General features: G+C 40.6%; 3 protein-coding genes across 18 annotated transcripts; 2 read left to right on the top strand and 1 right to left on the bottom strand.

Annotated features, from left to right (window-relative positions):
• Positions 1-8774: 8774 nt before the first annotated feature.
• On the bottom strand, positions 8775-185543 carry DTWD2 (DTW domain containing 2). 8 transcript variants are annotated; one of them, XR_006281429.1, is made up of 7 exons: positions 184109-185542; positions 118747-118837; positions 114896-114990; positions 91612-91801; positions 16674-16741; positions 16444-16572; positions 12745-12761 (listed from the first exon to the last, which is right to left on the bottom strand). XR_006281429.1 is itself a non-coding variant. In XM_038403661.2 (6 exons), the coding sequence occupies exons 1-6, from the start codon at positions 184738-184740 to the stop codon at positions 12591-12593; spliced, it is 1308 nt and encodes a 435-aa protein (XP_038259589.2). In that variant the 5' UTR covers positions 184741-185532; the 3' UTR covers positions 8775-12590. The 8 variants fall into 8 exon arrangements, 4 of the variants coding, with proteins under 4 accessions (XP_038259589.2, XP_043370640.1, XP_043370638.1 ...); XR_006281427.1 differs by having other exon boundaries at positions 16662-16741; XR_006281428.1 differs by having other exon boundaries at positions 16674-16744.
• Positions 185544-210799: 25256 nt separating this feature from the next.
• DMXL1 (Dmx like 1) lies at positions 210800-357226 on the top strand. Of its 7 annotated transcripts, none has more exons than XM_038401733.2 (45): positions 210800-211267; positions 229387-229512; positions 239073-239150; positions 240695-240773; positions 241630-241762; positions 248436-248502; positions 253865-254040; positions 258348-258537; positions 261959-262127; positions 265260-265472; positions 266972-267225; positions 267334-268018; positions 268690-268811; positions 269684-269773; positions 270093-270195; positions 271487-271603; positions 276550-276777; positions 279080-280780; positions 281898-282008; positions 284817-284986; positions 287749-287846; positions 288795-288960; positions 290014-290266; positions 292482-293572; positions 293877-294068; positions 300309-300385; positions 300579-300700; positions 301018-301266; positions 301709-301822; positions 316141-316316; positions 323866-323993; positions 324523-324608; positions 325235-325436; positions 327308-327425; positions 329727-329789; positions 334634-334720; positions 338880-339001; positions 339137-339278; positions 341465-341525; positions 342106-342233; positions 343362-343454; positions 343907-343998; positions 345053-345105; positions 354010-354227; positions 354633-357226. In XM_038401733.2, exons 1-45 carry the CDS (start codon positions 211181-211183, stop codon positions 354855-354857), a joined length of 9255 nt encoding a protein of 3084 aa, XP_038257661.1. In that variant the 5' UTR covers positions 210800-211180; the 3' UTR covers positions 354858-357226. The 7 variants fall into 7 exon arrangements, with proteins under 7 accessions (XP_038257661.1, XP_043370863.1, XP_038257659.1 ...); XM_043514928.1 differs by lacking the exon at positions 301709-301822 and adding an exon at positions 301862-301864; XM_038401731.2 differs by lacking the exon at positions 301709-301822.
• A 13626-nt stretch (positions 357227-370852) lies between these two features.
• TNFAIP8 (TNF alpha induced protein 8) lies at positions 370853-466208 on the top strand. Of its 3 annotated transcripts, none has more exons than XM_038401736.2 (2): positions 370853-370976; positions 464366-466208. In XM_038401736.2, coding segments are annotated over exons 1-2 (567 nt in total). In that variant the 5' UTR covers positions 370853-370975; the 3' UTR covers positions 464932-466208. The 3 variants fall into 3 exon arrangements, with proteins under 3 accessions (XP_038257664.1, XP_038257662.2, XP_038257663.1); XM_038401734.2 differs by lacking the exon at positions 370853-370976 and adding an exon at positions 439027-439121; XM_038401735.2 differs by lacking the exon at positions 370853-370976 and adding an exon at positions 461884-462289.
• Positions 466209-487359: the final 21151 nt, after the last annotated feature.

Below are 487359 nucleotides of genomic sequence, written 5' to 3' on the forward strand. Positions count from 1 at the left end.
CAGCCGGCAGGAAGGGCCAGGGGAAGAAGAAAGGGAAGGGCCCTGCTAAGAAGACCAGGCCCTCCGTGGCAGGGGCTGCCCCCAATGCCCCGGCCCCATCTCCAGCTGGGGCGCCCCTCCCCACTGTTCCCTCCACCAGCTCTGCAGGTGTCCCTCCCCCGACCCCCAGAACATACACCCAGGTGGCGGCAGCCCCCTGCGCCTGCCGCTACATCATCTCTCCTGCCCACCGCCTCCGCTACCATCTATAGCGGCCGGGGCCCCTTTCCCACGATGACCAAGAAGCACGGCGTCCGTTGCCTCCTGGTGCCCGCCTCGCCCCACGTGGAGACCTATGTGCGGGCGTTGGCGAGGGTGGTGGGGCCCACGGCCATTGTGGCGGCCTCCAAAATATATGGCAAGGTCGTCTTCTTCTTAACATCGGAGGCCGCCGCCCAGGAGGCGGTGGAGAAGGGCCTAGCAGTGGGGCGTCTTTGTCCCCTTAGAGCCGCTAGAGGACCTGGGCGTCCGCCTGGTCCTGACCTCTGTGCCTCCCTTTCTTCCCAATGCCGCCCTGTTACCCGCCCTCTCTACCCTGGGGAAGCCCATTTCTGTCATCAGCCCTCTCCCGTTGGGCTGCAAAGACCCCGCCCTCCGTCACGTCCTCTCGTTCCGCCGGCAAGTGCAGCTTCAACTGCCACCGGCGGCATGTGACGGAGAGGCACTGGAGGGGTCCTTCCTAGTCCCCTACCAGGGGGCCCGTTACCGGGTGCATTACTCCACGGGGGAAGCCCGGTGCTACCTCTGCCGGGCGATGGGGCACGTCCGGAGGGACTGCCCCCTGGCCCGGCAAGGAAGGACATACGGGACCCCCGAGCCCCGGCAGGGCACCGGCCCCATCATCGCCGGCACCCCTGGCTTCCCGGCACCCGAAACCACCCCTCCTCCTTCCCAGTCCACCATTGTTCCTGCTCAGGCCCAAGGGGCACCTCCCCAACTATGCCCAGATGAGCGGGAGAGCTCCGCCCCCGCTGCTTGCAAACTGGCGGGGCCTGTGGAGGAGGGTGCGGCAGGGACACTGCCGGGTACGGGAGAGGGCCCGCCCCAAGGGGAATTTTCCCTCCCTTGTGCTACCCCACCGTTACCCCCTCGAGTCCCTGAGCCATCGCTTCTGCCCCCGACACAACCCCTGCTAGCCAGTCCCCGGATGATGCCATGGAGGGCTAGGCCCTAATCCAGGGGAAGTGGGGAAAGCGGAAGGCTCGAGCTCCGCTCCTCCCATCTGATGCGGAGGCCCCCCGGAAGACCAGGAAGGAGGGCATCGATGCCGAGCCTTCCGCTCTACCCACGGGTGTGTTCCATCCACCAGAGCCGGCTGGGGAAGACGTGGCAGCACTGGAAGATGGTATCTCCCCTCCACGGGAGTCCCTCTCCTCCAAGGCCCCCGAGGCTCCATCTGAAACCCCAGTGTGCCCCGAGGCAACAGTCACGTCAGGTGGCAGCGGGGAGAATCCCGGGATGGCGGAAACTGATCTCCCATCAATATACGAGGAGATCGAGGCCCTGGGTCTGACCCCGGTCACCCAGGGGGAGGACAACCCTATGCCAGCGGGCCTCAATATAGGTGACTTCACTCAAGCCCCCCTTTCCCTATGCTCCCTCCCCCTAACCGTTGCTTCCGCTCCCACCTCCGAGGGGCCCCTGGACTCCTCCATCAACCCGGCTGCAGATGGCACCCCACTAAGGGCCGCCGAACCTGTTGAGGCGACGGCCAGTGCCACGTGGCCGGGACCTGAGCCAACAGGGGCACCCGTCGTTGGTGAGGAGCAGTCGACCTCCTTCCCGGGAGAGGGCCCTACAGGAGAGAGTACACCCCCTAATGCCGTGGCTGCCAAATCCACCATAGAGCCTGCACCCGGCATCACTAAGAGCCCTCTACCCGCCCAGAATCTCACCTCTAACCTTGCCCCTGCCCCTTTCCCTATCCCGTCCACATCCCGAGATGTTATTGCCGCCCCTGGGGATGTCTCCTTCCCCTTGCCAACAGATGACCCCCAGGGAGCGGACTTTGTGTTTCCCTGTCCCGACCTACCAGGGGCTGCTATCTTCCCTCCGCCGCCCCCTATCGCCCCAGCATTTAAGCCAACTTATCAGGAGCCCCGTCGGGGTTCCGCACCCTGTCTGCCCGTCTGAGTGGGCCACGAGGCTGTACCAAGGGTCCAATCGGAGAGTAATCAGGAGACCGTAACCCCAGCCCCCCATGCGCTGCGAGAGGAGTTGCGGGAGTTCCTAGAAGATGTCCGTGGCTCCCGCAACAAAGTCCAGCTTGCCCTCCAGCGATGGGGGGACTTTAATCAAATCCTCCGGGCCGCAAGGGCCCTCATGGGGGAGGGTAAAAGGATCGGGAGGCAGGGCGCAGCGGCCTACCAGCAGGTCCGCCTCTTCTGTGACTCCTTACTCACCTACGGGGTGGGTCACGGACTGCTGCGCGGCCCGCCGGGAGCCACGAGCATCCCTGCCGGTGAGGATCCCCCCCAGCCCTCCTCATGGCACCCTTTACCATCGCAACATTGAACACCCATGGCTGTAGGATGGGTCTCCGCAGGTCCCAGGTGCTCTCCTTCCTTTGGGAGGGGAGGTACTCTGTGGTTTTCCTGCAGGAGACCCATACGGATCCGACCGCCGAAGACAGCTGGCGGCTGGATGGGGGGACAGGGTCTACTTTAGCCACCTCACAGGTCGTACGGCTGGAGTGGCGACCCTGTTCTCCCCCGACCTACGGCCCGAGGTGCTGGGGGTCGCCGAGGCCATGCCGGGCCGCCTGCTGCATCTCCGGGTCCGCATGGAGGGGCTGGTAGTCAACCTCGTCAACATCTATGCCCCAGCAGCGAGCCCGGAGCGGCTGCAATTCTATCAGCAAGCGTCCGCCTTCCTCGGCACCTTGGATCCTCAGGAGTGCCTGGTCCTGGGAGGGGACTTTAACATCACCGTCGAGGAGCGGGACCGCTCAAGGACCGAGCAGAGCCCAGCCGCCGTCGCCGTCCTCCAGGAGATAGTCGAACACCACTTCCTGGTGGACATGTGGCGCAACCACCACCCGGATGACACTTCCACGTTCACCTTTGTCCGGGTGGAGGCCCATCGGTCGCGCCACTCCCGGTTGGACCGCATTTATTTATCACTCTTTCATCTTTCATGAGCCCACTCCTCCAGCATCCGGCCAGCCCCATTTTCTGACCATCATATAGCCACCGTGACAGCCTCCCTCTGCACGGAGAGGCCAGGTCGTACGGCTGGAGAGGGCCAGCCTATTGGCATTTTAACAACCGCTTGCTGGAGGATGCGGGCTTCGTGGCGTCCTTCCGGGAGTTCTGGCTGGCATGGCGAGGGCAGCGGCGTGCCTTTCCCTCAGCGCGGCAGTGGTGGGACCTAGGGAAGGTGCGCGCCCAGCTCTTCTGCCGCGACTACACCCGGGGCGCCAGCCGACGGAGGGATGCGGCGATAGAGCAGTTGGAACGGGAGGTCTTAGAGCTGGAGAGGCGTCTGGCTGCCAGCCCCGAGGATCCACCCCTCTGCGGAGTGTGCCGGGAGAAGCGGGAGGAGCTCTGGACCCTCGAGGACCATCGGGCCCGGGGTGCCTTTGTTCGATCCCGCATCCGTCTCCTTCGGGAGATGGATCGCGGCTCCCGCTTCTTCTACACCCTGGAAAAAAAGAGGGGGGCTAAAAAACATGTCATCTGCCTACTGGCAGAAGATGACACCCCCCTCACGGATCCGGTGGAGATGTGCGGGAGAGCAAGAGCCTTCTATGCAAGCCTTTTCTCCCCGGATCTGACCGATCCTAACGTTTGCAGAGTGCTGTGGCAGGAGCTCCCGACGGTCAGCACGGGCGACCGAGACCAGCTAGAGCTGCCTCTCACTCTGGCCGAGTTCTCGGAAGCCCTCCGTCACATGCCCACCAATAAATCTCCGGGCATGGACGGACTGACCGTGGAGTTCTACCGCGTGTTCTGGGACGTCCTGGGCCCAGACCTAGTCACCGTCTGGGCTGAGTCTTTGCAGAGCGGGGTCCTCCCTCTTTCATGCAGGCGAGCCATGCTGGCCTTATTGCCGAAGAAGGGGGACCTCCACGATTTACGAAACTGGCATCCGTCTCGCTCCTCAGCACGGACTACAAAGTCATGGCAAAAGCCATCTCGCTGCGGCTAGGGTCCGTGCTGGCGGACGTGGTCCACCCAGACCAGACCTACAACGTCCCGGGCCGCAGCATCTTCGACAACCTGTATCTGGTCCGGGACCTATTGGAACTTGGGTGTAGGGATGGTCTGTCGTTCGCCCTCCTGTCCTTAGATCAGGAGAAGGCGTTCAACAGGGTGGATCACGGGTATCTCCTGAGCACTCTGCAAGCGTTTGGCTTCAGACCCAGGTTTGTGAATTTTCTCCGGGCGCTGTATGCCTCCGCAGAGTGTTTGGTCAGGCTCAACTGGACCCTGACCGAACTGATCAGCTTCGGGCGAGGAGTACGGCAGGGGTGCCCCCTCTCAGGCCAGCTGTACACTCGGGCGATGGAGCCCTTCCTATGTCTCCTCCGAAGGAGGTTGACAGGGTTGGTGCTGCGGGAGCCGCAGCTGCGGCTGGTCCTGTCGGCGTACGCTGATGACGTGCTCCTCGTGGTCCAGGACCCGGGCGACTTGGCACGGGTGGAGGCTTGCCAGACCATCTATTCGGCAGCCTCCTCCGCGGGTCAACTGGGTCAAGAGCTCTGGCTTGGTGGTAGGGGACTGGCGGCAGGCGAGCTCCCTCCCACCCTTCCATCCGGTGGAACACGGGTCCGCTGCTCTATCTGGGCGTTTACCTTTCTGCCACGCATCCCTCTCCGCCGGAGAACTGGCAGAATTTAGAGGGCAGGGTGATAGAGCGGCTCCGGAAATGGACAGGACTACTCCGGTGCCTCTCCCTTCGAGGGAGAGCGCTAGTGCTTAATCAACTAGTCCTGTCCATGCTCTGGTACCGGCTCAACACCCTGATCCCGGCCCTGGGTTTCCTGGCCAACCTCCGGACATCGATTCTGGAGTTCTTTTGGTCAGGACTGCACTGGGTCCCTGCAGGGGTTCTTCATCTACCTCTGGAGGAGGGAGGGCAGGGCCTAAAATGTCTGCTCACTCAGGTCCATGTCTTCCGCCTCCAGATGCTGCAGAGGCTCCTTTATGGTGCAGGTAGTCTGGCGTGGAGCATACTGGCGCACGCCTTCCTGTGCCGCTTCCAAGGGCTCCGATACGACCTGCAGCTCCTTTATCTCCATCCGAGAGGTCTTCCGCGAGACCTCTCCGGGCTGCCGGTCTTCTACCAGGACCTCCTCCGGACCTGGAAACTCTTAACAACGAACAGGTCTGTGGCGGCCACCGAGGGGGCAAATCTCCTTGCGGAGCCCCTGCTACACAACCCCCAGCTCCGTGTGCAGGGGCGGAGTCCCGCTCGGTACGCCAGAGGTTGATCCTGGCAGAGGTCACAAGAGTTGGAGACCTCCTGGACTATGACCGGGGAGACTGGCTGGATCCCCTAACCTTCACTCAGCGCATGGGGCTTTCCAGACCTTGTACTCCTCGGCGCATACTTCAGGAGGTGAAGGCCGCTTTGTCGCCCGCTGCTCGGGTTCATCTCGACCGAGTCCTGCACGAGGGCACGCCCCGCCCACCCGTTACCCCAGGCCCGCCGGACCTTTTAATTGGACCCCTGTCCCGTGGACCCAACCGATCCCTTCACTAGAAGCCGGCTGCACCAGTTGCAGCCGGTCTGCTTCCAAACCGCGCCAAGGAAACATCTCTACACGCTCGTGCTCCACACCCTTCACGCCCTCACCCTCGTGCCCCGCTCCGATACAAAATGGCGGGACCTCCTGCCACGTTTGGAGGGTGAGGAGCCCCGGTGGGCCAGCCTATATTCCACCTTAGTCCCAAGGCCCGCCGGGGATGTCAGTTGGCGGCTCCTTCACGGAGCGTGAGCACAGGCGTGTACTTGGCGCGGTTCACTTCAATCCCAGACACCTGCCCCTTTTGCGGCATGAGGGATACCCTGGCACATGTATAGTTGGAGTGTGCCAGGCTGCAGCCCCTATTCCGGCTCCTCACCAATATTTTATTACCGTTTTGGTTGAACTTCTCCCCTCACCTTCTCATTTATGCACTCCCTATCTGTGGCCTCACGGGATCTCCTTGTCAACCTCCTCCTGCCCCTAGCAAAAATGGCTATCTATAAAACCAGAGTGAGGAGGTTGGCCGATGGAGTCTCCTGTGACTGCGGGGCCTATTTCCGATCCTCGGTCCATTCACGTATCCGGGCAGAGTTCCTCTGGGCAGTGTCCTCTGACTCCCTTGATGCCTTTGAGGAGCAGTGGGCGCTGTCCGGGGTTCTCTGCTCGGTGTCCCTGTCCGGTTCCCTTCGTTTGACCCTTTGACCACACTCCTGTCCCTGTTATTTCATTAGTTGTCCCCCGGAATTTTTTGGATATCTAGGTCCTGTGGATCTCCCTTTTAGGCTGGGGGGGATCCTTTAGCCGTGGACAGGTTTCGCTCACCCACTTCCCGGATCCCAATAAGACTACTTTTCTATAGCCATCTGGCCTTGCCCCAGTCCAAACATACAAACTTTTGTGAGGAAAAAAAAATATATTTAATTGGATTTTCTCATCTAAACTTAGTATTCCCCACAGTACTACTTTATCTAGAATTGTTGATTATTGCTTCCAAGTTTCTATCTGACCCTTTTTCTCAACTGATTTGTCTACTGTCCAGGTTAAAATATGTAAATTTAGATGAAAAATGACATGCTGTTAATTAGTTATGTTGCACACATTTAAATCCTATCCCTATCCCCAGCTCTGAACACAACAGGGAAGTGGTTATCATGTAAAATTTAAATCCCTTAGAGGATTATTGTTTTCTAGAATAATGAGGTATCATAACTTGATAAACCATAGTGTCACTTCTTCTTTTTTCATTAAAGAGTATTAACAACTATGGAGCTGGAGCAGGGTTAAACTTAGCTACCTAAAAATCACATGGAAACTTACCTTTTCTTTAATCCAGAACTGTATTTTGAAATATCCTTACAACATTTGTGGGAAAAGAGAGACATGAAACTAAAAGAAGAAAAATCTATTTTTAGAAACACAAAAAGTAATGTTAGAACCTGATATTTAAACACTGGTAATTAAAATAATGACTGTTGCTCATATTCGAGTATGACTACGACTGGAAATCAGTTTCCACATGTAGGGTTCAGGAAACTTGCCAGGGCATGCTGGTGTCTACATTTCCCTCTACTGTCAACCGAGGTGGCACAACAATATTCTGTTGCATGTTCTGCTTCCTTAGTAGCAGAACGCCAAGCTCACCTGTCATGGGTCATATCCTCCCAGGTCATTACATTACATGTTCTTTTTCAAAAGACCTGTATGTATTTTTATAGCATTTTTTGCTCCATTAAAAAAATCCACATCAAGGACCTAAACCTTCAAACACTTGTTCGAGTAATTTCACTCAGGTATATAGCCTCTCATGTGCTTGTTTGCAGAATAGGGCCCCGAGTTTGGTTTGGTTATTATGGTCACAATTGTCACCTGCTCCACACAGTTGCACTGGACCACAGAAGAGCACATGGTTCATTGGGACAGGTGGTAAGGACTCTGAATTGCTGCTTATATGCTCAGAGGGACTTGTGCAATCCTGCATCTGGCCTGCATACGCTGTCCAGTCACTATGAACCAGGGCTAGGTGACAGGCTGCCACTTCCTCCTCTCCCCCCACCCCTGGTAACCGGACTTTTAGTGTCTGATCAATACTTCTTTCAACCACACTTTCCAGTCAAAAAACAGACACCTGGCAACCTTAGGCTGTAATACTTTATCAGCTGTTCAATGAAGAACACGGCTGCTCATATAGGAGACACTGGTCAGCTGACCCTTAGCATCCACCTAGAAACACAGAAGTTGGTCCAAAGAAAGCATTAATGGATCCTAAGCCACACAAAGTGAGACAAAGCAGTCATGCAGGCCTGCTCTGTTCAAATAAAACAAAGATGCCAGGGCAAGACTAATGCTGAAGAAACCATTCAGCAAGGCCCATAGTGGTACAGGTCAGGCTTTCCACCAGCTACAACCCAGTAGGGGAAGCAGCACCCCACAACTCGCCACTCACTTATATACATGTAGCCTGGGTGACAAACCCTCCTCTACTCCAAGGGGTTCCAGAATCCCAACACTGTCCTACTGAACAGTACTGGGCAGTTGCTGACATGACTCCAATGTTTTGAGGTTCCTGTCACATACTATGAGCCACTCACTCACCCCCACAAAAATCTTACCATAACCTGATTGCAGGCTGCACAAGCAGAAGGCATAGAAATTATTTTGCTCCATCTCTGACATTCAGGGATTTGGGATCCATGTAGCCCTCAATGGGTCACAATACCAAACCTACCCCTTTCATTTCCTAAGGGGGTGCCAGGAGTTGACACTCATCCTTCTTACACACAAGGCATACTGCAAGAGCATAATTTAGGATTTGTCTTACACTGCACTGTGGGTGCAGCTTATGTGATGTGTGTTGGCTGTGTAGGACTAATGATACAATCATGATAATCTTGTTTTATCATGTGTAAACGGAAAGTATAAAGTATTTTATGTGAATGCATGGATATAGACGTTAAAGAACTCCACATGCTACTCACGAAGAAAATTACTGAACCCAGATATCTTTTTAAAAGTTCAATTTTTTAATTACATTTCTAAATGAAAAAGAAATAGAAAACAATACAGCATGAACATCTTTTTAATCCATTTGAGCAATACAGAAGAAAATCCTTTAGTCTAAAAATAAATTGTCTTTTATCAAATCATATGAACATTTTTTAAAATAGAAAACTAATGAAACGCTAACTGCTTTCTAATATTTTGATAACATCTGGAATATGCAAGATGTTAGAATGCAATGGGTATTAAGTCCTGCAGGTAACAAAGCATATCCTGCTCTTCCTGGACCAACTTTATCTTGAAATTTGAAGACTTTCTAGAAATGTTCTTCTACAAAGAGAAAATAAAAATAAGAGGGTTCAGAAATACTTATTTTTTTTAAAAAAGTGAATATATTGTTTAGGCAATCACATACAACTTTTGTATCCAACATCTTGTACTGGAAACAGTCACTTTACAGTATTTTATGTTATTACAATCTTTTTCACCAAAGTTTGATATCAATGTTGTCAGCATATGTACGGCAATGTCAACAATTCCCCATGATATGATTCAGTGGAATGTAGAGGGCAGACTGTATTTATACAACAACATTTAAAAATGCAAAGCTGACAAGGGGAGAAAAAACATTAAAAGAAAATACACTGTATTAAATATGTTTTTAGAAGTTCACTTCTAGGCTAAACTGCTGTTTTAAACTCCCAAGAATCTTTTGCTAATTTACAAATGAAGAGTGGGTGACCATTACAGCAAATAATAAAAATGCAAAATAAACTTATCCTAATTAAAATTTCTTACAGAAAGTAGGTGACAACTCTTCAAGCTCACTCACAATCAAAACAGTTAAGATTTGGGTAGTACCTTTTCTTGAGATAACTGTCATACGTTAAAATATCACTTCCAAGTTTGATCCCCATTGGCCTGAAGACAAGATTGCTAAATTCTAAAAATGTTTGTTAATACACATAATTTTGTTTAAAAAGCTATACAGTATCATCAAAAATATAAAAATCTGAAAATAAATTTACAACTGATCAACTTGCATGACACTGTCATGTAACATAAAATATTGAAATTAAACAGTAACAATTTAGTATATAGAACCAATCAAAATTCTGTTTACAAGAATAATAGATTAAGGGCCAGGTTTTCAAGAGCGGCCTCAATCTTTACATGCACAATGTTATATCTGCAAATAATTCTGCTTGTATTTTGGGATCCACAATAAATTGTAAGAAGAAGTGATAGTTATACACCTTTTCGCACATACAAATCAGATATTTAAGATGTCTATTATTCATACCTGTAATTAATTAAAAACCCAATTATTTGTGGGCACAAAAAGTAGGCCTACCAAAAAAAAGATACTTGATTGAGGCCTAACTGAAAATTTGGCCCTAAATGTCTTTGTGCAAACACTTTTCATCGTGCCCAGAAAAAAAATAATGGAAAACGTGCTCAGAAGGAATAGAAGGCATGAAGAAATATTATTTGAGAATATATTCTGCTTGGTTTTCAAGAATGGACTGCAGCAACAGAATTGGATTTTAACATGGAAGAAGATAAAACAGCTTTAATCAAATTAAGTGTTAGTTTTTAATAAAATGGAAATTAACAAAAAAATGTGATCAGCTTTGATGTAATTTCGTTTGACAACTTTGTAGCAACTAAATGCCCATCCCAGATAATGTAATTAGTGCTACAGTTAAATTGAACACTACAAAATCCTCAAAGAAAGTAAAATTGTAGGGTTCCAGTAACTGAAGCATAATAAATAACTTAATCTTTTTTCCTTTTTAAAATAACTGTTGGATAGTGATCTACTAGTATGGTACAGACAGTACTGCAGACTTGACTGCAACAGACATCCATTTGTCCAACATTAGGGCTTGATCCTACAAACATGACTCACTTAAGTAATACTTACTCATGGGAGTAGCCCCACATCAATGAGATTATTCACATCAATAAAAATCTCTCATATTAACATTGGAAAATTTGACCCTTACGCAGAATTGAAAAAACCTTCAATTCACATACTGTACTGTACTGAAGTACTTCATTTAGGATTATAACTCAATTAAGTAGACTATTTCTTTGATCCACTAAGACTTCAATTGTTTGTGAATTTAGAGTATTAACACAGATTTTCCTCTGTTCTCCAGAATGTGAACTTACATTTTGTGAAAAGAAATATTTAACCCTTCTGTTAGGGAAAATAACTTTCACAGTGTAAACTGAAGGATGTACTGCTGTCCCAGTGAATCCAAAACAAGGCAAACTGAAACAATAACAGCAAGGTAAGTGGGAATACCCTCCATTCCTTAAACAGGAATTCTTGCCCGTTTCACAAGAGAATGTGCTTCTACAGTAAGGGTGTCTACATTAATCTTTCTGCTCCTAATTTCTCATTGTCGCTCTCACCAGTTCAGCTGTACCAGTGTTAGCCACAGTCATGGGATTTATCTAAATTGCATCCAGAATAAAGAAAAGGTTATGGTTAGCAAACATCTTAGCTAGTCCTGACATATAATCTCTTTTCCTAATATAGACAAATCCACAGTTGTTAAAACACTGGTGACCACTTAAAAGTCCAGCAGAAGTAGCAGTCATAAATTATGGGAAAAATACCCTAGCGTAGAGAAGGCCTAAGAATAATTACTATCCAGTATAGATGTACTGCTGCTACCTATAGCGCAACCACCAGTCAGGACAGGGATCAGACACTTTTACTACCATAGTTTCATAAAGCAGGTTTTCACCTTGGTAAAGCACTAATATCACTAGTTTTCATCATGAAAACCTGCTTCATGACGCAAATAAAAATATCTGATCCTTGTCTTCACTTGTGCTTCCACTGCTGGCAGCAACACTGCAACGCCACGATTGCTAAAAAAAAAAAAAAAAAAAGAATCATTTCGCCACAAGATTTGATGCATCTGCGAACATATTTTTACAGTCTGGCTAGACTACTCAATTCTGAAAGGGTTTCAACAGAAACTTCTGCAGGAATACATGTAAATTCCAAAATCAAAGGGATTAAACAAGATGTGGTACATTGCATATACTCTTTGGGCCAAATTCTACGGGTTTTACACAGACAAGGGAAGTTTTGCCCAAGTATGGAGCGCAGAACCTGGTCTACAATTCAGATAAAAGTTTAGCTCCATCTCCATTTCCATATTTTCTTTTTTATTAAAATCTGAAGAAAATATATTGGCATATCTCAGACAAGCAAAACCCTTGAAAACTGCGGACAGGCTCAAAGTAAGTATGACTGCACAATAATAGGGATATAAATCTATAACAAGTTAACAGACTAGTAAAATAAGAAATAAATGCCTCACTAAACTAAAACAAAAATACTCAGATCACATTTCCTTATTTTCAGATTAACTAACTAATATAGGAATTTATAGATATACCCTATTGTAATTACTAATTAAAATTAAAATGCTGAGAAGTAATTCAATATTCTTCCAAATACTGGATCCTTACCCTTACCACTATCTACTTAAACAGAATGCCTGTTCTTCAGTACTGAGAAAAAGCTTCCCCAAAGTAAATCTATCCAGTCTTAATGGGGATCATACACTGACTCTAGAGACAGCATAGCTCTAAATTATTCACTGCAGTTTTCCTCCCCTCTACAGTTGAGCAAAGACACCTGGCCTAGTATAACAACAAAACTAAACATGCTGCCTATTACCGTAGTTGGCATTATTCACAGGAAGCCTCCTGAATACAGGAGTTTAAAAGGTCTATTACCATATGGATAGCTATTTGGAACAATCCAATATCAAACTGTGTTTGTTAGCTACAAAAAAAAAATAAATTCCATACTACTGTGTGTACAGTCTTTCTAGATTTTAACATTATTCACTAAGAGTTCCATTCTCTTGAGCTTGCGTTTATTCTTTGGCATGGGCTTGTCATATAAACCATTTTTAAGAAGATGCTCCTTGCTGTGATGGATCTGGGCACCATGCTGAAGTTGGAAAGAGCACAAAGCTTGAAGAGGGCGGAGTATAGTCTGTGAAAAACAAAAACAAAAAAGCTTTTAAATATGTCTAGGAGATATCATTTCATCCAAGCTTTATGTGTAGGGATCACAATTAAAATATAAAATTTTACCAAGTTTTATCATGTAGTGGAATGTGAGATACTAAAGGACCTAAATATGCCCCTGTGATTTGTATACAGAAGTTGCCCTCCACATGTGACTCTCCCCACATACAGAAGGTGGAAGATAGATGTCTCTGGACATTGTGAGCCCTATTCTTGGGTCCCATGATACATCTCTGATAAGGGACAAACCAAGGAAGGTATGGGCAGGCCATGAAGGATGCATTTGTCTCCCTTCTCTGGAGATTCCTCTGGATATGTAATAGAGTTACACCTGACCCAGATAAGGGAGTATGACTGGTAATCTACTGCACTATGCCAATCCCACCAGCAGCTTTTGTGTCCCTCAGTTTTGTGTCCTAAGTGTCCCTAATTTGTTGCAGAGGGACCAGAATAGCTCTGCATAGAGTGGGGGACCAGGATGCAAAGAGTGCAAAGATGGGCTTTAAAGCCACCTTTATAAAAACCTCCTGAACTATGCTCTGTGCAGATGAGCTACATCCCAGAATTTGGTCCAGTACTGCTCGCTGCGTCTTAGATCTCTCTTGAAATGCTGATTACCATTAATATTTTACAGTGCCAGCAACAAAAGACTGAGAACATTGAGGACATTTTAGTGCTTTGACAGAGTCTTCCATCATAGACCAGTGGGATCAAAACTTGCAGTGCAAAGGCTAATGTCTGATTGGTATTCTTTGACCTAATAGAATAAACAAACTCAAGAACTGTCACAACCCAAATTTCTCCAAGGGCACTTGACAGTTTTAAGCTGATTAGTAGAAAGAAGCAACCCGATGGGTCACATTTTCTGGCTAAAGGACTATTCCAGGTCAGTGGGGCAGGCTTAGAAAAGCATTTTATCTTCCAGCTAGCTGTGAGGGCAGCTCAGGTCATCTCTGCATTTCTGCAAAAGCTCGACTGATTTCCATATAGGACTATTAATTGTTTGTCTGGAATTGGATCAGCACTGTCTTCTGAGAGTTAACGTTCACCAGTGCTGTACTTTGACTGTAGGAAAACATTTTAAACCTATTTAAAAACATTTATCTGTTTAAAAATAAAACAAGATAATTGCTTAGTTTGACTCTGATAACCTTTCTGTAGCTACTAAAGGTTACTATATACAAGGACACAGGAAAAGAGTTGCATTTGACCAGTTAGAAAACTTTTAGTGTCTACTTCACTCCAACAGTTTTAACAGGACATATTGGCATGAGAATGACTTAATTCAGGCCCCAGTTAAGCAATATACATAAGGATGTATCCCATATACTTAAAGCAAGTTACATATTTAAATATCTTGGCTGAATCAGGACCTATGACACACAGGTGCCCCTATTTTCTTCCATCTAGATACATGTCATGGAAACATTTCTCTCTCTCCTTGTTGGTAAATTATAACACACTTTTTTAAACAAATTCTATTCTATACTATATTTTTCTTCTTGAATTAGTAATTTTTAAAGGGTAGAAACAGTCTATTGATTCAGTCCTAATCTCAGATACAGAAAACTAGCATTAACACACCTTTTTAAAAATGAATTACGGTGCTTCCACAGTAGATGGTTTTACAAGATATATGGCAATGCTGATTATCTGAGACTATGCTTGAGCTGTGTGTGTTTCAGAGGGTGTACCCCCATCAACAATAAATTGATAAGTTTTCTGACTCTAAAGTTGTTTCAAGACAATGAAATCATGCCAGCTTTGGGGGTGAAAAAAAACCCTTCAACATTGAACTGAAAGTAAATTGAAGTTGTGCTCCTCCTTATTACGTAGGGAACTATGCAATACATGTGCAGGTCAATTCAGTAAAATACCCAATTTAAATATTTCCGTCACAGACTTGTTCTCAAATAAAGGGATACATCTTTATTTTCTGAAATATATTTAAAGCATAAGGTTTACAAGATCAAAATATCCTGTCAACTTCAACTGTTTTCAGCTATCATTAAAAAAGGAAACAGAGTGCAAAGCACAAAGCTTTGAAGATTTAGCTTAAAACTCCCCAGACTGCAGGCCAGGAGTAAGGCCAGATAGGTACTGGGGTTGCAGGGGGCAACCCACAGGTAGGCAGAGGCAACAGGTCCAAACCCCTTCGCCTGTGATAAGTGGCTAATATGCTGCAGTCTGCCCAGGGAGCAGGGCAAGTGAGGACTGGCAGTAGCCAAGACTGAGGTGAAGTGGGGATGGTGGGTGGGGGGTTCCCTTGGGTGGGGAGACCCTGAGACTGAGGGGTTACTACCAGAGGGGTAGCACCCCAGACAAAAGGGCACTGAGTCTGTAAGGGACACAGGGGGGCCAATGACAGGTGAATCACCAGAGGGTGCTCTGAAGAGTGATGAGCTAATTCCCAAGAATGACCAGCAGGAGGCGATGCTGGGTGAGTCCATGCCCGGCTACAGGGGGATATTTAATTATTGCAATCGGGAATGCCAAGTGAGTTAGAAATGAATGCACTTCTCCAACACATATTCTGTTTGCCACACTATTTAAAAATGCAATACATTTTCTATTTCTTAATTTTGGGCCAAATTCTGAACTCTTATCTATTTTGGTATTTGTTTTATACTCAAAACTGAAGTGTATGAGTAGCTTACAAACAGATACAAGTTCAAGTGATGGAGAGACAGATGTAGATTTAGTCTTCTCATCTTGTCTCAGAAAAGAGGGAGGAAAAAAGGAGTGAGAAACAGAAGTATGGGATGAGAAAGTGAATGTAAGGAGAATGAGGAGGAGAGGGATAAGGAGCTGATGAGAATAAGAGGACAGTCTGAGTGAGGAGTACACAAGAGGAGAGCAAGATGAATGAGGAGAGGGCAAGAAAAAAAAATAAGAGTGAGGACAGTTAGTTTGAATTTAGGGGAGATACCATGATGATGGGTGTGGTACAAAAACAAGAAGACCGCACAAGAGAAGTGGAAGTCAAAAAGAGAGTAGATGGGAGGGAGGGTGAGTTCATAAGGGCTGTGCTCATAATAATTAAGCTTGTGTTAAGTCAATCTGTTACCCCACAGAGAGAGAAGAATGATTCAGAAAGATACCTAGTCGATAAGACATTAGCTGGTACTTTGAAACATTTCCCTCTGCCCACCACTTCCTTCCAAAAGTCTTGCCCAGGTTTATCTTCAGTCAACTCCACATTGTGAAGGAACTAATCTAATTAGTTATGGTGGTAGCTGGAAAATAGTGTCGTTTGCATTCAGTGCAAAGAATATAAATATCATGGATAAACTGTTAGCATTTAAGACCATGGTGTTTGACAGGGATGCCCTGTAAGATGACGGAGAGAATGGAGCCTTGTGGAAGTCCACAGTAGTCAGCTGCAGTAATGGGTATGCAAAGGTCTGTTAGTAAAACCTGTGTATGATCTGCAAGGAAGGAACAGAATAATATTAGCAGACAGCTGCTTGCTTACCTCCGCTAGGTCTCTGAGGTGAATCAACCAGCAGCATCCCATGATCTTATTCAGGTCTTTGGATAACGAATGTGTAAGGTGCTCAAGATAAATATGGTACTATTATCTAACTAACTTGGCTTCACACTACTGTTCCATTAACAAAGTAAATTATTTATAATTAATTACATACCTCCTGAATACCATCATTTTTTTCCATGATGGCAAGGGCAATAGCTGCACATTCAAGTGTAGAAAGGCAGGTGTTTGTTGGCTGGGTACGAATTACATATTGACTTGAAATGCTTGATTTCAATTGCACCTGAAAAAACAAACACACACCCAACTTAAAGAAATCAATTACTATGATACAGCAAATTCTTTTCCTTTTCTATTTTTTTTAATAATCACCTGCCTTCATACCGCTCTACTGTCTTGTTCCCTGGTAGCCAATTGTCATAGACTATACATATCTTCGCACATGAATGAACCTGCTGAAGAATAACCACAGACATTAACCGTGTAGGGGTCAGATCCTAAACTCCTCACAAAACTAGCCCCAGTGACTTCAGTGGGTTTATAAATAGAGGAGGATTTGGACTGAGTTGGAATAAACATGTGAGCACGTTTATATATATATATATATATATATTATATTATATATTATATATATATTATAATATATTATATATTATATATATAGTTGATTCTCTAAGAATTCTTTCCTGGGTATCTGGCTGGTGAATCTTGCCCACATGCTCAGGGTTCAGCAGATTGCCACATTTAGGGTCAGGAAGGAACTTTCCTCCAGGGCAGATCAGAAGAGGCCCTGGGGGTTTTTCACCTTCCTCTGCAGCATGGGGCACGGGTCACTTGCTGGAGGATTTTCTGCACCTTGAAGTCTTTAAACCATGGATTTGAGAACTTCAATAGCTCAGACATAGGTGAGGTTTATTGCAGGAGTGCATGGGTGAGATTTGGTGGCCTGCATTGTGCAGGAGGTCAGACTAGTTGACCATAATGGTCCCTTCTGACCTTAATATCTAGAAATCTATAAGCCCTTTTTTCTTTTCTTTCATTGATGTGACATTTGAATTTGCAGTGACTGGCTTTTTAAGCCAACAAAATGTTATTGATGAAAATGTGATTGACATGAATCACTGAAGGGAGTACAATCAGAAAAGTCATATACATGTTAATGCCAACACACATTCTTGAGTTTTGCTGTAGAACTTGATATATTTGCATATTTTGGAACTTGCACTAAATTGTATAAGTTAGTTTGCCAGAAATCATTCACAAAACCTAAGACATACATATTCTATTTGATTTCTTAGACTATTACAATAGGTTCCCATCCAGTACTTTGGGTATCTATTCCATGAATTAAAAATCACAACATGAATATTAACAAAGTATCACACATAAATGTAGCTATCTCAACCCATGACTTCCTCAAGAAGTAAGAAAAAAAGATGGACTCTATGGCATGCCCAAAAGGTTAACAAATCTGGGCTCTGGCAGACCAAAGGGGAGAAGCAAATTCCAAAACTCAGGACCCCTCACAAAAAAACTTCAGCTAGAGTGCCTCTGCCAAGTCAACTGTGGCAGCATGTAATGGTGAGATAGGTGATCTTGACTTGGTAAAACATGTTACCTTACTGGCCTACTGAAGGCTAAGTGATGGGCAAACCTCTCTGAACCTTTTGATTGTTGACCTCTGACCTAATCTTATGACCTATGACTCTGTCTCATGGTTGATTTTATGCTTACGAGAGCTAAAATGACATTAGAATATAAGATTGATAGGGATATATTGCTTTTTAGCTTGGAATATGCAAGGGGGGCAAATAGGTGAACATAAGTAAATGGGTCATTAAGGTTGCTGCAGTAAAGGCCTGGTATATTAGATTAAGGCTTTGTTGGAGTAGTTGAAAGCTGGGAATTAGTAGAACAGTGTAGTCCTAAGGAGAGAACTCCAGGTCATATATTTTGCACTCTCAATTTGGGAGACAAGTGAGTCACCTCAAATAAGTAGCGTACACCACAAGATTCCACAAGAAGGGAGTTTTGTGGGGCTTTAGCTATTAGGTTGCTATGCAGTATCTAAGCAGTTAGACCACATGTACATATATGAATTAAGAAATAAGTGATGTAAATCATGAATACTAATGCTTGATACATAATCATGGACACCCCAAAGGCCACATGGATAGGGGCAGCTATTGACCCTATTATAATCAGTGTAAAGGATCACATTTGGTATATATTTGTACTATTATCATAAGAAAGGGCACAAAATACTACAACCAGTTCCCATTTCTTCATGTTCACTGGGTCCCCGAGACATGTAAATTTAATCAGGACCTCTCTTGTGATGGCCTCCACTTACTTTCCCTTCCATCTGTTGGCAATGGTCTCCATAAATTGTAAGTATGCATGATGTAAGATTGTAAGAAGGAACGTAGGAAACCACTTTAATGTAATCTTTTTCTAACAGTTTTGTATATTGATCCTTGCCTATGATTTCAATTACAGTTGTCTGTATTAAAGCTTCTATGTGTTTCACCAAATTCCAACTTTTCAATTAACTCTTAAGTAGCCGCCTAAAAAAGAACCTGTTATCTGTGACAAGTGCATGTTGCACACGAATACGTAACCTTACAGGTATAAGAACTGTTCAGGCTACATGATTCTTTTTCCTTTCCATTCCCACTAGAATCCTCCAAGAGCCAGATACTGCAATTGGATCCATGGGTTTGTCTCTACATTGCAGCTGGGAGGTGGGAGCAAGTGAACAGTCTTGCACTCGCTCTGTTCAAGCTAGCACACTAAAATAGTAGAATGGAAATTGTGGCACAGATGTTGGCTTGGACTAGCCACCCAAGTCCAAACTCATCTGATCCCCAGGGTCCGAGCTGCTGTAACATCCACGCTGCTATTCTTAACACATTAGCTTGAATAGAGTTAGCACTAGTCTGTCTATTATTCTGGGAATCTCACCTTCATAGCATAAAGTCAAGGTAAAACATTAAGGAATTAAAAATCAGTACTATTAAGAAAATTGTTTGAAATTATTTATGTGAGAAATTCTATCTTGTAATTTCTTATTTGTATATTGCTAAAACCATGGGTGGAACTTTTCAAGGCAAGGACCCTACCTTCTTACCAGTTCATAAAGTTAAAAATCTAAATAGGAAATATACAAAACTAGGAAAGAGGATGGAATATAAGGAAAAGCAATGGGATTGAGTAGTGATGTTTAGCATGGATCAGGTTAATAGTCAACTCAATATTTTAAGAGATTTTCAATTAATCTGCCCTAGAGTTTTCAACAGTGACTGATGATTCTGCAGCCCAACTTCACACACTTTAACAGTCCTTAATTCCAGAAGTGCTGAGTGTCAGTTCTCTGAATATCAGGAGAAAATTTCAGCTTTTAAGTATTTCAAACTGTTCACTAAAAAGGAGAGGCACCGAAAATCACTGGTCCTTTTTGAAAATGCAAGCATTTAGGTCCCTTGTTTTTATGTGTTAAAACAACCTAATGTTGTAACGGTCAAATACCTGAGTTCCTTTGAGTTCTTACTGCAAAAAAAAAGAAGCTTAATATTAGTGAAGTAATCTATAAACATTAGAATGTAGGGCCTGACCCTGAGAGATGCTGAGTATTTTGCCACAGCCATTACAATGGCCATTCAGACTTACTGCAACTGATAAATGAAGATAGATAGCATATATAATATACAGATTGTAAAACAGCATTTCTCAGCATTCCATGTTTTCTTTTGGAAAAAAAATGCTACTGTGCAATTTCCATTGCCACAATTTGTTTTCCAAAACAAGAACAGAGTACTGAGAAACTAAATGCTATTTTATATTCTATATATAATCACATATTCATTCTTTTAAAATTAAATGCATAGAATATTCCATATATGGGCATGTTGTACTCAGTCATTAAGACTGTATTTACCCCGTTTAAGTATTTGTCATGTTTTAGAAAGACAAATTAGAAATCAAATTTATTCATATAATTTATGAGGCTACTTTGGGTAAACTGATTTACTGACTTATTGGTTCTGCCTAAAGTGATAACCACTTTATACTATCACACAAGTAAAACATTTTCTAAGAAAGATAAATCTAATTCAACCATTAGACTGTCTGTTTTATCAGCTCCAAAAGCTTTTATTGCTTTTATAAACAGCTGTTGAGAAATGACAGATTTTGTAGCATTAGTCTGTGTGAGAATTCAGAAATTATTCATTACTTTTATAATTTCCATATATTTTCTCTTATGAGTTAACTTGTTTCATAACCTCAGTTGTAGGGTTTAACATAAATAATCTGTTCCTTTCCCAAATCCTTGAGGGAACACTGTTCATTTTCTTAGTACAATAAACCCTACAAAATGAGTAGGCATGGGAGGCCAATTCCTATTTCCTAAGGTCTGGTTAAGGAACCAGTTTCTTAGCTCATTTCAGAATATCACTAGATTGAAATTCCTCTTCAGTACATTAGTTGCCAATGGCTTCTTACCCACTTTGCCTGGTCCCTTCCTCTTCATCTCCATTCCCTTCCTTTGCCCTCCTAACCTGGGGTAACTATCCTCTCCCCTTCCTTACCCTGTTCTTTATCCTAGTCCCTTCTCCAAAGTACTTCCAGATTCCTTACTTATGAGGGATCTGTAAGAAAGGAAGTTCCAAACAGTTCTGGAGTTTTGGTGACTGAGGCCATCAGCTTTCAATGTGCTAATAAATGCTATCATCTCAGGAGCCAAACTGAGGCAAGGAGAATGCATGGATATGCTGGCAGGAAGAAAGAATAATTACATTCTTCAATATAATTGGAATAACCTACAAAATACTGATTTGATTCGGATGGGCGGGGGGCAAGGTAGGGGTTTAAGGAAGAAAGACTTTTTTTTTTTAGAAGAATCCAGCTGGTTTCCCTAAGGAACATGGATTTTGGTATTATCTCGTACATTTCAAAGGCAAAACCATATATTCAGAAACGTCTTTAAGCCCCTGGCAATGGTGGTCTAGCAGTATCTAGAGAGAAATCCATCCCAAAAAGGCAAGGAATTCCCAACACCCTTCAATTCAGACAAAGGTATTGTGTATTATGTAAACAGTATATTTCTATCTTTATATCATAGTAACAATTGACATCAGTTTTCTATTAAATCCTTTTTAAAATGAAACTTCTTAAACCTGTCTCTATTGTGCTCCTTCCTGGCTTACATATATTAGTGAACTTTTATTTTGTCATTTTCAATGTCTGTGTGTGTCTCTTTCCACTGTGGATGATCTTTTTTCCCCTTCCTCCTCACCCCCTGCTATGTTTGCCATTCACTCTCCCTCTAGAACCTGTACATTCACCAAAATCTCTCTTCTTCCCTCTTCCTCATCCTTCATTCCTGGAGGTCTTGATCCATGACTAAGGCTCCTATGAGCTATGGTAACACAAATAATAAAATAAGAACTCCCTCCACATATTTTATTCACTTACCCCACAAATTCAATGAGACAGCCCTGCAGGTCCATTCAGCACCCCCAACTTTTCACTCAGTCCCTCAAAAGACAAACCTCCACTCATATTCACTACCCAAGATATAGATAACTCCCACATTCACCCTCCAAATACAGTCATACAACAACCAGTCAATTCCCATAATGTATTCAATCCCCATCCAACACACCTTCTTTCAACAAATGCTGGGACTGAGGAAAGGACTCAGTAGGCTGACACACCACCAGGACCCTTCTCATCTCCTTGGGGAATGACAGAGACTTCAGCTGTCAGATTTTTCTTCCTCAGAAAGCTTCTCCCCTTTGGAGACTTATCTCCCTCCCTCTCCTCTGAAGCTATCTGTATATTCCTTACCCATTGTCCACAGTGGCTTCTTGGGCCAGAAACTGAAGAATGAAGGGTATGTATTTCTGTTTTTGGAGAAAGTCAGGATTGGGCACTAAAATCCTTTCTTATCCTCCCCCAGGCAAGAATTATTGACTAGTGTGCTTCCCGCATCTAGGCTTGTGGGGGAAAAAGTCAAGGGAATCTGACATGGCAGTGGCTCACGTACTACAAGGTATTTCTGAACAGCACTGGCTTCTAAAGAGCCACCTATTGCTTTCCCAGCCAGTAGCATAAATCCACTCACAAGAATGTTCTTTGCAAAGCACATCTCTGCATATGGGTGAGGGAGCTTCATCATGGTAATAAATGCTTGTTATTTCTAAGGTTGATTACTGCAGCATTTTAGTGGGATATTTTGTATATTTAAACAAGTTCTGTTAACAATTGTTGATTCCAGACATTAGGACATACAGTATAATATAAATCTAAAGGGACACAAAAATGGACCTCTTGAATATGTACTTTATATGCTTATACATCTGCAGAGGGGGAAAAGTTATTTACTTGTTCCCATAATATAAGAACTAGAGGCCACCAAATGAAATGAATGGCAGCAGGTTTAAAACAAATAAAAGGACGTTGTTCTTCACACAGCGCACAGTCAACTTGTGGAACTCCTTGTCTGAGGAGGTTGTAAAGGCTAGGACTATAACAGGGTTTAAAAGAGAACTGAATACATTTATGGAGGTTAAGTCCATTAATGGCTATTAACCAGGTTGGATAAAGAATGGTGTCCCCAGCCTGTTTGTCAAAGGGTGGAGATGGATGGCAGGAGAGAGATCACTTGATCACTACCTGTTAGGTTCCCTTTCTCTGGGGCACCTGGCATTGGCCACTGTCGATAGACAAGATAGTGGGCTGAATGGACCTTTGATCTGACCCAGTATGGCCATTCTTATGTTCTTAAAGAAGTCTTGTAACAGCACTCAGCAAAAGTTTATGGAAGGAAACACAAGAGTTTAAGGATAAACACAAGAGTTTAAGGAAGGAAATTAAGAATACTTCAACCAATTCAAGCTGGAGGGGAAAGTTAGATAAGCCAAATGCAATTACTCATTGCAAATTGGCCAGGACACTGGAGTTAGCATTTCTTCTTCTACATGAAGAGCTACCAATATTTTTGGGCTTGATTTTCAAGACATCAGAAGTCTAGGGCTGCATGTAATCGAGTATCTAATTTCTGTATACAACTGTGTAGAAGGCTTAGAGCTTCCAAGGCCTTGAAAGCCATGATAACAAGTTTTATGTTGGTTTAATGTCTCATATGTAAGCTGGCTCCTCTACCAACACAGTGCTCTCCCAGTACATGGTGGAACACTGGCTCATTGCTCCACTTACTGAGGACCTGAGTGGGAGGTATGGGTATGATTCAGCACCTCTCAGGACCAGGTCCCTTTGATACTAACATCACCACTTGCAGCAACCTAGGTTTTCCTTGGAGGTCTCCCATTCAAGCATCAACCCAGGTCATCCTGTTCAGCTTTTGAGAACTGATGGGAGTATAAGTTTGGCATAATATGACTACAGGCCAATCATACTACAATTACACAGTGCGATTGAGATTCATGCTGGTTAAGAATAGTAGAATTTATTAGGACTAGAGAGATCGTATATAATTTTATTGAATATACTGTCTCCATCCCTCCCTTCCATCTTAATGTCCCACCTCTTCTCAATCTCTTCTATTCTCATGAAACTTACCTTCCACACTGCTCTTAAAGGCTCAGCCAAATTCTTCAGCCAAACTATTTTTTTCACTTAAAAATGCAGGTTTGGATTGATCAAAACATTTTGTGAATGTGTTGATCCTGGTGAATTGTTTTGGTCAAAATGAAAATGAGACATCTAAATGAACAGTTTCAACATTAATGAAATGATTTTTCAAGCTAGGATTACATATCAAAACTGTCTGGCCTTGCCCGATTTACAGCAGCTGATGTCCTCACGCCTCTGCTGGCAGGACTTGCTCAGCAGCAGACTTAATACCTGAAACAATTTCCCCAACTTTATTGATTTGCCCAAAATTCTGAAAAAAATTTTGTTCAACTTGAACTTTTTTTTTCAGAACTGAAAAATCAGTTATGCACCCAGCTCCACTTCTCTCTCATTAGTTCTAACCTCAAAACAAAATGTACGCTCATCCAAAAATATATTTAGAAATACAACACACCCTTCAAGATAAGAACATAGTATGACCATCTGGTTAGTAACCTTGTCCCACTGTATACTGATCTTTCACACTGTTTGTGCCTCATACTTGTTTTGTTTTTGCTATAATAAGATTGTAAGCTTCTCAGAGCAAGGAAAGGGTCTTTGATGGGTTATGTGAGGAGCCTAGCACGTTTCTGAATGTTCATTTTTTACAAGATAAGTCCAGTTTGCAACAAGGTAGCCCTTCATCTGTGTTGGGCTATGTCTACACTGCCCATCTTACAGCAGCACAGATGTGTCGCTGTAAGGTATGCAGTGTAGCTGCTCTTTGTCAGGAGGAAATTGCTCTCCTGCTGACAAAATAAAACCACCACCACTGAGGGACAGTAGCTTTGTTGGCAGGAAAGCGTCCCCCGCCAACAAAGCACTTCCACACTGGCACTTTTCGCCTGTAAATCTTTTGTCAGCGGGGGGTGGGCGTTTTTTCACACTCCAGACTGACAAAAGTTCAGTGCAGACATAGCCTCAGAGTGAATTCAAGGTTGAGAACTGTCAAGGTTCCTTCCCCACTCTGAATTCTAGGGTACAGATGTGGGGATCTGCATGAAAGACCCCCTAAGCTTATTCTTACCAGCTTAGGTTAAAAACTTCCTCAAGGTACAAACTTTGCCTTGTCCTTGAACAGTATACTGCCACCACCAAGCGTTTTAAACAAAGAACAGGGAAAGAGACCACTTGGAAACATCTTCCCCCAAAATATCCCCCAAGCCCTACACCCCCTTTCCTGGGGAAGGCTTGACGATAATCCTCACCAGTTGGCACAGGTGAACACTGAGCCAAACTCTTGGATCTTAAGAACAATGAAAAATCAATCAGATTCTTAAAAGAAGAATTTAAAGAAAAGGTGAAAGAATCACCTCTGTAAAATCAGGATGGTAAATACCTTACAGGGTAATCAGATTCAAAACACAGAAAATCCTTCTAGGAAAAAACCTTAAATTACAAAAAGTCACAAACAGGAATACACATTTCATCGAGCACAGCTTATTTTACAAGCCATTAAACAAAAGAAAAATCTCTTGCATTTTCTAGCTAGATTACTTACTTACTTTACAGGAGTTGTAAGGCTTACATTCCTGATCTGTTCCCAGCAAAAAAATCTCAGACAGACAACCCTTTGTTTCCCCCCACCCCCTCCAAATTTGAAAGTATCTTGTCCCCTCATTGGTCATTTTGGGTCAGGTGCCAGCAAGGTTACCTTAGCTTCTTAACTCTTTACAGGTGAAAGGGTTTTGCCTCTGGCCAGGAGGGATTTTATAGCACTGTATACAGAAAAGTGGTTACCCTTCCCTTTATTTTTATGACAACCTTTAGTAGTCAGTCATTCTTTTTACCGGTAGCAGTGGTTGGTATCATTTATAGGTTTAATTATTGAACTAATATTAAATGCTGAATTAATATTAAAACCAGGAAAATACGAGCTAGATTATTCCTGGCCCTTGGAATCATGTGCAGGGGAGGGGAAATAGCAGGGAATTTAAACACACAAACCCCTTGCAGACTTATCTCAAAGGCTAGGTACAATTGCAATTTACGTGCTAGGGGGAATGCAGGAAATGCTTTTTTGTAGCACTGGCGCAAAAATCACCCCCAAAGGAGGGGAGTCAGCCAGACAGGGAACGGGAATATATGGCTCACAATATTAAGAGTTTACACATTTATCTTTTGCCTAAAAGGCTAACAGTGACTTTTTTCTATTGTATTTCTTTTCATATTCTAAAATGCAAAAATCTCATAACCTTGTAGCTAAATAAAGTTCCATGAGTTACCTTCGTGACAGAGAAAAAACACTGAGCAAAGTAAACCCCAGCACACTATTGAAATTTACATCAAGAACATAAATAAGTTAGTTCTCTCAAACATCCTAGCTTTAATTTAAAGTGACATTTTAAGAGCTCTCTCTTTCAAATTCTGTAGGGAATAACTGTCATACAACTGTCATAAATGCAAAGTCAAAAAACTAAATGGATGTCACAAAAACCTTTCCCCTTTTCTTCATGTTTTGTTGATTGCACATCTGTATGTATCCATGCTACCTTTGTGCATTCTGCCATATGTAAATTGCTGACACAAATTTATTATAAATTGCAGCCTGCACATTCCAAAGCCACCAAGCTAAACCTCAGGGAAAACATCTCATTCAATTTCCATTTAGCTGACATCCTTTTTCTGTATTTTCCCCACACAATTTCTACCAGATCCCTCTCTGTTTTGTCTCCTTTCCCCTCTTCCTAACCAATCTATTGCTTTAGGCCTACACAGTAGCATTCAGCCAGAGGCCTGAGTTGGGAATGATGCAGAGCTGCACCACCCAGGAGGAGCATAGGGAGGCATTCTGTCTCAGAGCTGCACTGGACGGTAGGGAGGGAAAGAGTCATCTGTGGAAACCTTTTAAAGGGTGTAGCCTACTATTCTCTCCCCAACAGGATCAACCATCTCTGAGGACCAGTGTGTGGTAGTGGCAAGACATAGTTCTGCCTACTCACTGCTATTTTTCACCCGTATGTAACTGGGGAACCACTCCGTAATAACTCCCATGTTTCCCTGGGCAAAGGATGGGCAACTCTCACTAGCTCTTGCAGAGATCATCTGAGAGCAGAGAGGCTCCTTACTAACACACACTCTCTCTCTCTCTCTCTCTCTCTCTCATAGTTATGTAAATGTGATGTCCAGGATATCTGTTCAGTGATGAGATTTATGAGAATGAATTCTCAAATGATTTTCCAGGTATTTTCAGGAGTACTCTTGTCCATTTGCTTCATAACCAACAATTAATGAGACAGATTTTACCATCCACATTAACATGGAGTATTATTTACTCCACAAGTAGTCTAACTGAAATCAACTCACTAGATAAGGTATAGCTCAACATGAGTAAGGGTGGCAGAATATAACCCAAAGCAACCGTGTAATCTTTCTTCCATTACCGTACAAAATGGTTTGTTTTAAAAGCTTCATCTCTACATTTAGTTCTCTCTTTACAATGACTGCACAAGAGAGAATATGAATGAAGGTAAAATGAACTACCCTATAATTTCCTGGATTCACGTATGAAGGATATTACTACTTTTTTTTTAACCAACCGCTTGCTAAATTTTCTGAAAAAATGCTTTTGAATATTTTAGAGAATTTTGATCTTGCTTTTACATTATTTTCTGTGTGAGAATAACTAAGGATGCACTATTGTGATGTGCACATGATTTGTCTGGTCCATGTCACTGGGGATCAACTGTATTTGAAAGCAAGCCATGTAGAAAAGTAGAACTACAGTACACAGACCCCCCAGCCCTGCTTATGTAATCTGACACAGAAGCTTTTCCAAAAGTTTGTTTGTTTTTGATCCCTGAAAATACAGTGTGGATGCAAACACACATGCATATCCCAAACTGTGAGGCTTCTAAGTACTCTGACGTTGTTTCAAACAATTAGTCCTTTTTCAACCTGGTTAATCTGTTGAACACAAGTTCTTATCTGAGCATTGGACAAGTGAATATGGGTCTACGGAAAGTCACTTCCTTTAAAGAAATCAGACAGGCAAAGAACTTTTCTGTCCTTAAAATGTGTTCTCTATCGCTCTTCACTCCCAGGGACAACAATGTTATATGACTGTCCATTCGAGACAAAATTGTGGTAAAATAAAAATCCAGTTTAAACAAAATCATACATAGGATTTTATTTATATTGGTAGAAATACTTAAACAGGCAAAACTCCCATTTATTTCAACAATAGTTTTGGCTGTGTAAAGACTGCAGAATTTGGTCCATAAACAGGAATCCTGTATTTTGTGAGATAAACTATACTAGAAAACCTGCTTACAAAAAAGGAGATAAATCCAGATTTCAAATAACTATTAAAGCAAAAATCAACACACTGAAAAAGAAAACAAGTTTGCTATTTTTAGATCCTAAAAGATATGAATGTTGGTAAGATTTGAGGTTCCTGAACAGGAGCATGCTATACTATTAGGTGTGCTGCTTACCTCTATGAGGAGGACCAATGACAAAGAAATTCCTTGTAGTAGTAAACACTACTCTCAGTAGAAAGTGTTTGCAGGATTAGGCCCTAGTAACCATCCTAGTCCAAATGTGACCCTCTCTTTCATACAGTACAGGATGAAGGATATATATTGAAGAGTTTCTAGTGACTCCCTACATGCTCCTTCTGTTTGTTAAAGCAGTTTACTGCTGGTTACTATTCTATATATCTAGGGATTTACAGAGCACTCATCACCATCACTGTCATAGTTCTTATCAAGAACTAAATCTTGTGAAGTACAGTATTGAGCACCCTTAACTCCTTTTGGTTTCATCAGGAGCTAAGAGTACCCAGCACCTCAGAAGAGGCTCTCAATACCTTCTAAGATCAGGCATGAAACAGCTTTATTTTTACTCTCAATTCTTCAGTCTCCCAAGAGTTGTGATACACACACATCATAATTTCAACCATATAGTATTTTATGCATATCGTGAAAGGTTACTTTTTTTTCCTTCCAAGATAAACAAAGGGCCTTATAAAGGATGAGCTTGTATAATGGTCTCTGACTGAGGAAAGAGTAAAGCACCCTAATGGAAGAAAACTAACACTGCCTTCGCAATGAATTCAGAATCTACAACTGACATCCTTATTTGTCATATCAGTTAGTAGCCTTCATTGACTCAACAGAGCAGAGTTATGGAAGGTGATTTCATTTTTAATTTTATCTGGAAGGTGATTTAAGAATAGAAAAATTGAGTACCTCAAAGGTGGACTCTACCATCTTAGGCAGCATCATGATAAATATTCTATGATAACATTTTTTAAAATTAGAACATTTGGTCATTTTCCTAATATGTCTAAAGTCTGTAGGGAGTTTGACTTGGACTAATTATTCATGATAAACTATATTGCTTTTGATAGTATTTTGTGTGTTGGTTCCCCCCGCCAACCCCATCAACGTATTTTTCATTCTCATGGTTGCATGTAATAGGTGAGGGTGGAAGAGAAGGAAGCTAACACTTCAGCACAAGCCCTTTCCCTTAATGTTTGCCATAAAAATATTAAGAGAGATTTGCATGGTGCTTTGAAAATGTAAGAACTAGTTAGGTGTTCAGACCAGTGACTTAGGAAAATTTATGCATGCTTACCTGGAAATTTCTTTTGGTCAGTTAGTAAGGCCCACTGATCTGGCCCACCTTGAGTAAATGATACGAGAAGAATAAGTATGTACAAAAAGAATATAAGTGTTTCTTGATACCTTAGATCTACAGCAGGCATATGTTCAACTTACTATAGAATTATTTCAAGTTTCTGGAGTTAAACTGGCTGAAAATCCAGATCTGTGGATGTAACCTAAAATGGCAGCCTCTTCAGTGGCAGAAGCCTAGGCTGCTGATAGGGGCTAATAAGTCGGCATATGCCTCCAATGCTTCAAACAGGCTGAAGATTAAGTGCTAGGATCTATGGACATTGCTTCACTGAAGAAAGGACCAGGGACATACCCATGGGTGGACCGTGGTTCACCCACTTAGCATTCAGGCCCACCCAAATCTGCGTAGGGGTATAGTTCTGCCACAGTGGCCCAGAGCATCACTTGGGCACCTGAAATCCAGGACGGAGCTATGTGCTCACCCTTCAGAAAGCTATGTTTCGGCAGCTCTGCTTTGCCATTTTCTGAGCCGCCCCATGCATGTGCCCAGCTCGGCAGGTGAAGCCCTTTGTCTCAGGGCACGAGGGCTAGGAAGAGGGCATAGCATCGGGGAGAAGCTGAGCTAGCACAGTCGGTCATTGCCTGTCCACCCGAAAGTCAGGGCCCACCCAAATTTCCACTTCTACTATGCCACTCAAAAGAACCTTGCCCTATGAATCAGCAGATGACGCCAATTCACTGTGTGACTTTAGATAAGTCACTTTGCTTCTGTGAGCCCCAACTTCTTCATTTGTAAAATGGGGATATTTACCCCGTTTTGTGAAGTCCTTCAAGAGCTATGGAAGAAAAACACTACATATACCTAGTACTGTTGTTAAAGATGAAAGAATGAAGAATCCCTTTCCTATTATTTAATGAGATGATTATGAGAAAGCTAATAAGGAAGAAAACAAACTATGAATGGAAAATTTAGTGATTACACAGTCATGTAACCAAATGTAACAAAATTTACTTTGCTTGGCTTTTATCCACTGATTTTCTCTTGCTCTTCTGTATGAAGATTATTACAAACAGGAGAAACAATAGAAAATTAAGGCCTGGTCTTCACTACAACAAAAAAGGTGTATTCTTAACTCAAGTTAGATAACTTGAAGTAAAATCTAGTGAAGACTATGCAGGCTGCAGTATTTGTAAGAGTTAGCAGGTCTAGTTTATACCTTCAGGGAGGCCTAAGCTTGAACTTGATCTGATAACTAATGTGCAAACTGCAGTCTGCCTCATCTTCACTAGGATTTTACCTCAAGTTAGTTAACTTGTGATAAGAATGCCCCGTTTCCCTTTTTTTAAAGTAAAGACACTGCCTAAGACTAGAACAGATTTTATTATGCTTAGACTCAGTCACAAACCCAGGCATAGGCAATCTCAAATTTAGCTGGAGTGTAGTCTATCTTGAAGAGGATTTTATGGTTTTTGGCTACAATGGGGGAAGAAATTTAACAAAAGACAGCATGTTGTGGAAAAATAATTATATTTTAAAGTTTGTTATGGAATGCATACTTAACACCTAGTAAAATAAAATGAACATCCATTTTCAGTGAAATATATTTTCATGCATCAGTTTATGTATTAATAGAAAGAAAAGCTCTTGAAATGGCTCCTGTATTACCTCTTGCTCTGCTTACGTTTCAAAAATGAATGTCAGGCAACAGATCAATATTTTATGCAGCTCTATTCTTTTAATAATTAATGCAGGAGGAAAGTGCTACAAGAAAATTCAGTCAGTGAGCGGAATAAGGATCTAGAGAACAGGGTCATGAAATGAAGAAAGAAAATTTAACTACACATATTGTCACAGCTATTTAACTTTAATTACCTGTAAATATGAGAAGCCTGGAAAACATCAGAAGGAAAATTAAATTGCTCAATGTCAAAAAATAGTATCTGTCCATAGAGATTGTTCTTTGGAACACACTAATTACTTTTGCTTTCACTAGTTTTCATTATTTGTTAATGCAAGTAAGTACTTCCTTCAAAAATGGAAAAAGAAATTGAAGGAGCTCTGGAGAGGAATATTCAGAAAAAATATGTATAGTGTGATTTTAAAAAATACCTTCATTTAACTAGACAGTTTAAAATTCAAAGTATTTGCTTATTATGAACACAAACTCAAGTAGATCTTCAGAAATCCAAGAGCAGCATGGACATACTTCTACTAACCTTGTTATTGTCAACCAAACATTCCAGCAACAGGACAGGCACATTCAGAAATATGAAATTCAACTGAAGAGTTAAAAAATAATTATGAAAAGAATGCCAAAGCAGTAAAAGTAAGTTAACAACAAAGATTTTGCCCTGCACCCAAGGCATAAGATGACATATGCTTCTGACATCTGGCAAATTACCCGAGACCTTTCAGTCAGAGAAAAAGTCACCAAGTAGAAGCAATAAATTCTGCTGACCAGAAATGAGATGAATCAAACAAAACAGACCGTTCTCATTCAAGTTATCCCCTAATTTGCTGAAGGACAGTCTCTCCTGCTGATCATCCAGTTTCACAAATTACTGAAAATAAAGAAAGACTCGCCTAAAGAGGATTCTCTTAGCACCCCCAAATACAGAGTAACTCCCAGTTACTTTAATGGGAGTTCTTTACATAGAGCACTTACTGGATCAATTTGTTCTGTTCAAGACCAAAAGGTTTTGCTTAATGCTTCAGATGTAATAATACACAAGTTACATGCTGAACACAAGCACAAATACTTTAAAATATGAGCAATATATAGGTCTCTAACTTTCTGTAATCAAAATGCACATTTGCTGGTATTTGAATGAATAGCATGAGGAAATTACAAGCTACTCATTCAATTAAAATTTACGGTTTGCAAAAACCTCATAGTTTTTTAATACACCATAAACAAAGTCACAAATTTAGACACTTATTCAAAGTTCTCAGACTTCTCTAGTCTAAACAATTTGTTGGGTTCTTTCTGGAGATTTCCTTTAGATCTTAGAATTGGGAAAGATCTTCATACAGGTACAAATTCTGAGCCCCTTCTGGGCAAGCATTGTGTGAAAGCCAGAGAAAGTGAGGTGCTTTTCTGCTGCATGTGTGTGCATGGAACGGGATGCAGAGAGCACATTCAGGGAATCTTCACACTTTGCGTTGCACTGTGCTGTTGGGTGAAATTTGAGCGCGCACAATTAACGGTGACATGACTACAAAAATTTCCAGCCAAATGTCCATGCACATGAGAGAGAGAAAAAACACAGTGGCTACGAAGAACTGCTGCAGACCATGGTGTTCAACAGGTGGATCTATGTAGTCATGGACTCACTGTCCAAAATAAGCCAGGGACCCTCTCCTCAAACTCCTCCTCCCTTTGTCTCACCTCTGACCCCAGAAGCATTCCTTTGGGCATAGCCTAGTTACTCAGGCAGTACAGAGAATTTGGTCTATTGTATATTGATACTTCTTAGAGAAACCAGAAACTTCACAGGTATCTGAAAATGGAAAAAATAAAACCTGCACTATTTTGAACCTCAGGAAAGATTTGTATCAGACTGGGTTTAAGTTTTGGTTGAACTTTGGGTCAGATCTTATGTGTCCAACCAGCTAAAATTATGATGGAATGATGGTTTAAATGATCAAAATATAGAACACACACATCTGAATATACATTTAAATATGTAATTACATATTGTGAATTTAGCTTAGTATTAACTGCATATAATGCAACAGATCAGCTCCAGATTATAAGCTTCAATATCTTTGTAACCGTAACCTAGTTCAGTTCTCAGCACTGAAGTGTCATTTATAATTGATGAGATTCTGTAATCACATGGGGTGAAGTTCAGCCTCTCAGTTAAACCAGAGCAGGAATTTACAATGGATTATACCTTTCTGGTGCACTGTGAAACTATCTGGTTTCACATTAAGTTTACATTAAAGAGATTCAAAATAAAAGACAAAGAAAATGTTAAAATGAGGAGCTATTTCAAAAACCAGGAATTACAATATGTAAACTTCCTGGATTTGAAGGTGGAAACGAGATAAAAGGCATGCTCTGTTGGGGCTCTAATTCTGGTGCTATTTTTGGTAAATTTGCTATTAATTATTTTTTGTTACCAGCTTAATATACTGGAGGAATATGTGCAACAGGATAGGCACATTGGAACTAACCAATCACAGACAAAGAAATCCACAGAGTGTAACCTGCTGATATACCTACTTTCCATGAGTTCTGAAACTGCCTTCCCCCCAGGTTTACTGCTGCTTAGTGGAGAACAAAGATCTTCTTTAAGCTAGGAAACTGATGAAAGGAGACCTGCTGTAAATAAACCCTCAAACTGGCTTCAGCTTCCTGCAGCTCTGACCCTCATCTTGTAACATGACATCAGCAGACAATACAGCTCCAGCCTGCTTTATTATTTCCAGCCCAAGTTTTGCCCTTCCTTCCTTAGTCACGAAAGCCCTATGGCCAGGAGAACAACTGTAGGGTTCTGCTGGGGTAATAGGGCAAGATTTGGATCAGCATAATGAGAATTAGCATCCCCCTATTAATGACAGAACTCTGCATTTGATTTCAACATGCAGGGAGTGCTTGCAAGAGGGGCTGGTGAATCCATGTAGTCATTGACCATTTTCCCCCATACAGGACTCCACAGAGTGAGAGGAGTTACTGTAGACTCACAGGAAATGCTTGTGTGGCTCCAGTGTCCTGTAGTCTGTGAAGGAAGGATTTATTTCTTCTTGATCTTCCTCGAAATCTTAGTTGCACAGCCAAGCCAGTCAGGTAGGTATATAATATTATTTAAAGATAACAACTTGTGATATGCTCATATTTTATACTGGATCAAATAACTGGAAACTATTTCATATTCCACTGCAGTTTTCCGTTAAATTAAACATGACTAAATACTCCCTTTACATGAAGGGCCCTCAGAATTGCAATGAGGAAACCTCTAACTGAGGAGAAATCTAAGAGCACAAGACCGATTGAGAGGAGAACTTCCCCAGACAATAACTTTTTAAGGGAATAACCGTTATTCTTGTGTAATCTAAGCCAGAGATTCAACATAGGCAAAAAAAAAATGCCAACATGTAAAAAATCATTCTGGATTTAGTGACTGAGGTCTCTCTCTTATACTTGGGAAGTGGTGGTGGTGGTGGTGGGGAGAGGACTTTTGGGATCGTTTGACTGTGAAAAACAAAAACAAAAAAACCCCAAAATCAAGGCTTTCATTGAAGAGAATATTGAAGACAAAGAGGAAGTGAATGTGTAACAGGCTATATACAACAGTCCTACTATTAACAGTAATTTATCTCTGTACTTCAAGAATAAAAGATGTTTATACAAAATGGGTATCACAGATCTTAAGTTTTCTCTGGTTGAACTACCACAGCTGAATACCACTATATGTTAGCATTTCCCCGGCACAGCCTTTCCATTAGCTCCACTATGGATAATTCTGTATATTTTAATTAAGTTCCCAGATTCTACAGTTTCTAGTTACGTAGGGGTAGTGCATAATAGTGATCTGATCAGCTGTGCAACCTCTGCACAGATGATGGTATATACAATAAATCTGTATTTGGCTTCTTCTGAGTCAGAGTATTTTGAATATTAATATGCTCTGAATGTATCCTACTACCTAATGAGTACTACCTAATACAAATCGATACAAAAAATTAAATAAACATTTAAAGTACAAATATTAGGCTTTTTCAAAGTGTCTAATATTCACAAATATAAAATGAGAAAATAATTCACGGTTCCTTCCAACCAAAAACTACATGGTCATTTTCATAAAAACTAAATATTCATGAATATGACTAAGGCTTGATCCTGAAAACACATATGAGTAACTTTACCAGCGTGACTAGTTCCATTGAACTCATTTGTACTACTCATGCTTGTAAAATTAATTTCATTCAAACATTTATGGAATTGGAACCTAAAGCTCCAATCCTGCAATCTACTTTAAAAACAAAAAGACCTGGCCCTATATATCATTTTTGAAGGCTTTCTTATATTAATAAAAGCCACAATACATCAGCAAAATATGCAATTATTTTTCAGGTGCAACAAAGGCTGTGCACATGGAACATGTACTCAGTGTGTTTTGATTTCTATTCCACCGTACATCAGTAATTAGGGCACGTGAAGATCTATTGCAATAAAAAATAAAACACATTTCAGTTGTCACATGGAAGTTGAGTTTATAAGGAGTAAGGTTCAGACTTACAACTATTAGTAATCTTTGGAAATGAACATGATTTATCAAACATCAGTAACCACAAGTAGAAAATAATCTTTCCATCTAGTGACCACCAGGATGACAACAAATTTTTATTTCCTCTTAGAAGCCCATAGCCAGGTTTTGTATAGAAAACTCTATCAGTGCCAGTCTGAGGAGATAAAATCCCTTCCAATGGTAAAAAAAGAGGCAAAAAATAAATAAAACCAAGAAATGATGACACCTGCAAGTGACAGTACTATGAATTTTACAAATATTTATGGTTTTGTTAGTAATGAGTAAGGAAGATTGAGAATAGTGGAGATAAGGGTTACAAATCTGTAGTTTGCAAATTTATACAAGCATATTCTCCATATATATGATATTGCACTAACCACAAGAATATGAACTACAGGAAGGAAAGCAGAGAGACAAGCAATAAATATTTCTCACCCCTCCTTATTCAAAGCTACAAGAACATTAATGATTTTTGTTTCCTGTAGAAGCTCTAGGATTTTAAAACAAAGTATATTTCCTGCTTCCTTGATGGACTTATTTTTGTCTGTTTATTTGGTATCAATGCAATCCAAAACTATTTTTTGTTTTTTTTTTCCCCTTCACACATTCCAATTGTTAGTAATCCACAAAATGATTTAAATCAAAACAGGACCGACAAAATTTTTATTTCAATCAGAAGCAATTGGTAAAATTCCTAATTATGAGGGATGTTATATTTGTTAGGCCTCTATCGCTATCTCCCCCTTTTTTAAAAAATTGCAAATACTACATCAGTAACCTCCAATAAATACACCTTTTGACTACAGATGAGTGAACTGAACCTAAGAACTAGTTCACATTGCAACCCTAAACCTGATCTGAATCTGCAAAACTTTCAGTGTTTGCATCAGGAGCCCTTTATTTTATGTCCCTTCCACTGACTCCTTCTACTGGCCAGCCCTGGCCTCCTCAACATACAATTCCAGACCTGCACTAAGGTGTCTCCCCACAACCACCCTGATTTCTCCTGCTGCTTCTAGTGGATATATTCAGACAAAAAGAAAAGGAGTACTTGTGGCACCTTAGAGACTAACAAATTTATTTGAGCATAAGCTTTCATGAACTATGTGAGCACAGCTCACTTCATCGGATGCATTCAGTGGAAAATACAGTGGGGAGATTTATATACACAGAGAACATGAAACAATGGGTGTTACCATACATACTGTAACGAGAGTGATCAGGTAAGGTGAGCTATTACTAGCAGGAGAGAAAAAAAACCTTTTGTAGTGATAATCAAGGTGAGCCATTTCCAGCAGTTGACAAGAACGTCTGAGGAACAGTGTGTGTGTGGGGGGGGGGGGAGGAAATAAACATGGGGAAATAGTTTTACTTTGTGTAATGACCCATCCACTCCCAGTCTCTATTCAAGCCTAAGTTAATTTTATCCAGTTTGCAAATTAATTCCAATTCAGCAGTCTCTCATTGGAGTTTGTTTTTGAAGTTTTTTTTGTTGAAGAATTGCCACTTTTAGGCCTAAAAAGAAAAGGAGTACTTGTGGCACCTTAGAGACTAACAAATTAGTGACCAAAGAGATTGAAGTGTTCTCCGACTGGTTTTTGAATGTTATAATTTTTGACATCTGATTTGTGTCCATTTATTCTTTTACGCAGAGACTGTCCAATTTGGCTAATGCACATGGCAGAGGGGCATTGCTGACACATGATGGCATATATCACATTGGTAGATGTGCAGGTAAATGAGCCTCTGACGGTGTGGCTGATGTGATTAGGCCTTATGATGGTGTCCCCTGAATAGATATGTGGACAGAGTTGGCAACGGACTTTGTTGCAAGGATAGGTTCCTGGGTTAGTGGTTCTGTTGTGTGGTGTGTGGTTGCTGGTGAGTATTTGCTTCAGATTGGGGGGCTGTCTGTAAGCAAGGACTGGTCTGTCTCTCAAGATCTGTGAGAGTGATGGGTCATCCTTCAGGATAGGTTGAAGATCCTTGATGATGCGTTGGAGAGGTTTTAGTTGGGGGCTGAAGGTGATGGCTAGTTGCGTTCTATTATTTTCTTTGTTGGGCCTGTCCTGTAGTAGGTAACTTCTGGGTACTCTTCTGGCTCTGTCAATCTGTTTCTTCACTTCAGCAGGTGAGTATTGTACTTGTAAGAACGTTTGATAGAGATCTTGTAGGTGTTTGTCTCTGTCTGAGGGGTTGGAGCAAACGCGGTTGTATTGCAGAGCTTGGCTTAGACAATGGATTGTGTGGTGTGGTCTAGATGAAAGCTGGAGGCATGTAGGTAGGCATAGTGGTCAATAGGTTTTCGGTATAGGGTGGTGTTTATGTGACCATCGCTTATTAGCACCATAGTGTCCAGGAAGTGGATCTCTTGTAAGGACTGGTCCAGGCTGAGGTTGATGGTGGGATGGAAATTGTTGAAATCATGGTGGAATTCCTCAAGGGCTTCTTTTCCATGGGTCCAGATGATGAAGATGTCATCAGTGTAGCGCAAGCAGAGTAGGGGCATTAGGGGATGAGAGCTGAGGAAGCGTTGTTCTAAGTCAGTCATAAAAATGTTTGCATACTGTGGGGCCATGCGGTACCCATAGCAGTGCCGCTGATTTGAAGGTATACGTTGTCCCCAGATGTGAAATAGTTATGGGTGAGGACAAAGTCACCAAAAAACTATTTCCCCATGTTTATTCCCTCCCCCCACTGTTCCTCACACGTTTTTGTCAACTGCTGGAAATGGCCCACCTTGATTATCACTACAAAAGGTCCCCTCCCCCGCTCTCCTGATGGTAATAGCTCACCTTATCTGATCACTCTTGTTACTGTGTGTTTGGTAACACCCATTGTTTCATGTTCTCTGTGTATATAAAATCTCCCCACTGTATTTTCCACTGCATGCATCTGATGAAGTGAGTTGTAGCTCACAAAAGCTTATGCTCAAATAAATTTGTTAGTCTCTAAAGTGCCACAAGTACTCCTTTTCTTTTTGCGGATACAGACTAACACGGCTGCTACTCTGAAACATATTCAGACAAGTGACTATTTAAATTACACTGTCCTACTCTACAGTTCAGTTCCCTGTGTATATTCAGAGTAAGATCTTTCAGTTCTTCAAAATAAGCTTCTACTCCTGTTAGTGCTAGAGAGGCAGTATAAAGAGAAGAGTGTCAGCTAGATTCTTTTGTAGCTCATGCACCATCAATAGATTTTAACTAAGTACCACTAAAAGAATCCTGATGAAGTACTTTGTTCAAACTTAATAGCTTCACCTTAAAAAGATAGCTGAAATACCAGAGAAGGGCAATGAAGATGGTCATAATGGAGCTTCTGATGAAATGTAAAAAACTAGGATTATTAACCCTTGAAAAGAGAAGATATAGATAGAAATGAGGTTATAAAGGGTAAGGTTAAAGCTGAGCAGTCTCTTCTTTTAATGCTGTCCCATGATATGAGAACGTAGGATCACGTTCAGTTAATGTCAACAGAAATATTAATTCTAGTTGGGGCTGTTCTGGGTTGCCCTGTCGGGTCAGTGCAGTCATCCACTGTTGCATAAAGAAGGCAGGCCATGAAGGACCTAGGGTATTTGTGTAGCCAATGTTCCTAAGCCCGGGACTTGGCCCACTAGCCATAGTTATACATACATAATCAATTTTATGCTTCAGGACATAAGCTGTTTGTCACAGGGCAAAAGGAAAATTTACCCTCACCCATGTACAGCACCTCAGAACTGGCAATTGACTTACAGTCTCTCTCCCCCTCCTCTCCTGCCCTCCCCATCTTCCAACCACTTCCAAGCCAGGATACCAGATGTGGTAACTTGATCTGACACGGCAAGGTTAATGTTCCAGTATTCCTAGTGGAAACAGAAGCCCAGGAAGAGCGGGTCAAGGGTGGAAAGTGTTGATCGCAGAAAGGTTGGAGTCACAGTGGGGCACAGACTGAAGATCATCCAGCTGCTGTTTGGAGTTTGGAAAGCAAACGGTAGTAGCCAGAGAGAGTGCTGTGTCACATGCACATGAAAATAAGTTTCCCACTGGATTTGGATTTTTGGTAGGAGTCTTAAATGAGTTTAACCCCTAAACCTTTTGAGGTTCACTCATCACTTTTAGTTAGTTATTTCCAGTAGATTCAGAATTAAGTGAAAACACCTGTCAACTGGGAAAATCCAGGCTTCAGGTTTTAGAAAGTATTTTACATAGATAAAATTTTAGCACATAATTTTATTTTTCTCTTCCTTCAAATCATAGCAGGTAACTGCTCCAGCCTTTGAGGTTAATTCCTAATTAATGCATGAAGGTCTCTGTAGTCTACACAGTCTGGCATTCTTTCTCATTAATTGAAGGGATTTACAAACCAGAAAACAAATCTCTTATTTACTATGAATGAAAATTCTTGTTTACCCATTGACTTCAGTGAGTTTTCCCTAAGCACAATATGGACTTCAGGATTTGGACCTGGATTTTACTTTTTAAACTATTTGTGTAAAACGAGAAATTTATTTTCCTGAAATATGATCAACCATTCCCTATACTGTAGCTCTGTTTGATTGTTTGCTCAAAAAGCTGTCCATATTAAAAAAAAAGGTGGACATGTAATAAAAGGGTCAGACTGTGAACCCATATGCACACTGATAAGCAGTTACTTACATGAGTAGTCCCACTGAAGTCAAAGGGATTATTCCTGCAAGTAACTGCTCACTAATGTGAATAAGGGGTTTAAAACTAGAATTTAAAATTAAGGGCCAGATTTGACCAGCCTTTACATAGACTAAGTAAAATAATGCATGTAAAAATACTTTGCAAGTAATTTCATTGAATCATTAATCAAAATGAATGAGAGGAACAGACACCGGTCATAAGTTTTTATATGTTGAAATGCACCTACAAATTTTTGCTCTAAACAATAAAATAAACCATCAGCCACCAGTCCCCCAGTACACTGCAGAAATTTGCTTTGTGGGTATACTACACTGTTGAAGGGATAGTAGTATAATCATTACCAACAGCAACAACTTTAGTAAACATTGTCAAATAAAATATATCATTTATATCAAAGTTTCCCACTGTGTGAACTTTCAGGTGGGTGGGCTGAACAAAATGGGTGCAACGTTTTCATAGGTTGAAAACCCGAAAAAAGAGAAATGCAGGTACTCTACAAGAAAAATGATACTGGGAGACTGGTGAAATCCAGCTTGTGTAAGATGGCGAAGGTGAAACAAGATAAGGAATGTGATCAACAAAAGAATCTTGGAAATAGAAGAAATGACTTCATAAGTCAAAAACTAAAGTTCATTAGTCAAAGCAACACAAAAGAGCACTGAAAAGATACAACACTGTGGAGGTTAGACGCAGGAAGATCAGAAATACCATGGAGTTTAGGAAATGCAGAACAAAAATATTGCCTGGAGACCATTTTACTGAGAATCAGCATTACCAAGAGACGTATGAAGGAAAATAAGGTAGGAGCTTCGGGTAAATAGTTTAATTTACAATATATGGAAGAGGCAGTCAGTACTGTTCAGGAAAGTACTATTTCAACAGTAGACTAACACTGAATTGTGGCAGAGAAATAGGAAATATCAGGTCAAATTAAGGCTTCTACAAAGCAAGATGTAGTAGGATGGCAGGAAGAGGAATAGTACCTGAGTGCTGTTGAAGTGTTACATCTGTTGTAGCCAGGAGCATATATATTGTTTCAAGGGACACTGGGGGAAAAGTGTGCTCACTGGTTATCTCATGCTACTTGCCTAACAGACATCGTTTGCACTTCCCCCAGTAAACCTTTTAGCTGATGACTGACACAGAGCAGGGGAATTCCCAATCCCTCCCAGCCACTATTTGTATTACTATAGTACTTAGAAGCCCTAGTCATGGACCAGAATGCCATTGTTCTAGGTGTTGTACAAAATGTGCTCGTTTCTTGGACAATATGTACTGCTGAGGTGGTGCTGACTCCCCCTTGTGCTCCTGAAGCACAAGTAGCCAAATTATAGTTGTTCAGGAGGGCAATGGTTGTAAAAAGAGTCTGCCTGCATACCTTGTGCACCAATGATGGAATGGCCATAATTTGTCCCATAATTACTACAGAAAGTCACAGACCAGGAATTGTTCATGCAGATGAGGCACTTGTAAAACAGCAATGACAGCTAGATCACAGAAGAATTATATACCCATAATGCAGTGAAAGGAAGATCTGTGGAACGACCAGGTAAAGATGGATATTTTTTCCAAACGTAATATGGGACTGTTACCTTACACAGTCTGTTGAACAGCAGATAGCATATGAAGTATAGCAAGTACCTGGCAATAAGTTTTGAATTGCTGAACATTAAAAGGTAAAAAATCTTACAATCACATTTCCAATGTTTGTGTAGGCAATTAATGGACTAGTGAACAATTAAACTTATAGAACAAAAAGGTTCGATTTGAAGAGGTTGAGTTCAAAAGCATGTAAAATGAGATAATGAAAAAGTGAAAACTTCTGTATAAAAGAAGTGCATTAATTATGAACAATCCCTGCTTGTTCTACTGAGGCCCCTATCACAAATGATTAATTCTCTAAAATTACAATTCTTTGCATCAGGCATGTTAAAGTTTTTTGTAACATGTCTCTTGTGTAATTTACGAAGGATTCAGGGCATGTTCTGCCACCTTTACTCACAATGAGTAGTACCTTACTCTGTTCTCTTGATTTCAATGGATTACATGAGATACAGCTCCATGTGGGTTAAGGTGGCAGAATCTCAATTTTAGTATTCATCTAAGGCCTGGTCTACACTACAGGGTTATGGGCATTCACAGCCAGTACAGCTAATGAAAAAGTCTGTTCATATGTCCGGGGACGGAGCGGGAATCCTCCAGGGACATCTCCATGAAGCTCTCCTGGAGGTACTCTGAAAGTATTCTGGAATCATTGCAGCACAAAGCACGGCAGTGAACGGTCCTGGATTTTGGTCACATTCAAACAACATTCGGTCTATATCTTTCTGCGTTAGCCTCACAAGCAACATCCTCTACAGCAAACAGGGAAAGATTAAGAATGAGCTCTCAAAACTAGATACTCTCATAAAAAAAACAACCTTCCACACAAACTTCCTCGTGGCTGAACTTTACAAAAACTACACAAGCCATTTACAACACACTACAACCGTTTACAACCAATCTCTACATACAACTGCATTTGCTCCAACCCCTCAGACAGAGACAAAAACCTACAAGATCTCTATCAAGCATTCTTTCAACTACAATACCCACCTGCTGAAGTGAAGAAAAAGATTGACAGACCCAGAAGAGTACCCAGAAGTCACCTACTACAGGACAGGCCCAACAAAGAAAATAACAGAACGCCACTAGCCATCACCTTCAGCCCCCAACTAAAACCTCTCCAACGCATCACCAAGGATCTACAACCTATCCTGAAGGACGACCCATCATTCTCACAGATCTTGGGAGACAGGCCAGTCCTTGCTTACAGACAGCCTCCTAACCTGAAGCAAATACTCACCAGCAACCACACACCACACAACAGAACCACTAACCCAGGAACCTATCCTTGCAACAAAGCCCGTTGCCAACTCTGTCCAGATATCTATTCAGGGGACACCATCATAGGGCCTAATCACATCAGCCACACTATCAGAGGCTCATTCACCTGCGCATCTACCAATGTGATATATGCCATCATGTGCCAGCAATGCCCCTCTGCCATATCCATTGGTCAAACTGGACAGTCTCTACGTAAAAGAATAAATGGACACAAATCAGACGTCAAGAATTATAACATTCAAAAATCAGTTGGAGAACACTTCAATCTCTCTGGTCACTCGATTACAGACCTGAGAGTGGCTATTCTTCAACAAAAAAACTTCAAAAACAGGCTCCAACGAGAGACTGCTGAATTGGAATTAATTTGCAAACTGGATATAATTAACTTAGGCTTGAATAGAGACTGGGAGTGGATGGGTCATTACACAAAGTAAAACTATTTCTCCATGTTATTTCCCCCCCCCCCACTGTTCCTCAGATGTTCTTATAAATTGCTGGAAATGGCCCACCTTGATTATCACCACAAAAGGTTTTCTTCCTTCCCCCCATCCTCCCTACCTGCTGGTAATCGCTTATCTTAAGTGATCACTCTCTTTACAGTGTGTATGGTAATACCCATTGTTTCATGTTCTCTGTGTGTGTATATAAATCTCCCCACTGTATTTTCCACTGAATGCATCCAATGAAGTGAGCTGTAGCTCACGAAAGTTTATGCTCAAATAAATTTGCTAGTCTCTAAGGTGCCACAAGTACTCCTTTTCTTTTTGCGAATACAGACTAACACGGTTGCTACTCTGAAACCTCACGAGAGTGATATCATTCATGGTCACCTGGTTGAAATAGGGGAATTTTTGTAAGGGAACAGTAAAAGGACCCCTTTCATGCTGGGCTGTTCGCGCTTGGCTAAAAGGGATCATCCCGGAGAACAGCCATGCAGTGGGGTGGGAGGAGATGTGTGCTGCACATCCACCTGAAATCTGCAGCTCCTCCTTTTAAATGTGAAACCCAGCTCATTGCTTGCTATGGGAAAGGATGGGGCTGCAGTTTGAAACCATTCCCACATGTTATGCGTAAGAAGCCAACCCCGCATACCCTTTGCCTTACCATGGCCGCATGGAAACCGAATTCTGTTGCCCAGCCATGTGTGATGTGTCACCATACCGGCAGGCGCTCAATATAAAAGGCAAAATGCGACCTTGTACCTAAAGCACATATGCTGTCTGCTGTGAAATGCTTGACTCACTGTGAAAGAGTCTCTCTTTTGTTCTCAGAAATGTATCATTTTAAATTTTACTCTCCCTTTTTATCTCCTCCTAGGTGAAAATGTTTCTAGGCTCCCCCTATTATCTCCGTCTCCGAGGTTATCGCAGATTAGAAGGCGAAAAAAACTGCACTCACCATGACATCTTTTCCGAGCTCATGCAGTCCTCCCGTACTGATAGGGCACAGCTGACTGCATGGAGGCATTCAGTGTTAGAGGCTTCATTAAGTGAGCGCGAAGAGCAGAGGCAGGAGGCAATGCTAAGGCTAATGGGGGAGCAAACGGACATGATGAAGCGTCTGATGCAGCTGCAGGAAAGCCAACAAGAGCACAGACCCCCGCTGCATCCACTGTACAACCGCCTGACCTCCTCCCTAAGTTCCATATCCTCCTCACCCAGATGCCCAAGAACGGGGGGCGGCTCCGGGCACCCAGCCACTCCATTCCAGAGGATGGCCCAAGCAACAGAAAGCTGTCATTCAAACAGTTTGATTTGTAGTGTGGCTACAATATGCAATGTGGCCTTGTCCTTCACTCCTCCCCCACTCCACCCCACCCGGACTACCTTGCAAGTTATCTCCCCCTTTTTTTTTAATTAATAAAAAAAGAATGCATGGTTTCAAAACAATAGTTACTTTATTTCGAAGGTGAGAGGGTGGTTAGCTTACAGGGAACTAAAATCAACAAAGGGGGCGGGTTTGCATCAAGGAGAAATACACACAACTGTCACAGCAAAGCCTGGCCAGTCATGAAACTGGTTTTGAAAGCCTTTCTGATGTGCAGCAGGCCTTGCTGTGCTCTTCTAATCACCCTGGTGCCTGGCTGCTCATAATCGGACATCATAATCAGCCTCGTGCTGGCGTCTCTTAGCCCGATTCTGCATATACTCCAGGATAATGCGTGAAGTGTTTACAATGCTCACAATAGCAGAAGTGAGCTGAGCAGGCTCCGTGCTTGCTGTGGTATGGCATCTGCAGGAGAGCAGAGTTGCAGCGGAAGCGGTGGATGACGACGGATGCCACGAGAATTGATATTTATACAGAATGACAAGAGGACCTGTGAGGTGGATTCATGGCACCAGGAGAGCAGAGTTGCTGTGGAAGCGGTGGATGAGAACAAAATGGAAAAATTTGCTATTGAGACTGAGTTCATTTACAAGAGCAGGAGAGCAGAGTTGCAGCGGAAGTGGTGGATGATAACGGTTAGCAGTCATACTGCCCTGTCTGCTGCCAGCAGCACCCAGGACACAAGAACAAGCGGTGACGGTGAGCTGAGCTAAGCGGGCTCCATGCTTGTCGTGGTATGGCATCTGCACGGAAAAAAGGTGCAAAACGATTGTATGCCATTGCTTTCACGGAGGGAGGGGTGACTGATGACATATACCCAAAATCACCTGCAACAATGTTTTTGCCCTTTCAGGCATTGGGAGCTTATAATGGGCAGCGGAGATGGCGAGAACTGCGGGATACCTACCCACAGTGCACTGCTCCATAAATTGATGCTAGCCACGGCAGTGAGGACGCACTCTGCCGACTTAATGCGCTTAGAGTGGACATACGCAATCGACTGTATAAAATCGATTTCTAAAAATCGACTTCTATAAAATCGACCTAATTTCGTAGTGTAGACATACCCTTAGGCCTGATTCTGCCACAATTTCTCATACTGAATAGGCTCACTGAAATCAACAACACTACTTGCATATAAGGCACTACTCCACATGAGCTGGAGTGCAAAAGTCTGTCCTCAAATGGATTTCTCTCTGAATATTTGTCCCATCTGAGATGGCACAAGTGAAACCTATTTCTGAGCTGTTTTAACTTGCATTACAAGTATTTTCTCAACTTAAACACAAAATCCCAAACTCTAATCTTAGCAGTGAAAAAGTGTCAGTTACGCTCAGCCAGCTTCTCTCTCACAATAGCCTCATTAAAAAAAAAAGTGTGTGTGTGTGTGTGTGTGTGTGTGTGAGAGAGAGTGAGTGAGTGAGAGCTTTACTGCATCCTTAGGATATAAAAAGATTTTCTCCGAGTTATTTTCTGCTGGGTTTTTGCCCCAGTTGAAATTTTAGAGTCTCACATCCCTCTTTGTTCAAGAGATCTGTAGGAACCTGAATAGTAAAGTCATGTGAGGCTGTTTCTCCTTTCCGCATGAAGTGAAAGTGAAGGATGATTCTTTGTCTGCAGGAAATAACAGATTTTTGATATTTCAGATGTTAAAAAAAAAAATCAAGCTCCTCTACCCCAAAAATGTATAATGCTTTTCTTCTGCTCAACCTTCTCTGCAAACCTGGAGTTTACTAGCAGCATGCTCCCCAAACTTCACTAGCTAACTCTCTCTGAGAATGTAGTACATGACTTTAAAATTACAAAAAAAGCCATTATTGTTGCCCTTTTGACAAGCAGTAGCAAAATGTGGGCCTTGCAGGTCAGTTTCCCATTTGGAGCAGAAATCAGTGACATTGCACTAAGAAAATTTGTTTATTTGTAAAATGTACACAAGCCCTCTTTCCTTAAAACAAAGGTGGTCACAAACTGCATAAAGACAACTGTCTCTTGCAGAAATCACAGCTGAAACACCACTGCCCTGTTACAGAGGCTTGGTCTACACTTCCAATTTATGTTGGTATAACTACGTTGCTCAGGGGTGTAAGCTACTGAGCAACATATTTATTCTGACCAAACTCCCCCCTCCCTTGTGTAGACAGCACTATGTTGACGGGATGGGGCTTTTCCCATCGACATATCTACCACCTCTCGGAAAAGTGGAGAAGCTTTTCCATTGGGGTAGGTAGCATCTTCACTAAGCACTGCAGCAGCGCTGCTGCAGTACTGTAAACGGAGACAAGCCTGTAGAAGTAGCTGTTTTCGTGCCTGCCCTACTTGGACTCTCAGTTCTATCTGTTTACTTGACATATATTTTTTCTATTCCTGCCTCTGCCCCTGAGTTTTTCCAACTGGGAAATCCCCTGGCTCAAGGTCCTCACCTGGGACCATATGGTCTCACAAGGTGATTCTGAACGTCAACCCTCCTTTTGTGAGCCTAATACACAACACAAAAGAGCACCAGAGGCTCAACTGGCAGCCAGGTCTTTGTATGCAGTGAAATTGTAGCTGTGTGGTTCCCAGGATATTACAGAGACAAGGTGGGTGAGGTAATATCAAGACTACCCGTTGCTGGAGCTGATTGAATTTCTGCCTCACCACAGAACCTGATACCATACGAACACGTGGAGAACTTGCTTCATCATAAAAAAAAAAAAAGAATAATCTGGACGCCACAGAGTGGACGAAACCACAATCTTGATCATTGTATTGATTGTTTCAGGAAAAAATTGACTGCATAAAAATTGGTGTAATAAAAGATATCACCTCAACCAGCATAGACTTTGTGCTCCAATCCACACAGCCTCCTCAACAAGGGCCTGTGTGTGCTTATATATATCTATGATCCTAATGTGTCATAAGCACCTTTTGCTGCAACACTATTTTAACTGTTATGCCAAGCTTCTGATGACTATAATTGTTTGTTGATAAAAAAAAATTAAGAAAGATCTATATTAACAAGAGGTTTTGAGAATGCACACATGAATAATCTTGCCTGTTTATTACTAACATCGAATCAGTGTATCAATCAATGTACAGTAACCTGAGCTGATGGTGTTTTCTTTATACAATAGTTTGGACCACTAAAGCTTATTTTTCCTCAAGCATTATCACAAACAGATGTTCTCAAGACTGATCCAGCAAACTTCAGACTCTGAAATCTTCAAGCAGTGCCTAAAATTAATGTGGAGGATACCTGCAAAAATAATCTATGCGCAACAATCCAGCTAGGTATTTATTATGATGCACTTATCACCATGGTAACCAAGTGCATAACATAATTACAGGGTTCTACCACATGGGCTAAAGTTGGTCTTTGGATCTCTTACTTTTTTCATCAGACTGGAGACAAATGTAAAATATTAATATTGGTAATAGTTTGATCAAGAGAAAGCTATTATTAAGAGATGAGTCTCATCCTGAAGACCATGAGATTTGTTTTCCTATTCTCTTGGGAAAGAACATTGTAAAGCCTAAGCAAGCCACTGCATAAGGTTTGTTTCATATTTCCACAAGTCCACACCCTTGTCTCTGAGGAACCTGGCTGTTGTAGAAGTCATGGTTGCAAAGAAAGGGATGCAGGATCTGAGGTAGCATAGCCTAGGCTCAGCCAATTTGAGGACTTTGAAGATGAGGACTGGAATCAAACCGAGGACAGTGTCTGGACAAACAGGGTGATATGCTCACACCTAGCAGATTGCTGCATTCAGTGGGAAAAGGTAAAATGGAAATATTGTAAACTTGCTGTGGTAGATCATATTTAAGTTGAAGATCCCAACTAACATATAAAGACAATAACTTCAAACTTGGATATATAAGCATTAAGAAATGATTGTGATAGAAGTTGCTGAAAAACTCAGTGGAGAAAAGAAAGTAAGGTATTGTATATCTGAATAAGTAGCAAAGGGGAGCTTCAGTGAAGCATTAGAGAGTGACAGTGAAGGTGAAGTCCCCCCACTTCAAACTGTGCCTATTTATGCACAAGCAAGCATCACACTCAGAGTAAAAAAAAAAAAAATAAAAGCTGGAAGCAAAAACTGATGTAACCTATGCAAATGGTGATATTACAACTGCTGGAATACTTTGACTTCAGGAAAACATAAGGAGCTCCTCAAATGTTAATGGGGGGGTAAATTGCCAAAGAATTAAAAATATGTACAGATTCTTTTAAAAAAAGCTTAAGAAACTATGTAAAAGAAAAAAAATTCAAAATATAAAAGGAATTATACACACAAGTGATGTCCTTGTATGAATTTACTTTGTTTCTTCCCCAATTATCTTAACTTTTATTTCTCTCAACAAAGTCAGCTACATGACAATGTTATAATTATAGAACTAGTTCTTACAGCTCCAGCTGAAATCAGCTGAGGATCTAGCCCACAATCTTTAGGTCAAGATTTTAACAACATTTACATACTTGTTTTATAATTGTTAATGTACCAGTGTTTTCTAAAGCTATCATTTATAAGAAAAGGTTCAATAACTCAATGCAGCAATTAGAACTGCTGTGCTGTAATGTCTACAATGTTTTAGTTTTATTATATACACAGATCTATGTGTTGGGTAGGGCAAATTGACATAGTGGATGCGCTACTGATTTGTCAGCATCAGTTGTGCACTGCTTTGTAAAGTGTCTTAAGTGGGTAACTTTTTTCTAAGATATGCAACACAAATAGTATCATACCTATCATATAGAGTCCTATTCCAGCTAATTCACCAAACAGAACATAAAAACTGGTTACAGTTGGAGTCTTTGCAGGTACTCCCTCAGCAGGTTCTTAGATTAAAAATAAAACTGGACCAACATATCACTTAAAACTCATTTTACTTATTTACCAAAAGTAGACAACAACCACCAACAATAGTAATATAATTTTATTCTAACAGTATTGTGATCCTCAATTTGCCATTTGCAGTCATGTTTGTCCCAACCTATTAAAAAACCCTTTATTTTATTTTATTTTTAGTTGGGTGAAGTATTAGAAAGTCAAATGTTTCTTATCCATCTGTTACCAGTATGCCATTCATATCACTTCATAACCAGAGGCAGTTTCATTCTCAGTGCTCTGTGATTGCTTCATACAATATACCAGCTCCCTAACTGTGCCAAGCATGACTGTTGTGCAAACCAGCTTGTTCTTCTCTCTGAACTGATTGTGTACACTGGGCCAAGTTAATGTATTGCTTCTTTGGTATCACCTTTGCCAACTGTGACAGATGTTGCAAGGAAGCCTGCAGTGTATATTCTGATGCTTATGGACTCAGCCTCAGTTGTGGCTATGCAAGATATATCAGGGTAATGTGCTCCTCTAAAAGGGTGCCAGCACATGGAGTAGTAAACATAATCAGTAAAATCATATGGCTCACTACAAAAATCACTTTATAAGCCATGCCTGGCATACATATATGTTTTTACTTTTGTCTCTCTCAACCCCCCCATTTATCTATTTACTGCCTATATTGATGGAGCTAAATATAAATGATTCTACACCAAAGCACTACCATTCAGTATGGCCTGAAACTGCATTAACCCTCCAATTCAAAAATTTTGGTAAAAAGTTAAATCTGCTGCAGTCATAGGTAAAAAAATATTGAATGCAAAAATTATGCAGAAACTCCTTGAACTTAAAGAATAGAACTTCTCCTTTAATAAGTGTATCTTGCTGTTTTTTCAACCCACTTAGGTAACTGAATGCACCAGCTTTTAATGCTTACTCTATTGGAAAAAAAAACAGTTTATAAAAATCCTGCTTTAGCTTTAAACAAAGAAGAAAGTGCAGCTGTACATATTACTCAAGGCTGTAGTGGTCAAAAAATTACAAGGTGGGTGAGGTAAATATCTTTTACAAGACCAACTTCTGTTGGCCTACTTCTCACCAAGAGAAGTTGGTCCAGTAAAACACATTATTTCACCTACTTTGTCTCTCGAATATCCTGGGACTGACATATTTACAACAACATTGTGAAGAAATGTCCTTTTGACAACTGAAATTGACCTTTCAATGTACACAATATATATTAGTTAGCCTTACAGTTAGTTATCCAATTAAAAATATTACCAATCAATTTTTTGGTAAAACACTTTTCTGCCTTTCAAAAGTGCTATGTGGTAGAAATCTCAAGCATGACAGTTTAGAGACCTCTACAATTTTCCATTTTTAATTCTTTTAATTTTTTTTTAATTCAGCCCTTATAGCAATCTCACTTTCTTTTCCTATAATGCCTCTTTTTCAGCTGCTGTCATATCTGCCTCAGTCTCCCTTTTTGGCACTAAAACTGGTTTCCTATATTTCAAAAGCGAAGTTACTGTGTTAGTGTCGATGACTGAGTTAAAGATGGTCTGTCCTAGTGATTGAAGCAAGAATCTGGCCTACCAGTCAGCGATGAACCCAGAGAGGGCAGGGCCTGGGCAAAGTCAAGGGCTGTGGCTGGATTCAAGAAGCCAAAGCTGAAACCGAAGCATTAACTGGTGTCACAGTCAGAAGGAGGAGCCAGGGGACCAAGCCAGGTACAGGCTGGAGTAGGAGCAGGTACAGAGTGGGGCAGGAGCAAGGCCAGAGACAGCCTTGTAGGGACCGAACCAAGCATAGCTGCAGGCTAGGAATGCACTGAGCAGCCACTGGCAGCTGCTGCTGCTGCTGCTGCTGCTGAGCTTAAGTCTCAGCCTGCTAACTCCTTCAACCAATCAAGTGATGCAGTAAGACAACTTCTATCAAGGCCAGCTGCGCTCATCAGGTTGCCAAGAGACTGACTGCTGCAGGCTAGGCCTATAACTGTTAGCTTATACTTGGAACTACAGCCACTTCCAACACATTTAAGCCTCTATTAAGCATCAAAAATTTGTAATATAACAGTTCTTCATCTCTGATCTTGTCTGACCTCAAATACTTGGAATGTAACTATTACATGCATCTGATATGTGAATGAATTATCTACAACTGTTCTCTTTCATGCTTCTAACATCAAATATACTTTATTCTAAACCAGTAGTTCTCAAACTTTTTTTTGCGGACCACTTGAAAATTGCTGAGGTTCTTGGTAGACCACTTAATGATCTTTCCAAATGTTGTTTGTACTGTTAGCTAACTAGTGTAAAGCACTTTGGATAAAAGCACTATATAAAAAAATAATTAGTTTTTTTGTTCTACAAATAAAAGCACACAACTCATTTTAATATCAATAGTCTTACCTTTCTAATGTGATAGATATGTCTTCTCTCCCCTGCTGCAGCAGCCTCCGAGTTGGGGCTTGGAAGGAGGGGGGGTCTCTCCAGGCACCGCCCAGGCACACACCTTAGAGGGAACTATCTGCGGACCACCTGAGTAGAGGATGCGGACCACTGGTGGTCTATGGACCACAGTTTGAGAACCTCTGTTCTAGACCTTCCATAGGACTGTGGCAATGGGAAATGAGGGTCCAGAACTTGCTACTTACCAGGTTCATCCAATGGGAAAGCTATTAAGAACCAAAACTACATAATTATTCAACTGGCGGTTAAAATATTTGGGGTTAAGATAAAGATAGTCACATTAAAAAAGGAGGAAACAACTGAACATACACAAATTTGAACAGCTGGAAGCCAGAGGGGTCACTTCCCCACATACTGCTCTCAGTGGGATGGGAATCAATGAAAGAAGCTTTAGGAGTCAGGAAAAGCCTGGACAGCAATCGGTTGCTATCCTGTCTGGCAAAGTGGGGGGCAGGGAAGGAGGAGGAACTCTTTGTCTGCATTTCTGCAGAACAAGCCACAGGATCAACCCAAACATCATTAAACTACGTATTTTAAAGTAGTTACTTTGTCCGTAAAGTCGATCGAATGGGAGAGATTGAAATCAGTCAGTTGATTCCATTTTAATAAGTAAATAGAAATTGATGGCTTTACAGTAAAGTTTACTTCTGCCTCTTGCAACCTGTATAGAACCTATTAAATCTCTGGTTGGTAATACCTGAATTAATAATCAGAACATCTCGATCTTGAAATGCACCTCTCAGTGACTGTATAATATAGGTAGTGTTCCACATTTTCAGCTTTTACTGATTTTCACTGATAAATTACCAGGTTTTTTTTAGTAAATGAGTTAAGTTTTTACTGATTTTTACCCATTTATCAATCCACTCAGTATTTTTGGGGGTACTTATTTTTGTTAAACACTAAAGTTTAAGAACATAAGAACGGCCATACTGGGTCAGACTAATGATCCATCTAGCCCAGTATTCTGTCTTCCGACAGTGGCCAATGCAGGTTCCCCAGAGGGAATGAACACTATAGGTAATCATCAAGTGATCCATTCCCTGTCGCCCATTCCCAGCTTCTGGCAAACAGAGGCTAGGGACACCATCCCTGCCCATCCTAGCTAACAGACATTGATGGACCCTCCATGAACTTATCTAGTTCTTCTTTTAACCCTGTTTTAGTGTTTGTCTTCACAACATCCTCTGACAAAGAGTTCCACAAGTTGACTGTGCATTGTGTGAAGAAATACTTCCTTTTGTTTGTTTTAAACCCGCTGTCTATTAATTTCATTTGGTGACCCCTTGTTGTTGTGTTATAAGGAGGAGTAAATAACACTTCCTTATTTACTTTCTCCACACCAGTCATGATTTTATAGATCTCTATCATATCCCCCCTTAGTCATTTTTTTTCCAAGCTGAAAAGTCCCAGTTTTATTAACTCTCCTCATACGGAAGCCGTTCCATACCCCTAAAAATTTTTGTTGCCCTTTCTGAACCTTTTCCAGTTCAAATATAACTTTTTTGAGATGGGGCGAGCAGATCTGTATGCAGTATCCAAGATGTGGGCCTACCATGGATTTATATAGAGACAATATGATACTTTCCATCTTATCTGTCCCTTTCTTAATGATTCCCAACATTCTGTGTGCTTTCTTGACTGTCGCTGCACACTGCGTGGATGTTTTCAGAGAACTATCTACAATGACTCCAAGATCTCTTTCTTGAGTGGTAACAGCTAATTTAGACCCCAACATTTAATATGTATAGTTGGAATTATGTTTTTCAATGTGCACTCCTCTGCATTTATAAACATTGAATTTCATCTGCCATTTTGTTGTCCAGTCACCCAGTTTTGAGAGATCCTTTTGTAGCTCTTCACAGTCTTCCTGGGACTGAATTATCTTGAGTAGTTTTGTATCATCTGCAAATTTTGCCACCTCACTTTTTACCCCCTTTTCCAGATAATTTATTAATATGTTGAATAGGACTCGTCCCAGTACACACCCTTGAGGGACACCACTATTTACCTTTCTCCATTCTGAAAACTGACTATTTATTCCTACCCTTTGTTTCTGATCTTTTAACCAGTTACCAATCCATGAGAGGACGTTCCCTCTTATCTATGGCAGCTTACATTGCTTGGTGAGGGACCTTGTCAAAGGCTTTCTGAAAATCTAAGTACACTATATACACTGGATCCCCCTTCTCCAACATGCTTGTTGACCCCCCTGCTGCCTGACTACTTCTGTGTGTCCATTTAGTATGGCACTGAATTTAAAGATTCAATCCTCCACAGATAAAGATATGTATTGTGCTCTATTCACCTGGTTACTTCCTTTAGTGCCAATCTCCTCACGGGTTTGGATCGACAGGCCTGGGTTCTTCTGGATCCCTACACAGCCAGTCCTGCCCTTTCTGTGGCTGTCTCCAGACTTCCCCCAAAATGGCTTTTCCCCCCTCCAAGGCTCCTGGGGAGGGCATCTCACTTCCTACTGGTCAGGCTAGCTCTTCTTCCTGAGTTTTCCCTTATCAGTCACTTCCTCTGCCCCCTCCTCTGAGCAGGCACGCCTGTGATCCTTCGCCAACCAACAGGGGCACCTCTTGTCTACATAGTCTCTCTCCTCTCCCCTCCTCCTCTGGGTTGCGTAGCAGACTCCGCGTCTGCCCTTGGATTTCCCTTCCTATCGGAGACAGTGTGTGGCTCGCTGAACACCAGCACACAGAGCCCCAGGAACCCTGGTAAACTCCTTGGGGGTTACGGATAGATAAAGCAAAAAAGGTAAACTTGGGACAAAAATGCAAATCTATGCCTGAATATCAACAAGGAAATCAGTGCTTAGACATTTTCAAGAAAAATAAAGACGAGAATGAAGAGGATGCATTGAGCTGCCAGTACTGCAGCACTGTGGTCGGTGCTTATGCTGACAGAATAAAGGAGAACGTTGAAAGTCAGTGACAGAAGAAGCTTAAAGAAGTGACCTTCAGGATAAACAGTCAATATCAGGAGCTTCCACCAGGGCTTTAATGGAAGTGAGGACACAGCTCGATTGTGTTAATGAATTTGTGTGTGCTCTTTGTTTCGCTGGACAATCACTATTAATCACAGAGGGGCTTATTGGTGACTTTGTGCATAATATTGTCCAGCAGCAAAAATACTTCCTAATGCAGACAACCTCACTCAGAAGATGCTTTAGTATCTAAACTGATGGAACGAATTAATGGAAATGTGGTATCTAGTCTGATTTTTGACAAGGCTCCTGATGCTTGCACCATCCGATTCTTGGCTTTTTTTTTTTTAAATTTCAAAGTGAATAAATCCTCATTGTTTTCTGCTGATGTGACATTCATCCCCTCAGCTGACAGCTCCTTTATCGATGCAGGAATAACTGACATGTGCGAGATATACCAACTAATTTGGGGAAATGTGGCCACAACTAATACAGATTCTGCTTCCTACAAGGCTAAGTTTGCATGCATAAACTCAATCAGAAACCAGAGCTGATATTTATTACCTGTCCTGCTCATCTGATTAACATTACACTGTCAGCAGCTACTGCTACAGAAGAAATGAAAGACAGGAAATCTTGCATCATTGGATTCTGGGCCATTTTCAAGAACGTGAACAAACTGAAGGCTTTGTTTTACACAGTGCGAGACAAGTGCAGAGCCAGCTGCCAATTAAAGTATCCCTGTTGTGCCACGTCGGTGGATGAGCTTATATTTCACTGCCTGTCATATAAATAGTGTGTGGACTGTGCTAATGTGTCTCCTAGATCATCCTGAGTTTGTTAGTAGTAAAGCAGAAACACTCAAGAGACTAGAAAATAACCAAAATGACAGCTGGATTAGGCACACCAAGCTAATCATAGAATCATAGAACTGGAGGGACCTCGAGAGATCATCTAGTCCAGTCCCCTGCACGCAAGGCAGGACTAAGTATTATCTAGACCATCCCTGACAGGTGTTTGTCAAAGTCTGCTCTTAAAAACCCCCAATGATGGAAATCCACAACCTCCCTACGCAATTTATTCCAGTGCTTAACACTCTGACAGTTAGGAAGTTTTTCCAAATGTCCAGCCTAAACCACCCTAGCTGCAATTTAAGCCCATTGCTTCTTGTCCTATCCTCAGAGGTTAAGAAGAACAATTTTTCTCCTTCCTTCTTGTAACAACCTTTTATGTACTTGAAAATTGTTATTATGTCCCCTCTCAGTCTTCTCTTTTCCAGACTAAACAAACCCAATTTTTTCCAATCTTCCCTCATAGGTCATGTTTTCTAGACCTTTAATCATTGTTGCTGCTCTTCCCTGGACTTTCTCCAATTTGTCCACATCTTTCCTGAAATGTGGTGCCCAGAATTGGACACAATACTCCAGTTGAGGCCTAATCAGTGCAGAATAGAGCGGAAGGATTACTTCTTGCTTACAATACTCCTGCTAATACATCCCAGAATGATGTTTGCTTTTTTTGCAACAGCGTTGCATCATATTTAGCTTGTGATCCACTATGACCTCCAGATCTCTTTCTACAGTACTCCTTCCTAGACAGTCATTTCCCATTTGGTATGTGTGCAACTGATTGTTCCTTCCTAAGTGGAGTACTTTCCATTTGTCCCTATTGAATTTCATTCTATTTACTTCAGACCATTTGTCCAGTTTTTCCAGATCATTTTGAATTTTAATCCTGTCCTCCAAAGCACTTTCAACCCCTCCCAGCTTGGTATCGTCCGCAAACTTTATAAGCCTACTCTCTATGCCAGTATCTAAATCATTGATGAAGATATTGAACAGAACCGGACCCAGACCCGATCCCTGCGGGACCCCACTCCCTTCCAGCGCGACTGTGAACCACTGATAATTATTCTCTGGGGAACGATCTTCCAACCAGTTATGCACCCACCTTATAGTAGTTACTTCTAGGTCAGAAGTGGGCAAACTTTTTGGCTCAAGGGCCACATCTGGGTATGAAAATTGTATGGTGGGCCATGAATGCTCAAGAAATTGGGGATTGGGATGTGTGGGGGGGTGAGGGTCTGGAGTGGAGCCAAAAATGAGCAGTGCTGGCGGGGGCTCCAGGCTCAGACAGAGGGTTGGGATGTGTGTGGGGTTGAGGGGGTGCGGGCTCTGGGGTGGGGCTGGGTATAAAGGGTTGGGTGTGCAGGAGGGTGCTCCGGGCTGGCACTGAGGGTTTAGGAGGGTGGGAGGGGGATCAGGGCTGATGCAGAGGGTTGGGGCGGGGTAGGGGGCCAGGGATGCAGGCTCCAGGCAGCGCTTACCGCAAGCAGCTTCTAGAAGCAGCAGCATGCCCCCCCCCCGGCTCCTACACAGGCGCGGCCAGGCGATTCTGCATGCTGACGTGTCCACAGGTGCCGTCTCTGCAGCTCACATTAGCCTGGGTTCCCAGCCAATGGGAGCTGCAGGGGCAGCACTTGAGGCGGGGCAGCATGTGAAGCCCCCTGGCTGCCCTACATGTAGCAGCCAGAGGGGGGACACGCCACTGCTTGCGGGAGGCGTGCGGACCCGGAGCGGGGCAAGCCTCAAACCCCGCTCCCTGGCTGCAGGTCGAGGGCCAGATTAAAACGTCTGATGGGCCGGATATGGCCTCAGGCTGTAGTTTGCCCACTCCTGATCTAGGTCGTATTTCCCTAGTTTGTTTATGAGAAGGTCATGCGAGACAGGATCAAAAGCCTTAATAAAGTCAAGATATACCACATCTACCGCTTCCCCCCCATCCACAAGGCTTGTTACCCTGGCAAAGAAAACGATCAGGTTGGTTTGACATGTTTTGTTCTTGACAAATCCATGCTGTTATTTATCACCTTATTATCTTCTAGGTGTTTGCTTTTGATTGCTTAATTATTTGCTCCATTATCTTTCAGGGTACAGAAGTTAAAGTGACTGGTCAGTAATTCCCCAGGTTGTCCTTATTTCGCTTTTTATAGATGGGCACTATATTTGCCCTTTTCCAGTCTTCTGGAATGTCTCCCGTCTTCCATGACTTTTCAAATGTTCATTATTGAAAACTTGACACACAGAAAACAATGGCATTTTTTCTGACTACTGCCAACATGTTTGCCAATACAGATTTTACTGGATTCTGACTACCATAATATCAACTGAATTAAGCAAAAAACATGCAAGGAAAGATATATATCAAGAAAACCCAGGTGTTTCTTCAAATCTTTCCAACTCTGGAACACAAGAAAACCAAAAGGGCATTCAAAACCTTCAACCCCGAAGTGTTTGGTTTTGAAGATTCTTCTTGGACTGTCATTCAGGTGTTGTACCCTTTTCGCAAGGTGAATTTTGCAGCTGACTATAACTGTTATGCTAGAGTGTTTCAAGCATTTGCCACTAAAGATTAACTTTCAAATCTGAAAGGGGAATTTATTACTTATATTAACTTTCCTAACCCTGACAATGTGAAACGGGATGTGCTGGCTTTTTGGACAGCTATCAAGACACACTTCCCAACTTCAGCAAAGTAGCACTGAGCTATAAGTGTACCCCTAAATCTACTGATGCAGAACACATATTTTCAAAGTTGGACTACCTCCAAGAGAGCAGGAGGCTCAAAATGAGTGAGGATATTTTAAAGAAGATTATGCGAGCGTACATAAACCAGGCTTTCTGGAAAAACTACTAGCTCCAAGAGAGACAAAATATATCTTTGTACATTAAAAAAAGTTTCAAATATACTGTAGTAAAATGCATATATTACTAAAGTTTTTTGTTTTTCTTTTCCCCCTGATTTATTTTTATTTTTAACCTGATTTCATTCTGGCTTTCGTGTTTATTTTCCAAACTCTGAAAAATTCCCAGATTGTTTTTTTAATAAATAAAAACAGAAAATGCAGACCACTATATATAGTAATAACCCTGTACTAATGTTAGCACTGAGAAATAAAGTAATAACTTAAACATGACTCCCATTGTCAGACTAACAACATTCTTGCATCTTACCAAAGTGACCACAGTTTATTTAAACATTTGATTCAGTCACTGAAAGGGCTTTGCATAGGGGAAATAGCCAGGAAAGTGGTGCAACAGAATCCTCTTTCCCACCCAAATCCTGAGGAAGGATGAAGAGCACTTATTCAGACTGTAGTTACTATTACAACACTCTCGGCGCCTATCATATGCAGAATTTCGGGTGAGTAAATTCTCACTGTTGCTTAATCTATGGGCTATGCCTCTGCCAGTCCTCCAGTCTGCTCATATTTCCACTTCTACCTCAGATAACTGCTTATAGCATTGCTCCTAATTCAAGGTTTGTACACTCATCCCAGCAAGGAACTTCATGATTTTTCCCTACTGTGGTTTAGGCCTTGAAAGCTCAATATTGCAAGGTGCTGAGCACTCTTCAAGTGCTGAGCGCTCTCAAGTTCTACTTCGGTGGAGCTGAAGGCATCCAAGACTTTGCAGAGGTTATCAGCAACTTGGAGGACTGATCCTTGAACTCCAGTAGTGGATAAGTCGTGGCCTCTGTACAGTATAATTATATGTAATACTGAAATAAAATATTTTAAACAGTCATCCAAAAGGAAGATTAAGTTTCTATACAACCTTCTGAATTTTCTCTACATCTATTGCCAAGGCAACAAATTCTTATACTGTTACTTATTCAAAGATAGTGTACTAGGGCTGTCAATTAATCGCAGTTAACTCATGCAATTAACTAAAAAAAAATTAATCGTAATTAAAAAAATTTAATTGCAATTAATTGCAATGTTAAATAATAGAATACCAATTGAAACTTATTAAATATTTTTGTATGTTTTGCTACATTTTCAAATGTATTGATTTCAGTTACATCACATAATACAAAGTGTACAGTGCACACTATGATTTTTAGAGTGCAAATATTTGTAATAAAAAAATAATATAAACAAAAAAAGTGTTTTTCAATTCACCTCATACAAGTACTGCAGTGCAATCTCCTTATCGTGAAAGTGCAACTTACAAATGTAGATTTTTTTTGGTTACATAACTGCCCTCAAAAACAAAACAATGTAAAATTTTAGAACCTACAAGACCACTCAATCCTACTACTTTTTCAGCCAATCGCTAAGAGAAGCAAATTTGTTTACATGTGCTGGAGATAATGCTGCACTCTTCTTATTTACAATGTCATCTGAAAGTGAGAACAGGCATTCGCATGACACTGTTGTAGCTGGCGTTCCCAGATGCACTAAAGATTTATATTCCTCTTCATGCTTCAGCCATCATTCCAGAGGACGTGCTTCCATGCTGATGACGCTTGTTAAATAAATAATGCGTTAACTAAAGTTGTGACTGAACTCCTTGGGGGAAAATTCATAGATACTAAGGTCAGAAGGGACCATTCTGATCATCTAGTCCGACCTCCTGCACAGTGCAGGCCACAGAATCTCACCCACCCACTCCTATGAAAAACCTCACCCATGTCTGAGCTATTGAAGTCCTTAAATCATGGTTTAAAGACTTCAAGGAGCAGAGAAGCCTCCCTCAAGTCAACCATGCCCCATGCTACAGAGGAAGGTGAAAAACCTCCAGGACCTCTCCAATCTGCCCTGGAGGAAAATTCCTTCCCGACCCCAAATATGGCGATCAGCTAAACCCTGAGCATATGGCCAAGATTCACCAGCCACATACTGCATAAAATTCTTTCCTGGGTAACTCAGATCCCATCCATCTAATATCCCATCTCAGGGGATTTGACCTATTTACCCTGAATATTTAAAGATCAATTACTTACCAAAATCCCATTATCCCATCATACCATCTCCTCCATAAACTTATCAAGTAGAATCTTAAAACCAGATAGATCTTTTGCCCCCACTGCTTCCCTTGGAAGGCTATTCCAAAACTTCACTCCTCTGATGGTTAAAAACCTTCGTCTGATTTCAAGTCTAAACTTCCTGGTGGCCAGTTTATACCCATTTGTTCTTGTGTCCACATTGGTGCTGAGCTTAAATAATTCCTCTCCCTCTCCTATATTTATCCCTCTGATATATTTATAGAGAGCAATCATATCTCCCCTCAACCTTCTTTTAGTTAGGCTAAACAAGCCAAGCTCCTTAAGTCTCCTTTCATAAGACAAGTTTTCCATTCCTTGGATCATCCTAGTAGCCCTTCTCTGTACCTGCTCCAGCTTGAATTCATCCTTTTTAAACATGGGAGACCAGAACTGCACACAGTATTCTAGGTGAGGTCTCACCAGTGCCTTGTATAACGGTACTAAAACCTCCTTATCCCTACTGGAAATGCCTCTCCTGATGCATCCCAAAACCGCATTAGCTTTTTTCACAGCCATATCACATTGGCAGCTCATAGTCATCCTATGATCAACCAATACTCCAAGGTCCTTCTCCTCTTCCGTTACTTCTAATTGATGCGTCCCCAACTTATAACTAAAATTCTTGTTATTAATCCCTAAATGCATAACCTTACACTTCTCACTATTAAATTTCATCCTATTACTATTACTCAAGTTTACAAGGTCATTCAGATCCTCCTGTATAATATCCCGATCCTTCTCCGAATTGGCGAAATTGTACATCTCCTGCTCTGTTTACCTTCATTCTGCCATATATTTCATGTTCTATCAGTCTCAGATGATGACCCAGCACATTTTGTTTGTTTTAAGAACACTTTCACTGTAAACACTTTGACAAAATGCAAAGAAGATACCAATGTGAAATTTCTAAAGAGAACTACAGCACTCGACCCAAGATTTAAGAATCTGAAGTGCCTTCCAAAAGCTGAGAGGGATGCTTTCAAAAGTCTTAAAAGAGCAACACTCTGATGCGAAAACTACAGATCCCTAACCACCAAAAAAGAAAATCAATCTTCTGCAGGTGGCATCTGATTCAGATTATGAAAATGAACACGTGTCGGTCCGCACTGTTTAGGATCATTATCGAGCAGAACCCATCATCAGCATGGACGCATGTCTGCTGGAATGGTGGATGAAGCATCGAGGGACATAATCTTTAGAGCATCTGGCATGTAAATAACTTGTGGTGCTGGCTACAACATGCCATGCAAATGCCTGTTCTCACTTTCAGCTGATATTGTAAACAAGAAGCAGGCAGCATTATCTTCTGCAAATGTAAACAAATCTGTTTTTGTCAGCGATTGGCTGAACAAGAAGTAGGACTAATTGTACTTGTAGGCTCTAAAGTGTGACATTGTAGAAAACATCTAAAAATATTTAAATAAATGGTATTCTATTATTGTTTAACAGCGGGATTAATTGCGATTAATTTTTTTAATCTCTTGACAGCCCTATAATGTACATAAAGAAAGAAAAGGATTTCTAAGGTAAAAAATTATTTTGCATACTCTAACTCATTGTAACTTCTCATTCTAAAAGGCAGGTAATAAATTATTTGATTTTTAAAAAGATGATCTTTAATAGTATATTACTTGCTTACATAACATTGTTTCCTATGAAGATCTGAAGGTCTGGGAAACACACAGCTGGCTCACTAAATTCAAAACAATGAATCCAAAAGTGAAGATTTAAGGAAGGAGAATGATAATTATAACATGAAAATAACATGATTCATAATGTCAGTCTAAAAATATATTAAATAATAATACCTTGCTCTTAATCAGCACCTTGCATTCAAGTACCTCAGGGGGCTTTGCAAACATGAACTAATTAAGCAATACAACATCACTGTTTGGAGAGAGTAAGATCATTCCACCACTGAAATGCACCCACCTCAGGGATAGAAGCAGGGCCGTCCCTAGCAATTCTGGGGCGCTACACAGCTCCCCCGCAGAGTATGTGTATGGGGTTCCAGGCCTCCGCAGGAGGGAGAGCGGGGGGACTGGCCCCAGGCCTCGGGGGGGGGCTCTGCAGGGGGGCAGGGCTGGCTTGCGGGGGCAGGGAGAACCACCCCACAGCACTCACCGGCGGCACGGCTGAAGCTGGGTCACTGCACTCCCACCACTGGTGAGTACGGGCCCAGCCCAGCTGCCAAGCTCAGAGGAATGGCGGAGGCCCTGTGGGAAGAGCCAGAGCAGGGGCTGGAGCACCACGCAGCTGCTCAGGGCACCACGAAATTTCCTGGTGCCCTACGCAGCTGCATGCTTTGCGTATGGGTAAGGACGGCCCTGGATAGAGGGCAGCAGATATTTGCTTACAATTAACAGTAACACTACACAGTTGTTTAGTTCAAGGAGCAAGAGTACAAAGAGTGAACAATATTGTACCCTGCTGGAATTGCAGGGGGGCGGATTTTAAGTAGATAGAGTATGAGTTTAGTTACCCAAGTCAAAATTCAACCAGCATACTGGAGGTAAGTGGAGCTGTTACAAAATGTGTTTAAAGGTTTCATGACACAAGTGAACAGGATCTCAGATATATATCATTTCCTCAGTTTTACATCACCAGAAACAGTGTTATTAATTGAGTATTGACTCTAAGGGAAAGCGATTCCTACTGTATAACCAATACCACCTCCAGCAGTAATTGCTTAGGCCTTCCTTCAAAGATTGCTATTTAACACTGAGCTAGTATTATCTACTTAATTTGTAAAATCTGACATAATTACAATACATCATGCTGGGTTTGCTACAGAGCATTAAATCATTTAGGCACTTGTCATAAATATAAAGGGAAGGGTAACCACCTTTCTGTATGCAGAACTATAAAATCCCTCCTGGCCAGAGGCAAAACCCTTTCACCTGTAAAGGGTTAAGAAGCTAAGATAACCTCGCTGGCACCTGACCAAAATGGCCAATGAGGAGACAAGTTACTTTCAAAGCTGGATCGGGGGGGTGGAGGGGACAAAGGATCTGTCTGTCTATGTGATGTTTTTGCTGGGAACAGATCAGGAATGCTCTTCAGAACTCCTGTAAATAGTTAGTAAGCAATCTAGCTAGAAATGCATTAGATTTTCTTTTGTTAAATGGCTGGTAAAATAGGTTGTGCTGAATGGAATGTATATTCCTATTTTTGTGTCTTTTTGTAACTTAAGGTTTTGCCTAGATGGATTCTCTATGTTTTGAATCTGATTACCCTGTAAGGTATTTACCATCCTGATTTTACAGAGGTGATTCTTTTACTTTTTCTTTAATTAAAATTCTTCTTTTAAGATCCTGATTGCTTTTTCATTGTTCTTAAGATCCAAGGGTTTGGGTCTGTATTCACCTATGCAAATTGGTGAGGATTTTTATCAAGACTTCCCCAGGAAAGTGGTGTAGGGCTTGGGGGGATATTTTGGGGGAAAGATGTTTCCAAGTGGGTTCTTTCCCTGTTCTTTGTTTAACACTCTTGGTGGTGGCAGCATAGGGTTCAAGGACAAGGCAAAGTTTGTACCATGAGGAAGTTTTTAACTTAAGCTGGTAAGAATAAGCTTAGGGGTTCTTTCATGCAGGTCCCCACATCTGTACCCTAGAGTTCAGAGTAGGGAAGGAACGTTGACAGAAAGGTAGTTACCCTTCCCTTTATATTTATGGCAGCACTGATTTAGGAAAACAATTCTATTTAGGAAGGGAACTTAAGCAATTGCTTAAAGTCCCACTGAAGTTACTGGGACTTACACACATACTTAAGTGCTTTTTCTAACTGGGACTTTAGAATGCTCCTTTCGAGCTCTGGTAGATAGTTCTTTACAATTTCAAAGTGAATAAGATTTTTAAAGTAATGAAAAATAACACTAGCTCAATGAAATCAATATGCAAACCACAATACTGGCTGCCAGGGACCAAGCTACTATACCTGTTGTATTTTATGCTATGTTAGATAGGGGATATTAGAGGCTCACTGCTACTTGGTTACTCCTTCATATCGTCTGAAAAATCTCCAATTCTGTCTGAAAGCAGTGCAGATACAGTAGACTGCAGCGTTGGAAGATAAAATGAATGTGTGATGGGATGTACAGGCCCCGCATTGGACAAGAAGGGGTTAAACCCATATTATGGGTGGAGGAAGCCATGTCCTGTCACCACTGTTGGGCATACTCCAACTGGACCCACAGTATAAAAGAAAGCAGCCCATCTCAGTCAGGGTTGACCGCTGAGGAGAGAGGACACATATTGCAGGTTCCCTCCCGGGAGCTGCTGGAGTTCCAGATTGTGGAGGCCAAGAATGCCAAGATCCAGGTAGATACCCAGCTGCCCACTCCAGCCCAAGGACAGACAGAGTCATTGGGAGCTTTGCAAGCCGATGACCCCAGACCCAGGAGACTTGTGTACAGCAACTCTAGAAAAGTGGCTTGGAAGTAACCTAGAGGAACTAGATATTGATCTGGTTGTGGAACCGGGACAAAGGCAGCGTGTTTTGGATAGATCCCTGCTGACATAGTGATGAATCCATTCACCGCTATCAAGGCTCCGGATTGGAACCCAGTGAGTTGGGAGGACCTGGGTCTCCCTACCCCAGCCACCAGCCACCCTTTGGTGGAAAGCCATTTCCCCACTGGCCACTAGGCCACACAGCCCTGATTAAGAGGGAAGCCATATTGACTCTGACCACCAGTCAGTCTTTTTAGGCCTTAATATTGCTTCTCTGACAGTTAAACTCATTTTAGCATTCAAAGGTGTTACTGCAAAAGGACATCCGCCATCCAGGTGAACACATTATATTTTTGAGTGGAAAGAGACAAGAAATCACCTTGAACCTATAATTTTATGTAAGTAGCATTTTGGTCACTCTTTCTTCTGTCACTAGATGTACCAGAAGTGCCACCAAGGCTGAAGAGAGTAAAAGAGGCAATCAGAGACAAAAAATACATCCTTTAAAAACCTAGTGAGGAAACTGAAATGAGCATAAACTCTGGCAAGTCAAGTGTAAAAGTATAATTAGGCAGGTTAAAAAAAGAATTTGAAGAGGAACTCACAAAAAAGACACAAAAAAATTATTTGCTGTTAGTTTAAGTACATCAAAAGCACAAAGCCTTCCAAACAATCAGTGGGGCCACTGGACAATCCAGGTGCTAAAAGGAACACTCAAAAAAGGCAAGGTCATTGTGGAGAAGATAAATTAATACTTAGCATTGGTCTTCACTGCAGAGGATGTGAGGGAGATTCCCATGCCTGAGCTATTCCTTTTAGGTGACAGATCTGAGGCACAGGCCTAGATTGAGGTGTCAGAGGAGATTTTGAAACTAATTACTGTTTAATTTATTCATAAGTCACCAGGACCAGATGGTATTCACCCCAAAATTCTGAAAGAACTCAAATGTGAAATTGCAGAACTACTAACTGTGGTATGTAACCTATTACTTAAATCAGGCTCTGTACCAGATGACTGGGGAATAGCTAATGTAATGTTGCTTTTTAAAAAAGGCTGAAGAGGTGATCCTGGCAATCACCATGCAAGGTGAGCCTACCTTTAATACCAGGAAAATTGGTTGAAATAATATAAAGAACAGAATTATCAGACATGTAGATAAATATGATTTGTTGGAGAAGAGTCAACATAGCTTTTGTACAGGGAAATCATGTCCCACCAATCTATTACAATTCTTTGAGGGTGTCAACAAACATATGGACAAAGATGTTCTAGAACATACAGTGTACTTTGACTTTCAGAAAGCCTTTGACAAGGTCCCTCACCAAAGGCTTTTAAACAAAGTAGGCAGTCATGGGATACAAGAGAAGGTCCTCTCATGGATCAATAACTGGTTAAAAGATAGGAAACAAAGGATTGAAATAAATGGTCAGTTTTCACAGTGGGAAGAGATAAATAGCAGTGCTGTTCAACAAAATATTCACACATGATCTGGAAAAAGGGGTAAGCAGTGAGGTAGCAACGTTTGCAGGTGATACAAAATTACTCAAGAAAGTTAAATCCAAAGCTGACCCTGCAAAGAGTTACAAAGGGATCTCACAAACCTGGGTGACTGGGCAACAAAATGGCAGATAAAATTCAATGTTGATAAATGCTAAGTAACGCACATTGGGAAACATAATCCCAACAACACATACAAAATGAGGGGTCTACATTTGCTGTTACCACTCAAGAAAGATCTTAGAGTCTTTGTGGATAGTTTTCTGAAAATATCCACTCAATGTGCAGTGGCAGCCAAAAAAGCGAACAGAATGTTGGGAATCATTAAGAAAGGGATAGATAATAAGACAGAAAATATCATAATGTCACTATATAAATCCATCGTATGACCACATCTTGAATACTGCATGCAGTTCTGGTAGCCCCATCTAAAGAAAAATACATTAGAATTGGAAAAAGTACAGAGAAGGGCTGCAAAAATTACTACAGGTATGGAATAGCTTCCATACAAGGAGTTATTAAAAAGATTGGTTTCAGAGTAGCAGCCGTGTTAGTCTGTATTCGCAAAAAGAAAAGGAGTACTTGTGGCACCTTAGAGACTAACAAATTTATTTGAGCATAAGCTTTCGTGAGCTACAGCTCACTTCATCGGATGCATTTCCGATGAATGCATCCGATGAAGTGAGCTGTAGCTCACGAAAGCTTATGCTCTAATAAATTTGTTAGTCTCTAAGGTGCCACAAGTACTCCTTTTCTTTTTATTAAAAAGATTGGGACTGCTCAGTTTGGAAAAGAGATGACAAAGAGGGATATGCTAGAGTTTATAAAATCATGAATGGCATGGAGAAAGTGAATAGGCAAGTGTTATTTGCCACTTCACATAACTCAGAAATCAGGGCCGAATGGGCCAAATTTTTGAGAGTGGTGTTGTGACATTACGGCCTGGTACATGGGATCATAGCACTACTCAGTCAAATTTGGTCCATCCAGCTCTCCATCATCATGACGGATGGGCAGCGGGGTCAAACCCGAATGGCACAGCAACCTTGTGCAGCAGGCTGCAAAGCCTGGAGTGGGTAGCCAAGCCTAGCCAGTCTTGCGGGACCAGAGCTGCCATTGTGGAGTAAGTGCAGGGTGGGCTCTGCAACCCCCTAGGATGTCCACCACCCAGCCCAGGGGCAGGACTGAATCCTCCCCACCCACCCATCCCAGCTTCCCACCCAACCTTTTGACACATTCTGGTGATCCAAATTTGGGTTGCGACCCAGAGATTGAGAAAACCTGATCTAGTTCACCTTACTCTTAAGGTGCATACTTTCTTTTCTTCCCCACCTCATATAGATGTTGAAATCCAGGGGTTTTCAACCTGTGGTCCGCAGACCCCTGGAAGTCAACAGACTATGTCTAAGATTTCCAAAAAATTTTAGGGGTCTGCAAATGAAAAAAGGTTGAAAACCACTGTTCTGAGCTGCTTAAAATCGAGAAAGCTAAATTCACAAAAAATATTACAGTAATTTAGAATGCCAAGTCTGATTAAAGATGATTGAAGAATGAGCACAGCAGTAAATACCAATTTAACAGCACATGGACCAGCTGCTCTTTGTATCACATTTGTGCACAGCCATTCTTTACAATGAATGTCTGTACTAACCAGCTTGCATTCCAAAGACACTTCAGTATCTAAACACGATCATCATCATTATATAGTTATACCAGGTCTCCTGCCTGTCCTCTGACAAAGTGCTTCTTGGATCTGTTTGGAGGATGCTAATGTTAAATGATACTTCAAAGTGCCCAGACATGGGAGTGAAAGCCTTTGTAATACCAGAGAGCCAGAGGCAGAAGAGCTTTGCAAATGTACTCTAACACCATGCATTTTTTTAATTCAGTAATGCTGTTGTGATAAGTGGGCCTACAAATTTACCCTAATTGTGAGTTCAACTTTAACAAGTGAGTGAAGGTTCATAAAATGCACAATAATCTATAACAAATATTGATGGGAAAAGGTACGAAAGGGAGGCAGAAAGACTGAATTAGTCCAAACAAAAAGGCCTACTGATATAACTCAAGGAGTGAGTTGATATAATTCTTGATAAAAAAGAAAAGCATAGAATCAGAAATCGATCAACCAAAATGGGTGCATCGGAAACTATGCCTAATTGATGGACAAAATAGTGGGATAGACTATTCTGCCCAGCACTCCCTTTGTCTATCCTTAAAGCAAAAGATTTCAGGAGGAAAATGGGATACTGGAGCAAACTGCACCATCATTGCTGCCCTCTCCATTGTCTCCGAGAACCCTAAGCCATTGTCCAACTGATCCTGAGAGATGTCCTGTCCAGACTGGGCCAGAGAAATTGACCCAGATGACACTGCCACCTCAAACCAGCTTCAGCTGACTCCCAACCACCACCTAGGATGAAAGTGGACTGGACTTTAACAGCAGCAGCAGCTCGAGCCCATCTCAACTAATATCTTCTCTTTTCCTCAAAAGGGCAGTTAGTACCATCTTTGATATCAACTAAGAGACTGTCCCTCAAGGGAGTTTTCTCTTCTAAAAACCCTCTCCTAGCTAAAGAAAAAAGGAATAAGGGGCGTTGCTAAAATGAGAGCCTCATTTAATACTTTACATTTCAAATATTTTCACTGTTTTCCCTCTTCTTTATCTTTAATGAAAGGTTAAAAGGATTTTTGATGGTGTGTTTGCCGTGGTACTAAGCAGGCTGAGGTCTCTATATACCAAACCCTGAGCCTTGTTTAACGCTGTTTAATGTTAGACAGTGACTGGGTTATGCTAACACCTTTGGCCCATATATTCCATCTAAATTAATAGAATGCCCACCCACCACCTTCCCATTTTGGAACAACAGCTACTTCAGGCCTAAAAGCCGGAGCATGAATGGCAGGAACCAGTTAGCCACAACAGGTTTTTACTTATTTTTAACTCACTTTAACAGCACACTGTAGAAATTCATGGAGTAATTCACCACAAAAAAGATAATATCATAAAACAAGGTACTGTCAGGATAATCAGCAAATCAAATAATGCAACTGAGTGAACAGTTTCAGTTGCTTTGTAGTGAACAAAAACACATGAGCGTACACAGTGTCAGCCAAGGTCAGGTGACTGACTATGGACAGCACAAGGTAGAAAAGATCTGTACTTTTTGAAAGATACTTCCTTCATTCCAACAAGCCTTGACTGCAAGAAGAAAAAAAGCAGCTCTAAATTATCTGAAGATATTGGAAGTGAATTAGACATCTAACTCTTGGGTTTACTCTTAAGGTTTGAGCCTCAGACCTGTCTCTCCCTCTCCAGGAAGGTTAAACCCCTCCCTCCCCCACTCCCCAAATCTGTGGACTAACATGTTCTAATAGTTAAGGCCCATGTGCAAACAGAAGCTAGTAAGTCTATGTGCGTAAGGTACTTCCACATAAAAATACCCATATTTATAAACATCTATCAACTCTGTCTGCAAAAATCTGCTTTTGTTTTTTCAGATGCAACAAGCCTCAAGTTTGGGAAAATTTGACCCTATACTTGAAGCATCCTAAATATTTTCCTTTGCATCTGACCCAATACTCTCCTTTGAAAACCATATTTTTTTGTCCTAGTCTGTAGTTTTCTTCATACCATATTAATGAACAGGACAACCAGGCAAAAAGGGAGGAATGGGCAGGAATCAGGAATGTTAAGACTGTTAGGAACACACCCACGGTCAGCAAAAAGTACTTGAAATAAGCAATAGAAAAATCCAGCAGAATCTGTTATCATACAATAGGCATATTTTCCAAACCGGTAATCTTATATGCAAGCAATATTATTTGCAAAACCAGCACTTTAGAACTGCTCTTGCTCTGAAATAAAAAAAATGTACCCAAATAGTTTACACTAACAGGAAAAAAAAATGAGGAATCTCACTTGTTTCCCTACCCCACACATATGCTTTATGATCTTCTGAAAACAGAATATTTTCTTGCTTGAGCAAGAAAACAACAGGAGTCATGTATTTGCTTTATTGGCCATCAAATTATCCTCTCTATTACTTGCTGAAATAGCCTAAATCTTGCTTTTATCTGTGCAAAGAGAAGAAATCTACTTTCTACATCTCCAATATGAAACAAAAATGAAACATGTGCACATCATCGTAGGTTCTAGTCATTTAATCAAAACTTTTACTTCTTGCTGATAGAGTGAGGGACATCATACTCTCTACACAATGAGCCAACTAACTTCTCAGCTAGTATAAGTCCATGTAGCTTCTATGCTAATTTATACTATCTGAGAATCAGAATCTGAATGCCAATAAGAAAAAAGACAAACACCTACAAGATCTCTATCAAGCATGTTTACAACTACAATACCCATCTGCTGAAGTGAAGAAACAGATTGACAGAGCCAGAAGATTACCCAGAAGTCACTTCCTACAGGACAGGCCCAACAAAGAAAATAACAGAATGGCACTAGCCATCACCTTCAGCCCTCAACTAAAACCACTCTAATGCATCATCAAGGATCTACAACCTATCCTGAAGGACGACCCATCACTCTCACAGATCTTGGGAGACAGGCCAGTCCTTGCTTACAGACAGCCCCCCAACCTGAAGCAAATACTCACCAGCAACCACACACCACACAACAGAATCACTAACCCAGGAACCTATCCTTGCAACAAAGCCTGTTGCCAACTCTGTCCAGATATCTATTCAGGGGACACCATCATAGGGCCTAATCACATCAGCCACACTGTCAGAGTCTCGTTCACCTGCACATCTACCAATGTGATATATGCCATCATGTGCCAGCAATGCCCCTCTGCCATGTCCATTGGTCAAACTTGACAGTCTCTACGTAAAAGAATAAATGGACGCAAATCAGACGTCACGAATTATAACATTCAAAAACCAGTTGGAGAACACTTCAATCTTTCTGGTCACTCGATTACAGACCTAAGAGTGGCTATTCTTCAACAAAAAAAACTTCAAAAACAGACTCCAGCGAGAGACTGCTGAATTGGAATTAATTTGCAAACTGGATACAGTTAACTTAGGCTTGAATAAAGACTGGGAGTGGATGGGTCATTACACAAAGTAAAACTATTTCCCCGTGTTTATTTCCCCCACCCTCACTGATCCTCAGACATTCTTGTCAACTGCTAGAAATGGCCCGCCTTGATTATCACTACAAAAGGTTGTCTTCTCTCCCCACCCCTCACTCTCCTGCTGATAATAGCTCATCTTAAGTGATCACCCTCCTTACAGTGTGTATGGTAACACCCATTATTTCATGTTCTCTGTGTATCTGTGTATATAAATCTCCCCACTGTATTTTCCCACTGAATGCATCCGATGAAGTAAGCTGTAGCTCATGAAAGCTTATGCTCAAATAAATTTGTTAGTCTCTAAGGTGCCACAAGTACCCCATTTCTTTTTGCGAATACAGACTTACACGGCTGCTACTCTGATTCCCAATAATTGTTTATAAACTGGGGAACAAGATGTATTATTTTTTGCTTTTGTGCAGTCACCTAGCTATCTACCTCCACATGCAGTGGGTGGACCTGATGTTTCCTGCACCCAAACTTGTTGAAGTGTCCTATGAATAAGGCTTACCTTCTCCCCTTCAGTAGTTAATGTTCCACTACTGGTTCAGTTTCAAGACAAGTGTCCACATTAAAACACTTCAATGATTACACATTTATAATGGTTTACTACTTTATATGAAGCATTTTCCATGGTCCTGGGCCATTTTTTTCCCCCTTTATTTAACGCATTGTTAAGTAGTATATGTTACTCATTTTTGCAAGCATTTGGGAAAGAGGTATCTTATGTACTGTGGCCAGGATAGATTTGCATAGATGACTAACCAGATATGCAAGGAGAATTTCTGAGCCTAAGGGTTTTCAAAAAGTGAGCCGATTGCAAAGTGGCCCTGTGTTCTAGGAAGAGGGTGCACATTTTGGGGCAATGCAGCATGATCATCCATGGGGACAGTTTCCTCACAGAGATTTTCACATTTGGGAGATTATATCAAGCATGAAAATATTATGTCAGTGCAGGGCAGTGGCTAGGCACTGGACCATTATTCTTGGTGCCAGATCAGTAAAACAGAAGCTGTACTTGAGAAAAATGCAAAAATTAGCAGTGGGCACATTCCTACAATTGATATTACCTGGGTACAAAGTAAAAGAAGACATTGTAAATTCTACAGCATCCATCAATGAAGCGGGTTATTTAGTCACAAAATATACCCATAGACCCAGAGCACCACCAAACTAATCCAACATCAACACACCAAGGACAAAAAAAAAAATCTCCTTAAGTCTTTCTGAATATCCTCATTACATGCACAAACATTAGTCTGAGTGCATTTAGATGACCACACAACTCTGTGCCTGTGCACGTAACCATGAATGGATTTTCAGAACAGTTAGATACTTAAAATGACATCTGAAATTTCTTAACAAAAACTATTCACTGATATCTACACACAATTACCAATTTAGGTGCAGAGTGCTTGGGTTTTGAAATCCAGCTATATATGCATATCCATTTTCATTGGTGTACTATAAAATAATTTATGTTCTGTTTTTTTCCCTTTTGAGATATACCTCGTATAGAAGAAATTTAGACTCCTGGTTTGTTTTTTGGGCACATTTAAGTCAAAGTGACTAAAGGTAAAGACAAAGACACTAACAACTTTGAAAGCAAAAAATTAGTTCTTACCCACAAGATCCCAAACACAGCAGATAATGTGATTATTTCCCTAAGTAAAGAGAATAGGATGTTCATAAATTCAATGGCAGTTTAGTTCACAATGACAAGAATTTTCGAGTCTCCGCTACCTAATTTAGTCACTTCGGTATACCTTTTGCACCCCCTATACATGGAATTCACCCCCTCACTCAGCAGCTGTCATTCAGAATGCCCTCAGATATCTGAGTTAAAACCAAACCTTTATACTATATTCATTTCTTGGTGTTTATTTTTATGAGAGTTAAGGGCCTAATCCTCAGAGTGAGCAGTAGTAAATTAAAATGGCCAAAATGTGGCTTAGCCCATATTAATAACAGAAACACTGACTGGCTGTTAAATTTACTGGTGTATGCAAACATTCAGATTTCTATTTCCCCTATTTCTAGTTAGAATCAAAATTTGATTTTCTAAATCAATGATACAATCATACTAATTAACCATTTGAAGAGGCTTCAAAATATTTTTAAAATATCCTTCTCCTATCCAGCATAAGAGGGGAGAGGATTTTGTTTCGATCCCAGGCTCAATGAGCATCTATTCCAATTATTCTTTGTACATAGTTGGTTGGAAAAGGAAGGCTTTTCTTGTGTCTTTCTGCAAAATCCTTTTTCACAAGCTTGGCAATATCTTCCATTTCTTAGTGGTAGACAGGTTTGCATTATAATATTTGAAAATGCTCTATGGTATACACACAGAGAATACCATATGGGACTTGAGAATCTGACTGACTGAAATGCTGGGAATGATATCAAAGAAACAGATGCTGTAGGTTTATAATTTACTGAGATATTATGAATATATAGCTATACCACATTAATAGCTTTTTATACATCTGGTAGTCTTGTATGTTTGACATCATATTATAGCCTTGAGCTGGCTCCATCTTCTGAATTTTGTTACTGTCTTAAAACACATACTATGGCTAATTAATCTGCATGTTTTGACCTCAGACGTGAACTGCTTCATATATTCAATCTATAAATGTGGAAGGAAAAAGCAATTCCTTTTATTTTCTCAATTACTTTACAAGATCCTATGAGTAAAAAGTTCTTGTCACAGCAGTATCTTTGACTGTATCTGCTATGGATATTTCTATTAATCAGTCATCATGGTTTTTATAATGTTCACAGTTAAGACATATACATCCCTTGAACAGTAACAAGTGAGAATCCATAATCACATTTTAGAATGTGGTGACGGTCACATGTCTACAAATTTTTGTCAGTTAATCACTGATGAGGAGCCTGCAAATGATCATGCTGTAAATGATGAGGCTGTTCATTATCCCTCATACATAGGTCGCATTGAAATGATGATGATCACAGTACATGCTCCTCAGATGTCTGACCCAAAGTCCACTGAAATCTCTATTAAGTTCCTAGTTAAGGTGACATGATGTTCAAATGCATAGAATGGATAGACTAATAATCTCTCCTAGTTTCCTTTCTCTCTCTCTTTTTCAACCTATACACATGCTTTCTGTTTATGTAAGTCTATTGTCCTGTATGTTTTCAGTTAGTCACAAATGTTTTCAGGAGGGTCTACAAGCTGATTTTTTAAAAATGAAAGGGTTGAATTTTTCAACATACCAGATTAAAATCTTCAGTCAGTGGGTATAAGAGATATGTGGCTGGCATTTATCTGAAATGATAATATAGAGGGAAGGTTGTGGATTGCGGAGCAGTTTGATAATATAAGATTGGATTCTACTCCAACTAGTGAAGGGATTTTATCCATTCTTTGCCCAAGGGGTTTGCAACTTCCCGGTATTTTTGGACCTCTGCTTGTTTTGGGCATCTCAGAAAGAACTAGTAGCCTAATTTGCTCCACCCCAAAATCTTCACCTCTCTCTCAGTTCTACCTTTTGTGACATATTGGATTGCTGTAACATGCTCTCCACAGGGTTTCCCATGAAGACCACTTGGAGACTACAGCAGAGGTAAAATGCAGCTGCTTCTCTAAAGTGAGGCTAGTCACAGGCAACACATCACATCAGCTCTCCAAGATTTGCACTGACTCATTATTAGTTTCTGACTGAAATTCAAAGTATTGATTGCAATCTAAAGTCCTATTCAGTCTGAGTCCTGGATATGAGAGGTGTCGCCAAATGTACTACAACAGCCTTTGAGACCAGCTTTAAATATAATATATATATTTAAATATAATCCACAGCTTTAAATATCCAGGGGCTGGTGGAAGTGTTCCTCAGTGGAAGATTTTCAACTATGGAATTTCTTCCACGGCTAGTCCAAGACCAGAGTTTGCTGACCTTTAACAAAGTATGCAAGAAATCTCCCAGCTGTTGCCTGAGGGGATAAAGTTAGTAGGTCAGCAATTAGTTTGTTTTGGGGAAATCATCTGTTTCTATTAATTATAATACAATTAAAATTATAGAAAAAATGTTTTTAAAGGTTTTGTTTTTACAAACCCACCCACCCATTTCCTTTCAGTTTTGTAACATTTTATAAATTAAAGCACAAACATAACACATATCCTCTGCCATTAATTGTCTGCTTCCCTACACACCCATTCAGCCAAAATGGTAGCTTTACCTGCTTCTAAGACTACCTATGGTCCAGTACATCAATAAAGATTTCATTTGGAGGATATTTTTCCCCTTATGACTACAAAGAGGAGTTAGAGGCCATGATCCTATCAATATTTATTTTAGTAAAACAAAGCTGCTAATTGCATTACTGACATTGAAAATATGTAAACCGAAGTAAAAAAATGAAGAGCTAAATTAAGTCAAGAAGGTGGCTGCTCCTAAAAGGGTGCACAAATAGGAGTGAATGCACCTGCTCACAAGCACCAAAATCCTGGTTTTTGAGAGACACTCCACCAGGGGCCAGGAGGACCAGGGCAGAGACTCCCTACATTCACTGGGTGGAGAGCAGCTAGCACTGAGTAGGAGGAAGTCCACTAGCAGGGAGATGTAAACAAACTCTTCCTGGACCAATAAAGGCATTTTGTGTATGTTCTCGGTTTGGGGCCTAGGTTTGTAATCAGAACATCACAGTTTAATAAAGGACACTCGAGCAACAGTTCCTAAATGATAATCATCCATACCCCATCCAAAAAGAGCATCTCCAGGTCATGGAGTCCCATGACAAGTTTGACTGAAAACACAGGCACAGAACGCAGAGATGGCCAAAGGGCAAAGAAGAGAAGGATTGTCTTCTGGTTACAGGACTGGACTAGGATTCAGAAGATCTGAGCTCACCTCTGGCTCTCTCAAACTTGCTGTGGGACTGTAAGCCAAAACTTGTCCCCTTTATTGCTTCTTGATTACGTATGAAGCAATCTTTTAAAAAGTCGTTTTTTCTTCTACTTTTTTTAATCTTAACTTGCTTGCTTTTACTGGAAGATTCCCTAAAGGTGTGGGAGCTTTCACCCTCAATTGAAAAAAAAAAACAGGTTTGAATCTTTCAGAGAGCTTCAAGTGTCTGTCAGGTGTTTGAAGTAAGTCATTATCATCACAAAACTTGTAATAAGTCTTAGAGGGACAAAGCCTCCTTGCAGATCGAATGCCACTGAATTTATGTCTAGCTAAGTCTTTAAGGTGACTAGCTGGATATTCAGTTTATGTCCATGAAAGACAATCTTATTGCATCACCAAAACTTTTGGTGACCACAGGATCATCGGTCATGTAGCGGCATCCCTTCGTAAACATGCTTCGTAATTTGTTCGTGTTCCATGCTAATAATATGTCCATACCAAGAAATCACCAAAACCAAAACAGTACTGATGGAGTTGCTGGGTTCAGCTGTGAATATCCTCATTTCTGATCTGAATTAAACAGGTATTAACAAAAAAACCATACACAAAAGATATCACAAAGAGTTCTAAACAGCATGATTCAATAATTCTTCCTCTTTTCTCAACTGCTCAGGTTCTATTGACTTAACTCCCCTGATGTCATAATCTCAATACCTGTCCAGTCCTCTGAAAAGTCCTCCAAGAAAAAGAGTCAAGATTTTATATGTTTAAAAAGCCAGCAGATATTTTTTTTAAAATCTTAATACTTATAGTGCCATCTGAATGCTTCAAAGATAAAACAGGAACTTATTTTTTTTAAACTTTGCCGTTCATCTTCATAGAGTTATATATTCCGACTAAGAAAATAGTACAATAAGATAACCTCTGTATTAATGGCATAAAATTTGGAAAATATTCCCTAAATTTATATCTGGTTTATATTTTGACAGTAAAATAAATTGTACTTTATGCAGCTATAAATTTTAATTTGGTCTGTCAATTAATCGCAGTTAACTCACACGATTAACTCAAAAAAGTTAATCGCAATTTAAAAAATTAATCATTAATCTGAGTTTAATCGCACTGCTAAGAATACCAATTGAAATTTATTAAATATTTTTGAATGTTTTTCTACATTTTCAAATATATTGATTTCAATTACAAATCAGAACACAATGTGTACAGTGCTCACAATGATTTTTAGAGTGCAAATATTTGTAATAAAAATAATATAAACAAAAAAAAGTGTTTTTCAATTCACCTCATACAAGTACTGCAGTGCAATCTCTATCATGAAAGTGCAACTTACAAATGTAGATTTTTTTCTGTTATATAACTGCACTCAAAAATAAAACAATGTAAATCTTTAGAGCCTACAAGTCCATTTAATCCTACTTCTTGTTCAGCCAATCACTAAGACAAACAAGTTTGTTTACATTTATGGGAGATAATGCTGCCCGCTTCTGTTTATAATGTCAACAGAAAGTGAGAACAGGCATTCTCATCGCACTTTTGTAGCCGGCATTGCAAGGTATTTACATGCCAGATATGCTAAACATTCATATGCCCCTTCATGCTTCGGCCATCATGCCAAAGGACATGCTTCCAGGCTGATGACTCTCGTTAAAAAAAATGTGTTAATTAAATTTTTGACTCCTTGGGGGAGCATGGTATGTCACCTTCTCTGTTTTACCTGCATTCTGCCATATATTCCGTGTTACAGCAGTCTCAGATGATCCAGCACATGCTTTTCGTTTTAAGAACCACTTTCACAAAAAGCAAAGAAGATACCAATGTGATATTTCTAAAGATAGCTACAGCACTTGACCCAAGATTTAAGAATCTGAAGTGTCTTCCAAAATCTGAGAGGGGTGAGGTGTGGAGCATGCTTTCAGAAGTTTTAAAAGAGCAACACTCTGATGCAGAAACTACAGAACCTGAACCACCAAAGAAGAAATTCAACCTTCTGCTGGTGGCATCTGCCTCAGATGATGGAAGTGAACATGCGTCACTCTGCGCTGCTTGGATTGTTACCAAGCAGAACCCATCGTCAACATGGACGCATATCATCTGAAATGGCGGTTGAGGCATTAAGGGACATACCAATCTTTCACGCATCTGGCATGTAAATATCTTGTGATGCCAGCTACAACAGTGCCACACGAACACCTATTCTCAATTTCAGGTGATGTAAACAAGAAGCAGGCAGCATTACCTCCCTGCAATGTAAACAAACTTGTTTGTCTGAGCAACTGGCTGAAGTAGGACTGAGTGGACTTGTATGCTTTAAAGTTTTACATTGTTTTATTTTTGAATGCAGGTTTTTTTGGTACAGAATTCTACATTTGTAAGTTCAGCTTCCATAATAAAGAGACTGCAGTACAGTACTTGTATTAGGTGAATTAAAAAATGCTATTTATTTTGCTTTTTACAGCGCAAATATTTGTAATAAAAAATAAAGTGAGCACTGTACACTTTGTAGTCTGTATTGAAATGGAAATCAGTATATTTGAAAATGTTGAAAATATCCAAAACTATTTAAATAAATGGTATTCTATTATTTTTAACAGCACGATTAATCGTGATTAATTTTTTTAATTACTTGACAGCCCTAATTTAATGATAGGCAACAATACTTTAGAGCAAACATCATAGGCAAACTTTCAGTAAAGGAGCACTGCTGTGTAATTTTAAAATAGATTTAATTATGTGACCTCTTTTGTTTGTCATAGCCTCTAAGAAGTAGTTTAAAATAGTTAATGCATGGTTGCAATGAAGTGTCCAGGAAGTTACTAGGACTGGCAGAGACATGGTATGAGGTATTTTAAAAGTCAGAAGTTTTACTGACCAAATGCTTACCACAGCAAGGAATTAATTTGTTACACACTGGAAATTAAGTTCCAGAGAAAGAGGATTAACTAATATTACTAGTAGAGAATGTGGACTAACTCACCAGTCCCGGTACCACAGAACACTCTCCATCCTCTGGATTTCAAGTCCCCTTTTTTCAGGGCTTCAGAGTTTTATTTCTTCAAAATAAAGCTATTTAACACTAGCTCAGCATCTCTATCATATCCTTCTCATTCCCTGTGGTTCTTAAACTCCACAGGCCCTCTCTCTGGAAGTCAGCATGAGCCTTTCTGCTGCCTTCTCTTTTCTAGCCTGCAGGATTATACTCTGCAGGCCATCCTGAGTCATATATAAACTGGACTCTTTCACTTGACCCTGCAGAAGCCTTCCTACTCCCTGCAGCACTCATTCGCTCACTGTTAAATGAGAGCCTCCCTGTAGATCTCACCTGTTTCCAGCTCCTCCTGCTGAGCTGGGAGCACTCCTTTATATCTCCCCAGAAAGCAAGCAATCAGGAGACTCAGTCTCATGATCCCTTCCTTGCTGGGGCTGATAAATACAACCTGCAACCTATCAGTCCCAAACACTGGTTCTTAAAGCGGTTCTGCCTCAAAACAAGGCCAGCCGGTTCCAGCCCCTACAGCCCTTAATGAAACAAACCATCCTATTACACAGATATAGGGCCAAATTCTCTGCTAGTGTAAAATGAGGGTAGGACCATAGAGTTAAATGAAGTTTTGCATATTTACACCAGAGAATTTGGCTCATAATCTTGGAGCAATAAACTATGGTATGATTTTCTGATTGTAACATAGACGATAGATGAAATAATATACATGAATAAATCAAGAATTGTCAGAGGTACCAGATCATTGTTTGTGAGTTTGTGGATTTACCTATCATGCTGAAATCCTTTACTCTTCTTGTTACTCATTTTTCAAAATTTTTCAATTTTTGGTTCCTATCCCTTAAATAGATCACACACAAACATTAAACTTCACTCTTCAGGGAGTCCCTAATAAGCAGACATATTTTCATAGGTTTAAAGAAGCGAACATGGAAGTTATGGAAGTATTTAAAAGGTATGATTATGAGAATACAAACGCACACAGATGCTTAAAAATAATATGTATATTTTAAGCAAATACACATCTATATTTTGAAGTGTACAGAATATACAGGATAGAAGCATATAATACTCATCAGTTTGATAGTACATGAACAATCTGACGTTGGAATAATATATAAGCATCATTTTATGCATGCTTTGCAAAAGGCACATAGCTCCAGAGGCAATTTATGAGCATGTATAAGCAACATGGAGAGAATGACTGGCAGGAGATACCACTTGGGGTATAGTTGGATGTGGTCTGGAAAGAACAGAAGAGGGAAAGCCACATGGGAGATATGTGGTCCTATATGGGAAGCAGGAGGAAAGAAGTCACGTACAAAGGAAAGAGGCTGTCTGAGAAAAAAAAATGGGATACATTCCTGAAAGCCTTGCAAGATTCGAGGCTTAGAATCTCCAGGCAGCTTTCAAGAAGTCTCCAGGGATTTTTCTCCTGGAGTAATTCTGAAACCTTTTATACAAACTAAAAGAAATTCCCAGGCAGGATAAACACTTCACTAATCAGGAGTTATGGCTGAAGGAATCTATAAATCACTTAACTTCAGCCAAAATACCCAGGAGAACATTGTATTTTTCTGAAAACAGACAAATTAAAATTCCTTGAAATCAGAAGTAAAGGTACACTTTCTTTTGAATGTTCTGAGCTTTTCTATTATGGTGATGAAGGTAATATTCACTCAATAACCTTCTCTCTGTCCCCACAGAAGGTCATTACAATTAAGAGTAAGGTCTAGGGTTAGGGTTTGATTGTTGTAAGGGTGGCATTATGGGTGCAGACTTAAGGTTGCCTGAGTAAAAGCCTCAGCTAAAGTATCAGGATAGTGTGTGCACTTTGTCTCTTTGGAGGCAGCGAACTTAACATCTGATGAGAGGGACTGGAAACTGCAGGGAAAATGCACTGGGGAAGCCTTGGGACTGTAATGGCTGTTGGTGTCATTCTGCAAGGAGTAACCAGGAAGACAGGGTGAGGCCATTGTACTGTGAGCAGGACGCTGATGTCAGGTCTATGAGAAAAAGCTTCACAACACATCAGCACCCAGGGTTACAGAGGAGGAAGAGATACAACCCCTTTGTTGTTTGTGGTTTTATATGAAAAATCTTGAGGACATTTCAAATTTGTTTTGAGAGCTTAAGCTGTGTGACTAAAGAACTATGATTTCCAGCTATTTGACAAAACTTTCTACCTGTTGCTGAACCCTTCTAGTATAAGCATGGTCATCTGTGCTAACCAAGTACCTTCCAACAATTGCATTTTTCTCAATGGAACATGGAAAAATAACAGTAGCAATGAAATTCCAGCTGGAAAGTTGTTAAAATATTATAGTTTCAAAATTGTTTCCTTAACCCTCAATTTCTCTTCCATTTGAAGACGAGACTTTCCTTTAAACTTTCCATTAGAGCTTCATAATTCTCTTAATTATTCTTAACAACACAACAATAATCTGGCAACAGATTATTGATGGCACTCACCAATTGTTTGGGGAACTCTCTAATGAAGATCCTTGTTAATAATAATGGCTAGGGCTACTTTTTTATAAATAGGAGCACTGAGAAATTAGTGCACAGCAGGCATCTGATTAAAAATGCTGAAAAATTTGTTTACACATAATAAATATTTGGGTGCTTTATTGACGTTCTGATCTGAAGACCTGTATAGTTCTTTTCTAAATAGCAATTGCTTACAACACTGTATTGTACTTAAAAATGAAGAGATATTATTAATTTCTTTTCATCCAAGTTAAGAATACAAGATAAATATTTTCAAACCAAGCAGGCATTTGTGTATTAAATATAGTTTGTATCTTTAAAGCTAATGGTTAAACAAAAGTAAAACTGAATACAGTATAATATAGAATAATGCCAGGGTGCTACCAAGAAATTTGATTTGTCATTTATCTCATCCTACACGGCAATAACTCTGACTATCAGCATTACAGCTCCAACAAAGAGAAAATGGAAAACAAGATCTGTCAGCCAACTCCCGCAGTCCTGCTCTTCAGAGAAACTTCCAACTCAAGAAATAGGCTACAGAATAAGTAAAGAGATGAATAAATTGGCTATTCTAAGCAACATTGCTTGAGGGGATACGGAAAAGAATGCAGGCTAGAAGAGAGCCACAATAAACTGGATAATCTGTGAGTGTCCCTTGTCACACTGCCCTTTCCATGTGATCAGCTGAAAGCACTGACTATCAGAAGCGTAGCGATTAATAAACGCTCTAGTAAAGCAGCTTCAGTGTAGCTTGCATGACAGTTCTTCTGACTTCAGAGTCTACTACAGGTCCAACTGACAATAACAAATAAATGTGTTGGGGGAGGACCAGGTATACAGATCAGGGAGGCCAGTGCCTCATCCCTCCAAGCACAAGGTTGACATGCTGCTGTATAGGAGGAGTAACATTTGTAAGGATGCAGATGCAACCTTTGGGTAGTCTTAAACCAACTGGATGCAATCTTTTATTTAGCAGACAATGGAAGCACTGCATGCTGTTTTCGATTGCTGGAAGCAGATGAAAACCAGCACATGTTCTCTAACTGGTTGTGCATGAAGGGGTAAAATTTAATCAGTCACATTATGTACAGAACAGAAAACTTTTCCCCCTGTGAGGGAGAAGGCACTAGGCCTAGGGTCAATAGAACAATTGTTTAATTAATACAAAAGTCTATTGCCCTTTAGAATAAACTCTGGGGGACAATGAAATATTGTTTGATCCAGAAAAAATCTGAAGACAGGGAGGTGATATAAAGGAAGGAACTCAAGCTAAAGTCCCGGCAACTAAACACACATCTTTGAAAGTGACATTCTTGAGGGGGAAAATTTCCCTTATGTTCAAATATGGGATCCATAACCACATTGAAAACTTACAAAAGGGATCACTGTGGAATAGTTTGCTGGTGTTTTACTGAATATAATCATTGACATGTGAAAGGATGAATCCAGTATCTCTAACCTAGATATGAGAAACTGCCAAAGCGTATAGATAATTCACCTTGCAGCCTTTCTTACATTCTGCCAGTATCACTCAAGGATATGTTTAAGGGAGCAGGAGAAAATGTCAATGTTCTTCTCTTGCCCCACCCTGAGAGAAGATATCCCACATCTTGGAGAAAGTATTGGATGCAGACTTCTTCCTACTCTTCCCAACAAATGGCTGGCCTACACTGGGAACTTAAATCAGCAGAGCTACATCTCTCCAGGGCATGAAAAATCCACACCCCTGAGGGAAAGGTTATGATCTGCTGAAAGCCACGGTTTCTAGCTAAATATGTATATCATTAATGCATATGAAGTTATGAGAATTGTATTGTACGATTGTCACTAAAATATGCTGTGGGTTTGGGAAGCACCCAGATACTAGGTTCCCTAAGACAATAAATCAGGGAGATAACCAACTCCCAGGTGGGTGTCGAACAACCATCAGCCATTGTCTAGCAAGGGTGATACAATGCAATGACTCACTTGCACAAGGCCACATCAGGGGAATTGCTCAACCTCGCCTGGTGACTCAGCAATGCCCACCAGACATGCCTGGATTTGTGTTCTCCAAGCACATGGACTAAGGATATAAAACAGAATACAGTGCCCCCATGCTGGGCCTTTTCTCCTCCCCCCATGACCTATGCTGCAAGCAACAAGGACGCTCAGAAGACTGATGATTTCAACAGAGGAGACTGGCCCAGGTTTAAGAGACAAACCTATACATTAAGGACTGTAAGATCCAGTGGGATGAGAACATTGCTTGATCTAAATACTGTCTAGTGTGATAAGGTTTAAGGTTTAGACTGCATGCATATATTTTATTTTATTTGGTAACCACTCTGACTTTTTGCTTATCACTTAAAATCACTTAAATTCTATCTTTTGTAATTAATTAACTTAGTTTACTGTTTATCTTTACCAGTGAGTTTGCCTGAAGTGCTTGGTAAATTTGCTCAGGTTTACAAAGGCTGGTGTATATCCACTTTCCATTGATGAAGTGGTGAACCAATTAATAAACTTGCATTGCTCAAGAAAGGGTCTTGAGCAGTGCAAAACGGTATACTCCTGATGTGCAAGGCTGGGAGCTGGAGGGCAGCTGGCTGGCACCTTTCTCTGTGTGATTCATGAGTGGCTCTGTGAGCATTCATGCAATCTAACTGGGTGTGCGGCTCTACATGTGGTTGTGCTGAGTGAAACAGCACCTGGACAGATTTGCTGCTTGTCAAAGTATTGTGAGAGACAGCCAAGGCTGGAAAGTTAAGGGGGCACAGCGGTCCCACAGTCTCAGGCTGTACTCTGGGGATCACGCCACACCAACACAGCCTGATTGTCACACCAGACTGCAATGTTGTGGGTAGTTCCCAAGATAGAGGAAAATAGAAAATAGAAAACACACATTCTTAATAAACTTCTCTATAAATGAACCAGACAACCTAAACCTGTAAAAGGTCTTATCTGAACGAACACCATTCCAAAGTATCCTCTTTTCACATTAGGTTCATTAATGTTGCCGAACATAATGGGCTTTCAAATTGTCACAATTTTCCATCTAATGACACCAGCTTCCAGCTCATGAAAAGGAGTTATACAGAGAGTAAACCTTGGAAAACTATTATTAAAAATTTTTATTCAATCTTTCTGCACAATATATTTTTAACAATGCTTCTAAGTGAAAAAGATTACTTTATCAACATGACACCTTGATTGTATATATCGGCTACATATTAAATAAAGAATGACAAGTAATTTATACTAGGACAATCATGCTTTCCCACATAAAATTCGGCAAGAGAGCAAAATCCCCAAGTTTACATCTATTCAGCATGCAATGTTTGCATATCTATGGGGTGAGCAGAAGTCATGGCCCTCTAAGCCCCACTGCTATCCCAGTATCTGCAAAATCCTACAGATCACAAGACATCAGCAGAAAGCAAGGAGATTGATACAAAGAACAAAGTATTTTGCTCCCTGGTACAATGGCTCCATCTCTAATACCACTATGTGTGTCTTATCCTGAATCTGAGAGGGTTTTCCAGTAGGGACAGAGCCACAGGAATTAATGCTTACAAGATCTACATTTATCTTAATTCGTTTTTCCAAGGGGTAATGCCACACAGTGTATCAGTCCCATAGCAGTGTCCCTCAAAACCCTTTTAACCCTGACAGATTTTGTAAAGGACATTCTTACACAAAGTAAGAGGTGGATGAATGTAGATATCACCTCCCCCACACCCCCAAAGTCACTGAAAATCTGTTGAGGATGTTCAGCTACTTTCATCCCCTTCCCTGCAAAACCAAGTAACAGAAATACAAGTTACAATGCAATTTGTATGGTCTATTGCATCATTCATAACTATAAAAAGGACAATAAATTATGTTAGAACTGGCCATCTTCCATGGCTAACCAGCAAAAAATCCCAGTTGGGATCCAGTGACTCTCTGCAGGCATCCCACAAAGCTAATCAGGTGCTCAAAGGCAAATGTAAACCAGCTCTTCTTTAGCAATCTGCAATGAATCTGTTAATCAAGGGAAACAGGAACAGGTTTTCATTGTTCCTTATGCATTGGGGAAGGGATAGCTCAGTGGCTTGAGCATTGGCCTGCTAAACACAGGGGTATGAGTTCAATCCTAGAGGGTGCCATTTAGGGATCCATAGCAAAAAATGGGGATTGGTCCTGCTTTGAGCAGGGGGTTGGACTAGATGACCTCCTGAGGTCCCTTTCAACCCTGATATTCTATGAATATCTATGAATATCTATGTAATGTACATATTGGGTGAAGAGAATCTCAGCTCATGTCTGTTCTCTGGCTGAGAAGAGGGGATTTAAATCCAGATTTATGATAGTTTGGATTAATGACAAAGTTTGATTTTTTTTCCTGTGAAGTAAGAAAATGAAAAGATCTATTAGATCACCTATACCTGTCCTGAGTACTTTGCCAAGCCTTTACCCCACAAGCCCAAAAGCCATAGTTCCAGTAATGAAGATCCCATTACTTCACAGGCCTTAGCTAAGTTTTGCCTCTGCAAATATTAACAGTTGCAAAGTCTTTGAATTTCAAGAAGCAATTAAAAAAAGTCCTTTCAAGCAAGTTACAAGCAGAAGAAAGATTGGAGCTCAAAATGTCAATATTTAAAACTTGTGGTGAAGGATATGCAAGTTCCATTTACCCACTTAGACAGTTTCTGATAGTGTCTGCTTATATGGGGAACTGTTGGAGAAAAATCATTTCCCCAGTATCCATCTTCCCAAGCTCTCTGGATCAAGCACTGAATCATAGATATGTGCTTGTACAGAACTTAGCACAACAGGACCAGAATTCTAGGGGCTTTGGACTTTATCACAATGCAAATATGTAAATAAATAAATAATAATGAATGGCAAGTGTTGGTCAGAGTTCTATACCGGGCTGGTATGTATTTGGATATCACCTAATATAAAGGTCTCCTGGATTGTGGACTAGGGAATGAAACATTGTCTCTCCATTTTTTTGGATTATAAAGCAGTTTTGCTCACATACCAAGAGAGGTCTGGTAGATGACATAACTGTTTTATATTTAGCATGGAAGTGCATACTAAGGAACTGTAAAAGAATCCCCACCTTCAGATAGTGACTACACGCTACCTTGCAGCAAACACCACTGGATTTCCTGGGATACGCTTTAAAGATGAGATAGAACTATGGTCTGGCTGTCATTTATTCAACAATCACCAGAGGATCTCCAGGACTTATTTCCAAGAGAGAAAATGTGATTTTTTTTTAAACTTTACCTAACAAGAAAACGCTGCACAAGTATTTTGGGCAAGGATTCACCAAGTTACTTAAAACCATGCCCAGTTTCGAGCATGTGAGGAGTCGCACAGATATCAACGAGACTCTTAACATATTTAAAGTTCAGCATATGCTTAAATACTTGCTCATTTGAGGCCTTAATTAAGAGGGATTTGAACTATATTTCAGACAATTAAAACAACTGGAATTACTTCTGGAATAATGAAAATAATGGGAAGGTTCCCTCCGCTGCCTTTTTTGCATTGATGGACTAAATTAACCTCTACTATGAGCTTTCTACTGGTCCAGTATGAATAGAATAACGTATATTTTAATGGTTAAATATGTGTGACTTTTATCTAATTTTTCCAATTAAAAATTTAATAAACGTTACTCCTAATTCATGACAATAGATATAACAGCTTCTAATAGCTCACTAACAACATAAAAAGATGTTGGCTGTATAAGTGAAACAATATCATTCCACAAATACATACAATATGTTAACTTTTAAAATATATTATCTGAATGCAAGATTTTAATAACTCATAACATTTAGCACTCACAAAGCACTTTGAAAATGTAAAGTTCCATACAAACATTAATTAATAAGGAAAAAAGCAATGATAATCTAAAACTGATCTTCAAAACGGATTAGCATTTTTCTAGTGTCGTGTAAATGATCATTTGACCAGCACTTGTGGACTCAGAAATATGTAGAATGCTTTCTCATCTGATTTAAACCAGAAATAATGGACTTTTTGAAAATGTATAACAAACTCTTTTGATAAAGTAGGCCAATCTACCTTAACCAAATTATTTGTACTTAGAAAAAAAAATCATTCAAATTTAGTTTAATCTACATAAATATATCTAAACATATTGAATGTGTGTGATGTAAAAGATGGAATCAGGTAAGAACGTGTCTGTTAATGCTGCCAATAGCACTAACAGTCCTGGAGGAGGCACGATCGAACAGATTCAGACCACCATCCTTTCCTGTACTGAGATGAGTGCATAACTTTGACTATAAGGATAAACAGGTGTACTAGTGGGCAGTTCCAAGGATGCTCTTCTCCAGTGTTCAGGGGCACCATGTCTTACGAAGTGATTATGCCTCCAGCTACTTATTGTAAGACATACCACCACCTGAGTGCCTAGGAAGTGTCCACTGCTATACTGGTGACTGACACAGTTTAATTATGATTTCAGTGGGACTGGTTATGGGAGTATCTGCTCATAAAAATAAATACTGTATGAAGGTCATAATCTGGTCCATAATATATTAAATCACACTGAAATGCGATGACTGTAACACTATAAAACATGAATGTCTGGTTTTTGAAAGGCCTTTGTTGTGCACAGGAGTATTAAATTATTTGAATTTTGTAAATCAGATTTTATTCTACAGTTTTATCAACTTCAATAAACAAGCTGTACAAATGCAAACATTTCATTCTCTATTTTTAGTGTATTTCAACAAATTAAAGACCTGCCTACTCTATTCTCCTGTAAAAGGGTTGGTTTCTTATTCTTCATACTGTCTCGGAACAGAAGAGCATTTCTTCTGCCCTGAAATTAAAAATATTTCTGTTGGAATTAAAAGTTTAAGGCAGTAAATGCTTTAAGCATCAAGATTATGGGAATTGCCTATAGTCTACATTTTTACTGAGATCGTAGGGAATTATAAAAAGAAAAGGAGTACTTGTGGCACCTTAGAGACTAACAAATTTATTAGAGCATAAGCTTTCATGAGCTACAGCTCACTTCATCGGATGCATTTGGTGGAAAAAACAGAGGGGAGATTGATATACACGCCTCTCCCCTCTGTTTTTTCCACCAAATGCATCCGATGAAGTGAGCTGTAGCTCACGAAAGCTTATGCTCTAATAAATTTGTTAGTCTCTAAGGTGCCACAAGTACTCCTTTTCTTTTTGCAAACTAATACAGAAGACCAACCAGACCTGGCTTTAACAACAACACTTATCTCTTTCTCTCTGCATATGTAAGAATGAAACAGCCATCTCTTATTGCAGGTCTTATTTATTTAAAAATATCCACTTGCTGCATAATTTAATAGGAACCACAAATTACTTGTGAGAGGATTGCATTAAGGTTTCACGTTTTATATTTCTACCCCCAAAGATATTGCTTATGACTATTTATAAAGTTTTAAAGTATTTATGGGAGATCACTTTTAAAAACCTCATAGTCTCTGGGTTTAGGATAAAATACAGTTGGTTGTGGATGAAGCATGACTTGTAGATCAAAACACCACTTTGTTAAATCCACAACTAAACTGATTAACTCATATAAAGTATTTTTAGGAGAAAATAATACAGGCTGACAAGTTGTGTATAACAAGTAACTTGTGTTAGACTGAAACTTGTTATACAAAGGATGGAATAACTGCCCAAATAACAGTGGTTAATCATGTAACAACAATAAATTAAGTCTTCTATCCTGCACTGAGAATCACGTGTATGCATCCTACACAACACCACTGATATACACAATTTTTTTTTCAGGGCTGTGCTCACACAGTTCTCAGAGCAGGACTAGAACCTACATCTGTTAATTTTATTAGCACTAACTGTTAGTGCTATATTCAAACATTATAATCTGGAGTACTTGGATGGGGAAAACCTATTGCTGTTAATGGTAATATCTGGAGAAAATGTGATGTTATTAATATATTTCATTATAAGCTCCCTCCATATTCAGTAGCTATGATTTGACAACCATTCTGGATTTTTACAAGCTTTCCCTTGGACATGAGTAGAAGAGTTGAGAATTTGCACTGAAGGGCCACAATATTCTACTTTCACACTCAGATTCGTACACTTACCTGGAAATAGGAAAAAGGATAAAAAAAATGTAGACTTCACCACTGCAAACATTTTATTAAGAGGCCTTACTACCAACAACAACCTTTTGGAAGTCCTGAGTTCAAGCTAGAGATGGTTTGGAATTTTCCGTTGAAGCTTTTTTTGGACAGAAAATCCATTTCCACAAAATGGAAAACCTCCCTGACATTTTTCAAATTTTCCATTGGCAAAATTTCATTTCAGTTCAAGTCAAACTGAAAATATTTCAATTTGTCATGCCAACCTGATTTTTTTTTTCAGGTCCGCTTGACATTGTGCGAGTTTGCTGGAGCTGCCACAATGCCTCATGGGAGCTGCAGTTCTAATATCTCATGACTGCATTCTTTCTTCTATAGGACAGTCTGCCTGGCAGGATACTACATTTCCAAGGATGCACCACAGTCTCCCCTCTAGTTGAACTAGTATGGTGAATCATGGGATTCAAGTGTCCACTGTGCATCATGAGAAAAGTACTCTGGCCTGGGAACTCAGCTCACAGAGAAGGATGGGAGCATGTGGAACCCCAACTACAGCAACCATGAGGCACTAAAGGCTCAAGTGGATGTGGATTAGTGCTGAATCAAACTGAAATTAAATGTTTTGAGTCCGTTCAACAAAGCAAAATGAAACATTTCAATTCAGCAATGTCAACATAAATATTCTGACATTTCAAAATCCAAATTTTTTGAACTTTATGTTCTGTGAAAAATGTCAGTATTTTGACTTTTTGTTTCAATTGGGACAAAATTTGAAACATACAAATTTTATACAGGATAAAGTTCTAGTTTTTAACCAGTTCTAATCCAAACACTTCCAGTGAAAAAAAGAAGACATATATTACACTCTCAAGTCAAAGCATTACATCTTACCTGCTTAGGAAGCCGGAAAAGAGAGTTTTTGTAGAATATATCTTTAGCCTGACTCCATGTTCCATCAATGATGATGATTGTGGATGGACTTGGGAAGATCAAAGCCACTTCTTCCAAATTAGCTGCTTCAGCTCCAGGATACAGAATTAGAGTATTAGAATTTCGGCACACAGCTGCTAATTCAGGATACCTACAACCATGAACAGAGAGAGGACGTTTTTGTTTGTTTTTCTGAAAGGGAAAATATATGTAATGTGTATCATGCCTCATTCCCATAGCTCTGCCAGTTTACTGACTCTTCAAATTCATCTTCTTCCAACTTCAACTATCCAACCCACTATACTCCCTTTTATAGCCTTCAATTCTGCTCCTTACTCAGGCAGAGGAATCCGCAGAGTACTAAGAGGTGCTACTTTACCATGAGCTTACAAAAGGCCTAGGGGCAAAATGTTCAGAAGTGACTACTAATTTTGGGTGTCCAACTTGAAAGTTTTAGCGTCTGATTTGGAGAGAAGCTGAGAACCCACAACTCTAACTGAAGTCAATGGAACTTAAGTACTTAGCATCTCTTTAAAAAAAAAATCAGAGTGGTCTTGGCATCTCAAGTTGGGCACCAACAGAGACGGAAAACTTAATGGACACTTGAAAATAATGGCCAAAAGATACCGACTCTGCAATACTCCCAGCTCCTGCCAGCCCAGTGAGCAAGACACAAGAACCAGGAACAGAGCTTTGATCTCCCATATGACAGCATATAATTTTCATTAGATACAGAGCTAAATTCAGTTTATTTGCTTTAGGGAAAGTTCATAGTCAAGCAGACATCACTGAATATTTTAATTATTTATTACGGATTTTAAAGTATTATTAGGTTTTTACAAATAATTAAAAAACATATATACAAAAGAGTTTCAGCATAAATAAAAAGCAAAGGACTACGAATACTTTCATCAGATTGAGGGTGAATACTTAATACAGAAAACATTTTCCATTATGTAAGTAAAAGCATTTCAAAATGTTTCCAGAAACAAAAATCCAAGTTTAATGCATATTTAATAGTATTACTAATAATGCAGGATTAAAGTTCCACGGCTAAGAACTGAAACATTAGGAAACGTGATAGTTACATTTGAACTCTGAACCTTGGTTTAGTTACATTATGAAAAGGAACTGTGAGATTCTATGTTAATTGTCTCAGTAGTTCCAGTGACTTGTTCAACATCAATGTAGAAAGATGGGAGGAGCGCAAAGAATCCCATCCAATTTGGAGGGAATATCTGGCACTGGGTGCCACTCAACATGAAGAGGCTTTGACCCAGAGAATGGAGCAAAGTGAGAAAGACGACAGCAGCATACTGTAGTCTTGGACTGTAACTCAGACAACACATGTGAAATTTATAACAAACTGTGTTGCTCCTGAATTGGGCTCGTTAGCCATAAGCGAATTCATCAGGCGCCTGATTAGACCTCTTATGCATATACCATGATCCAGTTTGGATTGACAGCTGACAATGAAAAATGGTTACAGTGACTTCACTTGACATCTGGTCCATTTAAATGAAAAAGATTATTTTTCTAAGTCCCACTTCCATAAATAAATCTTGGAATTTGAAAGTTAATTATTACTTATATAGTGTCGTAACTGGGCATGTTGCTTTACAGACAAATGAAAGACATTGTCCCTGCCCTAAGGAACTTACCATCTACAGACCTGATCCTACCAGATAGTGAGCCTCTAGAGATATTCAGCACCCATCACTTACATAGTGGGAGGGGGCTGAACAGCTCTCTGGAGGTGTTCAACACTTGCAGGTAATGGGCCAATCACACAACCACTACCAGACACTGTAGTTCTCACTACCATGAATGGCCTTATTGGAGGCATGCCCAGCACTAGCAAGATTTTCAGATAGACCTCATAAACATAGCATAGAAAGAGATGAGATCAACATAAACACAACCTGGTGGTTGGATTACAGAGGGACACGGTTAACACAAAATAAGTTTATGAGGTTGTATGTTTTTGTAACAAGTATATTTTAGTTCCATTTGTTTTTTATATTAATTTGGTGTAGATGTGCACGTCAGCTGGCCTTTTTCTTCTCATGCATCATCACTATTAAAATACACTTTGAGTGAGACTTACTAGGTGTACACCTCAATTGCACCTAACTATGCCTTTCTTTGATGTGGTGAAACTGAAAGAACTTGATTTACAGATTAAATTACAGTGTGTGGGTTTGGCAGTTAAAATACCCTCTTGCTTATAAACTGAACAAATATAATATGGAGTTGCTGAGACACAAATATGCACCTCAAACAATACCATTTTTAAAGCTACTTTACAGAAAGCAACATAACCTTTGGATCTGCCTCCTTGTGCAGAAGTATTACTATACAGTTTTTAATTATATGATGACATACTACTTCTCAAAATAATGCTATAGGACATGATTTTTCAAAAGGACTCAGCACACACAGGTAGACCCAGATGTTCATAATCGGAGTTGCTCTGTGGAACACTTTTGAAAGTCATGCCATTCATTTAGTTGCCCAAATGGAAGAAATTGGGTGAGGGACTCTTTGGAAAATTTGGTCCATATAAACATTCTACATTTCTTTCTAAAAGCTTAAACTACACATACAATACAATAAAATTTTTATTGTAATGATTATGTCCAAATGGATAGAGTTATGGTTAGGTATTCAACCTGCACCTTTGCATTTCCTTACGTTTAAATGCTAAGCTGTGTAACCTTAACAATGCCTTAATATAGTTTTTTTGTATTTCGTTTCTTTTCTTTTTACCTTTCTCTATTAAATTCATCATCAGAACAAAGAATAATGAACAGGTGATACAAAATAAAAAGAAAAAAGTATGTTTCATATTAAAAGTTAATTAAATGAAGGTTAAGCTGGTTACAAAATAGATAACTAAAATAATAATTTCTGCCCTTGTCTGTCATTGCTTGTATTAAGACATGAAAAGGTGTTTTTACATAGATTTCAGTTTGAAACATTATTGACTTTAAGACACTGTTGCACCAAGAAGCAGCAAGAAGATTAATTTCAGAGCAGACACCATACCGATGGCAGCCCTTTAGAAGCTGCCAACTCTCAAGAGGGAACTAAGCCATTTAAAAAAACAAACAACAAAAAACGGAATCTTCTAACCACCACCATTTATTCCCCAGATCAGAGTCAGACTTTTAAAGGTTTTACATCTCAGTGTCGGTCAGAAAAAAAAAAGCTGTATATGAAAAAAGTGATTTTCTTAAACAGCTCAGTTCCCTCCCGAGTACCACCTGCTTCAAAAAGGCTGCAAAAAAAGACTAGCAGCTACTCCAGTTCAAACTGAGTATAAAATAAAAGTTCCTATTGACTATAGGTACTGTACTTCCAGTATTTTCAAACTTGTCAGGATTTAGAATTACTTAATTTTTGTGCTCTTTTATAAACGTGATCATTAAAAAAGCTGACACAATTAAAGCATTTTAACCACAGAATTGCTGTGTACTAATTTCACTACTGTAATGCTTATCAGCTAATTAGATTCTTCAATTTTGTTCTGTTTTATCATGTAAATTTTAATGTGCCTCTAATAAGGATTATTCAAAACTTTACTTTGAATGGCCAATGGTCTCAGTCATACTCATATTTAAAATTACCAAACAAAACTTTAATATGATGCAATTATGGTTTAGCAGTGGTTAAGCCATAGGTAAGATTGTATCAGTGAATTGCGTTTAAGAAGAGACAAGATGGCAACATCTGCTAGCTGTTTTATTCAAAACTTATAAACTATAGTATAAGAAAGCTTCTAATTTTCTAAATAATTATAATTTCTAGGGCAGTAATATTTTAAAATATTGTTAGAATAAAAACAAATGGTTTTATAATTTGGGTCACTAGCATTTCTCTTTTTTTCAGAACCCTTTTGAAAAGATTACTAATGGATAGTCTACACTAAACTTACAATGTAGATGACTGTATATCATAGTTTATATAAATACCAGTTTTATATTTTCCCATTTTGGAATTTGAGAAAAATGATTATGCTTCATAAATTATTTGAGCTGTGCCAATTTGAAAGGGCCCATTAATTATATGATGGTGTTGTTTGCTAGGCACAGATCTATGTCCATACATTGCATCCAGTTTCAAATTACTACAGGCCCATTTACTCTAATGTAAATGTTGACTTCAGTGTCATCAATTTCAAGTGCCACATTTATGAATATCAACATTCTTTGCTAAGTAGCATCTTATGTCTTCATATATGACAAGGTTTGTCAAGTTGCAAAGGCTGTCTGTAGGCTAATGTCAACATTTCTCCACTCTGACCCCTCACTGCAGCTGCTGCATTCACCATATTGTTGCCATGCTTCATAAGGCAGCATATTATTTGCTTGCAATTTTTCATCTTCAATTTCAACAGTTTAAAAACTAGGAAAATTCATTTAATATTAGTTAAAGTTGCTCTGCTCTACTTACAACTTTTTCTCACATAATGAAAAACAAGTAAATTGTGGAGGCCAAAAACCATATTTTTGTTTCTCTATCTTCACAGATATCAAATTTATCAACTATTATTACCTTCCTTCCACAACACATTGTTAACACCCCCGGCTTCATCAACTACTATGTAGCCTTAAATCTGACATACATACATGAAGAATACATATGGTTATTAACATATTAACTTCCTTTTTTGAAGAACTGCAGCAGCAAGGCCAAGTAATCTGTCATCAGTGCAGTCTCCTTTGTACAACCAATGAACTGTTGCACAGAAATTAGCTACAGAGTAAGGGTGTAGAGTAAATTAGGATTGTGACTAGTTGAGTTACCTGATATCACAATGGTCTAGGATTCTTGCCATGGCACATAAACACACCTTGTCATGGCACAGATGTAATTTATCTGATTCATTAATGGCTGAGAACTTAAAACTGGACAGTAACAGACCACGAATCCCAGTGATGATTCAACCCTGTGATATTCTAAATAAAGAGCTTTCAATCATGCTTGTACCTGTTTCCATCACTTTACACTGGCTGAGACATTCCCAGCTTCAGAGCGACACACAGACAGGTGAAAATCCTGAAATGTTATTATATAGCTTATACAGTTAACTTGAAGATTGAAGATTTCTCTACAATTTTTATACCTATTTAAATAACACAGTAGAAAAATACCTTTAGTTAGCTGAAGTTAGTCCACTCTGAAGTTACACCAGACAGGTATGAAGGGTTTTAAACCAGTATCACTTGGTCGGTATTTGCCAAACACTCACTCCAAAACATAAGAAGAAGGGGGAGAAAGAGGTGGAGGGGGGCAAAGTAGCAGACCATGTTTAAAACTGCATAACAATGGAGAAAACATGGTCTTTTGGGCAGTCCTCATTATCTTATCCTTGTACAATACCTATATTCTATTGCAATAGGCATTTCAGAAGTGCTAACAGATATAAGGATTGACAGACAACGATGGATAAATAGGCGCATGTTCATTTTAAATGTATAATAGAATTGGAATCTGTAAAAGCAGAGCCAGTGCTAGGCATAAGCAGACTAAGCAATTGCTTAGGGCCCTAAGCAGCACAATGGTGCCCTCTATTAATTATTAGTATGAGCTGTGGAGGAAGCGGGCAAAAATACTCCTGCTTAGGGCCCCTGTCATAAATATAAAGGGAAGGGTAACCACCTTTCTGTATAAAGTGCTATAAAAATCCCTCCTGGCCAGAGGCAAAACACTTTCACCTGTAAAGGGTTAAGAAGCTAAAATAACCTCGCTAGCACCTGACCCAAAATGACCAATGAGGGGACAAGATACTTTCAAATTTGGAGGGGGGGAACAAAGGGTTCATCTGTCTGTGTGATGCTTTTGCCAGAAACAGATCAGGAATGCAGCCTTCCAACTCCTGTTAAGTTAGCAAGTAATCTAGCTAGAAATGAGTTAGATGTCCTTTTGTTTAATGGCTGGTAAAATAAGCTGTGCTGGATGTAATGTATATTCCTGTTTTTGTGTCTTTTTGTAACTTAAGGGATTCTCTATGTTTTGAATCTAATTACCCTGTAAGGTATTTACCATCCTGATTTTACAGAGGTGATTCTTTTACCTTTTCTTTAATTAAAATTCTTCTTTTAAGGACCTGATTGATTTTTCATTGTTCTTAAGATCCAAGGGTTTGGCTCTGTGTTCACCTGTACCAATTGGTGAGGATTATTATCAAGCCTTCCCCAGGAAAGGGGGTGTAGGGCTTGGGGGGATATTTTGGGGGAAGACGTCTCCATGTGGTCTCTTTCCCTGTTCTTTGTTTAAAACGCTTGGTGGTGGCAGCATATTGTTCAAGGACAAGGCAAAGTTTGTACCTTGGAGAAGTTTTTAACCTAAGCTGGTAAGAATAAGCTTAGGGGGTCTTTCATGCAGGTCCCCACATCTGTACCCTTGACAGCCCCCCAGTGGGATAGTACTGGCACAGTGTGAAGAGAGTCATGTAACTTAGAGCATTGGTGGTACATTATATTGGGAACAAGTAAACTCCTTTACAGTAGTTAATATAAGAAAAAAATGTTTTTTGTTTGGGAGCAATCAGGAGAAAAGCTCACAGTTCAAGCAAGTAATTAGTGAACATATTTTCATATAAATGATATCAGAAATAAGTTGCACTCAACTTTCTAAAGATATTGAAGTCATTAATGAGTTTCCCAAACCTTCTAATGCATTTCTGATGTACCCGATTTAACTACTGACCTGCAACAGAGCTGGTATGAAATTTATTGTACTGATTCTGAAACCTAACTTGTGATGAATTTTGGAGATCTATGCATGTATTGTCCACTTAATTTTTGAAGACAAACCAATTTAAATGTTTTTTTTCTATTCCTGCCCCAAATAACAGGGTTCAAGTCAAATAGGTATTTGGATGAATAGCTCTATTACAGCTTAATCATTAGAGTCCATAACATTCAGAATTTACTAGTAGATTACAGAAACTCGAAGATCTATGGATAGAAAGTAAAGAACTATTAGAACTTAAGTAGGCAGCTATTTCACTAAAAAAAGAACAGAAAGCCAAAGCAAAGTAGTTTTGGTGTGATTTTTTCCCTTTCTTTGTAGCAGTCACATTTATAAAGTTGATATTTAAAAACATGAGTGCCAAGATTTCTCATATAACTCTAAAAGTATGAAATGAAGATCATTCAGATTGTTAACAAGTCAGATTACAATGAGCAACTTCATCTAAAATGTGTTCTTTTTACAACACACAAGAATTTCCTATTGATCTGAGCAAACGGTATTATGATTTAAAAATAATTGCTTGAAAAATATTTATTAGCATCTTAAAAAAAGAAAATAAATCCCAGAAATTATTGTATTTTATTCATAAATATAGGCATTCTGTTTTTTTCTTAGCACTTCCCTCATGAATAATAAACCCTAGTGCTTGGTCAAAGAATTTACAATGATTATTATATAAGACACTATATTTGGCAGGACATGACTATTTATTTTAGAGCATACTTTAAACTAAGCATGTCTGTAAATAGATAAAACCATAGCTCTTTGTTGTTTCTCTAAAGTGCATTTTTCTTTCCACAAGCCATATCAGTTTCAAAGACAATACACTAAGCAACAGCCGCAATGTTTGAAGGCTGAAATGTGACAACTGGATAGAGTTCTTCATGCCCATCAAGTCTATCTTTACTAAATCATATGTCCAAAATTATACACTGTCTTAGGTCCCTATTCATGAAAGCATGTGCTTGAATGCTTTCCTGAATTGGAGCCTTACTGAGAAACCATGCAATTTTTCTGATCCATGTAATTTTTATCATAACTATATTTGCAACTTTTGTCATACCTCTCTCCTTTCCCTTCTTTTTTGTTTATTAGATGATATTTTTATTGTTTCGTGTATAAATTTACATTATTAGATCTTCTGGGCAGAGCTTGTGACAGTCGTCCTTCAATACCTAGCACACTTCTGGGTGCTGAAGATAATCTAGTTTTTCTTGATTTAAGACTTTGCCTTGTTCAGTTTTTACTGGCACCACCCAATATGCTCAGCGCAGTGTGCAAATGAGTATTGTGTTCCCCATTTCTATTCTTGTCTACGCTAAAGTCACTCAGTATTGCTACCACATCCTCCAGAAGTTCAGTCATATTTTTCTGGAATACTTCTGGTGCAGAGGATTCCATATGAAATCTGCCGAAAACAAGGTCTTACAAAAGGGGATTGTGATTTTAGCACTGTCAATTTTCAGTGAAGGATTAATCAAACGTGGACATATTATCAAAAAGTGACCTCACACTATTTAATACTGAATAACTTGCCTGTATACTTTCTGAACACTAACATAAATCCTGGAAAAAACTCATCATATGGACAAAAACAACAAGGAGTCTGGTGGCACCTTAAAGAGTAACAGATTTATTTGGGCATAAACTTTTGGGAGTAAAAAAAACCCACTTCTTCAGATACATGGAGTGAAAGTTACAGATAAAGGCATAAATATATATTGGTACATGAAGAGAAGGGAGCTACCTTACAAGTGGAGAACCAATGTGGAAGGCCAATTCAGTCAGGGTGGATGTGGTCCACTCCCCATAATTGATGAGGCGGTGTCAATACCAAGAGAGGGAAAATTGCTTTGTAGTGAGCCAGCCATTGCCAGTCCCTATTCAAGCCCAAACTGATGGTGTTAAATTTGCAAATGAATAGTAGCTCAGCAGTTTGTCTTTGAAGTCTGTTTTTGAAGGTTTTTTGCTGAAGGATGGCTACTTTTAAATCTGTTATTGAGTGTCCAGGGAGACTGAAGTATTCTCTGACTGGCTTTTGTATGTTATCATTCCTGATGTCTGATTTGTGTCCATTTATCCTTTTACGTTGAGACTGTCCGGTTTGGCCAATGTACATGGCAGAGGGGCATTGCTGGCACATATCACATTAGTAGATGTACAGGTGAATGAGCCTCTGATGGTGTGGCTGGGTCCTATGATGGTGTCGCTAGAGAAAATATGGGGACAAAGAAGGCAACAGGGTTTGTTACAGGGATTGGGTCCTGGGTTAGTGTTTCTGTGATGTGGTAAGTAGTTGCTGGTGACTATTTGCTTCAGGTTGGGGGATTGTCTGTAAGCAAGGATTGGCCTGCCTCCCAAGGCCTGTGAGAGTGGGGATTGTTTCCAGGATAGGTTGTAGATCGTTGATGATGCGCTGGAAAGGTTTTAGCTGGGGGCTATACATGATGGCCAGTGGTTATTTTCCTTGTGGGGCCTGTCCTGTAGTAGGTGACTTCTCATCATACGCACAAACTAAACACAGATAGGTTGTATGCAAAATATAATTTGTGTTCACAATAGTGCAAATATTACGTGTACAAATTATATTATTTATTATTTCTAGTACTGAAGTGCCTAGGAGCCACAATCAGGGACATTTCTGTGTCTTAGCAGAAAACAAAGTAATGAAAATGAAACTAATACAAAAAGATATAGCTCAGAAAATTACATCAAGGTGCTTGTCACTATAGAGTTTTCATGAAGTACTAAAAGGTTTACAGGTCAACTGAGCAAATGGCCTTTTAACTCAGTTATAGGATCAGATTCATAGATACTAAGGTCAGAAGGGACCATTCTGATCGTCTAGTCTGACCTCCTGCACAGTGCAGGCCACAGAATCTCACCCACCCACTCCTATGAAAAACCTCACCCATGTCTGAGCTATTGAAGTCCTTAAATCATGGTTTAAAGACTTCAAGGAGCAGAGACGCCTCCCTCAAGTCAACCATGCCCCATGCTACAGAGGAAGGCGAAAAACCTCCAGGGCCTCTCCAATCTGCCCTGGAGGAAAATTCCTTCCCGACCCCAAATATGGCAATCAGCTAAACCCTGAGCATATGGGCAAGATTCACCAGCCAGATACTACAGAAAATTCTTTCCTGGGTAACTCAGATCCCATCCATCTAATATCCCATCTCAGGGGATTTGGCCTATTTACCCTGAATATTTAAAGATCAAAGATTACTCAGGCCAGTTCATGACACTGAATAGTAATCTATTCTCATATGAGTTGTGATTGTAGATTTACAGCAAAATAAAAACTCCACACTCCTGGAACAGATAAATAGAAAAAAACTGGCACCTTTCTTTAAAAAGTTTGCTTTAAGAAAAAAAAGAAAAAGATAATTTAAGATTTGGAGGTTGTGGCAGATAATCAGCTGAACATAGTAGATAATCTGCTGAATGGTGCAATACTGTGACCAAAAGGGCTAATACTATCCTTGCATGAATATAGAGAGGAACCTTGAGTAGGAGTAGAGAAATTATTTTAACTCTGCATTTGGAAAAAATGGTTACTAACCTTCCATAACTGTTGTTCCTTGAGATGTGCTGCTCATGTCCATTCCATGCTAGATGTGCGTGCCATATGCACAGTTGCCTGAGATTTCTTTTCCCCTTAGTGATATCCAGAGGACCAGCCCTAGCGCCTCCTGGAGCCCTGCACACATGAGCCGGTATAAGGGGTGCTGCCGGCTCCGCACCCTCTCAGTTCTTTCTTGCCAGTAACTCTGACAGAGGAGTAGGAGAGTGGGTCATGGAATGGACATGACAAATCTTGAAGAACAAATTATGAAAGGTTAGTAACCATTTTTTTCCTTCTTCAAATGCTTGCTCATGTCCATTCCATGCGAGGTATTCATGGATGTGTGGATTACAACAGTGCTCTCCTGAAACTTGCATCATCAAGGGCCTGTTGGATGATGGCATATTGGGACACATAGGTATGAATTGATGACCATGTTGCAGCTCTGTTGATGTCCTGGATTGGTATCTCAGTGAGGAACTCTGCTGACAAAGCCTAGGCTCTCATTGAATGTGCTGTCACGATGGCCAGAAGTGGAACCTTTGTCTGCTTGTAGCAAACTTGGATGTTTGTCCAGGATGAGATTCTTTGGGATGACACCGGTAGTCCTTTCATCCTTTCTGCTACAGCTACAAAAAGTTGCATAGACTTGCGGAAGGGCTTAGTCTTCTCGATATAGAAGACCAGGACCCACCTAATATCTAATGTATGGAGCCAACGTTCCTCATCAGTGCTGTGAGGAAAGAAGAAAAGCAGAAAAATGTCCTGGTTGCTATGGAATTCTGACACTACATTTGGTAGGAAGGTCGGGTGGGGCGGCAGCTGGACCTTGTCCTTGAAGAATAGCATATAAGGGGGTTCTAATGTCAGGGCTTTGATCTCGGATACCCTTCTGGCCAAAATGATCACCACCAGGAAGGAGACCTTCCAAGAGAGTAGCAGGAAGAAACAAGATGCCAATGGCTCGAAGGGGGGCCCCCCCGAGAGCTTTGACAGGACCAGGTTTAAGTCCCCTGGGGGAATTGGGTTACAAACCTGCAGGTAGAGTCTTTCCAAGCCCTTGAGGAATCTGACAGTCATCCCATGGGGGAAGACTGATCTGCACTATACTGGAGGATGGAAGGCCGAGATGGCTGCCAAGTGAACCTTAGCAGACAGTAGAGCCAGACCTTGATGTTTCAGGTGGAGCAGTCCAAGATAGACTGCAGGGAAGACTGAGATGGAGAAAGATTCTATTCAAAGGCCCAATAAGTGAAACATTTCTACTTAGCCAAGTAGGTAGTCCTGGTGGAATGTTTTTTGCTACCTTGCAAGACTGATTTGAGCAGGCCCACTCCTCAGGGTTCAGCCATGCAGCAGCCATGCCATAGGTGTAGGGAGAAGGCCTGCTCCTCATGGTTCAGCCCTTCCATGGGTGTAGGAAGACGAGGTTTGGGTGAAGCAACCAACCAACTGTGGTTTTGAAAAATCAAGTCCAGACGGGGTGAGAGCTGCCACTGAGAGATCCAGAAGTATGCCAAACCAATGCTGAGGTGGCCATGCCAGAGCTATCATGATAACCTTCACCTTGTCCCTCTTAATCTTTAGGAAGGCTTTGCGAACCAAAAGGATCAGTAGGAAGGTGTACAACAGGCCATCTGTCTGTGACAGCAGGAAGGCATTGGAAAGGGAACCCTTGCTGAGCCCAAGCAAGAACAAAACTGATGGCATTTCCTGTTCTGTCTGGTGGCAAAACAGGTCCTCATGCGGAGTCTCCCACTTCTGGAAGATAACAGTGGTGACCTTCATGTGAAGAGACCACTCCTGCAAGAGGAAAAGGACCTGCTGAGGTGATCCACCAATGCATTCCAGTCTCCCGGGAGGTGCGAAGCCTCAAGGTGAATGGCATGCTTCATGCAGAAGTCCCACAGTCAGAGGGCCTCCTGACACAGGGCTGAAGATCAAGCTCCCCCTTGCTTGTTGACATAAAAAATTGAGGACATGTTGTCTGTCAAGACCTGCATGACCCTGCTTAAGAGCTGGGGGAAAAACGCCTGGCAGGCCAATCATACTGCCCTAAGTTCTGTGATGTTTATGTGCAAGGAGAGTTCTTCCTGGGACCAGAAACCCTGGGGCCTGAGTCTGCCAAGATGGGCTCACCACCCCATGTCTGTCGTATCCAAAACCAAGGTTACTGTTGGATACGGGGCAGCAAAAGGCACCCCCTTCATCACAGAACACAGATCTCTCCACCAAGTCAGAGAAGCTAAGACAGGTTATGGAATCATGAGAACTTAGTCCAAGTGACATCTACCCAGGGAGTAAACTGACTCTAGCCACATCTGTAGGGTTCTGAGGCATAGGTGCACATATTGCATCATGCAGGTACATGCTGCCATGTGACCTAACAGTTTGAGGGACACCTGGTCGGTCATAAGTGGGAGAGCTGTGACCCAGGTGATTAGATCAGACATAGTTCAGAACTTGGCCTCCGGTAGGTAGGCCCTGGCCTGGGTGGAGTTGAGCACTGCCCCAGTAAACTCTATTGTCTGCACCAGGACCAATGTTGATTTCTGTTAGTTTATTAATAGACCCAGTGCCCAAAGGGTGGCACGTACTACGCCAATGCTGTGCTGAACCTGAGAGCGGTCTTTGATCAGCCAGTGATCAAAGTATGGGTAGACTTGTAGGCTTCAACATCTGAGGTAGGTTGCAACCATCGTCATACACTTAGTGGAAACCTGAGGGCTGCTGTTAGATCAGTGGTTCTCAAACTTTTGTAGTGGTGACCCTTTCATGTAGCAAACCTATGAGTGCGACCCCCATTATAAATGTAATACTTTTAAAAAATATTTATTATAATAAATGCTGGAGTGAAGCGGGGCTTGGGGTTGGAGGCTGAGAGCTCACGACCCGTCATGTAATAACCTTGTGACTCCCTGCGGTGTTACAACTTCCAGTTTGAGAACCCCTATGATAGACTGAAGGGAAGCATGGTGAATTGGTAATGGCACTGGCCCACCACAAACCTGAGGAATTGCCTGTGTGCACGCAAGATGGAGATGTGGAATAAACATTCTTTAAATTGAGACAGCATATCACTCTCCTGGATCCAGGGAGGGAATGATAAAGGCCAGGGAGACCATGGAGAACCTCACTTTCTTGAAATATTTGTTGAGGCGATGCAGGTCCAGGATGCGCTGTAGGCCGCCTTCGGCCTTAAGGATGAGAAAACATTGGGAGTAAAACCCTATCCGTCACAAGACTTGAGAAACTTTCTCTATGGCCCCCACATGTAGGGGAACTTGTACCTCCGTGATGAGAAGTTGCTCATGAGAATGGTCCATGAAGAGGGATGGGGTTGGAGGCGTGGGAAATATGAATACTGCAGGGTGTAAGCAACTTTTACAATACTGAGCACCCAACAGTACAATGTTATGTAGGACCACACAGGGCAGAAGGGTGATAGGCAGTCCAAAAACAAAAGGAGGGGATGAATTCTGAATTGAGTCTGGTATGTCATCCTCAGATGTGCCTTCAAAAGGCCTGCCTGGTCCCACCGGGGTACCTACTTGAGCTTGACTGGGAAGCTGAGGTAGAAGGTAGGGGCTGACAACATTAATAGCCCTTTCTTTTATAGGGTTCCTACCTGGGAGGCCCCAAAAACCTGGGAGGCTATTGAGGCCTGAAATGCTTCCTGGAGGCCAGGGGCATAAACAGGCCTAGGGAGTGAAGTATGGCCCTTGGGTCTTTGAGGTCGTGAATCTTGGAGTCTGAGAACAGGGAGGTACCCTTGAGGAGGAGTTCCTGGATGGACTACTGAACCTCATGGGAGAGACCTGATGATTGGAGCCACGAACAGCGCCTCATGGTGACCGCTGACACCATTGTTCTGGCTGCTGAGTCAGCAGCATCCAGAGCTGCCTGGAGGGAGGCCCTGGCCACTGTCTTGCCTTCCTCCAAGATGGGCATGAACTCCTGCCTCAACTCCTGTGGCAAGGAGTTCTTTAACTTGGCCATTGAGTCCCACAGGTTAAAATCACACTTTCCCAGCAATGCCCTGCTGGTTAGAGATACGAAGCTAGAGGCTGCCCGTGGAATAAACCTTTCACCCGAACAGATTCAGCCTCTTAATCCTTTGAGGTGGCACTCAACTGTCCTTGTCTGTCCTGCTCATTTGCAGCGGGCACCACCAGGGACCCTGGGGCGGGGGGGATGCGAGTACAGGTATTCAAATTCACTGGCCAGTACATAGTACTTCTTCTCTGCCCTTTTTGAGGTAGGCAGCAGAGACGAAGGGGTCTGCCATAGCACTCTGATTGGACTCAACACTGCCTCATTGACTGGCAGGGCCTCTCTGGAAGGAACCACTGCAGCCATGATATCAATCAGGCTCTGCATGGACTCCTTTACTCCTCAGCTTCCAGTCTCAAATTTGTGGTGACCTGTTTCAGGAATTCTTGATGGGCCCTGAAGTCATCTGGCGGAAACGGGTTACTAGGACCTGCAACTGCCTCATCCGGGGATGACAAGGAAGAAGGCTAGTACCGTAAGAGGGGCTGGTCCTTTCTCCTCCACCTGGAGGGGCCACTTCAGTGACTTTGGTGCTGGGGTCAGTACTGGAGTCGGGGTCCAATGCAGGGTCAGTGGCTTGTTTCTCGGACACCACCGAGTATGAATGCTGGGAAGGAGGTCCCAGTACCAGGGAAAACCTCTGTGTGTGGAAATATTACCCCTGCATTGGCAAATGGCCCAATGGCCAAGCACCAGCTTTGGGGCTGGTACTGAAGTCCGGTGCCTAAGTCAGGTATCAGTACTTTTCTGTCAAATATCAGAGGGTAGCCGTGTTAGTCTGTATCCACAAAAAAAAAAAAAAAAAAAAAGGAGTCCGGTGGCACCTTGAAGTCTAACAGATTTATTTGGGCATAAGCTTTCGTGGGTAAAAAACCCACTTCTTCAGATGCATGGAGTGAAAATTGCAGATGCAGGCATTATTACACTGACACATGAAGAGAAGGGAGTTACTTTTCTGGCAGGGTGAAGGATTGCCCCTCTGACTCCAAAGAGGACTCTTCCCTGGAGACAATGCAGAGCTGTACCAATTTCTGCCTCCAGGTGGTGCCAGGAAACTGGTGACTGATGCCAGGTTGGGGACTGCTGTGGCGGGGATTTCCTCTGGAAGGTGCTACAATGGTCACTGCTGCGATGGAGCTCACCGTCCCTTGAATATTTCTATCCCCAGAAGCTCTGGCTGGCAAGGGCTCTTGGGGATGGGCAGTACCGGGAGGGACACCAAATCCTTTGCAGCCTGGAAAGCCTGGAAAGGAGTCAGAGGTGGGTCCCAGACCAGGCTCAGTGCCTTATGCAGAGTCGCCAGAGTTGACCGTGGATGAGTGGCCCGGCAGAGGTCTCACTTCGTCAGCTGCTCCCCGCCTGTCCCTCTTTGGCACCAGAGAGCACCCTCTCTTGGCATGCTGTTTCTTATGCTTCTTCCTGGATGGAGAACGGTGCCAGGAAGAGCACGGTGCCGGGGGAGCACTTTGCACAGAGGCCAAAGTGCTCAACACTGATTCAGAGCAGCAAGGCTCCGAGGATGATCTGAGGGCTGCCTCCATGAGCAAGTCTTCAGACAAACGTCCCTGACTTTCTGAGTGCACGGTCTGAAGCTCCTGCAGATCTTGCACTTCTCCTTTACGTGAGCTTCCCCAAGGCACTTTAGACAGCTCAAATGGGGGTCATTCACTGGCATGGCCTCCACACACTGCAGGAGGTACCCTGAGATGATGACCTTTGATGACTGGGACCACTTTTTACACTACATACACTAATACTAACTGATAACTAAATACGCTAACTACAAAAACTATATACAATGGACTACAGAGTCCAAACCATTGGGAAAGACTTTCAAGAGCAAGAAGGTCATTCCAAGCAACCGTCATGGGCAATAAGAAGGAACTGAGAGGATGTGGAGGTGGCGGCACCCCTTATACTGTTGCACGTGTGCAGGGCACCCGGGGCACTAGGGCTGGTCCCCTGGATACCACTACGGGGAAAAACATCTCTGGCAACTGTGCATGTGGTACGTGCATACCTAGCACGGAATGGATATGAGCAAGTGCTTGAAGAACTGATGCAACCACTGCTGGAATAGTGTGACCACAATTCAAGAAGGATGTTGATAACCTGAAGAGGGTTCAGAAAAGAACCACAAGAATACTTATAGGATTAGAAAACAAAGATTTATTGTGATACACTCAGGGAGCTCATTCTATTTAGCTTAACCAAGAGATGGGATAGGGATGACTTATCGGTATATACCTATACAGGGAACAAAAATTTGATAACAGGCACTCAAAGGTATAACTCGATCCACAGGCTGGAAGTTGAAGCTAGACAAATTCATACTGGATATAAGGTGACAATTTTTAAGTGAGAATAATTAACTACTGGAACAATTTACCAAGGGTCATGGTGGATTCTCTATCAATAGCAATTTTTAAATTAAGAGTGGATTTTTTTTAAGTTATGCTGTGGTTCAACAGGACTTATTTTGGGGAAGTTCTATGGCCTGTGTTATATTGGTCACACTAGGCACTCACAATGGTTTTTCTTGTCTCAGAATCCATGAATGTATGAATACTCAACTCCAGAATTCAATTTATTTGTATTGTGGTAATGTCCTGGGTCCCCAATAATGGATCAGGGCCCCATTATGCTAACAATTGTATAGTCCATGCCCTAAAAGGTCTTACAATTTAAAGTGTAAGAAAAGATACAGCAGGTGGATGGATAGACAGACAGTGGAGTACAAGGTAACTGAGACAGAGACTAGTATGCAAGAAAAACAGTTGTCATCATGCATCAGGTATGTAACTATTGTTGAGCTTTTTGTATACATCATGACAGAAAAGAATTTTAAGGCACAATCTGAAGGAAAGCAATGATGTGGCTTTCTGGATGTTTACAGGGAGCTTCTCCCATACATGAGGGGCAGCACGGGAGAAAGTATGAAGGTTCTTGTATTAACATAATAGACAAAGGCTGGCATTACTGGCAGAAGTCAACACCTTGAGGGTGTGCAAAAGATAATGTTAAAATAGGCCAGGAAAGGCTTTAAAAGCAAAGATGAGTACTTTATGTTTGATAGAGTGGAGAAGAGGGAATCAGGGAGGAGTGACATGGTTTCATGGCTCATTTCTTCAACTATCTTTGCAGCAGCTTTTTAAATGGAGGTAACTGGGGCAAGGTAATATTTATCAAAGCAAGAGAGAGACTGATGTAACAGTACTAGAAATGCAAGATGAGGGCCTGGATGACAAATTTTTCTGTATGAATGGAGAAAAAAGGCAGAATTTTAGAGATGTTTTGCAGGAAAAAGCATCAAGATTTAGAAATGACCTAGACATGATGTTCGAGACAGATCTGAGTAGAAAATACCAGGCAGGTTACAGACCTGAGTGACAGGGAGGATGGTGGTGCTGTCCATGGTGACTGAAAAAGGAGGAAGGAGACAGGGTTTAGTGGTAATGATTTAAAAGCTCCAATTGTTAATTGCATTCAAACCCACTATTACTTTGTTTTAAAGGCTCTTTTAAGTGCTCAAAATATTTAGCTCCAGAGAAAAGCATTATGAAGTGGGTGGACTGTTCTTATTGGTGAGTGGCAGTATCATTTAAACACTATTTATACAGGTAGAAAACTGTGTCAGAGATTAACCTTATATTCGCCTCCTTTTACCATTTGTCTTCACCTCCCACAATCAGCTGGGTACAACTCTGTCACCTTTCCCTTGTGTATCTCTTTTGAGACTTTTTGCAACGGTATGGGTGTTTCACTGCTTACAATGTATTTTGCAGCACAAAATGCTCATCTATTTGCATATGGATCAAATAACTATAGTGGTAACATGTAAAATGTAAGTGGTAACATGTAAAATAATGTAGCCATTCGTTCATTTTTTTATTTAATTGTGATATATTGTTGGGATTAACTCGTATGCTATTTCACATGTAATCAGTGTATGATGAACAGATTTAAGTTGTAAGTATAGGTATAGATATAAGTAGGATAGATCATAGGAGTATAAAATTGACAAGTATTTATGAGTGATGAGTGCGTATTAGACATATAAGAAAGATAAGGTTTTAACGCACAGCCTAGAGGCTGAGACCTGTACAATTTCACTTTAGCCATACTAGGCCTCAGGCCTAAGAAGAGCGGACATAAGCAGGAATAAACCTGTACAAGTAGTTACAAGATTATTGTAAAGAATGTGCTCGTAGGTGATGTTTGGGAAAATATGTTGCAATGTACCTATCTAGACTGCAAGACACCTGCCTAACATCATTGTGGAAAATTTTGCTCTCCCCCACAGGTTACCATGGGAACATGTTTACATAGATGCTCATGAGAATAAGGGGAACTAAGAGAACCATCTGTGAAAAGCAGGGCATCCCAAAATGTATCGGGATGTGGAAGGACAGAAAGAAAAGGGGTTGGAACCGTCATGCATATACATACAATGGTAGATGTGGTCATAACATGGGATAAAAAGGGTTTGCTAATACGGACAGGGTGGGAAGACCCCATAGAAACCCCCCCCCAGAAGGCAGTATGGGCCAAGGGTCAGAGCAGGGGGGTAACTTGAGGCTGGGAGTAGCAGAGGAGTTTATAGTCAGGTTCCAGGGCAGGGTCAGTACAAAGGGTCAGAGTCCAAGTCAGGTTTCAGGTTCAACTCAGGAAGCAAAGTGCAAATCAAGCCAAGGTCCATGCCAGGAATTCAGAAGCAGGACTGGCCACGGCAGCTACAGGAGATCCACACTGTTGCCTGGAAACTTCCTGGAACACTTGTTGGGTTTATATAGGGCAGGGAGCCAATATGCTGCTTTCTGTCAAATCCTTGAGGTGGAGCTTCCCATGGTCTGTGTCCACAGCAGGTCTTAGGAAGTGGAGAGCTAGCTGATTACTTCTGCCGCTGGGTGGGAGCCTAGAGATATCAGCTGTCTGGTAGCTTTACAGCCCTGGGTTCTAGACCAGGGGGCCTTATACCATCAGGGAAGAACCAAGTCAGGAAGACACTCCCCCCGCCATTGATGACAATCTGTTGAGAGATAAACCTGATTCTCTGTGATCATAGAACATCAGGGTTGGAAGGGACCTCAGGAGATCATCTAGTCCAACCCCCAACTAAATCATCCCAGCCAGGGCTTTGTCAAGCCTGACCTTAAAAACCTCAAAGGAAGGAGATTCCACCACCTCCCTAGGTAACGCATTCCAGTGCTTCACCAACCTCCTAGTGAAAAAGTTTTTCCTAATATCCAACCTAAACCTCCCCCACTGCAACTTGAGACCATTACTCCTTGTTCTGTCAACTGCTACCACTGAGAACAGTCTAGATCCATCATCTTTGGAACCCCCTTTCAGATAGTTGAAAGCAGCTATCAAATCCCCCCTTCATTCTTCTCTTCTGCAGAGTAAACAATCCCAGTTCCCTCAGCCTCTCCTCATAAGTCATGTGTTCCAGTCCCCTAATCATTTTTGTTGCCCTCTGCTGGATGCTTTCCAATTTTTCCACATCCTTCTTGTAGAGTGGGGCCCAAAACTGGACACAGTACTCCAGATGAGGTCTTACCAATGTCGAACAGAGGGGAACGATCACGTCCCTCAATCTGCTGGCAATATCCCTACCTATACAGCCCAAAATGCCGTTAGCCTTCTTGGCAACAAGGGCACACTGTTGACTCATATCCAGCTTCTCATCCACTGTAACCCCTAGGTTCTTTTCTGCAGAACTGCTGCCGAGCCATTCGGTTCCTAGTCTGTAGCAGTGCATGGGATTCTTCCGTCCTAAGTGCAGGACTCTGCACTTGTCCTTGTTGAACCTCATCAGATTTCTTTTGGCCCAATCCTTCAATTTGTCTAGGTCCCTCTGTATTCTATACCTACCCTCCTCCGTATCTACTATTCTTCCCAGTTTAGTGTCATCTGCAAACTTGCTAAGGGTGCAATCCACGCCATCCTCCAGATCATTAATGAAGATATTGAACAAAACCGACCCCAGGACCGACCCTTGGGGCACTCCACTTGATACCGGCTGCCAACTAGACATGGAGCCATTGATCACTACCCGCTGAGCCCGACGATCTAGCCAGCTTTCTATCCTCCTTATAGTCCATTCATCCAGCCCATACTTCTTTGCTGGCAAGAATATTGTGGGAGACCATGTCAAAAGCTTTGCTAAAGTCAAGGAATAACGCATTCACTGCTTTCCCCTCATCCACAGAGCCAGTTATCTCATCAAAGAAGGCAATTAGATTAGTCAGGCATGACTTGCCCTTGGTGAATCCACACTGACTGATCACTTTCCTCTCTTCTAAGTGTTTCAGAATTGATTCCTTGAGAACCTGCTCCATGATTTTTCCAGGGACTGAAGTGAGGCTGACTGGCCTGTAGTTCCCAGGTTCCTCCTTCTTCTCTTTTTTAAAGATGGGCACTACATTAGCCTTTTTCCAGTCATCCAAGACCTCCCCCGATCACCATGAATTTTCAAAGATAATGGCCAATGGCTCTGCAATCACATCCACCAACTCTTTCATCACTCTCAGATGAAGTGCACCTGGCCCCGTGGACTTGTGCTCGTCCAGCTTCTCTAAATACTCCCAAACTACTACTTTCTACACAGAGGGCTGGTCATCTACTCCCCATGCTGAGCTGCCCAGTGCAGTAGTCTGGGAGCTGACCTTGTTCGTGAAGACAGAGGCAAAAAAAGCATTGAGTACATTAGCTTTTTCCACATCCTCCGTCACTCGGTTGCCTCTCTCATTCAGTAAGGGGCCCACACTTTCCTTGACTTTTTTCTTATTGCTAACATACCTGAAGAAACCCTTCTTGTTACTCCTAACATTTCTTGCTAGCTGCAACTCCAAGTGTGATTTGGCCTTCTTGATTTCACTCCTGAGTATGAATACAGCATTGGCTATTGCATGGTTTTGTACATGTATGTGTGAATGTAATATAATACAGACAAAATTACTTGTGACTGTGTGTGTGGTCACTGTATTCGCTCTTCATGTAGTCCTAGAAATTCTCTTAGGTTGGGAGACTCTAAGAGTGACTTTTACCCTGTTGATCTTAAAACTAGGCAACACAGGAGATGGACTTACTTACTTGGGACACCATGTTTTAGCACAGAACTATCAATTCAATTGAAATAAAGGCTACAATGGTTATGGTTGCTAAACAGTTCTATCCCCTTTGTTTTAAAAGGTTCACAACTTTTCAAAACCCTTCACTTTTGGGGCTAAAGTTTTCCATGTTTTGTCTCTACCTAAAAGGCTTTTTTTATTATTATTTTATTTGTTTTAAGTTGGAGCAAAATTCTGGCTTTTGAATTGATAAAAGGTGAAAAATTGCATTTAGAACACAAAAGAAATTTGCTTTACCAAAAGCAGACTGCATTGGAAACAATACATCCAGTGCACGTCACCATGAAAAGTGATTACATTTCCTGCTTTAACTGAGGAAAGTGCAGTTTTCCCATATACTGTAAGTTCTTCGGTAATTTAAATGTTTATTACCATAGAAGACTAATAAAAACATTCTGAATTGACTTATGACATATCATTTAGTAGACCTCAGTGAATTCTGCAAAAAGCTTCCCCAAATATTCATTTGAATTTTAAATGAATTTGCTTCATCTGTATTCACACCCTTTTTTGTTGCCTTTCAGGGAACATTTATGCAACAAAATCTCACAAGCATTTGCACCAGAAGTTTGTTGATAAAAAATTAGCTTTATCCAATGAGGATGAAAGACAATACTAATGTGACAATCTTGTCCAAAATTACAGAATATCAAAAAATAAATGTGAAGAAACTGCCATGTATTAACATGCAGCTAACAGAAAGAATGTCATCAAAAATATGCACTCATTTTTAATCTCAGGACTCCCTCTTCGCACACTTGTAGAGCAACTACAGCCTGATCTACATCAAAAAGCTATATTGGCATAGCAACGCTGGTCAGGGATGTGAAAAAACATACCCGACTGACAAAACCCCCAGTGTAGATGCAACTATGCCGACATAACAGTATTTCTGTCAATGTAGTTAAAGTTGTCTGGGCAAGTGATCTTTGTACACTGACAGAAAAACTCCTTCTGTCACTACGGCTGCGTTTACACAAGGGGGCTATGCCGGCATAGTTATTCCAATATAGGCGCTGTAGTGCAGACTTAGCTTAAATCAATCAATGAAGATTATTATTTGTACTGCAGTAGCACTTACTGGCCATCAGTTTTTGTGCTAAGAACTGTACAAGCATATAAAATTAAGATAGATTTTAAGCTCTTCAGGGAAGGAACTAAGTATAAAGAGGAGACACAACAGGTGTGTGTATACACATAAACAGAGGTAGTAGAAAGTAACAACAGACTATTAGGAACAGCATGATAAGCAATGGTCACTGCATACCAGCTGCCTAACCATTCAAGATTTTTGTAGGCATCATGACTGATAAGAATGATGCAGAGTATTGGTTGCCATTTACTGGCTTTAGAGAAGACCAGGACATCTTGCCTTATCACCTGAAGTAAAGGTGTCATAGTACGAGGCTTCTGAAAAGAAGACAAGAATGAACATACAGAATTTCATGCCATCCCCGTATGAAGAGTTAACAACTTTTGACACCCCCCCGGGCTTGTTTAAAAAAAAAAAAAACAAAAAAACCCTAACTGTGGATTTAATGCTAATTAAAAGGAAACAGACCAAAAAGGAGTTTACAGAATGCTGTACTGTATTTCAACTTCATTGTAAACCTAAGCACTGAACAGCAGTGAACACTTGGAACATGCAAAAATATTCAGTGTAGCTTTTAAAAGCAGCATCATCAATAGTATACAACAGAGAACTAGAAGTTGAATCAACAATTCTGCTTACCTATCTTCACCAAAACGTCGACCAATCAAGACTTTACACTTGTCTCCGGGGAGGCAAGCAGTTAGCAGAGGCACTGTTCGTAATACTCGACTTTCCTTTAAATCAAAAAGGAAAAAAAAAGTTTTAAAAGAATACGGATGCTTTCTTAAACTCTTAAAATGTAGTTGTTTCTTTTGTAGTTCTTACTACCACAAAATATGCATCATACAGGTTCTCTGAGTGATAGAAAAGGCATACAAAAGGAAAAAAAAATCCAGATTTCAGTGTTGATTTATTCTATTCTATGTAATACTTACCTATAATTGTTGCTCTCTGAAAATATACAGCTCAATGAAAACATGTAGTCTTGTCTCCATGCACCTGTTTAGACCCGATAGGAATTCCCATAAACCAAATTCTATGAAGTCTGGAGTGATGAGGACTTCCCATTCTACCATTGCTGAAGTATTTAACATGCCCCTCCAATACTTCACCAGTTAATTTCAAGCTGGAAGTTAAAATATTCCATATATATTTGCCAATTAAAACATGAAAAAAATTAATGAGGTCAGTCTCTTCACCTCTGTATATCCTCAGAGAAGCATTTTTTTTTTTTACAGGTATGTAATTATTTCTTTTTTAGAGCTACCCATATCAATGGATTTTCATGCTGGATTTTTATCCCGCTCTCTCTAAGTCAATGAAAAAAACTCCCTTGACTTCAATGGTGTAAGGTCAGACCTTCAGTGACTTAAAAAAAGCTCAAGGGTGCTTGTAAAAGAAAACTATAAACAGAAAGTTGAACAAAAAATGAGAAACAATGAACAAGGAAACAATGGAGAACACGCTCTGATCAGTACCATTAACAATAACGCAGATTACATAAACAGCGTGCTATATGACAAAATGTATTATACACAAATACATGTGGGTGACAAGGAGAGAGGGAGATTGATTTCAAATTGCAAAGCTACCCAGCAGGAGGACGACTACAAGTATACTCCTCAAACCCTATACTCAACAAAACTCAATTGTTCTCTCCTCTGTCAGGAATCCTGACTTTGATACAGAGGCCTATTTGAGATAATTTTCTCTTAAGAACCAAGACCCCCAAAATGGATGGTTCTTAGGAAGTTTGCATCATATTAAAGGGATCACTTGCTATTAATTTATCAAGCACAATGGAAGCCACCCACCAGATGAAAAAAGATAGTACGATATAAACTTAATAGGCTTCTTCACCTATAGTCATCCTGAAATTTTGCCAAAAGAGCATATTTTGTGATTCAAGAAATTGATAAGAAGTTTCATGGCTTTTAGAAAAATCTAAAAAGTTAAAACAATTTGCTTCTTATGCTCAGAGTGAAGAAGCAAGAACGTACAAAAAGTAAAAACTTGGTCTAAGACTGAAAAACCATGATAGCAAGACTGACACTGCATCCAATGTCCTGGGCTACCACTATCCAAACAAAACATTTAAAACAATAGACTGGGAAAAAAGGTCTAATATGGACACAGAATAAATTAGCTTTTATACTTGTGAGGGTTCCCTCCCGTCTCTCTCTCTCTCTCTCTCTCACACACACACACACACACACACACACACACACACACACACACACACACACACAAATGAGGTTGACTTTACTTTCACAAACAGATGCCAAAAATAATAGTCTTGGATGTGTCTGTCAGAAGATTCATTTTTTGGCAAGTGGTTAAGAATGGCAACAAAGAGCTGAAAGCACAGCTGTTAGTTGTCTCATACAAGAAAAAAATACTAATAGCCAGCAGGATGAAGACATTCAAAAACTGTTACTTTCAATGTTTTTTTCTGATTTGGTACTATTGCCCAATCCAAATAACCTAACTTTTAGACAAATGCTTGGTGCTAACTGTATGGAAGTGTATTTTTAACTGAATTAAAGGTGAACAACAAGAGAAAAATATATGTTTGAAAATGTAGACAGTATATCAAAGATGGACTACACAAAAGTAGAGAAGAAATTGTTTGAGAAAGACATGAGCTTGTAGATAACCAAGACCTTATTAAAGGTTAAGGCTAAATATATACTGTAATTGTAGCTATTTTCAATCTACAGGTCTGAAAACATATAATTATTTCCTTTCTTTGCGCTCTTGCATGTTCCTCCTGGCAGCAGTGTGCAATGCTTTGTTTTATGGAAATACTGAATATTTGACTATTGAAGTACCATAGATGCAGCACCATAGGGGTGGTTCTTCTTTTCTGGAAGTTAATGCTGTTGGTTACGACCTTATATTTTCTCTGTAATGACCTGGATTTTTCATGATTCACGACTAATAATGAAACATCCACTAAAAGAAAATTTATTAAAAATAAACAAAAAAAACCCCAATATCCTTTTAGTTTCTCTCAGTTGAAATGTCATCCTGATTTTCTTTGGAATGGATAAAGTGTACCAATAAAAAAATCCCACAATCCCCAGGATTCAACTGGGGATGCGATAAGGAATAAGTGAAGGTGAGTTAACGTTACCAGATCTATGCATGAGGGTATTAAACCCAGAAGATTCTTGGACTTAAATTTCCTTCACAGAAGTTAGACATAGTGATCACTAGCTTTGAAGGACGCATTGTTTGGAACCAAAACATGTACAGTGTGGCTTACATTCTTTTAACTCCATTAAGGACTCAGACCTGAACCATGCTGCATTCCTTTGCTTCTGACCAGAAAACAGACTGTTCTATGCTGCTGGAGATTCCTCTAGAGAGGCTGGGGGAAAGGGGTGGCAAAACATATAGGTGTACGGTCAGCATAGCTAACTCTATGCCACATCCCCAAGTCCCCAGCACAGGCACCTGTCATAAAGAGCTTAAAATCTAAATAGACAAGACAGACAAAAGGTGTGAGGAAAAAGAGACACAGAGAAGTAAATTGACATCTCCAAGGTCACACAATATGTCAGCAGCTAAACGAGGACCAGAACCCAGGCCTCTTAACTTCCAGTCCACTGCCCCAACCATTAGACCACAGTGCCTTTCCAAATCTGTTGCAACTAAGGTACTTCCATTATTTAGATGGCCAGGAGAATGCATCATCCTTAATTCAGGAAACACATGAAATTGTTATTAGAAATCTTGCTATTAGGTTCACACAGTTATTAGGGCCCATAATTTTTCTGAAGGCATGAAAGAAGCAAAAAAGGAGAAAAATATGATCACCACTTGGGAGGATCCTTACAAAACACAGATCACTTGGAATTATTGAGGAGCTAAATACAGGTGATCAGAAAACATTAAGAATACCTAAGAAATCACATAGATACTCTGTTTCTTTTAGGATTCACTTATGTGCTTCATTAAATACTTTATTTATTTATTTTTGAACCAATAACTCTAGTAGACCGGATAAGTAAGTGGGCTTTCCTGTAGACTTCTTGCTACAACATTTAAGGCCATTACCTCAGGCTTATTATTTGATTTATATTGTTAAACATTAATAGATTAATACAGAATAATAAAAAATTAAACACAGATCTCCTATGACTAAAATATACAAATGCCTCAACTGTTTCCAGGCCATTTGGCACATACTGTATAAAAAGGCTCACTCCTAAATCTTTACTTTCACAAGTTGCCCCAGTTGACATAAATGAGACTGCTTATGTGAGGAAGGATTTCTTAAAAAAATAGGAAGATGAGAGATTTTAAAAATAAAAGAATAAATTACATTAACAAATCATGTGAACTAGTTGTTCAGCTTTATAACTATTTTCAAAGCTGAAGTTGTTGCACATGTCTGAACAAGATTGTTTCCTCTTGCCCTCTCTCACACCCTTTGCTGTGTAAGCTTCTAGCTGAACTCTGACAATTCCCATAGCCTTACTCACCTCTGCTGGATGCTGAATTATATACAAGCAAGTGGAGACTTTTAGAGGATGTACAGGGAAGAATGGACACAAACACACCTTCTGAGGACGGCTACAGGATGGAAAGGGGAAAAAAACATTGACAATTAGTCATACACACTATTAATTTTATTATGTAAAACATTTATCCCTTTCCAAGAGTTGTGCTAGTACTTTCCTGTACAACAGACTGCACCTACACAAACCTGCTGACATAAACTTTCTGTTGCTGATATTGCTATTATCTGTAAAAACAAACAAGATTGTATTTCAACTTCGGACTACCTCTCACTAGAGATCTTAAGTTTATGTAAATCCTAGATTAACACCACCATAAATCCAGAAACTACCTCTAGGAAGCTTTGTTGATTAGAAAAAAACCAAGCAAAAATAAAAGCTTACATAATATAAGAAATAGCCTTACAAAGTATTTTTAGGAGAAAATTTTATCCTAAGTTAAGCAAGCATATGCTTCTGCTTTCTTTATGATCAGATGCTCTCAGCCTTTTTTCATCAGTGAAATCTCTGTTACTCTATTAGCTGTAAAAAGAAAAGGAGTACTTGTGGCACCTTAGAGACTAACAAATTTATTAGAGCATAAGCTTTCGTGAGCTACAGTTCACTTCATCTGATGCATACAGTGGAAAATATATTGGGGAGATTTTATATACACAGAGAACATGAAACAATGGGTGTTACCATACAGACTGTAACAAGAGTGACCAGGAAAGGTGAGCTATTATCAGCAGGAGAGCGAGGTGGGGTGTGGGGGGGAACCTTTTGTAGTGATAATCAAGGTGGGCCATTTCCAGCACTTTACAAGAACAGTAGGAGGGGAAATAAACAAGGAGAAATAGTTTTACTTTGTGTAATGACACATCCACTCCCAATCTTTATTCAAGCCTAAATTAATTGTATCCAGTTTGCAAATTAATTCCAATTCAGCAGTCTCTCGCTGGAGTCTGTTTCTGAAGTTTTTTTGTTGAAGAATTGCCACTTTTAGGTCTGTAATAGAGTGACCAAAGAGATTGAGGTGTTCTCCGACTGGTTTTTGAATGTTATAATTCTTGACATCTGATTTGTGTCATTTATTCTTTTATGTAGAAACTGTCCAGTTTGACCAATGGACATGGCAGAGGGGCATTGCTGGCACATATCACATTGGTAGATGCGGGTGAACGAACCTCTGACAGTGTGGCTGATGTGATTAGGCCCTATGATGGTGTCCCCTGAATAGATATGTGGACACAGTTGGCAACAGGCTTTGTTGCAAGGATAGGTTCCTGGGTTAGTGGTTCTGTTGTGTGGTGTGTGGTTGCTGGTGAGTATTTGCTTCAGGTTGGGGAGCTGTCTGTAAGCAAGGACTGGCCCATCTCCCAAGATCTGTGAGAGTGATGGGTCATCCTTCAGGTTAGGTTGTAGATATTTAGCTGTATATATCCCAAATTACCATTCAAGCCATTAAGTTTTCTTTAGTATTAGTGCACATATTACAGTCAAATTTGAAAGAGAGTCCATTGATTCTGTGCTCAACTTGAGACACCTTGGGTCTGATTTAAACAGACTGAACGCTCATCGCTCATTTTCAGATGTGCTGAGACTAAGTATATCAAGATAGGTACATATGAACAGGAAAATGTTTTTGATGATTTAGCTTATTTCTTCATTTCAACACTTTTGAGTAAGCGTATGGAAGTTGCTCCAGCAATGTATTGTTGTCTTATTTTTCATATTTCCTCTAATGAAACACAGAAGTGAGCCTAGATAGGTGCTAAGTATAGATTAAAACCTTCTGAATACTACTTGATTATAATGGAGTACAACTGCAAATAGGTGCAATCCCCAACAGGTTTTTTGCTGTCTTTGCCTTGAATGTTTAGACAGAAGCTAACTTTTCTTATTGGTCATAACTTTGACGTTCTTGTACTTCCCTGCAATTAAACATCCTATTAAATATATGATTTCTCTCAGACATTACCCAGCTCACTGCATTAAGAAAAGAAGTTGATAGTTAAGGATTTCCAGTTACAGCATTTTCTGTAGAAAAGAGATTTAGGAGTGAATACGCATTGAACAAATCTGTTTCAAAACAGTAAATTCTTAACTCCCGAACTCCAATTCAAAGAGCTGCATTTCCCCCCAGCTTCTATACACGGAAGCAAATGGCATCCAGTGAATCCTGAACTGTGTTTTTTATAATTAAGTTTCTCAGACACAATTTACTTTGTTTCTGGGTCTCTGTTTCATATAAACCCCCCTCCTTTCTGTTGCTTTTTGCATTTTTCACACTTGGTTGTATTTTTGGTTGGTGACTTTTCAACTTTGTTAAAAGTTAGTAAAAGGACATTCTAAACATAAAGAAAGCAAGTATTTTCACATTATAAACTCAACACTGTCCATCTGTAATTTGATTTGAACAAAATGGAGCACAAAGTATGGCAAACAAAATTATTTACATGTGTATATACACATGATTTAAGTTTGGCACCCAATTAGGCACCCAACTATGTTGACTATGTCCATTCAGGGGTCATCACGCTTATTTCTGTGCTCTCATTTTGATGCCTCATGGTTACTGTGCTTTTAGGGGCAATTCCCTATATACAGCCCACATTACTAGCCTGCAAACTGTGGGGCTCCTCGGGGTAGCAGTGGAAAAGGAAAGAACCTTTCCCCTAGACTATAGAATGGCAGAAATCCTGTTCCACAACCACAAATGGAGCCTCAAGGTTACAGAAGCCTACACTCTGAAGGCCATCTAAGCAAAAGCAGTATTTGTACCTTTTTGTTTGTTTTTTAAAGTTTGTGGGCACAATCCTGCAATGCACAGCAGGCTGAAGTTAAAACTGAGTAGGAGTTGCAGCCTTGGGATCCAAAAAGAAAAGCACAGGAAGAGTGGTCTAGGCTTATTCCAGAGGGAAGAGGTCTCTCCAGGGGAATCCTTCTCCCCAAATGTGCCTTGTGGTAATGGCTCTCTTCAGAGAGAATAAAGACAGGTGATAAGGGAACATTCATGTCTACACCAACAAGGGAAAACTAAAGGTTTACTTTGGGATGTAGACAGTTTTACTCGTGTATCTGTAATTTCAGTATGGTTCAGAATTCTCTAAAGATGTTGTTTCCTATGTTTTCAATTGTAGAGTTCCAGTAACTGGAAAATTATTATAAGGCAATGCCAGGCAGTGATCCCAACCCCAGGCCACCCTAGTGTAAGTACAATACCATACTGGTTTAAGTTTAGTAAAAGAATTAATATTCTGAAATTGTCGAATTATGTCACTCCCAATTTTCTTCACATGCTGGGGCAGAAGGCCACTCCCATGGTTTTTTAATCTAGTTTATTTTAAAATGTAAAAAGTTTTTAAAAAACTAATGTTGAAATTGAAAGATACATTTTGTTTACTTATAATAGGTTGTGTGCAGTTTATCCTTTACAGTGTTTCCCAACACGGCTAAGACCAGCCAAGCAATGTTTCCCCTTTCCTGGTGTCAAGCCTGCTGTGAATTGTGGTCATAGGACAGGAATGCTATAAAGGTGAAGATGCAGAAAGCCATAAAATAGCCTGGTCTATGAAAACCCCTTCTCACAGTCTTCTTCTAATCTCCATTCTCACACAAATAAAATCTATGCATGTCCAGGCCATAGATGTGCTTTTCTGAGGCCTAATTTTCAACCTGTCAGAACATGCGGGGTGTTCACCCCCTCTCCGGCCCTGAAGGCATTAAAGCAGCCCTGGGAGAGGGCTGCCCTGGGGAGCCAATAATAAACGTAGCCCTGGAGAGGGCTGGGAAAAGCTGAGTGAGTAGCTGACCACAGGTGTGGCCAGCTCAATCAGGGCCCAGCTGGTCCTTTTAAGAGGGCTGTGGGCCAGAAGCAGAGAAGTCTCACTCTAGCCCTGGAGTGGGAAGGACTAGCTGCCTGGGAGCAAGGTACCTGAAGTTGAGTAGTGCTGGGGAAATCCAGCCTGGTAAATCCATTACAGACTGCAGTCTGCCCCAGAGAATGGGGGCTAGATGACAACTGGCAATAGCCACTGAGGCAAGGTGGATTGAGAGGGTTGGGGGTTCCCCTGGGAGGGGAGACCCAGAGTGTGGGGGTACTGCTGGGACAGAACCCCAGGGTAAAGGGCACCAGGGTCCAGGAAGGACACGGGGGGGGGGCAGCAACAGGTGAGACACGGGCCTGCAGAGGGTGCTCCGAAAGAGCTGGAAAGAGCTAATTCCCATACAACCAGCAGCAGGAGCCGTGCCGGTGAGTCGTTGCCTCGCCACCCATGCCCACAGGGCTGCTGAAATCAGGCACCATTCTGAGGATGCAAATAAGTACACACCTTCACGTCCCAGTGCCTCCTCTCAAGTGATTCTTCTGAAGTGTAGCTATTTAGCTTTATTCTGAATATATGCAATTAACAAGTTTTAATATTTACAATGAACTCAGACAGTTCATCCCATGATAAAGAGTAACCTAAGCAGAGCAAGATAACTGTGTTTTTATATTCTGAATTTGTAAACTTTCCTGGCCAAAATCCCATGTGAATGTAAGTGTGTCACAACATATGTTTTAGAAACAGTATTTGCAATGTTAAAAGGAAGCTGATGTTTGTTTTTGAACTATTATCACTAGTGGCAACATCATCATGTTCTAAGCATATTGCCAAGGTCAGGCCACAGACTCAATATTTTCAAGGAAATGCAGCTGGCCAAATGTAAATGAATGCTTCAAATACAAGTTAAACAGATTTCTCCCCCATCTAAGTCAAAACACCACAGACCTTAAGGTCAAAGCACACCTGACAAAGCTGGACAGAGTCCATACAATTACCCCTTTCCATTTCACATACTTTATACTAATACAAACTCACTAAAACAGCATTCAGGGATTACGATATGCTAAGACTCGGCCTGGAGAGTTTAAAACTGTGAGCAAATATATTTTGGAAAATCTGAGAACAAAAATTTACTTTTGCTACTTTTCTGTTTAGAGGGCAAATAGCATTACGACTTCAGTGCTTTTTCACAAACGAATAAAAAACACTTAGTTTTTAAATTAAATTTTTCAGTCCTCAACTGCAGTTTTCCAACATTAAACTACTACATTCATTTTTCAGGATTTAAAACAAATGAATACAATGGCAACAATTGACACCAAGAATTAACTACCCAGCAAATTTCTTTGTACCTTTATTTTAGCTATAAACTCTTTGGGGTGCTGGATATGTTGGAGGGCTTTTCTCTCACACTCCCAATCATGGGGGGATAGGGGGGAAGGAGGGGAGTGTTCCAGTGGTGTCTCCTTACAACTACTACCATTTAGATTGGAGGCAGAAGGTACTATACCTCTTCCCTCAACCAAAAGTGCAGAGGCCCGTTAAAATGGTGGGGACTGGATCCCCAGTGCACACAAGATTTAGCCTTAATCTGCTACAGCTTTCCCTCTCCATTCTCTTGAGGAACAGTGTTAGAAACTAGTTCTGAATAAGTTGAAAAAGAAGAAGAAAAAAAGTCAGACATTAAACCCCTTTTTCCCCAAATAATAATTGCTTTAAGGTTGACTGACAACTGATATGCCACATTTCAACTCCATACAATCTGAGGTACAAGAGGAAAAACTACTGCAGGAGGAGTTACAACAAAAGATGTCAGGACTCAAGACAATGAAACCTGTGTAAAAAAATTGCCCTTATTAGGCAACCCATTCTCCCCAAACAATCTTAGGTAGAAGACTACTTCTCTGTAACAACCCATTACTGATACCTTAAGCTAGGTCTCAAAGTCTGGCAAATAGTTATGCCCTATCTGCCAACAGTCCCCAGTTTGGCTAGGACTATTTCACATTTAACAAACCATTGTTGACATTCCTGTGTCCAAACACTGTTGGCAGCTGGCATATGAGGCAGGCCCTTCTAAATGCAGTCTCCTACCCCTTGGGCTGCTGTGCTGAAAAACCTGAATGACTGTTTCACCTTAACCTTGTATGATGCTGTATTACCTGGTTCCCTTTCCATGGCAGGCAACCCGAGAAGCCCAGGGCATCTGCATCCTGGAGGAGTGCCTGGCAGTGTGTACGACAACTTTGGACCTATACTGACAAGGAGCAGTATCCTTGTCAGTGCCTCTGCACAGATGGCCCTGGCTTCTGTGGATCTGTGTGGTTGATGGATAGGCCCTGCTGCTCATTCTGTGGGTTAGTATAACCATGTGCCCCTTTTGAACTGATGACAATAATTCCTTCAGAGGATTTGTCATTGAAGTTCTTCCTTTTGCCAGTTTTACCACACAACAGGGCAATCCATTTGTCCATTTTTTAAATATACAGTTGCCCTGATTTAATACATCAGTAATGGCAGTACCCTATAAGAATATTTTACACGCTAACACACTGCAAGGTGTGTGTAATACTCGGATATCACCATTTCTCAGGATGCAGCAACAGCCCAGTACAGTACAACTCTGACATGTCTTATTGCTTAATTAAATTATGAATATAAGTGGGTTTTGAATATGAATGTAAGGGGATTTTGTTGGGGTTTTTTTAAGTGCCTTGTCTGAAGCAATTATTGTGGCTTTAATTTTTTCAGGGCATCTCTTGTTCATCTCAAGTTTACTCACAAACTGATTAAAGAAGCTGAATTCCCAGATAACATCAAAAGTGACAGAATGTGATTTAAAGCCATACATAAAAAAAAAAACATACATTTTTTTTTTACTCTTGGAATAGCTTCCCAATTAAGTCTATGCCAAAAGCCCTCCTCTTTTGACTAGTTTCTGAAAATCCATCTGTTCTGCAAAGCATTACAGCTCTAATAATCACATGTGCTCTCTGTAGTTTTGCAGCACTGCATGGTCCCTGCTCATGCTTATTTTGCACTACATTCAACTGTCTGCTCATGTAAAAAACTCTCTCTAAAGTTTATTTGGTTTAAATATGGAAAGCATCATTTAACCCTTGAATTGCAAGATCTTTAGAGCTTGATCTTATGCTCACTGAAATCAATGGCAAAGCTCCCACAAACTGCAGCAGTTCAGGATCAGGCTGTCTATGCAGGGTTTCTGTTAACTATTTGCAAAACTATTTATAATTACATTTAAGGTTTGATACAAAGCCCATTGAAGTTAAAGGAAAGCTTCCTATTGACTTCAATGAGTTTTGTATTAGATCCTTAAATGACTGTGAAGATACATATATCTAGTAAGAAACTCATTTGTGTGTGTAAATCAAGCACTATATCTATTTTGCAATATGCTAGCCAGTTTCGTCCTGGCCTTTCAGTATAAAAAAATAAAGTAATCTAAATATGTGCTATACCCATTATTTGTTATTTTTAGATGACCCAGTTAATTGTACTACTTATACATTTTGGGCCAGATTCTCTGGTCTATGAAACTCACTTTGTATCTTATGTAAAGAGAAAGAATATTGCTTTGGATAATTCCCCCTCCCCCCTCCATAGAGTGACTCTCTACTAGTTGCTATTACCACCTACTGCACCAGAACTCTGACAACCAGGGTAGGGAGATCCAGGGGACGTCAGGGTGCAGAAGAGAGAGCAGAGAGCATGGTAGAGATAGAGTAAGGCTCTGCTATGGCCCATTCCCCACTGGTCATAGATCCCAGGCTGAGATGCTGTATGATGCTGTATGGGTTGAGGGATGTTATATCAGAGGCATAAGTTAAAGCTGCCCTATGCCCTTGTCAGCCCTTCTGTTCAGGTGAAGTAGAGAATCAAACCTTTATTTGATATGGCAAAGGCCCACTTAATAGAAATATTAAAATAGAAATTGTATCTATTACTACCTTCATATAAATAATTTTCCAGATATTAATAATTATGTTAAAGACACTTTTCTGTATCATGTAAACCTTTGTAGTGATTACAAGTTTCTTTTTAAAGCTGGCTGTAGAGTTATGTAGGGATATATGTATAGCATACTGAGTACAATTTTCAAAACATTTCCTATTATACCTGGTTCCCAGTATAATGTCTGCCTCGGAAAATCAGAACAAGTTGAGTTTTGCTTCCTATGAAAAGTTAAACAATACTGAAGCAAAAGCATTCAATCTTTCTATACTGCAGCCCGTGTATATGATGGAATATATCATAGCTAATTTTCTGAAGAAAGTGACACATTACAGAACGTTTTCTCTTTAAATGCAGTACTATATGAAAAACGTTATTTGCAAATAAATTATACATAACTAAGCTGCAAAACAAACATTCTTATTTAAAAACTATTTAACTAGTATTGCTAATGATGTTTTTATATTTATTGATAAAATTAGTGAATTAATTAATCCATGATCAGAAGCTATACATTGCTATAATAAGATGTACCAGACATTTGCTGCCCCCTACTCGAGGCCCTTCTTCATATATTGCACTCAATAAAGTACACGTTTCAGAGTAGCAGCCGTGTTAGTCTGTATCTGCAAAAAGAAAAGGAGTACTTGTGGCACCTTAGAGACTAACAAATTTATTTGAGCATAAGCATTTGTGAGCTACAGTTCACTTCATCGGATGCAGTGAGCTGTAGCTCACAAAAGCTTATGCTCAAATAAATGTTAGTCTCTAAGTTGCCACAAGTACTCCTTTTCTTTTTGCCAATAAAGTACGGTAACTCCTCACTTAAAGTCGCATTTTTCAGGAACATAACTACAACGTTAAGTGAAATGATCCAATTTCCCCATAAGAATTAATGTAAATAGACGGGGTTAGGTTCCAGGGAAATTTTTTTTTTTGCCAGACAAAAGGCATTACATACATTTTAAACACGCAATTTAATACTACAATCTTCATTGTTAAGTATGAAGCTTGGTTGAGGTGGTAGAGTCACAGAGTGGAAGAAGGTGGATTGTCTGGCTGCTCCTCTTGCTGAACTTTCTGAACTCGAAAAAACACATCAAGAGATTGTTGTTTTGCTTTCCCTTTTTTTTCTTGGTAAATTTCTTTATAGCAAGTCATTAGATGACCAGCTCCCCTAATACTTTTGGAGCTGCGTTTCCTCTCAGGATAGCCATCACTCAACCCTCAGCCTGCCTACTCCACCCCTTCCCCCAAACCCCCACCCTTGACCCACCTCTTCTCCCCCCCCACCTCCTTCCCCTTTACTTTGCAGGCTGCGTCATTGCTCCTCCCCCCTCCCTTTCCTTCCTTCTGAAGGCAGAAAGCCAGCTGATTGCTGTGGGCAGGAGGCAGGGGAGAGAAGACGGGAGGTGCGCTGAGTTCTCCCCCCTTCCTCCTGCCTGGGGGAATCAGCTGGCTTAAAGAAGTCATCAAAATCTTGGGCTAAATTTTGCATTTAGTTATATCAGTGGAATCCAGAGTAACTCCATAGACTTCAATCAAGTTAATTCTGAATCAATGCCAACTTAATAAGAACAAAATTGGTCAATTAAATAGATTAACATAACATGTCAAGAAAAGAATCAGTACCTCAAGTAAAAAATGTTGCTACATTTCTGCAATAGAACAATTTACCTATGCAACCATTCTAATACAAAGGACCAGATTTGCAAATGCTCACGACCCACAATTGCAGCCAGATTTTCAAAAGCACTCAGCACACAGCTATGTACATACAGCACACAGCAGTATGACACAGCTAGATTTTCAAATAATTCAGCACATTTGAAATAAGCTCCGCCCCCAACGTACTAAGCTCTTCCGAAAATCTAGCCTAAAATGTCCACATCTCAAACACAAAGAAAGGGCTGTTCATTCAGATTGTGTGTGCATTCATACTTATGGCCTCTTTGCAGACTGCAAACAAGGATGCCAATTAGTGCCAATTTTGCTCTTGGATTTTCTGTTGACACCTGTCCAACAGAAAGTGGACTGACACTCCAAATTCATTTCGCAGATGGCACCAAACAGCCATCAGATGTTAATGATTTTCAGCCTCAACTGAACTAGTCTGAATTTGAACTACTGTAGTAAAACATCTGAAAGCATTACTTACAAAGATTATAAGGTGTCATTCTTTTCAGATTTAAGCCCAAACAGGACAAGAAAAATCACATATTTCTGCATGAGGACCTGGAAGAAGCAATTTTATTTCCTGACAAATGCAGAGTTCTGTTTAAGGACAGCAATATTATTGTCTTTGTTTGGTTGTTTTTTTTTTTTGGGGGGGGGGGGGGAGTAAGCCAGCTAGGATACTACTTGGAAAAAAATGAAGACAGATAAAGTGCACTCTTCCTGCAAAGAATACAACAAAGATGATGTGTATCCATGTTTCTTGTTTAATAATAATTTACAAATCATTACTGTATTTCCTTTTATTAGCATACTCTATGCATTTTTTTAAATAGGCATTCTGTTTTTGCACGCACATGCGTGTGTGTTAAATTTAGTTTTGAAGAAATCCAGGGAAACAATGTGATAGCAATTTCCAATTTTTAGGAAATGTTTTTCTTTGTAGAATTAAAGTTTTGCAGTGGAGTGGGTTGGATTTTATTTAGGAATGATAATTTCTCCAAAGAGACAGCCAGTCACATGGAAAAATGTTTAAAGAAATTGGGGAAGAGAAGAGGCGAGAAGATGACAGTCTGAATTTTGACATTAGGATATTTGGGAGGAGGGTGTTAAATTTAGCCCTAAAAACTCTTTCATTATTAATATTTTCACATATGTGAGAACCTAAAAGCAAGGGCCTAAATTACACATAATGTAGAGTTGCAGCTAGATATTGTAGATTAATCACATAGTTAATACTTAGGCAAGGAGATCCTATTATAGACTTTGTATAGTGCCCATTACCCTAGCATGTGTATTAATTAGGCCTCCAAAATTCTACTCTAATTCTCCAGAGCAAATAACTGTTCTTACAGGCAAGTAATATTCATAATCATTACAATAAAGGGAAGGCCTGTAGATTTGCCTGTATTGGTTCATGACAATTTTACAAATATGTTTGTTTTAAAGCATCTCACTTCCACTACCCAGATTAGCAGTAGACAGAAAAAAAGGCAATAAAGAGAAAAGTATACTGAACATAAAGGATGGACTTCTGGACTGGGTTAACCCATTAAAGAGAACAGGCTTTATGTGGATAGTTACCATTAGTAATGAGAATTAACAACATAAAGCCCATACAAATCAATAGGAGAACAGACTTCCAAAATTTTGGATTACATTCATATTATAATGAAAGTTGGTAAAATACAGTCAATTTAAATAATAAGAAAGAATAAAACAATGGGGTTTAGCTTATATACCACTAGAGTGGTTACAGAGACCTGGACCCAGAAAAATAAAATTGTCAGTGAAACCAAGAACTAATGAGCCTGATATTGTTGACGTTTTCATGCATCTTGGGTCTATAGCCTGGAAAGATAGTTGGCTTATTGACAAGCCTTATGCCAGAGAGTTAACAGAGCCTTAAACTTGCTGAATAAGGGGTGGCAGTCTTCTTCTTAGCGTATGCGTAACATGCCTCAAGTGGCACATGACCAGGATTCATAACTTAATTTGGTCCGCTGGTTGGATCATTAACTTCCGCAGGTTGGGCAAGGTACTCTGACAGGAAGCGTGACAAACACTGATCCATGGCCTCCCAGAGATGGTAGCAATGGTTTTTAAGCTCAGCCATTAAGACATTAAATTGAAGTTTTCCCTTACCAGTGTTATAGTTCCTCATGTGCGCCTCAGAAGCCTGGAAGAGGCACAAGCAACATAAATACAATGGATTATTTTTATCACAGATCTCATGAGAGATGTTAAGAATCCAGTGGGGATAATAAAATAGAAAATACTATGATTCAAGTTAAGGAAAAAAAGCTCAACAATTGACAAAAACACCGAATCAGTAGCAAAGAGTCCATGGGTATTTCAACCATTTGGGCAAGCACAAATACAGTACTTGGTTTTGCAACATAATGTAGCAATGCAGATTTACTTATTTCAGGCCTTCTGTTTTGAAGTAATTACTTCATCAAGCTGAACAAGGCTTGAAACCTTTTTCTGAGGCTATCGTTTCATTGAGATAGTTTTCTGCAACAGTGCTTTAAAAGGGCAATAGTAGACAAAGCTAGGCAAAAAAACCTGATTTTTCAGCTTCATGGTTGAACCGAAAAATCTGATCAAAACTGACATGTTTGGTTTCTCAGCAAAATGTTGCTTCACTTTCATCCTTTTATGGGTTTTTTGTTGTTGCTGCTAAGTCTATTTAAATTTTGAAATAAAACATTATTTAAAAAAAACATAATTTTGAAGGTGTCAAAATGAAATATTTTCATTTTTTCAGAATTTATCTCCATTTTAAATTGGCCAAAATTATTCATGAAATTCAACCCAAAAATGCATTTTTGGCAAATAAACTAATTTGCTAAAAAAAATTCACACAGCTCTAACAGTACATTGACATATACAAGAAAGGTTATCTTCAAACCCAAGAACTGAAGATTTCAGTTTCTCAAATGGATGCCTATATTCTGAAGAACGTCAGTCTACTCTATAATTTTTAACTTTGTAACCATTAAACAACACATCTGGATCTAAACAGGTTATGGTTACACCCAACGTCGTTAATATGGTAGATAACCACGTCATCCTGTAAAGTGGCAATGTAGACACGGCCTTAGACTGCTACATGGCTGTCTTCCTATAACTGAGCATGTTGGTCAGGCATGCCTTTCTCTAACCATATCTGCATATTAGGTTGGCTGGTCCTCCTTCCTCTCAGCTTTCTGTTCAGCAGAATGTCATAGAGTCCATTGCCCAGCATGCACTTGGTGCCACTCTGTGCACTCCCCTAGACTCTCTTTTTCTGCTGAAGCAGCTACCCAGATTTTCCCAGAATGCATTGATACAAAAGAATTTAGGTGTGGATGCAGAAACACTGATGACATATGGTTGTATTGTGAAAATAACTTGTGTGGACACAACTCAGCAGTGTTTAATTTTTAATACGGAGATATACCTATCTCACAGAACTGGAAGGGACCTTGAAGGTCACCAGGTTGAGTCCAGTCCCCTGTCTTCACAGCAGGACCAAGTATTTTTGCCCCAGATCCTTAAATGGCCCCCTCAAGGATTAAACTCATAACCCTGGGTTTAAGCAGGCCAATGCTCAAACCACTGAGCTATCCTTTCCCCCCGTTCCCCTGGGATATAACAAATCAGGTCTGGATATAGACCTGGTTTGTTATATCCAGGTTTAATGAAGATGGTACAACCTGGTTATAAAAGCATGGTTGTACTTACAAAGTTCTCTTCTCACCCCTCACCCATTTTTAATCTGTGTAACTCCATTAATTTAAGTGGAGTTAGTCCTAATTTATACCACTGAGACAGAATCAGGCCCACAGCATAGAAGGAGCCTGTAACATTTTGCAGTTCAACCAAGAGACAGAATCAGGCCCATAGCATAGACAGAGCCTGTAACCCTGAGTGCCTGAAATACTCTGCCCAACTATGGCTCACAGCCCAGATACCAACAGCCAGCAGACAAACAAACAGTGCTCTGCGCATCTGTGTGCTGTGCAGCTGTGCTTAGCACTCTGATACAACAGCCTGCGTAAAATACAACAGCGCGCCCCCCAAAGTCTTCACCAGCATTGGTTACTACTCCCAGGACAACCCCATCACAGTCTTAGTACTGAATTTCCCTAAACCTGTCAGTCTTGATGTGTCCAGCCCTCTCCTGGAACACTCAGAAATAATAAAGTTTGTTGCTCCTTTAAAGAGACAAAAGCAACTCTTATTACTTTAATTGGAGTTAACCGTCACTTCAATTCAAACACAGTAATGGGTTGGTTTAGATTAAAAGTAAAAAACTCATTTAATCAAAAAGCTATCAGTTTTAAGTGAGTTCAAGTATAAGGAATAAAAACAAGCAAGTAAGAAAAATACGCTTCTAAAACTAAAAAAACCTTAAATTTCAACAAGTTACAATCTTAGCCTCAGCAGGTTTCTTACCTAAATGTAGTTCCTAGAGACTTCAAGGCCCTTTGCTTAAGAGTCCAACGTTCTGTGATTTCAAAAGCTCCATCCACTTGAACTCCCCAAGTAACAGGGCACTCAACTGTCTTTTTGCCCACCTTGTATCACTCCAACTTTCAACTGTCTGTTTCAAGAGCCAGGAAGGCTTCCTGCTGTTCTTCCCTTCCTGCTGACTTCCCATCTCTCTGCTGATTTGTCTGTAAACAGGGTCTCCATTTGATTCCACTTTGTGTAATTTACATTGGCGACAGGTAGATAGCAGCCTTGTAGGATAAAACCTGTTTCTTCCTGTGTTTGTTCATGGACTTTAAAGCATATCATCAGTGAGTATCCATAATTTCTCATACAATGTTAATGCATACATTTCACTTTAATATTAATCACCAGCGTGTCACAGGCTTTCATAAAAAAGACTTTACCTTATACACTTCTATAATACAGTAACATTGTATGCAATCAGTTGATTCAATTACTTTAGGTTCAGACTCCTGTCTTTATATTTAATATTTATCTCCCTCACTTGCTAGTTGGATTGCTTTACCTTGCATGGAAAAGTACCTTCTTTGTCTCTGTCGGATGACCAGGCTGGTCAGTCATGTACATACCCATTCCTTTGTCTAAGGCAGACTGCTTAATATTAAGAACATGATTCTAGCAGATATCCACAACTTTGTACACACCCCATACAAATATCACGCAAGCATATTATCAAATATTATTACTTTTCCCAGTATCTATTACATGCCACCTTCAGGGTATAAATTATGACAGCAGTGTATTAGGTATAGTGAGTATGTCAGGCCTGACAAGAGTTGCTTACAGAGTAATGAACCACCAATGGGCCTCTGTGTCACAGGTCCTTATGGACTAATTAACATTACAGAATTTGCTATTTTCCATTTCCTATGAGCTTCCATCGTACCGAATAAATGTTGTGAACATCTGAACAACTAGACTTTCAGTAGCCTGTGTTGTGTATTTCTCCTGAATTAGAGGAATGAATGCCTCTACCCCTCTAAGCCCTGGTCCACACTAGGCGTTGAGGTCGAATTTAGCAGCGTTAAATCAATGTAACCCTGCACCTATCCACATGACGAAGCCTTTTTTTTTTTACTTAAAGGGCTCTTAAAATCGATTTCCTTACTCCACCCCCGACAAGGGGATTAGCCTGAAATCGGTTTTGCTGGGTCAAATTTGGGGTACTGTGGATGCAATTAGATGGTATTGGCCTCCGGGAGCTATCCCAGAGTGCTCCATTGTGACCGCTCCGGACAGCACTCTCAACTCAGATGCACTGACCAGGTAGACAGGAAAAGGCCCGCGAACTTTTGAATTTCAATTTCCTGTTTGGCCAGCGTGGCAAGCTGCAGGTGACCATGCAGAGCTCATCAGCAGAGGTGACCATGATGGAGTCCCAGAATCGCAAAAGAGCTCCAGAAAGTACCGAACAGGAGGTACGGGATCTGATCGCTGTATGGGGAGAGGAATCCGTGCTATCAGAACTACGTTCCAGTTTTCGAAATGCCAAAACATTTGTGAAAATCTCCCAGGGCATGAAGGACAGAGGCCATAAAAGGGAGCCGAAGCAGTGCCATGTGAAACTTAAGGAGCTGAGCCAAGCCTACCAGAAAACCAGAGAGGCGAATGGCTGCTCCGGGTCAAAGCCCCAAACATGCCGCTTCTATGATGAGCTGCATGCCATTTTAGGGGGTTCAACCACCACTACCCCAGCCGTGTTGTTTGACTCCTTCAATGGAGATGGAGGCAACACGGAAGCAGGTTTTGGGGACGAGGAAGACGAGGAGGAGGAGGTTGTAGATAGCTCACAGCAAACAAACGGAGAAACCGGTTTTCCCGACAGCCAGGAACTGTTTCTCACCCTGGACCTGGAGCCAGTACCCCCTGAACCCACCCAAGGCTGCCTCCTGGACCCACCAGGCTAGAGAAGGGACCTCTGGTGAGTGTAGCTTTTAAAATACTATACAAGGTTTAAAAGCCAGTCTGTTTAATGATTAATTTGCCCTGGCATGCGTGGCTCTCCTGGATATGCTCCCAAAGCCTTTGCAAAATGTTTCTGGGGAGGGCAGCCTTATTCCATCCACCATGGTAGGACCCTTTACCACTCCAGGCCGGTAGCATGTACTCGGGAAACATTGTAGAACAAAGCATTGCAGTGTATGTTTGCTGGCGTTCAAACAACATTCGTTCTTTATCTCTCTGTATTATCCTCAGGAGAGTGATATCATTCATGGTCACCTGGTTGAAACAGGGTGCTTTTTTTAAGGGGACATTCAGAGGTGCTCGTTCCTGCTGGGCTGTTTGCCTATGGCTGAACAGAAATGTTCCCCACTGTTAGCCACGCGGTGGGGGGAGGCAAAATGCAACCTTGTAACGAAAGCACATATACTATGTGTGTAATGTTAACAGCAAGGTTTACCGTCAAAGAGTGTACCCATTGTTCTATAAAATGTGTCTTTTCAAATACCACTGTCCCTTTTTTTTTTTTCCTCCACCAGCTGCATACGTTTCAAGGATCACAGGATCTTCTCCTTCGCTAGCCTCTGGGAAGATTAGAAGGCAAAAAAAAAAAAACCGCACTCGCGATGAAATGTTCTCTGAGCTCATGCTGTTCTCCCATGCTGACAGAGCACAGACAAATGCGTGGAGGCAGACAATGTCAGAGTGCAGGAAAGCACAAAATGACCGGGAGGAGAGGTGGCGGGCTGAAGAGAGTAAGTGGCGGGCTAAAGAGAGGGCTGAAGCTGAAAGGGGGCAGCAGCGTGATGAAAGGAGGCAGGATTCAATGCTGAGGCTGCTGGAGGATCAAACTAATATGCTCCAGCGTATGGTTGAGCTGCAGGAAAGGCAGCAGGAGCACAGACCGCCGCTACAGCCCCCTGTGTAACCAACCGCCCTCCTCCCCAAGTTCCATAGTCTCCTCACCCAGACGCTCAAGAACACGGTGGGGGGGCCTCTGGCCACCCAGCCACTCCATCCCAGAGGATTGCCAAGTAACAGAAGGCTGGCATTCAATAAGTTTTAAACTTTTAAAGTGCTGTGTGGCCTTGTCCTTCTCTCCTCCACCACTGGGCTACCTTGGTAATTATCCCCCTATTTGTGTGATGAATTAATGAAGAATGCATGAATGTGAAGCAACAATGACTTTATTGCCTCTGCAAGCGGTGATGGAAGGGAGGTGGGGAGGGTAGTTAGCTTACAGGGAAGTCGAGTGAACCAAGGGGCGGGGGGTTTCATCAAGGAGAAACAAACAGAACTTTCACACCGTAGCCTGGCCAGTCATGAAACTGGTTTTCAAAGCTTCTCTGATGTGCAACGCACCCTCCTGTGCTCTTCTAACCGCCCTGGTGTCTGGCAGTGCGTAACCAGCAGCCAGGCGATTTGCCTCAACCTCCCACCCTGCCATAAACGTCTCCCCCTTACTCTCACAGATATTGTGGCGCACACAGCAAGCAGTAATAACAGTGGGAATATTGGTTTCGCTGAGATCTAACCGAGTCAGTAAACTGTGCCAGCGCGCTTTTAAAAGTCCAAATACACATTCTACCACCATTCTGCACTTGCTCAGCCTGTACTTGAACAGCTCCTGACTACTCTCCAGGCTGCCTATGTATGGCTTCATGAGCCATGGCATTAAGGGGTAGGCTGGGTCCCCAAGGATAACTATAGGCATTTCAACATCCCCAATGGTTATTTTCTGGTCTGGGAAGAAAGTCCCTTCCTGCAGCTTTTGAAACAGACCAGAGTTCCTGAAGTTGCGAGTGTCATGTACCTTTCCCGGCCATCCCACTTTTATGTTGATGAAACGTCCCTTGTAATCCACCAGTGCTTGCAGCACTATTGAAAAGTACCCCTTGCGGTTTATTGCTTGCTTGGTGCTCCGGTGCCAAGATAGGGATATGGGTTCCGTCTATGGCCCCACCACAGTTAGGGAATCCCATTGCAGCAAAGCCATCCACTATGACTTGCACATTTCCCAGGGTCACTACCCTTGATATCAGCAGATCTTTGATTGTGTTGGCTACTTGCATCACATTACTTGCCCCCACAGTAGACTTGCCCACTCCAAATTGATTCCCGATTGACCGGTAGCTGTCTGGCGTTGCAAGCTTCCACAGGGCTATTGCCACTCGCTTCTCATCTGTGAGGGCTGCTCTCATCTTGGTATTCTTGCGCCTCAGGGCAGGGGAAAGCAAGTCACAAAGTTCCATGAAAGTGCCCTTACGCATGCGAAAGTTTCGCAGCCCCTAGGAATCGTCCAAGACCTGCAACACTATGCGGTCCCACCAATCTGTGCTTGTTTCCCGGGCCCAGAATTGGCATTCCACCGCATGAGCCTGCCCCATTAGCACCATGATGCCCACATTGCCAGGGCACGTGCTTTGAGAGAAGTCTGTGTCCATGTCCTCATCACTCTCGTAACCGCGCTGACGTCGCCTACTCACCCGGTTTCGCTTTGCCAGATTCTGGTGCTGCATATACTGCTGGATAATGCGTGTGGTGTTTAATGTGCTCCTAATTGCCAACGTGATCTGAGCGGGCTCCATGCTTGCCATGGTATGGCGTCTGCACAGAAAAAAGGCGCGGAATGATTGTCTACTGTTGCCCTGATGGAGGGAGGGGCAACTGATGACATGGCTTACAGGGTTGGCTTACAGGGAATTAAAATCAACAAAGGGGGTAGCTTTGCAAGAAACTGAATGGCCACCTCAAGGATAGAACTCAAAACCTCAAGGATAGAACTCAAAACTGGGTTTAGCAGGCCATTGATTTCACAGAGGGAGGGAGGAGGAAATGAATACAAAACAAATCTGGACTATTTCTTGTTTTGAGCCACTTCATCTATCTTTATACATCTTGCTGGCAGCAGACTGTGCAGTATGACCGCTAGCCATCGTCACCTCCTGGGTGCTCGGCAGAAGATGGTGCAGTACGACTACTGGCCATCATCTTCTGCTTGCTGCAGATTAAAAGACAGTGCACTGCCGGTAGGACTCAATTGCCATGAGACGAAACAAGGGAAATGACCTGGCTGAGTCACGCCCAGGCGCCCGGTTAAAAGAGCACTCAGGACTACGTCGATGATGGCTACCAGTCATACTGCACTGTCCGCTGCCAAAAGGCAATAAAGTGCTGCTGTGTAGCAATGCAGTACCACGTCTGCCAGCACCCAGGAGACATACGGTGACGGTTAGCTGAGCGGGCTCCATGCTTGCCGTGGTATAGCATCTGCACAGGTAACCTAAGAAAAAAGGAGCAAAATGACTGTCTGCCCTTGCTTTTACGGAGGCAGAAAGGGAACAGGGGCCTGATGATATGTACCCAGAACCACCCGCGACAATGTTTTAGCCCAATCAGGCACTGGGATTTCTACCCAGAATTCAAATGGGCGGTAGAGACTGCGGGAACGCTGGGATAGCTACCCACAGTGCAAAGCTCCGGAAGTCGATGGTTGCCTCAGTACTGTGGACACAGTCCGCCAACTACATACACTTAGAGCATTTGTGTGGGGACACACACACTTGACTGTATAAAAACACTTTCTACAAAACCGACTTCTATAAATTTGACCAAATTTCATCGTGTGGACATACCCTAAGATTAGGTCTACACTCACCCTGTTCCCTTTCGTATTATTTCCCTTATCGTATTATCATCACTGAACTGCTGTAGTGAAAATGACAATGAAAAGCAGAAAATTGAAACAAATCAGAGAGGCTGATAAATTATACAACAGAAAAGACAAGTAAAAATGCTTTTATCCATGCTGCACAATATGGGGAATATCCATACAACAGCTATTTCCAAATGTATGCTTTTCCATTAGCAGACATCTAATCTACATTTTTCATTATGTGTCATCTTTGTATATGTTTACATAGAAAGCCTATGTGTTCAAAGTGAATGCTTTGTTATGACTTGATAAATGGCTTGTTACAGTAGCACCCCCTAGTGCTAAATTAATTCAGGGACTGTCAGCATATTTGCTAATAAACCTGATTTTCAGCAAGTTTGCCACTTGTCCCAGATGGAAACTTCACATACCAAGTCTCAGTCAGGGAACAATATATACTACTTTATTTTGTGCTCCCATCAAGTTCAGTTTCGATCAGTTCAGTGATATGTGCTATCAAATTATCTTTGTACCCATATAAGTCAACATGTCTTTCAGTTAACACGTGACATTTTGTACACTGTATTGCTACTCCATAATATGGAACTGAGCTTTTTGAGTGCGGTTTGTGTGTAGAAAGATATTCATAAGCAGTTAATATTTTAATGTCAGTATCTCAAGCAACTACTATTCATTTACTTCAGTACTTTTCATAAGGTTTTTAGTAAACATACTTACTGCACATGTGCACATTTGTGAATGATAATACATATTTTAAAAACCAGTTTCTTTCAATGTAATGCCTTTGTAACATTTGTGTGTCTCAATATGCTCTGGAGCCAAGACCACTGATATTAAAATTTTTTAGATTATTAAAATTTCCATGAACATGGAAAGACCGTTAACATGGCCTAATTAGGAAAAGCTTGATTTCCTTCTTATTCAATCTCTGTTTTAAGCAAACAGTGGTTTTCCCTGAGGGAACTGTATTACTGTGGAGCCATCTGACATGGGAGAGAGGCCATTAACAGAGAAGAGAGATAACTGGGGAGCTATTGTGCAGGGGACAAAAGTGACACAGGAAACAGGGAGCAGAGTTATACTTTCGGGAGCCACTGGAAGTCTCCAGAAGAAGTGCACAGTCTCTCAGGAAACATTATGAAACAGATTGGAATCCAAAAAACCTGCCAACGCAGATTTTTTTGTATGCAATTATTAAATGCCCAAAACAAACGAAACAGCTTTTGTCCAGGTCATCCATGTCCAGCTGATGTGGAATTCATTACACTGTCACTGATTAAAGAGTCCTCTCAGCCATTTACTCTTCCTGTTTAGAGTTGCCAGGCACCCGATTTTCGATTTGAACGTCCGGTCGAAAAAGGACCCTGGTGGCTCCGGCCAGCACTGCTGACTGGGCTGCTGGAAGTTCAGTAGGTGGCATAGTGAGGCTAAGGCAGCCTCCCTGCCTGCCCTGGCTCTGTGTGGCTCCCAGAAACAGCCAGCATGTCTAGCTCCTAGGTTGGCCACTGGGGCTCCGTGTGCTGCCCCCACCCTGAGAGCCAGCTTTGGAGCTCCTGTTGGCCGGGAACCATGGGCAATGGGAACTGCAGGGGTGGCACCTGTGGGTAGAGCTCCCTGGTTTCCCCTCTGCCTAGGAGTCGGATATGGTGTCTACTTCCAGGAGCTGCCTAAAGTAAGCGCCACCTGGAGCTGGCACCACAAAGTCCCTCCCGTGCCTCAACCCCCTGCCCCAGCCCTGAGCCCCCTCTCACTCCCAAACTCCTTCCAAAAGCCTGAACCCCCCAGCCCTTCCCATACTCCAAATGTCTCATCCCCAGTCAGGAGCTCCCTCCCATACTCCAAATCCCTGAATTCTGGACCCACCCCGGGAGCCCTCACCCTCAGCCCAGAGCCTCTCCCACAGCCCAAACCCCCCTGCCTAACCCACCCACACTCCGAATGGCTTGGCCTCATCTGGAGCCCCCTCTTGAACCCCAAACCCCTCATCCCCAGCCCTACCTCAGAGCCCACTTCCACAGCCAGAGCCCTCATTTCCTCCCGCCCCCCAACCTACTGCCCCAGCCCAGTGAAAATGAGCAAGTGAGTGAGGGTGAGGGAGAGTGAGCGACGGGGGTGTGTGGATGGAGTGAGGGGGCCCTCAGAGAAGGGTCAGGGCTTCAGGGAAGGGGCGGCACAGGGGGCAGTGAAGGATGTTCAGTTTTCTGCAATTAGAAAGTTGGCAACCCTATTCCTGTTGTTCAGCTTTACCATTTTTATATAAATTACCAACATATCGCAGCATAACAAAATAAAAAGTAAAACTTTAGGTCTTCAAAAATTTATTTGGATAACAAAAAATGATTCTTTTCAGCAACAGAACCCAACAAATCCAATTGCAAATAAAATTGCTACAAATCCCACACACCCAAGAGGCTTTCATGTTCAATATCAATAGAAGCCACTCCAAAGCTCTGTTTGAAAACTTCTGGAAAACTCGGCTTCGAAGAGTAAACATATCCACTTCCCACACGAGTGCAGAGAAAAATGATGTACAATAATGAAGTAACGTGTATTCATCTGAATGTCGTAAGAGAGTGCAAAGATATGGACTCTTGAAAGAGGGTTAGTCAGAGGATGACTGACAGTGGGGTCAAACTGTGCTGGCTCACAATTCATAGGCAAGTCAGTGCTTTTGTTGTTGGCTGCTATCTTTTGCTCCCAGACTCTGAACGTTTTATTAATTAATTAAAAGGCTGTAGCCCATATAGTTTTGAAGAAAACCTTCAAACTGTCAACTAAACATAACCAATGCTGCCAGCAACATCTTCCTGAGTCAAATTAACACTGGGAAATCTCAATTGCTAACTATAAAGCCTAGAATCATGTTTTCAGTGTCAATATTGTTAACCATTTTACCATTGATCAAAACATACAAAAAGAGAGATACGATCATAATATGAATATTTCACAATCTATTGGAAATATCAATTTGTTCTGGTGTCTTCAGTGCATGGAGCTTGAGAATACTACCACTATTTTTTCTCCCATTTGATGCCTGATTGACAGTATCCTCAGAGTTAGTAAGCCTCTAACAACATTTAGAAAACATGTCTGGCAGGATTTTTATTTATATTTATTTATTTTTAAAGTCCCATTTCCCAGACAGAAGAGCTAGGTAATCACGTAGTGCTTGTGGAGGACTTAGTGCCCCCAGACCTACATATAATTTTCACTTGGTTTGACAAATTTATAGTGACTTGGTTATGGTCTAGAGAAAGCTTGCAGTGGTCTATATGGAGGTAAAACATTTTAACTTCATGGAAAGATTGTGAGCTTTAATGTCAAGCTCTGTGAAAGTTTGTTTAAAAAAATCAAATTTGATATCAAGAATATATCATAAGAACATAAGAAAGGCTATACTGCGTCAGACCAAAGGTCCATCCAGCCCAGTATCCTGTCTGCTGACAGTGGCCAATGCCAGGTGCCCCAGAGGGAGTGAACCTAACAGGTAATGATCAAATGATCTCCCTCCTGCCATCCAGTTCCACCCTCTGACAAAAAGAGGCTAGGGACACCATTCCTTATCCATCCTGGCTAATAGCCATTAATGGACTTAACCTCCATAAATGTATCGAGTTCTCTTTTAAACCCTGTTATAGTCCTAGCCTTCATAACGCTTCAGGCAAGGAGTTCCACAGGTTGACTATGCACTGAAGAAGAACTTTTATTTGTTTTAAACCTGCTGCCCATTCATTTTATTTGGTGGTCCCTAGTTCTTATATTATGGGAACAAGTAAATAACTTTTCCTTATTTTCCACACAACTCATGATTTTATATACCTCTATCATATCTCCCCCTTAGTCTCCTCCTTTCCAAGATGAAAAGTCCTAGTCTCTTTAATCTCTCCTCATATGGGACCCGTTCCAAACCCCTAATCATTTTAATTGCCCTTCTCTTTATATCCTTTAAAACCATTTTTACAAAAAAGTGCAAGGCAAAGGGCAATGGAAGTAGACGTTCATAAGTAAAGGTTACTACGTCTATATAAGAAAATCAATGATTTCTAGAATATTAGGGTTTTATGTAACAGCTCAACTATTCTGAGGTTAGCCTCATACAGTCAAGAGAATCCAGTAATTTTCAATATACAGTTTACTTGCATGTAGATCATATTTTTTTCCTACCAGATGAATGGCTTCATAAAAATATTTTTCTCTTACACAGCACCTTCCATACATGATTATCAATGCCTTTTTACAAAAGACTGCATCATTAACAAATTATTGAACATTCAATTTGTAAGCATCGAGAGGATAATAGGGTTATAAGGAATAGAAAGCATGGATTTATCGAGAACAAATCATGCCACAGCAACCCAATTTCTTTTTTTGACAGGGTTACTGGCCTAATGGAATGGAGGAAAACAGCAGATGTGGTATACTGATTTTAGTAAGGCTTTTGATATAGTGCCACATGACATTCTCAGAAACCAACTAAGAAAAATTGTTCTTGATGAAACTGCTATAAACTGGGTGTACCACTGGTTGAAAGCCCACACTCAAGGAATACTTATCTGTGGTTCGCTGTCAAACTGGAACGGTGTATTTAGTGAGGTCCCACAGGGGTCAGTCCTAGGCCTGGTACTATTAAATATTTTCATTAATGACTTGGAAAACGGTGTGGAGAGTATGCTGATAAAAATCTGCAGATTACATGAAGCTGGAAGGAGCAGCAAGCACTCTGGAGGACAGGATTAGAATTCAAAACAACCCTGACAAATTGGAGAATTGGTCTGTGTTCAAAGAGGTGAAATTCAGTAAAGACAAGTGCAAAGTACTTCACAAAAGAAGGAATAATCAAATGCACAACACAAAATGGGGAATAACTGGCTCATAAGGATTTGAGGGTTATAGTGGATCACAAACTGAATACGAGTCAATGTGATGAGTTGCAAAAAAAAAAAGGCTAATATTCTGGGGTGTATTAACAGGAGTGTTATATGTAAGTATAGAAGGTGCACAACCACCAACGCCGCTGTCTCACGGTCAGATGGAGGTTAGCAGATCGTCTCCCCATTGAAACACAGTTCTGTCCTTCAGTGCTCCACTCCCTGAGTTTCAAGTCCTCCCCTTTAACACAAGGACTTGGGGGACTGGGCCCTTGAACAGTCCGAGTCTTTTTCCTTCTACCAGCATCTCTTGTTGTTGTAACATCCTCTTGGAGCGAGTAGCGGAGCTTGAGCCCGTCCTCTCCACAGGGCTCGGTCTAGGGTCCAATGGTGGGCAACTCTAGTCAACAGCTGGAGGGTGCTAAGCAGCCGCCTCCGTGCACCCCAGACCACTTCCTACCCCAGTCTCCTTTAGCTTCCTGAAGTAAATCACTTCAATCAAATCTTTGACCTGCACTCTCAGTCACCTGCCTCTCCTTTGTAGGTTTGCACAGGTCTGTGTTGTCAGGGCTCAGAAAATGAGCTCCTGGGCAGTATTTTCCCCTTAGGAGTTCAGAGCAGCTGTTTTCTCCCTTTCATTGCCTCCCTCTGAGATGTTCTGATCTCCTTTTTAAAGCCCTGACTCCAGCTTTTGCAGGCTTTGCCGGTGTGTCTGGCCGGGGCTGCCTTAGCCCAGAACTGTTCCTTAACTCTTGCTCTCCGGTTTGGGGTTTGTACCCCATCCAGAAAGACATGTGAGAATTGTTCTGCTCTACTCAGCACTGGTGAGGCCTTAGCTGGAGTACTGTGCCCAGTTCTCGGTGCCACACTTTAGGAAAGATGCGGATACACTGGAAGCGTCCAGAAGAGAGCAACAAAAATGATAAAAAGTTTAGAAAACCCGATCCCTGAGGAAAAGTTAAATAACTGGGCATGTTTAATCTTGAGAAGACAGAGGGGACCATAATCTTCCCATAAGTTAAGGGCTGTCATAAGGAGGTCTGATCAATTGTTCTCTGTGCCCACTGAAGGCAGGACAAGTAGTAATGGGCTTTATCTACCACAAAGGAGTATAGGGAGCTGGGGTGGCCTCCCTCCAAACCAGAGGGTAAAGAGCCACCCCCTCAGCCTGAGTGAGCGGAGCCAGGCCAAGCTTACTCCACCCCCCAGAAGGGGAGGGGTGGAACATGAAGTACAAAAGGCAGGGCCCTTAGCCCAGTGGAAAAAGGACCAGGGAGGGATACAAACACAGGCTGCTTGCTATTCCCTGTAAACCCTGCTGCTGAACCAGGAGATGCCCTGGACCAGGGCAAACCTGACCCAGAGGAAGGACTTGGGCTACCAGGACTGCCAGCTGCAGAATACCCCGAGGAACTGGAGGAGCTGGGCAGTGAGCTGAGTCCGAGTGAGCCGACACTGTGGGTGAGCTGGAGGTACCGGGGCTACTAGCGGCTGAATACCCTGACAAGTTGGAGGAACCACAGGGACCCACTCGAGAGACCGGGTAGGAAGTAGCCCAGGGGTGGAACTGGACAGTGCGGTGAGTTAGTGTTTGATCAGCATGTTGCAGATGGATCCCCGCTGACTGGTCCCTCTCCTCCCGCCACTGTCAGGGCCTGGGCTGGAACACAGTGGATTAAGGTGGGCCTGTGTTCTCCTACCCCTGCCACCCCATCTCAGGGTGGCAGAACCCTGATTAAGTGCTAAGGACTCTTGCCGGCACCCCCCAGCCTGAGGGGCGTGCCACGGACTGAGGCCGGTACTCCCGTGTCACGCCAACTGCGACGGCACACCTCCCTCCGCTAATTCCCCGTGACCAAGGCCTTTCAGCGAAGTAGTAGCTCCCTATCGCTCCCCAGCTGCTCGGCGGACCAACTGAAACCTGGCTACAGGAGATTTAAGTTTGATATTAGGAAAAACTTTCTAACTATAAGGTGACCTCAGCTTTAGAATAGGCTTCCAAGGGAGGGCGCGGAATCCCCATCATCAGAGGTTTTTAAGAACAGGTTAGACAAACACCTATCAGGGATGGCCTAGGTTTACTTGATCCTGCGTCAGCACAGGGGACTGGACTTTTGAATTCTCAAGGTCCCTGCCAGCCCTATATTTCTAAAGTTATATAATTCTATTATTGTTATTCTAATATATTTTTTTAAAAGGAAAAAAAAGAGGAAAGCAAGTCAAAAGATTAAAGGCTCATTTACATCAGTGAAGTCAATGGAAGCTATGTCATTGACTTCAATGAGAACAGGATCAGGACCAAAGTGGCTTTCAAAGTCCAGTGGCAGAATGAAGCTCCGACTGCCACTTCTGTGGTCCATCAGCAAGGCCACGCTGCATCCCATCTCAAAACCACAAGCTTATTTTTAAAATTCTATATAACACATTTCATTTTAAGCTACATTTGAAGAGGAAAGTTAACATTTTGATAGACATTACCTGGGAGAAGCAGATTTTTCTGCTATGGAATTCTGCTTATTCTAATGCACATTTTATCAGAAGAATAAATATGGATACTTTCTAAATGACTAAAAAATTTACTAAGTTAATGGTAAGGTGTTGTTAAATGGGGGGGGGGGAGGGGAACTGTCCTTCTCAGCAGCCTCTCCTTGCCTATCAAAATTATACCTCACAGAAGGCTAGATATGGTGGAACAACAAATAGAGAAACATTTAAAAATTAAATAGGCACCTTAACTCACTGAGCTCTCTGTTATGCACAGCTCTTCCAGAGACATTTTATATAGCCCAACAAAAGACTAAAATGTATCTTTATTTATGAGAAGATGATGGGATTTAAAATTCACCTAGTCATTCTAAGTTTTGTCTGTTCTGCAAATTATTTTATTCAACATACACAAAGTTATAACCAGCAAAAAAGGAAACAAATTGTTTTTAAAATGGTAGAAGAATGGATTTTTGTCCATTATGTTTAAAGTATGCAGCGTTTTTTAAAGCGCTAATACTGTATAAAACGGTGAAGAAGTAGTTTTACAAGATTTTATAGAGCTGTATGAACCATCATGTTTAAGGACATTAAGCGTCAACATGCTGAATAAGGAAACTACAATACTATAACTAGATGTTACACTACCATCTACTGTCCTTTTTGAAAAATGCAGGCAATTATTTGATATTCCATGCTTTAGCTTCTTTGAGATCTAATAGTCTAGTCTTCAACCAAGGTCCAAAAGAAAAATTACAGTTCACGAGGCTAATAAAAAATATTTATCATCTGACTTTGAATATTATAAATAAAATTAAGTTACATTAGCCAAAATCAATTTTTTTTTAAATATAGCGTATTGACAATTTCATTTCTCTGTAATTTTCCCAGTGGAATACCCATTCTTGCAAGTGATAATAAATCTTTGGTTGCAAAGGCCTGTGCAGTAAGCTCTCATGTAATGAAAGGAGTTTCCTCAGGCAAAAATTTACTTTTTACTTCAAGTGAAAGTTGTATGACGAAAAAAGTAACAACGCTTCCTTTTGTGTGTTTGTGAAAAAGAATGAAAAGTCAAATTTGCTTTGTCTGTGAAATTTCTTGCATAACTCTAGTTTTATAATTAACAGTGGAAGCTGAAGCATTTTTAGTATTGGTTATCTAAGTATTTAGGCCTAGTTTTCCATTTACATTTATTTTGCTTATAACCTGCAATGCAGATGGCACTGGATGTCTCTCATACGCTCTCGTTAAATCTAGTTACATTTTAATCATTGTAAAATGAAAAAGGAAATTAAGGCACTGTGATTCAAACAGGCAGAAATAAGACATTTAATATAATATGTAACCAACTCCCAAATCCATATCCTGGACACTCTTCAGAACTCCAGCCATAACACAATCTGTAACATTGTGAAAATGACCTTTTCTACTTGAAGTATATGGGATATACAAGGCTTATGCTCAATGTCTGGAAATAAACCCGAACTTCATTCTAATACCACGACAAGACTATTTTTTTTAAACACCTGAGCAGGCAAATATGCTCATAAATACTGCCCTTGTGGTTACAAGGAACTGCAAGTACACAGTCTAAAGAAACAAAAGTGGAAGACACTTGAGATCGCCTAGTATGACTCAAAGTAGAACTAGCGAAATACATCACTCCTGTAAAGAAAGCTTAACCAATCTGTGGGTTATAATATTCAGAGACATCTTCACACCTGCAGTATAATATCTACCTTTTTACTCTATATGCGCCACATATCAACTCCCACACTATGATTAGGATTATTTCCCAAACATACATTCAGAAAACAACTTTCATCTGAATTTGTGGAGGCAAACAATGCACCTACAACACTACTATGCAAGTCCCTGTAAAGAACAGATAAAAAACCCCACAAAAACACAGCAATAAGCTAGACTACAACAGATCTTTGTACTGAACAATCACACCAGCAAACTATATCATTAGTGTTAACGCTCCTAATATTGTGGGGTCTATCTGACTCCAACATTCACAACAATGAAAATTTTTTATGTACATGAAAACCTCTGCCTCTTCACATATTAAGTATTCTAAAAACTTGGGTTAAGTCAATCTTTCCACATTGGTTTTATCATCCTACCTGCCTATTCTGGTTTTTGAGTAGCAAAGTCACTAAAAAACTAATAGGATCAGTTAGATCCATTAAAGTTAGTCAATGAGGAAAATGATAATACAACACTTCCACAGTTTTTGGAAGTCTCTTGGATCCAAACACATACAAAAAATTAAATAAAACATGAGAAGCAAACCACTGCTTCTTCTTTCTTTAAGTGTTCTCAAACTACAGTGAGGACAACCTATTAGCATTGGTTTTATCTGCATATCCATTGTGGTTTCAGTTTAGTAAAAAAAAAGTCACACAAAATATAATGGGATCAATTGTACCCCCCAAATTAATTATGCAGGTATTCTAGCATCAGAGCTAGATTTTGAAGCAGCAGTTATGATATGGTTATATTAATTTTTCACCATTGTTTATATCATCATCAGTGTCAATGTTTTTTGTATTTCAAAAAAATGCACCAAAACTTTACAGAGACCAACAATTCCTTTCACTTCAAGTCAGCATGTACAATCAGCTGTTCGATTCAAGTATTAGAAGCACATTTATGGGACAGAGTAACATACAACAAATTTAATAAGACAAAATAGCTTAGAAGATTTATGCAGAGTACTCTAAAAATATATATCTTTCATTAGATGAATGTTGTATGGTGGTCCCTCCTTTGTCTTAGTTGCCACTAGATTCTGCAACTGAAATCAAGTCAGGGAGTTGCAGTATAAAGAGCTCATGTAATGGTCCAGGATTCACAAGTAGATTTTTCCAGACTCATGCAGAAAAGTAAGTTCAAATACATCTACAGCACTGTCTTTACCATTTTCAACTCCAGAATTCTGCAGAGAGCTCTCCATGGGAGGCAGGATCTGTGCAGGTGTAGGGATGGGAATTGGGTGTATTGGCAGCTGTGATGGGGCAGGATCTTAATAGGTGGATAATCAACAAGACTGTACTATTTATGTAAATATTTAAATAAAAAACAAGCAGATCTTTGAATGTACCTGGAGTTGCAGCAGTATTTCCATTCATACAAACCAGGGTCAAGTTTTAGGTCAGGCTTAACATGGAGCCTTGCCCACAAGGCATCCGATGAAGTGAGCTGTAGCTCACGAAAGCTTATGCTCAAATAAATTTGTTAGTCTCTAAGGTGCCACAAGTACTCCTTTTCTTTTTTCATAAAAGCAGAGACAACAATTTCAGTGAATTGTCATTCTTCATAACTTTGGCAAAGCTATGAGCAGCCGCAGACACACTTGAGTCCTCAGAAAACTTGGGAAAGACAGCATTGCATTGTTTATACAGAGTTCACATTCTGAATGGTTTTGTTTGTTTAATTTTTATTGGAGAGCTAAACTGTTGCAAAGGCTAGAAACTTCCATTTTTTCTAACAAAAGCTTAGATTCAACAGACGTTCATGGCATTTCCCAGGAATGCTTCCTAATAATAATTAGTGATAGGCTCTGTTAATATTCATGTGTCTAGATGTAAAAATTGTGGCAATTACATATAGCTCTAGAAATTTGAGAATGTGGATCGCTAATTGTGAATTTCTATATGGACAGGAATTACTTTGTTTTGTTACCAGCTGAATCAATATTTTACCCAGGAAAACAAATTTTTACTTCATAGCAATTGTACTATATGAAATGAATGATGCACATTAGATTGATGCAAGAGAGCAATATCTATTTCAGTCATCAATCTGCAAACACATCAGGTTCAGTTATATATGCATTGCCAGCAGATCATTTAGCCTTTTTTTTTTTTAAATCACAGCTGGTTCATAATCCCACTCAGGCCAGTTCAACAATTTACTCACAATGTATTCATTAAAGAAGCTATAAAAAATGAAAGTCTAAGTATTTTAGCACTTTCTAGTTTACTTGGTGTAGTTTATTTTTATTATTATTATTCAAATCAAATAGAGGCAGGGAAATTTGCTTTGGATTACATTCCCATGACTGAATGGTTCTGAAACCTGTCTGGTTTCCTGTTAGCTCACCTGCACAGTCCCTCAGCAGTCTGGGCTCCCAGGGTCCATAGCTCCAGGATAGCCCCAAAGCTAGGGTTCCATTCCCTTTTACTGAGTGGGAAAGAGACTTCCAAAATTTTTAGTTTTCATTTGAAATTTGTATGCAGCAGAATTTCAAAAGAGCAAAATTCTTTGTCGAAGTGAATTACCTTTCTCCACTCAACTCTCATAATTACTGTACTTTATCAAGAAAGTTCACAAAAGGAACAGTGTAATATTCTGAACAGTAAGTCTCCCATATGCTAATTTTACACTCACAACTGTGCTTCAATGAAGTCACTTCCATTATATCAACAGAGCAGAATAAGACTCCTTGTATCCAGCAGATCCAAGCCCTTAATAAGTGCTGCTGTCTCAGTAACATTTATTCAGTTCACTTCTTTTTCATTTCCTCACCAATCAGCAGTTTGAAGTAGTTCAAGTGACCTAATATCATGGCTACTGGAAAAGGAACAGGGGAGGGATGGTAAAGCTCCTTTATCATTGAAGCATCATCTACTCAACAGGCATTTTGAAATGGAGTATATCAATAACCTCTTTCAGCCATTACCAAAGACATCAATTTTCACAATGATCTCCTTCTCAGAAGTCTAATAGCTAATCAGTTTGCTGAACTATTTTACAAGTTAGTAGGCTTCTCTTAGAGTAAGTGCAAACATCTCCCTTCATTTTCTCTGAAACAACTACTTATGTGTTTGTAGCTCTCCTATCACTCCTCTATGATCTACATAGAAGTATAGGGAATTTAAGGGAAGATATACACTTCAGCATATGAAAAGTTGAGTTTAGTTCACCACAGTCCTCCTAGGAGGTCCAGAAAAGTGACTTCTCCACCCCCAACCTTTGAGTTTCGCTCAGAAAGATAGGAAAATTTCCAAGAAGGTAATCCTAAAAATGTGGTATTTTAGACTAAACTGTCCTCTTCCTCAGTTACAGGAACGAAGACCAGTACAATGGAGTTCGTTTTAAATGCACTACCTGTGGATGGGTTCCAACCCAGAGTACTTCTTCTGGTCTGGAGGTAGCCCTGCAGGCATCCTGCCTTCTATTCCCTCTTAGTTCTTTGCAGTGAACTAGGGTGACCTTCTCTTTTAACCCTTAACTATAGAGATATCAGGTCAATGAAGAGACAAAAACAGGGACATAGTTTGCACTGCTTCTGCCCATGCTGTAACTTTTCTATACTAAATTAAAGAATTTGGTCTCAGGTTGTCAAACCTACACCTGTGCTGAGCATTAACTAAAACAAAGCTTTAACTCTTCCCTTTTTCCCCCTCTTTGAGTCTCCCCCACCAGTCCAGCTCTCCTCACCTCCTTTTCTCTCCTAACCTATATTCATAAACCTTTCTTTTTTTCTCCTTTCTAGTCAATCTTTTCCCCACCTTGCTTTAGTTTTTGGTTGTTCTCCCATCACACTCATTTTCTCCTATGGCCTCTTCCCCTTTGTATCATTTGTTTTGAAGTTGCTATTTAACCTGCATTCCAAACCAAAACAAACAGTGGCCAGAAAGGTCCTTCCTTCCTTCATTTATAAATAAGCAAGCAAGACAGCCAGCCAGCCCCACCATCTTTAGTGTGGTTGGATGGTGTAACTGAGGACAGAATTTTGATTACTGCATTCAAATTTTGTAGATGTGTTAGTTGTTACAAAGATATCACAAAATAGCAGGTTACACAATGCATAAGAGGGTTGGCATGGTATTGGACTTCATTTCAACTGAAGAAAAAATATCCAAAATATTTCACATTTTACACTATTCAGGAATATTTTGTAAGACACCTAAAATCAACTTGATGAGTTGCTTTAACGGTCTGGAGGAGCCTCAATATTTCATACATTATTTCAATACGACTTCAAAGTTCACATAATAAAAATAATTTCTTATATCATTTTAGTGGAAAGAACACATCTGACCTTCAATACTCAACCTATTTTGGTATTCTAATGAAGAATTTAGCAATTAGAGTGTGTAATTAAACTGTTCTTTTATCAAGAAAGTTCACCTTTCAAGTATACATATTTAAATCTAAATAACCTTATGGACTGAAAACACAGTTCAATGAGAAGTCTGATAAGGAACAGTTGCCAAATTCCAAGTCTCTAAATGAAGTTCTCTTTAATCTTAGTTTCTTCGCTATTTATTTAAAAATACCCACAAAATTATTCCCAGGTGATGACGTACTCAATTATAAAAGGTCAAAAAGCAGATTCAGCAAGCATATCCTCAACATTCAGAACCGATACCAAATTCATACAATGGATACAAACAGGCTTCATAGATTCTAAATCCAGAAAGAACAATTGTGTTCATCTAGTCCAACTTTCCGCATAACGCAGTCATAGGGCCTCCCTGAAATAATTTGTGTTTGAACCATAGCATAGCTTTTAGAAAAATTAAAAATTTTCAGTGACAGAGAATCCACCACAACCCTTGGTAAATTGTTCCAATGGGTAATTACTGTCACTGTTAAAAATGTGCATCTTATTTCTAGTTCAAATTTCACTAGCTTCAACTTCCAACCAATGGATCTTGTTATACCTTTCTCTGCTAGATTGAAGAGCTTTCTATTTTGAAATTTCTGTTTCCTACAGGGAATGATCAAGGAATCCTTTAACTTCTTCTTTGATAAGCTACAAAGATCGAGTGCCTTGCTTTTACTATAAAAGTATAACTATTTTGACTCAGAGTCAGTACCAATACTGATCTAAAAGTACATCTTACACATACGATTCAGCATAAGAACACATCTTGAAATATGTAAAATACAAAAATTTTAGAAAATACTAAGCTACTCAATAAAGAAAATTTCTAGAGCTATTTAATCTACAAATTAGATTCCAAATACAGTATTGTACCTCTATTTTATATAATTAAGTTATTCATATATCTTTTATCTTCTGTAAACACAGCAACACAAGAGAGTGACAAACCTGGTTATCTGATTCCAAGTAAAGCTATTGAGAGTTCCAAGTCCCATTACATTACATAACATAAAAAATAAAAACAGATTTTAAATTTTTTTTAAAAAGAAAAAAAAAAAAAAAGAAAGACATCCCCTCCCTACATTTCTCAATGTTTTTGCAAGGAAAATCTAGAACAGCAGTTCTTAGACTGTGGGTCAAGACCCCATTTTAATGGGGTCACCAGGGTTGGCTTAGAGTTGCTGGGGCCCGGAGCCAAAGCCCGAGCCCCACCGCCTGGGGCTGAAGCCAAAGGTCTTCAACCCTGGGTGGCAGGGCTAGTTTAAAAGCCCCTTGCCTGGGGCTGAAGCCCTTGGGCTTTGGCTTTGCCCCCCCTCAGCCTGGGGTCATGGGGCTCAGGGTTCAGTCCCCCTTTTTGGGGTCATGTAGTGATTTTTGTTGTCAGAAGGGGGTCGCGATGCAATGAAGTTTGAGAACCCCGATCTAGAAAATTCCAATGTATTAATAAATCTATATATTTTAATAGTGCCAGAGAAAGGTTTGGCATACCTTGATTCCCCTATTCAAAACATTTTGTTACCAGTATTTCAATTTGGACACGTTTGTTAAATAGGTAGAACTGCATATAAATTAAGGAACAATGATATCTACTGTGGCAAAATGACAAGCATATTCATAAGTCATATTTAAAGTGGAAAGAATAAGAGGTTAACTACTGCAGATCAACTCAGCAAAGTACTGAGATAATGAAATTCTTAAATTGGAACAATGGGTGCTGTCAAACTAGATGAGCTCAGATTGACACTGGATGTCATTAAGGCCAATGTCATTAAGGCAACAAATGCCAGTTAAGGGATCCTGCAAATTTAGCCTAGGGAAATACTTCGGTGAAGAGCTTTATATACAATTCCTGTGTGTATGCCGCAGGAACCAAAGATTGAGTTATCTGAGAAAATGAGTTCTTGAGGGAGTTCAAAAGTCAGATACAAAAGGACTCCTACCTAAAATTTCATATCCTTCTGTGGGTCTTTTAAAGAGCAGATATGTTGGATATGGTGGAGGCTACTGCCTGTGCCAGCTGTGTCATCTGTCTTTGTGAGAAGCTGTGTGGGGACTCTTGACTACTCTCAGCATCACACATTGATACAGAACTGGCACTATCATACTTCTGTGTACTCTGCCAGGAAATTCTGCATTTGGAGCATGAGCAGGTTGTCTTCTCTGCATCAATCCTGTATGCCATATTGGAAGAAAGAGTAAAGGGCACTGAAAAAGAGGAGGGGAAAATATTACCAAAAAAAGAAACATTATGTGACAGTGATGGCTTGATGTGACATCTGGCATAGGCCCTACCACCTCTTTAATCTCTTCCATCATCCTCTAACAGAGAAATCTCTTTTCTGGTATTATTAAGAGGCCTGTATTCGGAGTATGTGCCAATATTCCTTCTACAAGTTGTCCTCAAAACGGTATATATTTTTTTGGTGCTTTTAGGCCTACTTTATTCAAAATCTGATGAAAGAATTTGCCCTCCCCGTATTGCAAAAGCTCTTGTCCATTAATCCTAGATCTCAATCTTCCATTACTGTAGTCATATGCATCTCCTGGAGGCAAGATGAAACAATAGCCTTTCCTGAATTTCTTAGGGACTTCAACGATAGGTAATAACCATAGGAAATTTTAGAGAAAAAAAAAGGCAATCTACCAGTCAAAAGGATTGGGACAGAGAAGGCAAACTAATGTAATCTTTCAGGTTCGGCAGGTAGGTCTTGGTCTTTCGGAGCAGGATGCGATTAATGGTCCTGCACACTTCTGTCAACATGCGTCCAACCGTTGACTTTCCCACTCCAAACTGGTTAGCGACCAATCGATAGCAATCTGGAGCAGCCAGCTTCCACAGTGCAATCGCCATGCACTTCTCCAACGGCAGGGCAGCTCTCATTCTCGTGTCTTTGCGCCGCAGTGCTGGGGTGAGCTCATCACACAGTCCCATGAATGTGGCTTTCCTCATCTGAAAGTTCTGCAGGCACTGCTCATCATCCCAGACATTTATGACGATGTGAAGCCACCATTCAGTAACGTGTTTCCCAAGCCCAAAAGCGGCATTCCACTGTGGTCAGCACCTCCGTGAATGCCACAAGCAATCTCGTGTCATAGCTACTACGTGTGGCGAGATCAATATCTAACTGCGCTTGCCTTTGTAGTTTAAGAAATAACTCCACTGCCACTCGTGACATGTTAGAGAGAGCGAGCAGAATATTGGTCAACTGTGCAGGACCTATTCCTGCAGACCGAAGAGGCCGAGCGCACAGTACATGAACTGTTGAAAGACGGTCCCAAATGCAGACGGACGCACAGGGATTGCTGGGATGCAAAGCAATGCATCATGGGGCATTAGGACAGGAGCCAGGTTGCCCCACAACCCCCTCTGCCTTCCCACAACTCTTAGCAGCCAAAGAGGAAAAGATGCTCTGTGGGACAGCTGCCCAAAGTGCACCGCTCCGAATATTGCTGCAACTGCCGCAAGTGCAAACACGCTATTGGGCAGGCAGCTGACAACGTGAACACACAACAGTGGTTTCCCTTCAGCGCTCTATGAGGGGTCCTGTAACTGTTGGTGATGCTACTCTGCCAGTGTAGACATACCCTAAGTCTCTCACTGTCAGGCATTTTCTCCAGCCCTCCAGTCATCTTGATGGCACTTTTCTGCACCATCTCCAGTTTTCCAACATCCTTTTTAAATGCTGACAACAGAACTGGCTGCATTATTCTAGTATTAGTTCCATGCTAAAGTTGTCTGACCCCAAGCAAACAGATGGAGTGAGAGTCTCAACACTCAGCGCAGGTCTACACCACAGCTGAGATTGAAGCTCTGAGATCGATCCACCAGTGGTCAATTTAGCTTGTTGAGTAAAGACCCGTCATATCGACTGCAGATCGCTCTCCAGTCGACCCCTATATTCTATCCCCAATGACAAGAGTAAAGTAAGTAGACGGGAGGGAGTTTCTCCCATCAACCCCCTGCTGTGTAGACCATGCAGTAACTTGATCTAAGGTACGTCGACTCCATATACGTTATTCACGTAGCTGGAGTTGTGTAGTGTAGGTCGACCTACTGTGGTAGCGTAGACACAGCCATAGTTTCTTCTTAAAGATGCCTCTATTCTTCCATCAGTAAGCTCTTCATTTAAGAAATCCCCTCCTAGCTCTGAACAATGGACAATTGTAGTTTGTAAGTATGTAAAAAAAACAATGTTCATATAGAATGCATTACAAAAATTAATATAAATTATTTGCAATTAAACAAAGATTACCATTTGAATATGTTTCAGAGTAGCAGCCGTGTTAGTCTATATTCGCAAAAAGAAAAGGAGTACTTGTGGCACCTTAGAGACTAACAAATTTATCATTTGAATATACGGATATAGGCCTCTGATTTGTTTTTACTATATTTTCATTACCATTACATAAAACAAAAAGTAAAATATGTAATCTATTTATGTTTTGCCTTTGTGTTATATTTATAAAGTCAATAGTGATTCTTTTATATGAACCATTTTCCTTTGAACCATTTCTTATGAACATGCCTTTCAAGTTTAATCTCCATTGAAATATCTTTTCTGTCTCTCTCAATAAACTACACTCCCCAAGGCAAGGTTGCATTTGATGTAATTACAGAAGAAGCTGATCAAAGGGTACTGACATTATTTTAATTAACAAGATTAGTCACTGCTGCAGTCCTTGCCTCCTGTTGTGTTGTTACTCGCCAGTAGTTATCCACAGCCAAGGGATGTGGCTATTCAATGGCCTGACAACATTTTTTATGCCAGCAGATCAAAACAGTTACTAGCCAAATTGATGAGGCACAGAATGAGTGACCTAAAAAGGTCACAACTCATAAATCTAATCATGCTATAACGGAAATGAATGAATGACTTAGAAACTTTGCTCAGCAGAAATAAGCAATTATCTGACTGCTGGGATTTCCGGTTAATCTAAACTAGTATTCTAAGCTACTAACATAATTAGTTAGTGTTAATATAGGCCAAAGAAACAAGGGCGTCTGAGAAATTAACTATTACAGATACAATTATCACAGGCTATAGAAGACAAACAACCTGACACTAATTTGCCCATATTTAGGCTGATACTTATAAGCAACTTCTAACTAATATAAATCATATCAACTGTTCAAAGTTTATTGAAATCCCTTCATACTAGTCAGAAGAAGCTACTGTCATTTTAAAAACCATAAACACTTCAGAGCAGAAAAGAGACTTTATTCTAATGGCTACTAATTTGCTGAACTCCCCAAGCTTCCCATCATCTCCTGCTAACAAACTGCAGTACATAAATATGCATTGATATTCGGTGTGGTTTTCCATAGAACTAATCATGACCGTTAACAAGTCAACAACTTGAAAATTATGGTGCGACAGTAGTCACAATAAATCTGTCCCTCTATAGAACAATAAAGAAAAAACTTATTGCTGATCTGCAGCTGGTAAACATGATTTTGAGAATGAGAATTCCAAGTTTAATAATACCTCCACAATAACCACTAGTGTAATCTGGCACAGTTCCATTAACTTTAGTGAAGTTGCACCATCTTATTTAAACTAATGGTAAATTTCTCCCAAGTTCTTTACATGGTTCCTAACAGACTCCTCAGTGCTTGTGTCTGGATCCCTCTTCAAACAATGCCATAGTTTGGGAGAGCGTGCCAACTCATATTCCTATGTGCCAAAATATACCCATATTTCCTTATTATCTGGCTATTATCTGAAGGATTTGTTGTGGCATCCAGATCAAAGGATTAAAGGAAGTGGGGGCAAATGGACTGAGATGGAGTATCTATCAGATACTGTACCTAAGAATATTTGTTTTATAAATGTTACAATAGGGCTTTTGCTGTGATGCATTGCCTCAGTTACTCTGACTACATTAATTACTTAATTTCATGTTATTACCCATAATTTTTGTGCAAGTATCTTTTTAATATCCAAGGAAGTATCCTAGCTGTTGTGGTTAAATGGACAGTGAACAGTTAGAGCCCTTATCAGTTAAGTAAAACAAAACTGAATTCTAATTTTTTGAGCCTGTTCTCACAAGTCTACAATTAGAGCCTTAATTAATGTAAAGGCTCTCCTTCCAGAAGGTGTGAGGTAGCTGGTCTCAGTTAAATAGTGAATAGTGTTCTGCAATGGTTCTGACAAAGGTGATCCTATGCGTAGTACTCGGATTCAAAACCAGTCAATGATTCAGCTGTTTGAGCCATCTGCTGAAGTAACTGTCTGCCAAACAGAAGAATGGTTGGAAGGAACTTAACTGTAGAAGCAAATGAGACATCCTAAGTAAGTATGGCCAGGTTCACTCAGGCAAAACAATGAATAATGGGCCCGATTCTTATTTATACTTATCACCTGGCAGTGTGGCCTTATAGGAAATAGGAAGGGCCCTCTGAAAATTCCACACTGCGCAATGAGGTCTTCTGGTCAGTGTAGAACTGAGGCAGGTGTGTTTTGTTTTGTTTTTGGCCATTTCACTGTTCCCATATGCTGGCATAAGGGGTGTGTTGGGTGTTTGCCCAGGATAGGGAAGGGACCTGGCCAGAGTTCACTGCACTTCAACTTCTCCCAGGGTTCACAGAGGGCTAGAGGAAGCAGGTTGTTTGGCCTTGTATACCTACAACTTTTGTACCAATGACTATTTCAGTTAGGGATATAATGTTTTAACCAAATTAGTTAATTCAGTACAAACCCCTAGTGCAACTGCAGTTATAACTGTATAAACAACTAGGAGCCCTTGTGGATCCTTAGAGTCTACCAAATTTATTTGGGCATAAGCTTTCATGGGCTACAACACACTTCATCAGCTGAATGGAGTAGGAAATACAGCAGGCAGGTATAAATACACAGCACATGAAAAGACTGGAGTTGTGGAATCAATGCTAACGAGGCCAATTCAATTAGGGTGGATGTGGCCCATTCTCAACAGTTGACAAAAAGGTGTAACTATCAACAGAAGGAAAATTATTTTTTGTAGTGACCCAGCCACTCCCAGTCTTTATTCAGGCCTAATTTGATGGTGTCAAGTTTGCAAATTAACTCCAGTTCTGCAGTTTCTCACTGAAGTCTGTTTTTGAAGTTTTTTTGCTGAAGAATTGTCACTTTTAAGTCTGTTATTGAGTGTCCAGGGAGACTGAAGTGTTCTCCTACTGGTTTTTGAATGTTACAATTCTTGATGTCTGATTTGTGTCCACTTATTCGTTTGCGTCTGTATAAAGGTGCACTTTATAAGCACTTGTTTAACAATATAACTGTGTCCACATGGAGTTTGTTTTAACCATTTTAACCATACTAGTTTCAAACTGATAAAGTTAAAATAGTATAAAAATAGCATGTAGACAAGCCTCAAGTTGGAGCAGCCATGAGGCAGAGCCCTGTACAGGCAAAGGTGGCTTAAAGCCATACAGCACAGGAACAGACTAACTGAGAATAGGGTCCAAGGAAATCAGAGACAAAATGATCCTCAACAGTGGCAACAGCTGTGTTACTGCACATCCAGTGCAATGGCTGTAATTGTTGTAAATGTTTGTAATTACACATTTTTCAAAAGTTTACACATACAAATAAAACTACATAATTCATTACATTAAAAAAAGCTTGCATACATAACTTGTGCATAAATTTTCCCAATTTTTCTCCAACCAGGTTTATTTTCTAATCAAAATGTAGATTTAAACACTTGCATGTCCGTAAGGGATTTATAAAGAAAAGGTAAGCAGAGGATGCAACTGGACTAGATTCAGTGCTATTAATTATACTTTTATGATTATCTTTTCTTACATTGTATCATATACATCGAATTATAGAGGCACTGACTCAGTAGGCAACACATTTTTTTGACTGCTTTTTTCTTTTAAAAAGGATGTGAAGAGATAATAAAGCACCCATTGAATGAAAATCTTTTCTGGAGACAGCCTAGTCAAAGGACAAAAGAAAGGTTTATTTATTTTTAAACTTCATTTTTATATTTTTATATAAAGCATACAGAAATCCATGCACAAGATGGAAATACCATATAAATAACAAAATTCAAAGTTAATTATTTGCAAAACCTGGAAACAATACCAAACCAAAATACCTGAACCTATAGAGGTCATGCATGGTGTCAATTATTAAACTGACTAAACAGATATGTGAGAACACAACCTATAAGTATCAGGGACTAATATATACTAAACTGCAAAAGTATGCAATAGTTTCATGCTTGATTAGATATCCTCATATTTTTCCCCAAGCATTTCGATTAGACAGAGTCATTTTTTCTATTAACGGAATAGTAGAAATCTCACTAAGTCGGTCTGTGTATGAGGGAGGACCTGCAGATTTCCATTTCCTCAAAATAACTCTTGGCCACTAAAATAGTTACTGCAATCCATTTCTTAATGCTAACTGGTAATACCAACTCATCCAGTTCCTCTAAAATATACAAACTGGGAGAAGGAAAGATAGCGACATGTACAGTTTTAGAGAGAGCACTGAATATGGTGTGCGAGAACACATACATTTTTGTCTGGTGCAGATAGGGTTGCCAACTGTCTAATCACACAAACCCAAACAACCTTGCACCCACCTCTGCCAATGTCCCACCCCTGCCCCGCCCTTTCTCCAAGGCCCCGACCCGTTCACTCCATCCCCTCTTCCTCTGTCGCTCGCTCTCCCCCACACTCACTCACTTTCACCTGGCTGGAGCAGACGTACAGGAGGGGGTGTGGGGTGCAGGCTCTCGGAGGGAGTTTGGGTGGAGGAGGGGATGTGGACTTTGGCTGGGAGGTACTTACCTCAGGTGGCTCCTGGTCGGTGGTGCAACGGGGCTAAGGCAGGCGCCATACCTGCCCTGGCACTGCGCCACTCCCAGAAGCAGCTGGCATGTCCCTGCAGCCCTGCGCAGGTCCCAGCTAATGGGAGCTGCGGGGGCAGTGCTGGGGATGGGAGCAGAGCAGGGAGCTGCTCCACCCCCCGCAGCCACAGAGACATGCCAGCTGCTTTCAGGAGCAGCGGGGAGCCAGGGCAGGCAAGGAGCCTGCCTTAGCCCCATTGTGTCACCGGACTTTCAAGCACCTAAAATCTCCCGGTTTGGCTTCAGTAGCCTCTGGGAGAAAGGGACTCATTCCAGGAGACTCCCGGCAAAACCAGGAGGGTTGGCAGCCCTAGGTACAGAGGATGTGTGAAAGTCTGGCACATGGCTGTTTGCATGTGTAATAATCATTGTGTGTTGCCCATCTAGATTTATACTTCCTGGAGCCCAGTAGTACCTGTTTAATATCTTGTTATGGAAGAAACACTTTCACAAATATCCTCCCAGGTTTCTGTTGTGATAATAAAGCTAAGTCCTCCCCCAGGATTTTCTTCTCTGAGACTGAGAGGGTAATGCAAAGCATGACCTCCGTTTTCATATTTCTTAATATGGGCTTCTAGAGGTGAGAGCTGAAACAGAGCAATTATTCCCTCTCCTTGCATGAATCCTTGAGTATAGCCGCTGAGAGAACGAACTATGAGATGACAGTAGCTGATATTTTTTACACATGTAATCAAAGGCAGCCAGTTTATCATCTTGTATTATATTTTTAATTTTTGTTAATCCTTTTTCTATTCAAATTGTCTTAAGCGTTGAGTTGGGCTTGATCCTGAGGCAAGGAAGGTTTTTTTTTTGTTTTTGTTTTGTTTTTTTGTTTTTTAAACAAGAAAAACCTGTTGGGTAGAAGATCCTTACAGGCTTTGTCTATACTAGCTTCCCCCACCCCGGATAAGATTTTTCACCCTTACTACCATCACTGTCAGCTTAACTGGTGGGGATAGTGAGGCAAGCACTTGTGTAAAAAAGGCACTAGTGGCTGCTAACCTTTTAACCACTATTTCATGTAGACCTTTAACCAAGGTCAAAAAACAAAGTTTAAACACCAGCGACCACTTAACATAGGCCTGGGTCTATCTTAAAAAGTTTTGTCCGCAAAAATCACTTTTTGTCACCACAGCTTTGTATACGTCCACACCCAAAATTTATGTAAGCTGGCAAAACCCAGCCAGTCACCCAAATAAAACCACTTCCCCAAGCAAGTCCTCAGTTAACATGCTTCTGCCAACAAAATACCAGTTTGGATGCTGCATTACCTGTGTTGCTTACAAAAAATCCTCCAGAAACAGTCCTCTAGTGCATCTGACTCCCTGACAGCGATGGCTTCAGTCACAGTTTTTGACCTCTGCCTCCCAGAAAAGGGAGCTGCTCCAGACACTGCTCATACGCTGCCATGCTGTTCACAGTGAGGGGGTGGGGGAAGGGGCAAGGGCAGAAACATGGCAGCTCCTCCTAGAAATATCTAGGAAATGATCCAAAAGCACCTCTTAGAAAACTTCATTGAGATTGTTCCAGAGGACAAGACGGACATCCATGTACAGATCAACAAAATACTACCCAAGAAAAGAGCTTGTCCCCATTGCCCAGAACTGCAAGCCAAAAGAAAACTGAACCCCGCCCCTCCCAATCCAAGAACACCACTTCTACCTCTATCCACGAACAGAATGAGAGTGATTTGTATTGCACTGCGGAAATCAGACTTCTAAACCAAGGGACTATCTTTTACAATGTCCTCATTATACTCTTAAAAATCAGGTATTCTGACTGAACAGTCACTGGTTGCTTGCAAGGGTATTTTAAAATTTCTTAAGTATATAATTTGTATGCTCCAGTATCTTTCTATTTGTTTATAATGAATCACTTTTTAATATTTAGTGTTTTATGACAGCGGAAATTTTATCTTGATGCCAAAACATGTTAGCTACATGATTTCAACATTCTGTTTATTGCTATTGCATCATTTAAAGATCAACTGCCTTCTTTAAAAGTCAATTGCTTTGTTCTGTGACCCCTTGAATAAATTGTCATTTTGAAAGGAGGGGTGGACATTTGGAGGAAGGTTTCAGGCATCATGGAGGGGGAGGGGGAATCATGCATTTAAAAAAATCATGTGCAATACATCTACCTGAGCTCCCTTCCCTTTCCTCACTGGACTCATCTGGGTCTGAGTTGGATCTGGCCATGTATCAAAGAGTTCCTGGCTCTCCATAGGTGTGCACCCCTTCATTATGGCCCTCTTCCTTCCTGTCCTTGCTGGGCACTGCTGAGATTCCCTTCTCTGGGTCTCACAATGTGTCCATCATCACATTTGAGGCGGTGGAGTCCCTTTCAAGCATGTCATGGAGCTCGTTGTAGAAGAAGCAGGTATGCAGGAAGACCTCAGATTTCTTGACGCCCTCCTTCACCAATTGCTATGACTGGAAGTCCTTTGCTTTCACCCACCATTTCTTCCTGTTTCTGTCTTAACCCAAGGCTTGCATTGTCTCTAATGACAGGTTTCAGAGTAGCAGGCGTGTTAGTCTGTATTCGCAAAAAGAAAAAGAGTACTTGTGGCACCTTACAGACTAACAAATTTATTAGAGCATAAGCTTTCGTGAGCTACAGCTCACTTCATCGGATGCATTTGGTGGAAAAAACAGAGGGGAGATTTATATACACACACAGAGAACATGAAACAATGGGTTTATCATACACACTGTAAGGAGAGTGATCACTTAAGATAAGCCATCACCAGCAGCAAGGGGGGGGAAAGGAGGAAAACCTTTCATGGTGACAAGCAAGGTAAGCTAATTCCAGCAGTTAACAAGAATATCAGAGGAACAGTGGGGGGGGTGGAGTGGGGGTGAGAAATAACAAGGGGAAATAGTTTTACTTTGTGTAAAAGTAAGGCTAGTCCTTGCTTACAGACAGCCCCCCAATTTGAAGCAAATACTCACCAGCAACCACACACCACACAACAGAACCACTAACCCAGGAACCTATCCTTGCAACAAAGCCCGTTGCCAACTCTGTCCACATATCTATTCAGGGGATATCATCATAGGGCCTAATCACATCAGCCATACCATCAGAGGCTCGTTCACCTGCGCATCTACCAATGTGATATATGCCATCATGTGTCAGCAATGCCCCTCTGCCATGTACATTGGCCAAATTGGACAGTCTCTATGTGAAAGAATGAATGGACACAAATCAGACGTCAAGAATTATAACATTCAAAAACCAGTTGGAGAACACTTCAATATCTCTGGTCACTCGATTACAGACCTAAGAGTGGCTATCCTTCAACAAAAAAGCTTCAAAAACAGACTCCAACGAGAGACTGCTGAATTGGAATTAATTTGCAAACTGGATACAATTAACTTAGGCTTGAATAGAGACTGGGAATGGATGAGTCATTACACAAAGTAAAACTATTTCCCCATGTTATTTCTCCCCCCCACCCCACCCCCACTGTTCCTCAGATATTCTTGTTAACTGCTGGAATTAGCCTACCTTGCTTGTCACCATGAAAGGTTTTCCTCCTTCCCCCCCCCCTGCTGCTAGTGATGGCTTATCTTAAGTGATCACTCTCCTTACAGTGTGTATGATAAACCCATTATTTCATGTTCTCTGTGTGTGTATATAAATCTCCCCTCTGTTTTTTCCACCAAATGCATCCGATGAAGTGAGCTGTAGCTCACGAAAGCTTATGCTCTAATAAATTTGTTAGTCTCTAAGGTGCCACAAGTACTCATTCTCTCTAATGTATGCTTAGATATCCATGGTCCTGAAGTGCCTCACAGTTGGGCTTACACAGACCTCTTCTCCCTACAGACTGAGGAGATACAGACCTTGTTTCTTTGCCCAGAGAGCAGCATGAAATTTAGCTGGAGCTCCATCTTTGCACTGAGCCTTGCATGTTTTCATGCCAAAGTGGGCTACTGTGGGGCAGAGGAGCAATTATTTCCAAAACAGTCTGAACTTTAAAGGGAATGGGAAGGACACCATGGCTTTCAGTCACTGTCAGCCCTGGGGCAGTGCATACACTCCAAACGAGGCACCAGCATAGCTTGCAGTATTATCCTTACCACTCCACACCAGTGGAAAACAAGGAGAACTATGTATGTTCAATGACCTGCGATTACTACAGGATCAGTCAGCAAGCACTTTGCACTGTTTTTTATTACATTATAAAGGTTTTATTTTAAGATTTTGTCAGTGTTATACCCCCAAAGTTGACTGTTAGTAAGAATGGTCATTGTTCTTTGCACTCCATAAATTTATGGGTTTTTTTTTAAATTGTAGTATATTTATTGTGTGTCACCAAACTCATATCAGGAGTTTATAAATCCATGTTCAAGCCAAGAGCCGAGAGCAGTACACAAAAGCAGCATACTGCAATACTATCGCATACTGTCAGTGATTTTGTAAGTCCTGCCTCAGCCGTACCGCTCCTCGATGGGCTCCTGTAATGTCCCTGGGGTCTGGCTGTTCAAAATCAGCAGTTTGTACACTTCATCACTCCAACCTACTAGTAATGCTTCCCCTTTTGCTTCACAAATATTACTTAATACATAACAAGAAGCAATACCAGGAATATTTGCCTCACTGAAATCCAGTGTAGTCATGAGGCATTACTAGAGTTCTTTCAACCTACCAAACACACATTCAACAGACATCTTGCACTAGTTTGGACGGTAGTTAAATCTTTCCATGGTGCTGTCCCGGTGTCAAGTACAGTTTCATGATCCAAGCTAGCAAAGGGTAGGCCACATTCCCCCAAATCACTACTGGCATTTCAACCTCACTAATGTGAGTGTGCCAGTTCAGAAAGAATGTCTTTTGGAAGTCCTGTGTTCCTAAAGTTGCACACATCATTCACCTTCCCTGACCAGCACAGTCAGTGAAACAGCCTGGAGATCTACCAATGTTTGCATAACCATGGAAAAGTACCCTTCCTGTTTAGGTACTCAGACACAAGGTGGGCATGGGAGAAGGATCTGATTATGCAACCTATTGCCCCATCACTGTGGGAAGCCCACTTTTTTCAAACCCTCTATTATTTGCTGCACATTACCCAAAGTCACAATCCTGTGAAGCAGGACATACTTAATGGCCTTGCACTCCTGGATGACAGCCACTCCCACAAGTGATTTTTCCATCCCTGAACTGACTGCTCACCAACCAATAGCAGTCTCCAGCTGCAAACTTCCAGGGTGTGATTGCCACCTGCTTTTCTATTGTCCAGCAGCTCTTATTCCGGTATCACTGTGCTGGAGGGAAGAGATCCAGGAACTTCTGCATCCGAAAGTTCTGAAGCCACTGCTGATCATCCCAGCTGCAAGCCCACCAGTTGATGCTCATCCCACGGGATGAAAAACACCATTCTACTATGTGGAGCTGGTCAGTAAATGTCTGTAACACCCTGTAATTTTTATTCACTTTCTGCATCATCCATACCTTCTCCTCCTCAGTTGTCTCAGCTGCTTCGTTACAGCACCACGACGATCCTGGAAGTGGTGGACACTGAAGTTCCGCAAATACAGAAAAATTGTGCACCTGTCTCTAAAACAGCCACCAGCACTGCACTTAGCTGTGCTACATCTCTTAGTCCAGTGGATAGAGCAAAAAGGCAGCATGAGGGATAATGGGCCTTTTAAAAAACAGCACAAAAGTTATGAAAATGGAGGAAAGAGAATTTGTGGGAACTAGACCCTGAGCTCCCATAATTTGCTGGACACAGTCTAGTTCCCACAGTGTACTGCAAAAGTCTCCCACAAGGCAGAATAGTGGCCCAGGGATACTGGAATGCCTATCCATGTTGCACCACATCTTTCGCCAACACAACATCTGACTATGAGACCGTGCAACACGTGTGGCCAACTGTGCACTCTCTCTAGCAACATCGGCAACTGTAAGCAAACAAAGTTCAGTCGGCGAAACTTGCTAATGTAGACGTGGTCCCAGCATCGCTACCCTGGTGGTAGAAACAATATGGAATTTTAGGGAAAAAGTTGCATAGACACAGTCTACAAAGCAAATAGATTGCCAGTGATTCCATGGCAGTTGAAGGAAAATTGGCCATAAATAAGAGCGAAAGCAGCGTATGTAATGCGTGTGCTGCTCATCCATTAATAATTGCTGATGTTGGAAGGGATCAGAAAAGAGAACTGTTTGGGAAGTGTTACCTTCTGACACCAGTAAAAAAGGATGATCCCCTCCTACGCCCCCCGCCCAATAAATTCTGTAGAAACCAGTCATTGTCAACAGAAGAAAGAGACTGAGTGCACTCCTCTGATGAGAATTAAAATTGGTGAGCAGAACAAAGCTGAAGCGATAGGCAGTTTTGCTCCTGGATATAAAGAGCTTCACAATAAATGTAAAGAAAGAGATTACAGGAGTTCAGAGTGAAGACTAACATATGCCAGAAATTTCAGGTTTCAGAGTAGCAGCCGTGTTAGTCTGTATTCGCAAAAAGAAAAGGAGTACTTGTGGCACCTTAGAGACTAACAAATTTATTAGAGCATAAGCTTTCGTGAGCTACAGCTCACTTCATCGGATGCATTTGGTGCATTTGTTTTTTTTTTTTTCCACCAAATGCATCCGATGAAGTGAGCTGTAGCTCACGAAAGCTTATGCTCTAATAAATTTGTTAGTCTCTAAGGTGCCACAAGTACTCCTTTTCTATATGCCAGAAAATATATAGATAAGAGGAATACTATAATGATTCTTAACATCTGGCAGTAGAAGGACTTCAAAATAAAACATACTTGGGAAGATTAAGATTTAGATACTATAGCAAGAGAAAAATGGACATTTTAATGTTTTTAAACATCGCTTATTGAATAGAAATATCAATAAAAAGAAGGAAGGGGCTTTCCACAAAATTTACAAATTCCAATATGATATTTTCCTGACCAAAGGATGTATGTAAGCATCCTCTGTGAAATAGTAGGAAAGACCAAAAATCTTATTCTGTAATCATTCCTATTTTCCTCCAAAAAGTTACTTAGCAAAATACTGCAAAGCACTGATAAGAATTTGTAAACTCGCCCTACTCATTAGGGACTTAATTAGGAAACAGAAAAAAAACATTTCCCTCATGCCATGCAGAAGTCTACTCCCACTAACTAACATATGATTAGCCAATACATTAATTCCCTAAGGCAAATTGGCTTTCCCTCATGAATTATGAATTAGTTACTTCAAAGAATAAACCCTTTTTTTTCCTTTTTAAAACAGACAAAAAACTTGCAGAATAAATGTAATACTTTTTTCTAGGTGCTATAATGATCTTGATTTACATGAAAACAAACTTTAGGATCATCTCACACTTTTAAAGTCACAATTATGAGTCAGTACTAGTTGAGCTGAGACACCACTGGTCCAGACTAGTTTTGGGCATTCTCTGGTTTATCAAATCAAAATCCCACACTGTCTATATGAACTATGTACTTTGCATATACAGTATTCTGTCATTCCTGAAAGCTCAAAACTAGTAAGTCAGCCCCAAAAAGTCATGAGGGTTTTTTTTGTTTGCTTTTTTAATATTAAATTATGTTTACATAATTCCAGTTCTTTGCTCTCCCCACTCCCAATGCATATGTGTCAGAAACAATGTTTCCAGTTCTTGAAAATTTATACTAAGTAAGGCAATTTCAGTCCCTATGGCAGAAGCTCTCACTGCAAGACTCAATGAAGACCAGGACATCGCTGTGTTAGTCCCTGTCCTAAAGAGTTTACAATCTACAGCAAAACATAGTGGTGAATTTGATGTGAGAACTGAACTTGTTTCGTATGGGGCTACGAAACATTAATTAGATGGGAACAACTATTAATCCCTGTTGAACTGAATAAATTCAGTGGTGATGGGATCTTCAGTCTCCATACTATAGGAAGTAGAGGCAGATGTTTTGACTGGCTAAGCTGACTCTACAGACAACTCCTCTCACTGAAGCATCCCTTGAGACAATTGCTTCCAAAGCTCATAACTATTGTATCTGAATATATTTTGATAGTGTTTTTATTAACAATAGTAGATAAATCTGCCCAATAACCTGATCATATATAAAAATGAACTGGAATAACTTGAAGGGTCATTGACTAAATGTAAGAACATGGTTATCCATCAGCTTTCCCTAAAAAAAGGGAAAAAAATAAACAACATTACTGAAAACAAAATCACCTACTGGTAGAAAGGAAGTGAAATGTACAGGGTGAGATGAATTTATGGACCCATCCGCCTACCCAGAATGAAAATTTCTATATAACAGACACAAATTTTCTCACTCTCACTTTGAAAGATAGGTCCATAAATACAGTAGTAATGGGATTTATATAGCAGTGACTGGGAATGCAGTGGCTGGGGACTGTACTATCAACAGCTGGATGGGCAGAGGGTGAGCTATGGCTTGCAGAACCCTCCTGCCAAATGCTGCTTCACCTGACAAGATTGTGAATCTTACGGAAGTTTGTGAATGTATGCAGGGATGCCAAAATTGCCGCTCTGCAAAAACTGTTCATATGGTGCACTGGATGTGTCAGCCCATGAAGCGGCTATTGCCCTTGTGGAATGGGGTTTAATCTTGAATGGAGCCTCCCAACTTGGCTTTAATGCTTCATAAATACCCTCCTGTTGTATCTTACTGTGGAAGACCTGGCAGCTTTCTGTCCCCTAGCCCTGTGCTTTATTAGAACAAAAAGTAGAGGATTTACTGAAGACTTCGCTCCCTTAATATAGATCTTAATTGTGCTCCTCATGTTTAAGGTGTGCCAAACCCCTTCTTTCTGATGGACTGGATTTGGGCAAAAAGAGAGAAGCAAAATCTCCTGGGATTGGTGAAAAGAAGAAATCATTTTGGGGTGAATGATGGGTCTGTCTGTAGTATCTCCCTCTGATTACATATTTAAAAAAAAAACACACACACAACACTGAATTTTGCGGGAAAACAGAGGACTCCAAACTGATACCCTCTGTGTACATGTTGTGGTCACTAGAAAGGTAACCTTAATTGTAAGGCAATATAGTGCACTTTGATCAGACATTTGAAAAATGGACCAGAAAAGCACATTTAATATTAGGGAAAGAGCCCATGGAGTCACCTTGTGAAGATACGTGGTCTCCTTAGGGTTGTAGCTTTCAGGAATGTTTTTGATGTGTGGGTGATGAGTTCAGATGTTGTTCTGCATCCTCAGAAAAAACCTGCTTGTAAGAATTCTAGGAGCAATTTGATCCAAGCTGATTCTGCTGTGTATCCTCTCCATGTGCACCACGAGAAAAACTTCTTCATAATATTGTATACCAAGAATTGGTGGAAAACTTTTTGGATTCAGTAGGGTTGAGAACATATCACTGGAATATCTTGGGGCGGTTTTTTTTTTGTTTTGTTTTGGTCTGTTTGATTGATTGTTTTTAAATGTGACCTTTCAATAATCAGACAGTCAGGTTCAGAGATGCCAGGTTGTGATGGATCTGACAACTCTGAGATAGTAGATGTGGAGTGAATCATAAGGTCTGAAAACCAGAGACACCTAGTCCAGTGCAGTGTGATCAGTATCACTGTAGCCTGTTGTCTCTGTATCCGTGCATTTTATCACAGGAAAAAGACAGAATGCATATAGCAGAGTCATTGGCCACACCTTCGAAAAGGCATCCATTCCCCTGGCCTGACCATCTCTCTTCCTGGCATAGATGTTATTTGTGTTGGCAGTGGAACTGGCTGCAAAGAGAGCCTACATTGGTTTCCTGAAAGTATGGGCTAAGCAGTCGAGTTCCCTCTGCTGAAGACCCCAGTCTGCACTTCTGTGGCTGAGCCAATCCACTGTGGAATTCAGTTTCCCTTTGATATGCATTGCTTTAATCCAGTGGTTCCCAAACTTGTTTCGCCACTTGTGTGGGGAAAGCCCCTGGTGGGCCGGGCTGGGTTGTTTACCTGCCACATCCATAGGTTCTGCCGATCACGGGGACATACTGGCCGCCGCTTCCAGTGGCTCCCATTGGCCTGGAGCAGCGAACCATGGCCACTGGGAGCCGTGATCGGCTGAACCTGCGGACGCGGCAGGTAAATAAACTGGCCCGGCCCGCCAGGGGCTTTCCCTGCACAAGTGGCAGAACAAATTTGGGAACCACTGCTCTAATCTATTGGTTACCCAAAAAGTCTCTCTCCCGAGTATGGGTTTACTACCAAAAAAAGAAAGAAAAAACCCCTTTCATAGAAATATTCATCTTACATCTGCTTCACCTTTGGAGGCAGAAAAAATTCTGGAGGATCTCCTCAGCAGGAAGAGTTATCTGGAGAGTAAGAGCAGTCAATGAAAACATCTGACTCTGCTTGCTACAGTATGGAGACTGAAGAACTTAACACTAATTTATGAACCCAGCCCTGAAGCGAGAACAAGTTTTAACATAATATCCAAATTCACTTCTAGATTGATTTGCTATTGCAAAAACCTTTCCAATTATTATTCCACGGTCCTTACGTTAACTTTACTACATATATTTTTCCTCAAGCATGTATGGGTCATCAGTAGGGTTTGAACCCACAGCCTTCAAATCAACAGCACAAACCGCTTCCATTTCAGTTATGGGAGTAACCGGTGGGAAGAGAAATATGCTGTTATTCTCTATGTGGATGAGTCCACAGAAGATAACACACACATTGCTAGTTGGTTATGCAAGCATTTTTGAGAAAGCACTGTAACTCTGGGCATCGGGACTGAGAACTAATCTGGGACCTCTAGATGTAAATTCACGAACCTCTACCATTTGAGCTAAATAACCAGTTATCTTAGCACAGAAGTGGTAGCAGAGTGACAGACCTCTCTCTACATGTTGTCCAACTGCTAAAAGGTAAAACAGCCATACAGCATTAGTGTGGATTACAAAAGCACCTAATTCACCATGTTCCTTCTGAAAGGCTATGCAACGAAGTGGATGTGACTTGGCTGTTTTATATTAAAAAAATTGCCTGAAATAACTGTGCACACACACAACTTGTAGCAGTATAATGGCTCCTAAAAAGTGTTGTGAAGGGCAAAGAAATATGAACAGCATTCAGTGAAAGAAGTGACACTAGAACTCAAGGCCTAAAGGGTTGCAGCTAAGTTTAGTGAATTTTTCACAGGGCTAAAGGGCATTGGGGAGGATAACTCCCCCTCTGCTTCCCCAAAAACTGCATGGCAGCCAGAACTTTTCATGTTATTGTGAGACCACCAGTAGCAAATGCCAAAAATCACAATATTCATGAAAAAATTGGGAGAGATGGCAACACTGAATATATCCACTGAGTGGTGATGATCAATTATGTGAAAGGCCAGGTTTTGTGACTTATTCTCAAACTGGACTGCAGCACTACACAGGCAACAACAGGTTTTGGGTATGTAGTGCATAACAATGTTTACATAAATGTAGTGCAACAAGCTGTGAACGTTAAATGCCACCAAGGTGTAAGTATACTGCATATATATTTTGTATACAAAATAATTGATTGCTTTTTGTTCCCTTGAATTTAAGCTTCTCCTGAGACACAGACTAAAAATTAGCCAATTAATTGGCTATTTTTAAATCCCTTTTACATGTTCTCTTAAGTCTTGATCCTTTGAAGACTTACAACACAGCTATCACTTCATTCATGAGCAAAACAGCAAACAAAAGATTCATGATAAAAGTCAAAGGTTGGCAACACTGGTTTTAAATTATTATTAATTCTCGGTTTCTCACTGTGACAGCTTAAGGCCAGATTGACCCAGCCTATGCACAAATGTACAAGAGGGTGGAATAAATATGAAAGGAGCCTTCTCTCTGCTGAACTGTGACTCTATGGAGAGGCTAGGGACAACTGCAACTCTTCATGCCCTGCCCCAGCCTACACCATTGGGAAGGGGTGATGCCATATAGGCTACTGGTTGGTAATCATTCTATTTTTTTTTCTGGCCTAGAAGAAAAAATTTCACCAGCTTTAATTATAAGCAAGGGGTCCAGCTTGCTACTTATGCTTCTATTTATTCCCATAGAAATTCTCTGTTAATTTACAATTAAGGTTGCTCAAGTGCATGCCATATCAATATAATTACTAAAAATCAAAGAAATCACCACCTAAGTCACTGTTCATTTTCAGTGCAACCTCCGCTGACACATTTTACCTCCCTAACTGCATAAAGCCCAAATAGTCAAATGTTCTCACTTCCATAACAAACTCACTTTCAACTGCAACAAATTGCCCACCTCATAATCACACCCAAATGCACAGCCTCAACTCCAATCTCAGTAAGACTGAGTTATCTGATTAGCACTTCTTTCACTAGAAAGGAGTATAAAGCATTATCACTGCCTAAAAAATTCTAAGGCTGAGGTTCAAGTTGAGGTTAAGATTGTGCATTACAGCAGTTTTTGAGGAACTGTATTTGTGCAAATATGGGGGCAGTTGGGGATGTGGGGCTTTGTTTGAGCTTTGAGGTGTAGGTCTAGAAAGCAACACTTGGAGGTACCGGACTATGTCAGATATAGGAGACAGAGTATTTCAGAGGATGTGGTGTCCAGAGTAGACTGGGGGGGGGGGAGATCTCTCCTGATTACAGGGGCAGGGATCAGATGGGAGACATTAGTAGTCAAACAGGTGGAACTCTGATGGAGGTAGCCACAGACCAAGCTGATTGGTGTGGTTGAAAGATGACATATGGGAGCCTGCTTAGGGAAACAAGAATTTTGAGAAAGCCAGGCCCACTCTACAAGTTATAGCTCTCAGCCAGCCCTCCCTAACCAAATATGAAAAAATGATTCTAGCCAGCTCTCCCAATTCTGGGCAAGAAGGCTGGGATGCCAGCTCTGAGATGAGAAAGTGAAGCTCTTTCCATCCCCAGCCAGGCACTGAGCTTGTTTCTCTCTTTGGCTACTCTCCCCGAGGTGTTCCTAGCTAATAAGCACTATAAAACTGTCTTTTATTTTGTTTGCAAATTACTTAATGTTGTTGTTTTTGGATAAATGCAGCTGTGTGTCAACAGAGGTGTTCAGATCATTAAACTATAGGGATCCAAAAAAAAACCCCAAAAAACAACCCATGAGTCTCCTTTGGAGGATTTCCAAAAAGGACTGTTAAAAATGTGTAGATTTTTCTTAAAAAACTAGCATGGTGTAAACAGTGAAAACTGAAGTTTGCCCTCTTATTGGCATGATAGATTTTGGGTAATAATCAGGTTCAGGTTGCATGTTGTTCTAACACTGCTTTAGGTGGCAAATGAAAATCAAATTTAATTGTGGAGCCTCTAAGGTGCATCCCCCACAATTTCACCAGGGCATGAATCCTGTAATTGGAGCCACGTGGCTGCAAATGTCCACGTGTACATATCCAACTATAGGATCAAAGCATTAAGATCTTAATTTTCTGCATGCCTTCCTATCCATTATATTAGGAAAGTCAGCCAAAAACTCAATTGTACTTTTAAAATATATCCTCTCTGTCAGCTGCTGACGTGCAGATTACTATCCGGTTTGCACAGTATTGACACCTTCTTGGGCTACATCCATTGGTGTACTACTGTAACAAGTACAAGATGGACATGGCCCAGTGATATCTGAAGGGAACTAGAAAGCTGGCTCAATAATGCCAAGGTTAAGTAAGTCTAAAAGCAGTTGAGGTTTTTTTCATCATTTTATTATTGTCACCAGAGTAACTTATCACATAATTAGTTTGTGCTCCATCTGCAGACCTCAGGTGCACAGTCTCATTATTATTCCACAATTTTGCCTCTTTATTATGCATAGCTCTCTTTCCCACTGCTTTTGAGCTGAGGCCCATGAATGACAGCATTAAAGAGCCCTCTCTTCAATCATTAGATTTGGATGTTTATTTACCCCACAAAAGAGGTTTATGAGAATGTAGTTGAATTTATTTTCTATTGTAACTGTTACATAATAAAACATTGCCTTTACCTCACAAGATGCAAGTATCTTAGTATCAATATTAAAAGTTCAAAAAATATATTAAATACATTTCTATCTCACATTTTAAATATATGGACTCCTCCAAATCCCACCAGTTGTAACTAAGTATTTCTATTGCATTCCTGCTATAATTATTGTACAGATGTTGCTATTATGATGAGGAATTGTACAATACTGTAATGAGATACTCAAGCATGTTTTCAACCTTTTGGTCTAAAACCCCCTACTGGCCATAGAATCTAGCTTTAAAGCAATCTGAAAATTTTGCCAGGGTTAAAAAGAGGCCTTGTGACATGCACATGCGTCCGCGCGCACGCACACACAGCAAAAATCTAAACCAATTGCAGCGTTCTATTTCTCATTCACTATGTTGGCAAGGGATGGCAGCGATATGGTTATGTGATCACCTTGAGGGTACAAATGACTAATTTTACAGAACCTTGGCTGATTCTGAGATACCAAGGGAAACCCATCAAAGGTTTCTCACATGGATGTAAAGTTATCAAGGCCATCTGAAAAAAAAAAAAAAAAAAAAGATTTCTTTAGCTTCAAATAGGAAAAGAAAATAGTCTCTTTCCAAGCTTCAGATGTTAAGCGGCAGATGCACAACAGAGGGGGAAAAAAAAAAAAAAGTGTTCCTGCTTTTAATCACCACCTGGAGTACAAGCCACCACAGGAGGCAAGATCATAGCCCTATTCTCATCTCTAAACTGTATGGGGAAGACTTTGGCAAATCAGTAAAGTGCCTGAAACCACTATGGCTTATTGCTAAAAGCAACCAAGTCAGCAGGCTGTAAATTGGCCAAGTCAGCAGGCTTAGCTTAACCAAGGCATGAGGGGAGGGGGGTCTTTGGGTGCCACAGAGAGGGCAGCTTGCCCCCCCCCATAAGAATTGTGTTGAAGTGGCTGATACATGCATTTTTGAAAAGAGGATGTGCCCCAGGAATGTCTATTGGGGGCCTCAAGGCTGCAAACTCTGGAAAAACTCACACCTGGTTAATCAATAATCAGAAGGAACCTTTTGCTGGACCACTGAAACTGCTTGCAACATGTTTTATTTAAGAGACATGTCTAATGTATAAATAAGGGGAAAAAGTTTTTAGGACTCTCCCTCTGGATACATCTTGCAGTCCCCAGAGGCAGACGGAAGATTTGGCCACCGGAAGCCTGCTGCTGTGTCACTCGAGAGCCACACTCAGCTTTGGTAATTATCAAGGGTTGGGGTTTTTTTACCAACCTTTTGCGGACAAAGTGTAAGTGCTTGAGACTAAGTAAAGTTTAGCTTTAAGTGAAAGCACTCTTGTGCTGTCCTGTTTGTGCCAGCCATCTATCGGTCGGACGGCCGTGTCTCCCCTGATTTATTTCCTGACACCACTTCGAACAGAGTAAAAGTTACCAAGAGCTTTGGGTTAAAAGAACCCCAGGTAACTGTACTAGCCATCAGAGCTAACTATCCAGAGAAAGGGATACACTTGCCTCTCATCCTGACTGACGGGGAGCTCCAGGAAGCATCATGGAATAGTGATTCCCAGTGCTCCCAATAGGGCAATGCAGGTCTGTACGTCCCTGAAATGGGGAAGGAATTACTGCCACAATCTGATGGTAAGGGTTTTTTGTTTGCTGCTCCAGAACTTGTTAAAATTCGAATGAACAAATCTTCTTTTTATGTTATACCTGTTCAGCCTCTTCCTTGCTTAATGTTTCTTGGTGCTGCTGAAAATCTACTCTGCCTTTTGCAAGCTTTTGAACTTCTTGCAACTATTGAAATTGACATATTTGACCAGACAAATATAATGTTTGACATTTGGCAGCTCCAGTGTGTATATGGAAAACTTACTTTTAACATTTAGCTGCATTCATGAGGGCAATTTAACAAAAAATATTGCTGTCACAAAAATAATTCTAAAATTATTATTCTTCTTTTTGATGCACCACTAAATATAAAAAAATCAAAGGCAATAAAAAACTCTTTCTTCAGGGATAGAGTAGCTCAACTAGTCATCCTGTTTCTATTTGGTTTTTAATATTTCCAATGAGAACATAATGCTAAGGAAGTGTGCAAGATGTTTTTTAAAATATTATACTCTACAGCAAGGTGAGCAAACTACGGCCCAGGGGTCACATCTGGCCTTCCAGCCTGTTTAATCTGGAACCTCAAGCTCCTGCTGCCGAGCAGGGTCTGGGGCTTGCCCTGCTCCCGCGCTTCAGCCGGGGAGCAGAGTCGGAGACAGCTCCTGGAAGCAACAGGTTGTCCCCCCTCCGGCTCCTACGTTTAGGGATAGCCAGGGGGCTCCACACGCTGCCTCCACCCCTAGAGCCACCCCTGCAGCTCCCATTGGCCAGGAACTGCAGCTAATGGGAACTGCAGGCGGCACCTGCAGATGGAGCAGTACGCGGAGCTGCCTGGCTGCACCTCCACATAGGAGCCGGAGAGGACATGCCGCTGCTTCCAAAAGCTGCTTGAGGTAAGCGCCTCCCGGAGCCTGAAGCCCTGACCCCCTCCTGTGCCCCAACCTCCTGCCCCAGCCCGGAGCCCCCTCCCGCACCCTGAATTCCTCATTTCTGGCCCAACCCCAGAGCCCGCACCCCCCCCACACTCCAATTTCGTGAGCATTCATGGCCAACCATACAAGTTCCATATCCAGATGCGGCCCTCGGGCCAAAAAGTTTGCCCACACCTGCTCTACGGGCTAGTAAGTCATTTGTTTAAAATTATGAACCACAGAGGAGTCGCTGTATCAATAGCTGCACAAAAAAGATACTTCCATATCAGTGACTCCAGTTTTTTAGTATTACTTTCAGTGATGGCAGAATTGTTGTGAATTTAGAGCAGCTAGGATGAGTACCTACATCTCACATTTTAAGAACATAAGGAATCAAAGGTTCTGAAGCAATTTGGATACTTAAGATTTTTTCTAAATTAAAGCAAATTTGTTAAATGTTTACATTAAGTATTTATTGGAAAACAAGTTCATATAGCTCAGTAATGTGCCACCAGGAAACTGCAGACATCTTTGTGCTCAGGAAAAGTCTGCTGCCTCTTCACACTTAATTTTTCATCAAAAAGCTTGCAGAAGATGTCATACTCATTACTGATACTACTGAGCACACTACATTCTTCAAAGCTATGTAGCATGCAAGGGTGTTGTATATTATCTTTCTTCACCAATGGGTCAGTTATCTTCATCTAGATTAAAAGTCTTCATCAAGCACATGGATAAAATACAGTACAGCAAAACATTCATGTATAGTTACAATGATCATACCACAGATTGATCATTTCAGATTTAGTTTTTCTTACAACAGCCATCCTTTAAAGTATACATGTTTTATCAGAACTAGGGCTCTCGATTAATCGCAGGTAGCTCATGCGATAAACTCAAAAAAATTAATTGCAATTAAAAAAATAGTGATAAATTGCACTTTTAAATAATAGAATACCAATTGCAATTTATTAAATATTTTTAATGTTTTTCCACATTTTCAAATATATTGATTTCAATTACAACAAAGAATACAAAATGTACAGTGCTCACTTTATATTATTTTTATTACAAATATTTGCACTATAAAAATGGTAAACAAAAGAAATAGTATTTTTCAGTTCACCTCATACAAGTACTGTAGTGCAATCTCTATCACGAAAGTGCAATTTACAAATGTAGGTTTTTTTTAATGACAACTGCACTCAAAAACAAAACAGGGTGGATAAAAAACAATGATTTACATTTTTTTTTAAAAAAAAATCAGATTTTTTGGATAAAATGCTTTTTGAGGAAAAATCCTATCTAAAGATAAATGTTAATTAAGATACATTATAGCTCAAAGATATAGCATCATGCAATAGGGATTATAAATTCTAATTTTATTGTATGAGACAATATATTCATATAATGTTTCACGAAAGTTTTGTAAATGAGTTCCAACAGTTCATGGATTAGGGACCCAATCTTTTGAGGTTCCAGGGGCTTCGGTATAGATTATTTAGGTTAATCTTTCTATCTACCCAATGGATCTCATTGCTCAGTTTAGAAGTTACCATCAGAGATGCTTAGTTTTGCAGTTCTCAAACTCTGGATTTGTGTCTCCACAGATAACATGCTTGTTAACAGCAAAAATGTTTTTAAATAGAGGCAAGAAATAACAGACCTCAACCTTCTTGTCCCTCTGCAAATTTGTGTTCACAGAGTAATCCCTTAGCTCTCTCTAAAAGTGCAAAGTTTCAAAAAGTTCAATGAATAGAAGATTGTTGGGGGCAGAATAGATCTGGACAAGGAGAAGAAGTCTGTAGATAAATGTGAGAAGGGAGGGACAGGCAGTAGAAACAAAAGTGAAACTGTTTGAGCAGCATATTCCAGAAGTCTTGACGTCTTTCTGAGTGTAGCCTTCATTGATTTGAGATCTACCATACCATTCTCTCACTAGAAGGGAAAACCTATAATGGCAGCAGGATGGAAAAGAGACCCAGTTTGGGAATATTTTAATGAAGTTCCTCTACCTGTGCGTAAGACAGGCATGCGTGGAAAATGCAAACAGTGCAACAAAGAAATGCAAGGCCTGGTTGCCCGCATGAAACAACATCACAAGAAATGTTCCTTCTCAGGAGGAAGATGATGAAAGAAACAGTTCTTAACATGCAGGATCTTCAGGATGGTAAACTTTTTTTTTTTTTTTCATACTTCTTTCCTAAGGATGCCTGTCTTCCTTTTGGACTATTCTTGAATTTCTCATGTTTGAGGAAAAAATATAGTTGTTACTCTATGGTAATATCATTTTAGATGCAGTTGTGATCAAACATAAATAGCTGAAATAGGCAGATCTCCCTTTTACAATTTCACCTTTGAAGTAGTACTGAGTGTCAGTGAATGCAATAAGTAATACTCAATGAACGGTATTTAAATTATTATTAACTGCATTGACTTATTTGGTTTAGTCAACATACAGAATTCTGAAGACTATCCACCTTCAAGATCACCATCATTTTCTATAGTTTCAGAGTGGTCTGCCAATGATAATGTTTTAGTCACATCATGTATGTCACATAGCCACAGTATATCAACTGTAGCAAAAATCTCCATCATCCAGAAACAACCATGGGTAAGTTTGTGATAAGAACCAGCAGATTACAAAAGAGGTAACTTATGAAAAAATTGCCTGATTTGTTTATGCAACAAACTCTCCTTTTCATATGACCGAGAACCCACACTTCATTAATTTGGTTCAGTCATTAAGACCAAGATACAGTCCACCCAACAGGGCAGATGTCGCAGGCAAATTGCTGGATAAAGTATATGAAAGAGAAATTGAGCAGTGTGCAAAAGGTCTGGAGGGTGAAATTGTTCACCTGAGTCTCGATGTCCACAATGATCCTGTTGTATGTGCTTGTGTGACAAGAGAAGGAGGGAAGATCTTCCTTACAGAAACAATTGATACCTCAGGAAATGCACACAAAACAGAAAACTTACAAGAAATAGCAGTAAAAGCTATAACAAACTGTGAAAAAAATGCAAATGTCTAGTACGCAGCTTGGTCACAGACAATACTGCAATTGTATCCAAAATGAGAAAAACATATTTAGAAGAGAATCCCAAGCTAATAACATATGGTTGCAGTGCTCATTTGATGCACCTCCTAGACATAGACTTCAGTGTTCCAGAAATAAAGGCTAATGTTGTTGAAATTGCAAAAATACTTCCGTAACAACCACTTAGCAGCAGCTGCTCTGAAAAAACTGGGAGGAACCACGCTAACTCTCCCACAAGACGTGCGATGAAACGCAGTAGTGGACTGTTTTGAGCACTATATCAAGAACTAGCCTAATCTGATGACAGTTTGTGAAAAAAATCATGAAAAAATAGATGGCGCTGTCATAGCCAAAGTTCTCAACATTGGGCTTAAGAGAAATGTTGAACACATGCTGAAGCCTATTTCTGTAGCCTTGAACAAAATGCAGGGAAATAGCTGTTTTATTGCCGATGCTGTTGAAATTTGGAAGGAACTGAGTGAGATCTTAAAAAGAGAAATATGCAATGACAGAGGTAAATTACAAGCATTAAAAAAAAACAAATGGGACAAGCACTATCTCCAGCTCATTTTCTTGCAAATATTCTCAATACTCGGTACAAGGGTCAAACCTTAACTGCTGAAGAAGAGGAGCTGACTATGACACGGACATCCAGCAATCATCCCTCCATAATGCCAACTACAATAAACTTCAGAGCAAAGGGTGAACCATTCAAGAAATATATGTTTGTTGATGATGTTTTAAAGAAAGTCATTCCAGTGAACTGGTGCAAGTCACTTAGCGTTTGGATTCAGAGACTGTTGAAGTGACAATCTCACTTCAGAATCAGCAGTAACTTCTTCTGCTGGTGTAGAAAGAATATTTTCTTCCTTTGGACTAATTCATTCCAAATTGAGAAATCATTTGGGACCTGAAAAAGCAGGAAAGCTTGTTTATCTTTTCCAGATTATGAACAAACAGAAAAATGAAGGTGAAGACCTTGGCTTCTGCAGCTAACTCGGTGAAGACAACCGAGTTAGTTGCAGAAGCCAAGATTTTAAGTTTCTCATTTTGACCTGGCTGACAGTCGATTTAGTTTTTGTTGTTTTTTTTTTAAAAAAAATTCATTTAACTATTTTAGTTAAAAACAAGAAAAACAAACCTGATTTTAAAAAACTGGAATATTTAGCTAAATTCAAAAATTCATACACTTGTTTTGTTAAAATATTATATGTTTGCTGTTGAAGAAAAAAATCCAGAATACAAAACGTTGTTGTTTTAGTTAAATAAAACAATTTAAATGCGTGCGTGGTGATGTTCTCCTCCTAATACAGCATGGCAAGAAAATCCTCCAAATATTAATGATTAACCTGTTGAATTGGAGAGAGTTCACCTCCCAATGACTTCATAAATATCTGCTTCAATTACCTTTGATAAATGAAATAACCAAACAACCATTCATTTTCTGAGATAGCTGTAAAACTAATCTGAAAAGTTTTCAAAATAAATCACTCTCTTTAAAAATGTAGAGTGTGTACCTTCTAAAAATGAAACCTACATCTATCTCCGAGTTGTGAAGAATATGTATTAAGGTTATAACAATCAGCAAGAATGCACTTTTATGTAGAAATCCATGATTAAATCGAGTCTTCCTTACTAGTGATTTAAATCATGATTTCAATCAAATCCACCCTGCAAAACAATGTAAAACTTTAGACCCTACAACTCTACTCAGTCTTACTTCTTTGTTCAGCCAATCACTAAGAGAAACAAGTTTGTTTACATTTACGGGAGATAATGTTGTTTTATTTTTGAATGGAGATTTTTTTTTACATAATTCTACATTTGTAAGTTCAACTTTCATGATAAAAAGATTGCACTACAGTACTTATATTAGGTGAATTGAAAAGTACTATTTCTTTTGTTTTTTTACAGTGCAAATATTTGTAATCAAAAATAAATATAAAGTGAGTACACTTTGTAATCTGTGTTGTAATTGAAATAGATATATTTGAAAATGTAAAAAATTTCCACAAATATTTAAATACATGGTATTCTGTTATTAACTGCGCAATTAATCACAATTAATTTATTTAATCACTTGACAGCCCTAATCACAACATACAGTATGACAATTATAAAAAGCAGCAATGGCTATCTTAAAGAGATTTCTTTATCGCAACAGCAAGAATTATTACTCCTATTCCACAAACGTACAAAGATATCTAGGACTGCTTTCACAGATTGCTTGTGAATTGAGGTCTAGCACACAAGTAACAAATGAACACAGATTTATTACAGATGATATTCCAGATAATTTAAATTTTCCTTGGTTAAAATCATAGGGCATGTTACTGCAAATACTTCTCATGCACAATTCCCTTTGAAGTTTATGGAAGAACTGTGCACATAGCTTTTACAAACCTTTAACCAAGATCTGTGCCAACAAATTCCTATATATTGCTTTATTGACAGGTTTCAGAGTAGCAGCCGTGTTAGTCTGTATTCACAAAAAGAAAAGGAGTACTTGTGGCACCTTGGAGACTAACCAATTTATTTATGCTCAAATAAATTGGTTAGTCTCTAAGGTGCCACAAGTACTCCTTTTCATATTGCTTTATGTCATCCTCTTTTATATGACCAACCTTTTTTAAAGTAGCAAACGACATTTAGGGAACAGCGATGCACTAGTCTACATAAAAGCACCATTTCCTAACCCTAAAACATCAGCTTGGATTTTAGTACAATTTTAAAATAAAATATCTACATGGTCTCATTTAGAAATTAGGGTTGGAAGAGACCGCAGGAGGTCTCTTAAAATTGAAATTGTGCTTAAATATAAACAAAATTTCAAAAGGGAATATGGTTTGTTTCTTTTAGTATAGCTACCAAGAATGACATAGAAATTAAATTGGGTCTACTTTTCTTGATTACAATTTAAAACAAACAAACACACACACACACACCCTGTGGCTAAGCAGGTTGTTTAAATCTTCAGAAAAAAAAAAAAAACCTTTAAAAATGGCAAACCCATTGCTACATAGCAATCACCAAAAAGTTCAAAAATGTGTATGTGATGAGAAATCACATCTAAATGTTAAACTCTTTCCAAGTTGATTAAACGAAGGGGCGGGATGGTGAGGGAATCAATAGCTGTTACTTTCCATTTTGTTAGAATTAGCAAAGTCAGTTCTGTTAAATATTTCTTGAGACACTTGCTAGTCTTATTGACAGCAATCACTTGATATTAATACAAAACAGATAACCTGTATTTTAAAGGGACAGGCTTCCGAGAACAGCACTCATGTCAATTACAATCATCTGGCTGCTCAATGGACTAGAACTGGCAGAGCGATGGCACCACAGGCAAGCTGACATTGTATTTACCAGGCATCCATCCCAGCTAATCCAGTATTCTAGTTTAATTGATGGTTTATCCAGCTTGTACCTGCCCATCCATCTGCATCCACACATCTCCCTCAGGGGAAAGGCTAAGGGAACATACATAACAAAAATGCGGCCCCCCTCACTTACCGCACCAGTGGAAGGTGCGCAGATGCTAAGGTGAAGCGTGCGGTATAAAACCCACAACCGGTACATCTCACCGTGCTTTACAAAGGGAATACGCACATCATCTCCCTCCCCCCCCCCCCCGCTTGTTTATTTATTTTTTTGGAGAGGAGAAAACTGAGGCATGGAGAGGTGAAGTGACTTGGCCAACGTCAGCCATTGGCAGAGCTGCAACCCCCCGCGCGTGGCCCCGCAGAGACGCTTGCACCTGCAACCCCCGCTCTGGCTCCGCTCCCCCCTGCAACGGAGCGGCAGGCGGAGAGCAGCGCCCCGCGACACCCGAGAAGGCCCGCCTCGGGGCTCCCGAAGGCACGTCCCGCCCCGCGGCCCGTGTCCCAGCGCTTCCCCCTCCACAGCAGCAGGGGGCGCAGCCGCCAGGCCCTGCTGCCCGGCTCGGGCTGACCCCGCGCCCCGCTCCTCACCGGCAGCGCCCGCACTCGGCCCGCCTCACGCAGCGCTCCACCGGCAGCTCCCACAGGCCCTCGCAGCCGCCATCTTCTCGCCCTGCTGCTGTCTCCCCGGGCTCTTCCGCGGCGCCCGACTCCTCGCTCCCAGCCGCTGCCGTCTCCATTTCGCCGCCGGCTGGGCAGAGCCGCTGCTCAAAGCTGCGATGTGGGAGGCGGCCGCCAGGGGGCGCTAAAAGGCCGCGAAAGGCGGCGGCCGGTTGGGAGCCCGAGTAAGGCCGCAGGGCCCTGTCACGTGTGTGTCGGGGGGAGGGGGTCAAGCGCCGATCGTGAGACCGCCCCCATGGGCTGCTCAACCAATCACAAGGGCAGGTAGGGTCACTGTTCCCGCCTTGTGTGCGCGGGGGTGGGGGCGGCACCGGGTTACCGCGGTCCGGAGGTGCCATGCCGGCGGAGATGGCGGGGGGAGGCTGCGTAGCCCTCCTCGAATTGCGCCGGAGGGAAGGTTCCCGTGCAGTGTTCTGAGGCCGGCGTACGCCGCTTGCGAGAGCTGGGCGCGGCTGTCGCCCCCGCCCCCGCGAAACTGACCAGACATCCTGGGCAGGTGTGTTTATCCGCACTCGCCCGGAGTCACTCCGGATTAACTCCATGTGTGGCTGCGCTGGTTCTGGAAGTAGGCTGCGTTATTCTGCATTAGTTTAACTCGCTTTGTTATTTAATATGTATTATTGGAGCCCACAACTAGAGTTAATCAAACCTGACTTTATTCTATTTTTGCATTTATATGAAGGCAAACAAACATACGTCTGCATCTGTGCTATAGCATATGCTGGTGGAGACTGTAGTGTAGGCATACCCTCAGTGGAAATCTTTGCAGGATCAGGCCATTAGTGAAAAGTAGATTGGGGGTTTTTTAATTAATTTTTGATAAGTTCAGCTTACTGTTAAAAGTTAAGTAACTTCATAATGTCTTTCATCATTTTATGACTAACACCCAGTGAGCAAACACTTTTAATAAAACAATATCTCCCTGTGTGTCCCCTTAGTCCTTGTTCTGAATGGACACATGCACAATACCTTTAAAAGATAGCCTGGGAATTTAAATTAATAACTCTGCTAGACACTAAAAATCATGGATTTAAAAAAAAAAGACACTGGCTTTGTGGCTCATTACAACAATCTAACCCTCCTTAGTCCTATGACTGCAGAGGTGTTTACTATCAATGTCATCAGGAATGATTGTTTGTAACATGTGTTAACTCTTATACATATATCTGTTCCCCCCTTGTATTTTTCTGAGACACTCTGAATACCTTTCCCAGACCTGAAGAGCTTTGTATAAGCTCAAGAACTTGTCTCTTTCACCAAGAGAAGTCAGTCCAAAAAAAATATTTCATTCACCTTATCTCTAATTATAATGTGACATTTAAATTGATAGTGCCTCATAATATCTTTTATGGCATCAAGCGTCATTCCCCAGGTGCCTCTCTTTGGCTGTAAATACATGAAGGTTTTTTTCCACACCTTTATTTTTTCACTGGTAGGAGGTATTCCTAATTATTAAATATGAACTAAAATGCTTTTTTAGCTGAAAGCCAAAACTCAGGGATGGGTGTTACTAAAATTTGCACTAGTCCAGAATGGCAAGTATTTTTGCATTAAAGCTGACACACAAAATCCACAGGGCGCAAACAGGTATTTGTTTAGTAGAAAAATGCCAAAAATTTCTTTTTAAGTTAAAAATTAAAACGAAGCAGTCTTTTATTGTATGCGGTTGATTTATTTTTGTGGCAACTCAACTTGAAAAAATACCAAAAATTGAATTAGGAAGACTATTGCTTACACTGCCTTACTAATAAGCCACATAGGTGAAAGAAGTAAAGTATGGGTAGCTTAGGCCATATCTACACCATAGGCAACTACAGCAACCCAGCTGTGGTGCTGCAGCACTGTAATGTAGATGGTTCCTACACTAATGGAAGGGTTTTTTTACAATGCTGTGGGTAATTCACTTCTCTGAGCAGCAGTAATTAGGTCAATGGAAGGATTCTTGAGTCAATTTAGCCACATGTATGCTAAGGATTAGGTCGGCATAGTTACAGTGCTCAGGGAGCTGATTTTTTCAAACCCCTGAGTTCCAGAGCTATGTCAACCTAACTTTTAAGTGTAGACCATGTCTTAGTCCACACTGTCCCCTCCCTATCTCATCTCAGTGAAAAGAGCCCGCTTAGTAGATTAACACACCTTGTCTGTCTGTCTCTCATACTTATTTAGGGATTTGTCTATACTACAAATGCTTCCCAGTGTAACTATGCTGGCCTAGTCACCTAGTGGAGACTCAGCATTTGTTTCTCAGCATAATTTAACCATTTCCTCAAAGATATTAGCTATAACAACAAAAGCACGCTTCTGTCGGCATGGTTGTGTCTACGTTACGGGAGGTTAGCTGTGTTGACTAGAGGGTGTGATTTTTTTGCACACTCCTAATCAACATAGCTGTCCTGGCAAAACTTTGTGCAAACTAAGCCACACATACTGCCAGGTGACCCTTCCAGATAACAAGGCCTTTCTGCAGCCTCTAAGGACAACCACCTGCACAACTTCACACAAGGGTCTATGTCAACCTAGGATGAAACTTATCTGTAATATTCTCAAATCTTGCAGGAAAAATCTAAAACCTCAGCTTGGATCTTAGTATAATTTTAAAATAAAACTATTTTTAACCATTTTCTCTTAATGTATGGTAAAAGCTGCATTATCCAGTGTTTTACCAAATGGAAAGCTCTATAAATCGGCATTTCTGATCTTCATTGAAAGTGCGGCTTATAGTCTGGCTGGTGCATGACCAGCAGGCTCCCTACCTGGCTCCGCATGACACCCCGAAAGCGGTGATATGTCCCTGCTGCTCCGAGGGGGAGGTGCGGCTCTGCGCGCTGCCTCCGCCCCGAGCACTGCCTCTACAGTTCCCATTGGCCAGGAACCGCAGCCAATGGAAGCTGCGGGGTAGTGCCTGTGGGCGGAGGGAGCACGCATAGTAGCCTAGCTGCACCTCCACCAAAAACCAGCAGGGACAGGTCGCTGCTTCTGGGGAGCTGTCTGAACTGAGCGCCACCTAGATCTGACACCCCACAACCTTCCCACACCCTTTCCCTGAGCCCCCTTCCACACCTAAACTCCCTCCCAGAGCTTGCACCCCGCATCTCCTCCTGCCCTGTGCCCCCTCCTGCACCCAAACTTCCTCCCTCTTTAACCGGAATTTTTAAAGTTACCAGCAACACCCATTCTCACAACATGCTGGATAACACAGCTTTTACTATATTTATGATTTTTCAACCTATATGGAAAGGGGAAATGATATGCAGAGAGCTGAGTGAAAGAAAAGTAATAAACCTGTTTTTTGCAGAATATTTTCAGCAAGAAGGGTATGGAAATAATAGTAATAGTAATCACAAGCTAAGTTTTCATAGGGTTTGAAGGACAGGTGATATGCCAGCATCCGAGATTTCTAAAACTTAAATGTTGGAAAATGACCAAAACTAAGAAACGGATGAAAGATAGTAATATTGCAGGTATGGTAGAATAAGGCATAATTAGTTTATATAACCTTTATTATCAGGAAATTCAGGGTTAGGATAAATAAGAAATTGGTTACATTGTACAGATAATCTGTAAAAGTAATAATGCTACATTCTGTGTATTGTAGTCTCCCTGGATATAGGTGGATTTATACTAATATAATTTCACACCTGTGGAGGATATAAGTTCAGAGGTTTCTAGAACATACATGTAATTATATAGTTCTTTGTTTATTTGATAAAAGCAGAACGTGCAAATATAACAAAATATTTTAAGTTAGTTTTATACAGTAACCCATTTTACAATATTAAATTACAAATTAACAACAAAATGCTGTGAACGAACAAGATGGTTAGATTATGGCTGCTTAGGGAACCATAACTTTGAATTTTCTGAGTTCTGTGCATTTACAATTAGTTTAACAGTTACATTTATTAAGGCCCTGATCCTTCAAATACATTTGAGGGCCTTTACTCATGTAAGAAGTCCAGTGTGTAAAGTTACTTAATTGTTTTAGAATTGGAGGCTCTTGTTTTGCATTTCATTCTCACTAACAGAACTCTCTGATATACTGCATTGTTCACTTTTATTTGCATCTTTTTGCAGCTGAGCAATATGTTAATAGCAATTTTTCATGTGATACTTCCCTTTTCTGAGGTCTTACATTATCACATGTTTAGTGACTAGCTGGAATATCATTCTCACATGGAAAGTCCACTAATTGTGCTGGAAACTACCCTTTTTCCCCACACACATTCTCTTCTGCATTTACCTCTAAACCCTCTCTTTCTCTGTGTGCTTATCAACAACTACTAAGCCTGCAATTACCGAAAACCCCCTTTTGTTACCACTGGTACTCACAGAAAAGGGACGTCCCAAATGAGACATTCAGAGTTGATATTTATTTGTTTGAGAGGTAAAGGGCAGCATTTAGGAGGATAACCATATATGTATAATATCAGAGTGACGTGGGAAATGATCCAGATGATGTTTTATCAGCCTGACCGAATAGTAGTTTTCCTGACTCACTGCCCAAGCCACAGGTTAACAGCAGCTTTTTGGATTCTCACCAATGTACGCCACTTGGTTAATAAAACAAAAATCTGCATAGTTTCTTTTTTTTTTTCTTTTCTTTTTACAGATAACTGCATGTCAGAACACAGGCTTCCTGTTCATTTATCCATCTGGCTTCAGATTTTTAGTTCCATGACCTACAAAAATGTTTAGCAAAAGAGTTAGAGGTTTCTGCTGCAGTGATCAGCAAATGAAGCAGAGGTGGTGGGTAATCTAGAGCCTCCCAGGCGTCCCTTCCTCAACTACTTGTCAGAAACTTTTGCTGTGGAAGTGGTTACCACCCTACCCTTACTGGGGGCTCCCATAATCTATTTTTATTGTATTTTTAATTGTATATATTGCTTCTCTTGTAGATGACAAATAGAAACTTTATAGGAAAACAGTCAGAAAATCAGTCCTAGTAATTCTGGCAGTGGTGCTTATAAGGCAATAATTAACCTCCTTGACTTAATCCAATTTCTGTTTTGTTTTATGTGTGTGTGTGTGTGTGTGTGTGTGTGTATGTATATATATATATATATATATATATATATATATATATATATATATATATATATATATATATATAAAAAAATAAATAGGCCTACAAATTTAATTTAATATCATTCTAAGTAGGCAGTATTTTCCGTGTCTGAGATATCGTTACAGATTCTCTTTCTGTTACTTGTCAGTGCTACTAGTCAGAAGTGCTCCTATGAGAGTTGAGAAATAAAAACCCTAGATTTAAAGAGCCCCCTTCACTTCCAGCTGATTGGACAACCTAACATAACATTTAACTGTGACTGCAGTTACTACTTTTCCTTAAAGTGAGGCAATAAGGCTCCTGTACAAAGTTACAGTCCATCTCTTTCCCTCCACAAAAAAAAAAGACTAAGGGTGAAATCCTTTCCGCGAGGTAGTCAATGGGAGTTTTGCTGTTGACTTCACTGGAGCCAGGATTTCACCCTGAATGTCTGTTTAATCACAACTCAACTTCTGGCACCTTAGAGACTAACAAATTTTTATTTTATTTTATTTTTTTTATTTTATTATTCTTTTTGCGAATACAGACTAACACGGCAGCTACTCTGAAACTCAACTTCTGTTAGTTAAAGGAGCATTTGTTCTGCACTATGTTTTCCTAACCACTGTAGTCTGTGGGTTATTAGTGGCTCATAGAGAGCTGGCTGCTGCTATGGTGCTGGCTCTTGTTTTCTTTCTTAATATACTTATCCATGTGATCAGTTACTGTATTCTATTGTGAGGGAATGTGTGGGAAGAAGCCTAGGTAATCATGAATGGTCAGGGAGGTGTCTGTGAAACAATCTCACTACTATGATATGTGGTTCATTCCATGAAAAAGTTTGAGAACCTCAGTTTGAGGCTACTAAACATGTATTTAAATATAATTTAAATTAACATGATTTGTGAGAAGTCCTTCAAAAATAAAACCAGAACCTTTCTTCTATGTGACTGAAGAGTGCATTGTTGCACATTACCAGTTTTCCTGCTTGCTCCATTCTTGATGCAGCTAAGCAATATGTGCAGGAACCTTTCTCGAAGTAAAAAGAGTGGTTTAGAGAGGCAAAGTAGTTAAACAGAATAATACAACTCCAAACCCTTACCACGTGCCTGATCTCTATTGTGACTAGGCAGCTCCTAAAGCTGAATGTCAGCCTCATGGAGTAGTGTACTGCTAGCATTCCCTCAGGTTATTCATATTACACAAAAATAATAAGAATGAGTTCGCCATCCAGCACTGAACAAAATCAAATTGTATGTTAAGCAACAGTATAATAACAACATGATATGTTATCTCCAAAACTTTTCATGTGCTGTATTTATTATTATTTACAGTTATGGCTCCTAAAAATTTTATAAGCAGCCTTCAGATCCAGTCCCCCTAGAGCAAGTCTATAAACTGCTATCGCTCAAATTCATATCATACATTTCAACCGTTGAGCTCATCAGACTTGAAGGAAAAATGATTAATTTGCGGTATTTTAGCTATTACTGGGTAGGCGGAAGTGTCCCTTACATAAATTAGCAAAGCAGCAGAATAGTGTAAAAAAGAAAAGGAGTACTTGTGGCACCTTAGAGACTAACAAATTTATTTGAGCATAACAATGCATCCGATGAAGTGAGCTACAGCTCATGAAACCTTATGCTCTAATAAATTTGTTAGTCTCTAAGGTGCCACAAGTACTCCTTTTCTTTTTGCGAATACAGACTAACACGGCTGCTACTCTGAAACCAGCAGAATAGTGTGTTATTATTATCTTGTTACTTCATATCTTCATACCATATTGTCTTCATATCTTCCCAGTTAAGGCTGAACTGAAATCAAAACCCTGTCCAAAAACCTTTGCAGCATCAGACATTTTCTCCTCCTACATCACGGAAATCTCTTTGCACAAGTTCCTTACTATTATGGGACAGCGTTTTGGAGGGCATAGGCCATGGGATGGACACTCTCCCTGGAGACCCATCCCCACCTCTCCGAGCAGGTTCCCACTGCCTTCCTGCCAAAAGGGACTTTCAGCTGTTTCTACTCCCCTTTTCAGTCCCCTCCCACTCCCGCCACCCCCAGGGCAAAGCAGACTTGACTGTATAGTTTACTACCACCAACCATAAATTCTAAATTCTAGCAGTTTTTAATCTCTCGTTCTTCCCTGTGTCTTTCAGTAATGTAGCAATGCCTTTTTAACGCTACCCCATTTCCCCAATATTTTGACTAAATGACATAATTAGGGCTGTCGATAAATTGCAGTTAACTCGCGTGATTAACTCAAAAAAAATCGCGATTTAAAAAATTAATCGCAATTAATGGCAGTTTTAATCGCACTGTTAAACAATAGAATACCAACTGAAATTTATTAAATATTTTGGATGTTTTCTACATTTTCATATATTCGTGTATCTGTGTTGTAATTGAAATCAAAGTGTATATTATTTTTATAAGAACTATTTGCACTGTAAAATGATGAACAAAACAAATAGTATTTTTCAATTCACATCATACAAGTGCTGTAGTGCAATCTCATGAAAGTGCAATTTACAAATGTAGTTTTTTTTGTTACATAACTGCACTCAAAAAAAAAACCAATGTAAAACTTCAGAGCCTACAGGTCCACTCAGTCCTACTTCTTGATCAGCCTACCGCTAAGACAAACAAGTTTGTTTACATTTACAGGAGATAATGCTGCTCTCTTCTTATTTATGTCACCAGAAAGTGAGAACAGGCATTCTCATGGCACTTTTATAGCCGGCATTGCAAGGTATTTACCTGCCAGATATGCTAAACATTCGTATACCGCTTCATGCTTCGGCCATCATTCCAGAGGACATGCTTCCATGCTGATGATGCTTGTTAAAAAAAGTAATGCGTTAATTAAACTTGTGACTGACCTCCTCCAGGGAGAATCGTATGACCCCTGCTATATTTTACCCACATTCTGCCATATATTTCATGTGATAGTCTCGGATGATGACCCAGCACGTTATTCATTTTAAGAACACTTTCACTGCAGATTTGACAAAATGCAAAGAAATACTTGTAGTAGGTGAATTGAAAAATACTATTTTTTGTTTTTTTTACAGTGCAAATATTTATAATCAAAAATAATTATGAAATGAGCACTGTACACTTTGTATTCCGTGTTGTAATTGAAATCAGTATTACATAATATTGAAAATGTAGAAAACATCCAAAAATATTTATATAAATGGTATTCTATTATTGCTTAACAGTGCGATTAATCGTGATTAATTTTTTTAATTGCTTGACAGCCCTAAACATAATAACTTTTGTTATCTGAAGCCATTTAAATTCCTCAAAAAGTTTTTCCCTTTCTTTATCAAAGCCCTTACATAGCCCATAACGGGCGATCATTTGTTTCTTCTACTTACGGTGCTCATATAGTCCATCTTTGTGTTTACTTTTCAGACAAGATTTTTGTTTAACCATAATGGCCAGTTAGTACAAATTCACTTAATTTTTCCTACCTGAAGACATTATCCTCAGCTCTAGGTATTCAAAAAATATTCTTCCTCTTTCCTTGTTGAGCCAAATGTTTTGCTATCCCTCTTAAATTTTTCTGTAATAGGCTTTTGAATTCCAGTTTACTCAATTAAATTTACTCAGTCAATCCTTCCATTTTTTACAGTGCAGTATGTGTCCCCCAATTAGTCCTAGACATATTTTTTAAGCAGGTTGATCCTTTTCTTTACATTTATCTTTAACATAGTCTACCTATGTAGTTCTCAGCCTTTTCAGACTACTGTACCCCTTTCAGGAGTATGATTTGTCTTGCGTACCCCAAGTTTCACCTCACTGAAAAACTACTAGCTTACAAAATCAGACATAAAAATACAAAAATGTTACAGGTTTCAGAGTAGCAGCCGTGTTAGTCTGTATTCGCAAAAAGAAAAGGAGTACTTGTGGCACCTTAGAGACTAACAAATTTATTAGAGCATAAGCTTTCGTGAGCTACAGCTCACTTCATCGGATGCATTTGGTGGAAAATACAGTGGGGAGATTGATATACACACACAGAGAACATGAAACAATGGGTTTATCATACACACTGTAAGGAGAGTGATCACTTAAGATAAGCCATCACCAGCAGGGGGGGGGAGAGGAAAACATTTCATGGTGACAAGCAAGGTAGGCTAATTCCAGCAGTTAACAAGAATATCAGAGGAACAGTGGGGGGGAGTGATGGGGGAGAAATAACATGGGGAAATAGTTTTACTTTGTGTAATGACTCATCCATTCCCAGTCTCTATTCAAGCCTAAGTTAATTGTATCCAGTTTGCAAATTAATTCCAATTCAGCAGTCTCTCGTTGGAGTCTGTTTTTGAAGCTTTTTTGTTGAAGGATAGCCACTCTTAGGTCTGTGATCGAGTGACCAGACAGATTGAAGTGTTCTCCAACTGGTTTTTGAATGTTATAATTCTTGACGTCTGATTTGTGTCCATTCATTCTTTTACGTAGAGACTGTCCGGTTTGGCCAATGTACATGGCAGAGGGGCATTGCTGGCACTTGATGGCATATATCACATTGGTAGATGCGCAGGTGAACGAGCCTCTGATAGCGTGGCTGATGTGATTAGGCCCTATGATGGTATCCCCTGAATAGATATGTGGACAGAGTTGGCAACGGGCTTTGTTGCAAGGATAGGTTCCTGGGTTAGTGGTTCTGTTGTGTGGTGTGTGGTTGCTGGTGAGTATTTGCTTCAAATTGGGGGGCTGTCTGTAAGCAAGGACTGGCCTGTCTCCCAAGATCTGTGAGAGCGATGGGTCGTCCTTCAGGATAGGTTGTAGATCCTTGATGATGCGTTGGAGAGGTTTTAGTTGGGGGCTGAAGATGATGGCTAGTGGCGTTCTGTTATTTTCTTTGTTGGGCCTGTCTTGTAGTAGGTGACTTCTGGGTACTCTTCTGGCTCTGTCAATCTGTTTCTTCACTTCAGCAGGTGGGTATTGTAGTTGTAGGAATGCATGAGAGAGATCTTGTAGGTGTTTGTCTCTGTCTGAGGGGTTGGAGCAAATGCGGTTATATCGTAGAGCTTGGCTGTAGACAATGGATCGAGTGGTATGATCTGGATGAAAGCGAGAGGCATGTAGGTAGGAATAGCGGTCAGTAGGTTTCCGATATAGGGTGGTGTTTATGTGACCATCGCTTATTAGCACCGTAGTGTGCAGGAAGTGGATCTCTTGTGTGGACTGGTCCAGGCTGAGGTTGATGGTGGGATGGAAATTGTTGAAATCCTGGTGGAATTCCTCAAGGGCTTCTTTTCCATGGGTCCAGATGATGAAGATTTCATCAATGTAGCGCAAGTAGAGTAGGTGCATTAGGGGACGAGAGCTGAGGAAGCGTTGTTCTAAGTCAGCCATAAAAATGTTGGCATACTGTGGGGCCATGCGGGTACCCATCGCAGTGCCGCTGATTTGAAGGTATACATTGTCCCCAAATGTGAAATAGTTATGGGTGAGGACAAAGTCACAAAGTTCAGCCACCAGGTTAGCCGGATTGTCTGGCTATGTAGACTCCCTCCTCAGGCCCTGCATTACCAGCACTCCCAGCTATCTTCGAGACACCACTGACTTCCTGAGGAAACTACAGTCCATTGGTGATCTTCCTAAAAACACCATCCTAGCCACTATGGATGTAGAAGCCCTCTATACCAACATTCCACACAAAGATGGACTACAAGCCGTCAGGAACAGTATCCCCGATACTGTCACGGCTAACCTGGTGGCAAAAAAGAAAAGGAGTACTAGTGGCACCTTAGAAACTAACAAATTTATTTTAGCATAAGCTTTCTTGAACAACAGCTCACTTCATCGGATGCATTCTGTGGAAAATACAGTGGGGAGATTTTATATACACAGATAACATGAAACAATGGGTGTTACCATACACACTGTAACGAGAGTGATCACTTAAGGTGAGCTATTACCAGCAGGAGAGTGGGGGGGACGGGGACCTTTTGTAGTGATAATCAAGGTGCACCATTTCAGCAATTGACAAGAACATCTAAGGAATGGTGGGGAAGTGGGGGAATAAACATTGGGGAAATAGTTTTACTTTGTGTAAAACCTCTCCAACGCATCATCAAGGATCTACAACCTATCCTGAAGGACGACCCATCGCTCTCACAGATCTTGGGAGACAGGCCACTCCTTGCTTACAGACAGCCTCCCAATCTGAAGCAAATACTTTCCAGCAACCACACCGCACACAACAGAACCACTAACCCAGGAACCTATCCTTGCAACAAAGCCTGTTGCCAACTCTGTCCACATATCTATTCAGGGGATACCATCATAGGGCCTAATCACATCAGCCACACTATCAGAGGCTCGTTCACCTGCGCATCTATCAATGTGATATATGCCATCAAGTGCCAGCAATGCCCCTCTGCCATGTACATTGGCCAAACTGGACAGTCTCTACGTAAAAGAATGAATGGACACAAATCAGACGTCAAGAATTATAACATTCAAAAACCAGTTGGAGAACACTTCAATCTCTCTGGTCACTCGATCACAGACCTAAGAGTGGCTATCCTTCAACATAAAAGCTTCAAAAACAGACTCGAAGGAGAGACTGCTGAATTGGAATTAATTTGCAAACTGGATACAATTAACTTAGGCTGGGAATGGATGAGTCATTACACAAAGTAAAACTATTTCCCCATGTTATTTCTCCCCCCCCACCCTACCCCCCACTGTTCCTCTGATATTCTTGATAACTGCTGGAAATAGCCTACCTTGCTTGTCACCATGAAAGGTTTTCCTCTTTCCCCCCCCCCGCTGCTGGTGATGGCTTATCTTAAGTGATCACTCTCCTTACAGTGTGTATGATAAACCCATTGTTTCATGTTCTCTGTGTGTGTATATCAATCTCCCCTCTGATTTTTCCACCAAATTCATCCGATGAAGTGAGCTGTAGCTCACGAAAGCTTATGCTCTAATAAATTTGTTAGTCTCTAAGGTGCCAAAAAATGTTACAGCACACTATTAATGAAAAATTGCTTACTTTCTCATTTTTACCATGTAATCATAAAATAAATTGATTGAAATATACATATTGTACTTACGTTTCAGTGTATAATAGATAGAGCAGTATAAACAAGTCATTATCTGTACGAAATTTTCATTTGTTCTGACTTTGCTAGCGTTTTTTATGTAGCCTGTTGTAAAACTAGGCAACTATCCAGATGAGTTGATGTACCTGCTGAAAGACCTCTGCATATCCCCAGGGGTACGCTTCCCTCTCATTGAGAACCACTGGTCTATATTATCTTTCCAGAGTAATTTAGTATCAAATATTAATCCAATAAACTAATCCAATAAACTTAAATCTTTTCACTATATCTATTCATTCTCCATACAGATACAGTTTACATTCCTTTGTAGCTTTCCTTTTTTTAAAGTCTTTTGGTTTTAGCAATGGAGAGCTTGAAATCCCATGCATTTCCCTAGTCTGAGGTCTCCTGTAACAGTTAGTTGATTCTCTTTCTCTCATGTCAGTATTTTAGTTCCAAACTCGTAGAGCATAATCTTCTTCAAATAGAATGACACCAACCCCAGCACTTATTTGTTTTGGAAGATCATTTATCATAATATTAAATAAGGTTGGGCTGATAAGACTTCCCTGTGGTGTACCATTTTTAATATTACATATATTCGATGCAACTTTCCCAATTCTGACCTATGTGGTCCATTTAATCAAAATTTCTCTAATCCAGCCATATATTCTTCCTGTTACTCCTATTGTACCTACTTTGTACAGGTTTCAGAGTAGCAGCCGTGTTAGTCTGTATTTGCAAAAAAGAAAAGGAGTACTTGTGGCACCTTAGAGACTAACAAATTTATTTGAGTATAAGCTTTCATGAGCTACAGCTCACTTCATCGGATGTGAGCTGTAGCTCACGAAAGCTTATGCTCAAATAAATTTGTTAGTCTCTAAGGTTCCCCAAGTACTCCTTTTCTTTTCTACTTTGTACAATAGGCCTTTCCTCCATAGCATGTCATGTGCTTTTTCAATAGCTAGAAAGTCATCCCTCATGAAACCTTTGTTTACCATATAGTGGCATTGCACTCTATATGTTTTATGGAAATATGCTTATAAGTGTGAATATGATGTAACTGGAATATGCTTTATGCAAAAGGTCTCTTGTAAGGTATCATTACAAATCTTATAATCTATTGAATATATTCCTCCTATTTGACAGGTTTCAGAGTAGCAGCCGTATTAGTCTGTATTCACAAAAAGAAAAGGAGAGCTTGTGGCACCTTAGAGACTAACAAATTTATTTGAGCATGCATCCGATGAAGTGAGCTGTAGCTCACGAAAGCTTATGCTCAAATAAATTTGTTAGTCTCTAAGGTGCCACAAGCACTCCTTTTCTTATTCCTCCTATTTGTACGTATGTATCATTCTTGTATCTGAAGCTAGAGATATGAAGCATAACTCTGAGGTGCTATTGTAATTATGCAAAGTCTGGGCCATTAATGTTGGTTTGGAAGTTTAATGGCTCCCATTGATTAGGACAATTGGTTGTAAATGATCTGTTTACTTGCAAACCTTCCTGGGTGCATGTGGGCCAGCCCTGGAAGAAAGGAGGCTGTGGCCTCACGGGACATGTGACCATGTCACCTGATACTAGAATCCATCTTAAACCTGGTGCTTTTCCATTTAAAAGGTGGGGTGGAGACCCAGAAAGTCAAAAGATTCCTGCCTTCTGCCAAAGCTATAAAAGGGGGTGGAACAGAACAGAGGGGGTTGCCAGTCATGAAAAAGCGCCTAGTTACCACCTGAGCTGGAACGAACAAGGACTGTCCCGGGGAAAGGATTGGGCCCAGACTAGGAAGGAGTTTAGTCTGTGAGAGAAGCTTATTGGAACATCTTTGAGGGTGAGATTTTACCTGTAAACAGTTTCTTAATGTATTAGGCTTAGAGTTGCATGCTTTTGCTTTATTTTGCTTGGTGACTGACTTTGTTCTGTCATTACTTAAAACCACTTAAATCCTACTTTTTTATTCTTAATAAAATCGCTTTTGTTTATTATTAAACCCAGAGTAAGTGATTAATAGCTGGGGGAGTAAACAGCTGTGTATATCTCTCTATCAGTGTTATAGAGGGCAGACAATTTATGAGTTTAGCTTGTATAAGCTTTATATGGAGTAAAACAGATTTAATTGGGGTTTGGATCCCATTGGGAACTGGGTGTCTGGGTGCTGGAGATAAGTGACCTGCTGAGCAGTTTTTGGTTAAAGTCTGTGGCTTTGCAGCGTGGACCAGTCCTGGGTCTTTGTTGCAGCAGGATTGCGTGTCTGGCTCAACAAGGCAGGGTTCTAGAGTACCAAACTAGCAGGGAAAATCAGCTCAGAGGTAATTCCAGCACGTCAGGTGACAGTCCCAAAGGGGTCTCTGTGACCAAACCCGTCACACATACTTTGTTGTATTTCAGTTTCCAGTTGAACAATATGATCAATGGTGCATCTTCCTCTCCTAAAACTACTCTGCACCTTATCTATAATGCTGTTGTTTTCCACATAGGCAACCAATCTTTCATTCACTCTTCTCTCCATAACTTTACCCTGATAGCACGTAAGGGCAGTCGATCTACAGGCATCCACTTTTTTGGAACGTTTGCCTGGTTTTCTTGTTAGAATCACTACTGCATGTTTCCATACTACTGCTGTTGCTCCTTATTCCCGTATAGTATTATACAATTCCAAAAGAACCCTCAAAATGCTTTCAGGAAGATATCTGAACATTATATTGCATATATTACCATCACCTTAGGACAGATTTTTGCTTATATCAATAGCTTTCTTAAGTTCCACATATAAAACCATTCAGTATAGGATCTTCATGTTTTCCCCAACTACATAATAGTTCATGCCTCTCTTCAATGAATTGTATTTTAATCTGGAAAAAAAAACTTCACTTTGATTTTCATGATTACTGTCCTCTCAGAAAGTTTCTTCTAAAACATCTGCTTTCTCATGATCAGAACTTCTAACTATTTTGTCAGTCCCAATCAGACCTGGGATGAAACTACTCTTATTCTGAATTCCATTCATTTTAATTTGCCTGTATATTTGTGCTTTAGTATCTTTATTTAACCTCCCACAATACTGCATCCAACTCTTTTTCTTTGATTTGGTTATAATTTTTTGTGCTATTGCTTTACTTCCTTTATAGTTCATTAGATCTCCACTGTTCATTGTATCTTTCACTTTCTTATAGGCTTTTTTCCTTTCTTTAACTGCCATTTTGCATTCCTCATTCTACTATGGAAGTGAGTTTTTAGTTTTGGGGTACTTCAATATCTTAAGTATGGCTACAGTAGCTGCTGCTATTATCCCTTTTATTACATTGTTGAAATTCTCTCTGTCATCACTCAAATAGAGCTTCCCTTTCATAACTGACAGCCTGGCTCTTTATAGCCCTAGGTGCTTTCCTGCCCTTTTACTTGATCGAACTGGGACCAGCTGTTCTAGCACAAGGGAGCTGGACCTGCTTCATTTTAGGGGGCCAGCCACTCTGTGACAGACTCGAATAAACTGAAAGTTGACCTAAAAATACCATCTGATTTAGAAAAATATACTTGCAAGTTAAAATAAAACCTTTAGGCTAAAGCACCATACAGGTAAAATTATAGCTGTGCAGTATGTGAGATTTTGGGATAGGTACAATGCAGCTGGATCCAAAAAGGGTAACTGCAAAACCAGAAGAGCATAGCCTCAATGAAATGATTGAGAGAGAGCCTCTGAAATGGCATCTGCTATAAAATTAATTGAACTATCAGGGGGAGGGAGGAATATTTTTGTTTTGGTTGTAGCTCTAGTACATTTCCTGCAAATTTCCTAGGTATTAAGTGAACTTTTGCACTTACCAGCCATGAGGGAGAATTCCCCTTCATCTGCTATGGGTGTCAATTGCTGCAGGGATATTGACTGGATAAAATCTTTGACTGTATGGCTTGGCTTTGTAACAGAGCAGCATGTGATTATAGCAACTCAATATGCCATGCAACCATGTTTTTACTAGTGTAATCTGGGATATCTGAAGCATACTTCCCAGCACAGTTGTCTGGAGCAAGGATTTTGGTGACGCTTTCATAATGGCTGCAGACCTTTCCAGTTTGGAAAATACATTTATTATCTTTGTATGCAGTTTGGCCCAACATTACAGTGACAATCCACCTAGACAGAGCTGCAGTCCTCATGGAGAAGGGACTGGCTGTTACTTAGTGAAGGTTGTTTTCAGGGCCGTGGAATCTTCAACGTCTCCTGCTGTATACTTCTCTGTGTGGAGGTTGGGGGGCGTTGGCTGTTGGTTACAGACCATGCATCCACCGCACTTTGCCTTCCAAATCCCTACACCACAATGTGAAGTGTGGGCTGGCTGGGAGGACAAGCAGTTTGTTCCATCTTTGGGAATAAAAAAGTCTAAACTGCTATAAAATATGCTCTCTTCAAAGCTACTTCTGCAAAAACTGCATATACTGTAAATAGTGCTGTCTAATATGACTTATTCTATGCTGCAATAGTTTCTCTCCACCAAAGGGAAACAACTCATTCCTTGAGTACAAAGCTTCCTGACCAGTTGGAAATAATGACAGTACTGAGGGAGAATATAAATAGTGTGGGTTTTTTACTCAAGCCCATGGGCTCAGCAGCATGCAGCCACTGCTTAGAGTAAGGTGTCCCAACCTTCAGGAATAGCTTCACAATCCATTCCACATATCTGCTTTTCAGACTCTTTATACAAAACTAGTATTCTTGTGCAAGAATGGGTCATCCGATGCCAAATATTTGAGTAAAAGCACCTGGTTGCAGAAAGTATCATAGAAGATTCAATTCAGGCTTGTCATAAAAAAAGGGGGAAAAATGTCATGACCACAGTAATCTCCAGTATCTGAGCACAACCCTTCATCTGCTTTGTTTCCAGCCTGCTCCTCGAAACTTCAGAGAGATATGAAAAGATTTAGCAGGACGGGAAGCTCTCCTCTGCTAAAATTGTTTTTTACAAAGCAATTGACTTTGGTTTATGGGCCAAAATATCAGCTGGTGTAAATTAGTTTGGCTCCATTGAAGATACAGTAGTGTTGCACTGATTTATACCAAGTGAAGATCTGGCACTGTGTTTTTAAGACTAGATTGTGGCTTTGTCACAAACCTTAAGTAAAGAGCAGTATGCAGACCTATTGCTCCAGGAGCAGACTTGGAACTAGATTGTGACTCAGTCACTCATTCTCCTTTGCTCCAAGGGAGGGAAGTAATCTGTTCGACATACAGGCCGCCTGCCATAATCTGGACTCTGAATGGGCGAAGGATTAAAAGCAAGTGAATTCTGCTGTCTTGGACTACTTGGATATTTTGGAGGAGACCCACCGCCAATGGTTTAAGGCTGAGAGATATCCCAATGGGGCAAAACCCTGAATGGTAGCACAATGGCTGAAGGAGCATTGCTAGAAGTAGCACTATTTAACATGATCAGGAAGAATACGGTAGAAAACTGTTTTTGTAACTAAATTGCCATCATTAGACTTCTGCCTTTAGTTGTTACCTTTATATCCTCTTCCTTCCTGGACTAGCAAATTCAAATTTGCTGAAACTGGTTATTGATACTACCTGCTTTCTGCCTCTTTTGGTTTAATATTTTTTCTTGGACATTTCTATCTTTTACATTTAAAAAAATCAAAATAATTTGTAAAATAGCAATCTGATTGAGCACATCTTTTTTTTTTTTAGGAAGCAAATATCTTGCCTCTGTGCTGATTTAGGGACATATCCTGCTATCAGTGTTTATACTGATCTCCCCAGTGAAAGGCAGTTAATGACCAGACCTAACAATACTTCTATGCAAAAACTGGCACTAATAAAGCATTTTATTTGAACAATCCATCAATGCCACTGAACTGGAGAGGCCTATGCAATGAAGGGCAACAGTTAACCATTACATAGGGTCAGACATTACAGGGGGAAGAGAAGATATTTTATAAAGTGCAATCGAGGCAAATTCCTACTCTTCAAAATGCAGCTGAGGGCACATCTACACTACAATTAATAATCTAAGCCAATTACAACACAGTTACAGTATGTCTGGATGGGACCTAACCATGTTTTGTTTCCTGTAATTGGGCTAAAGCTATTGAATCCCCTAATTTAGTTACATTTGTAGTGTAGACAGGCCCATCAGTACTTTAATGTCCCCACATTTCAAACAGGACTTTGTGTTTTGTGTAATTGTCTGAAAAATCCACACAGTAAACTGCCTGGAGCAAACATATTTAACTTGAGGAGGAGGGGTTGAATGAAGCCCTCCGTAGATCTAAACCTATACTTACAGAGAGATTAAATATGGCTAAATAGGTGTTCAAATCATAAAGCCATCCCTCCAGCAGAGCCTAAAAATCTCCATTAGCGTTCAGTTTCTATTATTTCCTTTTATACTAGATTCTTTCTCCATAGAGCATGTTGCTGATAAACACCCCTAACCCCTTCTAATCACTTTTAACATATGTATGCTGATAATCTCCTACCCTTCAGTTCTCCATTGAGGGTAGTAGCTATATTGTTAACTCTCATAGACTTTAAGGTCAGAAGGAACCACCATGATCATCTAGTCTGACCCGCACATTGCAGGCCACAGAACCTCACCCACCCATTCGTGTATTAGACCCTAACCTCTGGCTGAGTTACGGAAGTCCTCATATCATGTTTTAAAGACTTCTGTGGGGCAGAGACTGTCTTTCCCTTATATACATGGACAGTGCCTAACACAGTGGGTCCCCTTCCCCGACTGGGTCTTCTAGGAGCAACCACAATACAAATAAACAACAGCCACAATAATAGGATTCCCTCTAAGTTGTTCTGTTGTTTGCTCCTTCAAACTTCCAGTGATATACAATAATAATAATCTTTACACAGCCATTTATAAAACACTAAATAATTTTCTGCCATAATTATGCCTCATAGGCTCCATTTTACAGACACTATGTACTTCAGAGCAGACTTTTGAAATGCTGCCTATTAATGTTTGCTAGCAGAAAGGGTCAAATACTTTGTTCATCTCATTTTGCCAACTCTCTGCTATGTGATGAAATTTTTTTAATGGCAACATAATTGTGTGTTGACCCTGTCTAATTAAATACTTTAGTTAGCTGTAATTCACCATATAACCAAGTGTTTCATTATAAATACTATCAAACGGTAAATAGAAAATAGTTTTTACTTCCTAGAGCTACTGCATTTTATGCGGTATATGGTACCAGATTTACAGCCCGTCCTGATAGATGCTGATCATGCTCAACTATAACTGGAAACTCATTGAATCAAACTGGGTTAGGCCCATAATGCTCTTAAAAAGCTGTTTGTGTTCTGCTCAGACAGGGAATTGTAACTATTGCATTCAATAGCAAAGTGTTAGCAGTTGATTCAGCAGTAAATAAAAGACCATCCACTGAAATGGTGTGTGCATTATGTGGTGAAAATAGAAACATGAGAAAGGATTATTGCTCTCAGGCAGATGAAATAGTTCAAATTGTAAAAACAGTTTTAGGAAAGTCACGATCTTTATGTTACTGTGATTGCTATGATCATTAACAGAGGATTTATAATACAGTAGAATTAAAGACAGGAAAGTGGACACAAAATCTCATTCAATTGAATTGAAAAGTTATTTCAGGAACTAAACAACAGATAAAGTATAATTTTGTAAGAAAAAGCAAAAGGTAAAAAAAAATCCTGATGAAACTGGGATATTTTTGGAATTTACATGATTAAAATTAGATCCTGCCAAAATCAAAATCTCAGGCAAAAATTGTACAATTGGAAGTTTACAGAATAGACAGGATATCAATGTCTATTCTCACCCAGAAATATCATACACATCTTACCACCAAGAGAAGAAAAAAGGCGGATATTTTGGCACCTTTGGCATACACAGGTCAGGCAATGAGAAGGGATACAGAGTAGGAAGTCAGGGAAGGCACTTTAATCACAGTAAGCAGATTTTGTAGTTCTCTGCAGGTGTGGCTAGTTTCCCCCCAGAACCAAGAAACCTGAGCTGTGTTCCTTGTAATGTGAAACACTATTAACTGTCCCATTCAGAGGCTTGGAAAATCAGAGGCTACCTCAGTTTGTAGTAGCAACTGCAGGGTGGTTCAACTGCTGATTGGCAGCCTAGGATGAGGGAAGGGATACTTTCCACTTGACCCTATAGTGATTCCCAGTCCAGTTATTCAGGCCAACAGTGGAGACAGTATTTAAGGCCACTAGAAAAGTGAAAAAAAAATTAAAACTGAAGAACAGATGATGCAGAAAAATAATGGTGTTGAAGCAGTGCTCTGGTGAACATGGTTTGAACAGTATACCGCCTAGTTCACCTAGTGGTTGCACCGGCCCTTACTAATCTTTGACAGTAGCCTGTAAGCCTAATTGCGTCCCACTGCTTTACAGGAGCCCTCTGAGGAAAGAGGATTCTTACCTTACTTATGGGAAATTTCATTTGTGTTTATTGACAAACCTTGAGAGGGGTGTACTATCTGGGATCAGCTGGAGGGCAGAGCCACATCAGACTGGGCTGATATGCAGAAACTTAGGGTTCTGCAGAAGCCTGGGTGAACGTTGCGGCGTGGTGGTCCAGGGCTTAGTGCCATGCTGATAAACCAAACATTTCATTTTTATACAGACCGAAAGAAACCTAATAAACTGCACATCATATAAACAGAGGACAACTTTAGTTTATGACAAATGAGATTCCTCTACATTGACAGTGGACCTGTTATGTATAGGAATGATAAATCTGCATATAAAGGGAACAACACAGTGTGACTTTTGCACTGCATGTAATGAAAAAAAAAACAACCCAGTACTGATGTTAGAATAGTATGTGCCTTAAAGATAAGAAGATAATGTACTTGTTTTAATAATTTCATGTTCAGTCATTTCAACAGCCTGGCTTTTGTCAGAATTTTAAAATAAAGGTTTGGACACTTAAAAAATAAGGGCTCAATAACTCTTTAAGAAAAAAATCAACTAAAATGTGTGTGCAAAATTATCATTAGTTAGATTTTTCTAGTCAGTATAGAGGATTATTATGGATCATAAAAATATCTTTATGTGCTTTAAGGGATAAAGCTTCAATTCTGCAAAGTGTTGAGCACTTCCTATCCATTTCCCAGGTCTTATTGAGTTTAACTAGTTACAGGTGCAATTATTTGCAAGTACAAACATTATACCCAGAAAGATGGAGGTTAGTTTGTGGGTTTGTTTGGTTTTTTTTTTTTTTTTTTTTGGTGGGGGACGGCAGTTGATTTTTTGTTTTTTAAATCAAGCCTTATGTGCACAGAATCTGTAAATATCATTAAGGATTCTGCAAATGTGGGAAAACAGATTGACAGAGCCAGAAGAGTACCCAGAAGTCACCTACTACAGGACAGGCCCAACAAAGAAAACAACAGAACGCCACTAGCCATCACCTTCAGCCCCCAACTAAAACCTCTCCAACGCATCATCAAGGATCTACAACCTATCCTGAAGGACGAGCCATCACTCTCACAGATCTTGGGAGACAGACCAGTCCTTGCTTACAGACAGCCCCCCAATCTGAAGCAAATACTCACCAGCAACCACACACCACACAACAGAACCACTAACCCAGGAACCTATCCTTGCAACAAAGCCCGTTGCCAACTCTGTCCACATATCTATTCAGGGGATACCATCATAGGGCCTAATCACATCAGCCACACTATCAGAGGCTCGTTCACCTGCGCATCTACCAATGTGATATATGCCATCATGTGCCAGCAATGCCCCTCTGCCATGTACATTGGCCAAACTGGACAGTCTCTACGTAAAAGAATGAATGGACACAAATCAGACGTCAAGAATTATAACATTCAAAAACCAGTTGGAGAACACTTCAATCTCTCTGGTCACTCGATCACAGACCTAAGAGTGGCTATACTTCAACAAAAAAGCTTCAAAAACAGACTCCAACGAGAGACTGCTGAATTGGAATTAATTTGCAAACTGGATACAATTAACTTAGGCTGAATAGAGACTGGGAATGGATGAGTCATTACACAAAGTAAAACTATTTCCCCATGGTATTTCTCCCTCCCACCCCACCCCCCACTGTTCCTCTGATATTCTTGTTAACTGCTGGAATTAGCCTACCTTGCTTGTCACCATGAAAGGTTTTCCTCTCCCCCCCCCCTGCTGGTGATGGATTATCTTAAGTGATCACTCTCATTACAGTGTGTATGATAAACCCATTGTTTCATGTTCTCTGTGTGTGTGTGTATAAATCTCTACTCTGTTTTTTCCACCAAATGCATCTGATGAAGTGAGCTGTAGCTCACGAAAGTTTATGCTCTAATAAATTTGTTAGTCTCTAAGGTGCCACAAGTACTCCTTTTCTTTTTGCGAATACAGACTAACATGGCTGCTACTCTGAAACATGTTCATCTATGTGTCTGATAATTCTGTTTACTATAGTTTCAACCAATTTGCCTGGTACTGAAGTCAGGCTTCCCATCCTGTAATTACCAGTATTGCCTAAAAAGAATGGCTTATGCATGGGAATCTCCCTCTCATTCTCTGCAATGAAGACAGATGCACAGCATTAATTTAGCTTCTCTCCAGTGGCCTTATTTTCCTTGTGTTAAATGAGGTGAAGTGCAGGAGTTGGGTAAAAAGAAATGATATGTAAGTTGGGCTTCTTTTGCCACAGAGGGGAAATAATACAACAAAAGGAATAATTTTTCCCCCAACAGCATTTTTGCCCAGCTGTGTGAATAGGGAAGGATCTGTTATACAAATTGCGCCTGTCCATAATAAGATGCTTGTTACTTAAACCACTCCCCGGAACTCTTTGTTGTGAAGAACAAGACTGAAATACTCCATGCTAGATTAAACAGAACAGAAATAATGTGAGCATGAGAATGGAAACTGATACAGGAGCTGCAGTGTTTGAAGAACACATGCAAAAATTGCTAATGTAACAGTAGGAGAAATTAATGGTGTGTTGAAAAACTAATCAAGGGGAGATGACAGTATAAGGATACCTGTAGGTACATCAAGTATGAAAGCGTATGTTTGCCATTGCCACTAACTGTACAGAGAAAAAAGGTCCTTTACTAATTGGCAGAAACTGGAGAACCATGCATTACATAACAGATTTTGTGTCAAATTTAGAAGAAAAACAGAGATCTGTTTGATTGTTTCTTTTTTTAATACGGACAAGATTTTAGTGAAAGGTATAATAATACTAAAACACAAGTGGTTAATGCTAATTGGCTGTTTCTTAATGTTTATCCTCTGTCTTGCACTGTGTAAAAACCTGTTGAAAGAAGTGCAGAAACAGCATATAATTTAATCGAGAAAGTTTAAATGGGTTATACTGGTGTTGTGTATTCCTAAAACAAATGGAAGTGTTGAGATTGGTAGTGATTATAAATTCACCATAAGTAGTTGGCCTCCCCCAGCCTATTTTAATATTTACTTAGTGTTGCCAATTCTCATGATTTTGTCATGATTCTCATGATAATTATCGTGGCCCTTAAAGCCCGAACTCCTGGAGTCAAGTGGATATGTGATGATTTCAGCCTTCATTCTTAAAGATAAAGTAGGGCTTTCAATTAATCGCAGTTAATGCCTGTGATTAACTGAAAACCAAATTAACATGTTAATTTTTTTAACTGTGTTAATTGCATACTTCTGGGCTGGGAGAGAGGCATCGACTGTGGAGGGACCTGACGGTGTCCGGTCAGGCGCAGTAACCCAATCCACCTCCAGAGGGTGAGAAGAGGAGAGCAGAGAAGAGGAAGTGGCTCCCATCCCGGCTCCGGTGAGAAGTAGGGATCCTGGCCATGCAATGCCCCATTGACCCCACCCAGTCCCTAGTTCCATGCCATGCCTCATTGTCCATGGCTGGCCCCTTGCCCTGAGGACTAACACCTCACCCCTCCACACCATACCCCATTGCTCCTGATCAGCCCCTCACTCCGGGGGATACCCCATAGAAAACAGGGGCCTGGTGAACTCAGCCTCCCTGCACCAACCTCTCCTCCCCTGACACATGCCAAATCCCTGCAGTAAAATCCACCCTCCATTGCAAACGAGCTCGCTCAGCTGAAGGGAACCCACCTAGCTCAGTAAAAGGAGGAGAGCCTGGTGAGCCCAGTACCAGAAATCACCCTTCCAGAAGCAGAGCCAGACTCCTCCCTCACTGTCATCCTTCATGGCTTGCTTCCCCCTGAACACTGAATTCAGGTTTCTAAGATGAAACTCTCTTCCTTTTTGGAAAGTATGCAAGTCTGGCAAGCTTAGAAACCTAACCCAACAGGAGAAGCATCAAGAATTCACCCTTCTGCTGCACAACTCACACCCTTCCCCCTCCAGAATACTGACTTTCTGAGATAAAAAAATCCTTTCCCTTCCATAAGCCACAACTCCTCTACAGAAGGAACAAGAAGTAGACCTGAGTGTACTTGTAGGCGCTAAAGTTTTACATTTTTTTTTTTTTTGAGTGAAGTTACATATAAAAAAAAGTACATTTGTAAGATCAACTTTCATGATAACGATTGCAGTACATTACGTGTATGAGGTGAATTGAAATACCATTCTTTTGTTTCTTTTTTACAGTGCAAATATTTGTAATAAAAAATAATAAAGTGAGCAGTGTATACTTTTCACAGTAGCAGCCGTGTTAGTCTGTGTATTCGCAAAAAGAAAAGGAGTACTTGTGGCACCTTAGAGACTAACACATTTATTTGAGCATAAGCTTTCGTGAGCTACAGCTCACTTCATCGGATGCATTCAGTGGAAAATACAGTGGGGAGATTTATATAGACAGAGAACATGAAACAATGAGTGTTACCACAGAGTAAGGAGAGTGATCACTTAAGATGAGCTATTACCAGTGGGGTAGGGAAGAAAACCTTTTGTAGTGATAATTAAGGTGGGCCATTTCCAGCAGTTGACAAGACCCTCTGAGGAACAGTGCGGGGAGGGAGCAGGGGATAAACATGGGGAAATAGTTTTACTTTACTGGATACAATTAATTTAGGCTTGAATAGAGACTGGGAGTGGATGGGTCATTACACAAGTACGCCTTTTCTTTTAGTGTATACTTTGTATGCTGTGTTGTAATTGAAATCAATATATTTGAAAATGTAGAAAACATCCAAAAATATTTAAATAGTATTCTTTTATTAACAGTGGGATTAAAACTGCAATTAATCACGATTAATTTTTTTCATCACTTGACAGCCCTAAAAAAAGTAAGTTTCTAGCCTTCATGGCTGTGGCAAAAGCTTCAAAATGTGACCCTTGTGCACTCTAAAGGCTCAGAAAGCAGGAGAAAATAAAAAGAGCCACAAATCTACTATCCTTATGTAATCTCATGATTTTAAATTTTATGATTTTTGGTGAGCCTGACTTATGATTTTTGAACATTTGGTGTAGTCAATACTGTTTACTTATATGGGGAAAGTGAGATTGGTGTACATGAACACCATTACTCACAACACTTATGCAAACCAGGCATACTTTACATGTGCTCTAGGGTTTTTGTCTTCTATTGGTTAGTATAGACAGGTGCCCTGTGACAGAATGCACCCCTGTATTCACACCTTACACATTATAATTTTTGTACAAGGCATGCCTTGTGATGTATCATTTGAAAACTCATAATTTGCTGATCAATAATATTATGGTAAAATGCATGTAGCAATATGAAGTTTAAACTTATGAACATAAGCTGAAATCATGGTGTTTCCCAGATAAATTTGGGGTGTAGCTAAAAAACACACTGCTGATTGACATGAGTTTCACCAGCAAAACTGCTCAGCACTATGTCAGTAGGAGAGGCTCTCCTACCAACATAGCTAACATTGCTCGTTGGGAGTGGTTTAATTATGCTGGCAGGAGAGCTCTGTCGTGCTGGCAGAGTGGCTACACAGGAGCCCTGACGCTGGCACAGTTGTAGTGGTTCAACTGTGCAGCTGTAAAGTCTGTAGTGTAGACATGGCCTAAACCAGTTTCTAAAAGATAAAGGGCAAACAGATGCCCCAGCCAGGTGTCAACAAAGCTGATGCACCATCACCTATCAAGTGGCCATTCTTTGTCAAGTAAGGGGGAAGGGGCGAAGAGAGCGGCATCTTAGAACAGAAGCAGCATAAGGTCTCCTTCCTCCGCCAGCCCCCCTCAATGGGTTCTCAACTGGAAATGCTTTTCCAAAGCGGGACTGACACTATAGAAAGGAGGGGCAGACACCCCAGGACCCCCCCCCCCCCCCCGTGAGCCAGGCTGGGTAAAGCAGCGCGGGGAAAACACCGATGCGGCAACGCCACCGCCGCTGTGCTTGTTAACCGCACAGGCGCGCGCCCCGTGCTGACGCGCCCGTTCCATCCCCTTAACGTCGCCCGCCTGTGTGTGCTCGCTCGCAGCTCTGGCGGAGCAGCGACAGCAGCATCAAAATCCCTAGTGAGCATGCGCACACACCCCGCACGTCCTCCCCTGGACAAGCAGCCTCCCCCGACGTTCCTTTCTCGGTTAGTTTACTTCCACGCACGCGCAGAAAACACCGTCCGCCGCACAGCCAGTCTCTGGGTAGGGCTGGCCCACTCGCCGCTACAGTACAGCCTATGACGTCACATGGAGCAGAGGCTCGCGATATTTCGTGTTTGTTCTGCTCCGCCGGTGCCGGCGAACACGGGGGGGGGGGGCTGCGTTTGTGACCCGCCCTGCGGGGAGGCGGGGTTGTGAGGCCCCGCCCCGAGCTATGTGCCGCCGCCTTCGCCGCTTGCAGGATCGAGAGCGGCCGAGCCGCTGGGGACCCTTCGCTGCCGCCCCGGGGGCCGGAGCATGAGCCTGGCGCCCGGACGCCTGCAGTGAGACCAGCCGGGCCCCGCGTTCTCTGCGCCATGAATCTGCACCAGGTGCTGACCGGCGCCGTGAACCCCGGCGACAACTGCTTCTCCGTGGGGAGCCTCCACGACCAGCCGCTCACGGTGAGTCCCGGGCCGGGCTGCCCAGCTGTCCCGAGCCACCCGCTGGCGGGGCCTCTGCAGTCTGCCGGGCAGCCCCCCCCCCCCAGCGTTCCCAGGGCTACTCCCGGGTGCTGAGCGCCCCCCCTCCCGGCCCATGGGCCCCCTCTTCCCATTCGCTCCGTCCTGCCCTCCCGCTGGGAACGAGACTCCTCTTCTCCCGGCCCCGTCCGTCCTGCACCGACACAGGCTGGCCTGAACTAGCCGGGAACCAGGTCGCTGGCTGGATGCGTCCGGGAGGGGTGGGATTGGCATGGGCTCGTTCAGGTGCACGGCGGACACATGACCCGAGAGGCGGGGGAGCAGCGCAGCGCAGCTGATGAGATCAAAGTGCTGCTAAAGTGTGATGAGTAGGGACGCTTCATTTCTTGCGCTTCTGTTGCCGCTGTTAATATTATCGTACAATAGCGCACACCCAGTGTGCTAGGCACTGTCCACGTACACACGCAGGATGACACACTACACAGCTTAAGGCCTATAGTACACCTGTTCAGAACTCCTATTGGGGGGGAGAAGTATTCACGCCCTTTTTAAGATCATGGTTAATGACGCTTGTGGAGAAAAAGCTATAAGCAATACATATATATAAATGTGAGCAATGCCATGTTAAAATACACTTAACATAGTGTCTTTCAAGTGTCTTTTCAGTTTGCAAGGGTAAGTATGTGGTGCCTTAAGAAAGTGAATCTACATGTTAAATTTCATAAATGTCACCTTGAAAACGTGAGTAAAATATTTTAAAGTCCTTACGCTGGCATAAGCTAACACTTCATTTCATTTTGAGTAGATGACACTAATGACAAGTCGACACTACAGCGCTACATCGGCGCAGTTGCACATCTGTAGTGCATCTGGTGAAGACTTGTTATGCTGACAGGAGAGCCCTCTCCCATTGGCATAATTACTCCATCTTGGCGAGAAGTAGAAGCTGTGTTGTTTGGGAGAGCGTCTCGCTGACATAGAGCCGGTGTGGATAGTGTGAAATTTGCATCACTCGGGGATGCGGGTGAGGCATCTTCACATCACTGAGCGAGTAAATTAGATTGACTTAAGCATTAGTCTAACACAGCTATCCCTCTGATACATCGGCATCCAATGAAGTGAGCTGTAGCTCACGAAAGCTTATGCTCAAATAAATTTGTTAGTCTCTAAGGTGCCACAAGTACTCTTTTTTTTTTTTTTTTTTTTTTTTTTTTTCTAATACAGACTAACATGGCTGCTACTCTGAAACCTGTCTTTAGGCATTAGTGTAGACCTGCCCTAAGAGAAATATTAGAGGTCCTTCAGAGTGGCAAAGAAAAAAAACCACCCTTGAAGATAGAGCTACTTTTAGTACACTTAAAGTTCAGAAAGGCACTTTTTTTCTTTTTTTTTTTTTTGCGTAGTAACTCTGAATTATGTTCTAAAATCTTGAAGTTAAAGCTAGTATTTCTGAACTTCCTGTTTCATGCACCCTGCTGCTGGAAAGTAACTGTGCATAGCACTTTAAATACATATTAGGCTTCTGTACAGTTTTTAATTTTTTGTTCATAAGGATTTTTCTCCTTATCCTTTCACTCTCCAAAGTCCACTATTCTACCCTCCCTTTGTTGAGTGGAGTGACTAATTTATATGAGTTTTGTTTGTCTATAAAGTTAAATAAGTATCCTCATCATTATAAACTATGGAGTTCAAAAGACTCAATCTTCAGTCTAAATGTAAACTATTCTCTTCTATTTCTCTTCTCTCCCTGGTTTGACTCCCTCTTTCTTGGGGTGCCTCATCATCCGAGTATCTTATCCTCATTCTTTTCCTATCTTTTCCCATTAAATGATGCTGTGATATTGTTGCTGTGCTTAAGTCTTTGGCTGGATGAAACTGTCAGGAAACTAGTCAGTTTTGCTTGGTATACAGTATATCAGAAGGGGCCCAAAGTAGAACTTAGCAGATTTGTCAGTTTTGCTCTGGAACAGCAGCATCCAAGTGCTGTAAACTGTGGGATATCTTCAGTCTTGCATCAAGTTTAACTTACTACCTGATTTGTGGGAGAGCGATTGCTAGACTTATTTTTAGTCTTTGTTTGTGGATACTCGGCACGCTCCTGTGCTCCTTTGCTGAGTTTTTTAACGACGACAACATTGGAAAACAAAATACTTGTTCATTATCTGACACGGTGATCATCTTGCAGGGAGTTTCCTCTGGAGGGCCTCTATTGAAGTAATGTGGGCTCCATGTCATCACAGCAATTTTCCTGAGTAGTTGCAGATTCAGAACCTGCAAGTTGCTGCTCAGAAGAGGAAGTAATCAGAATAAAGCTTTGTTATAGATAGTCAGCTCAATCAGTTTGGAAAAAAAAAAAGTTAAAAGTAGCTTACAGTACTACACCTGCTTTTGGATCCAACTTTCAGATTTCCCTATTGTGGTGTGTGTGTGTGTGACTCACAAGCAGCATGAAACTGTATGTGAAAAACAAATGGTAATTTCCTTTACAGCAAAGCGACATTAATTGTGTAAAGTAAAGAAGCGAGACAAATAGAGAATTATCTTATCTTTTAATTATACTAAAGTTTAGATCCGTCTTGTAATAACATTAGGTTCCTTTTTTAAAACTTCAAGTTATCAGGATCACTTCCATAGAGTGGCTGCTGAGCAATTTTGTCCGGTATTGCTGCCTGTCTGATTAGAAGAGTGTTTAGTACTCTATAATGACCTGGAAGTGGTAGCTTTCTCTTGAGAGGGAGGAATGTGCCAAACAGTACTGTTTTGAGTAATACTACCTTGAGAGACCTTTGTTTACAAGAGCAGTTTTGACACAAATATAATCTTTGTGGTGTGCAGGAAAGCATATTACTAATGGATTTTTTAGCCAGTAGTCTCAAACCCAGAGAACAAAAATGTTCTTCATTGACTTTTGGGAGCGGAGGGGGTTCTGGCCTTGGTGATAATACAGAAACATAAGTTCTAGTCAGCCTCAAGTTTGGACCTCCCTCATACTAGCAGTACAGAAACAATGTTGTAGTTGTGACTCAAACACCTGGACCCCCCTGATGGATTATACACTAGTTCATGGGTTCTCAGTACAAGTCTTCCTGACTTGTATCTGCCTAGTGTTAGTGATTCAAAACCTAGTAAGTTCTACTGAACGTGAAGTTCTGAGCACTTCTTTTTGTTTTCAGTTGTCTTGCACGTGATAAGTGAGAATATATGCACCTTAGAACATGCTGTTTGCTGATGACTTGGTGATATATGCAGAAGATTAAGACTGTAAGCCAACTTTGAACAGTGGCAACATAGTTTTGAGCAGGCTGGACTTCACTTTAGTCATACCACCATTCACTCTATGAGAACTGAAGGAGGACTCAACATACAGGATATCACGGGAAGAAAGCTTAGGGGGGGAAAAAAGAGAATTTAAATACCTAGAATCAGTGGTTACTGACGATGGTGCCCTCCAGAATGATGCCCGGCATCATACTAAAGTTGCTCGGTGCAAATGGTAGGAGCTGATCCAAGTTCTTTGCAATAACTTTATTGGCATCTTTTTAAGAGTGGTCAAATCACAGTTTTATACAATCCTAATGTACAGAACAGGGACTTGGCCAGCCACTAGAAAAGAAATGGGTATGTTGTCCAAATGAAGCTGTTGAGATGGTTGGAGACTGTGATAGGAAACTAAATGATGTAAAGGATCTAATAAAGGTTGCTCCAATGGAAGACAAGTTGAGGGAGGCTATGCTACGCGGATATGGGCATATCCAGGGGAGACCCGAGAGCTATGTTGGTAGCAGTGATCTTCCCCTGGTTGTCTTCCATCAATGACCAAAGTCTTGGTATATGGACTGGATATCAGTGGACATTGGAGAGACCAGACTGCATTGCAGCCTAGAATTCTATCATGAATTTTGGAAGAAGGCTATAAAAGTTACTGACCTAAAATAGGGAAGTGGCAAGAAAGGAAACAACTTGTGAAGCCTAATGTATATTTGCTATTTTTAGCTTCGGTACACTTAAGATGAGAATTGAGTACTAGAATACAGAGAATATATGCTATCATTGTTACTATTAATTCTCTGTTGTTTTAGAGCAGGGGTTCTCAAACTGGGGGTTGGGACCCCTCATGGGGTCACAAGGTTATTACATGGGGGGTCACGAGGTGTCAGCCTCCACCCCAAATCCCGTTTTGCTTCCAGCATTTATAATGGTGTAAAATATATAAAAGTGTTTTTAATTTATAAGGGGGGAGTCGCATTCAGAGGCTTGCTATGTGAAAGGGGTCATCAATAAAAAAAAGTTTGAGAGCCACCATTTTAGAGCCCACAAGTATGTAAGCCAACAAGTAAGGCACTTCACCAAAATGCTACCTACTTGGCTTTCTCTAACATCTGCAGTTTGAAGCAACTTGGCTTATAAGTTTAAGTATTACCTCCCACACTCGCTGTGGATGCTACTTTAATATCTGAAGCATTGTTCAAGGTGTTGCCTCAAATTGTGTAATCAATACTGTCACCACTGTCTATGTTGAATGGCTTTGTAGATGTTTGTTTACTTATTTCTGCTTTAGTGACTCTTACAGTCCTTTTAAAAAATATTTATACTGTGCTAACTCCTACTTTTGTGTTGTGAGTTTACAGTTGTTAACTCTACAATGTATAAAAATAGCTTAAACTAGAGTTTGCGGGAACTTGGAAGTTCTAGTGGTCATTACGAAATTTCAGGGAAGTATAAAAAGCAAATGACTTGGTAATATGCATATTATATATTTCTCAACTCTAATGCTGGTACTTTACTGGAGAAGAAACTTCTGTTCCATTATATTTTCTCTTAATTATTGGAATGGTCACTTAAAGAAAGTATTGTTGGTGTGGCTCCATTTATTTAGTCATTTCTTTCAAAGATATATTTTTACAAACTTGTTAATTAATGTTAAGATGTCAGTTTTAAAATGTAATATGTTTTGGAGGAAAGAGTATACTGCAGCGATTAATACAATCGTATGACATTTTTTTATCTCTTAAAAAAAAAAAGAAGTGATAAATGCTGCAAGGTAAATGTTTACTTTCTTTCCTGACATTGGGTATGAGGAGAAAAACATAAAATAAAAAATGTACACGTAATTACTATATGGTTGAGGAGAACCATTTAATAAATGGCCTTGCCTGAATTCTGTTCAATAGTTCTTCATCATGACTGAGCTTTCGAACATTAATATTATCTTCTTTGTGTTTTTGTAATTGTGGGACAGAGAAATTTTTAGACTTTCTTCCACATTTGGTCTCATCTGTGGTGCAGGACAAGTGACAATTTTAAGGTTAATTTTGTTCAACCAAACAAAAATAGGTACTTCATGCCATTTGAAAGCACAATCGATAGGGGAATTCTGGTATACAGCTTTGTTCCTAGTTCAAATATGTTATATTTTAAAATCTTTACACTTTTACCTGCAATACCTTTTCAGTACACTTTGGGGGTTTCTTTTTTGGGGGGGAAAAAGAGGGGGGTGTAAGGAGGAGAATCCTCCTCAAAGATATGTACAGTATAGTTGTAGTCTGGTAATTAAGGCAGTTTTATTTTACATGCATGTAAAAATTAGTAGCAATACTTGTAAAAACTTTTTTTTTTTTTTTTTTTATAAAATATAGCATAGACACAATGGTTTGGCTTGGCATAAAGATTCTGTTAAGATTCTCTTGGGAATAACCTGCCTAACTAGTTGTTTGTCACACAAAAGTTACTCATTAGTCCCATTGCAGGAAAGGAGCCTTTTATTTTATGCACCATATTTCCTGATTTTAGCATAAGAAATTAATTGCTTTAATAGATTAAATTTTTTTATGTGCAAGTTCAGGGTTATAATTTTTTTTTAAATTTCCTGCACATAATTCTCCACTCTTAAAGATATGTGAATGCACCAATAGAAGATTTATTTTCTTATGTTTAAGGAGTTACTTGGGTAAAGTTTTCACTTTAGAAAAAAATAAGAATTTTGTAGCAGTTAAATTATTGGCTGTAATATCTTCTGTTAACAGTTCTGTAAAATTGCCTTGGTGTTATCTTCAAAGGAAAACTTGCTAATCCTCTCTCAAGAAATTTAGGATGCAGGGATAAAATAGCTGAAAGTTGGATAAGAAGCAAATAGAAAGGAGATGAAAATCCAATACCAGATGCAAATTCACTTTTTTCAGTCTTAGGTGCACAGAAAGATGTATAATTTTCTAAATCCAGATATGTGGTGGCAAGGCATCAGCTAGTAAAATCCTTGTTTCCATAGTTGTAACTGGTTTTACCCTGTTTGCTTTTGTTCACTGGTTTTAAAAACATTGTTTAACAAACATACCAAGAGCATGATAATATCAACAATATCTGCTTGATTCATTGAACAGACTACTCCACAAATAACCTGGGACATTTTAATCTTTAAAGGTGAATTGAAAGGCTTTACACCTGCCAAAACTACAGTTAAAGATTCTCTTTCCACTACAGAGATGTCGCTAACACATAGGCCTAGTTTATACTAAAAGAACCTTACTGGATAGTCCTGCTTGTTCAGACACATCTTATACTGGCAAAAGATTGTATGGAGCTGCCTTCTTTACGGTGTTTCAGCTGTTTATGAAATTATTGGCTATGGTATGTGAAATGGTGAGCCCTGAACTTGGTTCTTGGCATGGAAGTCAAGGAGAAACTATCAACAACTGGTGACTCTTGTTCTTGGATACAAAAGTGTTTTCATAAAAGATAAATCAGTTGCAGACCCATAAGTACAAAAACGTGACAAGGTTTGAACTGAATGATCCAGTTGAGGAACTAATTCAAAAATGCAGGTAAAGTTGGGTGCATAAAAAGTGAGCGTTTGGGAGATTGTTGCATTTACGAGAATACTAAAGTAAGTCTCAGGAATACAGAGAACAGAAGATGAGGACTTGCAGCCAGAAGGAAAGCCGGAGAATCACACCAACACCAGGAAGAAGCAGGGCTACATGATTGACTACCAACAGACAGACCTGTCACCAGAGCTGATATGTAGAACAGAAGGGTGTACTTTCTGCTAGGAGCTAAGATACGGGATTTGGACCTGAGGCTGAAGATGATCCCAGTGGGAGCAGGGAAGAATCCACTCATTATCCTTCACGTGGGAACAAATGATACTACTAGATTTTCTCTAGAACGCATTAAGGTAGACTGGGCCATGCTGGGGGAGACACTTAACAAAATGGAAGTTAAGGTGATCTTCAGTGGAATTCTGCCTGTCCATAGAGATGGAGAATGAAAGTGAGACAAGATTATGATGATCAGCAGATGACTCAGGCAGCACCACTTAGCCTCCATTTTGTTGTGGGATGTTTGACCATAGGGAGGCATTCAGACAGAAGGCTGTTCTCATGGGATGAATTCCACCTGAGTAGAGAGGGAAATAGACTTTTGGATGGAGGATGTCATACCTGATTTTAAAAAAAAAAAGCTTTAAACTAGGAATTTGGGGGAGATAGCTGGGAGATGCTCATGTACTCTCTACGCCTGATTCTGATACTGAGCAGGAGGATAATCAAGAAAGAGAGGATACAACAATGGAGAAAGGAACAGCAGAGGGTAGGAGAATGGACATCAAGAGGAAAGATGGCGTCATTAGAATTGGTATTGGCACTGAGAGTACAATGACTACCTAATCCAGTGAGGAATCTTGGGAAAGCCAAGCAGAAACAACTAAGATGTCAGTAGGCCAATAAAAGGAGCCTGGGTAACAAAATGGAGGAACTAGAATTACTCATGTAGGAAGTAAAATCAGATGATACAGGGATAACAAAAATATGGTATAGTAGTAGTTATGGCTAGGCTACATGTATTGAACAGTATGTTCTGTTCAGGAAAGACCGAAATGAAGGTAAAGGTGGTGAAGTAGCATTGTATGTTAATGATGAGGTAGACTGTAAAGAAATTAGAAGTGATGGAATGGATAAGACAGAGTCTGGGTCAAAGTCACTTTGGGGAAGAAAGCTACCACAGGTTCCTCTGGGATAGTGTTTGGGGTATGCTACAGAGCCCCAGGATCCTACTTGGGTATGGATAGACACCTTTTCAGCATATTTTTAATTAAATAAATACTACTGGGAATTGTTTGGTTATGGGAGACTTTAACTTCCCAGATATAGATTGGAGGACAAGTGCTACTAATAATAGTAGGGCCCAGATTTTTCTGGAGGGGATAGCTGAACCAACAAGATGTGATGGCATTTTAGGTTTAGTATTGTTGAGTAGAGAGGACCTCATAGAAGAATTGGTTATAGGGGACAACCTTGATTTGAGTGATCATGCACTAATTCAGTTTAAACTAAATGGAAGGATAAACAAAAATGGGTCTGCAATTAGGGGGTCCTTGATTTCAAAAGAGCAAACTTTAAAAAATTAAGGGAATTAGGGAACTGGACAGGACTGAAGAACTCAAGGATCTGAACGTGGAGGAGGCTTGGAATTGATTTAAATTGAAAATGCAGAAGCTATGTGAAGCCTGCATCCCAAGCAAGTGGATAAAATTTGTAGGGAAGAGTTGCAGACTACACTGGATGACCAAGCATCTCAGATAGGTCATTAAGAGAGTGCCTACAGGGAGTGAAAGATGGAATGGATCAGCAAGGAAAGCTACCTCTTGAAAGTCAGAAAATGAGAACTGCCGAAACCCAACCAGAGTTGGACCTTGCAAAGGAAGTTAAAATCAATACTAAAAGGTTCTATAGCCATGTAAATAAAAAGAAAAGAAGGAAAGAAGTGGGACTGCTAAGCACTGAGGGTGGGGGGGAGATAAATGGTAATCTAGGCATGGCTGATCACCTAAACAAATACTTTGGATCAGTGGGGTGGTGGCAGAGGGGCTAATGAAAATAAGGATGTTGAAGCTAAACTGAAACAGCTTAATGGGATCAAATTTGGGAGCTTGGATAATCACCATCCAAGAATATTAAAGGAAATGGCACATGAAATTGCAAGCCCAATAGTAACGATTTTTAATGATCTGTAAACTTGGGGGTCACACCCTACGATTGGAGAATTGTTGTTATAGTTCTTTTGAAGAAAAGAAAAAAAGTGATCTGTGAAACTACAAGTCTCTTAGTTTGACCTCAATTGTATACAAGCTTTTGGAACAAATTTTGAAAGAGAAAGTAGTTAAGGATATAGAGCTGAATGGTAATTGAGATAAAATAGAACATGGTTTTACAAAAGGTAGATTGTGCCAGACCAACCTGATCTTCTTTGAGAAGATAACTGATCTTTTTTTAGATAAAGGAAATGCAGTAGAGCCAATCTGTGTGGATTTCAGAAAGCCATTTTATACTATTCCCTGTGATAAATTTATTAATTAAATTGGAGAAGTTTAGGATTAATGTGAGAATCGAAAGGTAGATAAGGAATTGGTTAAAGCGAGGCTACAGTGGGTCATACTGAAAGGTGATCTGTCAGGCTGGACTGAGGTTGCTAGTGAAGTTTCTCAGGGATCGTTCTTAGGACCAATCTTAGTTAACATTTTCATTAATGACTTTGGCACAAAAAGTGGAAGTGTGCTAATAAAAATTGTGGATGACACAAAGTTGGGAGATGTTGTCTATATGGAGGAGGACTGAAATAGTCTACAAGAATTTCTGGATGACCTTGAAAACTGTAGTAATAGAAATGGGATGAAATTTAATAGCGCAAAACGCGAGGTCATGCATTTAGGGACTAACAACCAGAAGTTTTGCTATAAGCTAAGGACTTAGCGACAGGAGAAGAAAGATATGGGTGTATTGGTTAGTTGCAAGAGGACTGTGAGCTATAAATGTGATATGGCTGTGAAAAAAGCTAATGGAATCCTAGGATGCATCAAGCGAGGTATTTCCAGTAGAGAGAGGGTAGTGTAAGTACCGTTATACAAGGCACTGGTGAAACCTCGTCTGAAATGCTGTGTGCAAGTCTGATCTCACATGTTTAAGAACAATGAATTCAAACTGGAATGGGTGCAGAAAACTACCTTATGAGAGGAGACTCCCAAGAGCGTGGCTTGTTTAGCCTAACAAAATGAAGGCTGAGGGGAGATAAGATTGCTTTCTATAAATACATCGGAGGGATAAACACCAGGGAGGGGAAGGAGTTGTTTAAATAAGGGCCAGCGTTGACAGAAGAACAAGTAGTATAAATTGGCTATCAACAAGTTTAGGCTTGTAATTAGATCCATGTTTCTAATCATCAGAGGAGTAAAGTTCTGGAATAGTCTTCCAAGGGGCAAAAACCCACCTGGCTTCAAGACTGAACTGGATAAACTTATGGAGGGGATGGTAGGATGAGACTGACCACAGTGGCATGTGGCCCATCTGCAACCGCTAGTAGCGAATATCCCCAATGGGCAGAGATGGAACAGTAGATAGAGAGGGCTCTGAGTTACTACAGAGAATTCTTTCTCAGGTGTGTGGCAGGTGGGTCTTGCTGACATATTCAAGGTCTAATTTATCATCATATTTGGGGTTAGAAAGGAACTTTTTTCCCAGATCAGATTGGCAGAGACCCTGGGCTTTTTTCACCTTCCTCTGTAGCATGGGGTATGGGTTTAGACTAGAATAAATGATTAGATTCTCTGTAACTTGGAGTCTTCAAATTGTGATTTGGGGATTTCAGTAAGTCGGCCAAACATTAGGGCTCTATAACAGGAGTAGGTGGGCAAGGTTCTGTGGCTTGCAATGTGCAGGAGGTCAGACTGTATGATCATGATGGTCACTTCTGCTTGTAAAGTCTGAATAATATTTCTAGATTACATTCCATATATATATGCTGACACAGTTGCTTCCTCTTTTTGGAAAACTGTGTGAAAACTTTATGCTTATTTGTAATCTGTGATTTACAAATTACCCCATCGCTTCACTGTGATAATTATTATTATAACCCCAGAAAAATGTTTCCGGGATCTAGTTGTTGTTTGGGGGCCTTTGTGTGGTAGCATAACACAATCAGGATTTAGGCTTTGTGGTGGGTGTTATACAGATGTACAGTCCTGCCATTAAGAGCTTCTATCAAGACTGAGTCAAGTTGTGGGTCTAGAAGAGAATGAAAGGGAGAAAAGTTGCAATAAAAGGAATGTGAAGTTACGCATACTTACAATATATCTATTTGTAAATAGACTAGAGATACTAAAGTCTCTTTAGGCCACCTGCTAGTGTCAGCAGTAAGGTCCTGCACCTAGCCTTCTTACCTGCTAGCTTAACACCCCTCCCACCCCCAAGAAGTCTAACAAACCTGGGCCCCAGTTGGGCCACCAGACTGGCTAAACTGCCCAATTGGCTCAGAGGATCAGCAGACCTGCTCTTAAGACCAGCAAAAGAAGCAGAGTGCTGATTGCTCAAAGCATTCATCCAAGGTCACGATAGCTTTGGCCCCTGAAATTCCTCACTCCAGGTAACCTAGCTCTGATGCTCGGCTCCAATTTCAAACTACCAATTCCTGCTCTTACTACTAGGCATGAGTGCCCACATTCCGGTCTTTGACAGCTAACCATCATCACGTGGTACTTTACTGTAGTACTCAGAGTTAAAGGCCAGAAGGGAGCACTAAATCATCTAGTCTAACATCCTGTATATCACAGGCTGCCAACATCACCCAGCATGCACGTGTTAAAGCTGGTATTTTCACTTGTTAAAGAATTACAACCCTCAGGAGAGGGTTTGTCATTTTAGAGGTATGTGTTGAAAAGGGACTTAAAAGGAAGGTATAATAGCTGCTTTATGGAGGGATTTGGTAAGAGTCTTCCATGCTGCAACATGTCTTCAGACCCTCTTCCATATACACTTGTGGAAGAAGCCAGTCTCCATCTCTCAGTATATTTCCGTATTTGGCAGAGTGGGAAAGGATGAAGCAGTAAGATGCAACAGTGGATAGCTGGTAATAAAGCCTGCTCCAGTTCCACTTGCACAACAATTTCCCTTACCATCCTAATTCACACACTGACTTTTTTAACACACAGTCATCCCCCTTCCGCTTCCCATCCCTACAGTCACCACAGGCACTTAACTTCTTTGCTTATTTTTCGTAGTGATCTTCCAAAGATGGAGGTCAGAACAAGATCACTCCTAGGTGAGTGTTTTTTAAAATGGGGAAAATTTTCTTGTCTCACCACTCATGTAAAAAGTTTTCAACCAAGCTGGAAAACATTTAGTTGGAGAATAGTTTATCCATTCAGAATGCTGCTGCAAAGATCATTTTCCTAGCCCATCACATATGAGCCTCCCCCTTTTTTTCATCTTTCCACTGGCTTCCCCTTCTCTCTTGCACCAAACATAAGCTACTTGTCTTCACTTAAAAGGCTATTCATGGCCTATGCCTGCATTACCTATCATTGCTTATTTACTATCGAGATGTCAACTCCTACTGGCCAACGGGTGCTAGAAAGAGGAGCATTGAGAGCAACTTTAGGTGCATTTTCACGGCAATGGAAAAAAGGCACATCCCCGACACCAGGACAAACTTCAAGTCCCTGTTCCAAAGCACAAAGGCAATAGAGCTTCTGACATCCATTTTGTTGAGAAATGTTTTAGGTGGGCAAAACTTATTTTTTTCACTCTCATTCTGAATGGTGGCTAAACATATCCGAAAAAAATTAAGTCTGAGGCAAGCAACCAGCATAAAAATAAATCAGCCAAAATGTTCTTTGCATCCCTTTTTTGTACATTCTTACGCTTAAAGTACAGAACTGCTTTGCTCAGAACTATGTTAGTCTATTAGATGTCTTAAAGTATGCTCTTTGTCACATCTACATAACCAAGCATGTGGGTCTTCATTCTTTTACTGCAATTCTTAAGACCGACAAGACCTATGGGTTACTGGCACATGAGTAGGGTCTGTTCATCAGGAGATAGGGTTGTTTTGCTTCCAGCAGCCTTAGACTTGTTCTAAAGTCCCTCAAGTTTTTGTCACTTCTGGTGCTACAATTTCTCTTTTAATTTGGCTCCTTTGAGGTACAAGAATGTCATCCAGTCAGATTAATGTGGGAAGACAAAACGAAGCATGGGGCAGAAGATGCTTCTGAGTGGTGTTCTTCCAAAAGTGCGTAGATTATTTATTACTGCTTGTCTGGGACAAATTCCTTTTAAATGTGCTCTAGTCTCTCCTTCCAGGTGTTCATTTCAACCTGTTAACAAGGAGCAGCATTAGAAGTAATCTTTTATGCTGAGCAATATTCTAAGGGCTGGCAAGTTTAAGCCACCTCATGTTTCTGTCAGCACTGCATTAGTCAGCGCTTTTTGAAACGTACCTACAGCAGAAGACCACTCCACTGCAGCTTTCACTTGACTAGATCAGCATCATGCACTCCCTGCTTTCAGATAAACGTTGGTGAGTGCAGAGTAGTTCAGTACTACAGATAACCCTCTTGTGGCAGGTGACGAGTACTGCCAATCAACCAGACTAGTACATAACCGTAGCGCCTCAAAACAGGTCTCGTCAAACTGAGACAGCAATAGTAAAGGAACGTCAGAGGCCCGTCACCAGCAGAGCTCCCCTGTATGTCTGTTAGTCAAGGGGCCAAAGACCAGAGTACTCCTGCCTACACATTTGGCACAGTCAGCTTTGTGGTTAGTCAGACTCTTGGGCATGAATACTGCCCCATCAGCTTCACTGTACAACAACCAAATAGTAGGGTCTTCCAAGAGCTGAGAAGCTGAAGATTTTTCTCTTTATCGTAATTGGCAACAGCTTTCTCAAGGCTTCATCAGCCACTGGTTCTTTGGGGTCAGCCATCTTTGGCTAGGCGCATTCATGCCAATATAGGGCTTACTATTACTGTGAGGCTAGCAGAAGGCTTCAAATGTGTGGTACGTGCCAATCAGTGTAAATTTTGAATGGCAGAGAAAGTACATTGACGTTGGTCTTACACTGAACGCTATTCTAAAGATGCACTTAAACATTATATTTGATTCTCAATAATAATTAGGACTGTCCAGTGATTAAAAAATTAATCACGATTTAAAAAAAAAGTAATCATGATTAATTGCACTGTTAATAATAGAATACCATTTATTTAAATATTTTGGATGTTTTCTGCGTCTTCAAATATTGATTTCAGTTTCAACACCGAATACAAAGTGTACAGTGCTCACTTTATATTTTTGATTATAAGTATTTGCACTGTTAAAAAAGCAAAAGAATAGTATTTTTCAAGTACAATACAAGTACATAGTGCAGTCTCTTTATCATGAAAGTTGAACTTGCAGATGTAGAATTATGTACAAAAAAACTGCATTTATTCAAAAATAAAACAATTTAAAATTTTAGAGCCTGCAAGTCCACTCAGTCAAATCGCTGACAAACAAGTTTGTTTACATTTGCAGGAGATGATGCTGCCTGCTTCTTGTTTACAATGTTATCTGAAAATGAGAACCTGTGTTCTCATGGCACTATTGTAGCTGGTGTCGCAAGATATTTATGTGCCAGATGCACTGAAGATTCATATGTCTCTTCATGCTTCAACCACCATTCCGGGGGACTTGTGTCCAGTCCATGCTGATGACAGGTTCTGATCTATAACAATCTAAAGTAGTGTGGATCTGACATATGTTCATTTTCATTATCTGAGTCAGATGCTACTAGCTGAAAATTGATTTTCTTTTTTGGTGGTTTGGGTTCCATAGTTTCCGCATCAGAGTGTTGCTCTTCTAAGACTTCTGAAAGCATTTTCCACACCTCATCCATCTCAGATTTTGGAAGGCACTTCAGATTCTTAAATCTTGGGTCAAGTGCTGTAGCTATCTTTAGAAATCTCACATTGGTACCTTCTTTGCATTTTGTACGTAAATCTGCAGTGAAAGTGTTCTTAAAATGAATAACGTGCTGGGTCATCATCCGAGACTATCGCATGAAATATATGGCAGAATGTGGGTAAAACATAGCAGAGGTAAGACGATTCTCCCCCTGAGGAGTTCAGTCACAAATTTAATTAATGCTTTATTTTTTTTTAACAAGCATCATTAGCATGTCCTCTGGAATGGTGCCTGAAGCATGAAGGGGCATACGAATGTTTAGTATATCTGGCACTTAAATACCTTGGAATGCTGGCTACAAAAGTGCCAGGCAAATGACTGCTCTCACTTTCTGGGTGACATTATAAATAAGAATCCAGCAGCATTACCTCCTGTAAATGTAAGCAAAGTTGTTTGTGTTAGAGATTTGGCTGAATGAGAAGTAGGACTATGAGTGGACTTGTAGGTTTTTAAGTTTTACAGTGGTTTGTGTTGGAGTAACCAAAAAAGAAATCTACATTTGTAAATTGCACTTTCACGACAAAGATTGCAAAACCGTACTTGTATGAGGTGCATTGAAAAATACTATTTTTCATCATTTTTTCAGTGCAAATATATGTAATAAAAATATATACTTTGATTTCAATTATGACAGAATGCAATATATATGAAAATGTAGAAAAAAATCCAAAATATTAAATTTCAGTTGGTATTTTACTGCTTAACAGTGCGATTAAATTGTGATTAATCACAATTAATTTTTTGGAGTTAATTGCATGAGTTAGCTGCAATTAATCAGCAACCCTAATAATCTTAACAATGGAGCTAAGGAACGTGTGAGCATAGTGGTAAGACAGTGGTGCATCTACAATTCGCCGAAAGGATAAGAAATCAGGGTCGTGTTGCATAGTGTCATATGCAGTTGAAGTGGAGAAAGGACATTGCTCATGGGAGTACCTATAATATGGGACTAAGAGGAGGAGCTTTGTAAAACTTTGTAAAGTACCTATAAAACAGTACAGTAGAACCCTGTATATCCGACCCTCCATTATCTTGTTCCCCGTATTAACCGAACAACCAGTGTACGTAAGTCCAGAAGCAGGCGGTCTCTCCTGTGGTCGCTAGACAGCACTGCAGCCTCATACTTTCCCATTCTCCAGATTATCTGAAATTTTGATTACTGTTCTGGTCTTGTTTCAGAGTAGCAGCCATGTTAGTTTGTATTCGCAAAAAGATTCTGTATTCTTTTTGTTCTGGTCTTGGTCCCAGTTAGATCAGATAAATGGGATTCTGCTGTAGTTAAATCCAGCATGATTCTATGAATTGGCGATGACCATGAAACTTCCATACTAAAGTCATCTCCATAACTCCAATTCTCTTCACCAAAATCAAGCATGACATATTACTAGAAATGTGAAAGGGGTATAGTGGTTGAATATAGAGGAATTATTGATGAATAAACAGGATGGCGAGTAAACCTAGGATGAGTATTCATCTAGAGTAAGAGTTAATGGTTTATACAACCTTAACTGAGTTTTCCAACTTCCAGATTTTGAGGAGTATTTACAAACACTATGTGAAATAGTTGTGGACTGTTGCATTTTATTTCTGTTAAGGCACATTGTGCTGTGATTAGATAGAATGACAACACATGTTCATGCTTGATTCAAATCAGCCAGCAGACCTTTATGCCAGTAGAACTAATTTCTGCCTAACTTCTGATGATCTTAGAGGTCCCAGTGTTCCCAGGGAATAACTGAAAATTAAAATTTTCCAAAAGATAGTCAAGTTACAGGTTCTTTTAGGGGCCAGTAAAATGACCTGACAATTTCTACCTTCAGTAATCTGAGAACATTACAAATAGATCTTATTTCAAAAATCAAAAGAGCCTTTCAACTTTGACTGTCTATATATTGTTTGACTTCAGATTTATTTGTTTTGTGGGGGATGGGGAAGACATGAGATAGTACATAGGGAAATTCAAGATGAAAAGCAGACTTGTTGAGAAGTCTACTGGAGTAATTATGGCAAAATCAGGATTTTAATGAAAAGTGAGCTATAAACTTGAATGAAAGTTGCTACCGTGACCTCATAATGTTGTTTGGTTCACCTGAAATGAATCCTTGGCATAAGCTCATCACACTAGGCCTCTTACTAATAAAACAAGCCTTTCTGTGATAGCAAAACCAAATAGCCTAATTATGTATGTCCTTCTGTTTGCCCCAGCATGTTTCAAACTAATGGCAATTAAAACTTAACAATATTGTACCCCTGCAGTAGTGTTAAAAAGATATGATGGGGTCATGGGTAAACAGTCTACATCAGTGGTCTCCAACCTTTTTACGCACAAGATTGCTTTTTGAATTTAAGATCAACCCAGGATCTACCCCACCCCTTCCCCGAGGCTCCGCCTGCTCATTCCATTTCCCCCCTCCTTCTGTCGCTTGCTCTCCCCCCCCCACACTCACTTTCACTCGGCATGGGGTTGGGGTGTGGGAGGTGGTGCAGGCTTTGGATTGGGGCCGAGGGGTTCAGAGTGTGGGAGGGGGTCCGGGATGGGGCAGGGGGTTGGGGTGAAGGAGGGGGTGAGGGGTGCAAGCTCTGGGAGGGAGCTCGGGTGTGGGCTCAGGGCTGGGGCAGGAGGTTGGAGTGCAGGAGGAGGTGCATGGTGAAGGCTCCAGCCAGGAGGCGCTTACTACAGGCAGCTCCGGTTGGCTGGACAGTGGGGCTAAGGCAGGCTCCCTGCCTGCCCCGGCCCCACGTTGCACCTGGAAGCGGCTGGCATGTCTCTGCGGCCCCTGGGGGGGGGGGGCGGGAGCAGGAGCAGGCAGGCGACTCCATGCACTGCTGCTGCCCCTGTCCCCCAGCGCCAACCCCACGGGAGCTGCGGGGACAGTGCTTGCAGCCCCAGAGGGGGGCAGCAGGTCTTCATGTGCTGCCCGCACTTGCAAGCATTGCCCCCGTGTGGTAGATGCGGAGTCAGCACTGGAGGGTGGGGGCAGTGTGCGGAAGCAGCCTGACCCCCGCCCCTTCCCGGGTCACAGAGACATGGTGCTGGCTGCTTCTGGGACCAGGGCAGGCAGGGAGCCTGCCTTAGACCCGCTGCGTTGCCGGACTTTTATCACCTGGAGATCGCAATAGACTGGCAGAGGCTCCAGGATCGACCAGTCGATCGTGATCTACCGTTTGGTGACCACTGGTCTACATGAATGATGATGAACCAAGGATAGCTTCTATAAAGAAGTGCATCAAAAGGGATATCTGTACTTCATTGATTTATCTTCATATAGTATCTAGAGGTAGTGGTATTAAGTAGTTGTAGATTTGCTGTAACTCTTGTTTTGTTTCTTTTTACAGGCTTATGCATCAGGATGTGATATCGTTATATTGGGGACTGATTTTGAAAGATTACAAATAATCCCTGGAGCAAAACATGGGAATATTCAAGTGGGATGTGTGGACTGCTCAATGCAGCAAGGGAAGGTATGTAGTATTGTTACTAATAATGCACAGACCATGTTATAGTGTTAATTTATGGGAGGGATCACCACATAATAGTGCTTTCCAGGTAGTTATGAAGCTCACAGTTTAAGCACAAACAAGTAGACAGAGGTCGAGGGAATAACAATAGGCAAAACTTAACTTGTATATAAATTAACTTAATTCACTGTCGGCAGGATAGCAGAAGTTCCTCTCAAATAAAGAATTAATGGCATACCAGGAGAGGGACCTTGCAAATGAGCTCAGGAAGGTTGTACAATGCATAGCCAGTTCCATGGAAGAAGGCACAGAGGAGATTGTCAGATTTTCACTAACGAGTTGAGGAGGTTGAGTATTGGTGAAGATCCTGTCATATATATTCTGATGTCTTGTTAGTAAGTATGTGAATATAATGCTAAGGTGCATAAGCAACATGCAGATTTGTGTTGACAGGCTGGTAAAAGGGGACTGCTCATTATTTACTCATGTTAAATAGAAGAAAATGTATTCTGAACCTACTAGTCTGTGTAATTGGATGATCTTACTATTGTTATCCTTATCTTCTCTTCCTTTTCTTCTCACCTGCTGCATTTTACCTCTGTTACTAAAGCGCTATTTAGGGCAGAGACCATGTCTACTGTGTTTGAACAGCACTTAGCGCAAGAAGGCCCTGATCTTATCTAGAGCTTTTGAATGCTTCCACTATAACAAGATACTTGTATGAAAAAGAAACAAATTACATTCTTGAAATTGTCGTTCATGGATGGTCTTGATGTCTTGCTACGCAACATAACTTAAGTTCACTTGGCTCAAATGTTCTGCATGTGTCAGTCATTTAAATCAAAATATATAAAAATTAACCAGTCCAACCTAGTAGTTATAACTACGTAGCCATTGAACACTAACATGTCCAAGAAAATAATGTGCACAAGTGGAAAGTTCTAATGTGGATTAATTGCTCACTGATGTGATACTATATCAAGTGATGAATCTGCTAAGCAATGATAGGCCAAGATACAGCAGTTGACTAATCTGGTGCTGCCTTTTGATTGGAAGCTGATAGGGCAGCCTCAGAAAGATCTGTTGGAGGATAGCTGTAGATAAGGTGGGAAGGAGGGAGAAGCTTCTGCTGCAACTGAGCTGGGGGTTTCCAGAGTTACTTCTACGTGGCTAGGCCTGTCTTAATTTAAGAATAACAGGTGTTATGTAAATGAACAAATTACACCATACCTGATTCTGACTCGAGTTGATCTCCAGCAATGAAATTTGTGTGCTGCAAGTAGAACGGGGTAAATAATTGACTCTTTGGTTCACTTTCAGTTCCAGAAAGCTGGGGGGAAATGTTAGGGTTGAACTGAATACAAAAAATCACAAGTTTCAGCATATTGAAAAAGGGTTGGGGTTTTTTTTGTTGGTTTTTCTTTTTCTTCTTTGGATTGAATAAGACACAGATGTGACCAAATTGGAGAATCTACAGGGGAGCAACAAAAACAGGAAATTTAGAAAACATGACCTATGGGGAAAGGCTGAAAGAATTGGGCATATTTAGTCTTGAGAGGAGAATGCTGGAGGGGCAGACATGGGACAGGACGTAAGTCTTTGGATATGCAAAAGCTTGTTTATAAAGAGGACATGGATCAGTAGTTCTCCATGCCCACCAAGGGATTGGACAAGAAGTTATCAATTTAGCATGCAGCAAGGATGATTTCAATTATGTATTAGGAACAGTTTTTAACGGTAAAGATATCTAAGCACTGGAATACGTTACTGTGATGCTTACAGGAACTGTGAGTGCCAATCTCAGACATCATGACAATTACCAAGTGAATATGGAATCCCCATCATTGATGGTTTTTGAGACCACATTAGACAGACAGCTGTCAGGGATGATCAAGGTGTATTTAGCCCTACTGGCATATGGAGATGGATTAGACTTTGAGTTCCCTTCCAGCCCTACATTTCTATGATTCCCTGTCTCTTGACCTGAAATGCTTTGTTTCTGGGCATGTTTGTGTAGAGGCCTAGATTCACAAAACAGATGGAGGAGGAGGAGGAGGTAGTAGTGTCCTCATAACTTTAGTCCAGTGGTTCAGCATGCACAAGGGATGTGGGAGATGAAGATTCAGTTCCTACATCTGCCTGATGTGGAGCAGGGATTTGAACTTGGGCTTCTCACATCCCAGATGAGAACCCTGACCATAGCCTGGTGATTGATCATTTTCTCTCCCTGGCATTAAGGATTTGTCAAATTATGGAAGAGCTGCTGTCCTGCTAAAATGATCACATCAGTGATGTCCTCCTACATTACTTTTACCCTTTTCCAAAAGGGTTTAGATAATGTGCAGACTGTACAAGCAGAAATCTTAAATTTAAAGACATCGTGGTGTCACCCCAAATGTCTGTGTAAGCATGTGTCTTGTCACTATGTTAACTTTTGCTACTTTTATGTAAGTGTTATAACACCATTATCTAGGCCATGGGTGGCCAAACTTAGCGACCTTCCGGCCGCAAACAATAATCTTCAGAAGTTTGAGACTTGGGTGCAGTAGGACTAGTGACTGAAAACTCTAGACACCCCTCCCTGCTGGGTTGAAGCCCCTAGCTCTACCACAGGGCAGAAAGCCCCGAACTCCCTCCCAGTCTGGTAAGTGGAAAATGGTGGGGGTGGGGGGCGCTCCGCAACCCACACTTTTTAACTATAAAAGAACTGCAAGCACAGTTTTGCCACCTTTGGTCTAGACCAAGGAAGTATGTATATTAAGGAGCGTTGTCTTTACTGATGCAGTATAATCAGTGGCAAAAGAAATCTTCACAAACAATGTGGTATGATGGCCCTCAGTAGTGTATTTGTCTACTGAAGGTTTGATAAATTATATATATTTCTATACTTCTGAATGTGAGATTCCTCCCCCCCCCCCAATGTAATCTTTACTCTGAATTGGAGTTTCTAATATTTTGGCCTTGTCATTTTTGGTAACTGCAACCTTCTTGTATACTCTTTAAATCTTAAGTTGATAAAGAATCTAACATTACCTTCTGTAAAATGAAGGTAATATTGTCGGATCAAAGCTATGTGTTGATGCTTCATTTCTGTTTTTAGATGCTTTAAATTAGAAATGGATTTTAGCTTTCTGTATCATGTGTTCTTTTAGTTTTACAAAGAATAAGTGTTGGTAGCCTAGTTGGGAAGAATGGAACAGTCCTTTCCTGGGATAAGTGTTTAAGTTTTAGGACCAGGTGGTTAGCAGAGGACACAATTAGATTTGAAAACAATGCAAAATATATATATAGTCTTGCACAATAAGACACAAATTTAAAATGCAAAATCAGGACTTTCCTGAAATCTAGGTGAAACTTTAACTTTTTTCCTTTAGAGACAGTTAATGAATTATAATGTTTTTTTTTTTTCCTACTGTTTTTCTATGTTGGACATCTACATATTATATTTCAGCCTAGTGCACTAGAATCCCTTGGAGAAACTGAAATATAGCTTTTGATAGATGTTAAATCTTTCCAGTTCAAATTCTGCATCCTAAAGTATACTTTCAAAATCTTGGTCTTGTAACTAATGATTTGCTGCTGGTATTTAAACCTTGCACTTGAACTGATTAAACAAGAAAACTGCAGCACCTTGCTAATGCGCAGATCAGTAGCTTTATGATATTTATCACCTGTTCAAACTTCACAAGATTATGCCTCACATCAAAACAAAATATGCAAATGTGTCCTCCTCCTGCATGTTTCCCAGTAGAACCAGAAGTGCACAGGTAAAAGTAGATAAAGATAGAAGCAAATTGAAGCAACAGTACTCTTAGCTTTGATTTGCAGAATTCAATACAACTAATGAAATAATTTATCAAAAGTAAGTGTTAGACTCATTGACTAAGGTCAGAAGGGACCATCATTATCATCTACTCTGACCTCCTGCACATTGCTGGCCACGGAACCTTACCTATTCTTTGAAAAATACCTCTAAGCTCTGGCTGAGTTACTGAAATTCTCAAAAAGAAAAGGAGTACTTGTGGCACCTTAGAGACTAACAAATTTGAGCATAAGCTTTCGTTTTTTCCACTGAATGCATCAGATGAAGTGAGCTGTAGCTCACGAAAGCTTATGCTCAAATAAATTTGTTAGTCGCTAAGGTGCCGCAAGTACTCCTTTTCTTTTTGCAAAGACAGACTAACACAGCTGCTACCCTGAAACCTGAAATCCTCAAGTCATGGTTTAAAAACTTCAAGCTACAGAGAATTTGCCATTTACGCTATTTTAAACTGGCAAGTGACACACGCTACCGAAGAAGGTGAAACGCACACCCCGCTCCCCTCTGGGGCCTCTGCCAAGCTGACTCTGGGGAAAATTCCTTCCCAATCCCAGATATGGCAGTCAGACCCTGAGCATATGGACAAGACTGCCAGGCAGATATTTGGGAAAGAATTCTCTGCAGTAACTCAGATCCCTTCTCATCTAGAGTCCTGTCTCCATCAATTGGGAATTTTTGCTACTGGCAGTTGCTGATGGGCCACATGCCATTGAAGGCAGTCCCACTCTATCATCCCTTCCATAAATTTATCAAGCTCGGATTTGAAGCCAGTTAGGTTTTTTTCCCCATTGCTCCCGTGGAAGGCTGTTTCAGAACTTCATTCCTCTGAAGGTTTATCATAATCCCCTGATATTTGGTGGTGGTTGTGTGTTGTGGTTTGTTTGTTGTTTTTTTTCTTTCCCCCTTAAAGCTCCAGCAGTCATGTTGTGTGATTCTCAGCTTTTGTTTTTTAAAAATTTACCCTGGCTGTTCAGAAACCAGAAGGCAACCTTCTTCCTCACCCCCAAACCCTCTAATTTTATTGTTTTAAAATCTGAGGATTTAAAGTCAATCTTACGATGGCGGGACCAGGGGGTCTGACTCATGACTTTTGAACGCTTGGTATTGGCAATATACAGAGATTTCTGCAGGCATATTTGCTTAGTCATCTTGACGAAATGCTTGACACTTTATACTAATGCTATTGTATGTGCATCTGTACTGCTTGTACAATGCTTAGATAATGTACAGTGCTTAAAAAGTGCCAAATATGACCTGAAAATAAAATTCTTGGTCAGAGGCTATTTACTGACTCATAAATATATATGATCATCTTAAATGTGCAGACTGGTGTGTATATATAGACACTGTGTGATTGTTAAGCAGACAGTGGATATAGTTTCATAATCACTGAAGGATGAAATGTCTTTGAACAGGAATCCCATTATCCGTAGGATTTGGTAATTCTGGGTTATTCCACTTTGCCAAATCTTGATGGTAGAGCAAAAATGTTCTTTTGCAGTTCTTTCCTGCATTGACATCGGCCTTTCAGAGCTCTTTCATGGCATGAATGCAGCTGTGTTTCTGCACAGTCTTGTTCCTCTGGGCTCAGAAAAATGCACTTCTCATCCTGAAGTTCTGTTGATAATATTGACATTTTTATACGTGAAATAATTAGCATAAAAAGAGTAATGATTGCCTGGCGAGCTAACATTTTCTTGGTCTAGACAGGATGTTAGTTGCTTTTGAATTTAAACAAAATATTATTTCATGCAGCTAGTTAATTGTACAGGTCACTCTGTGCTTCACTTATAACTTAAGTTTATCTAGAAACTTCAGTCATATATAGGGTGTGTTCCAATTGATAACTTTCTCAATTATTCTTCATCCCTGCTGAGATTTTCTATACCTGATCTTTCTGAAGGTGAATACATTTGGAAAGCTTGAGTAAAAGTGATTCAGCTGTTTTATATGCTAAGAGAGAGGGAAGTACTTTGTTTAAAAAATTGTTCTAGTGCATCAGAAATTTTTGGTATAAACTTTGACATTCAGCAGGGAGATGGTTCCTAGATCAGATGTCATTTGGTGAAAATCAGTTCAGAATTGATTAGTCTAATGATTCAAAATAGGCTTCCCACAAGCATCCTATGTTTTATTTAAAATAACACTTAATTTTACTAATCCCTGCCCAATTTCATACGCATCTTCAAAGAATTCCACTCAGTTCATGCTTCACAAGAACAATGGCAATAGAATATTGAGAAATCACTTCTGCAAAAGAAAAGGGGTGTTTGTATGTAAAATCAGGATGGAGGTGAGAAGTGTATTTTTTTTTTTCCCTAATGGATTAAAAAATGTGACCATGAACTGGTAATTACACTGTCTTAATGCATATGCAGCCTTACTTTTTAACTTTTCTGACTTCTGAGTTAATCTCTTTGGAACCTTAATTCCTTTAAGATACTTTTTGAATACAGTAAACATATGGAAGGTCAGTTCTGTCCTTGTTTTGCTAAATAGCATTTAACAGCAAAAAGGCCTTTTAAGTGATTCCCTTTGTCTCCAGAAGAAATGTGATGCTTTTGTTGCATTTTCACCTTTGCTTCTTATCTGGTTGTGGACAACAACTACAACCCAGGAAAAGGCCATAGACCCGATCCTTGGGTGAGTGCAATATCGATGGCTGCTGTGAAATTCAGAGGATTACGATTTATGTAGAGGTACGACTAAGAAGAAATGCGTGCTTGGAAACAATGCAGGTTGCATTGATTATTCTAAGTCATGATTTACGAACTTCAGTATGTTAGGGGAGCCCCTTACATTCCCTGTTACAGTTTTGGTTTGTGGAAAGTGGCAAGGGAGAGCAAAGCCTTTGCCTGAGGGCAGCCTCTTCTTCCTTGGTGTGCTACAGAAATGCCCTAATAGAGCTACATGGGCCTTCTTTAAACTTCATCAGTGCCTCCCCACCCAAAGTATCCCCACTGTTATGATGCCAGGGGTGCAGTGAACATACATAACTTTTTCTGATGGTCACACAGTGGTAGTAGTCCTTACAGTAGAACCTCAAAGATACGAACACCAAAGTTGTGGACTGACCAGTCAACCAGACATCATGTAAAATTGGAAATAACCAATCAGGCAGCAGCAGAGACAAACAAATACTGTACTGCATCTTTATAGGTAAGCACGTCTGGGCTGCCTGTTTCCCCACCTCTTTACCCCCCACCTTTCCCCCCGCCATCCCCGGGGCAGCCACTTACAGCAAGACACTATAATGGTATCCTAAATCACATTGTTGATTATACCAGTGTTGGACTATAAGAATCACAATTATTAAGTTTACATTTCCATCTCAGTATTTTATTTTGCGTCCTGTGGAAGAAACTATTCTAATTACTCTCAAAATAGTAGCTTTATTTGCAGAATCACAAAAATATGGCAATAACGGTTAAGTAGAAAATGTAGGGCAAATATTAACTAGAGATGTGTTCTAAAAACAAGGCTTCTTTAGGTTTTTTGCAACTTTGACAGAATTATAGTTGGCATTTTTGGGTCATGCTGATGTGTAAATTGCTTGAAGAGTCTGATGCAGGCTTTTTAAAAAAAAAAAAAAAAATTGAGGTTTTTCCTCTCAGAACTTGAGCCTCTACCTTTTTGTTTAAATTTACTGGCAATTTAGGTATGACAAAATCATGTTGTGTAAAATGCTACTGCAACTGCTTTTTATACTAAAAATGAAAAAAATCTTATAAAATGTTAATGGTTTATTTGTAATTCACATTCTTATGATGATTTTACAGAAATAACTTGAGCCATAATTTTATGGAAGTAGACAATTATGCTGTTTATATAGTCTAATAAGAGGTCAGAATTAGAGTTAGTGGTGAGGTGTCTCTCATTGATATTTGTAGTTGTTTTAGATGACAGGCTCTAAGTAGTGTGGTAACTCTCAGCCTGAGGCTTTAAGGTGCATTTAGGTGTTCATAGGTCTGCATGTAACTTTTCTTATACTTGTTCTGATAACTTGTCCTGGGAGGAAAATAATAGGATGGATGGATTTAAATCAGTGAGATTTAAATACTTAACCACAGGGAATCTTCATGTAAATTTATTTTGTATTTTGCATTTGTCCTTTAGTCAGTTTCCTAAAGAAGGTTTGATTATAATTGGTTGGTAACCATTAAAACATGCTGATTTGCAATTTAAATATAGCCTTTACACTAAAATTGGTGCTGCCTTTTACACATGAGGATGATTACTCTATATATCTATTCACATGTTTAAGCAATTCTGTAGCTTAACTCACATTTATACAGATTCTTAATTTTAACATTTTTATTATATTAGAAAATGGTGAATTATGCTTTATTTACTAGGTTTTGTACTTGTGATTTGCATCAAACTGTTCGATGGAAATTTGAATGCAATTAAAGAAGAAAAAGAGGCATTTTGAAGTTATATAAAACTACCTTAAATATGCTTGATAATGAGAAGTTTTATCAGAGTTTTTCAGAACTTTTTTTTAAATAAAACTAATTGTTTAAACAAATGAAGTTAATGAATTATGAACTGATTATTTGTTTCGTCAAGATTTTACAACTAGTAGATCTCATCCTCTCATACCTAGTTTTATTTATAGACTGGAAGAGGAAAACAAGCTTTCCTGCTCTTTCAACTTTATTTATTTTGTATTAATTGTTCATTGAACTGAACTAGTCACACTGAAATGAAGAAAATATTCTCTGTGCACCTACAGCAAAAGAGACTGCTGTTTTAGCACTTTAACAAACTCTGGTTCCAGGAGCTTAACCTGTGGCTTCCTGCTTACATCAGTTGAGTGGTTTGACTTGCTTTAAAAACTTGGCAGTAAATAAATGCTGCTTAACTTTTTTTTTAAACTTAATTTAAATAGTTTTACTAGATTAGAATAAATTCAGGTCTTAACATAGGTTGGCATAATTTCAAATAGGGTTATGTAAGAATCTGTATTTAATTTAAATTAAAAAAAATATGATTTAAATAAACACAATTTTTAACCCCCCCCCCTTGACTTTTATCCCCGTGGAAAATAACTGTTGAAAACATGTGAGCAAATATGCTTATACGTGTGGTTAGCACCATGGATAGAACAAGACTACTCATTGGTCCCCAGATAAGGCTGTATTTATTGTAAGTTTTATTTAGTACTCTTGATTAAAAATTTGTTTTGTTTGTTTTTTTTGTAACTATATTTTGTGGCATTTATATGACTGCCCAGTGATTTAAGTGGCTCTCATGCTTTCAGACACTCAGTGCCACAATGTGATATGTTAACAGTGAAAAGGCGGATTGATGAAGTGCTTTTCATTCTTTCCACAGCGTATTAAAAGTGGAGTCCAGTAACTTTTCTTAAAGTAGCTACCTAAATTGCACATGGAAAAACTTTTGATACTAGATTGAGGATTCATATTAAAATTGGTATCCAGTACACTTACTCTTATGGTGGTTGATCCTCAGGTCTTACCCAGAAATATAGTTGTAGGCAAACAGGTTTTTTTCTAGTATTTCAAGTTTCAAACTTTGCAATATATTTTAAAGATTTTTTTATTCTGATATGTTCCTCAAGTTCTGATCCTTGATTCAGAAGGAAATAGAGACACAAGCTCAAGAATATAGAGGGAAATATTATTACATAGAATGCATGAAAGTAGAATCAATAGTCCACATCTCAAATTAATTTTTAAATTAATATTTTTGTTTTGTTTTATATAACTTTTTATTTTAGATTGCAGCTTCTTATGGAAACATGATTTGTATTTTTGAACCAGTTACTATCCTGAAACCGAAGAGCAATCATCCTGCTGTAAGTGAATGAACTGTCTTAATAGAAACTTCAACTGCCTTGACAAATTTAAATAATTGCTGTTGTTTACTTTTATTACTTGGGAGTTGCCTTTTCTGAGATAGATGAGATACCAGTTTAAAATTGGGATATAGGATGTTTATTGTGTGGAAATGTGGAAAAGGAGTGGGGCACATGCTAGTTAAAATGCCATATTATTATACCTCTTCATAACACTTCAGAAGGGGATACAGTGGACCAATCCATAATAAACATACATAGTAATTGTTTCACCTGTGCAATGATTCATCTGTGCAAATCAGTGATTCACTCTCTCTGACCGTGGCCAGTACCAGCAGAAAGTGCGAAAATGGAGTACTGTAACCTATGCACAGGGAAGTTTGCTTTTAAACTAGCTAGTAAATGATACGTTTACATCATGCTGCATATGGTTTTGTAATGCTTTTTTTTTTCATCCTTTTGTAATGCAGGTCTTCTTCTTGCTCATGTGCATCTCAATTACTTTTGAAAATTCTACTAATTATTTTGCAAAGCATTTTTAGAATATATTTATCTGTAGATTTCACAGGGTTTTATAAAGGTTTGTAAAAACTGTACACTCATATTCCACATAGTGTGACTTCCTTTGGTGTGGGCAAATTTATGGATTAGCCTTGAGTTTCAGTTCGACATGGATCCTAATCTTGATTCTTTTCGGTGCTAGTTTATGTGATTTAGAGCAGGTTACTTAATCTCAGAGCCCACTTTTCTTAGTATACTTTACAAGAGTATTGAGTCTTTCTGAGTCTGTGCAAAATGCCATGTAAGTGCAAAGTATTAAGATGATACAAGAGTACAAATATAACAATGGATTTAGCATCCATCTTATGTGTATTGCATCAGATCCATGTGGCTTTTGGGGGTGCAACACAATTTCCTATCCTAGGGATTTAAGAAATCTACTTCCTGAACTATGCTTACTTTATGAAGTTCCTAAGACGTACATAGTACCTGTGGGTAATTCAGGAAGCTCTTTTCCAGCGGATATAGATTTACTACACTTTTTTTAAAGCACGCACGTCTTTAACAGTCTGGAAGATTTTATATTGGTAGACATTCCATTTGCTTACTCCATCCTCCAAATGTTCTTCAAAATTAGCTGAGGATGCTAGTTTTCACTAAGACTAGACTAAAATAAGATTTAATGTTCTAGATAAAGCTATTAATCCTTTTAATTTGTCTGAATTCTAAATTTTTAACAAATCAAGTTGCACGTGAGTGTATCAATTTTTAGACCCTTGGTATCTCTTTATATTTCTTAAAACATGAGATCACAGCTGTGACTTGTATGGCCTTGACTTATCCATTCAGAGATTTTTCCATTTAAAAAAAAAAAATTCACTTTCATTCTAAGAAGTTCCAAATGCCTGTTGCCTAGTAAAACTTTGAATGCCTTACAGGCATAGTATTTCAGTAATTATGTATTAAATGGGAAATCATTAAATTAGTTGTATTGTAAATATCTCACTTAAGATAATGAAGTGTGCTAATACTTTTGATTGTAGGGGGTGTACTACCAATGGCAGAAGAGTGGTCAAATTTTACTGGACTCTATAGCACATAATATAACATGGGATCCCACAGGTAAGAACGGAATTAACTAAAACTTCTAATTGTTTAATATCATGTGTTGAGTTTGAATTCTTCTTTAGGGAGAAGAGATGATTTCCTTTTGTTATAGCAAAACAGGATATGTCTGAGTGTTGTGAATGCCACTTGTCACCTGCATTCTGAGACACTTGCATGTATTTTCAAAGAGACGTTTTTATTTAAAAAAAAAGAAAAAAAAAGTTTGCATCTCAGTCATATCTCAACAAACCAATGGTCTATAATGTTATCCTATCCTCAGCAGTGTCCAGTGCTGGCTGTTTTTTTTAAAAAAAGTGGGAGGGTGGCATAAAAAAAAAATTGTATGAAAGAGGGATGTTTTAACACTTCATCCTTGGCCCCAGTTGGGGGTAGGGATAACAAGGTGCCAGGATGGATAGCTCTTGTCATTAGACCCTCATTATTGCATATACTCTTCATTCAAAATATTAGTATAATTAGTTGTATTATTACAGAAGTGCCTAGAGTCTTTTGTTGAACAAATGCAACCTACTTTGGAAACGGTGTAGATAAAGTATGCTTTTATGTATTTGGACCACAGATGTCCAAATTAAACATTAAACATGACTTAATATGTAAAAATAAATGCTGTCTTTTTTTGTAAGGTTGATCCAGTCTAAAAAGATTTTACTGCATATGGCACCTTGTAGGATTATGCCCATTGCATTAGTTTGGTTTGTGTATAGAAAAGGAGATATTATTTGTAGTATGTTATGGCTCTTGTCTATAACAGTGTTTGTGGGTACAGATTAATTAGCCTTCTCTTCAGTATAAAAAGCTATGCCTCATAATTTGATTTGTACATGTTATAATTTTAAACTTTTTGTTGTAGGCACTCGTCTTTTGACTGGTTCCAGCTGCCTGCAGCTTTGGTCCAATGTTAATTTGGAAAGCTATTCTGAAGATGGGAATCCCGAAAGAACAGATGTTGGCTTTGGGGACTGGAGGTGTATGTGGCAATGCAAGTAAGAAGCAAGTTTACAAAAAATACAAAACTTCAATAAAAGCAAAATTGTCTTTTGTTGTAGTCCATTTTTTCCAGATGAAACTCTTAATGAATTATGTGGTGTGATCCTGCTATGTACTGTTTCTTTCAGACATTTCTGAAATATGCTGAAATATTACTGAAAAAATGAATCCGTTCAGTCCTTCAAATTATTATAGATGGGTGGTACTAAACACATTTTCATTCTGCTTCACATATTAGTTTGGCTTCTTGAAAGTATTTTTTGTGTGTGTGTGTGTGTGTGTGTGTGTGGAGATTATCAAAAATTGTAGTTTGCCCTACTGAAATATATTGATAAAATCAGTTATACCAGGTATCTCTCACTTCCTGCAAAAGCAAGGAAAATGTGGGAAGTGGTGAATTCAAGCAGAAGTAGTACTAATGTATGAGATCATAAAGGCTAGAAGAACAGAAAGCTTAGGTAACTTACTACTATTTTGGGACTGCTGGCGTACTGCAATCAAGGGAATGTGGTTAAATTAAACTTGGCTCCCTATCTAGATCTTTTATAAGTAAAGTTCTTCAAATGATTGTCCACATGGATTCCTCTCCTGTTGCACATTGCCACGAGATTGGATTCTTTAGACCAGTAATGTGCGTTAAGACTACACCCTTGATGTCCTCTGTCCTCCCATCTAACACATAAAGGGCTGAGCAGACCCAATGGCCCTTGAGTTCCTTCTTACTGCTCATGGCAGTGAGACGGAATCCCTGCAATGTCCACCTGTTCTCAGTACACACTCAGCTAACATTAGTATGGTGTTAGTCTTTCTGTCAATTTGCACAAAAAAACTTAAGTCATATATTTAGTTTATAGGTTAGACAGTACCCCCCTCCAGCTGTGGATCTAGGACTATGTCAGTAGCTAAATCCCAGAGATTCAAACCGTGTCCCCCCTGTGAAACTTAATGTAGTTTTAACAACGGATACCACAGGTGCTGCTTTTGTCTCCAGCTCAGTCAAAGGGTAGTCAATGTCCTGACAAAGGTAGCTCTAGCGCAGGGGAGGGCAAACTACAGCCCATGGGCTGGATCCAGCCCACCGGGGCTTTCAGTCAGGCCCACGGAATTGCCAGCCCTGTGGCACAGTGGGGCTAAGGCGGCTGCCTGCCTGCCCTGGCCCCACGCCGCTCCTGGAAGCAGCCGGTACCACGTCACTGAGGCCCCTGGGGGAGGGGTTGGGCAGAGGGCTTGGTGTGTTGCCCTCACCTGCAGGCACCGCCCCCCGCAGCTCCCATTGGCCGTGAACAGGGAACCACGGCCAATGGGAGCTTTGAGGGTGCTACCCGCAAGTGAGAGCAGTGCATGGCGGAGCCCCTTGCCCCAGCTCACCCCCAGGAGCCACTGCCAGATACTCTGGCCACTTCCAGGAGCAGCGCGGGGCCAGGGCAGACAGGGAGCCTGTTTTAGCCCCGCTGCCACCCCGGAGCCGCTCAAGGTAAGCAGCGCTGGGCCAGAGCCCGCACCTGAACTCCAACCCCACCTGCACCCTGAGCCCCTAATCCCCTGTCCGGAGCCCCCTCTAGCACTCTGCACCCCCTCCTGCATCCCAACACCCTACCCTGAGCCCCATCCCACACTCTGCACCCCTCCTGAACCCACTAGCACCCTGCCTTGAGGCCCTCTCCCCACTCTGCACCTCTTCCTGCATCCCAGCCCCCTGCTGTACCTGCACTCCTCCTGCACCCCAACTCTTTGCCCTGAGCCCCTTCCTGTACACCACACTTCCTCCCGCGCCCCAGCTCTATATTCATGGCCCTGCATACAATTTCCCAACCCAGATGTGGCCCTCAGGCCAAAAAGTTTGCCCACCCCTGCTCTAGCACATTGCACTGACTGTTGAGAGTACCAGCATTATCCACCAAATCTGTATAATGTGTGTGACTTTGCTTCACTACCTGGCACTTTGGTACTGGTCACCTTAAACAGTGTTCCTTAGTGCCTAGCACATCAGAACCTAGAGTTTTGGGCTTACACGATGTCGAATTTTTAATAGTGGGCCTGGTATTGGAGTTGCCTCTCCTTGGGAGATTGAAGGTGGTGATAGCTAAGCCACCAGTTTTAGTTGTCAGTGCCGCAGACAAATGTGGTATCTCTAGTACTGACTTCATCCTGACCCAATTAGGAGGATACAACAGATCCAGGGCCCTCATGACAGGATGGTCCACCTGTGGAGTAGGTGTACTCCTTCTCTTCTCCCTTCAAAGTACAGTAAGGAGTCATCTCCTATATGCCCTCCCTTTTCCCATTCCAGTAGCACAATAGGAGTAAGGAGTCTAGGGAGGACTTTGTCAGGAAACTGTCCAAATCTCTCAGGGAATGTCCCTCCTGGTACTCCTTATGTACTTACCACTGTGGTACTCAGATCCTGATCAGTCTTTGCCCAGCTGTACTGCCATACAGGTGTGCAGGAGGTACCACTTCTGTTCCAGGGAATTTTAATATTTTTATTCCCACCAATTACTAGGTTTGCTTGTAGTTGCCACTGTCCAAGAGAGGTGAAAACAGCAGGGGCCTCTCAGAGTTAGGGGGAGAGACTTGCAGAAAGTCATACTATTTGAACACAAAGTCTACTCCTCTGTTAACGTTCAGATGTGCATGGCTGACAGTCAAGCCCTGCTCTCTAAACATGATTCTCTGAATTGGGACAAACTGTCTCCATTTGTTAAGCTACCACAGTATTTGAGAGGAACTAAAAGCCATCCTGACTAAGGACCGCTGAGAGCCTGCACTTCTTTTGAGAGCTGGAGGCATCCAATTCAGCAGCACATGCCGTGGCCACATCTGTGGAGATCAGAAGACTGGAGGCCCAACCAAAATTTAAGACCTTCCCTTTGAGGGTAACTTGCTTTCTAAAACAGAGGAGGCCCTCCATTTGTTGAAGGACCGCAGGGCTTTGTTTAGGTCTGTATTGTTAGGTCATCACTAATAAGAAGCCAGTAATACCACAGGATTGCTTTAGGCAGCATCCCCTTACCCAGGTCTGTTATGTGTCTCAGAGGAGCTTGGAGCAGTCGAGAGAGAAGCAAAGAGGGTTCCATTGACAGCCCTCCAGCTCTTCCTCCCTCTGCTGCACAATCTGCATCTTTTGCCTGGTAGCAGGTTTGCTGCCAGTGTCTAGACACTGACAAAGCTGCTTATTCCAGCACAAAAAAGGGAATTTAGAAACTTTGTTTCCCTTCCTTGTTCCTTTCAGGTCAAATTCCCTTTACTGACTGCTGCAGCACAGACTTGATCATAGTTTACATTGCCTCTTTCTGGGAGAGGACCTTAGGCTTACAGTAGAGCACTTAGAATGTGAGAATTTCCCCTTCGTCTGCTGAGCACGTAAGGTTACTTTGATTTCCAGAAATGAGAACGTATTTAACCTTCCTTCTAGAATCTTGTATATTAAATCTGCATTTCTTCTGGTTCCCTCACTCTGTCAGTGCAACCTACCCCAGCTGCCATTTCAACCCATTTTTCACAGGCTTTTCTCAGCAACACAGCAGTGGTCTAGCCCATACTAGAAGATAATTTATAAGGCCTTCTTTGTTCTCAGGTAATACTTAATTTGAAAATTAGAGTTAGAGTCCCAGAGAATTACCAATTCTAATTGAGTCTCATCTACTTGTTCTGCTGCAGATGGAAGCTTCTCCCCACATTTTCATGCCTCCCAGATTAGGAGTTTAGAAGTCTTACACTAAAACCTGAAGATCACTTCTATAAGGGGAAAGGATCTATTAAATATATTCCTTAATATCATGTTTTTGCTGCTAAATTATGTTCAACATCACATCTTGAAATGTTTCATGGACATAAAAATAATGGATTTTAGTATGAACTAGTTCATTATGGAAATTCTTCTTTTCTCACAAGTGAGATCTCCTCAGCACATAACACAATCGGGTCCCAAAGATTTTTAACTGTAGCATATGGAGCAGGTACTCTGTCTTCGGGAAAACATTGCAGTCTTGCTCTTTTTATAAATTTTATAGATAAGTAAGCTGAGGTTGTGCAGAACATAACAATTTGTAGCTGACAATCTTATTTTTGTTCAAAGCAATAAGGGTAGGGGGAATCCGAATTTGAGATGTTACACAAAGATCTTTATAATAATAGCTTCATTCATGCCCATGTCTTTGATGATCTTGGAGAATCCATTAGAAAAATCTGAAGGATTAATCCAAAATGGAACCACCTGCTTTCTCAGTCGAGGTACTCAACAAGAACTCTCAACATAACAGGCAATCTTTCTGGCCATTTTCTTCTCTTGAAGGCGGGAGGTGGTATTTCCAACTTTCCAGGATAGAGGTCAACCCAGATACTCGAGCAACTGAAACAGAAGGCAAACATACTGGTTTAGGACTCTTTCAGACTAAAAATAAAATGAAATATTTTCCTTTCTACTTTTAGATCAGTTCAATTGTAGAAGCATTCTACATTCTTCAAAAAGTAGTATTCTGTAGAATTTCCAGAAAGTCCCTCTCTCCCTCCCCCACCTTCTACTATGGCAATGAACTTGCATTTGCACAGATTTATTTTCAGATATAAGCTCTATCGGCACACCATCACTGCATCATCCAGATGCTTTTTTCCAGATTGTTTATAGTTCCTGTGAAAACAAGTGGATTCTGTTCTGTTTCAGTGTGTAACAGAAAAAAAGATAAAACATAGAAAATACTCCTTTCTTTCAAGAAATGGCTTAATTTTTACCTTTTATGTTTCATAAATCTCAGAAATGTGAGATCTGGTTACAGTAGTTCTCACTTCCTGCTATTAATTTTAATTTTATTTGGAATATAATGTATAATGTCTAAGATCAGGTAGGTTGTTTAGATCACATCAAGAAAGAGGGTACTTTGGTCTGTCTTAGATTGATTCAAAACCTAAAACAAAAATACCATCTCTGGAGTTGGCCTGTCTTTTGAGTTCACTTTTAAGACTTATCAAGTGGTGATTTTCCTGGTTTTAAACTTCTAAAAAAACAACTTTTTCTTCCAGTAGTCAACTCTAGATAGTTGTATCATGACAGTGGAAGAGGGATGTCATCTTTATGCCTTGTGTGCTTGTATCAATGTGTGTTTTTTACCCAGTTTCTTCAAATAACCAAAATTGTTTGGGAGATAAATCTAGACGGAACATCTGACTACAGTATAAAGATGGTGACTGGTACATTATGGAAGCATCCCTTTTTTTCAGTATCTTATTTCACCACAACCCCCTCAGTCACCCTGAACTTTTCAGATTTGATTTCACAGTCAGGAGTCAGTCTTCAACAATGTGTATATACTCCTGTTGGGTAACTGTCTATTAAAATCATAAACTTTTCATAATTAAGAGACTGCAAGAGGATTTGATATATCTAGAACATGGATATGTAGCTTTGTCGAAATCAACTCCAGTCTGATGGAGACATCACGTAAATTCTAATGGTGTCCACCCCATTGGAGCCCACCCTACACTGAGTACTGTTAGACACTGAACAACTTAAATTGTGGTTTTGTTGTTACAAAGCTTTCTGACCTGCATCACTGAGTTTTGTCTTATGATTATATGCTCTGATAGGTATTCATCACAATATAGGTGAATTGATGACCAACTTGTCACTTATAGATTTGTCATGGGTGTTAAGCCTTATGTTTTAGAATTTTCATGTTTATAAAAGTCCAAGGTTCATGGAAATTTTAATCATGGATTTTTAAAACCTCAATATTTACAGTTCCAACATCCATTCAGTAGCTGAGTGCTGCACAAACAGTGGAAAGCTTACATTATTTTCAATAAGAAGAAAATAAGAGTACTTGTGGCACCTTAGAGACCAACAAATTTATTAGAGCATAAGCTTTCGTGAGCTTCAGCTCACTTCATTTTTTTTTTTCCGCCAAATGCATCCGATGAAGTGAGCTTTAGCTCACGAAAGCTTATGATCTAATAAATTTGTTGGTCTCTAAGGTGCCACAAGTACTCCTTTTCTTTTTGCAAATACAGACTAACACGGCTGCTACTCTGAAACCTGTCATTATTTTCAATGGAAGTGAAGTGCAGTGAGAGCACAACATAATCAACTAGATTTTTAAAAAAATCTTTGTTTTAATTATCAGGCTAACAGAAACAGTAATGAACACTACTTCTCATGGTGTGTTAAATTTAAAAATAAAACAAAAAAATCAGAGTACTGCTTTAATGTATTCCTCTGGGATGTATGGTGCAGGAAGAGAAGAAGCGCTCTTCTGGTTTGTTCTTGGAAAAAGTTGAGTGGAATTGAATTTGAAGCATGTGTGAGGTGAGGGTTGAGCACTTCTGGGAGAAGCAGTTTAAGACCAGACCATCAGGATCCACCTCATCACAATCACAGTGTCTGTGGTAGGAGACAGCAGGTCATCTGAACCTGATGTCTTTGCTAACCACAGCCTTCCTTTGACACTTCAGTTGTAGCAAAGTCTGCCTCACACAGCCCCATAGCTTGCTAGTGCTTGAGTCCGATGATGCCAACTACAGTATATGAAACTAAATCTCTAAAATACAAAGAATTTTTCATAAAATTTCAAAGAAATAACTATGTATTCTGTGCTTCTGAAAAAAATTAACTTTATTTATGTTGCTACATTTTTGAATTGTCAAATTAATGTTTTTTAATGCTTTATTTTACAGAACTGCTTCCCAGGTTTATCTAATGAAATTTTCACCAGATGGAGAATTCTTTGCTACTGCAGGAAAGGTAAATAATTTTGGTATGACAGAATTATCTTTCTTTAGAAAGGTTATGAAATAATGCAGAACTTGACTGCATCCATTTTTTGAAAAACGGGAGAAGTAATATTTATTTTTTTCTTTTTTTATAATTCAGAATGTCAGTCCAAAAATTCTTTTGTGTCTTCTAATGCTGTGACTGCTTTGAGTAATTGGGAGGGCTAAAATTCTTCCGACTTCTTCTTCTTCTTCTTCTAGAAAAGCTATTTAATTCTCCTTACTCAGTTCTCAAAAGAGAATACAAAACTTAATGCTGTGGAATTGGGGAGAGGGAACTCCAAGGTGGTCTGATGGGTGGACTGGAAAACAGTATTGTTTGTCCATGTTGTAGCCTGCATTGTCTGTGGAGAGAGCGTACATAGAATGCATCTGATGAAGTGAGCTGTAGCTCACGAAAGCTTATGCTCTAATAAATTTGTTAGTCTCTAAGGTGCCACAAGTACTCCTTTTCTATAGGCTATCTATTATGCTATTAATGCTATCATTCTTGTTCAAAGGGGATTTAAAGACTGACATGACATCACAAGCAGGTCCTGTCAGAATGTTCTTGAACCCTGTCCAGAGCCATATTCTGAGAATGGATAATATTGGAAATTAGTTGCCCAAAATATCTTACAATGAAGATCATGTAGCATTAAGGTTACTGATAAAAAGTTTCTGAAGTCAGGAAATCAAATAAGGTTCGATAGTAGTAATCTGCCATGTTGTGTATGCCCTGTACCATGGACGGAGTGCTAGCAATAGGTAAATTTAAGGCTGGGACAACCTGTGTTCACCTATGTAACTTCTGGTTGATCAAAGAGAACAGAGTGACAGATATAAAGATGACTGGGTTGATGGAGTTGCTTAGTTTAATGGTAAACTTCTCTAAATCCCAGCCTGACAGGATCCAGGACAAATGTGGGTCTGACAAAGAGGGTTTTTCAGACTTAGGAAGCATCAATAAGGATTGTGCTCTCTCTCTTTAGGCTGATTCTCACTCTAGTGTCTGTAAAAACAGATGGCACATCTCCATCTGTGGATCTGGAAGTCTTGGGATTGAGTGACAGACTGATGTTACATCCCTGTGAGGATTGATCTGAGTGTTTTTTGGCTAGGTTGTAGTTTGGGGATAGCTGTGCATTTTGGAAAGGGCGTAAAAAATAATCATCTACTGTACTAACCATGAGTGTATGCTACTAAGCACATGATCTGTTATGGAATAAATAGCTACACACAAGTATACTGGAGGCAGAAACTTGCTCTAAGAATGGCCATAATTCATCTAGTCAGACCACTCTTCTACATACACAGGCAGAGAGGAACATGCTCATACTCTTGGAGGAAACCCTGCAGGCATGGAATAGAGCTGTGCAGGATGAATAAAAAATGACTGAATAAAAAATGCGGGGGGGAGGGATCAGATTTCTTTTATTTAAAATGGATTTTTAAAATTTCTGTTGAAAATAGACTACAGTACTTTTTTCTTTTCAACAATATACCTGTTTAAAATGAAATCTGAATTTAATATGAAAAATGTTAAGGTCTAAACTTCTTGTAATCTCTTAAAATATTTAAAAAGAAATTATATTGAATCCATGAGCCTCTATCAAAAATTTGTGTGTTAAAAGGTGCTTTTCTATATAAAGAAAGATGTTTTTTCCCTGATTTTAACTTCTGAGGTCAACCTTTTATAAATGTGGCAAAATAGGTTATATGGTGTATTAAAGGCTTGATCCTGTGGAAGACCCAGGAACTGTGCTCCTGGGTGTAAAAGACTGGCAAAATAACTTAGGAGACCTCTTTTAAAGAGCCTTAGGCAAGTAGGAATTTAGGCATCAGTCACTTTCACCTTAGGCATATTTGTAAATTTCCCCACGCTGACCTGAAATAATGTTTAAATCACTGATTGCAGTTAATCCCTCTGTGTAAGGTGATTTAATTGTAAATGTGAAATATCTTTTGATAAGAGCAGTTTTATGTATCCAAAATATTTAAGGTAGTTTTAATAAAAATTTTATATGCTGTTTTGTGTTTAATTAAATTCACTACCATCTTAATGCAGCTTGACACACATCATGCACAAAATATTAACAATCTAATAAATAAGTAATATATTGTTCATCATTTACTAACGTGCTAAAATGTATAATAAGAATTTGAAAATATTAAGCTGTGTAATTGTTTAAACAAATGTATATAGTATAGTGTACCCTCCTAGGCATCAAAAAGATGAACCAAATCTAGTGTAAAGGTTCTGTTTAGTTGTAAATCAGTATGTTTTAATGGTTACTTGTGCCGATGAGAATGCACCTAGCTATTTTCAAAAGAAGAAGTACAAATGGAAAATTAGATTAAAATCAGTGACTTAAATCAAATATTTCCACTTGGTGATTTAAATCATCTTGATTTTAAATCAGTCCACCCTTCAGCAGTGTCTTGCAAGGCATTTGCCACTTACTCTTTAGGAAAGGAAAACACTACAGCAGATGGTCTCTAGATTAGGGGGGCAACCTATTAGCAACATATTTGAACAAAGTACTAGTGAAAGATTATTGCTTCATCCAGCAGGAAGTGAAGACATGTATAAATGTTTTGTTCACCTTTGAGAGAGGCAAGGCAGATGAGGTAATACTTTTTATTGGCCCAACTTCTGAAGGTACAGGCTTTTGAGCTACGCCAAGCTCTTCAAGTCTGAGGAAGGAAGGAGAGGGTTTGAGCTTTTCACCTTTATTCCCCTTTGATGGGGTTGGGGGAACGGCAAGGCTTTGGTCAAACTCAGAGGGTAAAAGGTTTTTTTTTTAATCCTTGTTTTCTCTCCTTCGCCACCGAAGCAGGGGTGGGCAAACTTTTTGGGCCGAGGGCCACATCTGGATGGTGAAATTGTATGCAGGGCCAGGGCAGAGGATTGGGTTGTGGGAGGGAGTGCAGGGTGTATGAGGGGGCTCAGGGAAGGGGGTTGGGTGCAGGAGGGGTGTGGAGTGCAGGATGGGGCTCAGGGAAGGGGTGCAGGAAGGTTGCGGACTGCGGGAGGGCGCTCAGGGCAGGGTGTTGGAGTGCAGGAGGGGTGTGTGGGGTGCGACAGGGCTCAGGGCAGGGAGTGGGGTGCAGGATGCAGCAGGGGGCTCAAGGCAGGGAGTTGGAGTGTAGGAGTGGTGTGAGGTGCAGGCAGGGAGTTGGGGGGCAGGATGCAGGAAGTGTTCGGGCTCTGGCCCGGCACCGCTTACCTAAAGCGGCTCTGGGGTAGAAGCGTCCTGCTCCAGGAAGCAGCCAGCACCATGTCCCTGCACAGCCCCTGGGGGAGGGGGGAATACACAGGGCTCCACGCGCTGCCCTTGCCACGCTCCAAGTACCTCCCTGAAGCTCCCATTGGCTGCAGTTCCCTTTTCCCTGCCAATGGGAGCTGTGGGGGGTGTTGCCTGGAGGCAAGGACAGCACATGGAGACCTCTGCTGCCCCAGGGACCCCCGGGACATGGTGCCGGCCGCTTCGGAGAGTGGGGCGGGGCCTGCGGCACCGTGGGGAGCAGTCCCACAAGTCATAGTTTGCCCATGCCTGCTCTGTAGGCATAGTTAGAGACAATCTGGAGAACTGGACAGTAGATGTGCCTAAACCTCTTAATTATCCTGAATGTCGTAGGTGTTCGTGTAGTTTTCTCAATTCAGTGCCCTGAATTCTCCTGTTTACACAGGTGTAAGTCAGAATTAACTCTGCTGAAGTTAATGGAATTGCACAAGTTGAAACCATGACAAAATACCTCTAGCAGCTCCTCCAGGAACTCCAGGCTGTTAGGATGTTCAGACAACCAAGAGGACGTGGGGACTTGACACTAGCAAGACTAACTACACTATGACTACACTGACTGACTACACTATGACTTCGGTATAACTTAGGTCACTATGGAGTGAGAGTCAGCCACCCTCTTGAGTGATGTAAGTTACACCACCTTAAGCGCCAATGTGAACAGCGCCAGTGTGAACAGTGCTAGCAGGGAGAACTTCTCTCGCTGACATAGCTACCACCTTTTGTGGAGGTGGATGTATTATGCCTACAGGAGACCTCTCTCCTGTCAGCATAGAGTATCTTCACCAGATGTACTATAGAAGTGCAGCTGCACTGGTGTAGCATTTCTAGTATAGAGTAGCCCTAAAGGGGAATTCTGTCACCATCTAGGACAGAATCTAGGATTTCTGTAGTGACATTTGGTCTTTGAAAAGTTTTTTATATTGGGCAGACAAGGAAGGCCTGAAGCTTACTGAGTGACTTGAATTCACTGCCTCCAGAGAAATGATACGCCTTGTAAAAAGCCTTGTCAGACAATACTCGAGGCTTTCAAATCCATCAACTTGATATCATCTAGAATCTGTGGAAACTAGTTGAAAATTTTCAGCTGAAATTTCCTAAAGTGTGTGGTGATGTAAATCATCTATTTGAATTTGTGAGCGAGAACTAGTGATTTTTACATAATTTGAATCTTGTTTTACATTTGAACTTTTAATTTACCAACAAGGTTGACTTTTAGTGGTTGGTATAACTGAGTACTTGACAGTTGGGAGAATACACTATGCCTATATACATTTATTTAAACAATTATGTAAAATTTACATTTATATATACGCTGTATTTTTATATTATGTTAAAAAATGGTGAATGATGCACTTGTTTACTAGATCAACTTTTTATTTGTAATTAGTGTTTGGCTGCATTTTGAGATTTGAATGCGCAAAAAAATGCACAATATCATTTAAAAACTTGGTTTATTAGTTAAATAAACCTTTAAATATGCTGGATATATAAGAATAAAAGTTATCAAAATGTTATATGTTTGAAATGGATTTAATAAACGGAAGAAGCACTGTTAGTGAATTGAACTGGTTACCATTTCCTCCATATTTTAGAACTAGCAGATCAGATCCTCCCCCTTCATTTTTATTTGTAGGTTGAAAGAGAGACAATTTTTTCTGCTTTTTCAACTCCCAATTGGTGTCAACTTTTTATGAACATGTAATTGAACTAAACTAGTGGAATAAACCGAAAGGAAGAAAATACTCTACTGCTGTCAAAAGCTAATTTAGCACTTCAACAAAATCTGGTTCCAGGTGCTTAGCCAGTGACTTCTACTAGTTCAGTGGTTGGACTTTCTTTGAAACTTCAGCAGCAAATATACTGCTTGAATATTATCTTTTTTTATTTAATTCAAATTATTTTAATAAGTTGTCATTTAAAATTTAAAGGTTTAACAGGATTTAATTCAAATATTCCTATTTAAATTTAAAAAAAAATAAAAACTTTTATTCACCCTGGAATTTCTACTAGGATAAACTTTCTTTTGTTTTCCTCCTTTCTGCTCAGGACGATTGTCTTATAAAAGTGTGGTATAATACCGATAGCTGGCGATCAGCAGTAACACCTCAAACTTCAAGTCCACAAAAACAAGCGCAAGATGTAGATTTTTCATTTGTTTACTTGGCCCATCCTCGATCTGTAAATGGATTTTCATGGAGGAAGACAAGCAAATACATGCCACGGTCAGTAGCTTAATTGCTTGATATCTGTAAATTGTTGTTCGTTACCTGATAAACTTTCTTTCCAACCTTTGTAGTAGGCTTCTTTTTTAAAACTACCCTAGCTGTTCTTCCCTGGAGACCTTGGTTGAAATCCAGTTTCTTACTGTGCTAATTCAACAATACTAAATTGTGGCTGCTCTGCTACTTCAGTATTTACCATGTGTTGCCTCACACGCCTCAAGTTTATACATTCTGTTGAGGTTCTTATATGCCCTGTTTACCACAGTTTGAGCACTTCCTGTGAGTAAAAAGTTGTTTCCTATTACCCTGCCAGCAAAAGGCAGACTTGTATTATTATTTTTTTAAGATGTAAAGGTGGGAAAGCTTTGGATGGAGAGAGAGGTTTTGCATTTAGCTCTGGACAGGAATCCCATCTTTTGGTCCAGACACTAATAAAGTTGTATCCCTACTTAAGTCTTAACAAACAGACCTAGTGAAAGTTCTGACTTCTGCAATACAGTGTGTATCCAACAGTAGTTAAGCGCTCTATCTATTTGTGCATTATATTATAGAACCTCCTCTCTTTATGGTCTCCCAGAATCTGATTATAACAAAACTCTTGTTTGTGCATGGCTTCTTGCTCATATGTGCAAATACTGTTACCTCATTGTGGTGTAAAAGATCTCCACTGGTGCTCCATTTACTTAGGACAGGATTTTGATTTTGTACTGGATACTTAACGACCCAAAGTATCATGGTGGCAGGCACGTTAGGACCTAAATAAAATGGTCATTCACACTGAACCCCAGTTTCCTTCTGTCTGTATCAGACAGTATGCATTTTAATATACCTAAATGTAAATGGATACATTTAGGAACAAAGAATGTAGAATTACAGGATGGGAGACTATCCTGGAAAGGAGTGAGTAACTCTTTGAGGGTTGTGCTGAATAATTAGGACCCTATGAAATGTGTTTAATTGTGAATTTTCTGATTTGTTTTCTGATTTAATTTTTTTGTTTTTTAAAAAATGAATTCCATCTTTGTTTTTAAATAAAAAAAAATTGATACATTAACAACAATTAAGTAACCTTACTATAAATACATAAAAATGTTCAGAATTGGATTGCAGTGGGAAAAACTGATTTTACCAAAAAAAAAAAAAAAAAAACCCAAACATCCTGCAGGTATACAGTATTACAGTAAAAGTAACACGTTTTAAATCACTGTTTAAAGTAGCACTCTGTAATATGACCAAACTGACATGGCTGAACAGTAACACAAGAAGTCCACAGAGATGTGTGTACAGGGGGCAGGGAGTGTGTGTCGGCACGCTGTGTCTTTAAGCAAAGCACTCACCAGCCTGAATGCTTGTTCAGATAGGAGTGGTTGCTGCCAGCTGCTGAGCCTGAGGCTCATGCGTGGACAAGCACTCCCCTATCCTCCACCCCAGCTCAGAAGAGACCGGGTACACCGGTAGGGTAGGAGGGACATCCTGACATCAGCCCACCTCCCCTCAGCTCTGCACAGCAGATCAGGAGGCTCCTGATCCTCAGCAGCTTGACTCTAAAGCGCAGCTCCACATAGCACAGCCATGCAGCCTGCCGCGCCTGTTGCTGAAGTCTTAGTTCTGGGGAGAGCAGGATTCCATGTTAATGTTTCGATTCTGTCCGTGCTCTCACAGATTTCATAGAACCCTAGATAATCAGCTGAACATGAGCTCCCCGTGTGACAATATAACCGAAAGAGCTAATGTGATCCTGGAATGTATAAAGGGGGGAATCTCACATAGAAATAGAGGTTTTTTACATCTATATTGGTCACATGCGTGATCGTTGCTAGACTATTTTGTTCAGTTCTGGTGTCCACAATTGAAGAAGGATGTTGATAAATTGGAGAGGGTGCAGAGAAGAGCCATGCAAATTATTAAAGTGTTAGAAAACAAGCCTTAGACTCAATGAGCTCAGTGAAGGGACAGTAAAGGGGTGAGTAGATTACAGTCTAAGTATCCACATTGGGAACAAGTAGTTTGTTAATAAGCTCTTTTTTTAGTAAAATAAGGTACAACACAATCCAGTGGCTGGAAGTTGAAACTAAATAAATTGAGGCTGGAAATAAGGTGTACATTTTTAATGGTGGAAGTAATTAACTATTGGAACAATTTACCAGTGCTTATAGTGGATTCTCCATCACTGTCAATTTTTAAATCGAGCTGTTGATTTTTCTAAAACATATGCTCTAGGAATTATTTGGGAGAGGTCCTGTGGCCTGTGTTGTACCGGAGGTTAGACTACATTATCATAATGCTCCTTTCAGGCCTTGGACTCTCTGATAGTCCTTTTTTGATTATCCCACACTAGATAACTCTTTGTCCTGCAAATGGTATCCAGTCTAAGACGCACTTTATACTTCTGCATAGATATGTCTGTCTAATTACTGAGTGAGTAGATTACTGTGCGAAGCAACACTTCCATCTTGGTTACATGATCTCTCCAAAGCATTCCTGGTATACTTTTTAAATAACACTGGTGGAATACTTTTAGTCTCTGGTTGTGTATTTCTACCATCTAACATGTTTCCAAGTTGTATAATCTCACTTTAACATGTAGATTTATCTTCTTACTCTTCTTGATGTTTGGCAAATGAGAAAATGATCCATGGACTTTGCCGATTCTTGCCTTTACTACTTTAGTGAGCTGGCTATTAATAGATACTGTACTTCCAAGGTAAATGAAGTCATTGACTCTCTTGTACTCTTGCTCATCAATCACACGCCAACCGGTGTTGACATCATTTTCTCTGTCAGTATGGGGTTGTTACTGATATAAAGTCCCACTTTAGCACCTTCTGCTTTTATGCTCAAATAGTCTTTTCATTCCATCCAAACTGGTCTCCAATATGACTATTGTCTTCAAAATATAGATCTTGCAGCTTCTCCTGCCCAAACAATACGAGTGACTTCAGCAGCAGCTATTGTCCTTCTCATCATAAAATCTGTGACCATGCAGAAAAGTTGCAGGGATAGTAAGCGGCCCTGCCTTATGTCAGGAACAGTCTTAAACCATTCTGTGTCTACAGTATCTGTCCCTGTTACAGCCCACAGACTTGTCATACAAAGCATTTATTAAATTAACAACCTTTACTGTCCTCTAATTGGCTTTCTTTGAATCCCCTCTCTCTGTCAGTTATCAGTAAGTGCAGCTGCAGCAGTCTAAGGCCCTTCGCAGTTGTGCCCTCCTTACTTATTCTGTATGTTATGTTGCCCTCCACTTCTGTGCTCTATGAATGCCAGCCTTGATTGCCCACTTGAATTCCACATACATAGTATACCACCTCTTATCTAGTGAATGTCCTCCATAAAACTACTACCTTGGAAGTCGTCAAATTGATCCTCAGAATTCATCTTTACTATGAAGGCTACAGGAATTTGCTATCTGATAATTTTTAAGTTGACTGATGGTGTGTGTACACAAAACAATACCTATTACCATTTCCCTAGCAACTCTCACATGGAATCACAAAATTATGCCCACAGACTAGATGTATAACCAGAACATGTTCCTGCATCATTTGTTACATCCCCTTTTAGTGTCTTGTCTTAAACTACATTGTAAGCTTGTCTGGGAAGGGAACTTGAACGTCTATATAGTTTTTATAGTGCCTAGCACAGAGTTCTGATCTTGATTGGGATTTCTTGATGCTATTATAATGCAAATCATGTCTAGAGGAATAAGCATGGAAGTGGTTACAAAGAACTTACTATAGTTCTGTCCATTGTATAATCATGCTGTATGGCTTTGGCCATATTTTTTGCACAAACTTATCCATGTCCAAATTTCCATATCTGTAAAATGAGGATACCTATCTACCTACCTAGCTTACAAGAGAAGGCTGAGGATTATTAATATTTGTAGAATGCTTCGAAGAATAAAACCTTATAAAATATTGGCTATCAGTATACAGTTCACTTTTTCTATCCAAATGGCTAGTTTTTTATGCTGGAACCAAAGAGCCAATATTGCATAGTTACATAATTGCAAATTTGAAGTGGCAGAAAGCACATAACAGTGCTCTATTCATAACCATTCACTAGACTTCTAATATTTAAAATAGTTGCATCGTTATGTCCATTTCAGGTTCCAAAGTTTCACCTGTTTTCTGGGGGGTATTTATCAGGTTAATTAAAGAACTTTTTGTAATTTTTTTAATATGCTACCAAAGTCATAGTGTCATGCATAATTCTGGAAATTTATAGTTAAGTTCTTACCCACATAAAATAATGAAAGGTTTTGGATGCTCAGAATATAACTGCCTAAAACTTTCTTTCAGTGGTGTTGTATGCAATGTACTGCTGACTTGCTGCAAGGATAATGTATGCCGTCTCTGGGCAGAGACTTTATTACCCAGTGATAGTTTATCATGTGCTGGTGGATACAACCATTGGACTGAACCAGTGAACTTAACCAATAACTTCAAAAGAAATGCTTCTAGTAAGGAACGAATGCAAAATGCTTTAGAGGTGAGAACTGTTGGACAGTACGTGTCTGTTTACGTCTTTTTTGTATTAAAAAATTACTTGCTGAATATATTCTGAGAATGATTTGTTTTATAATTTCTTTGGAAAGCGTGTTTAAAAAACAGATAGGGATGAGTGTAACTTTTAGACTTGTAACTTTTAAGTTTCTGATATGAATGTTTAAAATGAAGTAAAACTTATTTTCTTGAACGATCTGTAGTATTCTCTTAAAGTTAATTGTTGCAGCTAACATGCCTTCCAGTATGCATGTTAGCTTTGAAAATGAGCTATATAAAGAAAAATCCAATAGTTGCAGATAAAATTCGGCATCTCTGAGGGCATTAGTCACATAAATGGAGAGACAATATATTGAGTAAAGACATTTAAAATACAGAAGAAGTTTGAGTTCTCTTGAAATCTGTGTGTCAGTTGTGCTAGAACATGTCGGTCCAGGTCACAATACCTTGCACAACAGCCCTCCTTAGACATCTTAGGGCAAAGGGGGCGACAGTGGCTTGATAGTGCCATTTCCCCTTTTGTCTTAAGGCCAGAACCCTCTCCTTGAGGTCCTGAGATAACACCAGGATGAATGATTGAGAAGATAAAGGCTATTGCTGCACTAAATCCCAAAGTTATTGGAATGGAGAGATACAAAGTAAAATAGTACCCCACCATGTCCCTATATAGCGTAGCAGGAAAAGGTTGAAATATTCCCCTCATTCTCCATCTGCTAGTGCTGAGGTAGAGTACTCCATAATTTTTAGTTTAATATGGGAAATATGGTGTATGATAGAGAGCATTATTACATTTAGGGTGTAGATGTGATGGGGAACCCCAGTTAGGATGTTGATTTGAAGTACCTGTGATAGGGGTTCTCTGGTTACCTCAGGAGTTGTGGAATATTCTCTTGCCTATTTGATAAAGCAATGATGGTATTGTGGGGAGAAGGTTATATTTTTCCCTCTCTTGCTACCTTGCTTGAGGTTTAGGGCAAACTGCTTTCTGTAAGACCTTACGTATTTGTGGAGAATGGCCCTGCCTGCTTGCCTGCCTTCAGACGAAAAAGTGCTGAGTAAAAATGTCCTGAGGTACCTTTGAATACTTGTGGAGAGAAGTTAAGGACAGCCAGCTCCTACACAAACTTAGTGGTAGGATTAGATGGATGGTCTTTATGCGTCTCAGATGATGAGCATAAAGCAGAGAATATGGTGTGGGTGACGGTCTGGGTGGGAAAGTTTGAAGTTTCAGGTTCTGTAGAACAGATTCTTATAATGAAACTCTAGCAGGTTGATCCACTGCCAGTGTCTGAAGACAAGCTTTGCAGGATCTGTATAACCCCAACAGAGAAGAAACTTACTAAAACAAGATATTACCACATGCTAAAGCAGCAGTTTTACCAAATCTAGAATTGGTGACCATCACATAGAAATGGAAACTAGACGACCGCACAGTGCAAGCCCAGAGAAGAAAAACTATTCAACCAGTGTCGGTAACCAGTGTAATAAACGGAGACATAGAACATATGGGTAGACTGAAATGGGCAGAAACTAAGTCAAAGGGAGTGCAAGAGACAAGACTTTTTCTCATTTTAAAAAAGTGAGGAAAAAAGGGGAGAATGTTATGCAACAGCCTATACCACAAAATTAGGAATGAACAAGAATGACAAATTGAGAAGGGATAAAACCCCAACATACAGGGTAGTCAAAATCTGGGTAGACTGAGCCGAACTGACACACATCTGAGGTTTTTCTTTACATTTTTACACTATCAATGCTTGTACAGTTTTTCATGCCAATGAGGTATTAAATTGTGACAACACTAAGGTGAATAGTACATAGGAAAATTTGACTTCAGCAATATCATATAGGTGACCATGCCACCTCATGAAAATTTGAATCTATCTTGACTAAAGTTTTTCGGGGGCGGGGGAAAGAGTAAGGCAAGTGATTACAACATCTAAGCAAATACTTTGCCTCAGTGTTTAATGAGGAACTTGGGGACAGTGGCAGCATGGCTAACGGAAACGAAGATATGGAAGAAGAAATGGCCACCTCCAAGGTGGAAGCAAAGCTCGGTGGTGCCCTGTGCAGGGGCCTGGATGATCTCCTTTCAAGAATATTAATGGAACTGGCACATGAAATAGTAAGCCCAATGGCAAGGATTTTTAACTAATCTGTAAACTTCGGGATCATATCCTGTGACTGGAAAATTGCAAATATAGCATGTATGTTTAAGAAAAGGGTGGGGGGGAAGTGATCCAGGAAACTATAGTCCTGTTAGTTTAACCTCAGTTGTACACAAAGACTTAAAACAAATTTTGAAAGAGCTTAGTTAAGGGCATAATGGTAAATGGTAATTGGGATAAAATAGAACATGGTTTTACAAAAGGTAGATTGTGCCAGATCAACTTGATCTTCCTTTGAGATAAGATTTTCCATACAAAGGAAATCCAGTAAATGCAATCTATCTGGATTTCAGAAAGGGCCTTCTGTACAGTTCCACTGGGAATGTATTGGTTAAATTGGAGATTAATATGAGAATTGAAAGGTGGATAAGGAACTGGTTAAAATGGAGACTCTTGTGCTGAAAGTGAAGTGTCAGGCTGGAGGGAGACTACTAGTGAAGTTCCTCAGGGATGGGTTTGGAACCAATCTTATTTAACATTTTCATTAATGACCTTGACGCACAAAATTGAAGTGTGCTAACAAAATTTGCAAATGACACAAAGTTGGGAGATATTGCCAATATAGAAGAAGACAAATATTATACAAGAACATCTGGATGACCTTGAAAACTCGTTAAATAGAAATGGAATGAAATAGTGCAAAGGCCAGGTACGTAGGGATTATCAACAAGAATTTTTGTTATAAAAAAAAAATATGTGGAGTTACCAGTTGGAAGCCACAGAGGAAGAGAAAGATCAGGATGACTGTGAGCCACCAATATGGTACAGCTGTGGGGAGTGAAAAAAAAAAGGCTAATGCAATTGTAGAATGCATCAGGTGAGGTATTTCCTGTAGAGATAGGGAAGAGTTGTTACCATTATACAATACACTGGTGAGACCTCATCTGGAATACTGTGATTTGGTCTGAGAACAAAAGGTGTACAGGTACAGCCCAATATATTGGAATACAAACTTCTCTGAATTTTACTACTACTATTCAAGGCAACACAGTGTACATACAGACTTTCTACAGGATTCTGAAGACATTAACGTCCTTTACTATGTGTTCTTCTTCTATGGAAGAAACATGAACAATACAGTTTGTAAATTCACCAGTGCACTTTTTAACTGTGTATTTAAAAAAAAAGTTTCCTTTCCATTAGAATTTCACTTGCTTTCTTTTCTAGAAAATAATGTATAGATTAAATCCTCCTTTTTTCCTTTGGAAACAAAATTAAAATGACTTATTCTCCACATAGTTAAATCTAAGGCCCTTTCGAAGAGGAAGGAGAAGGTCACTTGCCCTCATAGCACATACGGGATATTCCCCACATCAGCAAGATCCTCATGAAGTTCATAGGAACGCTCCTTTGCATGCAAATGCACTCTGTCACTTTCATATTGCTGCCAGCATCAACCCAGCCACAGGTAATCATGAGCAGTTAAGATTTATGATACAAGAACGCAATACAGACTTTTCTCTGTGTGGTGTGTTTCCTGTGTAATCTTAATTTGTCTCCCTGTATTTATACATTCTGATAGACTTTATTTACCTGAGCACAGGATTTCTACCTCATTCAGTGCACAGGATGAATGGTGCTGACTTAAAGAGCAACTATTCAATATTCTGTTTTCTGCTCATGGTTTAATATGTGACCTTATGTGTATTCATTGCACACTATTTAAATCCTGCTCTGAAGACAGAATTACCAATTCCTCATTTCAGAGTAGCAACCGTGTTAGTCTGTATTCGCAAAAAGAAAAGGAGTACTTGTGGCACCTTAGAGACTAACAAATTTATTTGAGCATAAGCTTTCGTGAGCTACAGCTCACTTCATCGGATGCATTGTTACGCTCAAATAAATTTGTTAGTCTCTAAGGTGCCACAAGTACTCGTTTTCTTTTTGCGAATGCAGACTAACACGGCTGCTACTCTAAAACCTGTCATTATGCAAGGCACTGAATTTAGCCGTATAGAGTGGAAATGCATCCGATGAAGTGAGCTGTAGCTAACGAAAGCTTATGCTCAGTTCCTCATGGCTTTCTTTGGTGCTCATTGCCATACTATTGGAGTGATTCACAACAACGCTGTGAGATGAGGGTGTGGAACTGAAAGAGATTAAGGTCAAAAGTATCCACTCATTTTGGGTGCCCAATTTGAGACTCCTAGGACTTGATTTTTTCATAGTACTTACCAATATATGGCCTTTTATATGTTCAAAGCACAGCTTTGATGTCAGCTGAGAGTTCTCAGCACTTTTGCAAATCAGACCCTCATGTCACCTAGAAAATGAGCAACCTACAATTAATGGGCATCCCAGAGCAGTTCCATCTAGTGTCCTGAACACTATAGGTGTCTGTGCGGGGGAGGGGAGAGAAACAGTGGTATGTGATCATATTACAGTATTACAATGCATGTGTGCAATGGGTCCAAATAAAAGTTGCAGAGGAAACTTTGATTGTAGTAGTACTGCATTTTTGAATGCTTAGCATTACAATTTTAATGTTCTTTTAATATGGTTTATTGTGTGTAATATAGGATGTGTATACTTATATAAGCATTTTTATCATGAAATCACATAAGACTTGGTAATGATGTGTAGCTGTTACATATCCCTCTTCGCTTATAGATCTTAAAGTCCTTTACAAAGGAAGGTAAGTGTAATTGTGAAGCATGCTGTGATTACAAATAAGGTGGCTAGAAATGATAGTATTTAATTGGAGAAAGGAAGGGAGGATTTGAAGGCTCATTATGAATCATTGTCTGGGTATACCGCAAGAAGGACAGGAGACTTGTTATGGGTTTTAATCAGGCCGCAACTATATTATATAGGTGTCTGGGACTACCCAGCAGTAAAGGGTACGGTTCAGGCAAATCCATGCTTATTCAAATCAATTCTCTGGGGCTTCCACCAGCCCCCCTTTGTTTCCATCCAGGTCTCCCAGCCGACCCATTGCTTGGACCTTACCATCCACCAGCCTCGTAGAGGGTTAAGGAGGGCTATGAGAACAGGGGGGTTGGCTCCCTGCCATACCAATCATAGGAGTCCCCAACCCCCTCTCCCGTTCTGTTCCTTTATCCAGTAGACATTCTGGCTTTCTTGCTGCGGGGACAGAGACTTGCCCCACCCAGGTTTTGTATCTTTCTGCACATTCTGGGTGGGGGGAGGGTGTGAGCCATTGCTGTAAGCTGACCACCGAGCACCTTTTACAGCAGTTTCTGACCTTCTTCCTCTCCACACCCCCAACCACAAAGCAGAGCTGCCCTTCTTTGGGTAAGCCCAGACAAATTCTGCCCCCCTTTAGTTGTGGTGCAGTCATTAGTAAAGTCCTAGTGTGAATTGTTAGAACTCTCAAGAACCAGCATTACAGCTGATTCAGAATAAAAGCTAGAGTGAAAGGAGATGCATCCGATGAAGTGAGCTGTAGCTCACGAAAGCTTATGCTCAAATAAATTTGTTCGTCTGTAAGGTGCCACAAGTACTCCTTTTCTTTTAGTGAAAGGAGACAATACTCCATTCGACAGACTTTAATAATACATTTTAGCTTGGGAAGGTGGGGGAAGAAGAGGGTTCCTTTCAAAAAATATTGTAAAAAATACTGAAAGTTCAGTAAATGTATACGAATGTTAAAAGTCAGCCTGTACATCATGTTCTTGTTCATGTTCAGTTTAGTATGTTCCTTTCTTAAACTAATTTTAATTCTACCTTGTAACTCGCTTAATGCCAGATTCATCATCTTGAGAGCTGACCCTCTGTGGCTGGCTAACAAGAGAACCTTGTTCTGGAAGAATTGAAATTTCTTGTCTGCGTTTACATTTCTCTTTTTGTGATTTTATTCCCTGTGCGCACTCCTCCTTTCCCCTCATTCTTCCTATATTTCTTTGTTCTCCATTTCCTTGTTGTGACCCTGGCATAACTACCTGCTTGAGCAGTTTAAAGGCATTACCAATTTCCATGGAGAAAAGAGCATATTTGCACTCAAAAGTGCTTTGTCTGACAGGATGTTGAATTTATAGCTACCTCAGCACATTGTACTGCTGTATAAAATGGGAGTATGGGAGAACTTGTAGGTGGGGGGGGGGGGTTACAGATAAGAGCCTGCTGCTGCCAGGTGTGCCCTGTGAGAATTCTCAGCAGGTCACAAGTGGCTGCACTCTTGCATCCTGTTTTTCAGATGGTACAAAGTATCTATCTGAAACTTGTTTGTATCATTTACTTCGTGTTTGTTGCATGTGTAATGGTGGTGCCCTGGCAGATAATGTAAAGTATTGGGGATTGGTAAATATCTGTGAAATCTCTACTCTACAAAACACAATATACAGTGGGCTAAAATCACCTAAGATCTGTGGTGGCTTCTGCTGGTGTAAACCATGGTATATAGGGCCTTTGAGAGCAGAAGATCTGCCCAGGGGAGATGGTGGTAGAATCCCTCAGGGTGAAGCAGGGTTAGGCTTGCACGTGTTTGTGCAACTTTTGGCTTTTTCACTGGTATGAGGAAAAACACATTACCACTACCTCTTCCTCTTTTGGAAATAACATTAACTTCTTGGCATTGCAGACATTCCTCTACTCCCTTCTATCACCTCTCTGAGTCTAAGTGAGAATGAAGAGAAAAGTGGGCCTTTTGTAGTGCACTGGCTGAACAATAAAGAACTGCATTTTACCCTGTCCATGGAAGTATTTTTGCAGCAGCTTAAAAAGAGTTTTGAGCAGCATTCTTCAGAGACCAGCACTGAAGAGTCAAATCAGTTGGATGGCAAATCAGATGAAGGTAAAAAGCATATCATAGATATGTTTCTGTTCTTTATAATGTGCTGTAATTTTGTTAAGTAAACCAAATGTTTAAATTAGTTAATACTACTTCCTGAGGTTTTGAGTACCTGAAGTTAACATCAGCTACGTCCTCTTAATCTTTGCACTGCTAATCTGGATGCTTTTGTGTAGGAATACAGTATTGTAATAAGTAGACATCAGAATATAGGACTTGTGAGTTCATAGATTTATTTGGTGCAATTAAATACGGTTGTGAACCACTTATTTTCATATTTACATTGAATCTCTAATGTTACAATGTAATTAGAACTAATGTCCGTTATCTGCATTATGACCTCTTCGCTTGTTTTACACCAGTGGCTTTCAACCTTTTTTCATCTGTGGGCCCCCAAAAATTTGAAATGGCAGTGCAGACCCCTTTGGAAATCTTAAACATAGTCTGCGGACCCCAGGTTGAAAAACACTGTTCTACATACATGTTAAACAGGTTCCATTTCAAGAAAAATTAAGGACAGCAAAGTAACTTAATTTAGGGAACTGTGTATTTGTATGTTGCAAGGTTGTTATAAAGAATAGTAAGTAGAATACAAATAATTATACTGTTGATACCCTCACAACTCAGATGTTGCCAATAGTGGGACACATTCTTGAAGTAAAACTGTAAATATGTCACACAAGCTACAAAGCACTTGAGTTTCAACTAACATGCATGATAGTATCATTCTGGCCTGAATCCCTGTGTAGGACTGACTGACAGCTGGGAGGAATTATTTTAAGTCCTCTGTTCAAGTTCCTCAGTCTCCTGAATTATTCCTGGAAGAAATACTATTTTATGTAATTGTCTATTTAAGAATAATGTGATTTTTTTCCAAGATATGAAGCATTTTTTTCCTTTCCAAAACTGACTGAACTTAATTTACACATTTGAAATGAAAAAAAATTGCATATGATTTTGAGCTTTAATAATTACATTTAAAACCAATAAAGCAACTAGCATTAAAACATAACATATGTAAATTCAAATTGACAGTTTTTGTTCTGAATGTGCTACACTAGGGAACTGCAAGTAAATTATAAAAAGTCAATTTCCATTAAGTTTTAATAACTTGAAACTGTTAATTGCTTAGCTATCATGCTTACCAATGTAATATAAATACCTAAACTTCATAAAGAGACTTTAAGACTAATGTATTTAGGTGAGAAATACATATTATAGTAGGAAGGTGTTGTAAAATAGCTTGACGTGTATAATATAACTTCCTACACTTTTTTCTCAGTCAAATATAGGAATATGTTCAATTATGTAGCATTAACTTGGTTTAGAGATTAAATCATTACCCTTTCAATTTGTTTAAATCCATGTTTGTATGAATGGTTTAGAAGAGGCTTAAAAGGAAGTTTTTAAATAACCAAGCAATGTTGCCTATAAGATATTAATTTCCAAATGTAGCTTTCATTCATGGGTTTCTTTACTTTATATGTGTGTCCTTCTGCCAGAAGCTGATGATAGTGGAGAAGATCAAAAAGGAAATCAAGAAAAAAAAGAACTGGGTAGTGAGAAAACTGTTCCAAAATCTGGCTTTGTTCCTGTATCTTCTGCTGCTATTGATCATGAGATTGAAATACTGTTGTCTGAATGGAGCAAAAATGCGGACATGCTATTCAGTATTCATCCCATGGATGGTTCATTGCTGGTATGGCATGTGGACTGGTTAGATGAATATCAGCCTGGTATGTTTCGCCAGGTGCAGGTATTATGGCTTTTTTGGATTCAAATGTTTGTTTATTATTCAATGAGGAGTACATTAATATCCTCCTTATTTGTTCTAATACCTATTATTTTTCCCCTTTAACTCTAGGTATCTTTTGTTTCAAGAATTCCAGTAGCATTTCCAACAGGTGATGCAAATTCTCTTTGCAGAAGTATAGTGATGTATGCCTGCACCAAGAATGTTGACCTCGCTATTCAGCAAGGCAAACAGAAGCCCCTTGGCCTTGCACGTTCTTCATCTATGCTTATCTCTTCTGCCCACAGTAAATCAACTAACAGTTTAAAATTAAGTATCTTCACCCCCAATGTTATGATGATTTCAAAACATGCAGATGGGTCTTTAAACCAATGGCTAGTTAGTTTTTCAGAGGAATCTGCTTTTTCTACTGTGCTCAGTATTTCACATAAATCTCGATATTGTGGTCACCGTTTTCATCTTAATGACTTGGCTTGTCATTCAGTGTTACCCTTGCTGCTGACAACTTCTCATCATAATGCTTTAAGATCACCAGATGTTGACAGCACAAAACTGACAAATGATGCTTCAAATTCTGGACAGTCACCTTTAAGATCTCAGAATAGAGGCACTACAAGTGTAACATCCCAGGATCCCAATGCAGTTTATAGTGAGCTTATTCTTTGGCGAGTTGATCCAGTTGGTCCATTATCCTTTTCTGGAGGAGTTTCTGAACTTGCACGAATTAATTCTCTCCATATTTCAGCTTTTTCTAATGTGGCATGGCTGCCTACACTTATACCCAGTTACTGTCTCGGTAAGTTTTCTGAGTTAATTAGAATATTTAAAATCTTCAGTTAAAACAACTAGAATAGGAAAAAAAATGATGCTAGTGGTATGGAGAATCTAAATATGTTGAATGATGGAACTTTTAAATTATTTCTGGTTGGTTTCCAAAGTGTGTGGATTTTCTGAAAGATAACCTAGACTAAAATTGCAGAAAAACTTCCCTTTAATTTTGGTAAGCTTAAAGAAAGCCACTGGATATTTTCTGCCCTCTTATTTATATGGCACTATAGATCCTTTACAAGCTAAAGAGAAGGTCACTGCCCTTTGTTTTAAAACTTAGATCTAAACATTTTTTTAAAAATGCATAAATGTTAATGTTAGTGGGTAGGGGTTGAAAAATATTAATACAGATGAGGAGAGTTCTACTCTTGAGGGTAGTGTCTCCTTCAATGAGCAGATTGGAGTTTAGTTCCTTTTGGTGAAGTTCAGTATTAAATCTTCATATTTCTTGCATATGAACACGTTTATTAATAAATATCTAAATACAAATTAGATCAATGAGAAACAAGTTCTGCTTTCTTCTGTTTTGTTTAACTCTTTAATAATAAATTCTTGTGATTTGCTTCTTGCCAAAAATAGGGAAGGAGCTAGTATGTATTCACTTAAATATTGAACTGATTGTTCATAAATACTTTTCAGGTGCATACTGCAATTCTCCAAGTGCTTGCTTTGTGGCAAGTGATGGACAGTATCTGAGATTATATCAGGCTATAATAGATGCTAAAAGGCTTTTGTGTGAGCTATCCAATCCTGAAATTTCTGTAAGTATAAACTTTTCTTAAACATGTAAATTACATCATTATTATAACTCATAAATTGGTTCGTCAGACTTGGTAATTGAAGAACACTAAGAACTCTGCAAAACTCTGTTATAAAGTCAATCTGCAGATATAATAGAATCTTATAGCATTGCAGCCGTACTCCATTGTGATGTTGGATCTCCATTGTTGAGCCAAGTCACTACTACTTGGCTGGAAAATCTCCAAGAAACACCTAATGCTGTAAGAAGTAGTTTTGATGATTCAATAAGTGGCACTTTTCTCTGGGTCAGTACTGAACTGCTGTGTCAGCCTAGTGTAAGGAGGCATCTTTCATGTGAGGCCTTTAAAGGCACTTCAGCGTTAACGTTCTTACTCCTATTATGTCCTCACAGAATTGCTTTACTTAAATTCCCATAACATTGTAAATTAGATATAATCATGTGTACTATTGCTACAGAATTAACAAAACAAAGTGCCTAGCAGTGAAAGAGATTTCTGTAAATGTTCAGAGTCTCTGGAGACTTCCATAGAATGTAAATAAATCTCTTTGGCTTTAATAAATCTCACTTTGTTAAACTGAACTTCTTTCAACCCTGACTTTGAGTAAGTGAACCACAAATAAATAAAAACACTATGCCAAAATGAAAATGTCAAATACTAGGTATCAGAATAGCAGCCGTGTTAGTCTGTATCCGCAAAAAGAAAAGGAGTACTTGTGGCACCTTAGAGACTAACAAATTTATTTGAGCATAAGCTTTCGTGAGCTACAGCTCACTTCATCGGATGCATGCAGTGGATATTTTAATCAACTTTAGGAGTTGAACTTGAAAAAAAAATCCTTCAATATTGCTTGTATTACTGTATTTTTACAGAAATATGTTGGTGAAGTTTTTAACATCGTAAGTCAGCAGTCTACTGCAAGGCCAGGATGCATTGTAGAGTTGGATGCTATTACAGAGCTTGTAAGTAAGATATTTTTTCTGCACACATTTTATGGTGGAGAAGAACATTCATTTACTTAATTTTAAAAGGTTTTAAAATTGAGCATTACATCTGTAACTTTCCATGTTCACTGATGATGGAAACCAATACTGTTTTGAGATGTACAAACTACCCCCAACTACCTGACCTTTGCCCATATGCAGAGAGATTTATAGGTATCGCCCATACATTTTATTCAAAATTCATTATTTTGGTTGGTCCTGTCAATTTTTTAATATTAGCTTAGACATAAGATATTCCATGTCTCTCCATGTATTTACTGTTTGTCTTTTAATTTAGCATGGCAGAAAAACACAGTTACTTCATGTTTTTCAAGAAGACTTCATTTTGAATAACGATGAGGAGAAAATATCTGAAAAGAACAACTGTTTAGCAGACTCTGGTAAAGCAGTATTAACTGTTTGAATTCAGTAACATGGTGAAGAATGTATCAAAGGGGTATTGATTTGTTTGTAGATAATGACTTTCTGCACTTCAGATATATAGATAGATGTATCTCAAAGATCTGCTTGATTTTATTGGAATACAAGTTCAAATGTATGGAACAAAATTACAAATGGAACACAAACTACTTTCCTTTTCCTTGAGGAAATGGACTAAGGGTCTAAGGCAAGGAAGCATTTTACCAAGAGGTACCCTTTGTATACTGTAGGAAATATTGTACAACACTGATGGCTTTTAGTACAGAGAGAGGCACTTGTTGAAAACAGTAGTCTTTTGTACAGTAGGCCCTCTTGCAGGATCTGGGAGATGCAGGATGTGTAGCTTCCCATACTATTTTGTGGTATTATGAAAGGCAAATAGATAGCTGAGTCCCGTGTTTAATGTTAAGGTAGGGGAATGGTGCCAGAGGACACTAGGAAGTGGAGTGGCTGTAAGTCTTTCCAACGCTCTTTCTGATGAGCAATTATTCTTACCACCAGCTAAAGCCTTCCTTTGGACACAGGGTTCTAAAAAAAGTCTGACAGCTTCCCTTTTAAACTTGTAACTAAAATATATACATTAAATAAATACATATACATATACATATACATATATAAAATTAAGGAATTAAATACTGTTCCACTGCATGCCCACAGACCTACAAGACCAAAAGGGCTAAGGTGTAAGATATGGTATGTCTACAGGCTGCTAGCTTTAGTAACAGCATAAGTAAATTGTAAACTAGATGCAAGTTTGTATAAAATTTAATCTATCATTCTTTTCTAGTGCCTCAGAAGTCAGTGACTGTTCCTACATTTAATACTACTTTATCCATAATACTTTGAGCATACAGTTGTGTAGTTCACAATGCGTTCAACCTGAAAAATGAAAATATATGCTGCTCATTAGCACTTTGTATACTACAGTATAAAATAAAAGCTGTTGCATAGATTTAATATTTTAAACATAGCTGGTGGTGGTCTTCCCTTGAATGATTTGTTTGTATCAGTGATAGTACTTTCATTTAACCTTTCAATAAGAGGATCAGAGAGGGAACAAAAAACCCACAACCAAATAAACAGAAGAAACATTTTCTGTATAAGATGCTGACTACTTGGAATCTTTATACTCTTTTAATTGTAAAGGCACTAGTGCTATAGTTATATAGTGGGGGAGGGAAAAAAGTTAGTAGCTAATTATTGCTACACTAGATGTTGAACTAAAAACTTTGTTACTTTAAATTTCAACAGGAAACCTGCAAAATGGATTCTCTGAAAAATTTTACTTAATAGTCATTGAATACTCTCAAAATCGCTCATTATTACACATGTGGAACTTACACTTGAAGTCGGTTCCAGTCTCAGTAGGTAAGTCCTTTTGTTACAATGTAAAAATATTGTTAAACATCAGTTATTTGTAACTGTCTGGTATTCCTCCTATTTTTAGAACTGTTTTTACTGTTCAGATGTTTAAGAAGCTACTGTCTAAAAAGCAATCAGCAATTGCTACACTGAAGGTTACTTTTGGGTTTCCATCACAACTTATTCTTTCTTGCTCAAAAGTCTCTTATTTTCTTTTTATGTCTAGTCTTAGCCCAAACTGTGTTTATTTTTGTTGAGAAAAATCCATCCAGCTGTTTTAAGTTGTTAGTGGTGGGGATTCAGACTACTTCTGCTCCTTAGTTCAGAAATGGTAGAACAAAATTTATTCAGGATTTCTGTGTATTTAGTTCTAAATCATGAATGGTAGACTGCATTAACACTGAGGGTTTAAAAATAAGTTTTAAGTGAATTGGAATGCACTGCTGAGTTGCACATTTGCCAATTTTCATGTGGTAAATAAGCACCCCGACTTCCACAGTAAGCCAGAAATCAAACTAATCCCATTTCAAAACAAACCAATTCCTAAGAACCCCAACACTCTGTGACTAGATCCCCCTGGCATATAGTCTGGGACTGTGGTGGGCTCGCTGTGCACCCCTGACTTGCTTTTCCCACCCCTTTGCCCCTGCTTGCTGGGAGCCAATCAAAAAAAAAAAAAAAAAAAAGCAACAAGCTACAAGCCAAAAACTAGCCAACAAGCAACCCACAAGCTAGTTAAGCCAAAAACAAGCCCAATTTCTGTTTTCGGTTTTTTTTTCCCCTCCGCGGATTTGGCATATCTGGCTGGGTGTCTGTTCACATTTAAAAATTAGCAAAGCCTAAAATCAGGTTTTCTGCCTTCTGTGACCACTGTTATTAAACTGAGGATAACTGTGAATGTTTTTGTCCACACAGTCAGACTTGGGCAATAACAAAGGTGGTGGTGCGGCAGAGGCAAAATTTCTTCAAGCTGTGTTCTGAGACAATGTAGTTTTGATACTGTCACAGCCTGTGTATGTAGGGGAGGGAAATCAATCTTCAAACCACAACAGCCCTGCCTGGTAAAGGGGTAACGCTCCCTTCCAGCAGGGTTGGTAAGTGTATAGTTTCTAATCCTCCTTTACTTTCTAAAGCCATACCTTGTCTGGTGCCTCCTTCCTGCTTTTCCAGGAAAATCCTGTCCTAGTTTCTACTTTCTATTGACTCATGCATTTATTCTTTTTTTTTTTTTTTTAAGGAAATAAAGAACATCAGTTATGCAGTTTTAAAGTTACAAATGTAAATGTGCATAAACTAAAATGTTTGTAGTAAACTAGTGCCCATTTTGCATATATATTACATGTTGTGATATGCATTTAACACTCTATCTGAAAATACATGGAGAGTTAACTTATTGTGAGAAAACTAATGTACACATGACCTCTCTGACAGATTTAATTTCTTTTGGATCAGTATAGTTTAATTGCTTTATATTATACAGGGTTTGAAGCTTGCAGTTCCAAACACTTTAGAAATTTGAGAGGGACTTGACATGTGGGACTTGTTGCTTGTCCAGTAAGGGTTGATCCATCCCTACTCTGAAAATCCATTTTGTTAAGTTAATTTGTTGCGTTAAGTTCTGCTTTTAAGGGATCATTAAGATTTTTACTCACAGGACACATTACATTTGATTAAAAAATTCTGTCATAGAGTTTAGGTCCAGAAAGGACCACCAGCTCTAGTATATCTCCTGTATATCGTAGGCCACCAAAATCTCGTGGTACCTTCACACTAAACCCAACAACTGAAATTTAGATCAAACTATTACAGCCCACAGGAGACTAGACTGTTATGTTCCAGAGGCAGAGAATAGGAGGGACTGAAGTGCTGGAAGCCTCTGCAATGGCAGGGAAATGATTAGAAACTTTCTTCTGATTTCCAGCCTGAGTTTCTTCATTGCCAGTTTCATACACATTTGTTCTTGTGTCAACATTGTCCTTGAGGTTGACTGTACTGCACCTTTAAGTGGGGGAGGAGGGGAGACGCATGTTGTCCAACTTGCCAGAGGAAAGGAAATTAGCGCTTTCAGGGTGAGCGGGGGAGAGAGGCTCAGAGGCTGCTGCAAAAAGGTAGTGGGTCAGCATGGTGACGCTGACTCATCCCCAGGAACCAGAACGGCTGTGGAGTGGAAAGGAGCAAACCTGGTGGGAGAAGCCCCTTTTTCCCATGCCAGGCAGAGCAGCACCCTCCCTCCTTGTGGAGGTGGCAAAATACCAGGTTTAATCAGGACCTGCTGTGGGCATCATGTTAGTCACCCCTTTCTAAGGGGGCTGGGAAGGAATTTTTCCTCACCACCAGATTGGCCAAGGTGGAGTGGAGTGGGAGGTTATTTGCCTTCCCCACAGCAGGTTCTGGGTGGGCTTTGTTGTTGTGAGTAGAGAAGGCTATGATGTTGCAACTCATTATGTAAGTATGGGGAAGATGTCCAGTAGAAGTACTCCATAGGGGAGGTATACAGTGACCAGATAAATGGTTTGGTAAAGGGCTTAAAAAGGCAGTGTTTGTTAAAGAAGTGGAATGAGGGGCTATGAGTGGTACAGCAGGAAGCCAGCCGTCCTTTCTTATTGCCTGCGTTAATCCTTGTTTGGGGGTGGAGGGAATGGTAAGGTCCCAGCAATGGGTTGGCTGGGGGGCCTGGATAAAAAAAGAGGGGGGTGGCAAAAGTCCCCCAGAGTAGATATTGAACATGGAGTTACCTGCACTGTATATTTTAATTTGACAGCTAGTCCCAAACATCTAATAATAATAATAAAAATTGCAGCCTGGTTAAAACCATATCATGTGTGTCCTGTCCTCCTTTCGGTATAACAATAAATAGCTCTTCCCTTTTCCCCTCCCACAAGGACAATAAATAGCTCTTCCCTTTTCCCCTCCCACAAGGTGCTTATAGAGAATAGTCATATTTATCCTTGCTAGGCTAAACTAGCCACACTCTTCTAGTTTCCCCCTCCTAAAATAGGCCCTCAGTTCTCCTGATCATCCTCAATAACTTCTCTGCTTCTGTTCCAGTTTGAATTTATCTTCTTTGAACATGGGTGACCAGAATTTAATACCGTATTCCAGATGAGGTCTTACCCTATTACCTCTTTCAGATGCATTAGTACTTCTTTTCTCTACTGGAAATGCCTTGCCTGGTACAGGCTAGGATCACATTTGCGTTTTTCATGTCTCATTATGTTGATGACTCATAATCATCCTGTGATCTACCAATGCACCCAGATCTCTCTCCTCGGTTGCTTCCAACTGATAAGCCCCCAGATTGCAGCAGAAATTCTTACTCTTAGACCCTAAGTGCAGGGGCTTGCAACCCATTTCAACCCATTTCCGTCACTCCAGCCTTCAGGGTCATCCAGATCTTCCTGTACAATATTCTGATCTTCCTCTGTATTGATGCCTCCCAACTTCGTATCATGAGCATATTTAATTAGAACTCCTGCTTTTTTGTGGTAAAGTCATTAATAAAAGTATTGAATAAGATTGGTCCCAAGACTGATCTTTGAGGAACTGCACTAGTAACCTCCCTCCAGCCTCATAATTCACTTTCAGAACAATCCATGGCCTTTTCCCCTTTATCTAGTTCCTTGTCACCTTACAAATCTTATACTAATCCCCATTTTTTCTAATTTAACTAATAATTTCCCATGTGGTACTTTGACTTTGCTTTGCTGACTTCCAAGTATATTAATTTACTGCATTTCCCTTATCTAAAATTTAAAGTCGGTTATTTTCTCAAAGAAGGAAATCAGGTTAGTCTGGCATGATCTACCTTTGGTAAACCCATATTGCATTACATCCCCTGTACCTCTATGAATTTAATTTATTTCCTTCGCAATTTGTTCTAAAGCCCTGCATAATACTGAGATCAGGCTCACAGATCTGTATCACTTTTTTCTCTTTGTTAAATATAGGTAAGACATTAGCTATTGTCCAGTCATATGTTGTTGCCTCTGAATGCAAGGATTTTTAATAAATCTGTCTATTGGACTAGCAATCTCATGTGCCAGTTCTTTCAGTATTCTCGGGTGGAAATTATCTAGTCCTCACAGTTTGAGTGCATTAAACTTACGTTTTTCTTGCACCTCTGATGTGGCAATTTCCATTTCTGTACACTCTCATTTCCATCAGTCATTCTGCCTTTATGCGCGTGTTCAATATTATCATTTTTGAAAGATGAGGTAAAGTATTCATTCAGTTTTTGGGCCATACCTAGAGTATGTTAAATATCCATTCTGTTCACACTGCACAGTAGCCTAACCTCATCCTTGCTTATTCTTTTTATTTATATATCTACCAAAATCTTTTCCTCTTATTTATTTTTTTTTTAATTTTCTTGGCAAGAGGTTGTTCAGCTTGACTTTTAGCAATTCTCTTTATTCCTGTATTTTCTATCCTCCAAGATGTAGCTTTCTTTGCAAATCAGTTCCTTTTTCCTTTCCCTATATGTTCTCTGCTTACTCCTAATAATCTTTCTGCAGCGGTTATTCATCCAGCCACATCTTCCTACAATCCCACCCCACCCCCCCCTTACTTGAGATGCAAATTGCAGACAGTTTTTGTATGGTTGATATGAAGAAATTCCAAGCATGCTCCACATTTAAGTCCTTGAGCTGTTCAGTCCAGTTAACTTCAACTAATTTCCTTAATTTCCCGAAGTCTTCCCTTTTGAAGTAAAAAAACAGAGTTGGTGGCCTGTTTTTGGTTACCTGCCATTACGTTTAAACTGAATCAACTCATGATCACTCATTTGAAGGTTATGTCCTTCAACCAGCTCTTTTATGATGTCCTCACTTCTTACCAAAACCAAGTTTAAAATTGTATCACCTCTTGTTGGTTCAGTGATAGCTGTGTTTTTCGTAAAACAATTGTCATATGTTACGACAACTTTCACTTAACAATGCAAACTTTTTTTTTAGATGAAAAAATAGACTCAAATATAGCTGAAGCAGCGTCACATCATGAAGAGCTATATTCTTCCTCTCCGGATCCAGAGAAGATCCTGTCTCCCTTCACGCAGAAATATCGGGCCTGTAGAGCAAACCTTCAAAGTACCAGTCGTCTGACTCTCTCTTCGGAAATGGTTTATAGTCAAGAGTTGAATTTACCGGAAGGAGTGGAAATAATAAGTGTTAAACCATCAGCAGGTCTGTAATTTTTAAAAGGAAGGAAAGAACTAGTACAAATCTTGGTATACTGTATTCCATGAGTTTCCAGGGTTATTAGACTTTAAAACAACAAATTAACAAATACCTTGTGAACTCAAGAATACGTGGAACCCAGATTTGAAAGGAATACTAAAATACATCATCCTATAAAATTTTGGTTTTTACTCCTGGGGCCCAAATGCTGCAACAGAGCTGCTGCCGAAGCTAGTCAGTGAAAAATGTTGTTCTAGACCAAGGATTTCTGTAAGTAAAAGGTTATATGCAGTCCTGAGTACTGAAATGTGTTTTGTCTGGAAAATTGATGTTATTTTTAATATAATGTATGTTGATAAACTTCTCCTTTGAAGACTACTTAAGATATTCAGACCCTTTATTGGGAGCATGTGTTTTTAGCTAGCTAGCATATAGTACTTGGATTGCAGTGTGAAGTGCGCACACTTCATAATTGTGTGCTTTTTGAATACATGGATTATGAAAATAGATCAGCATGAAAGCTCCAGCTATGTTCAAAGATCCAGTAGCTGCAGCATGTATGAGCTTCTCTGGTGGCCACTGGAAAAGAGGGGTATTGTCCATGTATATACATGGACAGAGAAATCCATTTTTAATGAAAGGGCTATAAATCCATGTCATGGCTTGTCACTAGTACTAGTGACTAGTGCACTATAAGGTGGGTAGAAAGCTGGCTAGATTGTCGGGCTCAACGGGTAGTGATCAATGGCTCCATGTCTAGTTGGCAGCCGGTGTCAAGTGGAGTGCCCCAGGGGTCGGTCCTGGGGCCCGTTTTGTTCAATATCTTCATAAATGATCTGGAGGATGGTGTGGATTGCACTCTCAGCAAATTTGCGGATGATACTAAACTGGGAGGAGTGGTAGATACGCTGGAGGGGAGGGATAGGATACAGAAGGACCTAGACAAATTGGAGGATTGGGCCAAAAGAAATCTAATGAGGTTCAATAAGGATAAATGCAGGGTCCTGCACTTAGGATGGAAGAATCCAATGCACCGCTACAGACTAGGGACCGAATGGCTCGGCAGCAGTTCTGCGGAAAAGGACCTAGGGGTGACAGTGGACGAGAAGCTGGATATGAGTCAGCAGTGTGCCCTTGTTGCCAAGAAGGCCAATGGCATTTTGGGTTGTATAAGTAGGGGCATAGCGAGCAGATCGAGGGACGTGATCGTTCCCCTCTATTCGACACTGGTGAGGCCTCATCTGGAGTACTGTGTCCAGTTTTGGGCCCCACACTACAGGAAGGATGTGGATAAATTGGAAAGAGTACAACGAAGGGCAACAAAAATGATTAGGGGTCTAGAGCACATGACTTATGAGGAGAGGCTGAGGGAGCTGGGATTGTTTAGTCTGCAGAAGAGAAGAATGAGGGGGGATTTGATAGCTGCTTTCAACTACCTGAAAGGGGGTTTCAAAGAGGATGGCTCTAGACTGTTCTCAATGGTAGCAGATGACAGAACGAGGAGTAATGGTCTCAAGTTGCAATGGGGGAGGTTTAGATTGGATATTAGGAAAAACTTTTTCACTAAGAGGGTGGTGAAACACTGGAATGCGTTACCTAGGGAGGTGGTAGAATCTCCTTCCTTAGAGGTTTTTAAGGTCAGGCTTGACAAAGCCCTGGCTGGGATGATTTAACTGGGACTTGGTCCTGCTTTGAGCAGGGGGTTGGACTAGATGACCTTCTGGGGTCCCTTCCAACCCTGATATTCTATGATTCTATGATTCTATGATTCTAGTACACAATTTATTTTGGACCCTGTAATTCAAATGATCTATATTTTTGGTGTCATCAGGTTCCATCACTGATTAGCCAGGTTGTAGATATTAAAATTTGCTTTTATTGCTTAACATATCTGGAGCCACAAGTTACTGTTTATATAATGCTTCTTTCTGTTCATATTGGGGATTGAGTTCTTAAAATTTAAGAGATGTGAAATAATTTTAAACATTTAACTGGGCTTGTTTCCATAGGTTCTCTTCCCTGCCCCCCTCCCCCAAAGTGTCACTGTAGAACTGTGTTCAACTTGTTCCTTTCACCTCTTCTCTCTCTGAATCCTTGTAATCGTTATTCTGTGTCAGTAAAATAGGTACTAGATACTTTGTGAGATGAACCAAAACCAAATTGTATTAGCTTTAACAAAATTGAGTGAATTTAGTTTGACACTTGTATTTTAAAAAAAAAAAAAAAAATCTTATGTATGATTACTTGTTGTTGTTGTTTGACCCTGACGTGAAACTTGGTTTTTGTTTTTGTTCTGTTTCAATTTTAGGACACCTGAGTTCTTCTTCCGTATATCCAGTTTGTCATGCCCCGTATCTACTGGCAACTTCTTGCTCAGATGGAAAAGTTAGGTTCTGGAGATGCAGAGTGACTCCTGAGTCAGTGGTTTCTTCTACACCAGAATATACTGTAAATAGTAATGTTACATATATATGGGAAGAATGGCCATTACTTGTTGAGGATGGACTTCTTAGTAGTAGTGCTGTGAATGTTCCAGGCAGGCCAATAGAAGTTAGTTGTGCACATACAAATAGATTAGCTGTAGCATACAAGCAGATGACATCTAAAAATAGTCGGTGTTCTCAAGATTTCATGATGCATGTTAGTATTTTTGAATGTGAATCTACAGGAGGATCGTGTTGGATTCTGGAACAGACTCTTCATTTAGATGAAATAAGCACAATGTTGGACTCTGCCATTAGTATTGACAGTAATTTAATGGCATACAATAAACAAGAAGTTTATTTATCTAATAATGAGAGTATCTTGCCCAGCACAAAGCATTTGGTTCACTTAGACTGGATGTCTAGGGAAGATGGATCACATATCCTAACGGTAGGAATTGGATCAAAGCTTTATATGTTTGGCCAACTGGCTGGGAAAATGCATGACCAAAGTAGTAAGGAGATGTCTGCATTGCCACTGTGGGAAAATGCGAAAGTTACATCCCTTTGTAGGTTTGTACTGCTACGCTGCGTGGACTTGGTTTCTTCAGTAGAAGGATCACTTCCTTTGCCAGTTTCTTTATCTTGGGTACGTGATGGCATCCTTGTAGTTGGGATGGATTGTGAAATGCATGTTTATTCTCAGTGGCAGCCCCCTTCAAAACAAGAGTCCATTACAACTGATTCTTACAGTGGAAGCACACCATCTATCACTAGCTTGATGAAACAAAGCCAGTCAGCTGGTTCTGGCTTGCATCCACCAAAGCGAACCTTAACCAGATCCATGACAAGTCTTGCACAGAAACTTAGTGGAAAAAGAACTGCGTTTGATCTGTCTGTGGAAATGGAAGATTCTGGTCTTTTTGAAGCAGCTCATGCATTATGTCCAACTTTACCTCAGTACCACCCTTTCCAGCTTCTAGAGCTTATGGACCTTGGTAAAGTACATAGAGCAAAAGCCATCCTGTCTCATTTGGTTAAATGTATTGCTGGGGAAGTTGTTGCTATAAATGAATCTGAACCTAATCATGATCGGCGACTTAGATCTCTTACAATTAGTGCTAGTGGAAGCACTGCAAGAGATCCCAAGACATTCAACAAATCTGAGAATACAGACTATACAGAAATAGACTCTGTTCCACCACTTCCTTTGTATGCGTTGCTTGCTGCAGATGATGACTGCTCACATTTTTGTTTAGAGAAATCCAACAATCAAAATAACTTAAATAAACAAAATGGTTTACCAGATGAAAATTATGAAGATCTTTTTCAAAACTCCAGCCTAAATACAGATGATCTTACTGTGTTTGAAGCAGATGAAGATAATACAAAGCCAAAAGTTATTGACCTTTCTCAGTACAGCCCAACTTACTTTGGACCAGAGCATGCCCAAGTTCTTTCTCGTCACTTGCTGCATTCTAGCTTACCAGGTCTCACCAGGATGGAGCAAATGTCACTGATGGCCTTGGCAGATACAATTGCCACTACCAGTACTGATATTGGAGAAAGCAGAGACAGAAACCAGGGTAAGCTATATATATTAAGTATTAGGCAATACTCTTGTAATTCACAAGCCTTTTTGTAAGGATTTTTATTGTCTTGCAAATCTTTCCAGATAAGTGTATTAAATATTCAGTTGTACTAGTATGATGTACTATCGAACAAGATTTTACCATCTGCTGTTTAGGTAAACAGTCCTTTTAAAAAAAAAAAAAAAAAAAAAAAAAAAATTGCAAACTTCTTAACTTAATTTCTGTAATAAAAGTATTATGAACTTTGGAAGTATTTTCATTTACTTGTCATTGTTGACTGATATTATCCTGAATCATGTGTGTTCACTGTGAGGGGCCCAAGACTCAGACTTGCTTTGCCCTTGGTCAGAAATAGTCCAAACATGACCTTCCAGGCATGCTGGGAGAAGGGGGAACCATTAATAGGCTTTTTGGGAAGGTTTGAGGGTATGTTCCTGGGGCACTAAGGTTCTTTTGCAGCTTTGATGTAATGACTAGCTGAATTAATTCATTATTTGTATGGGGGGTGTTTGTGGGTTAGGTGGGGATGAGTTGGGGGTTGGTTCACTGTTGGATGGCTATAGTTAGATTATAAATCCAGTTGTTAGGATCCAAAGAGATTTTTGTGTGGTTTGTTTCTTTAGATTTAAAGAATAGAATCAGAAGTGTTTCTTCCTGAGAAATTAACTCTCACTGTCATACGAATGCACTTGCCTTTATCAACCAAGCTTTTTCCCTCTATCCATCATCATAATTGTATAATACTTTAAAAACAATATGCTGCTTATTGTATCAGTTACTGATTGAAAAAATAGGGAAAGTATGATTTTTTTTTTTTCTTAGAGTTCTAGATTACTCTGCAAAGTATAACTTGCTCAGGGCATGCTTCCTTTTTTGCCACTAGTCCACCCAAAGATTGCCTTTGTTTCTTTGTCACTAGAATCTTAGTTTGGGGGTTAAGAGTTGAATAAATCACTGAATTCATGAGCTCTTTTTTTAAATGTGGTGTCATAGATAGTGGTCTAGTAAAGGGAAATCAAAGAGCTATTTATAGTCATTTTCCATTTTTTCAAGTTTCTTTCATGTGTATTTTCTTCCAGTGAAAATATGACTGACTGGTTTTTATTTATAGGTGGAGAAACTCTCGATGAATGTGGCTTAAAATTCCTTCTGGCTGTTCAGCTGCACACATTTCTGACAACCTCACTTCCTCCTGTCCATCGAGCCCAGCTACTTCACCAAGGTAACTCTACAGATTGTTTGGTTTTTTTGGATAGTATTCACCTGATATAACGATTTAAATGATTGCTATCTATTAGATATATGCATGCAGACTTGAAATACATTCAGAATTGTAGTATGAGAGAATTGCAGTAAGTTCTAACAGCTCATTTGCCTTGCAAGCCCTGTGTATGCTCATGCTGAAGAGTAACATAGGTGTTAACTTGTTGTGTGCATGCTTCTTGATTAATCTCTTTGGGGTAAAGATATCCTTTTATGAATCTGTTATAAAATACTGGAAAGAGCTTTGTTTAGAAATGAGCAATGTGTCAAGACATTATTTGAACATCGTATAGAACAGTTCATTTTAGTGCTTGTTTTATTTTAGCATGAGAGACTCACAACATAGGGTAACCATTTTCAGAAAATATTTTATTGACTTAGGAGCTCAAGTGCCTCAGTCACTTCTGAAAATAGGATTTAGGCTTTTTAAGTCACTTATGCTGATTCTGGAAATTTTTACCAATTATAGAGTTAGATTATTTCCATGCTTCCAGCAATCTTCTGCTGAGGAGCAGTGCTGCTAGAATAAATCACCAAACTTGAACTTTTTAAATTGGCGATTATAGCAGTCATTTTCAGCAACTACTTTCAGTTCTATGATATTCTTTACATATGTTTAATTGCAATTTCTCTTGGATAAAATTAATACATAGCTTTCACAATTTCAGTATTACTATGGTGTTTAATTTGTTACATCAATTTAAAAAAGGACAAACTAGTAGTAGTACTTTCATATACATTGTAGCATCTAACACTATTATGGTCTGAACAGTAACTTACAGTATAAAATGCACTTCAAAAAATCAAATAGCTATTTTTACAGAATTGACTTAATCAGATATTTATAGTATTTATCTAACTCAGGATTGTCATTGGTGCCACCTACTTGAAAATTGCCACTTTGCAAGGCCATTGGGTGCTGAACTTCTTTAAAACAAAAACAAATGTTTGGGTTTGTACTTAAAGTAAAATATTCCTATCAGCATTATAGGCAAGACATATTTGCTAAGGACTTGCCAAATACAAATACTCTTTTTTTTTTTTTAAATGTCTTCAACAGCCTTGGTTTAAGTTCTTAATGAGCTTAATAATAACCTTAATACCCTCTTAATGAGCTCTGTAAAACAAACTAAGATTGACCGTAATTTCTGTTTTTTCAGTTTCAGTAATGTTTGGGTTAGTGAGTTATTCATGTGTAAACTTCCTAGTTGAGGATAGCTCAAAGCTGAACACAGATATGGCTGATCCAGTAGTTTAACATGCTGAAGGTTACCTGTAACTTAAAAATAACAATACTGATTTTTTCTAAATGTTTGTCGGTCCTGATGATAGTTAAAGAAAATAAGCAAAATCAGAAGTAAACTTACACAGTAGATTATTCTGAATGTTGAAATGCAGCAAGGTAGTTTTAGAAAGTGCATGCTAAATTGACTGTACAGACACAGAATATGATCATAACTCTGAATTCAAACTCACTTTGTTCAAACCGCACCAGAACATAAAACTTAAAGGAATACTATGTCTGTGGTTCTCAACCAGGGGTCTGGGACACCCTGGGGGGCCGCAAACAGGTTTAAGGGCATTTGCCAAGCAGGACCAGTGTTAGACTTACTGGGGCCTACTGCAGAAACTGAAGTCCCACTGCATGGGGCTGAAGTCTGGAGCCCTGAGTAACTTGGCTTCACTGTAAGCCCTGTGGCATGGGGTCCTGGGCAATTGCCCTGCTTGCTGCCTCTTAACACCAGCCTTGGCTTTTATATGCAGAAAACCAGTTATTGTGGCACAGGTGGGCCGTGGAGTTTTTATAGCATGTTTGGGGGGGCCTCAGAAAGAAAAAGATTAAGAGCCCCTGTACTATGTCATACTAAATTTCACTGATGGGTATGTTTGGTGTAGTTCTGTCTTAAAATAAAAATGACAAGTGTATTTCATGAAAGTGAAAGGGTATTTAGACATTTCCTCAAGCGAAATGCTTTGACGGAAATATTTGCTTGATACTGCATAAAACTTCTTTAAAAACCAACTATGAACATATTGTAGCTACAGCCCTTTTTATCTATAAAAATGCTCCGTTAGGAACGAATTTTCCATGTTTCCTTTTTGTTTTTTTAAATACTTCATGCCAAAAGATTTCAAAAGCTTGTTTCCTGAAAGCCGTTTCCAAATTTGGCTTATATTTGAAGTTGATGAAGTGCTGAGAAGCTGATTTTTCCAGGAGAAATAAAACCACAGAATGTTTACAATTTAGAAATTAAAACTTGGCATGATTTTAAAAAAAAAAAAAGTAAAGGGGGGAAGGTTTTCACTGAACATGTCAATATTGTTAGTTTTCCTTGGAATTTAGCATTTAATCAAAATTAAGCTAAACTTTCTGAAATTTTTGGTAAATTTCACTTAATTAAATATGCAAAATTTCACATAGGTATGACATTGCCATTAGCTATCTTTAAGGGCATTTCTCTGCAGATATTTGTGTTTAGTAGTTATTTATATTTTGTTCACTGCATCTATTGTCCGTGAACTAGAAATGGCCAGTTTATAAGTGAATAATAAACAGGTTGTCCATTTGTAAGACAGTAATGAACTTTCACATATGTGTAACCTAGGAATGCAAGACCTGCAGTTGTTTTAATGCCTACCAAGTTTATGGTCTTGTACTTTCACAGTTAAAAATCAAAGACAAAACCTTCTGAACTTGCAGTTTGTTTTTCAGGTTTTGTTGTCACTGAATGAGCACTTTTTTTTTCCTTTGTGGATTATTGTATAGGCTTGTCTACTCGTCACTTTGCCTGGGCATTTCATTCGGTAGCAGAAGAAGAACTACTGAACATGCTCCCTGCTGTGCAGAAAGGGGATCTTACCTGGTCAGAACTCAGAGCTATGGGTGTAGGATGGTGGGTTCGGAATATCCATAGTTTGCGCAGATGCATAGAAAAGGTAAATATAGTTCACTGAAAACAAATTAGCTTACAGCATGTTATCAGTTATTCATATATCCTAAATAATTATCCTACCCAGTTTCCTTATATGAAAATGGTTGGAGTACACTAGCGTCCTGTTAACTCTTGTTCAGTTACAGAGGTGCTATGATTAGAGGGCCTAAGGGTCAAGAATTAAACAGCGTGGAATGGAGAAGAATTTTCAGTGCTTCCTGAAAGACATGAATTTTTTTTACCATAGAGAGAGCATGCAGGGATTGGCTTCATTTCTTGTCACTTGACTGATTTTAAGTGTTGACTTTCACTGCATTTTGTGAAGGAGGTAGTTCAAGTTCTAAACTTGACAAGAAGTTATAAACGAGGACAAGAAGTAATGGGCTTAATCTGCAGCAAGGGAGGTTTAGATTAGATATTAGAAAAACTTTCTCGCTCTAAGGGCAGTTAAACTCTCCAATAGGCTTTCAAGGGAGGTAGTGGAATCCCTATCTTTGGAGGTTTTTAAGAACAGGTTGGGCAAACACTTGTTAAAGATGTCTGTTTACTTGATCCTGTCTTAGTGCTGAGGGTTGGACTTGATGACTTCTCAAGGTCTCTTCCAGCACTACATTTCTATGATTCTGTGACTTTTAGGCTCATCTTCATATTGTAGAAATATTTGGTTTTAATTAATTCTGCACTGTGAGGGAGTATAAATGTCCTGTTAAACTGTGCAAAGTCTTATTATTGAACATTCAGTATTTGCAGTCAACCAGTCAAGTAATTTTTAGCACAAGAGCCTTGCTTGACTTTGGCACACACAGTGACTGTTAGGAGATGGAGCACAGTATGGAAGTGATTTCTCATTGTGGCAAATCCAGCACTCAAAAAAAGGCACTGTTAAGTTTCTTTATATCTGCCATGAGAATATGTATTAATGAGATAGGAATGCTCAACTTACACATTATTTATTATTTTAATAAATGGAGTGTAAATAAATCTACTTGTATGTTCAGTTTTTTAGGAAACATGTTTTTTCTTTCACTTGCATGCCTGGGCATAATTATATTCTTGGGTTTTTTGTGAGTTTAACATCGATAGATAGTATGTTCAGGGCACCAAAGTGGTGCAGATATTTTTCTACAGTCTCTGCTTCCTCAGGACTGCAGGTGAAAAATACTAATGAGATGGGAAGGCAAGTCTGCTATCAGTGGGAAGCTCTTTGCATGTATGTCCCCTCCCATCTTTTGAATGATGCTATCTAGTGACTCAGTGTAGCCTGCTTGATATAGGACAATCTGGTAACAACTAATATTGAGGAGATTCCATTAAAATCTATGAAGACCAAATAATATAGTAACAGGAGAAGTTTAGGAGATGCAAACCTCTGCTATACAACATGAACCAAACTTTGAGAGCTTTTAAAATGGACCTTCACAAATCTGCATTTGTACAAGCATATTTTGTGGGACTTCTTTGACAGGTGTATTGGAAATTTGGCCCACTATGATTTACTTGTCCTTGGGGTGGACAAAAATTGGTGATTTTTTTTTTTTTTTTTTTAAAGGGGGGCTTTATTTAAATTGGCTTTTTTAAATTATGCAGGTTTACTTTTTTTAAAAAAAACACCCAGTTTACATTTAAATTAGAAATTGACAAGCTGTTAAGACCTGAACTTACTTTTTATAAAAAAAAAATGTAAATTAAAGACAAGAAATAATATTTAATACTTTTTTGCTACCAAGTTTTAAAGAAAGTCAGATCACTGAACTGGTGGAAGTCACTGGCTGAGCACTTAAAGCTTGTTTTCCTCTTCTAATCTGTGCATAAAAACCGGGTATGAGAGGTTGAGATCTACTGGTTTTAAAATCTTGAAGGATATAGTATTAGAAATCAGTTCAATTCGCTAACTACAGATATTTCCTTTGCTTAATAAATCAGTTAATGAAACGTGCAAAACATGTTTTGGTAAACTTTTTTTGACGTATCCAGCACACTTATTTATTTAATAAAAAACTGTTAAAATCCTGGTTTTGTGCATTTTAATTTAATTTCCATTTTCATGTAAATAAAGTTTCGGTAAAAAATAATCACCATCTGATAAAGAAGTAATGGATCATTCACCATTTTTCTGAAATACAAAATCCAAAAATTAAGAATTTGAATAAGTGTATGTTAAATTATGTAGTTGCTTGTGTGTGTGAAAGAGAGAGAGATGTATTCTGATTAGCAAAAGGAAGCACCAACTTTAGCGTAAAGACTCTATATAGTTGCAAAATAACGTTTTAAATGTTACCAACCAATAAGAAACACCTTTCACTAGAAAATGACAAAAGTGCAAATGCAAAACGCAATTAAAATAGATTTAAATCGAGGTATCCTGCTTGCTGGTTTGTTGATTTAAAATGAGTTAAAACATTATGATTTAAATGAGTCTATTATGCTTTTCCTTTCCTGATGACTTAGAACTGTTTCTCATAGCTATCAGAGTTTCTGCCCAAATGTTCAGTGCAAAAGAGTTAATGTAGACTAAGTAAACAAATATTTTTACTTATTTACATAACTGACTTTTATCATAAAAACCTGAAGTCAGTGTAACTTTGATTTGATGAGGAATTGTTTTTTGTTAATCTTAAGCAAAAAGTATTCCTAATTGATCTCCGCCATGTATACCAGAACTACTTAAAATGAAACTGTTTAACAACTAAATCAATTTAGGGATAGTGCTTTCGGATAACTTTTAAATTTGTCACAAATTTAACAAAAACCCCCATGTATTCACAGGTAGCCAAAGCAGCTTTTCAACGAAACAACGATCCACTTGATGCAGCTATTTTTTACCTTGCAATGAAAAAGAAGGCTGTGATTTGGGGATTATACAGGTAGGAAACATACAAGAAAGCAGTTCTTTATAAATTCTAAGATTTGTAAATATTTGCTCTTAAGTACAATTTCATATTGTCCAGTCCGCTTGATAAAAAATAATTTGTCTCCTCTTTTATTCAAAAGCAATAAAAAAGTTCCAAAAATTCCTTTTACTGGTATGTACATATACTACAGTAATCATAATGTGTTTTCTGAAGTGTCTGTTCATTTTTGTTTTTTACTGGGTCTTGCCACACAAGTATTTTAGCCAAAAATGTTTAGATGCTCTTCAGTCTTTAAATCTCTGTATGTTTAAAAAGACTGCCTGGTTCATGTTTTTTCATTACTATAATTCAATTTCAGCGGGATTATTCATAATTCACACATTGTGGTATTTAAAAATGTTTGAGATTATTTTGATTAATCTTAAAATAGGTACAGGATATAAATTTTAATTCAGAATATATTTTAAAAATTGTACATTCGGGGCCTTAGGAAGTGTGATACAAATTCCAAAACTGAACTGTACATGTGCAGTGACTAATTTACATGTTGTTAGATTAGATATTAGTCAAGATTTCCAAAAGTGAATGGCTAAAGTTTAGTCTCTTAAATTCATAGCAGCCTCATCCACTACTACACAACCCTGAGTCATTCCAGAGCACTATTCTGTGAGTGTACTGAATGAGGCTACGGGTCCCGAGGGAAAAATAGTATGTGATCACATAAATAAAGACTGTACCATAATGCTTATGCACAAGGGAGCTGCATTGAAGTCACATAGCATCCTTAATTCCGTCACTTCCTAACTTTTGAGTGCTCAACTTTGCAACCTTGATGTTCTTTTAATGTAGGTTCTGATCTAATATATTTTATTTTTTAAGAATGGTCTTGGGACAAATGAACTTTTCCATGTTAAACAATACTAAACAAGTTTTTTCTCGTCTATCTTGTTAAATCTGCAGGTCCCAAAAAGAAACTAAGATGACACAGTTCTTTGGAAACAATTTTACTGAAGATAGATGGCGTAAAGCAGCATTAAAGAATGCTTTTTCTTTATTAGGAAAACAGCGCTTTGAACATTCTGCAGCATTTTTCTTGTTGGCTGGTCACTTGAAGGATGCAGTTGAGGTAATAAAATAGTAGATTGTTCTATTTGTTTAAATAGTCCTGATTTTATGATGATTTTAGTCATTTCTAATAATTTTGTCTCCTACGTTTACAGGTATCTTCTTAAATAGGTTTACAGTGCATCTGAAATTTTATCATCTAGTGTGACACAACTGTTGGAAATTCTCTATCTGTATCTTATGATTACTGCACCTTTTGGATCATTATTGAAAAGCTTCTTACACAGTGTAAAATTGTTTTTTTGATTTTTACTTTTTCATGTCATTAATAAGGCTTTGATGCACAACTATTCCTGAACTTTGCACGTGGATTTAAAAATGTGTTTTGTTTATCATTTCTCACCAATACTAAGTTAAAGCTACAATTGAATTTTCAGTGATAGTACTGGTAGATAGTCTGTCAAATAACTGTTGCTTTTAGGCTTTCAGTGATTTATCATAAGGAAACCCAGGAGGTTGGATCTGGGAGGGTCCTTGCGTGCTGCTGTAGTCTGGCTCCAGAGCATAGAGATCCCTTCACAAGGGAAAAAACCATCTGGCTGAATAGTTAGAAGGGAGGTTGGTGGAAAATGAGGGCATAAGGGTTTGTCTAGTATAGTTTATTGGACAGCATGGACAACTTGATGAAGTGTTGTGTGTACGTCTCACTGGGTAGCTGAACTCTCCTGTGAATCAAAGGTACAATGCATGTCAAAATTCTGCAAATGCTGTTTTGACAATATCGTGTCAAGCATAGTTTGTCCAGCCAGATGCATCATGCTGGAAGATAGTATGGAGTGAATGTATGGAGGGTAAATTATATGCAGGAACTCTAAAACCTCCATAAACCCATCCACTGGGTGATACCTTGCTTTCATCATGTATTTGCAATTGCTGTCGGATTGTTTGCAGAATTGAGCAAAATTGACACGTTCAGTGAAACCGTATTTCAGCAGGCTCGTTTCATGTTTTTGTCCTGTCATAAAATCAAGTATTCTTGGTGGTGGCCTTTTAACCTTAGGAGAAATGAATATTTAGTCTCTTTAAAAAATGTATTTGGTTTTTTTTTAATTAGGTCTGCCTTGAAAAATTGGGTGACATTCAGCTGGCTCTTGTAATATCAAGGCTTTATGAGTCAGAGTTTGAGGTATCTAGCATGTATAAATCCATACTGCAGAAGAGAATTTTGGGAAGTGCCTTTCCTGGTAAGGAGAGCTCATCAAACATGCATTGTGACGCTTTTCTACGAAGTATGGCTTTTTGGATTTTGGAAGATTATAGCAGGGCTCTTGATACTCTAATTAAGCAACCTGCTGGAAATGAAGAAGGTAAGAGTTTAAATATGTTAGCTATGAAATTAGTTGCTAGTATTTCTGCAGTTAAATTTAGTCTACAGTTTAAAGTCTGTTTTGACTTTAGTCGACTCCTGTAAAGCCAGAAAGACCACTCGATGCCTATTTTATTGTTTACCTTAATAAGTGGGACAGAAAAAAGGCCTTTGCAGTTTAAATGTTTGTAAAAATGTTTATGTATTGTTGACAACTATATACTGTAACCATAATGATGTGCATGAATGGGAAAGGAATGAATTTATTCACAATACCATTTAATATCGTGAACATGTCAGCTTGAATCAGTGTAACTGGAATTAGTCCTGTGACAAATCACTCTTAAATTTTAAAGACGCACCAAAGTCTTGTTCTTGAGCTATTTTTTGTAACAGCAGTTGTAAAATGAAAATATAATCTAACTTACTTGACCACATCTTTGTGACCCAGGAACCATTTTCCTGATTGCTGCAGAGTAGAGCTCCAGAGACATGATGATGATTCTTACATTGTGTGGATAGTCTTGTCTTCTCAGGAAGTGTCTACCACAAGGACACACAAATTGGAAAATTGTCTGGTGTGGTGGATTCATATGGACTCCTCTGAGTGCCCCATGTACACTGTGTTATAGCATTCATTGGTTTAAATCTGTTGAAACTAACTTCATACTTGTTAAATTTGTGGTCTTTTAAGTCGAGTGTGAACTAGCTCAAGGTTAGATTACAGCCCAAGTCACAAGGCTTTAGTCTAAGGAATTTCAAATGCACCAACATCCTAATGGTCACAGGACAATGTCTTGATCCTGATGATGTTGTTGAAAGCACCTTTTGAACTAATTGATAAAAACACTATTCTAATTTCATTTCACAAAGTATTTCAGGTTGTAATGGCTGATAAAACTGTATACTAAGTTTTACAAAGTGGTTTCTTAGTTCCTTCCTAAATTGCTGATGTAATTCCACCTTAATGAGGCAGTTATTCTATTGTTTGCCAATATCCTTCTTCTTAGGTCCTTCTCCGTAGTGTTAAAAGAGCATGTGTTTTCTACTTGGTCTGGATTTCAGAAGTTCTTTTGGCGTTTTTTGTTTGACTCTCAGTACATTCAGCTGTCTCTAGGAGGGCAGGTCTAAATGTCTAGTTGAATGTATTTCGTAATGTTGTAGTCTGACAGATCTGTGGTTGGGTCATGTCATGGCTTCTGCTATTCAAGACCGTGAGGCTTCACTTGCCAGCATCAACTATGTTCTAAGCTATGGGATGCCTTGCACATGTTATGTTTCCAATTTTCCAGTGGTATTGCATTCATATTTAGATCGGATGACTCATAACTCATAAACTAACAGAGTAAAATGGTCACTTGTCTCTGAAACTACTTTAGCATTGGACTAAACACAGAAGTGATATACCAATGCGAATTTAATTTCTTCTAGTATAATACTGCTATTAATAAGTGTGTATGTGTATAAATAAAAATTTTGTATAATTTATATATATTTGTACTTTTATATTTTATACATATGTTTATATATAGATATAAATATAAAAATGTAAACATTATCGATGTAATTGCTGCTTTGTTACTATAGTTGTCATAAAACTGTTTAACAACTTGTTTTAAGATGTGCTTTTGGGAGTTGTCTGTCTTGTGAGGGACAGGATGGATGAAAAACCACATCTACTCTTTTTTCATTTTAGATGTTAACATGATCTTTGGTAAGACATACTGGAAACTAAAGACTACAGTTTAAATTGTTTGTACTCTCAGTACAAAAATTACACACCTCCATCTGACAAGTGGGCAGTGGAGGATGCTGTATGCTTTTATAGACGGTACAAAAGTCTAGGATTCAGAATTCTAAATTACTGTAGCTGAACTGATCTCACTGCATGAAAAAATGATTAATATTCCCTCCAAACTGTAGGCCCAATTCTGCTCTCATTCAAACGAACACAGCTCTACCATTCACTTCAATAGCAGTCAGATCTGGCAATGAATATGTGTTGCTCTACTTTGTCTAAAACCAGTTATTGCTCTTTACTGCTGAAAATTGAAGTGATGGTGAAAAGGGAGAAACAGCAAACTTAAAATTACATAGCTGTCCTATATTAATTGGTCATATAGATTTCTAATTAGTTTATGAGCTGGCAGAAGGTAAAGATTAACATTCAATATGAATTATTCTTCTGTGTTGTGATTTTTCTCATTTCTTTACAGATGAAAATGGTGACTCCCCAAGTTGTGACCCTTCAGTGTTCAACTTCTATAATTATCTAAGGACACATCCTCTCCTGCTGAGACGTCATTTTGGCTCTTCTGAAACGTCAACACGCATTTGCCTAACTATAGAAAATGGACTGGCAGACCAAATAAATTTAAGTGAAAGAAGATTGTTTTTCACTACAGCACATGCACATTTAAAAGCTGGCTGTCCCATGTTGGCTCTAGAAGTGTTGTCAAAAATGCCCAAAGTGGTCAAGAAGTCAAAGCCTTTTTGTACAAATTCTAGTTTAATGGACACCAGTAAAGACTTCTCACCACCTTCACCAATAAGGTTAGAGACTAAGGAAAATAAAGGTTCCATTGTTGATTTGGCACAACCAGTACTAAATGGTTTGGGATCCTCTTCAGATTGTTCATCAGACAAACAGTCAAGCTCTGCTCTTTTTTTTGATTGGAGTCAACCAAGTCTAGTATTTCAAGATGAACCGTTGGAACTAAAGTGGGAAAGTGACAAAGATGAAGAAAGTGAAGATTCTTCTCTTGTAATGAAAGAGCTGAAACCTTTGCAGAAGATAAGTGAAAAGCTAGATGAAACTAGTTCTAACTACTCAGAGTTTTTCAGTGCAGTTGATGAAAATTATTTTTTAAATCCATCAGAAGATGTGATCTCAGCACAGTTAAAGTTTAGAGCATGCTTGAAGATTCTCACAGTAGAGCTTCGTACGCTGTCCACTGGTTATGAGGTAGATGGTGGGAAGCTGCGGTACCAGCTTTACCATTGGCTTGAAAGAGAAGCTGTAGCTCTTCAAAAAACCTGTGACTACAGTGCTGAAGTAGAGGAGGTACAACCTGGGATTAGCATGACTGTTGATGAAATTGCATTAAGTGAAAACACTGATGAATTATCTGACCAACCAAAAGCCATGCTGCAGAGAGAGAGCTTTCAGAAAAGGAGACAATGGCTTCTAAAATACCAGTCACTCCTGAGGATGTTTCTTAGTTACTGTATACTTCATGGATCTCATGGTGGAGGGTTGGCATCTGTGAGGATGGAACTGATTTTACTTTTACAAGAATCTCAGCAGGTATGTGCTTTCATCCTGTTTCACAGGGCATGTTAAATACTATTGTCAGATATTAATGGTCTAAAAACATGTGCAATGTTAAACTTTTTTCTCTTCCATGTTTTAAAATTAAAAATGAATAACTGTGCTCTTACCTGTTATCCCAGTAATTTTTAACATAAATTATGTAGGAATTCATGCAAATATAATTTACTCTTTTGAAATAATTTATCCTATCAATTGGATTTAAAGTTTTTAACTAGACAGTGTTAACCTAGTTCTTCTAAGAAATTAGAGCTGCTCAACTATAATTTTTTTTTTAAAGGAACAGTCAAAACAAACGCTTCCTAGTCCTCTGCCAGAACAGAACTCTATACCTCTCCTATTTGCCTGCACAGCCAGTGCCAAAACAGTGGTGGCCAGTCCATTACTGAATCTCAGCAACCTGACTCATGATATATTACATGCAGTAATAAACCTTGATTCACCACCTCACCCAGATATCCAGAATAATAAGGTAAGTATTTTATTATAATAAGGTAAGCTTGTACATTTTGCATATTTGTACAGTTTGCTTAAAGCTAACTAACAGATTCTTTGACAGCTTGGAAACATTTTATGTCTATAACTAAAATGAATGCAGTGCATAGATAAGTTGCTTATTCTCTGTACCTTTTGGATTAAAAATTACTAGATCACTGCAAGTAAAATATTTTATTTTATTGATAGTGGGCAGCTACTGTGACGTACTTAAATGGGAGCTAAGGTAGATCAGCACCTCTCAGGATTTGGCCCTCATGTGATGTCTGCAGAGGAGTACGAATTTTTGAAAGAGTTGTACAATATGCAAGTCTTCGAGTACTTGCTCATGTAGATTCCATTCTAGGTGTGTGCGAGCCAACGTGCAGAGTCTTCGGAGATTTTTGCCTTAGCGGAATCCATAGGGTCGGCTTCGGTGCCCCCTTGAGTACTGCACCTGCGCTCTGGTATATGGGCACCGTCGACTCTACGCCCTCTCAGTTTCTTCTTAACACCCGTGAAGGGTAGTCAGAGGACCTTGTCTTGCAATCGCAAGAGCTTTAGCAGTTCTTCAACAGCCCACTGTCTGTTGTCTTTGTACTTAGTTAGTTAGCCTTTAAGTTAAGTATTGGGTAGTTTGGTAGTTAGACTCCCCCCTGGGACTTCACCGTGGAGCAGGGCATGCCCCGTTCCCCCAGCTGCAAACCATGCTCATCATGCAACAGGCTGATGCCTATTAGTGTCCTCCATGACACGTCTCTGAAGTGCTTGGGGGAGTCCCATAGAAAGGAGAAGTGCAGAATCTGTAAGAACTTTTGCCTTTGAACCCAAAAGGAGCGGGATATTCGCCTGAGGGCCCTCCTCATGGAGGCTGCACTTCGTCCTGCATCAGAGCCATCCCGCTCGGATCCCACACTGAGCACCTCGACATCAGTGCAGAGCGCAAGGCTAGCACCAGGCTCCTCCTGGCACCAATCCCCCTCACCAGTGACGAAGAAACGGCAAAAGAAGAAAAGCCCCTCGGCACTGGAAGAGAAAGGGGCCTCAGGCAAAGGACCCATGTCAGGCCATGTGCCTGCCCCGGGGCTTCATGGGGATACCACTGAGGTCTGACTCCTCAGCCCGGCCAGCGATCTCTCTCCGACTCCCAGGAGCAGTAGGGGATCCCAGATTCTCCTAGGGCCCTCGTTGCCTGATGTAGCCTGGGCAGCTAAAGAACAAACAGTCTGGCCAGGTGCCAGATTCAGCTAAGTCCCTAACGGCTAAGGGCAAGCCGGTCATGGGACGGCCCCATAGGGCAGTGGAGTACCCTCAGTCCCTGGACCACAGGCGTAGACCCCCATCTTCGTGGCCTAGGACCTTCCTGGCACTGCCTTCCCATCTCTAGCTAGAAGACCCAGGTCCCCCATGTTACGCTCTCCCCTATGACACATGGGACACTGGAGTCAAGGCCCCGGTCCCGGTACTACTGGTACCGGCAAGCTTCCTGTCAAAGATAGCCACAGCACAAGTCACCCTCACCTAGACAGTCTCCCAGATGTTGGTCCCCACTGGGGCGGGATCGCTCCCAGTCATGGGACTGGTCTCCATCTCTCCAAATCCCCCCACCCCATACCACTTATTGGGCAGGCACCAATCCTCACCCTCATCTCGCTGGTCGCTGACCAGAGTCAGTTGGCAGACTCAGACCTCGAAGGCTCCGCCCTGGTCGCCAGGAGGGCAATGGTCGAACTCAGACCAGGAGTTCAGCCCCTCGCCAAAGAGGGATGATTTGCCACTGACCCACGAAGCTGGCATGATGCCTGCAGCAATGGCATAGCAGCAGGGATGATGGCCTGCTCAGTGTCCATACTGGAACCTGTGGGGCATTCCCGTAATGCCGGTCCCGTATTCCCACCAGTCCTCCCTGGTAGCCTTGGACAAACCATCCCTGGCACCACCAGCACTGGGGTTGGTACCAAATCTGACATGGGGGCAATGCATTGGACTCCAGCTCCTAAGAAGCCATCCCGGGAGAAGGAAGGAGAACCCGCCCCTCCTTCGTCATCTTCTTCAGATAAAGTGGTGGCAGGTCCCTCCCAAATAGGGAGCCCCTCCCCCGACAAATTCCTGGAGAACCAGGCCCTCCTTAAGAGGGTGGCTACCAACTTGAACTTACAAGTTGAGGAGGTTGTGGAGGAGTCTGATGACCTCTTCAACATTATATCCTCCTCCACCCCAGCCCGGGTCACGCTGCCTGTCCACCCAGGGGTCCTTAAGATTGCCAAATCACTGTGGCAAACCCCCTCTTTGATTCCGCCTACTTCTAAAAAGGCGTAAAAAGTACTACATCCCTGCAAAAGGGTTCAAATATTTGTACACACACCCACCAGTGGCATCACTGGTCGTGTCCACTGTTAATGAAAGGGAGAAGCATGGCCAATCAGTGGCACACTGAAAAACAAAGATGCCAAGAGACTGGACTTATTTGGCAGACAGATTTATTCGACAGCCTGAAATTTTGAGTGTCTGACTACCAGGCCTTGTTAGGCAGGTACAGTTTTAATTTGTGGGACTTCCTTAGCAAATTCAAGGAGGCCCTCCCGCAGGACTGGGCCCAGGAGTTTGCTGCTTTGGTGGATGAAGGCACAGCTGTGGCAAGGGGAGCCCTTCAGATGGCCTGGGATGCAACTGACTCAGTGGCCATGAGGCATAGCTCCTGGTTGCAGTCCTCCGGGTTATCCCAGGAGATGCAGGCCACTATCCAAGACCTCCCGTTTGTGTGGATGGGGCTTTTCTCTGAGCACACGGACTTGACGCTCCATGGCCTTAAAGATTCCCATGCCACCCTCTGCTCCTTGGGCCTCCATACTCCTTAGCAGGCCAGGAAGCCATTCTGCCTTCGGCTTCCTCCACCTCCGCAGTCTAGGTCCTGGGGAACTCCCCGGCTGGGCACCTACTGGAACAAGGATAGAGACAAGGGGTCTAAGTGTGACACGTGTCGTCTTCCCGTTCATCTGCTCAGCCTGGCCTTTCCAGAAACCAAGGAGGCCAGAAGCCATCATTTTGAGGGTGCACTTGAGGATGACATCCCAGTTATCTCACAGGATCTACCCTCACTCTTTCCTCAACTGCCTCTGCCCCTTCTGGTCAGCCTGGTCTTGGCTGACCTCGGACTGTTGGGTGCTCCAAGTAATATCCTCAAGTTACACCCTGCTGTGTTGTACACCTTCCCCCCCAGTGCTGTTAATTTACAGGGTCCTCATGAAGATCAAGCAGGACAGGGCAAAGGTGATCCTCATAGTGCCAGCTTGGCTGTGCCAGCACTGGTTCAGTATGCTGCTGGACCTCTCAGTGGCTGCTCCGTTACCGCTACCGCTCAGGCTGGATCTGCTGTCATAAAACCACCGTAGTCTTCTGCATCTGAACCTAGCAGCACTGCACCTGGTGGCTTGGCTGCTGCATGGTTAAATGCAGAGGAGCAGGAATGCTCGGCTGGTGTCCAGCAGGTCCCGTTGGGCAGCAGAAAGTCCTCCACTAGAGCGACATACCTGTCCAAATTGAAGTGGTTCACTTGTTGGATCTCTGATAAAGGCATTCAGCCCTAAAGGTCTCGCTGCAGTTAATCCTGGACTATCTTTTGCAACTCAAGCTCCCAAGGCCAGTTCATTTCATCTATCAAGGTCCACTTGGCTGCTATCTCTGCCTTCCATCCGCTCCTCCAGGGTAGATAGATTTTCACCCAGGACATGACTGCCAGGTTCCTCAAACACCTCTCCCCACATGTCAGGGAACCCATCCCTCTGTGGGACTTGAATCTTGTTCTGTCGCAACTCCTAGGGCCCCCCTTCTAGCCACTGGCTTCCTGTTCTCTGCTGTCCTTTTGTGGAAGGTCGCGTTCTTGGTTGCAATAACATCTGCCCACTGGGTCTCTGAGATTAGGACGCTTATCTCTATACAGTCTTTTACAAAGACGGTCCAGCTGTGGCTTCACCCGGCTTTCCTGCCGAAGGTGGTCTCACAGTTTCATACAGGCCAGGACATTTACTAATCTGTCTTTTTTCCAAAACTGCATAAGTCGGAGGAGGAGCATAGGTTGCATTCCCAAGATGTCAGGAGGGCGCAAGCCTTCTACATTGAAAGGACCAAGCCATTCCACAGGTCGACACAATTGTTCATCGTGTTGGCCTACAGGATGAAAAATCATCCATGTCTGCTCAAATAATTTTTTCTTGGATCACTGCCTGCATTCACTGCTGCTACGATCGGGCACAGGTGCCATCTCCGGCAATTTGTCACCAGCCACTCAACCAGGGCGCAAGCCTCTTTGGCAGCTTTCCTAGCCCACATGCCTATCCAGGACATTTGTAGGGTGGCCAACTGATCATCCAGCTGCACATTCATGTCCCATTACGCACTTGCCCAACAGGCCTGGGACGATGCTGGCTTCGGGAGAGCAGTACTGCAAGCCACTAGACTGTGAACTCCGAGTCCACCTCTATTGATACTGCTTGTAAGTCACCTAGAATGGAATCTACATGAGCAAGCACTAGAAGAAAAAACTGGTTTACCTACATTTCGTAACTGTTCTTCGAGATGTGTTGCTCATGTCCATTTCATTACCCGCCCTCCTACTCCTCCTGTCAGAGTTGCTGGCAAGAAGGAACTGAGAGGGCATAGGGTCTGCAGTGCCTATATACGAGCACATAGGTGCGGCACTCAAGGGGCGTCACAGTTGACCCTACAAATACCGCTAAGGCAAAAATCTCCAACTGTGCACATGGGTACGCACACCTAGAATGGACTGGAGATGAGCAACACATCTCGAAGAACAACAGTTAACTTTTTTTCTTGCATTTTTGTAGTGTTTTGAATGAATCAAGAGTTCCTGATACTTCAGTATAAAATCTTATTTTATATTAACTTTCTTCCTTGCTTCCCTGCTAAATAAAACTGATAATTTGACAATTAATAAAAATAAAAAAATAAAAAAGCTCTGTAATTACTGCTTAAAAATTATAAAACATCTATGACATGAAGCAGTGCATCTTTATGCAATGATAAAATATTTCCCAAAAAACATTTTCTTTTTCTTTGCAAGATTCTCTCCTTAGTTGCTTTTGAGTAAAAACTAAATTTAATACTTTCCAGGGTATTGGGCAGTGATTATCTAAGAAGCTTACGAGTGTTAGGCACCAACTCCCATTTACTTTCAATGGGAACTAGGCACATAAATCTTCTGGGCACCTTTGGAAAATCTCAGCCTCATATCTTAAAATTATTATCGTATGGGATAATGAACAAGATGTTTATATGAAGGATAGTATTTGTGTAACTTAATTAACTGATGCTATTATCAAACAATAAATTAAAACAAAATGCCTTTTTTTTTTCTTCCCCTATCCCTGTCAGTAATTTACTTTTGAGACAGAATATAAAATGTGTGTGTGCTAGGACAACAATGAGCCTGTTCAATGCAATTTATAATAAACTGTGTGTATGTGGCTTAGAACTGCAGCAAAGATCAGTCCAAAAAAACTACATGTCACTGCAGTTCTTTATTCAAGAGCTCCAATCTGAGGCAACTGTCAAGAGGCAGCATACTAACAAGCTTGATTGTAATTCTTTCTAGTTGTTTGTGCAATATGCTTAATTGTAATATGCTTTCCAATCTGGTTCGTTCTTAAAACTTATGTGTTTATATGCATGATTTTAGTGGAATCTACGTTATGAAGTTCCATAAATACTAGAAACTCAAACTACTCTTGGCTAATAGGCATTTGGCAATGCAATGTTCTTGCTTTTTTTATTTAGAAATCAATTCTACAAACACCTCAGTGTATGTATAACTTGCTCATCTGTGTAGCCCCGTTTCCTTCAAAACTTGTGTTTTCAGGATTGGACTTTCTCTCTACTTCACTGTAGGTCCCTCCAGTCAGTATTGTGAATTAGCAAAATTCAGCTGTAATTGAATAGCTAAATTTGCTTTCTGATCTGTTAGAAATATATCACTTGTTTCTGTTTAAATGCATTATATTAAAATTTGCTGCCAGATATAAATCAAGTATTGGTCACTTTCTTGTTTGGCAGAGAAGGTGACATAAACACAGTATCAGAGACTTCCATTCAGGACTAGGCATACAATTTTTGTCGCAATCACGGTGGTTTTGGCCTCTTGAAGTATTTTAATGAATGAGAGTAACCTATACAAATGTTCAATTTGTAGTGTAATCTGTACTGTAAATACTGTGTCTTCCAGATACATGTAATGCATACCTTAGCAGCATCACTCTCTGCCTGCATCTACCAGTGCCTTTGTGGTGGCCACAGCTACAGGTAAAGAACTATAAAAAGCAGACTTTGGAGCACAGCCAGGACATTAGCTCACTATGCTAACAGTTTGATATATAAACAGTGCACCTAAAAACTGTCTGTGTAGCTCTGTCATATTGTGAGTACGGTGTATTAGCCAATTGTAAACAGAATTGCAGTGTTTATATAAACATAGCTTGCTGTTTCTTTTCCACAGTTCATTACAAGCAAACCAGTTTACTGGAACAGTATACCAGACACTGCTGCTTACCCAGCGACATCTAAGAACAAGCTTAGATGAAACTGTAACTCCCAATACATCTCCAGCTCAATGGCCAGGTATCTAGTAATTGTAATTTTGAGTGCTTGACTTGAAAGTTGTAAAGTTCTTTTTACGTAGCTTTTTGCTTATGTTTGAGTAGATCATTGGACTGCTGACTAATGACATGTTTAATACACTAACCTGTAAAACGGTGTAAAATGCAAAAGCTAAGTACATTTTATTTCCTTCTGGAGTCTTTTAATATAACTTTAATTATTCTTTAATGTCTACATTTTGTCCTCCAATAAGTAAACGGATTCATACATTTGATTATATCATGCATCTTTGATTATAAACTAGATAGCATTTACCTCCTATTATTTTTATATTTTAGGAATAACAGCTCTGATACGTCTTTTGAATTCTGCTGGCGAGGAAGCCCAGCCAGGACTCACAGTTTTACTTTGTGAGATTCTAACAGCAGTCTACCTTAGTCTCTTCATTCATGGTCTAGCAACGCATTCCAGCAGTGAATTGTATAGAATTATGGCCCATCCCTTTAATGACAAAATGTGGTCTGCTGTCTTTGGTGGAGGAGCTCATATTCCTAGCAGAGGACAGATGCAACAGACAACAAAAACTGGTTAGCTTGCACTTTTTTTTATTTACCTGTCCTTTAGGGTTTTTTAAATATTTCTGAAAAAAAGTTGTTAATTACCACACAAAATAGTTTTGTGTTGAGTAGAAATTTATTATGTACCTTACTTTAGTTCATATTCAAAGCAATGTTTAAAAAGACAATACAGTAAATTGCTCTAACGCTTAGTGGAGCTGTTGTTCTATAGAATAGAATACGAGAGGGGAGTGAATGATGATAGACATGCACTTCTGTGAATTTTTAATCCTATAAAAACAGATTTAGGGTTAATCTTTTATATTGCTTCTTTTTCAGTTATGCCAGAGTGTAGAAAATAGAATATTAAAAATGGTTCTTGCAGAGCTCCGCTTTTGATTCTCTCCTGACACAGTAGCCTTATCTATGTTCCTTTACTGCAAGTACAGTGTATGTTTTCTCTCTTTGGCAGGTAGGCACTTCTCTATGCCTAGCCCACACCAGGTAGTAGTGTTCTCTATGGAATGCGTGGGGTTTTCCAAATCCCTTGCTGCCATCAGTACTCATAGTCCTACCAAACATTCAGGCAAGATATTAGCTTTAGTATTTAGGTCTGTAAAACCAGTTTGTATATATAGAAATAAAACCAGTGAAGAAAAATTTCTGATCGCAAGCCATGAGTCTGAATTTAAAAATTGATCAGCATTTTTTTTTTTGTTTCATCTGCAATTGGATTACACGTCAAAAAAATTGACATATTTGGAGCATTTTTGCTATGCTTTAATTTAAACCAATTTTAAATATAAAAATAACATTGCTCAAACCATGGTTTGGCATCATCAGAAGTGTTTCAAATCCTAGTTTATGGAGGCTGCTTGTTTGCATCAAATGGATATATGGGCAATGATGACTGTGGATTTCTAAGTGTTCATCCAAGACACCAAAAGTGATATTTTCTCACTTTTTGTATACTTAAAATATTTTTAGTAACTAGAGAGAATCCTTTAGAATAGCAAACAAATAATGAATATTGTAAATACATGAATTCTAAATTGTCCTGAAATCGATAGATTTCTTTTTTTAAAATACATTTTTCTTTAGCGCAAATTATTAGTTTATCGATACAGAGTTTAGGATAATTTTAAACATGATATTCATGTAAATGCCTTGATAGAGAGAGCTTTATATAAATGTAAATATACATATTTTAGTGAGTTATTACTGCAAAATTAATATCCACTTTTGTGTAGTTCTAGCTGTCACAGACCTTGGAACCAGTGGAAATCTAGAAATTTAAGTCTTTGATTAAATCTAATTTGCATTTGTATGCATTTCATAAGACATACATTTATTAGAATAGTTAGGCTCAGAAGTTTTGGGATCAGGATTTGGCGTTCTAATCCTGGATCTGACCATTGTTTCTCTGCAGCACTGTCTAAGACATTGGGCTTGTTTGACAGTTTCAGCTTTTCTAAAATGGGGACATACAACTTGACATACATAGCTTGTTAGGAGGCTTTACTCGGAAGTTTACAAAAAGAATCTAATTATTAGGGTATTTATAAATATATATATTTTAAGTTACTACAACTGTTATGTTTTTTTGTTCATTCCTTTAAAGTTGACTTAAAGGAAATGAAAATTGGCTTATTCTTCTAATTTTGTTTTTCTTTGACATATGAAGATGTTCGGAAAGGTGATAAAGTTAGGGGTTTTTACTGCTTGGTTTTTACCTTAGAAGTTCAGAGCTTTTTTTTTTTTTTACTCTGGAAGGCTCTTTTCTAGTGATTTGGAAAACTAGTACAGTTATGATATTACAGAAGTCATGAGGCAAAAACAAAAAATCTGGACATTTTTCTGAAAAAAATCATACATAGTGATACCAAAAAAATGGCACAAGTCCAATTTTTAAAAATCCTTTGCAGATGACTGAAATACTACATGCTTAAATAACAATAATAATAATAATGTGTAGGGGAAGAAGAAAACAAAGAAATCAAGCACAAAGTCCTGCTAAAGTTGGGGGAGCCAAAAGGGGAGGTATAGGGGGAAGCATCGTCTGAGTTGGGAATACTAGCTATCTCCATCATCTGATCTTTCCAGCATCCAGTGACACATTAGTCATCCCACTTTATCCGGTCACCACTGACTCCCATTCAGCTTTCCTTCTGGACTGTTTGGTAACTTTCAAATATATTGCCCAATAATCATGCCTATCTTTTTTTCCTCCTCATTTCTCTTTTACATTTTATGTTAAGCTTTCACTCACAGATTGAAATTAATGTTTCTAGTATTAAAAAAAAAAACTTTTCGGGTATGCATATAAATATTTCATAATGGCATACTAGTTCAAAAATGAAATACCTGATAAACACCTGGGTTACTTTTCTGGAAGTGTGTTTTTTCAGGATCCTGTCAACATTTTCGTTTCCACAAATTAAGGATGTCAGAAGATACTTTCTTATCTCATGGGGAGAGTTGTGGTAATGGGAGAACTTGTTCTTTAAGGTTAGATTGTATCCACATGAGCATCGCTCAGCATCAAACTAAGCTTCATCTTGGTTCCTCTGTGTCGTCCAGAGTTCATAAAGAAATCAGACGTCCAAAAAGACTTCTGTTCCTCTGAGAAATGTGGAGTATGCATTTTTCTTTGATATTTGTTCAGATGTTTGTCTGACTTTGGGCATTTGTGTGAGTGTGGATACTGAGCTCCCCATAAGTTGAGTTCAGTATCTTCCATGCCCAAAACATGTATCTTTATGGAACATACTTAAGCTGATGTAGAGAAAGTTTTTTAAGTGTTGCTTAAAATCTCAGAGCTAGTGACAGAAATAAATGTGTAGTTTTAATGTCAGTTACATTTTAAAACAAATTTTAAAGTTTCTTTTGTTCATTTGCCAAGACTAACAGTTCAAAATTCAGATTCCCTTGGAATAGTTTACACCCCAAGCACATAAAGCAGCATCCTCGCACTGCTTTAGGTGTTTTGAATATCACTTCTTGCAAGGAAATAGACTCCTTAATTCTATTAAGTAAAGATGCAACATATTTTTCAAATATTATTTTTGAGATACACTTAATTTAAGCTTACATATTTTGGCAGCCTTGTAAAATGTTTCTCTCCCCTGGGAATTGTTACTTTATGTATATAAAGTATTAGTCTTTCTGTTATCCATCATGATAAAACGGTAGGTGAAAAGATACGATACATTTCCAGGACCATTTGGAGAGTTTCAGTCTAGTTTCCTGAATAATTTCTGATTCAATTTTCTGATTGAATTCTGTGCAACTTACATAGAGAAGTAAGAATTTCTCCATAATAAGAGTTCTGTAGAACAATTTTGATACTCGCTTTTGTTTTATAACTGTTAGAAATCCATACTTCATTTCATGTGCTCAGTTGCTTTTGAGTATTACTGTAAATGAAAAACAAGAATTTTCTCAAATCAAGTCTTTCGTAGGAATGATTTTTAACATTCATTCAAATAGTCATTTTGGACTTCAGATTACAAGTAAAATGTTCTTTAAATTGCTTGTCTCCACAAACTAAGGAATGGTAATGAAAATGTTGCTGTTTGCGGTAAGCATGATACAATTTGGATTGAACACTGAGTGCTAGTGAAAACCTGAGTAGCTTGAAAATGCTTGGTTGATAATTTTCTTTATTGAGCATTTTTAAAAACTTTTAAAGACAGATCTGTGATCCCAGATACCTGTCCATCTTGTCTTGTAGATTAAATGGAGCCACTTCACTATTATTCATCAGGGTTTACTTTTTCCATCAGTTCTCAAATGTTATGTGACATACTAGAAAATGAACAAACACTTCAAAACCAGAAAATATTTTTAACATTAAAACGATTCCATTAGCTTATCACTGAACCACAAAACTTGAATTCATCATTGTTCTCAGAAAACTTTTTCAAGAAACTTTGGAAAGTTAAGGTCGTTGGAAAGGAATGTGAGTACCTCCTTTGCTACCCATCTATGAGGAAAATGAAAAACGTCATTGTCCTTTGTTGTGGCTGTCTTTTCCTCCACAACCACAAGACTTCAGAGAACCAGGTTCTTCATCAAGCTGATGCAACCCTGTGAGGAATCCACACTGTAATGCCAGATTTGCCATCCCTTCAGATCTAATGCATGTCTGAAGCAAGTACGCATGCGCACCAGGAATACCAAAACCATGGTCATGAAACACTATCTGAATTTCTGATAAATTATTTTAATTGAACCTTGTGGTTCGCCCCCCCCCCCCCCACCGCACCCCTTTCCGTGTTGTAGCTTGCAAGGCAAGTCTAGGGTGTTTAAGATCCTAATATTTAGAGCTCCCAGACCACTTCAGATACTGGAATTTTTTAACAACTTTCATTTTGTTGAGACCAACCATATTGGTGGAGTTGGGTGGGAGGAAAGTGGAAGAATGGAGAGAGAAGAATAGGGACTAAATAGGAAGGAGTGCCTGCCAATAACTGAAGTCAGTTACCAGAACTTGGAGAGTAGTGCATGAATGACCTGTAGTACCACAAGGCTGGGCTTGAGATAGACTGCTCAAGGATTGACCATTAGAGCAAACCCATGTTGATTGTCTGCATGGTGTTAGTAAAACTGATATGCTTAATAAGATGAACACGGAGTATGGTTCCCAGTTTCCTTCTTGAGGTGAACTTGAGATTTAATAAGGTTCAGTCCATTCATTTTTCCTCTTCTAAGTCCCTCAAGCACTTCTTGGACATTATGTGCTATGGGCACAGAAACCAGGAGTTTTCGCAGTCTGACTTCCTCTTTCTGCTTTTGGGTGGGGAAAAACATCTTCTGTCATACTCAGGTGGCTACGTACTACCTTCATGTAAATATACTTGGCAGAAGGACTGCATGTGGTGGGGGCAAGAGGGTGCCTTCTGAAAGTCGTACCTTTTTCTGTCCTTCTCCATGTCTTGGATGAGTTGTCATATCATTTTGCTATCCAGAAGACAACACATTCCAGACAATGTCATCTAAATTCCCATGTAAATTATTCCCACTCTTGTTTGTGCTGCATGTTGCCAGGCATAGCCCAGATTCCCGATGGGGGTGGGGTGGAGAGGGACTCTGTGGGAGCTGCTGAGGAAAGGAGAATTTTGGTTTTAATTTGTAAATTCACTTTTTGCAAAAGAGAACCAGTCTAAGGGTCCCAATCAGGTAATGCTGTTCAATTTTATAGTCTTCTTGATTGTTTTGAGGGAATGGAGTCTCTGGCTAAAAAGGAGACTCTAGCAAGAAAGGGAAGTACTACAGGGAGTTGCTTAGTGGAAGATAAGGAATGGGACTTCTTGAATCAGAAAAAGGACGAACAGAGGTCCAAATTTCAGCTGTCTGAGTGGTAAATTTAAAAGGTAAGAGCAAAATCCTTTGTTTTTCCAGAAATAGTAGTAGCTATTTTCGAAGGTTGGTGTTCAGCCAGACAAAAGTATTTTGAGGTACCATTGATTTTACACTGGGCAGCATGTTGCCAAACTGGAAACCATCCCTGTACCAATGCATGGTACTCCGTTGTCGTCACATTTTACTGTAACATCTATACTGTCATCTAAAGTAGGACATCTGGATTCACAGACTGTTTGTTTTTTTAAATCTGCTTCCTATTTTAAATTTGCCTGCTTTTAAAAAAAATTGTAATTTTTTTTTACTCCTAAAAAGTTCCATTTGCTAATTTATATCAGTGTTGTAAATTTTAATTTATTGGGAATGAAGATGCATTTTCTCAGATTCTGAGTATATTAAGATTAAGTTCAAAATCACAATCTCAAATTTCTTTTAAATTGATATACTTTGTCTTGTAGCTAACTATACACATTTAAATTTGACTTTACTATTAAACGTAGCTAATGATTTAAGATCCTAAATGATATGTAATCAAGAGAGAGAAGGTGGATGAGGTAATATCTTTTATTGGACCAACTTCTGTCTGGGCGAGAGACAGACATTCATAGCCTAAGACATATGGATTATCAAATATTGTTTGAGAATGTGCAAAAATAGGTCACACGTGGTGTATGTGTCAAGCCACCTATATTAGTTAAAAATGATTCTAAATTCAACTCTCTAAAGTATCAGACGAGTTACCAAGGGCTAGCTGGCAAAATGCTAGAAAATGATAGAGGAAAATACCACCACAGGTTATCAGAAATAGCAACTGATAATATAGCAATTGATTTTTGAAATACACTTTTTAAAAAAAAAACTTACAAATTTATGTTTATTTCTGTATCTCAGAACAGTTTTCTTTTTCTGCTTCATTTAAACATTGGAGTAAGTTTCATTTTTTGTGCCGAAGCTAAAATTACATATTTAATGATGCACGTGCATGCTATTTGAGTTGGCTGATAATCTTTAAACAACAAAATATGAAACATTGTATTACAGCATATATATTTGCATCATTAATTCAGGTAAGTGAATTCTAAATAGTATCCGTAAGGGGAAATGTGTTTCTACTTTGCTACAAGAGAACAGTGTGGCTATGTGGTGACAGAATATGCACAGTTCAAAAGTAGCTATCTTAGGTTCAACATGAAGTCTAGTCTTCTGCTTGTAGCAGATGCTGAGTTAAGCATACATTACAGTTTCGTTTGTAAAGCATGTCACAATAGAAACAATCCATTCCTGTTTTCACATGATCATTGGAAGGTGAATTTCCTTTTCTGGAAGTGGGAGTGAAATCTCTTCAGCCACTTTGAATTTTGTAAGAGTTCAAAATTGTTCCCATTAAAAAAAAAACAAAAACAAAACAAAAAAACCACCCCTAAACCACTGTTAAGAGAGGACTGTAGCAAAAAAATAGCTTAAGCTTGAAACTTGGAACAGACAGTACTCCTTTGAGAGCTTAGTGTCTTTTGATTGGCTTCAAAAAATCTAGTTTTGATTAACCAAAGTTATGAACATTTGAAAATGTAGAATAAAATTAAATGAAAATGCATAGTAGAAAATTCCCTTGTCGTTAAATGAGCTCTGCTCGTAATTATAAACATTTTTCTTCAAGTGATTGCATATGTCCTTTGTACTAGGTGTATGTATGTCTCATGCACTGGTGCCAGAGTTTTCTCTCGTGGTTCCCATACAGGCGGCCATACATGTCCCTTGTGCCTCGAGCCAGGTGTACAAAGGATGGAGGGCTCTCCCCATTCTTCAGTTCCTTCTTACCGTTGGTGGCCAGAACTTGCTGTTTGCTCATTCCATTGTGAACTTGCCATTTATAGTTGTTAGATTGTGATACTCATTTTGGGTCCTTTAGGCCTCCTTTCTTTCTTGTTGTCTTTTCTCCTATATAGTTTAATCTGATTGTTAGTGGACGCTGGGCTTTGCCCCGGTACTGAGAGCGCCTATGCCATGGCCCCTGGCTTCAAGTCCTGCTCCAGGTGTCAAAAGTTCATGTCCATGAACATCCCTCACTCTTTCTATTTTAAATGCTTGTGATAAGGTCACATAAGAGACGAGTGTACAACTTGCCAGAGCTTCAAAACTAGAACTAGAAAGCAGAGAGAAAAACACCTCCGGTTCATCCTCATAGAGGCCGCTCCTCACCTGGCGTTGCTGCTGCCTCAGTTGACTGTAGGGAGTGCTCCCTTGGCCTTAACTGGGGAAAGAGACAAGAGGTGATAACCTTGCCAGGACATTCCTCAAAGAGGCACAAGTGCTTAGAGCGCTCTCTGCCTCCAAAGCCAAAGAGGGAGATGACTTCCATTTTGTCATAGTCCTGCGTGTGTAACTCCTCAACTGCAGAGGCTAGCCACTCTGGTACTGAAGACAGAGTGCACCCTTAGGCCTGCCACTCCACAGTGCTCCATCCTAGTGACTCAGTCAGGCCAGAACCTTTGACTCGGGTTCCTATGAGGACAATTGAGACAATTGAGGCCAACTACTTTTTTGGTGCTGATGCTGGAGCTGTCCACTTAAGCGGAGCAAAAGCCTATTTCAATAGTGACCTCTCTGGAGGCATATGTAGCTGCAAAAGAGCTGTTAAGCCTCTCAGGATCACCCTCACCAATTATTCAGACTGACAGTACCCGTACAAACCTGTTGCATGTGGTGTCTGCACTGGTTTCCATGTTGGGAGCTGGCTTGGCACCTGCGATTTCAGGTCTGATAACACTCCCAGCAATCTTGATCTTGGCTCAGACACCAATGGTAACAGTTCTCTCTCAGTGCACAGTAACAATAGCTCAGAAGCCACTGATATTGCAGTCCCATACCACAGGCCTGTCATAGATCACATTCTCGATCTCCTGCAACATCTCCTGGTACTGCTTCCCCCTGGCCTTCAGTGTATTTATACTCTTCCTCAGAATCTAAAGTGGGTTCCCACTTCAGAAATTCATTGCATTCCGAGGCATTGTTCCCACTGTCATAGAAGTCATCTTGATAAGTGGATCAAAGGATTTGAGTGCCTAGTCTAGGCACAGTTGGTCTCCGATTACATACCAGCCCCATCATTGACCCTACTGGCTACCATGGGGGGATGCTTTCAGTGTCTAGGTCCTCATCTCCACTGCACTACAGAAATTGGTCCTTGATAGGGGAAGTACCAAAGAGTTGTTACCGGGCAGCCACTACATTATGTAAACATATTGCTGAGGGGGAAAGTTCCTTCACGCAGTACAGACAGGCCACTCAGTGTTCCTACAGAGCTCCTGGAGTACTGAGGATTGGACCACCCATTGCCTGCTTTGGAAAGACCTTCTACAGTGGCAGTTCACGACCAGCTTCAAGAAGGTTCAAACCTGCTTTCTCTGAACACCTCATCCTCATCACTGGATGAGACCCTGGCGCCAGTAGCATCTTCTCCAGTTCCTGATGATTTTTAGTCCTATCAGGAGCTTCTGAAAAGGAGGACACTGTCTCTGGGAACTCAGATAGAGCTTGAGGAGGAGAAGTCCCACAAACTCAGACATTTTACACTCTGCTACAACAGGGAAAGTTGCTCTTCCAATAATGAGGCAGTCATGCAACCTAGTAAAGCTTTATGACAAATCCCATCATCTCCTTGTACTGGTGGCAAAATGCATGGAATACAAGTACCAAGTTCCATCACAAGGCTATGAATGGTTTTTATCAACACTGCACACCAAGCTTCCTGGCAGCGGTGACAATGAACTACACTGCAAAGGTAGAGCAAAAGTGACACCAAGAAAAGGACACAAATTTGGATTTCTTTTAGAAAAAATGTTTAGTCAGCTGTGGACTTAAAGCTTCTATGGAGAATTATCAGGTTCTCTTGGCCCATTGTTTGTTCCAATTGGAATGCCATATCAAAATCCTCGACAAGTTACCAGATGTTTCCAAGGGTGATTTACAGTCTCTCTTAGTGGAAGGTTGTCTGGTAGCACTAGCCCCTTTGCAGGCCTGCCTGGATGTGATGAACTCAACTGCTGAAGTTTGGGCAATGGCAGTAACTATGTGGTGTTTGTCAAGGCTCCAGTCCCCAGGAATTCCTGGTCGGGTACAACAGACCATTGAAGACCTCGCCTTCGAAGGCTGTACCTTGCTCTCCTGGAATAAAAGCACTAATGCATTAAGACTCTAGGGCAGTGTTGAAATTCCTAGGTCTGTATATGCTAGCCCCCAGGATAATCAAGTTTCAACTTCGGTTTCTACCAAGGCAGTAGGGCTACATCCCTAGAGAGACTGATGGGTACAGGCAAAAGCATAAACAGCAAAGGAGAAGGCCCCAGCCATCCACCTGGAGTGCTTCTGCTAAGAAGCCACACACCTCAAAGCAGCCTTTTGGACTCCTCTGGTCAGCATACCAGATCTTAGTGAAAATCTTCCCCTTTTTGGAAACAGGTTGTCTTATTCACAGGGGTATCAGGATGTATCCTATAGTTCCTGTCTTCCCTCCCTATCCCTTATCAGGGAACCATCTCACAAGTCTGTAATAGGGTGGGAAGTGCAGAATCTACATTTCTTGAGAGCCGTAGAAGTGCTTTCTCAGTACGGGGACAGGATTCTACTCCCGCTGCCTCCTAATACCCAGAGCAATACCATGGCTCTTCAGAATTTAAACAAGCTATAATACTATATGGTTTCCTTTTCTATTATCTCTTTGCTAGATCCAGAAGATTGGTATAGTACCCTCAATTCCATGGTTGCATATTTCCATGTGGCAATCCACCATGACCAGAGGAAATTTCAAAGGTTCATGGGAGTAGGAGACCACTTTCAGTTCATATCCTTCAGCCCGTCTTCCACACCAAGGGTTTTTACCAGATGGCATGGCAGTGGTAGCAGCCTACCTCCATCACAGATGTCTGTACCTGGATTATTGGCTGGTCTGGGATTGCTCCCGTCAACAGGTAGATAGAAGTATCCATCAAACACTCTGTTTTCATGCTCTAAGCCCTGGAAGTGAACAAAGAGAAATCTATCCCCTCACCCCTGCAGAGAATAAAATCTATCGGGGCAGTCCTGGATTCTATCCTAGCGAAGTCTCTTCTGCCAATACCAAGTATTGTAGCTTTACGAGACCCTTGTGTGTCATCTAAGGGCTTGACCTCAGCGAAGAATTGCCTCAGGCTCCTGGGGCATATGTTAAGTACATGTATATGACCCCCTTCCATCACCATGACTGGCTACATATCAGAGGATTACAGAGGCTCAAGTCAATGTATCGCCCTCGGATATATCCCCTGGACATACTAGAATGCATCTCAGACAAGGTCCTATCATCCCTGGATTGGTGGATGAACCAAGACAATGTCTGTAGGGGTGCCTTGTTCTCCCAGTCTCTTCCCCGTATGACTTTGATAACAGATGTTTTAACCATGGGATAGGGAGTGCATCTGGGAGACCTGCATACTCGGGGTTTGTGGTCCACTATGGAGGCAAGGCTGCACGTAAACATTTCAGAGTTAGGGGCATTGCCAGAGCATGCCACCATTTTCTACTTCATATATATACAGGGCAGGGATATCCAAATACTTACCGACACCACCACCATGGTGGTGTTACACTTCAACAATCAGGGAGTGCCAAATTGAACAGCCTGTGCCAGGAGGCAGTCAGGCTCTGGAACTTCTGCATACAGAAATTCCCGGACTCTTAGCATCACACCTACTGTGGGTTCAGAATGGATTAGTAGACTCCCTGAACAGGTCATTCCCTTGGATCACAAATGGTCTCTCAACATGACTGTACTAAAGTAAATATTTCAAATAGGACTACTTAATTGCAACCAGTCAGAACCGGGAATGCCCCTCCTCTGTTCAAGGATAGGTCACAGCTTCGGGTTCATATCAGATACATTTCTCTTCTCTGGGACAAGGACTTGCTCTTTGCTTACCCTCCAGTGCTGCTGATTTCCAGGTCATTTTCAAGCTGAAGCCAGAATGAGACAGAATAACACTCGTAAGCTGGGTAATGTAGCCTTGGTTATCAGACCTGCTCACATTGTCCATCAAGGAAATCTTAACTATGCTTTTTGTCAAAGACCTTTATATCACAGAGTCACAGGCAGGTATTGCATCCGAACCTTCAGTCACTACACCTCACAGCCTGGTTCCTTAGTGAATAAACCCAGGAGGGCACTCTGTTTTGTGGCAGTCCAGAATGTCCTACATAATAGTAGAAAACCCATCCACAAGGGCTACTTAACTTAGTAAGTGGAAGTGTATGTCTGGGTGTCTCCGACACAGTCTACAAAATATATTTGATTATTTGTTACACTTAGTCTGGCAGTCAGCTCTATTAAAGTGAACCTGGCCACAATTTCAACATTTCACCCTCATGTATTCTCTAACACTCTGACTACCAGGTTCCTTAGGTTGTTTTCACCCATCAGAGACCCTATTCCACATGGGATTTTAAATTTAGTGTTTTCAGCCCTTATGGGTCCTCTTTTTGAACTGTTAGGCACCTGTTTGTTGTCACACCTCTCAGCAGAGTTGGCTTTTCAAATAGCCATCACTTCAGCAAGAAGAGTAAAGAAGCTACATGCTCTGACAGATCCTCGATACGCTTTTTTTTTTAAAAGGATAAGATACAGCATAGGCCAAACCCTGAGCAAAAGTAATATCTTATTTCCACCTCAGCCAATCAAAATATATTTACCAGTTTTCTTTTCAAAGCCACGCACTCTGGATGTTCACTGAGCCGGCTTTCTTTATCTGGAAGGAGCAAAACCTTTTTGAGTCCCTATTCAGGTGTCGGTCTCCTTTGTGGAATGAATGAAAGACATCTTCAGGAATAACTGTCCTGTGCATCACCAGCTGTATTGTCATGTGCTACAAGATCAAGGGCATTGACACACCAGAAAAGCTGTCTTCACATTCAGCTGGAGCATGCTCAGCCTCTATGGCATTTGTGGGAAATATTCCTGTTGTGGACATCTGTAGAGTGGTCATGTGGTCTTCAGTCCATGCCTTTGCTAGACATTATGTGATTACTACCACATTGAGAGAGGTTGCAAATATGGGGAAAGCAGTTCTGCTGTCCCTCTTCTGGTGAGAATACTAGTGTGACGGGATCACAGAAACCCCTTTGCCACTTGATGTGCCAAGACTATTTCTGCTCCTGCTTTCTTGTCCTGTCAGCTTAGGACTTCAGAGCCCTACCTGGTTTGAGCCAGACCCGTTAGCCTGCTGCAAACCTAGGCCCAAGTATGAATCATGTCCCCTAACAGCTGTAGGCTTAATTGAAAGCAGCTTAGAAAGTTTTCCTGTCCTTTACACTAAGATGCCCAACTCCCAATGGGATCCAAACCTCAGATAAATCCGTTTTATCCTGTATAAAGCTTATACAGGGTAAACTCATAAATTGTTCACCCTGTATAACACTGATGGAGAGAGATGCACAGCTGCCCCCACCCCCAAGGTATTAATGCATACTCTGGGTTAATTAATAAGTAAAAAGTGGCTTTATTAAATACAGAAAGTAGGATTTAAGTGGTTCCAAGTTGTAATAGACAGAACAAAGTGAATTACAAAATAAAATAAAACACGCAAGTCTAAGCCTAGTACAGTAATAAAACTGAATACAGATAAAATCCTCACCCAGTAAGCTTCCTTTTACAGACTAGACTTCTAGGAGACTTCTAGTCTGGGTCCAGTAATCGCTCACCACCACCAGCTCCCCTGTAGTTACTGTCCTTTGTTCCAGTTTCTTTCTTTGGGGGTGGAGAGGCTCTCTCTTTAGCTAGCTGAAGACAAAATGGAGGGGTCTCCCAGAGGTTTAAATAGACTTTTTCTTGTGGGTGGAGACCCCCTCCTCTCTCCTATGCAAAGTCCAGCTACAAAATGGAATTTTGGAGTCACCTGGGCAAGTCGCACGTCCATGCATGACTGAATTCCTTACTAGCCAAGCCACATTCCTGGGAAAGCTCAGATTTGGATTGGCATCTCCAAGTTCATTGTTGGCTTAAGGGCTTCTTGATTGGGCACTTACTGAGAATAGTCTTCACTAAAACCTACTCAAAATCAAACAAGTATGCAGCCAATATTCATAACTTAAAATACAAAAATGATACATGTATACAGATAGGATTAATAGATTCAATAGATCATAACCTTTAGAGATATGTTACATGGCATGTGTAGCATAAAACACATTCTAGTTATGTCATATATACATTCATAAGTATATTTCCATAAAGCCTTAAGGGGTGCACCATCACACCTAGCTCCCCACCTCCATTGCAAACTGCTTAGAAGTCAACCAGAGTAATGGATATGTGCAACCAGTTGAAGAGAAAATGGTTATTCACCTTTTTATAACTATTTGTCTTGGAGATATGTTGCATATGTCCATTACACAACCCACCCTCCTGCCCCAGTGCATCACTCTGTTTCCTGAGTCCAGTTCAAAGGAACTGAAAGGTGAGCAGGGTGGCTCTGCCATTATACCTTCTGTTCAAAGCATGTGTAATATCAGAGAGCAGGCGTAGCTGCCGCTAGGGTACTGCTATGGAAAACTCTCTGGCATGGTACATGAGACATGCACGCACACACGCACCTAGTATAAGAAGTATATGCAACACATCTCAATAAACAGTTATAAGAAGGTGAGGAATCTTTTTCTTTTATCTGGGTTCTCTGTTCTTCTGATGGTTTCCTCTTTGCTTTGTTGCACAGAAAGCATGGTCAGACCTGTCAGAATATGGCCATAGCTTCTCATCTCCTGTTGTAACTGCAGTGGGTGATCTTTCAAACCTCCTGCCGCAGCTGTATTTAGAGCACTAAATTTGTCTTGCTTCAGCTCCAGAATCTTACCTATTGGACATTTATTTTTAAACTACCTAATTATTTGGGGCACCATTGTGAGTTTTGAGAGATCTTTTGCTGTTAGCACCCTCCCTCTTCCAAACATCTATTGAGGCTAAAACCAGTAGCCTATAAAAAATAAGCTGCATTTCGTCAGCTAGTGTCTGTTTAGCCTACATGTTTGCAGTTAACTAATGACATTAATGAATAGTATTGCCTTTGCTGACTGGTGCTCATTAGTTCTGCAACTGTGAACATCGCTCTTCCCCCCCCCCCCAAGTGTTTAATACAACATTAAAGTTGCATTGCTAAATACTTGTATCAGAAGAATTCTGAAGCTATACCACTGTCATCTTGCATGTGTACATTTTGATGATCTCTGACCATGAAATTAAAGATATTAACCTAATAAATAGTAACTTATTTGTTGAAGGATGTGATTGACTGGAGATTTTTTAAGTTTGAAGACTAGTGGTTTTCCCCTTTAACACAGAATACTATATGAAAACTTTGGAGGTTTGTTTCAAATACTGTTTGAGTATTAATACAGTAAAAGGAAATACTTTTTAAAGAGATGGTAAAAAAAAATCTTGGAAACGTATAACAGAGGTGTGTGTTACCCTTTTACAATGAATATTCATTTCTCCTTTTCATATTTTTTTTGTCTTTTTAGTTTCTTCTGTAGACAATGGTAAGAAGCAACAAAAAAGTTTTGTGCTTTCATCAAAAATCTCTCCAAAAGAAAGTTCACAGTCTCCTTCATCATCTTTGGTAGAGCAAGAATCTCCATCTTACAGGGAAAAGTTTATCCCTCCTGAGCTTAGTATCTGGGACTATTTCATAGCAAAGGTAACTTTTATGATTACAAAACTCATTTTGCTCCTTCTTGCATTAGCAATACTTTAAGCAGAAATTAGCCTGTCCTCATTTTAAATTTGTTTACATCATGATACAAGTTTTATCTTTCTCTTATTCATAATATCCCAAACATTCTTAAAACAATGTTGGCTATAGCTTTTTGGATAAACCTTGTTTGCAAAATGGTTACCTTGAATTGATTTGACTTCATGGAGCATGAAGAGATTGTTCTAAAATGTTGCTCATTGAGATTGCAGATGCACTCCCCTCCCCCCCCCGCCCGGAAACAAACAAACAAACAAACAAAAAAGTTAGAGGTTTAACTTCTGTTTGAGATGAGATATTAAGCAAAGAGGCTTGTATGCTTAATAGACATGAGAAACTGCCTGATGTGAACTCTGCAGTGTACAATTCAAAAAATAATTGCCAAAATTGATGTCACTTCAATAGATACATTATGCTTACATGAGCTACTCGGGAAGACTTTTATAGTAAGAATGTGTTGTGAAACCACACCAACCAATGGGGCTTGAATTTAATGGAGATATAAGAACCCTTATTTTCTCTTCAGATGGAAAATTGTAAAAATTCCTGTCAAACCCTCCTAATCAAGGAAATGTATGTCTGAAAGGCAGCATTGCCTGGGAAACTGAGGTGGAGTAGGAAGTTAGGAAGTCTTGAGTTCTAATCCTGATCTGGCAGATTTTTTTTGCTCTCTGTGTGTGTGTGTGTGTGTGTGTGTGTGTGTGTGTGTGTGTGTGTGTGTGTGTGTGTGTAAAATGTTAAATATAAATATATATTTATATATATATATATAGGCTGTCAATTAACTGCCGTTAATGCGTGCGATTAACACACAGCACAATTAACGTGTTAATTTTTTTAACATGCGTTAATCACAGCAGGGCAGCATCAGCTGCTCCGGAGAACCTACATCAGGTCAGGCACAGTAATGGAAGCTGCCATCTGAGGGCAGGTGGAAAGAGAAGAGGTTACAGAAAGACGTGTTTCTCAGGCTCCAGTGGAGACGTATTTTTTAAAAGTAAAAACAGGACAGTTAGGGGCTCGCCCGAGCTGTGCACGCCCCTTGCTGGGCTCACTCCAGCCGCCCTCCCCATGCCTCCCGGGGCTGGGGCTGGGGCTGACCCACCCCCTGCTGCCTGCATCTGGGGCTGAGCCCCTGAGCTCCGCACTGCCCACGCCAGGGTCTCTCCCCCGCCTTGTGCCACCCACAGCTGGGTCTGACCCCCCACCCCTGAGCCCCACTTCGCCCGCAGCTGGGGCTGAGCCCTATGCTGACTATATATGTATATAGAGAGAGTAAATGAAACAATGAATTCACACTCCTGTGGCTCTTTTGGGTAATGTTGATAGATAATTTGGCTCCTGAACCAAACTCAGCCGTCTGAGTATCGCTGGCCTCAGTCAACCTCTTAGCTTGTGACCTGACCACTTCAACCACTCTCTGAATGACTCCACTACTTTTCCATCTCAGTCTCATAGAGTTAAATCTTCTTGTCACCATCTTCCAGACCCTTCATAACTCTGACTGCCCTTACTTACTTGCCCTTGTCTTTTTCTACATCCACCCATTCCATGATGTATGACCTTATTCCAGAAACCTCTCTGTATCTTCTTCCCTGGTGCTATCTCTAAATGTAATACCCATCCTGGAATAATTGTAAGGCAGCTACCCTTTCTGCAAATCTCTCCTCAGAACTCACCTGTATTATGCCTGCAGAAAATCAGCCAGCTAATGATACCTATGTCACAAGATGGCTGGGAATAGTTCATACTTCTATTAAAACACTTTCAATTGATCTAAAACCATCAAGTTGTGAGTGTACTTAATCTGGTTTAAGTAACTATGTAATCTTGTTGTTGCTCACCTCATCTACCCTCCATCCTGCCACCTCTGCCAGACCCCTTCTCTCCTATTGTTCGTTATCCTTGCTTGTCATGTCTAGTGCTAAATCAGATTGCAAGATCTTTGGGGCGAAAATTCTCTTCTTGTCTTTGTCCAATACTAGCACGGGGTCCTGGTTCTGATTGGAGCTTTTAGGTGTTACTGAAACACAAGTAGTGGAAAATAATTCCTCTTTTGAAAATGTAAAGTATTATGTAAATAGAGTAACTTGACTAGTTTTGAAGCCAATTGTGCTGAAATATGAGGTTTTAAAAATAAAAAGCTGGTTTTCTTCATCAGGGTTGAAATTATTATAATTCATGAATAACTTATTCTTCAAGTGATTGCTCATGTCTATTCCACAATAGGTGTGCATGCTCACCATATGCACCGGTGCCGGAAGTTTTTCCCCTAGCAGTACCTGAGTGGGGGGCACTCCCCGCGACCCCTGGAGTGGCGCCTGCCTGGTGCAGTATAAGGGGATCTGCGCACTCCCAATACCTCAGTTCCTTCTTGCCACCAGTGAAGGTGCATCAGAATTGCTCTGCTCCAGCTTTGCTGTAGCTCGTCCCCAGAGCTGTTGATTCGTTCAGTGTTAGTACCTTTAGTCAGTTTAGTTAGTCAGTGAGCCTGGGCCGGGGCATGCCCTGCGCCCCGGGGTTTAAGTCGTGCGGCTCTTGTAGGCATTCTGTGCCAAGAAGTGACCCCGTATGCAGACTGTTCGTGCTGCTTGGGAGAAACCCATATTAGCGAAAGGTGCAAGATTTGCAAGTCATTTAAGCCTCGGACCAAAAGAGAAAGGGACGTTAGGCTCCGGGCCATCCTGATGGAGTCGGCGCTGACCCCGACCCTGGCACGCTGCTCCAAACCAGTACCCAACACCACGGCATCGGTATGTGGCGACCCTCTGGTGCCATCGACCAGTTGGCACTGCTCCCTGTCCACGGGGCACGCCAAGAGGGCCAGGAAGACTCCCTCTTTGCAGCAGCACCGAGGGAAGTCTGGGACAGAGGCTAGACCCATGTCCGGGCAGTCCTCGATTCCCACCGAGCCCCAGGCCTCCGACTCGCGTTGAGCGGAGTAGTCAGACCCCTTCGGAACAGGCCTCTCCGGATGCTGTCCACACCTGAAGCCTTCCAGGCAGCCCAGGACGTTATGTCCATGCCAGTGCCCAGAGTGCCACTGATGGCCCCACGCTCCAGAGGAAGCCGTCGCTGGGATCTCCGCAGTCGCCTCGGGCCCGGTAGCGGTCCCAACACCAATCACCACCCATCAATCACTCGGGGCAGACTCCAGGTGGATCACCCTCTACACCAACCAGACTGTCTGGCTGGGTTCTGTCCGGCCGGGACTTGCGGCACCGCTCGTCCTCAAGGAGCAAATATCGGTGGGACTGCAGTGGGCGTCACCATCGGTCCACGTCTTGGAGAGGGTACCGCAGTCGATCACGGCACGGTCGTAAACACCGTTCTCTCTCGGACTCCTGCTCCAAGTCTCTGCCAAGACATTGCAGCCCCAGGCGTCGATTGCCAGCATTTCACCGTCGCAGGTCTGCCCGTCAAGGCTGTTTATGGAGCAGCTGTTACCGCCAGTACTGGTCCTCCACATCGAGATCGCGGTCCCGGGGCCGTTGTAGATCCTGGCACTGCCGCTTCTCCCGGTCCAGAGACAGTAGCAGATCTTACGCCAGCCCGGTCTCCATTCGTAGCCATCCTTCAATGGGCCAGACCAGCCAACCCAAACAGCCGGCCCCGTCGGTACCACAGCAGATGCAGTGGCACTGAATGTCGTGGCTGGCCCAGTGGTACCAGTGGGCACTGTGGCCTCCAGCGCGAGCTTGCTCGGTGGGCGGAGCTTCGGAGCACCATCAGCCTCCCTCTCCAGACCCTCGAGAAAGGGAAGCGGTGGGTTGTGCATCCTCAACACTGTGCCCAGAGTCCGACTGGGTGGCAGACCCTCCGGTGCTGGCCCACACCCAGAACACTGCACTGGCCTCTTTGCCCTGCCCGGAGGAGGCGATTGAGGCCCCGCCCCCCTCCATCCTGCAGGAGGACTACAGGGCCCACCAAAAACTCTTTAAGAGGGTGGCAGCAAGCCTCCTCCTCCAGGCAGAGGAGATGGAGGAGCCCTTAGACTCCCTGTTTAATGTGTTGTCCTCATCGGCACCGGGTAGGGTGGCCTTGCCTCTCCATGAAGGAGTGGCTAAGATTTCAAATGCCCTGTGTCAAACACCAGCCTACCCCCCAGCCTGGGTCCTCCAAGGGCAAGCAGACAGGGAAAAGGAGTTTTTGACGGGACGCCTAGGGGCACCCCACCAGTCCTCATCAGGGATCCACCCCCAATAAAACTTCCCTTCTTCAACCGATGGCGTACTTTCTTCCCGGAATGGTCACAGCTAACTTCAGACCAATGGGTCCTCAACACCATCTCCCAGGGTTACACCCTCCAGTTTACTTCCTTCCTGCCCAACCACCCCCCGTCCTCCATGGGGGAGCCCTCGCAAGAAGCTCTGCTCGAGCAGGAGGTGGGGCGGCTTCTAGGTCTAGGAGCGACAGAGGCAGTGCCCAAGGAGTTTATGGGCAAGGGGTATTACTCCTGTTATTTCCTTATCCCGAAGGCCAAAGGGGGGCTCAGGCCCATCCTGGACCTCTGAGGTCTGAACCAGTACATTGTGAAGCGCAAGTTCCGCATGGTCTCCCTAGCCTCCATCATCCCATCTCTGGATCCCAGGGAGTGGTACGCTGCCCTCAATCTATAGGACGCTTACTTCCATATCCACATATTCGAGGGGCACAGGTGCTTCCTCCATTCCATGGTGGGACGGAATCATTACCAATTCACAGTCCTCCCATTTGGTCTGTCCACTGCTCCCAGGGTGTTTACAAAATGCATGTAGGTTATTAAGGTCATCTCCCGGTCGCAAGTTAGGGATCATATGGCGCTCCTCCTGTCCACATGCACTGCCTTGGGCCTGTTGGTAAACAACACCAAGTCCACGTTAGTCCCGGTCCAACGCATAGAGTTTATCGGGGCGCTCCTGGACGCAGTGTCGGCCAGGGCCTCTCTTCCACCAGACAGATTTGAGACCCTAAAAGGTCTCATCGACTCGGTCACAAGGTTCCCGGTGACAGCAGCAAGGGTTTGCCTACAACTCTTGGGTCACATGTTGGCGTGCACATATGTGGTCTATTACGCCAGATTCAGGATAAGGCCCCTCCAGCTCTGGTTGCCCTCGAAGTTCTCCCAGGCCACGGATAGGATGGACAAGGTCCTCATAGTGCCAGACTCTGTGATCATCTCCCTACGGTGATGGTCCGCCCCAAACAACATGCTCCAAGGGGTCCTGTTCAGGGACAGGGCCCCATTGTTGGAGCTGGTGTCCGATGTATCGGACCTGGGTTGGCGGGCACGTGGGGAATTTTCAGACCAAAGGCCTGTGGTTGGCTCAAGACCTGACCTTACGTATGAACATCAAGGAGCTCAGGGTGGTGTGGCTGGCATATATGGCCTTCCACTTGCACCTGAAGGGCAAGGTAGTCTGGGTCCTCACAGACAAAACGGCCTCTATGTTCTATATCAACCGGCAAGGCGGGGCCTGATCCTCTGCCATGAAGTACTTGGGCTGTGGGACTTCTGTATAGCCCACAGCATCCACCTGAAGGCCTTCCACCTACCAGCCACCCGGAACAAGAGGACATCGCTTGAGCAGGGACTTTTCCTCGCAACGTGAGTGGTCCCTCCACCTGGAAGTGGCCCTCCGGCTCTTCCAAAGGTGGGGAACTCCCCAGGTGGATCTGTTCGTGACTCAGCAGAACCGGTGATGCCTCCGGTTCTGCTCTGGGGGGGCCTGGAGAGGGACACTATCTCTGACGCCTTTCTCCGGTCCTGGTCAGGCCAACTTTTCTACGTCTTTCCCCCGTTCCCTCTAATCAGCAGGGTCCTGGAGAAGATAAAGACGGACAAGGCCTGGGTCCTCCGGATTGCCCCGTCGTGGCCCAGGCAGCATTGGTATGGGACCCTCACAGGCCTAGTGGTAGCTTCGCCATGGCTGTTACCGCTCCGCCCAACCTGCTCTCTCAGGACCAGGGCCGCCTCCTCCACCCCATTCTGGCAGCTCTTCACCTCGCGGCATGGCTGCTCGGTGGTTAGGTAGAGAGGAAAGGACATGCTCATGGCAGGTTCAGCGCGTTGTTCTCGAAAGTAGGCAGCCCTCAATTCACCCCGCTTATTTGGCGAAGTGGTCCCGGTTTTCTAGGTGGGAGGTGGACCAGGTGACTGCCTCAATCCAGCTTCTCCTTGATTACCTCCTCCACCTGAGTGCCCAGGGCCTGGCACCCTTGCCAGTCAAGGTGCACCTGGCAGCCACGTCGGCCTTCCATCTGCCAGTGCAAGGTCACACGGTATTTTCCCATGCTATGACTGGCCGGTTCCTTAAGGGTTTGGACCATTTTTTCCATATTCTAGACCCCCGCAGTGGGACCTAAACCTGGTGTTGGCTTGTCAAATGGGTCCCCCATTTGAACCACTGGCCACATACTCCTGGGTTCACCTCTCGTGGAAGGTGGCCTTCCTGGTTGCAATCACATTGGCCAGGCGAGTCTCGGCGCTCAGGGCCCTGACCTCCGAGCCGCCATAAACAATCTTTCATAAAGACAAGGTCCAGCTCTGCCCACACTCAGTGTTCCTCCCGAAGGTGGTCTCCGCCTACCACATGGGTCAGGACATTTTTCCACCGGTCCTCTGCCCCAAGCCTCGTGCGTCCACTGAGGGAGTGCTGTCTCCACACGCTCGATGTGCAGTGGGCTCTGGTTTTCTACCTCGAGCAGACCAAGCCATTCAGAAAGTCCTTGCAACTGTTTGTCACCTCGGCTGAGTGCATGAGGGGCGAGCCGATTTCCACTCAGCGGCTTTCCAATCAGATCACTTTGTGCATCCGTTTCTGTTATGAGCTGGTGGGTGTCCCCCTGCCACCCATTGTGAGGGCACACTTTACTGGGGTGCAGGCTTGGTTGGCTACCTTTGTGGCCCATTTCCCCATCCAGGACATTTGTAGGGCTGCCACGTGGTCTTCGGTTCCCAGATTCACTTCGCACTATGCAATCATCCCCCAAACCAGGGATGACGCTGGGTTCTGCAGGGCTGTGCTCTATCCTGGAAACTTGTGAACTCCTACCCACCTCCAACAGATATAGCTTGGAGTCACCTATTGTTGAATACACATGAGCAATCCCTCAAAGAAGAAAAGACAGTTATCTTTTCCGTTAACTGGTGTTCTTCGAGATGTGTTGCTCATTTCTATTCCACATCCCACCCTCCTTCCCTCTGTCGGAGTTTTTTAGCAAGAAGGAACTGAGGGTGGGGAGAGGTGCGGCTCCCCTTATACCGCGCCAGGCCGACTCTCCTCTACAGGTATTGCTAGGGGAAGAACTTCCGGCACTGGTGCATGTGGCGAGCACGCACACCTATTGTGGAATAGACATGAGCAATACATGTTGAAGAACACCAGTTACGGAAAAGGTAACTGTCTTTTTTCAATATTACCATACATTTTAATAGTAATTTGAAACAGTTTGAAATAGTTTTGGCAGATATAGTTTTGCTGAACTAAAATATTTTTTCTATGCTTTTTTTTAGCCTTTTCTTCCAACCTCACAAAATAGAGTAGAATATGATTCAGAGGAGAGTCAGGGAAGTGATGATGAGGATGATGATTTTACATCAGATTTACACCGTCAGGAGCACTCTAATTCAAATTCGTACAGGTATGAATCGCTTAGATTCTCATATTTTTTTCTGACACTGTTGACAGTGCATTTCTGGAAACTTACTGCAGAAGTGTGAGTGATGATATGGCAGCCATTCAAGAAATGCATACATTTCCTAGGAATGCATTATCTTCTTTGTTTTGTTATAAATAACGCATGGATATAATATTTTAATGATGTCTTTTTTATTATGTATAAAAGTTGTTTTCAGAGTAGCAGCCGTGTTAGTCTGTATCAGCAAAAAGAAAAGGAGTACTTGTGGCACCTTAGAGACTAACAAATTTATTTGAGCATAAGCTTTCGTGAGCTACAGCTCACTTCATTGGATGCATTCATTTGTTTTGGCATCCAAGGTATCCTTAAGGTTTTAAATACATTCATGGTTTATTAACCCTTTATAATATTTTGGTTAATAAAAGCTGAAAATATTCCTATAGTAGAGATGTTAAAATTTTATTTTAAAGTGAAACTTCCTTAAAGTTGACAGAGGTCAATCAATGACTCATGAGTATTTTCTTGTTGTTAGTTGGTCACTGATGCGATTGGCTATGGTTCAGTTGGTGCTTCATAGGTTGAAGAATTTCTACCCCTTGGCTGGGCATGATCTTTCAGGTAATGGTGCAGTAATGGAGATGTCTTTCCATATTTAATAATTCGACAATGAATTCAGTAACTTAATTGCATAATAAACACTGATCAGCCTTTTAGTTTCTTCTGCATTCAGCAGTGTGTTGTAAATAACTTGTTCAGTAGTTTTGAATTTATTTATCCTGACATTATTACTATAGTAACATTGGTACACTTTAAATACTGAGGTTTTTTCCACAAAGTATTAGCACCTATATATTTTGGTTCCAATTTCTAGCAGTTTTGTTTAGCTCTTAATCATTTGAGAAAGTTGTCAATAGCTGTATATAAATGTTTTTCACTACCCCAAGTTAGTTAATGAACCATGTTCTTACCTTTTGTAGGTCAAAGCAAATCTCTGGTACTATACATACACTGGCCTAGATGCTAGGGCCCTCCTCCCATATCTAACTCTTCTGCCAGCAAAAGCAATACAATGCTCTACACCCAGACCACTTGTTCATAAATTATTTTTTTTTAAAAAGTGTGCATGTGTATAATAAACAGATGTACGTTAGATTAAAGTATTTGAAACACTTGACAGTGAAGTGATTCTCATCAAGATTATAGCAGACATAAAATAGTTTATTTTGTTTGGTTTGTCCTTGTAGAGCTTCCAGTTAGCTCCCCGCTGTGCCATGCCATTCTGAAGACATTTCAGCGCTGGGAGCAAGTTCTTCTCCGGCGACTTGAGATACATGGTGGCCCACCTCATAATTTAATTTCTGCTCATATTTCTGAGGATGTATTATTGGCAGGTCCTGCGCTCCTTCGCCACAAAGCTTTGCTTGAACCTACAAACACTCCTTTCAAGTGAGCATGTGACTTTTAAAAAAGTGTTAATATACATCTTCTGAACATTTTAATTAAAGTTTTCCTTAGTAAGGAAGTGAAAGGCCATAATTTCAGAAATGTTTGCTTGTAGATGCAAGTAGCACAGATTTAGTGCGTATGTCCAGGTAGATGCATGCCTGGCATGTGTGCATGTTCCATACTTTCTCTCAGTTATAACTGTATGCTCAAATGTGTGCAATTTAGCATGTGTGTGTAGACTTCTGAAACTTTGGCCTTAAGCAATGAAGATAGTCAGTCATATGTGGAGAAAGCAATCACATTTTTGAAGTTCTCAAAGCCCAATGCCAAAAATCAATTTACTGTTTAAGCAGGGGGAAACCTATATTTGGCCACAATCAGAGTAAGGATCCTTATTCATTTCAATAGCTGACCATTTGTTAATTTAAAAAAAAAAAAAAAGTGTGACAGTCTTTGATCTACCTTCTGAGGAAGCATTGTGGTGTTAAGGAGACCAGGGCAAGGTCTAAAAGAACACTGTCATAAAAGAAGTTCCCTCTCTCTCTTTCCTAGTTATAACAAAAGCAACAGTAACTTTCTTCCCTGCATTGACTGTAGGCTCATAATATTGCATCATGCAACCAAAAACAGTGTGGTATCAGCAAGTAATTTGTAACTCAGTTTTTTAAATTGGATATCAACACCACACATTTATGTAAACCATATGTTCCTTTTCTCCTAATGGCATCTGCATGAGCTCCACAGCCAGCAGTTAAGTGCACTTCTTTTCCATTGTAAATTGGTAGTTCCTAACAACAGTAATCTTAGTTGTCTCGTTTACTTCATTTTAAAAAAAATATTTTGAATGATATACTGTACACACATCTCTATTCCCTCCCTCCCCCAACCCTTGAGTGTCCAGTAAATGGCTGCGCTCTTGACTCCTTCATGGTTTTGAACCTAGCCACCTTTCCAAAGATTTCCACAGTTGTTGGGGTACTTACAGCATATTCGTCGGAGGTTCACTACTGTTCCGTTTCTTTAAAACCTGTTTAACTCAAAATCTTGACAAACTATTGGGAGAAAAGGGCTTTGTGAAAGATACAAGAAGTCCTCCCTTTCAAGCGAGGGGTGAGCTCAGGTTTGTTTGCTTTGATGTTACTTTTGCATTTGAGTTTGTCAGTCTTCTAGATGATTCTCAAGTACAAACAGGAAAACCAATTTCTGATACGCCTTGATGTTCTTAAGGCTAAATAGTAATTTAAAAAAAAAAAAAAATTGGAGGGAATAAAATTTGGAGGGTATTTTTGTTTTTTTTCTTTACCGTTTACCTTAAACATAGTTTAGTTTCTTGGGGAAAACAAAATTATTCTAAGCCACTGCTATGATAAGGAGTAATTCCTATGCTACATTATCCCCGTACAGCTATGTTTTCACTTTCAGTATTTGTCGGTATTATCTATGCTTATCTGCTCCTAGCATATTGGTTAATAACTTAAATTTTCTCCCCCTATCAGGGCAAGGAACTCAGCAAAGCATTAAGGAAACTTAGAAATGTAAGCTGTAAATTTGAAGTTGGAGTCTAACTGTGGCTAGGTGTTTTCAGAGGTCTCAGAAAAGTATATTGTATATTATAAAATACTGGGCCATTTATACTGCAATCTTGGGCACTCTGTTAATTGTTAAATATATAATTATTTGTACTTCGCTAATTGACACAGGAAATGATAGCTGTGGCTGACTCAATTCTGGATTTCCACATTTTCAATTCGTCACAACCTGAACATTTCCTTTTACAGCATTTTATTTGGTATGCGTTGTATGCTAATAATAATTTGAATCTCTTGTTATTACCAGCATAAATAACATGCTTGTTTTAATTTTATCTATAGATCTAACAGTCATGTTGCACGGTCTACGAAGAGGCTTTGGCAGTACCTAGTTAAACAAGAGGAAGTCCAGGAAACCTTCATCAGAAATATATTTACAAAAAAAAGATGCCTAAATGAGGTCCGTATAGTACACAAAATACATAAAATTATGTTAAGTAAGAGCCTGGATTTAATGTAAAACATATGAAAGCTGGCTTACTTGCTTTCTAGAGCACAAATTTGTGGAGAACAGGCTTGGTGTTTGGGGGCTGTCCTTAGATACCAAATCTCGTGAAAAATTTTGCTGCATTTTGGGTGTTACCTTGATATAAGTCCCACAGTTCCACTCAAAACAAAAAGTAAATGGCCACCTTTTGAATTGTATGAAAAGCCTTGCATTGTTGGAAATTTTGGCCTAAGATGGTAATAAAAGTTACCTCAAAGGCTGACAGTTTGTAAATAAATAAATAAAACACACACACACACACACGATTCCGTTTTGCAACCTAATTAGTCATAACCTTCAAAATTGAGTCTGTCCCTATCATTTTATCTTGTGCATCCCATGATTGTCCACTGAATCCTACCTCCTTACCTTACAGTTTTGAAAAACATCAAAATAAACTCAGCTCCTATTTACAGTGCAAGTGATACTACTTGAATAAGGTTCTCTATCCACACCCTGGCTTTCTAGGCCACATGCTCTTAAAACGCACTTCTAAAAGTTGTAGCTCTTCCTCTTCTTTTCCTTGGGTGCTCCATTGCTCCTTGCTTATCATTATTTACTGTACTGTTTTATTGGTGATAGCACTCACTATCTGCTGTCTAGCCCCTACCCCATAAATGTATCATTTATCCCCTCTTATGGAACTCCATAAGGCAGCCCTGCCAAGAGTAAATGGTAAATGACCGTAGGATTATTTGAGATTTTAATTGAACATGGCAATGGTCTAACAGAGAAAAATCACATGTAATCATAGCTTAAACTACAACTCAGAACAGCACTGTACTATAGGAAATGTTTGTATTAGTTTAGAAAGAGCTGCCCCCAGAATTAATGGTATTTTAAAACCATCTGTACGTTAACCAGAGGAGAGGGTATTAATCTTTTTTAAAAGTTACCATTTGTTACGCTTCTCAGTAATTCAGTGCAGCTTTTTTAATGTGCTGCTTTTGTTCCTCTTCACATTTTTTTCTTTTCCTGTCACTCTTTCTATTACCTTTCCCCATTTCCCTTTTCATTCTCTTTCCGAGAATTAAAAACAGCAGAGCTTTAAAAACTAATCTCATGTTGCTGAAAGGTGGTTTTGTTTTTCTAGATTGCCTCCACTTAATCCTCAGATTTTATATGCTGCTTCTGCTTGATTATGGCTCCATTTGAGCTGAATCTCTGGAGTGTATACTTCATGTCAGTTATTGACATGAGGCAATGGTACCAGAAATGACTAGTGTTTGGAGAGATACTGCTGTCTCAGAGAATCAGACAGGAGGATTTGATCAGAGCAATGGAACATCTGTAGGACAATCAAGATAGTTGTCAGGTGAACAGGAATTCTAGTGTACATGAATTTTCACTAAATGTGGAGTGATTGCATTCTTCAGTACTCTATAAAAGATAAAGTTTAAATAACACGTATGTGTGTTTATGTGAAAGAAAGTAGTCATTTATGTACAGGATGTTAGCAGTATTTAAGTATTCTTAGGGCATAAAATAGTTTTGAGGCAGCATGGTAGATCTGGACTTTGACTACAAGCTTGTTTCTTCCTGATGAGCTGAAATTGAAAGTCTGTTGTAACATTTTGAGTTATCCACTATGACTAATACAGGGTGCAGTTTTGTCACATTCCTGAGGAAGTCATAACTTGTCCTCCTCAGCTGTGAGGAGGATAATGGCAGTGTAGGAATAGAGGGAGATGGAGGAGGGACAGATATCTAATGTGTGACAAAAATTCTTTAATTTAATTAATGCAGCTCTGTTATGTTGCACTTGATATGTGCCTTAAGTGCTCGTGAAGCAATATCAGTAGTTTAGAACTGCTAGCTATGCCCTTACTTTAAAATGACTTTACTTTGATTACTGTGGGATTTCCTGCTGTCATTGCTAGTACATTCACCATCAATGTGTCATATTGGTAAGTTCCAAGTTTTACACAGAAGTTGACTACTAAAGTAGATGAAACACTGTGATACACTATAGAATATAACCTTAAAAGTCATTTTTTCAGCAAACATGTAGATTAGGAAGAAAATTTGAGAATTAGACTGTAAATGCTGAACAAAATATTTTTATGCAAGTATTTGCAATTCAGTGTGGAGTGTTTTTTTTTAATTTTGTTGTGTGTTGGAAAGATTAACATAGGAGTAAGGATTTCCTCAGTACCTTTGCATGTTACATCTCATCTTTACTCTTTTTCATGTGATTGTTCTTTTTTGGTGAAGTCATTAGAGGACCACAGTGAAACCATCAAAAATACAATGTTGGAGGACCCCATCTTCAATAAGGTACACAATGATAATTTTCAAATGAAATTAGACTTATTCTTTCACTCGGAAACACCTACTGTCTACAATCATTAAACTGATATTCATCTTTGTTAGCCTGTTTACAACTGTGCAGTGTGGTGAGCTTAACTTTGCAAGAAGTCTGGCAGTTACATCAGTAATATTGTATAGGATGTAGTTCTGCAAGTCAAGACTGATTCTAAAATAAATTCTCCGTGTCCTTACAGCTGCATTGAAACTTCTGTTAGAATGCATAACAGAATTAGTATATAGAAAAGGAGTACTTGTGGCACCTTAGAGACTAACAAATTTATTGCCACAAGTACTCCTTTTCTTTTTGCGAATACAGACTAACACGGCTGCTACTCTGAAACCTGTCATTATGCAAGGCATAGAATTAGAATATGGATTAATAATTTGCTAAATATTAATTCTGTGCTAATATTTGCACATTCATGACACTTAAAATTGTTTGTAAGCACTTTAAAAACAGTTGACTGAACAACCATGTGAGAAAGGTAAGTATTGCATTAGTATATGTCCCATAAAAGCAGAATATGCTATTTTGTGCCTCAGTCCCTCAAGAGACAGTAACTTAGCACAATTTTTGCACTTAATCACTACAATACTTCACAATGTGGATTTGTGGATTGTCGATTATGAATTTTTTGATTGTTGACGCAGATAAGAATTCCATTAAACTCGTGCTTAATTCCAGTTTATTAGCAATAAAACTTTTTGTTTCCAGCCATTAAAAAGGCCTGTTTTAGTCATTTTTATATATTTTCACAGGTGAGCTGCATTTCACTAAAAGCTACTCAACCTCACACAATTCTTCTCCTAATTTACTTACCATAACATAGCATGCCTAAGATTCAGGAATCAAGGAAGACCTGGTCACTTCAAGACATTGAAGTGCATTGTTTCAACCTTGAAAGCAGCATTGCATGTTCCTTAGGATCACTCTTTCCTTATCAGGATTATAGGCCTTCTGGTGGAATCTCTGGTGTCTTTTGTAGCATTGGGTTCCTGCTGTGGCAGCATGTTCCTTAAATTAAAATTGGGTAACTGTATTTAAAGGCTATATTGTCACTCAACCAGAAATTTTGGGCTTCATTCTGTGGCCTATGTTATGCAGAAGGTCACATTAGATTAGATTATCATAATGGTTCCACCTCATCTTAAAAATATATGGATCTATGGAAAGTGTGCTATTTATCACCCAAATGAGCCAGTGGAATGCACCCTGGTAACAGCATGAAGAACACTTTCTGACAAAATATTAGCTAACTTCTGCATGGATCAGCAAATGGGTTTTAGATTCTAATCTCCCCTGCACTATAGTAGTGCAGTGTATTACCACTAGGTCACTGAACCAGCCTTTTTATCGTGCTTTTAAATTCATGATTGGGAGCACATCAAGAATAAACCTTTCATGCGAATTTTTTCTAATTAAGATAACTCTGTTTTGTGTATTTCAGTAAGAATTGAATAATTTTTTTTTCATACCTTCAAGGCTGTTTTAACTTTATTTAAAAGGTGACCTGCAAAATGACCAAACTCAAGGTGGCATCTTATGTCTTCCAAACATATACTGTACCAAATATTTAAAATATAACTACAGGTGTAACATAAGCAATGCAAGTATCTTCTTAGTAAACAGTAGGAAAGGAAAATGCAGACTGTTTTTACTGCAGTGTATATAAAAATCCTAAACTTAGTATCTGTTAACTGGTTTCAGAGTAGCAGCCGTGTTAGTCTGTATTCGCAAAAAGAAAAGGAGTACTTGTGGCACCTTAGAGACTAACAAATTTATTAGAGCATAAGCTTTCGTGAGCTACAGCTCACTTCATCGGATGCATTTGGTGGAAAAAGCAGAGGAGAGATTTATATACACACACACACAGAGAACATGAAACAATGGGTTTATCATACACACTGTAAGGAGAGTGATCACTTAAGATGAGCCATCACCAGCAGCAGGGGGGGGAAGGAGGAAAACCTTTCATGGTGACAAGCAGGTAGGCTAATTCCAGCAGTTAACAAGAATATCAGAGGAACAGTGGGGGGTGGGGTGGGAGGGAGAAATACCATGGGGAAATAGTTTTACTTTGTGTAATGACTCATCCATTCCCAGTCTCTATTCAAGCCTAAGTTAATTGTATCCAGTTTGCAAATTAATTCCAATTCAGCAGTCTCTCGTTGGAGTCTGTTTTTGAAGCTTTTTTGTTGAAGTATAGCCACTCTTAGGTCTGTGATCGAGTGACCAGAGAGATTGAAGTGTTCTCCAACTGGTTTTTGAATGTTATAATTCTTGACGTCTGATTTGTGTCCATTCATTCTTTTACGTAGAGACTGTCCAGTTTGGCCAATGTACATGGCAGAGGGGCATTGCTGGCACATGATGGCATATATCACATTGGTAGATGCACAGGTGAACGAGCCTCTGATGGTGTGGCTGATGTGATTAGGCCCTATGATGGTATCCCCTGAATAGATATGTGGACAGAGTTGGCAACGGGCTTTGTTGCAAGGATAGGTTCCTGGGTTATTGGTTCTGTTGTGTGGTGTGTGGTTGCTGGTGAGTATTTGCTTCAGATTGGGGGGCTGTCTGTAAGCAAGGACTGGTCTGTCTCCCAAGATCTGAGAGAGCGATGGCTCGTCCTTCAGGATAGGTTGTAGATCCTTGATGATGCGTTGGAGGGGTTTTAGTTGGGGGCTGAAGGTGATGGCTAGTGGCGTTCTGTTGTTTTCTTTGTTGGGCCTGTCCTGTAGTAGGTGACTTCTGGGTACTCTTCTGGCTCTGTCAATCTGTTTCTTCACTTCAGCAGGTGGGTACTGTAGTTGTAGGAATGCATGATAGAGATCTTGTAGGTGTTTGTCTCTGTCTGAGGGGTTGGAGCAAATGCGGTTATATCGTAGCGCTTGGCTGTAGACAATGGATCGAGTGGTATGATCTGGATGAAAGCTAGAGGCATGTAGGTAGGAATAGCGGTCAGTAGGTTTCCGATATAGGGTGGTGTTTATGTGACCATCGCTTATTAGCACCGTAGTGTCCAGGAAGTGGATCTCTTGTGTGGACTGGTCCAGGCTGAGGTTGATGGTGGGATGGAAATTGTTGAAATCATGGTGGAATTCCTCAAGAGCTTCTTTTCCATGGGTCCAGATGATGAAGATGTCATCAATGTAGCGCAAGTAGAGTAGGGGCATTAGGGAACGAGAGCTGAGGAAGCGTTGTTCTAAGTCAGCCATAAAAATGTTGGCATACTGTGGGGCCATGCGGGTACCCATCGCAGTGCCGCTGATTTGAAGGTATACATTGTCACCACATGTGAAATAGTTATGGGTCAGGACAAAGTCACAAAGTTCTGCCACCAGGTTAGCCGTGACAGTATCGGGGATACTGTTCCTGACGGCTTGTAGTCCATCTTTGTGTGGAATGTTGGTGTAGAGGGCTTCTACATCCATAGTGGCTAGGATGGTGTTTTTAGGAAGATCACCAATGGACTGTAGTTTCCTCAGGAAATCGGTGGTGTCTCGAAGATAGCTGGGAGTGCTGGTAACGAAGGGCCTGAGGAGGCCTGTGTCACACTTACAGTAACAGTTGAAGTAGAGGAGAAGCAAAGAAAAGCAGACTCGGGGGGGGGGGAACCAGCTAATTAAAATGATAAAATACTCTCTTGAAAGCTTAGGATTTATGAGAGTCAAAGGAGCAGGGAAGCTTCTACATATTCTGTTCCAAGGAGCTGGATACCACATGGTACTAGTGACCACATCTCTGCATTTGTTTAAACAGGGACCAGTACAATGGAGTCCCAATGCTGAATGAGGCTTCTGGGCCTTTAAGACTGGCAAAGACTTCAGATTCGATAAACTGAGATATAGAAGCCAGAAAACAGCAGTTCTGGAACCTTGCACTTGTTATATTTTGGAGCACTTAGCAAATTCAAATTTGCAGTACAGGTCCTAATTTCTGTGTCCTCATTGATGTCTTGTAGCACTTCATGATCTCATTATAGTGGTAGTGGTTTTGTTCCCATGGCAGTTTCTCAATTTTATCAGTGCCGTCGCAGGTTCCTCTTTGGAATCTTATACTACCCTGACAAATAGCTAAAATACTTTGTAAAGTGATTTCTGCTTTAGAATTGAATGCAGATCAGTCAAAAGAGTCAAACACTACCTTAGATATAAAAATCCTCATTCCAAAGCTAAATCTTTTCTATCAGCTGCTTCAATTTGTGTATTTTTGAAATGTGAAAAAGTGCAAGACAGCCCAGAAGATTTGTATCATTGAATGGATGGCAGGTGGGCAAAATAAGACAGGAATTTCAAATTATTTATCTGCACGTCCCTTGGCTGATCTCATCTACTTCAGTGCTGAAATACAAAGAAGTAAGTTGCATCAAATATTCACAAGTCCCTTATGGATCTCTTGTGATCCTTCCTTAATAAAAAAAATCAAGTGTAAACATAATGAAGTGCCTGATGGGTTTTTTCTATCAACATCCTCAGGTACGTGTGCAGTCCACATCCCCGTCTAGCATTTCAAGGAAGATAATGGGGTACAGAAGTGTGTTTGAGATGAGAACTTGTAGAATCCCCCAATATGGCAAGCTTGATAGAATAAAAAAGAAGCCAAACCTATTAATACTTCTAACCTTTTTAGTTTTCCGAGTAGACTCAATTAAGGATCCTACTTAGCACATACCATATTATGTTTGATATTGAGACATTTATGTAATAATCAGATACAGTCTAGTATTTCGCCTTTGTTTGCAATATGAATTAAAAGTTGAACAAAGGCTTGTACTTACAGAAATATGGATTTTATTTCCTAAATACAGATAGAAGCAGATCTGGGATATCCAGGAGGTAAAGCAAGAATTATTCATAAGGAATCTGACATCATTACTGCTTTTGCAGTCAATAAAGTGAGTATAAAGAAATGCTAATTTTGCATGTTAAAATAGACTGGACATATTTCATTGCATTATGCTTCAGACTATTCTTATAGATAGTACTCTTACTGTGTAAGAATATATCACACTTGCCAGCAGTCTGAATATGGCTTGAACTGTCCCAATGTTCCTTCCTCTGTCCTCCTCCCCTGTCACGAGAGGTTAAACTTGCAGCATTTCCCTTCCTTGCTGCACTCAGTGCTCCCACTCCTGTTCTTCATGTCTTACGGAACAGAACATAAGAATGGCCATACTGGGTCGGACCAATGGTCCATTTAGCTCAGTATCCTGTCTTCCGACCATAGCTGGTGCCAGATGCTTCAGAGGGAAGTAACAGAACAGGGCAATTTGGTGTCGCTAGCCTCTGTTTGCCAGAAGCTGGGAATGGGCGACGGGATTGTCACTTCATGATTATCTGTGCTGTTCATTCCCTCTGAAGCACCTGGGATTGGCCATTTATACTTTTGGCTTCCCCAACATCCTCTGGCAATGAGTTCCACAGGTGACTCTGTGAAGTACTTACTTTTGGTTGTGTTAAACTTGCTCCCTATTAATTTCATTCAGTGACCCTTGGTTAATGTGTTGTGTGAAGATGTAAATAACACTTTATTATTCCCTTTCTCCACACTATTCATGATGTTGTATACTCACCCCTCAGTCATCTCTTTTCCAAGCCAAACAGTCTGTCTTTCTAACTTCTCTTCATATGGAAGCTTTTTCCATACCCTTAATCATTTTTGTTGCCCTTCTCTGTACTTTTTTGCAATACTAACGTATCTTTTTTGAGACAGGGCAACCAGAACTGCATGCAGTATTCAAGGTGTGGGTCTACTATGCATTTATATAGTGGCATTATGATATTTTCTGTTTTATTATCTATCCCTTTCCTTAGGATGGGACTGCTCTACCATGTCTCTGAAAATCTCATCTGTGTAACGCTCTCCCTTAGCTCCTTCAGTTCAGCCACTCTAATTTCAGGAGCCCATACTTGGTCTCTGAGGGCCATGAGTTGCTTGCATCAAATGCACAGATATGTCACCAGGCTACAAGACAGATAATCTTACACGCTTCATTCAGTGCAATAAACTGGATTGCCCACACTCTGCTGCTGGAAATAATGCCTGCATTATTTCTACTCTTGCAGTGATCATAGAATAATAGAATATCAGGGTTGGAAGGGACCTCAGGAGGTCATCTAGTCCAACCTCCCTGCTCAAAGCAGTATTTAATCCCAACTAAATCATCCCAGCCAGGGCTTTGTCAAGCCTGACCTTAAAACCCCCTAAGGAAGGAGATTCCACCACCTCCCTAGGTAACGCATTCCAGTGCTTCACCATCCTCATAGTGAAAAAGTTTTTCCTAATATCCAACCTAAACCTCCCCCACTGCAACTTGAGACCATTGCTCCTTGTTCTGTCCTCTGCCACCACTGTGAACAGTCTAGATCCATCCTCTTTGGAACCCCCTTTCAGGTAGTTGAAAGCAGCTATCAAATCCTCCCTCATTCTTCTCTTCTGCAGACTAAACAATTCCAGTTCCCTCAGCCTCTCCTCATAAGTCATGTGCTCTAGCCCCCTATTCATTTTTGTTGCCCTCCTCTGGACTCTTTACAAGAAGACTGTGGAAAAATTGGAGTGAAAAACTGTGAAAAACTGGACACAGTACTCCAGATGAGGCCTCCCCAATGCCGAATAGAGGGGAATGATCACGTCCCTCGATCTGCTGGCAATGCTCCTACTCTTACAGTCCAAAATGCCTGTTAGCCTTCTTGGCAACAAGGGCACACTGCTGACTCATATGCAGCTTCTCGTTCACCGTAACCCCTAGGTCCTTTTCTGAAGAACTGCTGCCTAGCCACTCGGTCCCTAGTCTGTAGCGGTGCATGGGATTCTTCCTTCCTAAGTGCAGGACTCAGCACTTGTCCTTGTTGAACCTCATCAGATTTCTTTTGGCCGATTCCTCTAATTTGTGTGTGTGCGCGTGTTGACAGGGGTGTTATTGACCTAAGTTTAGAGAACGTTTGTTAGGTGTAGCTGGCTCTCATGCTCCCTCTCCGAGTTTCCCCACAAAATTTCCCAGTTTGCTGCTCCTGTTTGCTACTTCCTCTGGTCATTTATAAGCTGTCTTTTTAAACCTCTTTTCTCCCTAAACTAATCCTGCCTCCCAACAAAGGAATCAAAAAGGGATTAATGATCAAAGGATAGCAGGCTAGAGCCTTGTTAGGAAGCTGTCAGCTGTGCCTGGCAGGCTTCTAGGCTCAGTAAACAACCCACCCCAACAAATTCAGCCCAAGAGTCATGTAGTTGCTCCTGTTGCTCCTCATTCGCCCAGAGAACTCCCTTTCTAAACTGCCCTCTTTGCTGCTCCTGGTTGCCAGCACAGAGGAGCAGCAGTTGGAGAGAGGAAGAAATGGGTGCTTTACTTTTCCATTCACCCTCAGCAGCAACATCCCCCATCAGGCAAGAGGAAGGGAGGAGTTATAGTGGGGAAAAGATGGGGGAAGGATGGTCTTCTTTTGGTCTAACCACCTAACTCTCTTCTGCAGTGGTATTCAACTACTTTTCTGGTGGGTTAAATAACACAATGTCCAAATTTTGGCAGGCCAAAGGGCTCTCAAGGTGTTCGCTCTCCAGTGAACCAGCCACTGGCCAGGGATCACAACCTTTCAAGAGTGGTGTGCTAGATTGTATTTATTACAAAATAAAAGCTTAAGCATGCCAGTAGACACTATTCAATGAAGTCTTGCAAATAACTATACTAATACACTGTAATGCTAGTAAAACAGCATGCTATTAATATTCTGTTAAAACTTTTAAATTAATATTAGAAGTTAAACTCATGAGAAATAAATGAACATCTAATTTTCCTTTCTTATTGCCTGACATTTTGACACTCGCTTGCACCATCTTCTCTTCTCCCTTGCCCCACCAAAAAAAAACTTGACTGCATGATGTGTGTAAACTAATGAAGCAATCAATAATTGATGTGCTTTTATGTTGCATAAGCTTCTGATTAAGTGCCTGATTAAAAGTGTACCTCTGCAAGTGGAAATGTATTAACAGTCTATTTCCAATATGTTTAAATGTAAATGAAAAGTTTCTAATTAAATACATGGCATGACAGTAAACAGCGAGAAAAGAAACTGAAGTGCATCGTCTCAGTTTCCATCAATTCAGCCCCCAGTCCCCATCTGCCCAACCCACCAAGCGCCCAACCCCAGATAAACTCTGGTTTCTACAGCCTCACTTCTGCTTCTACTGGGGTTCTTTACCTCTCTTTTACCAGGCCAGGGGGACTGCAGTGGGGTCCCTCTCCCCCTTCAAGGCGGGATGCCAATTCCAGGAGTTCTTCACTCTCCTCCCCAGGTTGGGTTTTACAGGGAGGGAAGGGGGAGGAGCCATCTCTGCTCACAGGAGAGGTGGGGTGAAGGAGAATGGAGTTGCCTTGAGCTGTAGGGCTCTTTCTGCTCCTCCCGCTTTCCCAGTAAGAAAAGGCTGCAGCCTCCTCCGTTTCTGAGGGGAGAGGGGAGACCTCTGCTGCATCCTGAGCAGCTCTGGCTGCTGCTTCCCAGGAGGCATGAAGAGACAGCTAATGTTCGGTGATGGGTGAAATGGACGGACCTCATGGGCTGGATCTGGGCCACAGGCTGTCAATTGAAGAACAATGCTCTACTGTATAGTGAGAAGGGGGTGAAAGAGAGAATGTGAGAGCGCTTTTGTGTTCACTCAGATAGATCTGCAAAGCACTCAGATAGATATGTTGTTGTATAAGAACTTAAACAGTAACCTATTTAGCCTTCCCCCAAGGAGACAGGTAAGAAGGAACTCAAGTTTCCTAGGAGGAAGGGGCTTATTTATAAATACAGACACATGAATGTGTACCTTTGCCTGGCAAGCATAAGGGGACAAACTTTCAAAGAGATTTCAGCTCCATCACTGCAACTTTTCCTACACAGTTGTAGACCCAATAGAATACACCTGTACAATATGCATGCACAAATGTGTGCACCTGCAAATCGACTAGCTAGATGTTTATCTTCAAATGATTGTACCAGCAAAAGGACAACAGTAAAATTAAAGGTCCATTCTGGGAAACTGTTGTTTTTAAATTTTCTTTTGTAACTGTTTTTCAGGCAAACAGGAATTGCATTGCAATAGCTTCCAGCCATGACATTCAAGAACTAGATGTTTCTGGGATTCTAGCTACACAAATCTATACCTGGGTTGATGATGACACAGAAGTGGAGGCTAGAGGGTATATTTATTCCATTTTTATTTGAATACCTCTTGCAATTTGGTTATAGTTATACTAACTAATCCATAGTAATTCAGTGCTTTCTTTCAAAAATCTGTCTAATCATCAGTCTGGTTACTAATGTTACATTTATAGGTCTGATGACTTCTTGGTTATACATGCTCATGATGACCTGGCAAATGTTCAGGGTACTACACCTTATACACACAGCAATCCTGGCACCCCTATCAACATGCCTTGGCTTGGTAGTACACAGACTGGGAGAGGTGCATCTGTGGTAAGTCACTTGTCAGAGAATAACATTTTAATATCTCTAGTTCTTTAAGGTTTGTGTGCCTTTCGTAGTTACTGAATTACGCTCGCACAGCGAGTAAAGTGCAGTTCTTATGTAATAATGGCAGAAGCTGGAATTTCCCATTCCTGAAAATGGGGCATACTTCATCTCCCTCATCCAGTTCCTCAGAATGCTGATGGTTAATGTACTATATTGATTTCAGATGTACTAACTAGGCAAAAAAGTGTCTTAATTCACATATAATTAAATGGCTTGACTATGCAAATGATGAAAGAAGCATATATTCAGAGTGAAATGGGAGACCTGAACAAAAACTCTACATCCAGGTTCAAATAAAAGTCTGCAGCTTAAATTTCTCTCTGAGTGGCGTCTCAACACTGAACCTGAACATTCTAAAATGTGGATAAGTTTGGATATGGATCAAGATTTTTAACACCTACATTCAGGAGTGTTTTGATCCAAGGTTTTGAGGTAGCCTGTTAACGTCTGGATCTGGAGTTCAGAGTAGATCTTGGGGTTTTGATTTAGGCCCTCTTTATTCCAGGCTGACCTTAGTTTGAAACAGGCAAGATAGCTTACTAATTTATACAGTACTTTAAAGTGACTTCTTGTAAGTTGTGTGTGTGATTCTACAGCGATCCCTTCAGTCTGTGTAGTGGTATCAGTAAGGTCTAAAAATAGTTCTGTCTAGCCCATCTCACTTTGCAGGATGGCAGGCTGTGAGGGTTGGGTGCATGGATTAAACTGGGGGTGGGGGGCATAGAAATTCTAGGATTTATGGGGAAAATGCATAGGCCAACTGAAAAATTACCAGATAACACATGTATTTACAACTATGTACCAAACTGGTATAAACTGGCAATGTTTTATCTTGTAAATTGCCATGCAGCCTAATTCTGTATCAATAAAATCATAGTTATCTACATTTTAGTAAGTGCTGCAACGTTATGCAGTCTTTACAGAAAGTTTAATTTAATAACCTCTTTCAGGTTTACAGGAAGGATAAGACATGTAGTCTTTCACCTCCAAACTCACTGGTTGACATCTGTCCTATAGGTAGTAACAATCAAATGTGACTTCCATTTGGCTGTTTGGCTTTTCTGAAATACATTGATGCCAGTGTATCCAGTTAAAACATTCAGATATCCACAATCACACAGGGTAGCAATTATGTCTTACTAATAGTTTAATGCTGAGCTCCAACAAACATTCATCTCCACCATATGAGACAATCCCTGTGCACCAGGAGTTTGTGTGTTCAGAGAGGCAATCCTGAGTATCCTTTTTCAGGACACCTTTTTTAAATTAAAAAAACCCTGGCAATTTGATATTTGGTCCATTCCAAATGCTAAAAATGTGCTCTTCCAGAAGTATTTTATGAACCCCAGAGAAGATAGCAGAGAGGTGTGTACTCCATCAGAGGCAGGGAAATAATGTGAACGTTTCCTTCATGTTCATGGCAGAATCCCTGGCAAGGGATTCCCAGAAGTCTGCAAGATCTCCCATCAGCACATCACTTGGCACAGAGGCAAAGGACTGAAATAGCATGGTAGTTTATTTAGGAGTACAAGTCAATGGGTTTATGCTTCTAAATCCATCAGGTGCCTTTTTGAAAATCTTTTTTTTTTTTTTTTTTTAATCGGGAGCTAACTATATTGTTTGTTCTCCAGCGGAGGGCCACAAATTACACTATCCAATTCTTTTTCAACCTATCATTATAAAACAACTAAGTAGAAACCAAAAGCAAATATATTCCCTCCTAGTATTTTTTTTCTTTACCTCTTTTTTATATGCTTCTGCCTCTCTTCCTTACCTTACATTATTCAAGAATATTCCAATAAATTTAATGGGATCAGAAAGGAATTGGAAAGAAAAGAGGTAAGGTTGCAGTCGAAGGAAGGTTTATATTTAGATCTTTAAATCTAAGAAGGAAGAAGCTTACATATACCTGGGTTTATAAAAATTCTGTTAATTAAAATGTGCATTAGTCTTGGGGAAAACTTCAGTTTCCATTTACTTTCACGCACATTTTTAAAAGTGGTATTGCCTTTGTTTTCAGTGGGAATTTAAAAAGGGAAACCAGTCTTTTCCCATAACTAATTTAATCCAATAGGTTTTTAGTTAGTTGCGTAGTTTAACTATCTTTGATTATCTTTTATATTGAACAGCTGATCAAGAAGGCTATTAATAATGTCAGAAGAATGGCTTCCCATCCAACTCTACCTTATTGTAAGTTCATTAACAGACGTTGTTTTACTATACTTGCATAACTATCCTTGTTTCACAATATGTATTACTAATTTATAATAACAGCAGAAGTATATTAAAGATTTTAGAAAACACATGCTGTGTGCACCTGCTATATAATGAAACCAGCGCTCTTTTTAAAAAGTTGGGGAAGGATGGGCCTTCAAAAGCTATTTTACATAGACCAAATTGGGAATTTATTCCTGTTTCACCTACAATATGCAGTAAAACAAAAAAAGAGCAGACAGACTGGGGCCTTAGATTTCAGAGTAGCAGCCGTGTTAGTCTGTATTCGCAAAAAGAAAAGGAGTACTTGTGGCACCTTAGAGACTAACAAATTTATTTGAGCATAAGCTTTTGAGAGCTACAGCTCACTTCATCAGGGCCTTAGTGACCTCTAGGCGTTACTATGGTACTGCTAAAAGACCATAGGAAATTTTAACTTTATTTATCAGATTCTTTTTTCCCCTTAGATGAAGCTTGGATTTTCTATTCTAATAGTAGAACAAAGCGTTATTAAAATATATTATTATTCTATATATAATAATAATCTTTTATTCAGACTTGACGGGTGCTCAAGATGGTAGTGTGAGAATGTTTGAATGGGGCCATTCACAACAAATTACATGTTTCCGCTCTGGTGGCAACTCAAGGATAACACGAATGAGATTCAATCACCAAGGAAATAAGGTATTATACAGAAATCCTCTCCACCCACTTCGTGGCTGACTTTTTGCAAAACAGTATACACAGCTATTCTTTGTTGGTTCACTGTGTCAATAAATAATACTATATTCAAATATAATGCATTAAAATACTGGACTCCTTGGACAGCATGACTCTCAAAAGCCTTGCTTTTCTGCTATTTACTTTTCAAACACTTTTTTAAAGGGGGTGGGGGTGGCAGACAGCATATCAGCTTGAAGTATGAGCCAGAATAAATACCCTGGAACCGCCTTTGTAATTGCAGAATTTGAACATGTTTTGGTGAGAACGTTGTCAGTTTTTAAAAATTAAATTTGTAAAGCTAAACATAAATTTTACATACCAAGGTATATCAGGATACAGGTACATAGGACTTGAATATATATTTGATCATTTGTTTTAAAAAGCTGTAGTATAAACACCATTTATCCAGAACTGTTCTGAGGACTGTGCTTCACTAAGACTTCTTAAGTCAAAGAATAGTGAAAGAAAACTTCTAACAGACAGTTAGTACACTGTCTACACTGCCCCACATTTTCAGGCTACTGAGGTGTGAATAGCAGTGTGCACCGAAATGCTGCACTGTAATTTTCCCATTTGGATGCTGCGGGCTCAAACTAAGATACCTGGTTTATATTAACATATTCTTTTCAAAGAGGATTACATTAATGCAAAAGGAACCTTTCACTTTATACCTGCAGAGTTCAGATGCTATTCACAGCCCCATATTCCAAACTGCAGGGCAGTGTAGACAAGCCCTTATGTCTATTAACAGAAGTCATCAATTCAAAAATATCCTTTTTCTGCTTTAGCTGCTGCTGCTCCTTTTCCATAGCAATGACACATGTAGTAGAAATATCATGTGCATTGAAAATGCTGTAATCCACGTTAGTTGGCATGCTGCATCAGGGTTTGGTTCTGGTGCAGTTGCTTTTCAGAGTTAGACTAGGCACACAATGCAAGTGTTTCTGGGAAGGTAAAGTTGCTATTTAAAATCTACTGGACTGAAGGGGTGGCAGTATATAATTTCTCTATCTTAAATACGTCTAGCAAAGTATACATACACGTATTATGTTGTGTATTAAAAATTATACATATAAATTTTCTCTTCAGTTCGGGATTGTTGATGCTGATGGATATATATGTTTGTATCAGACAAACTGGAAGTGTTGCCCACTTACTGGAAGCACACCCAAACCATATCTGGTAAGCTAAAATGTAAACTTGCTGTGCATAAATTTGCTTTGTACTAGGTGGTCTCCTGGCAGCACCTGAAAAGTTAAGAATCCACTAGGATTTTTTTCAGCTAAACTTGTCTTGTTTCTGTTTTGGTTGAAATTTAGCAGATAAGTTCTCAATTCATAACTATATTTCTTAATTTGAAGAGAGAGAATGCAAAATCGGATCTAAAATGATTTGATTCTTTGATTGCAAAGCAAATACCACGGGAGGTGTCAAACACTTTTTTTTGTCAAGAATGTAAGACCATTGGTAGACTAAGTATAGTATTACAGTCTGAACGCTGAAATTCCTTCACTTTCAGTTGATTGAAGAACAACCTTTAATGTACTTTTTATCTTTTAAATAAGCTTTCGTGCTAGTATAAAAGCTAGCTTTGTTACATGACTACTTTCTAACTGTGTACTGTTATTTTCCAGACGTGGCAGTGTCATAACAAAACAGCCAATGATTTTGTTTTCATCAGTTCCTCCTCTTTAATAGCCACAGCTGGACAGGCTACTGATAACAGGTAAAAACTTGATTCAAGATCATAGTTGGAGGCTAAGTATTAATGAAATAATACTGTTTTTTAATGTTTCTTGCTACTGTATAGTTTGGGAGTTGGGCAGTTAAGATGGTCACCTACCAACTTGTGATGGTCGCATCAAATAGAACAGAAGCACTTTCATCCCTCTATGTTTTCATAAGTGCTGCCACTTTTAATAGATTTGAGAGATTGTCCATGCTTCGACTAGCTCAAAACTTGACCCTGTAATTTTTTAAAACATTTTTTTAAACATGACAGAGAATTCAAACCCAGCATGTAGGTGAGTCCAACCATAAGAGAAATTTAAATTAATGTGAATCCTGTGCAAGTTCAAAGATGAGTGAGTTGACTGTACAATATTCATGTGCTCATGTTATATGTATATCTATAATTCAGCAGTTCTCAATCAACGGCCCATGGGCTACATGTGGCCCAATTAGAACACAGTTGCAGCCAGTTTGGGGGGGAGGAGTCCAGGTTCCTGGCTGCCTGGTGCGGTGAGGTCCGGGCTGCCCAGCATGGCAGGGTTAGGGTTGCTGGCCAGCCCTGCATGGCTGGGGTCTGAGGTTGAGGCTGCCAGCTGGCCCCGTGGGGTCGGGGCAGGCAGCCAGCCGGCCTTGTGCGGATCTGGGGTCAGGACCCCTGCAGCCCAGGTAAGACGTGGGCCACATATGCGGCCCACAATGATAAATAAGTTGAGAACCACTGCTATAATTGAATAAAAATCCCCAGTTGGTGGTTAGTCACATTTTTTTAGGACTAGAATAAGGCTTTGGAAGGATGGTAGTGGAGTTCTTTATAATAGAACACAGTAAACAAATGTAAGTAATGTTGAATGAGCGAGTAATTTTGGGTTTGTCAATCTGAACTTTCATTTTAATTTTACTAATATATTGGAGCATAAAACAATGTTGTGTGAAATGTTCAGATATTGGCTGCACTATTTCAAATATATAAAGTAAGTACCTTTTCTCTTCAACCTGTGTTAGTAATAAAATCAGTTAAATTAAGTTCAACACATCTTTTTCTTTTACAGAAATATATGTTTGTGGGATACCTTAGTTGCACCTGCAAATAGTTTAGTGCATGGTAAGTAAAAACACAATAACAAATGTTGTACTTCAAGGTAATACTTCTAAATTATAAATAATTCTCGAGTTTTCTTGTAAGATTTTTAAATTGTTACTGTTTTTACTTAATTTTGATGGTCCATATGGATAAATAGTTGTGGCTATCTTCATTAGTTGCAAAATATGTTTATAAACAGTCTTTCATCATAGTGTCTTTCTCCATAGTGTCTAAGTAAATTATTGTGAATGGTGCATTAAAAAATAAAAATATACTGGGGCAAGTCCTCAGCTGGTATAAATTATTATAGCTCCATTTAAGTCATAGGAGCTATGTCAGTTTACACCACCTAAGGGTTTGCCCCTCTGTGTAGCAAGCTCTCTTAGTGACTTAACAGTAGAAGGTATCAGTACACAATTCCCTTCCTTGTGTTTTTTTTCTTCAAGATGGATTCGGCAACTCCGTACTTATAGTCGCCTCAGGGGGTCATGAGCTTATTATATGGGAGGTTGTGAGCTGTCAGCCTCCATCTCAAACCCTACTTCACCTCCAGCATTTATAATAGTGTTAAATATATATTAAAAAAAAGTGTTTTTTTAATTTATAAGGGGTGTCACACTCAGAGGCTTGCTGTGTGAACAGGGTCACCAGTACAAAAGTCTGAGAACCACTGTCTTAAAGAAAAAAGGAGGACTTGTGGCACCTTAGAGACTAACAAATTTACTTGAGCATAAGCTTTCGTGAGCTACAGCTCACTTCATCGGATGCATTCAGTGGAAAATATAGTGGGGAGATTTATATATATATACACACACACACACAGAGAACATGAAACAATGGGTATTATCATACACACTGTAAGGAGAGTGATCACTTAAGATGAGCTATTACCAACAGGAAGTGGGGGGGGGAGGAAAACCCTTTTGTGGTGATAATCAAGGTGGGCCATTTCCAGTAGTTAACAAGAATGTCTGAGGAACAGTGGGGGGTGGGGTGGGGAGGAGAAATAACATGGGGAAATAGTTTTACTTTGTAGTAGTAAAACTATTTCCCCATGTTATTTCTCCCCCCCACTGCTCCTCAGACATTCTTGTTAACTGCTGGAAATGTCCCACCTTGATTATCACCACAAAAGGTTTTCCTCCTCCTCCCCCCCCCACTACTGTTGGTAATAGCTCATCTTAAGTGATCACTCTCCTTAGTGTGTATGATAAAACCCATTGTTTCATGTTCTCTGTGTGTGTGTATATAAATCTCCCCTCTGTATTTTCCACCAAATGCATCCGATGAAGTGAGCTGTAGCTTACGAAAGCTTATGCTCAAACAAATTTGTCAGTCTCTAAGGTGCCACAAATACTCACTCCTTTTTCTTTTTGTAAATACAGACTAACACAGCTGCTGTTCTGAAACCTGTCTTAAAGAAAGAAGACTTAGGGGAGATAAGTCTCCAGATATGTTAAGGGCTGTTATAAAGTGGACTGTGATTAATTGTTCTCCATGTCCTCTGAAAGTAGGACAAGAAGTAATAGGCTTAATCTGTAGCCAGGGAGGTTAGATAATAGGAAAAACTTTCTAACTATCAAGATAGTTAAGCTCTGGAATAGGCTTTCAAGGAAGGTTGTAGAATCCCAGTCATTGTGGGGTTTTAAGAACAGTTTAGACAAACGCCTATCGGAGATGGTCTAGGTTTACTTAGCCCTATCTCAGCACAGGAGGCTGGACTTTATGACCTCTCAAGGTCTCTTCCAGCACTACATTTCTGTGATTTTAAATATGATTTGTCTCACTGCCAGCTCTGCGAACTCAACCTAGAATGAGACCCATTTTTCATAATCTTGGCATCTAATGATAGGGTCCTAATAAGTAGGGCTGGTTTATTTAATATCTAGCAACAATTAACATTTTTGTCAGCATAGATTCCAAAGCCAGAAGGGACCATTGTGCTCATCTATTCTAACCTCCTGGATAGCACAGGCCATAGAACTTAATTTCCCCAAATAATTCCTAGAGCAGATCTTTTAGAAAATCATGCAATCTTGATTTATAAATTGTCAGTGATCGTGAATCCACCACAGCCACTGGGTAAATTGTTCCAATTGTTAATTACTCAGTAAAAATGTATGCCTTATTTCCAGTCTGTTTGTTTAGCTTCATCTTCCAGCCATTGGATCATGTTGTATCTTTCTTTGCTAGATTGAAGAGCCTATTAAATATTTGTTCCCCAATCAGGTACTTAAAGACTATAACTGTCATTCCTTGACCTTCTGTTAGACTCAAGGAGCTCAATCTGTTTAGTTTATCACTATAAGGCATTTTTTTTTCCTTTTATCATTCGCATAGCTCTCTAATTTATCAAAATCCTTCTTCAATTGTGGGCACTAGAACTGAACACAGTATTCCAGCAGTGGTCACACTGGTGCCAAATATAGAGGTAAAATAACCTCTACTGCTTGAAAAGTCTCTCTATGCATTCCCAGATTGCATTACCTCTTCTGGTCACACCATCATATTGGAAGTTCATGTTTAGCTGATTATCCACCAGGCCTCCCAACTCTTTTTCAGTCACTGCTTCCGAGGCTGGAGTCCCCCATCCTATAAGTATGTCTACATTCTTTGTTCTTTGATGTATACATTTACCTTTAGCTGTATTAAAATGAATATGGTTTGCTTGCACCCAGTTTACCAAGCGATCCAGATTACTCTGAATCAGTGACCTGTCCTCTTCCTTATCACTCCCTATTTTTGTCATCCACAAACTTCATCAGTGATGGTTTTATGTATTTTGCTGATAAACAGCCTAGAACTGAGAACCAATCCCTTTGAAACCCCACTCAAAACAAACCCATTTGATGATGATTCCCTGCTCAGTTACATTTTGAGACCTATCAGTTAGTCAGTTTTTAGTCCGTTTCATGTATGCCGTTCTAATTTTTTAATCTAAATGTTGTGTGGCACCAAGTCAAAGTATATTACATCAACACTTCACAATTTTTGCTGATAAAAGTAAATCTCATTTTAAAAAAAAGATACCAAATTAGTTTGACAGGATCTATTTTCCATAAACTCATCTTGATTTGTATTAAGAACATTATGCTCCTTTAATTCTTTATTAATCAAGTCCCGTATCAGCTGCTGCATTATCTTACCCAGGATCAATTTTAGGGTGACAGACCTATATTTAGCTGGGTCATCCCATTTAACCTTTTTAAAAATTGGCACATTAGCTGCCTTCCAGTCTTCTGAAACTTCCCAGTTGTTCCAAGACTTATTGATAAACAATATTAACGGTCCAGCAAGCTCCTTACCAAGCTATTTTAAAACTCTTGGATGCAAGTTATTTGGACCTGCTGATTTAAAAATGTCTAAGTAGCTTCTGTTTAACATCCTCCAGAGAAAGCAATAGAATGGAAAGAGTGTTGTTAACATATGATGAGACTATATCATCTGTTTTTGTCTCCAAACACAGAACAGAAATATTTATTTAACACTTCTGCCTTTTCTGCATTATTATTGATAATTCTACCATTTCCATCTAGTAATGGACCAGTACCACTGTCCAAATTTTTTTTAAAAAACTCCCAATTTTAAAAACTACTTATTGCTCTAACTCTGTGGGGCATAGATTCCTTCTTGTGTCCCTTCGCTTCCTTTATCAACTTTCTACAATTCCAAGCTTCTGATTCACATTCATTACTATCAACTTTTTACCATTTGTTATACATGTATTTTTATAGCTGCCTTCACATCCCCTCTATACCAGGCTGGCTTTTTAACCAGCACAGCCTTTCCTTAATTATGGGATTGTTGATTTTGGGACATCTAGTAAGGTGTTTTTAAATTAATCCCAATTATGGTTCACATTTTTCTGATTTAAATTCTTCCTCCCAGCTGATTTGGCTCATAATTGTTTCAAATTGTGAAATTCTGCATTGTGTGTGTGTGTGTGTGTGTGTATACGTATATATTTAAAAAATATTATTACGGGCCTGGATTATTAAAGCAGCAAGCATATATATTATTGGTCTGAACTTTATTCTGTTTGCACATTATAAATATGATCACACATGCCATGATCACTTGTACCTTAGCTACCACTAATTTTAATTCTGTGATCAATTCCTCTTAATCTGTTAGGACAAGATCTAATAAAGAATTCACCCTGTGTTGATTGTAATATTTTTGAAGTAGGAAAGTGTCATCTATGATGTTTAGACATTCCAAGGATGTTTTAGTACTGGCAGCGTGAGACCTCCAGCATGTGTCACTCAGATTGAAGTCTTGTGTGATCACACATTTTTCCCCATATAGATAGGTGTGTAAGGAGGCAGTCATCTTGTTCCCTAGTGTGATTTGGTGGTCTGTGGCAGACACTAATACCCCCACCTTGTATGTTTTCTGTTAGGACATTGATCTATTAGCATTCAAGATAATTTTCTTCTGAGTTATCAGTGACTTAAACAGGTAATGACATTTTTGACAGAGTGCCACTCCCACTCCCCTTTTGCCCCCTCAGTCCCTCTTAAATAGGTTAACTGTTCTCTTTAACACGCCAATAGTGCAAATCGGCCCACCAGGCTTCAGTAATAGCTATTAGATGAAATTTGTGCTCATAAATGAGCAATTCCAATTCCTTTTGTTTGTCTTACCCAGGCTCTGAGCATTGGTGTATAGGCAATTCAGGAATTCCTTTTCTTCCTTGATTAGCTTTGTTCTCAACATCAGTTTTGCTGAATGCGTGTAGCTTCCCTCTTTTTACCCTCTCCTTTTGCTATTAGTTTAATGTTTAACTATGCTAGCTAACTTCTCCCTGAAGAGATAGAGGCCATCAAAACTATACAGTCCTAATATGAACAGTGAGCAAATGTGCTGAGTAAGGTGGTGCCAGTTAACATAGCTACTTCTCAAAATGGAACTCTAAAGATCACACTTGCCATACTTTTTTTTAAATGTGTTGCATCTTTATTTTCATACTGTCTAATCCTATACCATTTAAACTATACTTCAGCTGAAGTGGCACTTAGCATAGCATGAGTTCCACTTCAAGTGATGGTCCCGATGTGCGTTCACATGCCCTCTGTATGTCTGAGACCAGAAGAGTGTTGCTAGCAGTGTCCATTTGTCCGTGCCTGTGACCTTCTCCTTGTGCACTGAACTGAGGGCATAAGGGATAGTGCAGGCCCTCTCCAGTTCCTTTGTAACCCCTCGTGGTCAAAGAGAACCCTTCAGTGTCCATAGCTTTTTCTATGGTCCTTAACATGTTACCTGTAAATAAAGGTAAAGTCTTTTTTTTACTTTCTAAATAGTTGTTAGGATAGCTTTAGGGATGGGTGGAAGTCTCCCTGTATCACCTCTATTGTGCCCAAGAGCCTGAGATTCAAGTAAGATGTCTCCTGCCCCCAGGCTTTCCCAGTCAATGATAACCACTTAAAGTGCCTCAATGCCTTGTGCAAACTCACATCCCCTTGAAGGGCAGCATTTGCTGATTCTTCTGCAGCAGAACTTGCCAAGGCCTTCAAAGATTATTTATGGATTGCATAATGAGGCCCCAGGCTCAGCAGGCCCCTAATACAACAGGCAGAGGTACTGAGAAGCGCACTTCCAAGCACGGTGACCTCTTCCTTGACACCATCAAAGCTGGATGAGACTCCATGACCTGCTGCAGGAGGATCAGAAGCTCAGAAGGGGCAAAGTACCCATCTCCTGGCTCCAAAGAGCAAGAGTGCTAAGATAGGCACCATCTGCAGGAGTGGGATCTACCATAATAGCAACAAAAAAGAAGGTCCAAGCATCTCCTACACCAATAGTATTGTCACGCTCTGATAAGGAATCATTAGCTTCCCCACAGAGTACAAACTTTTCTGACCTTGCAGGAGAAAGAGAACAAGTGTGCACAGGAAGGGGGTGTGGGGGGGTGTCCCCTTTATTCTCCTCCCACTGGATAAGTCATTAATCACAGGTGCCTCCTTATTAAGGGGGGGGGGGCACCCATCTAGTTGAGTATATAGCACAAAGGATGTGGACTCCCAAGAGTCTCAGATCACAAACCTCCTAATAACGTGTGCAGTCTACTAAGTCTGTAAACGATTCCTACCACTCATACAAACGCTACATATTCAAGTGATGTCAGAACATGACAAGCATATCCTCAACAAACAAGGATGAGTGAGCTCCAGCTCTCTATTTATAGAAGATGTCAGTCTTTGGAACTGGTCAATGTTGACCACTAAATCACTCTGTAGGCAGTGCATCTTCCAGGGACACAACACATTGGCAGACAACTGCACCAGACTCTTCCCCGAGGACTGCAAATGGAAGCAACATGATTCCATAGTGCAGAGCATATTTCAACAATGTGGGGGAAGGCAGTTAGGTCTTGGGATCTGTTTGTGCATTTTCTGTTCTCTTAAGACACAATCTAATGTTCTGGGGGGCTTAAAGTCAGGGCTCCAGAGAGATGTACTACTTGTTTGTTGGTCAAGAAAACTAACGCATGCCTCTCAACCAACCATTTTGCCTCAGGTTCTCAGGAAGATCAAGCAAGATGGATCAGTGGTCCTCCTGATTGCCCAAGCTATTCTGGTTCCCCAACATCCTTCAACGTCTGCGTGCCATTCCTCAGTATCCAATCCTCCCTTGACCTATTGACCCAGCATAGGGAGCAAGGTCAGGCACCCCAATCAGGCTTTCCTCCACCTGACAGCCTGGCATTTGGGTGGGCGCTGAACCTTAAAAGGACATGTTTGAAAGCAGTTCAGGCCATCCTTAACAATAGAACAAAGGACTCCATTAGAAAATGCTACTTAGCTAAGTAGAAAAGGTTCTCTGTCTGGTGTCACCATTGCCAGGGAACCCTGAGGATTCTGAGATCCATAACTTATTGGAATATCTTCTTTCCTTTAGCTTCCCCTGGGTACACTTAGCAGCTGTCAGTGCCAATCATCCTCCAAATGATAACCACTCCTTTTTCACCCATACTGGGATGACTATTTCCTGAAAGGCCTATTCCATCACAGGATCTCAACCTGTTCCTCTCAGCATTAAGGCATCTGTTTGAACTCCTGGCCTTGTGCTCTTTGACCCATATGTCTGTGAAGATTGCTTTTCTGCTGGCCATCACCTCAGCTAGAAAAGGATGAGAGCTGGGAGCCCATATGGCTGATCCACTGTACAGTATTCCGTAAGCACGAAGTTTCTTTGACTTCATCCTCAATTTATTCTAAGAGTAATCTCAGATTTCTGTCTGAATCAAACAATTCAGTTACCTGTCATCTTTCCAAAGCGGTATGTTAGCAGGGAGGACTGGAGACTTAATTCTCTGGATGTCCATCAGGCTCTGGTGTTCTACCTACAAAAAGAACAAAATATTTCAGGAAATAGACTTTTTATATCTTTTGCTGACCTGATAAAAGGCAAAATATTCTGTTCATCAAAGTGAATTTCAGGCTGCACTGCATTCTGTTGTGTTACAAATTAACAGACACTCCCTTCCATAAGGTGTGAGAGCCTACTCAACTAGTGCCAAGGCTGCTTCAGTAGTCTCACTGTGATGTTCCTCTCACTGAAATTTGTAAAGCAGCAACATAGGCTTCTGTTCATACCTTTACAAGATGCTATGTCCTGGTGCAAGCTTTGGCAGTTGACCCATCTTTTGCCATAGCAATTCTTCGGTCATAGGTACCACAGAGGTCCTCACACCCTCCTCCTCTTCAGTGATTGTTTCAGTAACGTACAGTGGAATACATATATAGACTGTCATTTGAAGAAAGAAGTTAGTTACTTTGTACAGTAACTGGAGTTGTTCAAGGTGTGTGTTCCTCATCTGTGTTCCACTGTGATGCTCTCCTTCCCCTCTGCTTCTGATCCTTTAGTAATAGAAAAGGAACTGGAGAGGGTGGTTGGGTCCATGCCTCCCCTTTATGACTTTAGTTTGGAGCATGAGGAGGAGGGCACAGGCATGGGACAATTGAAGCTGATAGCAAAAATGTTCCAGTATCCAGTGCACAGAACACAGCACATCCACAGTGGATTACATACAGGAACCACACGATCTCGAAGAATTCCAGTTGGTTACTGTACCAGATAAGGAATTTTTTTTTTGGTGGGGGGGGTACATTTTCACTGGTCAGTTTCATTAATGCTATTCAGTGGTGGGCTGTAGCAGATCTGACAAGAATCACGTCAGTTTCTTTCAGCAGCTGCCAGGGAATCTGGGGAGCATATTTTATTTCAGAAACAGCATGTTTTGGTATTTCTGAAATGAAACTGTTCAGAATCTCCAGTCTGCTGGAAATTTTGGAAAACTTGGTTTCAGTCCATGAAACAGTACAGCTGGCCAAAACTCTTGCGTCTGATTACTGTCATCTTCCTTCTCCAACTGCAGTCCTGATAAGGTTCAAGCACCTCTTGTTTACCAATTCTGGTTACTAAAGAACAGGCATAACATTCAAGGAAACAAAGGCAGCAGATTTAAAATAGTTAAAGGAAATTTTTAACAGTGCACAAGTAGGCTGTAGAACTCATTTTCACAAGATATCATTGAGACTAAGTTTAACAGGATTGAAAGAAAGATTAGACATTTATATGGATATCATCTAGCATTACACTAGCAAGGATTAAAAAGTTTTTGGGGGAAAGAGGAAAGCCTGATACTTCAGGACATAAGACAACCTATAACTAGAAGGGGTAAGAGAAACTTTCCTTGTGAGCAGGTTAGTTCTTAACTGTGTACTGCAGGGTTTCTTGTGCCTTTCTTAGAAGTATCTGGAACTGGCCACTATCAGAGATAAGAATTGTTATGCTGGTTCAGATCACTGCTCCATCTAATTCAGTAACCTGTTCCTACTATATTAAACCATTAGTGCTGAAGAGGAGGCTAAAGCTAATTAATTTATTATGTTCTTTAACGTCCCCTGTTTTGTATTTTAGCTTTTATCTGCCATGATAGTGGGGCAACTGTGCTAGCATATGCTCCAAAACATCAGCTTTTAATATCAGGAGGCAGAAAAGGCTTTACTTGTATACTTGATCTTCGCCAAAAGCAACAACGACAGCTATTTCAGAGTCACGATTCTCCAGTTAAAGCAATTGCTGTGGATCCTGCAGAAGAATACTTTGTTACAGGATCTGCAGAAGGCAATATAAAGGTAACTTTAATTTGGTGGGATAAGGCATTGTATAATTTTTTCATACTAAGTATTTGCAAAATTCGAATCCCTCTTTAAAAATATTCAATTACAATTTTTCATTGCCAGGGAAATGGATCATTCAGTAGGTCTTAACTTCTAAAATACTGTGATGAGCCTAACTTTTGCACTTCCTGACTTCAGTGTTGAACTGTGCAACCTTGATGTTACCTTAATGGCATTTTTATAGTGAAATATTTATCAGAATATTAGTGATTGAAAATGAAGACAAAGTATGAATGTGCTGTTACTGTCAAAAAGATGAAAAACATCTGATCAAGCTTGGTGGTCTGAGTTTTCATAAACGATTTTTAGTGAGTTGAGAAAGCATAAACATTACTGATTATTTGTTTTAATAATTTTCAGGTATGGAGTTTATCTACGTTTAATCTTCTTCACACTTTCATCAATGAGCATGCTCGACAGTCAATCTTCAGAAACATTGGGACAGGGGTCATGCAGATTGAGACAGGACCAGCAAATCACATATTCTCCTGTGGAGCTGATGGAACAGTAAAAATGAGAATCCTGCCTGATAAATTTAGCCCAGTAAATGAAGTGTTGAAAAATGAAGTGAAATTTATGCTCTGATATTTGTCAATACTGCATGTAACTTTTCTGATATTTTTCATGGAAATGCCAACAAATGTCATGTACCAATGATATTTTTATAGTTGGTGCCACAAAGATTTTTGCTTTCCTGTGTTCATATTTATTTCCTGGAGCTTAAGTCCGTGATGCCTTAAAGGTTAACAAGGTCCTTCAGATTTGGATTATATTGCCTAATGTAGGAATCATAGATGACTGTAAAATATATATTATATTTATAATGTATGTGTGCACACAATATGTTGCTGAAATGGTTCTTTTTTTCCCCTTTTGTGGTAATTCTCCTCTGTTCAGAGCTTTTCTCACAGTGAACACTTAGCCTTCCCCCAGGCCAGGTCCAGATGGAAACCTTATAGCATGATACCTCTTTACTCTGACAACCATCTCCCTACAAACTTTTACTCTTTGGCAGCCATGAATAAGTGTTTGCCCCTGTCTAGAAAATAAGCAAACCTCTGCCTCTGAAGCAGATGCTTATGCCATAGAAGGAACTGGCCCATGGGACACTGATATGATGAACCACCATCACCCTCCCATTTGTGGAATCTAAGCTGGTTACCTCCGCAACTCACCTGAGCCCTTTTTCTCTCACCAAGGTATAAAAATCTGAAGGATATTCCAAACTTGGGTTTTCTATGCTATAGCTTGAAACACCATTCACAGAATGGCAGTCTTACCTTCAAAAAAGCCTATATTTTTAACCATGAACTCCCCGTTTTCAAAATATGCAAATATATGGATATCTTCCTAATAAAACTGTATAAAGATTACAAGTGTGAAGCTTTAATCTTGACTAGACAAACTACAGACAGGTGTGTATAGGATAAGAAATTAGAATTTATCTTTAGATAAGGGTATTTATTTAAGTAACTGTAAAGAGAGGAAGCAACTTAAATATTTTACATTTTTTCCAGTGAGACTTTTGTATTTAGCCAAAAGATGCTGAATTTGTTTCTAGTACTTGTCTATCTTTCTAAGCACCTTTAAAAAGAAAAAAGCAAATAAAAATACAAGAGCAAAGTACTTTGACCTTAGTTGTATAAAATATACTGTAGATTTACAAATTATATTAAATTAAAGAAATGTATTGAAGATATTGGGGATTTTTCTTTTTTGCCAAAATGTAAAATAGCAACCTAAATACCTGACCAAAATATTAAAAATGCACAAAGCCTTTGAATCTTTAACAAGCTCACACTGTTTCTGAAATCATTTTTCTGTTACTTTTCCTGACCTATTTCAAAAATGTAGAAATTTATAATTTGACTAGATACGAAGCTGATTAGTTACTCAAACAAAAATGGCATTGTTTTGTTAAGATGCATTGTAAAATACAGCAAAGAAGCAAGGAACAATATTTCATGTAAAATAAACTTATCCAAATGAGGGGATAAACAAAGCATAGAAATGAAGGGCTTGTAAAATAAACTTTGTAATATTCTCAGGATACTTTTAAGAGTAGAATTGTTTAAAAATTTTGTAAATTGTATTATAGTTTTAAATGTATGTTTAGCAAATTGCCATGTGAAAACTAAGTTTTTATGCACATAACCTGAATTTACAAATTGTGCAATACAGTGATTTTTTTTTTGCGCTATGAAGAAACCTGTGACAGCATTTCAAAATTGTTACAGCTGTTTAATATAGGGAAGAATAATTAAAGTTTCACCAACATTTTGTTCATGTCTTGAGATTAAGTTTAAAGTATAGTGACAGAACGGAAGAGGCTAGCTTAAAATGGCACCGTCTTACTCAATAGATCTGTGTGCATTACTATATCTGCTTAGTGACCAATATAGTGGTAATAGTTATTCCTGTTAGAATCACAAAGCCCACATAGCTATGGGTGGCTCATGCATTAACACAATTAAACCCTGATCTTGTAAATTCTTAGACATGAAAATAATGTTACATCCCCACTGAATTAACAGATTACTCAACTGTGCATAATTAAGTATTTTCACCATTTGGGCCTAAATTTCATTTGCAGAATTTGTTAATTGCAAACCAGAATAATGTAATTTAACTTTTCAGATTCCCAGCTCAGTTTAATGCATTTGCAATTTAGGAAAACCATTCTTTCACTTGTAAACTGAGCAGATTTGATATAGAAGTCATTCAGATGTTGAACTTCACTGTCACTTTAGTCATCTTTCTGAGCAGAACTGCACTTTTTTCCTTCTGTTTACTTAGCAAACCTATGTGCTTATACCAGAAAAGCAATGTCTGGGAAACAAATGAGTATTTTCAGTGAAGTTTATAATTATCGTAAGCTAATAACATTAAATTATGTGAAAACATGATGTATTTACCAGATGTATAATCTTTAAAATAAAATGACCATGCAGAGACTCTAACCTTTTAGAATGCCATTGTTGCTACTACTTTTTATAGATCATGCATTTCATGATATCTGACAATTTCAATAAGTAGTTTTGTGTGTGTTGGTAACAAAGTGAGTTGTCTTTTGGTATATCTGTGCCTTTTAAAAAGGAACACTGTCAACTTAAAATCTAGTCATGAAAAATTGAGTTAAAAGCAGTTTTGGTTACTACTTCTGGTCTTGACACACACATGCTAATTTTTGTGCTTTTACAATCACTTTTTTCAATTTTTCTCCTGTGGCTTTGTAAGGAACCTAATCAACAGGAAACTAACTACAGTTAGATAATTGTACAGAAAGCAGTGTCAGATGCACAAATGAAGCAAAAAAAAAAAGTCACGTTTTGGTATTTAGTTAATATAGGTGTGGTTTTAAAGTCAGTCAATTTTAAGTCAGAAGTGTGGGATCAATTTGTTAAATTTAGATTGTGAATTGCAGTACTTAACAGGATCACATCCTTGTGTTGCTAGCCAATCCAGTTCTCAGTTTCATGATCCAAAGTAGTTTTGCACTACTGCCTTTCTAATTGATTTGGAAGCCAAAACCCTCTTGATTATCTGTTCACATTCTGAGATAGGGTCACATGTAAAATAGAAAACCATGAAGAGCTACCTGAAACTGCATACCTTTAGAGCAAAAGATGCTGTCTGAAGGACATTTGTATTTCTTATACATTAATGTGGCATGCGAGAGATTTTCTCGTTCTGCATTTCAGGAAGCTCAGCTGCTAATCATAGGAAATGAATACTTAGAACAACATTCAGCAAATATTGGGGTGCCCTTGAATTTGAAATGTCATGTACCACCTTCATCTTATTCTAAGTGTAAAGGAAACTGCAAATTATACTGTACCTGTCAATCCTTATAAAAAGAGGGTGACAGTGTCCAAAGGGCACAGGATCACAGCTGGAGCATGGTCAAAGGGTAGAATACTAAGTGTTTTATTTTTACGAGAAATAGCAGCTCAGTTCTAAATCACAGATTCAGTCCATTGAACAAAAAACTTTCTAAAAAATAGATTTTCTTCCTCCCTTTCTTCTTGCCTTAAAAATCCATTTTTGTTTGTAACTTGATACTGCTTTTCTTTTGCTCATGTTAACTAAAGAAATTGTTCAGTTTTTTTATATATTTTTCTTTTTCCTTGTACATTGCTACCATGCATCTCACCTTCTAATCTTATTCTGTATATCTGCCTTTTTTCTCTCCCACCTTTTCACACTCTTGGTCTATTACTGCACTGATTTCTTTCTACTATCCATTCTCCTCTTCCCCACAATCATGTCCTTCTACCTGCCAAGGTCCAAATGTAGAACAGCAGAAGATGCCCCAAATGACATAACATTGATGCAAGAGACTTCAACTCATTTGAGATTCATTCTTGTGTAAATAATTATGTAATCTTTAATTCTGAGGTAATTACCCTCTAAATGGAGACACCAAGTTTGTAGGCAGTGTAGGTAAGGTAACTTTACAGCAGTGATTCTCAAATGTTTATACTAGTGACCCCTTTCACATAGCAAGCCTCTGAGTGCAACTCGTTCCCCCCAATAAATTAAAAACACTTTGATATATTTACCACCACTATAAATGCTGGCGGCAAAACAGGGTTTGGGGTAGAGGCTGACAGCTCGCAACCCCTGCGTTGGAGAATTCCTGCTTTACAGTGCCTTCCCTCCAGAATTAAGTACAGTTGAGGTATGCTCAACCTGTCAGCCATAGATTCCATTTCTATAAAAATAATCTAACTCACAGAGGTTTTATATGTAGAACAGTTTGAGAACCATGATAGAAAGACAATACAGAAGCACAGAATAAATTGTCCATCCTATTCCACATGGGTGGGGGCAAGCAAGGATTTCCAAAAACGCATTCTCAACTTTGTAACCCTTTCTTCCGCTCCCTACTGATTATCTGCTAGCATATGAATAAAAAAAAATTTCCACTTAATTCTGCTGTGAAATCTAACATGTCATACCAATGTTACCTCTGGCTCACTGGACCAGCAGGGAGAAAAGACATGAGGCACCCTCTCTGCACAATGCTGACATGAGGTGGAGGAACATGTGTGTGGGAGTGGGGGGGTAGGGTAGGGCAGAGGACAAATCAAAGGCCCAGTGAGAACAGCCCCTGGAAGTTGGGAGGTTGAAAGTGAGTATGGGAACAAAGAAAGAAAGAAAAAGAAAGGGCAAAACAATAAACTAGAGCATAGGTGGGCAAACTATGGCCCAAGGCCAGATCCTGCCCAGCTCCTGAACTCCAGGCCAGACAGGCTAGTCCCCAGCCCCTCCCCTGCAGCCTCAGCTCACTGCACTGCCAGCACTCTGGCCTGCTGCTCTGAGCAGCATGGTAATGGGGCGAGGAAGTTGGATAAGGGGCAGGAGGTCCCAGGGACAGGGGGGTTGTATGGGTCAGGGGTTCTGGAGAGGGCAATCAGAGGGCGGGGTATGGATAGGAGTCAGGGTTGGATAAGGGGTGGGGTCCCACGGGGCAGTTAGAGAGATGGGGAAGTTGGGGAGCAGTGGGAGGTTGGATGGGGGAAGAGGGGTAAAGGGATGGGGTAGTTGGATAAATATGGGAGTCCTAGGGGGCTTGTCAGAATGTGGGGGTTGGATAGGGGTGGAGTCCCGGGGGGCAGTTAGGGGTGGGAGTCCCAGGAGGGGGCAGCCAGGGGACAAGGAGCAGGGAAGGGTGGGAGTTCTGAGGGGGGCAGGAAGAAGGGGGGCAGATAGGGATATGGGCCAGGCTGTTTGGAGAGGCACAGCCTTCCCCCTACCTGGCCCTCCATACAGTTTGGAAACCCTGATGTGGCAAACCTTGAACCAGAGTATGCTACATTCAAAGATGCCTTCAAGGATCAAGGTCAGCTTGACAAGGTCAGCTCCCAGACTGCTGTGCTGGGCAACACAAAATGGGGAAGAGATGGCCAGCCCTCTGTAGAGATAGAGGTGGTTAGGGACTATTTAGAAAAGCTGGACGTGCACAAGTCCATGGGGCCGGACGAATTGCATCCGAGAGTGCTGAAGGAATTGGCGGCTGTGATTGCAGAGCCCTTGGCCATTATCTTTGAAAACTCGTGGCGAACGGGGGAAGTCCCGGATGACTGGAAAAAGGCTAATGTAGTGCCCATCTTTAAAAAAGGGAAGAAGGAGGATCCTGGGAACTACAGGCCAGTCAGCCTCACCTCAGTCCCTGGAAAAATCATGGAGCAGGTCCTCAAAGAATCAATCCTGAAGCACTTAGAGGAGAGGAAAGTGATCAGGAACAGTCAGCATGGATTCACCAAGGGAAGGTCATGCCTGACTAATCTAATCGCCTTTTATGATGAGATTACTGGTTCTGTGGATGAAGGGAAAGCAGTGGATGTATTGTTTCTTGACTTTAGCAAAGCTTTTGACACGGTCTCCCACAGCATTCTTGTCAGCAAGTTAAGGAAGTATGGGCTGGATGAATGCACTATAAGGTGGGTAGAAAGCTGGCTAGATTGTCGGGCTCAACGGGTAGTGATCAATGGCTCCATGTCTAGTTGGCAGCCGGTGTCAAGTGGAGTGCCCCAGGGGTCGGTCCTGGGGCCCGTTTTGTTCAATATCTTCATAAATGATCTGGAGGATGGTGTGGATTGCACTCTCAGCAAATTTGCGGATGATACTAAACTGGGAGGAGTGGTAGATACGCTGGAGGGGAGGGATAGGATACAGAAGGACCTAGACAAATTGGAGGATTGGGCCAAAAGAAATCTAATGAGGTTCAATAAGGATAAGTGCAGGGTCCTGCACTTAGGATGGAAGAATCCAATGCACCGCTACAGACTAGGGACCGAATGGCTCGGCAGCAGTTCTGCGGAAAAGGACCTAGGGGTGACAGTGGACGAGAAGCTGGATATGAGTCAGCAGTGTGCCCTTGTTGCCAAGAAGGCCAATGGCATTTTGGGATGTATAAGTAGGGGCATAGCGAGCAGATCGAGGGACGTGATCGTTCCCCTCTATTCGACACTGGTGAGGCCTCATCTGGAGTACTGTGTCCAGTTTTGGGCCCCACACTACAGGAAGGATGTGGATAAATTGGAAAGAGTACAACGAAGGGCAACGAAAATGATTAGGGGTCTAGAGCACATGACTTATGAGGAGAGGCTGAGGGAGCTGGGATTGTTTAGTCTGCAGAAGAGAAGAATGAGGGGGGATTTGATAGCTGCTTTCAACTACCTGAAAGGGGGTTTCAAAGAGGATGGCTCTAGACTGTTCTCAATGGTAGCAGATGACAGAACGAGGAGTAATGGTCTCAAGTTGCAATGGGGGAGGTTTAGATTGGATATTAGGAAAAACTTTTTCACTAAGAGGGTGGTGAAACACTGGAATGCGTTACCTAGGGAGGTGGTAGAATCTCCTTCCTTAGAGGTTTTTAAGGTCAGGCTTGACAAAGCCCTGGCTGGGATGATTTAACTGGGACTTGGTCCTGCTTTGAGCAGGGGGTTGGACTAGATGACCTTCTGGGGTCCCTTCCAACCCTGATATTCTATGATTCTATGATTCTATGATCAGCAGTGCCAGAGGCACCAAGATAAGAGATTTCCCTGACCAGGAATCATACCTAAGTTGTGTTGTGGAAAGCAACAAATCCAGATCACTAACCCTGTCACTGTGGCTGATTGCGGTTAATAAAATGCTATGATTGCTTATGAACTCATTTCCATCTATGCAGATGGCTAGTAAATTCAGGTTTCCATAGGGCAATGCTAGTGAGTCCTCTGTAGGTTTCCTGGTGCTTGGGAGAAATTCAAAGTTCCACTGCAATTCAAACAGGGCTCCTGGCACTATGCACTGACAAGCTTGCCTGGCTTCTGATCAGTTGAAGCAGAGCCACACACACATAGTTCCTAGCCAGTCAGGAGGCAGAGTGCCCTGAGCTGGGGTTCTAGGCCAGTGAAGTTAAAATTAGACATATCTTCTTCCTCCCCCTGCCCCGATAGGGACAGTGGGTTGTTTTTTTAAAAAAATAAGTGCAGCTAGTTGTGTGGAAGAGCATTCCTGATGTTGCTTTCTGGCTGACATAGATGCTCTATTCTTGGCTTCTGACCAGTGGATGGGAAAATTTGCTCGAGTCTCATGGTTACCACTGACCCTCCTGAGGTGGACTGTTAAGGCTCTCCCCTACCTTCAGATGCCAACTATTAAGCCACCCATGTTGCAACAGAACATGGGTTCTGCAGCAGAAAATGGGATGAAAATGGCCTTGCCAAGGCATGACTTGCACAACAAATCCATTATCATTAGCCTCCTGGAAAGCCTTAAACTGCAGTTTTGGGAGTACTTCCATGAAAAGGATCGGAAAACAGAGGCATAGATTAGAAATCCCTTTAATGCAGAAATGACTAAGTGCTGTTATGTCACTTACAGTGACAAACATTAATGGACCTTTCCTGTGATGAGACATAGATGCTGAGATTTTCTGGGCAATCTATTGCTAACTTCTGGATTTCTGTGCAAGGAGACTAACCACACCTGTCATCTGCAGCTTTGAAAGCACTCCTGTCACTTCATTCACATACCTGTGTGAAGCTGGATTTTCAGCACTGACTTGACTGAAAAACAAATACAGGTTCCATCTCGCTGTTGAAGATGACCTCCATCTTTACCTCAGCCACACAGAGCCCTGCTTCAAGGATCTGTGTTCATCAATACAAGCTCACCCCTCCCATTACGTACAAATTTATTTTCATTTGTTACTGTTGGACAGAAAGATGGTCTTGCTATTATATTGTAAATTAAAATATTTCACGGCTACCTTTTGTAGATACAGCCTTGTAATGCATTTTTTATTTAAAATATAACTATTCTGAGTAACACAGGGCACTGGGGTCATATAATAATTTTTCTTGTCAGAATGGGGATGCAGTGCAATAAAATTTGAGAACCGCTGGCCTAGACTACCAGGGAGAAACCATGGGCTTCGCTACAGCAGCTGCTCATACGCCTGGGCCCCCATTAAGCGAAATGAAGTAGGGGAAAGCCTGCACTCCAGCAACCATGGGGGAGGGAGCGACAACACGTGCAAGGACCATAGCAAAAGACTCGCTATGCCATCTCTGGGAATCAAACTCAGGACCTTCAAATTATGAAACTGACTGCCAACTGGGCTAAGGAGGCTCTGCGGAAAGGCACTAGGTACTGCCATCTTGAGGGTCATTGGCACCTGACAGCACAGCACAATTCAGCTACAGGGTGAAACACAAGGACAGCTTGTGGCACTGCTGTCCTGTATGCAGACACAACCCTCCTGGCTACCCTGCAGTTGGCCACTCCCCACTATCCTTGCTGCACATAACCAACCCTACCATCCCTGAGGAGGAGGGACAATGGGAAAGCCTTCCATGACTGAGAATCAAACCCAGTCCATTGCAATGAAAGCACCAAATTCTGACCAGGGATAAGGAGCAAGAAACTCCCCATCTGCACAATGCTGACACAAGCTGGAGTACCATATAAGTGAGATGGCAAGACAGGGACTGGCCACAGGATAGGTCAGAAGCCCATCAAGACCAGGCCCTGGAGGTTGGAGTTTGAAAGAGGGTGCATGGGATACGGAATAACAAAGAAGGAAAAAAAAAAAAAAAAAAAAGAGAGACCTGAAAGGGAAAAACAAGAGTTTGTAGAAGCTCCTTCACTGGAAGTTTTCTGTCTTGGTAGTTTAGACTCAACAAATTCTCTCTCTCTCTGCAGGCGGTTAGACTAGATGTGATCCCGTCTAACCTCATGGTTCTATGATAAGACACTAGAACTTGCTGCATTCAAAACATCCGAGAATGAAAACAGCCTCCAAAGATCAGTCCTGGCAGAAGCACCGAAGCAGGGTCCTTGACCATGAATCGAGCCCATGGCCACCATACGCTCACTGCTTGACCATCAGGGAAGAACCACGGCTTTGCTTGGGCAACTGCTCATATGTGAGGCAAAATGCAGTAGGGGAAAGCCTGCACTCCAGCAACCACAGGGGATGGGAAACCTGAAGGAGAAAGGGCCATGGCGAAAGACTCACCTTGCCTTCTCTGAGCATGGAACTAAGAAGGTTCTGTCAGAAGGTGCCAGGCATTGCCACCTTGAGGTCAGTGGTACCGGACAGCACAGTTCAATTCAGCTGCAAAACAAAATAAAAGAACAGTTTGCAGGGTGGATTTAATTTAAATCAAATTGATTTAAATCATGATTTAAATAACTAGTCAGGAAGACTATTTAATCATGGATTTATACATAAAAGTGCATTCTTGTTGGTTGTTATAACCTTAAATACATATTCTTCACAATTCAGAGATAGATGTAGGTTTCATTTTTAGAAGGTACACACTATACATTTTTAAAGTGATTTATTTTGAAAACTTTTCAGATTAGTTTTACAGCTATCTCAGAAAATGAATGGTTGTTTGGTTATTTCATTTACCAAAGGTAAATGAAGCAGATATGTATGAGAGGTGAACTATCTCCAATTCAACAGGTTAATCATTAATATTTGGAGGATTTTCTTGCCATGCTGTATTAGGAGGAGAACATCACCAGACACACATTTAAATTGTTTTAGTTAACTAAAACAACAACGTTAGATATTCTGGATTTTTTTCTTCAACAGCAAATATATAATTTTAACAAAACAAGCATATGAATTTTTGAATTTAGTTAATCATTCAAGTTTTATAAAATCAGGTTTGTTTTTGTTAAAATTGTTTTTAACTAAAAGTTAAATTTAAATAAAAAAAACACAAAAATTAAATCGACTATGTCAGCCAGGTCAACATGAGAAACTTAAAATATGGGCTTCTGCAGCTAACTCGGTCGTCTTCATCTTCATTTTCATGTTTGTTCATAATCTGGAAAAGAAAAACAAGCTTTCCTGCTTTTTTCAGGTCCAAAACGATTTCTCAATTTGGCATGAATTAGTCCAAAGGAAGAAAATATTCCTTTCTACACCAGAAGAAGCTACTGCTGTTAAAAGTGAGATTATCACTTCAACAGTCTCTGAATCCAAGTGCTTACGTGACTTCCACCAGTTTACTGGTGTGACTTTCTTTAAAACATCATCAGCAAACATAGTTCTTGAATGATTCACCCTTAGCTCTGCAGTTTATTATAGTTGACATTATGGAAGGATGATTCCTGGATGTCCATGTCATAGCCAGCTCCTCTTCTTCAGCAGTTAAGGGTTTGACCCTGGTACCGAGTATTGAGAATATTTGCAAGAAAATGAACTGGAGATAGTGCTTCTCCCATTCTTTTTTTAATGCTTGTAATTTACCTCTGTCATTGCATAATTCTCTTTTTAAGATCTCACTCAATTCCTTCCAAATTTCCACAGCGTTGGCACTAAAACAGCTATTTCCCTGCATTTTGTTCAAGGCTACAGAAATTGGCTTCAGCATGTGTTCAACATTTCTCTTAAGCCCAATGTTGAGAACTTTATCTGTGACAGTGACACCTACTTTTTCACGATTTTGTTCACAAACTGTCATCAGATTAGGCCAGTTCTCGATATAGTGCTCAAAACAGTCTACTACTGAGTTCCATCGCACGTCTTCTGGAAGAATTAACATGGTTCCTCCCACTTTTTTCAGAGCAGCTGCTGCAAAGTGATTGTTATGGAAGCACTGCAATTATATGTTATTAGCTTGGGACTCTCTTCAAAATAATTTCTTCTTATTTTGGATACTTTTGCAGCATTGTCTGTGACCAAGCTGCGTACTAGACATTTGTATCCCCCCCCCCCCCCCAGTTTGTTATAGCATTTACTGCTGCTTCTTGTAAGTATTCTACTGCGTGTGCATTTCCTGATGTATCAGCTGTTTCTGTAAGGAAGACATTCCCTTCTTGTGTTGTCACACAAGCACATACAACACGATCATTGTGGACATTGCTCCATCAATCAAGACTCAAGTTAACAATTTTACCCTCTAGCTCTTTTGCACACTGCTCAATTTCTTTTTCATACACTTTATCCAGCAATTTGCCTGTGACTTTTACTCTGTTGGGTGAAATATATCCTGGTCTTAATGACTCAACCATGTTAATGAAGTGTGGATTCTCAATCATACAGAAAGGAGAGTTTGTTGCATAAACCAATGGGGCAATTTTTTCATCAATTACCTCTTTTTGTAATCTGCTGGTTCTTATCACAAATTTATCTATGGCTGTTTCTGTATGATGGAGATTTTTTTTATTTCTTTTTCTTACAGGTGATATACTGAGGCTATGTGACATATGTGATGTGACTGAAACACTATCCTTAGCAGATAACTCTGAAACTATAGAATATGATGGTGATCTTTAAGGTGGATAATCTTCAGAATCCTGTATGTTGAGGAGGGATTCTCCTAAACAAAATAAGTCAATGCAGTTATTTAATTACTATTACCATACTGCTCATTGAGTATTACTCATTGCATTCACTGACACTCAGTACTACTTTAAAGGTGAAATAGTAAAAAGAAGATCTGCCTATTTCAGCTATTTATTTTTTATCACAACTACATCTAAAATGATAGTATCATAGAGTAACAACTATATTTTTTGCTCAAACATGAGAATTCAAGAATAGTTCAGAAGGAAGACAGGCAATCCTTAAGAAAGAAGTATGAAATAAAAAAGTTTACCAACCTGAAGATCTTGCATGTTCAGATATGTTCCTTTCATCATCTTCAACACCGCTTCCTCCTGAGAAGGAACACTTCTCATGATGTTGCTTCATTTGGGCATCCAGGCCTTGCATGTCTATGTTGCACTGTTTGTATTGTGCACTCATGCCTGTCTTACCCACAGGTAGAGGAACTTCATTAAAATATTCCCAAACTGGGTCTCTTTTACAGCCTCCTGCCATTATAGGTTTTCCCTTCTAGTGAGAGAATGGTATGGTAGATCTCAAATCAATGAAGGCTACACTCAGAAAGACGTCAAGACTTCTGGAATATGCTGCTCAAACAGTTTCACTTTTGTTTCTACTGCCTGTCCCTCCCATCTTACAGTTATCTCCAGACTTCTCCTTGTCCAGATCTATTCCGCCCCCAACAATCTTCTATTCATTTAACTTTTTGAAACTTTGCACTTTTAGAGACTCTGTGCACATAAATTTACAGAGGGACAATAGGGTTGAGGTCTGTTATTTATCACCTCTATATATTTATTTATTTAAAAACATTTTTGCTGTGAACAAACGTGTTCCCAGAGGTAACATAAATCCACAGTTTGAGAACTGCAAAACTAAGCATCTCTGATGGTATCTTCTAGACTGAGCACTGAGTCCCATTGGGTAGATAGAAAGATTAACCCTAAATAATCTATACAGAAGCCGCTGGAACCCCATAAGGTTGGGTCCCTAATCCGTCAACTACTGGAACTCATTGACAATAGACTCTTGTCTAACATTACATGAATATATTGTCTCATACTATAGAATTAGAATTTATAATCCCTATTCCATGATGAGATAGTTTTAATTAAGATGCATTTTAGCTCAAAAATATCTTTAGATAGGTTTTTTCCTCGAAAAATATTTTATCCAAAAAATCTGATTTAATTTTTAAAAATTATTGATTTTTATCCACCCTGACAGCTTGTAACATCAACTTCATATGGGCAGACGCAGCTCACTTGGCTACCCTGCAGCTGGCCACCTCCCCCCTATTCTTACTGCACATACTCACCCTCACTACTCCTCAAGAAGGACAGCAAAAGGAAAACCTTACCCGACCCTGAATCGAACCTGGGCTATGGCAATGACACACCAAACCCTGACCACTCGAGAACCAGGAAGAAGGAGTAAGAATTTTTCTCCACACAATATTGATACAACGTGGAGGAACGTATATATGGGATGGGCAAAAGCAAAGCTTAAGAGCACACTGAGACTAGGCCCTAGAGAATGGAGTTTGAAAGTGATGATGGGAAAAGAGAAAAGAAGAAAAACATAACAGACTTGAAAGGGAAAAGCAAGTTACTGAAATACACTACATTCAAAACACCAGGTCCATGAAGAAGCCAGCCTTCAGGGATCAGCCCTGGTAAAGGCACCCAGGCAAGAGGTTTCCCTGATCAGGAATCAAAGCTAAGCAGAGGCATTTAAAACACCAAACCCTGACCACTAAAGCCTCAGGGAGAAGCAAGAAACTCCCTCTCCCAGAATACTGCTAGGAGCTGGAAGAACATGTATGTGGGATGGCAGGGTGGGAATGGGCTAGAGGACAGGTCAAAGGCCCTTGAGACAGGGCCTGGAGCATGGAGTTTGAAAGGGAGCATGGGGGAAGGGAAATTTTGTTTTTCACATGAACTCCTGCTTTGTTTTAATTATTTCCTCTTCAAATAGGATATTTTAGTGTTTTCAAGAAGAGCACTATAGCTTCTTCTAATCTAAAGAAGTAATTTTTTAGTAGTAGCACAACTTCTAAAATGAACTGCAGCCTGGCCATATTTCCACTAGTCCAGTTATTTATTTTAGAAATACAATCAACATTTACAACAGTGTTTTAATACCTCAGGAGTCTTCATTCCAGTGATGCCAATTAAATGGTTTAAATTACCTACAGATATATCAGTATAATTTGGACAATGGACCCACTTATTATGTACTGAGGTGATTTCATATCTAATTCTAAAGGGAATTTCCCCTAGACTTACAACCAAATTACAAGGTTAACCTATAACTCATGACCTTAATACCACCAAATATAGCTCCATGAACAACGCACTATACAAAACATGCCTTGTATTTTCCCCTCAATTTAATTTATAAGAATAAATACAATTCATGTTCATCTTCAGAAATTGAATATGTATTTACTCTAAATACCTTTAGAACCTGTTTCTCAAGTTAGTAGCTCTGCTTGTTAACTGACATTCTTCATAAACTCATATCCAGCTGACTCATATCTTTATCGTTATCTCGTATCTTTATCATATCTTTAGTAGAAAAATTGTTTTTGTTAAAGCTGTTCAAAATTAAAGGAATGGAAACCTATACAGCAGTCAGATCAATCAAACCTGACAGCTAAGAGTGTGTGCATGGGTGGAGAAGACAAAAGAATTGTTTGTTTGTTTTTTAAATCTAAAAATATTTGTAAAATTTCAAAATCCCTGAAAGATTGTTTTTGTAGTCACCTGAAGCTGTAGTCAGTGTCCCTCCTCAGAGCTAATTTTTTGTTCTTGCTTGTGTAATTCTCTATTGAATGTGAAACAAATGGTGTGTAATGAGCATGTGAATACAGTTCTTTTCAATGGTAGTATTACAACGACGTTTGAGAGAAACCAGAAGCCTCATAGAAACCTGGAGGAAAACTCTGGTCACAGCTCAGCATAACTGCGCCACAAACCAGTGTCACCTGCTATTCTTTTAATATCCTGTTTGCATAGTGGTCCTGGTAGGGTCATTTGGAATTCTTGCAAGGATAGAAGAAGTGAAGAGATGAAGCACAGGACAGACTTCAACTGAACTGTGACTTTTAATAACTGTAAAAAGAAAAGGAGGACTGGGGGCACCGTAGAGACTAACAAATTTTAAATTTGTTAGTCCCCGAGGTGCCCCAAGTCCTCCTTTTCTTTTTGCGAATACAGGCTAACACGGCTGCTGCTCTGAAACCTGTCATTAATAAATGTAATTACATTCACAAAATATAGCCCGCAGCTGTAACGATGCACGCCGGCTCTGCTGAGCACTATTAGGGCTTTGCAAGTGCACTCGAGAGAGACTGTGCACGCTCAAGCACTGAGTTTCCTGGCGTAGGTATAGCAGCTCCGAGGCACGGAGAGCTAGCGGGGCAGCTTGCTGGCGGGCGAGAGCTTCCGAGGAAGCTCTTCCTTTCCACCTCGCTACAGTCCAGCACGCTCGCTCCTGCCCTTTGCTCAAAAACAAGGGGAAATCACAGACTCTTGGCCAAAGTTAATGCCTCCCACCCGGGCGCGACCTCGCGGGCCCCTCTGCTGCATTTCCCACCCCGTGTTCAGAGGGGCGTGGTCGTGTCCCCTGCACGCTCACCTCCGCTCCCGGGCCTTCCCGGCAGAGCCCACAGCCCGCCACAGGGTCAGAGCCGCGCAGAACTGGGGGGAAGAGAGAGAAGCGCTTCGGCGGGGCAGTGGGAAAGGCCAGGCGATGGCAGCTCAGCAGGTCGCCCGGCCCCCCCCACCGGCCCCCTTCGCGCGCTCCAGCCCCAGCCCCCGCAGACGTTAACCCCTGCGGCACCTGGGCAGCGCGCGGGCGAGACCACGAACGACACAAATCGCCACCCTCCCCTTTTGCAACGCGGGGCGGGGCGCTCCGCTCCGCCCCGCCCCGCCCCGCCCCGCCCAGAGCTGGCCCCCGTCCGCACCAGAGCCTCGGCGAGCCCCGACTTCCCCGGCCACCTCACCTCGGCTGTCCCGGCCAACGTCCCCGCTGGCTGCTGCGATGGGGCGCGGGCCCCGGGACCCTCACTGGCCGCCTGATAGGCGCCGTTGAAACTCGACGGGTCCTGCCCGGGCCGTTCCGCGCCAGCGCCGCCCGCACCTGGCTCGGCCGGCGACACGGCCCCGCCCCATCGCTGCGAAGCCCGCCCCCGGGCCTCTGGCCCCGCCCATGCGCCCGGAGCGTTTCAGGGGGTTTCCCCCAGGTCGCGGCAGCTGCCGACTCCCAGCCGGGACTCGAGTCGCCGCACGCGCTGCCCAGGGAGCTGCCTCCTCCGCGGGGGTCGGAGCTGCCGCGCCCTGTCCCCGCACACAGTAAGTGGTGCTGCCGCCTGCGCGGGACCCGCGTGGACAGACGGACCGGCTCGCCCTGGGGCCGGGCGGGGGCTATCGGCTGCTCCATTGACGCTGCCGGTGCTGGGAGGGGGCTGCGGGGACAGGGCACTGGCTCCGCTCCAGCCGCCCTGTCTGGCCTGGGCGAGCCACCGCGTCCCCCTGCCCCTGTCTCCGTGGGGCTCGCAGTCTTGCCCCGCGGCTGGGAGTGTGCGGGCTACGCGGCGAGCTGCCCCGGCGGCGCTGGCTCTGCCTGCACAGCTCCCTGCGTGCAGTCAGAGCAGCCCGACTCGGCATGTAGCCGCTCTCCGGGTGATTCCGCCTTTTCTGTCCTACCTGGGTTGGCTCCTCTTCTCGTTTGTCTAAAATCTAGTGAGGAGATGGGGGGCAGTTTATTGCACACGCTGAGCACAGTTCCCTCCACAGGAAATCGCACTGTTTTACCTTGGCAGGCATCTGATTATTTGCAAATAAGAAAACCCAGCAGTCAAGCCTTGCCCTTCTAGATCTTGCTTCACAAGAACCTATATAATCATGCGAGTCAGTCCGGTAAACTCAACGGGCGACTCGTGCCCAAGTATCTTGTTGGATTGGGGCCCTGCAACCACTGGCTTCTTCTCCTTCCTCTGCGGGATCCTTTAGGACTCTGTCCCCCTCTATTTATTTGCTCTTTCCATGGGCTAGGCCGAGCCCGCTCTTCATCATGCCGGTTCCTGTACACCGAAATGACTGCCCCTGGAATTAGCTCTGACTTTAGAATCACGTAAAGGGAGTCAGAGTAGCAGCCGTGTTAGTCTGTGTTCACAAAAAGAAAAGGAGGACTTGTGGCACCTTAGAGACTAACACATTTATTTGAGCATAAGCTTTCGTGAGCTACAGCTCACTTCATCGGATGCATGCAGTGGAAGATACAGTGGGGAGATTAGCTCACGAAAGCTTATGCTCAAATAAATGTGTTAGTCTCTGAGGTGCCACAAGTCCTCCTTTTCTTTTTGCGAAGGGAGTAGTTAGGGTCTGAGGAAGAAACCCCCTTAAAGACGAAATATTGTAGTAACCAGCCAACTTGACATAAAAATTATGCACAGGGTGTAAGAAATAAACATTCATGTATGTTTCCCATATTTGACCATAAATGTGCTTTGACTGAAAACACTTTTCCAAACAAGTTGCCCCACTAATTGCTAGCGACAGGTGGCAGAATATGTATGTAGAATGACTTAAAATTATTCACAGAAGAGTGGTGAAAAAGAGCTAATTTCATGACCATTCTGAGGTGGACTAACATTGGTGTTATCCATGAATCTCTGGGGAGCAATGATGGTTCAAAATAAATTGTTGCCATTATTTTTTTAGCTGATTTCTAGTCTGACATGTTTATACCCAGAAACACTTGGCTGTTTTCTTAACTATAAAAATATTTTCTCACTGAGGCTCCAACATGAAGTAAATAAGCAGTGCTATTATTTGGGCTCTGAAAATTTTCACCTGTAGCAGCTTTGGAAGAATTAGAAAAATCTAGAGCAAAATACAATTACCAGTTGTGGTGTTCAGCATACACAAGTTGTGGGTATTTTAATTGTTTTAGAGCTATAAAATCTTGCTGACTGAAGTTTATAAAAAACTGTTTAAAGCTTATTTTAAATTTAATGGTTTTAGCTTGGGAAGATTTTTATTATGCCAGAGTTGTCTCAGGATAAAATTTTAAATGTTATAAATAAATTTTGCAATGAAAACTAATTAAATTGCCTACCTCTCCCTCCCACCCCCCAGGAAAAAAACTCCTTTTTTTTTTTTTGTCTGTCAAAAGAACACTTAATACACCCATTAACATATGTAACTTGCTTTTTTTCACAGATTTTTCAGGCCAGAAAGGATCATTCTGACTAGGTTGACCTCTTCTATAACACATCCCCCTCTCTGCCCCCCCCCCCAAAAAAAAAACACAACCTCTATCCAGCCCATAACTTTTCCTTGAGTTATCATGTATCTGTCTTTGAAAGTAACACTATCTGTGAGATGAGGTAGAAATAGCTATTTGTAAAATATATAGTGTATAATTGACTTACTGTGAGTTAAGGAGAGCACTTTGGAATTCAGTCTAAGGAGCTTTTTCTATTTCGAAACTTAGACCTTTATCTAGACAGTTGTTAAAGACATTTGCATGGTCGGATTTTTCACTGTGAAAGTTTACATAAATTCCAACATATGTGTATATGATGGAACTTATATACAAGAATACAAATAGTGGTTTGGGTTTTTTTGTTCTGTTTTTTACAACAACCCTAAGTCGTATTTCAGTCTGTATAAAAGTTTTGCTTTACCTAATGTTGCATGCATATTCTGAAATACTATACTTAACAGCCTACAGAAACTTCACACAAATTGTTTGCTCAGTGGAAAAAAAACTGACTAATCTGGTATATAGAAAGAAAAATGTCCATTAGTTGGCTGTTGTGTTCATTGGTTGGATTAACTGTTCAAGAATCATTTATCTATTGTCAGCTTTAAATCGGAAATTCCCTTTGAAAGACTGTCAAAAGCACAGTGGAGTGCTTACAATTGTTTAAAGAGGGGACTAGTTTTTTTAGTCTCTAGAGATCTAGATTGAAATCCTGTTTAGGTTTTATGTGAAAAGAATTTTTGTGGTCTCAATCTACTCCCTTGTGGACATCGCCAAAAGAGCACAACTGACAGTCTCTTTTTATGAGGCCCAGGGCACTAGTAGCAAGGGTGTTGCAGGTCAGGTTGAAGTGCATTAAATCCATGTTGGAAAACTTTCACTAAGCCTACATGTTTTATGCCTGGTTCTATCCCCTGCTGCTCTTCCCTTACTCTTACAAGCATTAAATCCACCAACATTTTAAAAAATAAAACATTTTTTATATTTATTATTGTTCATAGTTAACTTTTTTATATTATATATTCTTGTGAAGAACTTTAATTGTTTGTGGTTTAAGTTTCATGTTGATATATTTAACTCTTCCAGTAATTAAGGAAGGGCTCATTCACTCACATGATGCTAGAGAGGGAATATAGTTTTGAGTCACTATGGTTTCAAGTCAGGTGGGACACAGTCTATTCCTCAGAGCATTGCCTGGAGTATCTTGTTGCCATGTGTTATGAAAAAAGACACTACCAAATATTGCAGATTTCAAAATTTAACTCTTCATCTTTTAAAGAAACAAGCTAACACAACATAATGCATGTTTCATGTACTGAGTACTTTTTTGTGTTTAATACAATGTTTGAAAGTTGTATTGAAGATGAGAAAAACATTCTTGAGATTAACAGGTCAAATGTGTTCATGCATGCTTAGTTGCAACTCTCCTGTGGAGCCTCCTTCCTCTGTCAAAGTAAGAGGACCTAAAGGGGAGTTGGAGGATAAGATCTAAAGAAGCCAGCAAAAGGTATTGGCTGTAAGTGGGGTAGGGAGGAATGAGAATTTGTATTTGGAGGAGGGATTTGGGAGGTTTGTGAGGATGAATAAATTGTGTCATGCTGGAGCTTTTCTCTTCTTTTTCTTTTTTCAACTCTGAAGTCAAATTTCATGTGAAACTCTGTTCTAGTAAAACTTATCATGGAGATCTAAGCAGAAGCACATATTGCTCAGATTTCAAACAGAAGCCACCTACTGTTTGCACAGATGACAGAAGGCTACACACTCCCCTTTTATAGTTGACATCAGCTGACTAAACTTGAGCTATAGTGAACATAGTAAGTAAATGTGTCAGTTTAGGGGAAAGTTCTTCTTAAATTTCTACTGCTACGCAGTGGGAAATAGTTCTTGTTTCAAATGACCAATGGTTAGAACTGTTAACTTTGTCTAACATGTTATGTGCCAATCTGAGAGCAATAAAATGCTTGAAACTCTGTAGTGAAAATATGCTGGGCCTGCAAAACAATACGCCATACATACCAAAAATACTGAGTAACATATCAGGTGGTTTTTAAAGCAGTGGTTTTCAAACTTTTTTTTCTGGGGACCCAGTTGAAGAAAATTGTTGATGCCCATGACCCAACAGAGCTGGGGATGAGGGTTTTGGAGTGTGGGAGGGGCTCAGGCTGGGGCAGAGGGTGCAGGGGTAAGGGCTGCCTGGTGGATCTGGGAATGAGGGGTTCAGGGTGTGGGAGGGGGCTCTGGGGTAGGAGCTCAAGGTGCTGGGCTGGGGGTGCAGGCTCTGGGGTGAGGCTGGGGATGAGGAGTTTGGGATGCAGCAAGGGCTCCAGGTTTGGTGGGGGGCTCAAGGCTGAGGCGGGGGTTGGGGTGTAGTAGAGGGTCTGGGCTGGGGGTGCAGGGATGAAGGGTTTGGAGTGCAGGAAGGGGTTTCATGTTGCGGGGGGGGCTCTGGGCTGGGGCAGTGGGTTGGGGTGCAGGAGCGATTCTGGGCTAGGGCTGCAGGCTCTGGGCTGGGGCCGCGGATGAGGGATTTGGGTGCAGGAAGGGGTTCCACGTTTGAGGGGATGCTCAGGGCTGGGGCATGGGGTTGGGGCATGGACTGACCTCCAGCGGCTCCTGGTCAGCAGCTCAGTCAGGGTGCAGAGGCAGGCTTCCCGCCTGTCCTGGCACCACGGACCACGCTGTGCCCCGGTAGCAGCCAGCAACAGGTCCGGCTCCTAAGCGGAGGTGTGCAAGCAGCTTCATAAAAAGAAAAGGAGTACTTGTGGCACCTTAGAGACTAACAAATTTATTAGAGCATAAGCTTTCGTGAGCTACAGCTCACTTCATCGGATGCATGCAGTGGAAGATACAGTGGGGAGATTAGCTCACGAAAGCTTATGCTCAAATAAATTTGTTAGTCTCTAAGGTGCCACAAGTACTCCTTTTCTTTTTGCGAATACAGACTAACACGGCTGCTACTCTGAAAGCAGCTTCATGTGACTCTTGCCCGCAGGCATCACCCTTACTAGCTCCCATTGGCCAGTTTCCAGCCAATAGGAGTGCAGAGCCAGTGCTTGGGGTGAGGGCAGTGCACAGAGCCTCATGGCTCTCTTGCCTAGAAGCCAGACCCGCGGCTAGCCTCTTCCGAGGCACAGCACGGTGTCGGAAAAGGTAGGCACTAGCCTACCTTAGCTGGGGAGCATCGCCAACGGGACTTTTAATGTCCCAGTCAGCCGTGCTGACCAGAGCAAGGCGACCCAGTGGCTGATGTGCTGCAACCCAGTACTGGGTCGTGACCCACGGTTTGAAAAACAGTCTTAAACCATCCCCCATAGTCCATTTGTTTACTAATTTTTTAGAGCTTCATATATTAGTTCGAACTAAAGGGGAATTTCTAGATACACTCTTGGCCAAAAAACTTAAAAATCTTTCTAAAGTTTGGCTTTTTGTTCGTATTTGGACTCCTAAACAATTAGTGTGATTTTTTTTTTTTTTGCAAGTGTAGAGCACCTGGCATCTCCATTGACTAACTTTTTTTGCCCTCAAAAAGGCCAATTGTCAAGAAGAAGTTTTTAAAGAAGTTTTTAAACTGGTTTATATTGCATGCAGAATAAAAAAAATTAAGTGCCGTGGGTTTGATGAGTAATCAAGAATGAAAAGAGTTCACACCATAATCTGCATTCGTTTTAGAATGGAAACCAACAAAAGAGCTTTAAAAAAGAAAAACAAATTTATAAACTTTAGTTAATGAAATTGAAGTTAATTTTGTCATTATTTTAAGTTCCAATATTAATTTCCCAGACAAAAATTATAGAATCATAGAATTGGAAGGGACCTCGAGAGGTCATCTAGTCCAGTCCCCTGCACTCAAGGCAGGACTAAGTATTATATAGACCATCCCTGACAGGTGTTTGTCCAACCTGCTCTTAAAAATCTCCGATGATGGAGATTCCACAACCTCCCTAGGCAATTTATTCCAGTGCTTAGCCACTCTGACAATTAGGAAGTTTTTTCCTAATGTCCAACCTAAACTGCCCTTTCTGCAATTTAAGCCCATTGCTTCTTGTCCTATCCTCAGAGGTTAAGAACAATTTTTCTCCCTCCTCTTTGTAACAACCTTTTATGTATTTGAAAACTGTTATCATGTCCCCTCTGTCTTCTCTTCTCCAGACTAAACAAACCCAATTTTTTTCCAATCTTCCCTGATAGATCATGTTTTCTAGACCTTTAATCATTTTTGTTGGTCTTTTCTGGACTTTTTCCAATTTGTCCACATCTTTCCTGAAATGTGGTGCCCAGAACTCGACACAATACTCCAGTTGAGGCCTAATCAGTGCGGAATGGAGTGGAAGAATTGCTTTTCGTGTCTTGCTTACAATACTTACTTGCTTACAATACCCCCCCCCCCAAATTTTTGCTTTTTTGCTATAGCATTACACTGCTGATTCATATTTAGCTTGTGATCCACTATGACCCCCAGATCCCATTCCACAGTACTTCTACCTAAGCAGTCATTTCCCATTTTGGATGTGTGTGACTGATTGTTCCTTCCTAAGTGGAGTACTTTGCATTTGTCCTTTATTGAATTTCATCCTATTTACTGCAGACCATTTCTCCAGTTTGTCCAAATCATTTTGAATTTTAGTCCTATCCTCCAGATCACTTGCAATCCCTCCCAGCTTGGTATCATCCGCAAACTTTCTAAGTGTACTCTCTATGCCATTTTCTTAATCAAGATATTGAACAGAACCAGACCCAGAACTCATCCCTGCAGGACCCCCTTGTTGTGCCCTTCCAGCATGACTGTGTACCACTCTCTGGGAATGATTTTCCAACCAGTTATGCACCCACCTTGTATGTTAAATTGGAGTTTAGATTGAGATTATGGATCAGTAATTTAGGCAAAATACATTATAGGCATGTTGCCATTATCCCCAGACCACCTGTTTTTTTTAGGATATTCAGTTAAGATTAAATTTAAAAGAAATGCCAACATGTTAAGGTATGGACAATGCACAGTTAAGGCACCCAATCACCTTTCACTCTGTCCTATAGTGACACCATACTGTAAGTGTATGCATCTTCTTCATAAAGTTTGTGGTGCCTGATTAGATTATGTTGGTTTTTAAGAACATCAATTTTTTTCATTTTTCTTTTCCTTCATTGAGTCACCTTAACTGAATTTCCTGAAGAAAATATCTAGTTTGGGGATAATTGCAACTTCATTAATTTCAGAGGATGTTCGGTATTTTTCATAAGTTTAAATCTGAACTGAACCTTAACTATGGAAATCTAAGCAAGCCCCTGCATAATTAGTGACTTCTCAAAACTCAGTATTGTTTTTGATGGTTCTGCAGAATTTGTGTAAACTTTACCAGCTAGTCCTTGCCTAAGTGCGTTTATATAAACCAATGGGTCTGGATACAAATAACTGTATAACTGTCCTTCTGCAGGATGCTATGCAATGAGCATCCTGTGTTAACCACAGATCAGAATTATCTGTACACAATGTATTTAAAAAGACATGCTGATTTGGAAAGAGCCATCAATAGTTTGATTTCTTTAGAATTTAACTGCTTGACAGGAGTGTGTTTATGGGGAAACCACATTACTACTCTGACAAATAGGGAGTCGCACAAGATCTGAACAAGCTTGGAGAAACTCCTAGAATAAGATACATATATCGCAAATTAGACAACCCAAAACAAAGTTAAAAGATGTGGTTTGATGTGAAATTCATGCATAGAAAGTTTTGCTGCAACAATCAATTATTCAAAAGCCAAATCAACTTTAATCATTTTTAAAGTTTTCAACTTGTTACGTATTGTTTTTTATATTATTTATATAAAATAGATCATTGCTGATAAGCGGCCATATTGCCTTTGTGGTAAACTAGTGAAGTTTTGACATTTTACAGATGTGGAGGTACAATGGATTATTCCCCTTGCCTTCTTCCTATGGGTTAAAATTCAGGTTTAGAAACAAATGAAAAATGAGTTTGGCCCCAGTCTGGTTTGCTGCCTACAGTTTGTTCAAATCACAAAACCATAGAAAAAAAATGTTATCTGGTCAAGGAGAAGTTTAGACAGGCCACTGCAAGTCATTTAAATGAACTATACAGTGTTGGTGTAGCAGTGTTGGTTCCCAGGATATTAGAGAGACAAGGTGGGTGAGGTAATATCTTTTATTGGACCAACTTCTGTTTGTGAGAGAGACAAGCTTACGAGCTTACACAGAGCTCTTCAGTTATGTAGGGAAGCTACACTCCCTATGTTTAGCTGAAGTCAGTATTTCATTTGTCTCTAGCTTTACTAAGCACTAATCTCACTTGCAAACTTCAGAAATGTTAGCTGTATTACTATAAAATTGGAGTATGCATTTATGCACTACACAGAACATATTTACACAACTTACACATTTGTAATGTTTTCTAAAAGCTTAAAAAAAGAAAAGAAGCAAGTATACATTTAAACTCCAAGGTGATGAGAGAAAAAACACTTTTAATTCCCTGCTGTTGGTTAAGGATAACACTCAATATCTGATTCAGTTAGCACAGAGGTAAGCAAACTACAGCCTGCAGGCCACATCCGACCTGCAGGACTGTCCTGCCCGGCCCTTGAGCTCCCTGTTGGGGAGGCTAGCTCTCGGCCCCTCCCTCACTGTTCTCCCTTCCCTGCCACCATGCAGGCAGTGTTCTGGCCGGCGGGGCTGCATTGCAGTGTGTCTGGCTCCGGCCGGGCAGCGCAACTGCAGATATGCTGCCCTGAGCGGCATGGTAAGGGGGCCAGGAGGTAACGGGGGGCAGTCAGAGGACAGGGGGCAGTTAGATAGGTGTGGGAGTCCTGGGGGGTCTGTTGTGGGGGTTGGATGGGGAGGAGGTTCTGGGGGGACGGGGAACGGGGTGGGTTGGAAAGGTGTGGGAGTCCCGGAGGGCCTGTCAGGGGGCGGGGTGTGGATAGTTGTCGGGGCAGTCAAGGGACAGGGAGCTGGGGGATTGGATAGGGGCGGGGAGTCCCAGTAGGGAGCAGTCAGGGGACAAGGAGCAGGGGGGTTGGATGGGTGGGAGGTTCTGAGGGGGGCAATCAGAGGGTGGGAAGTGGGAGGGGTCAGATGGGGTGGGGCCAGGCTGTTTGGGGAGGCACAGCCTTCCCTACCAGCCCTCCATACAGTTTTGCAACCCCAACGTGGCCCTTGGGCCAAAAAGTTTGCCCACCCCTGAGTTAGCACCTGAGATGCTATCCCTTGAATGAGGCATTAAACCAAGGTCCCTTCTGCTGTTCTTTAGGGGATTAACACAGCATCATGACCAGTATTGCTTCAACTAAGTAAAACAAGCCCTAGTGTTCAAGGGGGCATGCAAGCTCATGAGTATATAAAACTAAATTGTGTGTGTGTGTATGTGTATATATAATATAAAAATAAAAAATTATGAAAAAAGTAAATGGTGTGTTCTAAGGATAACACTTCACAGTTCAGTGTGAAGATGGCTTGTTTTTTTTTCTGTCTATAAACTTAAGCAACTAAATTGTTCTCATTGCTGTGATGCTAAAAAGAAATGTCAGATGTAAAAGGATCCTACAGTAAATCTCAGTTGAAAAATTTTGTTACCTGGTTGCTAGATGAGATATTGGTAATACATTAAATATTCATTGAAAATTTGGTTTTGAGTGAGTAATTTCAGCCCAGAAAGCATAGAGGGTATGTATATTTCCCTTTCCAGTACATGTGCGTCACTCCTAGTAGTCTTTAATGAGCACTAAATTCTCATTTACTGAGAGACTATCCCTTAATGTATAAACTCTATTCTTTGGCTATACGACTGTCCTCCATACCCAGTTTAAAATCTCAAGCCTCTACCTAAAATTGTTTTTGTTTTTTTAAAAAAGGTTGACATCTTCTGAATGTTTAGTTAAGAAGTTCAACTTACATTTTAAAGTCAACAAAGCTTCTTCAAAATTCAGATAACCTATGAATGCCTGAATGTACTGAACATGGATGAGTTCTGGTCATGTTCAAGTTGTTTTGGATGTGTGATAAATTTCACATTTTTTCCCCTTTTGGTGAGGTATTCATTAGATAAGCATTCAGAAAAAGATAAAAATAAACTTGTGATGTTGTACAAAAAATACACAGGCATGGTAGCCTCTAATGACTTTTAGCACTTTTCAAATTCAGCCTTGGTTGAGAGTGACTGTTGTTAACAGTCTGGTGGTGGTTTGATTGCATATGTGAGATTAGCTGGGCTCAGTCCAGATCTTGTGCAAAACCATCAGTATGTTTAGTGCTAATAGCCATCCTCACAAGTCTAGCGGTCCTGAAGTTCAGGGACTGAGTCATTGTGGGAAAGTCTTATATTGTGTGTGCTGATTTACTCTATGCAGTAATAGATTACTTCATTTCCCATGGCTGTCAAACCAGCATCTTTCACAAGCACTAAATTATGACTATTATATTTTTTTAATACAGATTGACTAGCAGCTTGGCACAATACACTGAAGGAATAGGAAATAAATTATATCAATCCTTGGTGCCTTTCAATGTAGGGAAAGAGTAGTCGGTACATTTCTGCAGTGTATTGGAACTTTCACTCTGTCTTCGCAGTTGCTCTAATTTTGTTTTTATTGTTTTTCAACATTACTGTTTATATAGCAAGATCCCTGTGAAATGTTGGGTTCCATATTAGTCCAGAAAAGCCTGCATTCTGATCAGTCAAACTCTCATGCCTCATTTTAAATATTTTCTACTAAAAAGGTCAAGACTGACAGAGATCTTGATGCTTCATTATACGCTATGGTAGAAAAAAGAACTAAGACTTACTAATAGCTGAACACCATAAGATTCCCCCCTCCTCCCCCACCCCCGAAAAAAACCGTTACTTCAACTGAAGAGAAAAACTTGAAAAGGGATGACTAGACACTGAAATAGTATGTTTTTTCACATCTGCTCCTGTGTTTGACATGATGGTCATGGCTTTCAACAACACTCTTATTGCTTCCATGATCACTTTAACTTGCTTTTAAACAAAAAGAATCCAGCAGTAATTCACTTGGTTTTTGCTCAAATGTGACAGCTGCATGAGAAGCACAATTAAATGCTGTGCTCATTCTAAGGAAGTGGTCTAGAATGAGAAGTTCAGGAAACGGAAGAGCAAACTGAACTGCTGATAAATTTTAGCATGCAAAGTTTAAGTGGCTTTTGTTAAGGTATTGGGGTTTTTTAAACTGTCATTGTTGAAAATTTTTTAATACCCTATACTTGGATATCATTTAGCATCTTCATCTGATATTTGCAGTTGGAGACTCGCATTGTGATATTGTTTAAATATTTGTATAGGACACTTCCTAGGTGGTATTTGTACTCCAAACAATGGCCATATTAAGAAATAGTTTTAGGACAAACATATCTTGCTTGGGCTTTTTCTTTGCTTGCTGAACAGGAAAAAGTCTTAATTGTGGGCCAGATTATCCTCACCAAGCCACCGCTGTGAATGCTTCCTACAGAAAGGGGCAGAGTATGTTAGAGTAAAAGGTGCGAATGCATAGGAAAAGACCCATATTCAGGAATGGTGTTTAAACGTGCTTAATTTTAAATGTGTTTAAGTCTCACTGAAATTTAAAGCATGGAGTGAATGTCCAATCCCTCAAACAGAGACAAACACCTACAAGATCTCTATCAAGCATTCTTAAAACTACAATACTCACCTGGGGAAGTGAGGAAACAGATTGACAGAGTGAGACAGGTATCCAGAAGTCACCTACTGCAGGACAGACTCAACAGGGAAAATAACAGAACACCACTGGCTATCACGTACAACCCCCAGCTAAAACCTCTCCAGCGCATCATCAACATCTACAACCTATCCTAGAAAATGATTCCCCACTCACAGGCTTGGGAGGCAGGCCAATCCTCGCTTACAGACAGCCCCCCAACCTGAAGCAAATACTCACCAGTAACTACCCACCACACTGCAGAAACACTAACCCAGGAACCAATCCCTGTAACAAACCTTGTTGCCTACTATGTCCCCATATCTACTCTAGTGACACCATCATAGGACCCAGCCACACCATCAGAGGCAGATTTACCTGCACATCTACTAATGTGATATGTGCCAGCAATGCCCCCTGCCATGTACATTAGCCAAACTGGACAGTCTCTATGTAAAAGGAAAAATGGACACAAATCAGACATCAGGAATGCTAATGTACAAAAGCCAGTAGGAGAATACTTCCATCTCCCTGGACACTCAATAACAGATTTAAAAGTAGCCATGCTTCAACAACAAAAAACCTTCAAAAACAGACTTCAAAGAGAAACTGTTGAGCTACTATTCATTTGCAAACTTAATACCATCAATTTGGGCTTGAAGAGGGACTGGGAATGGCTGGCTCACTACAAAAGCAATTTTCCCTCTCTTGGTATTGACACATCCTCATCAGTTATTGGGAGTGGACAACATCCACCCTAACTAAATTGGCCTTCAACATTGGTTCTCCACTCGTAGGGTAACTCCCCTTTCTTCATGTGCCAATATATATTTGACTGTATCTGTAATTTTCACTCCATGCATCTGAAGTGGGTTTTTTACCTTCAAAAGCTTATGCCCAAATAAATCTGTTAGTCTTTAAGGTGCCACTGTATTCCTCGTTTTTGTTTGTTTTGTTTTTAAAGTTGGGTCGACCAGGTATGTCATTCAGGAGTGTTAAAAATCCACACCTTTTGAGCAAAGTAGTTAAACAGACCAACCCCTCCACCCCCTACACCTTTTGGGGAGATGGATTATCTATGCTGATGGGAGACCCTAACCCATCAATAAGGCTACGTTTTAGTCATGGGTATTTTTAGTAAAAGTCATGGACCCATGATCTGTCCATGACTTTTACTAAAAATAACTTTGACTAAATCTTACCTGCTGGGAGGGGAGCGCTCCTGAGGACTGCTGCTCTGGGGGTGGGGCAGCATGGGGCTCCACTGCTGCCGCTGCTGGAGATGGAGGTCAGCCCAGGGCCCCACTGACACCACCACTGATCCAGGGCAGCGCCCAGAACCGGCTGCCAGAGCAGCAGCCAGTGCAGCCTGCTCTGGGACTTTCCCAGCTGCTGGGATGGCCCTGGGGTCAGCCGTACCTGCTGCTGCAAAATTCAGAGGTCACAGAAAGTCATGGAAGCCATGACCTCTGTGAATGATTCGCAGCCTTACCCATCAACATTGGTAGTGTCTACTACACTGTGGCAGCGCAGCTGCAGTGCTTCAAAGGTAGGCAGGCCTTACAGGGAGCCAGGTTTTGTTCCTTTTAAGTCCAGACAAGTCCAAGGTAGGGCCAAGTTGAACTTTAGTGACTTCGAGATAAAACTGAATTTTACATTACAATATTTTAGTAGTTGGCTGTTTTGGGATCAAAAACAGGACATTCTACCTTAGAAATGTATTTAGAAAATAACCTTATTATCGGAGAGTAAACACTACGGTAAGGGGTTAGGTTGGATTTGTAACTTCTTCACTCAGTTATTGTTGCTGTTCAGATTTCAAAATGTGCTATGCAAATCAGTCAGCAGCTAGTTTTATCTATAAATGACTCCTACATAATGCACAATTGGGACCTTATTCCTGTCAGCCATAATCAATTGTAAAATGTTCCTAAAATGAGTTAACTTTTATTACAGTGCTTAAAATGAGTAGCTGCCACTTGATTTATAGAAAACTGTCCAAGCTTATTTATATATATGTAGTTTTTCACATTGTCAACTAAAATGAATATTTAGATATGTCATGGTTCCTGTAAAAAGCATCACCGTTAGATGTAAACATACCTTTATTAAGGGCTCTGTCCAGTAAGTTGGGGTCAGTTGATGTGCTGTATACCAGTCTTAGATATACTTTTGCCTCACTACCCACATCCTTGGTGAAATGTCTGTAGGTCTCAGAATATGTATCTCTAATCACTTCAGCTGGTTTCATAGAAACAAAAGTTGATATAAAAGAGGTTACCTGTGACAAGCTTTGACTTTACTGCTAAATACGCTGTCTGGTTATGTAGGGAATATCTCCAAGCTTATAAGCAACATGTAAGGGCTTGACTAATTTTTACTGAATAGAGTTCTTATATCTGTGCCAGTTTGGAATATTGAGAAATGGCTGCATGTCTTTAATTTACTTCCAGAATTTTTCAGTAATCAACCAGGTTTCTTATAGTGTAACATTTAGCTGCGATATGTGTATGTGTGAGGCATATCTGTGTGCTCTCCGTTTTCTTTTTTGCATGAAAATAACATTTTCAAAACAAAGGGAGAAAATTTAGTTCACCTTTTCCACATCTTTGGAATATCAGATTTTCCTCTGTCTAGAGATGCTTTAGACAAGCATGAGAATTAAAATTAATTATATTGATATAAAATTATTTTGGTCAGCCATAGTAGAGTTAATACACGGTTACTGACTCATAACAGTACCCTTTCGAGTCAAATTTTTGTTCTTTAGCCAAGGTGTCTGATTTCCATAAGGATTACGGATAATGAGAAATTACCTTCATCTGGAAATCCTTGAATTCTGATTGGCTACCACCCACCCTATGTCCCCATAAGAAACATGGTCACCTCAACTTCAAAACTTCTCCTTGCCGACCTTGTCAATCCACTCAGTTGTATTAAATAAATTTTTAGTTTAGAAAGTAATTAATCTTTATCTAGATGAGTGGGTAGGAAGGAGACAACTAAGCTTTCCTAAACGGGCAAGAAGGCACGTGGAGGAATTTGAGAACTCTGGGGTTAAGTAGAAAAGGAAGACGAGATGTTTATTTGTGTGTGTTCAGGCAGGAAACTATGTAAGCAGCAACCAGTCAGCATGTGCTTCATTTTTTCAGGAACCCATGTGACATTAGTATCTACGATTATTAAGTATTATTTTGCATCATACTAGCACATTCATAGATTAACAGTTATGCTACAACTTGTTAATAAGACTTTTTTTTAATAGATCCCACTGAGCATTTACTTGTTTAAAATCTGTGTTTAACTTGTGAGATACGGTTATCCATGCTTACTCATTTTAGACAGACACAATTCACGTGTATCAGCTAATATAGAACAATGTATTTAAAGGCTGTCTTTGAGTATTTGACTAGCATTGGTGGAGGGTCAACTTATGAGACCTATAAAACTGTGCAACAGAAGGGTTGATAACTATAATATTTTCTGTGGTTACATACATGAGGGAAATGGAGTGCCAAAATCTCCAGCCTTGACTCATTTACTCAAGCACATAAGGTTACATCTACATGATTAAAACTGAGCCTGTGTTCCCGGTGAATGAGGGTTGTAACTACAACAGACTTGGAATGTTAATTTTAAGGTAGATAATAAAGGAGAAGAAAATACATTTTAGAGAAATTTAAACACTGCATGAGCAATTCAACAGTTACTTATTTCCTTCTGATTACTTGTCCAAAAGTAATATAGAAGTCGAAATCTCACAATATATTTGCAACAGTGTACCATCTTCATTTTAGCTTTGTTTTCATTAGAAGTGTTTACCAGTTGCATTATTAGAAATCTTTTTAGGAGCTTTTCCAAGTTAGAGCACAGAAAGTAAGTCAGGGTTCTGTCCCATAAGTAGGGCCCTACCAAATTCACAGCCATGAAAAATGCATCATGGACTATGAAATCTGGTCTCTGCCTGTGAAATCTGGATTTTTTTATGTGCTTTTACCCCATAATTTACAGATTTCATGGGGGGAGACCAGCATTTCTCAAATTGGGGGTCCTGACCCAAAAGGGAGTTGCAAGGGGGTCACAAGGTTATTTTAGGGGGGTCACAGTATATCCACCCTTACTTCTGTGCTGCTTTCAGAGCTGGGTGGTCGGAGAGCGGCAGCTGTTCGCCAGGCACCCAGCTCTGAAGGCAGTGCCCTGCCAGCAGCAGCACAGAAGGGTGGCAATATCATACCATGCCACCCTTACTTCTGCCCTGCTGCCTTCAGAGCTTGGTGACCAGAGAATGGCCACTGCTGACTGAGGGCCCAGCTCTGCAGTACCATACCATGCCATCCTCACTTCTGCACTGCTGCTGGCAGTGGCTCTGCCTTCAAAGCTGGGCTCCTGGCCAACAGCCACTGCTTTCCAGCTGCCCAGCTCTGAAGGCAGTGCCGCTGCCAGCAGCAGCTCAGAAGTAAGAGTAGCAGTACCGCAATCCTCCCTACAATAACCTTGTGACTACCCCACAACTCCTTTTTGGGTCAGGATCCCTGCACTTGCAACATCATGAAATTTCAGATTTAAATAGCTGAAATAATTAAATTTATGATTTTAAAAATCCTAGGACTGTGAAACTGACCAAAATGGACCGTGAATTTGGTAGGGCCTTGTCCATAAGAGGAAATAAATTTGGTGGGGGAGTATAGCAAAATATCCACTTTCCTTGTGAATAGGCAAACATCATATATAGAGAGACGAGAACTTTTCAACTCAATTTGACCCATATTAATTTTTTCGTTACTACTGTCCTCTTATCAAATTATTTTGGTCAGCCATAGTAGAGTTAATGCATGGTATTTCAATAGCTGAAGTGTCTGCTACAGTTATTAATGAATCCCCTAAAATGCCTGTAAAATGAAGTTATCTTGCTCTCACAATGAGTCTAAATATATTTTAAAAATACAGTGGTGGCCTGTTGAAAGGACCACCTGCATCATTCACCTTTGCACTATGTCCTTTTTAAACTTATTGAGAACATATCACAGTAATTACTATTTTTTGTTTTATTTAAATAATAAAACAAGATATGCGTGGGAATTTTTGAACATCTATATTACACAATTAGTATGTGTTCAGACATTATGAACAGCCATAAACTGAAGGCATTGTATTTCAACCATCACTTTAATGGTAACTCTATTTCCAAATACATGTTGTTTTAGTTACATATATCTGAAGCTTGAGTGACACCATCTGGTGGTTCAGGTTACAGTAATTGCAAGTATATATTAATTATACATCTCAGGAAATATAACCCATAAGTGAGCTGTAGCTCACGAAAGCTTATGCTCTAATAAATTTGTTAGTCTCTACGGTGCCACGGGTACTCCTTTTCTTTTTGCGAATACAGACTAACACGGCTGCTACTCTGAAACCCATATCTTGTTCTGCTTTACAAAAATATTAGTGTATCTGAAGTACATACCAAGTATACAGTAGGTATTTCTGGTGAGTTGTGTTGTTAACTGCATTAGTCCTGGTCTACACTACAAACTTATGTCGGTATAACTGTGTCGCTTGGAGTGTGGAAAAGTCACACCTCTGAGCAATTATACCAGCCTAGCTTATGGTGTAGAGTAGGTAATGCTATATCGACAGGAGAAGCTCTCCTGTCAGCATAGATAGCATCTTCAGTAAGCACTACAGCAGGGCTCTCTGTATAGACAAGCCTTAGAAAGCTTGAAGCCAGTATTTTGAAATGTTAAGAAATTGCTACAAAGTCACATTTCTATACCAGTTCAATCTTTTTTCATTCATAGTCTCTGAAACAACTGAAACTTAACTGCCATGCCATGCAGCTGAGTCACATGCAGTCTGACTTTCTTTCCCTTCTGTACCTCCTACCATCAAGTTGTTTCTCTTAAGACTTCAGGTAGTTGAGGGCTTTTCTTTTGCTTGCTTTCATAGTAATATTTCAGTAGAAGCTGCTAGACACACATCACACCAACCCCTTGTTCAAAAAATCATTTTGGACACTCTGGGGAAACATATTATCCCAAAATAGGCTATAGGAGTTCCTCTTCTCTCTTCTGTAGGACATTCAAGCAAACATTTCATCTTTTTACCCCAAACTTCATAATACTTTTCACATGAAAATAAGATTAAAGAATTGCACTGAAAAGTCATATATCAAAGTATCAACGTAATGTGAATCGCAGAATCGGAAATTAAAGATGGAAAAGTTCTGCTAGGTCATCCGGTCAGATTCTCTGACAGTGCAGGATTGTTCTTGTAGTCTTTTGTGTGTCCAGAGATGGGTCAATTTGCTTGGATTAATGTTGAGTAATTTTATAGCTCTCATTGAAGGGAAGCCTTTCTAATAATTAGCCTAAATTTACCAATTAACCAAGCTATACATTACACATTTAATTCCTGATTTTGAAAACACTTAGGCACATGTAATTATTTGAAATCAGTAGTCACTTTTTTGAAAATATTTGCCTTAATCATTTTAAGAACTCTTTTCAAGAAGAGAACTGTTAAGAACCCAGATAAATTTTACTAAGTAAGGGAGGCACCATAGCCTAGTGCAGCAGGGGTTCTCAACTTCTTTCTTGCTGAGGCCCCCCAGCAAGAACACCAGGGCCCAGCGGGGCCGAGGGGAGGACTTGGGGCTCTGGGCTGGGAAGGGGGGACCCTTGGGCATAGGCATAGTTTTATTTCTGTTTTTATGGGGGGCAAGGACTGGCGGGGCTCGAGCTAGCTTGCACAGTGGGGTCCAAGGAGGGACACCACCTCCACCTCCTGACTCACTCAGGAGGCCACCCAGCCTGTCTCAAAGGTGGGACTGGGGTGTATGAAGTGAGGGGAGTAGCTCAGGGTGCAGGCAGAGGAGTAGCTCAGGGTGCGGGCATCGGGGGCGGGGGGAGGTAGCTCCCAGTGTGGCTTCCAGTTTCAGCAGGGGGGAGGGGGATTGGGGCTCCCGACTTCAGCCCCCCACTGCTCCTGGCTTGGTGGGAGGAGGTTCGGCAGCCCCACGCTGCTCCTGGGTTCAGCACTGGAGCTCAGGGCACCGGGTTTCAGCTGCAGGGCTCCACGGCCCACCCTAAAATGGCTCACAGACCCCCAGGGGACAGCCGACCCCCGGTTGAGAACCACTGGCCTAGTGGATAGAGAACTATGCTGGAACTCGGGAGACCTGGGTTCCTGACTCAGCAACTCCTTTGCAAAGTGTTTTAAGATCTACTGATGAAGAGTACTACATAAGAGCTAGGTATTATTACATTAACTGTGTACAGATAAGGTCTTTTATGTATATTTTTCTACTGAATAAAACTTGATTATTTTTGTATGTTGTAAATTTTTAAGTATCTTACTCATCTTTGTCTTGTGCATTTTGCTCATTTTTATGACAAGAACAGAGATGGAATTGAACCCAAGGCTCTTGAGTCCTAGGTTAGCACCTTAACCACTGGACCATCCTTTCTCACTTTTTCCATGTATGCATTTTTTTCAGTGTGCTCTTTTATGTAAATCCCAATCTTGCACATGTTTAAAGTCACAATTTTGTGACTGTAGCTTCCTTAGCTAATGGCTTCGTTTTTGTGAATTGGAGGCTGTTATTCATTGTTAACATCTGAATATAAGAAACTCTTTCCAGAAAATTTCTGGAAAGAATAAGCTTCCTAAAATCTTTTTTTAGATCATTAGTTTATTTAAAAATTGGCACTTATTTCCAAATGGAACATCTTAGTGAGGACGTGTATCTGGAATTAGCTTGACTTTGTTTCTGTAGATTGTGCACAGTTATTTTTAAGGGAAACTGTGAGCAAGTGAACTAAAAAACATTAACAAAAGCAAAACCATTCTTTATCTAATATCACTTATTTTCTCAAAGTGTGAACTTGCACATATAAAAAAGCTACTTGGTAATGTTCATAATCCAGGGACACTAAGGTAGCACGATATACAACTTGACAAAATAACTATTTATTAGTACAATTTGCCCCCTTGCCTTTGAAAGTGAAATTTTCAGATCTACTGTGGAGTGAATGGTATTTTGATATGTATGGTAGAGAAAAATGATCTCTCTAAACTGCAACTCAAATAAATGTAACACTTAGTAGTCTGACTAGGAATCCATTCATTGAGTGTCTCTAGGATGGCCAGCATCCTCACCAGAGTAATTAAGTGTATGTGAGGCCAGAGTACCACCTTCAGTCCACATATGAACTAGGTTCTTCCCCTCAAAAAATATTCTGTACAGCAGAGTCTGGTGGATATACTGTTTCTACTGAAAAAGATAAATCTGTCACTGGCATTTGTGTGTGGTTTTTTTAAAAAAATTCTTTTTTAATTTAAACTTGTGACCACGCAGAAATAATATGTGCTTCTTTAACAATTACCTAATAGATGAATCCAGTAGACAGATACTTGAAACATCTCAGGATAAAAAGCAAATGGTAGCAAGAGAAAACGGTAGATATCTTCATTTTTTTTCAAAAATAGATGAATGAGAAAATGTTTTTAATTATTAAAGTAAAAATGGATACAAACTCAATTCAGAGAGGATGCACCTAGTCTACAAGCTCAATTTCAAAATCTAAGGAAAAAGTAGGAGTAAAAGGGTCATAAAACATTTTTTCAAAGTTTGTTTGTAAATGATACAAGCTTTCTTGGTCTCTGGGTTCTGATGGGATCAAACTAGTTTAAACTGGCATCTGTACAGCTAAGAGGATGTTTTACTTTTATCAAGTGGCTACTTAATCTGCAGCAAGTTAGTATATATAAATTGTGTCCACTTTTTTGTCTGAGCACCTGTGCAAACTCTCTTTCTCCCTGCATAGAAGATGAAGAGTGCTATTTAATTGAATGCATGGAAATACTTAACCTTTCACTTAAGTTTCCAAGGTTTATTGCCTAATTACAGCTTTGTGCAATTTTGACAGGGCTGCATCAAATGTTAATTTATGTAATTGGTGGAATTGGTTTCCTTGTGAAAAAGCATGTATAGAATATAAAAAATAAGGGTTGTCTGTAATTGCATTTCTAGAAGAAATATTAACATTGTTAGGATTATTTTAGTTGCCCCAAGGCTAGAGGTATCTAAAAAGAACATTAGGATGCATGTTAAAAGTGAGAAAATCAGACCAGAATTTATATGCATTCTACTTCTACTTCTCCCTGGAAAGCCTTTTGTGATACTTTTAATGAAAGATGCCATCTTAAAACAAATTGGATAAAATCTGTTTATTTCTTAAACTCTGAATTAAGTGCTTTTATTTATCTTGCATTCTTCCTAATTGTTTGTTGAGCAATAAAAATAGTGTTGCAGTATTGGTATGGAAAAGTGAAAAGATGAGCCTGTTTTATCTGACCAAATGTGGATTTTATTTACGTTCGAGGGTGGGAGAAGGTGTATGAAAATTTGCTTCTAAAATTTAATTAATTAAATGCCTAATTTGTTTTAATCTAGTATTGGCAAACATCTAGATATTAACATCTGATTCCTCTCTCATTCTTTTTCCTCATAATAACTATGAGCTCTTCGAAAAAGGAAACTATCACAACACTGACAGCCTCCCTGCCACCACCAGCAAATAAATAAAACACAAAAACATCCACCCAAAAAACAGGCAAACTTGAAAACAACAACAGACTGGAGCCAAACAAACAAAAAATTAACTCTACCTCTTTCAGAAACCTTGAAAAGGAAGAAAAGCCAGAGACTCCATGAAGTCCACTTGCTATTAATAGACTAGCACTCTGATACGATGATGGGTGGTGGTGAGACTGATATGACAATATTTTGGACAAACCTTTTTAAGTTTAACATCTTTGAAATTCATTGTCGTAAAAATACAATTATCTATGTGCTATTGTGAGATTGTATATAGTTTCTCTGAGGAGGGGATGTGCTAATCTAATTCTTCCTGTTATCAGCCCTTTGAAGCTCTGTCCTGTCAATTTTCTAGCCAATTACATATTCATCGTCCTGAAAGGTTCAAGATGGAGTCCCTAGAGACCAGCAGACAAAGCAAGGACATTGGGAATAAATAACACCAGGTTACATTGACTCCTGGCTTTTGTTCTGATTCAGGAAAGGGACAAGCCTTCCAGTCCAGGGAGGACCCCTATATTTAAGGAAGGGTTGGAGGGACTGACACTAACCACAGCCCTTGTGGAGACTGAGGGGAAGGAGGGGCAGTGCTGGATGGTGGTTTTTAATATGTTTTCTCTGTAGTGCTTTTACCTTTAAAAATAAACTATAAAGCACTGTGTGGTAATTTATAATGGGTGATTAGTCTGTTACTAGTCTTTGAAGAGAAAGCAAGCTGTCTTGCTGCAAATAACACAAGGTAGGCAACTGTTCAGCCTAGAAATACGCCGATCAGGAGGGAGAGGCACACAGGTCTCCACCCAGAAAGGCAACAGCTAGAGAGTCAGAAGCCTGAGAGTTGTGCCTTTACTGAACCACTGAGGGGAAATACCAATGTAGTTGCCCTGAACTGTGACAAGCAGTATAAAAACCTAAGGCAGATTTTGTCTGTATGATCTGTTACCTTACCTGCAGTCCTAAAAGCTGTCATGCTGCTGTTTATAGGCTGTCTTGTGAGATGGGGGCCAATGTTTTGTTTTTCCTGTAGATAGATCAGTGCAATGTTGCCTCATCATGGAGGAAATTAAATTTGGAAGTGACTTGTATTTCAGCTCCTTGTGCTTCTGGATGCCAGGCATATAACGGGGGTAATACACAATAATTGATTTTCCAAGGAACTGGCTGAGTGGGTGTGTGAGTGAGAGGGTGGAGGAGAGAGAACAGTCCTGTTCTTCCCGGCTCCAGTACATGCTGGGATGGGAACAACAGAAACTGCTACAGAGCAAAAGAAACTTAGAGTTATAGTACATGTGGGTGTGGCAGTGGGATAAATAACCTCCAGGGTTAAAGGTCCTAACCTCCAAAAATGGGTTAGAAACTCGGTCTGTCTTCACTAGAAACGCTGCAACTGCATTGCTGTAATGTTTCAGCATAGACAATCACAGCAGTGATGGGAGGGGTTCTCCCATCTCTGTAGTTGATCTGCATTGCCAAGAGGCGGGTGGGTGGTCAACAGAAGAATTTCTCCATCAGTCTAGCACTGTCTACACAGGGGGTTGGCTCAGCTTAACTGCATTGCTCAGGTGTGTAGATTTTTCACACTGCTGAGCAAAGTAACTCGGTTGACCAAACTTTTTAGTGTAGACCTGACTTCAGAAATGAAAAGTTTCAATCTGTAACTTCAAACACTATGAATTGGGTACTGTGTGCACGTATAGAACTGATTTTGTTCTATCTCAGTAGAAATGCACAAATTTTATAGTAAAAATGGTAGACACACTTCAATATTTGCAAATGGATATCTGTTAAATTACCAACAGAAGGACTTTTTCTATAAGCAAACATGCATGTATTAAAAGCAAAGTCCTTGTTCTCCATTTCTCACTGTTGCAGAATTAATTTGCTAATCCAAGATTTTAGTTTCCTCTGGACTTGTTGTTTTTCCTCCTTTCATCCTCCTTTTTAATACAAAATTCTGTACAGTATCTCAAAGGTACATTGTGTAATAGGATATTTTTCCTGATTAATCCACTTTCCGTTTACTTCAGTCATTGTGCGTCTGCTCTAGCAGTCCTATAGAGACCAGATACAGTTAACTTCCTTTTTTAAAAGTTACTAAATTATATATTCACCACTTTGAACTAATGCTGACCTGTTTTACAGTAATGAGAATATAAACACTGTTTAAATGCAAAATTTATTATAGAACATGCTTATCATTTCTTTGTTTAGTGAATACTAATGTAACAGAGTCCCTTGGTAGCAAAAGTGTGATGACTTATTGCTGCCTGATCTTGGCAAGTAAAATCAGAAGGAACAATAAAGATTTTATGCTAGTGACTCTTTGCATGTGCAGGTGTGTGCACAAGCACAGAGTTGAAATATATTTTTTCCAAGGTCTTGTAGAACACAAAGCTTGAGACTCTAGGCTTGTTAAGGAGCACAAGGGTTAGGAAACTTTTTTATTCAGCAAGTCAATAATATTAGCTGCATGTTTTTCAATATTTGTAAAGTCTGTAATATCTGCCTGTCCACTGGCAGCTCGAGAGTGAGGTTGATTACCAGTTTGCATTTGTATAGTAAAGCCTTCTAATTTGGTGAGAAAGATCATGTTAGCTGCTTTCTGAGCTGCTCCTGCCTAGGAACCTCCTGATTTGGACCCCAGTTCAAGAAAGCATTTAAGCACGTGTCCAACTTTCAATGGGATTTAAGTACATGAAACACTTTACTGAATCAGGGCCAGAGAGAGCAGAGGAGATACTCTAGGCTGCGTTGCTGTCACCTGTGTCACATTAGATGGTATCTCAATGGTTAAGAGTCCTCCAGGCCTCTAATCAAAGAGCTGTCCTGAAGGGCTAACGCTAGAGATGTATTCTGGAACAAAGTCCAACAACTTCTCTGTGGCCTTTGGAGCTATGACTAAAGCACCATAGTGTGACACTTTAGCCATTTCCCCCTCACCACAGGTGCCTGTGACCTGCAATCAGAACAGAGCCAGGGTCTCCTCAGCCAGGGAGCAAGGCAATCTCCTAGGGCCAGCAGCTCAAACAGAGCATACTTTCTTGCTGATGACAAGAAGCACTGAGATCCCCCTCCCAGTCTGGGGCAAGCAGCAGCTAGTACCAGTGGCAAGCAGTCCAGCCCCGGTCCTCCATCAGTTCAGGACAAGGAGCAACTAGGGTCAGTGTCTCAAGGAGCTGTTAGATTTACTTGGACATAGATGTGTGGAGATGCCCAGAGATATCTAACAGCATACCAATTCTTGTATTCCTAAAACTTGTTCCATGCTGCACCCTTTGCATTTTTTTTATGTTCTAGTAATTCAGGACATCAGCTGTTGTGTATGTTAATAAGGTCATGGATATTCATTGAATGTATAAATTATGCTACTTTGTTTACATGAAATCTCATTCCCCATTCATTTACTAAATATTTTGCCAAAACAAATGTTCCAAAAATGAGAGACTGCAGAAACATTTCAGCTGTTTGATTCAGTTGGTGTCTCATCATATCATTCCAGTTTGGCATAAGAAACCTCTCTAGATTGAGATTCTATCTACTGAATCAGACATTGCTATTTGTGATAAAATAAATACTTAATAGGGAGGAATGCAGGGCACCTCCCTTCACCCCACCCTATTTCCCAGGAGAAAACAAGAATGATATTTCTTAATACGTCCTCTAAGAAATCGTTCAATTGATAGAATTCTGGTGTGGGGGGGTAGAATATCCAAATTCTAGGAGCAGGCAAAGAAATATTAAAAAATGAATGCAAGTTTTCTCCTCCAAAAATGGACCCATCTGTGCTTTTAATTTTAATTATTCTTTAATTCCCATGCACTCAACTCTTCCTTTTGAGGACTCATTAGATTAAAACAATGGAAGCTGCTATGCATGAAGATCTTGAATTGGCTTCCTATCATTTAGGCTATTTGGCTTTCCTATCATTTTGCTCATTAGTTTGTACTACGGTATTATAGAAGAGACTTCAGAAATGTAGTTCAATGCCAACATTTTCTAAACCACCAAGAAATTAAGTCTTTCCCTAGTTCAGATTTTTCTAAAAGTTACTGATGCATCTCAAGATTCTGTTTAATTTTTTGCTAATTGCATGGCGTAAACTGTTTCTAGAGTAGCCATCTAGCTAAGATCTTGGACGGCTGTCCTTCCTTCTAGACTATGCTATTTTGCTTGCCCATATAAGGGCAAATGTCTTTTTGAGGGGAAGAGATGAGGTGGATCCACCTTGTATTTAGCTGTGACACTGAATACATTTCCTATAAAAATAGCTGCTTTATTAAGAAGTTGAATACAACTGCACAAGGATAAGAGCTGGCCTATTTAGTAAATTGTACCCAGCTAGTTCAGACTGGCTTGGCAAATACTGCTTACCAAAGCTCCACTCAGCAGGGTAATAAGTAACAAAATTAGCTATTGAAACACATGTAGCAGCCCTGTTCACCCAGTTACCTCTTTTAGCACCAATCTCCTTAGGGTTTTGATGGACAGGCCTAGGTTTTTCTGGATCCCACATCCTGTCACTATAACCATGGCAGCTCGGAAGGAAAGTTCTAACGGCAAGGTAACCCCTGCTTCCTTGCCAGATAGTTGGAGGCTCCCAAGAAAGAACATACTCTGTTGACTATATTGAGTTTAATAAACTGAAAGTAAATAAAACAGGGTAAAACACTATTCTCAAGGTCACTGGTGCCCATACTGATAATACCTATGAATTTCCCTAGTTGTGTAACCTGATGCAGCAAGAGTAAAATTTAGTGCCACATTGGTATGTGGACTTTGTAGGGGCCCTTGATGACCTGTGACAACAATATCTTCTGTAGCAGAAAAGCAACTTGGCTGACTGAATTCAGTACAGCCCAAAAGACACTCATTTGAGATAAAATGGTAAATCCCACCATAGATTTGAGAGGCAGCAGGTAATAAAATCCCCTACCCTTACCTCCTACCTTGAGGACACAGGTCAGGGAATAGGGGGTCTCCCAAATAATTTCCCTGATTATCTAACTAAAGGATGGTGCACTCTCAACTCCACAGATGATTCTCAGGTTAAGAGGTTAATCAGGACTCCTCAGCAACTTCAGGAGGACTGACCATCACAACTGGCAGGGATGCTCTTCATGCAGGAATCAGGCTGCTTCTGTTCCACAAAGGGATGCAGGTGCAAATTATAATAACTCTACTTAACTCTGATCTCCTACCCTAGTGCTCAGATACACTTTCAGAAGGCAGGCAGACCGGAACTATCAGGAAGAGCAGTACTTGCCACGTTGTACAGAGTTTATCTAGAGAGCAGGAGCACTAACTGCCTGAGTGGGTAGAGAATTTTCCCCAGAAATTTCTATACACTGGGAGTTACTTCTAACAGGGAAAGGGCCAACCTGAGGGATCTTGCTGCCAGTCCTCAGGGAAAACCCGGCCTGGGGCAGGCCTGGGACTCATCAGCTTACCACCCAGCAAGTCCTTCCCTTTACAGTGGCTGGGTCTGGACTACTCCAAAATGGCTTCTCCTCTCTCAAGTGCTCCTAGGCATGAGCATCTCATTGAGGACCTTCCTACTGGCCAGGCTACCTTTTCTTCCCAGGCTTTTACTTGTTAATTATTTGCCTCTACCTTCCTCCTTTCTCTCAGACACTGCTCCTCCTTTGAGCAGGTGTGCTGCGGGCCAGCCAGGCATCCTACTATCCTCCTCTGACTGACAGGCTCCTATTGCTCAAAAGAGTGTCTCCTGTCTCCCTCTTGGTAGCCTAGCAGACTGAGTCTGCCCTTGACACCCCCCCCTCCAGATAAAGTGTGGCCTCTCTCCGAGTTCAAAGCACATAGAGCCTCAGGAACCAAGTTAGCTCCTTGGGGATTACTCACAGATTAAGCATATTATTTCAGAGAACTCTAATAGGCATCTCAGTGACTCTGAGGGAATTATCAACTTCTCAGAGCTGGTTGATTCATTTTGTTTGTTACATAGAACTTGCTCCTCCCCATTTCTCGGAAACTCTGTTTCATTAAGCAACCAATTATAAACCCTCACAGATTTAGCCAGTCATGATACTTTCTTATGTGCGAAAATCTGGTTAACACTTTTGCTCTCATATATGTAGTCCATTGTTCTTCTATAGTAGTAGGTTTTTTCCTCCAATAACACATTTTCATTTGTAGCATGGGAAAAGATTGAAACTTTCAATTAGATATTGTCACTCAACAGACTCCTCAGTCTGTTAAATGCCTAACCTCTGATTAACATGAATTTTTACCCATTCAACCCTATAGCAGTTGGAACACCATAACCCAGGACCAACTTCTGCCCTGCTCTGGTGACCTTTACTCTAGAAGAGAACCCTGCTTTCCCACTGGGAAGGCCTCCCAGTACTATAGCCCCCCTGTGTTTCCTGTTGAACATTTAAGTGCATGAGCAATTGCTTAGTAAGTATAAATAAGTAGTCATTGACATAGAAGTTAGCATAAGAAAGGAAACAAGCTGCAAAACTAAATATTTGAAAATTGACTTCAGTTTTAAATGACTAAGATATTATTGGTGGCAGTTGAAAGAAATTTTTTGGCCTTTTTTTTACTTGACTGTATTAAGTATTTATGATGCTCTCTTAAGCTTGCTTTCTTCATTCATTCATTAATTCTCCTGCCCTTGAAGCGTAGAGTACTCCTTTCGGATCCTGTCAGTGTTGTGGCCTGCTCTATGTGAAGGCTGATGCGGACAAAGTTGGAAGCCATGACATCCTTCTAGGATGTGCAAAGCAATCTATAAGGTCTTCTTTCCTTTTGCTAATTTAAAAACAAATCCTGGCTTTAGGAGTTTTTCTTCCCACCGGCCCGGTTTCTCTGGGTGTGGATATTGATTGAACTGTCAATGACATAAACAGCCCAGAAAGAAAGGTGGGTGGGTGTGTGTAAAGGCACAGCACGTATCAAGGCTGGGCCCTTCCTCCTCCATGTGCTCTCTACCTTTCATTGGACAACCGGGGTGGGGGAGAGTTGCATGCTGATTGGACCTGCACTTCTCCTGCCACTGGGCCCCTCGCTCCCCAATTTAAGCCTCTTCCTGTCATCTGGGGAAGTTTTGTTTCCTTTGCTGACTTCCACCTCCTCCTCCTCTCTGTAAGTCATAGGATTGGAACTGAGTTTTTAGGATGCTGCAGGTCTGACCAAGAGCCTGTTTTGTGATCAGGAAGTATTTTTTCCCAGTGGGCTGAATTGGCAGAGGAACACTAAGTTTTTTTTTCTCACTAGCACTGTGAACTGGCTCTTTTTCAATAGGATGGGCCCATCTGGTTTATCTGTTGAAGCTGAGGATGAGTTAAATAACTTCAGTCTGCTGCAGTGCTTTACAAATGCCCAGAGTTCTTGTCTTGGACCATAAATTTCACTCAACTGATGGCCTTTTTCTGATGCTAATTAAATATACCAGTTGTCAAATATGCAAGTCTTCAAACTTGCCAAAAAAAATTACCACTTTTTTATCCAAGTTTGATCTGTGCTGTCAGAAGCCATACCTTTCAGCTAAATTTTTTCTTAATGAGAAAAAAAAAAAACCCTCTTAATTTCAGGATCATTTCAATTTTTTCCATATTTTTTCCTTTGTACCTAAAGTTCTTCAACGGCGTATTTTTGGTATAACCGCTGATAGCCATATCACCCTTAAACTTTGTATTGTTTGTTTCTGTCGGTCCTTAGCCACTCTGCGGATGTGCCAAACCTCTGCAGCATAATCCAAGCACAATCAAAATGACTGCTGAAACAGGCCATTTTCGTTTGCTGCTTTCAGTAACTTGGGGGGAAGGGGGTTTGTTATAAAATACCACCATCTCATCCTTTCTGCCAAGTTGTTTTTAGGAGTACAGTTATTTAAGAGCTCAGAGGTGACTACTGTTTGGAGTACAAATATTTGAAGGGCTGAGGTAAATTAGAAAAATACTGTTTTAGTAGTGTCATTAAAAATGGAACCAACTAGTTCAAGGCAGTTTAATTCCTTCCTTTGAAGCCTCCTCAGGGATGCACTGGACTCTCAACCAATTTTGAAGTGTTATCTCATCAGAACAAACTCATTAGCTGATCAGAAACCCTGATGGCATGGCACTTAATTAGCAACTCTCGTAGTTGATCAACCAGTTTGTCACTACAATACACTTTCACTATACTGGTGGCAGTTGTACTGCCATCTAGGTATCTATTCCAGAGGTTCCAGCATAACTACCTGAAGTAGTGGCTTATGGGAGGTCTTTAAAGGCCTTCTGATAGTGCAGTGAATTGTGGGAGAATGTGTCAAACACCCGTCCCTGGGAACCTGTACCATTTTGGAGTCCTTTTCTCAAAATGAAAGCCAAGATGAATGTCCAGAGTCTGTCTCTTTGCTTGGCAAAAGAGTTGCTTGAACTTTTGAAAAGCAGTTGCATGGTGATTGCATTGAGGCTCTGGAGAGGGTTCCAGTGGTAACTGGCAATCCAGAGAATGAAATGAGCAGTTGAATTTTTTTTTTTTTTGTTGTTGTTGCAAAGTAATTCTCCCCCACTCTTGAAGAAGCTGACTTTTTTTGTATAGAACTTGGAGTATTTGCTTGGCACAGCAATTTTCTGTTTAAAAACAAACAAAAAAACCCGAGACCATGATTAACAGAACTGTGAAATTTGCAGTGTCTCACTAACTAAGACTTTCAGGTCTCCCTGAGATGTTGACTCATGGTCCTTTTTAATGATTTAACTGGGGCTATTTCATATTCTAGGGTCTTCACAAATAAGACATTCAGTACCAATATTTGAAGTCTTACAGAAACTTTGTAATTGCTGTTACAATATGTATGTTGTTTGCAGTATTGTTGTAGCCATGTTGGTCCCAGGATATTAGAGAGACAAGATGGGTGAGGTAATATCTTTTATTAGGCCAACTTCTCAGCTTGTGACTTTCACCAAGAAAAATTGGTCCAACAAAAGATATGTTCACCCACCGTTTCTCTCTATTATAATACATACATCTGTATAACTTAAGGCATGGTTAATGAGAAGAAGATATTTGGGAATTGAGGATGTTTGAGTAGGTAGGTGTTAGGCCCAGATCCAGCAAATGTAGAGCATGTGTAATTTTAAATATGTGAGTTGTCCCACTAACTTAAAGGGGACTACTTGTGTGCTCAAAATTATACATGTGTTCAAGGGGTTTGCCCAGCTGAGATCTCACTGATCGTGTTGCATAAATCAGTGTCCTTTAAAATGTGAACAGACTTGTGTGTGTGTTTTGTTTTGTTTCCCCCATGGTGGAAGCTTTCCTAAAAGGAACATAAGATTGTTACAGTAAGATCTTGTTTCAGAGGCAATTTTCTGTGGTATACTGAATGAACCTTATTGGATTAAGTTTTTAATATTTTAGGAGCCCACTGTAAAAATTCAAATGTTTATGTACGTGGGATTGTGTGGAATTTATTTAGGAGAAAGACAGGATTAATGCAATTGGTGGGAAGTATTGTGAACTTCAAAAGACTGTTGAACAATGTAGCAGACATGACTGATCTCTTGGGACAATGCATCTAAAGTGAAATTCCTAGCAAGTACTGGGGAGAAGGAGACTGCAACCCCCCACCTTATGGACTTAGCCTTTGAAGCATTGCCCGGGGGGGGGGGGCGGTGTGAAATGGACTTCTGTCTGCTGATAACCTGTTACATGAGGACAGTTCAAAGGCCTCCAAACTGTATTGGGGATGCACTAAACTTTTGATGAGTGTTCTTTTTCTGAGCAAAGAGTGTGATTAACTTAAATCCACATGAAGCACCCTGGATAGGGTTTTGAAGGACTGCTCCTGCCAGAGCCCATGTTGGAGGGCGGTGATTTCTGGTAAGCTTATTAGCATGCATGTTAAGGTTCCTTTATTATTTTTTAATGTTTTCTCTTTATTGCTTTTACCTTAAGAATAAAATATGCTTGCTCAGAACGTGCTGTGTGATAACTTATAGAATTACACTGTTAACCCTCTCTGAGGAGAGAAACGAAGCAGGTCTGCTTAGGCAGTATGTCTTTTGCTGGAAATAACACAGTAAAAGCAGTGAACGTTCAGCCTGGAAATAGCCCAGTCAAGAGGGGGAGAAAGACATGGGTCTCTCACCCAAGAAAGCTTGAAAGCCTGAGTGTGGGTGCCCTTGCTGGACCATAAAAGGGGGAATACAGGCACAGTTCACCTGAATGGTGACACCCTTAGACTATGGGGGGGGGGAGTTACTGAAATTTCAGTAGATAATGAGATTTTGTGGTGTTGACAATAAATATCTTAGAGTGAAATGAGAAAATATGCATGCCTGGTGTTTATGAAAATGCTGTCTGCAGAATATACTGGAAGAATTGTTCAGAAATACATAATCCTTTATGTAAAGGCTGTCATAACTTTAGTGGAATCAGCATGACTTGGATTTATCTGCCATTTACATACTGGCTTTGCAAGCTATAATCAGATATAGGCAGCTTTACTTTACAGTCTGTGATCTTTATAAAAGACTTTTCCAAAATTCTGGATTTATGATTTTTTGTATTTATGCTTGATCCTTCTTGCTTCTATTAACCTTTGGGATTGTACTCTTTCTTGGCCCCTTCACTTTCCCTTTTAATATATAGAAAAAATTCACACAGTCAAATGAAATTATATTATGGGATGGCTTAAACTGACAAAAACTTTAGCTTTGTGAATGAAACTAAATCCTTACTAATTCTATACCCAGGTATTGCACCTGATATGGTCTTTAACAGGATTCTCTGAATTGTGAGTGACCTTCAAATACCATGTTCATCCTGTCAGTAAGAATGTTTCAGCCTTGACTCAGTATTTCCTGGCTTTTCTCAGTTTCTGAACCTCTGATCTGTTATGTCTGCATAATGTGTGTAGCTTCTTGCATGATCCGTACTTCTGCTATGTGTATATTGTGACCATGTACAATATAACTGTTATACGTCCCAACCATTCCTAATCTTTAAGTAAGGCCTAAAATATATATTTTTGCAACTTATTTTGGAGGAGCATGCAGAATCTAGTGACAAGTAGCACTTCAGAGTGAGACAGTGAATTGCTGCTTTAAGGACTGGTGCTGCGTCAGCTGCCAGGAAAATAATAGCAATGCACTTCAGATCAAATTACCACCTAGTACCATGGCTATTCTGACATTGAGGTAACAACTGAACCATAGAACTTCATATTTCAGAAATATTTACCATTCCATTTAGTCTGAGCAAAACTTTCATGGGAGAAGCACACTTCGTTATCAACAAATTGCTGTGGAGATGATCAGATATTTATGAACAGTTTCTATGTTTACCCAAGTTAATATCATTGGAATAATTTAAAGGGTATAGTAGATGTTCAGATGTATTAATTCTCTAAAACCAGTTCACACTGTACTTGGATTGTTCCCAAGCTCAACAATTGATGATGGGGGTGGTGGGGCGGGAGGGAAGGAATGTATCCCTTTGTTGTTAAAAAGACTAACTAGAAGGTAGAAACAAAGATTTGCTACACAGTAAGATGGCTGTTTAAGGAGAAAGGTAGACTAGAAATTCTAACCAAAAGACATAATAACCAGGGCCCCAGTTGTCTCCTTGCTGACAGTGTGTGCTCAGGGAAGTGGTAACGGAGGAAGTGTTAGCTCTGTGGCAACAACAACCTTTTCCCAATTCCATAGAAGGTGCTCTGTGGGGCTTGAACTTTTCATATTAGTGTGGTCAGGGTCAAGCAGATGCCCACTGTCCATACATCTTCCCACCAGAAACTCAGGGGGGTTACCTGTTGAAGATATTGGTGACCTGTTGTCTGTCTTGTACAGGCTGTTCCCTTCAGTGGCAAAAAGGCTTTCTTTGAAGCACCGATTAACATGGGTGCCAGAAAATAGCGTGGCAGTGACAGGTTGGCAGAAGGCCCACAATTTGGGGATTGAACCCACTACCCATTCTATGGGATGGGGGAACCCCACCACTTGTCCAGACAGTATGATTTCACAGAAACTTAAGAGTTAAAACTCCTTTTTCTGCTCACATAGGGAAAAGCCTAATTAAAGGAGAATATAACCCTAAAACTGTGAGCAGGTTCCCATTCTCTCACATGTGACTAGACTTGCACAATGTTTTGCGCACATCACTCTGGAGTTATCTGCGATCAAAATAGCCAAGAACCCCTGGCTTTTTTATCTTAGCTACCAAAAATTTAATTGTTCATGTTAATTTATCACTGTTAAAAAGTAAGTCGTCAAATTTTTAAAGGAGTAAAAAGAATTGTAACTAACTTTAAATAAAACAGAATTTGTTTTTTTAAGCAGGTATGTATTTATTTATGCAAATAACATCTGATTTTTATCAAGCTGTTGTGATTTCACAACTAGCATTATTGATTATGGAGGGGGTATGTTTGTGACAGAAGCACTTACTAGATCTATGTTAGACAGATAATTATATAATCTTCTGTGCCTGGTTTTAGAACTACCTTGGTTTGCATGGACTTATGAATAGCTGTGCTACAGGTTATAAGGGTAGACTGGAACAGTGGTCATTGGGCTAAAATGCTGAACATATTCAGTGAATGTCAACCTTTAAATTGCACCAAAGTCAAGGTTCAAAACAAAACTTTGCTCTGAAAATAATTTTGTTTGGCTTCCACAACTAAACTAAAGGTCACTGGATAATTTTATTACCTGTGTGCATATATGCATTTTAAAAATAGAAATGCATATACCATTTTGTTGGGACATGCCAGGTGTTGAAAAACACTCACATTTGCTGATGAGCCTTTTAGGCACTGGTGGCCCAGTCTGACCACATGAATACTAGTTTTTGATTTTTCAGATGCATTAATCTGTACCTTTTGTACAGTCGCCAGCCTTGCTTTTGAGGAGGGGTTCTTGGCTACTTTGATCACAGATAACTTCAGAGCAGGCAGGTTATTCTTTATTTATTCATTCAATGCTGACAGTGTACTCAGCTCCATACAGAACATAGAGGAGACATGGTTTTGTTTGGTTTCTCTTAGTTAGTTTGTAAGTAGTTTGGGGATAGGGTTGTCTCATTTAAGTTTTGTGAAGTAAATATGCACCACACAACAATGCATTTTCAGCACTATAAAAATGATTTAAATAGGTATTTATATCAATAATCAGAATTTTACTATATAAATAGGCAATACAATTCTGTCACACAGTATACTTGTTATCAAAAAGATAGTTTTAATGTAAAATGGGATTTTTTTTCACTTGAAAAAGGTATTGCAACAAAATCTAGGTTACATGGGTAATGCATAGTTACTTTCAGATGACAGTATGCTTACTTCATTGGTCAAATAGGCTTATGTTGTGCTTTCAAAATAGGCTGTCAAGTATCTATCAAAATTTTTTAAAGATAAATATATGCTAAAGGGGGTGAAGAGAAGTGCATGCACAATTCTTTGTTGTGGTGTGTTGTCAAGGCTGAATTCCCACTTTGTCACTCTGAGTGCAGAAAGTGGGGGCCTGCAAGGATTCTAAAAATTAATACTTGCCATTCCAGGCTTACATTAAACTCCCAAGGTTGCAGCTTCTCTCTGACCTTCGCTTGGTAAACACTGCCACCACCCAAATGCGAAAAACCCCCTTGGACCCAGGAAGGAGCACTTGGGAATTCCCCTTTCTGGGGTATACTCACACCTGCTTTCACACCTCCCCCCTACCCCGTCCCCCACCCTCCCCGAAGAGCTGAGAAAGGAAACAAAGGAAATTAGCTGTTGCCACCAACTAGTCAAACAGCATATGCACAAATCTCTCAGGACACCAAAAATCCAATCCTGTTCTTAAAAAAAGTAAATTTTATTTAAAAACAAAAAGAAAACACATCTGGAACTTCGGCTTTTGCTAGATTTTAAAAGAGCAATTCCAAAAATCAATCAAGTAAAAAATAGCTTTCTTGGTTCAGCTTAAAGGTTACAAGCAAACAAAAAGCATCTGGGGTTAGCACAGAGGAGTCCACAAGCCAATAAGAAATAAAAGAAATAACCCTAATTGTGTCTTTTTAAACATTTCCTAATTTTACTTGTATATCTGAGGCTTCAGATAAGTAGGTTCGAGGTATGCATTGATAATCTATAATCATACCTGGCTTAAGATGCTTACAGCATTGCTGCTCTGTTCCCTCACTGCAGCCCAGAGAACAACAGACAAAGGGAAAGCTTCTTTCCCAATTTTAAAAAAGTTCTACTTTCCCATTGGCTCTTTTGGTCAGGTGCCCACTCCTTTTTCTTTTACCTGTGGGCTTGTTAACCCTTTACAGGTAAAGCAAGCAGGGAATAGACCAAGAGGGATTTTACAGCTAACTGGCTGGCTGGATGTCCATTAAAGGGAGCTACTCTCCCCTACCCCTCTTTCATGTATCACACGTGAGTTTTCACATGCTTAGACATGGATGGTTGATGCCCAGATCTTTTTTTAAAGAACACATTAGAACTGTGCACACTTTCTTTTGAAAAGTCCATGTGGTTGATGCACGCATTTAAAAAAAAAAAAAAGTGTAGGAGCCAGAATTCAATCTGACAGCTCTAACGGGATGGAGGATATGAGGGAGGCAGGGAGCCTGCTTATTTTCTAATCTCTTCAGCGTACTTTGAGCATGAAAAGGCTCCTGAGCCATTCCCAATATAAACTTCAATATAGAGCTTAGGGGTTCTGCTACCTGGCCCTTAATTTAGAAGGATTTAGAAGTCCCTTAATTTTCTGAAGTCCATGTGAACTGATCGTTGTGTTTCCCCCCCCCCTTTTTTTTGGGAGTGCTTATGACCCCAAGGCAGGGACACTGCAGAGCGACTAAGAACTTCAATAAATCTTAAAGTGATTTGTGAAACCAGATGCTAGGGATCGTCCAGCCTTAATGTGCCCTTGTGATTTCAGGGTATGTCTACACTGCAATTAAAAATCCACAGCGGGTCCAAGTCAGCTGACTCAGGATTGTGAGGCTCAGGCTAAGAGGCTATTTAATTGCAGTGTAGACGCTCAGGCTGGAGCCCAGGCTCCGAATGACCCTGCCAGAAGGGAGGATTCCAGAGTCTGGGCTCCAGCTGGAGCCTGAGTGTCTGTCCTGTAGTTAAACAGCCCCTTAGCTTGAGCCCCATGAGCTCAAGTAAGCTGACCTGGGTCAGCCTCACTTCTTTAAATTGCACGGTAGACATACCCTCCAAGGCTATGTAGGGTTGCTCTTTTTCCAGCTCCAACCAGTGGCAATTTATCTGCTGTGCTTAGGAATGCTGCTGTGCCATACCGCTACTGAGTATGATTCACGGTGTACAAGTACCTACCTGGGAAGATGATTTCTGATAGTATAAGGCCAAAGGCAAATCAAGATCTAATCGCTGGAAGCGGAAACTAGACAAATTCAAACTAGAAATCAGATGCAGTTTATAACACTGAGGGTTATAAACCATTGGGATAATGGACCTAGCGATGTGGTGGGTTCTCTATCATTACAAATATATCACTACAAAAATCAAGATTGAATCTTTTTCTAACAAATATGTTCTAGCTCAACCAAAAATTATGGGCTTGATGCAGGAATAATTTGCTGACATTGTATTGCATTTGCTGCTCAAGAGGTGGGACTAGATGATCATAATGGTCATTTCTGGCCTTAATCTATTAATCTTAGCTCTCTTTAGCTTTAAGAGCCGCAACAGGTCAGTCTCTATGGGCTATTTTGTTACGTGCATTGGTCTACGTAGCTCCTAAACCCTGCAGTAAATTTAAAGATGTACACAGAGGAAACGAAGCAGATGGCAACAAATCACTGATCCTGTGAAGAGTTAAAGTTCTGGAGGACATTTTTGAGATTAGCAGATCATGCACACTGTATGAATGCGCATTTGGTTGGCTAACCAGATTTAAAATACTCTGTGGAACTTTAGTTTGAGGGTTTCTTCTCTCCCGGCTCCTCCTCACCTTCATATGGGCCCATGGAGCTTAGGAACCTCAGAGGATCCATGCCTTGTCACCACAGTTCTGAAGTTCAGTTGAAGCTAGGTAGGCAAGGACACAATGGAGCTCCTAAACTCAGCAGGTTAGCTGTAGGAGAGGAAGTAGATTCGCTTTGGAAGGCCAGGAACCTTCTCTAGTGTTCATAAACGTATCAGGCTGGACCAGTGAGGCATGATATCTTGTAAATTGCACAGGACAATTAAAGGAGATGGGGCTGTTGGAACCAGGAACCCTGCTGAGCACTTTATGAATCCTATGTTATAGGCAGCTAACCACAGTTATAAAATGTCCTTCCAAAAGACTCCTCCTTCCTTGTTTTGTTTCAAAAGCAAAGAAGATCTGAAGACACATTTTAAAGCGGGAAAACTTAAATTATTTTAATTTTTGAAAACAAAAGTTGGAAAGCTAAAAACCACTAAGATAAAACTTTAAAAGCAGGTTGTTTTGAGTATGGAAATGTGCAATTCACCCATATCCACTTATCAGTTTCTAATTGAAATTTACCATTCATACACTTACGCTATAGGCCCCCAAAGTGCTAAAACCAGGTTGTTGGACAAGGTGCAAGGTAAATACTACTTCTGTATAATGCAGAGACTGCATTTGGTGGCAGAAACACTGGTGGGGAGGATGAATTTAATGTTGTTTGGGCACCTGAACTGTATTTCCATATTTCTCAATGTTTCATTTAAAGTTTTACACTACAGTTTCTTAGCTTTTTTCCAACAGACTTTTTTTCATGTCAGCAGTGTTTTAAAGAGACAAGGTGGGTTAGGTAATATCTTTTATTGGACCATCTTCTGTTGTGAGAGAGACAAGATTTCAGGCTCTCTCACCAACAGAAGATGGTCCAATAAAAGATATTATCTCAGCCACCTTGTATCTCTAATATCCTGGGACCAATGTGGCTACAACAACACGGCATACAACAATATTTTGTCCCTTGAGTTTTTGATATGTATACAGCTTTAATGATGATGTAACCATTTTTTGCCTTTTGTCTTTGACTTCATTATGAAGGGTATGTATTTCATCTTTTTCCAGTGTATAGTTATAGGGATGAATACAAAGGATGGTAGTAAAATTGTTTTGTTACTGTATTTATTGTGGCCTAATATACTGAAATCATCTATGACCAATAAAAACTTCTAACTTTTTTTTTCCAGCACTGACTGTAAACAGAAAGTGCTGTCATTACTGGTCAGACAAGTATCCTTGAATGTGCTTCTTATGACAGAGCCTCTCGCTGTTATAGAGCCTATTTTGTTTTATCTGACACATTAAAACTCCAGGTTTCCTGCTTCTTCCAGCTTTCACATACCCCATAGCCCATGTGGAGTGCTGGCTATAATTCTGCAGGGTATTTGAATAAGGGTTAAGTTATTTGTTAATGAATGTTGAGCAACCATCTTGATTCCATTACAAAGCTGAAGGGTGGACCACATTTGCAATGAGAACTATGTTGTAAATACCATAGTAGATTATAAAACCAAATTCCCAGAACAACAATAGTGACACTTTATTCTTTTGTTGACCAAACATGTTGAGTGCTTGCAGCTTAGGTAAAGTTCTGTTGACTTTTTGGGGGTGAATAAGCTTTGTTACCTGGGTGCTGGAATGAACCTGGTTTAAGAAAACCTAGCGTAACCCTTGAGTCAAACATAAATGTCAGCAAAGTAGCTTGACAGAGAGCTGATGGATCTTAACTCTGCTTTTCAGCTCATACACTATACTTGCTATTATTTAAAACAAAAGTTTTTTATCCAGGACTGATGCTGAGATTAGGTAAATTTATTTAAAAAAAAATACAAATTGAATGCAGTGGATTTGTGATTGTGAGGGTTAGGTTTTTCCTTACACTGAAAAGAGATGACAGGTTTCAGAGTAGCAGCCATGTTAGTCTGTATTCGCAAAAAAAAAAAGGAGTACTAGTGGCACCTTAGAAACTAACAAATTTATTTGAGCATAAGCTTTCGTGAGCAACAGCTCACTTCATCGGATGCGTTCTGTGGAAAATACAGTGGGGAGATTTTATATACACAGATAACATGAAACAATGGGTGTTACCATACACACTGTAACGAGAGTGATCACTTAAGGTGAGCTATTACCAGCAGGAGAGTGGGGGGGACGGGGACCTTTTGTAGTGATAATCAAGGTGCACCATTTCAGCAATTGACAAGAACATCTAAGGAATGGTGGGGAAGTGGGGGAATAAACATTGGGGAAATAGTTTTACTTTGTGTAAAACCTCTCCAACGCATCATCAAGGATCTGCAACCTATCCTGAAGGACGACCCATCGCTCTCACAGATCTTGGGAGACAGGCCACTCCTTGCTTACAGACAGCCTCCCAATCTGAAGCAAATACTCACCAGCAACCACACACCACACAACAGAACCACTAACCCAGGAACCTATCCTTGCAACAAAGCCCGTTGCCAACTCTGTCCACATATCTATTCAGGGAACACCATCATAGGGCCTAATCACATCAGCCACACTATCAGAGGCTCGTTCACCTGCGCATCTACCAATGTGATATATGCCATCATGTGCCAGCAATGCCCCTCTGCCATGTACATTGGTCAAACTGGACAGTCTCTACGTAAAAGAACAAATAGACACAAAACAGACTTCAAGAATTAGAACATTCAAAAACCAGTCAGCAAACACTTCAATCTCTTTGGTCGTTCGATTACAGACCTAAAAGTCGCAATTCTTCAACAAAAAAAAGTTCAAAAACAGACTCCAGCGAGAGACTGCTGAATTGGAATTAATTTGCAAACTGGATACAATTAACTTAGGCTTGAATAAAGTCTGGGAGTGGATAGGTCATTACACAAAATAAAACTATCCCCCACCCCCCTCTGTTCCTCAGATGTTCTTGTCAACTGCTGGAAATAGCCCACCTTGATTATCGCTACAAAAGGTTCCCCCCCACATCACTCTCCTCCTTAAGTGATCACTCTCCTTACAGTGTATATGGTAACACCTATTGTTTCTTGTTCTCCATGTATATAAATCTCCCCACTGTATTTTTCCACTGAATGCATCCGCTGTAGCTCACGAAAGCTAATGCTCAAATAAATTTGTTAATTTCTAAGGTGCCACTAGTACTTCTTTTCTTTTTTTGAAAAGAGATGGTTTTCTATTGCTTTCAGCTAATGGGTGTTTCTTAAATGTTGCTCTTTTAGAACTAATGTTACAGAGCAGGATAGCGGTAAAGGATGTAATTGGCCATTATTATTTGACTTTGGACATCATTTTTGTGATTTTTAGTGTGATTGGAGGGGAGAAAAATAAAATTTCTTGTTCCTTAGCTTGAAGATCAAAACAGAAATTTTTAAGAGGATCTCTTACACTTAATGACTTCCTTTAATGTATCATGTGTGATGACTGATAAAATAATTTCTGTTGGATTTTTTTTTTTCTGGGTGGCAGGAAGGGGAGATTTTGTTCTTCAGTTCAGGTGTTGTACTTTAAAACTGTGGGTAGACATTTAAACATTTTTCCAGTGTATGATGGACATCTCTAATGGAGCCCCGGATAAATTAAAACTAAAATCTTACAAATTTTCCCTTTAACATTTTTGTTGTTAGTATTATGTGGATCCTTATGTGTCTACAAAAATAACAATTATTTGAAAAACAAATTTAATTGGCATTGCATTTTAAACCTATGTGACTATCACACTCAAGAAAAGGATTATATGTCAAAGGATATTTGGTTTATTATTTAAATATCAAAACAACAAGGAGTCCGTGGCACCTTAAAGACTAACAGATTTATTTGGGCATAAGCTTTCGTGGGTTTTTTACCCACAAAAGCTTATGCCCAAATATATCCGTTAGTCTTTAAGTACCAGCGGACTCCATTTTGTTTTTGTGGATAGAGACTAACAGTACCCCCTGATACTTATTTAAATATAATGTCCATCTCTGTTATAAGTGCAATGGTGACTGCTGTCAGTCAGGTTTGCATAATGGCTTCCTTTCTAACCTCTTCTTCTCAGTTGCTCATAATTTTCACATTTGGGGTAGAATTTTCAGGCTTACTCTCCGTCTGGAAGTAACTAAGGTCATGTCTATACTACAAACTTTGGTCAATGCAAGCTACTCAGGATAAAGCTGCAGTAGTTAGTTTATTGCTTGAGTGTGTACATACGTGGCTCTTTTTGTTGGCACTGCACGTATGCACCAGGAGTGCTTGTATCAAAGCACAGCATGATGCACCATGACCCAGTATCCCAGTGCATAACTTGCCATTATCTGGTGCCCTGTCTTGTGCGAAATTTAGGCAATGCATGGTGGGGCAGAAACAAGTCATGCAGGAGTGACTGGGAGCAAGAGGTTAAGTTCCAATCACACACCTTTCTCCATTCATATCCAATAATGTTCATTCCTTTTTTAAAAAAATCCAACAAACCCGCTTGGCACCTCTTGCTGTCCACCATCTCTGACAGAAGCATGGAGCCTGTAGAGCTCTGGACTGTTGTCATGAATGTTGTAAACACTGGATGAACAATCCTCTGATATTTGGAGAGCTGCAGGAAGACCCACAACAGTGGGAGACGTGATGATTTTGTAGAGAACAGGTTGCTATGGGACATAGCAAAAAAGTTCAAGGTTTGAATTAAAGGAGGGAATTGTTCAGCTGCATGAAACAATACAATTTTGACCCGTTTCCATGGGTATGAGTGCAGGGCACTGGCACTATTTTCCACAGATGGTGGTGATTTTAGCTGATATCTTGCTCCTGAGGGTAACAAAGGCACAGAGAACACAGTTGCTACTGGCGTCCCAAGGTGGGCCGGCCAGGCTTGTATGCTGCTAGCCTGTTGCTGTAATGGTGCCTGCTAACGTGGTGTGGGAAAGTGTGTTACCATGGAGGAAGAAGTAAGGCTGACATCCCTAGAAACCTTTGGGAGGGTATTTCAGAGGTCCTCCATGAAAGCTTCAGCCAGATCTCTCTGGAGGAATCAGTGGGCATCCCTGTGTACATAAACTAACTGCTCTGCATGGCTCCGCCTGGCTAACTCTACAGGGAAATGAAAAGTAGATAACGCTACCTCTTCTAGTACAAGTAAATTAAAGAAAGTCAATACCCATGTTCTTCTATGCTGGGTTTGGGCGCTGTCTGTACACGGAAACATTGTAATGGGAAATGCATTCACACGCTTAGCTGAGGTTCCTTCCCCTGTGTTGGGCTCTCCCACATTTGGCTGTTTTAGATGACTAGACTGCAATGTCTCAAACATATCCTGGATTTACAGCATAGCCAGAAATCCTGGTCATATGTCCACCATCCTCCTCCTTGCTGTTCATGGCAGGACTCTATGTTTTGGGCTCCTCAAAAGCCCCACAGAGTGCTGTGAATACGCTGGTGGGGCCTCCACCAAGTATGGCATGCAGTTTGTTGTAAAAGCAACAGGTCTGCAGCTCACTACCAAATCTACTGTTGGCCTCCCTGGTCTTCTGGTATGCCTGCTGAAGCCCCCAACCAGCCGCAGCCGGCAGGGGACCCTGCAGCTCTGAGCCATGGGGGGAGGGGAGGGGGACCCTGCTGCTTAGAGTCCCCATGGGGGTGGGGCTCACAAAGGCTCCCCATTTTGTCATGGATTTTTAGTAAAAGTCAAGGACAAGCCACGGGCTTCCGTGAATTTTTCTTTTAGCCTGTGACCTGTCTGTGACTTTTACTAAAAATATCCGTGACACAATCTTGGCCTTAGTTATGACCTTTGACAATTGTAGGTTAAAATGTTTGTGTGCTGCCACATACACATTGCTAACCTACCTTTGTAACCTTCCACACCTGCCATACATTTTTCATTAGACAGTGCAATTTATGTCATGAACAAGGAGGTCTCTGATGAATTTCAGAAGCTTTGTCAGTGGGCAAGACCAGCAAATCAAGGTAGAAAATCCTTAAAGTTAACTTTAAAAAACAAAACAAAAGAACACCATAAACTGGAAAGCCAGAAAATATTAAGGCTTAACTTTTAAAGAAACACTGAAATACCTTAAATATGCATTTTCTGTACCCCAGCGTGAACTCTTTTCCTGTCCTGTGCACCCTACTCATAAAGCATGAGAGTGAATATGTATTATAATCTTAAATCTTGTACTGACTTTGGGAGTTTAGTCATATACCCTCTTGCTTTGACTATAAATAATATGTACCGTTCTTTCTACAACTTAAGATATATGTGTACTATTGTGTAGAATTATGTACTAAATATATATGTATATGCAATAAATAATTAAATAAATGTATATGCAAGACAGAGCATGGATTATTTTTATGAAAACTACACAGTGCGCCTGCTTATGTAATAGATTTTACATAAAGTGTACAACGTAGAGTAATAGTAAATTATATTCAAACGTGTGGGGCACCTAGGTTGGCAGTTAAATTAGCTTTGTAGCTAGCTTTCCTAGCTTTTGAACTGCAAATAATAATGTTTTGCTTTTCATGTGTATGCAGAGTTGGTTGGCTTTGTAGTCTATTTGGTGTGCCCCTGAAATGCCTTGAAGGAGCGCTGTGATGCTGAATGAAAAGAGAACCTAGGTTTGAGCAAAAATTAATACATACCTGTAACAGAAGAGAACTTCTCTTCTGAAAAGTTTTCTGTTGGAGATACTGCACCATTATAATAATGAAGTATATACTAATGTAGTATAAAGGAATGGAAATAGGGATGGGTGTATATAATAATGTGTGTAAATATAAATATTTGGAAAACATATATGCTCAAGTAAAAAGGGACTATGTATTACGAATATGCGGGAGAAAAAATAGTTAAGTCTGAATGTGCAGCCTTTGACGATGGCAACCTTAACGTTTCCTTACATAGGATTTTTTGGTATGGAATATATGCTAGGTCCTAAATTGAAATTTTTTCAAATATAGTCCAGTGCTGTGAATGTCTTATCTGTTTTAGAGAAAAGACTGTTATATTAAAGAAGATTTATTTATAGCCCAAAGGGCTTTCAATAATCTTTGTATGGCTATACACAAAACTTTTCATGTTAAATTTTTATTTTTAAAGTTAAACTGCAACCGATTGATTTTTTTTTTTTGATCCCCACTCTGTCTTTACGTGTCTTGTTGAAATTCATTTAAATTTCTTTAAACAAAGTACTGTTAAAATAAATTTCAAAAGAAAAAAAAACAATGGATTTTTATGCTCAGATATTTCCCAGCCATTCTCACATAACTGTTGCCACCTAGTGGTACTGTGTAAAACTAATATAGCTACAGCACCTATTTTAGTCACAGATAGAAGTCAGAAGTGAAAATGTAGGCTGTCACCTTTCATATCCTGTTCCATTTTACCCACAGAGTTTAGGAAGGGGGTGGGATTGCACAGTATGATTTAAACACAGGACTCAAAGTGCAGGGGAACTGAGTTCTGTTGCCAAGTCTGCTCCCAAACTTTTGCATGCAAGTCATTAATCTCTATCAGTTTCTCCTTTTCCAAGATGAGAATAAGTACTTGTTTTGTAGGAGTTGAGTCTAAACATCTGTAAAGTATTTTGAAATCCATAAATGCAACTTTGCATTTTATAGCATTTTTCATGTGCACATATATCCATGCAACTTAAATATTCTTTCCTCCTCACCCACTCCCCACAAATCCATCATTAGTGAGAGCAGAGGCTGTGTAGCATTTCTAACTTTTGTTTCCTACCCCTATCTACATATTCAGCAGTTCAGTGACTTCTGCTCCTTAACCTTTCCTGGCAATTGGAAGTTTCTCTGATTGCACCTCAGAGTTCCCCAGGTGATTCAGAATGGCCAAAGACGCTTAAATGTTGTGCACGCTGAAGCCCAAGGAACGGCTGAGCACCTCCAGGGTAGAAGGAGCTGCAGCAGCCTGGCCCAACGGCCATCTACACTACTAACCAACTTAAGGCTGTACCATATTTCAGGTATTTGCCTGGTATTTGTCTAAAAAGCTGATGATTCGCTTCAGGCAAACAAAATTAAAATCTTTTTGAAACTTGATACTTTGAGCTACTCAAGAGTGTCTTGGAATGTCTCCCCAATGCCTTTTAGAAAAATCATGAAAGGCATTTGGGGATGGACCACTCTGGTTATCCACAAGTTTTAAAGAAACTGAGCTGATGTGAGCTGGGCTTTGGAGAGTTGGGAGTGGAAACTCCTGTGTGTTGAGGCTTTGGCATATACTCTCCTAACCTGAATAGTGAAATAGGAGCCTAGTTGTAGCACAGTAGTGCTCAGCAGCTACCCCTAAATTTGCAGTTCTGTTTGGGAGAGGGAGGTGGCACTCAAAGGAGATGCTGGCAGTGTCTTCAGTGTGAGGAGAGCTCCCATCTCTGTTTGGAGGCAGGGAACTAGAATGCTGCCAACTCTGTGCTGCTCAACAGAGATGTCGGGGCTGATGGAAATGTAAAGGTGCTCTCTTCCCCCACAATATTTATACGAGGAACTTATTAACATGATTTCTTATTACCCTAAGGGACTGAGGAATGAAGTCTTTTCAAATTTAATTACGTGATCACAAACTGTTTTTTTCCGCACAGGAACGCTGCCTCACAGTGTGCAGGATGGACAGTGCTCTGAGAACTAATCGACATATGAATGCATGGGCAACTGTAATTCTGGCATTGCCTAACTTTGAAATGCTTGACTTTGCAACCTTACATTTTTTAACATCTTTTGCATAATTTTCTAGGTTTGTCTGAAAGTCACTGAAACCCCTCCTTCTCACCCCCCCCCCCGAAATTCCATCAGATGGAACTATATCGATACCCATATGATTCATCGGCAGGGTTTTGGAACCTTTACATCCTCCACACAGACCTCTGCCACTTGAGCCAATGGAGAAATTGTTAGCAGCAACATGTTGTCCCCTGTGTACCAACTGTTAGAAAGGGATGAGGAATATACTTGGTCAGTAGGCTTCATGGATATTTATTGACAGCAGAGGAAAGGTGAGCTTCGAGGTTCTGAAGGGGAGTGTGGCCTATATTAAGTTTATAATATAATACAGAACAATGAAATGCTCAATAGTCTCCACCTGAGAATTTTATAAATTCCTCTACCTTTATTTCCTTTGCTGGGGTTTATGTAATGTTATACATCACTTCAGATTTTAGAAAGTGAAGTGAGGTGGCTTTGGTTCTTAGTGTTTCCCTAATGTTTAGTGATTGCACTTACAGGATGTTCAGTTGAGCCATATTTACTCATAAGTAGCATTTTTATGGAGGACAATATGCATTATGAAAACAAGTAGGGCAATCGGCTAGTTATCTTAGGTGCTTGTACATGAAGAGAAGAAGCCTGGGAAACAAGCAGGAAGAATTGAAAGTCCTGGCACAGTCAAGGAACTGTGATGTGGTTGGAATAACAGAGACTTGGTGGGGTAACTCACATGACTGGAGCACTGTCATGGATGGGTATTAGCTGTTCAGGAAGGACAGGCAGGGGAGAAAAGGTGGAAGAGTTGCACTGTATATAAGGGAGCAGTAGGATTGCTCAGAGCTCCACTCTGAAACTGGAGAAAAGCCTGTTGAGAGTCTTTGTTTAGAGGTGATGTTTAGAGGTGAGAGCAACAAGGATGATAGTGTGGTGGGCATCTGCTATAGACCACCAGACTAGGAGAATGAGGTGGACAAGGCTTTCTTTGGACAACTAACAGAAGTTTCCAGATCACAGGCCTGGTTCTCATGGGGAACTTCAATCACCCTGACATCTACTGGGAGAGCAATACATCAGTGCGCAGACCATACAGGAAGTTTTTGGAGAGTGTTGTGGACAACTTCCTGGTACAAGTGCTGGAGGAACCAACTAGGGGCCGTGCTCCTCTTGACGTGCTGCTCACAAACAGGGAAGAATTGGTAGGGGAAGTAGAAGTGAATGGCAACCTGGGCAGCAGTGACCATGAAATGGTTGAGTTCAGGATCCTGACAAAAGGAAGAAAGGAGATCAGCAGAATATGGACCCTGGACTTTAGAAAAGCAGACTTTGACTCCTTCAGGGAACTGATGGGCAAGATCCCTAGGAGGCTAATATGGGGGTGGGGAGGGGGGAAGGAGTCCAGGAAAGCTGGCTATACTTTAAAGAAGCCTTATTGAGGGTGTAGGAACAAACCGTCCTGATGTGCAGAAAGAATAGCAAATATGGCAGGCGACCAGCTTGGCTTAACAGAGAAATCTTCAGTGAGCTTAAACACAAAAAGGAAGATTACAAGAAGTGGAAACTTGGACAGATGACAAGGGAGGAGTATTAAAATATTGCTCGAGCATGCAGGGATATAATCAGGAAGGCCAAAGCACAATTGGAGTTGCAGATAGCAAGGGATGTGAAGGGTAATGAAGTGTTTCCACAGGTATGTTAGCAACAACAAGAAGGTCAGGGAAAGTGTGGGACCCTTACTTAAGGGGAGGCAACCTAGTGACAGATGATGTGGAAAAAGCAAAAGTACTCAATGTTTTTTTTTGCCTCAGTCTTCACAGACAAGCTCCCAGACTTCTGCACCGGGCAGCACAGTATGTGGAGGAGGTGAGCAGCCTTCAGTGGTGAAAGAACAGGTTAAGGACTATTTAGAAAAGCTGGACATGCACAAGTCCATGGTGCCGGATGCAATGCATCCAAGGGTTCTGAGGGAATTGGCTCATGTGATTGCAGAGCCATTGGCCATTATCTTTGAAAACTCGTGGTGATCAGGGGAGGTCCCAGACAATTGGAAAAAGGCAAATATAGTGCCCATCTTTAAAAAAGGGAAGAAGAAGAATCTGGGGAACTACAGACTGGTCAGCCTCACCTCAGCCCTGGAAAAATCATGGAGCAGGTCCTCAAGGAATCCATTTTGAAGGACTTGGAGGAGAGGAAGATGATCAGGAACAGTCAACATGGATTCACCAAGGACAAGTCATGCCTGACCAACCTGATTGGCTCTGTGGATATAGGGAAAGTGGCGGATGTGATACATCTTGTATCAAAAGCTTTGCTAAAGTCAGTCTCCCACGGTGGTATTGCTAGCAAGTTAAAGAAGTATGGATTGGATGAATGGACTATAAGGTGGATAGAAAGCTGGCTAGGTCATCGGGCTCAATGGGCAGTGTTCAATAGCTCAATGTCTAGTTGGCAGCCGTTATCAAGCGGAGTGCCCTGGGTTCGGTCCTGGGGCCGGTTTTGTTCAACATCTTCATTAATGATCTGTATGATGGGAGGGATTGCACCCTCGGCAAGTTTGCAGATGACACTAAACTGGGGGAGAGATAGATACACTGGAGGGTAGGGATAGGATCCATAGTGACTGAGACAAATTGGAGGATTGGGCTAAAAGAAATCTGATGAGGTTCAACAAGGACAAGTGCAGAGTCCTGCGCTTAGGATGGAAGAATCCCATGCACTGCTACAGGCTGGGGACTGACTGGCCAAGCAGCAGTTCTGCAGAAAAGGACCTGGGGATTACCATGGGGATGAGAAGCTGGATATGAGTCAACAATGTGCCCTTGTTGCCAAGAAGGCTAACGGCATATTGGGCTGCATTAGTCGGAGCATTGCCAGCAGATTGAGGGAAGTGATTATTCCCCTCTATTCAGCACTGGTGAGGCCACATCTGGAGTCTTGTGTCCAGTTTTGGGACCCCCACTACAGAAAGGATGTTGTCAAATTGGAGAGAGCCCAGCGGAGGGCAAAAAAAAATGATTAGGGAGCTGGGGCACATGACTTAGGAGGAGAGGCTTACGGAACTGGTCTTATTTAGTCCTCAGAAGAGAAGAGTGTGGGGGGATTTGATAACAGTCTTCAACTACATGAAGGGGGGTTCCAGAGAGGATGGAGGTAGGCTGTTCTCAGTGGTGGCAGATGACAGAACAAGGAGCAATGGTCTCAAGTTGCAGGGGAGGTCTTAGGAAACACTATTTCACTAGGAGAGTGGTGAAACACTGGAATGGGTTGCCTAGGGAGGTGGTGGAACCTCCATCCTTAGAGGTTTTTAAGGCCCGGCTTGACAAAACCTTGGCTGGGATGATTTAGTTGGGGTTGGTCTTGTTTTGTGCAGGGGGTTGGACTAGATGATCTCCTGAGGTCTCTTCCAACCCTAATCTTCTATGATTCTATTTCTTTAAGGCCCCTTGTTTGCTCTCAAAGTGGTTGAACCAAAGAAGCTGCAAGCTTACTTGTCTTCTGTAGTAAAGGCAAACTGCCAAGTTAAATTATACCAAATGCTTTTATTAAACCCTTTTGTTAAGTAAGATTTTATTTTGCCTTACTTGAGGTGGAAATGCTGCAACACTTGTCGGATGTTTATAGATTCATAGATATTAAGATCAGAAGGGACCGTTATGATCATCTAGTCCGACCTCCTGCACAACGCAGGCCACAGAATCTCATCCACCCACACCTGCGAAAAACCTCTCACCTATGTCTCAGCTACTGAAGTCCTCAAATCGTGGTTTAAAGACTTCAAGGAGCAGAGAATCCTCCAGCAAGTGACCCATGCCCCATTCTACAGAGGAAGGCGAAAAACCCCCAGGGCCTCTGCCAATCTGCCCTGGAGGAAAATTCCTTCCTGACCCCAAATATGGCGATCAGCTAAACCCTGAACATGTGGACAAGATTCACCAGCCAGATACCCAGGAAATAATTTTCTGTAGTAACTCAGATCCCACCCCATCTAACATCCCATCACAGGCCATTGGGCCTATTTACCCTGAATATTTAAAGATCAATTAATTAGCAAAATCATGTTATCCCATCATACCATCTCCTCCATACACTTATCGAGTTTAATCTTAAAGCCAGATAGGTCTTTTGTCCCCACTGGCCCACGTTGGTGAAAGAGACAAGCTTTTGAACTACACAGAGCTCTTCTTCAAGCCGGGGAAAGGTACTCAGTATGTCAGCTAAATACAAGGCGGAACAGATTGTTTAGCATAGTCAGTTTAATGTATATTCTCAAAAAGAAAAGGAGTGCTTTTAGCACCTTAGAGACTAACAAATTTATTTGAGCATAAGCTTTCGTGAGCTACAGCTCACGTCATCGGATGCAACTTTTCTTTTTGCGAATACAGACTAACACGGCTGCTACTCTGAAACCTTTATATTCTCAGAGACCATTTAAGGTGTAGTGGGCCATTAACACCTCTGCAGTCATAGGACAAAAGACTGTGGATTAGTGGGTTACAGATTGTTGGAATAACTTTTCTAGACACTAAAAGACTTAAACATTTAAGGTCCCAGGCATGTCTTTCGAATGTTTTGTGCAGGTTTCCTTTGAGCACAAGGACTGACAGGTCAGATATGGAGTGATTGTTTTGTGAAAAGTGTTCACACACACATGATATGGTGTTTTTGTCTAATCATTTTTCTGTGAGTTTATTGGAAGGGAAAGAGTAATGATTGTCTTTCACCCACAGAGTTGTTACTGGGGTATTTAGTCCATTAGATTGGGTACACCACATGTTGTGATAGGTATGTGGCGAACCCATGGATCTTGAAAGGTGTGTTGTAGGGGCCGTCCTTAATAAAGACACTGACTTTATGGCTATTACAACAATCTGTAACCCACTTAACCCATCTTTGAGATGGGTATTTTTCTGATGTTAAGTCAACTCAGCGCTATAACAGAATGCAGCCTAGACAGCTGATTTCTAATGTATGTGTTTTACGAAGTATATTCAAGTAAGGACATTGCATTTGTTTCATAAGAGGTAAACTGGCTAGAATGTGTTGTGGTAGGATAAATTCCTCATGAACACTTATGCAAAGAAATCTCAGGAAATTTAAACTTCATTTGAAAAGTTTAAATTTAAACTTCTTGTGTAAAACTAAACAACTAGCTTTTTCATTATGTATATATTTCATAGATTCATAGACACTAAGGTCAGAAGGGACCATTCTGATCATCTAGTCCGACCTCCTGCACAGCGCAGGCCACAGAATCTCACCCACCCACTCCTATGAAAAACCTCACCCATGTCTGAGCTATTGAAGTCCTTAAATCATGGTTCAAAGACTTCAAGAAGCAGAGAAGCCTCCCTCAAGTCAACCATGCCCCATGCTACAGAGGAAGGCGAAAAACCTCCAGGGCCTCTCCAATCTGCCCTGGAGGAAAATTCCTTCCCGACCCCAAATATGGCGATCAGCTAAACCCTGAGCATATGGGCAAGATTCACCAGCCAGATACCCAGGAAAGAATTTTCTATAGTAACTCAGATCCCATCCATCTAATATCCCATCTCAGGGGATTTGGCCTATTTACCCTGAATATTTAAAGATCAATTACTTACCAAAATCCCATTATCCCATCATACCATCTCCTCCATAAACTTATCGAGTAGAATCTTAAAACCAGATAGATCTTTTGCCCCCACTGCTTCCCTTGGAAGGCTATTCCAAAACTTCACTCCTCTGATGGTTAAAAACCTTTGTCTGATTTCAAGTCTAAACTTCCTGGTGGCCAGTTTATACCCATTTGTTCTTGTGTCCACATTGGTGCTGAGCTTAAATAATTCCTCTCCCTCTCCTGTATTTATTCCTCTGATATATTTATAGAGAGCAATCATATCTCCCCTCAACCTTCTTTTAGTTAGGCTAAACAAGCCAAGCTCCTTAAGTCTCCTTTCATAAGACAAGTTTTCCATTCTTCGGATCATCCTAGTAGCCTTCTCTGTACCTGCTCCAGTTTGAATTCATCCTTTTTAAACATGGGAGACCAGAACTGCACACAGTATTCTAGGTGAGGTCTCACCAGTGCCTTGTATAACGGTACTAAAACCTCCTTATCCCTACTGGAAATGCCTCTCCTGATGCATCCCAAAACCGCATTAGCTTTTTTCACAGCCATATCACATTGGCAGCTCATAGTCATCCTATGATCAACCAATACGCCAAGGTCCTTCTCCTCTTCCGTTACTTCTAATTGATGCGTCCCCAACTTATAACTAAAATTCTTGTTATTAATCCCTAAATGCATAACCTTACACTTCTCACTATTAAATTTCATCCTATTACTATTACTCCAGTTTACAAGGTAATCCAGATCCTCCTGTATAATATCCCGATCCTTCTCCGAATTGGCAATACCTCCCAGCTTTGTATCATTTGCAAACTTTATTAGCACACTCCCACTTTTTATGCCAAGGTCAGTAATAAAAAGATTAAATAAGATTGGTCCCAAAACCGATCCCTGAGGAACTCCACTGGTAACCTCCCTCCAACCTGACAGTTCGCCTTTCAGTAGGACCCGTTGCAGTCTCCCCTTTAACCAATTCCTTATCCACCTTTTGATGTTCATATTGATCCCTATCTTCTCCAATTTAACTAATAATTCCCCATGTGGCACGGTATCAAATGCCTTACTGAAATCTAGGTAAATTAGATCCACTGCATTTCCTTTATCTAAAAAATCTGTTACTTTTTCAAAAAAGGAGATTAGGTTGGTTTGGCACGATCTACCTTTTGTAAAACCATGTTGTATTTTGTCCTATTTACCATTGACTTCAATGTCCTTAACTAATTTCTCCTTCAAAATTTTTTCCAGGACCTTGCATACTACAGATGTCAAACTAACTGGCCTGTAGTTACCTGGATCACTTTTTTTTCCTTTCTTAAAAATAGGAACTATATTAGCAATTCTCCAATCATTCGGTACTATTCCTGAGTTTACAGATTCATTAAAAATTCTTGCTAATGGGCTTGCAATTTCAGGTGCCAATTCCTTTAATATTCTTGGATGAAGATTATCTTGGCCCCCCGATTTAGTCCCATTAAGCTGTTTCAGTTTCGCTTCTACCTCTGATATGGTTATATCTACCTCTATATCCTCCTTCCCATTTGTCAGGCTACCATTATCCCCAAGATCCTCTTTAGCCTTATTAAAGACTGAGGCAAAGTATTTATTTAGATATTGGGCCATGCCTAGATTATCTTTAACCTCCACTCCATCCTCAGTGTTAAGCGGCCCCACTTCTTCCTTCTTAGTTTTCTTCTTATTTATATGGCTATAGAACCTTTTACTGTTGGTTTTAATTCCCTTTGCAAGGTCCAACTCTACTAGACTTTTAGCCCGTCTCACTTTATCCCTACATGTTCTGACCTCAATTAGGTAGCTTTCCTTGCTGATCCCTCCCATCTTCCACTCCCTGTATGCTTTCTGCTTCTTCTTAATCACCTCTCTAAGATGCTTGCTCATCCAGCTTGGTCTACAACTCCTTCCTATGAATTTTTTCCCCTTTCTTGGGATACAGGCTTCCGATAGCTTCTGCAGCTTTGATTTAAAGTAATCCCAGGCCTCCTCTACCTTTAGATCCATAAGTTCTTCAGTCCAATCCACTTCCCTAACTAATTTCCTTAATTTTTGAAAGTCAGCCCTTTTGAAATCAAAAACCCTAGTTGCAGATTTATTTTTGTTAATCCTTCCATTTAGTTTGAACTGAATTAGCTCATGATCACTTGAGCCAAGATTGTCCCCTACAACCATTTCTTCTATGAGGTCCTCGCTACTCACCAAAATTAAATCTAAAATGGCATCCCCTCTAGTCGGTTCAGCAACTACTTGATGAAGGAATCCATCAGCTATCGCATCTAGGAAAATCTGAGCCCTATTATTATTACTAGCACTGGTCCTCCAGTCTATGTCTGGGAAGTTAAAGTCTCCCATGATCATGCAGTTTCCATTAGTATTTACTTTATTAAAGACATTAAAAAGGGCTCTATCCATATCCAAATTAGATCCCGGAGGTCTATAGCACACCCCAAGCACTATCGTAGGAGAGGCTTTACTAGTTTTCTTCCCCAATGTAATTTTTGCCCAGACGGACTCTGTCTTATCCATTCCATCGCTTCTTATTTCTTTACATTCTACCTCATCATTGATATACAATGCTACTCCACCCCCTTTACCTTTGTTTCTGTCTTTCCTAAAGAGCACATACCCTTCAATACCTGTAGTCCAGTCATGACTATTATTTCACCATGTTTCTGTTATCCCTATAATATCTGGTTTCACTTCCTGCACCAGTAGCTCTAGTTCGTCCATTTTGTTACCTAGACTCCTCGCATTGGTGTACAAACATCTTAATTTTTGCTGTTTGGCCTTGCTCACGTTTTGTACCCTATTAGACACAGTCATTCTACAGCCAGTATAACCTATTAGACTAGTATCCACACCGCCCTCGCTCCTTATATACATTCTCCTACCCATGGCTGTATCCTTTCTTACTTCATCTTCTTCCCTCTCAATGCTAAAATCTGGCGTGGAGATTTTCTGGACATCTCCCATTCATCTCCCCCCAATTCCTAGTTTAAAGCTCTCTTTATCAGTTGTGCCAGCCTCGATCCTAGAAGTCTATTTCCTTCCCTACTCAGATGAAGTCCATCCCGAGAGAACTGACCTCTGTCCGTGAATGCCTCCCAGTGGCCATACATCCCAAAGCCCTCCTTATAGTACCACTGCCTAAGCCATCTGTTGACAGTCATAAGCTTGTCAGACCTTTGTTGCCCTTCTCTAGGAACAGGAAGGATCCCACTAAAGATCACCTGAGCCTCAATTTCCTTAAGCGTCTTCCCCAGCCTAGCATAGTCTCCCTTAATACTTTCCAGCGAGAATCTAGCCGTATCATTTGTTGCATATTGCATGTTGCATACTTAAATACATATGCATTGTATCAATATCATATCATATCAATCAGAATTTGTATATGACCTGCTATAAAAGAGTCTGCTCTATTGAATGCAATTACAAATTGGTATGTACGTTTTCCATGCATTTGTATATAAAAAGTTAGTTGACCAAATATATACTTTAAGATGTGTAACCAGTTGAGTATTTCACATGTCTAGACGGTGTTGAATAGGCTGAATGAACAGACCTGACCTATAGTTTACATGTGAAGAGAATAGTAGTTAGCATTCATTACAGAAGAGAATACTAAGTAATGGGGATGTTACAAGGCAAGATTAGGAGACAGACTTTATATAGCAGGAATGCCATTTCAAGTAATTTTCATAGTTTTAAGTTTGTCTTTTTCCTGGAATGATGCAGAAGTTTTCATAACACTACTCTTAAGAGCATCCAAGAATGGTCTTATGTGAATGTATGAATGTATGAATACAAGAATTAGAATATGAAAATTATTATATTGGTATTGGATCAGACCAAGCCAATAAACTCACTAAGAAATTTGTTCAGAGTGAACACAGGGAGCAGGAACACATTTTGTATGAGATTTTTTGTTTGAAAACTTTTTTTTTTTTTTTTTTTAAATAATCCCATTTTGGAGTGGCACAGGTTTTTTTGTAAAGAGAAAAGGAGTACTTGTGGCACCTTAGAGACTAACAAATTTATTTGAGAATAAGCTTTCGTGAGCTACAGCTCACTTCTTCGGATGCATTTTTTTGTATTACACAGGCAGTGCTGGTTTATCCCCTTGATACCATGCTTTATCTGGATTTGTAACAAATCCTTCTATTAATTTTTTCGACTAACTTCACTAGTTCTGAAATAAAGCTCAGTGTTCTCCAGGATCATGTCAACGCCTTTTTAAAAAAAAAATTTAAAGAAAGCTGCAGTATTGGCTATTTTCTAGTCTCCAGTTATGGCATAAGGTTTTTAATTATGCTCTATTTTTATGAACAACTACTTCATTCTTAAATTCTTTCAGAATTTTTGGATTAATACCACCAGCTTCTGATGACTTGTTGCAATTTTAATTAAAACCTTTTCCCAGCACCATTTCTGTTGACACATCAGTGTCTGGTAATACCTCAGCTTCATTGCCTGCAAGAAGTAGTTCTGAATTAAGTATCTCCCCATCTTCTGTGATGAAGCTATAGCCTCTGTGCAATGTCCTTATTATACTAATTGCTCCCTTTACTTCCCTGGAGTCTGGGGAATCCACTTACTTTCTTGCAGGCTTCCTATTTCTGATATAGAATTTCAAGTGGGTTTGTGCCTTTGGCTCTTTGCTCTTCAGATTTCCTCTTAGACGTCTCAATTTCCAGTATTGTTCCAGAGAGCAATAAGCCATATCATAAAATAAACATTGGCAGATAAGGATTTTTATTATAAAGCACCTCCAGGAATGCCCAGCTGTTTATATGTCTTTGTTAGCTGAACATGTCGATCCCACTTGTCAGAGAAAAATAATTTAAAATAACTAAAGTCTAGAGTACTCTGTATCAGTGTTTCTCAGTATTTATCTGTTGAGGCTGTCATGTTCAGTTGAGTTGTTCTTGCTGTCTGGTTCATCGCTCCCTAATTCTTCACATAATGGTCTCTCCTAGTCAGAATAAAAACTTTGCAATCAGTGTATGAGTTCTGTTTAGTATTTGTATTGTTGTAGCACCTAGAAGCTCCAATCATGGACCAGTACTCCATTGTGGTAGGTGTACACAGGACAAAAGCCTGGTCCCAGCTCCAAAGTGCTTACTATCTAACACAATAGATTGGAGAGTACAAGGAAACAATGAACAAAAAACTGGGGAAAACAAAGCCTTTGATTGGATTTTCAGTAACTGGAGGAGTACTGTTGTTAACCTATGGCAATAGCCATTGCAGATCTTGGTGCATATCCTTGAAAGGAAGGCAGGTAGCAGGCAACGTGCTTTGGTTTCGGTATGTCCCCACAGTTAACTTTGACTACAATGCTTCCCTCCCCATGGTGCATGCTTTTACACATAGTTATTTATACACAGTTTCCAAGCCATTTCATTTCCTGGCAGGAAGCAAGCTTGTGTTGTGGTGTGCTCTTAGATGCTGAAAGTATGGATCTTCTTTCTCCATAATTACCAGGATCAAGACCTATTGCCTTTTTATAGAGGCAGTGTTTCTTTTTCATGCTTCTGTATAAGCTGCAGCTATGAGATAATGGCATGAATTTCAGTAGCAGTTTTGGGGTCAGAGAAAGATGGTGGCAGTTGTTTGCAGTTAAGAGTAGTACAACAGCAGCATCTGAATAGGATCATGCAGACACGGAGGCTTGCACTGAGTGGTGGCTGCTTTTAATGGCACGTGACCCTTAAACAGTGTGCGGCTTTGGGCCCAGGAACACAGGCATAGTGGTGGGACCATATTGTTCTACAAACATAGGAGGACTGGCGTGGGCCCCAACTTTTTCTTGAAGAAAGGCACATTCATGGAGTTGTGAGAGAATCTAGACCAGGTTCTTGAGTGGCAGAGCGCCCAGATGACAGACCCAATAACAGTCCATAAGCATGTTCTGATTGCCCTGTAGAAACTGGCAAGCCCAGATTGCTACAGACTTGTTGGCAATCAGCTTGAGGTTGGAAAAATCTATAGCTCACAAACTGGTCATTGAGGTTTGCAAGGCAATTAATGCTGTGCTGTCCCCCAGGCTTGTCAGAATTGCAGTTTTGATTAATGAGCTTCCTGAACTGTGCAGGTGTGATTGAAAGGATGCATATACCCATCCTATGCCAGCAAGCAAATATATTAACAGGAAAGGATACTACTCCATTGTTATGCAGGCCCCTGTGGATCACCTTGGCATATTTATTGACACCTAAATCAGATTAACGGGAAAGGTGCATGACGCCAGGGTATTCCATAAATCTGGCCTGTTTTAAGCGTGGGCAAGCTTGTACATTGCCCCCAGCAATACACAGTCATCAATGGAGTGTTCATATCAGCTGTGATTTTAGGAGAGCCAGTGTTCCCTCTGATAATGTGTTTGATGAAACCTTACCGTGATGTGCATCAACAGGATAAGAGGCAATTTTACTACATGCTAGCAAGTTGCAGGATGGTGATAGAATGTCCCTTTGGCCTAATAAAGGTGAGGGGTTCTACTTGCAAACTCATATGGGTTGTACTGTCTTTAATATCATACATATGATTGAACCATGTTTTATATGTTTCACAATTTGTTAAGGGAGAGTACTTTTGGGTTGGACTGGGTTGCTGACTATTTTGAATCAGTGTGTACTTATAGATGACCAACATATGAATCTTACTGCTACATGGTCTGCTACAGCCAAAGCCATAAGAGATGCCATTTGCACTTGTGTATTTGAGCTGTTCAGCGAGTACACTGTGTGTTAATGGGATTGCATAGCAGTTTTGGAGCGTTGTGCATGGTGCATTGAGGCTGTTGCCTTGTATTCAAATGTAGAGTTTAGGCAAGCATTAAAGATTTCCTTTTAATTCAACTGTATTGAAATTTATTGACGCTAAAAGAGTAAGCAGATCAGCTGCTGTAACTTGTTGAAAGCATGTGCAAGCATAAGATGCACATAATACATAAACAATATAAATCCATTAGTATATCCATCTCTTTCTGGCACACTGGATTAAGTATAGAATGAAGCTGTTACTGTTGATGCTATAGTGATCCATGCTTAATTGACTGGCTCCCCCAGGAATTGTTCTGTGTATTTCGTTAATAGTAATGTGGATTTGACTCTACGGGGCTCCTGATTCCTGGGGTTTCACCCCCATGATGTATGGCCTTGAACAGTCTATGAAACATGTTCCTGTGAAATTCCATGTCTCACTTCTTTATCTCACAGTCATGGCACATCTGCAGCAGGTTCTTCTCCAGCTCCAGCTTTTCTGATAGTCTGGAACATTCCTTATGAATCTCTATTATCAAGCTGTCCCTGCTACTGTCACATTGCCCTCAAATTCAGGATTCTTTTACTGACATTGAGAGGTCTCCTAGTTACCAGGCCATACCTTGACAAGTATATGAACTTTGCACTTGTTCCTGACAGGCAAAGGACTAAATGTTGATGAGTGCCCTTGAATTCATGCAATTCTATTCTGTCTGTGCAGCAGCAAGTAAAAAGTAACAATTTTTATCTCAAAAGAATTCTGTTTCCTTTGTATTTTCATTCTGCCATCAAACATCTCTGAGGTCTTTTTTAAAAGGAGCTATCCCAAGAGAAGAAATGGTGAGTTAATATTACCTTCGAATGACTCAAAACATTTTTTGAGGGGAAGGGAGAGATGTCTGGAGCCATTTACTGGAAGATATAGCAGTTGTGGTGATTATATTGCACACTTTTCAGGCTGCTGCCACCTTACAGGATGATGTGCTGCTTCAGATGCCAGAATGGAAGAAAGACCAATAAATTATTCCTGGCTGAGTCGCCAAGGAAATCTTTCTGTGACTTATGATATAGCAGCTAAGTGCATGGATAGGAATTGCAAATTACAATGGCAACAGAGGGAGACTTGCATTACCAAGGAATCTTTGAGACCACCTGGAATTTCTAATGAATGAAAAATTATATTTTATTACTCATTAGGAACGGATCAAAATCAGATCAGTATTAAACCAGTTTCTGAACCACGTAGCAGGGTATTTTAATGTGCAGCTGGTTTGGGATGGCAGTGATTGGCTTTAAACATAGCTTAATGGCAACTTGCGTTTTGGCTGGGATATGGCCACAAAAACTTCAGCTCTTTTATATAAATACTTTTTCATTTTATTAAAAAAACAAAAAACAAACATTACCGCGTTCAGCTGCTGTAAGATGAATGCAGGGACAGGGAGATAAATGAGCTTGATGGCCCTACATGCACCCTCAGCTGAAGCCAAAGCTAGAGTAATAGACTAAGAACCCACTCATTATTTTGTAATATCCTTCGTTATAACAAACATGTCCCCATCATCTTATTGATCTGAGATATCAAGTACTCCTCTCCTAGCTTCTATCTATTCAATGGGTCCTACTCTCTCTTATTGCTGGCTGTCCATGGCACTGGTTGGGTCTTGCCTTCGCAGAGATCCAAATTCTGAACCTACACTCATCTCAACTCCATGGATGAATCTATGCTGAAATGGGGCTCTCTGCTCTTGTGGGTGCTCAGGATGCAGTCCAGTTTGTGGTAATATTGACTGTTGGGCAGCACCGGAGTTCTTATTCTTATCCTTATCCCTGACTTTCTGGTAGCTTACCTTGAGACAATATATTTTGCATTGATGTTGAGTCCATTCAGTAATGTGGTTGGCCTTTGTACAATTCGGAGTGTTTCTTTGCACTGCTGAAGTCATGGGTTTTGCTCATTTTGGCTCAAAGCTGCACCTAAATTATCAGGTGTTCGTTCATATGACCACATAGCTGCACGCTGAAACACAGGCATCTTAGGGCCACTGTTGTTTCAAACACAGGAGATGAGCAAGCTAAGAGAAATTCCAAACTGTGTGTGATTGTGGATAATGAGCAGAGGACTCTGAATGGAGACCACTTCTAACCAGGGGGTAGATGACAGGATAATACATAGGAATGGGTGCACAGTGGGGTTATGGGATTATGGGTGGCCTTCGCTGCACATTTTCACTGCATTAACCTTGTGGTAGCAACACACATCAGAAGCTACCTCACAAGCTGGCCTATAGCTCAGAATATAACGCCTGCTATGCCACGTGGCACTGAAAGCCCATGGTGGGTATATAAGCACATACCATGTTAAGTAGGGGAAAACAGGGTTGAGCATTGAGGTTAGCATGCAGTGAAGACTGGGGGGGCTAGGACTGTAGTCTTTCACGCATCTGTCTTGGTGTGTTGCTTTAACCCTGCTTATGTTCTGGTACAGTCTGTTTGTCGAGCAAACCTTGATAAGCTGAAAACAGCTGGTTGATTTATGTTTGTTAAGACAGATAGTGTAGATTGCAGTTTGTTCCAAGGTTGTCCTTAATAGATAATGTACTGTTAAAAACTGATGTTGTACAAAAATATCATCCTTTTCCTGGTAAGATGATTCTAGTCATAGTCTGCACTGGAAACACTAATATTCCTGACAACAGGCAAACCTGAGCAGTGTCTGGATTATCTTGGTAAACTTTCAAACATAAATTTTCCATTAAAAGATAATAAAAGCAAATAGAAATCAGGGTAGAATTTGACAGAAGCAGGAGCAGATGGGTTACTGTGTCCAGAGGCTTTCTGGCTGCAGACCCATTTAAACCGTTCTAAGACAGTTGCAGAACTAGTCAAAATTCCTCTTTGATAGCATAAAAAAATGACACCCAAACCACAAAACTGCCTAAAGGCTGAACAAAAGCTGGTATTTTTTCATTGCACTCCAGTCTGTAGGACAAAGCAGCAGTCATCTTTTGCAACGAAAAAAAGTACAGTAACATAATTACATGTTGTGTTCCTCTACCCCGGGGTTAGGAAGAAAAATTAAAATAGCTTCTAGGACTGTCAAATGATTTTTTAAAAAAGTAATCGAGATTTAAAAAATCATGATTAATCGCAGTTTGAATCACCCTGTTAAACGATAACAAAATACTGTTTGTTTAAATATTTTTGGATGTTTTCTAAAATTTTCAAATATATTGATTTCAATTACAATACAGAATTCAAAGGGTACAGTGCTCACTTTATATTTTTAGTACAAATATTTGCACTGCAAAAAAGATGAAGGAAATAGTATTTTTCAATTCACCCCATACAAGTATTGTAGTGCAATCTCTTTACTGTGAAAGTGCAATTTACAGATGAAGAATTACTTTTTTATATAACTGCACTCAAAAACAAAACAATGCAAGACTTTAGAACCTACAAGTCCACTCAATCCTACTTCTTCTTCAGACAATCACTAAGACAAACAAGTTTCAGAGTAGCAGCCGTGTTAGTCTGTATTCGCAAAAAAGAAAAGGAGTACTTGTGGCACCTTAGAGACTAACAAATTTATTTGAGCATAAGCTTTCGTGAGCTACAGCTCACTTCATCGGATGCATTCAGTGGAAAATACAGTGGGGAGATTTATATACACAGAGAACATGAAACAATGAGTGTTACCATACCCCCTGTAACCAGAGTGATCACTTAAGGTGAGTTATTATCAGCAGGAGAGCGGGGGAACCTTTTGTAGTGATGATCAAGGTGGGCCATTTCCAGCAGTTGACAAGAACGTCTGAGGAACAGTGGGGAGGAGATAAACATGGGGAAATAGTTTTACTTTGTGTAATGACACATCCACTCCCAGTCTCTATTCAAGCCTAAGTTAATTGTATCTAGTTTGCAAATTAATTCCAGTTCAGCAGTCTCTCGTTGGAGTCTGTTTTTGAAGTGTTTTTGTTAAAAGTATTGCCGCTTTTAGGTCTCTAATCGAGTGACCAGAGAGATTGAAGTGTTCTCCGACTGGTTTTTGAATATTATAATTCTTGACGTCTGATTTGTGTCCATTTATTCTTTTACGTAGAAACTGTCCAGTTTGGCCAATGTACATGGCAGAGGGGCATTGCTGGCACATGATGGCATATATCACATTGGTAGATGTGCAGGTGAACGAGCCTCTGATATTGTGGCTGATGTGATTAGGCCCTATGATGGTGTCCCCTGAATAGATATGTGGACAGAGTTGGCAACGGGCTTTGTTGCAAGGATAGGTTTCTGGGTGAGTGGTTGTTGTGTGATATGTGGTTGCTGGTGAGATTTCTTCAGGTTGGGGGGCTGTCTGTAAGCAAGGACTGGCCTGTCTCCCAAGATCTGTGAGAGTGATGGGTCGTCCTTCAGGATAGGTTGAAGATCCTTGATGATGCGTTGGAGAGGTTTTAGTTGGGGGCTGAAGGTGATGGCTAGTGGCGTTCTGTTATTTTCTTTGTTGGGCCTGTCCTGTAGTAGGTGACTTCTGGGTACTCTTCTGGCTCTGTCAGTCTGTTTCAGCTGGGAGTGCTGGTAGCATAGGGCCTCTACAGCGAGGTTGGTTTTTTAAGAGAGTATCCAGTTTTGAGAGCTCATTCTTAATCTTAATCTTTCCCTCTTTGCTGTAGAGGATGTTGATCAGGTGGTTCCGCAGTCCACTAGTCATCACCTTCAGCCCCCAACTAAAACCTCTCCAACAAGTCACAAGTCCTCCTTTTCTTTTTGCAGATACAGACTAACATGGCTGCTACTCTGAAACTTATCAGATTAGTTACTTATATGGTTCTTATCAAGATAGTGTCTGAGGTATTTAAATAGAAATATCCATATACAAACTCTTTGTCTTCCTTCCCATTGTGTAGAACAGTGGTTCCCAAACTTGTTCTGCCACTTGTGCAGGGAAAGCCCCTGGCGAGCTGGGCTGGTTTGTTTACTTGCCGCGTCCGCAGGTTCGGCCGATTTGCGGCTCCCAGTGGCCACGGTTCGCTGCTGCAGGCCAATGGGAGCTGCTGGAAGCGGCGTGGGCTGAGGGATGTATTGGCCGCCGCTTCCATGGGCTCCTATTGGCCTGCAGCAGCGAACCGCGGCCACTGGGAGCCACAATCGACCGAACCTGCGGACGCGACAGGTAAACAAACTGGACCGGCCCACCAGGGGCTTTCCCTGCACAAGCGGCGGAACAAGTTTGGGAACGAGTAATGTAGGAGAAACAGGGTTGTGGGTGTGAGAGACAGAGAGAGAAAGAGAACTAAATTAAAGTAAGTTTTGTATTTAGTTTTGAAAGTAAATAGGATTGACTACAGAACTATCTCTTGTGGGAGTAAGTATTGTAATCTAGGTCAGGATAGAAATAAACATTTTAGAGGTAAGTATGTTTCTACAACCTACAATCAGAAGGATTACTCTTGTCTTGTCTTCTGTTGACAGCCACAGTAAGACAAATACTCGGCCCTGAAGGCAGCAGCACAGTTGACTAAGGACTAGTCTACAGTGGCTGAATTCGCTGCTCTTCTCTTGGTGGGCTTGATTCTATAGATCTTTTTTTTTTCCATTCATTTGAGCTATATGGGGGGAATGGGGTTAGATGCGAGTATCTAATGAGGAAATATTTATGTAAACAGAGGAGTCTTAAGTTGGGCTCTAAGAGGCAAAATGTGAGTGAAACCTGTTTTTTTGCAGAAAAGATTTCTGCAGCTTTGTATCCTTCACCAAGAATGCCTCGTCCATAGCATGGGTAAACTTGGACTCTTTGGTCCCAACAGCTGTTGTTTCCAGCATTCTTGAAATCATGTGGAGTGAGATGTGTCCCTTTAGGCCATCATCAACCACTGAAGGTTTTTACTCGATAGAGAAACACTATACTGTAGAGTACCACTGTCTACTCGGTACCCCATCTGTTTTCCAGCTTCATAACATATTGTGTGATTCTGTAATCAGTGTCTATTAAATGCTGTATAATTCTAAGGGTTATGCCACATAGTTTAGGTCTAAGTCTCCTAAGGGAATTCTCTCCTGCGCCCGAGAGGAAAACCAGTCCAGTAGCCTTTTTTTTTAAAGGTGATATTACAGGGTTTTTGAAGTCCATGCATTTGAGGGAATTACTCACTGACTTTCAAGATCTGTTTTATAAAGACTGTGGGTTTTTTTTTTCTTCCCGAGGGAAGGATGTGAAACTATAGTGCACCAGCTTTCCATGCAATAACTTGCCATTTGGACGCTGGTATAGCTAGTGAAGGGCCTGAAGTACAGCTTGACATACTACACTTTTCAAGTAGTAGTGCATGAAGCCACATTCTGAGACTTTCACGGCACAGTAGCAGTGTCCACGTGGAAAGTTAATGCACAGCAAGCTGTTGCACTGTAGATTCACACCCTGGCTTGCTGCACAGTAACTTAGTTTAGTCTGAAAAGTACCTGTAAAAATGGTTTTGTAGTTCTGCTACTTTGAATCTTAATCATTCCATATCAGACTTACTCAGTTGGCAGTTAAAACTACCGGACTTGTTTCCTCAGCCTGGGATCAAGCTGGGCTCTTTCTGACTCACATCATCACCAGTGACTGTCTGCAAGCCAAATGTTGCCTTGGTTTTATCTGTGCAATTGCATTGTCCGAAAATTGTCCCCTCCTGTTCTGTATAGGTTCTTTACATCGCACTCTGTAGTGCCTTACATTTCCTGAAGAACTCTGTAAGCTCAAAAGCTTGTCTTTTTCACCAACAGATGTTGGTCCAATAAAAGATAGCTGCCTTCCAGTACTGCATGAAGCAAAACTGGCATGTATTGTTTCTTCTCTCATCCTCTCCTAATGGGAGGAGCATGTGTACTGGAGTGTCTTGGCTTGCTAAGGTTTTAGGGTTTTTTAACATATACGTGTTTGTTAGAGAAGGCCAGGTCAAAGAAATGCAGCTTGCACTTGGAGCCAAAGGTAGTAAGGTGTGTGACAGTCCTCCATTCTTGGAGTTCATTTCATAGTCTTGGACAGACCCAAGAAGGTTCTGTGTCCAGCACAGGTGAATTTTATCTTTATTGTTGAGCTTCATTGTGCCAGGGGAGCATAGTTGTTGACCATAGGCTTTATCCTAAAGCGTTAGGTGGTCTTTTAGATAACCTGAGCCCAGGCCATGAAGCATCTTGAAGATAAGGACCAAGTCCTTGAACTGGATTCAGAATTCTAAGGGAAACCTACAGAGAGAGTGGAGGGCAGGTCTGATGTGCTTGTGGTTGCCTGTGTTGCAGCTTTCTGTGCTAGTTGGAGTTTCCTAAGCACTGAAGGCTTCATGTCCAGGTACATCACAATTCCGATGAAGTGAGCTGTAGCTCACGAAAGCTTATGCTCAAATAAATGTGTTAGTCTCTAAGGTGCCACAAGCCCTCCATTTCTTTTTGTTTAAGTTCAGTTTGAGTCAGACACAGCATTTTTTAACAATCTGTCATTTTTTTGTCTTGAATGCCCCAGAATAGTTCTGAAGGTCTCTAAAACCACTTTAGAGAAGTGACTTATGCATTTTAGAAAGCTAAAGCGTTGTAGAATTCTCTGAAGTTTATCAACAAGAATTATTCCTTTGGTCTGTGGGGACTGGTAGCCTTCTGTTATGTAAATTTACTCATGGAAAGCCCTTGCATGCCATCTCAAATTACGGGCTGGATGTTCATCCTCCTAGAAATTCTGCCTTTAGTTAAAGGGCCCCAAGGGCTATGGGTATTGATCTTGTCTAACACTTCAGTAATCCGATGAAGTGAGCTGTAGCTCACGAAAGCTTATGCTCTAATAAATTTGTTAGTCTCTAAGGTGCCACAAGTACTCCTTTTCTTTTTGCGAATACAGACTAACACGGCTGCTACTCTGAAACCTGCCTCTTCTATAGTCTCTGCATTTTTAGTGGATTGTTGATTGCTATCCAGTCATTCCAGACTAGTGCATAGGGAGCGGAAAGAGTAACTTCTCACTTGAAAATGTGGCTTCTTTAGCCAGTGCTGTGCTGTAGCTTTTTCTCTAGAATGGCTTCTGATCTCATTTGGTGAGACTTCTCCTTTTCCCCACTGAACTGTGCCAGCAGTGAAGACCATGGAATGTATCTTGGTTTCCTTAGGGAGCGACTTAGAAGCCCCACTAACGGAGGCCACTATGGAGTTGTGGTTGTTACAGATAAACAATTATATTTCAGTAACACTTAGAAGCCCCTGCAAAGACACAGGCCCCATTGTTCTAGTCAATATACAAACACATAGTAAGAGACAGGCTCTGCTCTGAAGATCTTACATTCTAAATAGTTCAGACAGAAAATGTTCTAGATGGGAAACTGAGGCACCAAGATATTAAGTGATTTGGTCACACAAAGTCTGAGGCACAGCCAGGAGTTAAACGTAGATTTCAAGTTCCAGTCCATTAACTATAAGACCATCCTTTCTCCTGAATGTGTTCCTGTAAGTTTGAATGGATGTCATGGAGTATTAGATTTTATGGTGCTCCATGTTTTTGTTCTGAAGGCACACTTTTAAATGGAGACCACCAAATCGGTGACTTGGATCTCCAACCTTGGGGGTTTCCTGACTGCAGCTTGAAAGCCACTTTATTTAGCCAGCCTTCAGTGATCTGAGCACTTATTGTTTATAGCACCTTTTATCCAAAGCACTTAACATGTGTATGTAAAGCCTCTCAACATCTCTGGGAGGTATGAATTCTGCTCACCCAGAAGTTGTCTGTGTCTGATCTGGGAATGCAAACCTGGATTCTGAGCTCTAGATGTTGCCTCTGCTTTTATACTTAGGTCATAACATTTCCACTAGGTATTGTTCTTTAGTCTATGCACTGTACTAAACATATATCAAATAAACTAATAGAAGAATGTTCCTTTGCTCCACAGAGATAAGTTTAAATGGAGTCTATGTCAGCAATAAATATAAAGTCCTCCCATTAATTACCTTAATTGCTTTTGAATCTACTCTGTATGCTCCGGTCCCAACATCTATTATGTATTAGCAGACTGGGGATATTGGAAAAGATGTACATTACATTCTATTGCTGTGTTGCAGAAAATGTTTCGAGTGGGCCTTTAAAAGTTATGATATGTGGATGTATATAGGGGCATGTAGTACAAAGACTAATGGAAATAATAATAGGAAACAAATTCTCCCATGAAAAATCTCAGCTGAATTTCTTCTTTGAGGATCTATTCTGTAGTACCACATTTTCAACATGGAGAAGGGAAAAAAGTAAAATCTGTTATGAAACCTTAGTTTAAACAAACAAGTAAAGCTGCCATTTTTCCTCCTTGAAGTACTTTAAATCTTACTGTCTTCCAATGTTAACCCAGTCCAATTTCAGATATCTCGGAACTAATTCCAAGTAACATGTAGTGGTGAAAAGTGTAATTTAGGTTTTAAAAAAATAGTTTCATTTGAAGCTTGTAGCAAGTTGCCTGAGGCCCCTTCTGCTTGTCAATCACTGTCATAAAATGTTCAAGTTACTACTTAGTGCTGCTTTTGACTTAATGATTTTTGCTTCACTTCTGCTCCTCTCATACACAGTCCGCGTGCTGTAACAAGTAAAACTCCACCCTTTCTGAAGACTAAAAGGCATGGGAGGGTGAAGGGGGGATGGATGGATGGAGTAAAATGTATAAACTGCAACTAACTGCTGGGAAATGAGTTTCTGCAAGGTGCTGCTTTCCAGACAGTTGCTTGTGTGCAGTTCAGAAAGGGGCGGAATCCTTTGCACATAGCTGAGTGCTGATTTGTTGAATTCACAGAATTTTTCCCCTCATAATCCCACCCACCCTTTTTTTGAGAAGTTGACTTGCTGCTTCTCAAAGAGCACGTCAGCTGTAATCTGGCCTCCAGTGAGTTACACTGACACCATGAGCTCAGAAGCTGATGAATCCAAGGAAGGTATGGTTTTAACTTTTTCAAAGGCCTTCATTTAAAAATATAATTCAGTTAGTGTCTTATTCAGGGCTGCTTTTGGCAGCCACAACAGAAAATGAATAAGAGTTTTGCTCATTTAGCGTTGAACCCTTCATAAGGGAAGGGGAAGATACTTTGGCAGAATCATCTAAGGACGACTGCTCTTTAGATTTTTATTAGAATCAAAACAACCGCAGTCTTGATTCCAAAGACGTCTGCTTATTTGTGCAAAGGTGACCTAAGAGTATACAAAGTACTGGTAAATGAAAGAAACAATGTATAATTGGAAATGCTGTATATTTGTAATCAAAGAGGAAGCTGTGTAGGGGAGAAGTGAAAGATCATTATTTTGGGAATTAGCTTGCTGTTGCTGCTGACTTCCTTTTCAGTATAAGTGCATACTATTTTGGTGGAGGGGGGGTGTTAAACTGAGAGGAGTGTGCCTGGAACTAACGTTGCCAAAGCAAAGGGTTTAATTTACTCCTTGAAGCATGAACGTGTGGAAGAGCTGGAAACATTTCAACAGAAGCACAATTATTCGCCAGTGTTGATTTTTAGGGGGGTTTGTTTTGTGCAAGTTGCAGAGGAGGATTGTGGAGAGGGGGAGTAATTTCCTGAAACTCGGTATGTATACAAAAGAACATTTGTACAGAAGGGAGAAAAAGTCAAGACTGGGATAAAAAACTGGCTTTCTCTGAAAAGAATTTGATTTCATGATCTTCATAAGTAGTCTCTGTGGAGACTCCAAACTGAAAGAGTGAAACAGTATGACTCTCACAAACCAGGTTAGCAACAAGGAAACCCAAGTGTTTCCCATTTAGTAACAAAACAATCAGAAAGCTCTTCAGAATATTTCAGAAGGCTCTCCCTCCCCATCCCACCTTTCTCTATCTCACGCCACCACTTGAATGTATTAAAATTATTGTAGGCCTAGAAAAAAGAAAAGGAGGACTTGTGGCATCTTAGAGACTAAAATTTATTTGAGCATAAGTTTTCGTGAGCTTCAGCTAGACTTACTCTTGTACATGATGTGAAAGACAAGAATAGTTAGCTGATCTTCAGAAAAATAGAACTGTATTGAATGACATTTAATGATAGACAACATCTATGTATATAATGACTAAGGATGATCTTTGACATTCTTGTAGTACTCAGAAATTGCATACCCTCTCCCTCCCTTTCTCCCCAAATGAACAAATACACTAAAAAGCGCACTTTTTTTCCCAATAGAATATTCAAGAAATTATTGTAGAATTGAAATACTTTTCTGTAGCAACTGTTGTGAAAAGAGAGAATGTACATTCCTATGGCAACATGCACATTCCACCCTATTTGTACAGTAGGAGAGCAAGTAGCATGCATGCCATGGCATGAAACGTTCTCTGGTTTACACGCAGGAAACATCAGACAGTTTTGTAAAGTGCACTTTATTTCAAAAGTAAATTCATTTTTTTTTTTAAGGAAAAGTTCTACTATCTGTCTGATTTAGAGTCTTAAAATTCTCTGGGAAGATGACTTTGTTTTTTATACAGATCGTTTAATTTCTCTGGACCATAATGTGAGGTGCCAAGGCCTTCATGGTGAGAAAGGTAAGGGATTGGTTTCTGAGGAGAAGAGATTACTTTGAGATTTAAAGTACTTCAGTTGCTTTAATTGGTAAAACAGTGGACTTTGTTTTGCTTTGACCTGAATAAGTGTTCAATGGAAAACAGAAGCAGTGACGAATTAGAAAAAGCAGGTGTGAGTATCAGTAGGCAGAGATTACTCTTTTTAAATGTATCGATCACTAGAAACTCCACAAATAAATTAGTTTTATATGCTGATCGTATTGTACAGAAATGATTTGTGCTGCATGAGATTTGTTTGTGTAATGTCGTGTCTTGAGAAGAGACTACAGTACCACTGTTTTTAGTTGTCATGACCCACAAATAAGGGGAAGGGAGGAAATGTCTAGATAAAGGCGAGATTCAGTCAACAAAATTATAAACTGAGTGAGTCTGCAGTTATGTTAGACTGCCATATCTGATCCAGTTTAACGCTGCCAGGTAGCTCCTTGGCCCCAGGCACGGCACTGACGGCATGCCCTGTGCTGTAGTGCCAGGTGTGACTGTGGCATGTGCAGACTTATCCAAGCTAGCATTGATCTAGGTAGTTTGAATAACAATGGTAGTGAAGCTGCTGCAGCACAAGCTGCACAACCCCACCCTGGATATGTATAGGAGGGGCTAGCCCATGCTGCTCCAGCTTGCTTGGGTAGGTTCACGCTAGCTAGGTCAAAGCTTGCTTGGGTAGGTCTGCAGGTGCTGCAGTCACACTTCTGATTGCAGTGTAGACTTACCCTAACGCTGAAAACAGGTAAGTCGCAATCCCAAAGATGCATAATCATAGAACTGGAAGGAAACTTGAGGGGCACTTAAGGCAGGACTAAGTATTATTTAGATCATCCCTAACTGGTGTTTGTCTAACCAGTTATTAAAAATCTTCAATGACTGAGATTCCACAGTCTCCCAAGGGAATTTATTACTGTGCTTAACTACCCTGACAGTTGGTAAATTTTTCCTAATATCCATCCTAAATCTCCCTTGCTGCAATTTAAGCCCATAGCTTCTTATCCTGTCCTCCAGAGGTTAGAGAACAATTTTTTACTTCCTCCTTGTAACAACCTTTTATGTACTTGAAAACTGTTATCATGTCCCATCCCAGTCTTCTCTTTTCCAGACGAAACAAACCCTTTTTTTCCCTCATAAATCATGATGTTTTCTAGACCTTTTAATCGTTTTTGTTGCTCTTCTTTGGACTTTCTCCAATTTTTCCACATCTTTCTTGAAATGTGGTGCCCAGAACTGGACATATTACTTCACTTGAGGCTGAATCAAGGGGCGACCGAACTTACTGGCCCTCCGAGCTGCATACAACAATCTTCAGAAGTTTGAGAGCCAGAGCACACCAGCTGGGGTTGGCGGCTTCAGCCCCATTCCTGCTGAAGCCCTGAGACCCTCCTCCTCACTTGACAGAAGCTCGTACCCCACCACCCCACTGCAAGGCAGAGGTCCTGAGCTCCCCCCAACCTCCACAGTCTGGTAAATGGAAAATGGGAGATGCAGGGGGCGTGCGAGCCACAGTTTGACTGCCATCAATGTGGAGTAGAGTGGAAGAATTACTTCTAGTCTTTCTTACAACACTCCTGCTAACACATTCCCAAATGTTTGCTTTTTTTGCAACTGTGTTACACTGTTGACTCTCATTTAGCTTGTGATCCACTATGACCCCCAGATCCTTTCTGCAGTACTCCTTCCTAGGCAGTAATTTCCCATTTTGTATTTGTGCAACTGATTGTTCCTTCCCAAGTGGAGTTCTTTGCATTCTTTGCATTTGTCCTTATGAATTTCATCCTGTTTATTTCAGACCATTTCTCCAGATCATTTTGATTTTTAATCCTTATCCTCCAAAGCACTTGCAACCCCTCCCAGCTTGTTATTGTCCGCAAACTTTATAAGTGTACTCTCTGTGCCATTGTCTAAATCCTTTATGATGATATTGAATAGGACCCCACTTGCTATGTCCTTCGAGCTTGACTGTGAATCACTGATAACTACTCTCTGGGAGTGGTTTTCAACCAGTTATGCACCCACCTCTGAGTAGCTCCATTTAGGTCAGTGGGTTTCAACCAGGGGTATGCCTCCCCCTGGGGATACGCAGAGGTCTTCCAGGGAGTACATCAGCTCACCTCGATATTTGCCTAGTTTTACAACATGCTACGTAAAAAGCACTAAAAAAGTCAGTATAAACTAAAATTTCATACAGATAATGACTTGTGAAAACCGTTCTAGATACTACACGCTGAAATGTAAGTACAGTATTTCTATTCCAATTGATTTGTATGGTAAAAATGAGAAAGTGAGCAATTTTTCACTAATAGTGTTCTATGACACCTTTTTTTTGTATTTTTATGGCTCATTTTGTAAGCAAGTAGTTTAAGTGAGGTGCAGCTTGGGGGACACAAGACAAATCAGACTCCTGAAAGAGGTAAATGGTCTAGAAAGGTTGAGATTCACTGATCTAGGTTGTATTTCCCTAGTTTGTTTATAACAAGGTCATGAGAGGCAGTATTAAAGCCTTACTAAAGTCAAGATATACCACATCTACTACTTCCCCAATCCACAAGCCTTGTTACCCTGTAACAAAAAAAAAAACCTATTAAATTGATTTGACATGATTTGTTCTTGACAAAACCATGCTGTTTCTTATCACCTTATCTTCTAGGCATTTACAAATTAATTGATTGATAATGTATTTATGTATCAGAGTATTTATGGCAGAATTTAAGCATTCAGATTCTGTTGGATAGCTGACCAAGTAAGTTACCGCTTTATTAAAAATGGTGCTGAGTACTTTCTGCGTAAGCTTGACAAATTCAAACTGGAAATAAGATGTAGTTTTTTAACAGTAAGGTAAATTAACTGTTAATTCTGAGTAGCAAAAATTAATCTAACAAATACATTATTATCTTGGGGTGTGAGTTTGATCTAATTTGTGCCAGTGTCAACTAGGAGTAAGAGAGAGACTCCTTCCTTCTTGTATATTGTACTAGTTCCAAAGTAAATTGAGGATTTGGGTTATGCAGTAAGTGAGCTGTAGCTCACAAAAGGTTATGCTCAAATAAATTTGTTAGTCTCTAAGGTGCCACAAGTCCTCCTTTTCTTTTTGCGGATACAGACTAACATGGCTGCTACTCTAAAAGCAGTAACTCTTGTGTGGCTTTGCAGCTTCTGTCCTTGATCACTGTTTACTACCAGAGGAGAATATTAAAGGGAAACTGAACTTTGTGTTCAATTATGCCAAAACATGCTGTGTTGTTAATGTTGCCAAGTAACAGTTCAGCAAATACCTTTGTATTGATCTTTAAGCCACAATGCCATTACTTTCTGGTCTATATTAATATTGTTTCATACATTTTTCCATTTGTGTATTTTCCTTTTTGGAGTCCAACTTTGACATAACCCCTCCCCGCCACCCAAACCTCTCTATATAGATACCTTTGTACAGGCCAAAACATACAGCATGGTAAAATTTAGGAAAAGAAATCCTGTAATGTACTATTTCTGGTCAACTCTTGTGACCTATTTTAGGCACACAGAGCAACCCAAAGAAGCTGTAAGTGCTATAAAAATTGCACTGGTTTAGGTTCTGACTTCATTGCTTGCAATGACCTGAGGCTAAATGCTTTTAGTGCAGTAAAATTAAAAAGGAGATAACACAGTATAAGTTGTCAAGGTATAAATTATTTTTGCATATCTCTCTCAGGATAAAATATTAATATGTGTAAAACTTTAGAATACAGTAGCTGAGACATTCATTCTGTTGTATATTTACCAAATATATAATCTTGTTTTCTAATAGAACTTTCATCTCCAAACATATCATGAGATAAACTGCTGCCCCTAAAGTACAATGGAATAATATTTGCTATGAAAGATTTTTGAAGTGCACCACATCATCCATTGTTTAGTAGGATGCACAAGTAGAACCATTCAGAACCAGAGTGTCTACTGTATCTTTTTACAGTCAGTTCTAAGGTGTGCAATTCATCGGTGTGAAATCTGTGCATTCCTGAAAAACATTAAGAGCTTTGAGTAATCATGCTTGCATTTTTTTAAATGTAAATGAGATTATGGAGGAACAAACTCACATGTTTTATTCCTTTTAGGACTTAAGACATGCAAAACTAGCTGCTGTATGTAGAGATTGTGAGGCCCCTATTTTGAGTACTACCTATTTTGAGAGGTAAATACTCACCCCCTCTAGTGATTTATGGATCATATTTTGACATTTTGCAACTATCTTTTTCCCAGGCAGGCAGATGAGCTCTTGTGAAATAATCAGCATCCTAATACTGGAGTGGAATGTTCCCCATTTGACCAATGTTGTCAACTGGGAAAGCATTTTTAAGGAACTGCTATTGGGCTCTCACAGTTTGTTCAATCCCAAGCATCCACCAGCAAGGATAATCTAGGGTTTATCTGCAGAAGATTCTTCCTGTTGCTACCTACCATAATGGCCTTTTGTGATGGAACCCTTTACCACTGGACTCTTCATCAAAGTGAGGAAGTACATCATAGTATACAAGTGGTGGAGGTAGAAGTTTCCTTAGTATTGAGTTATTAGGGATAGACCTGAATGAAGGACAATAATTGCATTTCCCAGCAACTTTTAAGGTTTCAAAATTTGTTTTCATTCTTCATTTGAGTGAAAATAAAACCCTTTTAACATTTCAACAAAAATGAAATTGTGCCAAAATATCCATTTTTTGGAACGACACATGGGCATTTCAAGGTGATTGTGAATGCTAGTGTAGGTAACATGGTGATTACGGCACAGGCCTGGGGAGTCAGAAGATGCAGGTTCCAGTCTCTGCTCTTCCTGATTCAGAGCAAAGATTTTCTTTGCAAATTACTCTGAATCATGTAGAGAAGGGACTTGAACCTCGGTTTCCCTAGGTCTCTTTCCTAGCCACTAGGCTATAGTTCCCGCCAAAACTTTGAAATCGATAAGTCTCCCTGAAACTTTTTTGCTTCAACGAAACAGAGTATTTCAGCATGTCTCGTGCCATTAATATTTTCTAGCCAGTTTTTAATTAGGAGTAGGAAAGACCCACTAGCCCCAAACGTGCTTGTGATTTAGGGTATGTCTACACAGCCAATGTTAAAGTGCTGCCAGCTGTGTAGTCGCAGCTCCAGCACGGGGGAAAGCTCTTGAAGAGCTGCAATAAAACCACCTTCACGAGGGGAATAGCTACCAGTGCTGTAGCACTATCTACACTGCCACTTTACAGCGCTGAAACTTGCATCGCTCAAGGGTGTGTTTTTTCACACACACCCCCCCCGGACGAAGAAAGCTTCAGCGCTGTAAGCGGCAGTGTAGACAAGGCCTCGGAATCTGACTGAAGACTGGGTGTTGCACAGATAATTCTCCCTACTTCAGACTGCAGAGGAGAAGAATGAAGACATGGTCTGGGTTTTATTACTTGGATATCACTTGCGTCATGCCATATGTTTGTTTGGTTTTTACACAAACAGATTGCTGCAGTCCTGCCCTGAAGATACTACAGTCCAAGCTACATAGGACACACTGAAGGCAAGATGTGGGGCACTAGTTCAAGAAAGGGAAGGTTGTGGAAAGAGAGCTAGAAGATAAGAAAAGTGGGTATGAAGGAGATGGGAGCGGTCATTAATAATAATAATAATTAATAATATTCGTACTCCAATAACAGGGGCCCAAGGGGAACATGATAGAAGTTGTAAAAGAGAGTGAAAGGAGGAAAGAGTACAGTAATGTGGAAGGTGCCCTGGAAATTGGAGGAAATAAGATGAGAGATCTAGACAAGGCAAAACTATTACCGTCTTGAAGATGAGTTGGAGGAGCATAAATATGATGTGGTAAAATGCCTGAAATCAGTGAAGGGATTTGAGCGGAATGATGTGACTAGAGAACACTGGATGATTCAGGTGGTAGTACTAATTTAACTCCAATAGGCCCTTTTCATCTATTTGAGATGTTTTCTCCTGAGAATCAAGGCTAGAAAACCACACAAGGCTGGGAATTCGCTCTTCCCCAAGTACTTCTGCATCTCAGTCCAGAGTAGCAAGGAAAGAATGACTGGTTTTATTTATATTTTTCCTTATCTTGTCTTCTGCCCTGGGATAACTTTTTTCATTAACACACTGGATGTCACAGAGCTAGTATATATGATTTTCCAGGACCTGGCTAATCTGGAAAGCAAAGGATAATGCTACGTTGAATCAGAGATCTTAGCCATATACCATACCTGTGAAATACTACTGAGCCATTTTCATCTACAGAGCTCTTTGGAAGCACCAGTCTTCATGCCACCCCTTATTTAGTTAGGTAAGATCCTTGTACAGTTGGAGCAAATGAGGCAGAGGTCAAGTGAATTGTCTGAGGTCACAGAGAAAGCATTGCAAAGACAGGTGACTGTAGCTTTGGTTTCTCTAGGATGACAGAATGATTAGAACTGTAATCAGCATCAAAGTTATAATTATTGGCTTAAGATTTACCACTGCATCACTTCAGCTTTACATTAGTATAATTTCACAGACTTGAATCAATTTACATTGCTGTAAATGTGGATTAACACACGGTGAATCAGGCTCAATGATTGTAACTTGCACTAATTGATTCTTTTTTGAATAAAAGTGAAGAATCTTTTATGCCCAGTTTTCAAACTCCAAACAAGAATTAGTGCTGAACAACATGTACATGAAAATGCCGTGGTGTGTGAAAGGCATCTTATCATACATCTTTCAGTCTCATGCATCCTTTCTGCCTATACCATTCCATAGTTTGTAATTTGTTGTGATTCTGAAATCATGTTTTGGGATTGAAGATCAAGAGAGTCAAGCAAATTCTCCATCCTCCTTCCGCACCATCGTGTTGACACTTTTTACCTTTTAATGTGTATATATATTACTTTAAATCAAAATGCTTTTTAAACAAAAAAAGAGGAACATTTGTATAATAAAAGTAGCTTTTTAACTCTGGATGCAAAGGATGTGCTTACAAACACCTATATTTGTGTTCATGAATGGGCATTTTTGTGTCTATGGGCTCATTTGTGCATTCAGATGTGTGGTTTGGTGGGCACCAAAGGGGGGCATGCATGGCTATTTGTGAGTTAATCCATTCTGCCCTGTTTTATCCACTACCCTATACCACTGAAGTCTGTGGGGAGCGCAGGATGCATATCAGGATGGAAGATGACATATTGTGCCCATGTTTCACAGTCTGCTCCTCAGGGTCTGACTTCAATTCATGCGGCAAAACAACTTATAATTGAGGTTGAAACCTTTTGGGCTCAGTCCTCTCCCAAAAAGAAGTGTGTGACAGAACTCCATCATTAATTATGGGCAGGATCCAACCACTTAACTCACTGCACTGTACACAGCTATTGCACCACATGTGATAATATATATTGCTAACTACTTGGATGTTGGCCCATGCATAGTAACATGAGCTATGGATGACACTACAGTATTTTGATTTATGACAAGCTTTCCGTTTAGGGCAACACTTTATATTTATATTAGTGGCTTAGTTTTTCTTTATTTTTCTTACTACTATTTAGTTTTATTTACGGGATTGCTCACTGTGCCCTACGCCCTTTTTCAAACCTTCAGAGATGGAGTCTGCTCTCAGCCTGCTCGCAATCTAAGGCCAGTGGACAAGTGGAGTTTAAGGGATTAGGGACCAACAGGCAATTTATGAGCAAGACCACTCAATCCACTCTAAACTGCATAGCAGAAGTGGATTTTTAACAGAACCCTAAGTGGACGGAGTAATGGCATTGCAGATAAATTCAGGGAGGTTGTATTCTTTAACAATACTGCTAATCTAGACTCAAAGTAAGAGCAGACAAAAGCAATGGCTTCATAAGATTCATGACTCTTTTGTGTGAGGCCTAGCTGGAGCAAAGTATGTAGAAGGTAAGAATGGAGAGCTAACAATCAGATACCGTTATGATGCAAAGGCCTGTGTAAGTCTCTTTTAATCAGAGTGTCAATACTGTTTTGTTAAATTCACTTATGTACTGTAGTGATGTTTGTCATCATTTCTTTTCCACTGCTATAACCACAAAAAGTCAATATAGTAAGAAATAATTTTAAAAAGACATTCCAAATTTAATCTCAAATTTAATTTTTACAATCCAGGTATAAGTTCTTTGAAAAAGAAGGTAATTACTGTAGTGACTAGCATGTGATGGATTATGAAAGTAAATAGATATAAAGTTCCATCCATTACATGTAAATTTATAGTTCTGTTGTAATATGAGAAAATTAAGTTGTTTTTCCATGCGGCTCTTTATTAAGCGGCTTTCTTTCTTTTCTTAGCCTACATCAGTCTCAGAGGGAGAAGTGTGATGATTAAACTGTTATGAAATAGGTTATATTTAAGTCTCGTTTCTTTTTCCAAGACGCATTGTTCATTTGTTCATATTTGCTGTTTTATGGATATGGAACTGAAACTAATCATTTCACAAAGCCAGTCATGTACAAAACTATAGGCACAGTTGTTGCCATGTATGACTGCGTATGAAATTTCAGTGTTTGATATGACTGCTTTCTATTTGTAAAAATAGAAGGAACGTTTTTACATCAACTCAAGTGACACAGGACAGAGTTGTATTTTAATCAAATCTTTTAATGTGGAAGACTTAGATCTATTTCTCTTTTGCCTATGCAAATTGCTGGGCTTCTTTTTTTAAAAAAGAGGGGACAGCTTTGGGGTTTCTATAACTTTCTGTGATGGAAACATTTTAACACATCTGTTGGAGGGAGTAAACTGTGTGATGATAAATGATGCATATGTGACTGCTACCAAGATGCCCAAGGTCCCAGTGGAATCATTTAGACACAATATGACTTTGTATAATTGAGTAGTATCTCTTCTCTTGTACACTATTTTACTTAGAATGGCTCTCTGCCAGGTTTGTTTGATTTTGGGGGGTTAATTTAACTGGTTTGACTAGTCTACGGGGATATTTCTGATGTAGTGCTGGGCCTAGAAAGTGTAGAACCGCTGGTACAGTGAAGACACTCAAAATTTGTCTTGAATGTAGGTTTAAACTAAAATTGTCTTACAACAAGCAATCAATATTATCAGCAGTCGCAAGACAAATTATTGCATTTGTGGCATTTAGGCATTGATCAATCTGCTGTGATTTCATTTACCACTTAATGAAATCTTATAGAGAAAGAGGATGGTAATACCTCAGGTTGAAGGTAAGGCAAGCTATTAATACATAGGCACAGCAAAAATGTCATTGCACTAATTTAAGTTTTAGATCAATAGGTTGGGTTTTTTTGTAGAGGACTTATCCTTCTCCAGTGATCATAATGGTCCCTTCTGACCTTAAAGTCTATGATTCTATTAGTGTTCAAGTGTTTTCTTCCAAATCACCTTTTCCCATCATAACTCCCAGGATCACAAGCTGGCGCAACCATTCTTGACTAAAGGCTGTATGGGACTCCCTTCATAGTTCATCAGTAGTGCTACATGCTTGTCATATATATTACTGTGGAACAGTGCAAAGCACAAGGGCTAGCATTTGACCTCTGCAGTGCTCACCATCCATACCAGTTTATGTAATGAAAGCTAATCTCTCAGGCATCAGCCCAAAGTACTTAACCATAGGAGGAGTCCAAATTTTAAATAGTAAACACATTTGCTAAGCTTACACTTAAATAGAATATTTTAGTGCTATTACTGTTCAATAAAGATTCTGTAATACTGCTTTTTGACTACAGTATAACATAAAAGATATTCAACCACAATATCTAATTTCACAGAAGCATGAGTCTCTGAAAATATTAAGAGCCTAATTTTCCTTTCACCAACGTTTCTAACTTTTGTTAGATTCCTCATTTATGCTAGTGTAAATTAGGAGTCGCAAAATCAGACCCTAAGGAAGTAAAATATAGTGTTTAAAAAAAAAATACCAGAGGAAATCACTAGTTTGACAGTCTGAACAGCCATTAGGACTGAGAAAATTCAACTTTCATTTTAAACTACTGAGAATCAAACACTTAAAACAGTGGTGTTTTAAAAAAATACAATATTTAAAATGTTCTGGTCAATTAAACAGCTGTTTTGACCATTGGCTTTGAATCAAAGGGCTAAGGGATAAGACAAACCAAAGGAAAAGGTGAGCAGCAAGGCAAAGAGTGAGATGAGAGAGGTGGACTGTGCAGTAGGGTAGAATATTTAGATAGGCATATTTTTGTATTGACAGATGGGAGTAAGGGAATTGGGGAGAGGAAATGATTGCAGTCACTGAATAGATGATTGGGAATTTGGACTAATTTCCTGGCAGTTGCAATGCAGAGGACAAGACAGAACACACACTGAGAAGGCATGGTGACTACAGCTTGAGTGCTTTATGAAATAGGTATGGGGTTTTTTGAAAGAGAAGGAGAATGAATGAAGTGAGGTTGGTACAGTAATAGAGAAACAAACTCTTGCAATTGTACAGTGTGATATGGAGGAAGTCACAGAACCAAGTATGCAACTGAGGGAAAATAAAATTAGATATTTTCAAATTTGCTTTAAGATCAAATGTTCTGGTTAATTTAACAGCCGTTTTCTATTCTCACAAATCTTATAATTTATTAACTCCTCTTTCCTGCTTTCCTTACATCCAATCATTTGTCAGATCTTGCTGCAGCTATCTCTACATAATTTCCAAAATACATCCCTTCTCCTTTAAAACTTCCAATTTATTACAAGAACAGACTAATAGATTATTGCAGCCACCTTCTCTCCATTGTGCATCATGTCATCTTTGTCCCCACTATCTCCAGTCAGTTCAAATTTCAGCTGTCAGTTGATTTATATTCTTGCCACATGGGCCTTGTATCTGATAGCCTTTGGCCTTTCCCTTGCCTTCAACTTATTTTCTGTATCACGTGCAAGTTTCTTCTTCGCACGGTTTGTCTCCATCTCTGTCCAAGACTCCTGAACTCACTTGCTCATTTTGCTCTGCCTGATCTTGTCTCTTGTCACCGCCTTTGACTCCTATCCCCATACCTCGTTCCCTTTTGTGCGTGAAAGTCCGTACGCCACGACTACCTTCCTATTAATATATAACAAGACCTCTCTTCCTTAAATATTCTTTAAATAACTCTGTTCGATCAATCATTCTAGCTGTAATGGCCAAACTCCACTTGGAGTATGTTCTGTCTTGTCCTGTCCTGTTCGCTTGTTTTTTGTGCCCTTCGGGGTAGGAACCCTTTACTCTCACACTGGTGACCTATTATACAGTTTGGTATGTACTTATGAGGCTGCATAAATTATTACAGTATCGGGATTGCATTCTGTTGGTTCTACAGAAATGACTGATGCACATTTTTAATCTTACCAAACATCTTTGTAGCGTCAGTGTGGACTATGGCATTCATGTGTGCTCCTGGCAAATGCAGATCTGCACATGCAGATATAGGTGCAGAGAAGCACCTGTCTTTTGCCTACTTAGACCAATCCAACAGCTGAAATATATTGGATCTATATTTAATGTCACAGCACCTGTTGCTGCATTCCAAGAAAGGAGACAAATGGTGGCTAAGGAGTAAAATGCAAGACTACGTTCATCACCCTATTCTGTGTGACTGGGTCAGCCTTCTTTGTTTTTCAAGTACGTAGTATATTTTAAAATATGGCTCTATAACAGTAACCCTATGTATATAAAAAGGTATTACATCTGAACCGTTTTCTTCTTGTCAAGGCAGTGTAATAAAAACACCCATGGCTTCTAGAGGGAAGAGGTGGCAAGCCTTTAAAAAAGCTTTGTGAATCTCCTAACTAGCTACGGTATATATCGTGTGATACAGGGGGTGGCTGTGGAAAGCTCAGGAATGTAAAACCAGAATAACTTCTTGGTGCAGATTGCTCTCATGGGGCAGCGAAACCCTATACACGCATTCTTGTTTGGAATAGCATCATTCACCACTACCACCACCCCGTCCACTCCTCCCCACCACACATACTTTTCTTGGGGCTTTTTGTTTGCCTTGCAACTGACTCTTCCCACCTTTTAGTCAGAGATCATTTGTGTCCAGTTACTTAGCCAACGTATTTTCTGTTGTAACGACCATATATTGCATATAACTTTTGTGAACCCATTGGTAAAGAGAGAACTTTCCTTTCTAGCATCCTACAAAAACCAGGATATAGGGCAGGGGTTCTTGGGATAAATTTTTTGGTGGCCTCAGAGTGTGGTCACCAGCTCTTGCTGGTGGCCACACTCACACTTTTCCCCCAAACAAATATGCACATATACACATCCCAATTGTTGTAATTTATTTATTGCTAGCTAAAAAGTTTGTTAATATCACTTTTAAACAACAAACATACAAATATCATTTTTCACAGCATACTTACTCAGCCCTGGCAAACCGGGGGACAAATTAAGCCCTGGATGGGGGTTCAGGGGAGACAGGCTAGAGTCTGAAGCCCCGTAGCCAAAGCCTGCCGCCCCATCACCCCAGGGCTGAAGCCCAAACCCTGAGCCCCACCATTCCTGGGAAGGTGGGGAACTCACCAGGTGGCTGCTCCAGCATTGTGTCCCAGCTATCTTCAGAGCATGAGGTGACAGGGCCCAACCCCTGCTTGCAGCCCTAGCAGCCAACATAAAGGCAGTGCATCCAGGAACAACAGGGAGAGGGAGGCGCTGCTGCTTTGCCCCTTCCCTCCCCCCCCCAATCACAGCCCCAGAGGCTGTGGCTACAAGAAAAACCCATGGTGGCCACATGCAATGCAGCCAGGGTGGTCGCATTTGAGAAACGATAGATTATCCATGTTATGGTTCTGGAGACTTTTTGTTTCTTTCCCTCCACAACTCTGTTCTGAGGGCAGTTTGCTAGACTTACTTTATTTTGTCCCCCCCCACACACACACACAGCTGACTGCATGGCCTTATCCAGTCGTCTTTGGCTATCCCTCAATGCGAGGATGTCGTCTGGCAAGGGGGTTCATTGGTGGGATTTTAAGTGGCTGAGGAGCTCAGTTCATGCCCTGCAGATTTTCCCACAGAAGTCACAGGTGTAATCTTGGAGGAAACATAATTGTTGGCTGGACTGTTGTCCTTTCTTTCCTCCTTTGTCGCTTCTGTCTCATGAGCATGTCTGTACTCCTTAAAGTGAGCTGTGGCTTGGGGCATGGTGTGGCGCCACTGTGTTCTGTTCCACGCCGAGTCCTTCCGGTTTGTTGGGTTGATGCCTCCCTTTTTAAGGTGTACTTTCAGTATGTCTTTGAAGCGCTTCTGCAGCCCTCCGTGAGCCCTTTTTTCCTGACTTAAATGAGAGAAGAGTACTTGCTTCAGGAGGCGTGTGTCAGGCATACGTACACAATGGCCAGCCTAGCGGGTAATGGTGTTTCATGACCTGTGCCTCTATACTGCTGACATTGGCTGCAGAGAATACGCTGATGATAGTGCGTTGGTGTTCCCAGCTGATTCTGAGAATCCTCCTGAGGCAGCGCTGTTGGAACCACTCGAGCCATGAATTAGCTAGCAGCCTTTATGCTCCAAGAGTGGGATAACCCACTTCTATACTCTGCAAACTATGTCCATGCAACACCTCTTGTTTGCTATTTATCCTAGGCTTCAGGGCCTGAGATTAGTTTCTTGTTCCAGGTCTTCCAGTGTAAATATTAAAGTGATTATAAATTGCTTGACTAATCAGCATTTTTATAGCACTACACAGGGAAAAGTTGTAGCAAGAATCTTTTAAGACTTGCCTAAGGTACATAATGATAAACTCCCCAGGTCGGGGGCCAGAAACACGCACATTTCATGCATTTAAAAAACTTGGTTTAAATATTTTTTCCTAACTAAAACTGACATTCACATAGAAATCAGAATATTTTCCTAGGAAAAAAGTGCTAAATAAAACACTTGTTCTTCATAAAGAGTGGCAAGATGCATAAGAGAGAAATGAGTGGAATTGAACATTTTTCTATAGAGAGAGGTATGATCTACAGCCCTTTATTTTTAGGGGCTTGGAGCCAAAGTGCTGGCTTGGAGAGTTGTGAGTTAGAGGGCCTAGAAAGTGAAGTGTAATTCAGAATGGATTAAACCTTTGGGGAGGGAAGAGGTGTTAACTGCCAGTGCCCTCCCTCAGGGCTGGTGTTGGGGAGAAGGGAATCCAAAACTGCCCATTTTTTGGATTGTGCGAATACTGTAAGACCACCTCTCCAGTGCAGCTGAAGTTGTAGAAGATTTGCACAGCTGCAACCACTTCTCCCAGTAGACTTTCCATCTCTGGGAGTCTCGCAAGGGTATGTACCAGCTCCTCAATGAATCTGGTCCATTGGGAGTGAGAACTGTGTCCTCTTTGGGACAGAAATGAAGATTCCAGGATTGTGACTCGATCTGTCTGTCACTCTGAAGCTTATAATGTCTGTGGAATCAGTTTGAAGCAATGGAAACAGCTATAGGCATTGTGGAGAGTTGTTTTTGTTTATAATATCACTAAGTTCAGTCATCACTGGAATGTGTGATCTGTTACCATCCAGTTCTTGAATTCTCAGCCATTTTCAGATTTATGAATCACACCAGTGTGACAGCATGGGCTTTCAGCTACTGATGTTGAAGTGTGTGTGTGTGTGTGTGTGTGTATATATAATCTTCTGTAAAGCATTTGACTTGATACCACACAACGTCTTGATTTAAGAAACTAGAACAATTCAAAATCATCATGGTACATGTTAAATGGATTAAAAACTGGCTAATGTAGTCTCAAAATGTAATTGTAAATGGGGTAATTATCATTGAATGGTGGTTTTTCTAGTGGGGTCCCGCTGGGATCAGTTCTTGGTCCTATCGTACTTAATACATTTTCAGTGACATAGAAGAAAATATAAAATCATTACTGATGAGAATTGCAGATGATGCAAAGATTGTGAGAGTGGTAAATAACAAGAGGATATGTCAGATGCTTAGCGATGGGGATCACTTTGTAAACTGGGCTCAATCAAACTATGCATTTCAATAGGGCAAAATAAGTTTATACGTGTCGGAAGAGGTAGGCTGTCTTTACAGGATTGAGGACAGTATTCTGGAAAGCAGTGATTTTGAAAAAGACTTAAGGGTTATGGTGGATAATCAACTGAACATGAGCTCCCAGTTACTCCTGGGGGAATTCTGTGGCATGGCACTTGTGCAGGATTCATGACCCCCGCAGATTTCTTTGCTTCCCCGAGAAAAATGACTTTCTGACAGGGAAGCAAAGGGAAGCTGCAAGAGCAGTTATGCACCACTCCCTAGCTGCACGGGTACATTGTTTCACGTAGCTGGCAGAGAGGAAAATCACCATAGGGCGACATAGGAGACATCCCAGCCAGTGGCTCCTACCTTGTGCTGGGATCAACTGCTAGTCCCAGCTGGGCTGGAGGTAGGAGAGGACAGGACTTCCTCTTCCCCTGCAAGGAGTGGTTGGAGCTGTGTCAGACCTACCTGTAAAAACCTCACCCAGCTGCAGGAAGTTCATCATCCTCCCCTGCTTCATGACCCCATAACTCCTCAGCTACGGAGGGAGGGGGAGCTGCTCCCCCATCTGGCCAACCCTCATGCATCCGGACCTCCCATGCAGACAGCCCTGCCAAGCCTGACCCCATACACCCAGACCCCTCTAACCCTCCATACCGAAACCCTATCCCATTGAACCTCAATCCCTGTATCTGGAGACCTGTGCACCAGACCTCCTGCCTCCAAACCCCCACCTCTGCACCCAGACCACCCCCATGAGCTCCCTGCACTCAAACCCCAAGCCTGATTAGCCCCACTCTTAGCCCCCATATCCAGATCCCTATGCCACTGGCCCCCATCTAGCTGCATGCTTGGCACAGAGGGGCAGGGCCCCAGGGTTTTTCTGGGGAGACCCAGGCCTTGTGCTGTGTCAAGGTCAGTTGCCTCACCATTGAGTCTGTATCCTGGCGGGTGAGGAGGCTGCAGGGTGATCTCTCAGCTTAATGCAGCCAGTAGTTTGTGCTCCCCACTGCCATGCTGGAGCCTCTGCATTTATTTATTGACAAATAAAACGTGCAGAATTTTGCAGAATTTTAAATTATTGTGCAGACCTTTTAATTTTTTGGCGCAGAATTTTTAGGTGCAGAATGCCCTCAGGAGTATCCCAGTGCAATGCTGTGGCTAAAAGGACTAATGTGATCCTTGGATGTATAAATAGGGGAATACTCAGTAGAAGTAGGGAGATAGTATTACCTCTGTATGTGGCACAGGTGCAACCATTACTAGAATACTATGTCCAGTTCTGGTGTCCACAAATCAAGAAGAATGTTGACAAATTGGAGAGACTTCAAATAAGAGCCACGAGTGATTAAAGGATTGGAAAAACTCCTTTGGTAACTTAGTCCAGGGCACTCAAGGCAGGACTAAGTATTATCTGATCATCCCTGACAGGTGTTTGCCCAACCTGCTCTTAAAAATCCCCAAAGATGGAGATTCCACAACCTCCCAAGGCAGTTTATTCCAGTGTTTAACCACTCTGACAGTTAGGAAGTTTTTCCTAATGTCCAACCTAAACCCCCTTGCTGCAATTTAAGCCCATTGCTTCTTGTCCTATCCTCAGAGGTTAAGAACAATTTTTCTCCCTCTTCCTTGTAACAACCTTCTATAGACTTGAAAACTGTCATCATATCCCCTCTCAGTCTTCTCTTCTCCAGACTAAACAAACCCAAATTTTTCAATCTTCCCTCAGAGGTCATGTTTTCTCGACCTTTAATCATTTTTGTTGCTCTTCTCTGGACTTTCTCCAATTTGTCCACATCTTTCCTGAAATGTGGCGCCCAGAACTGGACACAATACTCCAGTTGAGGCCTAATCCGCGGAATAGAGCAGAAGAATTACTTCTCTTGTCTTGCTTACAATACACCTGCTAATACATCCCAGAATGATGGGTTTGGTTTCTTTTTGGTTGTTTTTTTTGTAGTAGCGTTACACTGTTGACTGATATTTATCCTGTGGTCCACTATGACCCTCAGACCCCTTTCCACAGTGCTCCTTCCTAGGCAGTCATTTCCCATTTTGTAAGTGGAGTACTTTGCATTTGTCCTTATTGAATTTCATTCTATTTACTTCAGACCATTTCTCCAGTTTGTCCAGATCATTTTGAATTTTAATCCTATCTTCCAAAGCACTTGCAACCCCTCCCAGCTTGGTATCATCCGCAAACTTTATAAGTATATTCTCTATGCCATTATCTAAATCATTGATGAAGATATTGAACAGAACCGGACCCAGAACCTATTCCTACAGGACCCCACTCGTTATGCCCTTCCAACATGAACCACTGATGACTACTGTCTGGGAACGATTTTCCAACCAGTTATGCACTCACTGTATAGTATGTATCTAGATTGTATTTCCCTAGTTTGTTTATGAGAAGGTCATGCGAGACAGTATCAAAAGCCTTACTAAGTAAAGATATACCATATCTACTGCTTCCCCCTATTCACAAGGCTTGTTACCCTGTCAAAGAAAACTATTAGGTTGGTTTGACACAATTTATTATTGACAAATCCACGCTGACTGTTATTTATCACCTTATTATCTTCTAGGTGTTTGCAAATTGATTGCTTAATTGTTTGCTCCAATATCTTTCTGGGTACAGAAGTTAAGCTGACTGGTCAGTAATTCCCCGGGTTGCCCTTATTTCTTTTTTATAGACGGACAATATATTTGCCCTTTTCCAGTCTTCTGGAATGTCTTAGCTATCATTATATTTAAGAAGTTTTTCTTAATATGTAACCTAAATCTCTCTTGGTGTCAATTTTAAGCCCATTGCTCCTTGTCCTACTTTCAGTTGATATGGAGATTTGATCACCATTCTCTTAACAGCCCTTTCCCTATTTGAAGACTTTTAGTAAGTTCCTCCTCAGTTCTTGTCTGAACACATGCGCCCAATTTTTAACCTTTCCTCCTAGATTAGTTTTTCTAAATCTTTTATCATGTCTGTTGCTCTTCTCTGGACTCTCTCCAATTTGTCCATGTGTTTCCTAAAGTGTGGCACCCAGAATTGGCCACAGTTCTCCAGTTGAGGTCTCCCCAGTGCCAAGAAGAGTGGGACAATTTCCTCACGTCTTAAACATAATACTGTTATTAATATACCCCAGAGTAATATTAGCCTTTTTTGCAGCTGCATCACATTTTTGGCTCATATTCAGTTTCTGATCCACTGTAACACCTAGATCCTTTTAGCAGTACTACTGCCCAGCCAGTTAAGCTCCATTTTGTATTCGTGCATTTGATTTTTTCTTCCTAAGTGTAACAATTTGCACTTGTCTTTACTGAATTTCATCTTGTTGATTTTTAGACCGATTCTCCAATTTATTAAGGTCTTTTAGAATTTTAAACTTGTTCTTCAAAGTATTTGCAATGCATCCCAGGTTGGTGTTATCCACAAATTTTATAAGCATACTGTTCACTCCATTATCAAAGCCATAAATGGAAATATTGAATAGTACTTGCACTAGGACCCCAGGACCCCAGTAAATATGCCCTCCCAGTTTGCCAGTGAATCACTGATAACTACTCTGAGTACAAAAAGAAAAGGAGGACTTGTGGCACCTTAGAGACTAACAAATTTATTTGAGCATAAGCTTTCGTGAGCTACAGCTAACTTCATTGAATGCATCCACCTTCTAGTAATTCCACCTAGACTGCATTTCGCTGGTTTCCTCAGAGATTGTCAGAATCTTTACTAAAATCAAGATGCATTACATCGACTGCTTCTCCCCATCCAGTAGGCCAGTAATTCTGTGGGTTTTTTTTAACCCTGACAGGAGATCAGATTAGATAGTCTCTCCCCGTGCCTTCTCATCTTAAAATGTATTTTAAATATAGATCATCTTTTCAGAGTCATTACCTTGTGGATGTGCCTCATCTCCTATAGCCATCACGTAACTTCCTTGTGCCTACCATAATAATTGCCTGTATGGAGACATTTGATATTAGGAAGGCATTTAATTAAGGTTTTTGCTTTGTTATTTTTGAAATAAATTAGTTGCTCTTTTTTGCTCTTCATTTGATATTCCCCTCATATCTATTTTATTCCTTTCTCTCTCCTTGCTCTTACTTCTGTTCTGTAGTATCCTTCTCCCCTGGACTGACTGTCCAAGCTACTTGGTCCTTTCCTCCCTCTGTTCCACTGGATATTCTGTTCGGCTGTTTCAGTCTCTTTTCTCTCCTACTGTTTGTTGGCAGCTCCAGTCCCATTGCTGGATCTGTTCCATGAGGCTGACTCCTGTTTCCTCTCCTCTGTAGTATCAGTTTTTTATAAAAGCAGCTAGGGTAGCTTCTTGTTTTCAGCTGCTTTTGAACACCCCTAGAATCATCTGAAAACAAGGAGCTCTAGTGCCAGCCAGCTTGCTGCTGAACACTGGCATGTGTTCTAAGGACCACAGTCTGGGAACTTGTGGCACCTTAGAGACTAACAAATTTATTAGAGCATAAGCTTTCGTGAGCTACAGCTCACTTGATGAAGTGAGCTGTAGCTCACGAAAGCTTATGCTCTAATAAATTTGTTAGTCTCTAAGGTGCCACAAGTACTCCTTTTCTTTTTGTGAATACAGACTAACACGGCTGCTACTCTGAAGTCTGGGAACTGCTGCAGTACATTAAGGAATGTTTTGAGCTTTTTTTAAAAGAGCTAAATTTAACATGCTTGCACCCAAGATATGATCTGTAGTATTTATTGCACATTAGAATCTAAGCATCAAGTCTTCTGTTAAAAAGATATCAAAAGCCTTAGAAAATGTGACACTAATTAGGAAGAAGCTATACGTTATGGTGGCAGAGTTCAAAATATCAGGCTGCCTTATTAGTATATGAGAAATCTGTACTGCCTCTTTTTTATATTTTTATCTTTATGATCAGTGCACAGTGAAATGTGTGGCAGAAACAGGGTTCTGGGAATACATACTTTTGGACTAACTTTTTTGCCTGCTGCAAATTTTATCTACTCATCTGTCAGAAGCTGCTCCTGCAGTGTTATCAACTTCTGCAATTTTATCACAAGTTTAATGATATTTGGTGGTTTTTATTTTGCTGGAGTTATGTGATAAGATCATGACCTCAGTCCTTTTTTTAAAAAAAATTCTAGTGCTTATTATTGCTTGAAAACATAAACCTTAAAGGCTCAAAACCCAGCAGATAATAAATAAGAAAATAATAAATAAATAAGTATTGCTTTTACATTTCATGAATTCAAGCCACTTGTGATATTTGAACACTTGGCACTAACAGTACTGCTCCTCCCACTTGTTTTCAAGTAGGTGCCCCTCAGGGGATAAGACATTGCCCCTCACTCTAGGAGTCTGTCTTACTAAGAATGTAAGATCCTAATCTTGTGCAAAGGTTGTAACATGATTCAAACTTACAGCAATACTGCGGCAAATGCATTTGTCCATGCAGGAAGACAGGCAGGAAATCAGTTGCCACATTTCTCAAAATGGGTTCTTTCAGCATGCAATGTTCAGCCAGCCATTACTTTTTTGTTGTTGTTGTTTGTTTTGTTACTCCTTTATACTCTGCAGACTAGAGCGAAAAACCTGTTTGCTTTTGGAATCTGGCTTTTTGTTTCATGAATGGTCTTGAGGTGCTAATGGACATATCCTGTATTCCCTCAACAAATATATTTACTACAATTAAAAAAAAATCATTCACAATGTTATCTTATTGGATTTCTAATGATTGAACGTTTTAGAAGGCATCTTTTGCTAATGGATTGAAGGTCAAATAAGTTTTACAGCCAAGGGCAAAAGATAATTAAACCAGTGTATTAGGATATGCATTAACTAGAGATGTGGCCCCGGCTAAAAAAGTATAACTTCAGATTTCAAACATTCCCCATAAAGTTCAGAGGTTGAGATCTGGAGGTTTGCTTCATATGCATCGCTAATGTAAACCTATAGGAAAAATATTTAATAACTGCTCTGTTTATATACTGCAGGCCTAGTTTGCATAATCAAAATCTGATTTTAGTTTGGGCCTTTAAACATGTTTTGTTCAAATAAGTTCATTTTTAGTTTGAATGGATAGCTCATAAATAGGAAATCAGGAAATAAGCACTTGGCTACAGGAGATGGGGTCCCTTCCAAAGAATCAAGCCTGCCCTTTCTAAGTTACTTTATCCTTGTTTTTTCTATATTTTTGTTCATTGTCCCAGATGTCAGTTACCAATAACAGCTATTAATGTTACATTGCTTGCTTAGCAATGCAATTTCCTTTAAGCTTTCCTTTCAAGGAAGTGAAACTACTTCACTGTAATTTTTGCACTTTGAGTTGCCAAAGTGAAATAGAGCAATTCAGGCTGAAAAAAAAGGTAATTCAGAAGAAAAGGCTTTTATGAGATTGTCACAGAGAGAGGATGAAAAAACTTTAAATCTATATCCGATTCTGATGCTATTTTAGGGGAGTATATTAGGCTACTATGATAACGTATTGGTGTTAAATTTAATTAACAAGCTACCAGTCCAGTCTTCACCGCGTACACATTGTGACTATACCTGAAACATGACTTTGGCATCACTATCTCAGTAAAAGCTGTAATTCTACTTGTTGATGAACAGTAAGTAAAATTTTAACTTTCTCAAGTGAAATTTTGTCTTTACTTTGAAGACTGATTCCTCTCAGTGCTTAAACTCAGTTTTATTTAAGTACTTGCTTTGTAAATACGTTGCATTTTAATTCTTCAATTGTTTTTCTGGTATTGACAACAGTAGAGAGAAACAAAGAAATAAATGTCTATAACATAGTCCAACTGGATTTTAGAATAACTTTTTTTTTTTAAGGTACAGTTTGTATTTGACAGCTGGATCAAAACTTGTGGAATGATGACAAATTAAAGAAATGAAACTTGACTTGTACTCTAAGAGCACTAAAGTAGATGTATAGAAAGTAGTACACGCGTCATAGCCCCAGCATTTTAATAACATATAGGGCAACCATTCAGAATATGCAAGTGAGAACTCTTTATTTACTAACACCACCGTAATTGTATGTTTAAGGCTGGGTCTTTTCTGTTTTGATTTTGTTTAAGAAAAAGTCAGATGTTCAATTGTGACTTATGACTTTATCTTAGAAAAGCTTTCTTTGTGGGTCTTGGAAGTGTCAAAACCATTAATGGCGGGTTTGTAGGGTAGGAAATGGTTAGAGGCTGATTTGAGGAGGGGTGCTTGCTAGTGGCAAGTTCCTGAAGTTATATTGAGGTATTATTTGTGATGTAGTTTTAAGTTAAGGCAAGGGTGGCTATAGCATCTGGATAAATGCCCTTTTTAGCATTTGCATAAATCCAAAGAGGAAAAAATGAAATACATTTTTGTTTTTGCTTTGAAAGGTACTTTGTAAACCATCATAGTGCTCCTATCAAAGCAGAAGCAATCTGTATAAATTTGTGGAACATCAGAAATCATTGAGATTTGTGGACTTAACTAATAAAGCCAGGGAAGGACAATATATCTGGTTTGGTGAGAAGGAGATCAAGGAGCATTTAGGAAACAGGGGATGTGGTTTTAATTATTTTTTGTTATAATAAAGTGGCAATCACAATTCAAAGGAAGCTCATCTTTACTTGATAAAAATAGATCTCTACTATCCTAAGTACTGGCTAGTGGCTTCTCATACTTGATTGTTTTTATTTAAATAGTAACACAGATTTATTATTAAATTTTAAAAATACAAAAACTGTTGAGAAAAGTATTTTTCACTTTTCTGATTGGCTAGTTATGATCCTTAGCTGCTTCTCAGACCCACATGGTTTAGAAAAGCCTGTTTGTCTTGTGAGCTTGATTACTTCTCCCAAAATAGCTAAAAATGAGGTTTGGGTACTTCAGTATCCTCATCTGGTAAGAACTAGCTCTTTAAAAAGATATATTCAAATGATCTAAGATTTTTTTAATTAATTAATTAACTGTACAGAACGTGGTTACTTTTTCATTAAGTGGGCTGGAATCTTTCCAAATCCTAGAATGGATTCTGTTGTGAGTTTTTCAAAGATGCCGTAAAGGAGGAAATATAGTTTTATAGCTTAACAACTGCCCCTTTGAACAAATACCCTTTATATGTCCTGGCAACTGTGTATCTGAACATATATACACGGCTAGTAGGAAACTTTCTCTTTCAAATGCAGAGCTTTGCCCATGGGCATCTGCAGAATCTATGCTTTCATCTTATAAAAAAAAATTTAAAAAATCCAGCCCCGTGTTTGCGAAGAAAACCTTCCATATTTGAAATGAATGTAAACAGATGAAGGGTTTCCTTTCAGACAGCTTAAAACTATAGGGGGGTGCAGTCAGAAGCCAATTCATGTCCCAGCAAAATCTGTATTGTTGTGTTCACACATGTTTATTCACTTTATCTAGGCCTTTATGCTCATCCATTTTGGTTGAGTTTCACTTAGTTTTTTGTGTTCGTTCAAACCCAAAACAAACTCAGTGAATGCAAACTTACATAAATCATACCAAGAGCCACAGGAACTCTGCAAACCGGAACTGCAGTTTTCACACATTATTGATGATTAAGTCCATTACTTTTGAAGGAATATGGTATGCCAACTGTAAAATAAATGAATATGGGCAGGAAAATATTCTTTAACACTGTCAGTAATGTGCCTATAATCTAGTGATTGTATTCTGTTTTTTTCCAGTGGCCACAGATATCTTCAATTCCAAAAACTTGGCCATTCAGGCCCAGAAGAAGATCCTTGGCAAAATGGTATCCAAATCAATAGCGACTACCTTGATAGACGACACCAGCAGTGATGTTTTAGATGAGCTCTACAGAGTGACAAGGGAATATACTCAAAACAAGAAAGAAGCAGAAAAGATCATTAAAAATCTCATCAAAACAGTCCTCAAATTGGCAATCCTCTACAGGAATAACCAGTTTAATCAGGATGAAATAGCACTGATGGAGAAGTTTAAGAAGAAGGTTCATCAGCTGGCTAAAACCGTGGTCAGTTTTCATCAGGTGGATTATACCTTTGACAGGATTTTTTTATCCAAATTGTTGAATGATTGTAGAGAGATACTTCATCAAATCATCCAACGCCATCTAACAGCAAAATCACACGGACGTGTCAACAACGTGTTTGATCATTTCTCTGATTGTGAATTTTTGGCTGCCTTATACAATCCCTTTGGACCTTATAAGCCCCACTTGGAGAAACTCTGTGATGGTGTCAACAAAATGCTAGATGACGGAAACATATAAGTACTCGCATTAAGCATGACTGCTCATGTGTAATTTGTAGAAAGAGCACTGCTGATTTATGAAGGAATAAGGGACCATACAAAAGTAGGGTTTTTTTTTTTAATATAACAGATGCTTCAGAAAAATCTTTACCAAACTGTATATTATGAGCCGTCTATTGCTATTCCCAGTCCACCTGGAATAAAGACTTAGAACAATTCTGTTTTTAGTGTGCTTTGTCCAAGGAAACTGCTAGATAAAGGTTATGAAACAGAGCTGCTCAAGTAGAGGAAGACTCTTGTGAAATAGATGATAAAATGAAATTATATGTAGTCAAACCATCCAACTATGTAATTCTACATTTAATATTTATAAATCATCAGAAGGCTATTTTTTGTATCAGACTAGCATGGTGATGGTACATTCTGTAATTTCTTTAACTCACATGTTAAAAAAGAATATATATTTTGATGCATTTATATTCACATGTGCTCTATGTATATGTGTAGATAACAGCTTCCTTGTGCAGCTTTTATGAACAGTTCAGTTTTACAGTTGTGATATCGCTGATACTTTTGTGCAGCATTTGAACTGCATTGTTAATCTGCAATCCAGTAATGAAAATCAGTTCTGTTTGAAAACCTACCAAGTGACCCTTGCAGATCAACTTTGATGCCTGTTAAGTTTGATTATTCCAGGAACAGTAAACTACAATAATTCAGCCTGGCTTGGAAAATGCATTCTACAAACTGAATAGTGTGTGATAGAAAAAAGCACCTATGATTCGGTTTCAGAATTTTAAAACTCCATGTGCAATTAAAAGATGAAATGCAGTAAGTGAGCTGAGAACGCTCATTAATTAACATGGGAGTCCTGCTACTATATGCATCCTTTTCTGAAACGTAAGGGTCAATGTATTTCTGCACATCAAGATAATGTATGTGGTAATGTGAATTTAGATAACATAAGCATCTGAAGGCTAAAAAAATTCCACACCAGTTTGCTTTGTATATAGTGAGCTTACGTTGTTGGGTTACATATAGTAACAACTTTTTAACAAATAGAGAAATGGCAATTACAATACCACAGATTAAATAAAAAAATTTGTATCTAGTTCTTTTCACTGATACAAAAAATGTGACTCTCCAAACACTATAATGTGCTAAAACATTTCAAACACCCGAGGAATTTTTGTGGGGAAGCTTATAAAAAACTTTGCAATGTATTTAATTGCCAATTTTTTTGCTGTTTGATATGTCTTCTATTTTATGAGTAAACCAAAGAATGTTTGCACTCCACACTTTGCATGTTTTTTCTGTTTTCCTATTAAATTAGAAAAAGTAAACTTGTGAAGCGGAATGCAATCTCTGATAAGTGCCTCACCATTACAATTTAATTATTTCCTTTCTAAAATGAGAGTTCAATTTTCATGCCCATTCACTCAGTGGACTCATAGTATGCCAAGAAGGGTACCCAATGTGACTTTATGACAGGGACACATAGGTAAGAATACCAAGTTATTTTATACAGGCCACCAACATCCAGCAGATGGTGAAGGGTTAAGGTCAGTACCAGCTTGGGCCAATTAGAAACTGATAAGTTAATTCTCAGTTTCTAAGAGCTGGAGAACTACTTTGTCATCAGATAATGTCCGAGCGCCAAAAAATAACCATCTTCAGATTGCATTTTGTCCATCATCAGTGACTTATTGGTGATGCAATGTCATGAGGAAAACCTGATTATTTTGTGACTTTGCAGCTCCATCTTTTTCATTTCTCCACATCAGACTGCTCTGGTGGTAAGAGAAGGATATTTCTTCTTTCCCTCCACTTTCTCTCTAACTGATGAGAGAGGGAAGGTTCCTGAGCGCTAGAAATATGGTTCAATATCACAAATGGACTCCATATTGCATTACTAATCCACTGAGTCATCCACTCTTCCTGTATAAAACAGCATCGGTGAGTGAATTTGAACTCTTTTTGAAAGGAAGATGTGATACAGCACTGTTTAGAACCAAGCCTATAGTCTGTACATTTGTTGCGTAAGCTTCCACATCTTTGCTTCAGTAAAGACCTGAAACATTTTGGCTACTCAAATTTTAGATTTCCCCTGAGCATGAATTGGCAATTGTGCTTAAAAGTGTATTATTACACTGTGGACAAATGTCCACAATCTAGGTAACTGTAGTGTAGTCAACATTTATTAACCAGATTTCTGGAGGTTAAGTCCAGTAACCCACTGAAACTTACTTGCATCTTAAAATAGGTTAAACTGATTATAAAACTAATTACTAGAAGCTTGCCAGATATCAGAAATCCCTTCTAGTCTGTAATTTTGACACATTCTTCTAGAGTACAGTAAAAATAGCTGTCACCCAGCATTCTCCTTTTGACTACAGAGAAGTCAATTTTATGACAGTGATGGAAGACACTTTGATTATAGATTTTCAAAGACGTAGTTTTATAGGTAAAGAGAAATGGCACTTAAAGTGAGCTATATAATTCTACAGTTTTATTTTTCACTGTATAAAATATAATTCAGTGCCTATTATCATCATAAGTTTGACATTAAATTGGCTTTTAATTCCTCTATCATGTCAAGAGAATGTCTTTTGCCTGTGAAAAATTTTTATTCATAGCCATTAAACCATAATAAAAATATACATTTATATTAAATATTTAAGTGTTATCTCAAATTAGCATTCTGTACCTATCTCAGTCTGAAAATTAAAGTAAGTTGAAGCTGTATAGTTGTCCTAAATTACTGATAAAATATAATGTTCATTATTTACTGAACCTGACACATTATGATTTTAATCGAAGAAACATAAAACAAATTGCTGGTACAGTAAAATTCAGCTTCTCAGTTAACAAAATTGGTGGATTTTACTGTGGAATTAAAAAAAAAAAAAAAAAAAAACCTTCAGGATTTCATGAGAAAGACTAGGTAGGTGAGATAGTATCTTGTATTGGACCAACTTCTTTTGGTAGAAAGGACAAGCTTTCAGGCTACCCAGAGCTCCTTCTCAGGTCTGGAGAAGGTAACCAGAGTTCCCAACTAAATACAAGGTGGGACAGATTAAGTATAAGGGGTTCATACGTGCAATATTATTCATCTCAGCCCTGGTCTACACTGGGGGGTGGGAGGATCGATCTTAATTACGCAACTTCAGCTATGTGAATAATGTAGCTGAAGTCGACGTACTTAGATCGACTTACCGTGGTGTCTCCACCGCGGTGAGTTGACTGTTGCTGCTCCCCCGTCAACTCTGCCTGCGCCTTTCATGGTGCTGGAATACAGGAGTCGACGGGAGAGCGCTCGGGGATCGATTTATCGTGTCTAAATTAGATGCGATAAATCAGTCCCTGCTGGATCGATTGCTGCCTGCCAATCCGGCGGGTAATGAAGACATACCCTTAGTTGCACAAAGAAGGAACAGACAGGTGGTTGTTGCAGTTTCTGCTTGTATTGGATCAACTTGTATCCTACTCTTCAAAATTATTTGATCATTTTAGCTATTCCCATCGACAGCATGTGTATGTAGATATACAGTCATAGAGAAAACAAAATCAAATAACAAGCATTTTTATCCCTATCATTGCCTTCTTTAACCAACTTAAACTCCCTTCAGATTATCCTACGCTTAAAAAGTACAAAGATTGATGACAACCCCGTTGTTTCCTGCGACTGCTATCACCTCTATCAGCACACAACCAAATCAGGTCTTCTGCTGGGAATATTCATTCCCTCCTCTAAAACTAAGATGACAGGGAAATATGGGAATGAGCAGATCCCCATATGCCTCCCTTACCTGACTCCAATAAAAATCATTCAGAGTTTAATCACCAACCTGAGGAAAAAGATAAAAATTTTTGTCTCCACCCAGCCCTCAGTTGTCTTCCAGCAATTTGCTGAAACCAGCTTACACACCGTTTCATAACGTTGCTACCTAAAAGTATACTGGAATTCCACATGGAATTACTAGGGTGATTTCTATATGACAGTACCTAAACTGCCTAAAGGGTATAGGAACCAATTATATCAGAGCCACATTGACAAACCTGTGTAAGAGAGAGAACAGCAATTTTGAGTTATGAATAGAGTAACAGAATTAGGAGGAACACATTACTATCTTAATTCACTGTAAAAGAAACAGCCTCAAATATCTGTTTCCTGGTTATGTCTGTGTAATTAGAAATCAGATAGGATGATCTACATCTTGATACAGCTGCTAAGTTTTATACATAATCTATATCCACATGTCAGTATATTTGGCATTTACCATTAACTTAATCTGTATATCTGCCACCCTTTTACAAAGAACATGTAATACTTGTATATATTTTCATAGGAACATTTCGACAGGTCAGCCAACTTTCACAGTTAAGAGGAAAACTTTTGTGTAATAAAATGGTCTTAACTGTGAAAAGGATTACACTATTTTAGCCACAAAGTTTCAATGTGATCTCATTTGCATGCTTTACAAGTAGATGCAACTCCTTTTTGGTCCCTGGTGGGAGGGGAGAAATACATTTCTATAATAAAAAAATATATATGCTGTAGCCATTACCTGGAGAGTTCACTGTGGCTTCAGAACGGTTGATATGTACAATTGCTTGAGGAAAAATAGCCTGTGTTGTATTACTTCCTTTAAAAATCTCTTCTTTTCCCTAATGTATTAAGCTATAAGCTGTAGCTCACGAAAGCTTATGCTCAAGTAAATTTGTTAGTCTCTAAAGTGCCACAAGTTCTCCTTTTCTTTTTGCAAATTATATTCTATTAATGCTAATGTATGTGCACAACAGAACAAACTCTATTGCAGCCTCAACATAAATATCCAGAGTAACCAAACCATCATACAAATCACTCTTTTGTGGTTTATTTTCCTCCTAAGTAGAATATGGGAATAGTATCTCCTTATAAACCATATGATAATAGTAAGAGCTAAATCCATTACTATACCAATATGTTCATACCACAAGGCAAAATTTCCTAATATCTAATGACCACAAAGTGCCAAAGTGATCTCTCCACTCTTAGTACTTCAAGTTTTAATAATTAGAGCTTCTGCTTTCTGTTTTTAAAACCAATATTTGTTGGTAGAACATTCAGAATCAAGGTCAGCTGTTTTATGTGTATATGATGCTGCTATGCTGATTATTTTTCATATTATGCATTTAGATTTACCTCACTTGCAAGTATGAAATTGATAAGTCACATGGAACAAAATGGTGATAGATGTCTGAAGCAAAATTATAACTTAATACAGGATTCCAAATAAACATCTATTTGCTAAGAAGAAAACCTTAAGAAACTCATTCAGAGGTGGCACTCTGTGCACAATCATTTTTGGGAGAAAGTGGGTAAGTTCAGATCATTTTGTCTTTAATGTGGTACTTGAGAGGGGAAGGAGGTTGGAGGGGAAAGGCATGCGTGGCTGTGAAGTTAAGGTGGGACTCTGAAATTAAGAGGGGGAAGAGAGATTAGAATGAGTGTAGATGGCATGAATGGAAACAAGTATGGGATAGAACTTGGAAAAGAGGAGGAGTCCAAAGGGAGGAGGGCATGAAGCAATGAGGGCAGGATACAGAGTGGAGATAGGGGTTACAAAGGAGGGAATACAGAAATGAGGGGAAGAAGTGAACTGCGGCAAGCTTAAAACTAGTTAGGACTGGCCCAGTCTACCATATCGTCTCTTGGGTATTTTCCTTCACTCGGCAGACTTTGCTTAGGTGTGAAGTTTCTTGGAGTGCATAATCCTAGAGGTTTTGAATTAACTGAGCTTCTGAGGAGAGGCATTATATCAGTCTGTCACCACTCAAAAGATCTGATCTCTGCTGGTAGCTCTTCAGAACGTCCACTTCAATGGTTCTTATACTTTGACGGTTAGAGCTGCAAATGTAGTAGCCTTTGTGGAACATTTTGAATTGGCAATCTAATGCCTCATTTGTCATGTGATTACTCTGACCAGGCAAAGGGCTGGACAACTCCCAGTGGATGTGGATGGGGAGTGCTGTTGTGTTCAGATTGCATTTTTCCAAAACAGATCAAGCATATAGGGCCTTCTCCAGAGTACTCAGGGAACACTGTGTATGTGTATGCTCAACAATCTTATCTCCCTTTCTGACCAGCTGCACCAGGCCTTCTGTTCCTGCCTGGGGATGGCAATGTACTGCTCATGTTTCAGTTTGGAATGGTGTTGAAAAATGGGTTGGGGGTCTTCTGTGGAATTTGGTCTACCTTCATTTAGAGATGCTATTTCACTGGTTGTGCTAGACTTGGATCCTAAGTAGAAGAAATCCATTGGCCGTTCAACTGCTAGTGTTAGCTGTATGAACTCTTCTAGTCTATACTGCCTTCCCCCAGTGCGGCACTGGCATGGTGTTTTACTGATGCTTTGTTCTGTGCTTGCAATATCTTCTGTTTACTTTACTGGTGAGATTGTAAGACACTGTTCTTCCATTGGGAATCCAGATCTACAGCCACTCATCATCCACTGGGCCCTTCAGCAGCTTGCAACAGGCAAGTGGATTGCAACTGGACTTCCAGATGGAGCATGAACAATTGCAGTGGCCCAAAACCAAAAGTCTTGATCTGGACTTTGCTCTAAGGAAATATGGTTGGATCACCCAAAGATCTTGATAAACAGTCGCCTGAGGAAGAATGATCTCCCTGGTGGGACTAGAATGGGTCTCTTCATTCAGGTCAAAAGCCATCTCTCCAGCATAGCATTTTATCTTGCTCTCAGTGGTCTGAATTTTCCCTGAAGGCAGGTATGTTACAGTACCACAGGGCAACCTGAGATTGAGTAGATAAGAGGAGGAGCAAATAGGGAGAGACTGGTACATTTTCGGGAGAAAGAGCAGGTGCTGTGATGAGGCCCAGGTATTTCATAAGGGTGCAGTGACGTGCAGGGTGACTGGGCTGATCTGTTGGCTCGCGGTACTGACATGTTTCTTTCTTATGTGAGACTTCAGATGGAGCAGTTTTTAATTATATGGCTAGGTGAGGGGCATGTTCAAGCTTGTGGTTCTCATTCTCTGTGGGAGGAATCCTCTGCATATCAGGACCACAGTTTATCCCAAACACAGTATTGGGTTGGGATTGAGATAAACATACAGTGACAATGAAGGGATAGCTCTTTATACCAAATACTGATGAAAGGCAGTCCTTTTTGCCCACTGCATGCCCTGGATTGGCCTGGTGTGGGGAAGTGGGAGAGTACTTTCCGGTGGGGGTGGAGAGGTTAAGTTATGCAGATTAGTTAAGTGGCTGTTCTTCTCTTTCATTCTTCCCTTCCCAGTTAGAGGAATATACAGGTCACCACCAGGACAGTGGTACATTCCATGTTTCCCTATGTACTCTGGGCTGCAGCTGATCACCATTTGGGGGTTGGAAGGAATTTTTCCTGCAGTGCAGAATTGACCCACTGCAGCTGGGAGTTTTTGCCTTTCCTTGAACATGTGGTAAATAGGGGGTTCCTGAGAAACAGTCAGGTCTGCCATGCATTTTGGGAGTGAAGATTTGTGTGTACATTACTATGTTGTGTACACAGGAATTCTTTACAGTAATAGATCCTATTGAGTCTTATGCCAAACTCTAGTACAGGGCCAGGAGTGAGAGGGCAATGGGATGTAATGAGTGGTAGGATGGGTGAAGGCTGTTTATATCATGCACAGATTAAAAGTACTAATCTTTTGTACTCAGCTTAAGGAGGCAGCTGTTTGGCTGTAGCCAGCCAGGGTTCTTGTCTGTTTTGGAACTGCTTGTGGCCATAGTTTTGAGGCGGTAATTGCACTGAATTACTGTTGACAACTAGGAGTTGTTGGGATTTTTAATTTTCCATGTATTTATTAAGGTTGCAGCTGTTAATTTAAACCACAACTTGTGTGGAGTTTTTATTTGCCATAGCTTAGTGTCAACACCAATACATACTGTATTCTCTGGAAATCAGTTTAGTGCATATTTTCTAATCTTTTTACCTCTTATTTTATTACTTCTGTTTATTTCTTCCTTTTGCCTTTGGTGACTACAAGGAGCATTAGGTTTGTTCAACTAATATATTATAACATGCCAGCTTAGCTGTTCTCTAAGCCCCAGATGTGACCCTATGCTTGAGTCTACTGTAGAAGGTGGGTCTTCCACGTAATGAAATTGTGTGCTACCTCATTGCTCTGCTGATGCCCCCAATTTGACTTTGTTAATTGAGTGGTATGTGCAACTAATGCCAAACATGTTTCTTGCAAAATGGGGGAGATTAGAGAGACCTCCTGTGAATGTGGATTGGTGCTAAATGTTTTTTAAGTGTTTGCTTTTGCAATTAGTTAGACTATGTACACATTGCATGTTACACAATACGCTGTCCCTTGCCATTAAATTCAGAAAGCTTTTTTCAGATTCTCTTGGCGACAAACTGTGGATTCAAGAGCTAGCAAAAGTCCTACTCATTGACTACAATAGGCTCGTAGGCTTAAAAATAAAAGCAGGGAAAGTAATACTGAAATAATTCTCTATTCTCACCTCTCTGAAGGAAAGGGTTGACATCACCAAGGACCTTGCATTATATATTTGAGAGATTTTCTGGTGGTGATTATTTAACCAATGTTAGCACACCCAACTTCAGTGGGTGGAGGAATCTTGAAACCATCTTTCTTTTTTGAGTGCTGGTCCCTATGCATAATTCCAATGTGGGTTCGCATGTGCTTCGATTGCCTGGAGCCAGAGGATTTTGAAAGCAATGTGCATTAGTCCACATGTGTGTCTTGGCTCACTTTGTGCCTTCAACTGAGGAGATAAAGGGTGGTGTGGACTAACTGCCTCTCCAATTCTTTCTGATCACGGCTCAGGTCAGAACCTCCAATGTCAAAAGCTTCAGCTTTCTTCATCTGTGAATATATATTTAGATATCAGTAAATAGTTCTATATTCTAGAATTTTAAAGTTCTTATCTAATAATTTGTGTTAGTCTCCCTGAGCTGGGGAGCACCTCCCCACCGCACACATGTACTGGTTTATGCCCAGGATTCCAGGCTTGAAAATTTGTGCTTCCTGCCTCTGATCCTTTTCAGTCGACGACAACCACCAATGTTGCTTGTACATCCTTGGGGAAGCCCACATCATGGAAAGATGCATTTTCTGCCATTTGTTCCTCAGCCAAACCTGGAAAGGGTGCGAACTTCACCTTAGGAAGCACCTAATGAAGCCATGAATGTGGCCATGAAGCCACAATTGGGCCCAGGCTGGGGAACCCCCCACATATCAGCCTGACTCAGCAAGCAGTGCACCTCCTGCTATAAGGTTCAAATCAGGAGTGAGGGAGTCTATCCCCACACAACACTTAACAGAGTCTTGTTGGGAGAGCAGGGAGCATTGTCATAAACATGAGGCTAAGTCTTCCTCCAAATCCACTTCAAAGAAGTCAGATTCAGCCCTGCCTAAACCAAGAAATAGCTCAGCCCGAGAGAACTTAATAGATCCTAAGTCTCAGAGGCATGATAAGAAAGCTCACAAGTGTAGGGCTCCATCAGCAACAGTTGCGACCTGGCAGTCTTAGTGCTTCCGGTACCTCCCAAGCACTAATCCTAGGATCTGCTGGACTGATGAAGACCAATTGCCAAGAGCATCTGTCGCCTGCGGTTCCACAGACATAGACTGTGGCACAGACTGTCTCTACTGCAGCTTTGGTGGTTTGGGTAGCCAGGACCTTCTTGCTCCAGGAAGGGCCAAGACCTATGCTCCTCCTGAGGACATCTTCACACTCACAGACTCCGAGTCTCCTCTCCTTCAGGTCCTTCTCTTTTGAGGGAGGTCATGACTCCACCAAGGGAGCTGGCTTTTGGGAGGAGTTTGTCTCCCATTCCATCTTCAGGCTATGCCCCCAGCAGCACTGTTGGTATCATTGTAGGAAGCAGAAGTGGTTTTCTTATGGGGAGATTCTGAACTACCCAATGAACTGTTATGCCCTTCTCCTCCAAGAGACCCCTTCCTGGTCAGAAGACCTGGGCCAGCCTGGGGCCAACTTCCATCTCATTGTCTGCCCAGAACAGTTGTACCTCATGCTTTGGGGACCACCACCCCCATTTGACCAGTTCTACTAGCCATACTGGGGGCCATGGGACCAGTTCCATCCCACGGAGTTAGTGCAGTCTGCTAAGGAGTCACCTCCTCACTCCCCTTTGAGGGGACAACCAGAGCTGCTCTGGATCCTGCTGAGGAGGAGCGTATATCAGATATTGTGATTTCAGTCTTCCTCTACCTCCCCGATTAGCTCCTTGTCACTAAGTCACACCAAGAGGCCCAGGCATCGACTTTGACAGTGCTACAATTCCTCTCCCGGGGTCAGCGTAAATGCCAAAAAACATGTTCTTACCCTTGCATGGACTTTGTACTTTGTCAGGGTGTTCTTAAATTTCATTATAGCAAGGGCTTACTTGCCAAGAGACAGGCTTCAGGCTATGATGTTATAGACCAGATCAAAACCAACCCCAGAGTGCCTGTCAAGACCAATCTCTCTCCCTCCCTCCCTCCCTCCTAAGCTATATGGCCTGATGCACTTATGCCATGCGTTTTGCAAGACTCTAACTTTTTTGCCTACAAGCGTGGATTCAAACTGTGTACTCGCCAAATCGACAGTTCATAAGCACCATAGTCACTATTCCCAACAAACTGATATCGTCCCTGTCCTGGTGGAAGAATCCCCTTCAGGTTTGCATTGACGTTCCCTTTCTCACCTCTGTACCAGACAGGATGATCATTACCAGTGTGTCCCTATTGGGCTGGGGACTCGCATGGACATCCATACAGTGCAAGGCACATCTCGAGAATTCAGAATGCACCTCAATGCTCTTTAGCTGCGTGCAGTTCGAAGGGCTTGCAAAACCTTTCTCCTGTTAATTCAAAGACACCATACCCTTATAATGTCAGACAACATCACAACCGTCTTTTACATCAACAAACCAGAAGGAGCAAGATCCACCCCTCTGTGTGCAGAAACAATCAGTATGTGGATCTGGTGCATTGGCAATCAGATCACACTGTTGGCAGTCTGCCTCTCAGGAAACCAGAATTTGCTAACAGGCTCTCTCTGCAGACACTTTGCAGTCAGTCACGTGTGGGAGCTTCACAACTCTGTGGTAAACAATAATTTTTTGCTCTACAGAAGATCCCCACCAGGGACCTGTTTGCTTCCCAAACAAAGAGGAAGTACAACATGTGGTGTTCCAAAGACGCTCCGGATTGCCACTCACAATGAGATGCTCTACTCCTTCCATGTTCAGATCATCTGAATTATGCCTTCCTCCACTACCTCTCCTGCCTCAAGTTTTGTGCAAGATTTGGCAGGATAGGGCATGAGTTATTCTCGTTGCCCCCAACTGGCCCAGACACTTTTGGTTCCTGAACCTCCTATGCATGTTCTCCAGTCATTAGTCCTCCAGGCACCAGTCATTAGTCCTATGTTTCCCAATCTCCTGACTCATGGAAACGGCAAGATCAGGCATCCCAACCAACAGTGGCTTCATCTCAGAGCCTGGTTTTTGCATGGGCATCATCCTTAGAGCAATCCATGTTCTGAAGCTGTACAGCACATCCTTCTAATAAGAAGAGTTACCTAGCCAAGGGGAAGCATTTTTCTAACAGGGAGCACCAAAGACTTATTTCTCCAAAAGCTACAGATATTCCTCTCATTCTGGACTATATTCTTTCCTTGAAGACAGCAGGTTTATCTGTCAGTTCCTTAAGGGTCTGCTTGGCAGCAGTCAGTGCATATCCTCTGCTTTCACAGGGCTACCTCATCTTCCCTCACCCTCTGATTAGCAGATTCTGGAAAGGCTTAATCAGAACCTTCCCGCCTATATATATAAAAAGCCTACTCCTCAATGGGACTTGACTCTTTTTTTCTCAGTACTCACTAAGCCTCCTTTTGAACCATTAGCTTCTTGCTCCATGTCTCTTGAATCCATGAAGGTAACCATCACCTCAGCCAGAAGGGTTAGTGAGTTTGGGGCATGGATGGTGGAGCCTCCTTATACTATATTCCATAAGGACAAGGCTTCATTAAGTTTACACTCTAATTCACCCTCAAAGTAGTCTCAGAGTTTCACCTGAACCAGTCTATCCACTTACCTTCTTCCCAAAACCTCAGACATCCTCAGAAAAAAGGAGGCTCCATTCTCTCAACATCCAGAGAGCCACAACCTTTTACCTGCAGAGAATAAAAACAATCAGGGAGTTCCCTAAACTATTTGTCACCACAGTAGAAAGGGTCAGTGGTCAGGCTATCTCAAAGAATCTCTAAATGGATCTCGGGCTGTATTTTGCTCTGCTGTCAGCTAGCTAAACTTCTCCCTCCTCATAGGGTAAGAGCTCATTCCACAAGAGTGCAAATAACATCTATGGCATCACTTCAAGAGGTTCCTTTACTTGGTATTTTTAAGGCAACTACATGGAGCTCAGTCCACACACTGGCTAGACATTATGCCTTTGTATAGGACTCCTCTGCTGATGCATCTTTTGAAACAGCCATCCTTCATTCAGCTCTGGCATCTATGACTTTGCACCCTCTTCCTATTTGAGTTCTTCTGGTCAATCATCCATAGTGGAACACACATAGGAACCAGCACTTGAAGACAGTTACTTAACTTGTAGTAAATGGAGGTTCTTTGAGATGTCATCCCTATCTCCATTCCACTACCCTCCCTCCTTCCCCTCTGCTTCAGATCTTCTCTGATTCTCACTGGAGAAGCAGTCAGATCTCCCTGCACTTTATCTCCTTGGTTGGAGGCACGATGTGAGGCAGGGCACACATGTGAACCAACAGACATGGCTTTCAAAATTCTCCGGTTCTGGGCACATGGAGCGCATGCTTACCCCAGTGGAATACAGATAGGGACCAAACATCTCAAAGAAACTCCAGTTACTATAAGGTAAATAACTTTCTCTTACTGGGATAGTGTCATAGGTGGAACTGGCTCATTAAAAGGGAAGTGGGGGTAGGACTCAGCCACATTTGTGCTATTTAACACTTCTCGAGATAAAGGGAATGAGTGTTGGGGTCATGTTACAAGGGTAGCTTGTGACTATAGAAGAGGCCACCTGGGAGATATCAGGGTAGCCTGTGCTCAGTAAAGGGAAAAACTCCAGTGAAAATGGACCTGAGAAAGGACGTTCCATTGAGGAGCTGGAAAGGACCAATGAGGAGGCTAGGCTCTGTACATAGGAAAAAGCTCCACGAAGGAAAGACTGGATAATTTCCATTATGGAACAGATAATTCAATTGTTAAGGTCCCAGGATCGGAAACCCTAGTAGAAGGTGAGTGTGGGTTCTCTCTGTGCTGCCACCTGTTGAGATGGTATGCCTGCTCACAACAGGGGGATGAATCAATATTGGAGGGCTGGGAGCTGATCCCAGAGAAGGGCTAAAGACTGTCATGGAAGATGACAGACCCGCAGAGGTAGCCTAAGCCCAGCAAGAATCTGAGGCAGAAGATTGGGTTGTGTTTACTTTTGGCCTTTGATTGACTCTGGAAGGGGGTAGACTTTGAGACTTAGATGGAGGGCTAAGTCACCTCAACAATCTAACTAGGCTGGAAAGTGGTGGATAACTACTGAGAGGGGAAACTGGGCAGATGATGGGCCTGCTACAGGTAGCTACAATACAAGCCACAGAGTTCTATAATGCTGTGTCTCAGATCAAGATAGATCACCACATGTTGGGATGTGCTGTCTGCATAGACCACACCTTTGTACTATTAAAAGTAAGAGTATTATAATCTTTACTGTATATAGACTGGATTAAATCTTCAGGTTCCCGGCCATATGGGCAACTTGCCCTTGCTTGGGCAAAATGTGGGTGCCCCTTTTCCTCCTGATACTATAGAAACACAGTTAAGTTACTGTCTGACTCTTACAATAGACTTCTCTGACAAGAATCATTTAATAGTTTAAATTTATTAATTTTAACTAAAGAAAATTAAACATTCATGAGGATAGGCCCCATGACCAAAACAAATATTTTAGTAGCATTTTAAAAATTCCTGAGAAAAAGCAAGTAAATCCACTCATTTTCCCTAGTATAAAGAAACATTTCAGAGCTTATGGGAGCTTGAGGACACCAACAAACATTTTGGATAGGGTTAGGAGATACTTTGAGAGATTGTAGGATCTTAGTTGTGATATAACTCAGCCTTAATAAAAACATAATTTTGTAATTAATATGTTGCCTTATTAATATATTGATTTTTAGAAGGCATGCCAAGGTGTGCTTCCTTTGGAGCACAATATGAAAACTATTTTTCTAAAAGCTATGCTATTTTTGGTATTTCTAAGATGCCTATCACCTGTGCCTAGGCACTGAATGAAATTATTTGTATGCACAACTTCCAAAAAATGTTTTTCTACTTTCTAGTGGCAGGATTTTTGGATATCTGTTTGTGTGCAAAGTTTTTCTAGGCAAAAGAGGGTGTTATACTAACAAAAAGCTTAATGATGGATGCGCACAGACGTATTCTGACAAACAGTGCTTTCAGGCCTCCCCAAGAGCTGGTGAAGCTCAATAAGAGGTACCTCTTTGACACAGTCATTTCATTATCTGCTTCAGCCATTTATAATTCCTTATGCTTTTTTCTAATTGAGTGCCCAACCTGGAAATCCTGCCATTATTCTTCCTGTATGAATCATTTATGGAAAGTTCACTTTGGCACCTGCTGCTGATCTGTGGCTTGACAGCTCTTCTATCCAAGTTTCCAACTCGCATCATCTCTATTGTGGTTAATGTTTGTTTTTTCCTCACTAGCCAGTTTCAGATCAATGCAATTACTTTCCACTGATTCTATGACCTTTGAGTTTAATCATTTTTACTCTGTTAACCAATCCCACTGCAGTCAATTTCTTTGAATGGTGCTTTAAGTGTGCGTTTTTTTAACAGAGCCAGGTAACATCTTGAAGGCATAAAATATGAAGTGGCACACTTCCACCTGAACATTTTTTCTGCTATGTTTCCTAGAGAAACATCCAAAAATCTCTGACCTCACTGAGGAAGGGGCAAAAATATGTGAGTTATCCATCTCCCTGCTAATCTAGAAATAGTGTATGCCAAAATGGTGAGGCTGTAAGATATTTTGAGCTGTGTATTCAATTATTAGGTGAAAATACATTCTCTATATACTAGAGAAGCATGTGGAAGCCCCAGCCCAGATCAGGACCCCACTGCGCTTGGCACTCTACAAACACATCGTGAGAGAAGGTTTCTGCTCCAAAGAGTTTACATCTAAATAGACAGGACCAACAAAAGAGTATGTCTGGGTGAGGAACAGAGAGGTGAAGCAACTTGCCCAAGTTAGCATACAAGATCTGTGGCAGAACCAAGAACAGAACCCAGGTATCCTGAGTCCTAGCCCACAGCCATATCCATTGGACTATGCTGCCTCTATCATACATACCCTGTTATGAATATGGGAGGGAGTATGCAAATGAATTTATGCAATGTTATTGTAGGGATGACTATGCTAGTATTTCTAGTATGAACTAAGTGTTTCCAGAAGCCTATGCAGGTCTGACTACACAGAGTATTCATACAATTAATAACATTTGTGCCTTTTCTCCAAGCGGTGTACATCCTGAATGCTTACCAGACTTTACAGACGCAGTCAGGAAACAAAACCAAACCGAGGACAAGGTAGTGTGAGATAAAAGAATGAAAGAACCTACATAGTACTTACTACATTTGCCAAAAGGGTAGATATGTAAACACAGGGTCTATGTGATTCTCTTTTCTGGAGGCTGTACATTTAAGTGTGCCTGTTTGTGATGGGGGAGGGCTGTCAGTCAAGTCAGGCCCCTTTTTCCAGAGTGAATAGCATACTGGGTGCTTGCTTTCTCATGAAGCCTTCTTTCAATCATCCTGACAGAGTACAGTGTGTTTACTTCTTGTGTACATAAATAATAATAAAGAAAATAGTGTCCAGGATGGGATGGTACAAACAGCAACAGAGATTACACATGTAATACTGGGAACACAGTCTGTTAATTTCTCAGTACTGGCCATTGTGAACTGACTCACAGCTCTGCCCCTCAGCAAACGGGAAGTAGACTCTTTATATTTTAAGATTTAGTATGAAGAGAGCAGAGCCAGAGACATTTCTCCTTTATATTCAACTACTTAACTGTCCCTTGCTTTTTAGGAAGTTTTTCCTGTTTTGTTGAGTTGTATGTCACCTTAATGGCCTATACTTGACAGCACCATTTCTTAAAAAATATATATATATTTTTACTGACAAATATATATCATTGTGAAAGAGTATGGTGTGTTCTTTCTGGACAAGTTCAGATATTGACCTTTGTTTATACTCATGACACTTTAAATCAGGGATCTCAAACTCAAATCACCTCAAGGGCCACATGAGGACTAGTACATGGGCCCGAGGGCTGCATCACTGACACCTTTCCATATAAAGGTAAAACAGCCCGTCCCCCCTGCCCCCACTCCACCCCTTCCATGAGGCCTTGCCCCTGCCCCGCCTCTTCCCACCCCTTCCCTGCCCCCATTCCAATCCCTTCCCCTAAGTCCCCACCCCAACTCCACCCCCTCCCTGCCCCTATTCCAACCCCTTCCACAAATCCCTGCCCCAGCCTGCCTCTTCTTCGCCTTCTCCCCACTCCCTCCTGGAAAGTGCTAAGCACTGCCAAACAGCTGTTTTGTAGCAGGAAGCACCTGGAGGTAGGCAGAGGAACAGGGATATGGTGTACTGGGGGATGGGGGGGGAACAGGTGAGGGGAGCTTGGCGCCCCCAGGAAATAACTCCGGGGGGGGGGTGTGGGGAGCTTAGCGGGCTGCAGCAAATAACTCTGGGCTGCGTGTTTGAGACCCCTGCTTTAAATAGATCTTCTATTACTCAACTCTCTCCTGCCTTACTATTATACGTACTCAAGGGCACACTTCACTACAGCATTCCAGTGAATGCATGTAAGATGCCTATGTAGCTACAGGAATGTCACAGTATAAAACCTAAGAAAATGCAGCACGTCTTAAAACAAGTGTCCCTTTTACTTAACCAGTGAATAGGCCTTGTGCTGCCTCTGCCCAAGAATGAATTTCAATCTGAGGCTGTTTTGTCTTCCAGAAATGCCAACTGGCACTTTTTCCATGGCCCAGTGCTCCCCCTACTGGGAAAATGGTATGTTGCATTTACAATATTTAAAATATAGCCATCCTTTAAAATGAAATCCTACTGCTAATAAGAGGTGAGACAGCTCAATTTGAACCTTCTAAAGGAGCCTTTCACCAAGACTAGTGTAGTTCAGACACACATGCCTCTACAGTTTAAGACTCACATAAAAAACATCACTTTGCTAGCTGCAGACGCAGTAAAGCACAAATAGACAAAGACTGGAGTTTTTGCAAATATATTGCCTTTCTATTTTTGTGTGGCATCCATCCTAGGGAAAAAACCAGGAGAGCACTATAAAAGAAAGATAGGAGGAGGAGGTGTGTGTGTGTTGAAGTCATTGACAAGTCAATAATCTGTTTTTCTGTTGGAATGGGGAAAATATCAGTTTTGATTTTATCTTGAAAATGATAGAGAGACATCTATTGTGAAGCAGACTCCTAGATTAAAATTAATAGATTAAGACCAAAAGGGACCATTGTGGTCATTTATTTTGACATTCTGCAGAACACAGGCCATAGGATATCCCTGAATTGATTCCTCCTTCAAGTGCAATAGCTGTGGCTGAACTACAACGTATCTTTATTTTAAAATGTCCAGTGACGAAGAATCCACCACAGTCTTTGATAAATTGTTCCAGTGAGTAATTACTCACTTTAAAAAAAAATTACCTATATTTCTAGACTGCATTTTCTTAGCTTTAAATTCCAGCGATTGGATAATGTTGTTGTGTTTTCTCCGAGATTGAAGAGCCATTTGTTACAGTTCAGGGTAACTGCACCTGTTTTTCCTCTCTGTGGCCCAGCAAAGGCACCCACTGTCAAGCGTCCAGCTCCCCAGCCATCACCTCCCTTGGGTGAAGACCCATCTCTCTCTCCCCCTTCTAACCAGGGTATTGCCAGGTTGAACAGCTCCATGCGTGGACTGTGTTATTCCCCAGAAAGCACAGTCTGCCTAAGCAGGCCTGCTTTGCTTCTGTCCTCAGAGCACTGTATAATTGTCCCAGTTATAGGTGGTCATGCAGTTTGTTCTAGGGAAGCCTATTTTATTCTTAAAGGGAAAGGATTACAGAGAAAACACCTTAAAAACAAAAAAAACCTACATGCATACCAATAAACGTACTAGAGATCTACCTCCTCAATGGGGTCTGGCAGGAACAGTCCCTTCAAAACCCCAACCAGTGTTTTCCTGTGGTTTCAAGTTCATCACACCCTTTGCTCAGAACGAGAACACAAGTCTTGCAGGGAGCTGGGTAGACCAAAGGTCTTTCCAACTCTTTCCTAAGGATTGGTGCCCACCCTAGCTCGTGCCCATTTGCTGCATGAGAGCAAAGCCCTAAGTCAGTTCACCACCAGGTTATTTATCCCAACATCATTTCTTTGTCTGATGGCTTCTAGCAAATCCAGTCTGAACCTCCAAAGAAGAGGTGGTCAGTCAGACAGTAGGTCCCCTCCCCAGGGCAAAGTTTCAAAGGGCTAATAACATGAGGAATTACATTAGCATAACCCCTCCTCTAAGAGAAGTTGCATACAAATTCATGGAGGTTAAGTCCATTAATGGCTATTAGCCAGGATGGGTAAGAAATGGTGTCTCTAGCCTCTGTTTGTCAGAGGGTAGAGATGGATGGCAGGAGAGAGATCACTCGATCATTACCTATTAGGTTCACTCCCTGTGGGGCACCTGGCATTGGCCACTGTCGGAAGACAGGATACTGGGCTGGATTGACCTTTGGTCTGACCCAGTATGGCTGTTCAGACTCACAATAACACAAACACTTGCATTTTAATACAATGGACCCTGACAGTATTAAACTTAATTCAGATTAAAATTAAAATAGATAATCAAGTTTATCCAGGATATTGCATATGTCACACTATCTACTGCATTATCAAATTTTTGTACCCCACGTGGGTGCTTATAGACTTTGATCAAATAAGATGGGAATAAATATGGGGCAGATTTTTAAAATGTCAAAACCAATCGTTTCCACTTTATGCATGCAATTACCATGTGCATGAGTTGCAGCGAGGAGGTTTGGGGGCATGTTTTATAGACAGATATCCATCTAACAATGTGTATGTAAATGCCCATTTAGGGGGGAAAAAAAAGTTTTGGTTAATACATACCTAATGGCATAGAATAGGGGTGGCCAACCTCTGGCTCTGGAACCACATACGGCTCTTCAGAAGTTAAGATGCGGCTCCTTGTATAAGCACCGACTTCGGAGATTGAGCTCCAGACCCGAACTTTCCAAGGTGCCGGGGGGGGGGGGCGAAGAAATTACTGGATGAAATTCTATGCAGGAGGTCAGGCTAGAGGATCCTAAAGGGTATTTTCAAGTACCAGGTTTACAATGGCCCATGTGGAAGGTGAGCTGAGCTCCTTCAAGGGGGCCATCACTCCATGATTTTATGACTTCCCTGAAATACTTCCAATCACAGGCCAGAATTACTGGGTGAGGTAGAGTGGGAGCCAAACCTTCTATTACCATCTCTGCAGTTTCCCACTGTTAGCTGTATCTCCCTCATATATTCAGACATGTATCCCCATGTATGCATTGGAGATAGATGGTGTCCCCATGAATGTCGTGAGGGCCTGATAGCTATTACCTATTCAACATTTGGCTGCAGGGTCTGAGTCTGAGTCTACCTGACCTGGCACTTCTACCCTGTTAATCCATACTCAGCCTAACAGCTTTGCTGGTCCTCTTTTCCAAGCCCTAGTGCATGGGGAGTGTGTGAACCACCAGCTGGGGGAGGTTAGCCCCCAGCCCCACCCCTTCTGCACCCCTGCTGAAGCCGAGAGGCCCTCCCCACTACAGAGGCGAGACTCCTGCCCCAGACTAGTGACCCCAGTCCTGGAGCACCAGGAGGGTGGGCTGCGCAGCCCCGGAACATGGGGAAGGCAGGCAGCGCGGCCTTAGCCTCCCCAGCCCCAGAATGCAGGGAGGGCAGGCAGCGCGGCCGCAGCCCAGCCCACTCTGGGAGACTGGAGCCATGCTGAGTGGAAGCAGGAGGGGGATGGGTGGGCCACACCTAGCTGTTTGGGGAGGCACTGCCTCCCCCAGCCTAGGATACCTGCCGCCCATGCCCTGGTGTCAGATGTTTAAGCCCATAATTGCAATCTATGAAGGGGAAGTCACAGTGGAAATGACCCCACTCTCCATCCGCAAAACAGCTTCCCATTGAGGAACCCGCCCCGTTCCCCTGCTTCCCAGGGGGCATTGTGTATCTGAGGAGAGCTCACCTTTGGGACTGGGCTTTTCCCTGGCCCTGTGAGGCCCGATCTCTGTGATCTTGCCATAGCCACTGGTAATATGTAGAGCTGAGCAAGGTATATGGTTTCTCAGAGGCCACTGTACTCATGTGGCTCATAGATCTGTAGACAGCAGTCCCCTGGGACGAGTGGCTTCAGGCCTCAGAGTTCTAGATGCTGGGCCTTCTGCTTCCATTTTATTCTCTGTCAGTTTCATGTACTCAGCCAACATCTCTGATCTATGACGCAACACCATTCCCGTCCTCCACCAGGTAGATCTGCATAAACTGTTCCGGTATGATTTGCTCAGCCAGCTGCTCCCCAGTTCACTTTTTTGGGTTGGAGCCATTGCCAAAAATGTTCCTTAAGGTTCTGGGCCACTGCTCGAGGTCCAACATCTCTCCCAGTGGATTTTGGCCATGATGGGCCTTGAAGATGACCTGGACCTTCCTCATCACCTTCAAGTGGACCACCATTGCAGCATGGTGGCCACCTGAGCACTGGGCTATTTTGTTGGCATCCTATCAGATTAGGCTTGGTTCAAGCTGTGTATCTGAGCCTCGATGCCCTAGCTACATGGGTCTTTGACATCACAGCCAAAAACCATTGACTGTGCTTTCACCTCAGGGCTCTGGACTTCCAGTACCAAGCATTCTGATAAGAGTCATAGCATAATCTTCTGTGGCCCTGGCATAAAAGGCCCGGATATGCAGCTTGAGCCCAGGGAGGGTGCCAACAAAATAGCCCAGGGCTTGGCTAGCAAAGCTGTAGTAGTAGTCTGCTCAAAGATGATGCTTCCAGGTCCGCTTCAGGCCTCAACTTTAAGTTTTATCAGAAGAATTGGGCCTGGAGTAGCACTGAGAAGCCCTGCTGCAAGGTTGGTGTTTGCCCCCTGGAATTGTAAAGAGGGTTACCATTTGCTGGACCGGGTGCTATTGTTGTTGTTGCTACTGCACTGCCAACTCCCAAATGAGCTGCTGCTGTGGTTGTTGCACTGCTGCTTGTTGTTGCTGGCTGGCCATTTGTTGGCACTTCTAGTTCTGCTGCTGCTGGGCCACATGTTGTTGGTAGCTGTGCATCAGCCACTTGAATAATGTTTCCATATCTATCACCTTTTCTTTCTCTTTGCCCTTGTGTGTGTGTTCTCACCACTCACTTTCTTTCTTCTTTTGAGGCCTTACAGCAGCTCTAGAACACTGCCCACATTCTCCACCAAATTATGACAGAGGCTGGGCTTACTGGGAGTGCTGCCTAGTGGTTAGGTCATTGGGTCCCAGGTGTCCCCGTTCTTTGCGTCCCTCTCTGTCAATCACTTCAGCACTATGATAGTCCATCTTTCAGTAGGTAGTGATGCAGTCCTCAACCTGGGTCACCAATCACTCTCTTCCAGGGTAAGAGAGCCCAACAAAATATATAGAGTCCAATGTTCCTCTGCTTTCTCAGGAGCCTAGAACTATGTGTGACCTTGTTACTCCTCTCCCTTGCTTGAACTAAACTAGGTGACACCTCCCTATCACCTCAGTCTGTTAGCCAATCAATCTCCTCAGAAGCTTTGCCAGCTTTTGCTTTGCCTTCCAGGTAACATTTTGTCCACCCAAGTCCCCAAGCCCTCGTGGGAGAGCGTTCCTCTGCAGAGTCCACCCTGTCACTGGACACTCACAGAAAATATCAAGTCTGCTGTCTCCAAAGAGATGGTATACGCACCACCCTGCTAGTTCAGTTGAGGATTCACACTTTACTATTACAACACTGAGAAGAACTAATAATAAAACCAAGAATAAGTTAATTAATAAAGAGCAGATTAAAGTGACACTAAGCAAAGATATGGTTACAGATATGGTTACCAAACAAAAAAAGCATTTCTACAAGACTAAAACTTAATTATCAAATCTTATCTATAACTTTTCCTGTAGTCCTTACTAGTATTCAGTCATACCAGGATTCACATTTTCATGTTTCCCCTATGCCCCACAAGAGGGTTCCTCCATAAACCGATAATCATGTCTTTTCCCCATCTTCTTACAGTCCAGTAC

Source organism: Dermochelys coriacea, chromosome 5 (assembly GCF_009764565.3).
Source record: "Dermochelys coriacea isolate rDerCor1 chromosome 5, rDerCor1.pri.v4, whole genome shotgun sequence".
Taxonomy (NCBI): Eukaryota; Metazoa; Chordata; order Testudines; family Dermochelyidae; genus Dermochelys; species Dermochelys coriacea.

Coding starts and splice junctions, on each gene's coding strand:
- TNFAIP8 (XM_038401734.2), top strand. CDS start 439,091: ATGAGCTCAGAAGCTGATGAATCCAAGGAAG. Junction 439,122..464,365: donor AGCTGATGAATCCAAGGAAG/GTATGGTTTTAA, acceptor GTTTTTTTCCAG/TGGCCACAGATATCTTCAAT.
- DMXL1 (XM_038401733.2), top strand. CDS start 211,181: ATGAATCTGCACCAGGTGCTGACCGGCGCCGTGAACCCCGGCGACAAC. Junction 267,226..267,333: donor GTATGTTTCGCCAGGTGCAG/GTATTATGGCTT, acceptor CTTTAACTCTAG/GTATCTTTTGTTTCAAGAAT. Junction 316,317..323,865: donor GGGACTATTTCATAGCAAAG/GTAACTTTTATG, acceptor GCTTTTTTTTAG/CCTTTTCTTCCAACCTCACA.
- DTWD2 (XM_038403661.2), bottom strand. CDS start 184,740: ATGGAGTTAATCCGGAGTGACTCCGGGCGAGTGCGGATAAACACACCT. Junction 114,991..118,746: donor TAATTCAGCATCCAGCAGAG/GTGAGTAAGGCT, acceptor TTTGATTTAAAG/GAAAGTCGAGTATTACGAAC. Junction 12,762..16,443: donor AAAATGATGGTATTCAGGAG/GTATGTAATTAA, acceptor TGTTTTTCACAG/ACTATACTCCGCCCTCTTCA.